The sequence below is a fragment of the Diorhabda carinulata genome, chromosome 1 (genome assembly GCF_026250575.1).
Source record: "Diorhabda carinulata isolate Delta chromosome 1, icDioCari1.1, whole genome shotgun sequence".
Lineage (NCBI taxonomy): Eukaryota > Metazoa > Arthropoda > Insecta > Coleoptera > Chrysomelidae > Diorhabda > Diorhabda carinulata.
Window position 1 is genome coordinate 32,200,740 of NC_079460.1, and position 484,902 is coordinate 32,685,641.

The 484,902-nt window shown below is 30.0% G+C and overlaps 11 protein-coding genes across 18 annotated transcripts; 6 read left to right on the forward strand and 5 right to left on the reverse strand.

Moving 5' to 3' along the window:
- Positions 1-990: 990 nt before the first annotated feature.
- On the reverse strand, positions 991-23,175 carry LOC130899894 (regucalcin-like). Of its 2 annotated transcripts, XM_057810071.1 has the most exons (8): positions 22,996-23,173; positions 17,415-17,587; positions 16,762-16,959; positions 14,092-14,361; positions 12,399-12,505; positions 11,082-11,294; positions 7,147-7,237; positions 991-1,104 (listed from the first exon to the last, which is right to left on the reverse strand). In XM_057810071.1, exons 1-8 carry the CDS (start codon positions 23,040-23,042, stop codon positions 1,052-1,054), a joined length of 1,152 nt encoding a protein of 383 aa, XP_057666054.1. In that variant the 5' UTR covers positions 23,043-23,173; the 3' UTR covers positions 991-1,051. The 2 variants fall into 2 exon arrangements, with proteins under 2 accessions (XP_057666054.1, XP_057666062.1); XM_057810079.1 differs by lacking the exon at positions 7,147-7,237 and having other exon boundaries at positions 22,996-23,175.
- On the forward strand, positions 10,021-360,045 carry LOC130899883 (5-hydroxytryptamine receptor-like). Of its 4 annotated transcripts, XM_057810059.1 has the most exons (11): positions 10,021-10,092; positions 37,348-37,590; positions 44,884-44,967; positions 188,695-188,731; positions 257,067-257,221; positions 271,607-271,828; positions 279,308-279,441; positions 343,037-343,146; positions 347,738-348,081; positions 349,668-349,847; positions 353,430-360,045. In XM_057810059.1, exons 5-11 carry the CDS (start codon positions 257,107-257,109, stop codon positions 353,996-353,998), a joined length of 1,674 nt encoding a protein of 557 aa, XP_057666042.1. In that variant the 5' UTR covers positions 10,021-10,092; positions 37,348-37,590; positions 44,884-44,967; positions 188,695-188,731; positions 257,067-257,106; the 3' UTR covers positions 353,999-360,045. The 4 variants fall into 4 exon arrangements, with proteins under 4 accessions (XP_057666042.1, XP_057666043.1, XP_057666037.1 ...); XM_057810054.1 differs by lacking the exons at positions 10,021-10,092; positions 37,348-37,590; positions 188,695-188,731 and adding an exon at positions 123,466-123,542 and having other exon boundaries at positions 44,764-44,967; XM_057810062.1 differs by lacking the exons at positions 10,021-10,092; positions 37,348-37,590; positions 44,884-44,967 and adding an exon at positions 181,067-181,098.
- A 5,286-nt stretch (positions 360,046-365,331) lies between these two features.
- On the forward strand, positions 365,332-398,695 carry LOC130893720 (facilitated trehalose transporter Tret1-like). 2 transcript variants are annotated; one of them, XM_057800048.1, is made up of 5 exons: positions 365,332-365,444; positions 380,590-380,739; positions 383,687-384,020; positions 385,254-385,408; positions 388,909-398,695. In XM_057800048.1, the coding sequence occupies exons 3-5, from the start codon at positions 383,954-383,956 to the stop codon at positions 390,184-390,186; spliced, it is 1,500 nt and encodes a 499-aa protein (XP_057656031.1). In that variant the 5' UTR covers positions 365,332-365,444; positions 380,590-380,739; positions 383,687-383,953; the 3' UTR covers positions 390,187-398,695. The 2 variants fall into 2 exon arrangements, with proteins under 2 accessions (XP_057656031.1, XP_057656039.1); XM_057800056.1 differs by lacking the exon at positions 365,332-365,444 and adding an exon at positions 367,011-367,258.
- A 4,136-nt stretch (positions 398,696-402,831) lies between these two features.
- On the reverse strand, positions 402,832-411,759 carry LOC130894970 (cytokine-like nuclear factor N-PAC). The gene is made up of 5 exons (XM_057802045.1): positions 411,682-411,759; positions 407,269-407,752; positions 405,348-405,611; positions 404,712-404,937; positions 402,832-403,207 (listed from the first exon to the last, which is right to left on the reverse strand). The coding sequence occupies exons 2-5, from the start codon at positions 407,729-407,731 to the stop codon at positions 402,832-402,834; spliced, it is 1,329 nt and encodes a 442-aa protein (XP_057658028.1). The 5' UTR covers positions 407,732-407,752; positions 411,682-411,759.
- A 5,835-nt stretch (positions 411,760-417,594) lies between these two features.
- On the forward strand, positions 417,595-421,641 carry LOC130896189 (E3 ubiquitin-protein ligase UHRF1-like). The gene is made up of 10 exons (XM_057804109.1): positions 417,595-417,837; positions 417,889-418,193; positions 418,382-418,534; positions 418,586-418,776; positions 418,827-419,010; positions 419,069-419,300; positions 419,700-419,911; positions 419,980-420,259; positions 420,314-420,649; positions 421,379-421,641. The coding sequence occupies exons 1-10, from the start codon at positions 417,685-417,687 to the stop codon at positions 421,520-421,522; spliced, it is 2,190 nt and encodes a 729-aa protein (XP_057660092.1). The 5' UTR covers positions 417,595-417,684; the 3' UTR covers positions 421,523-421,641.
- Positions 421,642-424,575: 2,934 nt separating this feature from the next.
- On the reverse strand, positions 424,576-430,063 carry LOC130895156 (probable ATP-dependent RNA helicase pitchoune). Its single transcript, XM_057802330.1, has 8 exons — positions 429,886-430,063; positions 429,757-429,834; positions 429,526-429,687; positions 429,069-429,329; positions 427,749-428,063; positions 427,122-427,423; positions 425,723-426,046; positions 424,576-424,983 (listed from the first exon to the last, which is right to left on the reverse strand). Exons 1-8 carry the CDS (start codon positions 429,983-429,985, stop codon positions 424,636-424,638), a joined length of 1,890 nt encoding a protein of 629 aa, XP_057658313.1. The 5' UTR covers positions 429,986-430,063; the 3' UTR covers positions 424,576-424,635.
- A 2,066-nt stretch (positions 430,064-432,129) lies between these two features.
- On the forward strand, positions 432,130-437,046 carry LOC130896196 (uncharacterized). Its single transcript, XM_057804121.1, has 2 exons — positions 432,130-433,023; positions 433,985-437,046. Exons 1-2 carry the CDS (start codon positions 432,352-432,354, stop codon positions 434,582-434,584), a joined length of 1,272 nt encoding a protein of 423 aa, XP_057660104.1. The 5' UTR covers positions 432,130-432,351; the 3' UTR covers positions 434,585-437,046.
- A 2,511-nt stretch (positions 437,047-439,557) lies between these two features.
- LOC130890659 (uncharacterized) lies at positions 439,558-442,016 on the reverse strand. Its single transcript, XM_057794867.1, has 3 exons — positions 441,689-442,016; positions 441,408-441,628; positions 439,558-440,510 (listed from the first exon to the last, which is right to left on the reverse strand). Exons 2-3 carry the CDS (start codon positions 441,553-441,555, stop codon positions 440,092-440,094), a joined length of 567 nt encoding a protein of 188 aa, XP_057650850.1. The 5' UTR covers positions 441,556-441,628; positions 441,689-442,016; the 3' UTR covers positions 439,558-440,091.
- A 7-nt stretch (positions 442,017-442,023) lies between these two features.
- On the forward strand, positions 442,024-455,231 carry LOC130904267 (SH3 domain-binding protein 5 homolog). Of its 3 annotated transcripts, none has more exons than XM_057816935.1 (5): positions 442,024-442,375; positions 442,425-442,594; positions 443,877-444,054; positions 451,966-452,084; positions 452,449-455,231. In XM_057816935.1, exons 2-5 carry the CDS (start codon positions 442,487-442,489, stop codon positions 453,061-453,063), a joined length of 1,020 nt encoding a protein of 339 aa, XP_057672918.1. In that variant the 5' UTR covers positions 442,024-442,375; positions 442,425-442,486; the 3' UTR covers positions 453,064-455,231. The 3 variants fall into 3 exon arrangements, with proteins under 3 accessions (XP_057672918.1, XP_057650829.1, XP_057650837.1); XM_057794846.1 differs by having other exon boundaries at positions 442,052-442,143; XM_057794854.1 differs by lacking the exons at positions 442,024-442,375; positions 442,425-442,594; positions 443,877-444,054 and adding an exon at positions 444,145-445,754.
- Positions 455,232-456,906: 1,675 nt separating this feature from the next.
- Positions 456,907-477,346, reverse strand: LOC130891703 (rapamycin-insensitive companion of mTOR). Its single transcript, XM_057796599.1, has 22 exons — positions 477,060-477,346; positions 476,957-477,004; positions 475,795-475,945; positions 475,204-475,335; positions 474,665-474,855; positions 474,232-474,454; positions 473,058-473,214; positions 471,217-471,526; positions 470,710-470,851; positions 469,578-469,719; positions 469,286-469,387; positions 468,782-469,191; positions 467,918-468,376; positions 467,325-467,535; positions 465,475-465,679; positions 464,815-465,060; positions 464,271-464,508; positions 461,140-461,246; positions 459,651-459,828; positions 459,287-459,594; positions 457,844-458,109; positions 456,907-457,357 (listed from the first exon to the last, which is right to left on the reverse strand). Exons 1-22 carry the CDS (start codon positions 477,109-477,111, stop codon positions 457,196-457,198), a joined length of 4,440 nt encoding a protein of 1,479 aa, XP_057652582.1. The 5' UTR covers positions 477,112-477,346; the 3' UTR covers positions 456,907-457,195.
- Positions 477,347-478,107: 761 nt separating this feature from the next.
- Positions 478,108-479,436, forward strand: LOC130898341 (uncharacterized). The gene is made up of 3 exons (XM_057807626.1): positions 478,108-478,421; positions 478,472-478,688; positions 478,746-479,436. The coding sequence occupies exons 2-3, from the start codon at positions 478,475-478,477 to the stop codon at positions 479,309-479,311; spliced, it is 780 nt and encodes a 259-aa protein (XP_057663609.1). The 5' UTR covers positions 478,108-478,421; positions 478,472-478,474; the 3' UTR covers positions 479,312-479,436.
- The last annotated feature ends 5,466 nt before the right edge of the window (positions 479,437-484,902 follow it).

Genomic DNA, 484,902 nt, shown 5'->3' on the forward strand with positions numbered 1-484,902 from the left:
TCGAGTAGACTTAGAATTGTCCTCGGTTACGATGATAGCCTTCAGCTGGTTTCTTACAACAGTTTAAATATTTCTTAAAATACCTCTTTTCAGAAAAGTTTTCAATTTAGGGCAGGTAGAGAAAAAAGTTAGGAGGATTCAAATCAGATATTGCGTAAATCTATCTCCAATTTAACATTCAAAATACGGTGAGCGTTGATGGTGGTCATTTCGATTATCAACCAACAATATGAACTGACAAGTTCTCGGATTCTGGGCTCTCGACAGAATACTCTCTTCTTAAGCCTGCTGAAGTTTTGTGAAAGTTTCAGTTGCACTCTGCCCAAGTCTGAAGCAAAATATATTTGCACAACATTGCTCGAGATTAATGTCATTCATTTCTAGAAATCACTGGAAAATACGGATTCACAAGACAAAATAGATACGCAATACGTACTGATACGATCAAATTAAAGCTCGTACTTAATATGTTATGTCATGTGCTTCCACTTTTGCTGTACAGGAGCTACGCTGTGAGTTGCATCACATAATTTTCACACATCTTACAGTTGCATTCAATATAATATGATTATGTTGATCAGTATTATTCAAGATATATATTTATTTTTCATTAGTGTCTTTGCGAGCATGAATATGACTTATCACTAAACGTCCCCGACCGCTGACCGTTGTTAGCGAAAATTAAAATGAACAACGTGGGCTCGCAACAATATGGCGGTTTTTTTGGAAACCAATGACAATCAAGTAATCAGAGATACTCAATACAAAGAAAAGGTTTAGCGATACAATTGTTTCTTATATATACACTATGGTATACACTATGGTGATTATATTGTTAGTATCCGTCATGTTTTTGATGTCACCGGCCAAAATTTTACATAAATCAGACAGGTATAAATAGAGTTTGAAACATTTTTTTTGCAAATGTATCACTCTGATTTTTGTTATATTTATATATTTTAATGTTTTTTTTTCAATGAAACGCTGAAGTACTTTTAAAATTTTTATAACAATTCCTTAAGAAAATTATTTACAAATTAACAAAACTCCTTCATTTTTGAGCAAATATATTGCGAACTGTAATCAAAAATGAATCCCAAAGACCTGAAACAAAAATATAAATTCATTTAAGACATTTAAAACTATCATATTTTTGTACCCTCTATCAACCTATCCTAAATGAATTCTCGTCAGTTCGTGAAATGAAAATTATCAATTCATTAAAACACAAATCTAGAATCTTGGCTTCAAATGATTGAGTAATTTTTATATAGGTTAGAGGAAATTTATCTAATGGAAACTACCGGTGACCTGTTGGGCGTTTATTCTTTGGACAGAAAATTTTATATATTTGATGGGCAAACGAAAAGTTATTTAATAGTATTTAAGTAGGAATATCTGTAACATTCGGTAATATTATTCATACTAAATAGACTATTAATCATTCACAATTATACAATTAAAATCTTTGACGCCAGTTTAGATGAACAAATTAGAACGAAGTTTATTTTTGGGGCTTTCTACAAACTATGATCATCTTAACCCGATCATAAATATTCGGAAAGCAATCCGGATCCCGTTCACTGTTGTTCGAAAACTGATCGGAAAATAATCGGATCATAGCCATATGATAGGATCCTTGATACTCTAATATATCGTGGGTAAATTTAATCAGCTTACGGGTAATTTGGTTATAATAATTCACTTTATGTGGTTATCCACGTTTAATTCATATGAACAGCGTAATTGACATGTTACTGAAGCTTGCGGTCTCTTTTTTGGTTTTTCGACATATAATGAAAGAGGTAAATCACTAATAACTTCTCAATAACGATAATGGAACATATAGAATAAATTATAAAGCCGAATGATGGTCTATAAAAACAGAAAAACTGTAGCGATGTGACCATGAACTATAATGGAAAAATTAACGGAAGAAACTGTTTTAATAATTTTTAAATAAGCCGGCATTTTGCTATAAGACATTTTATCATTAAGTTACAGAGCTGAATTTTTTTACAGTTTTCCTTGATATTCTTCGTTACACTATACATACTTTTGACATCTCTCTGGAAGCTCTCAGACGCCTTTTTTTTTTTAAATTTCTCGGCTTTTCACGTAAGCACGAAGTATTCTACCTTCGCATTGCTGTCGAATTTCAGTCCACCAAGTGCCTCTTTCAATGGACCAAATAAATAATGGTCGCACGGCGACAAATCAGGACTATAAAGATGATTTTCAGTGTTTCCCAGCCCAATTCATGGAGATGCGTGGAAACTTCCTAGTGTGTGAATTTCTGCTCAAAATTCCGTAGTCTTGTCGCATGAACCGAACCATTCATGAGTTATTTACTCAATATTACAGCACTGATGTTTTTATCGGTAACACTTGTTCTGGGGCGCCCAGGATAGCTATAAGTACACTAAAAAGCGAGGTTATCCGGTCCCAGCTGTTCTCTAAGCTTCGTAACAGACCAATCTAACATCCAGAGTAGCCACTATTAGGACACAAAATTTTCCGTGCGTTTATTAAAAAGTTACGGTTTATATTTGAACCACCCTCGTAATTTACAGTACTGAATTTATCTGACTCATAAAGAAAATTTTTTGGTGATACATTTAAAAACAATAATACTATAGGACTCTTCGGAAACTCTGATCAGGTTAATCTGATCATCTGATTGTTGGAAAACTAACCCTCATCACGTTCATTGTGGTTTAGAAACTGACCGAATTAATCGGTCTTAGTAGTATATATCAATATAATTTATTCCCTTTGAATGGCACAAAAAGTGATAAAAAGATCCAAAATATCTTGTAGATCATGTTTTAAATTTGAAATTTCCACCGAAAATTATTGAACGAGACGTTTGAAAACTATGATCTAAATCTCATTCTGGGTTAAGATCCGCAATCAGTTTATCGGTGATCAACCTGAACTCGGGTAATAGTTTCCGAAAAATCCTTATAATGATTCAATGTGGTTGCTGAATGAATCTACCAGAAGAAATGAGCAGGAGACCGAAAACTGTCACGCAGAACGAGAAAGGACTATGAAAATTATCTTTATTTTTTCTAAGAAAGAAAAGAACGGAATAGCTTTTGGTAACGTCACAAAAACTATACGTATAAGGTTATTGAATAACAAGATCCCATGTCGTCAAAATAATTATTGTAAATAATGTAAAGTAATTATTATAAGTGATATTGTATTGTTAATAATTGCTTAATATATTTAAATAGTGTAAGTTTTCAAATCAATACACAGCTGAAATTTTTGACCATGAAAAAATAGTGTGACTTTAGAGAGAAATAAGACCCCATTGCTCGATTCTGCAGGTATGTGTTTTTGTGATGGAACTTTTTTAAAATGAATGTTAAGAAAGTATGTAATGGATTAGTGATAGATTGCCTATAAAAAATCAGCTGAAATTACATATAACTAATTTTAGTATAATTAATTTGCTAATTTAATTTGTAACTATATATATGTTTTCTTAATCAATTTTACGTTATTTAAAAGGAAATGATGGTTGCCAGCTCTTAGTGAGCCGCAGCGTTAGGGTTGCCAGGTGTAAGCAGGTATAACATTCTATTGTTTTTTAGAAAATGTTAATGTCAAATTGAAGTTATCTTATATATACTTATTATGAAAATCCATGGTTGCCAGTTGGAAAACAGCTACAAACAGATGTTGCCATGATTTGAATAAACTACCCCCGATTAAAAAAACCTAAATCGGTAGTTGCAAGTTACATTAGTGAAATAATTAAACTAAAATTAGTTACAGGTAATTGCGGCTAACTTTTAATAGACAACCAACAGAATCGAGCAGTGGGATCATGTACAACCAGTATCTTATTTAACATAGGAAAAAACTTCACTTAAGCTTGGTTTATGCAGCCAAAGTTAAAACCAAATTAAAATTATCATTAAACTAATCTTTCTTGGTGGTAATTTTTTAGTTTATGCATTAAATTAAGGATAATTTTAAATTAATTAGAAATTCCCTGTATGAATCCTTTTTGTCATTCAAGAATGGAAAGCTCCTGACACTCTTAGTGTTCCATCGTCTAAAGGACATTGCTGACTTCACACAATCAAGGAATTGAACTAAGAAGTTAAAAGCTGGCGAACTCTTAGTTTAATTTTAATTTAAATATATTGTTATTTTTCTACCTGAACTACAAGTACTATTTCAGTGTTTTTCAGCTAGTAATTTAATTTATTAATTTAATGTTAATTCTTAATTTTGGTTGCATAAACCAAGCTTTATATCTCGACACTAATTTATTGAGGTGGATAGCAAATAGATTTATAATGTCAGCCAGCCGTTTTTAATTTGATGAAATGTGTGTTACATTTTTTTTAGATAAAAATATTAGAATTGGAAAAACGTGTTTTATTAAAATTCAGTTATTACTCTCTTAAATGAATCATTGATACATTAATCAAAGTATCCAGGTGAACAAGAGCTTCTATATTAAGCATTATTTTTATTTTACCAGGCCAAGTAACTAATGAAAGTATATATGTCAGAACGAATGGCCTTAATCGTAGTAATTGGTTGAAACGATAAGGTAAATTGAAACTGTCGATTCCAGAGTTTGGTTGAAAATATTAAATTCTTTAGCTACATTTAATGAATGAATTGTGAGAAATAAAACCAATTTTCAATCAAGTACGGAAGTTCGACTATCTCCAATTTTTCAAATTTGTAATTCTGAATATGATCAACTACAGAATTATATATTAGCTATTTTAAAATAGTGTCCACAATGAATCAAATCTAAAGTCTGATACCTTAATGGAAGTAATTATTGTCTGTACTAAGATAAAAAATTTTTACGATATTTATATCTGTACAAAAAACTAGAGCTTTAGAATAGAAAAGTTCCATCATACTCTACCATCAAAGTCAATATGGTTTTTTTAATTAAGTCTCCAAGATCTGCAAGAAACTTTGTTCATAATAAGACTCTTGTCGATTAGACATTTGACAATGTTGGTACAACTCTCAATCTTTAGCTGCTTGGTTTTATCAAAGTATTAGAAAAATATTAGAGAAGCAATAGTGAATAGAATAGACTATAGATATAAGAAATCATGAATTTTTTTCTGAATGATGGATGGTTTAGTTGTAAAAGCTTCCGTGGCATTGCCCTTAACTTGGTCTTGTTATTATTCATCTAATTTCTCTAGATGAAGGTGGGTATAATATAGAGAAAAGAATTTATTCATTTAGAACTGAAGTGAATCAGTCACTGTTCAAATATTTAATTATGTATAACGACACAATTAACTTAACCGGATCTTTGGATTATAAAACTTTTCATGGACCAATGTAAAATCTCTCCTGTTAAATGAGGCCGAGATTTGAATATATAATAGAAAGATCTTATAGAAAATTCAAAAGTTTGTCAATAGATGCCCATGAGTTATCTGCAAAATAACATAAGTGAAGAAGAGAAAATAGGCGTAACGATTACAAAGTCAAAATGCAGATGGATAGGAAGTCTTTAATTATAATATAACAGGTAAAATGAAAAGAGGGTGACCTGCAAGAACATGGATAAGTACTATGGAAGAATAACTGGAACGGATGTACTTAACGTGGAAAGAATTCAGAAATAGCCAAAAACAGAAAGAAATGGAGAGTCTTCGTCAATAAAATTGGGCGACAAATATAAAACGACGTATGAGGATAGCGACCTCAACGTTTTACTATAGCTACTGAAATACCTACTGGTGTCTTTTGCTCCACTAGGACCTATATGATGACGATGCCTGAAATATCGAAGAAAGAAAATTTATGTATAATTTTTAAGCAACGATTTTACACCACTATTGATTGTTGTACCTTTGAGGAATGATGGAAACGTTATTTTTTATTATATGCTTTATTTGTATAAGAATTTTCCTCACTGATTGTATAAAATACAACATCATGTTAATTATAAGTCCACTAAATGGTGTTCTTTAATTTTCTGGTCGAATAATTATTTATTTTATTAGGATATGAATCTATTGTGCCCCTTTTTCTTGCTGCGGTACCTACTGGGAATGCTCAGTGCTTACGGCAAATATATTAATCCCACTTCTTTTAGAAAGTTCAGATGTGGGAGAGTTGTAGCGGCTAAAGATCTCCATCTTTTATTTGATACTCTTCCAAGTGTAATACTTTGTCCCTCAGTTTCCCAGATTTTGAGAAAATTTGGATGTTCTCACGTAGTAGAATCTGTACGTTGCAATCTTTGCTAAACCAAGTGTCTTCGGAGGCGGCAATGCTCTTATAAAACTCCTGTTAGTATTCGTGGATTTTACTCAGTTAGACTGATACATTCTTTCTCATATTTAAGATAATTCCTTTCTGAGTTGAATTGGAAACAATTTTCTGTTTGAGAATTACTTGTGTAAGCATTAAGAATGTTTATTTATTGTTACACAGGTTAGTTTTGAGGTAAATAACTAGACAATAGTATATTTATTAAGATTATTTAGATTTAATATACCAAAATAGGTGGTTTGGGCGAGGAAGCCTATTTCCAAAACGATCTACTTATTCATTTGAATTTTTATTTAAGTGGTAGGTTGAAAGATATTGTTCATCAAATGATAACATTGTGAAATCAATATAACAGGCCATTTGTAGCCTCTGAAGAGCAGAATTTGCAATAATGTTTAAACATAAATGAATCTATTAATGTATGGAAAGCTAAGGGACGAGTATTTAAGGAGAAATTCGTTTGATTTTTCATATTATTGCATTCAATTTTTTGGACGGTTTTTCTGTTATTTGTTATTATATATAAAAAAAATGTTCTCTATTACAGGTCAGATAGCTTTTATCTAACAATAAATGGTTTTTCCAGCAAGACCAAGGAAATACTCATTTTTCAAGTTAAGATTGCGGTTTTGCTCACGAAAAGCTTAAAAATCTGAATATATATTTTACGATTTCATTCACTGCAAGTCACCAGGACAAAAAGAAGCAGTACTCTGCATCCTTACTTCATAATGCAGAAATAAAGAATACAGAACAACTTTCGACAGTGAGCTGGACAACTAAAATACCAAACTACATATTATGGAAGCAAAACTAGTGGTAGAGATATTCTATTGAATTCGGATTTGTTAGTATACTTACCGGGTTCTTGTCGAGTTTGAACAATTTTTTGATTCTTTGTTGGTTCTCTTGATGATAATATTTCAGGATTAAATAGTACTTCTATCAAGTTCTGGAATTAAATTCTTGAAACAGTTATTCCAAGAGAGTTGGTAGAGTATATACATGAAAATTGTGTCTTTTGCATACTTGGTAAGGCAATTAAAAAAAGCATTGTAGGTAAATAAGTAATGAATAATAAATGGTAACTACTCTTATAGATGTGCCAAGCAAACTAAAATATATTTACATTGATTATTGAAACCTGACTAAACGTTATAAAATATAAACATATGTTTTTACTGGTTACTCAAGAAGTCGGTTATATTAGTGATATTCAAACGTATTGATGAATTGATTGACTTGGTTTGTATAGGTTGTAGCCGATATGATCGAGAGTCCATTTTTTCTTACAAATTAAAGTCAATTTGCACACTAAACAGATATTCCTGTACTAGTATACATTTATAACTATTTATTTATGACTAAAGCGTTATCGAAATAATTCAGTCAAGATATTAAGCCATAACCAGAATAAAGGTACCCATTTAAATTCCTTTGAAAATCGAGAAAAATATGGTGCGTAGAGAATTTGTGCTTAAGTGTTAAGTGTTAAGTGCTTAAGAAGTATCCTACGATTTTTGACATTTCATTTATTATATGTCAAAAAGATCGAATAACATAATTGGGAGGATTTCATCGTTTCCATGTTAATAAGATACTTTCCCGATTCCTTTTTTGTCATATTTTTTATCTTTTAAATATATCTTCTAAATAACATTCCATCAGTGACTACTTAAATTTTTTTCTAGTTTGGATAATTGGAATTTTTATGAATTTAAAGTGTTGGAGAACTAATTTTACATTTTTCGATATGTTAAATGTGGATTATATTGATTATATAAAGCGGAATTGAAAAAATTAATGTGTTCAAAGCTGAAATATAAAGATTATCAAATCTGCTTATTATAGAAGTAGATAAGAGAGAAATATACTATACTTTTCAAAGAGATTGCTGACGATTCAATTGAATTTATCAAACAGTTTTGTGTGCAAACCCTGTCTACAGTGACCGATTCTATACAGCGTTCACCAGGGAGTCAATCCAAAATAAAAATAGCAAAATTATCATTATCATAAATGTTTATCCGCAATGAAATACTGTATTTTGCATCATACCACAATAACGCCTATGCCATATTGACGCACGTTTATCGTGGTTGCAATTTACTTATACTTCAAACAAGGCTTCATTTGATTCTGATTTAAGTAAGGATTATTTTATTGAAACTAAATCAGTAGCTTCATTGATTTGTATTCTACTTCGACAATGGAATCTGTATTATTTGCTATTTTGCCAGATAACCCTACTGCTAAATTCACTATTATATACTACAATGAAACTACTGAACGATTGTAAAAAAACAAGGATTGATGCGCTTTTATAGCCGAGTGCATTTAATACTTCAACAGTAATATTTGCCAAGTACACCGATCCAGAGTTATATAACAAGTAAGAGCTTAATCATGACCGCTAAGTAAGTCAATACTTAGTTTACTAAGTTTCCAGGAACAATGAATTTAAAAATATTATACACGTTTTATATAGCCAGTTTTTGGAAATTGATCATTGAAAATGCTCGCTTAAATGATTTCCTTTACGTTCGCTGAATTGGCTCAGCAGTGGTTCAGTTTCCTGATATACCGTTTATACCTATTGCTCCGATGGATATTTAAAGAAGCTATATACGAAATATCTGAGGAGAAATATTGCAACACCCTATAAACGCCATAAATGGTATAGCTACAGCAACTCAAAACGATCACGTTATGAGTTAATTGGTTTTTAATTGCCCGTTGTTTCCACGCTCAATATTTTTCCTGCCCTAAGTTAATCTCTAACGAGGGCAAAGTGAACAGAATTCTAGTAGAAAGAGATAAGGTTTAAAAATGTCTGAGAAACATTAATTTAGAGTATCATCTTACATAGATCGAATAGAGGAGTATTTTAGAAGTAGAAAGTATAATTTCAAAATTTTATTTTCAACTGTAGAAGTCATGGGTTGTGCTTGTTTTTATTTTCAAAGCTCCTTCATTGTAAATATTATTTTGATGAATACTATCATTTGAGTAGATATCATTACAATAGTAATGTAAGCAATAACTTGCTGTTAGTGACATTTTGTGAGACAAAAATATAGTAATTCTAAACCATCCGAATTTTAATACTACTGTAATTGTTATTATCTTTAAATTATGTATTCTGTTCTGATTTAGATAAATTTGCTTGCATTGAAGCCAAACCTCCCAAATAAAAATAAGCACCAATTTTGCTGTAAACACCTTGCTATTGATATAAAACTCATTTTTGGAAAGTTCTTTGTTTTGTTGTTACCATCTCCAGTACGGATTAATATTTCTCTTCAGGTTTGTCATGTTTACCTATGTGATCTAGATCTGGTAATCAACAGAAAAGCAACTTGTATCAAAATAAATTCACAGTGAAATTGTCCTGTTGTACTGAATCCATGTCTGATTATATATATTTTTAATTAATTACTTAATTGATAAGTAATTTAACAATTTCATAAAATAATTTAGATATTATTATTAAACGAACTAACCTGACTCGAAAAGGTCATAACAAGATTTATGTTTTAAATTATTAAAATTACTCCAAGGAATTTAAAAACAGTACGTGTTTAGAAACTAATACAGATCGTGTTCACTTTCATTAGAGGTAAACAATACCAGCCTTGTCGAGTAGACAATAGCATTGAAAACACATATATATTGCTGACACTTCATACGAAAGGGAGAGTATTAATCGAAACATGATTTCTCTACATGGTAGTTAGTCGACTTAGTATATTAGGTCGGTTTTACGTATATTACAGAAAAGTGTATTTATTGTCAAAAGGCTTAGCCGTAAGTACTATGTTAACGTAATAAACATCCAGTGATTTTTGTATGTGAAGATGTTTTTATTATTACTATTCCTGACCAAATACCCCAACAACAAACTGTGGTTCTTATAATGAAACACGTTTATATTAACTAGAATTTTTAAATACGACTGAACTAAAAATAACGGGTATTACTTTCAAATAATACAAAATTTAGATATAAAATTGGAATGAATTGCTAATGGGCTTTATACCATCATATGCAACAGATGTAAGGACAAATAGAAGATAACGATTGTAATCGATATGAGAATAATGAGAGGAATATGAATAAAACTTATGGAGGTACAGCTGGAAATCAAAGAAATGAAGAAGTAAGAGATTTATAAGAAAAATTGAATGGTGCACATTAAAGCACCTTTTATGTAAGAAACCCAATCAAGTGATTAGAAAATGAGAAATAATTTAAAAAATATTAGGTAGATGTGCGGAAGAAAGTAAATATGATGCTGATGGGGTCACCATAAATTCAGAAATATTAATTACTGTGAGAATTTTTTTTATAAGTAACGAATCAAAAATATAATGTATGTATCTACCAGTCTTATTAATTTATATACAATATTTTGTTGAATTTCTCATCTATGGCAATTCTTGTTTTTAGTTAAACGTATTATATTGAATGCGACAAGGCATTCTCATTCGTGTCGGAAATTCCTTCGAAATTCTGTTTTTGTTTTAATAATGAAGTGCATATAGCCAAACTGATTTGGTTTTCTTTATAAAATGAGATTATTATTTATACAAAGCGTGCTTGACGACACTTGTCCCTTTATTACAGTGGAAGAGTGAAAAAATTAAAAGGCAGTGAAAGGTGTGAAATCTACGTCAATGAGGTGTACAAATGAAAAAGTTACAAAGGCTTAGTTAAGTTTATTAAGATAATAGGGAATAAAGCTTCAACATATTAGAAAACTACTGGTGGAACTATAATTAACACTCCGTGTTTACCTTCTTTTTAGGTATTTCATCTATAATATCGGCAGTGTGAGCCGGAAATCCTTTGGCGTTTAATCCCGTAACTGCGAATACGCTACCAGCTGCCGGGCTTTCTAATTTTTCTATTGGTGTCAAATTTGTATTTGAAGTGGTAACAAATAAAATATCAAGATTTTCACCACCCCACATTGCTGATGTAACATCTTTTGCTGGTATAGCTATAATCTAAAACAAAAATCTTATGTCATGCAGTATAATTTCCATATATGGTTTCTCGAAAATTTTATATAAAAAAATTTTCAGAAAAATTTTTTACTTTCTTGAATATATTGCTCCCGTCAATGTCAATGTCATTCATTGAACAGTTTATTATTTAAAACCTTGCTGCTGCTTCTGTGTTCATATACTGACTCCAGTATTTTGTTCCAAAATGGGTGTTTTGAGGCGTGGAATCAAACAAGTCGAAGGAGCTTTGTCCCGGCTATACGGGGACTAAGGGATCATTGGCGCCCCTGCTTTAACCATGTAATTGGAGACCCCAGGAGGTATGGACCGGAGCATTGTCGTGGTACAACCTCCAGTTGTTAGTAACTTCCGGCAGAACGCATTGAACCCAGCGTTTCAGTCGTTTGAGGACTCGAGAAAAATTGGTCACAGTTGTACCCGTTCTATAAATTGATGAACTAGTCTATGGATACCAAAAAAGGCTATAAGCATTATTTTCCCCTTAGATTTGTCCATCCTGGTTTTCTTCAGGTGAGAGGAATTTGGTTCTTAGTAAGCACTTTCGGTATAATATTAGCGCACACTTTCTGCGTGATGATATGTTTTGGGATACACTTGAGTTTTCGGAATATTTATCATATCGGCCAATAAATGAAAACTTCCTATTCTGACAGGACATCTGCTTTATGACTCGAAATAATCTCAGCCGTGGGCTTTCCAAGTTTCAAGCAAAACTCTTTGGTCTAAGGAGCGTTGAATTTTTACTTGTATGAGCTTCCAAAACTAATTATAGGTTTTTCTCAATTTTCTGGATTCAAGACATAATTTGATTCTATATCGATAACTAACCATTTTTTTTATTTACCAATTCAATATGCATTTTTCTGTGATCCACATATTATTTCTACGATCTTGCAATAGCTCTTAAATGTTAATAATTGAAGAGTATAAGCTTATCAAGCCTAACCACAACCAGTAAAAGTTTCCAACTTGTCAATACATTTTTTGTGTTTACGACATTACAACAGTTTTATTTTTTCTAGTTATTCCACTTCTATGATTTTTATAATTGTTATATGCTGTAAGACATATGGTTTGAGTTACCTTAAGTAGTTTTCCTGTAGTAGGGTTTACTTTAATTACAGCCCCACCGCCAAATAAAGCTATGTATAAATTATCTTCAGTATCTATAGTCATACCATCTGGAAGCCCTAGAAAATAGATTAGAAAAGTTATTGTATGAAAGTATATTTATTGTATTTTACATATCCAATAAATTGAAAGTAAATATTCATACATTCCAGATTTCCATATTCACAAATTGAATTATTGGGATTGCCAGCTTCCCTTTACAAGAATTCTAGCAAAAGTTACGAGGTACCATAAGTAAAATATGAACAAGAAGGTTTTTTCCTTCTTATTCCTAGTTTATAAAAACAAAACGGAATAAAAAAAATTGAACCTAGGAGAAGAGAATAGGGCTGAGTTAGCGTTTTTCATTACCTATTTGCTTTTAGTTTTTGTATAATTGGTAAATATTACAGGTAATTTCTTACTTATAATGAAAACAAAGCTTATCAGTTTTAGAAAGTCGCAATGTATCTGGAAATGAAAGAATCAAAGAACAAAATGAAATAGAGAGAGAATATAAAGGCATTGGGTTGTATTATATGATAGGTTAGTTAGCAGGAAATTGACAGTAGATCATAATAAACTTTTAAGTTGATTCATTAATTAATCTTTACTGTATTGGACATCTCTTCTTACTACTGCGGCATATAATTTTATATTTTTTACATTGTGTATTATCAGGCTAATAATAAGGCAAAATATGTGTGCTTATCGTCCACGAATCTGTATCGACTAAACAAATTATGCAGTGAATTTTGAAAAATACTATAATTATCTTTTCACTTTGTAGAATTCATAGAGTTAATATCGCATTCCGATTGTTAGTGGCGATCAAATTTTCTGATATCACGCTATCTTTAACGATTTGTACCCATAACATTCACTAACCAATTTAGCTAGAACTTAAAATGGAGAAGTATTGCATTGTGTGATAGTAATATTATAACTTATCATTATCATTAAGAATATATTATCATCTTTCAATTTGCACTTGGTTGGTGACTTTTGTATATATATATATATATATATATATATATATATATATATATATATATATATATATATATTAGTTCAATTCATGTTCTCATTCGTTTGAAGCTATATTTACTATTTATCCTCATGTTTATAATACTTTTCATCGTTTCCAGAAATATGAGAGTTTCTGTGAGTCGTTAAAAGTATTCCTTGTTATGGTGAAGTTAGTATGATTTAATTTTTTACAGTGAGTGTCAAATGTTAAAAGCTTTTTCAATAGTGACATTAATTTTCTCATCAAATTGGATTCTTATGCCAAAAATTATTTTTTACTTTATAGATTGATTTTTGCTATGAACGTGATACTAACTCTAAAAGCGCGTATATTAGTGATTTTAAACAGTATTTTATTATTTGCTTCTTAGTTGAAGCTGCTATTTTAAATCCATCTTTAATATGTACAGATGTGTACATCTTTTTTGTTTTGTAAATCTAGGACTGCGCGTTTACGTAGTCCACCCTCTTTCTTATTCTCATGCAAAGGCTAAAAAAGAAATTTATGAATCCTGGCAAATCTAAACAGGATTAACAGATATATTTTTGTTTGTATACTTAAGTCACACATTTTAGTGGCACTTCAATACTACTAAAATTTATAATCACTAATAGTTTTATACTAAACATTTTTTACCTGTTATATTTGCCCATTTGGCGATGTCAAATACAGTTTTGTTTGTGGAAGAAATAGTACCTTTTTCATCATTATAATCGAATTCAACTACTTTAAGTGTAGGAGTATCAATATAATATAATTTATTATTTGCTTTGTTCCATGCAAGACCGTTACTGTTGGTAACTGGAGCTGCGGCAACTGTGGGATTTTCTAAATTTTCTTTTGTAATTGTGTAAAATACTGCTTGGTCGGGGACGACTACGCGATTAACTTCGGGTCCAATTGTACCTGAAAAAATTGTTGGTTTTAATACAATGTTTATAAAACAGTGCCATTAGTGAAGATTTAAATTGTTTTAGTCTTGTTCCGTGATACTTATCGTGTAGAGAAAACGTGATAAAGGAATTCTGTTGTCATCTGTTCAAGTTTTAAATAAAACTTAAAATGGATTAGTTTTATTAATTATATTAAGAAACATTTTTTTGTTGTTTCGTTGCTGTTTCGATTCAGTACTGGAATTGAGCGTTTTGTTTCACTACGACAACGGACACATACATATTTGATGACTCGTCAAAAAATTACTGAACTTGATTGGGTAGTTTCAATGCACCACTCTGTGGCCCGGATATTTCATCGCCTGACAATTATTTGTTTCGGTCTCTGCAAAACTTTCTTGATACTAAATTGGATAATAAAGGAGACATCGAAAATCATGACGTTAAGTTTTTTACCACAAACTACAGAAGTTGTATATTGATGGAATTATGAAACTGACAGTTCAAGGATAATAATGGCAGTAACATCGATTTTTTTAGAGAGAAATTGTATTAAAAGACTAAGCCCGAATAGGAAAAGACTTGTTAAATGATCCTATGGACAAGTAACACAAGTATGTTGAACGAAAAAAGTTATATCAAAGTTGGTTTGTTTTTTTCGAGCTCTCAAAATATTTACTAGATGGAAGATGTTTTAGTTGGAATTTTTCAAATTGTCTCTCGGTAAAATGAAAAGTTGATATTATTGAGATTCAAAAAAGGGAATAATTGAATAGGGAATATTGATAGAAGACATGAGTAGTTTCTTACTCATGAGACAATAATGTCTGAAGTTAGAACTAGAAAAATAATAAATGATCATTTATAATGTTTAATATTTTAATACTCATTTAAATTTGAACACATGTGAGAGTGCATATACAACAAGGTTCGTTATTATTTGAATACCTTATGTAATGTATTATACATGAGTGGTACGAATATGTTATAGTTATTCATGATACCTGGAATATAAAAACAAAATGTAAATTTGGCGGAAAGATAATTATAGGTGTGTATATACTGCTTATCGCTTAATAATTAGGGAAAAAGTCAATTTTGAATCGAGAATAATTCGACATATTATATTAACATAATGTATATCAATTAACATACTTGAACATTCAAGAAATACGTTTCTGGGTTATTGCATGACGCAAATTGCATATAAATAATTTGACTGGAATTTTATTTGTGATATTCCAGAAGTTGGCAAATTTTTTTATTATGCATTACGAACCAACTTGACAATTGAATCAATTTACAATAGCAAAACTATATTTCTGAAAGCTTCATCCAATAATTATGATTGCAATACATTTCAAATCAATTAGCTTATGTCTTCTACAATGTGTTCATATTCATATTAATTTAACTGGGTTAATTGATACTTTGTGGAGAATGTCCAAAAAACTACTTCGACGAAAAGTTTCACATTCATTCCCTAACTATATAGTGGACTGTAAGTAATGTCACTATTTAAACTATTCTTAAATTTATCAATCTCAATACTTTTCAATGCATCGAACAAATTATTGTTGAATACATTTTTTAACAATTTTATAAATTATATATTTATATTCATTCCATTGTTGTGACTGACAGCGTGATCGGCCAGGTTTTTCTTCTAAGTCCCTCCATATTTTAAATGAGCAAGGTGCTTTAAATAATTTTTGAAAGTATTATTCAATTTTTAAATTAATATCGAGTCTACTCTGTTAAAGATATGTTTTAATCCTTTTGTATAAACAGGACTAAGAGGTATAAGAGCAAATTTTTCCTGTTTTTGTTTTGATTTTGGAAAAAGGTAGTTTCTTAAACCTATGATGATTAATCAACGTATTTACAATTTTTCTATCATAACCGTTAAGTACAGCCACATCCTCAATAATATTCCTATCCTTGTTGTGTCTTTCAATGTACCTAGAAATTTAGACTGGCCATTTTATGTTAGATACAATGGGAATAATCAACTAGGATATACCTGCAAGTAGCGGTGTTCGCCCTAAATAAGTCAAATTCTAGCCTATTTCTATTTTTAGTTACTAAGGCATCTAAAAGTAATAACTGTCCATTATTTTCCATTTTAGAATATTTGTTTCTTTTGTAATATGTTGGAAATTTTGTTTTTTCCATGCAAAGAGAGGTTGTTGGTTTATCAACTATTTACAAATATATCAAGTGCACCTTGCACTTATTAATTATTCAATAGATAAATTATTTTACTAAAGATTTCGCATACTCATCTGTCCTGGATAAATTATATGACAGACGGAGGTATTTTATATTTTATTCTTACACAGACCTAGAATTTCGTGTCAATAATTTCCACCATGCTAACCAGCGATATAGGTAAATAGAATTTTCATCTTACCCCACCACAGTCTTCCTTGTTTGTCAGCCTTTCCATCATTAAATCTACTATTCGGAAACTTCTGACTCACAGTTGTAAGCACCTGTTGATCTCCTAGCGTATGTTTTCCATTCCATTCAATTGCAACTACGGATCTGTTCACTCCAACGAGCAACAAATGTGGATCTTTACGAGCCGGAATTACAGGCGACACATTACCTGTTACATATAAATTCGTTTTTATTCTTCGTATGTAAATATGAATATCATTTTAATAAGTAGAAATTATATATTTCCATGTTCTGAAAAACTGTTTTGTAGTTCAATATGGAAAGTGGGAGAAAAAGTTTGTTTGTACTTCCAAAACGAGTTATTGAATAGGAAACCAATAGAAGTATATTCAAAACCAATTCATCCTACTAAGAAAGATCATTTTTAACACAAGATTCATCGTTTAAGCTTCCAAAGTATAATAGCAGTGATGTTACGTGTAAATACCAAGAAGGAATGTCATGGAATGTTTGGTGTGTGTGTGTGTGTGTGTGTGTGTGTGTGTGTGTGTGTGTGTATGTGTGTGTGTGTGTGTAAACTAATTATAACAATAGAAAGTTCTCTAATACATTAAAAAGTGACAGAATGAAGAAATTATTCAGTAATTCCTCCTGAAGTCTTACCATTTAATATAATTTTTTTCAATAATGATGATCCGTAGTGATAGGCATAAACTTCACCTGCTGGAATGTTCACGAAATAAAGTATGTTGTTCCTCCCATCCCAGTGAGGTCCCTCAGTATGTCCTATTGGGTGTGTAATTTGATGAACACATGGTGTGGTTATACCACTTGTACTGAAACAAGTTATCATTGATAGGAAACAGTATGAAATATAAACAAATCTCACAATGGTTTATAATTGATTTATCTAATTTGTATTTTAATGGTGCTTGAGAGAGTTGATTGTTTATTCGACGTCTCATTATACACGAAACACCGATAACCGTTTATGTTACTGAATATCGAGTGGCATTTGGATTAATAACAAAGTAATTTCTAATAAACTGATCTTTCTATATTTATTCAGTACTCCAGTTTTGACATCAATTACACGCAATTAACCCATGAAGCTTCCCTCTTTTTTATGCAGTTAAAATGTTACTTACTCTATTTTTTATTAATCTGTGAATTTTTTTTTTCATTCTCCCATTGCTGAGTTTCCTATTCTCATGCATTTTTCATTCGATGCTGAGTGAAGTAGAGCTGGGAAGTAGTAAAGTTTACTCAAATAGTAGTCGAATACTTTAAGTACTCACTATCGATACTCATGAGTATTCTCAGAAATATACATCGTCAAAAAATAATGTGTCTTGTTTCTATGGAGTAATTAGTAACGAAGAAATAGTGTATAGACATACTTAACAAAATGTTGGTACTTTGGAATAAATTTTTGTTTTGTGTACCGTTTAAAAATATGTTTGTTTTTTGTATTACCTACGTATTTTAATCCTTTAATTGAAATATTGGAAATTTATTAACAAAGCCAAAGCCAAAGCACATTTATTATAAATCAGCGTCTCCTGACAGATAACAGATTCTAACAAAATGACTTAAAAGCTAAATTTAAAATCAATTTTATTTTTCAGTGTTATTAATTTTTGACCCTGAAGTGACCTTTCTTTTACAGTTTTGTCATTTGAAATTTTAGTTCTCAACATTTTGTAGTTTTAAATTAGCTTTTACGTAATTTTCTTGCAATTTCTTATTTGACGATGATTTTTGGAAAGAAATATAATATGTAATTCGAAACTTCCCCTTATCTTTGGTTATTTGGTTTTATGAATAACTTTGTGATCTCTATCAAACTTAAAAGTGAGTTTGTGTCTCATCATATATTAAAATTTAAATTTAAAAACGGGGAACGGACGGGGTAAGATTGGATTGGATAGGAAATAATTTCAGTTACCATGCACACGTTTTTGGAGAAATTCGATCAAATATGAACCTGCAGTGTTTCGCATAAATGTATGTTGAGGTCATTGCGTAAAAAATGCTCAAAACAACTGTGGACCTTTATTCAGCATTATTTTTTGTTGTATAGTTGGACCATTATGTGCAAATTTCATTTTAATTTTATGAGGAATATTTATATTGCAGTATTTCAAACTCACGTTTTGTTACAATTATGCTTAGAAGTATGTAACAACACGAAATAGAAACGTAGTAAATATTCTTATATTTCAAAAATATCTGTTGAACATTCTTGATTTATTCTGATTATTTTTTGTGAAAGTACTGGACGAAATTATATCCGAATAGTTAATTTATTCAACTAAAGTGACTTCGAACGATACTACAAAAATTGTTTACAATTGTGTACAAAAAAGTGTTTATTAACTATGTCTAGTGAGCCAAGAAATGCCAATTACCTGCAGTTAATTGAGGTCGGGGGAAATCGAATTTTGGACTTATAATAAAGTTTGGATGTCGTTCCTAGAAATTCCTAGTATAATAAACATAAGCGTGAATAATGTCAGGTGTAAACAGGTATATCATCTAGAAGAACGAGCCCGATGAGGATCAAGATCGTCGCTCAAGTTTATTAGCTCTATGAAATCGTTTCTCATCGAAGACAACAGCAACTCAAAGCATGAAAGGGTCCATGGAAGGTGAAGCGTTTTTTATAGGCGGAAAAGGACGATAGAAATGTGTAAGAGCTTCGTAGATATTAATTAAAGTAAAATTTTAATCATTCACATATTACAAGTTTTCTGATATCACCGAGATAAAAATAATGTTTATTTTTTATTGTATTAACTATTTTTGGATATATAGAAACGCTTGTTTGATGAATAAATGTAGTTGACAAATATTGTAGATTACTACTCTTTTTTTAGATAATATAAATGATGTTTCCATGTTTAATAGTTCAAATGACTTAAAGTTGAGAAAGATATTTTTTCTGATTGCGATATTTTCACTGCAAAACAACTTTATCTGCATACAAGTACATTCATACACAATTTTCCAGTTGTCAATAATGGAAGGAATGAATAATTTATCATTCGTGATATGTTACAGAAGTGTTAGATATTGTAATCGTATATTTTACAGCGAATACGTTTCTAGAATTGAATGATTATCAAGAATACTATCCAGAAAATCGATAAATGCCAAATACATATTTCACATCTGTGATTGTAGAAACTTCCCTCAATAGTTTTTCATCTTGAGAACAATTATGATACGCTTCATTAATAACAAAGTGAATGTACTGTCCTATTGAAGATCAAACATAAGAAGTAATACGACAAAATGTAAAGAGAAAGTGATTTTTCATATTATCTAAAAGAAATAATAAGCTCATCAATTAAGGTTGGCTTGAAAAAATATGGAACGACTATATAGTTATTAATTTCATCTCGCTAGTTTTAATGTCAGGTGTTTCAGCGATTGTCTTCTTTGAGATTTAATATTTCATTTATTTATATCAGTAGATAGATTATAATAAAATTGGTTACGATCTTGAAAACTGTTGCAATTTTTTTCTCATAAACGCCAATAATTTATACCGTGACAATTATGGAGGTCAGTAAATCCGGTCTTTTGTAATACGATATTACTGAGAAACTTTGTTTAATTTCTATTTTAAAGTCTTTTTACCAAATCGCGTTTCTTAATAAATTTTCTCTTACTTCCAGTATTTGGTTTTATGGTTATTCTTGACATTCTACGTATTTTGGTACACATTTTGCTTACTAATTCTCTTGCAGTATCACCATTTGCCGTGATGTTACTAATATAATCTAAGAGTTTTCTATGACTTGATAATAGTCAGCCGCTTGATATAGGAATAACATTGCATTTAATTGTGTTTGATTTTAGATCAACTAAAACATTCTAAATTAGTATACAGTGCCTTATTTTTCTTTTCAAAAGGTTTAGAATTAACTTTGGCAAAAACAAATGAATGAAAACCACTTTAGCGTTGTGAATGGAAAAGTCACACTTTTTATTTCAAAATCTATATGCTAACTTTCTAAAAAAATGAAGGAAACACGATTAAAAGTATTTGAAAATATCGTAATATTGATATGTTGGTTTTTTTGAAATATTCCAATAATTGAAGAATAACATACCACCGACGCGTTTATTCAAAACATCCATAACTATTTTTATAGGAGAATTACTCTCATAATAAATATTTGCTTTTATTGCTTGAATCAATCTCCATGTTTCTCAGTTAATTTTTAATTACTTTTAAAGTAAAATCACGTCTGATAATATATATTTGCTTTTATTTTTTAAATCCAAATCTATCATATTTAAAGGTTGATTTTTAACTATGTTGATATTTGTTTAGTTAGAATTTAACACGTATTTTTGGTTAGTGTAGAAATATAATAATTAAATGACAAAAATTAAGTGAGCACTTTTGTATAACTCATATTGGCTCTAGTTATCTCTCATCTCTTATCAGCTTGTTTCATAATCTTCATATTACATTGAGTGATGAATTTATTAATAATGACGGATCATTATATATTTAAATTAACGACAAGTTTTTAGATAATCATTATAGATCTAAAATTCAGTTTTTACAAAAAAGATTATAAATTCCCGTGTTATTTTTTTAGCTATTAAATCGACCTTTTATGATAAATAATTACAAATATTCTGGTACCAGCGACAAAATGTTAACAAAGTTGCGTTTTCCAAATTCCATTTCATTCTCAACTAACGAAAATATGACGGTTTTGTTACACAGAATGGAGTATTTGCTAGAATAAATCATAGTTTAAAGAAAACTCAAAGTACGCTTATATAGTTTATGAAACTACAAATTTGAAAAAATAATTCATAATATTGAAAAGCAATTAATGGCACAGTTCTAAAAGCTTGTGATGCTCAATATTAATAGTTTTTTTCTAGTTTTATTACGAAATGCAGAGTTATTTCAGAGGTGCTGTAAATATACCAACACTTTCAGAACCATAACATTAATTTTCTCTTTAGTTCTGTCATTCTTATATTAAGAATTATTCTTCACTTCTTAGTTTTATTAACAATGAAAGAGTGTTGTTTATTTTAAGCAATCAAACCCTTCTTCTATTTGTATACCGTTTAACGACCGTACTTGGCTAAGTGTTACTGTATCAGCTTTTCCAGCAGCAAACAGCTGGGGACTTTGATAAAAGAGACCTTTATACATGAGGTGGACGGCGCCCAGAATAAAATCAAATTATCCAATTATTATATTGTCATCGGTTCTTGATAAGTATGCAGAATTTAAAATTTGTCTGTTCGTTAAAAATAGGAAAATATCAAATCCAAAGATGAAAATCCCGACAAGGTTAGTGTAACGGTTTGTTCAAACTATTGTATGTCATCGGCCTTAATAAGCGTTAGAAATTTCATATTATTTCTAAATTTTGAAGGACTCCAAAATTGAGTTATGAGCAAAAACTAATAATACTGAAAAAGAGAGAATCGAACAAAGTTATGAAGTTATTATACCATCATCGGTTGGCTGAAATCTTTAAACCTTCATTACAAATTATACCATCAGACCCAGTTCGTTCTACATTGATCTTTCCAATAACTGGCAAAATCCTTACCAATAAGCTCCTTCTTCTAGTTTAATCTTTTTTAATCGACTGCTTCTAATAAATGTATCCAAAAAAAATCATTGAGTTATCTAGTGTTTATTTATTTCAAATGGAGTGATTACTCGAACATCTGATCAATATGATCAAATTTACACGTTTTTTTGTCATAGTGTAATTCATGAAGCAATATTAGCACCAGAAAATAATTCAGGTTAGTGGCAATAATTTAGCTTGTGGAGGTTAGTCTCCCAGGGGTGAGTTTTGAAGCCGTCTGTATTATCTGTCAATTGACTATTGATGAAATTACGCAGATCAGATGTCACGAGAGAAATCAATTTTAGTTGATAGAAATAATGAATTGAAATTTTCGTGGAATTGAAAAGCATATTTTTCAGACTATGACTTTTACTAGGAACACAAGTTCGTGATTCAACTATGTTTTTAATTAAATACACTGGTTTCAATCGAAATATGAATGAATTATGTGGTTTTCTGATCGTCACTGTTTTCAATTTAATAAAAAAAATTACAATTCACTATTAAATATTATCGAAAAAAAGATGTTTTCAATCTACATAAATATGGTAGTTGCGAATGTCGTAGATTCCAGATGAATAAAAAAGTGTAGCGGATGGTATAAAAAATCAACTCACCCTACGCCAATAAAGGCAAACACAATATAGAAAAAGGTCCACAACATGTTACCACTTGAATATCCGAACCGCGACTGATCCAATTAAAAATAAGCTTATTTTTATATATTCAAAAACGTAAACAATTCACTGGATATATCAGGAGTGTACTCTATAGAGTCAACCATTTAAATTGACTGATTACAAGTTAGTAAGGAACTTACTATTGTCGCGTATACTGTATAATTATAGAATGTTGAATTCTATAGACACGGAGCTGATTTAGTAAGTGTTATTCTTTTTACTACTACTACTGAAGGCTAGCGGTTTCATCAGTAAATATTTCTGTTTTTAATGTCCAAGCTAACAGAAAACAGAAAACCAAAATAACTGAATTACTAATTCAAATTTAGACTGAGATTCGATATTTGATTAAGTACGACATATAGAGAGATATTAAGGAAGCTAATTTCGAATGCTTATATAACGTATTTAAAACATACAATCAAAGTGGATAGATACTTGCTTCTTTTTCGGAAAATTCTTCTCCATACCAAGTATTATTATTGATATCCTGCTTCACAAATTCAGATTGTACTTAAGAAATCTCAAAGATTATTATCTGATGGAAACTATAAAATATTTGTACAATAAGCTAGTTTATTGTTTTATGGAGTAATTTACCGTTAATGTTAATATTTTCATAATTTGATGGAGTAATTTTTTTTATTTATATCATTATTAGAAATAAAACGCAAAATATATTGGAAAACATCAAATAAAAAAATATATCCAGATGTTTCGGGATCTCAGCAGGCCAAGAAAATTTAATTGCTTTCTTTTATTGAACATGCTTATTTATGAACAATTTTTAGAATTTAATTAAATCCAATAAGTTTTTTGAATTCTCCTTCCCCAAATGTCATATTGCTACACATATATTGTTATATTCATTTGTAGCATTCTCTCTTTTATTCGAAAAAACTAGCTACTACCTATGTGTAGATATGAAACTTTGTAAAAATTAACAATGTGACTGTGACCTCAAGAGGGGTTAAATCCCACAATTCCTATAAAAATGTTGAATATACTTCCAATTGGCATTGTGCCATTTTATTGACTTGACTTTTATTGACAGATTTGAAAGTTGCAGTATGAATGTCTCTAAGCGATCATCAATTTTTTGCGAGCGTTTTTTGTTGTATTACATCCTTTTATGTCATAGCACCACTTTGTGCAAATCATTTTATTATGACTGCAGCATTTGTTTCTTATAGAATCTTTAAGTTTCAATGTTGAAAACTTATCATTTTATTGCTTTTTTATTCTATCTAATATTTATAAGGGTATTATCTAATGTTCTTGACATTTTGTTCATTCATTTGTGAGTAGTTTCAAACTTGAGCTGTGCGAAGGATACAGGTCCGGTCTATTGGCAGAAGAGATGTAACTAATCTACTACATCAATCACTGCTGATATATTTTAAGTCAACAACAGTATTGGTCGTTCATATATACGGGTTGATATGTGCGATTTATCATCATTATTTACTCGTTCAACTATCAGTATTGTGGATAACGCTGAAGTGTTTCGATCTTTTTCTTGCGATGTATTAGTTTTCATAATATTTGGACTTGATTGCCTGCACTATTTTCTTCCTTTTTTTGTGATGTGAGCTTTAGTATTATGTTTCTAATATTTTTCATATTTCCGTCAATTTCTATTTGGTTACATAAATATTATTATTATCATCCTCAGATCGTTTATATTAGTAGGTTCGCATTTATGTTATTTTATTCTCAATTTCAATTTTTAAAAGGATTAAGTTTTTTTTGTAGGCCTAATTTTATTCTGTTATGTTTTCTCCTTCCCTTTTCTGTATATTTCTACAGCTGATTGTACCAATGATCTAGAAGTATAGCGTTATTATTTTGAAAATAGTTTGCACATGTGCATTCGCTTCAATTTGTCTCCTTCCCAACTGAATACAATTTTTTATAGTTTCCTAATAATTAACAGTTTCAATATGTTATGCTACGTTTACATGTTTGAAAAATTTCGACAACTGTTCACAAACATAAGCGTGAAAGCGGTGTGCTTGGAACCGATCCAGGCTAGTGTCTATTCCCATGAATTTTTGATATCCACACCATTTTCTCTACCATAACTTTCGCTCCCTTTGTTTATGCTTATATTTTGAATAAAAATCTGTCATACTAAACGTAATGTCCAATACAACGCCACATTTGTCTGCAACGCTTGCCTGACCAGAACACATTAACACACTCGAAATTGTGTAAATGGCATCCAAGCGTTTGCACAGACTTTAGCTTGTGGACGTTTGCTAACCCTTGGCAAACATGCAAATAATGTAGCATTACACTATATTCTATACAACCATATGTATACAAAATTCACCAAACATACCGGTTGTTAAAAACAGGTTTGTAATGAAATTTATGTCTGCAATTAAGAAGCTAATTTGCCCAATAACTATTTCTTGTTATTGAGATACATTTGAAGAAATTAGATCAAGGAATTCATTAGTAGACCAGTTAATTATTAAAACCAACAAGTAATTTTTCTTTATCAAGGTACAAACAACAATATAAGTCATTGAGCTTTAATATTTTTGAAATACCTAGGAATACTTTCCAATTCAGTCATTCCTATTTCAAGATTTTGAAAAAGTTGATGTTAGGGGAAGAGATGAAAAGCTCCAGTAACAAATTTAATTTGGGGTGAAAAAATTTAATTTGAATAAAGAAGGATAATGAATAAAATAATGGCCATAGAAAAACTTTGACAACAATGAAACGAGGGGAGAAAGAAAAAAATTAAGAAATTGACGTTGATGTACTTGAATGTATATTGATGTTGTTTCTTCAATTTTTATGTTATTACTTATACGTTCGTTTAGTTAGATATTTATTAGAAAAATGCAGACAGTTGTTTTAATTTTCTGAATGACAATTTGATGTTTTTAAAACAAATATAACGGCATGGGATACTATGTGGGATGTCCAAATAATATTATTCATGCTGTTACTTATAATACGTTCACTTATATGTAAATTGGCACAGTCTTTGCCAACTAGTTCATGAACTCTACAAATCAACACCAACGTGTTCTCTTCTTAATATATATGGCAAGTTTTCGAATACTTATGTATTCATCATCAGGGACTGAAATTATGTTCGAAATATAATGTAAAAATATATTAGAAAATTGCAATAATACATTTTTTATGAAATTTTAAATTGCCTCAGAAATATTGTTTTCCAAGTGTTTGATGATCTATATTGTATTAAATATAGAAATAAAAGGTTTAAGAAAAATATTTGAATAATGTTAAGTGCGAAGAGGATGGAACCATTCTGTAGAAGTTGAAGGACAAAATTCCTAGTGACTATAAATAAATAGCCAAAACATTTAATGAATTATCCATTTCTTACCTGTTTGGCCCACAAAAATTGACGTTTAGAATGTATGGAGAATTCTTAGCTTAACAAACGAAATACATTCTTATACAAGTATTTTTTGGGTTCCATTTTTGTTTCTCTTTTTCAGAATGTAATATGTGATTGAATAGTTTGTTACTTCTGACTATTTTAAAAAAATCACATCTCACGAAATGAATTTGAGCTCCTCAACTAACTGTAACAGCTGTTTGTTATTTGGTAAGCCATGAATACCGTTGCCAAGAAACTATTGTTGCTAAATTGTTAGGTGACTAAGAATTTGTTCTGGTTTAATAAGTAATAATATCTTATTTGCCTACCTCTAAAAGTATGTTGAAAGAAAAAGAAATTGCATATACTGGTATTACTTTATGAATTAATAGAACGCTTACAATAAGAGAAGTAAATATAAGCTTTTAGTGCAGGAAGTGAAATTTCACTTAAAATATTCGTCTTCACATTTTAATGTCACTTTTTACAGCAGCACGATCAAACGTTGTAAAGGTGAACGAATTCTAGTATTGTGTGATTTACTGATTTCACGGAAAACCTCAAACAGATTATGGTGAGAATTCATAAAAAATTATAAATTTTTCTATTTTGTATTCATAAAAGTATTGATAAATGAATGATAGCAACGTATTTTGTAAAAGAGATTCATGAATAATAGGGAGTTAAGATAAGTATGAATAGTTTGTTTCAAACTATAAATTTCACTCCTGAAATAATATTTATAAAAAAATTATCAAAAAAATTACAATTTTGAATGAATTACATTAATTTCAATTATTGAATTGATAAAACTCATTCGATTATTGAATTAACAAAAACTCATTAAAATGGTATCCACAATAACTTCTATTTATATTGAAATAAATGCTGATTGAGTATTTATGGAATATAATCTTTTTACGTTTTAATTTTTTAAGTCGTCCGGATTTTTTAGATGTAACTCTTATGAGCGTTTTATCACCTAATTCATTTGTTATTTCCATATGAGTATTATGTAGACTCATGTATCCTGAAAACTATTTGTTTCGATAAATAATTGACTATTTATGTTAATATTATGAATGATTCAATAGTAGAATCACAGAGTTGTAATACTTGATTAAATTTTTTTAAAAAATTTCAGTCTTCAGTACAGGATGGAGCTCTAGCACAGCGGCCAATATATAATATTTTCAAGTATTTTACAAATGAAGGTGAATATTTAGTATTCATAACAGCTAAATTTTTTTGTGATCCAGCTCTGTTTATTACACTGTATTTATCCAAGAAAATGTATTTACACATGTTTATATAAAAAATTATCTATAATACTTACAATTGACTCAGTATTAGTTGAGCCATGTATGTGACTTATTTTGATGTGCAGATCGGTTTTTTCATTAACAAATTATAGAATTCAACAGTGATTCTAACTTTTCGAATAATAATGTGGCAATAGAAATAATGCAGAAGAGATATTCAAGAGCAGAAATTCATATTAAGCCTGAAAATGTGACACGAATAGTTTTAGTATAATTGAACTTAAAATTTTCGTGAATCTTGATAGTTTTTTATTGAGAAAAAATACAGGTTCATCAATTTTGTGAACATAATTCACTTTTAATTATTGATTATTCTATAAATATATTGATAAGTAACAATTAACAACAACTCTTAGAACAAGCAGCAATTGGTTTATCTATAATATACATTATGTTATTTTTCTACTTACCCTGGTCTGCCTCAATCAATATAATTTTGATTGTGAATATTTGTGACATGTATAAAAATTTATACTTCATTTGATCTTCTTATCCAGTTTTTCCAATTCTCTTTTAACATACATTCGCATTGAAGGTACTTCTATTCTCTACTTCTAGTCAACACAATACCTGCTTCTCATCATATCCTCTATTTATTACTATGAGACTCACATCCAGTGACAAAAATTTAGATTAGATACGAATCTCTTGAGCATTATTTAATAATTTCTCATTTATTTTACATTAACTGGCTATTGTATTCATTTTTCCATTGATGCTCTTGTTTTTTTCATTAACCACTCCAGGAAAATTCAGTGTAATTAAAAGAACGTACAGTTTTCTCATTTTCTTGTAAATTAGGATGAGTACTGAATATTGATCACTTCAAATTATGTTTCAAGATCTGATGGATGCAATTGCAACTGCTGTAGGATATATTATTGCGTAACAAGTTACTAATAAATTGAGGAAAACAGCTAAACATAGCAAAATGGACTTGCTTCCTTAGAATGTCTTTTATCGTGAAGATATCTATATTTTAATATAATTTGGGTGCTATGACTGTTGATTCGTCATTATCCAAAGACTGAATAAAAGAATGAATAACATTTCAATTGAACTTTCTATTTATAACTTAGATATTCAAAGCTTGTTTGCATTAACTTCAGTTTTTGACACTTACGTTTCGTGAGATTCAATAGTTGGAATACTACTTCTCCAATGTGATTTGAAACAATTATAACTTACAAGCTTATGGTAGGATAACAATTGTTTAATGTTAATCAGCATAATGTTTCGAACATTCATAATTCCATCTGGACATTTTAATTTATATTCCAATTCACTTTCAAAAAATATTCATATTACGATATGGAAATATATCCATATTTTATTATGTAGGAAGAACTAAATATATTATCAATTTGAAAATTTATGATGACTGTTTCATGTAAATAATTTATATGTATTGCTATTATATTTCGCTTGGTAATTATAATTACATAGACAGTACATATAATTCGGTATTGAAACTCAAATAGAAAAATGTATGAAATATTGCACAAAAATAGGTTATCCAGTTGCCAACATTTCTCAAGATGACTATTTCATGAGAGATACTGATTAAAAAGGGGAGACACTTAAACTGGTGATATTGAGTGAAAGAAAATAAGTAAATACTAAGATTATCAACAGGATGCTCAATCCTGACAAGGTGAGGTATCTCATGGTCATAAGAATTAGCACACACATAACGCATTGCTCGGATGAGGTCAACTTTATTGGATCTCCATTCATATCCCACAGACCCCAAATTATTTTTATTCACTTATTTAAACCCTTTGTATCTTCACCATGACATTTTTTGCATATAGGTTTCAATTTCAACAGAATTTCAACTACCAAAATATTCTTTTTGTGTGAATATCAAACTTCAAAACAATAAGTTTAACGATATCATCACATAATGTGATCTCTATCCGACACTCCACATTGTATATTCCTTTTTTATAATCCTATTATCCAACATTTATAAATATTTAGTCTTACATTTCACTTATTGAAAATCATTTGAAGAATACAGGACTCTGTGCTTGTAGCTACTGGATTAACATATCTCATCCCTCGAGACTCGAGTGCAAATCAAATTTTAGTGGAAAACATAAAAGAATTAAACAAGTAGAAAGTGTCATGTCGTTTAGAGAAGTTTTGGGATCTCAGCAGGTCTCGCGAGAATCATAAACAGTTTCCCCCGTGACTAGAAGAGAAAAAGAACTATACATTTCGGCTTAGAAGTTGGTATGAAGAACGAAACAGGGAATCAGGGAATTACGGTAACAATATTTTATCAAAATCACAGAGGAAACAGGGAGAAATAATATTCACTTTCAATATTTCCTGTGTACTATACCAAAAGTTAGTTTGCAACGATCAGTGTTCAGACCAAATTAGTGGATAAGCTATAAGAAACCCTCGACATATGAATTAAAATTCAAAAATTTCACAGAAAAATCAGTAGAAGACATATTGACAATAAAAACTATGAGGAAGATAAATTGCGATATAGTACAGTTATGCAGATGATATATTAAATACAAAAGAGATGATGTAGAAAAAAAAACTAGGATCAACAGAATATTGGAGGAGTTTTGCATATTGTACTTTCAAAAACAGTGCTGATATCGACAAGTGATCATTTGACTAGGCTTCAAATTTATTTCAAGTATTGAGACATAACAATTATCTGTATTACCAGCCTCTAAATCATGATGTAAATTTTGAAGATGAATAATGTGACTATTTAGGGGTAATTGGATGTTAAATAACAAAATCTACGAAAATGCTACAGCATCAGTTGTCGTAATTTCCGGAATATTTTCAAAGCTGGCATTGAAGTGAATTTTATGGAAGACACCTAAAAGTAATCGTGGGTTTTCATAGTCTATGATTCCTCTTCTAACATCAAAGTTGCATTTTAGAGATACATATTTTTCCACTCCGCCACAGACTAAGTACAACGGAGGACACTAGTTGAAAAGGAGAGTGAGAATCATGTATTCTTAGACATCTTGCTTCTTTACTGATGTGTACGTACTATAATGTACGAGGTATATCCACAATGTAAGTTGCGCTCTCTTTCTATCAGCGGCAGTTCTAACTCAAGAAGAAGAAATGTATGTCATTTTCAGATCGATGCTGCCGATGTGTTCTTTGTAGTGCTTCTATTAGATGGCAGCCTTAATTGAAAATGGCGCCGCTTATAAAATTAGATCGGTGATTCGATTTCTAAATGTAAAGAAACTAAAAATAACAAAATACAAAGAGTGATTCAATGATTAGGAGATAGGACAACAGTTTAATGAAGGTCGTGATTAAGTACACGTAGAAGAACGATGTGGACGTCTGTCTTTTGTTACTAATGAACTAGTTCACGTAATTAAGGAGAAGCTCTATCAAAAACGAGGGTTTATAATTACTACTCTTGCTATGCAATTTCCGCAAATTTCGATATCGCTAATTCATGAAATGGCGAATGAAAAACTGAAATTTTGCAAACTTTACTCACGCTGGGTATCCGAAATTCTTACTGAACAAAAATCCAAAGAGGGGCAATTCACTTCAATTTTTGACACACTACTATAAGGACGGTTGTGATTTTCTTCCTTGAGAGGTCACAGGTGATGAAATTTGGTATCTTGCGACAGCCCAGAAAATAAAAGGTAATAAATGGAATGGTGGCACACTTCGTACTCAAGAAAAGTTGAGTCAACAAAATCTCGGAAGCTATATAGAAAAATAGTTTAACAGTTGTAGATTTTTCTGTATCTGTAGACATTTTTTTATATAATCAAATGAAACTTACTTTGTGACTGTACCTTGCATAATGGAAAGTTATAATAATGATAAAATATGTGTCCAACATAAATGACCGTATACTTGTTTATGAAGTAGTATTTTATTCTGTACAGATAAGCTCCTATTTATACTTATCACGGGTTATGGTAGGTGCATCTGCTCTTTCGTTTCTACTCAATATCTTGTTGTGCTTATAAATGTTGATTTTTAAATTTATATGCAGAGTAGTGCCAAAGTCCGGTTAACCCATTGAATCAGTAACTAAAAAGATAATCTTAAATACGAGAATTGATTTTACTTTGGACGTTAATGAACTTTTTTTATCAAATGTAGAGGTGTGCTGTGTATAAAGTGATTGAAAAGTTGATGCACACTTATGTGGTTATTGAAAATCAGATTATTATTGATTTACCATGTTTAAAACTGAAAACTAAATTTAGTATCAACATTCGTTAGAATTTATGCCTTCAGCAAAAAAGCTGAATTATAAAATGAATCAATTTTAATATATTGTTCAGCATCTATGTACAAGTGAAGTAAAACGTCTAGTTTATCAATGTGAGCCTTCCAATTCATTAAACGGAAATATCATTTCAAGTCAAAGTGAATTGGTAAAATATTCCTAAAATTTGAAGGCTTGCGCAAAGGTGGTCAACTATATGTTTTAGATGAGAAAAAATGGACATAGCGTCTACGAGAAAGATTGGGGGGTTTCTGAAAACAGAAAAATATCACCCATGTATGGTATAATAGGGTATATCTTATTAAAGAGTTGTCTATGAAGCTGTCTATGATGGGCGAATGCATTTTTATAAGGAAATCATGCATTTGCACGTAATATATTATTTTCGGATAAATTTCAAGTGAAGTTCTTAATATGAACATTAATTATTTAGGAAGTTAGAAAGCTCTATATTGGATATGTGAAGCTCCCAACGTCTTTAGAAAGTAAATGTACGGGCAGGTATCATGAACAGAATATGCGATCCATACTTTGTTGAGAGAAACTTCACAGCTGAACCGTATTTGAATTAATATCTGTTCTATATGTAATGTTTGCCAACATAGGCCGAATAAATCCAGATAGTCAATTGTAATTTTAAGAAGACGGCGCTACCCCACGTGTTGGTATTATTGTCAAAGAATATCTTCATGAATACTGAATTGGATAACTTTATATTATTAAATAGTCAACAAGATCTCCAGACTTAATATCATTAAACTACTTGGGAATATAAAGATGAGTCTAGGCCGGTTAATATTCTAAATATTTGAAAAGCGAAATTTTTTAGTTTGAAACAATTTTTTTCATCTCCCAATAACCCTATAGAGGATATATCTGTGTATTAAAAAATATTTTAAGTTGAATGAAAAATTCCATTTTATTGGCAACAAATACTTCTTTTTCTTCCGTGTATTAGGCGTAGTCGCCTGTTTTATCTTCGACATCCTCGCCTTCTATCCTGCTTCAAGGTTGTCGCTCCACCTTTTTCTGGATCGGCCGGTACTCCTTCGGCACAATGGGGATTTATCGCGCGCTACCTTGACCAGTCTGTTGTTATCCATACGACTTATGTGCTCATTCCATTTTTTCTATCTTGATAGAACCCATACAAATACATAAAATAAATTCATGTGCTTCAGTGTTTTTCAAAGTTACTGGTTTATCCGGACTTTTGTGCAACTATATAGAAGGTAAAATTGAATGCGCTTCGTATAACCATTCGTTCCGTTTTGATTGCATTCAATTTAAATTTGTTATTTAATAAGTGAGGGAATATTTTTTGATTGATGTGTTCATACAATCTACCTTCGGCATTGTATTCGGAAGTTGAAGGGGCGGCAATAATATACACTCTTTCATATAAAATTGACTTTTTGTTAGTTTTTATTTGCTTCTCTGTTATAAAACATTTCCGTGGATTTCGTTCTATTAGTGAATCCTTTTTTTTGGTTAGAACACTTGTAGTCTTTTTGTTTTAAAAGATAATATTACGCTCGTAAAGGTTTAACGCAGATGGTGTTTCAGCGAAGATTGCTACTAAAAGACTGAAAGAGTATTTTCTCAACTGTGCAAGAATGAAAAATCGAAGATATTTCAGTCACGTAAAGGATATATTTGTATCTATTATTTTTACGGATTCGATTGTCAATGTAACCTAGTGTCAAAAAAATTACCTACTGTAGTAAAGATAGGAATGATCAAAATTCACATATTTAGGGTAATATATGCCTGTAATTTTTCTGTAAAAATGATTTTCTATTAAAAATAACCAACAGTTGTAATCAATTTTAAATCTGAGTCCTATATTAACTTCATGTCAAATTTAGTAATAGATACAATAAATTTGTAACACATAATTAAAATAAAATATTTTCTTACAGGATTTGTTCCGCCACTGGAGTGGTTTATGTGATTTTAATTTTTAAATAGACTTTATTAGCTATTGGAAATATGATATTCAGTTATTCGATGAGTTTTTACAAGAATTATACCCTTTACTTGGATCTGATCCAACACTTGTTAATTGTTGGACATTATTTATTAACTTTTGGTTACTAGCAACGCCCTCTTACATGTTTTAACTATTGAATTTTTTTAATCTTAGTTTTCGTGATAATATTAGTATTTTCTTCCTTCTCAGAAGAAAATGTTATTATAGAGTTATTAGTGAATAACTTATGATTGATCGAATCAAAATAATTAAAAATTATTGTTTGCAAAAACTGCAACTGTATACCCCAATGTATTTGTGACTTAGTCTATTGGCTAGGAAAAGTTGCTCAATCAATCGAACCAATGTCACTGTTCGCTGTTTGAATACTAGAAGAAATAATCCAATAATTTGTTCTTCATGATGTAATGTTTGATTCATGATTCTCTACATACATTTGATTTGATTCTCTACATATTCATATCATAGTATTGATTCCCCGAAGGAAATTTTAATCCCCTTTTTTGACAAGAAAATGATTTTTTTCCATGAAGATAACTGTTCACATTGTTTTTTTTGAGAGCTTGTACTCGTATCTTTCAGTCTACTAATTTGAGAAAAATATCATTAAATTTCCATATAAACTCATCAATACTGGGATAACATATGGAAGTTTTATTAGTAATGCCCAGTAGCCTTATATTTGCCATTGTATATTCATAAAGTGATGCTAATATTTGCTAATATTTCGATTTCTGCTTTAAATTACTTAGGCCAATTATTTAAGTCGAATGGAAGTTGACAAGGTACATTGAATCATCAAAAACGTAATTTTTCAAATATTAATAATGTCTTCGATGTTCACTTTTTTCATTAAATAACATTACTAAAAGAAAGCCTTAATATTCTAAGTATAGTAATATAGTTCGGAAAGTTTTTGAGACCAGGATGAAACCATTATTTGAGCTTAGATACAGTAAATTGTCCCATTGCATTTTCAACATCTTACTTAGATTCAATCTAAATATACAGTAATTTTACAACGCAAGGTTCGGACTGTTGGATGTGGTAGGAGTTGAATACCATTTTTTAGATCTCATGCTGCATAATCACAGTGTGGTTTAGCATTATCTTGTTATAAGAGAGGCTTTTGATTAAATAAACCTTTAATAGGTCTTTGATAAAACCTCGTACATTCGCATCAGCTGTCCACTATATACCTCGGCATTGATATCTCGACCATCTAGAATGATTCCGAAGCATACTAAACTTTAATAATTCTATCAGACAAGCAAGAAGACTTTCCACTCAAATCAACCTCTCTTTGCGACAGGTTCTGGTAATTATCTTTCTAATAAAACGATTATATTTCCGTAAGTCAAGAAGCTGTTACTCGATGTTTCACTCAAATCTAGATTGATTCGTGTGGCACTATTCGACAACTTATATAGGTCTTACGTAATGATTTTTATTAGTGATGTATAGTATCATTTGAGGGTTCGAGGAAGTTCATAATCGGCGAGTGTTGGTACTAGGTTGATTTTCTGCTGCTTCCCTTAAAACCACATTATCCCACGCAGTTGAAAGACGTGAGCGCGAACGATATCCAAGCATCAAATACCCAATATTAAAACTATTAAGCCAACGCTTCGCCTTTTGTGCCTTACCCTTCAATATCACAAATTTTCCTTGCTGCCACAGCTGCTTCATGCCCACGGCACACGATGCAACTGTTTTGAATCAAAAGGTTCAAAGCAGTTGATCTTGCAACGTTTTGGCAACCGCTACACACGAGATGACTCGAATCAAACTAGTTTGTATTTAGTTGTGCGTGACCATGATTCCGCGGTCGCAGTTGCATTGCAGGTCTTTTTTATTTGATTATCACATGTATAGTTTGTTTTTTTCAATATGAGTGATCAAGAAAAAACCTCAAATTTGTGGGAGAAGTGGAGAAACAGCTTTTCAACAACATTTGATAAAAAGCTATAAGCGTTTTATCTGTCTGAGACAGTTCTTGTGCTGCTATGAGCAGTCTAGAGTTCACGTTTTGACCTACGTATAGATAAATCCAATATTCTCTTTGTACCGTGCGTTGCCTGCGTTAACAATGACAACTTCCTGATTTGAGTCTGAATACAATGAAAAATCACGTTTCACTGCTGCACCAACTGATTTAATAAGGTTACGAGTTTTATTTTGATTGGAGAACTGTTGCAAAATTGGTCGGCTTTGAACTTTTGTTTCTAGTAATGTCTTAACAATACACCAATTTCATATTTATCGCACTCTATACTATGTATTGTAAAAACGTACTGCGTCTCCAATAAACAGAGAGTGACTGATTGAAAGTAAGCAAAGCAATTGTACTATTCATAGAATTAGAGACTAGTCTAAACAAGTTACAACCTGTTTGAATTGAAGCGTAGGAATTTTCACATATGAAAACCGTCATTAATTATGAAACTAATCTTACTCAACTAGATGTTCAAATTATTTTCCTTTTTCTGTTTGAAATTATTCCAGACTATTATGAAAAGCTAGTATAGACTTAGACAAGTACTGATTTATTATTTGACAGATTGTTATTAGTATTATCTTATACTTTTATCTTAATGTTTTTTAAATATCCTCAGAAAAATACTCTGAAGGTGATGAATCAGGAGATTTGCAGTATTGACATTTATATTTGTAATTTAATAGATTAAGAAAATAATAGAAAATATGAGGGGTGCATTGTACTTACTAAGAAATATGTATTTTGAGATTCTATAGGCTTTGGATTTGTGTGAAATTATTAATTGCGTGTTATAAATTCAGTAACTGACTTCCATTTATAAGACGCTAAGATATATCTCAACTATTTGAATTTTTTTTAAAGTCCAACGATTTACTGAGGCTTTCTTATCGTCCACGTTTACAATTGGACGTTTTGAATTGGCATAGGGCTTTAATTTTATCTGATGAGTACATAGGAGATAACTATTTTAGACAGTTTATTGGTTAGATAAACAGTTGTAAGAACTTGGAACAAAGTCTCAGATTATCATTATATGACCTATATTCATATCTAATTGAAAAAAATTGGACAGCAGTGAAATGATAGATAGCTGCCCGAACTTTATTGGCTGACATGGAAGTTTTAAGCTGCTAAATGTTGTGTAACCTTCAATGTAATATAGTATATCGCAGCTAGCCGTTATCTTTCAACTTGAATCTAAAAAGAATATTCTAATCGTTCATTTATTTTTTACATTCCGACAGAAGTTCTTCATTTTTAATTTGGTTCTTTTAAATTAATTGATTGTATTTTTTCTAGAGAGTTTCACTTTTTTTTTATTGTGGTAATTCATATTTTTGTTTCCAGTTTTTTCGGTAGCAATCGACATAACACCATAGAAAAGAGCTGTGTTGTTCAAAGAAGTTAGTCAAAACTACACTTACTTGTAGATAGTACCTATAACTGACAATATGCTTTAAAGATGTCTACGGTGGAAGTTGAGCATACAAACACATAACATTTCTACTATAAAAGATTCGAAAATGTTGTTAAAACTTAAGTTTAAAAACGAAACTACCATTAAGAAAAACTCAGAGATGTTGATAAAAGGTGAGAATTTTTCCAGCAAATCATAGTTAATTCGAACAATGACTCTTATTATTTGAATAAAATTCTATTGAGAGATTCAATTTTAGATCTTTCTAAAGGAAAAAATTAGTATTCAAGAAAGCGGAAAAATGAGAGAAGTATTTGGAAGGAAATCGGGAAATCTGTCACGAAATTCCCGATAGCCTGTTTTTTATATTTACCTATATTACTAATCACTGAAGTTTTATTTAATTGAACTCCATTTATGCTCATCTGAAATGTTGATTTTTTTACTTATTCATTTTATATTGTAACGATGTTTCTTTTTGTGAGAAGTTAATTTATACATATTCTGAAAGAACGTAAGATCAAATAAGCAGCTCTACCTTAAGAAAAAGTGACATCATTAAAGAAACATTTTTATTCTGGTAACATATCATCAGGTATAATCCGAATCTTAATTAATTTTGTAGTGAAACTTTTCTTTACTAAATGTCGATGTACGTAAATGCTATTATTATCGTCGAACTTTTGCCATTTTTCGAGTAGTTTCATAATTCCATCAGTGTAAAACTTCTGTGATGATTTTCCAATTTTTTTCCATTAAGAAAGTTTGACAAAGATTTGAAAAATCATTGTCAAAAGGTGCAATACGATGAATTAAAACTTATCAACCAAGTTCAGTCGATTATTGGCGAATTATCAAAGATGTGTAGTCTGGAGTTGTCGTGTTGGAATACGACGGTCGTTCTACTGGTTAACTTTTGAAATTCCTACTGTAATCTACTTCAAAGTTGATAGTATAGTACTGAATCGATCGTTTGATTAAGTTTCAGAAGTTTGTAGTATATAATTCTCCCACAGTCTCACCATATACATAACAAACGCTGTCAGTCCGGGTTTTTCAATTCTTTTATCTTTACGTTCTGACCACGATCTTTTGAGTTCAAAGTTCCCAGCATTCAATCATTTTATGTCATTCACTATTCCCATGAGAAATAATGCTATTTTATTGCGTTATAACGAAGTATCGCAAATTTTGATTCGATTAATTAAATTTGGTGCAATCAACTCTTGCGACACCAAAAAATCAATTCAACACCTATTCAGCCTTCCTCAAATTATTTTCAACCATTTGATTATTGATGCCTTGTGCATCAGCAATATTTTGACAGTTTACATCTATCAAACAAATCTATCTCTATCAGTTGCGAAACTTCGTCGGCTTTTTCGGTCAGGCCAGCTGTTTACACCAATTTCGCACGGTGCAAATAGTTGCAGCAGCCTTGCCGTAAACAGCACACATTAATCTGCATATTTGTGATGCATTAAAGCTTTATCTATGGTGAAAAAACATGGCATTTTACATGTTCATAGCTCATAACAGAAACACTGACTAACAATACTCTTTCCACAAAGGTATAATTTCAAATACCGCATGTGAAACGTGTATTAAGTTGGCACAATCAAACTAATTGTTCGTGATACTTCTATCCAGCACCACCTCCTGAAGTTCATGACAATTAATCGCAATATGTCACTGTGAAGTGTTTTAGATTTATTTTAGGAATATCCTATTCGAAAATTTGTTATTAGATTTATTACTGCAACTTTTAGTTCATTTAAATGGCATAGATATTCCAGAAGACAAATTATAAATTCGAAATAGGAAATATTTTTCAGTCTACTTACCTATCATCTTTTCATAATTGACACACATTCGTATGATCACAAATCACGAATCATAAAACGGCTGGGACGGATTTATACATTCTTACTTATGTATTTTATTTGTGCACTAACTATTCACTATCACTTACACATTCAAATATTCACTATTACTTAAAACCTTAAAACACTGAACTATTCACTGACACTTAATTATTTCAAAAAATAAATACAAAAAGTGCTCAGTGAATCAGCCAAACTTTAGCTTCGGTTAACATATTAGAAGACCAGCTTCACGGTCTATTTCAGTGAAAGAGTTGATAACAATACAATTCTTCATTCATCCCAAACATGATAATTTTCATTAACATTTTGTTCTGTATTCATTGTCAGAATAACAAAGATAGACAGTAGCGGTAAATTTCATTCCTAATACCTGCTTGAGATGCTTGTCATAAGAGGTAATGAGTTTCTAAATCTGTTATTAAATTTTAATTTAAAAAATTCAATTACATTTGCTTCTTAGGTAATATTTTTAATAATTTGTTCAAAATAATTCATAATTTGGATTTTTATACAATTCCTTTCCTCATTGAGTTAAGCCACAATTTTATTATGTAGATCGCGTTATAACCATATAATAAATAGTATTCTTTCTTCACTACTATTTTGTAAGTAGATGACAGGCTTACGATTTTCTTTTTGGCTTTCCAGTGTAAAAATGGCTTTTTGGTATAAAAATTGATTGTGAAATACGTGCGTGTCACTAAATCGCTAATAACTGATATACAATTATTATTCAAACACAATCAGTTACTCTGGATTAAAGTCTTCAAACACCGAAAAATGACAGTTATGTATTAACGCACAAAACTAAACTAATAATAATAAAATATTTTGGTAGGTTAAAATTTTCACCGCAAACAGAATGTTCGGATAAAAATCGCTGGAATCATCTAATAGGTGATCCATCTGATGCAGGGTCACAGTTCCCGGAAAGCCTTCTTTTGTGTTTCAAAAACTAACGACTAGTGAATAGTTAGTGTAAAATATGGTTTTATTATTACAATAATGATGGTTTGTAAAAGAGGAGAGATAGTCGGCAGATACATAAGCTATTGGTAAATGATTTGCTCAATAGCGGGTCGTGGACACAATCATTTTTCGTTTTTGGTAATACTAATCTCGAAAAAAGTTAAATTGGTGAAAGCCCTGATTGTCGAGATTGATTTTATTGTGATTTTCAATAAGAAAGCACCTTTTTTTTTTAATTTCTTAGGCTCATTTGTAATTTTTGTATTATTATTGATATATAGGTAATTAGTCGTAAAGAGTATGATTTTTATGGATTTTTACTAATTTAGTGTCTTGGAGTAATGCATTATGTAGAATTGATGATCGTTACTTTAATAGGAAATTTATACAAAATTGAAATTCCATTCAGTATTATGATAACATCTCGTAGGGAAATATACATGTACCGTAAGTTGGGATGAGTCGAATATTTCAATCAATTTTTATAATATTCTGTTTTTCACGTAAATCCACAATTCCCTTCAACAAACTTTTGAATAAAATTAATATTTGTTAGTGAAATATTTATCTGTTTCATTGTACTAAAAAAATTTCATCGTCCTTTGGACATTGAGCAGGCTAGCTTTAGTGTTAGGAAGTCAAGGTCGCCAGCCATTATAGAGGTCGCTTTGTCTTGAAGCTAACCAATATATAATCAATCACTCTTACCTGTGAAATTGTAGTAGACCGACCTCTAAGCTATATTTTGTATATTTTATGTTAAGCTTATTAATTCTGAAATTGTATTCACAGATCTGAAATATATTATATATCTTTATTCATCCACAATTTTGCTTATATCACTTACTAATGATATACTGTAGTCATCTAGATAATAAGAGATGTTTTCGATAAACTCATAGATTTTATAATAATTTTTCATTTTTTCGGAAGGGCTAACCTAGTAATTAGCCATAAGGTATTATATTTTCGTTTAATACTTTCTTCTCAATATTGAAATTGTGAAAAAGTTATCCAATTATGAAACCATTCATCAAATCTTAACCATATCAGTACCAGTTCTCTTTTATAATTCACCCTTTTTTGATTATTGATGCGAGCGGAGAAGGAAAAGGAAATGAATTTGTTTTTCAAGGAGAAACTCTTCTTGAGATAAAGTAATGGTATTATTTTCTCTGCTTTCTCTGTTTTGTGAGAATAAAGTCTATAAATACTATTCAGATATACTTTCTAAACACAATAAATTGTATTAGATGTGTATTTATGAAGGCAACAGCTACATAAAAATTCTATTTTTCCACATTTTCCATATCCATACGAATTCATGTTTTCCAAATCAATTAAAATTGTAAGTTTCGGTTAGTAACAATGATAATGAGGAGCACAAAAGGGATTCTCCTAAAGTTAAGTGTACCGTGACTAAGTGAAACATTGAGGGTCGGTCCTTTTTTTTCTCAGAAAATTCTGGGAATAGGGCGATCTGAACAGACATCTACAATAAAAGGAGGACACTTTGTTAAAAATTTTGTTTTATTTCTATTTCACATTCTCGATCATGTTCATATGTAGGCTACTACCTTACAAATCAAAAAATGTATGATGTGTTGAATACCGAATTTACGATTATATGAGAGTGACTATCAAGAAACTTCATCAAATATCACGAATCAATTACACATAAATAACAGTATTAGCAAAGAACTTTTCAAAATAATATATGTTTATCGCACTCTCAAACGAACCAAGTTCGAGGAATTTCTTCAGTCTGTAGTTTCTTGGCAGCTAGAGGTCAGAATGACGAATATATCTTAAAGACATATAAATAGAGGATTCGATACCGGTCGATTTTTCTAGTCCCGTCTAGATTTCGGGATTATCAACAGTTAATACCGGGATTCAGGGATAGTCCCGGGAGTGTATTGGTAATAGAAAGTGGTAGCAAAAAGAAAGTAAAACATACTAAAATCAACCTTTCATTTTAAATCCTCAAAAACATAGCAAAATTATAATTTCTTCTAATAAAATTAACAAACTAGGCCCTTATAAAATATTTTAATAAATTATTGCTTAGTTTGTTTATTTATATATTTTACAATAAACTTTAAAAAATCAAATTCTTAAAATTTGTCAAAAGAGATTAATGTTATTAGGACTCATATTTTAAATCAAATAGACCAGAAACTATAATTTACTTATTTAAGCCACGAACATAAAATCTAAGAAATAACAACGCATCCAACGTCTTATCCGAAAGCATACTTCTCAATTTGTTGCACAAATATGAAGCAGCGGAATTCGCGTGTTCAGGCTCGATGGAAGTTGGAGGAATCGTCAATAGATTTTTATAAGCCTTCTCCAAATTATAACCTCGTGTGGAACTAACCTCATAAAGATTAATTACTTGCTTAATGATCAATTTCTTTATACGCTTCAGGATTTATAGTTTTAATACTGTTTTCTATATCGTTCTGAATCTTTTCTTTCAATGTTAAATCAGTTTTACTAGTTGTCTGCGTGGGTTCAATGTTGATATCATTTTCTTCATTATCACTATTTTTAATTTTCCTAGTTAACAAAATAATCTTTTTTTATAGTCATCTTGCTTGGACATAAAAATAACTCCTTTACATCAAAATCAGTCTCCAACTCAGTTTTCTCAGTATGAGGATTTTGTAGATAGTTTAATACTCGGTTCATTAGATGTGTCTTTACACACTTTACAAACTGTTACAAACGGTAAAATGAATACCATGTGCAAAACAAATTTGGTGTTCTGTATTAACAAGTTTTCCAACCTTCAGCATTACATTTGGACCATCAGTCACTATCAGCCACAATATCTGTATCTAATGAGATATGAAACTCCAAAAGCCGATTTTGTATGAACACAAGTGTCGGCGATCAGCGATTTATCAATTCGAATAGGTCCCAAATTCCTTTTTATGAATGAATATTTAAATTCATATATCTCTTATTAGAGGTAAAAGTCCATTCGTCAAAACTTAGACTAAATTGTTGTCCTTCTTTTTTCAATGTAGATAGTTCAGCTATTATTTGTTTTCTTATCTTTACACTATAGTCTAGTACTATGTTGCGGATTGTTGAAGCAAATTTGAGTAAGTCTGAGTACCTTTTTGCTAAAGTAACGATCTTAAATCGTTTGATTTCACAAATCTCGGGATTCCGGTCTTCGGGATCCCGGGACCGAATCTTCTAGAAATACATCCATATTTAGATAAAATGCATAACAATTACCTCATACTTCAATTGATTTTCTTTTATTACCTATCGTTTGACTAATCCCCTATACTAATAATTTTAAGAATTTATTGTGTTGATTTTGTTTATATCGAAAAATGAATTATTCAACTGTTATAATTTTCTAGTTGTAGCTGCAAAAATAAATTGAGTTAGTGAACAAATTATCATTGCAGATACAGAAGCATGTATCAAACAGACTTATACCACTGTGACTAGCCATTACTAACAAGAGCAATAAATAAATCGTAGCTTTTTTATCGGTTCTGTTTTATTACTATAGACTATAGACTACGCTTTGTCGTTAGTGACTGGCTATGGAAAAACTTTAGCGGACCCTGGAAGTTGGAAGGAAACAGCTACACGATTAACAGACTAGCCATGCAAGGATAACTTGGAAAACCTAATTTTCTCTGGTTCTTTCATTTTCTAATATGCTGAGAGCCTCTATATTCTTCAAAATTCTTCTCGTCATCTTGACCAGAAAGTAATCGTAACCTCTTTTTTTTTCAATGTTTTATATACACATGATACTATTTTATAATTTTTCCTTTTGAAGTTTGTTGCTTTTTATGTCGCGATAATTATTTCTGAGCTCTGTTCAATCTTCTCATTTTTTAATCATATATTTAATATAGATGCAATGATTAATAGTTTTTCCCTATATATAGGGTCAAAGCAAGAGTTTCATTGACAAAATCCATGAAAATCAAATAGTGGGGTTTCCGACTGTACTATGCTCTAAGCAATTTGTTAAAGTTTCACATCTTAACATTCGGTAATTATATCCAATTTTTGTTAATCAAACTACAAATTAGAGATTAAATTTGGAAAAAGTAAATAAGTATGTCGTGACAGAATTTAACCTTGTAGTAACAGCTGCAGAATATAAGAATATTGTTATTGTCATTTCCATATTAGGCATTGTAAACAAACATCAATTTTTTCATTAATTAGATATATAATCGCCAAATATTTTGAATAATATAAACGTAACTAAGCACAAGAATTTCTAAAACTATTATTTTGAAAATGGGTTTTTAAACTAAATTACCAACAACTCACTGAAAAACTATATTTTGCTATAATTAATTGAGATCCATTGAAAGTTTCTGAAAAGAAAATGAAAACTACCTTTTAACGGTTGGATGCTGGGGCTGGGCCAATACCAGGCGCAAGCGTCGCTTATTGTCGCGACGATAGTTGTTTTCAGTTTAGTGTGTATCTTGATTTTCAGGATGCTGGCGAGAAGCGTCGATTCTGTACGCTGAAGATTATTTCGCGCGCGGTTTCATAAGTTAAGTAAAATTTAATACGAAATGTTAAACATCATAATGTGTTTTTCTTTCACAGAAACTGTTGTGTTTTCATTGAAGAGAATATGTGAGAACATTAGAAGTGCGATCAATTGTATCATTGTAATTCTTTAAGTTAGCGGTAAGTTGTATTCAGAATTGTTTTATTTCGATATTGTCCAAATTTTTTGAAAGGTCAATACTACGTGTAATAAATTTTGTTATATCTTCAAGGGCAAGTGGACAATAAAATAGAGAAGTGTAGTTTTTATGTATATATATATATATATATATATATATATATATACATATATATATTTTGATTGTTCAATCTTTCTCATTTTTTGAGAATTAATTAATAGAGGAAACTGGTCAAATTGAAAAATCTGTGATAGAATACGTAATTCTAAACCAAAAAAATCATAAAGAAATTCAACATCTTTTGGTTTATAATATAACAGAAATATCGAGGAAGAGGCAATAATGTAATCTTTATTTTATTTTTCCACGCTTCTAGAACTTACTTATTCGCATTTTTAAGTTGTAGAAATTATATCAAAAATGGTTTTCTTTTATTATTTTAATATAATTTTCCAAAATAGTTTTTCAGAAGCTCAAAATGGAAAGAAAAAGAAACTCTACATGAATATGTAGTGTGTTAACTACCCTGTTGATATATGGAAACTACTTTTGAAACTCACTTTTTTCTTGAGCATATAAATTTTAACTTGATGTTTGGAACTGAGATTTCATGAATCTATTCATGTCAAACCGTGCCGAAATATTTATGTATACCAAGTTCAAAGTTTAACAGTTTTCCACAGTTGTATGCTCAGTTTGATTATATTGTGAACATTGGTCTCTGAGGACTATGGTTATTAAAACGTATATGAGACAGTCAAAAAGTGTTTTTGTTGTGAGTTTCTATCCACAATATTAAGAAACTCACATACAAACATCGATCTTAAAAATGTACTCTATTTTTCCATTGTTCTGTGTTTGAAAAAACACGTTTCGTTTTATCATCAAAATAATTTTTTCGGTAGGGTCGTAGATATTAGCTAAAGTGTATACTCTGTGTGGAAATATGATAAAGTTAAGTGAAATCTCAGATATACGCAATACAAACAGAAAAAATAACTTCCCTCCCAAATAATATTATGTTTAAAATTGATTCTGCCCCTATTTTTTATTGTCAAGTTTATATTTTCAAATTTAACAACAAATATATAAAGGTGTAAGAGTCCTCTATTGATTACTTTAATTTGATTAACAGATGATCATCAGCAGATTTGTATAAATTATGTCTCTTTATCAATTGTATTGGTTAAATAATTTTCATATTGGCAACAATGATGAATAAATGAAAACATTGGCTATTTATAAAGGTTTAAAAGTGGGATTCCAAATTCTATATGCTTCCACCAAGAGCATCGATTTGGATAATTTACAATTATATGAACGATATTGTGATAGACCACTAAGTTTTGGGAGCGAGGATTCAAAAAATTATAACAACTAAACAAATAAATTAAGCGATTGATAGCAGAACTTGTCAATTACCAGCATGGAAATCACCTAGTTAGTGTTACTGAAAAATATGAGCTGTATTTTTTCATATTGTGCCTGTTTGCAGCTTCAGAAGAGCTAGTTCTACAAAAGCCCAAGTACGTTTAAATATAACAGACATTACTGTTGGTGTTCATCGTGATAACAAAGAATGTGAGTTGTTATTAATTATCTGAAGAAAATGCCGTGGGTGTTCATGTTTATGCGCTTTTAAGCTCTATTATATAATATTATTTTCAATAGATCATGAATCAGTAGAGATCAAAACTTATGTCTACCTATGATTGATATTATTAAACTGTTAACAGAGCCTGGTTGATCTATTCGAAATAGATTTATATGATTTACTATAGATTTTTCAAGTGCAAAACGTTTGATAGGGGCCAAGTAATGTTTCAAAGAATGATATTTTATGACAGACAAAAATGATTATGGATCAAGCGAAACCTGAATCCTAGAAGATTGATCGTATCGATAATATAATATATATCTTATCCAGAAAAAATGTTGAACATGATATAGTAACATATTGTTATAATTTGAAATTAATTGAATCTATTACCAATTTCCAGGTATGTTTTAGTGCATTCAGATGGTTCATTATTTAGATCGTATAAAAATGAAACTGTTAATTTTTTAGAAGACTAGAGGAAAGCTCTATAATATCAAACATTAAATTATTTTTGTATAATCTTAGATTGCACTCTTAATATCTCTCACAAAGAGCAGATTTCAGTCGTTGTCGGATTCGTTTTTTTCAATACTTCTACAAACAAAGTTGAAGAAAAATTCCTTGGATTTCTTTTCTATAAGGAAAACTTCTGGTGAGGGCTTGCTGACATTTTTATTAAATTTTTTATCAACTTCCGATATCGATTTACAGGATATGTTCGGTCAAGGATACAACATTGGCTTGAATATGAAAGTTCACAACGTAGGTTTACATAAAACAATCCTAGAAATTAATCTGCAAGCATTTATTTGGGCGGCATACCATTTTAATTTGGAAGTTAATGATGTCGATAAAAGTTAATCGGAAATTAATATTTCACCTCAACTAATCGATGGTGAAGTTTTATTAGATAAGATAAAACATTAAAAGCTCTTAATTCTAGCTCAGTAAAAGTTTTTAATAGACCATATTTGATATACTCTGATTCTATATAAACAGTCAGACATGAGAAGCTTCCTCACCATCATGCTGGTGTTCGCTAGCCATTATCAAGATTAAATACTTAGGCCTTCGCAATATAATTTTACAACTTGTCTTATTATATGAATCAATTTTAGAATGAAATTCATTTTCTCCATACAAAAAATTTTTTATCGTTAATTGCTACATTTCTGTATACGAAAAAGCATCACCCCAGTTACATGGAGAAAATTCTTTTATTATCGTTGGCTTGTATTTATGTTGTTGATTTTCTCATTGTAGTGTTAGGTGCTTTCAAGTTTTTGAAATACTTTTACAATATTGTCTATCACATCGCGAATCTATTAGTGTAATGCATTTGTTCCCAAATTCTCATAAAAACTGAGAACGTTTAGAAAGATGGTTACTGTCTATTAACTTTGTTGCATTTTATTGAAATTTTCTGTTTTATTATTTTTCGATTCAACGTTTTGGTGCATTAATATTTAGTATGTCGATTGTTCATGTTTTATTTGAATTATAAGTTAAAAATTCCCTCTCATATCGATTTATTTCTATAAATCATTGGATTTGGTTATCATAACTTCAGTTCCCAAAGCTCTTATTACTTCTCCGCTCAGGAAGAAATCTCCGACGTGAATCGCTAATATACTTATTTCAAATTTTTATTACTTTGTACAAATAATAGCAGTTGAGATTGGAAATATCCACATGAATGCCAGTGTTTGGTATTTCTTGAATCTACTGACAACAATCAATGATATCTAAATATTGATCAGTGAAGGGTTTCCAGCTGATTTTCGAAACGGACAAGAGAATGTAAGGGTAGCTTGTACTCATTTACCTATGATTGTGTCAACATGATTCAATTTCGATCTTTGAAGTTTCATGCCAGACAAAGGATTGAATAATAGCTCAATTTGGATGAATTAAAGTTTATTAAAAATTTTAGTATATTTAAAAAAATATCTGTACCACGAAGCCAGATAAAAAAGTAATATCTCGAAATCTATTCAGTGTAGAGACTTTCTTAGCGTTCTTCGAAACGTTTAGAATGATAGTACATGACACACAACGCAAAAGATATTGCTTTGGTATTAATGTGAGGATACACTGTCGGACAATTGCAATATTGTAGCACTTGAGGTTGAAGGCTGCCAGCCATATCATCGTAATAAGAAGAAAAACTCTGGTATCGCGTAAACGTCAATTCTTTAAGCCAAAATCGCATTTTAAAGACATTCAAAGTACACAATAATCATATTGATAGCTCCATTATGTTCATCAGATATTTTAATAACTTAGAGAACTCACTTGTGAATGCAACAAATACTTCCTCAATAAGTAAACTGATATTTATTGACAAATTGTTGACCCAAGCTTTATATTCGGCTCTAAATGCACATGCAAATTCCATTATATTGACTATTGAGGATGAAATGAAAACTATTTTCGTTTCACGATAATCGTGAATAGTTTTGAATATATTCTAAATGGTAAAGATAGAATATTGAAAGCAAATTATTGAAGGACTTCTGAACGTATACAAATTTCATCCGATTTATCACATACACGAAAAAAGTTTCTCGAAACTATAAAATTTTCTTTTCAGGTCCTTGATAAATGTAGGTTCAATAAAGTAATCAAGCTAGGAGATAAGTAGGTTATTTTTCAGGGGAAGACAAGATCAGAATATTCTGGTTTACCTTTGATTTTTCGTGTTTTCTATGATTTCTTCGCTTAAAACAATTCTTCGTCAAAAATTATGTTACATTCTAGATTCCAATATTCTATGATGTACATTTTTCTATATATTATTATATTGGCTTTTGAGTTCTCTTAAGATATAAACAAATATGTTTTCAACTTTTAACTACATAATATCAATTATTTACGTTAAAAAACATGAGTTATGGAATTGTTTATATAAAATTGCTTGCTTGTGAGCTGTTTGAATTAATTCTGATAATACAGCTACAAACTACCAAATTGTGCAACGTGAAAGAAGTTCTATTAGGTATTGGTTGTGAGACTCAAATGTCTACTCTTCCGAACAAAAGTGTTACCGCTCTACAGCTTGCTCTGTAATCTACACTTTACTCATGTAATTCCTATATTGTTTATATTTGACATCAGTAATATACTAGATATGTTTTAAAGTGCCATTGTCGTCGCTAGTTGGAGTTTGCTCATAACAAACTTGCCTAGAGTAATGGTTGTGAATTTAGATACTCACAGGAATAATTAAGATTATGAAGCAATAGATTTTGTGCTTCCAATTTAAAGATAGTACTCTATAAATATCATAACATGCTAGACATATTTTCATCTCTACATTGTAAATGAGTTTAGAAATAAATTGAGGTCAGGTAACCAATTAACTACATACTATGTGAACGTAAGGAAAAATATGAGTTCTGATATGGAGACGAACAGTTGTGCTGGTCTTTCCTTTCTTCTACCTCTAAAGACTTTCGTTGATGCTTTTTTTTAAGATCGCTCAATACATTCAAGTACAAACTATTAGCGGTGTACAAAAGAAAATTGCCTTGTAGCATTGGATTATCTATAAAAATATCGATAAGTCTACCTAATGTAGTAATTAACCAATCATCATCGTCATCATTTGAAAATGATTTCTTTCTAAGTTGCTATGATAATTTCATTTCATATAAGTGAACGAAAAGGCTGCGTAGGCCAACTTCTAGAAAAAATGGTTTATTACCACACCAGTTCAGCATACATGAAATATCATTATTTCCAGCTTTCACTGGTCCATGAAATTTCCCAATTATTCTCCTCTCATATATCCTTAGTTGTTCTTTGTCTACTGGTTTTATCGCAGCTCTGTAGATTCTTAATTTGGCTGCTCTGCATTATAGTTTTGTACTTATTACATGCCCTATATCCTGCATGAATTGATGTATTAATAATACTTCTATCGATATTACATTACCTGGAAGCATCATTCCATCTACAAATTTACCAATCAGTATTGATGTCCCTCGAAGCTTAGTTTTTCGTCCATTTCTCTTTTTAAAAGTCATTAACGTTATTACCGAACTAAGTGAAAAAATCACCTTATTTTTTTTGACACGAGAGCAAATCATATATTAAATAATCATACTATTAAAACCTGATATGACTCTAACAGATTCTGTTAGAGACAGGACTGTATCTGTGTCTTATAAAGGTAATCTACAACTACTTGTCCTCAATAACAACTGAATTGAAACTGTTAAGGCGGTTAGCTTTTATTCATTGACTACACTCTGAAATTAGTTGCACATATTAAAATTCGAATTATTCTCTATATTATGTTAAACAGTTAGATTAGTTATACAGAATGACCTACTTTTTTCTTATCTGAATCCCACATACGCTATGGGCTACTCCACTGAGATCCTTGTAGCGTTTGTCAATTCGTTAATTTTTCCTTTAAATTACAAGAAAGAGTAATCAGTGATATATTTGCTTTGGGCAGAAGAGCACATTACGAATTCTAATTTAAAAATGCAGAATTTCAGTTCTTTTCTTTTCATTTATTTTTGCATCATCAGCTCCATTCGTAATCACATTTAGGATTTAATGAGACAATCTGTTGAATATGTTTTTCAAAAAATTGGGAATAACAAAAAGAATTTGTCAAAAATGTTTTTCTATTGTAAGATAGATGGCAAAACGAATAGTTTGGGAACGAGTACACCGAACTGTGTTAACCCCAACAGAAGACAATTATTACATCAAATATTTTCTCATATTAAAATTCAAAATTAGATAATTTTGCAATGTGGATATGGCTATCGAAACGCCTTGTAATTATTGCTAATTATAGCCAGATGTCATAATGTTTCATGTGAATTATTCAACAGTCCAATTTGTTGTTATCCTGAAGTAACTAAGGCCCAAACATGTAGCTTACTTGCTGAATCAAAATCTAAAATGGTTATTTTGTATTATATATGATTTTAATTGAATTTTCTTCATTATTCTCTGCTATACAAACATGCGTGTTATCAAAAGTGGTTTATAATTGTTTTGCTAGATTATGTCAATTAAATATGAAACAGCTGTTCACATTATCCAGCTTTTCGTTTCCTATTTTAGTTTTATGTAGATTATGCGACGACGTAGTTTTGTTGAAAAGCCATTGAATAATATGATTGGCTCAACATGAAAATACAGTTTGTTGACGTGATTCCACATTTACGACTTTCTAATGCAAGTGAAATTTGAAATTGATATTTGAACAAAATTTTAGTTGACTTAGTCTATTTTTGTTCGCAGTTTCCAAACGTACACAGCTTAGAGCATATCGTTTTAGTTTTTCCTCTAATATCCTTTGAGCAGATTTTGATCGACATATTCAGAATAATGAAATTCAACTTTTCTAGGATTATTGCTGACGTTATAATTATGAAGTTTACTTATTGTAATTATGAACTGGTTTCAACTCGAATTAAAGAATAATCTTAGATGTTATTTCAATAAACAAAGATAATACAAATTTACAAAATGTATGTACAATGATCATAATAATATTATTGGATTACGTGGAAATAATTATGAAATTGAAGCTTTATAACAACACAATTCGCAAGATAAAAACAAAGAGAAGAATTCAAACGATAATAAAAAATGTGAACTGTAAGAACTGTTTCGTAAGAATATCTTTCAATTGTAACTATTGTCAAATTATGAGGAATATTAACAAAGTTAATTTTGTTTGGTTATATAGATACAGAAAATACATCTATTGAACAAAAATATACAATTTTCAAACATATTTTATACATAGCGTCTGAACTTGTGTAGGCATTTGTCGTTCTTCATCGTACAACTTTAATCAAATGTCCGACCCATTTTTCAATTAGCATTCCGTAAACCTCGTAGATTTTTCGATAAATTCATTTCGTTTAACCTTCTTTATACTTAGAAAATGAATCACAGATCTGTCGTTGATAGAAATAGAAACGGAACTTACATTCTGGATATACCTTGTAATAATAGAATAACTATCTATATATCAGCACATAGTTTGGATATATAAGATTAGACATATTAGACTGTATTATATTACCCACATAATATTTCTCTTATAAAAAATTTCTTTTTTACGTTTAATGCTTGTTGGTTAGATTTCACAGATTCCATACTTCTAAAAATAAATGCTAAGCAATCCCTTTCTCCCAAGAATATTATATTCTGAAAGGCGAATCGATTCAGAGAATGAATATTAGATATTATATATCAAAATGAAAATAAAATATTCCAACAAGAAAAATTAATTTTTCCTCACTCTACCAGATCTCAAAATATGTAGCAGCCATCTATCAAATTATTCGTAGTTGTATTAAAAATTATAAAATAGAACTGTGAATTTTACTACAATTATTGAGGTCTTTTTTATAATTGATAGCTTTCTCATTTTTATGTATGTGAACCATTTCTAAAAGTTCTCTCCGTGTATTTGATTCCATTTCAGGAATATTTGAATCTTCATAATTTAAAGTATGTTTTTTTGATATTTCGTGGTTCGTTAAAGCAGTTTTATTTTTTTTATCATATTGATGACCTTTTTGTCTATTTCTCAACCCTATATAGACAGCATCACAATCATTACATGGCACTCGGTGTATAATTCCTTTTGTTTTTGGGTCTTTTACATTTTATTTTAGTGAAATGTTTGGATAATGTATTATGTCTTTCATGACTTATACCAATATCATATTTATTAAACTAATTCTATAGTGTTGGGAAAGTCCTTGTATATATGGTAAGGAAAAATGTTTTATGTTTTGATGTTTAGTTTCTCTTTTGTGTCTATATTATATATTTATTTTTTGTTAAATATGTTGTTTATCTTTTTTCCGGATAATTATTTTCTTTGATTGCAGTTTTTGCTTTTTGAATAGCTAAGCATTAAAATTCAGGATCTGATAGCTGGATAGATCTATCAACCAAACTTATTATCACTGATCTTTTTTGTGATAAATGATGACATGAATTTAAGTTATCAATGAAATATTAGAAAACCATACTTTCATCTATAAAGATTCATATATTCTTGAAAACGGAATCAAATACACGGAAAATAACGTTTTTAGAAATGGTTCACATACATAGGAACGAGAAAGCTACCAATGACCTAAAAATTTTAAGTATAATTTATAGTTATATTTTATAAATTTCAATACAACCACAATAATTTTTTTTGTATTTGTAATGAATCTTTTTTGACTACACTTCAGATTATTCAAAATCATATAGTATCAATCTCTGGATCAAAAAGATCTGTCTCTCAACGTTTAATTCCATGAACAGTACTTGAAAAGGACTACCATATGTGAAAAGGCAATTTTGTAATAAATTATCACTCATCATTCACTTCAAAACTACACAGTTAAACCGGAAAGCCAAAATTAAAATGGGCAAAATTCCAGAAATAGGCGTTATGCTCTGCTGAACAACGTTGTCATTCCCTGAAACTCTATTTCACCGCATTTGTATGTTAAATAGAAAATTAAAAATTATGATTTCTAGTTTTGTTGCTCCAGGATTCGTTCATTTCATCTTAGAAGAAAAATGAAGCCTTCTCAAATTTTTTTACGTTCAAATACGACACTTAACTGTTTCATTATAAATTGAATGTGTCTATATTGTCTCTTCGGTTTTCTGCTTTTGGATTATATACTTAGCTTTCCATTTGGATAAATCTGTGGGCGTTATCAAAATTTTCGTTAAAAACATCTACTTACTTATTCCCCAAATAAACATAATAGCCTTGGAAATATTCTCAAACTAACAAGAAAATCATCCCTATTTACGGTAAGGTGTTATACTTTGTTTCGCAAATATTTTAAAGTGAGATAGTCACGTTATTTATTTACGTCGATGTGAATCTCTGTGGCACCTTTCAAGTAAAATACAGAAGTGGCAAACATCCGTGCTTTGTTAGGAAATATTGTATATACAATTTTTTTAACTCCAATTATTTCTAATGCTACAAAAGCATGTCCTCCACTAAAAAAATTATAGATGGCATGTTTCACCAATAATTACTGTATGATGACAGTCGCTCTCGGTAATATTTAAAGTTAATCCGATTTGGCAGATTATTAGATGAATTACATCCTTCAGACCAGAGGTAATTTAGTTTTTTGTGAATTAGGTAGTATTATTTGAAAAGCACATTAAATTTGATCAAAAATAAATACAACCGTTTTCTTAAGTATATATCGTGAGCTCTGACAAGACTACCAATGAAGACCTTGTTATTGGTAAATTCGCGTGGAGAAATAAAATGATTTGATTTGTGGCATAACAATTTATATAATTTACAATAACATACCATTTAATTTATATTGCCTGTATGGCTTTTAGTTGATAACACTGTTACTGAACACACTGTTTAAACTACTACTACACCAACACTCACAATTGCACAGTCTGACGACGAAGCTAGTTTAAATGTGTGTATTTCGTTCTCTACTACTAATGCAGCTCCTAGGCCATTAGGTGTTTTGGAAGTGTCTGTGTACAGAAAATGGTATTCTTTGGACCGATTTCTGTAAGAGTACGGAACGATTGTGTTATTAGAGAACGGGTTGTTTCTTCTTTTTCAAAGGAGTTCATGTTGACGTTGATTGTGGGAATAGGGATTGTCCAAGGAGGAGGAATATTTATGTTGGTTGGAAAGAAATCTGGTAATTCAAGTGCAAAGGTGTTTGTGTATTGGCGAATTCTTTCATAGAAGGGAATAGTTGTTTGTTTGTTTTCGAATAATAGGGTTATTTTTATTTTTATTTGACAGGACTGATGTTGTATAGTTCATAGTTAATTGAATTTTTTGGAGTTGGAGGGGTGATATTTCGATGAGGCAGTGGAGGCTTTCGATCGGTGTTGTTCGGAATGCGCCGGTAGCGATTCTTAGTGCAGTACTTTGTAAGGTGTCAAGTTGTTTAATGTGTTTTCTCACATGATGCATAGACGATTGAACCTTAGTTGATTCTTGAGTGTCTTTTATAGATTTGTCAAACACGTAGAATTGGCGCCCCATTTATGGCTGGCTATTGTTTTTAATAAATTGATACAGTTTTGGCCGTGTCTTTTTTTGTGGTGTAGGTGAGGGTGGAGTAATGATGTCAGATAGGGTGCGTTGGCTGATACTGTCAGTTTTTTTTGCGTTTTTATTATTGTTTGTGGATTAGATATCGTGTTCTGGATTCGTAGGGGTAACGTTTGATAGATTGTCTTTTGTTTGTTTGTTTATATTTGTTGGATTAGTTAACGTCGAGTTGGAGGAGAGTGGTGTGTTGGTCATTTGATTGGAGATGTTTGTTGAGCTTGACGTAATGAGCTCTATTTTTGATGGTGTTCTATTAGGTGTAATGTTTGTTGCTGCGTTCTGGCAGTTATTAGAGTTATGTCCTGAGTCGTTGCATATAGAGCGCGAATGACTATCATGTAATTTGGTATGGTGTGTTTTCGAAGTTGATAAAAAATGAGGTTGGTATTGGTATTTCCGTGAGAGATATGTAAACGATACGGCGAAAACTTAGAATGTGTTTAAATTTCGGATTAGATGCACCAATTTTGAGGAATGTTATTGGTTATTCTTGATGAAAATATGATTTTATGGGGGTTGATGATAGCGTCTAGGTATTCTTCTAGTTTTACTCCGTTTAGTGAGCTAATTACTATTGCTTGATGTTTTGTAGGAAAATTTGTTTTTTGTTGTTTAGTAATGGATGAGTAGGGTTGTAGGGGGTTGTTTGGTGGGATAGTATAATGATAGTTTATGTTGTATTCATCTATCTTCTTTCGTTTTGATTATCATATTTTGTACTTAAGCCGGTGCTGTTTACTGATAGTTGTTTTGATATCGAGCGACCGGTTTTGTGTCTCGAATAAAAACTATCGAGTTTGATTTATATTGTTGTACAAATGTTAAATTCTTGTACTTTGATGTGGATATATGAGGTTGTCGATTTGCACTAGTGTTTGTAGTTTTTCACTAAAACTATGTTTGCACTTATGAAAATGGTTTGTAGACGAGAGCTGATTTTTACACTGCTTTACGGTATTTTAACAGGGCCGTCACTCCGATCCAATTATTTCATTATATAGAAACGCTATTATTGTGAACGGGTTCTTGTTTAAACTCATCAAACCTTCTGTAATACTCTTCCTATTTGCCTGATATAACTCTCGTCAATTTTTTCTATGATCACTCAGGTGGCTTTTTCAAAATAAATAGAAACAATGCAATACGTCTTGATCAATTATTTTAATCAATTTTAGCACTTTACAACTTTGTGGTATACTTTATACTGAATTTATTTATTATTATTTCAGCTTCTACGATTTCACCCCATATTTCTTAACGCAAATTATTTCACAAAAAACAGATAATTTTATTAATGAATACGGAACCTGGAAATTTATGTTTTTCATATATAAACACATTTCGTCCGTTTTTGATGACTGGTCTATTCCGGCAAACTATGGAACCTTTCCTTTGTCATACATATACGTAGAAATATCGAATACTGACCTCAACAATGACACCCTATCTATCAGGAAATGGTGAACCGAATGGAAAGAGATCTTTCAGCTGCAGATCATTCTAAGCAATCTTGAAAATTTGTGTCTGTGTCTGAGAACAAGTCGAACATGAAATGGAATTTGTTTGTTTCGTTGACATTTACATTCAATTTTTCTTATACAGAGAACATCAAAAGTTTCAAGCGTAATTTCTTTTTCACTTCAATACGGAGAAATATTGAATTTGTGTAGATGTTATGAATAACGAGTTGTTTAGCTCTAATTCAAATTTGTAGTATGACAACTTAGAATCCAATCACAAGCACTCATTGTGTTTTGACTGTTCGGATTTTTGAAGGATCTTAACGGTCTCCATAGGAATCAAATTGTGGGAAACCAATTTTTACCAATCCAATAAAACTACCAACCAAATAGACTGGTTCTAAAATTTCAGTTATATACAATTCCAACGAATATACAAGTTTATTACAAGGATTTATCTAGAATAAATTATGAATATGACTTGGGGTTATTTGCTTGAGATGAAAAACGATATTCTTAAGAAAAATAGAGTATCATCTTTGAAAATGTGAAAATTATAAGAAATAAGTAACACTGACAATGATGAGTAGAAGGGGCAGAAGAGATGACTGTGCAATAAAATAAAGACTGTGGTTGCAGGTGTATTTTTTGATAGTATCGGAAACATTTTCTTTGAATATAGAGAGATAAGGAAGAAAATAAAAGTACGAAATATTTTGCTTCTTTCATGCACATACATGGTGCGAAGTCGTCAACTATAACAAAAGAAACTAGAAAGGGAGTTTGAAAATAAAATTAAAAAATCGTATGTAGATAATGGAATTTATATGATTATGGATTGTTTTTTTTTATAATGTACATCATGGACTATATGTATTGGCTTTCAATTTTTTACTGTGTAATTAACGTTGATTTCAACTATTTTTGTTTACTAAAATATTCTGTATATCTCATTATCCATATCTAATAAACTATTGAATATTCACTATTCTATTTGTCCACTGAGTCGAGATAAAAGTATTTCTTACGGTGAATTAACTTATGGAAATTTGGTGAGTTTCTACATTTTACGGACGTTGATCTCATAAACTATCATCTAGAACATTCGAACAGAGTCCTTTGAAGATAAATTTTACAGTTCGTGAAATTATTGTTATCAGATATTTGCTGATAGAGCTTTGTATGCGGTAACTGACTGAGAGTATCAAAATTAAAGACACACAAATTCTGGACCGTAGAGCAGCACCCTTGACGGTTCCTTTATCTGTCAGGTCGGACACATAATGAATATATTCTTATATGGAGAGAAGATTTACTTATAATAGGAGTTTGTGATGAAAACGTGACGATAAACAATTTTTAAGGATAATTTTTTTGCAAATATGTCATAGATCGAAGAGAACATAAAAAGCAAACATAATAATTCCTTAGAGAGCTAGGTGTAGCTTCTAGTATCGAAAAAATATGATTTTTTTAAACAATCATAATGGATAAGAAAAGAATGAAAAAACAAATTTTCCGTAATTTCCGTTTCAACTTACAGGACATTATAGTAGCATGCGTATATAAATTGAGAAATTTTTTGGACTTAATGTAATTTATTTGTTCATCAAATTATGACCGATCTGTTGGTTTCAGTAGTTATTTATATGAAAATAAATTAATTCATTTACTAAAATAACAAATGTATCCTATCAGCAATTTTCAATTTGAGAGAAACCTCAGTTCCATGCATCATATGAAACAAGAGAGTATTTGGACACATCGAATGTATGATCAATTATTAGTCTTTCAGCTTCGACTTATAATCTAATAACTATTTTCTTCCATATGTTGAAAATAAACTGCGGTAAAACTGATTTCATTATCAAAAAAAGAGGATTATGCATTTGGAAAACATGTTCTAGAGCATGCTATGGAGGGTGGTTCATTCGTGTGTAAAAATGTATAGATATCAAATGCGAGTATCTTAAAAGGAAATGAAAATATGTTGGTAAAAATTTATTTGCTTTTTCTCTATATTATTAATAGATATAATGTAATGTTTTTCTCATTTATCTACACTTTCGATTCGCAGCGTGAATTTATGAACAATGGACTTTACACTACACTTAACTAACTTATAATATTTAACTTAGCACGAGCACTTAACTAAATTATATAATTTCTTTAAATTCGGTTACTTTTCTATTTCGTTCCGTTCACTATGACTATTTATTATCAACTAAAATAACTACGCTAAACAAATTCGTTTATATATCCAAAAGGAAGTTCTGAAAAATTCCAGAAAATAAAGAAACATAACAAAAACGTGACTTTGCCAGATCTTAGAATTTCATTATAACCAAACAGGGCTACCTTTATATCAGGGACGAGGTCATAATAATAAAATCTTGCCATTCTATACCGGAATATTCAGGAAATATTCTTACGGGATCTGAATAATTGCCCAGAATTAAAATTAACATGTAATTGAATTTAACAACTCTAGAGCTGGGTTTGAAATATATTAGAAAATATTTAACACAAAAATGTTTCCTACTAATATAATTATAGTTTTCGATACATGTTACTAAAATTAATATTGAAACTTCTATGTTTCCGTATAATATGTTTTTATTGGAATAATTTTTTTATATTTGAAGATTATATCATTTATCTCTTTTAATATTACTCATTTTTAATGGTTTGACAAGAGTCATATTATAGCCTTTATTATTATCCACTGAAATTTACTTAGGCATTGTATATTATTTTGTGTAAATCATTATTTGGCATAGAAAACTTCATATAAGCAAACACTACCATTTTTTATTTTATTCTTTTGTCTCAATACCTTTAATTCGATATTTTTTAGAAATTTATTGCGTTTAAACGTAATTAAGATAGGGCATGTCAAAAAAATAGGGATATGAAGCAATAAATAAATTATTCCCTAATAAGAAAGAAAATCAAGAATATGGAATATAGAAGTTGTCTAGAGGTTGGGAAACGATAATGAAGAGATATTGGTTATTGATTTTCAGAAATTAAGAGAGGAATTTAATTATCAAAGATGACATATTATTTCAAACGGAATACGTTGACATTTCAACTGAATGGGTTTGGTAGTGTAACTGAACTCATATTATGAATTGCATCCCTTGTTTAGAAATACATGAAATCGGGTAATTGTTCAAATTTTATAGAATTGATGATCATGTAGCTTATTAGGATATCTTTCACTTCAAATATGATTTATAATTACACGTATCTGATTCAATAATTTCCCGAGTTTATCTTCACGCGAGACAGATGTGAATGGAATCGAATATACCTGTAACTAGCATCTCTCTAATTATTATACTCAACCAAAGCATAGTTGGATATTTCTGACTAAGTCAATAAAGTTCGAAATATGTTCACTTAAAGTAATCAATAAAAATATACTTTATTACTTTGGAATGTAGTACTACTATTACTAAAAATTCATTTAATTGTGTATTGTTTCGGTTCCTGAAGACTGTACATGTTTATTAAACTTTGTTTTACATTTTTTATTCACCTGTTATTCGTCCTCTTGTTATTCATTTCGTTGAAATAATGAGAAAAAACTCAGCAAAAAAGCCATAGATTAATAAATGTCTACGCCATTTACCTTTTGGTTTTGTAAACAGTTTTCTTTATCCTATTTCTTAATCTTTGAAATTATTTCACTTTCTAGTATTTCTTCATTATAAGATCTTATTTAAAAAAAATTGAAAAAGTTCTAATGATCAAAATTTACCAACAAAAGCAAAACTGATTCTTATTTGTACTGGAAAGCTGCAAATGTATTTTGGTGCTTTGATGTTCCATATTATGTATACAAAAGTCTAGTCAATATAGCATCTAATACAAAAATATAACTAGTACACAAATAAGGACGAATTTCCGATATGAACATTATATCTGGTAACCTAACCATCGTTTGAAAGAGGGAGTTGTACATCTTCTTGTGACACATTTTTTCCACTACTAATAGTACGTTGATATATCATTTTTGAGGTTAATCCATCAATATATTCACTGGAAATGTGGAGCAGAAGCTAAAGAGTACAAGTCTTCTGGATAGTTTAGGAAGTTGGCACGTTTCCTTGATGATTTTAATTTTAGTACCACCATGTACTGTATTTAACTTCGATTTATGTTATACACATTAATATCTTGTTGAGAAGTCTCGAGGAGAATACTTTATTCTTTGTCTCTATAATCGCTCCTAACAAAATTAGATATATTGAAGATTTGTACCGCTATGACTGAAGAAATTATTGCTTGATTTTTTGAGTTACTGAAGCAGAGTATAATTTAGTTGATTGTATACTTTTCATACTTGTTTCCTCAAAATTCAGAGTTGATTACATTTCGTCATTTACTCTATAAAAACATTTCACATCATTGAATTACAATACCACTTTAACGTGAATTATTTTACAATTTATTTCTAAAACTACTCGCTCCACTTTTTATACTGATTGATATTGAATATTTTCTCATGCCTTGTAAAGATTCAGTGTTATCATAAGATAGGCGATGAAAAACCATATGATTGTATATAGAAACATCCCGTATTCATCAGCCTTGTCGTTATATGGTATGATTATCCTATTTTCAGCATCTGTTCAACTTTCTTGTCACTTTTCTTTTTCTTTTCTCCCAGTTTTTCGGTGTTTGAGATATCTTTTGAATTTTCAATCAACACGAAACATAATCTTTTCGGTAGTTGCTTTCAAAACAGACTTAATCCAAATGACGAAGTTTTGTTGCTCTCATTTATTTTTCATTCGCTCCAAGAAAATTTATAAGTCAATTTATTTTGGTACGATTATTTTGTCTAGTGATATTCTTCTATAGGGTATGTATTCAAGAAAAGAAATGAATATAACACCGTCACAAAATACTTTGATAATTATATGTGTGAATAATTGGGAGGTTCGTCTTTTAAAAAATGTTACTTGTCCCTAATTTTGTTGCTCTGCCTACATTCCTCTACTTTCGCGGACGGTGATTTTTCGAACTACTTTCTTATTTGATGAAGTGATCAGAATAGGAGCTGGAAATTATGTGACAATTAATCAAACATCATCATTTCCACTCAAACCTTCCTAAAATATAATCAAATAAATTATTAAAAATGTGGAGATATTTACAAACACGTGTTTGAAATCGGATTCCTATCTTTTTCGAATTGATTTGGCAATATATTGAGGTGCTTGTATACTATCATTGTATTGTATTATTGTGTTCGTAATGTCTTTTTGTGATAATAAAAAATATTAGGTATGACTTGTTAATGACTCTTTTTATATATTTTTGTATTCATCGAGAATAAAAGGTATTTTATTTGTATTTTTGAAAATTTTACGTTTTTCTTTATAGCCGAAGTAAAAAAATCTTGAAATCAGAGAAACCTTTCATTCACTTCAACATAAATATTGATAACTACTGGTTTTTACCAATTTATACACAAAGCTTCTATAAAAAATTTATAGCTAAATACACTTATTTATATTAATTTCGTTCCCTTGAATCAGAAAAAATATTGTCATGTGAAATTCAGAGCATTTGTTATATAAAATGATATCCCTACGAAACGTTGGTATACAAATAAAAATTACCGATTGTTCCAAATACCGTATTGCCATAAATTCCAATAGAACTGCCTGAAAAATCTTCTTGGTGCTCTGTATATTGATTCATAAATTCGAAAATGAAGCTGTAGGTATTTTATTCATAAAAATATTTATCTTTGCGATGGGCAGGACAGGAAGGAGACAAGTGGTTGAATGATAGATTCAAAAAATATCATTGTAGTGAGAAGTAAAGAGATAAATGAAATATCCAATTATTAATGAAAAATGTAGGTTTTAAATTGAATGTCAAGATAGATTAAAAAAACGTAGCTGATAGGAATTCATGAATAATCGATGACGAGAATGGAAGAGAGAGTTAATTATAAATCTCGTTTGGAGATTTTTTCACTAAACTTTATTTTGAAACATTTACATTACTTGGGTTAACTCAATACTCACAATTAACTATAGGACTTGAGAAGTGTCAAAATTAAGAAAAATTCCAGGAAAGACATATTTTATTTTATCAATGATAAACAAAAGTAATAGTTATAATTGCATATTTCTATATGACACTCGATAAAATTAAGCATACACTTTATACACTACACACTACATACACTATTGAAAATTATGGAACCTTTTCCAAGATTTTGTACGTCATATTCCGGATCAAATTTTGTTTTGTTCAATCCTTCTCATCTTTTCAATTAATCATCATAATTTATTCTATTACCTTCGCTATAAGTTAATCAAAAATATACCTCACTTGTTTAAAAATAGCGGAGTCGCAATTAATACATATGAGACAGTGCGATGCTGCTTAAACCCCTTGGTCATATGAAATGTCGATTCGTCGCAAACTATGTGTTACAGTGCAACGTTCAAGATAGATTTTTCCATTGTGAAAACCATTAACCGAACAGAGCGCTTCAATGCAATATTAACAGGATTTTCTTCTTGTGTGCGAAATAACTAACAGATATTCTAGATTGAAAAAAGTTTGCAGTATCTAATTAGGCAAGATAAAATGTAATTATACGGAGAGGTAGATAAGATCTGTCAAACAGTATTAATATACATTATTTGTATGAAATGAAATAGACCTATGTAAACAAATAGAAACTAGTTGGATTGAATTAAGTGATAACTACATGATAGTGCCACCAAAAACGGTAGACATATTACGATTATTGTAAGTATAATTTATGGTTATGAAATAATTTATTATTGTGTATTAGAATATCAAAGAGATATGGGATAGAGATGAGCTCAGCGTGGAGATTAGTGATGTATGATATTGATTTAAGAACAACATATTCAAAGTGAAACGATAAGGATTATAATATGCAACATTCTATAATTTGCCAATAATTATACAAGATGAATAATATTATTTTTATTTGTTTATTTAATTGATATTTTTCGGTACTTATTACATCAACTTAGTATAAAGTGAAGCATATTCATATCAAGTTAATGTGAAGGTAAGATAGTTTGGCATCACGATTTCTATTATTCTTGTGTTTTGGTAATGTAGAGTAAAAAAAATAACAGTACATATTTTTGCATTTAACCGAAGAGAATTTTTATAGCAGTTGAAAAGTTGGGAATTTAATTTTTTCACTCAAACTGTGTAGCATAGTTTGGAACTATCGTAAAAGATTGATCACCTTTTCATCTATAACCCACTATTTTATATTCACAAAACGAACAATTTTATGGGATATTGAATAACATAACACTGTTTTTAACTGATTTTTGGATAAAAGAAAAAACGACTCTCCTGTTTCGCAGGAAACTTTCTTTTTCTCTCTGCAAATACGATATTAAATAAAACAATGCGAATCTTAAGCCGTTCCTGGTCGAAGGTCAGATCAGAGGCTCTTTGGAAAATTTGTGAAAACGACTTTAGGAGCTTACTTCGCATCTCTGACTACCACAAAATAGTTAAGATGTCAGTTAGTTGATAAATTGCTTGTGAAATCGAGCAAGCTATCAAATAACTTATGATTTTGTCTTGTTCTGGTTTAGGTTGCCAGATGAAAATTTAATAAAGGAAAATTACTATTTCCTTAAAATAATTTCTTTAGTGTTGAATTTTTAACACGAATTCTGAACTACCCTTTGAAACTACTTATTTTTGCATACCTACGAATAGGAATAATTAATAAAAAACGTAAAAATACACATATAATTGAAATGATGTACAATTTAGAGTCCATAAAAACTTAATGACAGGGCTCCTTATATTCTTTAGATACTAAACAGAGAAAATATCACGAAAGAATATTATTATGATCAGAACATACATGACTACAGTGATTATTACTTTCATTTCTTTATATAAAATAATATACCAGAATTTTGTTACTGCTCTTTGGTATATATACGTTCACATTATTATATTATTCACAAATTATGTGAAACAAATTGATAATAAAACTAAAATTTTCTTGTTTGAATACCTTCTGTAAGATATCTCAGAGCATATTTTTAATAATCTGTTACAACCAGAATCGAGCACAGCGCAGTTTCTTTTAGCAAACCTTAGTATTTTAGTAGTTTATTTAATCATGATAATCTCAAATTGAGAAACATCTATGGAGGATGGTCAACAGTTGCCTGTTGCCAGTTACAAATGGTAACTATCAGTAAACTTGTTTTCCACAAATATATCTCTATTTTGAGAAAACTTGTATATAAACTCCGTAACTGATTAAAATCAATATCATTCGCATTCCCGAAACGATAGTTTATAACGATGTTTAGAAGTAGACAAATTCGTATGCGATGACCGTCTATAATGCAAAGTCTTATTTAGTCCACTAATAGTTTGATTTGTTATACAGAATATTCTACCATTCCTATATGGTGTTTAAACATTCATGAATTTATGATGAATACTTTCGTGAATAATCTTCATGAATATTTTTAAAAAGATATTCATCTACTGTGTTTCTAATGACTTACACTGGAATATCTTTCCCTTAAAATAAGATGTGATAATATTTCAATTTCAATAAGCCTAAACTTAAAACAAAAGTTTCGAGAGGTTAAGATGGTAAAATTACCTGAATTGTGGCAAAATTAATGATGACTTTATGAAAAGGATATAAATGGTTCACAAAACTGATAAATAAAAGTGATCTTTCACAAGCATTTCATCAACTGAATTCTTATTTCTATACAAGAATATGATATTGAGCTCCTAGAAGATTGTTTTGGGAGATAATAAATGAGGTGAAAATATGTTTGATGTGGGAAAACTCATTGGCTATCAAATTTAAATAAAACGATTAGGTTTGTTTGTAAAGAGAATGACATCTGTAGAATGAAATTGTTCAAATGTTAGTTTTATATTGTTATAATTCATGATCAATATTGCCAAAGAACAAAACGATATGCAATAAAACAAATACAAGATAATGCGAGTGAAGAGTGAGAGAAAAACTGACATTTTGAGTTTGGCAAAGCAATAATTCGCATATCTATTCACTTGGAAAGAATACGTTTCATGAGGAAAATCTTTATTCAGTTATTCAAAAACTTTTACGTTTTTTGTTTCAATATTACAAAAGTCACGAATACGAATTTCTATCTTTTCTAGATACGGAATTAAATATTTTTTCTTTTTCATGCTATTTTTATGTGGCGTTGGTTCACTTCCCATTTTCTTAGACAATTTATCTATTCTGTGATAAGTGGAATCAGATATCCATGTTGTTGCAATCACTCGTTTTTTTAAATAAGCTAAGGGAATTCTCGTTTACCTTAGAGAATTGTGATCCCCAGATTGTGTATGAAGAAACTTTTTTCTTTCATCAGCTGGTTTGTTATATCTATATAAATCAATTTTCTAATTCACTGTTGGAAAATTAAATGATTATTAAAATTGAATATTTGATGAATAATAGATTCGTTAAATTAAAAAATTCAGACACTGCAAATATTTTTAATAAATACACAAAACAAAAATTGTTTTATTTCCAAGAATTTTCAAACGATGTAATAATGTTTGTTGCTGATGCTGAATTTATTGGGTTTTGTCATTTAAAGTGTTGTGGTAAAAATTTGAAGGTGCTTTAAAATTCTATTATTTCCACGAAGGGAATATTTCCAAGAACCATGATATAAAGTGGATGAAACAGCAGTAAGAATGATGTACCTGACGGGAAAAATTTTCAAAATTTTTTTTTTATTTTGCAATTTTAGCTCTACAATTTTTTTTCAGATATGTTTAAATAAATTCGCTTCCCTTTTCAGAATAAGTACTGTTCTGCTTCTTGTCATGCAGCAATACTGCCAGGTTGGTAGTTGATACTAACAGTTGAGAAAATAAGGATAGTGAGTTGTGAGCATTATCAGAAAAATAAAATTATGAAGAAATCTGCATTCATCTTTATTACACAATCACATCACAGAGGAGGGTGTATTTGGCGAATAGAGTCTATGAGATAATAAATCAAACAATGATAATAAATTTTAGGACTATAATAACGATAACGGATTTCTTCACTTGATAGAACAATACTTTTGTTTAGCTATATACGGCTGTTTTGGTTTGGTTTTTCCATTCATATGTTACAACAAGTTCACATTAAACTTGTTGTTGATAGTTCTTCTTTATTAAAGAATATATCAAAGCAACGTAACTATTTACTATGCTCCATATGTTCACTGGCTGGTGTACTTTCAGTAGTTGATCATCTGGTACCCTTTCATTCATTTCTACACCATTTGTGAACGAAGAAACAAACTCGCATAGGCTATAATTTACTCCAGGGCTGCAAAGATCACTAAAAACCTTCACTATTGATGACTGCCAAATATGCTATCTATGCTTTACGGATTCTATACTTACTTAATATATTAATATTTTTCACACAACTAGCGCTATTTTTATGTCACCTATAAAGTTACCCAGGTATATCAGATACTCAGCATCGCTAACTACAGACACGTAATTATAATTATCATAGCACGTGTCTGCAAGATGTAAGAATATCCTTGGCACTCAACTACGTGGCTATTGGGCAGGTTAGTCACTTGTGTAGATCTTATTTTGTTCCTTTTTATATTAACATTCTTTCATTATACTTTGTGAAAGTGGCAAACTGCTATTGTGCACTCACGCAGTAACTACCCAATAAAGTTACTCAAATGGCTACATTTATATGCATTATATTTTCAGAGTGATTCCAAAGTGACCATGAAAGTTACGTTAACTATATTATTGTAACCTAAGACCATTTCTAGTAATCATTTGCAGTTTCAACAATGTTCCAAATACTCTCGTTGGCTGTTTCGAGAAAATTTCCGTGGCATCGTTTATTCGAGTGTAATGTGTTTCTGCTATGAAGGATAATTAAAATGTGATAATGAGAATGATACTAGACGCAATAAACTCATAGTAAGAAGTATAAACATTTACTCTGATCAAAATGGTGTATAATATTAACGTAAATGTAAAAATATATTGCGCCAAACGTTAATGTTATGAATTCAGATTGTAGTAATTTTTTTCTACATGTGTAAGAAATTTAGAAGCAGTGAAAAGAGAAATGTTTGCTATTGTATATTGTATTGAGAAAACAACTAATGGATTTCTCCCAAGTTGACACTCACTTTTTATGCTCGACCTTTGTCTTTGAAAACTGTATGTCGTTATTTGTCTACGCCAGTAGTGTGATATGTACAGTAAAGTGACTAAAACGAAAATTGTGATGAATCCTAAACAAACATTACGTGGAGGAAAGTGAAATTTCAATGATATACAAATAGACATTTGTAATGTTCGTTCAATTCAATCAAACAAATATTGTCATTGAGGACGGAGGAATTTACTGTTACCTCATCATACTGTTACGAACAAGTCCACGACATGGTTCGAGAAGCCAGTCCTGCCCGGTTATAATGTAATTCGAAAATTTGGCGAATACGCCGATTGGTTTGATATTTGTTGGCGCCTTTAACGAAAATTTTTTTATGTTATGTTTTTTTAGAACTAATTTCTAGGAGGTTCTTTTCCATTCATTTGATTTTTTTCTGGAAAATTCACCCCACCATAAATAAATGAGAGAAATATTCGTTCATCTCCTACTTACAACGATTATAGTGAATGGTGAGATTTGGTCACATCTTCAACGGTTATAAGTTTGCTGTGTATGAAAATTGAAATAAAAGACTCTTTCCCGATTTTACTAAAAATAACGGATTTTGGAATAAGATTGATGAAGGATAGATAAACAATCTAAATGTACACAGATACAATTACACTATTAATTAATCTGCATCTAATCTAAAATGTTGATCAGAAGCATATTCATTATCGTGGCTTTTATAAACAATATGTAAATGATTAATGCAAGATCTCGTACCTGTATTATTATCGGTTTGGTACCAGTTTTTAGGCTTGCAAGTTGAAATTCTACGGAGAATTCTATTACTTTTGAATTAATAATAATCTAACCTAACAAAATGTTAGTCAATTCAATTATTCGAATGAATAACTTTTATAAAATCAACATTCTTGTTTTCTATGGTGAAGCTAACCTTTGTTGGAATTCATTATACTCAAAATGTATATGGAAAAAGGTTGATTTTGCTTAGTAAATGTGTAGACCCTTGTATTTTACTGCTGGATAAAACACTGGCTTGCCAATAATTGTAAATTATTGCGCATATTTACAAATGATTAATTTCTGGTTTTAACCACGTACCGATTTGATTTTAAACTGTCTTTCTCAATTTATTCGTTTCTTGAATTTGGGTAGCAAGTTGTGTTCATATGTTCATTCTGTTCATGGTAATAAAGTAGACATAAATTTAACGTTCGATATTCTAGGACTAAACAATGGATTAATACGAACTTACCTAAACTGAAAATTTACATGAGATTAGTTGCTTCATAAGTCAAGAATTCAACAATGCTGTTCATAGATATTATCAAAGTATCATTTTACAGCTCAATAAATTCCATATTGCTATTATCCAATCTTGCGTTTATAAATATTGTACCTTCAGTTATATATTAAAATGCTGTGGAACTTGAGCAGTTTCTTAGTGTTCTACAGTGAATTTTATTTCCTATCAGTTTTTGCCTAATATAGTTTATCAACGAATATTCTGTTTAGTTTCCATTTTCTACGAAAACGTCCGATTTATTGTTGTTGTTTATGAACCCAGAAGGTTTTTGTGGATATAACAACCTCTAATATCTTGAAGTGTAAATTGACTAAATAAATGAAGAAATATTTGTGAATTTTGATTTCCAACACAAGCAAAACATTTGAAATCGACCAGTTGTGATGTATTTTTTAAGCTCTCATTTAGTTCCTTTTCAGCAAACTCTTGAAAAGTTCCTTCTCCCATAGGAAACCTTGTTACAGACGTTCATAACATTACAGCCGGAGATGGAACTGAAACTGAAACTAACTTCAATCTCGTTTAGTGAATTAATCTAAATGAATTCCTGAGGTGAGGTTTCTCTTACATAATACATTTTCATGAGATTGACGTTCTTTCCTCGGAAGGGTTTTCTTCCACTCAAGTCATGGTTTATTTATTTTCTATATATTTCGGTCTCAAGAACAAAGAAAGGTGACGTAAGATATGAGAAAAATACTCGATGCAAAAGTGATCATGAATATGAAATAAAATTTACTGTTTCTGACTAGTCGAGAAGCAATTCAACTTCGATATAAAATATTTAGCTTTACATTTATGATTTGACCTTGAACTTTAAGCAGACAGTAGCCCTCAATATTATCTCCTTAGAATAAAAAATACTCAGATTGAAGCTCAAACAACCAGCCAACCTGCTCTAAATTTATAAGGAGGGCAAAGCTCCGAGCCACTAACAAATATATCACCATTTTCAATTACCAGCCCCATTACAACCACTACTTCTCAACTCTCCAATAAAAAATAAATAAGAACATCGACATTTTTACAAATATCATCCTCGTTGTTTACAGATATTGAGAACCCAACAAACAAAGCAACTTAAAAAAAAATATTACCGAAACTATACCAACTCCCTCTGACAGTACCACATTTTACTTAAATTTTAGTAGAATTATTCGATAAAGGAGCACAAAAATATCTTTCGAACTAACAATCGACTTTTTTGAAAACGTACCAGGATCACCAGACTTGCTTGGTACAGCAAAAGCTTATACCCCTGATAAACTAAAACTATTGCAGCTCTTATCTTAAATACAAATTCACACTTCCGATCGTCAAATAAAGACTAATACTTTGGAACAAAAAAATAATTATTAAATAATTTAAGCTATCAGGAGAAGAATATGACGAATCCTTCTTCTTGCTAACCACATTCAGGAATCTACAATTAAACTTGAATAATGTTACCTTTATATTACTGCAATGGAATATAAATGGGCTTTATACCTATTACGAAATGCTCAAAACACTCATATACTAAACAATCAACAATTATTTGCTCCAAGAAAGTAACTTTAAAGGACAACAAAATCACAACCTCAACAACCACTCATGTTTCTATAAAAATAGGAACAACGTGGCAACGATAGCGAAGGCATAGCCATCTATGTAAACACCTCATACGAAGTACGCAATATAACACTAAATACGTATTTAGAGGCTGTAGCAATTTCTATCAAAATTCCTCAAAAATTGAATTCCGTAACACTTATTTCCCTTATGATCAAATAATTACTTCACTAATCAGATCACTAATATTTTATCGCAAGTTCAATCACCTCTAAAATTTCCAATAGCCACAATCCTATTTGGGCATCAACATACTTCAACGCCAAAGGCATAATAATGGAAAATATCCTACAGGAATATAATCTGAATATTAACGACGATAGACTTACAAGAGCTAATATTCACACGATTACTCTGTCAGAAATCGATTTATTAATATGCCATTAAACAAATTTATCCCACATACATATTTGAAGTCGAATTATCACAGTTACAACAAATGAAAAATGCGTGGAAATACTTTGGGTTTCTTCTCATATTGGTCGACGAGGAAACGAGGAAGCTGACTACAATGTCAACAAGCAGTGATTAGTGGAACCGTAAGTGGAGTGCAAACGGTAGTGTACAACGATATAAAATCATTACTTAAATCAAAAACTGTGAAAAAACGAGTAGCAAACATAGAAATCCAAAGTACGCGACGTGAAATTGGAAGTGAAACTCTGGTCGCAGTCTATCACTGAAAGATCACTCTAAGTTAAATTGACTAGGTTACGAATAGGCTTACCAACCGCTATTTAATTATCAAAAGTCAACCCCCAAAATGTGAACTATTAACAAATCAATACAAATTTAACCCATTTATAATTTCTGTCGCTAATTTTCCCAGTGATAGATGTGACTTGCTTGTAAAATAAAAGAAAATACGATCACTTAAATAAAATTCAATGTCATTTATGACGAAATTTTGGGTTTAATTTTCAAATTAATAGGTTAATTATGATCAGATAAATGTTTCTCCAATGTTTATTTGTTATACTTTACACGCCAAGTACCACGAAGAATATCCAATTTTTGAGTGAATCAGTATTGTCAGCTATATTTAAAATATATAAAGTATATTTGGAAAGTATTGGTTAAGATTTTATAATTTTTTTTGATAAATTATATTCAAAATTCTATGACAGTCTACCAAAACAGTTCTCTTTCTATAGTTGCAAATTGAATGTAATAATGAAATTGATGCTGCGAAATTATTAAGTATAAAATTAATTCCAATCCGTACTAATACACCAACTCCAGCGACTTTTTCAAGCGTTGCTTTGTAGCAATTTTCGATGTCTTTGACTGGAACCACCCACATAACCCTCGTCTCAGGTGTTTGGATGTCCCCAATCGATTCAAAATGCGTTCCTTTTTCAAAACGTTTTCAATTTTTAATAAGAGCAAGCTGGAAGGCGATAAATCTGGCGAATAAAGTGGCTGTAATAATACTTGGATTTGTCTGGAAGCTACAAACTGTGATGTGTGCAATGCATTAGACGTATTTCATTTGATCTCTCTGAAGCTTGATTCTTTATTAGTTATGTTCAGAAATTTGTTCTTCTGTGTTCGTTCCAGTATTTGTTATTCTGTGTTAGTTTAAGTATTTATTTAACCTTTTTCGAATGTATCATTACATAATATTATTCAAATAACATAAATTGATGATCTTGAAATAATTTTCAAATTTTTCCTAACTTCAACCAGCTATCAAAAATTTGACAGATTTTGTTATAGAACAAGGCAACAATTTATGATTTCAAAGAAGATAATTAAAACGAGTTTAATGAAAGTTATGTTTAATATCAAAAAATATAAATATGAAGGGTTACATATGTAGAATATAGGTTGTAAACATATAGTTAAGGTGTAACATTTACTAGAATCATGGAGTATGAATCAATAAATTGTGGATTAAATGAAAATTTAGAATATGGACTAATCATGTAATTTTTTATGTTAACTATTGAGATAGACAGTGAATCAAAAATACTTTATTTTTATATAAAAAACTGGAAATTTGTTAATGTGTCGTACTTTTGTACGATTCTAGGTGCTATTGTTTGAAAAGACTATTTTGTGTGCTATTTTTTGTCGTTTTTCTAGTTTTTTTTCTGTCTCTTGAGTCTTCTTCTCCTTCTTCTTCTATCTTCTGCTGTGTATGTCATTATTGGTCTTTGTAAATTTTAGTCTCAGTTTCCGTTCTAATATGTATTATTGAGCCATCCTGCTGCTCTATTGGCTTTCTGTTTTTTTTACTTCTGATTCTAAATTTCCATAGCTTGATAGTATGATATCTAAGTAGATACTTTCCATAATCTATTCAATGCTGATGCCGTCAATTTCCATCTTACATCTAATCGGTTCTTTGCTAATGACCAATGCTGACCAATGCTTTTGTTTTATGGGACGAAATTACCATGTTTAGCTTCTTTGCTACTATATTCAACTTGTGAAACAATCTTTGTAGGTCGTCTACACTTTCCGCTATAAGGATAGCATCATCTGCATAGCAGAGAATTTTTATTTCTCTTTTTCCCATCTTATAAACTTTCCTCCTTTTCACTGCCTTTATTATTTCATACATTATAAGATCAAAAAGTAGGGGTCTTAAGAAATCTCTCTGTCTTACACTCGTGCCTATGTTTATTTCTTCTGTAAGATGTCCGTCTATTCTAGCTCCTATTTTGTTGTGTTTATATATGTCTTCGATTGTTTTGATGATATCTAACGGTATTTGTCTATTGTATAAAAGGTGAACCACGTCTTTTCATTTAACTCTGTCAAAGGCTTTTGTCAAGTCAATTAAGCAAATGAACGCCGGTCGATTATATTCTACAGCTTTCAATGTGATTTGTCTAGTTACAAATACTGCGTCTGTATATGATCCCACTTGTGAAACCTTGATGTTCGTCCTCAAAAGATATTCTTTAATTTATTAGTTGGATTAAAATTTTGGTTGTCATTTTTAGAGTGGTGTTTAAAAGTTTTCCGGTTCTTTTCTGTCACATTTTTTAAACAATGGAATTAGTATACTTGTTTTCCATTCTTCAGGTACTTTTTTGTGTTTTAATATTTTGTTAATGTGCCAACTGCTCAGTCAGTTTTTTCCATGATTAATTTGTGGTCACACCCTACTTCTGCCGAAGTTAGTGCTCTTACATCTAAGATTTTGGACGGGTGTATTTCTCTATTAGTTAGTATATAATCGATCATGGATCTATGTCCTCATGTGTTTTCAAAGGTATTTGTCTTTATGTGGGAAAAATGTATCATTTATGCGTAATTCATTTGTATTGCATAGATCTATTAAAAAGTCTCCATTTTCGTTCTAGACATCTTCGTTGAATCGTTGTTTTATTCCTGTGATGATGTCATTTCCAATTCGAGCATCGAAGTCACCCAAAACAATCATGCACCCGTTTGATGCCATATCATTTATTGTTGTTTGTTTTTATTTTTCATTCTGATGTTTTATTCTCTATTATTTTCCGGCGCATATATTCTTATGATAGTGTCTAGGTCTTCTCCTAATCTCATTCTAATCGCAACAATTCTCTCTGGTACGTATTTGCACTCTTCAATCTGGGTAGTTAATCTTTTCTGAACTAATATGGCGATCCCTTGAATTTTGAAATTGTTTAGCTACAAGTTCGTTCTTTAAGCTGTCTACTTCATATTTCCTGTGTTATTGTGTTCTTTGTTTGTTCTTTGGCGTTTCTTCCTTAGTTTTGTCACCATTCATATGTGGTCGGGGTTAGTATCTGCCCCTATGTAACTTCTGATATCCGTTATTAATCTTGCGTGCTAATTTTTTAGATTAAGCGGCAATATGTAACTCCCATTTCATGGAATTGTCCACAACTAAGGATTTTACGGATTCAAAGACATCAATGGTAGTGTTATTTAATAAAAAAGGCTGCAATGTATTTTTATATGATAAAATTTTGGTTTTAGAAACGTTGAGACAGAGAAGATTAGGTCACTAGATATGGTCATATGAAGTGCCGTGAAATCAGGGTTGCTCCAAGAGAAGCTGGTATCGTCTGCAAAAAGACATATTTTACCACTGATGTCTAAATAGGCGATGCCGTTTATAAACAGAAGAAACAAGGGCCTAGTACTGAGTCTTGGGGCACTCCAAATTCTATTGGCTTGCAACAAGACATCGTTGTATCAACCCTCATAAGCTGACTTCTGTTCGTAAGGTGTGAGTTAAACCATGCGAGAGGTGTTTCCCTGAAACCGCCGTACTGCAATTTGTTGATTGAAATATTATAATTAACACAATCGAAAGCCTTAGAAAAATCACAAAAAGTTGTTGCATTGGAGTGATGGCTACTTAGGTTAGAGCAGATATTATTTAGGAGGGAGAATATAGCGTCATTTGTGTATTTGTTACTTAAAAACCCAAATTGAGGGGTAGTAAGTAATTCAACAGAAATGATAAAAGGCTTATTTGACCAATCTTTCCACGATCTTAGATATCGTGAGAAGGAGTTCAATTGGACGAAAATTCTATGTTTGATTTTTATCTCCTCCTTCATGCAGAGGTATAATTATAGCCGTCTTAAGGCAGTTGGGCAAAGTACAAATACCATGTTTAAATGAAAGGTGGTAAGGTGTTAATGTGTAATCGGGTAGATTCGAAAACATTTTTAATGTCCATCAGTTCCAGATAAGTGTTTATTTTTGATGTCATTAATTGAACTGCAAAGCTCTGCTAAAACTACGGGCATAAAGAAGAAACTGTGTAAGTTTAAGAGAATTTCCTTAGGTGGAATAAAGATCGCATGTTCTTTGCAGATATACTCAAGCTTTTAGTGTACCAGGATTTATTTTGCTTATTTTGAATACGTCTGAGGGAAAATAATTGGATGCCAGACTAGTTAGTGTTTTTATGAATCTAGAAAATTCAAAATCGAAGGTTCTTTAAGTTTTGGAAACTTTTTTCCATAGATTATTTTCTTTTACCATTATATCAGTTTACTCTTCTTTCTCATTACTCGCTGTTCTTCTTCAGCGTTACCCATTTGGACCATGCAATTCTCTCCTAGTTTTACCGCAGTCTCAACATTGATATCCAGAACCAAGGTCATTTATTTAATTCATTTTCTTTTCTTAATATCTTATTATCCATTCTTAGCTCTCGTATTTCTTCTACGTATAGTCTTTGCTCCTTCTTAATATCCTTAACATCTAATGATAATTGCTGTAATAAATGCATCATTTCATCAGCTCCATCTTCTTCTTTTTTGGTAGGTATCCTCTAGATTTTCCTGCTTTTTTTGTGAAGTCCACTTCTTCTTCTCCTTTATTTCTTTTCTCCTCGTCTGTAAGTTCTTCATTTGAATACTGTGGAGGAGTATTCTCATCAACGTTGAATATATAGCCATAAAAAGCCCCATATTGGGCTGGACCCACTGGACACAGTAAAATTTTATCAAAAAATGGTTGTAGAGAGCAATGGATTGTTTGACTTCTCCAGGTAGTTTCATAATATCAAAAAAGAGAAAGATAATTTTTGTTTTATATGAAAGTTTTTAATTGCAAGTTTTCTTGGGAATTAACATTCTCCAAACCATTCATCTATGTATATTCTATCACCTTATCTAGGATTTGCATTATTTTTTACGGTAAAATGCACCTAGCCATTTTAATGAATGGGGGAAGGCAATAAAACTATGGTTAGCCAATATTGGTGTGTACATGATGGTCCAAATAATTTTTTTTGTTTAACGAGAAACGTCGCCGTGTGGTGCCTTGCTTTGTTTTGTTTTGTGAACAAAAAATCCACTGATTTATCTTTGCAGATTGCCAGTGACATTGAGAATTAAAAAAGAACATAACCATTACCACCAAATCATTAGAGAAATTTATAAATGCTTCAAGACAAAAACAAACGGATTTGGCTGGATAATAAATAGATCCATAAACAGACCCTCGGTATTCCAAAGCGATACTTGCTCTTACGTTTTGATACCCTAATAAATTAAGAATATATTAAAATACTTCTAAAACATATTTCAATTTGTTTTAGAGATATAATTTATCAATTTTTATATCTCACAGTGAATTTTAACGATAATTTCCATCCATACGTAGGCATTAGGAGGTGAATAGATGAATCCAGTGAATATTGTTATTATTGTAATGTTCTTATTTGTGCAAGCAATTTTTTCAACGCTGGAGTGAGTTTATACACACGGCGTATCTTACTTACGGAATTCATTTACACAAACACTAAACTATTAATTAATCACAAAACTAGCCACTAACATTACTTCTCTAACTGGATTCTAGAATGCCGTAAACAAAAAGGCCTTCTTATAAATTGTTTCTACAAACAAAATCAAAACATAATGTAAACAACTTTGAAAATCAAAAAATTTCCCTAATATATCATGTTGTATATTTTTTAAGAAAAACGCTTTCACTCAAATATTGGTATATTAATTATATTAGTTTAACGAAAATTATCTTCGAACATTCAAACCATTATCATACATTGTTATACAAACATTCGAAACGGATTAGCCAATAAAACGAAAACTTTAACGCAATCCAGAGTGTTAACAATAATCAACTATTTCTATTTTCTTATTCTAATATTGGTTTATTACTGTTTTAAAAATACGGATAATACAACCACAACCAATACACGCGATGGCGTGCCAAATAACGTGCATTCATTTTTTTTCAGATGTCCTGCCGAAAAAAAGTTTCATATATAGTATATTGAACATTTATTAAATTTTGTGAAATTTATTCACGCAACACTCAAACAAATCTAAATACTTCTTCGACTTTTTATCCCAAACATCACATCTTATTTCAGTAAGGTTGAAAGATTTGAAATTCAAATGTCAGTACTTCCAGAATGTTTCAATTTATGCTGGCTTGAACAAAGAAATCCTTGAAAATTATAACCAAATATTCTTTAAGACATGTCACAATACAGTTATGCAGATGGTAGGTTGAATTGCCCTCTTTTAAAATTTTTTTTAGAGAACATTTTTCAAACTCCACGGAATGCAACCAATCCACTATATATTATTAACTCAACTACTACATTATCAAAGAAGTCTTGAAAATGCATTATTGAAAGTCAATTATGTATTATCCGTCTAATTTACTTTCAACAAATCTTTATATAAATAAGGTGATTAATTGTTAAGAGCAGTTCAATTTCTGGCAAAAAATTTCGCAAATTAGGTATGATTTATCAATTCGAATCTATATTTTCGTTTGAATAGTAACAACCAAAATAATTTTTTTACTATCTACACGATTTTTTCACTTTTCAGACGATTTTGAATATCTGCGTAGGACAATAGTATTTTGTTATGACATCGCTTGTTATGTGAGGTCGAAATGTCTTTGCCTTTTTTTTAAGAATTGAAATTAGGCGACGCTGAAGTGATTCCATATTAGATTGGCAAATCTGCTGAAGCTAGAGTAATTGCCAAATTGGTGTAATTAATTTAGAATAAAAAATCGCCGCATAAAAAATGTTGTATGTAACACACCCCAAAATTGATTTCACGCGACTCGCAGTATTCAATGGACTCACCTACGCCTTGAACTAGGAAGTTCCAATTCAACTCATAAAATATCAATTCCAGAATTTCAACAACGGTTCTATATTTGACAAGTATTCTGAATAGCAATATAACAGAAAATAATACTCTTCTCTTTAAGTCGTGCTCTCAGACTTCGATGACGTTATCCTCCAGTCACCGTCTTCTAAGTCGACGATAAATGAAGTTGAGTAATACGCGTAAGAGGGCCCTTAGAAAAATTAAATTTCTCTATGTATTTAATTACAAAATTGTGGGATGAATTTATAAACTGTATTTTATTTACGAAATTTATTTATAAAATCACTATTCCTACAAATATTTCTGTACACACTCCGCCAGCTTCATCTCCGATAACATATTCGAACAGAACCGGCTTGATGGTCTATATCAGTGGGCAAGTTTGTAACAATATTAATATTATGCAGTATTCGACCACTAGAAAGATGCCGTCATTTCTTTCCATTTTCAAATACTTTTATTGAGGATCTTTTTTTGACCACTACACGGGATCTATAAAACTGAGTTTGAGACGGAATATTTTGGTGAGTATTGAATTAATGGTAATATACCCTAGTCATTTGTTAATATACACTTCTATATTTCTAATGGAGAATAAATTTTGAATTTCAAATTTCAGAAAAATTTACAATAGATATTTTTTGTATATTATATAAATATCTCACCCGAAAACGTGCCAACCTTTATACTTTGACTTCTATAGAAAATTAAGAAATATGAAAAATCACATTTAATGGGAACAGTTGGTAGGCTGATTTCCACATCAACTCTCTAGTAGGGGTAATACCACCTTCAAAACTTCAAATGGAAATAGGGGTGAGTGAAATCTTATTTTTAAGGTTGTTTAACTATTTTTTCAGAAATAGAAATATGGCAAAATCAGATACAAAATGTATCAATAGAAAGAATGTGGAGTGTACTTAAGTATAAAATACATTAAATGAAAAAGGAATGAGTTGGCAGAAATATACAAGTATAAACCAGACTAAAGAAACAAAAATGGAGAATATCTATGAAATAACACCTCTGCATACTACAAAAATTATGTATTCAATGATGCGACTTATAATAAATAATATAACCAAATTGTTTTCACATCTAAGAGTTGTTAACAGTTTTTACTAGATATATGGCATTTTTTGAAATCTTCTTAAATGACCTTTAAAATAAGATTCCCCCAATTTCCAATTGAGATTCTAGGGATCGTGTCTGCCCCAGATTGATGTAATTTTGTTTCAAACTAGACTACAAATTGTCCTCTTTAAAAATTGGTGTATGCTTGTAGTTGTACAGTAATTTCATTTGTAAAACTATACAAGTATGAGGAGAAAATAAAATAGCTTCCATGCCAGTCATATATATATATATATATATATATATATATATATATATATATACTGGAATATATATATATATATATATATATATATATATATATATATATATATATATATTCCAGTTCTTAAACTACTTCTGCATGTATTATATGTAATTGTTCGTTAAGTTGAGGTCACTTGACACTTTATATTCAGCAATTGATTTGAATTCAAAACTAATATGATTTGATATCCATTCATCTGTAATAATATTATTATAACTTATATAGTGTTTTAGTGCCAAATTTGAAATAATCATTAAATATAGAAACACATTAATCAAATAAATAGGTGATTTATTCCCATTTCGACAGAATGATGCACATTTTTCCGGTTTTTAATGGATCAATTGGGAATTTGGAGCTTCATTGCACAGAATTTTTTATCATCCAATTATTGAATGAGTACAGTCAGATTTCAAAATTCATTTCTACATGCGATATACTCATTTGTGTTCACAAAAATTTGTTATCTTAACTAGAAATAATTATTGGGAAAATTTATTACATATATTATAGACCATGTGATAAGTGGATTATAAAATATAATGTGTTGGCATTATGAAAAAATAGAATAGCATAATTTTGTTATGTTAATTCGTGAACCTCAATCTTTTGGATTTCATATACTTTTTGAATCGCTGCGCAGCCCTTGTAGCGATATTTATTCAAATATAAAGAATTATTTATCAATTAAAGTTTAAAATGCAATATAAAATAAGCATCTTAATGAGTTAAGAATATGTTACCTAACCCTGATAAACAAATACCATTGAATTGACTTTAGAAAAATTTTTATACATTCTCGTAACTACCTGACATTCAAAATTGTGGAGAGCCTCTGTGTTATTTAAAATACGGATATAGTGAGAAGACAAACCTTATAAAATTTCAAGTTCGGGTTTAGTTAAGTTGGAGATGACAACAATGCATATCAAACATGTAACTGATAGATGCAACGACATTGTAAATAAATATATAATGAGAAAATATGTAATTTTTGTTTAGAACGGTAAAATAAAAAAGCATAATATCCAAAAACACTACTGGAGTAGCTGTAGATTCGATTTGAATCAAGTGAATGGGTCAGAGACATTACGACTAGAAGTATACAAAATAATTCGTATTTTTGATCTTCTGCACACATTGCCATAACTCACATTTCATTACTACACCAGATGTATTAGTGATGTGGCGCAATACTTGAGAATCAGTACTATAAGCAATTAAATATTTGTTAATTGAATATGATTATCTGATTTAAGAGAGCGCCAAATATATAGGTTATTTTACCCCAAGATCTTAATATGGAATATCCATTTCCGTACGCTATGTTTTCAATGGTAAGGATAAAGTAATAATAATTTGATACAATATTCATTAAATAGCTGTGTTGGTAGCCATCTTGTGTCAAATTGTAGCCAAATTAGTTATCTATTTTTATTTGTTATGTCAGCTATATTGTCTAATTCAGTTTCTACACCACTTATTTTATGACTAGCGAGAAACGTGTTGTACAAACTATTAGAATCTGAGAAGAGACAGTGCATAGAACTAACCAATCTACAAACCGGTGAAGTTAACGATTACTACATAATTTTAATCTATGATATCGGTTTCATCATCTGCCAGTTTAGTTCCTAACAACATTCCTGACTACACACCAAATCAATGCCATTCGGCTTGTAATGTTTTTTCTCAAACATTTTGAAAATTCCTTTGTTTACGTATTGTGGCACATTACTCACTTCTGATTTATTTAATCTAACATTTTGAATAGTTTTTGAAGAAATTTATTTGTTATCGACCTCCCACTTTCAATAAAAAAAAGAAAATTTTCTAGCTGATATTATTCTTTATATTCACTGGTAAGTTTTTCAAATATCTTTTTAACTTTGCTTTTTATATTATAGTGCTCACAAAATTCCAGTTATCGTTATTAATTTCCTTTTATTTTAAGTAAATTTTGTGTTCTTATTTTCATGTAAATTCGTATTTTTTATTTATTTGGGTAACAGAACGAATAGAATAGAATAGATTCCTGGTTAAATTTTGAAAAAATATTGATTCCGTGATTTTATATGTTAGAGCATAAGCTTCTATTTATACAAATCTGTTCTATCTACTTGTTCCTTCTTTAGTAATTTCCATATGTGCTCCTGTACTCATTTTATTTTTTACGCAGCTTCCAGGCTGGGGTTCAACCACACATAGGACTCAACCATACACCACCATCTCAAACTCAACTCCATCAACTGGGAACTCATTTGAGGGCTGCATCCATCCTGACTTTCCTTAGATAAGTCCCAGTCTTGTCTTCAATATATAGAAATCTGGGTTGTTTTTAATTTATCACTGCTTTTATTCCTTGTGCTCTTTTGGATATGCATTTTATGCGAATTTATTATTTTTTTAAATAAATTTATTTGTTGCAGAAACTTTTTTTTTATTCACAGCAATAAATATTGATTTAAAGAATCGTGTCCGGGAGTAGTTCGCTTCGTTTTTGTTAATTTAATTCATAAGGTGGCGTCCAATTTAATATTAACTGTTCACCTCTTCTAAGTACCAGTTGTTTATATACTTTAACAGAGGCCGAATATCACTTCCTGAGAGACTCTAGCTGGGGAAGTAAATTTACAATACTCAAGCGGTATTTTCGTATATTATGAGGAATATACACACCGATACGAGCTATGCATTCAACTTAATAGGGTGCATTTAGAATATGTTCTTCCTAACGATAATTAATTTATTGTTACACATCTAATGCGTTTAAGTTAATGTTGAATTTAAAGGTTTTCTATGACCTATAACTGAAACCGATTCACTGAAACCTATTGATCAAAAGTATTTAATACATACGTAGGCTCGTGAGAATCTAAAAGCAGTTTTATGCAAGTTATGCATTATTAATGACAATGAAATGTTTTTTCTTGTACGTTCCGCTCTGGAGTGAATGTTTGAATTCATAATATATTTATAAAAACATTGAGGGTTTGGTCGAATATTGAAGCAGAATATTGGATGAAGGTAGATGCACATAAGGCTTATTATATTGGGAAGTTTATGATACACACTTGGTTCGGAAAATCTAATTTGTATGGGTACAGAATAAGGAGAGTACGCTACCTTTCAATTTCAATAACAAAAAAATGGAAAAAAATCATAATTTGATAATATATAAATTTATATATCATGATATTTCAAAAACTCTACCATATAATTCAATAAATCGAGTTATTTCTTAATTTTCCATTTTTATTATACATTACGTATACGTATACATTACGTATATGCGTTACGATTTATTGCCTTATCCGCCATATTTATTCGATGTAGCTCCTTCCTATATCATATTTTTTCCATACTTAAAAGAATGGAGTGTTGAGAAGCGATTTCAGACAAATGAAAAGATGATGGTAGTAGCAAACACATATTTTGCGGAAAGATCATATTTTTGATGATTTGAATCAATTCGCTAGACTAACTCTGTATAGTTAAAAGGATACTATGCTGAAAAATAAAATATTTGTACACATTGAAAAGTTACTCTCACCATTAAAACGGCCTCGTAAAGATAATCTTCAGTTCCTCGTAACCATTATGAAATCTAATCGGAACGGTATTATATTACATTCGTGAAACAATTTTTTCACTATTATTATACGGTATATAATTCTCATACTAGGAAGTGACTTGCAAATTATGAAGGAAACTGATCGAAGCTAAATTGTATCGCAATATAGGGAACGTCTCTGGCAAAGGGGATGAATGTGTTTAACTAAACAGATGTTATATTGACAACATAATACATCTCCTTGCATATGATCAAAGGGGTGCCTTAAGTTTTGTCATCGCTTAATTTTGAAACTGCTGCTGCTTTTGATTGTGACAATAGTGACAATGTCTTATGATAAAATATTGTTCAATAATTAGATGTTTAGTATTAGTCTACGTGGGTTTCACAGAATTGACGAATTCTATTCTTATAATAGAGACTGGTTCTTTTCAATTCAATGGCAAAAAATAGTTAAAAAATAATCAATTGAGGAACAAAACAGATATTAGAGATTAAAGCATGAAACATTCTTCCTTGCCATTTGTACAAGGACTATCCTAATAAGTATTGAATTATTTCAAAATACATGATACAAGTTATAAAGGTTATAGTACTGTACCGAACTCGTTCACGACATGGACCGCGAAGCTGGTACAAAAGTTCTCGGAAAGCGTTTAATATCATTTTTATTCATACAGCGGGGGTTTGTTTATACTGTTTTTAGAACCAATTTCGAATTATTAGAAAACTTCTTTTGGGTATAAATATGCTTGTTCAGCAGCAAGAGTATATAATATATAATTGAATGTCATAGTGAACGAAATAGTAACTACTAATCGGAGAATTTGAATAAATTACACAAGTAGTGAACAGTTAGTTATTATAAATAGTGAGTAGCTCTTATAAATAGTGTCTAGTGGAAGTGTATGAATAAATTAAGTAAGATACAGCAAGTATAAATTCACCCAACTGCTAGAAAAAGTTAAAATAAATGAGAAGAACATCAGAATACATTATCGAAATATTCTACTACACTAAAGTCTAGAACAGCCAACAATAATAGAAGTAATTGTTGGGATTATGGATTAGGTAATGGTGTATTTATGAAAAATAATTGAAAACATTATTAATTGGAAGATTATTTCATTTCTATTAGAGTTTCGCTTACAATGTTAAGGATAAGAGAGAACTAACTACTTTCAATTATTGTACTATGGTTGTCCTTTAACTTATTATTAACCACTTACATAGTGATCCGACATCTGCCTTCATGATGAGGGAAACCCAGAAAAACCTTACCAGATAAAAAAATCACAAATATAATATTATATCCAGATATTACTTATTACTCAATATACCGATTCAATTTTTGCTCTGAACTCCAGGAATTTGTCCTTTGGTACTTGGTTGGTCAGCATGTCTGCAATTTGCTTACCAGTTTAACAATTATAGTTTTTTTTTCTCACATTGTTCCCGAGAGAAATGATATTTGATGAAAATATGTTTGAATTTTTGTAGCTTGTAGGGTTATTAGCTATGCTAATACATCCATTGTTATCTTCATATATTAATATTAAGGTTCTTTAGTTTACAGGTTTATAGCTGATGCTAAAATCTTTAACCACATTGCCTTTCTGACAACTCCAAACAGTGCCAACTTAAATAAATAACCCGTTGCACTTTTTCCCTCAGAATCTAAGTCACGATTTTCATTGTTGTTTCCTCTCCAATCCCCTAATACTGCTTTAATATATGTCTTTTGATCTAGTGTTGTTTCTTTATTTTATCTAGTAATCCCAATGCTTAAAATTAGTTTCACCTTTTTTAAATCAACAATTGAAAATGTATTTCTTAAGTAATGTTCAAAATTCTACATTATATTTTCCTTTGTAGTAAAAATCACTAGATCATCGTTCCCGTTCCCCATAAGAATTTTTAAATCCTATTTCTTCAAGAGTCATTTCAAACACTTCAAATCAACATCTGGTAGCTTGTTTTAGACCATATAATGCTTTGTTGCTTTGTTCATTTTACAGACTCGATTGTCCTTAGTTTCCACACCCTCAGGTACTTGCATATATATTTTCTCTTTTAAGTTAAGTTTCAAAACGCAATTTTTACATCCATCTGGTGGGCTAACATGCTATGTTTATTTGAAATTGTTATTAAAAATCTAAAAGTTGAAATTCTTGCTATTGGAGCAAATGTTTCATCATAATCCTCAAGATATTTTTAACTAAAGCCACTAGTTAGCCACTAAACGAGCTTTATATTTAAATGGATTTCCGAATTCATCGTTAATTGTAGTAAATATACATTTACAGTCTACAATATTTTTAATACTTGGTTTCGGTGCCAAAAGTTTTATTTTTCAACAACAAACAAACTAATACATCTTTCATTGCTTGCTGCCATTGTTTAGAATCTTTCCTATTCTTAATTTCCTGGTATGAATTAGGAATAGAACATATAATGAATTGTGCACTTGTGTGATGGAAAAATAATCGTCAGGTATATTATTTTCATGATATGGAACTTCTTTGTTAAGATATTTGAAACTATTACTTCGTCTTAGTACTATGTCTCACTATTGTCAAGTATATTACAAAGGTCGTCTACTGAGTTGTCTGTATTTTTGTTTTTAAATTTATTAAACGATCGCTTAAGTTTAAGTTAAGTCGCGTTTGTTTACTGTTTATGGAAGCTTCACGTTAACCATTATTAGGTATCATTTTACTTAATTTATATCAGATACGTTATTTGGATGATTAATGAAGCTTTTAGAAAATTCTAGAGTAAATTAATTGCTTTTTCGCTTACCAGTCATCACCATCTTACTCCAGATTATCGAGTATCCTGCTTGTTGCAATGAGGAAAGGTCCATTCTTTGCAATAGAAATTTTTATGGGCGTCTTCGGGTCAAAAAAGGTGTCAGCTAGGTCCTCGCGGTATATTTTATTTATTTGCTATCTGAAAGTTTCTGGCCATAAATGCAAAACCGTCTCCTTTCTGAAGATCAGCTTGGATTGTTTGAATTGTCTTTGGACTTTCTGTATTTGGTTTATGCTTTGCAAGTAGTAACGAGATTCCACGATTATTTTTCCACGGTTTTCTAAAATCTTTATTATCCCGTTTGATGTTATTAGTTTTCTGCTCCACATGAAGAACCTTTTTACTTGTATTAAGATTTCATTGATTAGCATAATTTCATGATCTAATAATTTGGATTTCACGAAACTCAACGTGATATTGTCTTCCAATAAGCTCTCGGTAGCCGTTATCACGCCAATGTAGTCAGTCATTAAGGTCATTAATAGTTGGGTCACAACTTCTGAGATTATTGCTCCGGCTGATGCTATCTCCGATATCAACGAATCAAACTGCATAAAATGTTTACATCTAGAAATCTGTTTCAACTTCTAATTTTCATTTAAGTAATTTTATTCGACCTTCCAGTTATTTTGCTACACTTTTCTTTCAAATATATTGTTTAATACAGCAAAACATTGTTTTGTCGACGATTCCGGTTTCACGTAACTTAAATACGAATCGGACAAATATTCGATTAACACATTTTTCGCGGTTGATTCCGATTTCTTCCACTTTTCAGGAGTCTCTGGTTCCGGTTTATAGATCACATAAATCACTTGGTTGAATGTTGAATGTTTCTTTTCGATTTTAAATTTTCCATACTGTCTATTAAATAATAATTTTAATAATTTGAAATAGTTATTTTCAATAATAATAACTTGACACTCATTGTAAATTGCACTTTTAAATTTAATTCCTCTTTCAATATTTTTTCATTATGGATTAGGTAACGGGGTATTTATGAAAAAAAATACGTTCATAACTGGAAGATTATTTTATTCCTATTAGAGTTTCGGAGGTATGTCCTTACAATGTTAAGGATCGGAGAGAACTAACTTCTCACAATTATTGTATTATGGTTGTCTCTTAACTTATAATATTTTGGGTTTCTATTATCTATTTGATATTTAAACTTATACCTAGTTTTATGACTTGTACCTCGAAAACCTTTATCTTTATTTTTGGAAACTATATTGAGCTTGAAAATGTGGAAGTATAATATCTTAAAAGAGAAGTATTTTTGCATTTAATATTCCCACAGTAATATTATATATCAAGTACTTTGTAATAATTGTGACGCTGTTTACATAGAACAGACATCTCAGTATTTAGGATATAGATTGAAAGCTCATCAATACAATGAGAAAAGAAAACTGCATAAACAAACCATGTAATATCAAAAAAATATACAATCAATTATAAAAATTCGAAAATTCTTGTAAAAGAATTAAATACAATGAGAAGAGAGTTTCTAGAATTGGATATATACATAAAACCTAAACAATTTTAATAAAATTTACAGTAGTTCTATTTTATAAATTTTAATGCAATTACGAATAATTCAATAAAAGGTTACTACATATTTTTGGAAACTAAGAAAAATCTTTTTTTGTGGCTGAAACATATTTTTATTTTGATATTCATATTCATATTATGGGTGATCTTCTGATAAATATAATTATGCAAATAATCAACGTCAAGACATATTTTGATAATCGAACATAATTGAAACATAAATTTTTTACTGTTTTTTTACCTAGTTTTATCATAATTATTATCTCTTAACTCAAGGAAGGGTTAAAACATAAGTACGTCCTCTTTCCTTCTGGATTCGCAATTTCTATGTTACGTGATAATAGATGTTATGAATTTATCTACAAAAAGAGGAAATATATCTTCAAGCATGGATTTTCAAAAATTTTGTAAGTTGAGGATCAATTATAGCACAAAAAGCGTTTCTTTTGTCGCTGAATTGAGAATTCACTGTGCAAAGATACCTAATGCAAGATCATGAGGATGTACCAGCGTCAGTTTGACCATTATCAAATGGGTATGTAAAAATATTACTTGTTCCTTAAGTATTCACTACATGAATATTGAAACACAATTTGGATAGCTTTACAATGAAACTTGTATCTTATCATGTGATTCGAAGAGAGTATTAATTGATGATTAAATATATATAAATATATAGTTTACTCAAATTTTTCATATTTCATGATCACTAATGGTCATTCTCTTTCTCCTACTATCTTAAGAATTTGCGTATTTTTTATGTTCTTAAGACATTTCTTATTAAACTATTATATCTTTGTTCGTATTGATGATGTTTCAATCAGTTTTCCAAATATTGTGTGTTCATACTATACAGTATCACAATTATTACAATAAATTATTTCTTAGTCCTTTTACAGATTAATTAAAATTTCGATAGTGTTACTTTCTATTTAAATTTATTTTAATTGGACATGTAACACAATAATTCGATATCTAACCATGAAATAAATTTTTTCAAATCATATAGCATCAAGATCATAATGACTTTTTCGTCATGCATTATAGGTTAATAGAATTCGTTTATGTTGAAAACCTGAAAGACAAGATCTTCTAATGGAATCTAAGAGAAAAAAAAAAAACTCGCAGAGATGATTATACACGATATTTTGACACTAAAATAATAAACAGGATTTTCTTGATAGGCACGTAATGAAGAACAGGATAAGATGGAGAGAAACTGGACAGTTCGTTAATGCGCCGTTAATGTAGGTTATGTTTGTTGAAATTATTTTTCATTGCATCTACAGAACTAAGCGAACTTAGGATTCTATTTCTAACGAAAACTTACTTTTTCGTTATTACTTACTATAATAGCCATGCAGATAGTTAAAATATTTATCAGCATTTTAACCAGTATCATGACAACACATTGTGTAACTATCTTTCTGAAAAATTTCATTCAATATTGTACTTTAGGAAAACGCGAAGCCCAACTTAAGTAGTATTTGATTTGCAGAAATATATAGTATACATAAAAATGAAGAATTGAATACTCTCCGATGATTTTATTTCGCGTCCTCTGAATCTAGACGGAACGTAGTTAGGTCCAAGGGTAAGCCAATTTTCATAATTCTGATTCTTAACGGGACTAAAATGCCATCACCTTGCTCTTTCTGTTTCCGTTTCCGTTTCCGCTCTGAAGTTCATATTATTCCACCGGTGAACAATTTTAATTTGTCAATTATTCATCTTCAATCTAAAAATTGATTTTGAGTATTTATTCTGTTATCCCTTTGTTGATGTAAATTACAGAAACGTTATAACAATCCCATGCAATGTATTAGGAATGGAAAAGATGATTGTATGGATACAGAAAGGTAAATATCGAGATGTATATTCCACAATAAAATTAAACCATATCGGAGAATTTAAATTAAGGGGAATCAGAAAAATCAGGTGCTATCTCTAGAAAGTATTTAAAAACTATCAAAATGAATATAGGTAGATAGTATATATATAATATAGGTAGTTAATATTGATTAATAATAATTATCTACTGAAGCTACATATATAAATCATAGAGTCAACATATAGAGTAAAATTGAATGCTATAATTGTTAATATACGTTCATTAAGAAACAATAGTTGTAATTGTGACATAAACAGGCGAACGATACGATTAACCGCATTAAAATCCACACTGAATATTGAAGCCCACTTTTGCTCTCAATATTTTATACATTTCAATGAACTTATTACTGTTTTTCATTCCTTTAAGAATTTGTTATCGAACCAAATTTCTGCTGATAATTTTTTCTTTGTGTGTCTGAAACACATTTTTTGTCGCACTATATAGCTCCTTTTCAGAATTTCACAGAAATTCTTCTCAGTATATTAGTTCGGAGACTGAATCTTTATGTAGTTATTTAGCACTCCTTGTTTATACTAGTTGTCAATAATAGGATCTCTAGGGAATAATTTAGGGATCTCTGCATTCTTAATGACAGCCCTTCTGCGAACTTTCCTCTGACACTAAGTACTATTTCAATTTATCTCAGAGAGTAAAAATCCACTGTGGATAGCTCTAGGAGGAGTTTGTCCATAAATATTGAACACAGTAATGGAGGTTGAAATCCTACTACACTCAGTACCTCTTGCTTTGATGATGACTTGTTCTAGAGAGAATTATACTATCCTCTTTTCCAGATTTACCTCAATATATATGGCCTAGACTGCAAATATCGATTTTTATTATGATAAATGTGTGAATAAATTTCAAGGATATTGCAGCACAAATTGATGATTTATCTTTACTGAGCAAATAAGTTAATTTCAATTCATTTGCTTTTGATTTATATATCGACATTTTTTAATATACGAGTAGTCTCTTTCAACGTGATTATAATGTTATTAAAATACTATTGCTTATATCTGTGCTAACATAAAACGTGTATGTAGTAACAATGTAATATTGTATACTAATGTATTTGAGCTTTGGATGGTATACAATTATTCACAAATATCTATGATTTGTTGTATACGAGTTATTCCATATTAAAGTTTACTTTTGTTTGAAACTCTTTTACCAGAATAGATCAACTTCTTTTTACATCAAAATGCCGTCCAGGGTGAAGGGTATTTTGAAGATTTAGTACTACCTAGATCCTTGAGCTCTCCTTAGATAGGTGAATGTTGAGAATTCATTTATATATCTTCAATGAACCCAGAAAACGCTGTATTCAAATTTACACGGGAAAATATACAGATCCTGGTCTAAAAACTGAATGTAGATGAAACAATTCGCTATAGATTTTTTATTTTTATGGAAATAATACAATGATGGTGCTGTTCGACTAAATCAGCTTTTTTGCATTTATAAGTGTAAACTGAGGTTCATATTATAATTGTTAATTCAGAGTAAGATGCACATCATTACCATGTGTTGTTTTGGATGTTACTTGATCATATATGCATCTGTTCCAAATTCATATATAGCAATGCAATTCACCGTTTATACATGAAAGCATTGCAAAAAATATGTGTTTAGAGAAAAAAACATGTGTTATTGACTACTTAGAATTATTTTTTATTCATGTTCGCTATATTCCACTCTTCGATTTTATTAGCTCACTTTAAATTATGGGAATGATGTGTCAAAACGCTGCAATATAGCTAGAATTTTACCTTGGAGAATATATGAAATTAAATAAAAGCTTCTATGAAATTCTTCCTTAGTCTTGAATAAGTATATAATCTATGAATACTTTTGATGTAGTGGTTACTTAAAACCTTAAGATCAAAGAGCTTTCGTCGGCGTGAGTGAAATGTAAAATTTTGATTGAAATGTTAATTAATGAATTTCCTAAGACTCTGCGTTGTTTTATGCCTGAGGAATTTCAATACCACAAAGACAGGAAATGGAAATCTCCTTCTCCCTCTTCTTTAACCTTATCAACCAAAATTTCGAACCTCAGCGAATGGCTTCTGATATTTGATAGTTGTCTAGTATTTCGATTGAAACTAGAAACAATTTACAGTAATCGGATAAACATCAAATCTAGATTTTACGATTAAATTATTTAGTGTGGATTATCTCATTCAAGCGTTAACCCGATTGTTCTTGAAAAGGGGTAATAAACTATATCACTGCAAGGTTTAAAGATAACACACATTTTCAATCGACCTTAAATTAAATATATTGTGACAATAAATATAACAAAAAATTTATGTGGAATATTGAACAAAATAGTTATATTTAATATTAGTATATCCTTAGAATATCCGTATATAAAAAATCCTCTTTCCTAATTTTATTGATCTAGTTATTGCTATAAATGAATTTTCGTCATGTCCAAAAAATTCATTTTGTTAATGTTTTCAATTTTTAAGGTAAATTGCATACGTGGGTTGAATTTATTAAGGGTATCAAGAAATGTATTGCATTTGTTACTTGGAATTACAGCTAAACAATCATGAATGTATCTGTTGAAAAATGCTACATCAAAATTTATGTCAGCTAGTCTTCACTTTTCTACATTTTCCAAACAATTTCCGCCAAATTTAGAGATCCTATTGTACATCCGTTTAGTTGTTGGAAAAAGTTGTCATTATATTGGAAATAATTATTAGTATGAATATGCATGATACCTAGTAGAAATTCATATAATATATATGTTGTTTGATTGGATCACATTTAGTTTTCAGTGCGTGTGTTATGTGATCATTAGGAGTACCCCATATAGTTTTTGTGGTAAAGCATTATGTGTTTGGAATTTTTTAACTTCGTTTGCATTGATAGAGCCATTATTTAAAAGAATCGGTGTTCATTTTCAGTGTTATATTACACCTGTCTGGTTGTACAATTGTAATTTTTGGATTGAATTTTATAAATTCTTCAATTTTCTTTAGTTTTTTCCTGATTTTGTTTTTGAGTTTCATTAACTTTTTGAGTTTTACGATCACGGGATTTTATTTTATGATTAGTGATAGCATTTACTACAACAGCTCTGATGTTGTCTTTTATTTGATCTAGTTAATTTATGATAGCAGCTTCTATACTTGCAATATATGCATATAGTAATTCGTTTTCATTTTTAAATGGAAATGACAAAACTGAAATTTTCGATGGAAATTTTTTTTGATATTTCATAAAAACTAATCCTACTTTCTCCTGTCGATTTGCTGCCAAATTATTTTGATTTGATTTTCAAACTAGTACACGAGTGGTACTCAGAATTTAATATGAAGGAGTGGAAGTTTGATGAAGAATTGCTTTTTCTCTCTTTTTTTTTTTGATTTAATGGAATAAAAGAATCGTCCATTCAACTCTAACAATAAGCTTGAAAAATTATATTGTTATTTATATTTTATTTCCGATTGCTGCCACCTGTCACTTTTGAAAACTCAAATGAAAGTAAATTCACAATAAATCGACAGGAACAAGTGAAATTAATTTTTGTGAAATTCCTCAGAAGGAAAAAATTTTTACATTTCAAAACCAAATTTCAGTTTTGTCATAAAGATAATGTAGTTCACAAAAAAATTTGAATTATTTCTTTTCCTGTGAAATTTCGCGACTTATAATCATGAAATACAAGTGGTTATAACAATTAACAAAACCATTATTTTATGAACCAGTTTCTTTTGGTATAAGAAAAATAATTTTTTTTTTGATTCCCACATTTCAAATATATAGCGGTAATCAATTAAATTTATTAGAATTTACAAAATAGAGCATGAATTTTACTTAAATTATTTAGATCTTTTTTATCATTTATAGTTTTTTCGTTCTTATGAATATGAACCATTTCTAAAAATTCCTTTTTTCGTATATTAGATTCCGTTTCAAGAATGTTTGAATCTTTATAATTGAATTTATGTTTTTTTTTGATATCTCATACTTGAACTTGAGCGCTTGAAACATTATGACAAGTCGAGGAAGCTGTTACTAACTGATTTAACAGTCAGTCTTTTGATGATGAGATCTAAAAGCTGCTACCACGATTTGACAAATATTAAAATGTCAATGGTGAATATGTTGAAAAGCGAAAAAATGTTCATATTTAAAATTCTGATACAATAACCATCATCTCAAAGCTACATTTTATCACACTACATTGCAAAACTGTTCTTAAAACCGTTGTATTTTTATTTACGTTCGAAACATTGTGTTGCCATTCCCATATTCTCTAAACCGTATTCACATACAGAGACATGAATTTATCGGAAATTGATTATTTAAGAATCTTACTAAAAGAGATTGTCGAGATTTAGCTGGTGTGAGCTATGTACTCACGCGGAGTTTGAACGCGTCTCAAATTCTGTTATTTCAATGAAATTCAGAATGTGGAAGTGCAAAAATGTTACACATTGTATTAAAGTACGTCCGTATCAAATACCAGTCGGTAGACGGAGCGCTGGTAATTCATTTTCATTGTCAACCATCCTTAACACTGTTAATGTAAGAAATAGTGCCGGACAACCACTATATTCCACTGAGATGGTTATGACGAACTAATTTTTGCTATCAAATTATTACCTTGATAGATGGTATATTGAATTTGCGAGTGTTATCAAAAGTAAATCATGAAAATGGAAATATCATTTCTTTATGGAAACATAAACATAATTATTCTAATATGCAACATCAACAATATCTGGCGTTCTTGAGAAATCAACGAAATTTTAAAATAATTCAATACCGCTACTTTATATACCTTTATGAAATTCAGCTGGAAAAATACATTTTTGAAATGTTTGAAGTGTTTCATAAGATGTAAACGTGGATTTTCTTGCAACGAACCATCCGCGCGGTTATGGCATTAGACCCATTCACTGTACCTGAAGGCACTTTTCCTGTAGAAACTTCAGAAGTCTTAATGGTTGTTTTGCATAAATCCTTCTTAAAAGAGAGAAAATAGAGAACAAGGGGATCAGATTACAGTCCGAGAACAGACTTTACAAGTATTTCAAAGAGCGTAAGCATCGTTCTGTGAAATAAAATTTCGAATTCTTGATTTTCTGCTATACTATAAGGTTATGATGAAAAATTATTTACCCATGTATACGTTCAGTATTCATTGCTCAGTTTTTATTATATAATGAATAAATTAAATATTAATTTTAATAACTATATATTCATTGATTACCAACTATACGGGGAAGCCTCAACAGAAATGCCATTATAGCAAACCGTACTTCCCATTGGATGAAAACTTCTACAGTTATTCCAGAACGTCGGAGCACTTGGGAGACGCATCACAGATTTTGAATTTCATTGCCTGGTCGATCGATTTCTCCTCCAAAAATTTCGTCGAATATGTTTGATAAGGTACTTACTACTTCATACCATTTGTACATTTTGAAAGCAATATATATTGATTAAAGTAATCTCATTCAGGAGGTGTGATTCGAGCGCATTTAATAGTCAAGTAATTTTGCAAGTGGATGATTGATTGATATAATACACTTTGTTCTGTTACATGTGAAATAACTCGAAGTCAAACAGATGTATGAAATATATTATTTCAATGTATGAAATATATTATTTCAATGTATGAAATATATTATTTCAATTTAACGAAGTTTATTTTAGTCACAGGAAGGAATAATAGGAAATAAATGGAATTTTCCTTAGTTAAAAATCCTATATGTTCAAAAGTTAAAAATCTCATTTTCACAAAGTTCCTTGTAAATAGTTTGTATCACCCTATATGGAAATACTACTTTCATCTACCAATACATCTGAATAAAATATTAGGTACACATTCATTCTGTCTCTATATTCTATCAAAGAGAAGGTCAGCATCTAAAAATTGGTTCTGATTACCTATTTTTCAATGTAGATCTACACTAAGGATTCTGTCTGATCAAAAAAATCAGGCTGATCTTTTGACCTTCCATTTAGCGACAAACTCCCTTCTCAATTTCTGTTTCTAAGACCTTTCTTATTCGGACTATTCCTGGGTGTATTCATTATTTATATTAGGGGTGTGATATTATTGACGTGAAGTAATTAGTATCAGTTACCGCACCATATTTATTTAAAAGCAACAAATGGGAATCACCAACAACAACAAAAATATCAACTGGGCGCTTAAAAATCTATATTGATATATATTGATATATTTACTATATTTTGTAGGGTACTTAAATAAATACGAGGTGTGGTAATGATGTCTCAGGAATTAATCAATGGGAAGCAAGCAAATGAAGTTTCATACAAAATTTTGTTATCGATCCTCTTAGTACTCTCCAATCAATTATGCACAAAGATATCACTGTTTTTTCCAAGATTCAAAGCATCTTTGGTAATCATTTCAAATTAACCTAAACAGGTTAGGCTGGCAGGACTATATTCACAATGAACGATGCCTTGTGTCTAAAAAAAACCACCAATATTGCCACAACAGGTCTCATCTTTTGTGCCGTCGCTGTGAATGCGATTACACAAATCTTTCTAGATTGCTTTTGTTTTGTTTAGTTTTTTGAAACTATCTCTGTATGAACGTTTCGCATGCATAACTTCTCGTGTAACATCTTTGTTAATATTCAACTTCAACTATTAGAAAACGCATGAATGATGAAGCACCGGTAAGATACGACGAACAATCGACACAGATGGTACTAATAATTATTAGAATGAGAGGCCATGCTGTTCCCAATTGTCTGAGTAATCCTTTTGTTAACCCCATGGAGGCTCTGCAGAATTGGAAAAAGTTGACAAAGGTGGCTAGAATGTTTGATAGCTATGCAGAAGAAATATAAGAAAACCAAAGAAAACTTTGCTCACGTTATTGGATTGAAATACTAATTTATGTTGATTTTTAAAAAACATCCATAGATATAAAATGATCTGCTCCATACGATTTCATACTAGATCAATAATATAAACCAATTTGATATTTTTTTTTTCATTTACTACCATCAAGTATGTATAAAATTAATCAGTTTATTGCCTTATACGAAAATTAATATTTGTTTATATTCCACCAGCGATACTACCTATACTCTAAATGGATATACAAACTAAATTGATCTCAATTCCAAAAATAAAAACGTCAGGTCACAAAAATAAAGAACGGAAATTAAGTTTAAAATTAGTTACTGATAATTGAATATAAGTATATCGGTTATCGAGGAAAAACCATAATTTGTGGACGCAACTGTTGAGTATAATGAAAGAGATTGTTGAATATTTAATTATTCTAAATTGACAGTTAGCAACTTCTGGAAAAAGGAATTTATTTGAATGAATTTTACTTCAAACATTTCTTACCCGTAAAGAAGTTTTAAAAGATCGAAAAACCCTGAACAAATCTAAAAAGTCCCTCAATTCATATTGCAGATTACAATGCAGTTTCTGCTCGAAGGAGCAGAATTGAATTCAAGATCTTGCTCGAATAACCATAATTCCAAAGAGCTGTCCAAAACTTGAAAATAATCTTTAGTACGAGAGTATTGATAAATGGAATTAGATATTTCGGAAATTTGAAAATTTATACACACACAAGTATAGGATTATATAAGAATAGAAAGAACTTAGTGAATAAAATCAGCAAATTGATATTAAAGGTGACAATCATTTTTGAATCTGTTTAAATATGTGATTCATCATATGCGAGGAATAGTAGACATACGATTTTTAATATATCTCCGTTTAATTCAAATAACATCAAAGGGAGTTTCATTTATGATGCTATGTTATTATTGTTTTGATGAAGTACAAAACTAAATTATGCTAATTACATCTTATTGATAAATTTCTTGTTTCTAAGCCTTCTCTCACACTCACAGGAATCTACTTCAAGAATGGTTCACGACATGATTTTTTAAATCAGAATATTGTCTGTAAATCCACTAAAGTGGATTTTACTCTCACATTCATTTTGTTTATATGGCCCTATTTTTGATTGTTTCCAAATGCCTTCAAATAGAGAAACTTGTGGAGTTTTAGATGGAATTTTGATTGCAAGAAAACTAAAACATTTGTATATTATTTCTATGAAAGAGGTTCAGAAATAAATGAATGATTATTCATGATAATTGTTAAACTTGTGAAGGATTTGCCGAACGCTGTGATCTACATTTTAAGTGCAGATCTTCATTTGACATTTATATATGTTATATTTATCACAGTTTATCGCTATGTATATTGAAACAGATCCAACCTTTATGTATATAAAAAAATGGAAAAAATGCAAACTATTGATCATATCAAGCTGTATGTCCCGAGTATGAAATATTTATATTGTGAAATTTACACAGGAATGAAAAAAAGTGTCAAATAACAAAAATTAAAATAATGATAGCAGAGGGAAACGACCTAATACAAGTAAATCATAATGAACTATTGACGTATAAAATTTTAAACTGAAGAGCCAAGATAATGATTTGGAATAATAATACAACATCAAATTTGAATTTAACATGAGAACAAAGTTATTACAACAACCTGTTATATTAAGTGAAATACAAACTGTTCATTATATATAGAATACACTATGGCAAACTGACGTGGAGGACGACATTTACAGAAATACTGCTGTCAAAAAACTGTTTCATCATTGAAACAAATCCCTTCCTTATACTTCATTAACAAAATAATATTCGTATTTTTTATATTGTTACGTATAAAATTTCATGAGAGTAAGTTGGGAAAAGTATAGTTTCCAATTCTTCAACTTTCATTACGATCCGGTGGTGACTTAAGACATTGCAATAAAACCCCATGCCAATGTAGACAAAACGAAAGAAATATTTTCGGACCTTTCAGATCCAGTGTAAATATTTGTGAGCACTATGTTACAATTCGTAATAGCTTAAAATGTATTTAGAACTTGTTTCATTTGAGAGAAAATTTTCCAATTTTCTTTTAATAAACCAATAAAATATGACAAGGCAGTTGTATTAATACTTAATTAGGTGTCAAAACTTATAATACTACTGAGATTGAATAATAATTTTCTTTTGCTCTATTTTTATAATTAAAACTTAAAAAAGTACCCTATGAAGTGATATAGAATTCTAATTTTTTTATCATATGTAATATGGGTTTGAGAAAAATGTAAAATTTAGTTTGTACTCTAGGAACTATTAGTAGAAACAATAATAAATCGATCGCATAAACATATAAAATCTTTACTCCGATATTATAGTAAAATAGTGTTTAAAAGGTTCTTATACTTAATGATCGCTTACAATATATGTATACTTAAATATATGTTATTACTTGTATTTGGAACGTGGAGATTGTGTAACGCTTTGTACGTTTGAAGCAGGAAATCCTCCAACATAATACATTAGTGAATTAGAAATGAATAAATTGTATCTCTGCTTTATCCTTAATCATGTTTTATCTAAGGGTTCATTATCTTCTGAGCATTTTTTGTGTATTAAACTCTTAAGTCAAATTAATAATAAATTTTATAATTAGTATATTAGGGAAGTGCATGAAGGTCATTCGAGATTATAGTAAACAGGGTTTCATGGTAATATGGAATCTAGGTACCCTTAAAGAGAGATGATGAGAATTGGATTATATAATATTTCCACCACTGTGTCCTATTACATATGAAGTACAAATATACAATCACAATTTAAATGAAAGATTTATATTACTCTTAGTTTATATACTTCGAAATCTTCCATACATTTTTCTATGTCATTTGCTGTAAAAGTTTAAATGTCGCTGAAGATCAATTTCCAATATGTACTAATATCTCTGTTATATTAATGCACATAATGTTCATTCTCAACAATGATTATTGTGTCCGAATGAGGTTACTGGAACTGAGGTTAGGTTAACCCGATCATGATCTGAATGTTTCGAAACTAACCCGGATCATGATCATTGTTGTTAGGAAACTTAGTTAATCGGGTCGTAGCCATATAATATAATCCTTTCTACCTTGGGAGATCGGTTGGTAAATGCGATCAGCTGACGGGTTGTTTAATTTGTTTATGGTTTTAATTTTAAAATTTAACGCACAAAAAAGTAACAAAAATTTCTTGTTTTAAATTTGGAATTTCCACCAAGAATTGAACGCGAAGTTTGGAAGCTGTGATCTAAATCTCGTTCCGGCTTAGAATCTGCTATCAACTGATAGTTGATCTACCTGACTCCGGCTTATAGTTTCTAGAAAATTCTAGTGTGGTCAGTAACTCTCTTATTATATAAATAATGTCAGCGATACCAAATAATACGCCCGTCCTATATAGAAGTTAAGTATTATTATCACATTTGGATGATTTCGACTTAACCGTCAAAATTATAAATTTTTTCTGCTATTGGCCTAGAAACATATCATCAGATGTCTGAGCAAAGCATCCGTTGATCTATTCGGATATACCCGGTCAGAATTCAATTATGTAGGTTCCTGCGTTGTCTGATTACTCATCTAAAAACTTTAAACGGTGCAGAAATTCTCTTGAAAAAAATCAATCTATAAAGCATTGATAAATTTTTAACCTATTTTGTGATTTTATATACAATCTTAATAGGAAGGGAGATTCCATGCTAGACGATTTAAACAGGCTGGTCTGAAAGTCGATAGAATATTAGGAGATGGCAATGACTAATTAATAACAGCTGTTATGAAAATCTACCAAATCTGTAAAACATAGATTAATATTTAATTGATAGCATATAAAACCAAATAAGACATACGTGCATAGGAAACTAACCAAGAAGCTGTAAATAGAAAATGTGATGAGCCAATTATACATTTATACAGTAACAAGATATAGCACAATTTCGAAATACTAAACACCAGATATTAAAAGTACAAGAGATGTACACCCATACAAGTGCAGTAACTTAGTGTAATAGTGCGAACCACAGACACATAGGTCTCAAAGGCAAGGAAAAGAAAATAATCAGATGGAGTAGACCAATGCTATTGTTTACATTTTTCGCAGTGTTGCAAAGCACCAACTAAAGCATTCATTTAAAATAGATGGAGTAGAACTCTATGTTATGTTGAAGGAATCTTCCAAGACAAAGACAAGCAACACAGTTTCTATTAGAATAATCGCCGACCGTTCTGATGAAACAAAGACAAGCTCAGAGAATTAGAATTGATGGGGTTGATATAGGAGTCCTTATATAGATTCTATCGATTGAAGTAAGGAACTGGTTTAGACTAATAGGCTTCTTAAAAAGAATCACACTAGAAAGTGTAATTAAGTTTTAGAGGAATCCAATATACTCGAATAGATTACAGTGTAATATGTCCTAACCTAACAAAAAAATAGTACAGCAACATAACAATAATTAATATTTATGCAGAAGCAAAAGACGAAGACAAAGATGAATTATAAGAAAACCTGGTTAAGGTATGCGAGGACGTCACAAGACATGATACATTATTAATTATTGGAGATATGAATGCAAAAATAGGAAAAGAAGACTACTTAAGAAGTGTGGCAGGAAAACACACACTACTCGAAATAACTAACAAAATGGAAGGTGAATATGTAGTCTAGCCGAGGAATTCAACATATATATTAGTAGCACTAGCTTTAAACATAAAAGAGAATATAAAATTACGTGGATGATACCATGAAGTACCAAGGGAAACTAAATAGATCACGTCTTAATATAAAAAAAAAATCAAAAATGATACAAGATGTAAGATCATACAGAGGAACAGGTGTTGAGACAGATCATCACTTAGTAATAATCAAAATTAAATTAAGAATGGTAAATATAGCGAACGATAGTGAACGAAGGCGATAAAAAGCAGAAAATGGAATATGCAGAAACTGAAAATGAGGGAGGAAGTATACAGAAAAGCGATTACAAAAGAGTAAAGAAAAAGATACTATTGATGAGCAATGGGAAACGATTAAGAAACGTGCAAATACAACGCAGAAAGTTATTGGTACAAAACATATTAGCAAAAATAACGATTGGTTTGACATAGAATGTACAATAAAAATTATTGACAGAAAAGAAGCTAGGTTGAAATGGGTAAGAACTATCAAACAAGATGATTATAATATATATAGAAATAAAGAGAATAAAATGGCTAAACGATAGTATGGACAACTTGGAAAATGACAATAAAAATAATGTAAAATCATATCAACATATACAGAAACAAAATAAAAAACGTGATACAACAAATAATAATGAGAGAGAATGAAGTCAGTATTTTGAAAAACTATTAAAGGAAGAAGACAGTGAATATGAAGATAATATCATGGTACCATACTAGACATAATAAAAAAACTGAAACACAATACAACAGGAGGACCAGACGAAATAATGAATAAACTAATCAAATATGGGGGAGATAACCTAATGTACAAAATATTCAAGATCATAGAAACAGTATGGGAAGCAGAAGCAATGCCAAAAGAATGGTCTACTGGATTGATTATACCAATATTGAAGGGAGGAAATTCCAACATATGTAGTAATTATAGAAATATTAGTTTTCTTAATACCGTATACAAAATACTAAAAACGTTAATAAATCATAGACTGAAAAAGATAGTGGAAACAGAAATAGGGGAATATAAAAAAGTCTGAAAAGGAGGACGATTATAAAGGATATGGAAAAATTACAAGTAACTTAAAAGTTAATACGATTGATGAAAATTTCTATGCTAAATTCTAGATCAAGGGTAATAACAGAAAACGGACCAACTGAGGACTTCAAAATAAATGCTGGGGTAAGGCAGGGTGACGGACTCTCAGCGATATTGTTTAACATTGCAGTTGAAGGCATAATAAAAGAATGTGATATTGATGGAAGTATAATTAATAAATCAATACAAGTAATATCATATGCTCATGATTTAACTCTAATAGCAAGAGACCGAAAGAGTCTAGAAAACACATTAGAGAAAATTGTAAGACAGGCAGGAAAAAGAGGATTGAAAGTAAATCAGAGAAAGACAAAATATATGGAAATTGACAGAAAGAAACAAGAAACAGTGAACCTCATCTTCGAAGTAGTCGACACCTTTAAGTACTTAGGAACAATAACAAGCAATAATAATGACACAGAAAACGAGACAAAATAAAGAATTCATGTGGTATATAGGGCATGTAATGAGTCCAAAACTATAATGCAGAGCAAAATAATTAGCAGAGCAACCTTATTTGAGAGACTACAAGACTGCGATAAAACCAGTAGTTACATAAGCCGCTGAAACAATGAGACTAACAAATATAGACAAAAAACAACTAAGGATATATGAGAGGAGAATAATTAGGAAAATTCATGGACCAGTAAAAGCTGGAAATAATAACTATAGAAGACTTATGAACTATGAAATTAAGAATATATTAGAAAATGAGGATATAGTAAATACAATTACAGCAAAAATAATACAATGGTACGGACACATTAAAAGAATGGAAAAACGACAGGGTACAAGGAGAATAGAGACCGAGCGAGAAAAGTTTGCCTAGTAGATCAAAAAATAGTAATCTCGGAGTAAGTGCCGTAATAAACAGATACAGGACAAAGAAAAATGGAGAACAATAGTCGAAGCTGCAAAAATATGTGACAAGCCATAATTAAATAGGGTATAATGTGGGCCTACAATATATATATATATATATATATATATATATATATATATATATATATATATATATATATATATATATATATATATATATATATATATATATATATATATATATTCATACCTTAAAATCTATCCAAATAACAACAATTTCAAACAGATAAATGGATTTCATACATTATCATCTGTCTGTTATCACAAAAAAAATTTTGATTCGTTCCTACAAAAATTATGAAATTAATTGATAAGCTTTTTTTTTAATCACGAATAAATAAAAACGAAAATGATGTTTTGGAGACGTTTTCGTAACAGTTTTCTCATCTCATCTCATAAAGAAAACAATTAATAAACTTGAAATTCACTATACGTGAGCTTTATTTTGAGTTGTTGTTACAGTACAGCCGAAGCGGCAGTAATTTAATTCTACTATCAGAGAATAACCTCATTGGTTGTTCTCAATCTAATCGCAGTGCCGTACAAGTACTATTTTAGAAAGTTATCGGGACGTTGAATCCATCTACAGTCAAAAGTGGGTATACAAAATTCAAGTGTTAATAGATATCTTAATTCCAAGACGTTTGATTAAGAATATTCATAAAAGTTTAAAAATGATGAGATAATTGAATTTGTAAGAATTCACTAAATACTTAATCAAATGAAACAATTTTTTCAAATTCAACTTAATCTTTTCTGGAAGTAAAACTCAAACTACGAAAAAACATCATTTAATGTAAGTGATTTACAAAATATACGTCAGAAATAGTACTTTAGAATCCACATAGCGTTAGTTTATGGAAGAATCGCCACAAATTGACAACTTAATCATAATTGAAAATTAAAAAACTAGCTTCAGTTTTGAAAAGTTGTTGATTAAACAAATTTCGATCGTCTATATATAAATACAAATACGTATTTTGTAACAAAAAAAAACATTACTAATTTAGGAAAGACATATTTACTAGTAAGTATCAATCGGCAACTAGCAATCAAGGTTCGAATAATTAACATATTGTAACAACGGCGAAGGACATTCCAGTACGTGTAATAAAAGTGAATGATGACCGCATCACCATTCAAAAGTGAACTAAACAAACAGGTTATAGCGAAGAGAGTGGAAGCTGAAAGAATAATATAGTCCATGGGTGTCCCGAGTAGTGTCAAGAAAAAGGATGGAACTACAAGATTCTGCGTGAAATATCACCAGTTAAACAACGTATTGAAGAAAGACAGCTATCCTCTACCCCGAATTCACGATACACTGAACACTTTAGCTGTCTTGATATTGGCAATTAGAGATGGTCCCAGAGGATAAGGAAAATAGAGTTTTTATTATCAAATGACATTTCAGAGACTATTTATATTTGCAATGGCTTATCCATCTGCTATTAATGAGTCCATCGGTGAAACACCTGCAAAAAGTCTGTTATGACGTGATATGACCTTGTGACCTAAACTTGGCCTGGGAAAGACTTAGCGGGAGAAGATTATGTGACCCAATTGAGAAAGAGAATGTACGATATACACGAATTGGCTCGCAGAAATCTTCAAGTTGCCAGCGACAGAATGAAAAAACGACTCGATACGGAATCCATAGAAGAAGGGAACAAATAAGAGCATGAACCTGCCTTCGATGAATTTATGGTTTCGTATGGTACCGACAAGTCACTACAGAACAACAACGAGATTTGCTCAATATGCCAAAAAATTATTCGCTGACCTGCAACATCTCTGTCCGTATCAAGGACGCACGAGGGTTATCATCCGGAAGAAGTTAAATCAATTAGAAAAACTTGAAGAGCACATGCTAACCCTCGGCAAGACCCTGAAAATCGAACGAGATCTACCTACGCGATGTGTGAGAAAGATTCAAACCCTCCACGACTATGTGTTGGAGGCTAACGTGAAGAAACTGGCTATGACCAAGATACTGAGTAACTACTTGGATTTTCGAGTCTTCAGGAAAGTGATAGAGGTAATATTGCAAGAGACATTATCCACATATTAATTTGCAGCTATACACCCTATTATGAGCACCTTATGAAGATAGTGCCATGCTATTTTCATAAGGTCGCAAAGTACAGAAATGGCTCCGGGTGCCGATTTAATCATCCAGTTCCATCTATACATACAGGAACTTCCTGGTGGAGGTAGTGCTATGAACTCGTCCACAACATAGACCGTGATGCCAGTCTTGTTTATTTCAATATAATCGAAAATCTGTTGGACGCGCCAGGTGCGCATTATATAAAAGTGAGACGGAAACCGTTTGACAGTATTTTTCTACATGCTTCTATGTATACACCGGCGGTTTGTTTATATTGTTCTTAGAACCTGTTCATAGGAAGGCCTCTTTATTTATTTATTTATTTCTAGGATATAGGATATCTAGGATATTCCAGAAATTCTTTTGGGTATAAATACTGGTTTGTTTATCAGCTGAAGTCAGTAAATAATCCGATATCATCTCGAACACCTTGGTATAGGAAAATGAAAGGTGTGTTTGAATAAACTAATATGTTAAGAATTGGATAAGTTTAGTAAATGTGTCTTAGTGTACAGTACTCAAACAAATCCATACCTATCAAATATATGGAGTTATTTGCTAATAAGCTCTTTAGTATAATGAAAGGAAAACTCGTAGCTTCAGTCTCTGAAAATTTTTGCTTTGCCTAAGAAAATCTAATCTAACAGTCTTATTCTGAGTATTGAGATATTCCAAATGAGAGTATTTGATTTGGATAAACTGTAAATAAACGCAATATGCTTGTTTTGAGAAAAAAATTATATGAGAGTGGAATCGTTGGAATGGTTCTTGCCAATGTGGAATCTATAAACTGAATGTTCAAATTTTAACCTTAAAGGAATTTTATTGAAACTTCTGAAATCACAGAAAAAGGTGTTTATCCCACTAGCATCGATAAACAGTTGATTATCCACAACGGTCTTAGAAGACAGAAAACCAATTCATGAATTACATCAGGTGAGGGTCAAGTAATACCCAGAAAAAAATAGGTTGAAAACTCAAAATGTTTGGTAATTTTGAGTGAACCAACGGTTCATAATGTCGCACAAAAAACTATAAACCTTCTCAATAATTCATGCTTGAAAACAGAAATTCTAAAATATATCAACAATAGTGGAGTCGGAATGCCTTGGTAAGATATTTTACTAACGAAGACAAATATACTCGTAAAACTTAGAGCAAATTAGCTCACAATTATTTATTACAGGCATATCTTGTTGCAAAAATATGAAATGGAAGTATAAATGGTAATAACTCTACTGAATATTTGACATACTTCGTTCTTCAAACGCACGTGGTCAGTGAAAAATATATGGTTTTCAAGTGAATAAGCTTCACTCTCCTTGGGATTCTAATACGTTACAACAAGGGTCTGACTGATTTATGCTCTTCATTTGTTAGAAGAATGGAAAACTGCATCATCACTTCTCTTTCTATTTTATTTGTATCTTCATATATACACCTGGATGTGAATTACCGTCTGTAGAAAATAGTATTTTACTTTGGTTTGCGCAGAGTTAAATTTTAAACAAAAAAGTCTCACAGTCTACTTCATCTTTAATTTCTAATGTAATTAATGACATCTTGTCTCAACAGATTTTTTGATGCGACCGACTGATGAAATTAGATTCAAATTTTTATTTAATTACATGGTTACTAGTCTTATAATAATTACCTGGAATTGAATCATTTGAAGCCTTACATAAAAAGAAATATCCAGTTTGAGTTATATTAGAATAGTGTTGTTATTTCAGTTCATGAACTTGGATTTATGTATAATAAGCACAATCAAAATGTAAATTCTACAATGGCATGATATACATTTTTCACTATAGTTGTTTGTTTCATTCAGATCTCATAGTTTTCCGAGAATTTTACCAATTATGTCGTCAAAGAGATTCACAGCACGCGACCGATTTTCATAGTAATAGAACAGGTATCGAGCAAAGAGCAAACCTATTTATATGTAATATCAAATATTCACACAATATTCACAAAAAACAAAAATCCATAAAAAGTTTTGTATTATTATTGATAATTTTTCAAACATACCTAAATTGATCAACTAACGGCAAACATTAGCAAACTATAGGCGTTGATGCGTTTAATTTGTTGGACTTTGAATTAATCGAAACTTTCTTGCAAATGTTTGCACATTAAATTTTGATACTTGCCTTTACCATCATTATGTCTGAATAATTCATATAAATGCTTTTCTCATAATACGAGGATGTATTGATATCTAGACCAGTTCCGTGCATAAACAAAATATTGCGTTACCATAGAAACGAACAATAACTTATTAGAAGTGTCAATGAAAAGTTTGACGTCAAAAAAGTGAACAGAGTTACGCAATAAATTAAAAGAAAAAAGATGTCCACCGAATTAGTGAAAATCGAAAAATTGGAGTATCGAGCCATCATCAAGTACCTGTATTTAAAAGGATTAAAAGGTAAGCAGATTTACGAAGATATGTTTAATACCCTTGATGATCAATGTCCTTCGTATGCGACCGTGAAAAATTGAACTGCAAGCTTCAAAAGAGGTAAATTTTCCATTGAAGATGATGACCGATCGAGAAGGCCAGTTTCTGTGTAAGTCCCCGAAAATATCGATACCGCTCATGACATGATTTTATCAGACCGTCGAATTGGGCTAAAACGGATATCTGAAGCACTGAATATTTCATACGAACGCGTTCATCATATAGTTCACGTCAATTTAGACATGAGAAAAATTGCTGCAAAATGGATCCTCAAATGTTTGAATGTTGACAAAAGCGTGCAAGTGTAGAAGCATCGCGTTCGATCTGTGCTCGATTTGAAAACGATGTAGACTTTTTAAACCGAATTATGGATGAGACTTGGGTACATTTCTACGATCAAGAAACAGAAACAACAATCGATGGAATGGAGACCCTGTGGTTCTCCAAGACCTAAGAAGTTTCGTGTCCAAAAATCGATTACTATTCGACATTACTGACCACTATACGGAAAAAAATTAAAGAGAAAAGACGCGGAAGTCTATCCAAAGATGTTTTGTTTTTGCTGGATAACGCTCCTGCACACAAATCTCATGTTGCCAAGCAAAAAATTCGTGATTAGGGTTTGAATTACTAGAACACCCCCCTTATGCACCAGATTTGGCTCCGCCTGATTATCATCTCTTTCCTGTGGTAATAAAAGCTGTGGAAGGCTAGTTTACAAAGCAAGAAGAAACATTTTTTTGAATGCTTTAGAAACGTTGCAGGTTTGCCGTAATAAATGTATCTGATTATGAGGAGAATATGTTGAGTAATATTTTGACATTGAAATTTTATTTGGTTCTATATAGTAGGCTAAGAATTTTTCAATATAACCTCGTATACTAGACATGGTATGGTACCCATACCAATAAAGAGAAGGGAGTTAGGAAAGAAAAGAGAAGGATGTTGACAAATAAAAGATATCGGTATCGGTATCGGTATCTTTAGAGAACAAAAAGTGTTCTATAAAATTCAATGAATGCCGGCAAATATCGGGACTATTTTATGTGGATAACTCTGTATATTCTAAAGTTTTTGCATATTTTTAAGTAAAAAAAAAGAATTATATAAATGAGAAAAGAATTAATGTGATAATATTTTTTTGACAAACAAATTCCTTTTGTTATATGTCTTGGGTAAACAATTCTAGATCTAATAACTCTATATATTAACCAAAAATAAATTGAAACGCCAGCTCAGAAGAATTGAATTCATAATTCTGCTTTGATGAATGTAATGCAGAATTTGAATTACAGGCCGCCTTTAAAAACCCCAGTTGAATTTCAATTACACGACTTTTCCAACATTTACGTTGCTATTAAAAAGGGTCCAACTGGTGTATAAGAAACATTTATAATGCTGTAATTATAAGAGACACCACCAAACTCTTTTCAAAAAAATCCAATTAATATTTGTCCAATAAAGAAAAGTATACAAGAGATGCAAATAATAAAATTTAGGTTTACCTTGCTATAGGAAACTGTAACCTTCCATTCTCAGTTGAAATATAACTTGAGCCATGCAATGACTTGTTAAAGCTTCTATTCACAAATGGCAGCCAATAATCCATTTTTTGTACTCTATACAATTGACAAACTCAACAAAACTTTGCTGTGAATCTTTCAAACTCTGACATTGGCAGTTGATGTAATCATACATATAACATACTTTATACAACAGGTTGGCAATGTTCTTACATGTTTGCTCTTGTGGAGTCTAATTCTTATTTTGTTTTATGCTCCCGTTCATATTCAAACCTGAAAATGTTTATCGAATGTATAATTAGTCCTGAAAGACTATTTGATTGGCCTAAGGGTTACAATATGTCTATTCATTGTTCTCCTTACAGGCAAATGAAAAGGTCTTTATATTTTATTGTGTAATTTTACTTCAGATGTAATGAAAGGAATAAGACAAATGCTTGAATATAATTAATTTCATACTTGAATTAGGTTAAGTTTTTAATTAAACCCCCCATTCAATCTAAATGAATTTGAAATTTAAATGTAACTTTTATCAGTTTTTTAATGATTCGATTCCGTTACTGCAAATTGATGAAGATTGATTACAGTTATCGGAACTGCGTATATCACCAATATCATCTGACGCTTATTGGTGAGGGCCAAATTATAATTCGACTGATAGAGTGATTGTTCGATTAATACAGCTACGTTAATATAAAAATGATAAGAGATAATTTTAATAGAATAATTGATAGTGTACGCAATTAACTTGGCTGTTCGTTCCTACTAACTTTTCATGAGATCTATGATTTACGAAGGACACCTCTTTTAATTTTTTACAAAGCCGAAATATGAGTTCATAGCCTTTAAAATATACATACTTACGAATAGAAACATATTCTCTTCATTTATATATTTATCTTCAGCAAATGTTGTTGGTTGCGTGTGAATCATAAAGAGAAATTCTATCTCCTATTTTCTAATAAGCTTTTTTTTAATCAATAGACATGCAACTGACTTTGTTTCTTATCGTTCAATTTATCTCATCTTCACCTGTATCTACAAGTTCTTGGGTAACAAAGCACGATCATGTCGATGGGTTGATACATTTTCTTATGTAGTAATCCCGTATTTAATGCTAAGTAACAAATTTTGGACATCATATGGAACTAATACTGAAAAAATGGATCTATTCAATATATATCGGATGTGTACCTGTTATGATAATTTATGATAGTCTATATTAAAAATAATCCATACAACATGTGGCGATCATTGGACATTAACCAACTAGTGCTATATCTATATATTTGTTTTCACAAGTTACGAGATAAGGTTCAATAAATTTGATTATAGAAGTTATGTCAAATTCCAGCAAATATATTAAAATGAATTGAAAATCTTTAGTATGATTTGAGTTGAATAACTCTTTATCGAATAACTGGATGAATTAGAGAATTTATACGGACTTTATGAAAATATTTTAATAAGAGAATGGAAATAATGGAATTTTTATCATTTCCCACAGATAGGTACTCTTAGTTTGGAACAAATAAAGAATAAATCGCAAGATGATCAGTTAAATGTCCTGTGTAACACATTAAATACAAAAACAGATAGTGACATGGTCCCGACACTGATGATCAGCTGTTAGTGGTGAAGCAGAGACCAATATCGGTAGAATACTTTCAATATATTAGGAGACACACTAGTTTTAGAATCTGTTCAAACACATAGACACAAATAATACTTTAATAGTAGGTATTAATATTTGATGAAAAATGTGTTTTTTCTTGATACCAATATCCATATAAAATATAATTGGTAATTTTTTCTATAACTTAATCTGATATGAATACTACCATATAAGGATTCAAGAAATAGTGTTAATAAAGGAATTTTTCACACGTAGATAGATAATTTTTTCATAATAAAAACATTGTAAAACCATTATTTGGGCTTGGATGCACAAATTGCCCCACTGAATTTTCAACATCTTTGAAATAAAATTTGTTCTCACGCAAGATTTTCGCCATGGATCTGATTTAATAGTAATCTGCCGGTCCAAGATCAGAAGTAAATGCTGGATGGGGCAGGAGCTCAATACCATCAAGTTCTTCGTTCTCATTTCGCGTGATTTTCGTAGTATGTGGTTTAGCATTAATTTGTTGTAAGGAACTTGCTTTCGGTTAACTAAACCTAGATATTTCACGATAAAACCTCATAAATACATAATGATTTCGAAGTTCACTAAATCTTCATACATTACACCAGACACACATGATTTTCCGCTCGAATCGATCTTGGGTTCTGGTAAGTGTCTAACAAAGTAACATTGCGTCTAATAAAATAATCATTCCACAGGTCGAGGTGCTGTTTATACACTACTACTACAACGTTTCGCTTAAACCTCGGTTAATTCGAGTGGCATTATTCGACAACTTTTATAGATCTTACCTAATGGCTTAAAATTGCGAAATATTGTTTTTTTAGAAAATTAATAATTTTATTCACATGTATAATTTTTTTGAAAAAGCACAATTTTACCGCTTCGTAAGCTCTAACCACAGTAATTCTGTAAATATTAATTATAACCAAGGCTTTTCGAAAGAATACCTTAGTCTAGTTTTTCTCACGATCCCTTTTAAGTTAGTGGTTCCTATTTTAATATAAAGATATAATTCCTTTATCGCCATTTTTGTGAATATATTGGTTACTATTCATATTATGTATGTAATAAATCATAAAATCTAGAATATTACAACCACTTTACTGTAATCTAGTGCATAGTTATATTCATCTTCGGCATATAAATTATTGTTTTGACTAATAATTAATTTGAAATATTCATACTTTACAATCACTTTCAAGAATTCCTCGTATTTCCTTTTGATTGCAAATAATCGATTGTTTACGGATATAGGTAGATGTTTCATAACAAGTCCTCAATATAACCTATAATAATAGCCATTAGAAAGATACGAATTCAAACTATACCTCCCCTATTAATAAAGCGCTTGAGCTCCATCACTCAATAATACATAACCATAGTATATATATATATATATATATATATATATATATATATACATATATATATATATATATATATGGAAATTACGTTAACTTGTTGCAGTGTTTAGTGTGGTATTAAAGCATTTGCTTTTTGACAAGGGTTGAGATGTCCAAAGTATCTACTTTTCGGGTACAAGATGTTTATCATGAATAAGTAATTTTATTTTGTAACTTATTATAATTGATAAATTGATATAACAGATACTTCAAATTGACTCCAAGGTATGCTTTAGTGCACGGATTTCTACAATTATCTTTTTTTCACAATTTCCGGATTTTGATAGTATACTATAAATTCATATTTTTGAATCTGCCAATATTGCATATTTTAAAATTAGAAACGACTAGAAATGACAGACTCTACCAAATACCTAGGTATACATTTAGAGAGAAGATTGAAGAAGCATATACCAAGTGAAAAAATTTAAGGCTCAAATTGCAACAAATGTACAGGATGACTGGAAGACGATCACAATTATCACTTGAAATAAGCTTCTTATATACAAAACCGTATTAAAACCTATATGAACCTATACCATCCAGCTATGGTATGGTACATCCCTAACAGAAGAATAGAATACTTGAAAGTTTCCAGCATTAAAGAAGAAATCGTCAAATGAATATAAAGAAAGACAGTGCACCCAAACTTGTTTGCTAGTGAAGTTTGATATTTGTGGTGAAGAACGTAGATTGTAGCATTCAAACCAATCCACTTTCCTTCTAAATTCTGAACGTTTTCATATAAATTTTACATATATTGTTTTATACGTTTACATTTATCAATGCCATAATTTTAATTTATTGTACCGTAAGATGCACAAATTTTTAAATAAACTGAAGTTAAAGATATATTGTTTTTCTAAAGAAATGTTTCCAATGTTTTCTATTATCAGACATCCCCCACTCTAAATAGATATAGAGTGTTATGAACAATCCAGATGATCCTTTTTTAACCATTTATCGAAATAAAATGTGATCACAAATATTTCATTATCCCGAGATCCCTGAATATTCATTAAATTAAACCTCCGTGATTATTGATTTTCGGGAAGGTATAAATCAACACCATGAAAAGGGCATTTTTAGGGCCAGTTTTTCATATTTAAAATCGCGATGGGTAAACAAACACAAGGACAAATTTAATATTTTTGTAAAACTATTCTCATAAATAAATCTATCTTGTTATTAGAGTATAGATTATTAAAAGAAATTGTTTGAAGGAAAATATTTAAAAATATATCACCTTTACAAAGATATGGTATGTGAAAATATCAGACGAGGTGACTCCAAAGTATATAAAAATTGATAAATGAGAAATATGTCCGATAGAAACAGGAGTTGTTGAAAATCAGTTCCTCAAAACATTTATTAAGCAATTGATATTTACACAAATAACCATTATTCAGAATAATTGTTATTGGTATGGATAATACTTGTATGCTAATGAGAGTATAATAGTAATACACGGCAGGGTGCTGGAGTGTAATTAATTATTATGATAATTTGGTTGAATAGATAATTATGGTAGATGTGAAAATCAATTGTTTCATAATAAAACCATTCAAACCTACCAGATGGATCCATTGAATAAATAATATACATACACCTTTCCTTGACGTCTTCGAGTGGGAGTCTAATAGATTGTTTGAGTGGATGACATTAGATTTATCTTATGGTAATAGTTAATCTAAATACTTGTTTTATTGATTCTAGAAAGCAATACTTCATGTATTTGATTCCTAAAAAAATGCACTCCAATTATCTGAGAAAATAATTTTTTATGGAGAAGCCTGTATATAAGAGATTATTTTAACACCTCTAAATACAAGTGCGGTTTATATTGACTGTTAATATATTTTTATTTGTGTAGAATACTGCTTGTTTGGGATAATCAGATCAACTTCGGGTCTATTATTACCTGAAAATATAATTTGAATCTATAATACCATATTCGTTCGATGATAAGGAAAACAGGACAGAGTGAGAAATTATATACCAGGACGATTTGACGGAGGTTGACAATGTTTTTGTCACGGTGCTTATATTGTTGATTTCAAGGTCATGTGTCAAATTATGACAGAAATTTCACTGCTATGTTTGGATTAATTCAAAGAAAGTATTCGTTGTTAAGGAAAAATTAATTTTAAGTATCAATTAAACATATAAACATAAGTTGAAACAACTGCATTCAAGGAGCGTGGTTTCAATATAGCAGAAAACATTTAATGCCTCAAGCCTCATATTCAGTTGACCTGGAGCCTGGAAGCCATGGTAGACAAATAAAAATGTAATGATACAGACGAACGATTATCGTGAAAAGCTGAATTAATGTATTTGGGAGATATTACTTATCAATTTCCTGAATGTAGAGGAAAGGGAACTGTGGTTACAACTTAGTCAGCATGAAGAAAATAATTATAAGGATTGAATTATAAATCGCTTTACGTTACTCCAACATTATTTCTGAACTAAAATAATTTTTTGTCTCTTGGACTGAATCAACTTAATCTTTTAATGAAAATTAGAACTTTTTATGTACGAAGTGTTTGTCCCGCAGCAATTTATCTACTACCCTCGTGCGAATTTTAATAAAAAATTCATTTAATCATCAACACCAATGACAGGACGATCTTCATAATTATCCCTTATACGATGCTTTAATTTGTTCCACAGTCTGCTTTTTGGGACTTATCATCATATTCAGATTTAAATTTCAATTTGTTGTATGTAGATGTATCAAAATTAAGAAAGTTGAGGAAATCAAAGTCATTAGTTATGCATAAGAAAGTAATATCCAACAACATTGATAAGAAGTGTAATTTTTAATAATTATTCTTTTAAAACTCACAATTTCATGAAGTTATTCGATTCTGGATGCAATTCTAACGGTAAATGACGCAAAATGACGGAAGTTGATAATGTATTCTATTTTTTTCCAGAAGTTTTTTGGGAAAATATAAACAATTAATAATTAAAATACCATAATTTCACGTTAGAACTCGTACTTTTGGGGTTGTTTGGATATTAATTTCTTAAATGTCCTATTTTCAAAGATTTGGTAAGTAAATGGAGAAATGATATGCGAATATTCTCGAAGTTTCGGTTCCCACTTTGGATAGGTAGGCTAGGGATAGGGTGGTCATTCGTATATTTGTAAGAAGTAATCCGATTCCGTGGGCTCAATTTGTCTAGTCCACGCAACGAATCACCCCTTTTCTTTGTTGATTCCAAGGCCTCAATTTGCCTTGCCTACTCCTGAAGCTGAAACAAAAAATATAAAATGATTAGAATAGAAAATAAATAAATATGTTTATCATCAAGAGCAATGTTGAAACTAACACACTCACTGCTGGTCTTGAGCTAAGTGCTCAACCAAGAAAAGGGATGATCATGATGTAGGTAATCTATTGATTAATATTAATACGCAAATTATCAATGTCAATATCATATTTTGATAAAGATTAAATGAAAGTCGAAACGTCAATTTTTCATCAATTGCTTCAAAGTTATTAAAAGAAACTAATTTAAAAACATCATGCAACTCGTGTTGTAAGGTCCCTTTTCTCCATGGTTTTTGTGAATGCATTACAGTCTGTAACTATTTTAAATTTCCCTCTCAGTAAGTAGATTCTGAATTTCTTCACACTTTTAATAATGGCAAGTACTTCGAGCTCATAGCTTGAATACTTCTTCTCTGCAGGGGGATCGTCTTTCTACTCATGTAGTATAATCACTATTTACATGCACTCCAAACTCTTCCACTAATCGTTTTACTTAACACAGACCAACTTCTGATGCCCTTTTCAGATTCTATAAATAATTTGGCCAGATCTCGTAAATATTTCTTTGCGTAAATGAGTTTTTGTAAATTCCAACCCGTAATTTCTGTAACTTCTTCAAATTCAAAAATCCACGTCTAAATTTGATATTCGTTTTTGCCGTCAAAAGGTCTGATACTGTCTTCTACATCCCTGAAACTTAATGCAAAGCAATATCTTTGTCTGCTGCTCATTTAATATTCCAGAATTTTTGGAATCGGTGGAAGACTCCTTTAGGCCGGCTAAATCCCGTTTTTGAAAAATCTCTTGAGAAATTGCTCTTAACGCTACCACGGTCGCTGACCAAAAGAACAAGGTAACTACCTCTCCAATCGTTAAATTCTCAGTCGGAAATATCACGACACAAATATAGAATTTGGAGCCAAATTTAAACATTTATAATCAAATCCCTATTGAAAAATTCCACATCGGTTGACAGTCAAAAAGAAAATATGAATGAAGCTAGCAGCAGACTTCTTGAGCAAAATCGGGTCATACATCATGACGACAATCCAGCCAGGTGCAACAATAGCTCAATTTCAAAAACACCAGCTAACAAATCACTCATCAAAACATCCTTTCAACGTACTGAACAACCAAAAATAAATATCTGCAAAATTCAAAAATACTGCACCAATAACTTAATTCGTCAACAGTTAACATCTGTATTCTCATTACTTCGCCTTTCGCTTCATTTTCACGCCTTTCTTCGCTTCTTCGCCATTCTTCATACTGTCGTCTCTCTTCAAATTCACGCGCTCTCTCTAGCCCACTTGGCACCTTCTAGGATGGCAAATTCAGCAACATCTGGCACAAATAAGAACACTAGATGATCTTCAAAATGTTTTTTTAACTTCTTGGCGGAAGGATACGTCCAGAACCTGTTTAGAAGCCTTCCATGACAAATGGAAGGTGTAATTAGAGCAAGGGGCGACAACACACGCTATTAGAAATCCATTGGCTGGTTTTAGTTTAAGCACCGTTCATTTTTTTGTACAATTTTTTTTATATTTTCTATGTTTTGGTTAATCAAACTTTTCGCCCTCTGTAGATTAAGCTAATATAAAATAAATGTTGCAAAAGGTGTATCTATTGGTGTTTTAATTCGTAATAATAATGAAATTCGAAAAACAAGCAACACATTTAAAATATTTAAAAAATAATGAGTGATAATTATGTAAACTAATTAAATTTTGACAATTATAGTTTGTACAAATGTACTCTGTTCTTTTTTTATATAAGTATTGTTAGAATGTCTATCTTAAAAAAATTTTGCAGCCGTCTGCCGCTGATCACTAGTTTGTGGACTTCGAATAATAAAATCAAAAATACTTTTAACCTCAGGCTTCCTCCAGGTTTAAACTGGCAAGCTTACTTATTTCCGGCTCCAGCAACATCGGGTAGATCTGCTCGGAATATGAACAGTGTAGTCTCCTTTAAATTAGCAGGTTACCCCTCTTGTTTCTCACTTTTTTTACAATGTTTTGCGGTTGCGTACAGCTCTCGTAATAAATTTAACCACGCAAAGTCTATTAAAAGTTTGAGGTGTACAGCCCTCGGTTTATTTTCAAACTTCTACGTTGTTCTAGTGTTTTCCACGTCGTTCTACAGTTTTTCATATAGTTTTTGTACTTTTTTAAAGTCGGTTTTGTACCTTTTTAACGTGGTTTGATCCCAATTCGCCCTATTGATTACTGTTGATCCATATTCATCCCGGACGATGTAGGGATTTCTTGGTTGGCAATAATCTCGATCCAGCACACACACACACACACACACACACACACACACACACATATATATATATATATATATATATATATATATATATATATATATATATATATATATATATATATATATATATATTATCTGGACTGTTTCAGTTTGAACAACGAGGTTTCCTCTGGAACATCTCTTGACAATATCTAACAGTATTAGATGCAAATTAATATAATTATCAAGGACCGACAAATGGAACTACAAGAAGAGTAGAAGCCAAGTGAAATGTCATAGATAGCGTAAAGTTTCACTATATTTATTTAGAAAGTAGAGACCCACTCTACAGCAGAACTATTTCTGATTATTCCATAGTGTAGAGATGGTGTCTGATCTGACGGTGTCTGGTTAAAAGTTCAGTCACCAGTCAAACTTCGCGCTTATTTAAGTGAAACAGTTGTTTGGCAAGAGAGGTCCATCTATATATGTCTTAGCTTGTCTCATGCTAGGTATATCTATCCATTTCCCCAGAGCCTGCCTCGCATACACCTTTGAGAAGCGTTATAGCAACATTATTGGCTACATCAAGAATGGTCTTTGGGTCCATTGATGGATTTTCCGATCCCAATCTGGCCAGCGACTTCCTTTTGCCGATTCCTTGTTGTCTAAGTGACCAGGCAGTCAAACGAAAGTGATAGGATATATTGAAAATATATTTTGAGATAATATACTGCCATTGGACGCTAATAATGAATTAGATGAATAGTACACGAGAACTCATTGGTATACTAAATTGAAAGGAGCTTATAAAGAGAAGGGCTAAAATACAGACCTACTTAAACAATTTGAATACATTGATAACAAAGTTATGTTAATAGGTCAAGACCAATATTAACCAAACATCATCATGGAAAGTACAAGTATTTTTCTATTCTTTCATAAAGATAACCAAACCTAACCCCCTTGTATATAAGTGGTATAAAATTAAATTCATATGAAAATGTGGTTAAAGTTTGATAATACATAACAAATTTCAGCGGTTTATTTTGTTTTACAGGATAGTAGAATGGCACTGTCAGTTATAGATACATCTCTGGTTTATAGCATTATATTCATGAAATATTCTTCTAAGTCGCAGTTCATCCCTGTTTTTGTTATTGAGCGTACGCCTTCCTGAGTTTTTATTTTTTCCTTGGGGACTATGAATGTGAGTGAACGCTCGTTTTCTCCAAGGAGTATTTTCTCTGTGTGACTAGCGAAGAGCATAATGTGAGAAATATGAGACTGCATATTGACTTTTAAAGTACAACATTATGTAACTTCGCAATAAACCGTCAATATTATAGGATAAATGTTTAGCGAATACTCTGCGGAACAGAAATGGAAAGCAACTATTCATAATATGTTTGGTATGTTTTATGAACGTTTGTTCATGTCACTTTTCAAAAAGATCTAATTTTTCCTTTTTGCCCGATTTCCACATTACAGGATAATTTCAGAACTCAAATATATCACAAAAAGGCATATTGTATAGAAAATATATAACACACTTCCATCTCCTGCGTTGAATTTGGATTCTAATCATTTTTTAAAGGAAAACCACCCGCTTCTTTGAGATATACATTGATTAATAAAGGAATACATTTTCTTTAGAATATATGATCTTACGTTAAATATCGAACGATATTGATACAAAGCAGCCGTTGTATGTGTTTGGTTTTATAGTCATCATATTTGACAGTTAATATCAGAAAAATACAGAAATACTGTACTAATATTTTACAAAACATTGATCTTTGACCACAATTCCAATGGCAAATAAGATACGTATAATATTGAGATTGTTATAATTCATGTAAATATGCATGCATATTTATATTGCTAGAAGCTTCATTTCAACTTAATTATAGACTATTATTTTTTTAATAAATGGTGATCCCCATAGTTGTGTTACTGTTACAATTTCTTGAGAAGAAAGAGAAATAAGTTTCAACGATACCATTGGACCAAGACCATTGACCAGAGTTTATATATAATTTATTTACTGATCAAGAATGAAATCAGATCCGAAGTTATTTCCAATTATACCTTGTTCTCTATTCAAATTTGGGACAAGAAATGTGGAAGTTTGAGCTATCAGAATAAACTTCAATAAATTAGTCGATGAAACACGTATATGAATTAGTCAATAATGAGTTTCAGTTGATATTTCTCTCACCTATGCGATATCAGCTAAAATTTGATTGGTTCCTGATAATTTCGATTAAATATTTGTTAGATAATAAATAATATTCGTTGTAAAAATGCGAAACCATAGGAAAATTCAACACGTAGCACGTGGTTTTGTGGTTTTATCAATATTCTATTATTCATTTATTGGAAACAGAAGTCCTTCATTCATAATTGGCACCATTTTTTATTAAGGAAACTATAATATCATTTTATTCTTCAATATTACGTCAATTCACTTTCATTATAGTAATGGACATGAAACGTAAAATATAATCTCAATTCAAAAGGATTATAAATAATTCATCTGTGGAAAGAATATCTTACAGATAAAAAATATATTGAAACTATCTTAATTTGTTAATAAATATCATATTCACATTTCATTAAATTTGTTATTGTATAAGAATAGATGATTCAGCTGAATGTTGTTAAATGAAATGTTGATAAACGATACATAAATATAGAAATCAATGAGGTTTATTGAACGTCACATTGCTTTTTGGATGAAGGATTCAACGGTGCGTCGATATGATTATTCAAATCAATCTTTATACACATGTTCGTTCAATATTCGTTTTACCCTGATATTCAATTGAAAATACATAATTGAATTATGTTTACATTTCACCGTTTCAACATTCAACTAACTGATAGGGCTTTATATATTACTTTACTAATCAATCGAATTCGTATTAACCGTATTTGATTGAATGATATTTGTTTCCATCATTAAATTTTCTCTACAACATAGACTGGTGTATCTTGTTCAATACATTTTTACAGTCGAAGTATTCACTTTTTTACGTTATATAGTATTTTATGAAATATTGCTCTCGGAAAGTCATGTGTCGATTGTCGAAGAAATCTAGCTAAAACTGTAGATATACCAATTATACTTTTCAGTTAACTACTCGTATATGCATCATATCCAACACCAAAAATTTTGAACCAACAAATAAAATTTTATTTTTAGTCAAATAAGGGGTGTACATCAACACGGGCTATTCCGCACCGAGAATTCATGAATCTATTAAGCAATGTTTCCATATTTTTCGTTAACACTTCTTTCAACGCTGAAATAAATTAAATAGACTTTGTATATACGTTTATATAGTTTATCACCTGTAGAAAGTTGTGCTTCGTCAATTATAGGAACATATCATCAATAGAAGCTAAATACAGTATGGCATGAAACTTGTTCTATCAACCTTTTCACTTTCCATACATCATATCAAAGCGCCTAGATTAAAAAATAGCGGCTCTGATTCTACTCTGACACCAGTTTCCCATTTCATTGAGTGTAATAAAGTTATAATTTATCATTATGAGTTTATGTTTTTGAGTACCTGAAGTTTAAAATTAAATTTCGTTTATGATTTTATGCAGGTAGATAGGTAAATATCGTAATAGGGTACTTACATTTTTTAAAAAGTATTTATTTTCTTGTTTATTTTTTAAGCTCTTTATATGAAATAATGTCAGAAAGTCAAGTATAAAATTGAAAGTGAAAAAAGAATATCTAAATATTCAATTGAAAATCTCAAAAATTTCAAGCTTCTAACTACATGATAAAACGATTCTCATGTGACGTCATAGGTTCAAAAAAACATTGAGGTCTACTTGAGTTCTAATAAATTAAATAGTTTTCTATATATAGGAATAAAGTGACTAAACCTTTTATAGGTTGAGTTTTCACATTATTACATAATCGCGTGAAAAATTGAAAGCATAATAATATTAATTACTATAAAATCTTACAATAATAATTACATCTCACAGAATCGTCAAATAGACCAACAATTTCAAACCATTTTTGTTGTATATTCGAATTTCTTGGAATGATAAAAAAACTTTTATCAGGTGATTTAGTCGTGGTATTTTTACATCCTGACACAAAACACGATTTATATACCATTTTTCAGATTAATCGATGCTTAATAATAACGCTTATTTTAGAATAATCGAGAGAATAGCTGTCGTATTTTCTTTGTGTTATATGTTCACTGTTTATTTTATACCTAGGATGTTACGCAATATAGCGGCCTTACTGAAGTGTTTAAGCTACCTACAAAATTTTTGAATTTTCAAAAATTTTTTTCTCTATAAATATTGATCAATGAATTGAAAAAAAAATATAATAAAAATTGTATATAAACTATCCAAAACTATTTCTTTCTCAAACCATGCAAGTACCCTATTGTAGTATCCACAATGTCATGAGCACAAACTGACATCATTATGGAACTGAACACAATACTAATTTAGATGCATAGCTATTGAAAAAGCAAAAGCCGCTTTGAGAGAAAATAATTATATGGATAAACAAATACTATAATCAATTAAGGAACAAGACAGAAACTCAACATCAAGTACCTCGTAATAACTGTGACGTTCTTTTATGGTGAAAACTGTCATTTCGACCTATTTCGGTCTTTATCCAAATATGAATGAAAATTGCATATTTATATTAATCGGAAGATCACCTACAACTAAGGAAGAATTGTTTATTGAGGTCAAAACAGATTTTCATTTTGATATTCATTTTGTAGTTGATCTATTGATTGTATGTAAGTTGTCATTGTCAAGTCATATTTCTGATGAAGAATGAAATTAGAAATATGTCACTTATTTCCATTTGAAAGAGACCTAAAATTAAGTCCATCTAGCAACAATATGTATAGGTCGAAACGTCAATTTTTCCTCGCGTTTTCTTCTATCAAAAGAGAGAGAGACCTAAAATCAAAAAGATTTATCAAAAAATATATCTGACTAGTCATTGCAATTTTACTGAGGAAATGGGAAAACGAAAGAGTTAGCTAAAGACCAGCAGGATAGTGTTAATGTCCACAGTGTTCTGGATAGTAAGCATATTCATTTTTATTTCGATTTCATTCATTTTATATTCATTTGTTTCAGCTTTCCATTTCCAATTCCAAGGAGTAGGCAAATCAAAGTCTTGGAATCAACCAAAAATACGCAATTCAAACCGTTAAGTTAGTTTTTTTGTTCATACCTGCCTATCAATGTGAGTTTTTAAGTAACAAATTCAAGTCTTTCGATTGTGTTAATCATAATATTTTATTCAACAAATTGCAGTACTACTGTTTCAGGAGAACACCTCTCGCATGGTGAGTGGTAAGTCATACCTTCCCAACAGAAGTTATCTTGTAAGAGTTGATACAACGATGTCATCTCGCAAGTCAATAGAATATAGAGGGCCTCAAGGCTCAGTACTAGGCCCTATTTTGTTTCTTTTATCTGTATAAACGACATCGCTCATCTAGACATCAATGGTAAAATATGTCTACTCCACCATTGACGTTATTAAATCTGTACAATTCTTAGGGCTTGTTGTCGACAATTCCTTGAAATGGGACTTACATATTGCTGCCTTATCTAAAAAATTAAGTTCCTCGTGTTTTGCGCTGAGATCATTTTCCAAAGAACTCAACTTATCCACCTCCTTCACAGAATATTATGCCTTATTGAGTCGCATCTCCGATATGCCTTTTCCTTCTGGGGTACTTGTGGTGCGACTCAATTTGTGCGAATCTTCAAACTACAAAAGAGATCTGTTAGATATTTACTCGGACTAAAAAGCAGGGCTCACTAAAGGGACTTCTTTAAAAGATTATTAATTCTGACTCTTCCTTCCTTATTCATCTTTGAATCTGTTTGCTTTATTCGTAAGCACACTTCTCCAATTTCAGAAAGATAGTTGTACGGCTATCCACTTAGGAACGCGTAGCACGACCTACACCCACCTACTCCATATTCAGAATCAGTTAAGCGTTCAATATTTTACAATGTAAAAAGGTGCATGCCAATTTATCGATATCATCTTTTCCGTCATCCCGCAATAATTTGAGGGCATATTTACTAGAAAGTGCCTTCTACTCTGTAAGTGACTTCTATTCTAATAATAATATTTAATTCTGGACATTATGCATACTGGCTTAATTTTTTCTATGGACTTATATACGACTTTTATACTAATTATTACCTCTTATTATTACCTATAATTATGTTATCCATATGGTTTTATTCTATAATTTCATTCTATTTGTATCTTTTATGGTTATTTTTGTTTTTTAGTTTCTACAAGCTTTTGTCTACAAATGGTAACAATTTTTTGACAATAAAACATTTCTCTCTCTCTCTCTCATAATCCTGACCGAGGAAACATTTTCTAGCATATTACTTGATAAAATAAGCAGATAAAATGACGAAGCGATATATGTGAACTGCCTCGTTAATAAATGTGTGAAAAGCTTAATTAACAGGAACAGATTACGGACATAAACTTGCATTACATGTGATACCTATCGCGATAGCCTTAAGATCTAGTTTATAGGAGGACTGCAACAAAATATAGAATGCGATTTTGGGCTCGTAAACTCACAAGCGTTGATTTAATCGTTTTAATAATGGAGATTTGACGCTTGAGGATCTTTCGCGATCAGGTCGTCCACCTGTGTGAGATTACGAGGAAAGCAGTAGAAACAATTCTTGCCGATTATCGGACTCCCTTGGACCTTTCTAAAGATACCATACATCCTCATTTAAAATCATTACTCAAGATCTATAAAAGTTGTCTAATAGTACCACACAAATTAAGCTAGAGTCATCCCATCCCCAATGGCTCACAATTGCAAGGAGAGGTAGTAACTACTGACTAGTTCAGACGTCATTACGTCTCACGAGGGTTGTTAAACTGCTCTGATGACACGTAATGACGTAATGTGAGTTACAGCCTCTCCTTGCAATTGCGATCCATTGGGGATGTTAATATCGACAAAAGGGTCGATTGATATCACACTCTTCAGAGGAGTTGTAATTTGATTTTCGTCGCGTCGAGGCATTAGCCAGGAAAGTGAACGGCAGAATACATTTTCGAAATTTTAAATTATCAATAACGATTTATGTGGTAAGCAAAATCAATATTTCTATCAAATTTTGAAACTCATGAATTCAATGTTTTTACAAGAATTAACAAAATTTTAAACTGCCGCAAATCTTAATTTTATATATTCATACATATTTTTTATATTCTCTCTCTCTCTCTCTCTTTATATATATATATATATATATATATATATATATATATATATATATATATATAACTGCGCTCGTGATTTTTTATTTAAATAACCAGTTCATATTTTTTATTACTATGTCTTTAAGATCGTAAAATATTAACGTCTTAAGTGAGAAGCTCAATTTTACAATTGGTTATTTTATTCTTGAAAGAATTTCATTAAGAGAAAGTTATGTATTAATTTTCATAATGTAATGTCATACAGTCACGAAATATTGGGAGAAAGACAATATTCATTCATCAAACCATTTTTGATTCAGAATATGCGATTCAATTTATGTTCTACCTTTCTGTTACACCTCTATACAATATATGAATCCATGTTATCACAATTCGGAACGTTCATTATTGATTGCTGGATTCAATCAATTAAGTCTGTCGTATTATGAGTTCGAGACTCATTAATATGTGAGAAGATGGATGGGTTTAATACTGAATTGATTGTTTTATCAAATGTCATAATCGGAAATGATTGAGTATACAGTGGTCAGAAAAAACAGTCCATCCTGAAATTTGGAAGTTTTCATTAGATTTTAAGGTAATGCATACAATACATAATACATACAACACGTCGATTTGTATCCTTGCAAAGAAACTCTTATTCAGTTTAGAGTGCAAATGAAACGGAACACTTATAATTTGCTAATGTTTAATTTTTTTGAATTAAAAAATTCAATTAATTTCTCATTACCTTTTGATATGTTTATGTTTCTGAATATTCTTGATTTTATGTCTCTTCTTTTTCAAAATTAGTTTTCTCTACAATTTTTAAAAGATAGATGAAAATTGACATTTCGACTGATTTTACGTCTTTATCAAAACGTTTTGATAAAGATTTAATGGTTATTAGACATTTTAATGACATTTCGATCTTTTCTTTAGACCTTCTTCAAAACTAAAAGTAATTATATTGTGCAACATACAAAACAAAGAATAAAAATTACATTTAACTCACCAAAATTTTAATTCGTCAATGTTTATTGCATTTTTAATTTAAAATTTTTTTTCTTTTAATTAAAACTTATTCAATATTGCAGTTATAAAATAATCCCATGAGTTTATTGGTCTGCTTTTTTTTATTTTCAATTTTAGTTCTCCATATAGTTCTAACAGGTCGTTAGGGCGATTTCCCTTCAATAGTTGTAAGTGTCCTCACCATTGTAATTTCCTTTATTTTATAGGGTCTAACGTAGGTAGTATGTTAAGGTCTTTTCTTGTTCCTATGTTTTTTATTTTATCTTTTTTTGTCACTCTTTTACTCTACTTAAATATTTCATCTCTGTCGCTTGAATTACTTTTCATATATCAATACCTAAGATTCACATTCAAATATTAAAATTGGTATGTATCCTATTTTTGAATATTCTTATTTTGGCGACTCTAGATATTCCTCTTTTATTTATGATTTTTGTGTTATGGCGTAATAATATAGCCTCTTAGTTTTTGCAATTCTGTCATTTACATCTGCATTTTGTGTCCAGCTTTTATGTATTTTCATTCCTAACTATTGGTGGTGTTTCTCTGTATCGATTCTTACATTTATTTTGGTCTTTTCTCACAAATCACCATAACTTTTTTCTTGTGTATTGACATTCCTATATCTATTACTGCAGTGTTACAAAATTTAATGTTTTTTAACTATAACTGTATCTCTTTCGTACTTAGTTTTTAATATAACATCGTCTGCAAATGCCCCCTCACTGATATTAACGCTTTTTAGTTGCGAATGTCCCACACATATTTTTTTTTACTTACAACAATGCATATCTTCATGATTTCAACAGGAATATGATGAATAGAGATGGACTTAAGCTTCCCCCTTGTCTTACTCTTGTAATTGTAGTGTAGCCTTCTGATATTTTGTTATTTCTTTTTACTGTATTCTCATTGTTTATGAAATTTATGTTTTAAAATCCTTCGAACGGTAGTGCCACACACAATGATTCCATAGTTTTTCTTTTGAATAATTATTGTCCAAGTTTGATGATATGTTCTCATTAGCTTGATTACGCTTGAGTAATTAAGTCACTTGTTTTCATTAAATTGATTGAATAAATCACGTTCTTCCCATACACTTCACGTTTTCAAGGATACAAACAAAAATAAACCTTGAATTTATTAAGTAATATCAATGTTAACAAACTGTTATAGTATCATTTTTTTGCTATGGCGGTGTATAAAATGCGTTGAAAAACTTGTCCAAAAAATGTCCAAGTACTCTCTAAATGATATGCCACATACTAGGAGGACAGTTTTCTGTGGTTCACTCTCGATCAACAAATTTGTCAAATAGAATGATGTAAAATATCACTATTCCAACGAGTCACAATCTACTGAATCTATACCAGAAGTTGAAAAATTCACAGAATCACATATTTTCCCTCAGATATGTAGAAGCATTCCATAATTTCATCCAGTCACATTTGATAATGGGGTTCTAAGATATTAAATTAAATTGAATTGAATTGAATTAAATCACCTCCTGTATCCTGTATTTGATTCGGTTCCTTGGACCACTCATTATTCAGATATACTGAAACTCCTACTTTATACTTGACTATAAATCCTGCCAATTTCATGTATCTTGTAAACTTTAAGAAAAATCTTAGCAGCATGCCTTAATTTAAACAGTGACCTTATAAGTCATGAATTACCATGAACAAGTCAGCGAATTTAAAAAAAAAATTAAGATGAAAAATACCGTATGACACATCAAAAACAACAAAAAATTATCCTCTATTCCCACACAATAAATAACGTATCGTTTCAGACAGAGGACTATTTAATCCAATATCCTGTATCATAAAATCGAGTGTGTATGTATCGATTACTTCAAATTTGTCTGTATCATAAACTTGTACATCAACTAGAGTGGATTGCTCTATGAAACACGATTTTATATCTAGAAATAAGCAATAGATATCCTTCAAGTTTGCCTTATATTTCATGGTAATCTATTATGTTCTTCGTAAACTGAAGAATTACATCTTTATCTCTTAATTCCAGATATGTAGACTCAATTTATAGTAATGGTATACACATGAAATGTGTTAAATAAAATTTTCAGTCTTTCATGAAGTTGGGTATCAACTTGTACATTGAATTCCACATATTTCAGGTTAGTGATGTTGACTGGATATATTTTAGGAAAATTTGCAATGATCAAATTATTTTTGAAAAATATTCATGCAATTTCCTCTTTTTCTGTAAATCATAATAGACACATAGAAAATTGTATCTACTGATTGATATATATTTTAAAGTAGGTAACAACTTCTTTCATATTATTCGCTGAATTCAAATTAATACTTTAGATGAGTCATTATGGTTCATTTTAGAATTTGATATATTTTTTATAGTGAATAAAAAACAAAATATTTTTTGACAAATGCCATTATGTCAAAAAATTACCTGAAACCCTTATAGACATAAAATTAATTATATATATTATTTACTGGAACAAATAGATTTTGTCACCTTTGGAAATAATCTGCCCTCACAAGGGGAAAGTTTCTCAAACACAGGATTGCTTAAAAGTGATGATTTGTTTGACGCTCGAGTAACTTTTCTATATGTGAGTTAATTTGGTCTGAAAAAGAATATCTAATTTATTTCTGGAACATAATGAAGTACTTCATCTACTGTGACATAACGGTGGAAAAATTGTTGAGTTAATTTTTCCGGCGTTATGTCATATAGTTTTTTTATATGTAACCTTTGATGCAGAATATAATTGAAATATTTATTTCATCAACTATCTTCCGTACTGTTATGCGACTACCACCTGAACACTTTCAGAATAATATCTAAGCAAGTTCTCCCCGGTTTTTCAAAATGTTCTTTTTTGTTTTGCTATGTAAGAATAATTTTACATGTAAAAAAAATTTTAATTAATATTCGAAATTATTTTTTCTTCATATTCACCCAGCAACGCGAATAGTTTTCCTTTTGGATACTAAAACTAATATCTATACTAAGCTTTATGTCGAATTTTGAGAGATGACATTTCCAGTAAACTTAAAACTAATAACGCTGACAGTTGTACAAAAGAATCTGACAATCCCTTCAAGCATGCTCCTTAACAAATGTTTCATAAGTGTCGGAAAATTCCTATGTCTCAATTTAAACGTGTCGTAACTTGTTAAGACTGGAATCGGAATTCTATTCAGAGTACAAGTGTTTTGCTGTCTTTTAATCATTCTCTCTTTGTTTATTGATGACGCAGTACGTTTTTATAAATATGAAATTCGTGTATTGTTAAAACATTAATGGAAACAAAAGCATAGCACTAAAGAAAGTATGTGAAATTGAGGAAAAAGATACAGTTAATGAGCGAACATCACATGATTGGTTCAATCGTTTTAATAGTGAAGGTTTGACGCTTGAATATCGTTCGCGCTCAAGTCGTCCGCCTGCGTGGAATATAGAGGTTATAATAGAAGCAGTAGAAAACCAACCTAGTTGGCTTTTCCTGATTATCGGACTTCCTTGAATCTTATAAAGACACAATACATCGTCTTTTAAATTCATTAGGAAAGATATATAACAGTTGTCGAATAGTGCCACAAAAATTGACCGAGATTCCAGCGAAACGTCTAGTGGAGGTGTGTAACCAGCTCCTTGCTCTGCCGAAAAATGATCACTATATTAGATGCATTGTTACTTGTGGTGAAAAATGGATTTATCTAAATAATCCAAACACGGAAAATCAGGACCATTACCAGAATTCGTCACAAAAAGAGGCCGATTTGAGCGGAAAGTCTAGTCTACTAGAATAATGAAAGCTTGGTGTACTTCAAAATCATTTCGAATGGTCGAGCTATCAATCCCGAGATGTAGGGGGCAGCTGATGCGATTGAATGAGCTTATGAGCTTTACTCGGAGAAATCTATAGCTTTACTTAACGAGGAAATTTGTGGTATCGAACTTTTACTACATCCAGAAATTAGACCAAACCTTGCACCGTCAGATTAGTATTTATTCAGATACATGGCAAACTTCATGCGTAGAAACAAATTTGAATTCAAAGGAGATGTTGAAGATGCAGTGCGACCATTTTTGTATCTGTTCCTAACGAACAGCTTTCTTTTTGTAAGATCATTAAATAAACAAAACTAACATTGGAGAACAACATTATTTATAAGGCACCCTCTTTATTTCCTTCATCTTAACAGATCGAGCTCTGTGGCTTAGAAAACGTATATTGGTCTGACCATGGGTTCGTATTTTCTAATTGATAGCATTTAACAAATATACAGATGTTTCAGTAAATTTACATCACTAATAATTTAGAAGATTTTAAAAGATCTCATACTGTCATTCTTCTCCTAATTTATAGTAGTTTGGGTTTATATTAATTATGGCTTTGTGAGTTATAGGAAGTAATGAATATAATTAGACTGACCCAACTTCCGCTCCTTTTCATTCAAAACTGAAACATAAAAAAACAATCAATGAATAAAAAATGTATCTGACTTTCATAAAAATGTACAGAAAGTTCAACAGAATTATTTCGTCAATCATTGAAACACCAATCAAGATCAAAGCAATACAGTTTGGCAGCATATGAGCTTAAACATCTGAGTTCACTTGAAATTACACATTACATATCGCTGGAAAACTATACGAATTTTGTAATATACGCGAAAATTTCATTTTAGTTTTGTTAATATGAATTTTAATTTATGTGAATTGAATTTCTGAAATAAATCAATAATAAAATTTATATTGAAGGGGGATTTAGAAAGTCTATTTATTCATAATGTGTTCATGCATTTCCTCAGACTTCCCATCATAAGAAGTGTATTAACTCAACTGTCATTATTTGTCCCAGTCCCGTCCTGGCACACTCATTAAAATTGAGAATAATTTGAAATACGTGGATAGGATAACTTCTTCTAAAATATTACTTTCTAATACTCTAATTTCAGAGGTTTTATAGAAAATACTACAATGGCTGAGAATTAAAATCTGAAGTGTCATATTTTTTAATTGTACTATATATATTTTATTTTCAATCAATTAATATTGAAATGAACGCATTATTGAAATTTATTAAGCTTTATAGAGATTATATAATAAAATCAACTTTTGTAGTAACTCACAAATAAATGTTGAAATACGGAAAACTATATAAAGCGTGATGTCTTTCGTCATAATATATCCTTCTTTGAAAAAGTCGTGACCCAAGACTAATATACTCACGTCCTATCTATTATATTTGTGTATCTACTCATCAAAAGTTAGAAATTGATTCTGATATATTCTATCGCCATGATAAAGGGAATATGGAACTCTTTTGTTCAATTTTTAGAAGATCTTTTTCATCTTTTTTATCTAGAACGAAACTCTTATAATATGGCATCTTGTTAAGAAACTTTTTCCGTCGCAGTGAGTAAAAGTTTATTTTATAGTTATATAAGACTTCCATACAAGCGATTTGTAACTGGGTGAAATTCAATGTCGCGTTATAGGTTTATCACGCTTTTACTGGATTTAACGGTTTTATTTTTGAAATAATGATCATGAAAATATGACCTTATTAAAAGAAAGGGCGATAAACATGAATATATAGTATAAAATTCTCACGACAACTAAGAATAGATAGGTGACTAAATCATGCTTAAGTTATTCTTCTCATTGGTTAATAAAACTATTTATTCGCTCGGTACATGTAGTTTTCCAAAATTGATTTTCTATATATCCGGAAAAATTTTGATTATTAATTTCTACTGCCGAAGTACCACAACACATTTAACAGATATCAAGTACCGAACAATTCAATTTACATATATATATATACACTTCAGTAGGAAAAGTGTCGAGTATCCCATGAAACACGTGAAACACATCGAATTAATGTCGTATTGCCCGTATTGACCAGATTCATCGCATAATGACATTACCTTGTTCCCTACTATCAAACAAAAGATGTGCGGACAGTGATTTTTATCACCTCAATAAGCGGTTGAGGACTTTCAGAACCAGGTTTCTATGATATCAGTTTCAAAGCGGAAAAAATGTGTCTTGCCTTGTTTTGAGCTTATGCAAAATGTATAGTCCTCAGGGGCAAATATTTCGAAAAGCTAGTTCGTTTTCTTCCTATAAAGTCGATTACGATAATGAAGTACAAAGATTTTTAGTTCTATTTGAACATTTTACAGTTGAGTTTTACGATCAATCTATTCATGTTATTCCAGATATTGGTATGTTTATAATACTATTACCAGTTTTCAAAAAGTATTTTATCTTATCACGTATAGGAGTATCGTCATTATATTATTCGTATCATTTGTGTTAGGTGTGTTTAATATTGTTTCACTATTTAGGCTTTACCTATCAAATTTCCTAAATTGAGTTTTATATATCCGGTAGCCCTCATGTACCTAACTTACTAGATAGGAGTATAATTTACCTGGGGAAGATATTATTATACGTAAATAATGAGATTGATTAATATAGAATTAAATATCGTATTACATTGAATTTGTCTTGCGTTATATCAAAGTTACATACTGTTACATAATAATTAAATGCTTGTCTGCTTATGTTTGTTGCTTTCTAAAGGTGTTCATTACTCATTCTATTTGGTCAAAATATTTTGCAAATAACTGGTAGACACCTGTTAATAAACATTTGAATTTTCGAATGGTGTTGCGGGACGAGGACTCAAAATAAAACTGTCCAAGAAATTTTTAAAATGCCAACGTTTCTATATTTCATATTTCATCGACAACCCTCTCATGTACGGAAATTTGTAATACATTTTATTTTCGTTTCGAGGTACCTGTATCACGTTCTGATTGCTCTCATTTATAATTTTCTCCACCAACACTCTTGGGTAACCATTAACTTTGAGAATTTGTTCTGAATTTATCATTATTATTAGTATAGAATTCAGAACTACTTATACGTTGAGTCCTGTGTATAAGCCCTTTTATTGTCCCTAATTTATGTCTTCAAGGATGGTTGGAATAAAAATTGAGGAGTCCGCCCGATGCTGAGGGTTTGGAAACCAATTTATCAACAATTTACCATTCAGTATAGCAGCATATAATTCTTCTTCATAGGTAAACTTGAGATTGGGATGATAGGGATTAAAGGTGCGTATTACTGTCTCAATGTGTTGCTTTCGAATGTTTAAAATGGAATCATCAACATAAATTTTAACGAAATTAACTGGAAAGGGTAGTTGATTCAAACTTTCAGTAACCAAATCATTCATGACCAAATTTGCCAAAGCTGGGCTAGCAAGATTTCCCATGGCTGTGCCTTCCAGTCTGTTATTGAAAGAAAAGTAAATGGATCCGAATAATTAATCAATTAATCCTATAATCAAATTATACTGTATATTAGAGTATACCGATAGGTATCTTCAGTGTTTCTTAATGATGTTATTTACTAAAATTCTAGGTATATTTTCCAGTGTTATATCTTTTGTTGACTCCAAAAATTCATGTTTTTTCCATTATGTACAAACATGGTGGTTATTGCCGATAATAACTTGTTAACAAAAACTGCTATAATAATATATGATGGGGAAATGAATATAATTCACTACTGGCCTCATGCTTAGGATTGATTTATGAATTTTCGTAAGCCATGAATTTTTGATACAACTGCATTATTTGTTATCATAGTTTTGCTTTCAGCTTTTGAGACCATTCCACTTTCTCTTAATTTGTTGACCAATTTATTCTCTCTCCGTTGATGTACGTTCGTTGGATCCTTATTCAATAATTTATAAGTATTAACGTCAGATATCATTTCATTCATGTCTTCAAAATAGTCCTTATTCATGATTACCATTACATTTCTCTTGTCTTTATCAGATACATTGTTAGCACGAAGGAATTGTTTTATTTTATAGAAATCTCTCCTGTGTTGATACATTTGACAATCTATTTCTTATATAGGTATGTATACTTTAATTACACAGTTGTGCTTGAAATTCAAATATTCTTGTCACTTCATAGTAAAATACTGATAAATTGCCATGCTAACTATTTTAATAACGTGAAAAAGTAATTTTTCAGGAGTATAGAGATTGATTGATTGCAGAAAACGTTGAAAATATTTTTAAAGAGAACGTGAGAATCGTTTTTAGAATGTGCTATCATGAAAATATACAATTTAGGAATGTATCTTGGAATATTTTTTTCTTCTCTGAAATATATCTTTGAAGGTTTGATTTTTATTTCACATGTTCAGATCAGAGATTAGAATACAGAATTGGAATGGAAATACAAAGTTTATGAATAAAATTGCGGATATAAATATAAAAATAAATTTGGTAGGTTGCCTGAATTACCGTGTATTGATACAACTGTCCAATTCTGTTGAAAGATATATTCTGGAATCGTATACAGTTCTGTAATTGGAGAAATACAGTTACAAACAATATATAAAGACCGAAGACATCAGAGGAATAATATTTATATTGAAACAAACTTTCCTACCCAGGTAACTCGGTGTCGTCTATTCCTTGTTATTATTGGGTGATATTTCTTCAATTTCTATAACACAAGACATTTCTATAAGACAAGAATAGGATATAATTTCTATAATAACAAAATAAGGAAGAGGAACCGGTGTGTTTTGTACAGACTAAAACTGAGAAACTGGATGTTATATCTATCAAACGGATATTTACGCAATAGAGAAGGCTGCTAGACAAGTGAATCAAACAGAAACACAACAATTTGGAGCCAAGTAGCTTCAAAAACAAAAGCATCAAAAACGATCAAATTAGAAGTGGTAATGAGCTGTCTTAAAGCACTGGATTCACGACAAGTAAGCGTCTGCTGGGTACCTGGATACTATGAAATGAAAAGGAACTATAAGGCCGATAGGCTTGCTAAAAGTGGAACGATGGGAGAGCATCCCTAAAAGACAGTATGGTCAAACAAAAGTGATTTCACGAAATCCAACCCGATTTGGACAAAGATCAATGAAGAGAATAGAGAGATTCACGGAACACTCAATCCAGAAGATCATCAGAGTATTCACTGGATAGTGTACTGTCTGCAGACGACAGAAAGCGGGGAGGCATCGGATAACTATCGAAAAGAGTGTAATGGAGTAGAAGAAGCGATCGAGCATCTGTCAATCACGTGCCTTGACAGAGAAACGACGTCCAAAGAGATTGTCTTGAAAAAATTGCAGAACTGGTCATAGCAAAAGTAAAAAACTTTATTTTGGGCTGGAAATGCTTAGAAATAAGCTATAAAAGAAAAACAGTTGGCAGGCTTCTACAAATTCATGTCACGTGAGTATTTCAAAAGGGTGTTTCAATAATATTTATGGTATCTTTCGGACTTAATTGTGGTTCTATTTATAGTTATTATAATTTTTCTATTCCAACTACCTGAATTTCTTCCTCTTCTTCACTTAACGGTGACAATCTTCTTAGGAAATTTTAATTATAATTTTTTTAATATTTTCTATCCATACCAACAAACCTGGCAACGTTGCGATAAAATTCAACGTTCTGTAGAGATGATGAGTTCAACACAATCATCTTACAACTCAGACTCCTTAAATAATTGTAATCCATTACAGATTCATTCTGCACTTTTTTACTCCCATTTTTAGGTAGTTATGGGATTGAATACATAAGAACGTTATCATTGATTTGTTCACCGCCCCGACTCTAATTTATTATTGATAGAAAATCAAACAAATGCCATATTTGCCACGCCAGGCAGTATTTTATAAACGAATAGGGATGCTCGAATTGGGTATAAGCCTTCTTCTCTTCGAACAATAATATGACGCACCAATTACACTAGAAGTGTTACATCTTATCGGACGTTCAAGCTGGATGATATTTTTAATTCGTCAACTGGAGTTTCAAATTACTTTTAAATAAAATTCTCGATAAGATCGACATGTTAAGAATATTCATGTACAGTTTTGAAGGAAATCGGAGAATTATTCACAGGAAAAACGCCTATACGTTTAACTTAATTTCGGCAAACTATGATATCACGACCTTCCAGCTAATGTTAGAGTTATAAATGATTAAGACACCAGGAAGTTATGATCATTTTCCAGAGCTCTAGTCTTCTTTGAAAGCATATATCTCGGAAACTTGAGAATCATATCCTTTTTTTATCAGAGAATTCTCACGTTAGATAAACTGAATGGAATGTAACGATTCTTTACTGACAGTTGATACTCAATTTTGAAACTAGAGTCTTTTCCCATAAAGCAATAACAATACATATTAAATAATTCTTCAGTATTAATTTTTATATTATTGATTGAAAATAGTTATTGCAACTAATTCAATATAATAATTTAACTGAGATTTGATCAATTATATTGGCCGATATTTGATTCTGAGGAAGCTGTGCCAATCTGTCAGTAATATTTTCCAGAGTTTCCCAGATCAGAGCAAATGTTGGTACAGCAATCATTCACTGCTTGGATGCAAATTACGAAAATTAAGATCACTGACACAAATAGTAATCAATTGCGTACAAAATGTGTTTCTGGTAATATTTTTTTTACAGTATGCATAATCTTCTCTTCTCCATATTTCAAGTATCTATCTCAAGTTCTCGTTGATGCTTTACTCATTACTTTATACTATCAACAACCTTTATTTGAAATTTCAATTTTGACTGATAAACATTTGCCTTATGTAATCAGAAAGTCTTTTTTGTGCTAAACTGTTATGAAGATATTTTGTTATCATCTCTTGTGTCACTATTTTTGCCACTTAATTTCTAAATTGAAAAATGATATTGTGGTAATACTAGAGTGTTGTCTGTCCGTTTGTACGTCAGAAATTTTGGGCATTATTAGGAAAAAAATTAATGGAGTCAACCAAAATTTCACCCCATTGATCCCATTAGTCAAATGACCTCAAATGACATGAATTGATGAGAATCTACATCAATCAAGTTATTATGAAAATTATCAAAAAATAATGAGGACAGAATTATTATATGAATGAAATTATTGATATTCCTCCTTAATTTTTTATGGAAACTTTCTTTCATAAATTAAGATTTTTGTTAATATTTACTGATTGCTAACGGTGAAAAATGGGATTTAGTCTCTCGTACCGAGATGCGACGACTAAAATTCTCTTTGATATTTGTGATTTTCATAAATCACTTGGATTATACATTCATGATTTTTTATGAACAGGTTGTATTAAGTGCCAATAAAAAAGAATGCTCGAAAATCTAGTGTGAAAAATAACCCTGTTCATTAAAGCTTCCGTTATAACCCACCAACAAATCCTTCCTTTTTTTGTAATGGTTGGGTAAAACTACTAAATTTTTCTCCATTTGTTAGTCATAATTTTAGAATTTCACAAAGAAAAATTAAATGATGGTTGATAAAATTATCAAAAATTCGTACCCACATTGATTGCAATGTCAAATTTTCTAATATTTATATTGCCAGACTTTGATTTAATTTCACTTCTAAATCTTGATATTAATTAACAATTGGAGATGATGGTTGATGGGAAACCATTTTTTCATAAATATTTATATTGAATGAAGCTTTTTAAGTAGTTATTGTATTATGAAATATGAAGGAAGAGATGTGAATTGAATGTGCTGATCAAACCTGGTCTTCAGAGCTCTCTCAAGATTTGGCAATTGTCAAATTATTTTTCTAGTGTTTTGTTTGTAGTTGCCATTAAATCAGCCGAATAAAGATCCAATAGTTTTTTGTGACGTTAATCAAGATATTTTTGACCTTTCCCAATTTCAATTCTGTAAACTATTGGTTTAATAAGTTTTCAGTCAAATTTTTCTTAAGCGATAAAAGTATCTCCAACTAAAAACTCAAATTTTTTCGGTGAACCTTTTGATTATAGTTATCGTAATTATGAAGATTCCTTGGCTTAATATATGTATGTAAATTATTGAAATTTTCCATGGTAGTTACATTCAGCAAATTTTTCAATGAATATCTCTTAAATTGGAATACATGTATTATTTGTTGGAAAAATACAAGTGATACATTTTAATTTTCTCTAATTCAGTTAAAGAGAAAATGCTTTATATCCCAAATATGTATTGACGTTAGAGAATTATTGAAAGAAAAATGGGTTTTCGTTACACACTATATCAAATAGATATCTATAGTTCAAAAGAAAATGACTAGAAAGTTGAAAAATTCTCAATAGATCTTTTGAAGTCAAATTTTATAGGTTTTCAATAGAAATAGCTAATTATTAACCTATATTCAGTAACCTACAATGTAAGAATCTTAATCATGAGCTTAACCTTTCTATTCATGAGTTCTTTGACAGCAGACTAACATTCATAAATCATCGAGGAAATAAATATTATTTTTGTAGAACGTAATTTTCATCCATCGATTTCGAACAAGCATAAAATAACTACGTATTGTGAAGAGCAAAGGAAATGGAGTTAACGGTTGAATTCATCTCATGAAAACTGCATTGAATTGAAATAATTGCACATTTAGAGGAAATCAGTGATTATTTCTAAGAAATAATTATTATTGAAGTTAAATTCATTTCCAAGCCAAACTGACAACGAACGTTCTTATTAAAATCCATCTATTAATTCAAATGAAATATCTCTTCCATTATAAAATAATGTTCTGATGAATCTTTAAAGGAAAATAAAGAACCATAAACTTAAAATTATGGAAACGTTTCATTTTGGTGCTAACCAAAAAACTAATTCAAAAAAATAGAGATATGACGAAGAAACTTGGTCAAATATGCAATAGAAACAAAATCTGTGAACTGTAAACTTGTATTTAACTGAGCTTTTCATGATAAGAAATCCGAAATAATTAATTCCATACATATATACCGCATTGTATGCAAATTGAAATTTCTACAATTTTATTTCTACATGATAGATATTTCTGATTTCATGGAATTCAATGGTAGTCACAGCGAGCAGGTCGTGGAGTAATGGTTCCTGCTTAAGAGGATATTCATGTACTGCTGTACAAGTTTTCTTACTATTTCGCCTAATTCTTATAAAACTATAAACGTCGAGGTATGGTTTGTTATTCTCATTAAATATAGATTTATTGATTAAACAGATTAAACTTTATTGATAAATCATTGAAAAGCGATTTACATTCTTTCAATATAATATAATTCCAATTTTTCCCAGTTCATTTTATTATAAAATCATTTTCTGAAAGTAATTTGCTCTGTGTCATTTCCAACTTTTAATGTTTGAGCATAAAAAGCAATACAAACAATCCCATAACAATTCTTGTTCGGGTGATAACGTAGTATTAAATTTAATCTTTCGGGAAATTCCCATGCCATTTTAACTGGGCCTTTCTAGTCCCTTGAAATTCTGATATTATAGCTGATGCATATTTAACAAATTTTTTTATGAAGCACCAAATGGAATTGATTATGAAATATATTTTATGCTCTGTTTGTATTGTAACTAAAAATCAGAATTTCTACATAAAATCATGAACCTTTATAGCTTTGAATTAGATATGGATCACAGTATAATTCCTATGATCTGAAGAATTTTTACCGAGTTCCTTAATAAAGTATCACAAAAACCAATTGTATAAAAAACTTGCAAATATTAATTAATAGCTAAATATTATCGTTCTATTTTCAGTTCTTTACGCTGACCTCTGCATGGGATGGGCACGTGAAAGAAACTTATACGAATACTAGTGCCATAAGAATGAAATTACTAATCCCAAATTGGGAAAGCAGGTTGTGGATGTTTTAATTATTATTTGAAGATCTATTATGTGATAGTGTCTCACTTCCGTTTCGGTACTGCTCTGTTTTACGCAAACCCCGGTAGTAGAGAAATAGAAAAATGAACTTATAGGCGCGTGCAAGTGAAGCCTGTTTTGCGATAAAGGGTAACACGCCTCCTTTTTATCGAAGGCAGATTCGTCCTTGTAAAAAGATTAAATCGTAACAATACTGATTTATTATTAATGAAAATAATATTGATCATTTAATAAATCTGTTCTACCAAGGTTATTGTTATTGTGACGTCTTAATCACGTATCTAGTAATATAAATTAAGTACCTGACTCAGTTTAAAGGCCCCCATACACTACAGGTAAACACGACAATCTTAACCGAACAGTTAAAATTGCGCGTACAAAATTGCTAGTGTATGGGCCAATCACGACGATGTTTACCGACGTTCTTCATCTCCGACATGACCAGAGATTTTACCCGTATAATTGTATGTGGTTAATGCGGAAGCCATTGTAAGTATAAATATAATTATATTCTAGTTGTAGGTACAAAACGAATCGCTTATTAGTCCAATCAATTTAAACAACTCTAATTTTATGTGTACTCTTTTTTTGAGGTCAAATAAATAAGTAATAAAACAAGACTTTATTGAAAAGAAATGTAGGCAAGTATTTCTATGCTTTTAAAAAAGTTGAATTTAAATATGTTGATCGGTACGACACCATCATTATTAAAATAATTCATAAAGGCTTTACGAACATTTTTGGCTGTTTTGGACGCACCCCGATTTCGTTCGACCCTGCAAGTCTATAAAACTATCTTGCAGGGGACGTAAATGATTAGTTGCATAATTGTCTTCATCTACTGCCGACGGAATGTATTGCTCGCCCCGTTTTCTTCGTAAAAATTATGTAGAACACAGCAAGCCATTACCACTTTTTCAGAATTGTGCAGATCCAAACCTATAGCAGATCGAAAGATTCTAAATCGAGCTGCAAGAATTCCAAACACAATTTCGATTTTACGACGTGCTCTGGGAAGTCTGTAGTTGAATATTCGTCTCTCTTTACCCAAAAGTTTCTGAGCAAACTGTCACCTATAAAGACAAAAGGAAGTGACATTGAATTGTTGATTTTCGATGTACACGGTAAATTTAGTGACAGTGTTATTAACTTCTGATAAAAAGCCGCATTCTCTATCACTCCACCATCAGATACTCTACCGTTTGTTCCGAAATTCGTAGTCAGCGTTTGCAATTACCATAAGCACTAGGCAGTGAGTGCCTTTATAATTATAATAATATGGATCCATATTTGGGGGTGGTAGGATCTGCACATGTTTGCCATCTACTGCTCCAACACAATGCGGGAGCTGCCATTTTCTTTTAAAATCATCCGAAATTCGTTTCTATCCTCTGTGGCACCGTGGAAACAGAAAAAATATACACACAATATTTTGAGTAGCTATTTATTTTTTGAATGAGGATTCACAAGAATTTAATGAAACGGAAATAGATTCATCCTTCTCTATAGAAGCGAATCAGGATAACGAGAGATCAAGTTCTATTACGAGTACTTCATATCCTGCGTTCACCACATAGTCAACTCTTGACAATGAGAGCAATGTCAATACACCACAATCTTCTATATATAAAAGATATCTCTAGATCAGATATCTCTAGATCAAAGAGACTCAGAAATAAAGGTGATGACATACTGGGAAAAATATCAAAACAACTTGATACTGGAGATGATAAATTCGATATTATTGGCAAGAACATAGCTCACAAATTAAGAGATTTACCTGCAAATGTTGCTTGCATAACAGAAAAACTAATAAATGATGTAATATTTTAGGCTCAATTGGGAAATGTTTCTCGATAATCAAAAATAACCATACATAAAGGAAATATGCTACAACCTACATTGCAACCGGTTCATAGTCAAAACCAGCAGTATATTCAAACTGACAATTTAGGACCGATTGTTTCCACTGCACAATACTTTTCAACTTTTAACAACTATGACTATGAACAATTATGAAATGGTAGTTTAACTATTAAATTATACGTACTTACTTCAATAAATACATTAACATACATGTTCTAAACTTACCTTAAAATATTCCTCCTTTAAAACAGTGTATAAAGCACAACATGTTTCTGGTACTATGCGTCCCTAAGGCTTAAACTGATTTTACTGTTGAAAATTTTAGATCTTCATAATTTCGCCCTGTAGCAAGCTATCGTAATGTTGCCGTAAGACGTTCAATTTTGCACATCCAATTTTAACTCTTCGGTTAAGATTGTCGTGTATACCCATAGTGTATGGCGGCCTTAATACAAGTGTGTAGTCAGATTACCCACAACAAAATTCAATTTACTAGAGTCCAGCGTCCAACTTACTTTGAAGCATACCGGAAATACGATTTCAGTATTCACTCTTACTCAAAATATCATTAGATGCAATGTCTGTACGCCGTTTGATCAGTTTAAATGAACTGCAGCTATCTGGAGTATTCAATTTCAAAATTCTATAGCAAGATTTTTACAAAAACACATACTTAATTCTAAGTATCATTTTTTCATCATTATCAAGACGATCCGAATATTTTGCACCCAAACCCCAATACGCGTTTGTGTTAAAGAAAGTATTTTAATAACAACATAACGGTTAACGTGAGACTTTCCGAGTTTGTATATGACATTAGAAATTCATTATATTTCGGCACGCATCTGTATCCACTGGAAACAATTTCTATTATCTTTATAGGATGGCAACACCTGCTTAACAAAAATAGTATTTTTTCAACACGTGTTAGAGAATATGCCGTCTCCAGCAGGTAAGCGCTTTCCGCCAGAGCTGCTGACAGAGTTGAAAACTTCGGAATTAAGTGAAGTAGAATGAAATGCGAAGCCGGAACAAAACGGATTGGGAACAGAGGATGCGAAGTTATCGATAACGAGCTTTCTATATCGTGACCAACCGGTGGTTGGGCCATTTTGTCTTTTTCGTATGTTTACGTCGATATTGAACAATGAAAGAACACTGTGCATCGACAATGTAAAAAACAATTGAGTCTTATTATTAATATCTGATAATTTAGACACATATCATACGTTATATATTATCAAATTACATTAGATTACTCAGGCCACCAAAAAATTTTTGTTTGAAAACTTTTTTATTTTAATAGCTGATCTTTATAGATTTCTATGTGCTAAATCCAAATCTGGCCTTAGTTTATTTGTATCACTCATAGTTTCCAAGCAATATGTATTTTATTATAATCTAATACCCCTGTACGGTATATAGGGAAATCAATGAAACACTATGTTACATCATAAAAATGGTTTGTATTTATAGTATAGTAATGTAGTGAATTGCGAAAAATAAGCCTCGAGAAGGTGTTTTTAAAAAACGAATTACACGTTGAGAAACGTTTATTCAATACATTGACAAAACAGAATCTGATACTATTACAAGTTTACAATATTTATATGTTTTACAAAGTGCCTCGTTGCCGTTATGCAATAAAGATTAATAAGCAATGTTCATTAACGTAACTAGTGTGATAATACAGGATTTACTTATCTATTTGTCTATATTTTCTTTGTAACTTTTTGTGTAACTTTTTCTGCGATGATTCGCTTGCTGAACTTCCCGGTGAAATGACCAATAGTAATCTCCCATAATGTTGGTGTTCCAGCGGCCCTGGTAACGTTTCTTCATCACTTTAACATACTGGTGAAAATGCTCACCTTGCTCCTCACTAACATTTCCTAGATTGTCCGGGAAGTAATCGAGATGGCTGTTTCAAAAAGTGAACTTTCAGGCTCATCAAACATCCTAACTCTTCAAACTTTTGTAGCATGTTGACAACAATAGACTTATATTCTGGGTCTTTTTCATTTCCTAAGAGCTTGGTGACAACTTGCTTGAAGGATACCCATGCTTCTTATTCATTTGAAGCCTTCTTTCAATTTAGCTTCTGAAAGGTGTGGAAATTTCTGACAGAGATATTTGAAACAAGGCCCGTCTTTAGGAAAACCTTCACAAACTGTTTAATATATAGTGGTGGTAGGAGCACGTGTTTTTCGATCTACAAGGTTTTTGCGTAGAATTTTGTTTTTGGTAGGCTTTGAAGACTCTCTAGGACGCCAGTTCTTTTTGCACCAATGTTGATTTCTAGCTCTACTGCTCTACTGTCCCATCCAAACAGGAAACATGAAAACTTGGTAAAACCACTTTGCTGTAGTTCTCTTTCATATGTAAAGAATGACCGACAGGTATAGAAACAAACACATTACCGTTGTGTAGTAAAAAAACAGCCTCCAAACTATTTTTGGATGAATCAATAAACAGCCTCCAGTCTTCTTTTTTGTACTCAATTCCAAACTCACTCATTAGACCAGGAATGTCTGAGCAGTACACCAAATCACCCTCTTGTTCAAAATACTTTAAAATTGCTGTTCTCTCTTACTATACACATGAACGCTAGTTCCAGCTGCTAACAAGCTCTTTTCTTTTAGCCTAGAGCCAAGCAGTTCAGCTAATGTGTGACTGATGCGCTTATCAAAACTGATAAGCAATATTCATTTGTGCCTAAGAATGTCTAATTAATAGAATAATTGGATTGAGTTGTTTCATGCTATCAAGTGGTGAGAGAATTAAAAAAAAATGTGTCACTTAACTTAGTTCATCTGATAAAATTACCTACATATTTCAGATTGAATTGCAAAAAATAAATTTGTTTGGATCTTATATCTGGAAATTGAATTTATGATAACAGAATACACAATAATTTCTAAATATCCATATGCAAATATAATATAATATATTTCTCATTTAATTGAATTGGAAGTAGAATCGTTCTCATTTGAAATGAATATTTCTCGCACAGTGAAAACTGGAACGCCGTGCTAAATATAATTATTGTTAAACTTATTTATCACGAAAAACTATGTGGATTGTGGAATAAAGCACGATTTATCTCACATAATGCAAATTATGGTGAAGCTTAATGTCGGAGAAGCAAATTTTAGCTTCATAGCTTTTTTAAGATAACTATTTTGTAATGACAACTCATTGCTGGAAATTAAAGGCGTGGATATTTGTGACTGCGTTCACCAACTTACTTACATGGAAACTAAGCTATCAACTTACAACAAACGAATTTTAGTTGTTTGGGATTGTGGCAAAATTTAACACCAAAGTGTACTAACTCTAATATATTTCCAGGCTTTCGCATACTCATGTATTCATCATCTGAGAATGGGTTAGGAATTGCGGTGTGTTAAATTTTGTAATGTATTTTAAAAACTTCAAAATTCAAGTTGACGTTTGGACGTAATGTTAAGCGTATTGATTCATAATCAATACGCTTTATATTTCTGATAATAACAGTTTTGAATTTCATGCAAACGAGCTTTTTTATGTGTGAGGCACTTTTAATTATTTCTAGATTATTGTGAAATTTTTCGTAGCTAAGTTATACTTATTTCGAGAAAAAATTTCAAAGTTTGCATAATCATCTCAATCGTCTTGTTATTGTCTGTGAATGTTATTTAAGTTTTACTTTCTTCTATTACTTCAAATTCGTTCGTATGATATGTTGAAATTATATTTATATTTCTGTGAGGGTAAATATTAAGTCTATAATCAATCTTACTTCTTTTAATTCGCTTTTCTATTGCCCGACCACCTCCTTCATTCTTTAGATCAATACGTGCGAGTCAAGGACTTTGTGAGCTATGTTCAATAGGGCTCTGCATGCCACAGTATTTCTGGCATTTTCAATTGCTTAATTATTATCAATATAATGATGTCCTTTTATGACTCTGTCTGATATTTTTGAATTCGAATTTGTGCATTTTATAAAATTTAATTCCCAACACATTGTTCATTAATTTTTTACTACATTTATTTTTAACTTTTTTTTGTAATCAGAAGTTAAGATATGAATCACTGACTCTCATATACTTAAGATGCTACCAGGAAACTATAATACATTGTCCTGTATAACGTCACAATTAACTTTTTACCTTTTTTTCTATAAAATCCCTAGACTTGGCAACGTATAAGTTGAAGCCAGATACCTCAAAAGAACGCCCTTATGAATTGGTAAAAAATTAATAACTTTTCTTTGGGTTTATCAAACATAAATAAGAAGGGAAGTGCTGCATTTTTGTTCTCTTTGAAGGCGACGTTTATTACATCATATTTCATTTATAAATTGAAGTATGTCTGCGACATAATTCCTAATGCGTTTTCTATTAATACATCACTCTCACATTAAGGGGAATTATTTATTTTGACAATAATTTTTCATATCCTGGTGGTTTCTAACAATATCCAGAAATTCGCATCTAAATTATCTATACGTATTGTTGCATGACGAATTCTAAAATATTTATCATTATAAACTTTTCAACTCTGGAATGACATACGGTTGGTAGTAATTTTTATATGGATATCGACAATGTCCATAAGAATATTTTGTTAAATTATTTACAAAGAAAAATCTAATGTTCCCTGTTTTGAATATCAATTCTAAAGATGTGATATCAATTAGAACTTCAAATTAAATAACAGAAATGATGGAGTAAATGAAATTTGCAGCAATTTCGTTTGCTATATTTAACCGTTGTTAATTAGCTATAAAACTTTAATGGATGAAGAAAAATACGTTAGCAATCATGTTCCTTAAATAATAGTCACTGAAAGTCTGTTTCTCTCAATTTATATTACAGATGTTGTAGAAAGAAGTCTAATTAAACAAAACCTTAGGATACAATTAACTTACCCTTTATAGACGTTCTCAAATTAAACATTTTCCTCCAAAATCTGACAGCTGAACAAGTCGTTATTAAACCAAAAATATACATCTTATGGTATTATCATCAATTAATTTTCAACCAGTCAGATGTATTCCAACAAAAGACTGGAACTTCAAGTAATGTGACGTAATAAAAAAGTTCAAATTATTAAATAAAGTAAAATATCGCGAAATTTACCTGTTTTGTTTGTCTCGTTACTTCTCCATTGATAGGATTATGTAGTATAAAAGATGTGTAGATTATGGATAGCACGAAAATTATAAGAAAGTTGCAATTATTGTTATGCTATTTTTTATAGAAATTGTTATAGAAATCTTCCACGGCCCGCCTTCATCCAATTTTCCTGTATATCTGCAATTAGTTTCTTAAAACGATCAGGTATATCCTTAAATATAATTAGCGCTGATATAAACAGCGTTTAGTAAAGGAGACCCATATTTCAAAGAATAATATAAAAATTTGGAAGTTAATCAAGAAATCCACAGATAAAGTCAACTAACTACTTCGCAGATAACTCAAAACTACCTCAGTGGAAGCAGGATTAGAAATGTGATAAACGTTTGTAATTTTGTGTTAGCAGTTTTGGAGCATACAAGAAAATTCGTGACTGCTTAACTGCGTTTAACTAGTAGAGGATGGTGAAAATTCTTGGTCAAAGCTCGTCACACTTCCTGTGATATACAATAATATTCTTATCTGCGAGAGAGATAAGAAAATTTGGAGGAAATGGTTTTTTCATAGTGAACAAGTTCTTTCTTTATTTAAAGATACCGATTTCCAAGGAGTCCATTGCCATTATTCTTTTTCATATTTTTAAGAAATTGAAACATTCTACATGTTATATACATTTCGAATAGAAGCGTTCATAGAACATACGACTCATCTAATATGAAGAACTATGATTTTTCAATTCATTCAAATTATTGAGGATAATTATTGGTATCCAATCAACAGTACCAGTAGATGGAGTTATTTTTTTCCTATGTGTCACACCATTTTTAGTAATCTTCATAATAACAGATACGGCAAGAGTTAATTTGTGTTCAAGAAGCGTTGTGGCCGACAGAATCGAGAAAAACCATTCCAGGTTCCGACCTGTATTTAAAATTTGTTACATAAGGGTGAAGCTATGCTTTGAGGATCATTTGGAAGACAGTACGGTATATCAGGCATAAAGTTAAAATTCTATTTATTTAAAGAAGTGAGTTATAAATACTAAGACTCTGATATCCTAATTGGCTGCTCTGCAGGGAAAGTTGTGAAAAATTTTCTCTTAAGGCTACTAGCATTTGCGGTACGGTATCTAGGCTTAATTTTTATTGAAATTTGAAATATGACAAATAGGAGCTGAGTTGTCTCATTTCTTATGGTATTAACAACATGAAAGCGCAGAAGTGCAAATGTGAAATTAGTAGCAATTTCTTATTACACACGGAAAAACTCAGAAGTAATATTTCGGAGGTTCAAAGATGTTTACATATTTAGACTCTAAAGCCACTGCCACTTTATAAAAATTCGACAATGGTTTTAATATGATCAAAGTATGCAGCCTTTTTCTTTCTAATAGTTGTTACTATACGTCGAATGTAATTCTTTTAGTTGAATCTACGATTCCTTGAGCTATTGCATCCGTAATTGTGCAAGTTCCAAGCATAGTATGGAGTTGTTTCCTTTAATGCAACAAACTTTATTATTCTTTACCTGGCTATGCAGTTGTTGTGTTTTTTGCCTGCAATCTTCATACATTTTACACATGATTTTTTCTCAAAAGCGAACTCTACTGCATGTGTTTATTATTACTTATATTCTTCTCCAAATGGTTATTAATTAGTATTGACATTTTGGTTAGGATCGGATTCACTCTCATTGCCTTCTTCATCGCCACACTTATCGTTACTGTCTTAGAAGATCTTTTAATTTTGGCCACTCGAATATTACTTTTGCATTGAAATAATTCTTAATTTGCGGTAGTTATTTAATTGATCGCGAAACATCTCAAAATGTTTTAGTTTAATTATATATCAAATATGAACATGTTATTAATTCCAATATTTATCGGATTAAAAGCGACATTACAGATTGATTTACAGTGGCTTAAAAAAAGGAAATTATCGATCTGAGTTTAACGAGCAACCATGTTGAAGTCACGGTTTTGATTGAAATACGTACATTGGAACGTATATTAAACGAAATCCACTATTGCAAACGTTTATAAAATCTACGTTAGCTTTGAAATTTAAAACTAGAGTTCTATCATTACTTCGTTACAGTACACCATATTTGACATTATTGGTGTTGTTATATTTTGATGCAAAGTTTATAATTTGTTATATAAGTTATTTTTTCATGTTTTTTGTTCCTCACACTGAGTTAAAAGACTCTTTGTTATTGAAGAGAGTTTATGATTTTATTATTTCCTTACAAATTTTGTAATAATTTGTATGAATTCATTATTTGATAATGATGTTCCTTCATTGAGTTGAGAGAGTTTGTAAGATCACTTTCAATATCGAGTTCAGTGCTGTACCTCAACTTTTGGATTAGAATTCTGTACATAATTATAGTCTTGAAAATTATTTAGGTCATAATTTTCAGTTACTTTTATAATTTCAATTGGAGCGGGTAAATTTTCCACCATTTCGCCATCATTTTCGAATTCCCTGTATAAATATATGTATGGGTATTGGGGTATCGTATACACTACCACCCAAAGGATCTATTGTGTCCCCCTTTCTTGCCCATGATACTGAGGACACCAGTGTTTACAGCTGATCTGTTAATCCCACTTCTTTTAAGTAGTCTGAAATGTGGGATGGCTGCAGTTGCCAGAGATCTTCCTCTTCTATTTTAATCGCTCCCAGGTGTAGTGCTCTGGAGTTCTGTAGTGTTTCACAATTTGAGAGAATGTAAATTGAGATTCAGTTCTCTGTGCAACAAAATCTGCAAGCCGCATTATCTGCTAGGTTTAGCTTTTTCAGATATTCGTTGAGGGCGACAGTCCCCCGATAGAACTTCTGTTAGTATCCGTAGATTGTTTTAACTCAGGTTAATACAGATCTTCTTTGGTTATAGTCTCGCAGAAGACAGGCGTCTCAGCCTCTGTAGTTTGCCCCAATAATTGGTTTTGCTCCTTTCTACCTTCTTTTCCAGTGATTTTTCCAAGGGTTTGGGATCCATGAAGAGCATGTCTGCCGCCATGCTTTAGCTAGCTCATCAGCTATTTCATTTCTCTTCACTCACTCCAGTATGTCCCGGAATCCATTGTATGGTAACTTTATTTTTCTGTCTAGCTCGTTTAATCAATCTACGCAACCCCAAACGAGTTTGGATGTTATGAGCTTAGAGCTCTAATGACTGCTAGGCTATAGGAGAGAATGATTTCTCTCTAGATTGATGTGAACACATTTCTTAATTGCATACACTCCAGCCTCGTTAGAGTATTATCAAAAATGTCTTCTATATCTAAGAAGGCACATATTACGTTTTCTTTGTTCGTCAGTGCGGTCTGAATTCCAATTGTACCAGTGCAGTCTCCGTAGATTTGCCTGTTTGGTATGCGAATTATCATGGATAGAGAGGTTTCCGCTTCATAATATCTGCTCTAATGTAGTTGTAGACATCTTTTTCCATCTTTGAGTAAAAATGAGGTGAGGCTGATTGGTCTGGAGGATTTGGGATGTGTGGTGTCGTTTTTTCCTGCCTTTGGGGTGGAGGTTACTTTGGCCCTTCTCCAAGGCTCTGGTATGTTGTTGCTGTTCACTGCTGCATACTTGAAATTGCTGCAGTTTCTCTCATAGTTTTGCCATGCTTTACCATGTTGTTTTCTAAGGCTGAATCGTCACTTTCCGGAAAGTGAGTCTTCATCAAGAGCTGTGCTCTGCCCTCCACACTCTCCGTGAAGCTGCGATCCGGTTTCCTTAGTGCCATGTTTGTATTTGTGAAGACTTGAAGCCACAGATGTAGAGTTAATATCCTCCAGAATTTTCAGAAGCTTTGTCGCTTTGCTTTTCTATTTTCTTTATTGTAGGCAGTGAGTTTTCTGGTGTAGCTCCCCGGAACACTTTTCTCCGTTAAAGAGCTGCCGTGTTTCGGTTCTTAACTTAAACAGATGATCATTGCTCCAGTGAATATCGCTACCTTTTTGCTTCAATGTATGGGACAACTCGATTCTTGGGCATCGAGTATGGCCTCATTTACTTCTTTGAGATGTTGCTCCAGATTCAGTTGATGTATAGCCTTTCTGTTCTGGATGCGCATTAATTTATAATGTAGATAGGTTTGATAAGTTTTCCAATCGATTTTAATTGGATTCCTGCTGAGCTCTGGCTCTAGCCCAGGGCTCCTGGATTAAACCTAAGCTAAGGTTTTTTCAAGTGAATACCCGGGAGATGACTGCGAATGCCCCTTTTTGCTTGGTGAGCGCTCTCTTGGGCTATTTTGTATTATTAGGTTCGTCTGGCTCTCTAAGGATGTGTTCCTCTTGGTGCTCATCCGCGGCAGTCTTGTTGTTTGCGTATTGTATCTCCATTGGAGCCTCGGAGATTAATTCTCTTTGGCCCACGCTTTCGATGTAAAATTGATCTATGCCCTTCTCATTTTTCTTAGCATCTTCCTTGGTGGTGGTGTTTTTATTTTCTTCCTTTTTTTTAGGGCGTGAACTGGTATTTTCCCAAATCTATAGTTACTTTCGTTACTTACCTATAAAACTTATATGGATGTATTTATTATAAAGTAGATTCATTGATTGTTGTATATAACGTTTTTAGCAGAATGAGGAGAAATATAAAAACTTAATTACGGATGCTTCACGAAAAAATTACAGAATAATAAACTGGTTTTACATAATTATGTGTAATAAATTGTTTTGAAATATTTATAATTTAAATAAAGAAAAATTAGCAATTTCACTTTCATGATACTTATTTTGGTTTACCATTACATTTACTTGAAAATGAAAAGTCTTCAAAGATTAATCCGGCTTTTAATTTCATTTAAAGCAATCCCTATCATTTCCTTGTCAATGTCTGTTCATTCCACGGTAGGTAAGTTTTTCTGTCCCTTCTCATTTTAAAATAATTGTATGAGAATGATATTGAACTGAAAAGCTTCCAACTGATATTCAAGTTTGTTGAGTTGATGAGCGATGGAAGTTCGCTTGAAAACGTAAATTCCAGTAAATGAAAAAGTTGTTAAAACCCATCATTATAACGGCAGCGCTAGCAATATTCTTGATACTCTTGTGTACTCAAAAATTTTATGAACAAAATTCAATTAAAACACGTCAACAGCGTTGGATTCTTAAGCGTTGTTGGGTAAAGCTTTTAATGCTAAAAGTTTTTCTCAGTTTTATTATCGTGCTTGTTAACATTTATAACTAAAATTTGGGGAATTGCATGTTAACGTCCGATTGTTGATTAATTCTAACAAATCATAATTGCTCATTTCCAAATTTATGTTAAATTCAAATGTTAATATAATACATTTCCAAATATGGATGAGGTTCTCTGAATCAGGAATAATTAATCAGTGATCTACCATATTCCCGACTGTCAATCGATTTCAACTCTAGAAACGTAACAAGAAGCTAATTTGTAATTAAACAACATATAATTTTTTTTCGAATAAGAGCATTTCGTAAGGCTACTGAATCACACACTCTTTAAGTATTTACATTAGAAGAATTGAACACGTTACCAAAAATAATGTATATATATATATATATATATATATATATATATATATATATATATATATATATATATATATATATATATATTTATAATTATTAATTTATTCGATTCTAACGAATTATTTTCTTTTTATGGATATGTTAGCGACCAAACCCGATTTCAGGACAAACTAGTTTTACCTAGGCCAAAGAAGTTCTTCCTGTACACTATAGGATTAACTAGTGAAGCCTAGTCCAAACTAAATTGTCTTAAGCCCGATAGGATAAACCAACCTAGGATAAATTAGTTGATCCTGATATAGATACGCACACTCTAGAATAAACTAGTACTACTTAGGATAATAATTATGGTGTATCTAGAACGTCAAAATATATAGATAAACTGAATAAAATACTCCGTAATTGGAAAAATAATATTTTTTTTAAACAATAAAATAATAATTCGTTGTTAAAAGCTATGGATAATTGGTAATACAAACAATAATACTATAACGAATAGTAGCCAAAATTAGTTTGTCCTGAAATCGGGTTGGACCGGAAACAGATATATAGATCTTCGTTCTATGTACAAATTTTCCACAAGGGCTTCTCAAAGCATTTTACTGTATAACTTAGCGACAGCGATTTATATCATATTCAGTATGAATTCACTTATTTATATCAGAGTAATAGATTCATGATAAAATTTTGATTATAAAGAAGAGTAGAGAAGACGTGATGTTTACCACATCCGTGCGGATTACATTTTTATTAAGTAATGAAACTCTCTAGATGAAATTTTTATAGCCTTCTTTTTTATCTTATATGTTTGTTAACAACTTACTCTTCTATTAATATCGGTGTTATGATTGTTATACTGTGCTTTTCAGATAAAAGTATCCACCTTTAATAACTTTTGTAATACTGGTATTTAGAAAAAATCCAAAAACACGTCAATTTATGTTGGAAGGGGCAAGCATTATGGCTTATTTAAACTTACTGGAAAAGCCACCCCCTCACCCCTAGCAGCATCCCCTTTATTTTTTTAAATTACTTTTCATATTTTTTATGTAAAATTTGGATACTCCTCTTTGAGCTGATTTCAAAAATGTATAATACTTGTAGGTTAAAGTGGTTAGTTTATGAGATAAACAATTTTTCTTTTAAGAGCACAAATTTTACTTATTATTTACTTTCACCTTATTTGCCTGTACTAAATAAAATGGGTTGTACAACAGTTCAAACTCTTTAATCTTTTTAACTGTGCTATTTATTCTAGTTAACTACTCTTTGCAAGAAAGAATTGAAATTGTAGGTTTATACTACCAAAATAATAATTGTGCAAGAGCTGCTGCTAGAATATTTAACGAATTACATGACGGAAGACATGCAACTCATAAGTATGTAATTCAACTGATGGAGAAATTTACCACAACAGGGTCTGTTTGCAATAAAGTGCATAAGCGAGAGGGACTTGTAAATAACGAAGCAATCCAAGTGGCAATTTTAGGGCAAGTCAGCTTAGAGGCTCAACAACCCCAATCGTTGTCAACAATAAGTAGAGCGATCGGTGTTTCATCTTCTACAGTTTTCCGAGTTCTACATAAATTCAAGTACCACCCATACAAAGTTAAGTTGGTGCACGAGTTGAATGAAGATGATTTTGATCGTCGTCTAGAGTTTTGCGAATCACTGACGCAAATTATCAATAACAATCCACAATTGTTAAACAATATTTGCTTTTCTGATGAATGCTCATGGTCATTAAATGGCTTAGTAAGTAGGCATAATTGTAGATATTGAGCTGAAAGTGATCCACATATTATGCGTGAATTCCATACACAACATCCCCAAAAGTTAAACGTTTGGTGTGGTATCCTAGGTGACCACATTGTCGGACCTTTCTTCATCAACGGAAATTTAAATGGTGAATCATATCTTGAGTTACTCAGGGAAGGGGTTGACCCACGTATTACAACAATAATAGAAAATGATGATAACCTTTCCGAAGATTTACTGGTATTTCAACAAGACGGAGCTCCCCCACACTATGCTATGCCTGTCCGACAATTTTTAAACGAAACATTCCCCGCTCGTTGGATAGGTAGAAGGGGGCAGATGATGGAGTGGCCACCTAGGTCACCGGATTTAACACCCCTAGACTTCTTTTTATGGGGGTATTTAAAAACAAAAGTTTATGCTACCCAACCAGAATCTCTGGATGATTTACGAGAGAGGATAGAAAATGAATGTCGACAATTAAATCCAGCCGTATTAAGCAATGTCAGAGAGGCATTTCAAAATAGATTATACCATTGTATGGAAGTGAATGGTGTTCATTTTGAACACTTATTGTAACGTCATAATAAATAGCACAGTTAAAAAGATTAAAGAGTATAAAGAGTTAAACTGTATAAAGTTTTCCCATTGAGTTCAATCATATAACGTAGGGTTAACAAGAATATGATTTTCTCAATTTTTCTATTTATCTGCATATTATTCTATTTTGGTCAATTGTTTCTACGGATAACTTATAGTTAAAGACAACTTTTTGTAGACTTATGGCATATGGAAATGTTGGTTAATTCTATCGCCGTATTATTCATCGTGTTAATCACACGGCACATGGCAATGCTTGTGTGTCTTGTGTGGGCCGAAGAAGGTGAAGGAGAACGAAGAAGACCATCGGGTCAACAAAGGTCTACAGCCAAGTGTCAAGATATGTTGCTTCAGATGCGCATGATCGCCGTAGTAGGGAAGACGTCGTGTATAACGATGTGATTTATGGGTTCCCTGCCGAAAGGAAAATTCACAGACTATTAAAGTTTGATAAGTTGCTGATAGTAGCCGATCACCAGCTGTTTTTATTCAAGATTGAATGTTAGTTGGGCATTATGTTGATAATTTTCTACAAACAAAATTATCAATTATCTAAATGGACGCCCTTTTTCATCAAAACAACGCACGTGCAATATGGCATGCTAAACTTTATATTTTCTAGAAGAGTTCTAGTGTCAATGTTTTAGCTTGGTAGCTCTAGTAACAACCGCTTCTTTTTAACGTGTTTTTTAGGCGGTCATCATCCAGATCATTAACTTATTTTTTCATGTCACATGAGAGGAGAGGGGCGTAATATTTAACTAGTTCAAACGTTATTGCGTGTCATCACAGTGGTGAAACAACGTGTCTCTAATCCGAACTGATGACAACACTAGCAGGCGCTGCTATTTGGATGGTATATTTAAGCACTCACTGCGTTGTGGCCGGGTACCCACAGAGTAACTTGTTGTTTAATTCCAGTAAGTTCATATTTTGTGTGAATTGCTATACTAACTTTGACCGAAGAGTTTAGTTCTTGAAGGGCTACTTTGCTATCTGAGCAAATATCTCTGCATTGCCGTAGTTGTAAGCAATGAGCTGCTCATCAATGAGAAATGTCATTAGGCAGAAATATTTGTTGAATTTTTCAACAAGCTCTATTAATTATCTCCTGTATGGAACCCGCGGATAACACTGAAAAATATTTTTTCCTCTTGTGAACTTCGAATGTTTTGTTTCGACGAAAAAATGTAAACTACAGAATACGCTTCATTTGATATTATATTTGTACCTTTACCAATAAATTTATTTCTAGAATGTAAGTAAATATTCACGTTTCTACATGAATATACCTATGTCTAAGAATAGTAGAATCCTATACTATAAAGCAGGGTCTCCTCAGATTTCTGTCGTAGCATTTACATGGTTTTATTTCTTGTTTACATTGGGTAAATAATCGAAAAGTCTGCTTCAAGAAAAGCATTTGATTTTTTATCATTTACCATATCAATATTATGAAAATAAAATGTCAGTATTTACTTCATAAAAAATAAATATTGAAGTCATTTCCCCTTGATGATAATTTTATCATTTTTCATTCTAAATTCTTTCCTTATTTAAAGTTTTATGATATCATGATGTTCCAGGAAATCTCTCACATTAATATTCTATTTCTAATCTTCATTTTAATTACGATATTGATATTTTATTTCCCACTTCTGCTTTTTTCATCAATATATTTGTTAAGATTACATTTTTTTATTACTATAGCATACACATTATGCATTGAAATTGATAAATTTCTATCCAACGTACAGCTTCAGAAAAAATGGGAGATAAAATATTTCCATGTAAAAGATTTTACATAGATTTAGAAAGATTACATTTTTTTGTCTAAGGCAATTTTGTGTTCAACAATATTTTGTTGCGAAATCCCGCAATACAGAAGATTCCGCTGCATTATGTTTAATTCATTCAATTAGAATATTGATTTAGGACCCTGATTAAAATTATAAAAAATCATAGATAAACATTTTCATTATTAAGCTTCCTTTTCAACTTTAAAAATTTGTATGATTTGTATGATCTAAGTAAGATTTCAAGCATATTCTTCTTAGCAAATTATTCTCTCATATGCCAAGTAATTTGACTGGTATTAGTACAAAACATACTTGTAAATACAATAGTGATACAACTATATTTGGTACAATTTAATAAAAAAAATTTCATATGTTCACAAATTCGATAATTTACACAACTCAGATTCTTCACTATGGAATAAAAAATTGGAGAGTAATGGAGAAAAAATAAATCCTTCTTTATCCCGTTCTGAAATGTTGATAGAATTATTGTACAACGTCTATATGTGCTACTTATGGCATACATTATATTTATCAGATATATAAATAAAAAGTTAAATTTTTATTTGAATTGTTTCCCGTATTATCAAATCATCTTATAATTTTATATTTATCCAATAACATCCATTCAGTAAAAGCTAGATACTGTATTTGGTTTGAAAAGCGTAACATCAAAATTCGTTAGAATTTGAAATTTTTTCTAAAAAAATTGTCTCAACACATTATATTAAATTGCCTCACGTTACTATGTCTTCATGATATATTTTTTCTTCACACTTGTTTTATAAGACAGTTGGGACGTTTGTTTCGAAAATATGTTTGCAAAATCACGTCATTCAACAATTTATCATAATTGCGTTGGAATGGGAAACAATTTTCACAAAATTACCAAGAAGAAAATTATTGCATCTTAACGAGTATACATCCGATACCTTCTTCATTTTGGAAAAAAATTATTACATGAACTTAAATGGATATTTTTGAGGTCTTTCTTTATTTACAAGGTCAAAAAAGTTTTATAAATCAGTTTCAAGTTTTATTGTCACGACTATGGACTTTGGTTGACTGGTGCCCAAGGTACAATTTACAAGTGAAGACTAATTGAGTTATTGAAACATAATAAACATGTGTAGTAACCGCCGAAACGTCGAAACATAAACTAACGAGGTCTAAATCTGCCGCGAAATCAATAGTTTTTCTATACATTCTCATTGCTAAAAAACATGGATTACATTATGAGCCGTCCAATATGAGAGAACTCAGGACCTGTTCTTGTATTATTTTTTTATATATAATCTGAAACTTCAAATTATAGCTTCATTATAAATTTCATCAACAAATCAACAGCATCAAAAGAATGAAACAATTTTCTATATAAAGTCGCAACACTAAATGGATACAATTTTGAATTTATTCCTTATAAGAATATACCAACATCAAAATATCCAATGTTTTTATTCTGTGGTAGATTTTATAATATAATTAATTTATGAAAGCGGAATTCGAACAACGGACGCTAGAAAGCGAAGAACGTGATGATCTGTGTGTTTAGTTTAGATTAGAATACGTTTGTGAACGTCTTATTGTCATGGAGTTATTACGGTATTTGTAGAGATGATTCTATCCAAAATGATGCTAATTGTCAAGAACAAAAGGCGGTTTTAATGTCTGGAGCAGACGAACCGCTCTTAACAGATTTTTTCAGGTCTTAATATATAGAAAATAAGACATAAATTCCTTTTAGGTTATCGAATTCATTGTTTTCTATCAACAATAATCAAATAGTTTGTGAACTACTTGATTATGTGGTATTAAACGGTATCTCTTCTCCATTGCAATATCTCTTTCCAATTAATAAGCAATAAAAATGTGGAATTGATGAAGTGAACATTGTTGATTAATGTAAGATTGCATTAAAATTACGAATAAAAATAAGATTTAAAAAATGATATTAGTAATGAACTCGTTTTTTACTACCACTACACCGTCACTGCCTGATGCGCGTGGATAACAAAATTATTTTTCCAGTGAATAAAAGTGAGCTGGAAAACAATGATATATTCTTGTAGTCCCGTTTCTTTAATGGAATCTAGAAGGCTCAATATTTCCATTTACCCAATTATACAGCTCCATTACCATCCTATACAGCTCCATTACCCTCCTATACAGCTCCGAACCATGCCTGATATTAGATGTTCTTGTGTGATTTTCGTATAGCTTAGGAAAAAAATGTAATTGATACTTTTTCTTACCCTTATACTACCTTCACTTTTTAAAGTAATCATTGAATATATTGGATGAATGAGTCAGATAACATATTATATTAACTGCAGCTTTCCACATTAATAATTGTTTCAATAAAATTTCATTTTAAAATTTTATTATTTCTAAAAATATTCCTTTGCTATTTTGATGGAGAATTATAAAAAGTATTGTGAAGCTTATAGCTACTTCAGTTTTGTTAGCCGTGTCATATTTTATTAAGAAATCAATTTTATTGAGAAGAAGAAGAACTGAAAGGTTTTCATATTCTCGATTTTTATATTTTGCAATTCTTTTTTTAAATCATTGATAAGTAATCTCAATCTGGGACCTTGGAGATTTTAAAATTATTTTCAAATATTTCAAAAGATAATCCAAGTTAAGTTACAATATTTCAATCTTAATCTGATCATGATATAGTAATAGCTTATTGGCTATGCATCATCTTGGTCTAGATGAAAATGAGCCGTCTGAATAGGGAATTTTTAAATAAAAATTGAAACTGCCGATAATTGTAGCAATTTAGAATAATCTGATATCTCAACAATATTTCTATTATTTCATAATAAACATTCATGATGATTATGGAAAACTGTCATTTATCAAGAGCCTAGGTTGGTGTATTAACAGTTCAAATTTCACAAACATAACGGAAGAACATATTTGGTGTTGAGAGAAATTATGAAAAATTGTTTATTTTGCATCGAGAATATATCAACAGCGCTATTCTGAGTTGTCCAAAAATACAAACATTCGAAAGATTAGTGATCGTTTTGTTCGTACTGGATCAGTAGTAGATAAGTAACACGAAATAACAAAACCTATTAACAACGAAGGAAGGAAATATGATGTACTGTTAGTTTTCACAGGGAATTCCCAAATTATAGCTAAATATCGTCCGCAAATCTTATTCAATTCAACAACAAATCAATGTTACCTGATTAAATTGCGGTCATTATTTCACACTATACAAAACAAAATGTCTTGACAAGTAACGATCACTAGCAATTAATAACGGAATCCTATACTTCTAGTTACCATAGTGCATAAAGAAAGCTTCTTATATACCAGTTGACGTTTCAGAAAATAGTATATATCTTATTTTGTTACTAGTTCAGATGCAAACCAAAGGGAACGATTTGAAAAACGATACCCAAAATGACTAAAATGAACTAGTTGTTATAATAAGAGAATGAGTATATTTCGAATAATCTATAAATATCTAACATTTTCGAGCCATAAACGGTTTCCAACAAAGCAATGTTACAAATGGCAGTATATTTACCTACAACAATTTGCTGTTGTGACATTGTTTTTACAACGGAACATATTAAAATAACATCCTTAGACTTGATAACTTCGAAAAATCAAAAGGCTTTTCACAGAAGTGATTACATTCTGAACAATTTCAACCAAGATAATTAGTTATATACTGATTTAACTGTGCTCTCATTTCTTAGATGTGGGAATTTTTTTCCATTGTTCAATATCTCAAGTTTAAGTATCCCTTCATAAAAGGTAATCTAGAATTAAGTTAATCGATAGTTTACTAAACAATAAAGAAATACTTTATAAGCTAACTAATAAGGGATTCAACTCTTGAAGTGAATAATTGAGAACACAAATTTTTAAATATCTGTCGTTTTACATTAAGGCGTTCATATTACACTTTTTACGGGAGTAAGTACATAGTGATAAATAATTTCAAGCCGCCATCTACTCCATTTCAATAGTGTAGTTTTGGAATGTTAGTGGGAGTAAGTTTTGCTTCAGCTTCCAATTATTAAATTAAACCATTTCCAAAATATATGATATACTTTTATTTAGCATAGCACTACCCATATTTTTGGACGTAATATCAGCTATACAAATTAATAAAGATGGTTTTATAATACCTTTTATATATCTTATCTCCAAAAAATATTTCCATGTGAAAATGTGCTAGTTTGGACTTTCTATTAACAGTTGAGATGAGAAAATATTCTCATATACTGAACAAACATATAAAGTATCTATAAATCTCATCAAGATCAAATCATTATTAAGAATCATCCAATCAGAATTTTGTATTTGTCGAACATCATAGAAGCCTCCTTTCGGTTCAGAAATTTCCACTTCTTCTACCACTAATAAATTTCCTGTTATTTGTTGAGTTTCATTCGATTTATTGGGTTGAACAAGGTATACGTGCAGTAAAAGGCAAGATTTCTTTTCATCAGGGGTAGATTTAAGGAAAAGTATAATATTACTGATTATATCGGTTTTTTCATTTTTTTGCCAGTTTTGTCATTTTAATGGTCTCAAGTTTAGAAGAGAAACAAAATTATTATCAATCAATAGATAATGTACAAACATTCATACAACTGTGCTGCTTCAAAAATTTCAGAATACACATTTATCATTTTCTTTCCTTCCAAAACAACTGCAATGATATTGGAGAGAATATTAATTATATGGTTCTAAAATAATTAATTGATATGATTGAATTTTATATAACTTATAAGTTATGTTACCTCAAAGTATATTCATTTTGCAGTAATCTGGCGATTTAGATAAAGTTACTTTAAAGTTTAATGTGAATAAACAATAATACACAGGAAAATCGTTTCTAATGCTTTTGTACTTGATACCTAATGTGAACGGAGATGCTATGATGCTATTACAAACCTCCAATTAATTTATACCTAGCCATATTGTCTTCCTGTTCGATTCTTCGTTTCCAATTTTATTCTTAGTAGAAATGAATATAATTGGAAATCAATAGGGTCTTGATATTATTTTCTATTTACTTATCTTATCTTATCTTAATTAGCGTTGATATGTTAGGAATAATCTTTCATCATCTCCAATATCCAGCTAACAATACTAAATGTAATTGAAATACAATCGAATACAGCAGGATTCTTCATCTACTTCAGTTTTCTACGTCACATGGGAAGTTCTCATAGGTAAATAAATACGCACACATAGTTCAATTTACCACCGAAAGCTTCAGATATGCAGACGATATATATTTTCATAAAACAGTCAATTAAAATTTCATTATTTTCGTTTTTTATAAATTTAGTATCAAGAAAAGGTAACGATTTTTCAGTATTCTCCTTTTCTATAGTAAATTGTATATAGGGATCGAAACTATTGAAGTAAAATAATAAATTATCAATTTCATTATATGGAAGGATTAAAGTTATATCATCTACATACTTTTTAATGAAAAATAATTTGAAGTGTGAAACAGATATTACATAGTCCAAAGACATAATTCGTTAAATACCCATCAATGAATTGCCTAACTTAGTATGTGAAATATCTTGTTTAAATAACTTCCCACATATTCATTAGCGACTCATGTCTATCATGATGGACATGTCATTTATTTGTGATACACTTGTTTTTGTTTGTATTTGCAATTCAACCTTTACAGTACTAACCAGTACATAATATTGCTTTGCTCAGAAAAATAAAAATCTTTCAAGACTAATAATTTAAGGTATAGGGAATGTCAGATGAAAAAAGACGTGTGTTGATAGTACTTTTCGATACTCACATAAAATACAGGATGATTCATTTGAAAAAACCAAGAGAATAATCTATTTATTTCTACGTATTTTCATTCACTGGCTGCAACAGATATATTTTATGTGCTGGAACATTTCAACAGTTCAGGAGATGGCGATTGGGCGTTAGGATCAAAGGATGAACAAGGAAGGGCTAGTGAATAATTCATTTCTCCAAAAATATATCTAGTTATTATACAGAAACCATAGTAATAGGTATATTTATAGCTTTCCTTTCACAATTTTAGGATAAGCTTGGCATATTGTTGATTGCAAAGATATACTCCATATCTTATTCAAAGCTCCACAATTATATATATAAATTGTATTGTTGTTCCTACAAGTTATGGGAAATTTTTACTTGTCATAACAGGATAGAGCTCTGCTATATTGACATTTTGCTTTGCGATTCTTTCTTTCTGCTTAAAAAGAAGTTCCTTTCCGAACTCTAAATCTTCCCTGAGATGTAAAAGAATTGTTTTATCGAAGAAAATAGACCTAGATTTATCAGAAATAATTCATCTATTACACATTCATTTCTAAATTTCGTAAATTTTTAATTATATGCTGGTTGTGATGTGGTTCTGTGAATCATTCCTATTAGATGCATATGAATTGTTCTTATTAAATTTATTTGTAAATAAGTTTTATTATTAGAATACTCAATGAGAATGTTATCTCATTTACTCATTCAGATATAATTTTTACGCAGTCAGCTTTTTTTCATAGCACGTTTTTACTTTGTTATTAATATATTGGAAGTAGTTGTATAGAAAGCAATTGAAAAAAATTTTACAGTTTTCAAGAGCTTATAATAATTATTCGATTGTTTCTAATAAATATTGCAATATATGTACATGTTTGCAACATCTATATACTAATTGTCAGTGTTTTAAGTATCATAAATTCAGAAAGTTATGCAATCATATCAGTAATGAATCCTCGTTTTAGATACTGGTTGCGAGTAAACTCATAATTGGCGCTCTTATAAAACGTTTTTAGTAAAATCCGACTACGACATTACTTAATTAATTAAGCAATTGAAAATTATTCAAACTTTATATGTTTCTCACTAATGAACGTTTTGTTTGTTTTTCCTATTTCCCAATTAATTAATTGAAACTTATCAACGTGATGAATCTGTTTTCATATCACTGAACAGATTATTTAGTTTCTAGTGATCTTAATAGAAACATTCCTTGTATGAATAATACCATAATTTTTTATGAGAAACTCTCTTGGTAATGTATTGAGAACTGTTCAAATTATGAGAAATATTTGGCCGAAAATTCAATATTTTTAAGATTAGGAAAAGAATCGGGATGGAATAGAATTGCTATATATTTAAATAAGGAATTAAATAAAAAATTGTTTCATACCTTATCATTTACAATTTATATAATACATATGTTTGTAAACGATATTATTTAATATTTCAAAAAGTTTGGATAAATCAATAAATAAATTTCATGTAATTCCTGTTATTAGTCTTTAAAGCTATCCATAATTTTTTTGAGTTAAAATTGATATTTTTCATATTAGTTCACTTCTGTTGTAGAAAGTTTGATTCCATTGAATATACTATACACTTGAATTCATCTCTGTTAAAATTCCACTAAATTTGCATTTACTTAAAAAAATTATTGTCTCTTAAAGTGTTAAATTATAGTCTGAAGTGTTGTGAGAAGTTTTTCAGTGTATTTTATCAAAAATAAAATATTTTATCGTAGTTAATCACTCAAGTCCTAGCGTTCAATCTATCACTAGTGCTGATCTGGAAACCGACAGAGAAAAAGAAAACATTTTTTATCAGAGATAGAGTTCTGGTATTCAGATCACGTTTCTGCTTGTAAATTCTGTCGAATACGTTGAATCTGTAAAAATAAAAGTTCCCAACCATTCAATCAAGACTAAAGAAACTGGAAATTGTGACGAATTAATTTTTGCGGATAACCTTTTTGATACAAATCTCCATGATTAGAGTTACTGTAACTGTGAAATTAAAAGCAAAATCCAAGAAGGATCCACAGGGTAGCTATGGAGGATTATTCGCCGGGACGTAGTCAACTTTTTTAATTCAGGTTCACAAAAAAATTGATGATGCAGCAAAAAAAAACAAAATAAAAAATGTATTAGTAAGTAGCTTTGAATTATATGATGTGACATCTAAAAATGCTACTCGGCAACCATATAATCTGACGCTTCACAAAGGCCAATAATAGAAATTGTATATTCATGTTGTTTCGTGTTCATTATGCTTTTATTCTTCCCTCATACGTTGAACAATATATAAGTGACCAGCTATTTTCAAGACATATGGAATGTGAATTTATTTCCTATATAGATAATTTAAATCAAAAAGTTATAACACATATTGAGGATGACGTCCATGTATTAAAAAACGTAAATGACGGACCAGTAGCGACATTATGCTCCATTATATTAATTACAAATATTGATCCTAACAGTGATCAACATTTCATGCTTTATTTATCTATGAAGTGACTGAAATGAAGGATTCGACATAAAAAATATTATTCATGTAATGAGTTTTTAACAGTTGTGTTAGATAATGAATAAATAGTCACGTAAATATAAGTGACAAAAAGAGTCGAATATTGTTGAGGCAGTTTCAAAAAATTTGTCTAAAGCTCAGTTAATAAATAATAACCTTATCAACGTTGTGAGTTCAATAAATTGAAAAATATAGATTCAAGAGAGAATACAAAGATTTTAATAGACTTTCCCAGCAATTATCTAGATTTATTTCTTTTTGTAGTTCCTTAAGGCAAAAATAATCGCATAAAGGCAAAAAATGAATGTAAGTCTCGAGAAAAAGAATAGTGGCAAATAGTTTTCCTCTTTCACCGATGATTCTATGAAATGGAAGAACAATAAAAGTGAAGAGATACTGAACTATCAGAACCCCAAATAGAAAGATGAATAAAAAATGGTATTGGAGAAGAATTGAGATATTAAAACCATTAATAAGTATATTATGAAACATCCGATCATATTCGTACTTCATTGAACAATACAAAGTTGCTTCAACTCTAAACAGTGGACAATGTTTTTTTCTCTCTCTACCTCTCTCTCAGTTGTATTCTCATCAGTGAGAATCCAATTGAGACAATGATGTCCATCCAAAGAGAGATTTTTGCTTTGATAGGTTTATCTGGGTGAAGCTACGTCGCATCGGCTTGCCGTAGCAAATTTCTCAAAACTGATCGATGCTGAAGAGAAGGGAAGAACTGTAAACTGACCTGGATATAAGAATTGGTATTACAGTAAAGATATCATTAGGTGTAAACAAGTGAAATTGTTTTATTAGTAGGAGTTCTCAAGCAGATCTCAAGCAAAATATAATTTATTTTCTAATATGAGTCCTCATTAATATATACACAATCTCTTTATCCCATTATTGACTTTAATAATCATAGTGATTCAAGTGAAGTACTATAATATGAAATCTTAGCTCTATTCACGTATCAGAAAAAGAATCGATACCGAAATAGTTGATAGTAATAATAGTAATTTTATTTTACCGCGAAAGATTTTGTGATCACGGGAAAAGTTTACCCCTACCAACTGACTTTTAGACTACTCACTACTGTTATATATATATATATATATATATATATATATAATATAATATAATATAATAATATATAATATATATATATATATATATATATATATATATATATATATATATATATATATTTGTAATTGATGTGTTAAATGTTCCAAACTTGAATATTGTTGCGATCTTTATAAAGCAAAATCAGTTAATTCGAACTTTTAGTTTCAACAACCGCTTTAACTGATTCGGAATTAATAATGAGATAAATAGATGTGACTTGTGAACAAAGAACGACATTGAATAGCACAAGCGAGACTGACATGAAAATTTCTAGTTACTAAGGAAAATAAAAGATGAAAATTCGAGTTAAAATAACAGGATGGTGTTAAGCCTGATAGTAGTTACACTAATCATTTTTTAGGTACATAATTGAAATGAGCTCATAGAAAACGAATATGAATTATATTTAGACCAAAATCATACTTTGCTACATTTTTATGCCGAAATGCTAAAAGTATAAAGCCTCAAACCTCAATAACCTATCAATTACGCTTCTGATGAGAATTAATAGTAGTCAGCCATTCAAGGGGAATAGAAGAAAAACCTAGACAAATGAAAAAAGCTGATCGCATTTTCCCACCGGCCAGCCTGAGTAGAAAGGATCCTATCATATGACTACGACCCGCTTAATTCAATCAATGAACAATCATAGTTTCCGAAAAGACCCCATAACTTCCCAAGAAATGTGATCGAACATTTTAATGACAAAATACCTAAGGCAACTGAAATAAAATCTAGTTGATAATTTGATTCTAATTAATTACAAATTGCAAAATATATGCTATTTCAATTGAAAAAGAATAATTGTGACTTGAATACAAAAATTATTTATTCACAAGGAATTCTATTGATCTAAGATCAAACGTTCTGTTTTCAACATATTGTATCGCAGTTAAAGTCACCTCAACACAACAACCGATCTACTTAGGATAGTGATTAATGGCATATAAAAATTTACATCGGCTCAGTTATCATTGTTGCATTAATACTTATAAAATCTAGTCTTAGGAAATGTTACATATTTTTATACAATGAATTATTTGAAAGCTATTTGAGTATATATCATTTATCAACATTGGGTAATGCGGAAAAATTATTTTAAGATACCAATAAAGTATATAAGTGCTAATCTTGCGTACAGCTAGGTTCCTATGGTCCCAGTGGGAGTCATCAGTCTACTTTAATTAGAAATTGCTCTGGTTTATTGAAGGAATAAAATGTTTATTGCATGTTTTACACAGACTTATACGAGACACGCTTAATAAGTTGACACAAAATATATTTTCCACTTTATTTTATATCTTTTCTTCAATAAAACGGCTGCCTCTGAATATATATTTAAAATTGTCTCAAAGTATTTAATTATTTCTCTAAAACTGTAAACGTTTAGAAATGCAACATTCTGTAGCAACCTCGAAAACCGACTATTATTAACTATAGCTATAATATCAAGAGATACGAAAAATTTATTATATGTTTAAATATAGCTCAAACTCTCATTTCAGGGTTTATTCTAACCAACGACATAATTTGTGTATTATAGTATCTTAGATATTAATTTTATCAATAACATATTCAATATCATCTAACAACTACACAATTTCCATTGATTTATAATTATTCTCAACTACCTAAAAATGCTTGTCTGTTATTATAATCATCTTAGTGGAATTAGATTTCAGTCAAATATGATAGCCTTTTACTATTTGTTTCAAAGTTCCTTGAATAAAATATTTGACAATCTTTTTGATATAACTTCGGTTGGATAACAAGATACAATTGAATAATCATGAGCAAAGTTGGTTGTTATAATAAAAGTAGATGGAAAGTAAATCTTTGTTCCAATCCAAATAATCATATTTGGTATGATGTTGAAACACAAATGACAGGAGAGTGATAAATGAATATTATTTCTGTACGTGAGGTGATTTAAAAAATCAAGTACTTTTGTTGGATTAATTAACAGAAGAAAAAGAAACTAATGATTTTTTTCTTAAACATTAATGCTAAAATTTGGAAATGAACTCAAAAATTAAGTTTATTTACATGGAAAACAGAAATATTCTTTCTTACAATTATATTGATTATTCCTAACAAAAACATTTTCTTTAATGTGAGAAATTATGCAAATTATCACATAGTGATGAATCATAACAAATGAAAATATTTTGAAAATTTACGGATTGTGGTAAATTTAGTGAGGGATATTGAAAACACGGGAAAAAATTGGTAATCAGCTCCTGGTCGTTAAAGTGTGCATATTGCTAGTTGAAATACCTTGTCACGTGGAGATGCGGAAAGTTGCCACGTTTGTATTATTTTCATGGATAAATATTTGGAAAATGACTGCTATTACTTTCCCAATAGATCCTGTATATCCAGTGAAGCAACATGCAGTTTATAAACCATGTTAGTGATAAAATACTAATTCTGCTACCCCGATTCCTCCTTACTACTAGATTTGAACTTCTTGTAATTATTAGAGCCTAAGTAAAAAAGTCTTTTGAGTGAAAAAGTAACACATTTAAAATTTTGGAATAATTGTTATATAAAGCTGATACTTACCACAAAATTATCATGTATGTACATGCAATTATCAATTAGTTAAATTATAGACCACATAATGTATGAATATTACCGTAAGTTTGCACTCCCAATAAATATTAGCTCTCTCCTAGCAAGCACAAATAAATCTACTTTAGATACCGCAATGAACTTCATTAGTGAAGCAAGAATCGTTCTTCTAATCATGCATATTCATTAAATACATTATAAAAAGAAATGTCTGTGCCAATACTGGAAAAGAGGTTTTTTATGATGTAAAGTTTTCTCAAGTAGAATGTTATCATGTAGTTTTCTTGGTTGTATCCATAAAATTTAAAAAGATACATTATTATGTATTACAATTAACCTCCACATTATTCAACTTCCATACATTATGTTAAGTAACCCGCATTTACATTTAAAATGTCCATTTTTCTTATTTATGATTTTCTGAAATTTTTAGTAGCGTATTTCATGCCACATAATTTTTTATTAATGTTCGTCATTCCGTATAATGAAACCATTTTTACAGTAAGAGTGTAGAGGTTGAAAAATGTATTCTTATATTGAGAAAATGATTAAAAATGCGTCTTTTGTTCTAAGAATAATAGGGTGTTAAATTAAAATCATAAATATAAAAGAAACAGTTTTTTCTAAAATATTCAAATTAAAAATGTAGCTTCTCACATTAAATGTTCAAACTACAGTTGAAATGCAGATGAGATTTCCATTTTCAGTTTGCTCTTTTTTTAATATCAGTTGGTTATAATTAGCAAGCAAATTTGGAGAATGGAAACTTCGTTACACTCATCTATATACAGTGATATTCTTTTAATACCATACACAAATTTATTCATATTGTTACCTGCTTTTTCTAGTTCTGATTGTTTTATATTAGTTTTTTTCTAATTATGTGCGGGATATTTAAACTTTCCTTAGAGCTTTTATTCTAAGCATATAATATGTTAGGAACTAGCCAATATTGATAAAGTTTTGACAATTTAATATGAATGTAAATCTTCACACTTTGTACTAATTTCATAACTAGCAAAATTATTTGATAAAACTTATTGAAAATTGGTATCTTATATTTCAAAATTTAAGATCAGTTTCATTTATTATTGATTATAATTGTTTATCTTATTCATAATTACTTCAACTTGTAGATGAGATTATTATCTTGTTCGATAGCCAAGCAGCTATTAGAGCTCTTAGCTGCGACGTCATAGGATCCAAGCTGGTTTCTTAATATCTAGGCAAGCAAAAGGAGCTAGGCAAAAACACACTGGAGTGAAGAGAAATGAAATATTAGACAGTCATGTCAAAGACAAAACGTTCTACATAGTTAAAAATCAATTACTGAAACAAGCTATAGGTGCTGAGATAAGCGAAGCTACTTCCGGAAATTTATAACCAAAGAAGATTTATTGAATATATAATCCTAAGTAAGAAAAATCACAACAAAAATAGGAGTCTTGATGGGACATTGATACCTCAATAGACACCTGAAGATGTTAGGTAATACAATACAGACAAAGTGCAGTTTGTGAAAGCGAAAATGCAGATTTTTGACTGCAACCGCTATCTTACAACCCAAAAGTGAGATTAATAGATGAGCTATAATCACAGCATCCCCAGCGCTACAGCAAGAAGGGGACACAATAGCTCTTTTTGGTAGCAGTGTACTCTGAACAACATATAATGAAAATACTGTTAGCTACCACTACAGAAGAATAAACTAGAAGGAGAAATAGAAAATTTGAGCAAAATTGAAAGTGGTGCAATCGAAAGTTTTTCTTTGTTGTTGTTCACAAATGTTTGAAATAATTTTCGATGACTCTGCATTTCCAATAATATATTCAATATCAATGTTTCCGAATAATATTCTCTCGATTTTCAATCTATTATTGTTTTTGTACTAAATGATGAAAGTGGAGAAAACTGGGGTGAGGAATATATTATTGACAAAATGAGAATTTCGTTGTATTTCGTATGTAATGCAGTCCTAAAATGCAACTTGCTAAAGAAAACCTTGAGGTAAAAGGGCTGGAACTCCTTAGATATAATAAAGGTATAATTGCTGCTCATTAGAAAATTCTCACACGCTTGTGTGACTGATAGTTTTTAGAGTTAAGGCAATTGTTTCTGTAGACTAAATTTTTATATAAAGTACTTGATAAGAATTAGTGTATACCTACTAATACGGAATAAAGAGGAATTATTCGTTTGGGATTTCTTCAGCATGAAGGCCTTTAGCTTCTTGAGAATTTACATTATTTACCATAACATACACAAAATGCGCATTATGTAATGAATTAATCGAACAAGTGTTTGTTGTGAACAATTTGAAAATTCTTGATGATTTAGCTATTTCTATTCATGTTTATTTATTCATCAACGTAGGAAGTGATTCGATTACGTGGCATCAATTTTCATACTTCATTTTTCAGAAGCAAATCAGTAATCCTTTGAAAATATCTAGCGTAGATAGTCCTCTTGTGAGAAAATTCAGAAATATAGTCACCAAAGCACGTGGATTCGATTCATATGTGCATTTTTTCTATTGAATAGTGAAGCTTCTGTATCTTTTAAGTGCGTAACAATTCAATGTTTATCACAATGGAAACTTTATGTCACATTATATTCAGTTGTCTCTTTATTCATACATTTGTGGCTTCAATATACAGAAAGTCGTTACATTGTATAAATAAAACACACAAACAGTAAGAATCATAAAATTGTATAGATAAGAGTCTCCAATACTTAATGTCTATAATGTAAAATCTAGCTATGGTGTCGCTGATAAATTTAATGAAGGTCATAAAATCTTAGACGTTTATATATTTTTTGAAAATAAAATGTCCCATCCTAAATCCTTATGAGTTATGCCATAAAATGGTTAATTTTAGTGGTTTAGGTTCAAGCTTGGACATATACAGGAAAAGTGCAGGAAAAGTGATAGCCTAGACATAAACATTGATATTACATTTGATTTAGAGTTGGTGGGATAAATTGTTATGTTATAATATAGATCGGTACAATTCTATACTGAAAAATCTATATATAGTAAACTATATAAACCTGGAAGTAATTTGTTCGGTATATTATATTATTATTAACCCATTTAATATCTTCATATAATTCGACCAAATTCAATTTTTATGACCTCTTAATTAATGGGAAGAGATTTAGATGTGTGCGTTTAGTTCACTTCCGAATAGTGAAAATTTAAACAGGTTCATTATCTTCGATATAGTTTGAAGCTTCAGCTTCCCAGTCTTTCCGTTGATTTTGTTTCCAAGTTGACAATAGAATTTTGTTTATTTTTATAACTTCTATGCATAATAAAGAATTTCATACAACAAAAACATAACTTCTAATTATTATACTATTCTAATTTTACTTTTGATTAGTAAACATGATTTTCTGAAAAAATCCTGCTTTTACTAAAGTAGGAAATCATTATTATCCTACAAAGCATAGTATTGATTTTTTTGAATTATATTTCATACTATGAGTATGACATTTATACTTACGAATTTCATTAACAATATCATCTATGTTGCACATATTTTATTTGGTATGTCTCATATGGTGAGTCAAGCAGAAAAAATTTTGAGCCTGTTCGGGCTTACCAGCCTGCTACTATATCCACTTTAGAGAGGTTGTGAAATATTCGTACTTGAATGACGCATCAACAATATTAAGTTCTGTTCTAAAATTCAAGAAATCGCTGGAGTTAGGATACTGTTTACAAGTTGCATGAGTGATCTAGAAATGGTAAGAAAAAAGAAAGAGAAAGGGTTAGAATACCCTTCAATTTGAAAAACAGATGAAAATATGCAAAAGGTGGTCAAAACCTTATGTTCTAAGAGGCTATTGACTATTAGAGAGCTTAGTAGAGAACTTAAAATTTAGTATGCTCCGCGCAAAGCATTTTAACGGATGATTTATGAATTAGGCGAGTGCCAAATTTTTTGCGAGACTTTTGACTGAAGAATTCAGGGTTCTAAATAGAAAAAAGGCAATATAACGTCACTACGTCACAAAGTGTAATACCAACGTCACTACCATAGTATTTTAATCTGATTGTGAGGGAAAACTACGATAACAAATCATTTCTAGGGAAACAACTTCAACTTAAACGAGAGTATATTGGAACTTTTACGATTTGATAAGACACCTAAAAAAACAACGAGACAACGAGACATAAGTCGTTTTTTATTTATTTTTAGGCATCATGCGATTTGTACCTCTTTCTGAAAAAAAAACAAATATGGTACTACAGGAGTTCAATTCAAATTTTATTGTATCTATGACTTGGAAAAAATTAGCAGTTATCAATAGACCTTTTTATGCCTTTTTTAACAAATTTTACTGACCAATAAAAACTTATAATACATAATAAAATAACAAAGTTTTGTTTATGCGTTCATCTAGTACATTGTGAACAAACAAAGATGCAGGTAGAGCACTCACAAACGATATCGTACACGAATATGTTAAGAAAGCCCATAATCTAGTGTTGCAACGATCGACGGGTGACTATTATACAAATAGTTGAGAATATAGGTCTGATATATGAGAAGAGTATTTCACATATTTTTCATCATTTATGAATTTTTCCAAATAACATGCACAAAATGCTAACAAATTTCCAAAGATGTAGAGCTTTCGCAGACAGAAACTAAAAATCTGCTATACTGAAGCAAATACGTTTTTTATCCGAGAAAATAACATATATCGACCGATTTCGATTTATTTGGACACTCATTTTTGTTTAAATTTTGAATTTATTTGTTAGAAATTTATATCTATGTATTGATTTTGTTGCTTTTAAATTTTAATATTTTCTTCATTGCAGATACTATGCGATAAAAATTTCAAACAGACCAACAAGAGAAAACTTTTGCTTTTGAATACTTGGTGGAAAGCCGCTTTTTTAATTGAGAGAATTTTTGTCAACTGAAACATTTCATTACAGAATATTCTGACGAATCTTCTTATCCCTTACTAATGTTGAGCAATTATTTGAAAACATAGAAATAAAAAAACTTCCTTTTTAGACCAATAACACAAATAGTGGATTCTAATTAGCCATTAACCCGGAGTGTAAAACTAATAAAACAATTTAAAAAATGATATAAGCAAAACAAAAGGCATAATTTTTTAAAAATGCATTCACTGGTACATTGTTTTTACAACTAATGATAATTTGATTCGTGTAATAAATGCATATTTAAGGTTAGTCTATTACCTACGTTAAAAGAATTCAAATGTCTGCTTTTTGATTATGAATCAATTAATTGATTTACGAAAATTTTATTTTGCAAATTTTCAACATTTTTGTGCATATTTTGACTAAATTATTTGCATATTTATGCGCATATTTTTAATTTCCTAGTTTCTGCAAAACTGAATATGAAAAATTGTCTATACCTACCACTTATGTTAACAGCAAACTTAGAAAGACATTTGCAATTTCTAATTAAGAACAATAGATGGGTCATGGAGTTATCGCCAATTTCTTAAAGTATAACTATTATTATTGGTAGAATTCGAGAAAGTGAACATAATATATATATATATATATATATATATATATATATATATATATATATATATATATATATATATACAATTCATCAATATTCTTTTTATACAGTGCTACACCAATTCATAGCATAGTTCTAATATTTTCTTATGGTGCCACGTATATTTCAGAAGCTGATATTATTTGTAAACACTTCATTTCCGAATTCAATTAATTGCATTAATTTGAACAAAATAATTAATCTCAATCTTGGTACATTGTTTGTACTGCAATTATAACAGAATTATCTTTCAAACGAGGCGCCACTGCGATTGTATTATGATAATTTGATGCTTTTGGTTGATAGCCACCTAAGAAAATTTCATTCGAAAACGGCATAAAATTTATCATTAGTAAGCGAGTGAGAGAGAGAGAGGGAGAGAGACAGAGACAGAGAGACAGAGATGAATATAATTACGAGAAGTTTTGTTTTAATTGGTACTAAAGTTTCTAGGACTGATTTTGAGCAAAAGAAGTATTCAGAGATTAGACAATCGCTTGAATATGAACGTTATCATTATCCTTTATATCTTATCTAATCAATAAAAGGATAGTTCCATGATTTATATAATATTCAAAATCAAAATAGAACTAATAAAGATACATGTAAAGTTTCATTATCATGAGTTTGTTCATTGACAAAACATTCAGGACTAATAAAATTCTGAAACAAGTAAAGTTTTTTTCTTCTAGTGAACTAGTAGTGGAGATCATTTTAAGCCTTTATTGTCGAAATAATATGGGCTATTTGGTATATGTGAAAGTTTATTTTCAGAAAAAATTGTTAGGTTAGGTTAGGTTACTTTTCCCGAATCGTAGATCTCCTTTCTTTCAAATTATGTCAATTCAAAATACTTTTTTTATCTAGAAATCTTATTATTATTATAATTTTTATGGTTAAATCCAATTAACTATCAATTGAAACTCATGCATTAATCGGCCAGATAGTTTAGGGAAAAGTAACCGTACAATTACCGCAAAATTAAAAATACCTCGACGTACCATGGACTACAACGTGAAAAATATGCATCTACCAGGAATCTAGGTGACAGAAAACGTTCAGGGCGGCCTCGAAACTACTGAAAATAGATGTATTGTATTGATCATTATACGTGCTCGGAGACTAACGCCCAGGAATAGCAGCAGATCATTGAATCTAGGAATCTGCCTTTGAGTACTTTTATAGTGTAAATGATATTGAGATGAGCAGGGCTTCTTAGAAGGGTGGCAGTGAAAAACCTCTTTTAACAGATAAAATGAAATAAGGAGGCCGCAGTGGTCTAAAGGACATAAAAATTGGACGCATGAAGAATGGGGGGGGTGTTTTATGAAGTGATAAGTCAATGTTTGAGGTTTTTGGGTATAAGAGAAAAGTGTTTGATTGCAGAAGAAACGAAGAACGCATGTTAGATCCAAGTGTTAACCCGACTGTTAAACTCAGCATAGGCTCGGTAATGATTTGGGGATGTTTTGAAGAATGAATGCTACACAAAGGTATTAAATGAAAATGTAGTACATCCTGAAGAGTATAAGTATATCATTTGTATGAGATTAATTTTACTTTGATTTTTCTCTTGTCCACAAAATTTGATAAATTTTCTCTCCACTACGAAAACGGAACGCAGCAGAATAATAATTTGTAGGTATTACGAATTCGAAATTAGGTTGTATATAATTGCATGTTGATGTTAGTTTAGTCCTAATGCGGACTAACAAATCACGATAAAGATATCACTGGTAAAAACGTGTACCTGGGCACTTATTGATACGCAAAAATATGAGAAAGATTGCTTATACTTCTAAAAACTTTTCAAAATTATTATTTGTATATACATATTTATACATGTGGGATAATACTATTGATATGTGATATCTTAAGATTCTCATAATTATGAGAAAGTTTCCTATTTTTCAGCCTTTGTGGAATACAGTGAAAAGAAAAATAGTCTATATATTTATTTACTTGTCTAAATTATTTGGTTTCATCCGTAAACATTTTATTCACAAAAATTTGATATGTCTCGAATAAGTACGTCCGAAATTTTATTTAGATACGATAAACTCCATACATTAAATGATAGTTGAACTTTTTTATTGAAAGTAGTATTTTAATGTCGTAAACGTTTAAGCTCAAGTTCCATCGAGATAAAAATTATATGGCACATGGAAAATGTCAAATAAAGCTGTGTTAAATGATTTTTCTGTTCGACATAAAGTTTAGATCGGATTTATGTGATCATCAACAATGTTATGTAGACACAGCTTGTGCTCCTATTTGAAAGTGTGCCGGGTAGTTAATGAACAAAGTTCAAAGGATTCATTTCAAATGATTTTAAAATAAATATGTACACTCAGATGAAATCTGCTTCATGAATGATGGCTACCAAATTAAAAAGAAATTCAACTCTAGTGGTTATTATAGAAATAGAACAGATTATTATTTACTAATTCAGCAATAAGAGCTTAATAAAAAGATTTTTTTGCTGCCATGGAGTTCGTATCAGAATTAAAATTTTAAATGGTATAGAATATACACGTTTATTTGTTACTAGTATTATTAGTATTTGGAGGAAAACTGATAGCCTCTGAACAATATATTCGCTCTAAATAACATATGCTTCTGTTTTGGAAGGGACAGAGGATGAATATTTTTTTATAAAAAAAATAAGATACATATAAGCACACGCAAAGACACGCAAGCATATTCAGTAAGGGAAGATGTATATTTGTTTGGATAATTTCGTTTGTACATGTACATGTAAACACGTCAATGTTTCATTTACACATGTTTTAAAAAAACTGAATGGATACAGAATACCGTTCCACCATAATTAAGAAACCTATATGCAAAATAGCTTTCGGAACAAATACTTTTGGAGCTGGATCCCCATTCAGAAGATTTACCAGAATTGATACGACTTTAAGTAATAATATAAGAGAGAAGATCGACGCAACTAATATCTGATAATTGCTTTATAAAAATAAAAAAAGCTTATCTCCATCATACAAGTTGTGACAATTGATTTTCGGTAATTTAGTCATAACTATGGAACACCTGACACATCGTCACTTCGGCCACATCTGCGCAATTAACGCAGCTTGAGGTCGATTATGTGTTTGGATTGTGTTTTGTATGTATTTTTCAACAGAAGCTGTTTTAGTTGTGTCGTGTAATGAATAGTATCTGAAGATGAAAGAAAAGTTAGAAAACGTTCAAAAATGCGCATGAATCAGAGGAAGACGATCAATATGGAGGAGCTCTCATTACCACTTGTAACGAATGTCGACCGTTTGCGCATATTGATCTCATCTAACCGGCACCTTACCATTCATGTGTTGTCTGATGAATTGAATATAAGCAAAAAAACCGTCCACAAGATGTTACGAAAGGATTTGAACATGCGAAAGTTTTGAACAATTATTGTGTTAAGCTCTCAACCGCATTCAGAGCGACGACAGGAGCTGGATAAGTCGGTAAATCATTGAAGAAGAGTATGGAATGGTATTTAAGTATAGCCCCGACATCAGTTAACAAAGTCAGTACTGGTTAGAAATTGATAGCGAGCGTCAGCAAAAGTGAAGATGGATCTAATCCAATGGTGCCACATCTACCGTATAGTCTTGTGATTTTTTTATTATCATGGCGTTAATGGGGTTAAATAATAATTTGTAATTGTGGTTGTGACCAGATTAACTTCAGACGATTATGAAGGATGCTCTTAATCCAGAAACAGCATTGTTATTGTTGAAGATTTGTATAGAACTATCATTCACAATACAAGATTATAGTTGGTGAGTGAAAAAAATATGTATTTTAAAGAAGTTATTTGGAAGCATCGATCGTGTTCTACAAGTCTTTTTATACATGAGCGGTTTTCTATTGGGAACGTGGCAAGGAAACACCAAAGTGGACTTACTAACAATTTGTTTTCCGAGCTTTCGAATACTATGTATTCATCGTCAGGGACTGAAATTATGGTCAAATACAATATAAGAAATATGTATAATATATATATATATATATATATATATATATATATATATATATATATATATATATAGTATATATTTTACTTATATCGCTCCATTTATGTTGTAGAGCTTTAAGGCATATATTTAAGTGTACATCACCAAATAGGGTGATGAATACAATCCTTAATAATATTTCCCGATGTACACAAACAGTATATAAATCATGAATGGCTTGTAGAAAGAGCAATTTTAGCTGCAAAAAATGTGGACGTTGACGATTTAAATCTGAAGATACAACAGTTGTTGCCAGGGAGCTTGGTATCATACAAATCTATTGATACAGTTTGCGATGCCAGCGAAGCTGTAAATTTCCCAACAGAGTTTTTGAACTCACTGGATTAGCCAGACATGCCACCGCAAATTTACAATTGAAGGTTGGATCTTCGATTATTTTGCTTCGTAATTTGAACCCTGTGGCTGTGCAACGGTACGCAATCATTCAAAAATTAATGAAAAATGTTATAGGAAAAATGTTTTGTTTTGATGTTTCGTTTCTGTTTTGGTTTTGAATTGATTGTAGTATATGTTTATCCTTTTCTTGAATATATTATTCATCATTTTTTCCAGATAATTATTTTCTTTCAATCCAGTTTTTGCTTTTTGAATAGCTAAGCATCTAAATCTAAAGATCTGATAGTTGGATAGATCTATCAGCCAAAATTTATTATCACTGATCTTTTGAATTGGAAATTAACTTATGTTTTCAATTTGATTCTTTGGTACAGCAGTAATGCAATCATCTACATATCGGAAAAAGAATGGAATATTTATATCAAGTTTGCTTAGAACCGTTTCCTCAAGATCTTTCATTACCAATTGTACTATAACACTTGAAATGAAAGCTCCCATACCACAACCATCCATTTGTTTGTATATTTCATCTATTTGAATTATGTTGTTGCAAGTGAGAGAAATTTTAGAAATATATATATATATATATATATATATATATATATATATATATATATATATATATATATATATATATATATATATATATATATATATATATATATATAAATTATATCCCTTTTCTGAGAAATATATGGGTATTCAAGAAAAAAAATTCCTATTCCTTCATTATATAAATGGAAATTCATGTAGTCATTAGATAAATTACTCATTGAGGTTATGAGCCAAATTAATTTCTGTTTCCTTTATCTGGCTGTAAAAATGTTATAAATTCCTTTCTTCTAATAATTAAAGGCAATTGATGCTAACAATATTTTTGAAAAATTGATCAACTGAAAAAATATTATTTGACTTGATTTTCATTCTACAATAAACGGTCCTATGTGAATGTAACTGAAACAAATTGAAATGTTGACATATGCATTAACAATTTGAGGTCAGCTTCTCGACGTAAAGCCCAAAGTTTTCATGTTAATTGAATTTAGAGAAAGCTGTTTAAGCAGGTGGTGTAGAGAACGTAAAACAAAAACTGCTGCTGGCGAGCTGGGATTCGATAATAGTAGGAGTAATTTTCTTGATTATGTAAACGTCGATTTCATTGAAATTCCTCGTTAACTTAGAGAGAGATAAACTTTATTGCCGCAAGAAAATTTCACAAATTTATGGACAAAGCGACATAATTCTAAATTAGATAATAAAAAAAAAATTTTGCTTTATAATAATTATAATATAATATTAATATCTTACTCCATACTAAATATTGAATTATGCCAGTGTTTGGTAGATTGTAGAATTCTGCTATAAAATAATAAACAGAAATGCCTTTGTCAATCTCAAAAGCTTATTAAATGTATTTGCCAATTTCAATTCTGAATGAATTCAGAATTGAAGGTGATGGAAATTTGTACCAAATTAGGGTCGGGTATTGTTAAGTGAATGAACAATTTTTTTCTTTTACTAGGTATTTATGAATGGTCTCTCAGTTGAATTGTGAAGTGTTTGCGAACCAGCACACGTATTTTAAAAAGAAAGAGCGGGGAGAGTTCAAATTTTGTATTTTTTTAAAAGAATAGGTCTTTTCTGGTAATTTGAAGATATATTCGAATATATGCAAACAAAAAGACAAACCAGAAAGGCAAACCATAGGGAAGATACGATTTGAACGAGTAGTAAGTTGTTGAAGCAGTACTAGAATCGAGATATTTAGACACAAATGTCAATATGTACAGAAAGAAGCTTATTCGAATTTGAGGATCGTATTAAATCATTGTTGTGTTTTACAGGTGATAAAACTTCTTTGTAGGATGAAAATTAAGTTTTCTATGTGTTTAAACAGAGACCGTTTGCGTCTGGACCACTTCAGATTACACTGGTCTTATCTGCAAATAATGTGAATTCGTGAGTCTGTGAAATCATTGATGAATACCAAAAAAAAAGACCTGAAACTGAACACCACTTTCAACAGACAAATTATTCGAAACTTCACCACTAGTTCATACCAGTTGTTTTCTACATTCAAGGTAAGATACAAACCATTTTAAAGGAATACTTAGGATACCATTATACTCTGGTCTGTTAATCAGAATTTCGTGATCAACACAATCGAGGGCCCTAGCGAAATCACAAAAGTCGTACCAAATTTATTATTAAGTGAGGTGTATATTTTATTAAGAACAGAAAACATTGCGTCATTAGTGCATCCATTAGGTATGAAACCAAATTGTTGAGCTTTCAAAATTGTAAGGCTGAAAAAATTAGACAATAAATTGTTTTTCATTAGTCTTACGATTATCCTCGACAATATTGGTAATAATGCAATAGAAAGATAGTTACTAGTGTTTTTTTCGCCACCCTTGTGCAGGGAGAACAACTAGAGAAAACCCCATTTTCAAAGGATGACTATCAGTATGACAGCTGACTATCAGTATTCTTTTAGAAGGAACGAGTAAAGAAAGAACATTACAGTTTGGAGATATTTAAGCCCTAATACTCTTGCTAACGTTCAGGAAATAATTGTTAAGTTCGATATTATCACTAGAGATGCTATTGTGGTAATAGTTTTGATATATTTTTAGTACAATAATTTATAGTTATTAATATAATTGAGTATGTGTGGATTGACTTAGAATTTTTTGATACACAAGAGTGATCTCATATTCTTAGATGAAGTACATGTTTCTTTCATAGACCATGATTTCTGAGGATTAGTTTCACGAGGGCAAAGATGATAGGCTGTATTGAAGTACCTGGTAGTATTATCGAAGAAGACAGAAAATATCTTCAGAAAGATTAATCCAATAATTTGCTAAACATAAGTTATGAAATTTGGTGTAGTTTCGTTTAGGGAAATTCCTGACCAACTGAGGGTTTTCCTTAAGATATTCACAAGGTAATACAATATAAATGCGGCGAAAACTGCTTCATGGTCAGAGAGACCGAAATTAATTACTAAGTGATTCACATTATGAAATAGGAAGTCGAAAACTATGTAATCTAGAATTGAGGAAATTAAGTAATTCGAGTTGGTTAATCCATGGGCATATTAAGCTAAAATACTCAAAAATATTCACCAGAGACTTTCGAATGGCACAATCATTAATAGAGTCAATGTTAAAATCACAGCATGAAACTCTTTCGTATATTTTATTGAGGAGGTAAATAAATAAAAATTATATATAAATCGAAGGTTTTGTTGTATTTTATAAAAAAAAAGGTTCATAACTTAATACAGTTGAGAAGTCTTCGCCTTAAGACAAAACTATGAGCTGAAATACCTCTGTTATATCTCCTAATAACTCTACATTTTTTTATAAAACTGGTTCATTTGCATGAAGCCAGTGTTTAGTAATAGCAACTATCTGAGGGAGCCCCAATTTATCCGAAAACAAATGCAACGCGTCCATTTTGTTGCGCATAGGCTGAATATTAATTACAACCATTCTCAATTACAGTCCTTGAAACTAAGGATTATAGTTCCCCTGAACAAGTCCTACTATCTAAAAATTTCTCCTAGAAGAATCTAACGGCTAATTTTCTCTCTAATTTATTGTTAGTTAATTCTCCGCTCCGAAGTGATGTAAGTTCTGTAGGTGGATCATCATCCACTTTAACTGAGCTTATGCCATGAAAATATGAAATTTAGAGTAGATTCCCTTAAAGCTGTGGGATAAATAGTCTGACACTCGAATGCCAAATACACCTTAACACTTGTGAAAGTAGAACCTTCAAAACATACAGACGATGGTTGGTTATGTAGATAGGTAAGGCATAGCTTGAAAAATGATAAAATAGCCGTTTCTTTTAGTATAGACATAATGTTACTCTTGCTAACAGTAGACGACTCCTGTGTTAATCTGACCGTGGGAGGGATCATCAGATCCAGCGAAAAGTTGGTGTCATTGAGTGAATTTTCATCACACGAAAAGCTGTTTGATTTACATACTGCTAAAGCTTGTTTGTCAGATGAGATGGATAATATTTCTGTTCGCTAAAGGTCAGTGCCTGTTCGGAATGTATCACTTGATTAATTTTCATAGGCTCAAGAGTATTATCCACTGTCGGTAGAGTTGAGATCTTGGGTCAATGAAGATTCAACAGACCATTTTAAAGAAACTCCAGGTAGCCAAATATTACCGTCAAACAATTTGCGAACAGAAACTATTATTTGAGATGAAAAATAGAAGGAAGCATACATAATAATCTTGTTTGAATTAGATAAAATCTCTAGGCATGTATTTATCTATCTCCTGAAACTTCTCAGATAACTCGCCATTATAATATGGATATTCTAAACTGGGGAAATAGATGAGGACTATCTATGTATTCTCCCTGGGGAAGTTTTTAGATTCTGCTAATCAATTTATACATATTCGAAAGTTGATTTGCAATACTAATCTATATAATGAAAACTAATAAAAGAGAGATTTAGTTTGAAACAACTACTATAAGAGATTATCACTTCTTCGGGGTGATGTACTTTTAATATCATTACAATCTATATTTGACAAGGTTTAGGGATAGGGAACTTGCTCTCTAAAAATTCGACTCATAATGAGAGAAGGTATGCAAATTTCAGTTTCAGTCGCCAAAGTTACAGTTTAAATTTTGAAAAAACAGTTGAACTTGAGAGTGGAATGATTGGAATCGATTTTGAGATTTTTCCATCTAGAACGTATGCAAAATTCACTTTGTAATAATTTTTGGATTAAACTTTTTATCATTTTCATATTCACCTTGGTTCACCTTTCTGTCAACTTAATTCATAAGTTGTATAAAACTATAGTATAAGCAGTGCTTCTTTTTTAGACTTGTTCTGGAATATAATAATACAAAAAAAAAACGTAATTTTGAGTGATTGTTTTATCCTGACTCTAAAAATAAAAGATTTAACTAGCATCATACTCGTATTGTAATGATTACTACATATCATTCCACAAAAAGCAGCTTAATTGTTTTATTTTCTCTAGAGTTATATATCGCATTAATACAATTATTCTATCAGCTATATTTCCAAGAACTCAATTTAGCATTTCTATATTTCTCTCTGTAAGATGAATTGTGAACAATTTATATTTTCAAATTAAATTTTACTACAAAATATTCTTGGTTCAATAAAACTTGATGTAAACCGAAATATATGATTACGGCTTCTGTTTATGGTTTCTTTTTATCGATATGTTCAACCACTTTTTATGAAACCGACCAATATGTTTCAATACGCTCAAAATATTATTTCTATTAATTTTTTTCAACTATTTTTTTTTGTCAAAATATACCTCAGTAATATATTTTTGTGAATAAGGAAGAAAATAATCAATTTAATACTTTTCGCCATAAAAGAGAAGAAACTTAGTTATAAGTTCTACACGTTTACTGAAATGATACGCAAAATGCCGTTGCCAGTATATTTTATGTAGTTTTTAGTTTGAAATTATGACCTGTAAGTTTAAGTCTATGAAATGTTTCATTGAAAAATTGTACCTGAAATCATGTTAATACATCTATGAAACTTATTCAATGATGCTAATGGATATTGACGCTAGAAAAATTGAATTGATTTTTAAGTGAAATGGTGGTAAAAGTTGGCTGCTTGTGACGTCGCATGATTATTCATAATATAATTAGAAATGTTAGAAGATGTAGGAGCACGAATTTTGGCACTTAAACAAAGTTTGGTTGTTCCTATCAACCTATCTAAAAATGAACAAAACAGTACATCATAATATATGAAAATAATCGCCAAAATTCACTGCAAAACTAATAAATGAAGACGGGAAAACATTCCAATATCAACATGGCATTTTAAGCTCAATACACTTCTGAAATTATAGCATTAACAAAAAAATCTTTGTATAGAATCTATTTATCAAAGTGCATAGTGTTACGAACTCGTCTATGACATGGATTTTGAAGCCGGTACTCCTCGGTTATGATGGAAGAATTTGGTGGTTTTTTCACATGTTTATATCATAGCGGCGATTTATTTATATTGTTTTTAGAACCAATTTCTAGGAAGGCAATAGTGTTATTTCTGATAACTCACTAATAGTTATTCTTTCATTACGAAAAATTGAAGTCCCACTCTCAATTTTTTGAGTCATAAGCTATCTTCCTTGATCTGTATTACTTGATAACGAATAACTAGCCCCTTTTAAACATCGGAAGCACTTGGAATGGAGGTAGACGTTCGCAAATGTTTACGATCTACCAAATGAAATTCAGAAACGTTTGGCATTGTTGGTACAAATCCATTGGTAGAATCAAATAATTGAATTATCAACCTTTGTTATGAACATTAAAAATGGTAAGAAGACCAATCTAAAAATCTAATTTTATTTGAATTCTTTTTAGACTGAAATGTTAATTATATAAAACTAAACTACATATACATCGTAAGAAATTTTGGATGCTTCATTTTTTATAACAACCTAATGAAAAAAAAAACACGGGTAAATACAAAAATGTGTTTCCACATATCAAAAATATTGGTTATTATTGTACTACGTCTCTTATTTCTAATTGTAGGGCGAATTTATACAGAATGTCTCTTACTTAATTCATTTGCACACTTGCATATTTATAATAACTACTTACTATTTCCAATAATTAACTGTTCACTAGTTATATAACTGATTTGAATGACTAAAAAGTATTCGCCCAGCTTTTGACTATCTCATCATAATTGGACAGCACCGGCTTCACGGTCCATATCGTGGACGAGCTCGTCACATTTTATATGGTTGTTGTATTAGGAACTCTAAATCGTGAATCCATATCATATTTCTCGATTACTGGCTTTTAATTATCCCACTGCTATCGTCGGGATTACGCTCATGTCTATTACATTTTATACCATAGATTCTCCTTGAATAATAGAGCTGCTACTGTTGTCTTTGAACCATTTTAATGCTGTTTTAAATGTATGACATGCAGTTGTGTATTGCTGTGATATAGAATCCTTCCCTATGTTGAGTAAATGTTTATTGATATTGCTAATACCATCTATAAAGTATAATGCCTAATACCTTTGGCCGATATCTTCCCTTCTCCCTATCATTACAGATAATGGAAATTCAACTGTTTGTATTAAACAGGCTGGATGGAATGTCTTATTTCTTTGATAGAGGAATCTATTCTAATTATCTCAAATACAAACTTCAGAAGGTGACTTTTCATTCCAATGTATTTTGGTCTATTTCTCCCAATCCCTATTCTTTGGTCTATGACCCATTCCTATTCTTGTTTTGTGTTAAGATCAATCGAGTTTTTTTTTAGATTTGAGGAAACTATTTTCAACAAAAATGTAGCGAGTAAAATTTTCCTTTGCATGACCCAAATAACTTTTTCGTAACATGTGGATCTTGATCTATGGTACATTCAACTGGGAATAATTAGCATTTTACCTATTTTGTTTTATTATTTTTTTCAAAGTTCTTTTTTTCAGTGAGTTTTCATCAATTAGTTCACTCCTTGTCAATTTTTATTTCATTAGGAAAACTACATTATATAATAATATTGTTTACTCACCACAACATGAACTAACAATAAGTATTAAGAATACGTATATATACAAACAAGATAAAAATGGTTGATTGGCGAATTTTGCTTTGTTCTAATATGTTTCATTTGACATACGTAACATTTATTTTATAAAATTTAGGAGTGTCATCTTCCAATTTAAAAAAAAATGAATTGTAAACGATGGAAAAGATATTTTGACTTAAATCTAAGATTTTCTTTGGTGTGAATTGTAAATGGATGGGGCTACTATATCACAGTAGTTGCTGGAACTAATTACTTTTTAATGGTTATCACTTTGCCTCAGTTTCCGACAGTGTTGGCTGCGATTTTGTCAACGTTTTCATTTTAAACTTTGAGTGAAATTTTCAGCTTCACTTAGCTCAAATGGAATTAATATCCAATTAAAAATATATCGCTATTAATAAAGCTGCAAAAGTTCATTTATGTGTGAAAAAGTTTTCTCTAGATGGCGAAAAAGCTGTACGTTCAAAACAGTAGATTCTCTTGAAGGTAAATAAATGAAACAACTCGAAATTTACTCCAACCGAAACTGGATCATTTAGAGAGTATCATCTATAAATTTGGGAAATTTCTTACCTCCTTCTGGGCTACATAATTAAATTATATCGCTATTAATAAAGTTACAAATGTGGACTTTTGTTTGAAAAGTATTTAACCTTTCTCTAGATCTTGACACAGCTGTACGTTCAAATTAGTAATTTCTCTTAATAGGTATTATAGGTGAAACAACTAGAAATATACCTAATGGAAACTGGATAATATGCAGAATTCGAGCTTTTTTGGCCTCATTTTTTCGACCAAATTTTTTATTCGTCTCTGGTTCTCCGGAACACAGAAATGGTCAGAATTGGTTAAAATATATAGAACTGGTTGCTATTTTCACATATATTTTAATTGCATAAATGCGCAGTAGATAATAGTTTTACCAAAACTTTGAGAATAATAATGACCTTTTTCACAATTGTTACATTTATTTAACTGTTATTGATATTGTCTCCCAAACTATTAAAAAATAGCAGTTAACAAGGTTGTTATATTGGTTAAAACCTTCTTATTTTTTTAAACATTCGTCAATTTTTTTATAAAAAATGTTCCCCAGCGTATGGTATTGCGTTTTATTTGAAAATTAAATTCTGTTTTTTGTTACTGCCCCAAATTATAGATTAACCTCTTTTCATTTAGAATATTATTTTATTACCGTATGAAAATTATCAAATTTTCCCAATTATACAGGATATTTTTTATTTTAGAAATCTATATGTTAAAATTTTCGATTGAATTCCAAACTTGGCTTTGTACAAATAATTCAAAAACACTTAAGTATGATTTTACTCTCTTGTGAAAGCATTTAGACCTTTCATATATTGTTGAATTGGGAAATTTTCAAACCAAAGATAATTTGATTCTATACCTTTTTCAATGTTGCAATTTTTACAAAAAAAATTCATTTTCAAATAAAAATCGAATAACAGAAGAAGTTCTCAACAATTCTATTTAAAAATTTACAAAGTTGACTATGGTTTCAAACATCAAATTTGACAATTTAAAATTAATTTTTTCTACTAATTAAATTTTTATAATTTTTTTTAAATCAGTGGAAAATTCTCATTTAGGGAACAAGTGGATATTTCCAATTACTTGATGTCCTTGATAGTCTTATACATTGTGAGAAATCTGATATTTTTAAGTTGAACGTTTGCGAAGAAATTATTTTTTTTTTAAACTTTAAGCGTCTCTCTTACTCGGAGGCACTAAAACTTCCCGATGATGCAGCTTTGTATTGCCGTAAATTTAACCTTATAGTCATATTATGGGCTTCCCTATTGTTTGAATTCTGTGTTGGTTTTTATGCGGATCATCCTGTATTTACATACCCTGAACGGACGGCGAGACACAAATTTATTCAAAACTCCAATAAAATTATAAGAGAAATGTATCATAATAATTATTTGATTGCCCACTGAATACCCACAAAAATCCCGTATTCAATCAAGCTTGTATTGAACAATCATTATGAATTTTGAATACTTCCATGTATTTATTACATTAACCGTATGAAACGATATTTTTTCCAGGGGTTCTCCATCATGGGGCATACGGGAAATACATCTGGTGAGTGCTCCTATATTAGCGATAATTTGAATTTTCCGCATCTGTTACAATTTAAGGAAATATATTGGTTCAACGAAATTGAAGTCCTCCAGCTGCTTTTGAATATTAAAAGTCAGTTATACTCATGCAGAAAATAGGTCATAGGCGAAGAGCCGACGGCTGAAAATGGCACCTGATTGGTTAAAGGATATATATTATTGGAAAAGGTACTATTCAAATAGATCAAAATAATGTTATATGAGTCTTAGTTTAAGCTAGTAACTTGACTCGGCAACAATTTTTTGATTTTTCAAATTTTTGTATAGGTAATTACTTAGCTAATTAGTTAAGACCCGAAAACACGAAGTAGAGTGTTTTCACGAGTATTCTAAGTTGGTGTAAGGACGTCGTATATTTACCTAAAAATAAATTTCAAAAAGTATAGAAAGAATATGACGGTGCTGGATGAAGTAATTTTCGGAGTTTTTTTGTATCAAAAAAAATTTAAATATAGGCACAAAATATCGGTAGATGAAAATACGTGGTTAAGTTAGGTTAGGTTAGAAAAATGTTTTTTCATCCCCTTTCATTGGAGACGCCAAAAAATCATTTTAGGTACAATCATCTAGTATGTAATAGAGTATCGGGTAAACATTTGAAGCGAATCGGTGGATTCCCGTTTTCGGAACTCCAGCCCAGAGTTTCTTATGGAGTATCTTACACTTATAGTTACACGCGGGTTGTCCGTCTTCAAAGTGGGCTGGTAAATTTTCTAGCCCTCAGATGTTAGGCAACCATTTTTTTTTAGAACTAGAATGTCAAGCTTCCATTTGATGCTAATATCATGCATTAACCTATAAGTTTAGCAACTATACAAGAATTAAAAAAATCAAAAAATGGTTGCCTAGTTAAATGACTGGCTGGGGACTCCTATATCATTATTTTGATCCATTGAAATACTACCTTTCCAAAAATATATGTCCTTTAACATATTAAGTGCTATTTTCTTTCTTTATTTTCTAAAGCTTTATTTACAAAAACAAAAAAAGTTACAGTTTTACAAATATTAACCCTCCGTCTGCAACGTGCGGTCTCTCACACCGATCTGTAAAATTATTCTAAAGTGGACAAAGGCGAATGCGTGTATCAAGGTTATCAATAGGTTATAATTAGTAGTATTTTTCGATAGACCTTGCGAATATAACATACGAAGAAACCCATGCACGACTCCAGATTCGTATATGAAATGTTGTTGGAAGAAGATGATGAAACAGTCCCCTTATATGGCGATGAGAGTTTCTCAGACGATGAAACAGAACAGCAACTTGAAAATAGAGCAAGACATTGATAATGAAGGTGCCGGAAATTTGGTGAATAAGTGTCAGGAACGGTTTACAACTGTGCACGAGCAACTCGTAGATGACCACTTGTTGTTTTTTATGAACTTTTGAATGTGGCAAGTATTAATTCATGCATCGTATTCAAGAGCAACAACCAAACATCAATTCGACGCCGAAAATTTTTAGATCAGTTAGGATATGAGCTTGTTCAGGATCATATTTCAAGAAGATCTACAAATAAGAGACTTCCACCTATTGCGCTTTCAGGAAATATGTGGAAAAGAAACTGAAAATTTTCCTGCAAACTAAAATCAAATTTATGGCCGATGTCTGCTATGTTCGTCCAATAAAAATAGAAAAAACAGGTACACATGCCTAAAATATAGCCGGTTCCTTTGCTTAGAACACCTCAATGCGATTTGTCATGACTGTTATACAGGGCAAGGTACCGATGAGTAGTTCCAGCTATGAATGTTGGTCTAAATGTACTTATATGAATAAAACATATTTTCTGTTTAGTTTGTACATTAAATTAATCCTCCTAGAAGTTTTTCAACTGAAAATTATTATTTTGTTTTATGCATGCCCATTATAAAATATAATGCTGTTCTATGGTATATATAATTACGCGGCTAATTTTAGCCACAAAAGTATACTAAAATGTATTAAAAACTTAGCGAGGCTTAATAAAAGATGTATAGAGAGACTTGTTACCACAAAAAAAAATAATATTATTTGACTTTTTTAGATATCGGTCTCTCGGACCGACGTTGCAGGAATTTTATTTACAGCACGTTGCAGGCGGAGGGTTACATGGACTAAATTTGGCTATATATATATATGAGTAGTTTTTTATTGGGAACGTGGCGAGGAAACACCAAAGTGGACTAACTTCAATATATTTTCCGAGCATTCCAATACTTATGTATTCATCGTCTGGGAAATAATTAATCAAGATTTCCGGTGATTATAGCTTTCTCGTTCCCTCATTCCACTCACTTTTTCTTTCTATTTCATTAGAGTAATAGCTAACAGTAGACTTAAAAAGAATGAAAAAATGGAGAAGTGAATTTATAACAATTCTTTACAGCTCAGTTTTGATGGTGTTACCATTTTATCAGTACTTTTTTTTCAAATAAAAACTTAATGCAAAATTTTTAAGTTTTTCCAGACATTATAAGAAGTCAGAAAAAATCAAATAATGACGACCTCGCTCTACCTGCATGAGAAAAACGGCTCATAAATATTTCATAGTCTCAAAAGTCTCAAAAGTCTCAAAAATTTTTCAAAATACTTTATATTTTCTTTCCCTGTAGGTATTTATCTACTTTCTCTATACATAATCTCGATTTAGCTATACTTTAAATCGTCGAAGTAGTTTTAAATTTTGCAAACTTATTAAGGACTAATGAAGACACAATAGTTTTATAGCTTCGAACCATTATCCTTGCCAGGATCACTAGTGGGGCATGTAACGTAATCTTTAGTCTCAATTTATATTCAATTTAAACGGTCAGACCAACTCAATTTGTTCATACATGTCAAGAGCATTAATCACGATTTCCTTGTAAAAACGCTGCTCGAGAAATCGAGTCAACAATTCTGATGCAGTAAATAAATTTCATAAATATTGCTTGAATATTTTTGGGCTATTGAGCCGCCGTCTAAAATTATTAGTGCCACTTGAAGTTATGCTAACTCTAATAGCTCAAAAAACATTTAAGTGATGGAAGAGGGCGTGAAAGACACACAATTAATTGATAATATCTATAAATTGATAAATATTTATTACCGAAATTAATAGAAAAATATGACGATTTGTGAAATTGTCATTTGATCATGTACGGTTCTTAGACAGTATAAGAGTAGAAAAATTTGATTGTCTAAATTAACAGGTAGCGTCTCTTGTAACGATGAAGTCACTTAAAAAATAAATTGGAGTTTAGAAATGAGAATATGATTCTATATTCAATCGAACTAAAAAAGAAAAAAATACTCCTAATATAACAACATAACTGACGATAAAATAATACCACTGCTCAAAATGGTGCAACTCCAATAATGAGTGAAGTCGAAGAAACTGAACCAAAGTTATAATATACACTATGCCTATAAACATCTGAATGTCTGTTGTGGAAACCCGAAAATTATTATTGAGATCATTTTGAAGAATATATAAACTAGTTTGAATCGGCTTGACAAGCTCTAGAATTTGGTTGGTAATTTTTCGTTTCCTATAAAACATAGCTGGCAAGGTAAGGCAGAAGTAGATGGAAACCGGTTCATATTGATTGTCTTCTAAACTATTTTATGATTTCTTCAATGTTCATCTCATCATCTTCATTTTTATCGCTAAAAAACTGCCCTTGTTTCATCTTTTCCTCAGCTTGATAATCAGTATCTACAACACTATCATTGGCATCTTCTTTACCATTTTCACTGTCAATACCATGGCTATTTTGCCAGCCGCTTAGTTCGAAAAGTCACTTGTCGCTATAGAGGATCAAAGTAACTTTAGAATTTCAGAATAAAAATAGTATTTATAAATTATAACGATTAATATTAAGCACCTCACGATTTTAGAACAGTAAAATCAATTTTCTCATCGGCCATATGATTTAGGAATTATTTTTTATTCTTCAGTTTGATTAACTACAAAAAAAACATAATTTAGTTTTTTTCAAATTATAATTTATTTAGGCTGAACCTGCTAATGCAAGGTGAATTGAAATAAAGTTCAAATTTGAAAAATCAATTTTGAGAAAATTATTGAAAAGTATTGAAATACATTGCTCGTGAATTCATTTCTCAAAAATAGCTTCAACCAAATGTAAACCGTTGCGGTCACGGCATTATTTAATCAAGGACTAAAATTGCCTTTGACGGCTCGGCAGCTATTTTCCGTGATGCCTTCCATTTCGTGACGAATATTTTCTTTCAATGGTCACAGGGAAGCCGTTTTATTAGCGTTAACTTGTTTTTTTTATTATAACTATTAAAATTTGCAGTTCAGGCACGAAAAAGTCGTCTAACATCTTTCGAACAAAGCTACATTGACATGGAAACAAATGTGTGATTATTTATATCACAGCAATGTTTATGAAACATGTCATCATTGCCGAGAATAATTCTACTACTCCTGGTAGGTATCTTTTAAATTTTTCATAATGGTTTTTATGATGAATTTCGGATCTGGAAAGGAGGTTATTTGTCCCCTCGCTTTTTTACGTTGAACTAATAAAAAACTCATCATAGCTGAATAATTTTCGTCAAAAAGAAAGATGTCACGCAATGAAGATTTTTTTTTTCTTCAAAAAGTGAGAATTCGAAATTCAGGAAAAAGTCTTATTATTTTTTATAATTAAGTCTATCGAGAGAATGTGAAAAAGGTTCATTAAAAAAATTGTGCTTTACAGAAGTATTATAGCATGGCATTATTCAATAATCGTTCTTGATATGCAAGTTTATGCAGTAGTTATAATAATATATAATAAACTCACGCCCGTTTCAATCGAATTAGAATTAAAGCTAGGAAGAGATCAGATTTTTTAAATCGCTGATGCCAGATCTGGTGAATACGGTTGGTAATCAACCAATTTCTAGTGCAATTTGGCAATTATAGCCAAGGTGGTTCAAAATGTGCAAACTAGGTACCCAACGCGCAGATAGCTTTCGAATGCTTAATTATTTAGTCAGTATATCGTAAATGCGTTCTTTTGATATGCCGATAGCCTTTATTATCTCCCTAACCTTAAACCGACGGCCATACAGCCTATATGATGAACTTTTTCGCGATTGTCCCAGTTTTTGGCCGTCCTAAGCGTTCTTTGAGGATTACACTAATTTATATATAAAGATTTGACAAATATATCGGAATATTTGTTGCTTCCATTTTTACCACTATTTGAATCAATTTCTGTCGTTATATGACGTATTTCATAATTACATATACAAATAAAATTGTACCTTAATCATGCAAAATAAATGATAATATTTTTCAAACTCTATTTTGTTCCATACTGAATATTTATAATGCCATGTGGATCAACCTGTTTTTATTTTCGATCCCTTTTAATTCCAAATTCGACCTTCTTCTAATTTTTCTGTGGATGGCTGGTTTTCTAGGCCTACCACCACAACATTATTTATCACGATCGTTTTTCACAAACGTCGACTTTAGCTTATTTTAAATGGATATGGAGTCCATAAAATATATTTTCAATTTTCTAAATCTGTTTCTCTCCCTGTTAGGATTTCATTTCGTACCCTGAAATATCCTTACGATCTGAGAATGTTATGGAAATCAGCGATTTAGGATATAGGGCTATAAAAAGGTAACAGACCGTACTCTATTTGGATTATTTTAGTGGATCTAGATGTTACAATTTTTACAATAGTTATTGAAAGATATATAAGTAAAAAAGAAATCGACATGACGAGTCCAGAGGCAATGATAACTTTGTCTTCAACATCATTGGCTGTACGGGCGAATCAGTTAGGTGACTGGAAAACATCTTTCTTTCATAAAAATATGCAGAAAGAAAATTTATAGTTCCTAATTATAATCCCAGAATTCATTCATCTGAAATAGACGAATGATTATCAATAATATGATTTGATATTAGGCAACGTCAGTTTTTGATCCTAATTATTTATTTAACTATTTTTTTCCTTAATATATTAAAGAATCTTAATTGCTTCTTACTATTATATTTACTACATGATGATATAATATTGATGTTTTTTAATTATAGCACATTATTTTACTGAGTACTGTGTTGTATGGTTTACTGAACTTTCCTATTAATTTATTATTAAGCTAAACATCTTATCTATAATTATATAATTGTTTGTGTATAAATGTCAAATATATTGTCAGCAATATTCAATTCACGATAATGTAAAATACTCACTTAAATAAACGTAACAATAGATTCTAAATGAGATTAAAAGAATTTATGAATATTAAACAATTGGTGGATAGTTTGAAAAATTATACACGCCAACATTATTTAATGAGACTTATTATTATTCTTGACACTGCAATGTCTAACTTCTTCATGGGAAATCGAATTTTATTGAGATATGACTTCTTTTCAATAACCGTTCTTAAAAGTTTATTCAAATGAGAAATAATAGCTGTTAAGCGTTTTGCGTAAAAATATACCAATTGAGATGCAATCGCCAGGCGATTACACTGGTTTAGAAAATTGGACTTTTTGTCTGTTCCCTTATGACTTGTTTTTTCAAATCTTCCCTCACAATTTTTTGAACAAGTCGACTTACTTTAGGACTTTTCTGATCAAGAAAAGAAGTACATGTATTTTACTTCAAACATTTCTGAACCGCAATACAAACTAAGCCGATGAAAATGACCTAAGCATAACACAGAGTACAACTAATTTCCTAAATATTATTTTCTATCATTTAACATCAACTAAAATGTTAGTGTTTTCATGGGAGTAAATTAATTGACCAAAGGAGCTAATTTTATATTGATACGTGCTATATTTGTTTATATTCTATCTGAGAAGGATCAATTCAAGTCTGTATAACGAATATTCCCCCTCAATGAATGATTGTTACTGAAAGTATAGTAATATGACAGATAACCAATCATTTCCAGACTATTGAAAAGTTGTATGTAGACCCAATAGTCCAATCTCTATAGTTAAATTCAACATTATATCACTTTTATCTTTATCATAGGATATGTATCGTATTGACTATAAAGTCAAAGCTTCTCCACAATTTACACAGCTTTAAAATCTAGGAAAATTGAATTTCTACCGCTTAGCAGCTTTTTATATATCCTGCCACTATCAACATAGCCCGCAAACCATAATATGTAGAAACAAATTGGTAATGCCAAATGAATATATAAGTTTAATTAACAGTTGAAGGGAAATGTGTACAAAAAAAGACATACTGTTTGAATTCTATATCATTATATATATATATATATATATATATATATATATATATATAGCGTGATGAATACGATATTACATATCATATAATATAAGTAATGTTTAAATAACTGGGCACGTCTTATGTGAGAAAATACAATATGCAGATGATGAATGTGTCACATAATAATATGGTGAGTGATTTCTTTTGATTGAGTGCTAAGTTTCTGGTTTGTGTTTGTTTTTTAAGTAGTTTTTTGACATAAATCAAAAATTGAACACAAATCGATTTGTTGTCATTACATCATCAGATATACACCTTAGATTATATAGTTTTTCCTACTTAATTAAATATATATTTTCTATAATGCCGGAACCAACTAGAATTTTGACATCATGTAAGCTTGGTAACAGCTTCTAGTATCGTAGAAATACCCTTAATAGCTATAGTGGAAGAATGCACACATACAAATAGATATTTGGAATGAATTATTTAGCAATAAATTCCACTGTAATCTTCGAACCATTTACATGTTTGCGAAGGAGAAGTGATTGTGGTTACGTATTGAAGAAACGAAAGTGATTTCCGGAAATTGATCGTTTGAAAAGTACACTCGGATGTATTTTACAAGTTATTCTGTTTTTTTGCAAGTAACAATTTTTGCGACAGTAGTAGCTTTTATTTTCCAAGTTTTCCACGGGAAAACCAATTCGGGAATTCTAATTATAAATATTCCAATTAAAATAACGCATGAAAAAAAAACAAAAATTATCAATGAATATTTAATATAAATATGGTTTCTCCGTATACAAGTGTTCCAAGTGTAATTGCAGAAGATGTGTCGAAGAAAAGATGGATACAACAACAGAATTCGTTGAAGCTGCAGACCTAACTGGCTGTGCCATAAGGATAGCAATATACATATAGTGTTACAGCACATTTTGAGATGAGAGATCTTGAGAAATATGTTTTAAGCAAACTTGATTCAAATATTCCTTTTTTGTACTATATATGAATGTATGTATTATTGAAATACCAAAAAATGGAAATATAGTTTAAGTATTCAATTTTTATCATGAGAAGCTAACAAATTTATAATCAGGATTGGAGTAAATGATAAATTCAATTTGTCTGAACAGAATGGTATACAACAGCAAGTTGGTCCTCAGGATATTTAAATTTCGTTTCAAGTTGTCTCGTTCCATCTTCAAAATGAGATCAGAGATCATTATTTTGGAGCTATCCAATTATCAAATCCCAAATTAGAATTAAGCTACATAACCAGTGGAAAAGTGAAAACTGTTTTAAGAAAAATTCCACATAAATTGTAAGTAACACATCCAACGCAAACACACTTAAAAATTAGAATCAATTAAGAAGGAAAAGAGATCTTAAATATCAAAATATGAAATTTCTTTCTTTGCCATATGTACGACGTTTTCTCATCAGTTATTATAGTCAATATGACATCAGAATGATGATGACGATATGGCTAATAATATTATTTCAGATGTCTGCAATCCTAAACATTAACAAAGTTATTTTGTACAAAAGAAAAAATAAAGTAGTCATCAAAACCATGTGAAACTGAATAGAATAGCCAACAACATACATTTAATTATAAAAATTGTAAAATACTTGAAACAGATTCAGATAAAAATGTGAATTAATATAGGAGATGAGAAATCATTAAAAAATAATAAATAATAAAAGTTAAATGTTACTATAAATAAATTGCTTTATAATTCATAATTTCTCGTATATTGAAATTGAATTTAATCATTTATTCAAGAAAATTAATTAGAAACTTCACATTCATTTATCAATAACTTAATTTAAAAATTGTCTGTCCCATACAATATAAATACAGCATTATTTACTATGAAAAGAAATTTTTCCTCGACTTTATTAGCGACTTTTGAATTATAGTAAACGGATTTTATCGTCAAAATTAACTTTACGACCAGATATTTCATCATAATGTCGATTCGGCAATGAAAAAATCTTTCTGGGCCTGACTAATAACCGTACCCGATGAACGTTATGTAACATTTTCAAAGAAAATTAATTCCCAGCCAATAAAGTTTTTAATCCAGCTCAACATTAAAATACTGATCTGAATTTAATGTGTTCCATTCAACTCGGGAATTTTGTTCTTGATTAAGTAGTTTTGTGAATTGTGAAATGACGTTATATTAATTGATTTCTGAGTCAACATAACAATAAATGTGTATAAAATGAATAAAAAAGCAACTTTGTTTATATTCAAATAACACACAATAAAAGTGTCTTTCAATTATTTAACCCTTTTAGTATTGTCTTCCAAATTTTATTTTCTATCCAAATAGTGTTTGATACTTTCTCTATTGGCTACTTTTATTGTGAATTATGCTCAACGCAGAGTATCCCATCAATTCCTGAACTATATTTAAATTGTAATGAGATAATTTTTTATACTGACTAGCTGCTTTGTTTCGAAAACCAAAACATATATGTTATAATTATGCACCACATGCACCTCATGTACTACTATTACTCTCTTACAGATTCTCTTTTCTCCTACCATAAGTTGTTTCAGTATCTTATAATCGTTCCAATTCTGTTCACTAGCTTCATAAAGGAATAAATTTTTCCCTACTACTTTAAAAACAACTATCAATTCTATTCCTAAATTGTATACCCCAAGAAAATATAATGTTTCTGTCAATTTGAATAAAAAATATTGCTATAATCGATACCATTTATGACACACATGGAAATTCTATAAATTTTATTGAATCCTCGATCTCTATACTGATGTTTTTAAAATAATTTTCTCCAAATCACATAGGTTCATTCTGTTCGCTATGTAGTGTTTACAGTACCGAACAGTTCAGCATCCTTCAGGCTTTCAAATTTCTCTCCCACCCCATAATCATGTATTTCATCTATTCAGTCAACCAATAATCAATGATCAATAAGCTTAACTTAAAAAGCCACGATTTTGGCACGATATATGAAGCATAACTTTGATATACTCTATTTATTGAAGAAAAATAGTAAATCAAAACAATTTGCCGTTTCATATTGCAGAATAATAATATAAATTATAAATAATGTATTCACAATTATTATTTCAAGAATATACTACGTAAACGTGCGTAAACGTGAAATTTGGTTAGGTTGGATACAAACTGAACGGTCATAATATGGAACACATTCATTTGAAAACTTGTGAATTGACAAATTGAAATAAAATCTTTATTTTTCACCTCAATAAATCATTTTCTTATTCCCCATTAGATGACGAAATTGAGCTTCCCCTGTCATCAACTTTTGTCTATATTCCACATTTTGGTTTGGTCTCCTGGACATGTTAAATACACTTATTCCACTTATCAGGTGTAATCTGAATAGCTTCGTGAAAAATATTTTTAACATGAGAAAATTTAAATGTTTTATTTTTGGCTGCAATATATTGTTTCATATCTGGCCAAATCAACTCATTGGGGTAAAGTTCACAATGGTGTTAATCGTAAATGGTTTATTTCGATTTTTTCCCATTTTATCAATAATGTTTGAATTATACTTATTCTTATGCTATTTGACAATTTCATCGTTTCACCAAAATCAATATTTTTACAAGTAAGCCATTTTTAAATACCTGCTTTCTTTGTTAACATTGTTAGAATTTTCTCAAGTTTCCTCGTGTGATACCAAGCATTGTCTAATACAACAATTGAATTGTAATGAATATGATAATTATCTAAGTCAACCCAATAATAGATAAAAGCAAAAAAATCTTTTCTAAAACAATCTTTTGTTTGAATGAAATTTTAGAGGACTCACATGGTTTTAAAAATGGAAAAAGCTCAAATAACTTTATATTCAGAATTAGACAATTAAATGAGAAATTATTAATAAAAATAAGGAAATTCATTAATATTTAACAATAACAAGATAGCTTTTGATCAAATAAGGAGAGAAGATATAGTGCTATAAGTAGATGTCAATTAAAATGAACTTTTACATTTTATTACACACATAGATACACAGACAGGTGATACAAATAAAAGCTTGTAAAATAGATTTTTGAAACATTACTCACCTAATGGGTTTTTTAATTCAATGGAAAGTACTGCAAAGAATGCTTGCCTTGAGGATTGTATGTAAAAGTACACCCAAACCTTATCCTTATTATGGTTTACCCATGTATCATCGAGGTAATAATTTTTTCTATTTTCTTTTCGAAATTTCTTAATTTTTCTAAGGTATTCTCGCATCCACACAATTATCTCCGCTTTTTCTAATTAAAAGCTGTTCCTGCTACGTTTTTTGTATTGATATCCCATTTCTTTTGATAAATTAGAAAATATTGATCTTTTAAAATTCCTTATCTTCGTTGACTACTCTCAGAACCTTTTCCACTGTAGGTAACTCATTTTTAAAGAAAAAATTTTGCAGAATTCTTCTGATAACGCTCCTCTTTAGATCCGCCAGCTCCTGTCGAAATTATTAATTGATTTGTCAATTTTTTTTCTTGATGGATACTTTTTTAGATCGGCCACTGAATTAATAGCTCTGTACTCATAAAAGATTCGGTACACTTGAAAAGATACTCCAAAAATATTTGCTGTCATCTTGTCATCATTTTCTTGCATTCATCTATCGACTGAATTTTAAGACGGAGAGAAGTTATAACGATAGAAGACTTTATATTGATAGCCACACCAAACTTACACACAATTATTTGAAACCTTCAGAGAGTCGTCCATTTTGTCCTAATCGTAATTTTACTATATCTGTCAAGCAGACCGAATGCAGAGAGGATTCTACCATATACAAATAATTCAATCTTAAACATAACCTCGAAGAAACACTCAACTGCTTCATAAAAAAGTTTCAGATTTCCTTACAGCTGCCAAAACCAAACCAAAAACTGTAATTATGTACATATTGTGATAGTGTTGCAATAGTTTTTCACATAAGTTATTGTTCAGTTTTCATATTTTTTATTCTCGTACCCACAAGCAGCGCTGTCGAAGCACGGTAAACTAAATTAAAAAAATCCTAATATCATTTCAGCAGAATTTCTGGCATTTAACAATATAGGTAATATATGTTCATACATATTATTGTATATATCACTGGTGACACTCTTGCTTTAATTGTTTCAGTATTCAATTTCGTTTGAGTTATCAATATTGTCAAAATGTAGGTAATCTCACAGAATTACTTTGTTTATCGTTATTCCCTGAAGCAGAAGTTACGCTACAAAAAACATTAACAGACTAGAAAACTAGTTTGGAATTTGTTTACTGCACTTAGTTCCCAATGCGAATTCGAAATATTTTCAATTTCAATTCATTCCAACTCTACGTATTTCTTTTTTTTTTATTTGTCGCCTCTCAAACAAATATGTAAATCTTCCAGTAACGTTCAAATTTAATTTCTCTTTTCAGTTCTTTTTCTAACAGTTTTCAGAAAAGAAGTTCGAATTTCATATCGAATTTTCCAATTAAATGAAACTTTTTATCTTATCCAGAGAAATAAAATTTTATCGCCTCAGGGCTAATTCCAGAAATTGGAATTTCCGTTTTTATCCAAGGAAATGTGATGGATTTAGAAAGAAATCCTTTCTGTAAAAAGGATTGGTACACCAACCGGATCATCGTTCATCCACCAAATCATTAATAATTAAATATTATTATTAAATGTAATAATTAAATATAATATAAAAAATAAAAATAACAAGCTGTATATCGTTTGTGCTATTGATAAATCTGTTGTTGAGTGATATGGTATTTTCTGAATTATAAATACCTAAATCGAATAAAGGTAACTGTTTAGTGTTTTTAAGAATACAAGCTGAGAAGACTCGATCATCATATTTTATTGTCAAGCTTTTCACCATTGAAGACCAGTTTTAGGCTGAATGGGTCTGATATTGTCGTCTCAAAATTTTTTAAACTTTATTTTTATGGATCCTACTGAGTTTTACAAGGCACCAGCGGTTATATTAAAATATATTATGATTCTGTTTCATTATTAAAAAACGTTTTTCTTTTATGAATCTAATCTTGGATTGTCAATTATATTCTTCATCAACATTTTTCAATCTTCTTTCAATTAAGTACCGATACCACATATATGAGTGTAATGTGAGTCATATTTCTGTACATTTATCACAAACAGCAAGTTGAGGCTGTAGCTGCCCCTTTGATGTGGTTTATTGGTTTTAGGCTGTGAATAGCATGATATATACATAATAAGTCAAATACGGTGTCCTTTGTTGCATCTCTAAATTTTACAACAAATAATGTGGTCCTGTGATCCCCCTGTGAAATAAAGTGGAATTACGCTTTGATAACTTCGGAACTACTTGTTTGATGTTCTAAAATATCCTGGCAGCATCTTGAATTTTGCTTTTAATAATTTTGAATTACTCAACTGAGTGAATATTCTGACAAACTTAAAGTAAAAATTGACCCTAAGTTGAAGATTTACAATACTAATGACTAGACCTTTAAGAAAAATTTTCTTTCGAAACACATGAAACTAAATAGTTGAACATTATTTCTTTAAACAAGCTTTAAACAATAATGGATGAAAGATACTAGTATTTTTATGAAAAACTCCCACTTTTTAGTTCGATGTCCTCTAAAAGAGTGTTGGTTTTTACGCACTATATATTTATGTATCCTGCGTACTGAGTTTTAAAAGCACCAGCGGTTATATTGAAATATATATTGATTCTGTTTTATTATTAAAAAAAGTATTTCCTTTTATAAATCTATTCTTGTCAATTATTCTTCATCACCATTTTTCAATATTTTTTCAATTATACCACATATATGATTGTAATGTGAGTCATATTTCTGTAGATTTATCTCAATCATTAAGTTGAGGCTGAAGCTGCCTCTTTGATGTGGTTTATTGGTTTTAGGCTGTGAATAGCATGATATATACGTAATAAGTCAAATACCGTGTGCTTTGTTCCATCTCTAAATTTTTCTCCAAATAATGTGGTATCTAAGATTCCCCTGTAAAATTAAGTGGAATTACGTCTCGATAATTTCGGAACTAGTTGTTTGATGTTCTCAAATGTCTTGGCGGCATCTTGAAGTTTGCTTTTAAGAATTTCGAATTACTCAACCAAGTGAATATTCTGACAAACTTTCAGTAAAATTGACCTTAATGAAATTGTAAAAATTAACGAAGAATAAACTTGTGAAACCTCTTATTTGAGAGAGTGGGCGACAATAAACATTCCAAGTTATTTCGATATTATTATCTGTGCATTCAAACGAATTCTCTATATTTTGAAATGAAATGATTAATAAGTATGAGTTCCTTATTCTTCTGGCGATTCCACAATCTTTAGACGCTTAAAGGAATTTCAAGTATAACGAAAATTCAGCTATCCAAGTTCTTATATATAAGGCGAAGGGGATTAAAATTAACCATTGATATGAGTATATTTTGTTGTGGAACAAATTTATTATTATTGAAAATTCGAAATTCATAATTCATTTCATGATTTTTATCTCGGACAAAAATCGAATAACAAAACAAAACTACCGTACATCAAAAGCTGTCATCATATGGTGAAATATTAGCCTCGATCTCAACGATTACTATCGTTTTTTACTCTCATTAAATCAGCCAAAGCTAGAAAAATAATCACAGAACAACTTGTTTGAATCATTCTTTCTTCGAAAAAGCGAAATGAATTTGAATGTAAAATACGTATTGTGCCTATAAATGACCGCTACTTGTGCAATACTATCCTATGAATCGAATAAATTTTAAGGCGAATTACAAGTAATCAACCAACCACGCTTAGGCCGAAAAGTAATTTCCGTTAAAACAGTTTTCTTGAATTATATTTATTGTCTTCCTAGATCATTTAATATAATTAAAATTAATAATCATTCGTCAGATATGAATTCCACTGTAGATGTGACAAATACTCCTCACGTAAATCAATATTAACTATGTCTTACATCTTGTTTTTTTCCAAACCTTTTCAATCTAAAGATTCTCTTCCACACATATTATAATGAAGTGAACACTTGAGACATTATTGAGCTAATTTACACTTCTTTATCCCGTTTATCAATTAGTTGAATTTTGAGAACATTAACTAACAAGAAATTCACGCTGATACAACCCATACTGGTAGGCATACTTTCCTAGTACATATTGATTTTTATTTGATAATGAAATCATCTCAGATACACTCTAGAAACTGGAATGAGGGTTTAGTGTAAAATCCAAAAATAGCTACACTCTTCTAACGTTTATACAGAATCAGAAGAAGGATAGAGGTCAATTTCATATGCTTGATAAAAAAGCATTGCATCAGTTTATTTTTTATTTTTAATAATTTGGATATCCGCTAGTATGTCAGTAAATTTGTGAATCTGGATGACAATCTAGCCATGGATTATATTTAGAAATTTGGTACAAACTTGTTTTTATGCGTATGTATGGGGTGAACCCTCAAAAATCATTTTTTTTTTCAGTTCTACACAATATTGGAAGAGTATAATGTCGGATAAATATTCCACATTTACTTCAATCTTAAACTATTTCAACTAAATAGATGGATTTTTTTCCTTTTATTACAGTTTGCTCAGGTTCAAATCAACTTTTTTATGACCTGAATTAATATTATTAGCCGGTAATCGAATTCCAGCTGATAATGTTTGGACGAATAATGGGCATAAGACTAAAGATGGAAAATATATTTTATGATTATCGATTTCTACTCTAAAGAAATAATGCATAAAATTGAATATTTTCCAAGAAAAGTTGACAAGATATAGTTCTTATCAGAAAACTGATAAGGCGGAATTTTTTATGGGGACTTAATCAAAATTTATGACATTTATTTAGTAGATATCTGTCGAATTCGTGACCAATAAGTTATGGGAAGCCAGGCTCTGTCGTTGTACAGAATTATTGAGAAATGGCGAATGATTCGATGTATAATATCAATAGGCAAGACCTCAATAGAGTGAAAATTTAACAAAATTATTCAATCAATCAATATTTATATTACAACATAGAACTCACATCCATTGGGAAGTTAAATTAATGAAGATAGTTTCCCGCAAAATTTAAAAATAGGACCATAAAAACTACAAGAAAAAAAAATAAAGAACAATGAAAATGAAAAATCTACAATATATGCGGAAAAAGTGAAATCTCAAGATCTTTCTATATTTAAACCAGTTATCATTAAACTTGAATGAACAATCTAACCGTAAAAATGAGTTATATATCTAGAAGAATTTCTATATATCCCGCAAGGCGTGGAATTGATTGAAAACGGATGATTCGAAAAGCGACAACATTACAATATACTTGTTTCACAGTAGAATCCTCCAATTTTTCTGCTAATACGTTGACTGCCAACCACGAACTTTTTCCCATATACCATATTCTATATATTTTTAATGGTATAATGCAATTAGACAAAGTTGTGGTAATTATCTTGGCAATTAAAGTGTTAAAATGGTTCATTTCATGCATTCAATGTATGTGCCATGGCATGCCATGATCAGATTGTTAGCAAAAAGAAGGAGAAGGAGGTAAGTAACATGGATATTCTATAAAAGAAAATCTGTTGATGTATATATATATATATATATATATATATATATATATATATATATATAGATATATACACCCTCCCACTATGCTAGATCATATGAACAATATGAATATTATATAGACTCACTCTAAACCAACTAATCATAATTATTCTTTTGTAATGTTAGAATTACATGTCAATTTCGTGAATATATGATTCACATTACATTACATTGAATATTTTACTGATTTGGTGTGGTTATAATGAGAATAGCATACAAATGGCTCCCAGAATTTCAACAAATAAGTAATTATGTAATGATGATGGTATTTCTTAATTTATCAGCACAATCGTGGAAGATATAAATAAAACCTCACAACTTGTGTAGGTGGAAGAAAAATAAAACTACTTAAGACAACGAAATTGAAACATTTACGAAGTAAATAACCTTTTTGTTTTCTCACATTTTATTTACATAAAAATTCAAAAAACAAAATTGTTATTACAAGGCGATCATAACGAATTTTACGCTACAAATATGAATTTATATGGAGTACTACCCCTCTAGCCGTTACAACTGCGTTGCATTGTTATCTCATACTCCAAATGAAATTTTATAGTTACTACCGTGCTGTAAACTATTCAGGTTAATGCATCTATGAAGCTTCATCTTTCTCCTCAAATCATAATAACATCCCCACTGTATCCATCCATCTGACTGACATCATTGTGTCCCCCAATGGACAGATTAACTACCATTTGTGCTTCAGCATTTGTTAAGTGCCCAGTAAGACGTTTGTCATGCATCTGGTTCAAACAAATTTATTGCGTACGAAACTCTACAAGTAATCAAATAGTTATCCAAATGATAACAGAAAAAATAGCCGTTAAGTATGAACACAACAAAATAATTAAAATGAACGAGATAAAAAGTCATATGCTGGAATTTGCATAATAAAGGTCTGAAGTTTTTAGTACAAAATTTTAGTTTACCAGTTTTATCGATAAAGTATATTATACCGAGTTTCTTGAATATGCGATTTTTGTTTTTAACAGTTTAAAAAATTTTATATACAAAGTTCAATTCACCTCAAGGTATTTTATTCTCTCGAAAATATGATCTTAATTTTATTGAAAAAATATATTGCTTGTTATTTTTTGATATTAACAAATTTCCAAATATTGATATTTCATCAATGGTTTTATATTGACTCATGAGAATCAGCAAAAGTATCGATCTAAAAATTCAGTAGGTACACATTTTCAGAAATAGTAGAATTAAAATATTAGTTCTTTTTGTTGTTCAGTTATTCACAAACTGAAAAAATATGAAAAATCTCACAAGGCCAAATTGTACTTCAGTACAGAATTTGTTCTTAAAATTGAGAAAACTATGATCACTGAAACCTCAATTTAGGATTTAAAGCAAATTATGAGAGTATTGCTCCAAATATAACGCAATAAAGATTAAGAAGTGATACAAATTTACAATAACAATTCGGGCAAATAGAATAGTTTTAGTATATAAGGCTGATATCTGATTATAAATTTGCATTTTCTATAACTTTCTATTAAAATTTTGGGCTAAGATGAAAGTATTGAAGTGATAGAGGAGAAATATAAAAAAATGGAACAAGAATATAATTAAAGACTAGTGCTGGATGTTAAAGGAAGATGGATTGTTTCATAACCATGGAGATGAAATATGAAAAAGTGATAGGTGGATCATAAAGAGGTTAATTTCTTTATTCTCAGACCTTTTCATGTCCTTTTTTTTTAAAATTGGATTTTGAAATTGAAACAGGTTAAAATAATGACTTTTCCACTTATTTCTTTTTACCTATCTATCATATTTTGTGAAAATAAATGAAAACACATACAAGGTAAAAAAGCGACATAAATTCTTTGTTGCTTTGTTCAGAAAAAAGAATCTAAACATAAAGACCCTCAAGGACCTAGAAGGAAGATATTGACCATATCATGAAAGAGAGAGACCTATCCAGAAAAACGAGTGGACAGATAGAAAATATGTTTATAAAGTATAATCGAATGTTATAAAGACCTAAAACCAACCCTGCTATTCGGATATCATTTTATGCGAGCGTCCCCAAAACATTGAATGTCTGTAGTCCCATTTCACGTTAGCCTGGCATCTGAACTGCGAAGAATCTCATTAAAATTCGATTTCGGGTATGAATGCTTCCTGAAAATATCTCTAACTAAAACTAATACTGATATAACTTCCACAAGATGGAAAGTGCCGAGACAATATAATTTTACCTAATGGTATTGTTAATGGATTGCTGTTTGTGGCAAGGAGGATTGAAACAATGTTGTTTCAAACCTCAGTTTTATCCCAAATAAATACTGATAGTTATGATTAATTAATTTCTATTATAGTAGGTTCATTTATCTATTCATGTAATGGAATTCAAACTGATCGAACTGAAAATAGTACTCGGTAATATAAATATTCAGAAAAATATAGATTCAACAACAATTCTAATTAAATAAAAGTAGTTAAACTTAATTTTTACTGGTATGTAATGATCTCATTGAAATACAACTTCCAAATGCATATCCAAGAGAGACTTTTGATAGTATTTCGTCGTACTTATTGAATATAATTGGATAGACCTATCCAACTATTTGATCCCGAATTTAGATGCTTAGCTGTTCAAAAAAGAAAAAGACCATTGATCCGGGAAAATGATTGACAGTGTATTCAAGAAAAAGGTAAACAGATACTATAAATAAATAAGAAACAAAACATAAACGGAATATAAAACACATTTCCTTACTATATGTACAAGAACTCGAATTATTTCAATAAATATGATATTAGCTTAAGTCATATAAGACAGAATACATTATCCAAATATTCCACTGAACTAAAATCTAAAACACGAAAAAATAAAAGAAGTAATATTATATATAGAGTGCCTGGTACTGATTGTGACGCTGTTTACATAAGGCAGACATCTCAGTATTAAGAAAATAGACTCAGAAGTCATCTATACAATAAAAAAATAAATCTGCACTAACGAACCCCGAAATGTCAGAAAAACATAAATATTTTGTAAATTCTAATAAAACTACAAATACTAAATTACTGCTACATATTTGAGATGTGAGGACTAAGGAAAAACGAAATTTTATTCATGATGTAGGTGATCTATTGATTGATATAAATACGCAAATAGTCAGTGTCAATATCATATTTTGATTAAGACTTAAATTAAAGTCGAAACGCCAATTTTTATCTTTTTTTATATGCTAGTAGTAAAATAGCCAATGAAAAGATGAACATATTGTGTAAATTTTCATCGTACTAAAACCACTCAACTAATACAATTATCCAAAAGCAAATGTAGCTTTGTAATAAATTTGATGCTTTTGTTTGTTATATACGAAAACAGAAAAATATTTTATGATTATTTTGACGTTCATTTGTGGGAAAAGGGTATATATTGAGCTGCACATTTCGTATGTGAAACATGTGTTGAATATTTGCAAGAGTGAAAAATTTAAAAAATGATGTTTCCTGTTTCGGTAGTGTTTACATAGAATCAAAGAACAAATGTCCATCCCCTGCTCTAAATTCCGTAGAATAACCTGTAGTAATCATAATGTAATCAAAATCTCAAAAATGAACATAATTTTTTGTATATTTCATTTTCTATCTTATCATTATTCTTCTCGTACATCACATACCATGCTTTATTACATATTATATTACATCTTATTCATCGTATTACGTAGTTGTCTATATTCTGCATCATATTTTATCCAAGTTGCTATTTTTATTTCATAATAGCAGAATTATTCTCCTTTATATTATTCATTATATTCAGTATTGTATTCCATAATTTCTGTTTGCACCGTAAAAATCTTCATGGCCAATATTCGAGTGATTTTCCAATTAAAATTCAGTCAGCATTGGTATTACTGTAAGGTCTGAGTTTTATCAATTAGAAATAATTAGTACAGCACAATGTGAGTGCTGCATTTATACTTTTGTGGAACTGCGAAGAGAAATTTTTAAATTGAATTTCATTCAACCGAGCACTCTGTTGTCTCAATTATATTAAATTAAGTAATACATCAGCCTCAGCCTGGAAACTTTGACATTCACTGAACCAAAAAATTGTTTTATTTGTGCTCCTTTGTTCATCCTTGTGAAGCTAAGATTCCAATAATATATTTAAAAAAAAACAGGTTGAATAAGTCGTAACCTTTAGCCAATTATCAGATTTACAAACAATTTGAATGGATTACCACTGATTAAAGCATGAATGTAGAATATAATTTCATCTTAAGTGTACAACTTTATCAGTTCAAAAAAAGTTATTACAATTCACAAATAATTACATTTAGATTCATGTTAGTTAGATTTTTATTCACATACGTTTTCAACCGTATCATACCTTTAAAAATAAACGATAACTATGTTATCGAGTATTTCGAAGATAATGGTAGTAGAGTGAGTTTCTTGAAGTAGATGTAATAATAACAATGAATAAAGTAATCAAAGGGAAACGAATAATCTCATGCAAAACTCGAATCTATGTGAATAGAAGGATATTTAGGATATTCATAAAAATGATCTAAGATTAGGCTATCTTTGGTACATTACATACAGAACTATTAATATCTTTTTTCACTATGTTCTTTGGCGATGTTTATTATTTTGTAAGACTACATCGTCTTATCGTGTCAGGAGACCTTTTTAGCTCGTAATATCAATAATCCCGACCAACGAAGAAAAAAATTTCACACAATAGAGGTATTGATTGAAATCTTGGTTCCTAATTCTATTCTAAACATTATTCTATTATATTTATATATATATATATATATATATATATATATATATATATATATATATATATATATATATATAATAAATGAGACATGTATGATTCGAATAAAAATTTAGTATTAGTAGATGTGCTTTGAGTAATGTCTCAAAAAAAAGATGATTGACCCAAATTCGAGCACAAGATATATTGAGTTGCTTCCTCCCAACACTATTTCAGTTGGACTAAGAAAAAAAGACATCATGAGAAATGATGTCAACATATGAATTGTATTAACTTGAATCACAAAACAACGTTTTAGACTGTGAGATAAAAGAATCATTGAATCTTATATTTACGAATACATATATATGATAGCACTAATCCAAGTGCTATAAATTCAGAATTATTTTTCAAAATCATGTAGAAACATGACGATAAATCTACTTGCAGATATATCAGCATGTTCTACTTATAATTAAAGAATACGAAATATGCATCAAGAGGTGTAATAAAAATATATATAAAAATAAAAATATAAGTAAAGAAGCGGGTAGGTGAATTTAAAAACAAAAAATACATGTAACAATTTATTATTGGATACATTTTCCAACAATTTCATATAATTTGAATTTATTTCATGATTAAGACTGGCAGCGGGATCGGCAATAGCTCTTTAAACCGGACATTAACGGATCTCTTAGTCTGCTCGACATACTTCCCGTCACAATCATTATAGCTCATTGCATATTTACATTTTTAAATTTGATATTTTATCCTCAGGAGTATTTTAATATATAGTTGAATTTATAAACCAATTTAAAACCCACTATTGAAAATTCCTTCCAATCTATCTGTATAGACAGGATTGGAAGGTACAAGAGCAAATTTTTCTTGTTTTTCATTTTGATTTTAAAAAAAGGTGCTTCCACATATAGGTTTCTTAAATACATGACGGTTAATTAACCTATCTACAATTCTCTTATCATAACCGTTGAGTACATCGACAGTCTCAAAAAAAGTCTCTTTCTTATTGTATCTTCCGATGTTAAGTGGAAATTGAATTAAACGGTGTAAAAGGAAATGGAGACTGGTTGGACATATGTTGGAATGGAAAGAACCAACCAGTATGTATCTAATAATAAATTATTGGATACATTGGGAAACCTTGCAATTGTTAAATGTAGGAACAATTTGATAAGGACAAAGGGCCTATTGCTTAGAGCCCACTCTATAGTTTAGTAGTTAGGGAATAAATGTGAAGATTCCCACCAAAGAGGTTTTCCCACTAGAATTATTTTTCACGGGACAGCGTTCATTGTTGGGCCAATTTAGTATAAAATAGGTAATTGTAGTCAAGTTAATAGGTTATAACCTACCTTCAGTCTCTGAAGGCAATAGCTTGGTTATCGAAACACGCGCCAAGCAGTGTAATGGTGAGTCTTGGTGCAGTGGTAGCGTGAACAGTGTGTTCAGTATACTATGGATATGTTCAAAATCTATCTCAATCACTCAAGCTGAGAAAGTGGACAGTTTAGAAAAATAGGAGCTTGGGAAGACTCTTATGAATACGGAATGTATCATAAAAAAAGCAGTGAATTTGTGCTCGATTATCATTAAGATTTGAAAGATAGAAGAACAATGAAATAATTCAAAATTCCAATTGGGAATTGATGTAAGAGAATGTAATGAATTATACTACAAAGAATTTAAGTTTAAACACTTGATATATCAAATTTCCAAAGTGTCTAAAAGAAGTTCAATTGTAACATTATTGACTTGATTTGAAATTAATAGGATCATGAGACAAACTATTATGCCATATCTATATAACATGTTTTCTCAGATTTGAATGCTAAATATGAGTGAGGGTAATAACATGGGTCGTTGAGATAGTTTAATGAATGTTAACCGATGCCAATAGGAGTGGAGTTTAAAAGTAGTCGATGGTCGTAAAAAGTATTTTATGTCTTCCAATGAATTTGTGATGGAGATTGCAGTAACTCTATACCAATTGTCCAATTTTTATTGGAAAATCGTATTAACCACGAAATCACGTCTCAAGTTATGCTTCAGGTTATGATGATATATGTTGTTATGTTGAATTATTCCAGTATACTTATTTCTTGGAGTTCATTAAGTACCAACTAAGATTTTATAGGAATAGGTGTCACTACCATAAATGGGAAACAAGTCATAAAAAACGGTATACCTCAATATGTTTCACATTTATTAGAACTTGAATGATAACTGAGTTTGATAATTTGTTCAGGGCCGTGGTCACTGCCATTTAGTCTTTTATCACTAACTAAAATTTATAGTTTCTATCCATTTGTTTTCAAGACTAGGTAAGTATAAACTGTCAGAAAAATGCTTCCTAATTTTTGGTGATTCATGCCTCTTGGAACATCTATGGTAGAGACAGCTGACATATATGACATTACACTGCTTTGACTTCCGAATAATACGATACACGAATTCCAACCTATGGACAAAGCTGTTTTAAAAGCTTTTGAATGTTACTGGTATGAGCAAGTGCTTTTATACTGGACACGCCCCAAAGAAAAACGCAAACAGATATTTATTAGTGAGATATTTTTGCTAGTTTGGGACTACAATAACCAAAAAAACGCAAACCCAAGAAAATCTGGACTTTATCACATTAATTAGCGATAGTGACAGTGATAGCAATAACATATCTTTGTATTATGACCCTTTATCTGCAGTTTTTCATCAGAAGAAAAAAATGTGAGGTAAGGAGCAAAATATTAACAAGGACGAAACTATTTGGGAAGAAGATGGAGTTCAACAAGGAATCGCAAAACAAGTTGCATACCCGGAAAACAAAGTGAAGAAGTACAGACCAAATCAACGCGGAAGAACAAAGACTGATGAAGATGAACAAAAAGATATGAGGCTATGCACAGTTTGCTTCATCTACGTTCATGAAGAATGCGCAGGTATTGCAAAAAATAATAAAATTAAGTTTGTTTTTCCAGAATGTTAGTAATAAGATTAGGTTACAATTGAAAAAAATCCCCCTTTCCCTTAAAGGATACAAAAAATGTTTTCTCTTGAAAACTTTATTGTTTTTATTTTTATATTGTTTTTTTATAGAGGTATCTCCTGAACGTGGGCAAATTCCACATACCTACCTTATGCCAGTACTTTTTCACCACGTGATAATTATAATGTATATTTTCTATATATTTGGATTATCCATTACATATTTTTGGTGTTACCATTAGATAAGAAACAATTATATTGTTGGTTTATATTTTAGGTTATCACTGAAGCTGGATGAAAATTATTTCAATTTATTATTTCTTGTTAACAATATATTGCTCATCTACCATATATATAGTAATTCCAAATATATATTTTGTAAAGCTCGTTCTGAACAAGTTATTTCAGTAGCTCATTCTTTTTTAATTACCCTTGTTTTTAAAAACTATTTCAATTTGCTATTTGTTAGATCTTTTTGAAACCATTTTCTTCAATTGTTTGTAATTGTTTCTAATTCCATTAACATAAGACGACAAGTATTCTACTATTTGGTAAGAGCCTCAGAAGTAAAATACTTCTATAAGTATAATATAAGTCGTTTATTACTTCCTATAATCGAATGTTGTAGTCAATATCGGTGTTTATTTGTAATAAAAAATTATGAGCATAATAAGTATTTCTACTAACAAAACAAACTTTCTAATGGATCACCGATTTTCATTATTATTTCAGTAACGATAAAAATTCCTAAATTATTACCAATGCGTTGGAAGCAGCACATTACAGTTTTCTTCTCGATTTTCAAAGAAACTTGCTCTCACAAAGTGTCTGAATTATGACTTAGAAGAGAAGTAAAGTACATATTTTTCAGTTTTCCAATAGATTTGAGCAGAATCACATTTATTTCTATATATATATATATATATAAATATATATATATATATATATATATATATATAAGTATATATATATATATATATATATATATAAATATATATATATATATATATATATATATATAAATATATATATATATATATATATATATATATATATATATATAAATATATATATATATATATATATATATATATATATATATATATATATTCACAGTACTATTCAAACGGTTCACGGAATATATGCCCAACATATTTTTTTAAATGATTTTTTAATTATGTACCATAGTTCAGTGAATTATTATCAACGTGAAGCTGAGATTTTAGATTTTTCTGTGTGAAGTGCACGCAGGAATAAGATTTATCTTCTTATAGACTTCATGGTTGAATTTTATATGTCTTGATATAAAAACCAGCATCTACTTGGGAAGTATTATCCTCAGAATAGGTGGATACAGAAATAGGGGAATATTTCAAATTTTTGATGGAAACGCTAGAGATCAACGAGTACTTACGCACACCAAACAAACTATTCATTATTAGTCGTAGTCAATTTCATATCAATAGGTATTTATACAGTTCCTCAACTTTTAGTTAGAACGATTTAGTGTATATATCAACACATATATTCAATTTATTCATATTGAGATACGAATCATCTGCATATTTATTCACCGATGAAAGCATCTTTCTGACAAGCAAATAATGGGCATCGCTGTGTGTTTTACTGATTAGATACCGAACTATGTATGAGTGTTAGTTGCTGATGCACATACTAGTTTTTTGCTGCCTCTTAACAGAGGATAATTACAAACCTATCGTTTTTGCCCATCGGTATATGTTTCCTTCAAATCCAGGAGTAAACATCAGGAAACCGTGAACCGAGAACCGAGGTCAGAACTGATTAGCAAAGCATTAATTTGTTTTGGGCGTCAAGTTTATCCTGGCATATCACACAAGCAACAACAAAATTAGATTTTTTTATAGTTGCCAAGATTTTTTTAGTATTCTTGTTATTGAGTAGCAATATTTCTCTCATTTAGCTTCAGTAATGACGTTTGAAAAGGTGTACAAGAGAATAGAATAGGAGCAGAAAATTGCGACAATAAACACCACGACGAAAACATTGAGAGTACGATATTGATATATTACTTATGAATATGTGACTTAAAAAAATTTCAGTGGGCAATACCTTCATCTAATGATAAAAATTAAATGAAATTCTAAAATAAGAAGTTTGTATTGAAAACTATTAGGCTGTAATTGTGATATCATTATTGAAACTATGATATAGTCTTGTTAATTATCTAATTCGTTGTAGCTAGAATGGAATGGATGAAAATTATAATTAACACTCAAAATGTGAAGAAGAAATGCAAGGAATAATAATTTCAAATAATTTTAATTTTTCTGATTTTATATTTCTGACCATAATTAGAAAGCTTGAAATTCACGTGAAAAGGGCACTTTTTGATATTTTATTACCAAAACTTGAATAACTTGAAAACACCTTTTTCATCCATTTCGCTCCAATAACATTCCAACTAACAACATTTCCTTTAAAACCCCCCGAGAAGCCGATCTCCACACATTTATCACCCCTCCCGCCACGCACCCCAAAACCCGCCAATAGGTTCCCTTTAATTACAAGGTCCAGGCAAATTTTTTTGTCATAGATTTTTATTTCTTCGGTAAAATTCCAAGGAGTAGGCAAATTGAGGCCTTGTGATTAACCAGGAAAAAGGGTGATTCGTTGCGTGGAGTAGGCAGATTGAGGCCATGGAAGCGGATCCCTTCTAACCAATGAACGAATAACCACCCTATCCCCATTCTTCTCTTGATAATGGCTCCAAAGTGAGAGCCGAAACGTCGAAAATTTTTAAAATTTCAAAGCGGTTCAACCCGTGAACCTAGTTTTTTTGCTCATAAACCTGACCCTAGCTATATCTCAACACACCAATATATATTTGAAAAGTCATGATTTGATTCACATCAATTCAGATAACATGAATCCATTGTAGAGAAAGATGAAGAGCTGACAGATTATATTTCCAGAATCAAAACTCACAATGTTTACGATTTTCAATTGAGTTAATACATTAAGGTGAAACCTTCCAGTTTATGAGTTTCAACTTCGTTAGTTCACATTTAAAATGAAAATTTCCTATTTTAAGAGGACTACAGAAGACAAATTTATATTAGGACTCTCATCCATTTGGATTAATAATATTTTTTACAATCTTCGTGCCATACATCAGCTTCGCCCATTACGGACCGTTCTCTCATCAATCATTTCAAGCAACAGTTGATTCCAGATTATATTAGATATTGAATTGTGAAAAAATAGTGACAGTAATACGCTAAGACATATCTGTCACTTCTCCCTACACCAATATGAGTATTTGAGCATAATTATTCATCTCTCCATACGAATATCAAATATGGAAATTTTTGAGTTGTCATCAAATGAATATTTCAGTTTGAAAAATACAATATATCAGTATCCAATATAAATCATCTAAGATTTGATTAGAAAAGAATTTCCACTGATTGTAATTCATTGCCTTGTTGCTGCTACAAATTCCAATGTCATACAACTAATTGGGTGAGTTTCATATTCTTAGTTCTCAGAATTGGACGACTATTTTGGGAACTGTATTTTACCCACCAGTTCAACTCGTTTCAATATGAGAAGTAGTTTCTATCCAAATAAAATCAGCTCTCACTCTCAATAACATTCTATTGTGAAAATTCCTTTCCCAATATGAATTGTATATAGAGCCAGGGTTTTCGGTCGGTACAATTTGACAATGAGCCCAGTTCGGTATAGATGATTCTGATTCTGATGGTGAATAGATATTTATTGAAACTAATTCCAATTGTAAATTCTGCTTTGTCTTCGTACTTCAATACTCAGTACTGCAAAAGAATACTCTCCAAATAATACGAATTAAACCAGAGTTTAAATGTACATCAAATTATTAATATTCAATCTCAAGACTTGGCTTTAAAGCGTAACACGCTTAGCTTCTATTATTGAATTGATTTCTAGTATCTTCTGCAGTGTGTATTTTTACATTGATACCAACATTTCATTCTTTATAATGGTTTGTGAGGAGACATAGTTGTCGAATCTTCGCATGAAAAGAAGTTAGATGTTAAAATATGGCCACTAGAATGTAATTACATCTCCGATCATTAAACCGGCTAAAATTCTGTACCACGTACCTAAATTTTGCATCAATCTTTGGAAGTGTATCGTAGTTCTCATGACAGGAGCATATGTACTATTTGGATTGGGGTCAACGCAAAATGTATGAGAATAATACGTTCCCTTTCGTTGGTTTCCAAGCACTATTGTTGGTTAACTTTTAATCAACAAATTTCTCCATTGTCGTTTTGTGGTTTATAGTTTCTGTCACGATTGCAAGGACATAGAATTTCAAGAAAATCGAACAATTTGATTTGAATTTCAGACGGAACTTATAAATTGTAGTAACAACCAATAATATAGTGAAATGGATTAGTAGCGTTGTTATTATAATGAATGATTTTTGGACTCAAGATATTAGTGCTATCAGTTTCCAGGAATATTCTACATATAAACATCACTAAATCTGATGTTATGGTGTCACGCGATAACTAGGAACTGTTTAGAAGTTCACTCAATATCGTATACAATAGAACTATAACCCGGGTTCAGGTAGATCATCTATTGGCTGATAGCGGATTCTAACTCAAGAACTAAAAGAACTTTTGATTTGATTATTTTTTTGTGCATTAATTCTTTTATGATATATTTATAGTTGATTAATATATTTTAGATGTTTGATAATTATTACTGAGCAGTTATCATTATCTTTCAGTTTAGTACTAATAAGTTATTTTTATACTGAAATGCTGAAAGATATAAAAACCGCAAATCTAAATAACCTTTCAATTACGCCGCTCAAGAAAATTCATATTAGACTGCTATCTAAGAAAAAGAAATGGATTTAAAGTTCAAAACTCCCTAGAAAAATGAAATATCATTTGACTACAACTCGATTAACTCATTCAGCTTCAGAACAATGGACGTGACCCGAGTTAGTTTCCGAATATTCCGATCATGATCGAGTTAATCAATCCGATCATAATTTCCGTGAAGTGCTATGAATTAAACCAAGCTGCTCATGGAACTAAATAAGATTTCTATAATATGACACTGAAGATCTCAGCAAAATTGAGTTTTTTTCAGGTAGATTTTTTTGAAGATGAAATGGTTGCAGAACTGAACGTGATTGATAGAAATGTATGAATGAGAAAGCAATAAATATTTCCATTAGTAGGATTACTGTTGTTGAATGCCTCATATAAAGAAATTATTTCTAATTTCTCAACTCATAGAAATTATCAATAATATTCAGTCACACATGAATATATATATATATATATATATATATATATATATATATATATATATATATATATATATATATATATATATATATATATATATATATATATATATTCTTCTTCAGAAACTTTTGAGAGAGAACTTATTGTTCCATTCCTCTTTCACTCTCACGTGAATCTCGAAAATCACCTTTTAACTTTCTGAATAATTCCTACTAGCTTGTTTCCGGAAAATCTCATCCTCAAATTCTTCTCAATTTAATGGAATTGAACTCTACCGTATTGCACTGTATTAAGAATATAATTTATCAACAAAGATCACTTATTTGCTTCAGTATCTAACTTGACACCCACAATTTGTAACGCGAAGCGAAAAACATATGCTCATTTTCGTTGGAAATTCGGAAGAAGATATTTTGTGTATTTACTTTAGCTGTTATTTTTGTTAAAATCACCCATAAAATCTTTACTACCACAACTTTTGGGTATTCCTATTTTACTCTATCTACAGTCAGCTATATTTAAGATAAAATAATTTATACGTATACGAAAAGTTACTTTTTCATGATAAAGTAACGAATTGATTATATTAATTCATATTTGTTGTTCGGATTATTCGCATTTTGGCACCACACTAAAACTAATTTAATTGAAGAAGTAAAACCACCTAAACTAAAATCTATCGACTATTTATTTTATTATTATCCTGTAATGAAAGTATATCAATTTCCTTCCAGAGAAATAGTAGAATTTGAATAGCCAGAAATTTGAAAAAATGAAGTATTAATTTGCTCGGTTTTGGAATGACGTTGGCAAAGTTTTAGTTCCTCTGCAATGAAAGTTCTGACATACCTGAAGTTCACCTTGACACTGTTGTGTTGCATATTCATAATAATAATCATATGCATTTGTTTCAAAAATTGTTAGAGCGAAATTATGAATTATTAATCAATCATTTCTGGATTTCTTTTGTTCCCAAAACCTTATTATAAACATTTTAGTTTAGTTCTTTCGAATCGAAAAACAATCGATTCAATTTTTTTTTCTTATAGCCGTGAAAATGGTGATATTTGATCAAATTGATATATTTAGATGATTTGTTTCAGCTGTATTTCTGTTTCACTTTGGTAGTTTCGTTTTATTTCTGTTCTGCTTGACCGCTTTTGCTGTGGAATAGATTCTGTTATTGACATCTGAATATTAAATCTATTGGAGTTGGCTTCAGCATTATCGAAGCTCGAATAAAGAATATTGCTGAGTTTTTCTCCTTATTTTTATACTCATATACTCTATGACTTTATTACTAACAACAACTAACAATCGTACAAGTTCGACAACCCCTACCGTCCTAGAAATATTTGAAATCTGCAGATATTTCATATGATCATCTATTTGTTTCACCCCTAAATAAAATTTTTTATCGAACATTTTTGGAGTTCAAAAATATTAAAATACAACTTTTTACGGTGCTACTTCATATCCTAAATGTTTTTTATTCCGACAAATATTGTTTACTACAAATTTAAGAATTCCAAAGAGTTTAACAAAAACAAAATATTTAATTGAATCTTGTTCAACTATGTTTCAATAGAAGTAAGTCCGAATTATTTCGTTTCGCGAGAATGATTCGGCTTTGATTATTTCAATAAGTTGAGGACGAATTATTATTAAACTTAATTTTCCATAACTCAGTATAAATTCAACAGCTGCGAACCTCCAGATAATAATAATCAGAAATACCTGGACCTTTTCTGTATAATAATTCATTCAAGTTTTGCTATTACTCCAACAACTTAATGCTCTTAATTAGATTCCGCTTAATAGTCGTAAATCAAAGAATGAGGGTAGAATAAACTCGCGACGGAGTCGCCACTATAAATCAAGAGCAGATCAGATCCGGATTTCCGAAAAATTTAACTAATTTTAGAATTATTCAGTTTTTGACCACACTTTGGGTCACAGAGATTAACTTGTGAGACACAAGCAGTTTGGTTTTTTTGGAATTTTGTTTCATTTGTCTCAATATTTGAGATACTAAATATAACTAGAAACATTCAGTTTATATCGTGTAGGTTTTGAAGTTGAAGTGAAGTGAACTGAAAAAATTATTCTAACTATTCATTCAAAATATGAATATTCATTTTGCTCAAATGTTAACTTTATTCATATGTTTCAAAATTCTCAGTTTACAAGTAGCTCATTTCATTTTCACCTACACTGCCACTCCTCTAACAATGAAGAAATTGCAAATCCAAATATTGTGTATTTTTAAGAAGCAAGAATATAATCAAATGTCCATTTTTTATCAAGGTGTAACATGCCAATAGGTCTGTTCCGTTTTTCGTCAGAGTAAATTAATTACTATGACGAAATAATCACTTCTGTTTAATATCCCCCTCTAAGTTAAAGAAGAAATCAATTAATGAATAAAATATCAGTCACGAATTCTAAACGCTAAAGTGAAGTTTAATGAATTTGTACTGATATTATTCTTCATAAGTGGAAGTAAGTATTTTTTAATATCTTTTTAACTTTGTACGTAGTGCTCGCAAAATTGCTTATTAATAATTATATTCTTTATTGTTTTTTTCCTTCTACGTTCAATGTTTTCCCCAGCTGCCAAATTTCACTAAAAAAATTAGAATCTAACCAAACCATTGCTACCAACTTACAACCCAAATATTGACTGCAACTATCCTGGATTCCTTTCTTAATTAGATTGAACTGAAAACCAAATCCGTATAGAGCATTTGTTATAAATAAGAAGAGGAAAATCCGTTAGTTTATCCTAAATATACTTAATAAGTATATTGTAATTCATCGAATCCAAGAAAAGTCTGTTAATCAATTGTTGGACAAATTAATCAAGGTTGAAAGAAAATCTCTAATTTAGTAAAAATCAAACGAACTCAACTTGTCTATCCGTACTTTTGTTCTTCAATTATTAGATTGTATGCAAATTTTCTTGTTCGTATAGAGAGAGCGATTTTATAAAACACACAATAAAAATGCTTTATTGGGAATGAATATGTTAATAATCTCTGGAGAACAATTATTTTATATAAATCTTTATCGAAAAAGATACAAAAAAGAATTCTCCAAAAAAACTATTTCTAAAAATTATAGTTTAAGATAGTACATGTAGCTGTATGGATTTGTGCTATATTTTTCATAATTGTATAATCTTTAGTTACATGATTAGTTAAATAAGAAGATATTAGGAATATTCTGTAAGTAAATAAAAGCGGCCATGAAAAGTAGGAAAAATTACTCCAGAATACGTTGAAGAAATCTTAAAAAGCTGCCCCTTTTATTTTCAAATTGAAACTTCAATTACCATAAAGATAAACAAAACCATTTGTTAATTACCGTGAAAATAATAAAAACCTTTAAGTAGCTCTTATATTTCCACCAATTACTATCCACTGCGATAGAAACCGCTACAAAAAACTCAGACATTCACAAGTTTCAACGGATACTAAATTATCTATTCTCGTATTGAATTCAACTTTCTCAACTTTATCAATTTGGACATACTTTGGTAGTAGCATAACAAAATTTCATAATTCATGAAATAATCTATTCTATAATTAAAATTTTCTTCCAACTTTATAAATTACTAATATTTCAAAAATTACTTTAAGTGGGATTGGAGAAAATGCGGTGACTTTAGATCTACCGTGTTAAAAAATGCAAATTAATGAGAAAGAGGAGACTCTAAACAATGGGATTACTTGTAAAATGTTTTTATTTGAGCAAATTTAAAAGTTCTTAAATTTGTTTCTCATGAATTATGCATTACTTCTTTGTTTGGGATGTTTTTTGATATTTGAAAAGGTATAATTCCAAGTATTATTGAGAAGAAAATATGTGAATGTAAGACAATCAAATGTTTAAGTTCAAACAACTGTTGGGAATAAAAAAATGGGATTTTAGTATAGGATAGGATATCTTTAACGAGATTATATAGTTTAAGCAATTGCTTATTATCTTTCAATATTATAATTTTTTTATGCTTAATAATATTTTTCTCGGCCCTTTAATTTCTTGCCACAATTAATTCATTTGCCATTAACTGTTAAATGAAGTTTTCTTTCCATATTTTCCGTCTGAAGATAAAATCTCTCTGTATTGCCATACTTGTATTATGGTTTTACTACCAGCAAGGATACTGTTGTGAACAAGGTAATAATTAGGATATAATGGCGTCATAACTCGACAAAGACGATCTTATCATTTGTCGAGGATGTCATTATTATTTCACAAGTTGATCTTTCAATTAAACCAACTCACAATAGCAAAAATAAGTTTAAGCTAATAGAACTATTATTAAATACCTTATGAGTAATATTTCGATTTATTTTGAACTCAGCAGCTACATTGTGAAAGCAGAATATACAATTGTTTCACGCATTCTCTAGTACCCTTTAATCTGAAGGTAAGATTAATGACATGCAGCCAAAAAATTTCGTTCTTGCTGCTCTACACTTAAAAGCTTGGAAAATCAATAACTGATCAATCTAATAATTTACTTCATATCTGAACAAATTTATATATTTTCAATATCCAATACTGTTGGAATCATAAAAGAGCATCATCTCAAAGAGTTTTGTAGAAAAATGAGACTATCTGTAACATATACGTGCCACTTTCCATTTATCATTCATGACCGATTCGATTTGAACCTATGGACAAGTAAGTAGCTTATTGTCCGTGGAATCCGTTTAATAAACCATATCGAGTCTCCACCTGCTATGGTGGTATGGTTTGTTATTTCAATCGTTTATCTGATTGTAACATATAAGTCATTTGTAGTAAAATTAGGAAAAACTAGGTAACAGAGAAAATTATTTCAGATGTGTAACAGATTTAAGCAGATTTGGCAGGCTACTTGCTTTTTGATAATTTTCAACTTTAGAATTACTATTCTAAAGTTACTACGATATTCTTCAAAATTTCATCACAAATTAAGTTGGAATGGTCGATTGAATATTTTGATGTTATTTTGCCAGTTACGAATTAGTCTTCTAAGAATAGGAGTAATAGTATATATCAAGTTGATAAATGTAGAGCTGGCAGTAGTTAGAATTGATTTATAAATAAATGAGAAAATATATGCAAGGATGAATACGAAAAAATTATCATATTGTGTCAAAGACTTAAAATTACTCGAAACGTCAATTTTTATCTTTCTTTTAAAAATTATTAAAAAAACTAATGTTGCAACAGAAGAAGGGAACGTGGCAAGAAAACACCAAAGTGGACTAACTTCGATATATTTTCCGAGCTTTCGAATACTTATGTATTCATCGTTTGGGAAATAATTAATTGAGATTTCCAGTGATTTTTGATATTATTAGAGCTTATAAAAATTCTTAAACTCATAAAATTCAATATTTCTATCTATTTGTCACAGGTGCCTGTGACAAATATCTTATGTAATATTGAATGCAACAACAATCATCTAAATAACGGAGTTCGAAATAAAATAAAATCTGATACTTGTAATATTATTATTAAATTCAAAAAAAAAATTGAAAAACAAACAACAAAACAATATCAAACCTCAAAATATAACTAAAACCAAAGAATTCATAGATAAAAACAGAAATCTCAAAAATTTTGAGAGCAGATAAATCTAATAAAACTGTTATCATGAAATCAGAAGATTATAATTATAAAATGATGAGAATATTGAACGATAGGACAACTTAAAAAAAAATTAAACAAGACCTTACGAATTCACGAAAATTCACAATGCCTTACCCCCTAAAATATATGGTTTATATCTAAATACCTCGAAACGAATTTATAAAAGCTATGGTTCAAGAAAATCAGACTTATCATCTCGATTAGATATTATAGTGTCTTTGTTCTTAATAACTCATTCTTGTCTACATACGGTCTAAATTCTTTGATTCGAGGATCTTGATTTACAGAAAAACATTTCTTCTGAAAAAGTCGTAGCACGATATTTTCAGCATTATAAAATTCTTTAGCAGAAAGTTCTCCATGATTTCTTGATTTAATATTGACTTGAGGGTTATTAATGAATCTTTTTATATAACCAAACATTCTTACGATTTTACTGTATTGTGTAAAATAATTAAAATGCCATTCATCATTTACCTTATTTACATCGCTTTCTTTCATTGTGGCAGCATTAGAAACATTATTTATATTAACATCATCTACAGATTCATTTTTAGTTGCTAATTTCTTCAATTCACTATTTATCTCTTCATTATCATTATAATATTCGCTTACAGAGTAATAAAGCCAATCTGGCCACTCCCACCATAAGTTGAAACCACCTTCTGCCATTAATAACGTTGATTCTTCTTTAAATTAATTTGATTATCGATGTCAACATGTCCTTGAACTTCTCCTTTTTTGATAATAACTCCAAATGTAATTTAATAGTAGCAATATATTTCAAATACTACTCGTGAATGTCGTTAAACTTCAATAACATCAGTCTTCCACCACAAAAAACGCAGGCCATTCCGATCTTTTGGAGTAACACTGATCTGTAAGAGTTCTTTTTTAATATCGGAAATTACTCCTATTTCTTTCTCTCTGAAACGTAAAAGCATAGAAGAAATTAATTCTATTAAATTAGGACTATTTCATCAGTACTTGATCATATTCTTCATAAGGTCCTTGTTTCTTCAATTTATCTGTCGTAATTTGTAATCTTCTTTGAGCTATTTCTTTATTTAAGTTGAGATTTTCTTTTCATGGAAGACATACTTCATATCTTTTATCATTATTAATAATTACAGTTTTACGAAATCTTTCACAAATTTTTTGTTCAGCTAATTTCTTTGATTTTGTTTCAATTGGATCAATAATTCCTATAACATCCAAACTCCATAAATTTGAAATAAAAACTTCTACATACATCAATGTTACAATTAATGCTGTTAATCATTTTTATAATAATTTGAAGTTGATTTCTTGCACATCAAAGTCCAACCTAGTCTTGATTAAATTGCTGTCATGCCACATTCTAAGTTATGTAATCTTCCAGTCATTAATTTTCCAAGTATATCTGCACCAATCAAAATATCAATAGGATCAGAAGTTTGACTCGCATCAGTTAATATAATATTATTGTTTACTAATTTTTGAATCCATGGTCCATTATTAATACTAGGAATCCCATGACAAATTATATCTTGATCAAACGCCATAAAATTGCAAGCATACTGATTATTTAATGTTTCAAGTAGAATTAAATAACATGTATGGTCCTGTGGTTTTGTTAATGTAGTAAGAGTAACTGGACAACTTGATTCTTACAATGTGAATGATACTTCATTTCTTCCGCTACTCGTTTTGAAATATATGATCGTTGAGACCCACTATCCATTATTACTCGTACTATGCGTTTTTCATCGCCCTTGTTTAATATTACCCGTACAGTTTGAAGACGAACTTCTGGAATTAACGACAAATTAGCTAAGTTGGCTTCTTTATTATATTTACTTAAATCTTATTTGGTTGTTTCTCTTGATAAGCTCTTTGGATTCAGTATTTCTCTGCATAATAGTATTGAATGTTTCTTCCCGCACCATTGACATTTTGAGTTGATTCTACAAGCTTGTATATTGTGACCTGGTATCAAACAATTGAAACAACAATTCTTCGCTTTTCCACATCTTAAAAATTCTGTTTGACATTTTTACCTTCCTTTGTCAATAATCCAGTAGTTGTTGGAATGGTAGGTTCATTCTTCGACTTTATTTTCTTTTTATTAAATTAAACATTACTCACATTATTTAAATGTTTATCGTCATTTAAATTAAATCCACTGACAGCCATTTTAAGTGTTTCTTCGTCTTATAAAAATTTTGTCAACTTGGTTAACCTTTCTCCGATGTCTTTACATTTGATCGGAGTCGCTTGCCTTTGGCACGTTTTTATTAACTCTACTTGTAAAGTTGATTCAACTAATGGATGTAAGTGATTCAAGAGCACGTAATTGTGCCTCCAATTTATCATAAATTTTTGACAATATAATTTCTTAATTTGATTTGATAACATTATTTATTACTAGTGTTAATAATTCTCGAACATAAACTTCAACTAACAATTCATCTTTACCTAAACGACTTTTTAAACTATCAATAACTTTATCATAATTATCATTTGTTGGTGGGTAACAGTTGCTCTTGAATTCGGAATAATTGAGTCAAATACTGGAACTTATCTTCTTTAGTGATACTTTTATCATCATGAGTGTTTTTAAATTGATTCCAAAATTGCAACCAGTCTTTTAAATCACCACCACTTAAATCTTCTTTTAGAATCATTATCAGTGATCGGAGCATTTTGGAAAATTTGTGTCGTTGTTTCGGTTGATTTAATTTCGGTTTATTTAATTTAATAACCTCACTTTTTGCACGTAAATATTTACTTGTATATTCGCTACCTAATATTCATCTTCCATTATTTTCTCATGATCTTCTTTTTCAATCGTTAATTCTACCATAGCTTCACAAATTTTAGTATAAAATGCATCCAGCTCCAAAGATCTAACCTCTAATATTTGAAAAGCGACTTGAATAGTTTCCTCTTGTTTTATTTCTTCGTTGAACACCGAAAAAGCTTTTGAAAACGATTATCGTGCTGCTTTTCTGCTCCTTTTTAATTTGTCTAAGTCTAAGTCTCAAATAAGTCTTGTCACGGTCGCCACAAATGTTTTGTTCAGATTAAAAATTATTAATAATTAGTTAATTCTTAATTAATTGAACTTTTAGACAAATACTTCTATTTGAAATCAGTTTTTATATTTTTTAAGTCTTACATCAATGTCAAATAATTCAATAAACTGAAACTGTTTATTAAACAAAAAAAGACATATTCTCAATTTTTAAATAGCGGGACTCTTAAAGCTGAATTTGCGTTAACAGGTGGACCCTTTATCCAATCGCAGATAAAAAAGCCTTTTTTAAAATTGCGTCACAGACGAATCTACTTTCCACAATAATTGCCTATTGAGAAATTATAATTGTCTCTAGTTTTTCACTGGAAATAGACAATTCCTCCATACTGTAGACCGACGAAATCGATGGAGCATAAAAGTGTTTGATGAGATTATGGAGAATCGCATGATAGGTCCCTATTTTCAATGTTCACTTGATTGAACGAAAATTCCTAGGTTTCTCGAAAACGACGATTTGTGATCTCTTGGAGCATATTACTTCAAATGTCAGAGTGAAGGTATGGCTGTAGTTAGATTGCGCACCGGCGTATTCTCAATTAACTGTCAGAAACTGTTGCTCCTGTTCAGTAACTGTTGTAATTTATTTTTATTATTCGTTTGGCAATATTCCACAATTGAGTCACTTTGTTGTCTCACAGAAGTTAAATACAATTCATGATATATGACACCATTTATATTGTCCAGAATTGATATAATGCCCCTTAGTAAAACATAACTAATGAGAAAATTACGTTTTTTTTAGTAAGTGTAAAATACAGGGTGTTTTATTTGAAGTAATAATGTAATTGATTGTTCGAGTTTCGCCAAAGTGACCTTCAATATTTGAATATCCTTATATGAAATAATGGAACAACAAAGATCACGATTGATATTTCAAGGTATCCTAAATCACTGTTTTAAGTTTTAGTGGTTTGAAGTGAATGAATTTACCGGGATGAAAATTATACGTAAACTCCCCTTCTCTTCTTCTATATATAAGTATCTAAGTATATATATCTTCTAGGTGTTATTCAATAAAAAACATGTTATCTCAGAAAATTGTGTATTTCCGATGGGAAACAACACTCATTTTAACATTGTATGTCTTGTGTCAAATTTTAGATTAAAATTATTCTTCTCACAAATTTCATCTATTCATCTGATAATTGTATATATAAACTTTTCTATATAATAATCGTATTTTATATCACAGCCATAGAATTACGTACATTATATCATTAAAATAATACACCGAGCACAGTGAATACGAATCATCGGTGTAAAGAGCCGCTCATTAATCTTATAAATATCGTAGATACGTGATTTATTACCATCACTATCAACATATTCACAATTTATATATATATATATATATATATATATATATATATATATATATATATATATATATATGTATATATATATATGCAAATTGCACTTTTACATATTAACATAATACAATAATTCACCTGCAGAAGAATAAATTTGAGTTGTGAATTTAATTATGATCTAAAAATTAGAATTAGATGATTATTCTGATTGCAGAGAATAGATATTTATTTCATTATTTGTATTCTTTTGTCATTATCAATGTTGAATTTTTGTAAAGTTCATTGTAGAACGAATTATCCACTCACAGACATTACAGTTTCATTTAATGTTACAGTTGGTGGATAAGTACCTGAAACGTAGGTATATAAAAAAATGATGCTAATTCCAAAAGTTATTCAATGTAAAATTGTATGCTAAAAGTGACATTTCTCAATTTTAATCTTAGTTAAACGTAGGCTATAAAAACATCACAAACGCAGTGGTAGTTTATTGTTTCTATAAACCATCCCGGAATACAATAAGATCATTAAAACTGGAGTTGAACGTGCTGTGAAATTGATTACTTCATAGCCACTTATGTACTTTACTCTTCTTTGTTTCTATTAACTATTGAACAATTAACGTTTGTCAGAATTGTGTCGTATGGGATTTTATTGACACTACGCTATGCTCGAACGAACGTAAAAGTAGAAAATAATTCAACTAGCTGAAATTGGTGCAATTTAATTCCACCAACAAAAGTACTGAGACTGATAGAATATTTTAATTAATCAATATCTCTATCAACGTTAATTTAAATATTGAATTTTGGATTCTATGAGTTTAAAAATTTTTTAAAAACTTTAATACTATCAAAAATCATCGGAAATCTTAATTAATTTATATATAAATGCATCTAAATTTTCTTGATTTTAGGTCTCTTCTGTTTTAAAAGTAGAAAGATAAATTTTGATGTTTCGACTTTTCTTCAAGTCTTTATCAAAATATGATATTGACACTGACAATTTGCTTATTTATATTGATCTATAGATCACCTTAATTAATATAGGTCTAAGAAATAAGAAATTGAAGAAATTTATGTATATACATAATGCTTCTCATGCATATTTATAGTAATTATAAAATTATTTCCCAATTTAACAAAATCGAAGATATTGAAGTAGATTACCACTTTTTTCAAAACTTCTGAAGATATAAGCCAAGCTGCTGCTTTATTACCGTCTATTTCAGTAGATTCCTAGCCTATCTGAAAACTCAAATCCCTGATATATTCATTCAAGAGTATTATACTCTATATCTGACTACCGTTAATGAGAAACGTGCTTTAGCAAATGTAGGAATCAAATTTTTATATTTTTGGAGCGAATCCAATCAGTATTTGATGAAAATCGTCTACTGGGTATTTCATTTAAAATATTGAATGAAAGGCTGAAATTTGTCATGAAATGATTCTCTATGTATATCCAGAAAAGGTCTTATACAACAAAACAAGTCAATTCTCCATATTAAGTATTTGAAATTTTCCATCCATGCAGAAAACTCCAGATCTCCATATAATTTATATGAAGACAAGAGCAAACTAGAAACTTTTCACATTATATTACTGAAGGTGAATTTGGGAAGTGGACATTTACTAAGTTAAAAGATGTGTGTAATCGGCGCCTCAACTTTTTTTTGTACACTCTTTTGTTATATAACCCGCTGTTTATTTACTTGGTTGAAAATCATAGCAAAAGTCAACATAAATTGAGTGGATTAGAAGGATCGTACCCAAATGATAAATTTATTATACTTAAAGCAATTTGAAAAACCGAGTACAACATTTTCACAGACCATTACGTATTTATTCTAGTAAACCGACTGGTATTTCAAAAACAAGTACCGAAAAAGGAGGTTTTGTTATCATGGAAGAATTTTCGAGAAATAAACATACTTTTCTATAAAACACTTTTGAAATATAGTGGCTTGAATTATAAATCATAAGTTTCACTTATATACAAATGGGTAACACATTTATAAGCAATAATTGAGAACAATAATATATCGAAATATATGAAAGTATATAAAAAAATAGATAAAGACCGAAATAAAGCGAATGGTAAAATTTTTATTTGTCTTAAAAATCAATTTTTCGGTTTTTTCGGTTAAAACAATTTATTTATAACTTGAGTTACCTTTACTTTTGACTGCCTGTCAGTTGGTTGAAAATAAAATTTTCATGATCCCAAATGGAAGGATATCCCGAAAAGGACAAAGAGGCATAATTGATTCCGTTGTCACGTTGAATAGGCTTCAGACGACATTTTCCATTTAAACTTTTCCAACTAAAAAACTGAAAAAAAGCCGTATTTTTCCTGACATTTATTACCAATCAATCACAATATGATCCAAGATAAATAATTCTATAGAGAAGCTGAAGGGAAAATGAACAGGTTCTCAGAAATTGGTAGAAAACAATTTCAATATGAAAAATATTTATCAAACAATTCCATGACTGAACACCAAAAGAAGTTGCATGCCAATGGTAAAGGCACACATTTTCACAGTCGAAATGAATTTACTTTTATAATACGAAATGAAATATGTTTTAGAATAATGAGAATTCCGTTGTTGAATTAAGCATAATTTTTGATAATGGTGTTCTTTAGAAACTTGTACTATTTGTGCCATCTATATTATGTTGGAAAACAAAGAAGATCAAATATTCAGACTTCTAATAGATAAGATAAGGATAACATTAGTTATTTCCTTCAAAGTGTTACTCCAACGATCCTGTAACACAATATCACGTCGCTCTACACAGATTCTACGGTCGGCATGCATAATTCTTAGCTGTATTCGGTTATTCCGTCTCCTGGTGGTGCCGTCCTCTGCACTAGACAAAAGAAGCTCTAGTTACGAAAAGAGTTTTTTTTGGGGAAAAAATGTTTTTGGACATTCAGTAAAGAATAGAACGTTGATATTTTTATTTATTTTGGATGTGACACTAATGTCACTGAGTATCTTTGACGTAAATTTAGCGAGTGAATAACTTTTCAGTCAAGGCGTAAATAGAAATCTTCGCGATTTAAAATTTACGAATTTCACTAAATAAGTTGATTTCAAAAAAGGTGTTATGAAGTAATTGATATTGGTACATAGTGTGAAAGTTCTTTGTGATAATTAATTCATTTACCTCTGTTCTACCATGAGCCTACTCAATTTCATTCACTAGATTGTTAAATACTCATCAATCACTTTTCAATGATTATTAATTTCAATTTTCATTTGTTGATGAAAAAATTTACATTTTCTCACGTCCACTTCTGAAATGACTGGAATCTTTAACTGAATTCCATCGTGGGCTATTGTAATACGGTTTAATTCAAGTACTCATTACTCACAGAAAAGTTGCGCTTCTATGTATCGTAATTGATTTTCTCCATCACATTAATGCGGGGTATCTCAAAATCTCACCCCTTCTTTTGAATTACTTAGTATAGTCTAATAACTTTTGAGATATAAATAAAAATTCTCATAATTTGTACCCTTACCCTATTTGAAATTGTTACGAATTGTGTACACAACATTTATTGTTGAATATATTTCAACAAGAGACTTGTATAGATTAATTATTATTCAAGCTACCGGTGAATTGTGAGATTCACCGTTGTATAAAATTTAATCCCTAAACACAGGTGAACCAGAGACAAATGTTCATTGCTAACAATAATGACAATAAACCAGTTCACACCGGCTCACGTCTAATTTCGAGAAGAATTATTATTGTTAGGGACTATTTTGATACGGTTACAGAGCTGAACTTAGTTTGGGTAGACCATGTTTTTTCTCGCCATCCCTGTTGCATTATATTTTTTAATTAATTGAAAAAACAAATTTCTGAATGTTTTATTTCACAATTATTGTGAGAATATCTCAATAATAAAAATTCCTCAACAAAAGTTTGACTAATTGGAAACAAAGATTAGTCCAGAATGTCAAAACAAGAATTGAAAGGATTAGATGGCTGGCTGGTATGACTATTTTTGAAATTATTTTATAAAAGAAACGCAAAAAAATATTGTAAAAGTAATTCATGAAATCCAAAATGGTTATTCAGAGCACTAATTATTCTGTCCTCATTATAAGAAGCTTTATAGCTTAAATCGATCTTTACTTCAATATATGCCCTCACTTTTCTTGATGCAGACGTAGGGTGCTTTAAATTTTTTTGTGTTGTTTGTATTCTGCAAATATTTGCAGATTGAAAAGACTCTAACAACACTTCTATTATACTTCATATTTTAATAAACTGAGTTGAAATAAAACGCTAGTATTAATTTATGATGAAACAGAATAAACATAAATAATTTTCGACTTTAACGTGTATCGGTTATGTGAAGTATATATTTTTACAATTTACCCGGGAAACAACAATGTTTAACAAGGGTAAAGTATAATTTCTTTCAGTTATCACTTATCACTACTCTCATATACCCTTTTCCTTGCCAAAAATATGTTAGAAACATTAAAACAATATGGAAGAATAAGGAAAAGTATATGAAACTAAAAGATTTGTGATAAATTTCTTCATTCATTTCAACTTTGATGGAGTAGAGTACTTTAAAAAATTATATAGATACATGTGAAAGAGAATATACGCAATGCAAAAGATAAACTTAACTCAAATATTTTAACATTTAACACCACCTCCATTGAAAAAACTTTTGAATGAAAATACCAAACTTCATTAAGGTCTATGATTCTTGGTATATGATATTTTTAACTTGTTATTCCTTTCCTCCGTTCACTATTTTCATACAAAAAGAATATTTTGAGAAACATCTTATTAATTCTAACATGGAAAGAAGAAATTTTTGTTCCGGATTCTATAACAATACTTTTCTGTCCTCTCTATATTACACCCTATACTTTTTTTTTATAGAGTGCTCCACCTACACCATGGTCTTTCACTATCTTCTACCTACAATATTAATCTTAACAATGTATCTATTTATATTATTATATTTCGTAACTTAATCCATTTGTTCTTTCTCCCAGAGATTACTGGTTGGTATTTCTTATTATATTGGGAAAGTTGCTTACATACTCATTGGTCGTTTTATAACATTTTTCAAAAGATTGGTAACCCCCAGAGTAAATTGATTTAGTATGTAGTTTCAAGATATTTTAACTCACTTCACAACTAGTGACAATTCTTGTGAAAATTTAAATTTCATAAGATTCAAAATTCAATATTCAAATTGACGTTGATAGAAATATTGATTCTGGTAACAACAGGAATTTTTATTAATTTTTAATTGGTTAGATTATTAATGACGATGAAGTTTTATTGGTTAGATAACGTTAAGTTGTAGTGAATGATGTTCAATAGTGATTGGTTAATTTATAGATTCATAGATGGAACATTAAATTTCAGTAGCCTAGGTCGTTATGAATGTAGTTGAACATTTATTTGTTTGAATATAAATGACAATAAATTTTATGGGTTAGGTCGTTATAAGGTGAGGTATAGGTTAAGTGGAGTTAGTTGGTTGTCAATGGTGTTGAATGTTTATAGAATTTAGTTTTTCAAATTCTAAAAAAATATATGCATGAATTACACTAAGATTATTTAAATCAGTTTTCTTGTTAATGCATTGATCATTTTGGGCAATATATGTTGTTTCTAAAAATAGACGTTTTCTGTAGTTTTCAGTTATCAGTACTTTGGCAGATTCATAGTTCATATTGTATCCTCCATGATAGACATGAGTCGCTAATGAACATCTATTAGAATATATCTGCTGTCACTCTTGTGGGAAGTTATCGGACTGACCAATGTATTTTTGTCACAATTTAAACAAGGTATTTCATATACTATATCAGGCAATTTATTGATTGGTGTTTTATTTTTACCTTCAGTAAAAATAGATATTAAGGGTTTGACTGTACGCTATTTTAATATTGTGTTGTTTAAAGATTCGAGAGAAAGTTTAGGAGTAACTGATTTTATATATGCTGGAGGTGTATAAATAGTTTGAATAGAAATGCTAGAAATGGCGTTCGAAAATGATGATTGATTGTTATGTCAATGTCAGATGTATTATACAAAATCTGTTTCAAAAGATGTGGAGGTATCTCTGTATTTGAAATATTTGTAATCCAATTATCTTGGGTTTCAAGTACTGAATTGCTAAACGCTAAAATTTATATGAAGTCGACGTGTCACATGCAATACTCATAATTAGAATTCATAATAATGAGAAACTACAGTGACGTTTAGTTAATTGCGGGAGTCTTTTATTGAATTCATTAGCATTATTATGCTTTAACATGAATTAATTTCAATAGCATCCGCTAACATGTCCTGTTTAATGAATAGATAACCACGAGTTAATAACATTAACTGCAAAAGCCTCTTAGCTATTCATTGAATGATGTTCAGGCACGTTGTTTTATCATTTTATGTTGCCTTGATGTCTTGATGATTCTAGTTTTGAGGTATAAATAGAATAGTGATATTGTTGGAACTGAGTACGTTTTTGTTTTGACGTTACGAAATAATATAATGTACAGCTTTGTATATATATATATATATATATATATATATATATATATATATATATATATATTGCTGTACATTCTATTAAGAAATGTAGCCGCGGGGATTGAGGCCTTTTGATCTTATTTCTACATGTTTTTGAAGCATTAACTATTGTTCTCCCTTCCTTCCTGTCCTGCATGTGTCTGTTCTAGTCACGTACTTCTAGATTTTGCATATCTTGTACAATCTGATCTTCCCTTCTTGGTCTACCTAGTAATCTCTTTTCTTTGGCTGTCCATTCTGTACTCTGCCGTTTTTTAATGTGTCCGTACTATTTTATTATTCTTGCTTCAATTGTATTATTGTATTTAAAATATCCCCATTTTCTAATATATTTTATAGTTTATAAGTCCTCAGTACTCATTATTTTCAGCTTCCACTGGTCCATGAATTTCCCTAATTATCATCTCTTCATTATTGGCATAATCAATCCAGTAGACCACTCTCTCGGCATAGTTTCTGTTTCTGTTTTTTAGCTCTAACTACTAATCATGTAATGACACTGTTTCTTGGGTTTTGGATGGTGTGAATCATAATTTTCATATTTTTCAGACCATATTTCTTTTGTATATAATTTAGTATCAATTTCATTATCATTAGTTTTAATGAGTGTCATATCTAGAAATTTTATAGTTATTGCTTTCTATTTCTATTGTGAATTGGATTTTAGATGTGAATATTTTAAAAGCACCTAGGAAATCATCACATTTATCAGATGGCATTGCAGCTAGGCAGTCATTAACATAGTGTTTGAAAAATAATACATTGATTTGTATTTTCAATAATTTTTCTCCTATATATTATATTACAATTTTTGCTAAGTAGGAAGAAATTGGAGATCCCATTGTACAACCATTTAGTTGTTGATAAACATTATCTTGGAATTGGAAATAATGATTTGTTTCGATGAGCATCATGCCTTGATTTATCATTCCAGAGATACCCGAGTTTTTGCGATTGCTCCCATTTTTGAGGGGTCTAGTTTCATACGATATTTGTGACTTCCACGGAAAAAACTTCACTATTCACTTTTTCGTGCATCGAAAACAAAAAATGTTTGTTGAATCATTCAAACTGCCTATTACTATATTCCTCACTAATATATACTGAGCACCTAAACTTGTCCTGATTTGATGATATATTACTTGATAGTCTTCCTCCATTTTAGTTTTTGAATCAATTTCCAAACAGCATACAATTTTCTGGTAAAACCAGCGATTCTGAACGACTTTCTTTGTGCGAATTACGCTCACGTTCAAATCTAGAGTACTATATGGACGATGGACGATGCTTCATCACCAAAAGTTAATTAATACTTAAGTGCTGTATTTAAGTAAGATCGCGTTGACAACACAATAAATCTTGGCAATTTTGGCTGTTCATTTTCTGGCTAAATTTGAATTTTAGATTATCAGAACCGAGACAAATATTCCTCACACATCAGTAGATCAAGAGTACCTATACTGTTACAAAGGTTGACGATTTTAACTGTCAACACCAATTTCACCAATATATTGAAACATTAATTCTTGCAATGACTATCACCAAAGTATCATTATTTTTCTCATCATACTATTCCAAATACTTCTCTAAGAAAATCTGATACAAAAACTTTAAATTTTTTTGAACCACTGTAGAAGTCCATCCTATTCATCTCTCTTTCAGATATTTTCTGATGGGTTATTATATCCCGTGAGAATTTCCACGACATGTCTTATTTTCTCCTAAAAATGTAATGTGTGACATCTTTCAAGCTTCTCACGTTTACGTCTATCTTCATGAAAAAAAAAATTTATAGAGAGTGTAGAAAAATACAGACAAGACAACCATCTCAAAATTCATGAAAGGATTCAAAAATGAGTGAAACTCAAAACATCAATCTTAATTTGTTATCATAAGGTAAGCTAATGACATTTCGGAGTATTTTAACTAATTTTCATATTATGTCAGACTAAGCTAATGATATTTTTGTATGAAGGATGAATATTCTTGTAATACATATACATTTTCTCTTCTTTGTGTCGTTTTGTATGAATTTCAATAAAAAGTTTTGTATAATACAAAACAAAACTTGAATAATTTATAATGATGTCTGATAATAGATCGTTTGGATTCATCAAATCGAAATATTTGGAATTTTGGCTTCACGTTGTCACTTTCAATATCATAAGAATGATATTATAACTAGTAATAACATATATGAGGACCTAGTGACATATTTAAAATATATACTAACAAGAATGAGATTCATCAAACTATGTAGTAGATTGAAGTTAGATAGGTACACCGTACACTTAATTGTTATTTAATTGATAAAGTAGTAATTTCTGGTGCCTCAACTTTCTACGCACGCACAAGCATGTGTCGGCCATTATATTAAATTATGTATCAAATTATTATTCATTCTAATTTGAAAAATATAATCATAATTTTTACTTAAATCAATATGATTGAAAATTGTTTTGTTTCTATGTGTGTGAATCATTTCTAAAAATTGTCTTTTTCTTTTGTTCTACTTATTTCCAAGAATTTTTGAATTTTTATAATTGAATATATGTTCTGATATTTCTAGGTTTGTTGTTGCAGTTTAATTTTTTTATCATATATATGACTTTTTAATCTATTTTCCAAATATTGAGATGTCTTTCCTAAGTAAAAGCGTCACAGTTACAAGGTACTTGATACACAATATTAATTCTTTTGTTTTTGGATGTTTTCTATTTAAGTTAAGTGGAATATTTTCATAATATATAATATCCTTTATAACTTGTTCTAATATTATATTTATTAGAATAATTTGATAGTTGTTGTGAGTCCTTGTACATGTGGTAACGGAATGAGTTCTACTATTTGATGTTTGGGCTTTGTTTTGTTCCTTAATTGATTATAATATTTGTTTATCCTTTCTTCAATTTGCTATTTATTATTTGATTATCTTGATGCATCTTCTGCTTTGTTAATGCATCTTAATTCATTATCTCATGATTGAATAGGTATAACAGCGAAACTAATATTACTGATCTCTTTTGTAATATAGAATGACATGAATTGAAGTCTAATTTTGATATATTTTTTTCTCCGATATCCCATGCATTTCGTTATAGTATTTATTTTGGTATAAAATGTTCTTCAAAATATTTTTAACGTAATTTACTGGGTGAGAGGTGTTTGAATACATGATACAATAAATTGCAGTGATATGTCGTGTTGTGCAGTTTTGGTAGACCATATATTTGGAGGTATCGCATTATAAATTTTCGATTTTTTTGCTTCTGTTAGTGAAATAGAAAGTTTTCCATTCCAAGATAAAGTGAGATCATTATTTTGTTTTTGATTAGATTTCGTAGGTTACTGCTGGTTAATGCTGCTATTATTTCATATGATATAACAACTAAGGATGAAAAATTATCAAATATGATTGAGAATAGATTTTTATTTCAATATTTATATTAAAGGAAATTGTCTATGTCACATTATATTTTAATAAAGACCGCAATAGGTTGAAACAATCATAGTAGTCACGTATTAACTTACCAAAAACCTAAACGAATTGGTCAAGATAATATATTAATAAGTCAAATATTTATCGGCTCATATAAAGACAATAGGAAAATAAATTTGTCAGTAACCAAAACATTTATGGCGAATGTGATCGGTGAACGATCTGAGGCGATGATATTGGAGAGATTGAAGTGTCAATGGAAAAACTGTAAGATGTATTGAGATGAACAGAACAACAGTCGGCGGTATTGGGAAGAATACCGCCATCTCGCGGTTTCGTACTCTCATTCATAGGAAAACCGATGAAATAATTTCAAAATCCATATCTACGTCAGCTGCTTATTCCATTATACCGTTGGTAATAGGTAGCTGATGTTAATTTCTACGAAAAATAGATAGAAACGTTAAATAAAATTCTCTCAAAACAATTTTAGTTTTAATTTCATAAGCAATTAACAATAATATCGAATAATTAATCCGTATACATGGTAAAATGGAATTGAAATTATTCCAAACCAATAACGGCATTTCAACGGCCTTGAGGTGTAGCCCCTCCTTTCAGTACGGTTGGTTATTTAAATTAAATGATCTTTTAATAAATATCCACAAAGATTATATCTTATCTTGTCATCTTAGTTTCTTCTCAAACTAGTTCTGCGGTATTGTTATCAACATATTTGTTTATTGCGACTATAAAAGCAACCACAATTCTCCCGATATATTCCAATATCCCAAGTATATTAATTTCTGAATTGTGACTTTAAATGAATATTAAAAAAAGTTGGATCTCAAACTGCAGTTTCTATCTATAGTGATTATAAATATTATATAACATAACATACAGTAACTGAATTGTGTGATAATTTGTTGTAGAAGAATAAAAATTGCATTCTAGCCTATCTTAAGAAATGAAAGTTAAAAATGAAGAATTATTTCCATTCATTCACAAGGATGCATACTCAGGAAATGTTGACTGGAACAACTAATTAAATATATAGCTGCAGTTTTTCGTGTAAAGTTTGAAGTGGACGAAGTTTATTAATATTCAACATCGTTTTGTTATTGAGAACATGCAGATTTCAATTCAATAATGACTATAAATATTGATTTCATTTGTTGTTTTGAGTACTTAGAATCAACACAATACATTCATTTCTATATTATTACAGTTTGTTACCGTGATCAAGAAAGTACGTACCGTATCAATATTAACTCTGAAAATGTAATCTGGTCCATTGATGTGTTAATTAATGTTTAGTATCATTTATCATCAACCAACCCTGTACATTATATAACTAATAGCATCTCTACCTTTCATGTATTCCTATCGACTCTCTTTCTTAATAAATTACTCGAACATTCACGTTACCATATTTGAGCCTTTGATAAACTGGTTCCTCATCATGGTTAGTGCAGATGTATAGATACATGGATAATTATTCGCAGGAGAGATTGTTCATCCGCTAGCAATTTATGATCTTAAAGATATGATAGTACTTCTAAGTTTAATTCACACTTGCTTTCCGCAGTTTCATGAGGTTGTTTCATAAATTCATAAATTCAAAAAACGGATTAGATGAGAATAGAATCTGTTCTTATATTTCAAAACCCAAAGATGACTTGTTGTACCTATAAAATAATTATACCATAGCACCAAGCGAAGAAAGTATTAGGAGTGGGGAAGGGGATGCAAATAAAACTAGAATTAAACGTGAACAGTAACGGGAGCAAAATCAGTAGAATTTATTTTCCTGTAAGGTAATCTTTTATTTGTTTTTTGTATTGTAATTTTTTTATTTAGTTAGTTCTTGTCCATCTCCATACAAAAAGATTTAAATGCGAGGTTTTTTTAGTTTTTCGGTAACCTATTCCAAATTTGAACCGAGGCTTACAATAAATATTTTTGAAAGTTAGCTTTGCGATGTTGAGATACTTTATAAAGATTAATATTTCTAGTATTGTGAGGATCGTTCAGCGTATAGAATTAATTGAACAAATAAAAACCCATGTAGCAGTTTTGCAATTCCTGAGTAGAGTAATCAAATAGTGGAAGAACGAGAGTGTTACAAAAAAAAACGTGGTTCAAGATTGTCACTGTTAATATTAACAATTAATAAACCCAACTTGTTCAAGGTAATTTTCTTGATAACATATAGACCGTAATAATATTATTTCTTAATCTTCAAACCCCACACCAGAGACTTTCAGTGTAGTAATAAGATTCAAGTTATTTTTTATATCAGATAATTTTTCATTAGTTCCTACATCTCTCCTAAAACTTTGTTATTAATGATTCCATCGAATCTGTTGTACATATTTTAAACTTAAATCAAGTTACAATTAATTGAGAATTTTTAAATAGTTGTTGATGTATTGGCTAGTACTTTGGCGAAGTATTAGTTCTTCATACGTTTATAAGTAGACGTTGACTCGAAAGTACATAATCAGATAAAAGACTCATTTTCCGCTCTCAATATACTTAATTCAAATCCTGACAGGTATATAATCGGTTGATTGGTCATAAATTATGAATAAGTACTGAAACAGACTTGGCAGTTAACCACGAACGAGTCTTAAATAATAATCTTTATGTTTCTTATTTTCATTATTGTTATTCAGCATGTTTATATTAACCGTAAATATAATTCTCCGTTCAACTATTCGAATCTTGTTTATGTTGATTGATTTCTACATCAGTTATCCAAATCAGCTTTTAAACGTAAAATCTTTTTGCTCTACTTTAACAATAACGGCATTTCCAATTGTTGTTGATTCTTCGTTATAATTTTTCAAAGTTAATTTTCTCAGTTGCCTTTATGTACAATGTGTCCACGTAATGTATGTAATGTTTGTTGATCTCATTAAAAAATTGTTTCGCATTGGCGGAATTTACTGAGTTACATTTTTTAACACTCTTCTCTCTTTTTATCTGACATTTTGGCCTCATTTTTGCTAACCTTTGAGCGATCAGATTTAATTTGAGCTTTGAACACTTGTCGGAGACTGAAGACAATGCAATAATTTGATAAAAATATCTGATTATTCTGACGATATTCGCCGGGTTTCATGAATTTATTTTGTATCTTTGGCATGGGACTAAGAAAGACAGAGCTAGTGAGCGAATTACGTAAGTGTGCAGTCCCAGACTTACAAAATTGAAATGCACCCATCAACACATCTGTACAGGTTAAAAGTAGCGAATTGAACTAAAAATCAAAAAATATGATACAATTTAAAAACATGTTTTTAGAGTTAGTTGTATTAAAAAGTAGAAAATAGACTTTTGTTCAAATATAACACAGTTTAACAACACTTTTAGTATAAGTTATACTAAAAAATGAAAAATAAATTACAGTTTTAGGAAACCAAACGATACGCTTTTAACAATAATCGCACTAAAAAATCTTCTTGTAGTAGAAAGAAAAGTAATGAAAAGGGAAGTCCTGCTCAGTGAATTATTTTCAGTAATCCAAAAAAGAATCTTCGAACTGGAAATAAGAAGCAAATCTATTGATTTCAAAACTCAAAGTTAGTTTAACAATGTCATTCAAAGCAATCCACTCTCTTATAATAAATAGCAACATCAATTTTCTCATCAGCAATTTTATTCTTACGGGAATCATTTTTTTACTTTATAGTTTTTTCATAACTTAAAGCTTGTTTTTATTTTTTAGTATTATCAGTTTTTGGACTTTACTGGTTTCAATGCCATGAAACATTTGATAGATCTAACAAGCATGTGGTCTCTCTTTCACTATTTTCAATGTACATGGAAATATGGATACATTGCAAGATTTTTATTTGCAACAAATAATAAAGTTTTGTTTATTGTTCCCTACAACTCCACGAAAAGTTCTAACTTTTGAAGATAGTAAAGATAGAAAATAACTTTGTTGTCTTTTATAATCTCTTTTTTGAAATTCCCCGTTCGCCTACGTGATCTGTGAGTATAATATCTGTAATAATGGTTATTTTGATCAATTTTCTTTGGCATTGTTGTAGTTAACTGTGTCGTATTTTCTGATAAGACAAAACGTGCTAAGAAAATTGTGTAAGTTTTTGCTTTCACTATATGAAATGAGAATGTCTTACTCGAACAATTTGTTACGCTGTTATGAAAGTTCTGATAAATTATACTCCAGTGTCTCTTCGCAAAAAAATGGTTTGTCAAAAAAAGATTTTTCAAATTTTTAAGACTATCGCTAAAAATAATTACAGGATGTTTAATCAATGATGCATATTGAATTTCGATCTTATATAATTCAAATAAATATCATTGTTGGAAATGTTATTATCGAAACGAGTAAATGAAATTTTAGGAGTAAATTGTTCTCATATTAACATATACAGAGTGAAATAATAACTTTACAGCTATACGGTTTTGAAGATATCCTAAGTTCAATACCGGGCTTGTGTAAATGAGCCATTTTTAATATTCAATAATTTTTAATATTAATATTAATATATTAATATTTAATATATATTTAATATTAATGTTAATATTGATATTTAAAAATGAAGATATGACTGACTGGACAAAAAAATGGTACTATTGAATAATCTTTGATGATGCCAAGACAAACATTGACCGGAATACAGTGCTACAATTGTTGAAAGTGCATTCACATCTACCCATATGTAATCATTTTGCTTCATCTGTTAACAGAATATTGGCAGCAGCATTGGGATTTTATCTAAAATCCATTGGCAATATTGTATTCGGAGCGGATAGTCAGTAGATAGCAAACGTTGAACGCGATATAGATGCAATAAATTATTATTCAAATTGTTACTAATATTTACTATTTGATTTATCAAAAGTTGCAGTCACTTGTAAATGAATATGTATCTTATTAAACGTATCAGAACATGGTTAAAGATTATTTGTATAACGCTGGGCCTTAAAGCTTCACCATTCTCTGATACATACAAAAACTGCATATTAATCATTTCATTATTAGTAAATGCATTATAAAACTTTCTAATTCGTTTTTTGCGTTAGTTTTTAGGTTTGACCCAGTATTTGATTCACAAAATTATTTCAAAGGCCACTTAGAATAAACATGCCCTTCCGTATCACTTCTAGTAGCGTCAGGAAAAATAAATTTCACTTACAATCAATCATGTATTACTTACATTAATTAATTGAGGATTGTGGCATAACGAAGTTAATCTATTATCAATATTTCAATTGACACATGACATAAATATGGTGTCTATTAGTTCTAGTTACTATTCAAATTATTTGTTAGGTTATGAATGACATTGAATTTTTTTTAGGTTAGATTAGGTTAGGTAGTTATAAATGGAGTTGAATATTTGTTGGTTAGATTGGGAATGATATTCAATTTTTGAAGGCTAGATTAAGTTAGGTCGTTATGAGTTGAATTTGAAGTTTAGTTGGTCAGGTACTGATGGCGTTGCATTTTTTTAGTATTGGTTTTTTCCAAATCTAAAAGATATTTATAGATTACATTAAGGCTATATAAATTAACTTCATTTATTAATACATTGATCGTTTTGAGTAATAAATGCTGGCGGTTTCTTTGTAGAGGTTGGTGACGTCTTATGAAAACCAATGTATTTTCACAATTTAAACAAGTACTTCCATAAAGTATGTTAGGTAATTTATTAGTTAGTCTTTTATTCCTTATTTTTATAAATTATGAATTTGCCAAAGTTTTGACAACTGAGAATAACTACATATACTTGTCGGTGTATTAATAAATAAATATTAATAAATAAATCAAATAACTTTTGTGGAATGTATAGATATCTTTCAGATTTTTCAAAAACAAATTCTATGAAAACTTCAACGCCATCAGTAACCAACCTATAAAATTGAACTTCATTAACATTTTTCAAAATTTATAAGCTTCCTGATCTTTTCAAGCAGCGATGTTATTTGTTATACAATTAGTTAGAGTCTTTTCTTAACGACATCAAAGAAACCAACCATCCGATGTATAAATGACCATTCTCTGATCAAAGTGTGACTGTTGAGAATATAAAGAGAGTGGAGTTGGATTTTTGTCGAGTTTCATAATATTGTGGTATTATTGTGAAGCAGACAGTTCCATGATTAAATTCCCATTCTTAGATCCTCAAACTATACACAAAAGAAATTTTTTGTTAGCTGGAGACTTCTGTTTCAATACCCCTTTGCCTTGTAAAGAAATTCACGATTTATAATTGTACACTTTCTCTGATATTCAAAACTTGATAAGTTCCGTCTTCATATTAAAAGTATGGTTATGCATCAACAATTTTCTATCAAATTAACGTAAAATGAACTGATTACCGAAAATATGGAATAAAGCCGATTTTTCCAGATTAAACTGACGTTTTTTGTTGTGTTGAACTGAATTATCTATATTCATTGGTACTTTAATTTTCACATATAAGTGCCAATGAATATTGGAAAATAAAAGTTTATGTTATATAAATAAATATGGTGTACCAAATATTAAATGGGGAATAAGTTTCGAAGTCAATTATGTGTAACGATAAATCGATACCAGATTGGAATTGTAAGCACCAAAATTATCAGATCGATTTCCTATAAATCTGGTGTATATCATAGTTACTTCAATTATATTTAGCAACAAAAATGTAGAAACAACAGAAAATAGCTAACGTGTCTTTCGAAACGATTGTAAAATATTTTTTTGTAGTTTCTTAGAAAATATATAAAAAAATAAATAACCTTACCAGAACTGTAAGTGCTGTACAATATAAACAGGACATTGAGATACATTTCCCAATTAACAATAGCATAACATAATTTATGAAACATTATCTTACCATTACCGATATAGAATTTAAATTACAGCATATTTTTTCAACTAAGTTAACTATTCATAAAAAATTTAGTTAAACTCTAAGGTTTTGCGCTAGTGTCTAAACCGCGTGGCATTTTTAACAATGCTTCAATATATATATATATATATATATATATATATATATATATATATATATATATATATATATATTTATATATATTCTATCACCCACATAACATAACAATAAAATTACTTTAATCAAACAAATTAGAAATAGAGTTCTTAAATTTCAAATCCAATATCTAACGAAAAATATTCTACATCTTTTCTATGAAAAATCATATTCTTCATACCCATCGGAACGAATTCTATATAATACATATGACAGTCACTTTGACATTATACCATTCATAAAATTTCCGGTATCTATAAACAATATAGTCCCATACTAGCTTTTGACTTGAATCTTTACTAAAATCAAAGATAGAACACCAGCCAATAAATTGCCAATTTATGAAATTTCCTTATTTAAATTGTGAGAAAAAAGACATTGGTTAACCACTGACAAATAATAACTTGATGAATATTCGCTGGCTTCACACAACTGAAAATACCAAAAAAAAGCCTATTTTTAGAAAGTACATCGCTAAAAATGTTCAGTTTATTGATAAAAAACTGATTAAAGAACCTCAGAACTTCATCTCGTAGAACGAATGAATGAATTCAACGCTCTCAATCGCAGTCAACATTACCTAATCTATAATCTATCTTTTTCAATTTAAATATTTGATACTATTCATAATCGTAAGATCGTTAAATCCACAACAATTTGATTGTCAATCAGAAATAGACTCCATATTTATGTAACGTGTCTATATATATATATATATATATATATATATATATATATATATATATATATATATATATATATATATAAGTAGGAGACTATGTTAAATGATATTAAAATGATATTAAAAAACAACCAATATGATTCAAATCAAAGTTCTTTTTCAATTCATAAATTCCGTTACAAAAGAGGAAAACTTGAAGGTAGAATGAAGGAGGCAGCATTATCCATAGCATGCTTCTGAACAAATTAATTAATAATTAATTAAAAATGAATTTGAAAATCGTCAACACAAAAGTTGAGATCTTTTTGGAAAACAATTAGAATATATTCTATTGCGCCGTGAAAATAAACCCAATTTCTACCAACAACAAAATTAATTTAAAATTGAAATTTCAGCTGTGATACCATAATGAATGATTTTTTATTTCATTTTGTTTTTCAAGGTAGGTTCAGAACTGGGATAATAGAATAAACGTACTACAATAAGACTAAGCGACGTCATAAGAAAATTTAAGTTGGAAAATTTCTATCAATGAACAATTGCCTATTCTGGGCTTTATTACTATTTCCACAAAATCTATACACTAGGAATTAACGTTCTTCTTTTATCCCCATAAACTTATACACATCGCAATACTATACTCTGTCCCGCATTCTATCAGATAAAAGAGAGTACCACAATATTTCAACTTAAGTTATTTCGAGAAGAATGTTCACGAACAAAATTCAGTATTCACCCTTGTGTTGATATTTCTGATGGAAACTGATTTTATTGTTTTTCAAAATGTTCTCCTTTAAAATTAATATTTCATGCAACTATCTCGACCAATTTGTTGGTTAAAAATTTAATTTTTTGGGAGGTTCGCACTATCATTGGGAATTTCTCAAGCAAACAAATTGTTGTATATTAATCGAAGTTGACTTTCCTACTTTATTCTAATGTCATGTGCTAAATAAAAAGCATCATTTGCTCTCATGAGCTCTTTCGTGAAAAACGTGGATTTATTTCATTTAAGAGACCTGTACAGTTGTTTTGTTTGAAAGTCATATCGTGATGGATCGTCTTAATTTTAGGTACCTTTTGATAGAAAATCAGTTGGAAGAAACAGGCGAAAATTGACGTTTCGACTTATTTCGGTCTTTATTAAAATATGACTTTGTAATTATGGTAAAATAAGCTAGTAGTAGTAGACCAACTTCTTCTGAGCACTCGTATTCTGATAATTTTGAAGTCATCCAGAAGTTGGTCCTGTTATTTTATTTCTAACAAAACTATGTCTATGTTAAATGCTAAGGTGAATATTGAAAATTATTTATTGAAGTTAACTCTAGATGAGGGACAACAACCTTATTTTGCTACGAATTTTGTTGTGTACAGAAGTCCTGGTAACAAATCTTTGTCTCAGTGTACGAAAGGTCAAAAATTTATCTTGATATATAGTATCCCGTCTCTGGTCCCGACTTTTCCTTCGTAACAAATTCTTCCTGATGGTTCTTTCTAATAAAAAAATAACTAACTTGAAAAATTCCTCTAAATATAAAGCAAAACGTATCTAAATCAAATAAAATTGCAATTAGGATAATAAATGCTATCATTGTTTTTGCAAAAGATGATGAAAACCACTATTAGAGTTTTTTCTCTGTTACCGATAAATCTTACCATATATACCAGAAATATATGATTTGATTTAGAACGAGTTGAAAATTTTCATGTCAATTTTAGAGTGTAGACAAGTTAGTTCTATGAATTATTTAAATCATGAATTCAGTTGAGAGCGAATACTTTTTAGAAAAGCTTCTCTACTTTAGTGACGAGCATAAAAAATACGACAGGAATACTTGAAGTAATAACAAAAAAACTTCATCGAATGAAATGACTAATTCCATTTAATAAACTCAACGTTAAAATTGTCGCTTCGAATTTCTCATTCGCTATTTATAATTTCCAACCTGCCAAATTGGATCCAATATAGAAAAGAGAAACGAAAAACAAGCCTAAGTGGCGTTTATAGCATAATCTTAAATAGTTAATTGCTTTGTTCAGATCGACCGTTTCGATTTATATGGGAGTATTATCTCTTATTCGGTAAATTGCATGGTTAATTTTCAATTTCTCATTTTATCTCATATATTACAAAGTTTTGACATTAGAAAAAAAACTACACAAAACGTTTATTTTTAGAAACAACATATATTGCCCAAAATGATCAATGCATTAATAAAAAAACTGATTTAAATAAACTTAGTGTAATTTATGAATATCTTTAAGATTTTGAAAAACAAAAATTCAACGCCATTAACAACCAACCAACCTCACCTAACCTATAAATTTCAACTTATAACGACGTAACCTATAAATTTCAACTTATAACGACCTAACCTATAAAATTTATTGTTATTCATATTCTAACTGATAAATATTCAGCTACATTCATAACGACTTAATCTGTTGAAATTAAATGTTATCCATAAATTTATCCATAATTAAAAATTAATGAAAATCCCTATAGTAACCACAATCAATATTTCAATTAATCAATATTTCTATTAACATTAATTTGAATATTGAATTTTAAAGCTTATAACACACCGACAATCTTGATTAATAATTGTAAATATTAAAGGAAAATATATTAAAGTTAGTCCACTTTGGTGTTTCATCGCCACGTTCCCAATCAATATCAAACAACATTCACTACAACTTATTCTTATCTAACCTATAAAAATTCAACGTCATTCAAAATCTAACCAATCAAAAATTGATGAAAATTCCCATAGTAACCACTATCAATATTTCAATTAATCAATATGTCTATCAACGTCAATTTGATATTGAATTTTGAATTCTATGAGCTCAAAAACTTTAATAACATCAAAAATAACCGGAAATCTTAATTAATTATTTTCCAGACGATATATAAGTATTCAAAAACTCGAAAAATATATAGAAATTAGTCTACTTTAGTGTTTCCTTGCCACGTTCCTAATAAAATACTTCTAGTTACACTTGTTTGTGTTAATGGGATCAAAGTAAACTTTTTTTGGGCTAAACTTACAACTAAAATAATAAAAAACTATTAAAAAGCGTTAAATTCTACAAAAAAAGTTACTCTTTGACTCGTGTAACTCAATCGGTTATCGAGTTATTTGCTTCTAAAAAGTTCAATAAATTTAAATTTTTTCATAAAAAAATTTTATTATTCCTTAAATATGTAACAATAACAAATTTGTAAACAAAAATAAAAACTTCAAAGCAAATGCTCAAAATGCCCACCATTTACTTCAATACACTTTATGATCCGCTTTCGTAAATATATGATATAGATGCAATTTTTCCCTCTTCAGTATTCTAAAAATAGATGATTGGCTTATACCTGTTTGCAGACTTAATCGGCGAGTACTGATAACTGGAATCTCCGTAACACAAATTAAAATTTCATCTTCTTCATCGGCAGTGATTTTTTTAGTAGCACCGTACTCAGTTTTAGAGCGTAAGACCCCGTTTCACCTAAGCGGTTGTAAAGATTTTGGTACAGTTTGTAATTGGTTTGCCTTCGATTTGGGTATATTTGTGAATATCTTCGAGCCGCAGCTGGACCACTATAATTTGATTGAGCAAACACACAAATCATATCGTGCATTTGATAAATAACCATTACACTTGTTAATTACTAAATTGTTAATAAATGGTATACTAATGTATTACTTATTTTCATTTTCATGTTTACTGAATACAAAAGTATGATGAAAATGGAAAATAACCAAAAAAACAAATTATAGTGAAATTACTGAAAATTCAATAATTTGAACATCTAATTAGAAGACATTTATGAAAGTACAGTTACATTGAATTGATTTGTATAATAGAAGGGTAATATCAAGTGGTAATATCGTAAAAGGTAATAAAATTTCTACCGACAAATATTAGACATCCAGTACTAGATCACTTGACAAAGATACGGTTAGATTTATGGAAAGGAATAAAAATTTCCAAAAATGAAACGTGAAATGGGTGAAAATTGTATCTTACCAAAGTAGAACAAATAGGCAGGCAATCAACAGCAATTCGAAATTAAATTCTCTATCCATCCTTTGAGCTAATTGAGACTTCTCAATAAGTAGAAATCAATTGAAAAGAATGTAAACACCTTAAAGTGAGAATTCTCTAAGTAATCAACTTTCCAAGCTTAACCAAACACTTCATTAATTTCTGTCGATTCTATAATATACTTGAATGCAATGGGGTTAGTGTGGTTAGTGTTATCATAATGTCTCTCTCACTATGTTTAATGAACCATTCAAACGGCCTGAACTGTTTTAATTATCAATAATTATTTTGGAGGTGGAATATTACGATGAAATTGTAATGTTCACAACGATGTACTATATAAAAACGTTTACTTAACATATTTCATTGAATAGTGTAAACACAGTTTCATTATTTTTATTATTTACCTAAACGTTTCCAACCAAATTTTATAACTAATTATTTAGTTTCATGAAAAAGAAAGTTGATTCCTTGAAAATGTGAATTTTTTTTCAAAGAACTGATATTTTTTCAAAGCCTCACTGAAAATTTCCAATATTCTTTCAAATGTTTTAAATGTTTTTTTTTTCGATTTTTAGTTCTCTAGGGTCACCAAAAATCAAGCTTCTATCTCTGATTGACAGCTTATATTTTCAAAATCTTTCATTCTAATTTACTCTACAGAAATTGGATGTTTTTACAATGAATCATGAAATTCGTACTTATGCAGGGTATAATAGGAATTTATATGACACAGAATACATTATTTAATTCTACCACCATGTCACAATCAGAATTACACGTGTGATGCGTGTTTCGATAACAATGAATATCACCATACAAATGTCGTTATTATTTTCAAATTATCTACTAGATAAACTAATAATAGAAAGTAGACTTAAAAGTACCAAAAAATATTTGAGTTTGGGTAAACTGTGGATGTTCAAACCACCTTTACAAGTTTAGTGTAACATTAGACATAACCTGAGAAACACTGCTGAGTATAGTTTAGTTTAAGAAATGTTTTTTTTTAAACTGAAAAAATATTCGAAATATGATTCTTGAAAGAAACTTCTATTAAATTCATCAGATTGACTATATTTTGGATAGAAAACAAACAAAAAGCCAACTATAAGGATACCAATGCAAATAATTCAAAACTTTACTAAGACAGTTTACTCAATCCTGTTTCTTTTTCCAAAATGAATAATTCCAATAGAAGTCTCGTGAATGTTTACACAGATTTCTGAATTAAGTGAAATATAGCTTTGCGATTCTTGAATTGAAAAGTGAGAATAATATAAAGTTTTGTTGTTTGGTATATCGGATTTGGGAATATTATTTGAAAATGCCATCACAATTGTGTCAATTTGAATAATTTATCCTTAATTTGGCTCAAAATATTGATCAAAATTCTCCGAATTTTCTGTGTAATAACTTAATATTCTGTCAGAAATATATATAAAAATAATGAACATAATATCTTTCTTTCTGAAGTTTGTTAAGCTTTGAAAAGATAAAAGAATGCTTCTCGTTTACGTAACTTTAACTAAAATTTTCATCCAGTTTTAGAATTTTCTTATTTTTACTCGTTATAACATCTTAACTAATTAGAAGTTTCTGCGTTATATATTCAAAATAATAATGAAATTATAAATTACGGATCACAATATCATATTAAGAATTGATTGGATGCTAAAAATTTAATCAAAAACAATAGTTTAATTGACATCAATTTTTTACTGATTCTCACACAAATTTTATTTATACTGTTGCGTTAAATGTAGGGGAAAATTTTCCCATTTAGATAAATTGATGACCGTTCACCTAATTATACATTTTTATTGAATTAACTGTTTGGACAAACACTATTCCATAGAAAAAAATGTGAATATGTAAATAAATATATGATTTACTTATGTTCTTCAACTATATAATTTAATTTCCAATGAATGTTTTTTCGGCTCGAAGCTAGATTAGGATTTATTTACATTTTATTCAATTGCGAATAATTTAATTTATGAATTGGCTCAAACGTACCTAGAAATGATTACAAAATATTCTAAAAATATAATAAATGGTCACATATATACTAAAAAAATTCTAACAACAAACAAATTATCAAATATTAACAATCAACTAAGTGACTATAAAAAACTATTATTGATAAACAAAACATAAAAAATACTAGTCAAAAAATTGAATTAATTATGACATCTTATAATATTGTTTTGTTGAATTTTTTAAGGTGGGTGTACTGATTTCAATGATATTTTTCACTGTCATATTGTCTATTTTATGTTTATGTATGCTTCAACCATATTTTTTTTATTATTATCAAATATATTGTTTCGAAAAAGCTTCCAGTGAGGAGCCAAGTGACAGAAATTAATGAAATATAATTACTAACCAACATACAAATCCAAGAATATTCATACTTCGTGATGAGAATAAACCCTGAAGTTGCATTCAAATAATAGCCGGAGAGTAAACATAACAACCCCTTCTCAATTTGTCAAGCTTTCGAAAGTTTATTTTCATTATCAAGACATTGAGTAAGAGATAATTTTGTATTTTATTAATTGTGTAAATGAAATTTTGAATTCTCTTCACAAGCATCTATAATTTAAAAAAAATATGGGAAATAACTTTTTCAATAATGGTCCATTCTTTGCACGGGAACATATTTGAAAAGTAAATTTACATCCTCTATCACTTTGTTAAAACGGTATACCATTCATGAGAGAATATGAGATATTTGAATTCATTCAATTTTGTTTTTTCAACAAGATTGCACACCACTTACTGTACCAAGCAATCAGTTTCTGATGACTGAATGGCTTGAAAGTAGATCTGTGGGGTGTCCAGTGCATTCAACCAATTTAAACCATTCAGATCTGTTCTTTCGGAATTGCAGGTATTTGCAGCACATCCTGAATTTCTATTAGATTTGCGCTAAAGAACAATTTATTTATTCGAAATCTGTGTGAAACATTTGGAACCTTTATAAGGGTAAACCATAAAATTTGCTTAAACGGCTGATGGGGTACATATGTATGCGCTTTGAATCTACGAGTACGTGTTGCAAGTTGGTATGTTCTAGTGACTCAAAACGCAAAGTGTTGATTAGTTTTAATAATTGTTTAATGCTTGAAATATTACAAAAATAAGCTATATCATTTAACAATCGTTGCAAAGTGTTTGTTTCATAGAATACTCTGTACATACAAATTTATGTCCCTTCATACCTTTTTTTGATCTTTCTTTCGTTCACAATGGCTGCAACGTCCCCAAAATCGATCAAGATTCTCTACTGATTCACTAATAGCAGCCTCTGCTTCTCGTAATACGCAGACTTTGCTTTATAGATTTTCTTAAATTTGGTAAAGTTTTGTATCGGCACACGATATTTTTTTCTACCAGCTCTCTACACAAATCTTACATAACCTTTCTTCGGACATCCAAGCAGCCTGCGTAATCATTTGGATTTACTAATGCCATATTCTGAATCCGTTTATAGCTGCTTTATCCAGCAAATGGTAGAAGTACTAAATAATGTTATTTTTTATCTCACAGTTTGTCTGCCTATTGGAAATTGGAGGTAACACCGTATCCACCCGATAGATGATCTGTCATATCCATAAGCACTCTTTCGCCTTGATTTTTTTTCAGGTTGGTTGTTTTGCTTTTCCAAACATGAAGAAAATGTTTGTTAGATAACAGAAATAGGGTACATTATCAAGCTTTACCTAATTACAACTGCATGTTATATATGTAAGGCGAATCGCAATATGGAAGAGCCCACACCTTCAGATGGTACTTGGCTGGCTTGTTCCTCATTTTATCGCCACGTTTCCAATCTTCTCGTGTTTCAAAATTATCGAAACGTAGAAATTTTTTAATGAATTTGAACCGATCTTGATTAATAGCTACTAGGATTATTTAGCGAGTATACGGAATATCACTAAACCACAGCATTTCTATAGGTCACCCACTGCTTCTCAAAGTAATTGTGTAAGTATTATTTGTGGGAATGAGCTTCTTTTTATTTGTCGGATGATTGCAATTCCAATTTTTTTCAAATGCCGCGAGTTCACGATTTAATTCCTCTATTAGGATATCCAATATATCTTGACATGAAAACAATAGAAAAGCAACTTTAATACTGGCGACTTTAGAACTAGAGCTTTCTTATTTTATCTCGTTGCCTTCTCACTCTCGAACGGTTACTTTGATCAACAAGTCCGTCTTTAGATACATAGTAGGATAACCTGGTGGAAAAATACTAGACTCAACTTCGTCTTTAATCATTTCTTTCATTTCATCGTTCCCAATAATAATATCATCCTCTTCTTCATCGTCAGATATATGGTCTACAAACTTTGCATCACTCGCTTCTCCTGTATCTAAAAATTCTTCATACTCCGGGTCATCATTCTCCAAAAAATACATTAGTTCTTCATCTGTTGGGTTTCTATCGTCCCGAATTCGTTTATGAGCACTCATTATAAACACTATTGACACAAAGCACAAACAAACCGACTTTCTGTTAAAGCAACTCGAAAAACTCTTGTGAGTTACACATTAAAATTAATTTTTTTGCAGAAAATACCACGAATATGTTCACTTGGAGAACGTCCCCTCTTAGATTTATGAGGGTTGAATTATGTTATTGTATGAAAAGCAGCGGCGAGCATTTTATAAAGTACCTACAATAGTTTGAATTATATTATTTGTGTTTTTCATAAAAAATCATAATCAATCATTTTTGATAAGTTAAATTTAGATTGGTTAGTTAATATTAGTAAGGTTAGTTGAATTTCCTCAATATAAACCAAATAATAACAGATGAAAGTCAAAGAAATTTTATTACAAAATACAAAATTAGTTGATAGGAATTGTTGAATTCCAATCCATAAAAACCTTAATAAATAATAAAATAAATTCGAAAAAATAGTAGAAATAACAATACTTTTCTAATGTACTTAAGCAGTGGACTAAAATGAATGACAATATTTATTATTGTAATGTATATTTTGATCAAAGTTGTTGGTCGCATTCAAACTTCATGTATTTCACACATTTGGCATTGTGTTCAGTTACACAAATCAAAAATGAAATGACAATAATAACCTTGTTACTACGAAAGACCTATATCAAAATATAAATGTATGGAACCATATACAAAGTCTCAGAAGCTGTCAAAAATTCTTTGATGTTAGTCGAACAAATTTTCTGAATGAAAATTTACTCACAAATAGGCGATTGTTTGTCATTCCATTCTGCTGATTTAGAAAAATATGTGGTATTTTATAATTTGAAAATTTTGTGAACGGTGTTTTCAGATATACGCAATTACAAAATCAACAGCTTCATGTTATACTTTAATTAATTAAAATCATGAACCCTATATACTACTATTTCCATAAATATTTGGACCTGATTCAATACTTACTTACGTATTTCAAATTTTCACAGCTTGCTCAAATCTGTCACCTCCTTTGTTGTGTTGTTTTTGGACCATTCAGCTTTTAATATGGGGATTCATGAGTGAATTTTGATTTTGACTATTATTGAAGAGTGGGACATAGGAACGTTAGTTACAGTCAACATCTTGCTGCTCAACAATCTGTTTACTGAAGTTGATTCTGTACAATAAAACTATATTCTTTAAAACGTGTAGCAGTATAGAAATGACTTCAGCTATATTAATTTGAAATTATTTACAATGATAAGCCTAACAATTATAAATCTCGTGAATAAGAATACCTAACATTTCACTACATCATCTCCATTATTGACTATTGGCTTATCCGCAATATTCTATGGTCTAAATGATTTATAATTTTCTCAGTTATTCATAAGGGCATCAAGGGTTTAATGAGTTGGATGGGTGAGTCAAGATATTGTCCTAAAAAACCTGACAGGTTCGGGCTGCGTTTCTGTGATATTCTTCGTGAATCCATAATTATCCAATCAAATCTCCATTAAGGAATCCTAATGAAGTTATTATCTTTGATTACATATTGAACCTTCACAATAGGAAAAATATCAACCTACATATCTATTTAAGACGAGACCTTGAAACTATCAACTGAATTTTCTATGACATGCGATGAAAAATATTTAAATATATTGTCTTAAATTTATTGTCTGATTTGACGTTTTGAATCATCTTGTACGTATTTTTACCGTGAAGAGTCAAGATTCAATTGAAGAAAAAATAGTGACAAATTTCTTTTAGTGATATGTTCACATTTTCAATCTCAATAAAGATACAATTTTCACGATTCAATATTGTTGCTCAAACAAATTGATCCTTCGTCAATGTAAGTTAGCAAAACGCTGTGAAGATAGGGTTACTAATTGTAGCTTCATTGAAATTTGTAAAAATATATAGTGTCTCAATTAGAGTAGAGAAGTTCCAGACAACTTACAATGCACACAAAACTCTCGATCACCTCAAATCAGCGTAATGTTTAATATGTAAAAAACTTATATAATATATTTTCAGTGTTCCATTATGTCATATACGTTCAACTTTTCAAGCACGTCTGAACAAACATTTATTCCAGATGTTTTCACAATAACGTTTTCCACTCAAAGAAGAATACTATTTTATTATTTTTATTTCAGATAAAAATCTTTGGCAACACTCAGTCTCAGATGAATAGACATGGTTATTGGAGCCAGTCAAAAAAGGAAACTATCACCTTATTTCCACTCGAACTTTCAGGGAGTTACAACTCTACTTTTGGTGCCTGGATCTAATTGTTTCATGTCATCACAAGGTAAATGAGTTTTCATAAATTAAGATAGTATTTTTGCTTCGATGAACAGAATATACGATAAATTGGACACGTGAAAGGGATATAGTATTTAACAATTACCGTCCTTGAAACTTCATCTTTCAAAAATCAAATGTGTACATTTTTCAGTGTGTCACAAAATATGGCAACCATCAAACTCTTAAAACAGGAGTGGGAATCTGGTAAAAAATTTTATTTGTTAATGAATAAGAATTCTCCAATATTATAATCGGATATCTCCTTACGAGTTTTTTCAAGACACTAAATAGTATCCGATACACACAGTTATATAAATTAATTGAAAACTTTTAATTTATTCCATACAGTAATTTGAAGAAACAATAATATACACCCCACAAAAATTATCGCATCACTCATTATTTTTTAAATATTTTAAATGTGTTGCCTGTTTTTCGAATTTTATTATTATTACGAATTCAAACACCAATAAATACGCCTTTTGAAAAATTAATTTTATAACAGTTTAATCTACAGAGCACAAAAAGTTTGATTTAACAAAACATAGAAAATATCAAAGAATTTATGCAAAACATCTATACAAAAAAAATGAACGGTGATTAAACTAACACCAGCCAAGGATTTCCTAATAGCGTGTGTTGCCGCCACTCGCTCTAATTACAGCTTCTCGTCTTGGAAGGCTTCTAAACAGGTTCTGGCCGTATCCTTGTGGCATGTTTTCCCAGAAGTTCAAAAGAACGTTTTGAAGATCATCTAGTGCTCTTATTGGTGCCGGATGTTGCTGAATTTGTCGTCCTAGATGGTCCCAGACACGCTCTATTGGATTAAGGTCCGGGCTACGTGCAGGTCCATTCAGAGTAGGTATCGCGACCACTCTCTAGTTAACCTAAAATAACGATCATCTAATACCGAATTTACCCTTCCGCGGCCTTGTCCGAGACTTCTGATTAGCTGCCCTGTTTCTTGGTAGCGAATAACAACTCTGGATATGGAGCTTTGTTGAACTCCAATAACTCCGGCGACATATCTTTGACTGCTGCCATCTTGTATGAGCGCGATGATTTTAGCGGCTTCTTCATTCGTCACATGTCTTGTTAAAAGTTGAGCCACATCCATTATTAACAAAATAAATTTGAATTTCCACTATACAATAACACAATTTGCTTAGAAAGTTCTCGATCTCAATACATTCTCCAAGACAAAAATGATTTACTCGAGCATTTTAGTTTCCAAAAAAATTTGTAGGAAATTGTGATAGTTGATACATACAGATTTTCCCAAAAAACTAAAATTAAGTATTAAAATATCCTAACATACCAGTGATGCGATAATTTTTGCGGGGTGTATATATACAGTAAATTAATCCTTTCATGAACTGATTTCATATTTGAGTGATTTGTACAATAATGAACCTTTGCTATCCAGGATATTCACAATATTCTTTGAATTTAATTGAAAATTACTCATCTCAGAGTTCTCCGCTTAGATAAATTGTTCATTGATAATTCTCGATTATAGCTCTTCATAAACCTTGTGAATACCCAGTTGTACAAGTAAGAGGGAAGATAGAAGAATAGGAAAAATGTCTTTGCAGCTGTTCTAAGCGGTTAGTTTTAAAAGAGACTTGACTTGAACTGGACGTTTGAATATTTTATGAAAACTTTGTGCATGTCAATTTTTTCTCATCTCTATGAGCTTAAATGGAAAATACCCTTAAAAACGCTCTTTTCCTGATATTAAATGAACATATTAGTTGCTTAAGGCAAAAATGGAGATTTCATTGAGCTATTGGAAGAAGATGTCCCTGTCGAGGATTATGAGAATGATTTCTATACTTAAAAATAATTGCCATTATATTAAGCCTGTACCACACGATGCGTCGATTGCTTCCAGCGTTGAACGCTGGTATGATTTGATGCATTGTGTGGTCGTAGTGCGTATATCATTCAACGAATTTTTTGGTTCTAGCGTTGGTATTGGAATGATGACCATGGGAAATCGGTCTTTTTACTCACATTTAAAGAGTATCCAGCATTGGGACTAAGTTGGAACCAACACTTGTACAAATACACACTTTTTTATCCTCTTGCGTGTGAATGGTACGTTTTTTGTATGAAAAACCAAAGTTTCCAGTAATATCTAGTTTATTTTAACATAATTTATATCTGTTGTATGCTGTTCATCACTTTTTGGCACATTTTCATTTCTATAAGTAAGTTCAGGAAAGGTTTCAGCCTTCGTCCAATGTTCAGTCAATGCTGGAAGGTGAATGTTTGCGCAAAAATCAGACACATCGTGTCTACTAAAACCGTTCCAATTGTGGTAAAATAACTGACCACAACATTTACTATCACGGACAACACTGTTTGGTCTAAAATACCACCCATTCAATATAAATTCCGCCTCTAAATTTTCTTCAGCAAATATCTTGACAACAAAGAAATACAGAAACGTTATTAATCAGTGAAACATTCAAAAGAGATTTTACTATTGAATTTGTCGATGGAATTGTTCGTTACATTTACAAAGCAGTTGATGTGTGTAATTCAACATCTACCCACACTCAACAAATGTGTTGAGATGAGCTTCTTATCCATTATACTGATTTCCTTAGGGCATCAATAGATTTGGTAATATACTGAGATTCATTTAGTTTGACGATATTTATCAGCACTTTATATAATATTAGAATGCTTGATAATGGATAAACAACCGTACAAAACCCAAAGTTGGACCAAACTTATTCAATATATTACATGACACTCAGAAAAATATGGAATTCAAGTACCGTTGATATCCATTGAAAGATCAAATGAATCAAAGTGAAAGAGCAAGCAAAATATTGGGGAGCACAATATAAAAGATCCGAAAAAATATGATAATGGAAAATTTTTCACTAGTCTTCCTTTAGCAAGATATTTATTGTCATGGAAATTAACAGTTGTTGAACTTTAGAATAATTGGGAATATATTACAATAAACGTGCTAACATCTAAAGAGTATGGAGGATTATCTACTCCATTTGGGGTCTTTGGGAAGTTACTATATCTTTGTATGTAAATTAATAGTAGACTAAAAGGTCATCAATACGATAAAAAAATAAAACTGCAGAAATGAACGGCGAAATATTAAAAAATATATATATAAATTCAATTCTAACGATTTAATTGGACTGTAATATAATATACGAAGAAAAGGTGGTTAACATGACAAAAAAGCTATGAATGATAAAAAAGACCTGAATCATTTAAGTAGAATTTATAGCTCTATTCTGTAGAAACTAAGGAAAAATTCTCTTGATGAAGCAGATTTCTATTTTGATTTTGATATTCATGATGTATGTGATCTATTGATCAATATGAATATATATATATATATATATATATATATATATATATATATATATATATTCATTTCATATATATATGAAATGAAATAATCAAACTTCGATGAAATTTTACATTTTGATGTTAGATATTCAACGTTTCGCTCCTTCCTTGGGAGCATTTTTAAAAAAATAATATATGATGATTAAAATATTTGTAGAACAGATAAAAACATATTAGTAGATAGATTTATTTGTTGTGTATTACAATAATTTTATTAATTAAATGTAATGAATTTTATATGCATTGCAATAATGAGCGATTCAAATGTGAAATGTGTACTTTGTCAGAAAGAAACATGTGAAAAAAGTGAAAAAATTAAAAAATTCACACCAGATACTTTAAGAAAATGTATGACTGTTTTGGAGTATCGTAGAGTAAAACCAGAAGAAAATCTAGTAACGCTTATGCTACGGTTAAAATTTCTAATGAAACATCTTTAGACGGTGGATAGCATATCCAGTGCTACAAACTTTTTACAACTATAAAAATACCGTCCGCTTTCCCAAAAAATGATGAAATTATAACAGAAAGTGCTCTAGAACGTCAGTTCCGAATTATCTATTTCTAGCACAACGCAAATAACTGGAAAAATAGCAGACAAGTACGTTTTAATGTAAGATATTGTGTTATTATATCCTAAGTAAAATCACAACATTCATATTTTAAATTAAATTTTGATAAGCTTTTATTACATTTTTTTATTAATAGCTTACCACAATAGCAAATATTTTATATTATGAATTACTTTTATTTTGAAAGTATGAAAAAAATTCTGCCTCTAATTATGGGTTAAATAATTTCAGAGCGGGTCCATCAAACAACCCTGAATCAAGCTTGGAAGATAGTGATGGTGGATTGGATGCCGATGATAAGCAGGTGCATGCTGATGAGCCGGTTATTAATGAATATTTGCCACTTAAGAAATGTTTTATTTGCAAAAAATCAAGGAAAAGACGTTATGGCTGTGTAGTACCACTAGCACTCAATAAATCGCGAAGAATAGAATCGTTAAAAAGTGCAGCTACTGAACACAATGATGTTGAAATGTTCCTCTACCGATAGCTCAACTATCCCGTATCATTAATGCTGTAAAGACTAATACTTGTAGTAAGGGAGCCCGATACGCTAAATTTTCAGTTATTAAAGTGTCATGGGGACAGATTATATTGCCATTTTAGTGAGGAGAAGAGCGTGTACGAATTTTAAAAAATGTAAAAAAAATCATTCACATAGAAATACTCGAGCGCGTCGGACATTCACAGTGTTCACCCTCTTTGTCTTTCTAACAACCGAGAGATATTATTCTGACGAGTAATTAAGGGAAGATGGCTGTAAGAAATGGTAATAAAAAACAAAAAGTTATTCGAGCGTGTCAGATATTCGAAAGGAAATAGTTAGTAAACACAAAAAAGTCTCCTATTGAAATATCTGATTATTTGGATGTGATCAAAAGTCATGGTAGATTTTTGAAAATGTAAAAAAGTGACCTTGAAATACTCGAGCGCATCAGATTTTTATACAAATGGTTTAACTTGATGTCCTAGTCGCCCCAAATGATAATCTGACAAATATTTGAAAGGATATTCTCAATACGGTAATTTGAAAGAAAATTTTTTTTTCTTTCTATTTCTGACTGGAATAAATGATTATGCATATGTATATGTAGGTATAATTTTATCATTTATTTATGCAAAAATAGATTGAGAAATATGATATATTTTAATGTTCATCCTCACTGGATTAATTTTTACTTAGTCAATTTCTTCTTCATTACATGTTTCTGTAATCAGGAAGGGTTATAAACTTTACAATATTTTGTTTATTTTGTATTATAGTATTAAAAAAACGTACCTGAATCTAAAGTATCTTTTAAAATGTCAGGTATTATGACAATATCTTCGTATGCTTCAGGTTGGTTCAAGTTTGCTACCAACAAACCAAGTCGGCTCTAATATTCCATGTACATTTGTCCATTCATAGTTAATTGGTAGCATCTCAGTTACGATTCGATTGTGTGCAATTCTCCACAAGCATGCAATGTATTTAGTTCTCAATAAATGTTGCCGTAGCTGTGATTGGCAGGGTGGCAAGTTACAACCATCGTAGTTACGTACATTTACTGAGAAGGGCTAGGACTCCGGGTTGATACTTTATATTTTTCAGTTATGTATCAGTTAGTTTTCTTAATCCATATAGCTGGCAGATAAAAGATTTCATCATAAGAAATAATTCTTCAATATCATAAGCTTCAGATCCTAATTTAGGAAAAAAAGCGGACATGTCGATATATCGGCATGCATTACCGACTCCAAAGTGAATCCAGATTTTTGCCGATGCTTTTATGTGTTCTGCAGATTTTTCTTTCATTTCACACGCAAAAATACAGCTTTCGTTTTACCGTGTTTACCTTCTAAAGTCTATGCTGTATAGTACTCATATAATTGGAGTAGATTTTGTGTTTATGAATGCTGTACTTGAGGCGAGTGATCTTGAAGTTGCGAGAATGCGGTGAGATACCCAATCACAAATTCTTCAACCGAAATTTTTCTTTTCCAAAAATGAATCAAAGTGGAATTTTTGTAGTGATAACGCCATAATAGAATGTAATCTCTTACACCTATTATAATTTTTTCCACTAATAAAACCTGAAACTGAGCCTTCAGCAATCAGATCAGATTCAACCATGATATTTGTGAGACCGCATTCTTCTAGAAAGCTAGCAGGAACTGCTTTAAAAAAGGTAATTTTGACATGGAAGGACCCCATGTAAATGAAAATGTTATCGAATTTGGTGATTCTTGGGTTTGAATCTAATAACTTGTTCGAGCTATAGCTAAATCATATGTAATCTGAATGCATGCAGCATTACATTCTTTTGCAATCTCTTGGCTTAATTTTTAAAGTTTTTAACACTTTACAAATATTACTAGGAGAATCATTGATGGGAATTACTGTTATATCAAACCTACAATGGAGTGTCAGGTATACTAAACTTATGCGACAACATCCACATAGCATCTAATTGTTTAGTTGTACCTAGTCAAATTTGTAGGTTATTTATTGATTGCGGAAATATCAACCTGATTCCAATTGGCTATTTTTAATTTTTTTTTGAATGGGCGTATTGCAACGTTTTCACTGCTCACAGCTTGCGTTACTTTTGTTGTTATAAACACACGATATAAACCTACCAACTTCTTTTTGTAAATAATTTTCTTTACAAGATATTTTGTTATATTATCTTTGAGTAGAAATATTTACATATTATATTTCATACCTCTTTTGTAGTTTTGTATGTACTTGTTGGTGACATACTGGGTTCCTGGAATTTAAGTTATATGGCACAGTTTACTTTGTCCTTTTGTTGAACTTTTTTATATAAACAAATTGAGTGTTTGGTTTATTTTCTTTTGAGGTTAAGTCTTGGTCTAAAGGAGGCAAGCATTATTCGAAATTTGGTATAACTGATTTATAACTGTTTACGAACTAAGTTATTCACTTATAGCTTTTTTCCAACTTATGGTACACATAGTTAGCATTTTGCTTTTTTTAATATTTTAGTCTCAGTATTAATTCACATTCCAATGTATGGTGTTGAAATCCTCTTTTTGCAAATTAAGGTCTGTTACATTCTGGATTTTTCTCCTTGGACCGTCAAGAGTTAGCATTTATACAGGGTATTTTATAATATTATTTTTGTTCGGTTCTTTTATTTGACTTTGATAAAGCTATCTACATTTTAATTATGGATATTTCTAAGCATACGGTGGAATATGAACTTGAATATGAATTAAATATTAGAGGTGTTTACTCTACTCGTCCCATTAAAGATAAACGTTTAATTTTAAAGAAACTTTTGAAAAAGGAAACTCCAGAAAATAATCTCAAGTAGATTTAACTCAATATAAATTTAGTTACACAAAAGAAAATACAAAAATCAAGTCACCTTCAACTTCCATTAAATTTCAAGAATACTCTTATCAAAAGCAAAGCAAAAGCAAAGATCAAGCAGAAACATTTAAAAACGAATCATAAGCCTCTTGTATCCAGTATGAAGCCGAATTAGATGATAAATGAATTACAGATGTTAATGTTAATCAGACTTTAAATCAAAACGTATTACCTGTACCTCAAGTTATTCAACAAAACTTTTCTTGCTCTTCTAATAAAACACCTATTTTTAATTAGAATGTTAAATTTAATTGAGATCCAAAAAAATTGTATTCATTTCTAGAAAGAATTTATGAATTGGCAAAATCACGTATAGTTTCAGGTGCAGAACTTTTTACATCAGCTGTCGAACTTTTCACAGATGATGCTTATTATTGGTTTAGACACGCGAAAAGTAGAGTAAACGATTGGAAATTTTTAATTGACAAACTAAAAGAAGATTTCTTCATTCTGATAATGAAGATTTAATTTGGGAACAAATAAGGAACCGCCGTCAAAAGAAAAATGAACCGGTTGCAGCTTACATTTCACACTTAGAGACACTATTTAGTCGCTTATCACGTCCGGCTCCAGAGATTTCAAAATGAAACACATTAAACAAGGTCCTTTTCCAGAGTTCTGACAATAACTCTCATAGAAATGATAGAAACTTTAACTCCAATAAATTGATTAGTTAGTTTATTTCAATCTATCTGCTAAAATATCGTTTTATTGAAATTTCGACGTAAATACATTGATTCTAATAGCATGTTTTTAATTATGTTTTTAAGATATCTACTAATATGTTTATAACTATTGTACAAATATTTTAATCATTATATATTAATTATTCTTTCGAAAAAACTCCCCAAAAAGGAGCGAAACGTTAAGTTATACGTATCTAACATAGAAATGAAAAATTTCTTTGAAGTTTAATTTTATTTTATCCAAACAACCTATGATCCCAAGCCATTGGAGAAAAAAAATAAATTTATACTTAAATGGTTGAAATCTAAGCTCTACAAGCCTTTCAAGTTAACAAACTCACAAATATCAATTAATTTCAACGCGCAAACTTTACTAACCATTTAAATATATTTATGTATTATTCTACAATTAAACCGAGAATCTTCTCATTAAGGTTAACCACACATTAAATATTTGTATAAATGAAACTTAAATTCAACTACTACTACAACGGGTGATTAATGTGATGGCTTTAATTTACATTAATAGTTGATTGTTGCGTTTTCCCTTTTAAGTTCAGTTTTCCGCTACATCTTCCATATTACATTTTCAAATTACTTTTGCTCGTTAATATCTCACTAAGTTCATAATAATTGCTATTGCAAAAACAGATTTCGAATGTATTGATGGAAGTTCATTATCTCCTAAGAGGACTACTTTAATAGTTATGCTTAGGAGAATGAACATTATTTCTGAGGTTATTCAAGACAGCTCAAATGTATTTTAGGCCAATTTCATGGAAAAAACTGCACTCCTGCCAGTAAATTGTCCCTTTATTAATTAACTGTTAATGGTTTAAGAAATGTCTCAGAATTCACCATCAAAATGAAAAAAAAGGAAAATTTGCACTGGTACCTTTCAATCATGTTTATAGAAAGGAGTTGTAAGGCATTTTACCAAAGGGAGCTTGAAATTGTATTATAAATCCAGCAATACATTGAAGGAATTGTTGGATTTAATGAATAGTAGTATTTATGAAATAAATTATAATGATTGTGAAGAAGAAGTATGTGCCGCACACTAAGAGGTCTGCTAATGTCTGGTTCATAGCTCATTTAAAATATAGAAGAATAAATATAAAAGTGAAGTTTTCGTTCAAGTGATGGCATTAGAATTAGAATATAGAAATAGTTTATACAGCGACAAAAGGCTTATTCCCCTCAGCCCTTTCTATAGTTTACTAATTGAGGAATGAATGAGTAATTTTCTGTCGAAATGGTATTTGCCCGTTGGAATTGTTTTACGCGGAAATAAATTCAATTGTGGAAAAAATTTAGTATAAATAGGCAGGTCAAGTTAGTAGGTTATAGTTTACCTTTAATATTTGAAGACGATAACTTGGTTATCAAGACCGACGTCAGACACTGACATTATAAATGTATAGTGATAGTGTAAACAGTGTGTTCAGTATTTCTAATTTGTGGCCCAACAAAAACAAATCTTTTAAATTGGAGTCGGGCAAAGAGTTTAAATGTTCACAGATAAGTATGAATCAGTAATATTTCTCAATATTTTTGCGGTGTTATTATTTACACCTCATCCAAATTGCAAATATTTGTTCTTGTTAAAGTTATAATAATCATGAATAAATTTATGAAATTCCAATTATTTCTTTTAATTAGCTTGTATCAAAATTGAGCCATATATAAATGGGATATTGTCTTTCTAAGGTCGACGTAATCCATTGACAAACCAATAGTGACACATTTATACACAACCCAAATTTGCCCACCGTCCTTTATCTTCCGGTATTATCGAGAACCGACACAGTGGACATTTCAGGGATACAAACTAATTAGGGACATTTCAGACGATAGGTAAACGATAATAATCGATTCCATACGCCGAGATTTCTGTTTACTTCTCAGAACCATTGAAGAAAAGTTTATTAGAGAATTCTCTTAGATAAGCTTGAAAGAAAAGTTGAAAGTATAATTACAGACACACACTCACACACAAACACACACGCACACACACACACACACACACATATATATATATATATATATATATATATATATATATATATATAAAACTTCTTTTAATTCGGTTTTTAAAATACACAAAATGTTCGTACAGGAATTCACCCATAGCTTGTTGATGTTTATGATGAAAGTGTAGTCAAAAACTTATGTTTATGAATAAATAGTCTTGACACAAAAGTTGATGAAAAAATTCGCAAACAGCCTTGACCTAACACTATCAGACTTTCATATGTTAACAAAACTTTCTGTTAGAAAGAGCTTCAAATACTATGACGACTTGAGAAAAATTGTCTTTAATGAAGGGATCCAAAAACTATTGGCACAACTTCACAAAGTCAAATGTTAATTGTGACTCGGTTGAAAAGTGAAAAAATTTTAATACTATAGTTTTGGATATAATTCATGTTAATTACCAAATTTTAAAACTATTATTCTTCTAAAAATATTCTTCTCTGTATTCCTTCTAAAACTATTCTTCATAATTGGAGAATATCTTTATACTGTGAAATTATAGTTCATGAAAGTTCTGGAGTGTTACAAGTTGCAAGAAAGAGTTTTTTTTAAATTGATGTATGTATCGTCAGAACAAAGAAATTCAATTGTGTTTGAAGTTCACGAGTACGGATCTTTGACAAATGTAGTTATGGAGTTGGAATGGAAACTTATTCAATATACTTCTTTTATCGCTAAAATCTTGCATAAGGATACAATATATATGTGCCTGGTAACTATGCACATCTAAATTGATATTAACAAGTGAAAAGTACTCGATGCATATTTAATAATGCATTAAGTAGCCTCTAGCTTCCAGTTTATGTTAAACAAATAAATCACGGTATCTTTTCTCTCTAGTAAGTTTTTAGTAATAATTCCTAGATTCGTTACTGTACGAAGCATATTTTAATGAACGCAAAAGATAAATGCCAGCGTCTGAAGCTAAAGCCTGTTGTAATAAATATCATAGATGCATCCAGTTGACCTAATTAACGTTGAATAATTGAAACAAGAAAATATTGGATTGCAACAGTTATGTTAAATATTTGCTTCTTTATTATTCCATTGAATGATTTGAAGAATTCATAATATTTGATTTCATCGAAGCTTTAGTTATAGCAAATTCTGCTGTTCTATTTGTGAATGGGTTAGTCAGAATAAAAGAAAACATAGAAAAATATGGCATACTTGAACATATTTGAACCCTGAATAGGAGAATATGAAATATTTTTTTCTTGTAGAGTCATCTGAATTTCTTCGTCCATCATAACACATTAAATTAATCCTAATTTGCAATTTAGTTTGGACGATGAATTGCAAATAAGTGACGGAAATATAAAAAAGGGTATTTTCGTTGAATCGGTATTTAAAAAAAAATTAGGATTCATTTGTTAGACTCACTTCTAGAATTGTTTTCTTGAGAATTAAGAAGCAATGAACACTGGGAGGTTCCATCAAGCCAAGAATGCGGCCTTGATTATAATTAGTCGTTAAAAAGAGACTCTCCAAAAGCTAATTTGGTCAGAAAATCCTAAATCGTAAATTCATAATAGATCTTTTTGGTTTTCAAAGGTCATTGTTTGTTGGTATATAATTTCTTTTTCATTATTCATTTTTATTAACAATCATCGATAAAAGTAAAAAATAGGAGTGAAGTTCGTGAGGCACGACGAAGTTTGAATTTTGTTTTCCAGTGTAATCAATAGATGAAAGATTCTGAGTTTTTCCAAATTATCAAGTTTCTTACTACTTCATTTCTTTTGAGTTATAATTACGAAGATATTTTTAATATTTTTACAGCAAACGTTAAAAGTAGCCAAAAATAAAATATACATACATATATATATATATATATATATATATATATATATATATATATATATATATATATATATATATATATATATATATATATATATATATAGCCATAAATTAACTTTATACGGTATTTGTTTGCTGGACAACAACATTATCAAACTACACAAAATAGTAAAATCCTCACTTGTTTGTAGTTTCAAATTTATTTGACGGAACTAACAGAATTATGTGCCATTAAAAGTGGATACAAGATAATTTCGTTTCATTGTAGAATATCCGCGAACTGCAATTTGAAATATAAACAGAGACAATAATGAAAAGTTCAGTTTATATTGGAATTGAATATAGATATAGCTGACGGTATTTGAGTTAATTTCCAATATTCATGTGAGAACTATTGAAAATATTGAGTATATTGAAGGTATAAAAATTTGGTACAGTATTGTATGTATTTTTGGGCCACATATTTCAAATGAAAATAAAAATAGACGAAAATTCAAACCAAAAATAATCTTCGCTTGCATCAGATTTTTATAATGCAACATGGGAAAATATTTTTTTTTTCTTAGAAAGCTTTTTATTTTCTTCTCATTAATCCAGTGAGGTATCGACATAACGTTTACAAGAATATTATATATCAACTAATTTAATTAATTTCAATTATCCTGTAATGTTCCGAACATTACATACTCGACCCAGAATTGAAAAGCTGTATCTTAAGAATCATTATCAAATATTATGTAAATCTGATATTCTAATTTGTTTCAATATCGTTGTTAAAAGACGTAGAATATAGCGTAGGATATAGTGTGAATCGCGAATTAATACACTTGAAACCAAATTATATAACAGAAAATACAGAACAACTATCCTTATTGATTCCAAAGTACCTATCTTTGTTCAATCCAGTTTATAAACTCTGAAAACTAATATTTTTCAAAAAAGACATAAGTTCCACATGTCCCTGTTAATTTTCATACAAACAATTTTTGTTTATGAGGCTCGAGAGACAAAGTGGACGGCTAGCGCTCTTGTTGCACAAGGCGACAGCCTAGATTAGTTTTTAATTTTATGGGTACTGCGTTCATAGAATTTTTTACATAAATTGCCACTCCGCTTAAGATATGCTGGTTTGGTCTATTTTTATATGGGCCAGAATAATTATTCATGTTGTAGATCTCATGAGAAAAAAAAAGTTCCATATTCGGGAGAAATGTTTGGCTAATAAAACTTTTATATTTTTCAAATGAGTTTATAATCATTTCGGTTGCATTATAATAGAGATTTCAGTTCTCAAACTTGAAGTGGTGATACATAATGTGTAATTAATCAATAGCGGGCCATTACTTCTTCTTTATATAAATTGCTCGGTGAGTTCGGAGAACCAAACAAATTTTGAAAAAAAAAACATACTATATCAACATTTTGTTTACAATTGGACCCTACAAGCCAATTCATCCATTATGGTATTTGTAGCTCATCGATGTTTTTGACTAAACTATATTATGAATGAAAATTTAATCCATAACTGGAAACATTGTTTTAGTTTTAATACTAACAAATACTGAACATATTCAGATCTTGAATACTACGTACTGGGACTACATTACTCTACTTTAGATATCAATAATTTTGGAATTTATAACAGCTGATATCAAATAAAATGAAAAATGTGCAGTGTCTTAATATATCGTTCAATCATTCAGAGTTTCGTGTCTGTTTTTATATATACTATATTTTTGGAAAACGCCATCACTAGAAAGAAATCAATGATGAGAAATATCATAAAATTCACTAAAAAATTTAGTTATCGGTACGCAGAAGCCATTATAATTTCATTTCTCATTTACCGCCTCTGTTTCCTCCGTATGTGTTGTGTTCGTGTTAACGACAAGAGCAAGATGAAATTCTCATTAAGCTAAGTGGCAGAGTGGAGATAGTAAACTGACATTTCACAAATAATGACTGCTTCAAACATAAATAAATTGGAAACAATTACTTGTTCTCATTTTTCTACCGACTATGCCACAAAACATTTATTTCTCTACATTCTACAAGAATCCAATACACTGATCTACTAATATACAAAAGATTTTGCAAATAACCATTTTTATTTTTGTTATAATGAATGGGGTTTTTCATACTATTTTTAGAAAGGTAAACGTTGAAAAATCAAGTTGTCCTCTAGATTGAAAGAATTCATTCTCCGCTTTATTCGAATGACAATGACTGAAACAGACATAACTAGTTGTACTGTACCCATAGCAACTATACTTTGGTTATATGTTCAAAATAATGTTATAATTAACTTGCAATCATTGTTAATATTCTTGATACAAATCATTGGATAATTGGAATAATGTATAATGTATTTCAGAGACACTCATGATAATGAAAATAAATATGATGCATATTCACATTTAAAATAATATGCCTCAGGCAGATATGTGTTTTTGAACAAGCCGAAAATAATTTTTCCACTTGTGTAATTACTCTCATTCTACTCATACTATTTTTTGTTCCAGTAATGTTGCAATTCCCTACGCCTACAAATGCTACTTCGTTGGAAGCATTATACAAAGTGAACTGCTCTAACTTGTCATGTTCCTCAAACACGACCATCGTCGACAACATCACCACAAACAACACTTTCTTGGATATCGAGGACAGAGAACCACTAACCGATCTTATTCTCATGGGAGTATTGTCAATAGTTTTAGGGCTTATGATTCTTGTTACCGTTATAGGTAAGTTGAAATTTATAATTCATCGAACTGTTGTCGTTCGCTTTACAAATTGGCAGTAATACAATATCCTTTCTCTAGCTCTCAAAGATATGAAGAACTCGATAAAATAAAAATATTTGGTGTTTATTGACTATTAAATACCTTATAGTACAATATTTTTCCAAATACGTTAGTTTAGTGCACGTAATGAAATATTTCCCAGATTGTTGGCAACAGCTTTTACAATATAAGAGATCCTTACTTGGAAAGATCAAATTAATTTAATGTAACACAAAAAGCGAGGACATCAGGCAACAATTTTTTTATTTAATATTGACTCAAAATCCTCTTTGATAATTAACTCTTTCAAGTTCAGTGAGTTTTAGCCATGAGCGTTAATAAACTAGTGAGACAGCTCATTAACTTGTCGAAACAAAACGACAGGGCACACGGAAATCCGGTCTATAACCAGTATATTTATGGACGGATGTGCTGGAAAAAGTTCAACCTAACCAGTCTTTCAAAATTCAGATAGCGATATTATATTTGGTTTTATAGATAGCAAGAAATAAATTTGTTAGATACATACTCACATTATATTTTTTGCTTTCTTGCTCTGATCATTTGGGCGCATTAAATTAACCAGAAAGATGTAGAGAACAGTATTATTAGACATCCAATTATTTTACAGCGAACACTGCCAATTTGTGAAATAAAATAAGGGGTATGTTTGAATAGACAACTTTTTATAGGAGATTCAGTAAAAAACAAGCTCATTAATGATTTGGCGCTTAACTAAGGCTATTAGTTAAGATTTTGTTAATAATACTATATACGGGTATATAATTGTTATATTGATTCTAAAATGACATTAACAGAATATTATGAGTGTTTAATAAAAATTCGTATGGTAACCAGAATTAATATTTCAATTAATCAATATTTAATATTTCAATTAATCAATATTTCTATCAACGTCAATTTGAATATTGAATTTTGAAACCAATGAATTTTAAAATTTTTTACAAGAATACGATTCAAAACCACCGAAAATCTCAATTATTGTAAGCAGAAATTTTATTATTTTTATAAATATTTCTTATATTGTATTTGATCGTAATTTCAGTCCCAGCTGATGAATTCATAAGTATTCGAAAGCTCGGAAAATATATTAAAATCAGTCCACTTTGGTATTTCAATGCCACGTTCCCAATATATAACGTAAATCTCTCACATTTTTCTCGCATTTACTCATTTACTTTTAAAAAAAGTGTCTTAATTCTACTAGCCAGCTTTTATTTTCCTTTGTAGAACTAACAATTTCTGTTCAATTTCTGCGAAAACTGTGAAACTATTTATATTTTTCAAGTATACTGAAGCGACTGAAATATACTGCCACTCTTATAAATTTCATACCTACTGCATGTAATTTGTCTAACAAGAATTTGGGCATGGAACAAAACAAATTACAGTTAAATCCAGAGTTGCAGCTGTTTAATTATTTTTACATATCAGTTATGTGTATGAACTAATGTTTTAATGAATTAGATCCATATATGAAGTGAGCTTAAAACGCAATTATTCTATTTTACACATGAAGGAGCAATTTTGAAAAAGTGTTTTCTTTTATTGGTGAATTAGATTAAGATTGTGAAGGCGTACTTTGAAAGCAATTCATATTATTGACAATAATTCCATATTTCACGTCAATATCTTACAATGAACCGATTGAAATTCTATGTAGTGTAATCATATCAATTTTGTCATAGACAAAACGTGTGATATTGAGATTGTGCCATAGAAAACAGTCTACCCCGATCTTTCGCAATACTTTCTGAAATACGTCGATATTCATTCTAAAGTAGACACATGTTCACGATAAAGATATTTGTCAGTCATCAATCCACCTCATCATCAACCCCTCATTTTAGTTATTATATATATATATATATATATATATATATATATATATATATATATATATATATTCAGATATATGACCGAAAAAATGGTTGACAATATGAATTATTTTCGTCGACGTCGTATTTGTGAAGAAGCCTTTATCAGTTTGAAGTGCAAAGTTCCTTATAAATGAAACCTACGGATCAATAATGTCATTTTGAAAACGTTTGTGCAGAAGCAATATAATAATTATGAAATAACGAAAATCCACTATATTATAATGCTAAAACAATTAATATTGAATAATTGAAATGGATTCCCATAATGATATTCGTCTACTTCCATACAAACGTTTCGGAACATTTCAAGGGTTATGAGACTGCCATCAAGTACTATTAGTCTTCGTTGTTTTTCCAAAACAGCAGATTCTGTTTCACAATTTTTTCCTTTCCAAATAACCCTACAAAAAAGAATAAAGATATGTTAAAACTATCAATATTGCAAGCTATTCGATAAAACCTCTACTTCCAATCGTTTTTCAGAGGAATCTTTATTCTAGCCCCACAGCTACACTGTAATTCTAAGGACGTGAGGAACATCAATTCTTCGTACCCGTTATCAATTTGAATAATATATTGGAGAGCAGGATCGGTCCTATAATGTATTTTTGGTCAAATTTTGGGGCAAAAAATTGCCTAACAATACAATTCCTATAAATTCTATCCATGTGCACGAAAAAACAGGTTTTAGGCCAATTTTGTTGCCAATCTGCCAATTCTCAACACTGTGTAAAAATTTTTTCTTTGATCTTATTAACAGAAGTGTCCCTTTCATATTTTGCAGTTTTATCAAAACACCCCTCACGGATTTTAGTGTCTTCTCGCAGACAATAACCTACCAACCTTCGTAGCCAGCAACCAAATAAAGAGGTTTCGTTTCTATTAATTTCAAATAGCATGTTCTAACAACAAAAATAAAGATACTCAAATTCATTTAATTTCAATTTTCTGGCTAAAAAATTACTCCGCAATACAATCCTTTTTCTGCCCTCATCAGAACAGCAAATATTGAGTAAAAGGTTTTTTAATCACCTTCTCAATAAAACGTTCACAAAGATTAGTTACAAAAAATGTAGTTTAATAGATAGTTCTTCTTTATCCATTCAATAACTGACGTAATTTGAAATAATTTGATCCAATATATCACAGGATGTAGCACAAGACATCATGGGGCCATGGATTCTGTTCAGCTAGCACAAGGATCCACATGTAACAAACAATGGTCAGCCTTTGAAATTTCTCTCGAAAATTGAGTCTTAAACTTTTAAACCCAACGGGGATGCTAGAGTGGCATCTTGTTATTACGAATTGTTATATTTCATAAACAAATACAAAAGAACATTGATTATATCACAATTAAACACTGGATATTGAATATAAATGGATTCACAATCATCTCATGGAACTACTTATAATAACTTTGTTTTAAACAAACCTAGTCACTATGTATCCTACCACTATCTCAATCATAAAGATTATAATGATATTCCTACCTCAATACTATTCTAACCTCATTTCGAAATGTGTGTTTCGGTAAATAAATAGCAAGAGATATGGTAACTAAATTACTCCGAAATTCACGCTTCCCGTATCTTTTCCGCTGTATTTGCATTAATTTATGTCGTTACCCTTTAGCTTAAAATGGATTTAAGCTACTTGCCAGCTTACGTTCATCAACAAAAGGTATTCAAAATGATCCTCTTCAAGATAGGATTAAAATAATGGGAAAAGTCTTGCATTCTGTTTTCTGAAAAAACTCGGTAAGTGCCATCCACCACACCTCTTTTGACACTTCAAACTCTGAAATTCTCGAAGGATATCTTTTTTTCTGTGAAGAATGATAAGCGAGATGGTTTATGCTAATAAAACTTAGTGATGGATCTTTTCACGGAAATAAATGAATACAAAGTTGGTATAAGCAAAATAATATCCTCACAGCTCTTATGTATGATATCTCTATAACTAATCAGAATGATGTGAGAATATGAGTAACGTTAGTTGTTCAATAAAGTCTTCATTAAATGTTTATTACTAATTGTTATGAGTATGGTCATACAAGATTTTCTATTTTCATAAACGTATTGAATTTATTTCATTGTCGGAATGTTAATTGAGACATTTTGCATTTAAATTACTTCCTGTAACATATAACTGAGCTAGTATGATGAAAAACAAGTCTAGAAAGGTTTTACTGAACGAATCTAGCATCTGGATACGAACGTGCAAAGCAAGTGAATGTACAAGCTATGTGACTTCTGTGAAACTTATTTTCCTATGTGTTTTGTTTATATTACTTTTTCATTTTTTGTGAAAGGATTTTCCAAGTATTCAAATACATCGGTGTTTTGTCTTCCGTGACTTTATTGGCATGCAATTCTTCAATTTTATATTTTGGAACTAGATTAAAACAATGCTTTTGAACTCGAGGTCATTAAACTCAAATTTTGTGGTACAAAATTTAATAAGGTCTGATACTTGTAATATTATTACTAATTTGAAAAAGAAATTGAAAAACCAACAACAGCAGAGCAATATCAAACCCAAAATATAATTGAAACCAAAAAATTCATCAATCAAAACAGAGATCACAAAATTTTTAAAGCAGATAAATCTAATAAATCTGTTATTATGAAATCAGAAGATTTTAATAATGAAGTGATGGAATTATTGAACGATGATACAGCTTGCTTATACCAGACCCTAGGAATTCTTATGGAATACAAAATAATGATCTAATTTGATCTCGGGAATAACAACTTTTTATTTCGCCATCAGATGCAATAAAATTAAAAATTCACAATGCCTTACTCCCTAAAATATATGGTTTACCAAAACTGCATAAGCCTGACATTCCTCTTTGACCGATTTTTTCGTGTATTCAAACTCCTTTTACCCCATTCATCTAATTATTTGAAAAAAATTTCATACCAAAACAAATACTATATCAGAAACACATGGGATTTCAAAGGAAAAATTGAAAATATAAATATTCCCAGAGGAATATATATTTATTTCCTTAAATATGGTTTCTTTATATACAAATATTCCTATTACTATTGTGAAACAAATATTGATAAAAACAATGAGACAGAATTAAAAAATATATAGAAATACCTCGAAACGAATTTATAAAAGTTATAGAACTCACACTAACTACAAAGTACTTTGAATATGAAAATTGAAGTTTGTGCTATGGGAGCTTTATTATAGCAGTATTATAGCACAATTAGTAATAGAAGATCTCGAGGAAACTGTCCTTAGCAAACTTGATATAGATATTCCATTTTTTTTCCGATATGTAGATGATTGCATCACTACCGTACCAATGAATCAAATTGAAAACATAAATAAAAAATTCAATTCTTATCATGGAAAACTTCAATTCACGATCGAGGTTGAATAAAATAATAGAATCAATTTTCTCGATGTCACATTATATAAAATTAAGAATAACATAAGAACAGAATGGTATGCGAAACCAAGTTGGTCCTCAAGATATTTAAACTTCAAGTCGTGTCATCTTATGTTACAAAAAAGATCAGTGATAATAAGTTTGGCTGATAGATGTATCCAACTATCAGATCCTGAATTTAGATGCTTAGCTATTCAAAAAGCAAAAAATGCATCGAAAAAAAATAATTATTTGTGAAAATGATGAACAACATATTCAAAAAAAGGATAAACAGACACCACAGACACTACAATCAATTAAAAAACAAAACATAAATGGAACATCAAAACATAAAACATTTTTCCTTGCCATATGTACAAGGACTTTCCCAACAATTATCGAATTATTTCAATAAATATGAGATAAATATAAGTCATAAAAGACATAATACGTTATCTAAATATTTCACTTGATCTAGAATAACAAAAAACAAAAAAGTGGTATTATATATCAAGTGCCTTGTACTACCCTGTCTACATAGGGCAGACCTCTCAATATTTAGAAAATAGACTAAAAAGTCATCAATACGATAAAAAAATAAAACTGCGTTAACGAACCATGAAATATCAAAAAAACATAAACTCAATTATAAAGATTAGAAAATTCTGGGAACGGAATCTAATACACGAAAAAGAAAATTTTTAGAAATGATCCATTCATAACAACGAAAAACCTGTAAATGATAAAAAAGATATATTTTGATTTTATTCTTATTTTGATGTTCATGATGTAGGTGATCTATTGATCAATATAAATACGTAGATTGTCAGTGTCAATATCATATTTTGATGAAGACATAAAGAAAAATCAAATTTTATCTTTCTTCCAAAAAATATTAAAAAGACTATTTTTAAAATAGAATAGACCTAAAATCAAAAACATATGCATATATATATATATATATATATATATATATATATATATATATATATATATATATATACATTACGGGAACGTGACAATAAAATACCAAAGTAGACTAACTTTAATATATTTTCCGAGTTTTCGAATACTTATGTATTCATCATCTGGGTCCAAAAAGTCAAGTACAATATGTATAAATGGGTAACAATAATAAAATTTGCTTGCAATAATTAATTAAGATTTGATGTATCTTTAAATTGTATTAATTATAATAATAATATAACTGGCAAAGACTTCTTAAAAATGTGATAGCACATTGCTATGTAATTTTGAATTTCTGTCCTTATTAATTTAGAGACAAGGAACCAAACAGATAGACATTTGATTGCCAATCCCCGTGAATTCCTTCTGTTATATGTATGGTGGAATAATGTAAACCTGTGCTGCCGCTTTTATATATATTTAACACACATCCTCTCATATCTATATCCCTACACTTGTCTCGTTTAGGTTACTTTCTTTGTTGGAAAATCACACAATCCGTTTCCACTGCACTAATATTCTCCTACAGCTTCTCTTAAATTCTTGATTATTCTCTAAAGATAGTCAGGAAAAGTCTAATCAGACACCAGATGATTCTGAAGCACATCGAAGGTATTCCGGACGTCAAAAAACATGCCTGATGTAGATGGAGTATATCATTGTCCTAAGGAAACATTTATAAAGAGTTTTCCAAAGAAACTGCTCAAGTGATGCTTCATCAAAAGAAATGTTAGCATCTCCCAAATACAATAAATTATGTGGCTCATATAATCAGCAACTATAGTATGGGTACAGATCAGTATTAGTTTGCTTCGATAACTGCCAGAGTTGAGTTGAAATGTCATTTTTGCAGAGGAACAAAAATAAAAAAAAAGTAATTTTTAACAGGATCACGATTAATCTACTTACATATACGCGAAAAATATTTCATCACCTCATTCATTAAATAACATTTTAGTAAAGTAAACTCACATTATAATTTAATCTGTCTGATTAATTCTTTCACACCTGCAGTCAAATTACCAATATCACCAACATGACACAATAAGAAAAATTGGACAATTTGATACTGTAACATTCAGGTCACGAGATTATGAATCTTTGAGGGGGTTAATCATATTTGAATTTCAATGAACAGTTTTACAGAAGAAATTTTATCAAAAAAGATTATTTTTATTTCAGGCAACGTGTTCGTGATTGCAGCAATTCTTCTGGAAAGGAATTTGCAGAATGTTGCAAATTATCTAATAGTTTCCTTGGCCGTCGCTGACTTAATGGTGGCGTGTTTGGTAATGCCCTTGGGAGCAGTTTACGTGGTAAGTGAAGTTTCAATGCGATTTTTCAAACTTCTTGTTCAGACTTCAGGTTATAGTTAAGAAGTGAGTCCTGATTTGAATTTAAATAGTGCAATGAAAGAATTAATTGTTGGGTATATGAATCTTTAACGCAGTCTAATATAATTTAATTTGTAGCATGCAATACCTCATAACTCTAGCAATAATAGTAATTGCCTCAACCCAGAATATTGATCTGTATAAGGAGATACTTCCATTCCATTTAAATGGAAAAAAAGTTATAACTTCACTTGCTCCTTCTTTTTCTAGTGAAAAAATGTTGGAATATAATACAGTGATCAATACAGGAAATACTACTGCAGTAAATTAAGAATCATATTGGATATCAATAATCAAAGAGAACTATACAGCTTTTATATATTCCGAGTGTTACTAATTACTCGTATTTCAATTTAGTATTATTCCGCAAGTCGTGTATTCATATTCATGTTATATTTTTTTCAAAAATATAAGTTTTTGACTGAATTAAATCAAGAAAACTTGTCTAGAAAATATCGATGAAAAGATCTTAACATTGGAGAAATTAATTATGTATTCATATTTTCTCTTTGATATCTTTTTTGTGTATTTGCATTTCTCATATTGTGAGATCCATTCTTTTTTCATTTATTATGTCACCCACTTCTACTGTTACCCAGTTTTTATATCTGTCATTTTGTAAGTCCTCTTCATTTTTCCTTCTGTTATGCCTAGTATATCTAGTTTTCCCTATTTGAATTTTGATATGAGTATTGTCATCGTTATCGCTAGGAGACCGAATAATAATTTCGATTACAAAAAACGTAGTGACCAAAATTTGCTTAATATACTACTAAAGTTATATGAAAATGAGTTCGAACAGGAAATTTGAATCAGCACTCTATTGTCCTTCTTTCCATAGATTTCATAAATATGAAATATTTCGAGAACCAAGTTCTATTTTTAAACTCTAGATACTTGAGCTAAAAATATCGCTAGATGAAGTTTTTTTCGTACCATGAATCTTAGAGATAATTATGCACATAATAACAAATTTACATGGATTATTAAGTTCTCGAAATAATGAATCTGCATTAAAAAAACCATTAATCCAAACACTAAATAATTTTAAGCAAATTCAGTTGCTCACTTTCGTTGGAATACTTTTTACCAAATTGCCTTTATTTTTTGTTTCAGCAAGGCTTATTCGCTTCTCTATTCTACTTTAGTTTTTGCTCAATTTCAGTTTTTTATTCGTACGTTTGAGTTTTCTCCGTGTTTTCCTGCTTTTGTTTTCGTTGTGTTTTTTTTTATATTTTTATAACGTTGATGTGTCTTTCCTTCCTTGCATATGCTTTAAGTTCCACTTGTAACTATTCCAGCTGTTTTTTGATCCCGCCGAGACCCTTCAGGTTTCCACTTTTTTTAAATTCCTTTCCTCTTATCTTCAAACCTTCTCACATCTTTCGCTAGTTTTCTATCCCTTGATTATGTTTCATATCACTGGTTCATCGAATTTCATTTCTATCATACGCATTGATAGATAGATATCTAGTTATGCGATACAGAAATCTACTAGTTATGCGATATAAAAAACCAATAAATTTTGTTAGAATATGAAAAAGTTAAGACATCTGTACTGATGATCTAAAAGAAATTTTGAACATTTATTATTCCCAAACTTTTCAAGCGTAAGCTATTATACAACATATTGAACGTCGAATATTCATTTTATTGAATCTCGCTATGCAGATTTCCACTAATTTCTCGTTGAAATTTATTTACTGCATATAAACATGTCATTTCCACTGCATCAGAAATCCTTACAGAAATTCATTGTTTAATGTTCCATAATGACAAACGGCAAGCAGTAGTTTGGATAACATTCAATATATCTGTTGTAAAATTTGTTAGCTAGATAAAATTAGGAACTGAAAGGAACAGATATATCTATTCTATCAGTTAATGAAGGTATGGAGTGATGGTTGATAAACGAGAAGCTTGTTAAAAAGAGTAAGGTTAACTTTTTGCTAATAAACGTGCATTTTGACTCAATCAAAAACACACGTACTATTAAAATTTAACAACATAATAATATAATAAACCTTGTATCTATACCTTTGACCTTATAAATAATATTGATATAAGTATAAATATATTTAAGAATGAGTAAAACAGATAGATAGACACATATGTAGTTGTCGACAGTGGCATTGCTATCATTGTACTCACTGCCCAATGTGTTGTCAGAACTCAGTAAATATAGTGTAAGAGATACCCTTACCCTTCAATCATAACATTTCAACTTTTTCTGAATAAAAATTTCACTTATTTCACTTCCACAGACGACAAAATATTTTATTGCGTTTTGAGATGTACTTTTATTAAGTGTTAATAATAAGAAGATATCTATGAATATGTACTTTACTCATTATGACTCTGACATTGAGATTTTTTTCATGAATACTCTTGTTCGAGAATATACACATATTGTACCGATACAGGAAGGTGATTAAACACGTTATCCCTATCACCAAAGTAAACTTTTATCATTGGTCTAATTGTGAGCCTCTCCAATGAAGAAAATTATGTTTTATTTAGGAAAATCATACTATTAGAAAAAATATAACAATAGGTGATGTTTATTAAAGCTAATATATATTTACTCTTCTCTCTTAAAATTTCCATTGTCATCATTCTCTTAAATGTGGTACACAAATACCCTCTATGGATCTGAGCATCTTAAATCTCTATACCGTCGAACGTCGGTTTTCTATAGTTTCTCTGTACCCTAGCGGGACCTCTAATTCGGTTGTCAAATTGTCAACGTTAGTGGATAACATCGACATAGCTGTAACTTTCTAGAAATTATGGGTCGAATTAATGACAACGGTGGGCTAGACTCGACCCGTGGACCCTTATACTAGTGGAGTACAGAAAAGCTCTGGCTTTAGAGAGAAATATGGAATATCCAAAGCGGAATGAAAAATATCTTTAATGAAACTTGCAACATTTGCGGTGATAGCTCTCTATCAGTTACTCAATTCAATTCGCATATTTAGTTGTGAATTGATGTATTCCGCTATCATATGAAAGAAGAGTAAGATTAATATCACGAGAATTATAGACTCCGTTTTTAAGGAACGAACTACCATGATAATACAGTGAATAAATCACCTCAATAAATATTAGCCTTGAGATTGGATTTTTCACGATTGTAATACTGAAACATATTCTGGCGGATCCTTATTTATGCAACTGAAATCCATAGGTTTTTTATTCAACTTTTTCTGAGGTACCTTTTTTAATTTCAGATAAGTACACGTTTCAAAGTAATTTCTCCAAAATAAAAAAAATAGTTAATGGAGAATGTTTGACTTTATCAAGGTTTTCTTTAAATGTCATTTTTCTTCACCTTATAACATTTAAATACCTTAAAATGATCAGTTTTATGTTCCATTTTGTTATAAATACGTAATCATTAGACTTACTTGTGTTTGTGAACGGAATGACTTTTCATCCAACTTCAAACACCTTATTTTCTTAGATTTCATGCTCGTATCAAAGGCTCATTAATATACAATATCTCTTTAATATGGCTTTTATCAGTCTAAATAAAGTTTCAGTAATCTCATTAAACTTTATACATTATAGCTGATAAGTTCAACAATTTGTTTTTTAACCTAACCTAACAAAAGAACTAGGTTCACGAGTTGAACCGCGTTGGATTTTTGAAAAATCTAGATGTTTCAGCTCCCACCTTGAAGCCATTATCAAGACAGTGGTGAGAAAAGGTGGAGATTCAGAGAATCAATTCGCTTATTATTTCTATTAAGCGTCAATTAAAATATTGATTAATATGATTTTTTTCAAAAGATATTACAAAACTTATTACACTGCAATTCTCAACTAATTAATTCTCAGACAATGAATTCATTAGTATTCGAAAGCTTGGAATCAGAATTCTAGAGTTAGTACACTTTGGTGTTCAATGTTGCCACAATCCCACTATAAAAACGCTTATCTATATATAAATTGTAAAGAAGTCTTTGCCAACTATACTATGAGTGGTTTCTTATTGGGAACGTGGCAACGAAACACCAGTTTCGTGGACTAATCTAACTTTAACTAACTTTAATATATTTTCCGAGCTTTCAAATAGATACTTACATATTCATCGTCTGGGACTGAAATTATGGTCAATTACAATATAAGGAATATGTATAAATGTATAGCAATAATAAAATTTATCAAGCTTTAATACACAAAACCACCGAAAATCTTAATTAATTATTGCAAGTGAAATTTTATTATTCTTATACATTTATACATATTTCTTATATTGTATTTGACCATAATTTCAGTCCCAAATGATTCATAAGTATTCAAATGCTCGGAAAATATATTAAAGTTAGTCCACTTTGGTCTCTCTCTATATATTTATATTTATAAATATTACCTATATAGGTAACACCTCTCCCCCCTTAGATCGAGTCTCCTCCTGGAAGTTGAATCTTATTTTGTTATAGATCCACTGGAGTTTCTTTAGGTTTCTTCTTCTTCTGTATTTTCTCCCAAAATATCCAAATAATAATCAGTACTGTGCAAGAATACAGAAATACAGTCCAAATGCTGGGAACATGGAGATTTAATTTTTCTTCAGCTGTTGGTGTCAATCCTTCGAAGATACGTAATTTAAATGTAGTTTTTTCAAATTTATTCCTAAAGGCTGGATATTAATTTTGTTTATTATTTATTTATTAAGTACCAGTAGTTTACTGAAAGATTTCATTTGAAATAATAATTCTTGGATTTAGAAAATAATTTCACAAGGCGAATTCTTGATTAAGAAAATTCCTTTCAGAATTTTGATGCCTTTATCTTCCGAACCTTTTTTAGCATTTTTTCTGCTGGAAATACTCCAAGGTATTGGTTTAATTCTGGTATATTTTTTAACGATTTTCAAAAATGTTGATTTCAGTGTATTCGCAATTCGTTGAAATTTCCATTGAAAGTATTTGTTCTTCAAATAACTGTCTTGAAGGTTAGAAACACATTGAAAAGTCTCGCTTCTAGTACAGATGTCGATTAGAGGTTTTATCTGTGTATAAAATCTCAGCAAATACTCTTAATTTAGTATTTTGATTACGAATTCTGATTGTACCTTAGTGGGTATAGGTAGTGCATAAAATAATCCCAACTCAATATTAAAGGGAACTCATTAAAAATTATCTATTCCATTTTTTTGTAACTCTACCTGTTATATCTAAAATTGAATCAAATATTCTCATATTCTAATTCCAACGGTACTTGTAATTTATAATACGAAGATATTTTTTACAACTCTGTAAAAAATCCTTCTGATTTCATTAGACTCGGATGTAATATCCTTAGTTTGCAGCACATCCAAGAATTCTCTACAGTTTTCATAAATAATTAAAATTCTATTCAACATATCTTTGAGACAAAATAAGATTCTCATATTGCACATTAAGGTCATGCATATATTTCATTGTCTATTAATTTCGATTTTCGTAATAATTCGTTATTTTGAATATCTTGAATAGTTTTATTTGAATTATTTATTATTTGATCAATGACACTGTGTTCTAAAATTGCATTTAATCTTTCTTCGTCTTAAGAATCAAGATTATAATTTTTAATATAGATTCAAAATTCTTCAATAAATCTAGTAGCAAGTATTTTTCAAACTAAACGAGAGTAGCGAAAATTTCGTCCCGTTTTCGTCAATTAAGTCTCATTATTAGTATATATATATAAGTCTCTATCTGTTCTCATTACAGTTGTTCCGTCTATGCTCTCCTGATTTTGAATGATAATTATAAATATTATACTCTTCATATTTTATTGTATTAACTGATAAAAAGGGATGAGTGGATAGAAGGTAATTTCACTGTCTATCTGTAGTGAATAAGAGCAATTTACAAGTAGAAAATTGCGAGCCAAAACCCTATTCACGTTCATTAGTGTCTAGTTTAGTTTAAAGCTTTAAATCATTTAAACTTAAAGTACAAAAATCTGTGTAGATAAATATTCATGATAATAAATATATTACTATCAAGCATTCACAAGTTGAAGTAAAAATGAAGAAATGAGATATTTTACGAAATATATTGTTTTCTAGATATTTCCTAATTTTTCGAATACAAACTTAAACAAACATAAAAATAGCAAGATTGAGAATGGGACATTCAGTTATACTGTATATGGTTTCGGCATCTCTCATAGTATTTCCCAAAACGTTTCCATCGTCTCAGAAAAACGAGACAATAGCGAGACGAGGCGAGGAAAATCCCGCTCTCGTGTGATGCCCCATTTTCACTTAATTGTTATACCTTCCTTCTCCTGGATCAAATTATTATTTATTCATTAGAGAGTTCCAGAATAAAACTTTTACTTCTCAACCAGTAACATTAAAACAAAACGGTGAAACACGTGCATTGATTTGATGTTAGACGTGTTTGTTGCCAAAATGCAATCACTAACCTTAAACCACACAGGACTTACAAATACATAAAGAAGATATTCACAAAATCATTAAATTCGCGTTAGTAAATATTTATTACCACTTCTAAATAATAGGCCAGTCCCTCTGGCCACACTCTTCCAGTATTTTGGTATCCAAAATATTATTACCAAATATCAGGTATCGAAAACCTCATCAGAAAGATGATGTAATTACGAGGGACCAAAGAATTCGATATAGATCGTGGAATCGGACAAGGTGACAGGCTATTAATATGAAAAATAATAGTGAAGTTAAAATAATAACAGAATGGAAGCCACTAGGAATCCGGATCCGAATCAAGTAACAAATGAACTTCAGTTTAAAAAAAAAGGGAAATGAATGGAACGTGGATTGACTCACCACAAGAAACTAGTCAAAGAGTTGTGAGTTATGTTTTGTTATTCCGTGTGGGTTGCGTTTTGTTATACCAACAAATGAATGGCTAGAGTGCTAGAATAATGTTTTGACTGATAAATTTTTCGTTTTTCTGTTTGTTACGTTTTGTTATACCGCGTTGTCACGTCCCACGGAAACGGAATAAAAAGTATCCTTATCCTGGTTCTAAATTAACTCCCCACAAGTCTTAATCCGAATCGGTTCGGCCGTTCTTGAATGGTGTAGATGTATGGTGCGGATATTAATTCTTACCCCTTATAGGAATCTTCGTTATTATATAAATAGATTATTTTTTTTGTTCTATACATACAAAATTGTGACCCCTCTCACACCCTACCCTGGATAGTCACTTTCTCAAATTTTTTAAATAGCAAAGGGTCGTGTGATACTTCCTTGGAAAAGGTTTGAGAGGTAGAACTCAAAAATGTATCACACTTTGCTTTAATCTCAAATATTTGTTTCTTAATAACGATTTATTGCTTTCACACATTGTGAATAACAATACAAAAAAATTTACACCGGTTTTGCTATCATTTTGAACACTCAATATAAAAAAGTATCTAATTTTTATTCTTGGAAGCTTATAACGATTTATTTTTTCCAAATAGAAGTTAGAATTGAATCATACAATATTTTCATCAAACTGTTAGAGTCCTAGATACATATGATAAACGACTAATTAGAAAATAAAAAAGGAGTATTTTGGAAAATAGTACCAATGCACAGAGTGAAACATAGTACTAAACCTTTTGTATTTGAAAAATCTTCCTGTTATTAAGGTGACCAGGAAATAATTTTCGATACTATGTTCCATTTTCTTTATCATGGAATGAGTTTTTTGAATTATAGTTTTAACTGTAGTAACAAGTATATAGGCAATGTTCATAGGGTTTTAAATTATAAATTGAAATAATTACATTTCAGAAAGTACCAAAACAACAACTTCTCAGTTAACTCGATGATACAACTTTATTTCTACTTTATAGAAAAATGCGGTGAAAGGGAATCCACAACTAACAAGACGTCTCGAATAAGTAATTTCGAGAAGTTACTTGTTTAGACAGAATTTAATGATAACTTTATTTTAGCTGTAACACAAATTCATTCATTTAAAGTGTTACTTCAATTAATTTTTACTTCTTACGAGGTCTGGCTATTAAATAACGAGACTAATTACAAAAAAGGGTTTTATTATAAAAATTATTCTACATTCGAATGCCCCCCTTCAATATACTCCCCTCCCCTTGTCACACACCTTTCCATACGTTTTTTCCATTAATCGAAGCAGTCTTTTTTGGTGAGCGCCTTTAGGTTGGTATGTGTATGTTTTGGTTTGACATTGACATTGACATTGACGTTTCAAAAGATATTTTACTTTGGATAGAAAACCGGCATCGATTAACTAATACGCTATTAGAGAGGCAACGGCTTTGTCTGAAATAATTTTCACTTGAAATAGAGGTTTAAAAATGAAAACTTAATAGTAACGAGTAATTTTAATTACTCACTGTTTGCACTTGATATGAACAAATCACTTAGTACTAGGTTTTTGTACTTTTTGAAATTTTCAATTTAAAAGTTCATTCGATTTTATACTTTTAGACAAAAGAAATTGTAGCTACATGCATGGCTTCCAAATTCAGGGTCGGTCTGAATATTCATAATTGATACTCCTCATATTGAATTCGAAAAATCATTAGTGTGAAATTCGTTTTCTAATAAAAGTTGTTAGAGAAACAAATAAATATGAAATTTTGAATTTGATGGTTCTAAACTAATTTGTCCTAAGCTTGATAGGATAAAGCAGTTTAGCCTAGGCCAAACTAGTTGATCCTGATATGAATACGCACTCTCTAGAAAAAACTAGTGTTGCATAATCTAAACATTATAGTAAATCGAGATAAATAGATAATCTGAATAAAATAATCCGTAATTGTAAAAAATAATCATTTTTATTAAAACAATAATGATTCGTCGTTAAAAGATATGGATAATTTGTAATACAAACAATCATACTATAACAAATAATAAGTGTTTTTTAAATAAAAGCAATAATCATATCTCAATTTTTAAAATTATCAATTATTTTAACGTGGTGTGCTTTGGTGGCATTTAGAATTGCAGAGTATTATTGCCTAGGCAAAACTAGTTTGTCCTGAAATCGGGTATAACCGGTAACATATATAAATAAGAAGGTTCCAACAATAGGTCATTGAAGTACTTCAGAAATATATATATTAACTGAAAGAAGCTTGTGAATTATTAGTTATCGAAGAATAAATGAATGTATATCCCTCCAATCAAAGTTTTTTGGTTTTCTTTTTATTTCTGCTTGTTTTTAGTATAAATAGCACAAAAAAATTTTGTGGAGTACAAAACATCAAACAATAAGCTTTATTGAAAAACAAATCACAAGCTATGTATATATTCATTAAAAAAAAATAAAAGCATTTATGAATTAGAAAATTGATGCTATTTGTGGAATTTGTACCAACAATGAAATGAAGTGGTTAGTGCACATTTTTCTTGTGCGTTGTTTGCACTCTCTGCAACGTCTCTGTGAGCAAACCACTGGTAGTTGCGTAGTTTCATTTGTCGAATCCGATTTCGTTTTGCTTGTTTTTCGCACATTCAATACCTGAATATTTGAGGAGCTGCCCCATATTTGTACAGATATTGTTGGACAATCATTCTACGGAATTCGCAGTATATCAGTTGTTCTGCCGATACTGTCTTTCTCAACAGCCATGCATTTTGACATGCTGCATCCAAGCTGAAAAGAAACAACTGGAACCACCACTTCTTTCCTTTAAGGGACATTCGCAATGACTGCACATTTTTTCGAATCTATCAACTCGTGGGAATTCTAGACCATCATCATTCTATCCACTTTGTTAAAGGTAATATTCCGTGATAGTTAGAAATTGCAGTGATTATACTTTTATCATTCCAACGAACTACATAGAATGATTTGCTCATTTTGGAGCTAAATAAAAGTCTCTGCATTTTTTCAGGTTTTTGGAAGGTATGAGAGGACTCCTGTTTTTCCTTACCGTACCCGTGTATCTAATCAGATTCTCGCATCAAAGTATATGGAGCATCAAGTTTAGAGAAGCTCAGTATTATTGAATGGGTCAAAAATTTTGCTTACCGGTGAACGCAGCGAGAAAAGCTTTATACTCTAACAAAAAAATTTTTCTTACAAGGTTTACGTCAACTAGACTTTCAAAATGCATTGCTAATTGAGTATTCATAAAAATAAAAATGTCATAGAATGAGTTACTGAAGCTATTAATACATATAAACTCTTGCAATTCTACATATACATAAATATCATATTTACATAATATAAATTGAATCGAAAATAATTTCTGAGTATGAAGGAATCGGAGTAAGTTTTTCATTGATTCATTTTTGATGAAACGCTTTTTCACTGTTCTTTTTACCACATACCTCTCTGTTTTCAATTCACTTCTACAATTTTTTCCCTAACCATTTTATTAATTCTACTCATGTATTGAAAACTATTATTCTTATTCTAGTTAATATCAAAATATTTTTCTGAATTTTTCAGAATTGCGCGTCTTTTTCCTTCCAATTTTTTTCAATTTACTAAAAATCCTTCACAACTTGATTCTCATCAACAAATTTTGTTGAACCAATCAAATATTGTCATTTGGCAACCAATTTGTCATTATAGTCTATTCCTTCTACTTAAATATGTCGATTTTTATCTATGAAATGTTTTTGTACATTAATTTTGAATGATTTTAAATTTTTCCGAATATTTGTTTGACATACATAGAATAAATATTTGATGAATGTTGAAATAATATCGGAAGTTACTTTCATTTTCTTCAACTAACATTCAACTCAAATATTTTGTCTATTTGGTAAATTAAAACATTGGATTCGTAGTGTTATGTTGAAATAACAGCAACTGCGGTGTTCACCGCGTATGTCGATTAAGCTGAAATTTGATCGGGAAATCACATTACCGACTCTCCAGCAAGGACAATCTAATCAGTTTACTTAATGTGATGGAAACTGGTTGCGGAGCTGTGTTATACAGATACACCATTTAAAATATCTACTACACTAATTTTATGTGGTAGTTCCACTTCTCTAACTTACGAGTACGAGCTCATACGAGCTGATATTTCCGAACATTTTTCCCTAAAATCTTCCATATACTGATTTTTATCTCTCTTTTTGGATATTAATGAACTAATAAGTACGTAAGTTTGATAATTTTCTCACCCAACTGTGAACTCAAGAAAAAAATACGAAGAGGTTGACCGATACATATAATTATATAACAAGTACGCTTCTTCATTACAAACCTTCAAAACTGCACGATTCATAGACCAATTTCGCTGATTTTAGACAAATACAGAGTTATCTATCTAATATTATGCATATTCAGTAACTCGATATGGAAAGCTATCTGGAATGAAATTATTTCTTTTCAATTAATAACTTTAATATACGTCAATTGATTTTACATGAGACATATTTGTTGCAAATAAAATAATTTTTTAAACTACTTAACTTCAATCCTATCCAATTTTTTTTCGAATATAAATGTATGTTATGTGTTAATGAGAAGCTTAAGAGAAATTTGCTATGAATTGGTAAGCTCCCTTTTGATGGTAGAAACCGTCTTTTGAATTACGAATAATCTCAGCTGGTATATGTTATTACAATCTAATTCTATTTATGGGACGCAATATCAGCCGTTCTACTTTAATATATCTAGTCTTTCAAATATTCCTAAAAAACTAATATTATGTCTTGAGTCTGGGGCTTTTGGCGACCATTTAATTGTATTATGTCCTCCAATTCAATGTCCTATAAATATTTCATCAAGATATTCTCTCACAATAATACCAAAATGTGAAAGAGTACCATCTTGTTGTTGGGGAAATCTAAATCTACCTGGAAAACATAACAACTAGAACATGTACCTACTAAATCAAATCTTGAAAAGTCAAGTATTGTAGACCCAATATTTTGTTGTTGATGACACCTGCCATTACATACTTTTTGAGAACGTTACCTATGTGCTTCATTTCATATACATTTTTTCTCTAGAAGCAATCTGACTTTTCAAAGAAGTGTTTTTAAGTAGACTTCTCATAATTTTCTTATATATATTCATTGTCACATCAACTACAGAGGTTATAAGCGACATATCAGTTCACAGTTTGTGATAAAATTGAATGTTTTAGATACTTATTTAAGTTTGCGGTATCACAATTATTGTTAAGTAGAGAGTACATATTGTTTGAAAAGTTTTTGTACTTTTCACAGTTCATCAATGAATGTTTCACGTTTAGGTTCTCATTACAATATACACATATTGGTGGATTTTCTCGGTTAAATAAATATGAGTGTGCCACTTTAGTGTGCCCTAGACTTAAGTGATTGATTTTTATTTGATCCGTACGATTTTTAAAACGAATGGTTTTATAGATTTTAATATCGACGGCGATCTGTTCCACTCACTTTGTCACTTGCACTGAATTTTTGTTCCGATTATCCCTTTATAGTCTGTGACTATCACTTCGCGTACAATTTCTACTTTGTTGTAATCTCCTGTTTTTTTAGCACATTGGTCTGCTTTTTGATTTCGTGGGATGCCGGTGTATTATGAGACCCAAATAATTGATACATTTATCTTGAATTGGTGTATAAGGTGTAGTAAATTTTTAATGAGAAGATCTAGTAGATGTTTGGGAAAAAGCTGTTGAATAGTATGGATGGAGCTCATGAAGTCTGTAGTCTGTCAGTACTACTTCTGCGCCAAGCCATTAGGTGCTTTGGATGCGTCGGTGTACATAAAATTGTATTCTTTGAAGCTTGAGTCATCCATCTTCTTTGATTTTTCTTACCATACCACGGTACTGTTCACTGAAAGTTGATTTATTTTTAAGCGACCTGTATTGTGCCTTGAATTGAAAAATCGAATTTGATTCTTACTATTTAAATCTTTAATACGTTGCTATGATGATTTGAAATTTGCTTACTTTGAGATGTATTTTGGAGATTATTGATTCACACTATTGTTCGCAGTTCTTCTAATAATTAACTATATATACACTTATAAAGAAAATTTGACGTCGAGAGCTGATTTTTACATGACTTTACGCTATTTTACCAGGGCCTTTACTCAATATTACTCATGAACTGATGTTACGTTATCAGTTTTAAACATCATGTATAAAATTTGGTATTCTAACTACTCGGGTTCAACTGTCAAACCTAATCAAAATTCGTTCAGAATCTAAGATACTTATTGATATCAAGTTTTTTCAATGTTTGTAGCTTTCCAAGTAGAGAAAGGAAGACATTTCAACATTTACTACAATAAATCGCCCATTGATAGTACTAAAAAATTATTTGATGATTTTTTTGTTTTTGAAAGAATTTTTCCTAATAAGTGAAATAGAAATAATATGGTGAGATCTCATTTTGCACAAGATTTCGAATCACCCAAACATGTCTTGAAATCACTGCCCGCTTCAGTGTTTTTTTTTTGTGGTTCAACAGTAATCACATTAATCCGGACTCTTTATAAGCAGTTTCCCATTATTATTTGGCTGATTCATCATAAAATCTCATCGATTTCCTATCGTAGCACTTTGAAGTAATACAAGGAATACGCTGTACACCCTCCATTTATTGAAATTCTTCTATTAAGCAGATATTTTGGTGAAGTTTCTGAACCATTCGCCATTATTTTAAATTATCAAGATCCACAATTTTGGAATCTGTTAAATGTGTCGGAATAAATTCAGGATCCTTGAAAACACTTTTTCTCGCAATTCCTACATGAAATCCAAACTGGAAAAATTACCTTCCGTTTAAATACGCAAAGGGTAAACAGAACCCACATCAAAGGAAATATTCAGATTATATCCGAGTTACTCGCAACTTGAGTAAAAAGGGTCTCCTTCGAGAACAATCCCCATTACTTATTCAGTTTTTATTAAAGTGTATAAAAAAACAGACCAATATAAGAGGAAACGAAAATAACAAAAAAATACAATTTTGTTGGGTTGAAGTGGATCCTGGAATTATTGAAATTATTGTTTTTTATAAATATTGAAAAAATATTAGTGAAAAATAAATGTTCTAATGCCTTCGATATTTTCTTCAAACCAACCTTAGCTATATTTTTTTCATTATTAAAACTTATTGAGCTCGTAGGTTGATTTTTATGTAAATTTTATTTTTCTTCTCTTAACATTTCGCTTCTCACTAGGAGCATATCAGAATAATTGTATTTTAAATAATTTAAAAATGTAGTTTGAAGTGTATTAACAATTATCACTAAAACAATTGTTTTAAATTGTTTTAAATTGTCATTAAGTTATGTTACATAAATTGACAGGAAAAAGTGACTTTAGATATCAGTCTACCCACCTTAGATACTTGACGATATATAAGTTTTTGATATCTTGTTTATCGTTAACTGATGATTTTTCATGTTTTATAATGATCATTTCTTAGAATGTTAATTTTTGATAATGTTTATCTTGAGTTAATATTTTAGTGTTTTTGAAATCAAATTCATGTTTTTCATTTTGTTCGTTTACGTAATGCGGTTGATGCTTTTTTAGTATATTTGTGACCATTTATCCCGTTTTCTAGATATAGCATAGTCATTCCTATAAAATTTTTAGGACAATTTGAACCAAGTATAGAATGAATAACATGCGATTTTTTGTATTTTTACTTTTGCTTTTTAAATTTGTATAACAGGGATGGTGTATTTTCTGATTTATGACATACATTGATATTGTGTTCAGATAGACTATTTTTTAGTTTTTCAGATAATTGATTTATGTAAGGTAAAGCTATATTTATTATTTTCTTCTTCTTGGTTTGTATCTGTTTGTGAATGTGGATGTATGTATCATTAAGTATCCAAGGTAGGTACCTTGTATATCTAATACTACTCTACTCACTTGTGTCACATTTAAAAACAAAATTTTATTTTATATTTTATTTAATTTATATCACATTTTTCAATTATTTCAAATTCTTTTGATACTGCTTCTAGTCAGAAGCGAAAGCTCAAGACAATGAAATAAAATAATATATATCACTTTCTTAGCCCTTTTATATATGTTTATGGTTTTAAATCATCTCGATTTTAGAAAATTAGTTTTTTTATAATTTTTGGCAGATAGAAAACAGATAAAAAACAGAAGACGCATAGGAATTTGATGTTTCGACTACTTTCAGGATTTGTTTTGGAATAGATTTTTTTTCAAAATATTTTTCAAATAATTGGATAATGGGTTAGGAGGAGTTTGAATACTCGAAATAATCGGTCGAAGAGAAATGTCAGGCTTGTGCAGCTTTGGTAAGCCATAAATTTCAGGGGGTAAGGCATTGTGAATTTTCAATTTTTTTGCATCTGATGGCGAAATAAAAAGTTGTTCTTTCCAAGATCGAATTAGATCATTATTTTGTTTTTGATAAGAATTCGGAGGGTCCAGTTTAATTTTTTTATAAGTTGTCTTATAGTTTAATAATTTCATCATTTTATTATTATAATCTTCTGTTTTCATAATAACAGTTTTAGTAATTTATCTACTATCAAAATTTTGAGATTTCTGTTTTGATTGATAAATTATTTGGTTAGTTTTAGTTATATTTTCGAGTTTGGTATTGCTCTGTTGTTGTTAGTTTTTCAATTTATTTTTAAAATTAGTTATAATATTAGAAGTATCAGATCTTATTTTATTTTGAATTTCGTTATTCAGATGATTACATAGGATATATGTCACAGTTAATTCTTCGTCACTAGAAATATTTTGTACAAAAATGGGACCTAAAGATAAAACTTCTTTCACTTCATCTGGTATGACAGTATCAGAACAACTTTTATACCAAAACAAATACTATACTATACTATAAATATGAGATTAAAAAATTCTTGGAACGGAATCTAATACAAGAAAAAGAGACTTTTTAAAAATGGTCCACATTCATAAGAACGAAAAAGCTATAAATAATAAAAAAGACCCAAATAATTTCAGTAAAATTTATAGCTGTTTTGTAAATTCTAATAAAACTCCAAATAATTTAATTGATTAAGTACTGTTACATATTAGAGATTTAAGGATTAAGAAAAAATTGATTTTTCTTATTTTGAGAACAAATTTTTATTTTGATATTCATGACGTAGGTAATCAATCTATTGATTGATATAAATACACAAATTGTCAGTGTCATTTTTTATCAATCTTTCAAAAATTATTAAAAGAAACTAATTTTAAAAGATAAAAGATCTAAAATCCAGAACATTTGAATGCATTTATATTTAGAACATTATAACATTATATATATATATATATATATATATATATATATATATATATATATATATATATATATATATATATATATATATATATATATATATATAGGTAAATCTCAGACCTTTTGTTGACTGACATCTGCCTATTTATAACCAAATTGATAATTTGAGAGCTAGTTTCTCACAAAACAGTTCAGAATACTATTGAGAAAAATGTATCGATCATGTCAGTTTGGCAGTATAATCTTTTTTCCAATACAAGTTACGGTAATAAATTTCTTAAAGGAATGACAGCCTATCATTAAAGCAATCTCCATTTCTTGTATAAAATGAAAAACAACGTAGTTCATAATTAAACTCTGACAAAGGGAGAGAGAGGGCTTTATTTGATACTTTGAAAATAAAAGATCATTATAACAGAACTTTTTGAATTCAAATATAAATATTGGATATTTCAGTGTGCATAAATATGTTTATTTAAGCTAGAAGACTTCGTATGTTATTGGGTCTTCACTTCATCAGCCGATGAATGGTATTCGTTTTTATGATTTACAGTAAAGTTTCAAAAACTTGACTGATCACATTGAAAATTGATATAATTTTTTTAATAATTTTCGAATAGCCATATGAACAGTAATTGGAATGAAATATGATCCGATGTTTGTTGTAGGAAATGTAGCACTCCATTTTAGAGATTATTTTTACCTATTTTATAACATAGGAATGGAAGAAGCTCATGTAATTAAACCATCAATACCCTGAATTATGACTTTTGCATAAGACCCTCTCCATTTATCTTCATAAAACGCTTTCAGAATATAATAACTCCCAGCTCTGTCAGTCCAAACATCGTATGATATATCATTTTTTAAGTTAATACAAATAGTTTCCACAAGTATGTTCTTATATTTTTATCGGCTACCAGGAATGAAAGCCCAAAGTAGCAGCTGCAAACGACAAATAAGTGGTTTCCTTAGATACAAAATTTGGCGGACTACCTAGTTTTTAACTTCTTGACGGTAATTATTTTATAAGTAATGTCATATTTATTCAAAAACGAAAATCTGTAGTGATGAAATCAGATAATTTCATCAATCAAACATAGTTAACAATGAAATGATTAATTAATTTTTTTTGTTTTCTCATAAACAGTATGTTTTTATTCGTAAAAGATATGAACTAATGGCAATTTGCATGTTTTTTGTTATATCATGACTCTGAATGTTGCTGCTAGTAAAAACAAATGATTTTTATGGATAAGTGAATAACGTTGCTCCATAAATTATTTTTTTTATTGATAAATGACAGGAGAATGAAAAGAGAATGATAAAATAAAATTGAATTGTAGAGAATAGTATGGCTTCTTCTTCCATTTCCTGTAATCATAGATGTTTGGCATATGAAACTAAATTTACATAAAATTGCTACTTGATAAATAATACAGACTCCTCAAACTTCGTTTTCATATATATTATCAGGGTATCATGTTCTCAACCGTCATTCCAATTTCGTGCTCAAGAAATTTTTATTCAAACGATTATCACGGTTTCCATATAAAAGATGAATGGCCCATCAATTTTTTAGTAATATGTCAAATTCCAGTTATCTTTTCATTGTTTATGAATTTTATTCCATATAATCTCTGTTATTCTAATTGTAGACATTTCACATGACGTTTCGTCTCACTTATTCCTTCATTCATTTTATTATCTCTGTTATATCTCAGTTACCTGAGGATATTACTATTTTTGTTTCTACGTTTATGAGGTTATTTGAACAGTAAGAATTAACTTCTCAACCTTTTTAAATATAAATAGTATGTTCTATGCAGAACCTGAGTGTTGACAGAGGCTAGTGCTATTAGGAAACTCGGTCCAGTATGTCAGCTTACATTAGTACTAGGTCACAATTGACCTGATATGATCCCAATCATTTCTATTAATCCATTGAAGCATGAATAGATTGTTTTAAATATTAGATATTTGGATTGGGATGTGAGGAATTCACATATTATTCTACATTAGAAGCTTCCAACATACATATTCAGAAATATCTCAGAGTTTTTGAATTAACGATACAAAAGAGACTCACCAAATTATCCGACTTCAAATTTCATATTTTCAATCGAACCAGTTACTAACGCTTTATTAGTGAAATAAAACTATTTGAGTTATATTTTTGAAAGTGAATATCAATTTATTTGAGAAATATCCGCCTTTCATATATTTTGGTTTTATTAAATATTCGCTATCATTCTATTTAAAATATGTGATGAACGCCATGTCATCAGAAGAGCTGATATGAAAGCCTCCACTGAGTAATTAAAGAGGAATTTTATTCACATTTGCATCTACCTCATAGCTTATTAAGTTAATAAACTCATGTTCATTTTAGAATCACACTTGATGGCTGCAAATTAACTGTTTGTACATAAATTAGGATGGGATCTGCTTATCACTAATTCAATTAAATTCCCGCTTAGATCGCGAAATGGTGCTAGAATAATACACATCCTAATAATGGCTGTTAGATTAACGATAAGGAGGTTTGTATTTTGTAGGAGATGGTGTAAATGTGAATATTATACTGAGGTTCATCCAATAGATGAATAAGAACAATGTATTAATCCAGTTCAAATTTAGCTCTGCTTCTACAATAGTGTCATGTATATAGTAAAGGGCTACTTTCATTAAGTATTTTTATAAGTAGTTTTTGAACACACAATTAAGAATCCTGATGCAAAAAATGATTATTCTCAATACGACAATTGCAGTAACTTTTGCTTTGTTCTGGACCATTTCGAATTAATGTGATATTTTTCTATTTATTTACTCTCTTTCTCTCGTTGGTGTGAATTTACAAACAATGTCTTTTACTCCCTTAATTCATTTGAACACTATACACAATTCTTCGTACATATATATATATATATATATATATATATATATATATATATATATATATATATATATATATATATATATATAATATATATATATACAGGGTGATTCATTAAGAATGTCCAATATCTGAACTGTAGATTCTAGACCTTAAAATATGATGATTCTGCTTAGCATACATGTAAATATTGCTAGTTTCTGAGATACGGGGTGTTTAAATTTAAATTTTGATTTTCGCAATAATTTTTTATGTTTTCACAATTTCTCTTTGAAAATTTGCACTCTAATTTAACATTGCTAATAGAGGGCACTAGTTACACTTGTTTGTGTTAATTAAATCAAAGTAAACTTTTTTGGGCTGAACTTACAACTCAAATAATGAAAAAATATTGAAAAGCCTTAAATTCTACAAAAAAAGTTACTCTTTGATTCATGTAACTCATTCGGTTATCGAGTTATTTGCTTCTAAAAAGTCTAAATTTTATTTTTCCTTAAATATGTAACAATAACAAATTTGTTAGCAAAAATAAAAAACTTCAAAGCAAATGCTCAAAATGTCCACCATGTACTTCATTACACTTTATGATCCGCTTTTGTAAAGATCTCTTAATATCAAAATATGTGGTTTTTCTTATTTCTTAGACCTTTTCATATATTAATGCATCTGAATGTTCTTGATTTTAGGTCTCTTATGATGTTTCGACTTTTCTTAAGTCTTTATCAAAATATGACATTGACACTGAAAATTTGCTTATTTATATTGATCAATAGATCACCTTCATCATGAATATAATGAAAATAAGGATAAAATCAACTTTGTTCCAATAAGAAAAAAATAATTTTTTCTTTGGTTGCCACATCTCAAATATATAGCCGTAATCAATTAAATTTATTAGAATTTACAAAATAGAGCTATAAATTTTACCTAGATCTTTTTTATCATTCATAGCTTTCTTTGATCGAAAAACTTCCCGCTAAAACGCTTATTACCAATTATCAATATGGCGGTACAATGTCGTCAGTACATACTAAGATTGTTAATAGTTAATGGTATTCCTTAGTTTTCATATGTTTTGTATTGTAAATTATCTTTTAAAACTTATATGATGTAAAGTGCATCAGTTTACTTATACTTAAAAATATCCTAAAAACTATTTACACAATTTACACAATTCCAGGATCCTTATCGACTACAACTCTAATTTATATTTGTAAAAATCACTATGATGTAATTAAAAATTGTTATTATTAATTTTCTAGGTTCATAATATATATTATAAAAGTAATGTGATGAAAACTTAACCAAAGCAACCCAAACATCATAACTTTATGTAGATAGATCAAAGAACACCCCATCAAGCAAAAAGTATAATTACATTTCTAAATTCAATAGTTCAGGTATCATTGGCATCAAAGAAGCCTGCCACCATAATTTAACTTATAGCCAAAGCATAGTAAATTGAATGTGGTAGATCGGAGTGTATCGAACTTTACTATATAGTGATGTCACTAGCAGTTGATTGGGGCACCGACTATGTCTTATCAAGAGGGGAAATGCTTAAATTTAATTAATTTCTCACATTGAAATTATCATATTTTTAACAAATATTGGAAAAAATATGTTTGTCTTGGTAATTTTTTTAAGACTTTTAGTTAATATAAATCAAGGTAAATTTATTTTTTACCACTGTCTACCACTCCATCAATTGGATATATTTAACTTAGTTATGTTTCCCCATGAATTCATAATACCCCGTATGAGAAAAAAAAACATCAACGATCATATCTACTCGCATGCATGTGCAGAAAAAAAGACAGATTTTAATTTTACAAATGTACCTCCTTCAAGATATTTTTCAACGTGCTGATCTCCTCTTTCTCAGATTTAAAGTGGAAAATAAAAAAAGTGAGCTTGTACTCAGTGCAACTAGGCCTGATTAGATCCATTGTGTTCTCCAATGCGAAAGAAAATTTCTGTTAGCCTTTCCTTTTTTAAGTCGTTAACGACGTCGCCCATAGGTATGTCTTTCATGTTGGTCATTACGGATAAAAGTCGTGAGTCGTGAGCAATCTCAGAAAAAAGTTTTATTATTTATTCACTCAATGTCGACTGTATATCGGAAGAATGGAATTCTTTATTCACTGGCCGTTTTGATACGGAAAGGTTCATTTGGTTTATTTTATAAATTCTTTCATGAAAATTTGAATAACTACCAAATTATTTTCTCTCAGATTCTGAGCAAACATATACGATTTTGTGAGAAGAATATTTTAAAGGTATTGTGAAGTATGATATGAAAGTAATGATTACGTCCATAACTTTTTTGCTTGTTACTGTATTTCTCAGGAAATCTAACTTAACTCAAAATAAAAAGAAGCCACTGAAAATTTAATTATCATCTGCGAGATGAAGTAGATCGAAAGCTGCATCAAGATCCCAAGAGACTGATTGAATTAATTTCAGTCCAACTACTTTAATTCATGTTTATAAAGTTGATTTAATATTTTACTGCAAAGACATGGGTTGTTACAAAACTTTCCAATTCTCATTTGTTTCCCATAGCTAAAATATAATTTCAGCTATGCATATCAAAACATATGCCTTTAATACTGAATCTTATCGTATACAAAAGCTATAATTAATTATAAAAATAGATATTTATGATCATTTAGAGTCATATCAGTATAAAATGAAAGTAAGTAATTTGATACGTTAATGAAACTTCAAGTGTCTAAGGGAGACTTGGAATCACTTAACTATGAGGTTGGTTCCGATTAGGAGTGGTCAGTGTACAAACATAACCTAACCTAACCATTAGATAAGAGAGTGATGAGATAATTCGTGTATATTATTCGAGACGTGTGACATCTTCTACTAAGAAATAATTATAATGAATACATTTAACGTCAACGTTTATTCTATAAGCAATTTCTATTTCGGTACTTAGTATTCTCACGAATGTCACCCTAGAGTGATAACTGGAAATTGAATTTTTAATTTCATTTTCACCCCTGTTCTCAGTTAATACGAAACTTTTATAAATTACATGCTCTAGGAAATGGGCGAATGTGATTATATGTGTAATATACCTCATACCACAAGCAGGTAAACTTGAAAAAATAATGTTTCATTTTATAACTTTTCCTATGAAGTTGAGAGTGTAAGCCCGAAGCGTTACAGCTATACTACTTAATGAAATATGGGTATGTTGAATTGCTATTTTCATTATCACTAATGAAATTGTTTTCACATCTCATGCTGCTAATCAAGTGGAGCTGAATAATCATATAGTGTCTCTCCAAAATAATCTGAGTCAATATCATTTTGGATGATTCAGCATTTAATTTTTGAAATAATACTTATAAACATGCGTTTTAAGTCTTGTTTTCAGAGTAGGGTAAATATTTATGTTTTTTTGGAACGGGTATCCAAAGATAAGGAACACAGAAACCAAATAACATGACATAACTTATAACAAATCAAAGGTTAATCTCTCTTATCAAAAGGATGGGAACTACAAGTTGTCTATTCGAACAGATTACAAGCTCTAGAACGAAAGGTAGAAAGGACATCATAATTGTTACATAGAATGAAATCAGATTGGGAAAAACATGAGGAACCCGAAATATATCGTTAAGAAACATAAGGGTAGCTAAATGATGAAGCTAAAAGTTACAAAGGACGCACTTAATTCAAAGTCAGAAAATACTTCCGAGATAAACGTAGATAGAACCAAACTAGAAGGCCAGTAGACAAAAATATGCAGATCCCTATAACCCAGCAATTGAAACAAGAAATAAAAGATCTAAAAACAATTGTATTAGTGACTAATTAAATAATAAATCCGGATCTGACTATTCTTTAGGGAAGCTTACAAATTTAAATATATACTATGTGCGTGTAGACTTTGCAAGACAATGTTTCATTTTCTGATTTTTACCATGAGGTTGAGAGATATTGAACGAGTGTGAGCCCAAAGCGTTACAGCTATACTACTCGATAGAATATGGTTATGTTAAATGAATCGTAGTTTTCCTTATCACGAATGAAATTGTTTTCACATCTCATTCTACTACTCATCATCAAATGGAGCTGGATAATCATACAATGTTTTTGCTGATAATGATACTGAAATGATTATTATTCATTTTCTTCACGGCTGAAGATATATAAGTGATTGCTCACTAGTTCTGAACTATTCACTAAGTTAAATTTTCACTTACGAGAAAGTAAAGCTGTTGATAAATCAGCCGCATAAAAGGCGAGGACTAACTTGATTCACGAATACTATTAATAACCCATTAAACCGCTCCAAAAACCCAATTTCAAACAAGAATACTATTAATAAACAAATTATCATATACTTATTTCAACCAAACATCCCTAATAAAATTTGTATTATCTAGAAAATTTATTGTAACAATATTAATTTTTTAACCTTCACAATTTATGATTTTGGGTAACTAAAATCGGAGCATGTTGTATTTGAAGCTAAGCACGATATTTTAACTCCACTTGAATTTGTCATTTTATAAATCTGACATGAAGACATCTATGATATTGGAGATGATGCATAAATCTAACATCCCGCCTATACTGTTATTTACACTTTAGTCGTCCATAAATGCCACTGTCAGCCACCACGCAGAATAAACACATCTCAATCAAATTCAGCTGGTAGTTTTCATACAGTTTATACACAGAATTATGGAATAATTCGTATTTCAATATCATTACGAAATTTGAGATATTAGAAGATTCATAGCCGCAAATTAGAAATATTTACACATATAGGTTATTACATTGAACATTACTAAAATTATATAATTTTATTCATATCTAATTGATCATAATAGCATTAAGGATTTCACAAATATCTAATAATCCTAAAGGAAAATAAAAATGTATCGGATATCGTGGGATCAAAAAGACTATTTGTTTTGGGAATAGTTGGGATCTGTTAGTATTTTAGAGCATTAAGGATTAACTGAAGATTGATTATCCTCTTAGACTCTTGGGGATTTCAGGGATAAAGGATTTCTTGAGAAGTGTGTGTACAGCTATAATTGATCGAATTAAAAATTGGCTTAATCATCAAAATTTGATTTTATTTGCAGTATTGTTCTCTACACTCAAGCGGAGTTTAAGCGTAGTTTGTCTTTTAGTTTGTTTACAGTACTCCATTTCATGAATATAGATGAAATAGGGACTTCTACATTCCAGTTGTTTGAGTAAAAAGACTTGAACTTGATCGATGACTTGGTAATAAGTATATCTCCTAACTTTTACTTATCCAAGAGGAACTGCTTTCTTCTTGTCCTTAGTTAAACTGGCGTGATCATTCGCTGAAGCACTCATACACAAAGTCGTTCTAGCTTTGATTGAATTTATTTACTAACTATTGTACATTATAGACATAGACTGTAAATACTACATATATCAATAATTGAGAAACGTCATAGACTGGAAATATATTAGATGTAAAAACTCGTTTACAACCGAGGAAAAAAACTTGTGGTCATGTTAGCTTTTAAGGTCTAAAGACGAATTGTTGACAAATATGTGACTCTACTAATATTGGTTTTTTTCTTTTAAACAAATTTTGTCTGAAATCTCTTTGGCGTTTCAAAGTGCTGACATAAAAAGTCTGACTGTATATTAATCGGTAAATATTTCCCCTTTTATTTAGAAAATATTGAACCATATAAGATTATAGAATTTAGATAAAAATTATTCTATTTTAGAGATATGTTTACACAACTCCAGTTTAAACACGTCTGTCTCAAGAGAATTGATTTTTTGTTTTGTAAGCAGAAAGCTATTTTTTTTGTCTACTAATGAATCCACTCTCCTCATCCCCATATGAAATTGCTGAAACTGATAATGTTAAAGAGACTATAACAAAGGTGATGATTTAATGAAAATATATATGCATTCAAAAGCAGTTGAGAAAATGATCTTTACAATAAAAGCAAACTTGTGGAAAAAAATCACATAGATTTTTCATTACATAAAACTCACCATTATTCTCAACGTATATAATCTGAACAATCTTTTTCTAGTCGTTTATTCTGAGACTTCAACAAGATAGCTTTATAGAGTATCGAAGATTGTTTGCGATTGGAGAAATATGTGATACAATCATTTCCAATAACTAGTAAATTGATGTGAAATTACTAAAGAATATTATTTTCAGACATAAATATGGAACTGCAAATAAATATAGAAGAAGAAAAAATCCAGTAATCTGTACCTTGATAAATGTATAAGATAGTCCAGAGGTTAAATTGTGTTTAATAATAACGTTTAATGTATTTTAAGATAAAAAAATGTCTCTTTTCGAAAAACTCATACAAAATTTGAAGATGTATTTGATATCTGGGAAGTGTCTTCTGAAAATAATTCAAAACACTCCTCTTATTGATGAACTTAAATATCTTTCTTAATCAATACGCCAAAAAGACTTTAGCCAAATTATAGGAATCAATTTCAAAAACAACCCAAAAGAGGAATTAAATACGATATATAGCAAATCCATCGTATAAGTCATGGTAAAATAATTAATTAATTAAATTATAATGAATTTTCCTTAAATTTTTCATATTTTGTTATCATCAACTGATGATTTATTCCGTTTCATGATAAATATGAGTCGCTAATGAACATCTTTCAGGATATAATCTGCTATCGTTCTTCATTGATGAGTGACCTTTTCGACTGACCATGTACTTTTTGTTCACAATTTAAACAAGCTATTTCATATCTTAGGCAATCTATTGATAGGTACGTCTCCTAACCAATAAAATTCATTGTCATTTATATTCGAACCAATAAATATTCAGCTATATTCATAATGACCTAACCTATTAAAATTTAACGTTATCCATAAAATAACCAATCAATATTGATAATCATTTACTACAACTTATCCTTATCTAGCTTATAAAAATTCAACGTCATTCATAATATAACCAATGGAAAATTAATAAAAATTCCTATAGTAATCAAAATCGATATTTCAATTAATAAATATTTGTATGTCAGTGTTATTATTCTTATACATTCATACGTATTTCTTATATTGTACTTGACCATAATTTCAGTCCCCGACGATGTATACATAAGTATTCAAAATCTCAGAAATATATTATTATAAAAATATATTTACTAGATTTCTTCATTTGAGTATAATTTTTTTTCTCCCTAATCGATGAAATATCACATTTTTATGTTAGATATGTAGGTATAACTTGACGTTTCGCTCCTTCCTTGGGAAGTTAAGTTATACATATATACAGAATCATACTCGTATGACTTTAGTTGTAAAAGTCTGTATTATCTGAATTCATTTTTTGAATGAAGCGTATCTTTTCACACGCTTTCCACAAAGTTTAACTAAGCCAGGTTCCCTCTATTCAAATAGGTGAACTTATTCCCCTTTAAAAGAGCTATATAACTTTTCTTAAGCTATTCCTTGATGGAGGGCTCCAAATTATTCAACATTACTACCTCATATTTTAAAACTTCTAGACACATCATTCGTCTTCTTCCGAATATAAATAATAATAAATATAAAATCTCACCTCATCCGCATTTTACACTTTCATGGAAATATGTGCTATCTTAATTTATACTTTCTAAGGTCCATTTTTCTTACCAAATTTGAATTTAATATTAAGGCTGCTATATGGTGTGATATATGATTACGTGAAATCCGCATTGAATATTTTGCTAGACTCATATAATTGTTTGCATACCTTATTCACAAAAATCATTTAGCAATAAACATAGCAAAAATACTCACTCTTATAAAATAAATTAGATATTTATGTCACCATTTTATTAAACTCAACAAAATGAATGAGGATTCGTTGGGTAATTGAACCAAATAACAAAATCATACAACAGATGTTACCCTTTGATGCTTACCATCAACCATATCAAATACAACCAGTACTGAGCACTCATGGCAAACAGTAGGAACAAAAAGGATTCAAACACCAGACGTCAAAAGAAAAAGAACCTGAAATTACACTCACAAACAGGTTGCAGTAACGTAATGAAAAGTAGAACTTAAAAATGTTAGAACTGAAATTTTTACTTACATAATAAAAAAGAGTAAACTCAGGAGATGCAGGTCCCAAATTTCAGCAGCTAGTATAATAATTTTTATTAAATCAACTATTTTGCAAACTATTACAATAATTTTTTAGATTATATGAGCTATAAAACTTATATTCTGTCAATTCAATAGAGAACTATACATTAAGAACATTCATATTGTATTTATACCTCTTCTCCTCCATGTTGCGATGTACAGTACAATAGTTCCTACTTAATAATAAGTAGTTATCAAAATCGTACTAATAATCTCTGTAACGAAAATATTTTGTGATACAAACAATGAACGGAATCTTAATTGACTGAATGAACAAACTCCCAACATTTGAAGCAATCAAGAAATGAAATCAACATTCCACCCAAATAAATTCAGGGTCTATTGAACAGAAACGAATGAAAAAGTATTTCATGATAAAAACGCTACTGAATTATTCAAACAACAAAAAACGTACCTGGCATACCAAATCGTATAAGGTGATATTTTATGAACATCAGTAAAATGCCTAAAAATGATCTTTGGGAAAACGACGCTTCCAGCTCTACTTGATAAGTACTAACAGCAAATAATAAAGAAAAGGAGTGTGATGAACCAAACATTTATATGCAAAAAACATTTTAGGAGAGATATTCTAAATCTTTATAAAATTTAGATTGTTATTTGGTTTTACAAGCTATATTCGCCTTGTTCTGTAAGAACTTTCTGATTTCATTCTATTTTTTGGTATGCGATAATTATTTTTACAAAAGTTGATATATATTCCAGCATGTACATGTACATTTCTTGACGTGAAATTATTTTGAAAGGGTTCTACTCGGACAGCGAGACATTAAATTCCAATCACTAATAGACATTTTGTGCGGGATTGACAAATAACGGCCTGTAGCGTTAATTAACGAATGTTACTTTATAGATTTAACTTTCATCACGAGTTTTAAGATCACAGTTATTGTGGAAAAAATAAACATGATGGAAAAACCGAGCAAATTAATGGAACTGAACACCTGAAAATAAAAAAATACATGTGATTGTGATTGTGATTGTTACTGTAATCACAATTAAAGACCGAAATAGAAACTCTTACTTATTAGCTTACATCTTTTTCATATTGAAGTTTGTCCATTTTTTCCATTGTTGCATCGGAAAGTAATAATTTCTAGAACTTGGCCATATTTAAGGTGGGATTAGATAGCAGTTACTACGTTTTTTTTTTAAAGAAAGTTGTTAACGAAAGCAATTAGTATGAGTTACTCTTCTTTTGTTAATCGTAAAAAATTTAGCTCGAAAATGTGAAAATTAATATGACAAAACTTTCCATCTTGTCAACTGTACTCGTAATAATGACCATTATGCATGTAGGCCGTGTGGGGGCAGTAGAATGTAGAAGAACTGATTATCTCAGCGAACATACGCTTTAGGCAACTGTGTGTCCAATTTGCTATTACGTGTCAAATTGCTGACCAATGGAAGTCAAACCTTTTTCGATACCAATAGTATATCGCTGCATTCGACCATAACGTGCTTCCATTGATTGCGTATCATTGTTTACAACGCTCTAGCTGGTGCAGAGAACGGAGGCACTGGAAGGCCTAATTATTGAAAATTCATTTGGTTAGGATTGAACACTTTATTAATTGTGAAAAGTTTCATATATTTTAGTCGACTAACTAGAAAAGATCTATCAGGTTACTCTTTAATGAAAATATCCCGTACGTGCTTCAAATTCGCCGTCTTAAGCATCTGTGAGTGTCAGGACTACAGTCAAAAATAGTACCCTACCAGTTGAGGACAAATTAGATGGGCGTTCACAAATCATTTTTTAGCAAGACAATATACTTCTACATATTCTACGTAGATCTAGGTAATTTCTCTTAGAAGTTGGTGTTAATTTTTTACGATGGTCACTCTGATAATCAAATTTATATCCACCCAAATATATGAGGATCAGATGAGAACAAAACTACACCACCTTCCACAGATTCTGGTATAGGTAATACACTGGATACGAGAGATTCTCCTTGTATCCGCCTAGACTAGAGTGTCTCGCCAAAAGTTCTATACTGAGTACATCTTGATGCAAATGTTTATTAATCCTTTCTAGATCATATTAACAGAAAATAAAGGTCTTTCAGCGTAAATGTTTTCCAATTTCATAATGAATACAATGTTATGCGAAGGTTTGGGGAAGAATTTTGTTTAATAAGTGATGTGTTCAATCTCAGCCGCAACAATATCCAGCTTTTTATAAATGGTATATCATGTATAAGGTAATTACAAGGCTTGTGAAATATTAAATATAATCGTACCTTTTTTTTTCTTTTATTTATTTGGTTATTGAAAATAGAGATATTTTTAGAAGAAAAAAATTAAAAATAACTCGCTTTCAACTGTTCTGTTTTTGAAAGGATTTTTTCCCTTTTTCCAATTATCAAATAAGTAAAAGAAAGAGGAAATATAGCTTTTCAATATCCCACAAATACCTTCGCATTTGAAAAACAAATGGATAGGAATACATCCAACATCAATTCAAATTTATCGGCGTATTTTCAAGTTCCTGTTTGAAACGTTATAACTTTATTACTGATCACGGTAATTCTGTATATCGTATTATTGAAGAAACTATGTAAGTTAATAAATATTATTCAGATCTGAAAATAATTGTGAATTCTATACAGGAATAAACCTACATATATTATAATGAAATAGGTTAACATCCAGTCTTCTTGTAATAGACATTCTCTCCTATATATTTTACGATGATATTACAATGAAATTGTATGTAAAAATATGGAAATTGCTTTTACTACTGAACTGGAAGACGCGTTATGATTGTTATGATTTGAAGTAGGTAGCGTTGAATAAAAATTATATCTAAGAAAAACATTGAAAAATATATACCTGCCGTTGATCGAATGTTTCTATACAATAAAGTTTATCTAAATTGATGTTATTTTTAAAAATAATACTCGTGATTAAAAAAAACAACAACTCTTATATAACTTTTATTTGTTCTGGTATCGTGATTGAGGAAAGGGAAATTCCGTTCTCGTTAAATGTATGTTGTTGTTTTATAGTATTCTGTTTCGTATTTTGAAGGATCTGCAGGTTTTTATGAATATGAGTATTAACAGAATATCTTATAAATATGTATTTTTAAACATAAATATGGAATAATTCACTATAAATATTTTTCTATCAAATACGCTTCCATGATTCATAAAAAAATATCTGCATACTATAGTATCATTATTTCGAGTGAACATTCCTTAATAAAGTGGAATGTTTTCAACTTTATAATTGAGCTGAAAAGGGTTGAACATTATATTGGGATTAAACAAGAACATTTTGGAACAGCTTGAAGTAAAACAGTAAAAGCTTCATAAATTGTGGATTTCTATATTTGCTACGCATGTTTCACTGAAAATTTCAACATAAATAATAACTCATTTTTTAAATTAGGACCATAGCTGAAACATTTTCATGTTTTGTTAAGCTTTATTCCAAAAAGGTACACGGGTAAGTCACCATGTACTAAGCATCTACGTAAAAATATATCCGCCATACTATTAATTATTAAAGAAGGGAAGTAACTTTAAACTCTGTTATTTGGATTTTGTTGCTTTGTACCCGTTGTTCACCGGATAAGAAATCTTGTTGCGGACTACATTCTATCAAACGTTTTCTTTTATTACACCAGTCGTATATCCGCTAAATTCTAAAAGGGATAACAATAATCTATTCCAAAAATATATCCATAACTCTATTCATTAACACTTTTTCACTCAAGTTGTAACCTTCAGAAATCAATCTAAATTTCTTGCCATTTATGTATGCATTAAACTCTTCTCAATAAGAAATAGCTCTTTTCTTTCAAATTCGTTCATTTCAATAAAGTTAGTTATATTTCATAGAAATTTTCCATTTTTCATGATCAAAAACAAGAGATTTGATAGACCTTTCCATTTATCCAATTTTCACACCTCCTCAAAATATCTCAAAAAGAACGGTTACTATTTTCTTAATTGGAAATTAGCAAAATAACAGTCTCAGTTAATTAAAAACATATGTTAAATAGTTTAGATCAAACCAAGCTCACAACCTATCGAATTTTATCTTAATGTTCATATATTTTTAATACAATAAATTTAGTTAAATCGAGGTAGATATGAAAATTAAGTCAAAACTTCTATGTTGTAAGTTTATATTGTAGATAGTAAATATGATTTTGTGGTGTTATTGTAAACAAATAAAAATTGGTAAGAAGAATAGTGACTTATAAAACAATTAGGTCAATATTATAAACCATCGAATAAAGAGAATACATATTATAAATAATGGGAAAACTTTTAGACAAGGTAATGTAATAAAATTTAAGGAGAGAAAAGATTTGAGTCGAATTATGAAAATACATAGGCGTGCTAATTATGGCAGGATGAGTGTACCATGAAAATATTTTATGCAGATTGTGTGAAACGGAAAAATACATTTAATACAGCATTAAAAAGAGTGATAATATTCCATTGACATACACGCATGTGCGCATCTCCTTCCAAACCATATATAATAGTAACGATGATTATTGTCAATCAAAAGACTTACGCACTACTCAGCTTAGAGTTGGTATCATTTACTTATTTACATCTGTTAAATCTCAATTCAATTGCGAGTTCCGTATAGTTGGCCAGTATATGCTAGTATTAGTTAAGAATATTGTGAGTGTCCGGTGAGAAGGACTGAAGTAATTCATCTATCAGCCACCACAATGTCGAGTCAGTAATTCGTCACCTTTCCAGGTAAGGATTTGTTGGGTAGTTTCTAATGAATGATGCTGCACTCTTAATTATACCGATGCAAATAGTCAGTATCAGCTAACTCACTACAAGCGAATATTATATGTTGAATTGTCTCTGATGTTTGCTGACACTTTCTGTATATGTCGGATTGATATATTCGGATCATTAAGCACATTCTTTTTATAGTTGTCAGTAATGATAACTTGATCTTGGATAGACATCATGGATCCCTCGGTCTCTGGAAAGAGGGTTCCATTAGTAAAGCATCTTTTTGAAGCTTCCACGGTATTTTCGGACTAATTTGTCCTAATAGAAGATGAGCAATTATTATTGATTGATTGATTGTTTTTCTCCCAATTATTTGTGTACTAATTTATAATTGTTGGAAAAATACAACTAAATATTTATGAACAGGATTTCCTAAATATTACTCTCTACATGACGAGCTTCTGAGATTTACTATTATTGAACACAATTTGTAAATATTCTCTCCATGATCCAATATTCAATGTTAAACTAAGTTTAGCTTCAATCTATTGAAAAAAATTGTTCAATCCATGAGTTTCATTAAAGTAAAATCTTTTCTTCGTTCTATATAAAAATATCACACAGATATAATTAATCTAAATAAATTAACTGCCATAGAAAGCAGTCTCATATTATTTCCATTTAGTTGATAATCCCAAAATATTTGAACCTTTGAGAATTATTCCTGATTTAGCTTATGGCCTGCTCCATCGGTGAGGACCCCATCCTTCGTAACATATCTTGTACATTTTAAACATTAGCAGGTTTTTACATTTCCTTTGATTTTAGAAGGATATTATAAATTTAAGATAAATTTAGGCCGAAAATTTTGAGCTATTGCCAGTAATTTCAATGTCTACGGATAATCAAGTATTAAATGAATCCCAAAGTTTCATCAGCTCGGTCAATGAAAAATTATCATATAGCAAATGAAACGATCTTCTTAGCATTTTAGTACAAGTAAAATTATAGCTTTTCCCTAAATAGAATGAATTAGACTATAAACACATAAGCGCTAATTTAGAGAAATATTCGTTTCAGTAGTGTCTTCTTCTCAACAAATAATCCTTACATAAAAAAATAGTTTTCTAATTTTAAATGAAACATTCTGCATATGATCCAACATTTTGAGTCTTTATAAAATTTTAGAACTTTCTTTTATACTAAAAATTTATTATATAATTTTACTTGATAGTTGAAAGTGTATGAAAACAATTTCAGCGCTTTTTTTCGTTGGTGTAGTAGAATCCATAAAAAATTGTTCCAAACTGAAGTGTATTCAACTGCAGCATGGAAAAATAAAAAAACTGAATTTTAACGATTTTAGAAAAGACACATAATTATGGGGGAGACAACGTAAAAAATGCCAAAAAATAACTAGTTGTCTCCTAAATTATGAATCTTGGGCATGGACTAAACTGAAATAAACCATAATGTGTCTCATTATTACACGACTAAGTGGAATACAATGCTACCCCATAGCTCTCAGCAGTCTCTAACAATGGCAGTACACGTTTGCCGAGACGACCTGAGTACGAAGTATTCCGAAAAGTGACTCTAGGATATTTTTAAATTTTCACGAAAAAATCTCGAGTGGGTTTGTGCGCAACATTTTTGAGAGATCCGATAACACACAAGTTACGCAAGAAACACTGTTTACTGAAAAAAAAACATGTACGAGTATACACTAGGAATGCCGAGGTTACTGTGAAAATAAAGAAATTTATATACACACACCCGCGCTTGTTGATAGCATACGAAATCTGGAGTTGTGTGAAAAATAGTTCTTTATTTAATATAGATATGGAAAGGGTTTGAAAATATATACAATTCACTATTTTGCAGTATTGACAAAATTCCATTTTCTCATTAATGAGGTATTCAAAATTTGATATCCAGTATTAATCTTTAACCATCTTCAATGAAACTTGTTTACTAGTAATAGTTTTTTGTATTAATAATTTCTCAATAGTCGATAAGCTTTCCTTGTCTTGTTGTGTATTTGATACTCGAAACGGCTTTTATTCCGGAAATTTTCAAGTACTTACATCTTACAGTGTTCCATATAATTGATGTTTTTACAGGTATTTCCGTATTTTATACGTTCTGCTGCAATCTCTACTATTTCTTGTCTATTTTTAGAATGAATTCTAGATCAAAAATAATAACGACCAACATTCCACTCTTCTATGAACTTATCTCTCCTGCTAGTGTTTCATTATTTAGATATCTATAACAAATTTGACGCAAAAAGCTAGAAAATATGAAGAATTGAAAACAAATAATTTTCTGTACTCGATTTCTAACAATTTCTTATTTTTTTAATAATTGTCTAAACTGTAAATTGCAGATTCTTAAGGTATGTGCCCTTTTTGTTTAAGTACCCTTCATTTTTTTGGATTTGTTTTGACCTCAAAATATCTCATTTCTCCAAACAAATCAATCAATCAATCAATTTGTTTTAAAATGGAATGAACAAGGTTTTTAGAAGAGAGTCTTCAAATTGGCTGAAGAAACTCGGAAATAACTTTTCCGTTGAATTCTCTTGTACTATAGCATGTACTATGAAAATGAGAGAACGGAACTCGTTCCAAACCCCATTTTAAAATATCTTCGTTTAAAAGAACGTATCAAAAAATTCGTATCACATTTAAAGTTCCCAAAGCGTGATGAAATAAATTTTTCATTCAAAAATCTGTATAATGAACCTTTACTTGGAACACGGCCAGAAATGGAAGTTTATATTTCCATAAATATGGTCTTTTCTAAGTTGAAAGTTACGGAAAGTTTATAACCGTTGTGTACTTACTTGGAAAGCTTGTTTGAGATGAGAAGAGTTGTATTGAAAATTCAGAATGTATTTTAATGTTAAACAGATAACCCCAGTTGGGAAGCAAAAGAAAATAGCCAAAATCAAATGTTACATTCTGTCTATATTATTATCTTTTGGAATTTTTGCAAGGCTGATTATGTAGTAGGAAAAAATATTGATAGAAAAATGCCTCATCATCAAAAAATAGATTTTAAATTGAGCTGGCGATAATGAACTAGAGAAAATTTTATAATAGTTTATTGTTTCAGAGACTTCAATTGAACATACTTAGTTTAGTTTAGTTTAGAATTTGCTAATTGTATATTCTCGATTCACATAATAAATCACTATCAAGATATTTCCTGAAGTAGTCATAGTTAGTACAATAAAATTTTTCTAAATAAATGAAATTTTCTAAACTTGAGTCTCGCATATTTAAACGTTATGACATATTAGTATTATAGTTGATCAATGTCGATTACACGTAAATTTTCCCCACAAATGACAGAAACCCAATTATATGTGAAATATCAAGCGAAATTGGAGGAAATTAACATCACAAATTTCGTTTATACCTATTTCAGTAGAACTATTTACACACATTACCAGTGTATGTGGTACAATTCTAATTCAAATTCCTAATTTGAAGTATGAGCTTCCCAGAAGACCATGTTACGCAAAATTATAACTCTGTAGGTACTAATCCATAACTCTCGGGCATAGACTGCGGTTTATGCGAGTCTCCTGAAACTAACTATTCCGTTTATGCCAATACCCTCTGAATAATAATTGTAGATTCCTGACTATCTCTATTAAACAACTATTAATCTAATTTCAAATTGCTATTTTATCCAAATATACCTTCTTTTACATCCAGTATGTACTATATAGATATAAAAAAATTATTACCAGGTGGCAAAATTTATCATTTGAATCAGGAATATAGTAGATTCAAAATTTTAATAACTAATACCATCATTTGAATATCCCTATCAACTATAAGTAGACTCGTAAAAGTATGAAAATAGGGAACAAGCACCATAGAGAGAAGCCTAAAGTATTGTTAACTTACTAGAGGATATAACAAAGCGTATTAATCTTGATCAAGTGTTCGTACAGATCCCATTTTGTAAAAATACATTCAACGTTTATTTTTCAACTTAAAAATGGTTCAGTGTTCGATTTTAGTGTGCTTTGGTTATAGTGCAATAAAATTAATATAGTTATTAATAAATTATTCAATTATTCATATGTTCATATTCTCAGCCCGGTAAAGTTACTAAATAGTATTTATAATTATTTCATATTGTTTTTTCAATGTATGCTGAATAACTTGTGTTATACTTACTAGAATTGCTATAATAATAATCATAATATTAGATTGGAAAAAGTATCAACTGATAGACTCAATTTCCTCAAGTTAAGGTAATTATATCCAACATATGGTTCCAATAACATACAGGTAAATATATTACAAATATAGCTTACAAATTATAATTATCTATATCTTAATCCCAAATATTGTTCGTACGACTGTCCGATTTTTGTACCAAATAAAGCATAATAATCCATAATACCGAATGATATATGTATGAACATTCGTAAAAGTATTGAGACTACATGAAGAGTTAAAGTAAGTACACTTTGGTGTTTAATTTTGTCACAATCCCATAACGAAAACGATCATAAATAATATAGCTGGCAAAGATTTCGTTCCAAATACAAATCCCACATCGAATCTAATAAGAGCTATTTTTGGAAAATAAATGGATACTACAATCAATTTTATTGCAAAACAAATGAATTTTAAAGAAACAAGAAGAGTCAATGGAATTTAACAAATTTATTTATTTAATATCTTGAATAAAACTATCGATGAAAATGAAATAAATGTATTAATTGATTTTTGTGCCTGTGAGTTCACATATTGCGCATTTCCTATCTTTTCTGTTTCCATGAATAGAAAATAGATTAAATCCACTTCATGGACGGAACTTGGTCAAGAAGTATATACCTTTGGTAATGCGATGCCAGCTTTCATGAGATTCAAAATATTTCTGGGGTGAAAGATCAATAATGATTTGAATCAGTGTTAATCTTATTTATCCTACGTTTGTCATAGTCCTAATCTCAACTCTAAAGAAAATACTAAAAAAATATTATTTATTTAATTAGATCAAACAAAAAACTGATACAAACAAATGCTTGAAAAAAAAATTCTGTATTATATCATAAAATTCAAACAATCACAATTTAATCAATTGAATGAATTCAAATGGAAAATAAATGCATTTTATAACAGATTTTTGTAGGTGATAATAAATAGAATATTCAATAAAAATTGTGAGAAAATGAATTTGCGCCTGTTCTAGAACGTTCCATATCCACTTTTATTTCTGTAGGGAATTTCATATCAATGAATGTTTCGAAGGTGGCAAAAATTGGTTGAATAGATACATCTCGATCCAGGTAATGGAAAATGATTCAATATTCAAGAATTCGCTTTTTATCAACTTGATGAGTTTTCTTTCACCACATATAACGCTCTTTTTTATTCTGACCTGATATATCTATTTATCGAATATTGCCTATTTAACTCCATATTTTCTTATCGAAAGGCTCCAAATTGAGGCTGAAAAATTATTTATAAAATATTATATTCCGTTATTATCGAATACTTATATTCAATAACTTCTTGACAAAACAAAAGATATTTTTTGTAAATTGAAGTGTAAAAGATATAATGGAAGCTCATTAATACAATCTATTTTTATGTACGAGAAAATAATATAACCTATTTACTAATCAACAAATTTACGGAAAATTGCTGTACAGAAAAATAAAAAATATTACATAGCCTATATTTGGTTTCATTTTAATTTCAAGAATTAAAATACGATTTTAGGTCCATTCTGATTTCATATTCATTGAAATAATGGAAACTGTTGAGTATGTCTATCTGGTAAAAAAAGGAGTTCCATATTTTTATGTCAAGGACCTCTTTTGTTCGATAAATGATCATGAATCTAACTTTTTTCACTCATTTTGTTGGTAACATTAATTTTTATTATTGAAGTGTTTCAATTGGAATTTGAAGGTTTACTGCATTCTCATAGTTCTATTCCATATGATCAGATTGGTATGAATATAGTTTTGTAGATGAACAATTTATTTTCGAGTCTTAGTTGAGACCATTTGTTGAGTAGCTAGTGCATATTTTTTAGTTTCAAATCTGTTTTCTCTTGTTTTTAATGTGTTTTCCAAGTAAGTTTTTCATCTAAATGCAAACCTAAGTACTTGACAACTGGTTTTATCGGAAGGAGAATATTATCAATGAACATTTGCAGACCAGCATATTTTCCTGTTGTAATGATGTTATTTGCTCTGATTTAATGGCATTGACGTTAATTTTCCACTGATGGAGTCAGTTTTGTAACAAATTTGGATGATTTCGTATTTTTTCTCATCTCCAGTTGGGTCTAGATCTATTGTCATGATTGCCGTGTCATCTGCAAAGGTTGCTATGAAGGTATCGTCTGTACTTGAAACGTCTGCTGTGAATATCAGATACAGAAATGGGCTTAGAGCGCTACCTTGAGATACTCCAGATTTTATTGTATGGTAATTTGTGTACGGATCTTCAACTTTAACATGAAAGTAGCGGTCGGAGATATAAGATTTTAAGATTTTAAAATAAAGTATAGTTGTTACGTTAAATGTAGTTTCAGTTTGTAGAAGAGACCACCATGCCAGACTCTGTCGAACGCCTGTTGTGTGTCGATAAATACTCCAGTGCACACCTTTTTTTCGTCGAGGGCTGTTTTAATTATGTTAACTATCCTGTGGCATTGTTGAATTATGGAATGTTGGAATTTTATCTGTGATATAAGGCTCCAATGCATAATGTTTAATGTTCAATTTAATAATAAAAGCAGATCCCGCATGTACTCCTCCATCAGTATGGTTTGCGAAGTACAAGTTATTTTAATAATCGTTCTTTGTGTGGCGTGTCTTTCAGAAGTTAAAAGAATATCTACTTTATTTATTTTTAAAAATAATGAAATCTGTAGTATATGGTTTGAAACGCCATTAGCATTCCACGATGCAGTTAAAATCATGCTTTTTTTGTTTTAAAAGTTGAGGAAACGTGTTTTTGAATTCGTTTAGAATATCTCTAGTTTATCAAGTTCATTATTATTATTGTTGTTAATCGCATTTGTGTTTCCGATAGTGGTGTCTCTATAACTAACTTTATTTATATTAGAAGTTTGTTGGATAGGTAAGTTAAAATTGGTTACTAGATCTTGAGTCTTTCTATGTTTTATATTTCCATTGTATCTTGCATTTATAAGGTCACGATAAACAGAACATCCTATGTAATTGGAAGGATGGTCTCCGTTACAGTGTGTATAACTTGCTGGTGTGTTTTTTTGGTTTTTCACAGTCTTTTGTATCATGTGATCGTACATTTGACACAGTTATATGGTTTTTGTGCAATAAGTTTTAGTATAATTGTTGATTGTTTTAAGGAGTATTAGGTATTAATTTTGATTACTTGTTTTTAATGATATGTATACATCGCATATGTTGGCTGGTTTAGTATTGCTTTGGAAACTGCATTGAGGTCTGATTCTGTTTATTCCTGGCCCGTTCCCTGGTGAAAACATTATCACATTACTGTTGTATCTTACTTTTGTTTCACATTGACTGGACTATTTTAATCAATAAAAGTAAAATCACTTGATATAAACTAGTTTCTTATCTCTTAAAAATTGAATCGATATAAATATTTTCGATAAACGTCTGCTACCGTAGGAAACCCATAGCGTAATTTTTGTGATATTGAAAATCAAATATGTACATCTTACATAAATCAACCATCCGTCAATGTGAGGATGTAGCATATTATTGACAAAACATTTGACTCATCCAGTAATACTAAATGAAAAGCGTTAAAGTCTTTATTTAATTATATTTTTATCTACACACAAATACCATATTCCATGATTTTAATAACCCTGAAAATATATGACAGGTGTACCTACAGCGTGGAACCCACTGAGAGTGAATGAAATATTTTGAAATTGGGCGGTATAACGTTTACGCTTGATTAATTGGCAACTGATACTGTATTTATCTAAATTATCATGTCATGTATATAAAAAGGAATAAAATTGAAAATATGAATATTTCGTTGACAACATATGATATATATATATATATATATATATATATATATATATATATATATATATATATATATATATATATATATATATATATATATTGAGCTATAGATCACCTTCATCATGAATATCAAAATAAGGATAAAATCAACTTTGATCCAATCAGAAAAATTAATTTTTCCTTGGTTTCCACATCTCAAATATATTAAATTTATTAGAATTTACAAAATAGAGCTATAAATTTTACTTAAATTATTTAGATCTTTTTTATCATCTATAGCTTTTTCGTTCTTATGGTTGTGAAACATTTCTAAAAATTCTGTTTTTTGTATATTAGATTCCGTTTCAAGAATTTTTGAATCTTTATAATTGGATTTATGTATTTTGGATATTTCATGGTTCGTTAATGCAGTTCTATTTTTTTAAACGTATTAATGACCTCTTAGTCTATTTTCTAAATACTGAGATGTTTGCCCTATGTACTTAAATGTATATTACTTTATTTGTTTTTTGGTGTTTTAGATTTCAATTTAGTCATGATGAAGGTGATCTATAAATCAATATAAATAAGCAAATTGTCAGTGTCAATATAATATTTTCATAAAGACTTAAAGAAAAGTCGAAACGTCAAAATTTATGTTTCTTTTAAAAACTATAAAAAAAACTAATTTTGAAATAGAAGAGACCTAAAATCAAGAATATTTAGATGCATTAATATATCAAAAGGTCTAAGAAATAAGAAATTGAAGAAAAAAAATATATATATATAAATATATATATATATATATATATATTGAAATTACTATAGAAATTTTAGTTACTCATGACTACACAATGAAAATTAAGTGGAGACCGGATATATTCCATTTATGATCACATAAATTCCTATCAATTGCCTTGTCTGTCCGTAACATCCATCTACTCTGTCTTTATACTCTAGGGAAATTTACTGTTTGTACTACTCATCGTCTCGTGTAATCACCAGGTGTTTATATCAGCATAAAACAAGAATAAATAACAACATAAATGCTTCAAAGATATAGCAAAATCAGTACAAAAAACAAAAGAGAGGGGAGCCAAAAACTAAAAAGAGAAACCAAAGTAAGTGTATTACTGACAATTTTCTAAATAATACAAATCTAAAAATGATCATAATGGTCTTATTGACAAATGATTGATTATTTGGAATCAGTTTTTTATTATTTCTTTTTTCCTACTTTTACAGATGTGATTTATCATAAAACGGAATATGCCTTAAAAAAAACTATATAATTATTATTCTTCCGAGAATCAAACCATTTGCAAAAAAGTATACCTTTGTCGATTATGAGCAAGGCTTTTAAACATTTTGTATTATTTTGTAAAATAAATTACCTTTGATGATTTATTACTCACGATATTACACACTTTATTTACCTAACCTAATTTTTAACTCTATTATTTAACCGTTTCTGAAAATCCAAATTATTACTAATCATAAACTCTTTGTAAAAACTTTGCAATCCATATTTCTTTCTCCCGAACTCAAATTTCCTTTGAAATAACAAATTGCAATCAAAGAAAGTTTCTATTTGATATACCTACGACACTATCGCCACAAGGAACAGCTAACCATGATGAGAACTTCAGGAAGCCACGATTCGTAAAATGCAGAGAAGATTTAGGGGTGCTTCAAAAAGAACAAAAGCTTCTACAGCGTGGAGATGCACTATCAGGAGTTATCAAAACAAGTCCAACAGAACATTAGCATGAGACAATTATTCAACGCTCTTTGGTAAATCAGCATCTAGCTGATCTACTGTGAGTTATACTAGATAAAAATAGAAGAAATCATAAAAGACAACGAAGATTTGAAGAGCTGATGACCCCCCAACATCCAGCTATATTATCTGATAGATTTCTCCAGAAAGGACTACCCTAAGTATCCAAAGCCAACAAAATATCTGTAACGTAACACGACTGTTAATGGAGACACCAAGAAAAAAACAACTATGAAATAAAGTGAGCTTATTAGAGTCTGTTAAATTATGTGGACCTAATCAAACCCTTATATAAAGAAATTATCTTTTGGTTTAGAGCATCTTATACCAATTGTAATGTTTACACTTCAAACAGATTTCTTGGTCATTCATATCTATCGTAATATTAAGAGCTCCAGAATCAATATTTTATAATATTTATCTTCAGTATCTGAAGATAATAACTTGTTTATCGAAACGCAAGTCAGACAGTGTAGTTGTGAGTATTGGTGTAGTGTAAAATTCCAACCTAATTATATTCATAATGACAACTATTTACTCTCCAATAAATTGCAAAGTAAAGACTTTCATATGATATATTGCATTTCTTTAGTTAATGATAATTGAATAGTAAAAAGAATTAAACAATAAAACAAATATAGAATATTGGAAAATCTCCTTGAAGTATCATGAATACTACTTAATTTATAAGCCTATGATGACTTTTTCGTTACTTTGCAGCTATATTATTACTTTGATAAGGATATGCAGATTTTGTTTATATACGTCTCTTCAATAAAATTATTTTTCAAATTTGTAAGAATGAATGGTCATGGAATATGTCTATAATATATCACGCAATCCACTTCGAGGAAATTCGCTAGAAAATATTTATTTATACAGTCTCACTGAGTTGTGACGATATCCAGAGTGTGCTTTGAAATAAATTCAAATAATGGATCTACTACAATAAATCGTGTTTAAATTGAAAGCAGCAAGTAATGAAAATTTTGATGTGGCTTTTGATACAATGGGACGATTTGGTTGATAATATAAAAAAAAGAGTTTCACATTAAGATCTATTGTTTTACTAATGTAACATAGTTAAAAACGTCATTACAGTTGGAAATACTCATATATATCTCATATCTATGTATTGTATTCCATTTGAAAACGCTTGGAAAAGTTAATAATCAAGTATTATCAAGATTAAAAAAGTCATTTAGGATAAAAAGTTTCATAGTATCTAAAACCTACACTGAAACATACAAGATCTCAAAATATTTCATTCAAGAGAAAAGTAGTTATGATATCGAAAAAATACATTAGAATAATTGGAAGATACATTTTAATATACTATTATGTCATCAGCATGAAAATAAGAATTGTTGTTTTTGCTGGTCCTCAAAAAAAACGTTATCAATTCAACCTATATGTAGGTAATTTCTAACCGTTTTTGTATATGTTAGTCTATAGCAGTTTCTAAACATATTGTAATGTTTTTATTATTTATTTATACTATTTCAATTGGTAGGGTGAATTCATAAACACTGTCTCTCACTTATTCAATTTAAATAAACACTAACTTATATAATAATTATCTTATCACTAATCCTTAACTAACTCATATAATTTATTTAAATTCACCGGTTACTTTTCTATGTCGTTCCATTCATTATGACATTTAATTATAAGCTAACTCACTCCTCTAAACAAATTCCTTTATATACCCAAAATAAATTTCATAAAAATTCTAGAAAATAAACAAGTAAACGTTATTAGAAATTAGTTCTAAGAAAACAACGTAAACAACTCGCCCCTATTTATAAAAAGCATATCAAACACACCGCGACTTCTCCAAATTCTAGAAGTCCATTATAACAGGAGAGAACCAACTTTACAGTGTATGCCGTGGACGAGTTCATAACCATATGTTCCCAATTTCTTAAATATATGTTTCTATATTTCTATGTAGGTTTTCCTATGCATATCTCAAAAATTCAGATTGTAATTTTTTATAGTTGATAAATTAACTGAGGTTGAATCCAACTGAACAGTAGAAGATTCATCAAAGTCGGTTTAGTAGTCTTTTGAATAGATGGTGAGGTTCGCTATTTACTAAGGAAACGTGTTGCTGGCTTAATAGCATTTCATTAAGTTAAGTAATTAGATTCAATTACTACAATAAAAAATTGTTGAAGAAAAACAAAAATAAAAAATTATTGGCCAGTTTCAGTCTAAAAGAAAAAGTCTTATGAGTAGCGATGAAAATGAAACAGTAGAAATAATTCACAAATAAACTTAAGGTATGAATATTAATGAAATTTCATTAATACTTATTGTTAATATGTATCTAGTCGTAAAGTATTAATTCCTAAATATAAGGCCCCAAAGATTGAGACAAAGCCCAAACTAAAAAATAGTTATGATTTCACGTAATTTGAATTTTCCCCTTTTTAGTAATTATTGAAATCAATTAAAATTGTTTAATTTTTTAAATTACAATTTTTTAAAGCTTAATTGACTGATATTCGCTAATAATTTTTAATATCGGTATGTAATATATACAAAGCATTTACTGATTCTAACAATAGAAAACTTGATATAAATATTGAATTAAGTTTGGAACAGACGATCATATCTGGCGTATTCATATGGCGTTCAGAAATAATTCTTACAGATCAGCTTTTCAGAAGGGTCAACGTTAATCTGAGTCATTTTCTATAAGTATCATTTACTTTTATGGAAACCGTAGAAATGCATATAATTTGTTATTATACATGTGAAAAATTATTTTTTGCAAAAAAAACTATACGGAACTATTAGTTTCGAATAATAAAGTATGTTACGTCTCAATTTTTGCGATTGTCTTGAAATTATAAGTTTTAAATTTTTTTATGTTGCAATTTCTTGTTAAAACGGTGTTGGTGAATAGAGAAATAATTTAAAAATTCTATACAAATTTATAAAACCTAGTTTTCATTTGAAATCAAAATCGTGTATATAACTTTCCAAGAAAAATCTTCAGATGATTAACTCAAAAATAACCTCATATCAACTATCCATAGTTATGAAAAAACTGTGTGTATTCTGTGAGTTATAAAAACATCCATGTAGTTTTTCAACTACTTTTAATAAAAACTGGAGGGTTAGAATCTATTTCGCAGCTGGTTAATATTATTCTTTTGTAAGACCTCCAGTTAATATTAATATAATTAATATAATGTTTTGACATATCTCACAAAATAACGTTTCAAAAAGAACGTTTTGTAAATTATAATCAATTTCAAGTGAAACTTGGGTTTACATTAGACACATACACCCAATTATAACGAGATTATAGTGAGTTCTCGGTGCAGAATCCTCTTTTATGTTCGGTATTCGCATATAATCCTCACAGCTCAACTGACCTGACACGTTGTTAACATTTCACTTACGAAGTGAAAGCAAAAACGTGTCCAGACATTTTTCCCCCGTAAACCTTCCTGGCAAACGTTATACAATAAAAAGGCAACGGCTGTCAATAGACATAGTGTAGACAGGGCTGGCTTTTTATCTGCATTATGAGTAAGATGAAAATTTAATATTGTAATAAACATGGACATTGAAAGATTAACCGTAAAAAAAGGAGTAATAATTCAAAATAATTTAACCACAAAACGTCCTGACTAACATTATTTGGCAAGTAAAAACAATTACTATAAACAACTCATGCTGCAAATTCCGTAGAGTTGGTATTTTTGCTGGATACGTAAACATACTGACCGAAATAATAAAGATACATTCGGCAAACGTAACGATTGCTACTAAAACAATTACGATATAATGTTTATGACTTTTACATACCTCTAAAAAATTGCACGGGAAATTTGCATGTAAGTAGAGTGTTGATTTTTTTCTGCTTTTGATTCAGGCCGAGTTTTTATGGGTTCAATATTTAACGAAGAAAATTCTATGTTTATAATAGAATAAGTGTTGATAGAGTATCATATATCTAAATACGTCTGTATTTATGAACTGGTATTTCTCGACTATTTAGAAATTTATTATATATTATTTATAGTAAGGCTTGGATTTTATAGAATTCCTATTACTATCTGTGCTGATACGAAATTTTCTCTTCCTAGGTAACAAGCAGCTTAGGTCAAGGCTGCTTAGTTATAAACTTAATTTCTATTGTTATGAATTAAACAAGGGAGTACGGATTGCGTACCCAAAGGAACACTTTAAAAATTCGATTCGGCAAAGATAATCATTTTTCATTTATATACACTTTTTTTTGTTAGGCTCATTCATTATTTATTTATAGTTTTTATCGTTACAATATGAGTGTTATCGTTAGACCTATCGATATTTACTTTACTGAATCTTCCCTCCAGTCTATGCGTACTTATGGTTAAGAGAAAACGGATCAACTACCAAAGGTAAGGTAGGCGCGGGTAAAACAGACGACCTAGCCAAAGAACCAGAGAGAGCACCTCGCCCAAGAATTTGTAAACCCTGGCGACACACAGCGTCTTCGTTAGGATTGCAGTGTACCCCTAACGATTTCCCTTCGGTTCGGGCGAACGGCCCACTTTTTACTAAAAGGGTCACAGACAAGTCTCTAACCCTTGTCTCGTTCCGGCACTGGTGACAGCAGCTACACAATAAGAATTTGGTTTGGTTCCTATACTTGGTCAAATCAAATGTTAAACATGTAAAATTGATATGGCTGTGTATGTAATGTATAGAGACGCATAACTACGAACCTTTTGAACAGACATATCCTCTGTGTTGTTAGTTTGATGCATAAATATCGCTATAGTATATAAATTATAAAAGTAAAAAAAGTATCGTTTACTTTGAATACATAGTGCTTATTCTTTAAAAATGAAAAAATGTATGCATATGGGATACCAAAATAATGACTTGTGAGTTGAATATGATATCCGCCACCCAACGTGAACTAATTGCAATCTCAATATACTTATCCCAAAAACCAAGGGACATCAGTTTCTGCTTAAATTATTTCTCTCTCTCTCTCTCTCTCTCTCTCTCTCTCTCTCTTTGTATGTGTGTGTATGCGTCATATAAGCATCTGTCGATTATAAGATTCCATTTTCGCTTTAATTTTTTCGCATTATATTCTTTGGCATTATCTAATGGATCTATTACGTCGCGTCAGTCGTGTCTTGGGAGAAGAGATGATAGTTATATTAGATTTCTCAACAAAAATACTTTCAAGACATTCATCATTACGTAAGAATTATCAGTGCAATAAAATGTGTATAAACCATTTTATATCGTTTGTAAGTGGGACTCATATAAAGTGAAGCTTTCATAGGGAATGACTTTAATCACAAACATTTCTCATGTTCGAGTTATGTGCAAGGAAAATATTTCTTACATTATCACCATAACTTATGTGATGTATCTGTATACGAGGTATGACCAATAAATTCCGGGATTTATCAATAACAAACCTGTTGAATGTTACCTAAAATGTTATTACCGACGTTCAATATGTAGTTAAATTTACAACTTTAGATCTTCTTCGACTTCCTTTGCACCACTATAAAGAGTTCGTTTGAGGCATCATTTCATATTATGAAACGAAAAATTTGAAGGTGGTAATACCGGATCTATACGACAGCTGTGGTATGTGAAAAGCTTTTTTTGTTAACTCTATCACAATTAATGAATAATGGGCGGGTGGGTTGTTGTGGTGATTCAGCCTGTCCCAGAGAGTTAAGAGGCAGTGGATATAGGAACAAATGATCAACAGTGACTCCAGTAGCAACTAAGACATTTCTAGAAACTGCTGACAACCTAACAGGTCTTAGGATCGTACTTTAATATCCAGGTCTCATCTCACTTTGCTTGTTGCATTTGCATTTGCTTTTGTTCATACTTCTAGTATTATCTTTTGATTGTTTAAATACTTGTGTAACATCTTTGAAACATGAGCTAAAGACTTTCTCATGGGTTCGGTAGTAATGGGATCTCCTTTGCGTGGATCATCTTCGCGCCCTAGTTAGATTTCATTATTATATAGAAATTCTTATGACCTTATTATTGCCAACCAATAGCACTACTGTCTATTGACAGTGAAACCAGCTTGTGCTGCTATATAAACTATTTACATTATATTTTATCTAGGAATACTGTCTTAGTTTTTGCTATTCTAGCAGGTTTTTTTTATTATTATTATATATACAACTTTTATCAGTATCAAATTAGCAAGACCAATTGAATTGACTTTTGTCATTATTGAATCTAAATCAAATATGTCTTCATAAACTACAATTTTCAAATTTAAAACTGATTCAGTTCCATGTTTGAGGATTATTCATTTGTTAACATTGTCACCATGCGTATAAAAATCAAACAAACAGCTTCACACGGATTCCACAGATAAATAAGTAGAATGGAAAAACAAGTTACGGTTAATTCGAATGTTTTCGTCTGCTGAATCCAAATCCAAGCGGAATACAAATGATAGGTATTCTTCTAAGTTTATTGTGCAGTTACAGTTAAAAGCATTTCGAGGTTGATGATTCAACAAAAGCGTTTCACTTTGAAGAGATAACTTCAAAGTTCCCTATATTTTCCTTTATTTGGTGAGTTTGTATAAACCCGCTACTAGTTATGCAACAAGAAAACGAATTTCATTATTCAAGTGAACTCCCCGCTTATGATCAATGGATGTTTGAGAAAGTATAGTACATACTATAAATATTTCATTTGCACACTCTATTAGCAAATAAAAATATATATATATGGAATATGATAGCAGTATGGATAGTAATTTCGGTCACATCTAATAAAAAAAATTAGGTCTTAAATCAAGTATTGACGATTTAAAAAATAGGGGTTGGGGCATAATTGTTGTCGTGTTTTTAATGGTCTATTTTGCCTGACTCTAGTCGCCCAAAAACGTGTTAATCACAAATATATGTGTGAAGTGAATTGAGTTTCATGCTTTTAGGGGCCATTGTCATCTAGATCCGTGCAATTCATTATTTCATGTTTTTTTCACATTTCCGATGCTTCAATTACCAGAGTTGTGTTTTTTCAGAAGTTAACAGCTTTATTTGACAACCCATTTAACAGCTGAAAGCTGCTTTTTTTTAGTTTGGTTTGTCATTTCATTACGAATTGACAGAGCAATGCTTGTAAATTGTTGAAATTTTTTATTAAAATAATGGTTCTGTTCGTGAAACTTATCACGCACCTTATGAAGTACTTAATCGTTATTCACAGTGGCTAATTCGATTAAAAATGAAGAAACTATAACATCTGCACAAGGAACCATTAAAGAATATCCAAGTCAACCAATTCGTTGCCATTTTCGACTTTATGAAAGATTTTACGTAAGGAGTTTGACTTAGAAGATGCAACTTGTGCAGGATTGGAAGCGAGATGCTAATCATAAACAACGCCAATTCGGTAAATGAGCTGGAGCACAAATTGGAATTAATATTGAATCCCCACTCAATTTGTTTTATCATGATTCGAACTCGTATAAATGTGATAAAACCTCTTATTTTGACATAGTAGTATACTTTGGACAAAACAAAATTTGTAACCAAATTGGAAGATTACGTATCGATTATTTTGAAATATGGTGGATTCAACTAAAAAATGAAAATTCACTGACATGTTATCATAAACTCTACACAAATAATAAAAATTGTAGAATAGTACGATGCTAAGATTATAAGTGGAGATAGTGACATTCTGTGAAGCTACTTATTACAAAATTAGAAATAATGACAAAGACAAAGATTTTGAAGACCTAATATGTACTCAAATTTATGTGGAAGCATGAAACGTAATTTATGCACAAGTTAATTCTAAATAGTTACATTCGGAAGAAGCGATAAATCATTAACAATTTTACCATGTGTTCCCACACTAAAATCAATACCGTTAGCAAACATTTGATATTTGATCAGAAAATATTTTTAAAACTAGTTTATTTTACCTGGTGACGTAGAGTTATCATGAAAAAAATGTTCTAATTTTAAATAGAACAGAAAATTTAGATTACCTAATCTTACCTACCCTAGGGCACCCTTACGTACCCTACTCAATACTATATAATAACACCTTCAGTGACGAAAATACGTACGGTCATAGTAATATCGAATATATCTACAGAGTTGAAATTTCATCTAGAACAACAGTTGAGCCTAAAATATCTGACAAAAAATAGAAATTGATCACTAGAACTCTGTGACAGCAATGGTATAAATATGCTAGAAAATTACTAGATATCAGATTGCTAAATAAATTATAAAACTATATATTTATGTATTTGAGAAATTTCTATGAAAATTCTACATGCCTGTTATTATTAGATACTGGGAATTTTTTACATATGTAAGAAAGTTTTTAATACCGTCGCGTATCCGCAACCAAGAAAAACCGTTTTTTTGGAATCGGTCATTTCATTCTTTTTATTTTTTTACTAGTTTCAATTTTCCACTAATTAATCACACTACCATTCCAACTTCAGCACCATAGAGGAGTAATTCCTATATTAGGGATAAGCCCAAAAAATCCCTTTCTCAATATTAAAAATTTCCTCAAACCAACCAAGAAAACCCAACGAATCCTATTTTTTTCTTCGGTTGGCTTGTATACAAAAATACCGAATGCTTTGGTTGAATGGTTAGAGCAACTCCCAATAATTTTCATTGAATTTTTTTAACAACAATGTTTTTAAATATTTATTCAATACAAAATTACAATTAATTTTATATTATTGAATGATTACAATTAATATCTTAAGCAAACTGAGTATAATACATTCCAAGTTGTTTACAATTTTTCATATATATAGGGTGATTCATTAAGAATGTCCAATCTCTGAAATGTAGATTCTAGATCTCAAAATATGAATTCCGATTCTTTCATTTTTATGAATGACGAATTATTGGATGTGAAATTTATTTCAATTAATTGTTCCCTTGATTCTGGCTCGTTAGTTTCTATGAAATTTTCATAGTATGCTAATGGATCATTAGGAGTAAAATTTATTTCTTCTATTTTTGATTCTTTTTCCGAGGCTCTTTTCGAAAATTTACGGTTTGATCATTATTCTCTTTCAATTCAAATAAATTCTGAAAATCAATTATTTCTTCTGTTTCTTCTTCATTATTGTTACAATTATTATTAAATAACTCTTCCGATGTAAAATTTGGTCTTTCGTTCCTCGATTGTATTGGTTGACTTGGGAAGGTATAATTATTATTATTATTATTGTTATTATTATTATTATAAAATTGGCCATAGAGTTTCTCGAAGTTTTCAAATTCATCAACGTAAGCCATAACATCTTCTAGCGATATAGGCTTTTTCAAATACATATTGTTGCGTATGGTGCCTGAATATCCTGCTATGAAAGTGTTAAAAGCTGTTTTTTCGCAATGGTTTATTTGATATTTTTTGTAAATCTCACCTAAATTCAAATTATTACTAATTATTCGGATTGTTTGACTTTTTAATAATTGTAGGCTAATTCCAAACGCTATCAAACTTTCATTTTTATATGGTCGTGTTCTTGTCAATTCTTGTATATACAATCTAAGTGGCGTCCGTCTGCGAAACATTGTATTAAAGCTTCTTTTAATTTCAACCATGTATTTAGATCTGCTTTATCAATTAATTTTTCTTGGATGCATTTGTTGCCATTTTTGCGTATCTGAATTGTCTACTAAATTTAAATTACAAAATGTATTTAATAAAGTCTCCAAATCGTTCATATACTCAATTTGATCAAAATTAATAAATCATCTCTTCCTTATACGGAATTGATAAGGATAGAAAAAAAAAGGAATAAAAATGAGGAAACTTGGCACTTACAATTATTTGAAGTCTTGAAGTCCCTCGTCGGAACTTTCTATCGCACTTTGCGTGAAAAACTCGCGACCGCACTATCCTACTGACTGTTTTATATTCGTTGGCCGAAAATATGATTTTAAAAGTTTATTTAATACAAAATTACAATTAATTTTTAATAAACACTCCAAGTTGTTTACAATTTTTCATATATATAATAAAATTAAAAGTATTTACGATATTTAATGCTATTACGTTTTATTAAAATAACCTTCTAGAATTTTCTCCATGTAACTCTCGAACTGTTTTCACAGTGTTTTCTAATGAATAAATATTTATAATATAGACTTCTTTTGCATATTGAGGTGAAAGGTATTATAGAATCGTTAAAAAATATATTTTAATATTGAGCATCGATAATGAGTTTGGATTTTTTTATCTTCCACTGATTAATTGTGTGTCAAAATACTCACAAAAACTCAACTCATTAGTTATATACAATTGGAAACTAATTCGTTAAATTCACTTCCTTTTCCCCATGATTGATTAACAAACCGAGCAGTCTAATAAGGAAACGGAGAGAAGTGCTACAGCGTAATTGATTATCTGAAGAACTTTAAGTAGCAATTAACAATATATTTATTTGACTCATCCATTTTTCAAGTATTGTTAAACAGTTCAATCTTTCCCTAGTTTCGTCTCAATTATTATCAAAACTGGCTTATCTGACATGAAAATCGTTAAACTACAACTGAAGTTGTTGATATACGTGAAAGATGGAAGATATATGATAAACTAATATAAGAAAAAATCACGATATGTGGCCTTATTGGAAAATATATAGAATTGTTTCCCAGAGCATTAAAGAGATATGTAGATTAGGAATATTGTGAAAGATAGATTTAACGAATGGATGGGTAGTTTCATGACCTGACCTATAAAGTACTTGATTTTGAGCCAGTGAATTTTAAACAGAGAAAACAAAATTGCAATGATGATACACTTGAATATTCGGGCTATAACGGGCTACAAAAGGTCACTGAGGGTGTGTATCCAATTCATAATCTTAGAATAAGTTTTTGTGTCCTCTTATAACGTGGAAAGTTGGATTAGATTGTAGGATTGTCCAAATCTTTCACTATTTCTCTCTTGACGAAAAAGTAAGTATGATGGAATTCCAAATAATAACAAATTTGTACTCAAATCAACTGGCCAAGGTAATTGTTTATTTTCCCTTAAAAACCGATTAAGAAATTTTATGTTTTTTTTTTCAAATAGAAAGGTTGTTCGAACATCTAAAAATCAGTTTTAAAATGATTGAAAGCTTTATCATTCTATTTAAGTTGATTTCTTGATTCTCTATTTTCTGAGACAAACTCTATAGAAATCATAAAATATTCAAACTCAATTTATCATCGCATCGACATAGTTTTATTAGGTTCTACAACATCATTTTCTATATAATGTCATAAGTTCCTAGTCGTAAAACTGGTTTTTATGTGGTTATGCATCTGATTATGTTAGTTGTTGGTTAAATGAGATTTTTTTATAAAGGGCGTATAAGCAATAGAGTATTTCTATTCGCGAATCGCATTGATTTTTACGCTGAAATTATAAGAAACCAAACATGTTATGTGACATTTTCTTGCTCTGGTATACAAAAGATCCGCATAAAAATTGTCCGCCTAACAAAAGCATAGCTCCTTCGTTTTCGGTTGCAGTCACAGTGATAGAACAAACCCTTTATGAACATTGAAATATACTGGCTCTTGACAGTTTGATTGCATTTTTTCGTAGCTTTCTATACACATATTTTTCACAATACCTCCACTTTCGAGCATACAAAAGCTGAGTATTAATACAAAAAGGTACTTATAGAGTATTCCAACAAAAGTCGTATTATAAAGACCGAATTTATTAAAGATTCATCTTGTAAATGCTAAAATTTGTAAGTTAAGAGATGATATATGTAATATCTGTCAACCAATATTTGAATTTAAAAAATAATCCATAACTAGTTGTTCTTTGACAGAAAAGCCAACTATTTACCTGGCTTATATCTTCTACGAAGAATGCAACGTCGTTTGCCTTAGCAATTGCAAGGAGAAAAGCATCTTTGGATCCGTTTTGACCTAATTGGGTATCTTCAGTACAATGGCATGCCTTCTCGTTAATCTAGTTCATCGAGTGAAGAAGAGCCAATTATATTTTTCAAAGTATAGTTCTGTAAAGAATGATCTTATTTCGTGATAGGCAATGAATTAGCTCCAACTGAAGTTATTTCACTACAGTTTCATCTTAATCTTTACATTTTATGTCGACACTAATAAAACTTTGGTCTATTATATTCACACTCCTCATATTAGAACATTTATGAATTTATTTAGATGACTGCAAATTTATTCATACTTTTGTCTTACGGAAAAATGGAACTGACATATAATTTGTCATTGATGACTGAAATTGTCGGTGTAGAAAACGACAATAAATGAAAAGACAGGTTGGGACGTTGAACACTGACCACCGTATTATAAAAGTTTCATTTTCTATGAGAGACCAGTTTTACAATTTTACTACATATATTATAACATATTTCAGATTACAAATTGGCAAGGTTGCATAAAACAATGCTCGATAACAGTATGTCATGTAAATATTTATAAATAATTTAAACATAGATATGCATTACAAGACACTGTTATGTAAGTTGAAAGAAGTGATAATAATAAAACTGATTGAAATCCTGTAAGGCTCACCAATGAAATGTAACCTAATGTGATACATGACAACTGCAATTATAAAAATTGCTATTGTTATATGCTAAGTATTGTTGGCGTTATTATTGAAGATAAATAGGGTGATGAAAATTTTTTAGTTTAAATGTCCAACTAGTAGGAGAATGAAACAAATCGTGTTACAATATCACATGCTTGCCTTTTGAAAATGATGAGTGTATATTAGAAAAAAAATTTTTCTCAAACGCCGTTATAACTGTATGTAACTGAGATCTTTGCCTGTGATTTTTTCTATTTCTACGCAAATAAGCGATGGCTACTTCAATTTATCAGTTTGTTGAGATGAAAAATTCTTACAAAATGTATACTAAGTGAAGAGAATTTTTATTTTAATCAATATTTACCAGCAACATATACGGTATGTAGGTACCGAAGAAGAAAATGAAACCAATAGTCATTTCGGATTATTTGATAAGCGAACTTTTACGGCAAACAACATTACAAATAATTTGTTACGATAGTTAGCGTAAAACACGTCTCAGGAAATCAAAAAGTACAAAATACAACCACTATGAGCCATTTGACATGAGCATGATTTGACAATAATTTGACCACAACCAGCGCTGTGATCGATTCTGTTGGCCCAACTCCCTGCCAATAGAGTATTAACAAGATTATACATATATATATATATATATATATATATATATATATATATATATATATATATATTCCTTTAATTTTCGAAGTTTCGAGTTTTCTTTAAGCCTTTATCAGAATATGATATTGACACTGACAATTTGCTTATTTATATTGATCTATAGATCACCTTCATCATGAATATCAAAATAAGGATAAAATCAACTAAGAACTTTGTTCTAATAAAAAAATTAATTTTGATATTCATGATGAAAGTGATCTATAGATCAATATAAATAATCAAATTTTCAGTGGCAATATCATATTTTCATAAAGACTTAAAGTTGAAACGTCAACATATATATATATATATATATATATATATATATATATATATATATATATATATATATATATATCGTTCCTTATTGGGAACGAAGCAAGAAAACGCCAAAGTGGACTAACTTTAATATATTTTAAGAGCTTTCAAAAAATACTTAGGTATTCATCGTCTGAGAAATGATTAAGATTTATGGTAATTTTTGATATTATTAATGCTTGTAAAAATGTTTAAACTCATAGAATTAAAAATTTAATATTATATAGAAAATTATTTCCAACTATACATTTTCTGTAAGTGTTGTAACTCAATGAAATTGTTTTATAAAAAATCAAAGCTCACTTCGTGAATATATTTGCGTAAAAATCATAGATACTGTAAATAATATTCAATTAACCACCGAAGGAATGTGTGCCGATAGAGTTTTAGAAATAAAAAAGCAACTAAGACTCGACCATCTGAATGAGACTTAATCTACCAACTTTGTATTGATTTATCTAATATATTTTATGTAACGTTTTTCGTATTTATTCACACTCTTTCAATTTGTGGGGTGAATTAATAAATACTGTCTCTTACGTTCTTAATTATAATTAGAGCATGGATTTTTAAGCATAAAAAAACTTAAAATAGGCGCTTAAAAAAGCTTAAAATTTTCTGAAAATAAGCTCATAAATTTGCATGAAATTAAAAAAATCAAGGAAAAGTAATTTATAAAAACGAATATCTTTATTAATATTACACAAAAAAACAAAAATAAAAGTCATTTCGTCATAAGATAATGTAAATAAAGAACTACTTTTTCTTAAATAAACCAGAAATTTACTTCTTGCAGAAAAAACACTAAATACTAGAAACAAATGAAATTTTAAACATTACAAACTACTCGTCTTTGAATAAACCAATAACTATTTGTTTTTCTAAATTGCCAACAGTAAATCCCATTTTTCTATCACTCACCACATATTTTAAATGAGAAAAACTTCGTTCAACATCCACGTTGGTAATTGGTGCATATTTAAATTTAGGAACAATAGTTGCATCTATCGCAAGATCTACAACAAAATTTCCCTCAATAACATTTGCTATTTGGCTTAAAACTCTATACCCTTCATTTTTATTTAGCACTTCAGTCAATTTATTAAAAATTAAAACTCCTGAAGCGCCACGTACTTTTGAGGTCTTTTGAGGTACTTTTAAATTTGTATAGGCCTTTAACATGTAGGCAGCCGCGTCAGAGAGCATTAGCAACATTTTTTCACTTGGAACGGGGCTCGGCAAAAAAAATATCGTTAACTCATCGTGAATGAATCTTATAATAGTGTTATTATTTGTTTGTTCTAACTGCTTAGAACCTATTAAAAAAGTGTTAGTGGGGCCATCTTCGTCCAATATTCCTATCATTAAGTGCGCTATATATCGACCACATGAATCTGTAGTTTCATCTACACAAAACCATAAATAATTATTTCCAATTTTCTGATTTATTTTTTCGATTAGGTACGTTGTTGTAAACCAAGTCAATATAGTTTTTACTTAAAGTGGATTCAGCGGGAATATGTCTGCTCATGTATATTTATAGGAATGAACGAAAATTACTGTTATTTAGTTTTGTTAATGGAATATTGCAAGATATCATCATTTCACATAAATCAACGTTAAATTCTTTTTGCTCAATTTTTGTTAATGAGCCAGCCATCGATTCCAATAAAGTTTGTTGTTTATTTTTTTCTTTTTTTAATTTATTTAAATTCTCTTAATAAAGTGCAGTTTTAATATGCTGAACTATATTGTACTTTTTGTTGCTTTTTATCTGTAAAATGATTCGATTTTTTTTAAAGTATGTAAAATAAGTTAAACCTACCGATTTAAGGCAAGCCCTGCAAATTAATATATTGTTTTCAAAATTCAATTTTGTGTAACCTCGTATCCATTCTTCTACCGATGGCTTCACTTTAGGCATTGTTAAATAAATACTGTTTAAGTCATACGTTTAAATAACATTTGGAAATCGAACAATAGACATGTGCTGGATAACGCTATTGTCACGTTGTGGCTTAGGTAATATAAAATAAATTAATCGGAAATTGACAAATATATTTAAAATTGTTACATACCTAGAAGTAAATGTACAACATTACCATCAAATACACCACTAATTGTTAAAATATGCATAAAACTGACACAGAAAAAATAAATGCATTAAAACTGAAAATGGGCATAATGGCACAAAAAAAATTAAGCCTGTGAATCCTCTTATTGAAATTCATGCATATATGTGATCAAAATACGTCTACCATCAAAAATTACTTATGGTATAATAGCTAAAATCCGCGCGATAATTATAATAATTTACTTATAAATATCACTTTACTAATTCGTTCTATTCACTATGCATATTTATTTAAAACTAACAAAACTGCGTTTACTTAAATTATTTATATACCTAAATAAAATTCGAGAACAAAAAGGAACAAAAGAAATAAATTAACAGACTTTCCTAGAAACTATTAAGAAGAAATAAACGACCCGCTATAATAAAAAGTGCTAAAAGAAAACATCAAAGGCTGTTTGATTTATAAAAATGCGAAATCACAGAATTTTAAAATTCCATTGTAGCTGGACAGGGCTGGCCCATTTTGTTAGCTTGTGCGTAAAATTTATTTAAAAGGAGACACATTTACTAATGAAATAACACATACTATAGATACCCAAAATTTCAAACCCACATATGTTAAGTCATATCGCTTCTCTTAAATCCATAAACAAGAACTAAAAGAACAGATCAGTGAATTGCTTTCACAAAATATTATACAATCCAGTAATTCTTCAAGGTCTTCACCTGTGTGGGTAGTGCCAAAAAAAACGACGCATCCGGCAAACAAACATGGCGTGTCATCGTAGACTATAGAAAATTAAATGAAGTTGTCGTAGATGATAAATACCCGTTGTCAAATATTGGAGATCCATTGGATAACCTCGGAAAATGTCAGTTTTCATGACACTAGATCTGGCATCCGGGTTTCATGAGATTGAAATAATGGCTGAAGATATACCAAAGACCGCTTTCACCGTCGAAAACGGACAGTTTGAATTCCATAGAATTCCATATGGTCTAAAAAATGCTCCTTCGACATTCCAGAGAGTAATGGATAACGACCTTGCGGGAATATAAAATGGACGACATTATTTTTTATTCCCCGACGCGACAATTCACGAACATATTTTTCACTTGACGAATGTATTTAAGAGATAAAATGCTGACCTAAAATTTCAGCCTAACAAATGCGAAAATTTGAGGAAAGAAGTCGCTACCTTGGACATATAATTACAGAAAATGGTGTTGAGCCATTTCTGGCTAAAATCAATTGTAGTTCCCTCACCCACGCACCAAGGAATTAAATCCTTTTTGAGACTCGTCTGGCTACTATCGAAGATTTATACCGAATTTTGCAAAAATTTCTAAACCGATGACAACACTTCTACAAAATGTCAAAAAGATTTTCAAGAATTGAAAGATGCTTTAACTACTACCCTGATTTTAATTTATCCAAACATTGAAGAACCTTTCCTTACAACTATAGATGCTATCGCAATTGCAATGCTCGGTTTTATCAGAATTTCCATTCTTTTCTTCCAAAACTAGGAAATTTCAAATGTTCACCTTACTCAATTTACCCTACTCATGAAATTGTAGGGTCATCCGAACAAACCGGAAGTCGACTGGGAAGTCACAGAAAAAGAATTCTTCTCTTTTGCCGAACTATACAAAACAAAATAATCAATCGATTGTTATAATAATATATTATATATATTCTAATAACTATTTACTAGACAAGCAAAATAAAAACATTTTAACTATATTTCAAGAAAATAATTTCCAAGACTTACATGAAAAAATAATAGATATATTGAATATATATAAGAAGTTTTCTTACGCAACAACCAAAGTAATTAGCAGTAAAATCATCAATAATAAAGAATACGTCATTATTCCTATACCATATGAACCAAATAGTGATTGTGAACACCTATTTGCAACAATTTATAGAAACCAAAGATTGTTTGAACCCTCAGAAAAATAAGCTGTTGAAGATAAACCTAATCTACCAATATTAGATATTTCACATCAATTTATACTAATGGAAATTAATATGAAATTCACTATGTTAAAAATATTACTAAAGAAACAGAACAAAATCAAATACCAACTATTTTAGATCAATTTTATAACAGCAAACCGGAATCACTCGAGGCGTAAAAAATTATATCAAGTGATGCGGCGGTTATGAAGAAACAAAAATCTGCCGCAAAAACCTGGATAGACCCCTTGTTATAACCGAAATTCCGAAAACACCTTCCGAACGCAATGATATTGATATTTTACAAATACCTCAAAGAAGTTTTGCCCTTACGATAAGAGACGAACTAACAAAGTTCTCTCAAGCAAGCCCCTTGAGGATAAAAGTGCAAAATCTGTTGTCAGTTCACAATAATTTTTTTTAACACTTTGGTTTGGTTTGATGATAAATTAACATATTCAAGCGTTGGTCATCCACAAAGTAATGGATCGTTGGAAAATTCCACGCTACTTTATTAGAAATGATTTGAATAAATTTAGCAGATCACCCCAACGAACAGCCTTTCAGTATTTTACCTTTCGCAATTATTACTTATAACAATTCTATGAACAAGACACATGAGTTTATACCAACCGAATTATATTCGGACACACGTCCTGTAGACCACCAGAAAAAATTTATAATACTAGGTAATTAACGAGCAAGATTATAATGTGCAAAATCTCGAAGAAAACGTTTGGTTACTGTCGATATTGCTGAACCGATACACGTTACCATAAGTTTTCCGAACACAAAAACCAAAACATTTACTGTGAATGAAAATTCTATTTTACAGTCATACTTAGGATGTTCTGCTTTGTTGGCACGATCTACAAACAACAAAACAAAAACTGGACCAAAACTCCAAAAACAAATCGTTTGTTGAGAAAAATATTTCCTGGCTTACATATACTACAAGCACACTCATCGTTGCCTTGATAGTTCTCTACACATGTTATACGTGTAGAAATAAGAAAATATAGAATTCCTCAAAATACAACTACGTATTTGTTACAACCCACAACATCCTTACTAAAAAAAACCTGAAATTGGCATCGACAACTCTGAAGAAGTGGACAGAAAATTGATAATGATATCTATTGTTCAATTTATAATTTCGCTTATTTTGTATTTCATCCATTATTTTGTACTTTATCCTTAATTATTATATTTTAAGAATTTTTATTATTATTTGAAAATAGTTTTTTATCACATAACAATTGTAAATAAAGTGGGAATTGTTATATAGAAAAAAACGCTTATGTGCAAGTTACGCAATGATAATGAGTTTCGTGGGAACGAGGCTACGTTGCAAAATCTATGAAATAAATGCTGACGTTTTTCCAGTGTAACATATAAAATGTTCAATTTGATGTAAATATTTTTATTTTTTACTTAACCTTTCATTCCTTCTTTGATGATTGAAATGTTTGTAGATCGATAAAAACATATTAGTATATTTATTAAAAACATTATTAAACAAAACGATATTTTTTTCCAAAAAGTTTCAAATGAAGAAGCGAAACATGTGTAGTTAAATAAATATATCAAATATGATCGACTTTCTTTTCATAATTTCATTTCGTCCAAAAAACCTATGAGCCCAAGAAATTAAGAATAATATATATATATATATATATATATATATATATATAAGCGGCGGTTTCTTATTGGGAACGTGGCAAGGAAACACCTAACTAACCTTACTTTATCTATAAATTTCAACTTCGCATTATAACGACCTAACCCATAAAATTTATTGTCATTTATAAGCTAACCAGCTACATTCATAACGACCTAGCCTATTGAAAATTAATGTTATCCATAAATTAACCAATCAATATTGAACATCATTCACTACAACTTATCCTTATCTAACCAATAAAAATTCAACGTCATTTATAATCTAACCAATTAAAAATTCCTGTAGTAATCAGAATCAATATTTCTATCAACGTCAATTTGAATATTGAATTTCGAAACTTATGAATTTAAAATTTTTACAAAAATTAAAACGATGCAAAAACACCAACAATCTTAATTAATTATTGCAAGTAAAATTTTATTATTTTTATACATATTTCTTATATTATATTTGACCATAATTTCAGTATACTCGTTTATACCAATGAGCGGCTTCTACTATTAAAAATATCTCTCTGTACTAATTGCTCATCTCATTTAACGCTGTCGTAGCTACTGGAAATCGATTTACTCAAAATTACAATGAGTATACAAAATTCAGTCGAATATTAATTGGAAAATCAAGTATCCTATTTATTACCAGATCTTTCCAGTAATTGGCATACCCTCAATTTGCTTATCCAGTGGATATCCAACATTATTTGCATTTGTAAACAGTTGCAAGAAACCCTTCACTGTGAATTTCCTTGAGGAATTTTATTTGTAGAAATTGAATATTTCTAGTTATCACAAATAATGTCTATCGATTAGTCCATAGAAGCCTTTATAGATGGGGCAAATATGTAACTCTAACAGATATCCCTAGAAAAGAAAATATTTATTTTCATGTTTAGCAGGTGCTGAACGTTAAACATTTAGGGTTTTCTTTGAATATTTTTCACCTCTGACAAATCTATAGCAAATAACTTTCATTTCACACTTTCACGCTTTCCTCAAATTTGAGTTCGCAACCGATTGTTTATATAAACGGAAAATGTTACAATATTAGAAATATTCTTGGACCTGAAATATGTAGTATATTTTATAGTACCGTGAATAATACTATCTTACAGGATTTGCATAAAATCAGATCATTTTTGAAAAACAAATCATTCACTTATTAGTTAGCTAGATCTATCACATATGAACACCGCACCAAATTATAAAGCAGATGAATTTGCTGAAACCAGTACTTCCAATTATGCAGAAATTGCATGTATCACGTCAATTTTAGATCTCAAGCATTTTATACAGAAGTTATTACTTTTGACTGCCAAACAAATTTAACATGAAAACTATCTGAAGTAAAAACATCAATGAAAAAGTGGAAGAATCGTCGAATATTTCAGATTATTTCAACTATATTAAGAATTATACATACATTCTCTACCCCCTCACATATCATTACATAAACAAACCAGAATACCAACTGTTTTAAAAATCTTGTATCGGTAAAATATTTTCTTGTGAAATATCCTCTATTTAAACCCGCTAAATTATATAAATTTTATGCGAAAAAGGTATCAGCATCTGATGTCGTCAATTTGTATGGAGCAATCGGCACTTAGGAGGATAGGCGGGGTCGAAAAGTCGTGTATTACGTCAACATGTCACATGTTACATATGCAACCCACGTGTAATGGTCACACACCAGAAGTCACGTTAATATGTCACGTAACACGTCAGGACAGACGAGTTATTTCGAGTAAAGATGAAGCGCAAAAAAAACTACCTCCTTAGCTATATAAGATGAAGAAAAGAGTTTGTTAACAAGATTAAGCAATTGAAATAATTGAGATTCTAGATAAGATTCATATCTGGCATTGCTGTCTGGTTTTATGTAAATATTTTTACTGGTGGGAGCAAATTGTTAACGCCTTCTCTTATTTTCGATAATATTCTCATCTTGTAACACCCTGTAAGTATTTCAAAAATTTCTTCGTATATATTTCACCCTAGTAATGGAATGTATTATTATTGATGTTAGTTTCTCATATTGAAGAAAGGACCAGAGGACTACTCCAAAATATTTTTCCTAATCTACTTCAATCGGTATAAAATTGATTCTTACTGGTATACATGCAACTGATGCATATTAAGGGAAGTGTATTCTTAGATGATACTCAATAGAAAAAAATTATTCATTCAATAATTTATTACAAAAAAGACAAAATATTTTCCTGTTGCAGCTACATAGATCATGATCTATCAGAGAATTGTATCAGTTCAACGCAGTATTTAAGACGAGAATCGCTAATTGAACGCAAGGCCACATTATGATTGTAGTTAAAAATGTAGACAATTTGGAAACATGTTTAGTTTACATTTTTTAATTTATGACAAAGGCAATGATCGGAGAAGAATTCTATTTATGCACACGGATAACTTTTTTTGTACAATTCTGTTTTTGTTCCAGATAAGTAATAATTGGATCATGGGTCCAGAACTTTGTGACATGTGGACGTCTATAGACGTTCTCTGTTCATCAGCTTCAATTTTGCATTTAGTGGCCATAGCTGTTGACAGGTAAATATAATAATTTTTTACTGAACTATTTATCAAGAGAAACTTATGTTTCGATTAAATTTTAAATATTCAAATATTCTATAGTTTAACAATGAATGTAACTATAACTTAAAGAAAATATTGAGTGCAGTCTTGAATAAAAAACGCATCAGTTATTTCGAAAACACCTTTTTTATTTGGAATACAGTGGATTTCATAGTTATATTTTCACTGTATAGAAATATTCTATATGATTGTTGGTGTTTTCTGAAATATAGATCTCTCTAGATAAAACGACTTCCAATTTTAAATATTAGAATATAGTGGTGGTCGAATAAAATCAACAAGAAAAGCTTAGTTAAATAAAATAGTTGGAAAGTTTTATTAAACTGTCTAGCTATAAGAAATTCAACTGGCTCGGAACGTACAGAAACTACTTAAACTGAACTCAACTTTTCTTAGGTTCAAATCAGAATACGATCCAAAATTATATGGACGACAAATATCTACGAAGCTGGATATTTTTGAAAAATATATAGTCAGAATCTGACGTAATACTAAATATTATTCATATAAAGTAAGTTTGCTATAAGAGTGATCAGAAAACAAAACTTTTGACGAGTTTGCAGATATAATTTTGGGAATATGCACGATCAAAACGTGCCAAAGTATTCTTCAATGAAACAGTGTCTCTTCCTAATGTAATCATGAAACATCATAATTGTAAAATTTGGCATCTAACGATCTGTATTTAATAAATAGAAAATGTTATACTTGAAGAGACCAGATTTTTTCCAAATCCAAATAAAATATTCAACTGCCTTTGAGTTTAAAGATTCACTTCAATATTCATTATTTCCAGACAAAAATAAATCCCTAAACAATAATTGAATCAATACCCAAATATATTTTCCAGATAGATGAAAAGGCTTTGTTTAATCGAATTGTATATATCAGATACTATTTTCTATTGTGTTACTTGAAATTCAATAAAGAATATTGAAGCTTCTGTAAATTAAATTTGTTGAATCAAAACTATCTGATAACTAAGGCGTATAATGTAAATTTCGGTTTAACTCTGAAATTGTTGCATTTATTCATAGATATGAAAATATTCAGTATTATCGAAGTATTTCAAGAACAAAACAATACCTAAAATTTATAAACATAATTGAAACTATTTCCAAAATGAATTGTTTTTTCTATTACGGTTGGTATGTTTATTCGATCTCTTGAAACGTGTTAACCGTAACTTACAAACTTGCCAAAGTATCTTTGATTTTTGTATCAGATTTTTTTGTGTGTCGTAATAAAACGCTCAAAGGAAACCTTCTAATTAAAATGTCCTGTATTTTGAGCGTAAGGGAACTCTACTCAAATGAAGCACCACTAAATGAATGTAAATTAGACCTTTTTTCATGTTCAAGATGGTATAATTTAATAAATGACATAAGTTCTAATTCACGCCTCAGGTGCTTGTGGTAGTTAAGCTCTATTTTTAGTGCCGGAAAATAAAATTATATGTTTGATAATTCTTAGACCTGAATATAATGCATCTAAATGTTCTTGATTTTAGAACTCTTCTGTTTGAAAATTAGTTTTTTTTGATAATTTCTAAAAGAAAGATAAATTTCGACGTTTCGACTTATTTTTGAAGTCTTTATCAAAATATTTTGACCTAAAGTCAAGAACATTTAGATGCATTAATATATCAAAAGGTGTAAGAAACAAGGAATTAAAGAAATATATATATATATATATATATATATATATATATATATATATATTTATATATATATATATATATATATATCAATATATATCAATATATATCAATATATATATATATATATATATATATATCAATTTTTTTTCTCGCTCTAACTTCTTGGTTTCGTAGGTTGTTTGGATAAAATAATCAAACTTCGAGGAAATATCACATTTTTATGTTAGATATGTATAACTTAACGTTTCGTTCCTTCCTTGGGAGCATTTTCAAAATAAAATTCTTTTGAGAGATTTAAAAGAAAATTCTTTTGAAAATGCTCCCAAGGAAGGAGCGAAACGTTAAGTTATACATAAAAATGTGATATTTTATCGAAGTGTCATTATTTTATCCAAACAACCTACGAACCCAAGAATTTAGAAAGAGGAAAAAATAAATTTATATATATATATATATATATATATATATATATATATATATATATAATCAATGCATTATTATGCCGTAAATTCTCTAGCAGGCAATCTAGCACAAGGAAAGCATACAGCAACAACCATCAGTCCCATCTCAAACCCTGACTTGTAATCATTATCTCATACACGCCAGCAGTATTAATCAATTTCATCGGTTTTGTGCGTCTAACATTAAACATTTTATCCCTTTGTCTGTATTGCCAATTTAGATAATTCTCTGAAAATTTAGGTACATGTATGGAAAATTTAGTTAGTAAAATGTACACTAGAGTAGCAATTAATAACGTTTCGGTTTTTATTTAAGTCTTTATCAAAATATGATATTGGCACTGACTATTTGCTTATTTATATTGATCTATAGATCACCTTCATCATGAATATCAAAATAAGGATAAAATCAACTAAGCGGAATCTAATACACGAAAAAGGGAATTTTTAGAAATGGTTCACATTCGTAAGAACGAAAAAGCAATAAATAATAAAAAAGATCTGAATAATTTAAGTAAAATTTATAGCTCTATTTTGTAAATTCTAATAAATTTAATTGATTACCGCTATATATTTGAGATGTGGAAACCAAAGAAAAAATTAATTTTTCTTATTGGAACAAAGTTCTGAGTTGATTTTATCTTTATTTTGATGTTCATGATAAAGGTGATCTATAGATCAATATAAATAAGCAAATTGTCAGTGCCAATACCATATTTTGATAAAGACTTAAAGAAAAGTCGAAACGTCAAAATTTATCTTTATAGATTAGAATTGGTTAGGCCACTATTTGTTTCCTCACAATCTAAAAAATTTGCTTAAATTATCCTCACGTTATCAAAAAAGTTTTATTATTAATACACTGTTTATTTTGAGCAACATAATATCGGAATATAATTAATTTTATTAATTGGGGTTTTATCTTTTATTTTAGCAAAAATAAATTGAATATTAAGGATTTGGCTGTAAGTTATCTTAATATTATGTTTGAAGATTCCGGAAATTTCCGGAAACTGATTCTTTGTATGGTAATAGTGTATAAATATATGAAATAACAATATCGGAATTGACGTATGATGTCAAAGTGGCTGTCAACGATTATTCAGCATTCTCCCTTTCTATAGTGAATTGTATATGGGGATCGAACCTATTAGAGTGAAATAGCAAATTATCAATTCCGTTATATGGAAGGGATGAAATTATATCATCAATATACTTTTAAATGAATAACTTGGACGGTGAAACAAATATTACAAAGTCCAAATCAAAATCCATTATATAATCTGCTAATAGGGGATATTTGAAAGCCTATAAGTGTTCCAGAGATTTGTTAGTAATTTTTATTTTTATAAGAAAAATATGAATTATTGAAATATTTAAAATTAATGTTATTAATTCTACTAGAGTTTCTTTTCGCAATTTTCACTTACATCTCTGTACTTGTGTTGTAGAGCTGTAAGAAATATATTTAAGTGGATATTACTAGAGAGTCAGATTACATCTAAGCCTAATAGAACATAATTCTGTTATAATACCATAAATTGAAAGTTTCATTAATATCATTGATTTTAAAGGAGGTTCAATTGGAGTGTAAATTGCTATTATAATGGGTAGATTAGAGTAGATTTATGAATTTTTGGTAAACATTAAAATTTAGTAGAAATACCATTATAATTTGTTAATTTGTCTTTACTGCCATTGTCAATTTTTTTTGAAAACTTTTTTTATAAATTTATTACAATACTAATTGTTATATGAGTTGAACTATTAGTAAGTTCTTATACGATGTATTATAATCAATTAGTTCTCTGGATAAATCTATATATTGTTGTTCCTTCATAATAACTGTGCAATTAACTTTGTCAGATGGAATGACTACTAAATTTGGATTTTCTTTTAATTTTTTTTTTATTTTATGTACAAAGTATTTGAAAGCTCGGAAAAATACCACTACCAAAAATTAAATATATACATATACATATATATACAACAAGAAACATTGAAAAGTTCATTACAACTATTAATCCCAACAGACATTAACAAGGTTCATAACATTGTTGGATTGCCATGTTACACTAAAACAAATATCACAAAGTGAGAAAATGTATTCTGGTACATACCAACTTTTTAGTTTCCATAATTGATATCCAAAAAAATGGCCATTACGTACATGTATATGTATGACCACATTTATTTTAAGTATTATGTTTAAAAATTTTACGCAATCCCGATTGAAATCTGGAAATATTCTTGTTAATGGTTTAATCCCATATTTGGTTTGAAATTTTCATGCACCCTCCATGTTCTAATTTTTTAAATCAATCTTTAACTAGATACATAAAATCTATAATTGACAATTCATCACGTTAGTTAAGTTAGTAAATTTGTTACTCACACGAAGTTATAATGATCATATTTTTTTCAGATATTGGGCCGTAACTAACGTAGATTATATCCACACACGAAATAGCTACAGAATAGGAGTAATGATAATAATTATTTGGACCATAGCATTGGTCGTATCTCTCTCTCCTCAAATTCCCCAATTTAAGGATCCGGATTATCTCTTCAGAATAAACGAAAAGAAGCAGTGCTTAGTGTCTCAAGACGTCAAATATCAGATATTCGCCACAAGTTCCACATTTTATGTACCTCTTTTGATGATATTTATTTTGTACTGGAAAATATTCCAAACTGCTAGAAAACGGATAAGGAGGAGAAGAGAAATAAATTCTCATAACTCGAACAAACCACACAAGGATAAATTGGGTAAGTATAATATTTGAACATTTTCTCTTTAGTTCAAATAAGGCGTTTGGTTACTAGATCAAACGCAAAACTTCAGAAACTCTACAGGATTACAAAGTCAAAGATGATATAAGCTTTTTTACTTTGCAAGCTATATTACAAAAAAAATATATATCGCGCTTTCCATCGTTAATGTGACAGTAATCAATCACAATATAAACGAATATAATTTATTGAATCTGATATTTTCTCTGTGTTTGATTTACTTAGGCAGCCTCAACTGAATATTATCTTGGATTGTAAAAATGTATCAAGCATTTTCACAACACATAACTTGTTAAATTGCTAGATATTAAAAATGTTAACGAAAATTCAGTCAAATATACATGATTTATTTCAATTATTGATTTTTGTACTGTAACGATCCTCAGTTCTCAGATTTTATGGATGAATAATCTAACTGCGAGTACTTGATAAGAGTGTCTAGTTCTTCGTTCTTTTCCTCATTGATCTTTAGTATTCAAAACAAGACAGAATTTGTCAGATATTTATACTAAAGTTAAATTTCGATTGTATACCAAGCCAGTGGCGTCCCGTGGCGTAGTTTCGACACTCAGATAGAATATGTTCTACTGTCAGCTTTGTTTGGTAATGTTGGCAATTTGGTGAGGGACCTGCTGACAATGTGTGAGGCCAATGCGTAATCTGCGCATGACAGTCATATTTCGCCTGAATAGATCAAACTTGGTAGATTTATTATTTATTGGTTGAATTTCACGTAGAGTCGATATAACTTAATTACAATTATTTTGCTTGATATTACGATTTAGATCTTTCATGTATGCCTTTACGTCCTCAGATATTTGAAGGTTAATCATGGAGCTGAGTAAAGTGGCTGCTTTTGCGAAGTAATCGGCTTTTTTATTACCTATAATACGTGAGCGAGCACCTATATAATAGTAACTGAAGTATTTTTATTTCCCAGAAGTTCATATATGTCATGTATGTATTGGATTAAAGGATATCTGGTGTATGCATTTTTGATGGAATTTATTGCAGATAATGAATATGTGCATATTGTTACACCTAAGTGGTTTTGAATGCTGTTGCGTATGTTCACATGCTCGTAATATTGCAAATAGTTCAACAGTATAAACACTACATAAAGAGGAAGGATGTGTTTTTCAGTTGACGTTACAGATCATCTAACTCCAACTTCGGTGTTTAAGAGATCTGTGTAGAGGACCATGTTATACTGATCCCTATTAAGCAATTCAAGAAAGGTTGACCGTGAAAATTATGCACTAGTTTCTTTCTTATTGAATTTGCAGAGGTAAAGATATCAGATAGGTAAAGATTTTATCCAAGAGAAATTTTGTGAGGTCCAGATGTAGTTGTATATGTTAAAAAGTTTACCAAGGTTGAAATGGGGTAGATGTTTAAAAAAAGAATAGGGTATCTCGTCAGAGCCAGCAGCGGTGTTTTTGCTATTGACTAAAGTAAATGTTACTTCATCTCTTGTAAAGGGCCAGTTGATATGTTTGCTATCTATATATCTATATAATATTTTTTATACGCTCATCTATGAACATTCTCTTTAATTCCAGATAAAGTGGACAGCAGCCAGGTTCATAAAAGTTTTCTATCAAAAAGAAAATTCCTTAGATTCAAAAAAAATCCAGATAAGCAATCGTCAGCTGCAGAAGCATTGGTTAATACTTTAATGACTATGGAAGGTCAATCCACGACAACAACTATGGAATTAATGGAAGATACAGATGACAGAGGTAAAATATACATTATTTTGTACTGACCAAAAAGTAGTACTTCATTAGGAGCAGAAAGCATTAATAGTTTTGTTATATGTAACAAAAAATGATTCCTTAAATCTTAATTATTTATCAATTAATCTAATGTGCACTACTTTGCTGGAAGTAGTTTTAAAATATTGAAATTATCCATTTGGACTTAATCTGGATGCTCATATTAAGACATTTTTGCAAGAACTTATTCAAAACGTAAATTGAGTATTGAAATGGCAGTTTGTACCTATTTGATTACGACGCCCATAATAAGGCGTTATTATCGTTTTCATTATTATTTTACTACGAAAATCATAAAAACTCTATTCTACTAGTAAAATACGAGATATTCCTACGTCTGTATTGTCGAATATAGTTATAATAGCTCGAAGTAAAAATATATCACATTATATCTAATAAAAGAAAATCAGTAAAAACTTCATCTTAAACCATTGGCGTCAATGGACATTTAATTAAAAAAAAACACCATGTCGACATCCGTTATCTATATGTTTACTTATGCTTAGTATACCGGAAATCAAGCTCTTATTTATGTGAAATTATAGTTGTTGTTCGTGTGCTGTATGTATCTTGACTTACAAAGTTAGTATATGGGTTATTTTAACAGATATCAAAAATAGTTATTAGGAAAAATAATAGATATATTTTGCATCTTTTGAAATCATTACAAACTATACAGAGTATTATATAACTGTATTAATCACAAACCAATTGGATGATTTCTTTATTGGAAAATCCTGTATATTATATCGGGTTTGGATTGTTTCCATATTTTTTAAGCTTTCTATAGGTTATATAGAAACCTTTAAGAGATACGTTTATAACAAAAATCAACGCTCTAGCGCTTACTATACGTTGAAGAAAAAAATTTTGTTTCACAAACAGAAATATGCACCTGATACAAAAATATTGAAATGGATCTATGTTTATAAATTTTCAACACAGTTTTTTTGCTCTCCTAAAATGTCATTTTTGGCACGGTGTTAGAACATAAGCGACGATATGATACATTATATCCGTTATCGATTTAATTTTAATTATTCTCTCTTTTATACACAGGGTTGTCGGAAACTAGAACCTTCCATATACTTTCATCTCTCGAATGGAACACTCTGTACTCTATAGTACTAATAGAATCTTCGGTTGCGTAACTTTAATTTCCATTTTAGTCTGAGGTTGATTTTATTCTTAGAGCTAGATGGTCCAATTTCCGAATACATCCCTCCTAATCTGATTTAGCAAAGTTTCGTAGATATATTATTTCTCTCCCTTATGTTTTCCTATCTGTATTTTATAGTAATAATAGAATCTTTGGTTGTGTAGCTTCAATTTTTTGTTTACCGATCTATTTATTTTGTAATATTAATATATCCGCATCATAGTCGTTTTCCACTTTTGTCTAAGATAGATTTTATTCTCAGATTTATATGGTGAAATGTTCGATTATATCTTTTCTGATCTGATTTAGCAGCATTTCGTGGAAATGTCATTTCTGTTCCTTATATTTTCCTTTCTGTATTGTTAGAATTTGTCAATATTTTAAATATTCTTAGTTTGGCGTCTCTAGTATTTTTTATATATTAGAGTTCATGGCGTAATATAGTTCATTGGTTTCTGCAATTCTGTTATTTATATATGCATCTTGTGTCCCGTTTTCGTATATTATTGTTCCCAGGTATTGGTAGAGTTCCGGTGTTTCTGTATTTTCTCTTCTTCCCAAATAACCATTTTTTTTCTTGTTCTTGTCTATTTTCGTGTCTATATCTATTACTGCTTTGTACCACACCTCAATGTTTTCTTATAACTCTTTTTTTGTTCTTTGCTATTAGTATAATATCGTTTACAAATGCTCCTTCACTGATGTTAATTCTTTGTACTATCGAATATCCCACACATATTTTTTACTCAACAGTGCATCTCTTCATTTTCTCGTCTATGAATATTGTGAATTGTAATGAACTTATGCTTGTCCCCTTGTCTTAATCCCATATTTGTAGTGAAGCCTTTCGATATTTGGTTATTTCGTTTAGTTATTACTCGTACTATTAATGTCTTCTGCCAGTCTGTTAGGAGTGTCTATTTCATTGGATTCTACTACACAGTGGTCGCTGCAAATTTCTGGTCCTTTGTCGTTCTATCACTACATAATCTATTATTTATTTTTCTGTTAATTACTTCCAGAGTGTATTTCTCTATCTTTCGTGACATATCGTTTTGAATGGATATTCTATGATCAGCTTTGTTTTTAAATCAATATTTGTTGTGCATGATCCATTTTTTTATCATTTGAATTTGTTTATTTTATTAAACCGCCGAGTTTAACAGCTTTGTATGTCTTCATAACTATATCTAAATTTCTCCTTGATTTTTCGCATTATTCCTTGTACTGTAGCTCTTGTACTACTATATTATATTTTTTTCTTTTCTACACGTTCTATTCTTTTTACTTTTCTATCTTCTATATTTATAATCATTTCTAGCATTTGTTCCTTCTTTTTACTTAGTATTTCATTTTTGGTTTTCATCCTCAATATTTTATCTTTGCATTCTTGCTGATCTATCTTCATGTTGTTAATTTCTTTAGATAACTTTTCCATAAACTCTCGTATTTCTATCATAATTCAGCTCTATATCCTCTTCAATTTTTCTTTGTGATTTGGTAGATGATCTCTTTTCTTAAAACATAACCGTCCTATTCCTTTCCATATTCTTCCCAGTAACTTTTCCTTTTCTTAAATATTTCTAGGTGGCTCTCCATTCTCTGGTTTTATGTAATTCCGCTCCTGTCTATTCTTTGAGATAGTAGTATTCTAGTAATTGTTTTTTAATTATATTTTTGTATTCTCGTTTAGTTATCGACTAGTAATTTCGTTGACTTGTTGACCTTGACTAATTTAAATGATATTCTGAGATGAATTTTTTTACTTTCTCTACAATTTTTATAATTTTGACTCTTTAATGGCACTTTTGATTTAATTACACATCATTGTTATGACTTATTTATTTTTAATTGCTCGTATAATCTCTATAAATTGAGTACTCATACGGAGCACAAATCAAAGCACGTTTCTGTCTTCTTGCCAAAACCGGCAAGGAATTACATAATTCAATCGTATTATTATCAATCGTCTATTCTTAACCTTCTACTAAATACTATTTTAATAAAATAAAAAGATTATTCGCACAATCTGAAAAACAATATAAAACAGAGCTAATTATTCAATTAATCAATGCAATTTATTTAAATATAGATATAACTGTTTCAGGATTTCTTTGTTTCTATTTATTTTTGTTTTGAATAGGTAGCTCAGGGCATGGCGCAGAAGAATCTCATGTCACTTGAGGTGGAAATATTTTCATTGGAAACCCGGTCACAGTTGGTTTGTTCCTAATAGAGCTGTTCCTTAATGGGGCCAGGCATACAGTCAAACACAACACGATACAGAAAATATTAATTACTTTTTGATGAATATGGCTGCTGAACTATCTTGATAATATTTTCTAATATGTATAGTATACGAGAGTAACGTTTTGATTCTGTTACAGAAAAAAGTATAACGGCACCTGATGTTCCAAAAAATCTTTCTCTGGCATTAACAGAAACTCAGTCAACAACAACTGAACAAAAAACGACAGCTTTTACTATTTCCAAAGCCACCGATGGTCAGAATAACGTTTATCAAACTAAAGCAGCCAACAATGGTTCAGCTGCTGACCAAAGCGAAACGATTAGTCGGGCAGGAACATTAAGTAAAGAACTTCCTTCGTGTCCAGCATCCGTAGACAAACTTCTGCCGTCCAAAAAGGAGAAAAAAGAAAGTTTGGAAGCCAAAAGAGAGAGGAAAGCAGCCAAAACGTTAGCAATAATTACAGGTGCTTTTGTAATGTGTTGGTTACCATTTTTTATTTTGGCTCTTCTTTTACCTTTATGTGGTGATGCCTGTAACATTAGCGGTTATATTATGAGTTTTGCTCTTTGGCTGGGATACTTCAATTCAACTCTTAATCCAGTTATATACACCATTTTCAGTCCGGAATTTCGACAAGCATTCAAAAGAATTTTGTGTGGGGGTCATAGGGGACCACGGACTTACAGATCTGGTAAAATGAGATAAAATAAGAAGATTTTCGTGTGTGGACCTAGGGGTGAGAAATATTGGGTCTTGGTCTACCCATAGTCAGAAATATATTTTTATATTAGTTTACTAATGTTTCAAAGCATATTTTCTAAAATTTAATTTGTTGAAATGAAATAATTTGATGATTTTCGCAGTTAGTTTTAAATTGACAACTCGCAAAGTGATAAATTATAGATTGATTTGAAACTTGTAAGTTCCAATATAATGAGGTAAATTATATTAAATGAACAAAATTATATGGAATAATAGATTATAACGCCTTCTATGATAAACAGTGAATATATATTTATTGATATTTCTGACACCTCCCGAATAACCAGAATCTCATATTTATTACTTCTTCTTATATAACTCCTAACACTATTTTATTACTTTATCAAAATTATATAAAAGTATATGTCTACTATAATTAAGTGGAATGTTTCTCGAAATACAGTTTTTTATTAAAACCATAAATATCTCATCTCAATAGATTTTCATTCAGAGGCAAGCAAGATCTAGCACGTTATTGTTTATATATGGATGAATTTCAAATAGAATATTATGGAGATATCCGTAAATAAATGCATGTTCCTCTGATTAAGGGATTGTATAAACAGTATAACATTCTCTTATAAAATCAACACAGTAACAGATAATCTGTTACTTGGAAACTTACAATAATAAATCCAGACAGAAAATTTTTTCAGTAAAAAAACTACCCGACTTTGGCATATTTCTACTATTTTCTTAGATTCGAGTAACTAGGTGCTCTGAAGATATAAACGTTTAACGCTTAACAAATTCTGTAATTTCGAAAACATTTTAAAAAACAAAACCATATCGCTTATAATAATGTATTTTAAATAAATAAAATATTAATGGAGTAAATTGAATACTATAGAGTCATAATTATGATACTAATGTATATGTTCGATAGAGTAACGTAAGGTATATTTCTTAATTTCCAACAATTTTCATCACTGCTGAGATTTGAAGCTGATTTAGAAACGAACTATTCCTAATTCGGGATATTTAATAGGTTATCGTTTATGATATAACGAAGCCTGTTTAAATCTTAAACACGAATTTGAAAAACTACATAAATCAGTTACCTAATTTCAACTCATAAATTATTCCTCTAAATATCGGAATCAGATACAAAAAAACGCAGTAAATAAGACTGACACATTTGAAATTGTCACAAGAAACAGGGCTGGTCTATTTTTAACATCGAGTTTCCATAAAACTTAAATAGCAATGGCGAAATTAATAAAATTCGTTTTGATTATAAAAATGTTCCTCCTATCAGTGCCTTGTGAATCATTGTTTGTTTAAAGGTTTGGTATGAAGGTGTAAATCAAGACATAATTTTTATGCCATCTTTAAAAAAGGGTTTGAAAATAAAACGGTTTTGTTCCTGTCACATCTAAATTGATTAATATAAAAGACAACTGTAAGGAGTACAAGTTTATATTACCTACCAGACTCAACGAGGTCCTTTCCTTCCATAAATGTACAGACCTGAGGAATTGGAAATGAAAGTGATTGAAATAAGACTTAATAAACATGTGAGAAGGAATTGAAAAGCTGTGTCTGAAATAAATGCTGTTATATACGTCCTTGGCTCTAGGCATAATATAATGAAAAATACATGAATATATGCAAAACAACAGAGTTGTATGTATAGCTAATTGTTTCTCGGCAGTAATCATGAGGAAATTAAGAAATAATAAGAAATAATGTTATGAATTAGAACAAAGATATATTGTTCCAACGCTACGAAGTCTTTCCATTAGTAGTGCAAAGTTTAAATGTTATGCAATTTTTCACTTTTATTGTAAATACGTAATAACAAATCAAAAGTAGACAATTCAATGTTTGTAAAGCTGTTCTTCCAATTTTCCAATTTGCATTGTGTTCTCAACATATTAGATCGATACAAAAAGTTGACAACTATGATTACTTAAATCTGTGTGATTTCCTATCATTCACCAAAAATATCCGTTAGTGACATGTATATGTATAATATTGTGATATTAACAGTCTAGACAGTGATTAGCATGTTCGACACTCGAAAGCTGACATATATATTGTAACTATAGTACCTATATCACCTGTAGCCACTCGTTGTTTTAGAGTTATTCTGTCTCAAATACGTATGAACTTTAATTTATAAATATGTTTTCTTCACTTAAAATTAAAATAAGTGCACATTTGACTAAATGTGTTAAAAACAGAGGATGGAACTATTTCATCATAGTCATAAAGTCATAAAAACAGTTGATTTAGCTTATGTTGACATAAAATCTATACTAATTGGGATAAATATTGAAAGTTAACTGGAGAATTCCAAAGTTTGGTATATCATAACAAAAAATATTGAAAAATAATGAGAAGACATTTAAAACAAGGATACTTGAAATTTGGTAGATACTACTACTTGAATCGTGTTAATATCTTACTTTAAAGCTTTTAATAACTACATCACTTTCTAATCTTCTAAACAATGACAAAAGAATATATATCATACTGAAGGACTGTTAATGTTTCAAACTACATTATTATCAGTATACCTGCTGTCAGTTTACTTATCGTAAAGCACCGCGCTCAATCACAATTTATTCCGGTAAATCGAAACTTCAGCCACAAGTGAAATCCTAATGAGCTCATTTTTATCAAATTGGTTGAAATTTCAGGTGCAGTTTTCTAAACCAGCTTGTTTCTTACGCATTTAACATGTTTTGTTATGTTATACAGAGAACATTTTTTCTTACTATCATTTCCGAGTTGCGGTAACAAAATATTTTGCAATTTTTCTGCAAGAGGAGTATCTTATTTACAATTGGAAATATTTCCTCCGCATTATTTACCTTTGTAATTCATATTGCTTTTGTATATATAAATAATTATTAATTTTTTAAAGCTGTCACATTCAAATGAGTCTCGTATCATTTACAGCTGTGTCTACTTCATTACATTTTTGAATTTTTTCAAAGCTGTTATTATATTCATATCTCCAGTTAAGTTGAATTGCTTTGACTTCAACCACATAACTCATTTGAAAATGTATCACATTTTTTTGTATTTAACTCACTATTAATTTGCATAGAGTGTTTTGTTGAAACTGTACGTCATGTTCAACTCAAACTGCAATACTGCACAGCAAAATAGTCATATTTGGTCTAACAAATCGTATAATTTTAGTGAATCCATTCAAATGTATGGAAGTTCAAAATTATCACAACATTGTGTGAAATAACTAAAATTATCGACTCTCAATGGCTTCATAGTGTTAAGTCTAATCTAAGGATTAGTTTGTATGATAACCTACACCAACCATCCATGTTTTCCTCAAAAAAATACCTCAAAGAAACCACGGAGACCACTCATAAATCGGAAAATATGAAACATACAATACAAAACATTGAAGTATTTATTCATTAGATTTGCATTATAATAGGTAATAATAGGAAGGCAATATTTGAATTGCATTCAGCTTCAGTATTTTTTATTCCTGAAATATCTATATCGGAATTTTTTGGGAATAAGATTGAAGGATTGCCCATTTAGCAATCTTAATATAGAAAAAATAACTAGTATGAGGTGAGATAGATACTAAAAATTATATCAATGACCTACCATTCATTGAATACTTTTTGCCACAATCCAGTGAAGCTAACTGTGGCTCAATTTGTTCAACACATTCCACATTCATATTCCCATCAAGTCCTTTTTCACAAAAGATTCAATGTCAATGTCAGTTCAATATCTGCCAAATTGAAAGAAATTAGTTTTATTGACATAATTGGCAAAAATACTTCAATTAGATATTTTACAAAAAACTAGAATCAAATAGAATATAAAACAAAATCTAGTTGCCAACCTATAATCCCTGTATATAATACAATTGGTAGTGTCTTTTTCTTAAAGTGAATATTTCTCGAAATAAATTCACTCAAGAATAACGATCTTATACTTACTTCCATATTTTAACTAACATATAGTTGTGAATAATTATAAGCTCTATTTTTGCGTATACAGGGTACTAAAATGTTTAGTTAAAGGTATTATATAATACGTATCTCATTAATATATTATAACATAATATTTAGACCCGGTTATTATAACATGCAAATTGTAATTGTAAATAAACCTTAGATGTTCAATTACATTTTAACACCCTGTATAAAATCCAAAAGCGAATCGCAAGGTGCGACATGTACGTAATACATTTTTCTGTAAATTTCACTGATTATAACAACTAGTAATTTTAAGGTAATTATCAGGTATTTATAATGTAAGAATAAAACAGTTGGATGTGTTTATTTTAAATTTCGAGCAGAAATGTTTGTGAAAATTTAAATACAGTGTGTTTGAATGTAAAATAATATACAGAGAAATATCAGAAACTGACCTCAAAACTTCAAAGAGGTTGTCAAAATACTCTTTGACCCCAAGTTATCACATCTCTATACTCAAGCGAAATGTGTGAATCATCCGTTTTTTCACAGTGCTCACCTTTTGTCAGTTCACCCCAATGACTTCAAGATATCTGCAATATCTTCAAATTGTTCCTAATCTGGCCGATTTTTCACCCTATCCGACATTCAAATTAGTACTCAAGAATCAATTAATAATTTGTTCGAGAATAGTGTAATAAATGAATTATTGGAAAGCACCAAAATGTTTCGGAAGGGGCCTTTAGAATACATCGCGATTTGATTTTAGCACCTTTTTTAACGTTCTTCCACGATTGGGAAGACAGAATCATAGAAAACACACGGCGAAGAGAATGTCGTAAATCTGAAAAGATTTTCAAATGTGAAAGTTATAGATTAAAGTCCAATTAAAATATTTGGAGAAAATTTGTTTTTCATCTTGTCCAATATTTATCAAATCAAATCTCTTCAATCCTCCATATTGTTTAGATGAAAGTACGCTTGCTTATTCTCGTAATCTTTGTGCTTCTTTAACTTCACTTATTAATAATTTAAAATCACCTAATAGAATTCTGGATCTATTATCAGACCCAATATAAAGTTTATTCAAACCAGCCTCGTAAATTTCTGGTATATATTCTATATTTTCATCGAATTATGCGAATCAAATCGAATAAAAGAAGTTATGATTCCTTATTTTGTGACTCTTTCGCATTGCACATAAAGAGATTACCTTCGTGATGTGGGATTTACTAATTTGCCCAAAATGATCAGTGGCCGAAATAATGAGGAAAAATTTACACATTGCGAATTAAATACATTGCCAAATTTATCTACATTGCGATCTGAGAATATTGCAAAGTCAACAACACGTTATAAGTATAAATTTCGGTCATTGTCCGATTTCGCCAATTGACTACAGCATATATATTCAAACAATCAGAGATACAAAACTCTCCGTTTATGATGTTAAATTAATAATAACAGTGAATTTTCCATGTTTAAAGTTCCAGTGAGTTTAGCTTTTAAAGTGCATTATTCATTTAGAGAAACACAATAATTGTTGATATATGAGTGAAGTTGATGTATTGAATAACTAAAATATTGAGGTCACAAAATGTACTACAATTTACCATATGAATACGAGTATTTTTTATTTGTTATTTTTTAATTTTTCTTTACAAAAAAAATATGTTGTATTATCCAAAATACGTTTATTGATACATGCGGAATCTAATTTATATGTCCTTTTATCCAATATTAAAAGATTACTGACCTAAATAACAGTAGAATAAATGAGTCTCATTCAGAGAAAATATAAATTTAAGTTTCAAGCGCACTACATTTAATGTTAGATGTTTCCATAAATGTTTACTCTAAGATACACTTTTTTTGAGTAATGAAGTTTCTGAACAAACTCATAATGTGATAATATTCCTTATTATAATTATCATTATATTCGAATAAAACTATATTAATGTTGATGTACAAAAATGTTATGGTTAATATCCACGCCCAAATGTTTAGAATTTATTGAATATTGTAAATATCGTTCATCTCTAAACTGTTGGACAAATATATAATAAAAAGTAATGTAATCAAGGACTGTTTCATTTCCAAATGCTTTATACCTATCGGAACAGTTGTGAAATTTACAAAATCTTGATCATCAATGTTTCAAAATTGTTATATTGATATAACTTGACATTTTTGACAGATCGGGAAGGTGACAAATACCTATAATCAACCATAATTTAGAGAATTTCTTATTCTCTAAGGGTCTTGTGCGATTTTCCATACAGTTGGGATAGTTCTATAAAAACCTATACTTTTTGCAACTTTAGTATTTAGATATCAGAAAGTTCTTTGCATGTGTAACAATACGTCAAAAATATCGCAAAACCTTCGAACGAAATTTTGATGTCGTTCGGTTCGTCTTCCGTGTATGTAGCAGATTAAAGCAAACCCTGAATCCATTAAAACGACAATTATTGATAGAAACAAATGAATTATTTGCAAATTTGAGAAATTCGGCTTGCAATTGCTTTGTCTTCGTCTACTGCCAATAGAATAGTTTTCAATCATTATAGAGTGATAATATTATTTCAACAAGTGAATATGTAAATAATCGAGGTCTACATATACAACAGATGGAAGAAGTTTTTTTGGTATGTAAGTTGGGTTTTTGGGTTTCATACTATCACTCAACTCACATAGTTATTTGAAAAACTTTATATGATAATATGCGACGTCACATACTGGTTATTGAAACCCGCATTATACAAACGTTTTCAGTATCATTTAATATTGGAAAGCATAAAATATTTTGTATTTAAATTTTTAATTAATTATCCTGTAATTTTAGTTATTGATAAAGTAAAACTCTCTACTACTGCTATAAATATACAATATCCAAACCATTTAATGTAGGGGAAGGATAGCTACTATCTATAAACATGGACAGCAAGTGCGACGGAGGTTGCTAGATAGCATATGTTTGTTTTAAGAAATTACAATCAAATTTATAGTAGTTTGGAAAAGATTTTTTGTGTTTTAGTTTTGTATTTATATTAAGTTCAATTAGAGGATAGTAACATTACAAAATTGCTATATAAATCTTTACGGATCAAGTTTTTTCTTAATTCACTTCAGCTACTATTAATTTAAAATACATACAAAGGAATTGACAATCAATTGACAAGGTGACAAGGTGACAAGTGACAAGAAATGGACATAACATAATGATAATAAGAAAAGTTAAAATTTCTTTTATTTTTTCTAAAGAATCTCGAAAAACCAAAACATAGAAAGCTAGTTAGATGGCAGTCTCGCGCTTTTCTAAAATAACTATATCAAAATTGTTTTATGTATATTTGTTAATTTTGACTTATTTGCGTGTATTTAACTACCACGGTTCCACTTACATCATCAATTGAGTCGTCTTAAAACAAGGATAATCCTCTACCACAGCTATAATTCACAACAGAAACACCTCCTTTTATTAATCCGTGTAAAAATTTCACAACAAAATCATGATTTGTAGAAAATGATGCTTTAAAAAGTATTAAAATTCCAAAACTATTGGCGTTAGAAAAAAATAAATTGTAAGTTTGTTAAAAAGGAGAAACTATTGACTGACCATGAAAATATATTATTGCAGCATTTTGAATCACGCTAAGAATAATTGATAGACTTTGTAGAAAAACTGTCAGACATAAAGTAAAACATAAATACAAGCAATAATTGAGATAATTTCTAATGCTACGGATCCACACTTCAAATAATGCTTTTGATATTATGGATTTCCATAATATACTTTATTTTTATTTGAAAGTACTTACATATACAGCAGACTTCATTTTTAAATTAGAGGGAAAATTGATTATTTTATTGAATATTTCATTTCTCAACTGTATGATTTTGAGCAAAACTTTTTAAACTCGTTTATTTATTTGAAGTCAAGGCGCTGCAGTAAATCTCCAAGTGACAGTTTTAATAATACATGTATTATTACTGAAACATTGTGAAGACACATAATAAATAATTTTAAAAAAATAAATATTCACAAAAACAAAATAATAGTATAGTAGTACTAAATATATGATATATCTTTATTGGAAAATCATAATATCCTCCAATTACGAAGCTTTATTCAAATTTTTTGAACATTGAATTCAGTTTTATTTCAATATACTTCGTGCAAATTTAATAAATTTACAGAACCATAATTTTTATATAGCCAATGGTAAAGCGGATATTGCTACCTGCCATTTGCAACAGCTATCCTGGTCCACCAAACTTTTGTTTATTGCTCTTACCTTTACTGATTATTAAATACAATGATTCAAATAGAGAATGTATAGTCCAATTCAACTGCTAAAAAGCTTCCACCAACGACATCTATTAGCTAAATTATGAAATATCTAATCAATTACAGATTGCTGTATTTTACTTCAGCATTGGTAAAGTAGAAACCAATACTTTACTAAGTTGATGAAAGAATTTCAATAGAAATCTAATATACACATGGTACGGGTATGACGGTATGAAAAGCAGGCTGATGGTGTTCCTTATGACCTGCATAGGAGTTTTATCTTCTATAATCCTGCTTCTATGCCGTAAGCGGTGACGTAAATAACTAACCGGTGTTGCTTATTAGTTTTCTCCTTTGGTTGAAATTTATTAAAATGCTCACTACTCCAATTTAATAAGAAGTAAAACACTGCACTTGGGTTAAAAACTTTCGTTTTAATATGGCATGACAAGTGATGATATCGTTTTACTGACATTTGTGTACGTTTTATAAGATTAAGGATGGAAGTGTCTTTAATGTTTGAGAGTTGAAAAGGTGAATATAAAAGTTTATAGGAAATTATGGAATATTTTCTTAGTTAAAGTTCATTCTTTCTACTGAGCAATGTACTTAACACGATGTTGAGGAAATTTAGCTCAGGATATTCAGACTTTTTCTAAATTCAGAAGATTATAACCCGTGTGACATTCTGTAACAAAATCCGCTTCTAATATATCAATCCTAAAAAATAGTATTATCAAGTTTCTTCAATTGAGATAGGAAATATTATAATTCCATTATTTTCATTTATTATAAATCGCAATTTAATCTCGCAAATAGGACAGCGTTTATCAAGTAAGAAATTCAAAGTAATTTGATCAATAAAACGATATAAGGCTGAGAAATTAATTTTGACGATCAAAATATCGTTTGGAAATCTCTTAGTTTCAAACTGGTGCAAATAAAAAGACTACTTCAACAAGAACCACAATCTAGTTAGCGTGTGAAATTTCAGAAATAATTTAATCATTGAGCGACCAATGAATATTAAATCAATTGTCCAAACGTACTTATGAGTTTAAACATGAATTATCATTTTTATTGTTTTACCACTTATTTCTTCCTAACAGAATCATTTGAATTTTACTTAGTTTCAAGCAGTCTTTATGTTATTCTACTAAATCATCAAATCATACAATTTTTTAATATCATAAGAAAATACATGCTTCCTATATATATTAATCAATGTTAAACTTCTTACATTCAATATAAACATAAATATTCTGTATATTCCATTATTCACATAAATTATACCAAAAGAGAAACAATCAAATACTTTGAAACTATAAGATTCAAATTTATTCATAACATTTATTCCATCGAACCACCTTGACTATCATAAAAGATTAATTATTCATCTCTGGACAACAAAAAAGTCTTCAAATTCGCCCTGATACGAGGTGCTGCTATTTGTCTAATTCAGAAATAGAAAAAAAATTCGTATTTTGATATTACTTGATTGGTTCATCATTAATAGGTTTTACAAGGATCACAAATATATATTACTCGAACATATTTATGAATACAGTATAGTATGAGCGTATACAATTGCAGAGAATTAATGATCTCGATTTTTAAAAAGTTCGTTTAGGCATCACAAGAAAAAAAGATTCATAATTCACACAACGATTTGTCTTGTCTTGTCGACACATAATATACCTACCTAGACAAATTCCTGCCAAAATATTTGTAATTCAATAAACGATAACAAAGAAAATTTCCAATTGTTGATCAATAAACAACAAACATAATATTCATTTACAACTTCCATTTTAGCACTGTCTCTAAAATTAATCAAATCTATACGTAGTAAATAATATCAGACACCTTCTCATGCTTCTTCTCTCCTTGTAGATATAAAACATCTTGAAAGATGACGACATTGGCTCCGTGATCTTAGCACCCCATGTGTTGTGGAATTTCGTTCGACCAACTATATCATTTGAAAGGTCAGAAATTGGTCAAAAAAGGTCAGGTGATCTTATTAATTAGTCAGCGCTAGAAAATGTCTTATTAAGTGTTAAATTTTTCAAAGTCATTGAGAAATTTTAGCACCTCATTCACGAAAAAAATAAAAGATTCCACCTATGCGCGATCGAGAAGCATTTCCTAATAATTTTCAGCATATATTTGGTCCGTCAATTTCATATTAAAAAAATTAAATAAATTGTCAGTGTCGTAACGCGCATGCTTTGGGCAGGTTCAATGTATCAGGGCAGTGAAAACTTTTGTACTGCTTTTTACTATAAACCAGAAGGAATGTGGAAAACATTCTTTTATAGAAAAGAAACTTAAACATGTACTATTATCAAAAACGTAATAGTGGACAAACAGATAAGATGTTTTTAAAATATGTGAAGGTAAAGATGCATGCATGGGATTTGGGGAATAATAGTTAATTAGCTTTTATAATAATTTTATAAAAACACAATTCTTTACAATTAGAAATATTTTATTTACTTAACAAATTACCATGAAAATTAATTTCCGGATAGTTTCTCATTTCTAACTTTATATTTATACTCCAATATACTACCAAGTTTCTTTTCTATAAAGGAATATTTCCTCAACTCCGTCTGGTTTTTATTAAATAATTGTTCGTAGGTCTTCACTGCCTTGATAAAATAAACCGGCCTAAAGCATGCGCTTTACATCAACGACAACTAATTTAATTTTTTTCAATATTAAACTGACTAAATATTTACATAAGCTTACCAACTTATTCGCAAATAATTCGATGGCACATCGGTGGAATTTTTTATTGTTTTGGGAAGTGAGATGCTAAAATTTGTTGATGATCCTGAAAAGCTTTAACCCTTAATAAAAAATTTTTTAATTAACGAATTAATAAGATTAACTGACCTTTTATGACCAATTTCTAACCTTTCTGATGGAATAATTTGAACAATGGAAATTCCACACACGCAGTGTGCTAAAAGATCACGGAGCCTACTTTTGATTTCAATCTTCTGGTACTCAGTTAACAGGAGAACATAAGGTAAGAGAGGTTTATATTCTTCACAACGTGTTACGTACGGACTATTGGCACTATTCTGTTCTTTAAATATCGAGCTGCCTTCGCTGAAACGTGGTTACAAAAACCGCAATGCGACTGCAAAATATAATTTTAAAAACAAATGATAACTCGGTAAGTGAAGAGAACTTTATACAGCAAATTTTAATAAATCTACAGGAGTACATTACACTCAAATAATATTGTTAAGGAAATTGTTTGTTCAAATTGTTTTGTGGAATGTCATTTCAAATCAATAACGTTTTCTTTAATATTCAATGTTTTGCATGATCAATTTAGTCTGGCCTCTTGGTGCAAATTATAATTCATTAGAAGTTCATTACCTGAAATAAATAAAATGGAGCTTCATAGAAATACTTTCCTTTCATAATTGTCATTCAAATGTTATTGTTCAAAACTTATCATGTTTACGTTTATGAACCATATCTGAAAACTATTTGTTTTGTATTAGTATTTTTATAATTAAATATTTGTTTTGTGCTATATCATTATCTGTTAATGCAGAATCAGAATTATTAGAACGCACCTTTTATATAATATTATATATATATATATATATATATATATATATATATATATATATATATATATATATATATATATATATAGAGTTAGAGAGAGGGAAAAAATAAGTTTATAATATATTTTTAAATGTTCTTGATTTTAGATCTTTTTTTAATAATTTTTGAAAGAAAGATAAAATTTGACGCCTTTTCTTTATCAAAATATTTTAATAGAAACTCAAAATTATTAAAGAAAACTAATTTAAACTAATTTTAAAACAGAAGAGACCTAAAATCAAGAACATTTAGTAGCACTAATATATCAAAAGGTCTAAGAAATAAGAAATTGAAGAAATTTTGGCTTTACCTCTCTAATATCTTCCAATACTGCAACCAACGATTTTTTTATTTGGCCTCTCTCTTCTTCTTGTATCCTTCCCCTTCAATGACTCTTTTTGTAAATCTACGTTTTAGTATGCCCAACTATCTTACTCTTTGAACTTTTATGTACATTGTTACTGATGGGGATTTATACAAATCGTTTAATTCTTGGTTAGTTCTTCTTCTATCAAGTATTTGATTCTCCCAAAAATTTTCTCAATACCTTCCTTTGCCATAAAAATAGTTTTGTTTATACTGTTTTTATTAAAACCCCTATTTCATTTCAGTATATAACTGATGATCGTAGTTTTGCTAGATATATTCTAATTTTGGGTGCTCTATATAACTCCTGTGATCTTATTAAACTACTTAATGATCCTATAGCTTTACTCCCTTTCACTAGGTTTGTATTTATTTCAGTGCGTTTCTCATTTTAATCTGCCAGGTATTCGAATTCACAAACGTTTTTTTCTTATATTTTCTGTCCTCTCCCGCTTCAATTTCTTTGTATTCCTTTCTACCAACCAAATTCTGTCTTAGCACCATATAATTTGTTTTCTCTTGATTTATTCTAGTAGTAGTTCTACTTATTGAAGCTAAGTCATCTGCATATGCAATTATTTGCTTTTTATAGTAATAAATAAGCCCTGTTGTTTGTATCTTGCTATCTCCTATTTTTTCCAACACTAGATTAAAAGCCACTGTTGATATTGGATCTCTATGTTTTAATCCTTTTTAAACCCTAAATATTGACTGAAATCATTTCAAAATATATATAATAAAACACAGTATTTCTGAAACAAGGAATATTTCATTCGTTTTAGAATAAATATTCGTATTTCTGCTAAACTTTCTTCATGCACCATACTGTATTTATGTGAGTGTGTGCATTTGTATGTTCATTGTTCACTTTATATCAAATTCCCAAATATGAACATTTTTAGTAAACAGTAACCATTTTTAAGTAATTTGAATATTCATACGGGTTATCAACGTTATCATCACGTCTGTGGTTTCTGTTGATTCCAAATAATCAAGGTTGAGGTAAGTTATTTTTAAATTATTGTTGAAGCTAATAACTCCCACTGTATCTTTGGTTAGTGGTTAGTACCAGTGTAAAAATGTGAATCAAGGTTTTTTGCTAGGAAACTTGAATGAATACTTCCTTATTAGTGATATAATTAGAAGGCTGTGAATCCAAGAGTTACTAATAAAATATTTCCACGAAAAGTGTATATTATAATCTTTACGCACGTACTTGCTGTTACATTCAAAAGTCCTTTAGTAACCTTCACAAAACCTACGTATATGAAGATGTTACTTAGTTTGAATTTAATTCAATTTATTTAGTTTTACTGGTTAATACTCTCTACTTGGTAGATCTTTCCAAATCTGTTTGCTATATCATATACTCCATATCTTCCTCTAGCGATCATTGAGAGATAACTAAATATGTTTGGTGGTCCCATCTCCAACACTTTGGGAATAAGTTCCTTCCATGTGATTAAGAGTTTATATTTCTTGATTTCCTATAATAATCATTCCATTTTAACCATCGTACATTGCATTTTGTTGGTAATAACGGTTGTAAGTTCGTACCATTATAGTCTTAGTATGTCGTCGACGGTTAATAAAGCATCAACCGCGTTATAAATCAAATGAAACGGAAATATAACAGAAGTTTCAGTACTTATTTTGTGTATAACGTTAGTAAGCATGCTTTAATTTGGCAATTGATGAAAGATGAAATAATTGAGTTCAAATTTACCTTAAACATTGATATAAATAATGAATGAGTTAACAGAATGAGTGTCGCTAATTTCTAGGCCATGTACAACTAACAAGAACTAGTAGAGGTTCCGAAATAAGATCGTCCTACACCGACGTGTCAACCAGATGAAAATGAATGTTTAGTTATAAATTTAGTAAGAAACAGTATATGTTGTGTTATATCCTCTCACAAACCATCTACACTTTTGGTATTGTTAAAATAAATTTTAAATTTTCATATGTACCAATCCTCGCCCGCCACGACTCCTATCCTGTCCGTATTTTTTACTTTTTAGTACACGTTTAAAGGTTCATAAAGTGTGGCTACTAAAATTTTTTTATAATATTATTATTTTCCACTTTTCATTCTTGTAATTGTGCTACTAAAATCAAATAAGTAATAGATATTTTAAATACTTCCCATGTCCTATGTTTACTTAAAAATCAAATAGCAAAAAGATAGACCATATCGCCTTTTAGAATGCGATCCTAAAGCAGTATTTCAAATTGATCATGTCTTGTCCGACATTTCGTTGAAAACGCTACACAATTTATTCTTGATAATTGGTCTTAATCTTTCAACTTTACATCAGGATTATAAGTTTCAGCTAACGCTCCATTGTAGCACGGTTCTCTCCCGTTACCTTCGAACAATCTAGTTCTTGTATTTGTAATTCATTGCGGCTTATTATATATGTTTTGAAATAGTTCCAAGAATCAACTATAATGATTGTTTATATTGAAAGAAATGCAGGGCCGGATTAAGCTAGGGACTTGGGGGGTGGCTATAGCCCCGGACCCCAGGTCCAATAGGGCCCCATCATTTGGAAATCATTCTGTATTTTTTGATGTGTTGATACCACAAATCTAACGTATTGATATTATTTTGTGTGTATTTTTCCGGGTTTTCGAATTCCTTAAGGGGGCACCGTCATTATTTTAGCCCCGGGCCTTATAAATCTTAATCCGGCCCTGAAAAAATGTTGTTATGAAAATATTATTCCAGAATTTGTATTTCAATTGTGGATTTTAATAGCGCCATCTATTGCAATGTATATAGAAACTATAATTGCTACTACCCCCATATATTGGTGAAATCCCGAACAAATTTCTCCATAAGAAACTCAATTACCACTAATTGAATGAGTGAGATGATTCTTTGATTAGCTTTGATAATTAAGCTTTCCGTAAAGTTAATTTACATCAAAATTATATGGGAAATTTTTATTAAAACTAATACTTGATAATAAAAAAATTTTTAGGACCAGAATCATTCTCCAAAGTCAGAAAAAGCTCCGTCATTTTTTTTCCGTTAATTCGTAAATATAATTTATTTCTTGAATCTTTTTGATTTGGAATAACCATTTAGATACAAACCACCATTACTAGCATTTAATTTTACACAACTTAGATCAGTTGCATGTAACCACATAGTATTTACATAAATAGGAACATTTTTTGAGTAATTCCCAACTCGGTAGTATTGTTTTCGAGTCAAGCTTTTAAAAGAAATTTTCATTATTTTCTTTCGCAGAAAAAATTCTAATTATCTGGCATAATTTATTTTGTTACTATTTCTAATATTATACATATCCGAGATAAATCCTTGGGTTGTATTAAAAAAATGTCATATATGTCGATTAAAAAACCATACATTGAACTCTTTATTTTTTAAAGGGAAACGTTTCGTGGGTTGTCTCTGTATGGAATGTTTGTTTTGTTTTGATAAAACTTGTTTTTTAATTTTTGTTTCAGTCCGATATCTTGGTAGCGTGCTAGTTTTCGCTTTTATATGTGTTGTTTTATTAAATTTGACCAGTGATAGTTACCAGTGATATTTATTTACTTTTCAGACTAAGTAAACCATTTCATTCTGATTTTAATGACATTTAATTAGAAGTATTAAATTTATCTTAATATTAATTTAAAGGAGAAATATATTCTCCGCTGTAGTAGGGAGTGTCGCAGAACTTTTTGCATGAGCTGAACATGACTGGACAAGACCATAACAAAGGTACTCTATCATAAAAAGTACCATAATATTATATTTTTCTGCACTGTTTGTGATTCTCCTACAATTAAATATCTTCACCATAAACAGTCACAGCTACAGAAATCTTAGATCCTTCTAGAAAATGACGAAGCTCTAGGCTCCTGCTTAATAAAGAACAATGACATATTTCCAACTATCTCGGAAATATATGACATTCTAAGTGACCATGACTCGAAATGGAAGATCTTATACAAGAAAATTGACGATATACACAGTCTCCACAACAAAAAGTCTGAAAATGAATAACAATCTCATTCCTATTGATTAGGAAATTTAGAAACTAGTTTTATGGATCGGCTCAAGTCCAGGTTTACGACTCACCAATAGAAGTGTTATCAAAAGAAATAACTGATATGAGTATTAAACAAATGACACTTATGCTGACAATAAGACAAATATTAGCAATAGACCACAAACAGTGAAAAAGATAATATCAACGCAGACCGACCATATAAAAAACGAAAATACAATTATTGTTTCATCTCCATAAATTATTTCATCCCCACCTCATATAAACTCTACAAAGGAAGATTAGAATTACGTGATACCGTCCAACATTCCGCCTCTATATACGGCAAATCAGCTTGCGCAATATGTGAAAGAAAAGCTAATCACTTAATACTATGCTTCCTAATGCTGAAAAATGGGGACAGTTTGCACTCCGATTTTAAAATTGGTGTACAAAAGAAAATTTACTTGAAGCAGCTCAAGGATATAAGTACGTGGCCGCGAGATTTAAGTACCGCGTCTACCAGTGAACATATTGGAATGGACAATGTGAAGAAATAATCTAGCTTTACTCGAGGAAACTTATTTAAGGAGGTCAAAACTGTTAAAGCTGCTAAGCTGCTTGTAAGTCTCAGGAGATAGAAGGGTCTGATATAATGATAGAAAAAAATGCGAAAAGACATGATTTATTACATATGGATCCGACGACTCCACCTATAGTGCGGTTATTGCGAGATTCTGATGCGGCAAATGAACGCTGAGTGATCCCACAATCTTTAGAATAATTAGGCTATTCCTCGCCTATCTCCACGACCAACCATCCAGCGAATTGCACACGAATACCTGCATCAGACTAACGTTAGTATCAGAGGGACTCCTTAGCGACGTGGATTCCTTGCGTGAGTTATATGTCTATTTGCAGACGAGACTAGTTTCTCTTGGAGCAGCCCTGAACTCACGGCACTTCATAGGACCATATCTAGTGATCTAATCACCCTTAAATCATGGTGCAATTCTAATCTTCTCTATCTCAACGTTTCTAAAACTAAATTTTTATCATATAAAAATACATTGCTGCCTTTTTTATTAAATAACACCACCATTGACGTCATTGAATCTGTAAAATTCTTAGCACAATTCCTAGAAATGGGAGTTAGATATTGCCGTCTTATCTAAAAAATTAAGTTTCTCCTGTTTTGCGCCAAGATCAGTTTCCAAAGAACTGAACTTATCCACCTCCTTAACAGTCGATTATGCCCTTATTGAATCGCATCTCCGATATTCCCTTCTATTCTGAGGTATGTGTGCTGCGACACAATTAGAGCGAATCTTCAAATTACAAAAGAGAGTATAATGCAAAGAAATCACTTGCCAATTGAAATCAAATCGATATCAAATCTTTTCTTGCATTTCGCAATAATTTGAGGGCCTTCTACTATGTAAATGACTTCTATTATAATAATAATATTTAAATCCGGCCTTGCTGCATACTGGTTTAATTTTTCTATGGACTACTAGTAATTATTACCTATTGCTATTATCTATAATTTTGTTACTCATTCTGGTTTCCTTCTATATATTGGAGTTTTATTGTATTTATATCTTTATTTAGTTATTTCTATGTTTGTTTTTTATTTTTTACAAGCTTTTGTCTATAAATTGTAACAATTTTTGACAATAGAGCATTTCTCTTTTTTATTTCAATCAGGGTGGCATGTCTTTAAAAAAGATTCAATACATGTTTTTCGTAAAATTGACCGTTTTCACCTTTAATAAATCATATCTCGGTTTGTATTAGGTTCTTAACAAAAAAAATCTTTTTTTAAGCTACATTGAGTCTCCTCACAGCTTTTTCGATAAAATCTGAAGTTTTTGAGTTATTCGTGAAAAGCTTATAAAAAATATTCTTTTGTTGTAACAAAAATTCAAAATTTCAATCACGAATAAGTCAAAAAGTATTGATTTTTCGTAAAAACTCCATAGAGTAATTTGTGCTTAGAATGCTTTTTTCTATCGATTTCTAAGGTAAGTTTTAACACAAAAAATTACCACCGCCTAGTTGGGGTGGTATTCATCCCCAGAGTAAAAACCCATATTGGCATAGGGTAGACTTTTTGCTTTTTAAGGTATTTACCATCTACTGCTAATCGATGCGTCATGATGGAAATCTGAGGTAAAAATAGTTGTTCACTGGACTAACCGATTTTTTATTGAAATCAATTAGAGTCGCTGTTTTTACATAAAAACTACTTTTCCTTCGTCATTATTAAATTAATTGTACAATTCATACCACGTATATCAGTCTCACAACCCGAATTATGTGTTGTTTTAAAACTAGTCTTTTTTCATACCCAGAAGAGTGCACTTATATCAATTCACCTGTTTGAAACGTTTGTTTTGTTATAGGGACAAGAAAAAGTGAGCATATATATATATATATATATATATATATATATATATATATATATATAAATTTAATTAAAAATAACCTTGACAATTTTTGAAAAGGTTGCCTAATTAAATTACATTTAGAAATTTATTTCATTCAATAAAATTTTATTTTCATCTGGTTGACCCGTCGGTGTAGGTCGATCTCTCTCGATTTCAAAGAATAACTCAATTTATTACATAATGTCATATTTTTGGTGTAATATTGACCTAATAATGTCATTCGCTGACCAATTTAAAGTTTTCTACTAATTTGTTAAGTGAATTATAGAGAAAAACATATTTTCCAGATATTACTCTTTAAAGTAATGGTTTTTCTATCAATGTTTCTCAAGATGAAGGTGTGAAGAAATGGAATAAGCTTCATTAATAATTATGTCACATCAGGAATGATTTTTTTATAATGATTCAAATGTAATTGATAATTAATCCTTCAATGACGATTATAATCAAAGCTGTAATTGAAATCTAAAGAAAAACGTTTGTATTTTTTAATTAATTGTGCTAAGTTATTTGTAATCATTGTAGATGAGCAAATGCCTATAGTTCAGAATATTTTTTGTTCTATCATCATTTTAAGTGATTTTCGGATCTTTAAATTGTACATTACTAAGCAATTTTGCATTTGGCTAAATCTTTTATCTTTAGGGTTCTTTAACTAGCTTCATTTTGTTACTGCACAACATTTTAACTTTTTGTTGCTATGCACAACATATATATATTTGCTGAAATACAAGATATTATTTATTTCAAAATCATTATGCAGGTACCAAACTCTGTGCCCCTTAATTAAAGCTTCAAAATGAACTCTATCGTTCATACCCGAATAGTCTTTGCAATTCTTACATTGATAACAGAAGGCTGCTCACAAGTACAAGTGACACAAAGATTTTATGTCATAACCTTGTTAATTTCTAAGGAGATGAAAAGATTTATGAGGCGATGTCGAGGCGTGGGCGTGAATCAAATCGCCAAATTTTTATGACTTCAAACGCTAAGGTACTACTTCGCTTTACTAAGATTTTATGTAGATTCTACTAATAAGAATTAAGCAGTTATACGATAATGACGTAGAGTTCGATTTAAGGCACAGAGTGTCTGTAATTGGACTCAGTACATCGAAGAGGACGACAGTTTGTTAAAGATCGTTTGACTGGAAGGATCAATAGTGATTGAATGTAATTTTCTTAAACGACACCATATTTCTTCTATTCTGCAATATGCTGTATAGAATGTTATGAGGTGGTATTAATACGGAGATATGGTAATTAATAAAAGATGTCTTATGCTCATTGTGGAGCAACAACTCATACTTTTCACTTCCTTTTGTAAGAGAAAATTTTCTATGCGTGGCAATGCTCTACCGCATATCGCAAATATCGTCCAACATTACCTTGAGGATATCGAAATTATTAGATGAATCAATATTTATTGAAATTTTTGAGCAAAGGAACAATTAGGAGTCTATAAAATTACAAATCAAGATCAATCGCTCAAACAAAGTCTTCTATTCTAATTCTAATCTATAGTATCTTTTCAAAAGCTAAAAATTTAAATCATAATGAAATTTAATTTTATTATTAATTTATTCTAAAGACTCTTTGAAAGATCACAAGTTTTTTTCTTGGGATCGCCTGACCGAATATTCAAACTTTGTAACCACAGCTTTTGAACATTGGAGAGTCATTTACAATTCCCTGATGTCTGAGCTATAACATCAAATATTTTTTCATATTTTCTCATGAAATATGGGTGAGATACCTTCAGAAATTGCTTACGTTTGAATTAGTTTATTGATAAATGGAAAAATTTTTCTCAGAAATTTCTTAAATAAATTTCAATGTATTGACGATTTCTATTCTTATACATAGCTAAGCTTGCCTTGAGAACATTATGAATATTTGGTAACCCCATTTTCAAGTAAGGCTCATCCCTCACACCAGATGAGTCAGAAGCTATTATCTTTAGTCGTCATATCTTACCACAGATACCTAAGTAACCTTTGCCTAACATAAGTCACATTTCAAAATAATAGTACATATGTTGGTATCACTTTTGATTTGAAAGCAACTTGAATTGATCAACCCATCACTTAAAAAAATGCTTAGCTGAATATTACAGTTGTAAATCGGTATGTGGTATTCTAATCTCCACATTAACCTCATACAAGCTATATTTAATACTACTACTTATTCAAGACAATTCAAAATATAGTAAGAGAAAAAAACAGACGTATAAAAATCTAGTTAGATTCCTGTACTCGTGGTAGGAAGCAGTCAACCCACACTTAAGATACTTTGTTTTTTGTTGAAAAATTTAATCTGAAATACCATCAAATAAAATTACTCGCACTAATTTATTATATTTTTTTTCTTTACTGCAACATCTTTTGGATGTGAAAGAAATTTTTCTAATCTATTGTCAAAAATAATTGGAAAAAACTACATTCCCAGCTATATCTTTGGTAAACTTATTAAGAATGTTTGATACTTAATTAGTAATAAAAAAATACATACTTTATTTCAAATGCACTGAAATAGAAAAGAAAGTTGGTGTTCAAGAATAATAGATGCTGATGATAACAAAGTCATTTAGATTAGAAAAATATATAACAATAAGTATATAGGTATAGACATGTAGAGGTAAGTTGGTCACATAAGACCTATTACTTATTAATGATTAGCTAAACAATTTTCTATTGACTGAAGCTGGAATTCATTATCATTAATATAATGAAATGAACTTAAAATTATGCAAAAATGTATAAAGAAACAATTCATTTTACTGTATATATCAAACGCTCACTTTTTATGACATTACTGTGTTCATTTACTCTAACTATTTTTTCACACATCACAACAATGTTTTGATAATTTTCCCTTCAGCTCATAGTACGTTAGTATGATGAAAAGAAATATTCAAATTTTTCAGCTAATTATTAGAAAGTTATAATGCCTATGTAATCAAATTTCCTTCACCTATATGTTCATATATTTTTTCAACTTTGTCATCATCAGCATTTATTTTCAAAATAATTCTTAAAGACCTATTGTACCAAGATTTGTGCCAAAAATGTGTGTCTGGTTTTCAAAAATATGTAAAAGATTTGTTAACTCATTTTTTATAAGAGACAAAATAGTTTTAGAATAGTGGTTTCAAGAAAAATACGTCCCTAATGGAATTCGATCTACAAACAGGCAAACTAACAGTGATATAAATAAAGTGTGATAATGAAAGGTATCTTCTTATCCATTCTACTTAAAATTGTAGTCTGATAACAAGTTATAGTTGATACAAATTTATTCATACGGAATTAGTTGTATTCACGTCATAATTTCACTGGCCACTAGCGACGTATTTAAAATTGGATACGGGACAAGATAACCTTGAATGTTAGCTTCATCTGTTAGTAATAAAATCAACATTTTGAAAATAAAAAAAGAATGATTGACCATCAAAGACACGTGCCCTTCTTTTGTTTCGTACATTAAGCGGATATGATACGGTATCTAATTTTGATGACCATGGGAAGAATGTTCTGCTTGAATTGACATTCTTTGTTGCAATTTCTCTATATTTTATATTGAAATTCCAAGTTTACTTCTAATATTGTTCATAGGTAAATATCTTTCATCGAAATTTCACTAACTATACTAAATATTTTGAATTTTATTTTTATGTCATTATTACCTCTGCTGGCGTGTCAGAGCTTTCGATGTTTGTATGATTGCAAGAGAAAATGTTCAATCAAAGTGTTTTCAATTAATTCAGGCCATCTGCGTAAGTCCATAAAAAGTATACACTTTTATTACAAAATGTCATCACACCCTGTATGTTATTTCAGTTTTACATAATCTATTGAATTACAAATAGACCACATAAATCAACATTTAATAGTTCTGAAGTTACATTCTTTTGAAATTAAAAATTTTTTTATATTTCAAAAAAGTAGTAGGTTATTCTGTCTTTAATTGTCTTTATATGTCAATTACTTCTCCTTTGAGCAAAGTATTTATCGTAATTAGGAACTATTAATATTAAACTATGTCTACCCACCAGAAAAAAATAAAGATTCTTGTACTGAGGTTACGGAGATCGTGAAAGAAGTTGATAATGAGGTCGCTCACCTATTTAGTGATTCATTCACAATTTGCAACAAAATTACAAAAACTGTAGTTTAGAGGATTGTGAAGAAGTGAGTTTCACTAAAAAACGCCCTGAAACTGAACATAATGCGAAGTTTTATAGAAAATTATGGTGAAGGATCCGCTTGTCATATTTTTAATGAGAATTAGTTTCATCCTAATGAAGGAATTTACGAACCGAACTATAGTAAGAAATAACTAGTTTGAAAGCGATATCACTCTACTCTAGAAGAGCTTCCTTCAATCTTTGCTATCATTGTTTCGTAGTTAAGTGGATAGTTAAATTATCTTAGTAATTTTGAAGAGTTCACAATATTTGTTAGGATTTGTCAAATTTGAAAGTAAGAAAATCTCATTTCTTATTTATTTGCATATTGTACTTTTAGATCAGCACAGAAAATTACTCATGTTTGTAATGTAATAGAAAAATCGTCCAAATCCATTTCTAGTCCGATTCAACAGCGTCATTATTCTAAATGTATCTAATTTTTTGTGGACCTTATTTGCATTTACCATTGCATGCAAAATGTATTGATTTTTACCTAGTGGGGCAAGCCGATTTGATAACAAAGCTGCGGTTATTATTGTGAGTTAAGTATCGATGGTAATCAATGACAAATCGAGAATCTAGACTTTTTTATAAATATATTACTGGTATTAGAAGATATGACTAAATATGTATTTTATTGTTATTCATAATAATAAATTCCTAGTAATTTTTCAATTCTCCCTTTCAAAATAAGCTTGATATTAGAACCTTGAAAAAACTGACTTTGTGAAATGAAATGTTAAACCAAAAAAAAAGAATCTAAATACGAGAACGGTTACTTTACTGCAACAATAGCGGAAGAATGGAGATTCACATTGTCTTGATGAACCAAAGCTCCTTGTTTCTACAAACAAAGTCCTTTTTCTTTAAGCTGCGCATCAAAATCAGTTAACATGTTTGTTTTTTCTGACTATTTTATAGAGATTATATCTCAAAAATATTGTATATTGTAAGTATAATAGCACGGCTTTTCTTTACAGTTCATGACGGTCCTGGACGTTCAATCTCACCTGTGCTCATGCGATCACTTTTAAAATCAGAAATACACTTAAAAATCATTTCACGGGACGGAACACTTTCAAGATCATATTGAGTTACGGGCATTCGCCTCGATTTCTTTAATGTTTTTCTATGTGACAAATAATGTTCGGTTAATATTCAAAATTAATTTCTCTATGTTAATCAATTTCATCAATATAATTGTTTATTTAAAACGATAAAGCGATAAAGATTAATTGTTAATTTTTAAATCATTTGTAAGTAATTAAATTATCCGCAACATATGTATTTGATGGGCAATCTAAACTACGTCTACTTGTTTTTTGATAAATTTGTAATTTTCCCACAATATTCCTAAGCAATATTTGTCTCGTATGAATTACTAAGAAAAAAGCCAAAAACTTCATAGCATAGCCCTAAGTATTTATTAGTACTTGACTTTTTGGACTTGAGTTATTGATTCTCGTTATGGAGACAAATTATGAATAATTGTATCAACAAATCATTAAATGCTATTTGCGTTAGTCTCTTGTTCATTCTTTGTCTTTGCTAATGGAAGTGTTATTCATCAATTAAAGTTAAGTACTGGAGAAATTATAGGAGCACTTGATATTGTTAGCAAACACATTCATAACTGTTGTTACTAGGAGATTTAGTCATTAGGTTTCTTATTAAAAACATCTAATATATAGTATGTATACGAGCCGTATAAACGATAAATGATTCTTATTATTGTCTATTATTTTTATTATGATATTATTCCAATAATATCGTAGATAGATATTTAGAAGTAAAAATATATCTTACGTATCTTTCATGATTTTATAGGTATTCTTGTGTCATGAGACATTTTTCTGATCCATTTTGTAGAATTGTTTCCTATTTCAATTCATAAAGTAACTAAACCAATTTTCGGCTAATCGATGCAACTTAGTTATAAACACTAGTTTCATTTTTCTACGATATGTTATCGTTAGAAAAAGTTGATAGTTGTCGTAAATGGAAATAAGACTAGTTGCAAATCATAGAACTTCCAAAGACTCACGTTTGAAACATTAGAATAAGATATTTATTGTCAAGAAGTGAATGAAACTCATTTCATAATCAGATCTTGTATTAGATTTTATTTATTAATCGCAGAGTTCGGGCATGCAAGGTCCACTCTTTGACCGAATTCATGTCTTATTTGTTAAATATGTAAAATTGTAATCCATTCTGTAAACATTTTAAATTCATTTTTCTTTAAATTGGCAACAGCTTCTAGTCCAATTTCCTCTAATTTTCTTCAATTTTTATGTCCAATCAGCGTCAGTATTATTCAGACATGAAGCTGTTGGGACTTGTTGAATTCATATTTATCTCTGTTTCACCAGTATGTAACTTTTCCATTGGTATCCTGCTTTATATATACAATACAAATTGACTGTATGAAGTTTTGAATTGTGAATTTGAATTATGAATTTATTTAACGATAGTATATTAGAGCTGTAAAATATAGAAAGTGTTTCTTAACTTAACTTAACTAAAAAAATTAATAATGTAATTCGGAAATAGCACCGATGCGATCGCAAAGGCCTAGTCACTGATATTTTTTTAACTATCCTGTTACATTATTAAGAGGTGAAATTAACTACCCTCACCTTATTCAATATTCAAAATTTTTTGTCCACAAATGTCCTTTTATAGACAAATAAGTGGGCTGAAAAATAGCTACAAAAAGATTTCAAGTACAAAATGCGGTTATATTTTTTGAGATAAAACAGATTTGATTGTGAATTGTGTATTTATTTGAATCAGTAAGAAATCATTCCCTCAGGCGAATAATTATGTTGTATCTGATTTTGTTCTACACAATTGGCATGTCTAAGTTCTGTTGAAAAACAGTGTTTTGCAACAAAAACAGTCATATTACTGTTGAATTTCGAGAAGTACAAGGTCTTAATTTTAATTGGAACCTTTTTTATATACTATATGAAAAGCATAAGTCTTACTTGTTTGTTCTTCCTGGTGTTTCTTCAAATAAAATATGCTTGTTTGATTTTATTCAGTAGCAAATTCAACCAAACATAACTCAACTGCCGCAGGTTTCGATTATTTATCTTTATCTTCATAAATTGAGATCACAATTTAATTTGGAGAGTAACAAATTGTTTTTGTTATTTTCAGTTTTTCATATCACATTGCATAAGTAGAATAGATTCTGTAACCTCCCTGATCAAAGAATGACTCAACGATTAAACTTGATTTAAAAATTCCAACAATCAAAAAAATGTTCAAATTTTGTTAAAATCAACTCTACTTCTACACTTTATAGTCATAATAAGTAACAAAATGATTATCATGAATGTACCTCTTCATATATTTTTTAATTTTGAGTTCATAATTACAATGTTTTCTAGTTTTGTGGTAAATCTAGAATATGGAAAAATTTGAAATACGGATACATTCTATTGGCTCTCAGTATCATTCCTTTAGATTTGAAAATATTGGAAAAATGTTAGTCATTTATAATAAACTCACTAATTATCTCTAAAAGAATAATTCATTGTAGGTCAAATAAGTAATTAAAAAATACAATGATTTACGTAGAACTAATTTAATGAAAGTGGATAAATGCAGAAACCACAAACAACCCAGATTAAAAATTACATTAAATAACCATATAAATAATCTCTTGTCGTAGATTCTCCAATTGATCATGAACAGGTAGCTGAAAAAAATTCATCCCACCCAAAGAAACTGACTGGATCTTAGTTGTTCACGATCATTACAACCGAAGAAATTTCAGTTACATACTGTCAGTCTTACCCAGTGACGTGATTTGTTATTTCAGGTGAGTTGTCTACATTTTGATATTCTGAAGTTCAGAAAAAGTGTGATTCTTTCAGTGAAATAAGGAATTTATTTATTTATACTTATATTAACCAATCACTTGTAATTTTTTCAATTATAAAAAGTATTGTCGAAGGGAATAATCTATTTTAAGGTTAATGACAGGTTTACAGCAGTACTGTTCATAAGGTTCTTTCTGAAAGGTAACTTAATTCAATCAATTAAATAAGTTCTTTGTTTTTATGAATTTTTAAATCTGAGATCTGTGGTTTTAATTTGACTTTAATTTGACCTATAAATATCAATTAAAACAACTCATATTATGTACATGCTTAGATTTTTTTTTTAAATAATGATGTTAATATTATTCAACAAAACACCTGTGTTAGAATAAGATATTCTGAAATTAACGAACTACAAAAGTTTTAAATAGAAATTTCGTTATTTACTTGTTACGCTTTTTATTATTACTTCAAATGAACAACAATAATTTGTCAAAAATTTTATTCAGGAAACCAACTACGCGAAAATGTAATATAGATAAGAATTACTAGTCTCAAATTGAAAACTATAATGTACTAATGTACTGCACGCCTATGAAATAGTTCTGGAAATTCCAAAGTTGACAATACATATACTTCTGTTCATTAAAATAATATACAAGACTTGCGACAGATTCTTGAAATTTTTTAGCTGTGTAAATTCTCTTGACATTTGTTGCGATGTTTACCAATATTAAATTAAGGTAATCAAGTAAGCATTTCCAAAAAATTTTCATTAGATCATAAATATTAACCCTTTCAAACCAACCATCTTACAAATTTAGCAATAATGGCAGTTCTGCCATTATTGTTAACTGGGGAGCCATTCAATACACTTTTACTTGAACTGAACTCAAATTAATTATTGAATTATCTGTCACTGACAATGACAGTAGGAACTCGGATTTACGCAGACAAAATTAAGTGTATGCTTTTTCAGTGAACAAAAGTGTATAGTCATTTATGAAAAGGGTGATAAACTTAAAATATTCATAACAATGATCCAAAAATTCAGAACAAATAGAATTTATCAAGAATCGGTCTATCTGAATTCCCTAGTTTCACTCCCAAGCATGCCCACAACATATTTTTATGACATTAGATATCGGAAAATATAATTTTAATGTTTTCGTAATTTATAATTTTCTATGTCGTAATCAATCATTTTAGAGAGGAAAAATGGTCAAAAGAAAATTTTTCACAAGTATTATTGTTTATTTGGGAGGATTTCATGGGAGGACCCTAATGTTGAATGTGTTTTCTCTTGGCTAGTAAATAAGTTACAAGGAAACTGTAGAAAACCTGTAACACCTTCGAGTTCTGTGAAAAGGTTTGATTGTCAGATGAAAATATGGGAGTTGTCCGGATAGGCTAGTTGATTCTAGTGGGCCGGTGCTCGTAGTCGAAGTGGAAAGTTAGGGTGTATTAGTCTGGGTTTTATCCTTGAGGGTATTCTCGTTATTTACTTTTTGGTTCATATTTATGCTTTTTGGGTCAAAGTAGCCAAATTATCAGCAATTTTCCAGCACTTGCACCAGAAGTGGTGAAAGACTAAGAATATTGCTATTTAATACCAACAAATTCAACATGAATTCATTGTTTGTTAATAATTTTTTCATCATTCTGGATAAACATGTTTTTGGTTCGATTTACTCTAAACTTTTTAATAAAAATAACACGATATATAGTTATTCTTATAAGCGAGAAGATTTTAAGTATCTGGTCATGTATTAAAGTGGTGAATAAGACAATAAGAGAACCGCTATTATTCTTGGTTAAGTTTTATAGATGTGTATGTACTCAAAATAATCATGTTGGGGTTAAATAAATAGTACATTTTTTTCTTGATTATTATTTTGCTAAGAATTCGATTTCACTTTCGCTCAATGAACAATCAAGAGTTCAAAATAATACTTACCTCAAAACATAAGACTCTTTCAATTAATTATAATGGCGTATTTTTGTGCAACATTATATATTTGAACGCAAGTTTTTAATTGACGTGAAATAAATGACACAAGCACAATATCACATAAATACTTAGACTAATAAGTAAACAAGGTACGTAGCTGATTGATATTTTTCCAGTCACTGAAAAAATCTAAAGAAAAGAATTCCTTAATTGTCAAATCATTATTGTTTTCGCCTTCAGAGGGGTGAGTAGTTAACTGGATACAGCACTTCGGGTTTGATTTTAGAATGGATTGAGGATATTCCATAATTTTTATGTAATTAATTATCATTTCCGAACACTAGGACGTGAACCTATGTTCGAACATTAACTGTTGCATTCTAATTTAACTTGCTATTCCTGAGGTGAAACACCAACCTGCTACATTTGCAGCTTGTTTGTGATAAGCGTGGATAAAAACATGTTATTTGCGGTATCAACAAATGATCGATTAATACATTTGATGCTTTGATCGAATTCCTATATTGTATAATATCTGTCGGGTGATCTACTATTTAATGTTGAATAAAACAATTAAAAATACAAATCACTAGTTCTTCAACTACATTGTTCATTAAGAATCATATCCTACTGACTGATAAGTATCCTACACATTTCAAATATTGTTGAATTTGTGTTATTAATACTGCGATAAATTATTCTTGAATTCAGTAGTTACTGTGATTCCATTTCTTCTTGTATTATTGGGTGATACTGAAATTATTTATTACCTTCCATATCTTCTTCTAAAACGGATTAGTAAATTCATATTTAGTAAAATATTACCTGTTGCAAGTTTTCTACCTATGAAATTTTTTTCACTCTTTAACAAAACAACAATTGTCGATAATAAAAGATTACATCATTATATCCGATAATTTGTAAATATTTAACAACTCGTGTCATAACATTTGATAACATGAAAACTCACAACAAATTAATTTTCATTTTTTCAGCCCTGCAAATGATTAACACAAAGTAGATCTTTAATTTGTTATCCATTGGAAATTTATGGCTGTGATCACCAAAACAAAAATATTGTATATCAGTTGGTAATTATCTAGTAGAAAGTTGGAATATTTGATTGTACATGTGAAAGATTGATTAAAAATTGTATACTTATATGCATATCAGTTCAAGAGCAGTGAGTTAAAGTGAAGCCATAGTAATTATCATTCGACACAATATAGTTATTTTGGTATAGCAAACGTCAAACATCAGTTATGCGTGAGAAGTCGTTATTGCACATGTTTCAAGGGACATTTCCTCAACTGATAGCTGTCCTCACAGGTGAGTCGATTAACTCTTTATCAAATTTATAGTGTATTATAAATTATTGGAAGGTTTCGTATTGATTATAATTTTTTTTATTTAATAAGCTTTACTTTTTAATAAAGTTATAAAATTACTAAAGTAACTATTTAAACTAGTACAGTTTCACCCATTTTTTTGAGCAAACAATTATAAAGAATATAAGAAAACCTATACACTTGTCTGATTATTAAAACATTGGTTTGTATAGATATATGAGCTTTTCGCATAATTGTTTCCATATCCATACAAGGTGAACAAAGATAATCTTTGTATGATAATTTCATCAACTTTGTTTACTTCTTAGACCTTAACAAGTGTTTTTCTTAAAAACTGATAGAAATTGACTCTTTGACCTATTTCGGTCTCTTATCAAAATATATGAATCTTTGTATGATGTATACATCTGAAGTTCCAATCCCTTACCACAGTTTTAAATAGGTACGTTAATTTAAAAACATTTCTATGTGCATCCAACCATCACTAGCATTTCAAAAATTCCTCATTTCTTCTGCTCTAGCATTTTCACTGTCGATTTAAGTACATTATTATATTCACCTTTTCCAATTCAATATTGTATTGATTCATAAAATAAGTATCACTTCTTCATTGGTGCGATATGGAAATAATCCATTGAATATTCTACATTAGAATAATATATAGGAGATCAGAGCAGTTGTAAAAAGTCAAACAAAATGGTCTTTATTCTAGATCGAGAATAAATCTACAAATTCATCAAAAGCAAATACAAATATCAGAACTTATGTCAACTGTTATTTATAAAGAAAATTATCAGCACATGCTATGCAAAAACTATTTCTGGAAAAATGTTTAGAAATAATGCAATAATTTCAGATTTTCTCACAAGAACAATATGAACAATCATTTTAAGAATCCTTTCTTAAATAAATTTTTTATTCGGACGCTTTTAGAAAGGAGCTAATAAAAATGATAATAGACTTGACTAGACAACAAAAGAAGATTAGAATCCGTGAATTTACGACTGAATAACAGCAGCCGGGGTTTTTCTAATATATACAAACCAATTATAATACCACATAACAAAATTTTATAACTACAACAAACTTATTCTTGGTATGCTGTAAGATATGCACAAATTTTACTGGAGTATAAAACTCAAATTCGTTGATAAAAATTTATGGATAACTTACTTTAATATTTCATTCTTTTAACAAATATTATATCTTATAGGAACAATAGGAGCAATTTCCGATGGAATGCATTATGGATGGACTGCTCCTGTTTTGCCAACATTGGAAAGTAATAGTTCCCACATTCACTTACAAGAAAGGGATCACATATGGTTGGAGACTATTTACATGATTGGTGGAATTACTGGTTTACCGGTATGTATAATTAGCAAATAAAGTTTAAAAAACGTATAACAACAGTATTCATAATGACTTCTATTAAATAGAAGAATGTAAATTTTTAATCCAAATTCAGAAATACGTGGGCGGTTTGACAAAAAGAGTAACTTTCAAGAGGTTGATAACACTCTCTCTATTTGTAAGTTTTTGCCATGTTTTTGATGTCGTCTTTAAAATGTTTAATACTCATATAAAGAAAACTATTTCCGTTATTGGGTAAATATTAAAAAAATGGAATTACGATAACTAATAAAATATTTTACGAGGCAAAACAAACAAACCGAGGAAAAATGAAAATGAAAGTGCTCTTTTCAACGGAATGAGTGGTTTTCCACTAGTAAGAGTGGCCATATTATGCTGTACATTTGGGAGCGTCATTTACTGTAACTACTGAAAACAAAATCCGTGCCCTTGTACTTAGCGACATAGCTAATGAAGTAAATACACGTTTGCAATGTTTTGTATAGAAGGTTACATATTAAGAAGTTATATACAAGGCGATTTCTGTGATCGCTTAAAGCTAATCAAACATTAAAGTGAATTTTTTCATCGACATACTACAGAAGATGGAGCTTGGGTATACCATTATACAAACAGAAACAAAAAGTTTATCAAAACAAGAGAACTCGCTTCCAAGAATCCAATAACCGTTTCTTCGGCCAATACCATCATGACTACGATGTTTGGGGAGTCCATTATTGATTATTGAGGAAGAGGAAAAACGATAAATAGCCACTATTATGCTGATTTACTGAAACGCTTTGATCACGAACTAAAAAAACAACCGCATTTGTTGAAGTTTGAGTTTTTTTCCATCACGACAATTCACAGTTCACACACACAATCAATCTTTTGTGTTTGGATTTCATGCTTTCACGTGATACCCTTAATTCATCAAATAATTTTTTATATTGCGTCGTAAATTACACACCAAATATCTAGAGTTTAGTGAAATAATTAGTAAGATACTGTTACCACAAACTTATCACAAATGTTGTATAAGGCGAAACAAACGACAAATTAGTCTAAATATAATAGTAATGACTCTGCTACCTACCAAATAATTGCAAGGTACATTACTGAATATGATGATTCATGTAGAGTTTTGCCAATCAGTTCAAAAAATAATTTGTTTTCCGATTTTGATATTCAACTAAATATTATGAATTGTTCTCATTTTCATCATATCAACTGTATGTTCATATCCGAGTATCGAATCAATTTATATTTTTCTTGTCTGTCCTATAGATACGTGTGTCATACTGAACATTTTTATTTACTCCATATCTGAAAGATTATTTTGAGGAATTTTGTTAACTATACTCTTCTATCTCTTAAACTCCATTCGTTTGTTCATTCGATCAAACAATTTAACAAAAACTTCTTGGAACTTTTTATCCCGTATATGGACACAACAAATACCAAATACGAGATTGTGTTAGTTGCTGCGGGTCTAAAAATTTCGATCATGACTCAATCTTAAGTTCTTATTAATTCAATTCTAATCCGTCGCTTCGCCTAGTGGTTTCTAAAAAATGTTTGTACCGAGGTAAATTCCAATTTGGCATTGATAGAAATAACCAAAAAATTCAGTAAATTACAACTAGAGCGAATATCTAACCTACAGATCCCTCAAAGAAAAGAAATAGCCGAGGTATCAAGAATATTCTGTACATACAATCGAATTTCTTTAAAAACAACGTCATGTATCTTTGAAAACTGTTATTTGCTTTTGAAACCCATCAACTGTCTGTTCAAACACAAACGGTCAGTTTCTTGGAAATTCTCTATTTTAACAACAAACCGTCACTTGTCTTTTGCAATTTTTCGTAAATAAACTTTCATTTGTCCTTAGAAACCCCCTTTTTGGTATCTTCCTTTCTCAATGTTCCCACAAACAAACCGTTGTTTCTTTTTGGAATGTATATTTTTTGAGAGCAAACTGTTATTTGTCTTTGAATACTATGTTTTTCAAAAATCAAACCATCGTTTTTAAAATCTGACTTTTTTAAAATAAAAGTATCATTTGTCTTTTTCTGTACTTTTCAAAAACAAAACGTAATTTTTCTTTGAAATCTGTCTGTTTCAAAGACAAACAGTCATTGACGATTCTAAATGTTTTTGACGTTTCAATTTAAAACTATTTTCACTCTGTATGATAAATAATTGTGAATGCAAATTGTCTCAGAGAATTTTTAATATTATATTTGAATAAAGGAGTGTTTATAATTATTATAGAAGTAGAAAGTGACGTCAAGATAATATTTAAACAAATACTTTTATTTCCTATTCATTATAATATTCACGTAAATTAAAATAGTTGTTCAAAAAATTTACTACGCATCTGTAACTTGCGTTTTATGGACCAAAGGAAGATGCTAAGAAAAAAGATCAAATTAAAATTATCTTGATAAAATCCACCAAGGAGACAATTTGAATATGCTTAAAAACGTTACTTTATCTTGATTTGTTGGAATCTTTTGGAAACAACTGCATTCCTAGGAAAATTACCTCAAGAATTGGGAACCTAATATAATGCGAAAATCAAAAACATGCGAAGAACCGTAACGTATGTAATATTCTTTTAAAAATATCTATGTTTGTAGATATTTGACTGATTTTTTTATTCTAAATATGGACCATAAAGTTGATGAACATCTATCAAGATCACATCGACATACTATCGATTTGTACAGCTGCGAAAAAAATTTTGTGGATAAATATAACAATAGCCCACAAAATAACAATTCAACAGTATATTCTAAGAACTAAAAATCTTGGCTTTGAGCTTGGGTCTTACATAGTTTAATGAGCAATATCATGTTCTCCCAGATGCAATAATGGAAACAAATAATGACAACACATATGTTTACTTCATTAAATATATACGAGGATGATTTTTTGTTACGAACCGTTTTGTAATGGAGTAGGAGGAAATTTAGTTGTGACCGTAAATTATATTACAAACTAAAATAAAACCATTGTTTCAGTTTTTAACATTTAAATACTTGTCAAGCCGTGGCCCCAGCTTTTGGATCTCATTGTACGAAGAATTTCCTTTAGTTTTAGAAAGAACTGAAAGTTTAATAGTGCTAATTAACAGGTGAATGCGAATATTCTTAACGACTTTTCGTGTCAAGCCTTTGATACTAAAGCTCCCAGATCGTTTTGCATCAACAATATTTGTCCTTCCTTTATGAAAAAGTCTACATCATTGGCACACATTTCAATCATTCATTGCACCTTCATAAACTTCAACAAGTTGTCGTTGAATTTCAGTAAGACGGACTTTTTTGAATTTACCACCGAACAACTCAAACAAAGGAATTAAAAATAAAACCAACACCGGAAGAGACACTAAAGGCTATTTATATTGTAAAATGCTTAGCTACTTATCAAATTAACTTGATATGTCGATTATATTCAAGTTAATAGTTGTTGACCATTGAATTTATAAATATAATATATTTTTTCAGATTACCATCTTCGCCGTGGATACAATAGGAAGAAAGGGATCTATCATTATATCGGCATTCATGGCTTTAGTTTCTTGGATACTAATAGCTGTTGCAGACAGTACATTGTTTTTGTACATCGCAAGATATATAATCGGTTTATCAGGGGATGTGGCGTTTGTAGCAGCTCCCATGTATGTTGCTGAAATAGCAGATAAAAAAATTCGGGGATTCTTAGCAGGAATTATATACTTAATGATGCTATTGGGAATACTAATAATTTATGCAGTAGCACCTTATGCACCATTCTATGTACCAAGTATTGTGGGCTCTGTGATAGTAATTATCCAATTAATTACCTTTCCCTTCATGCCTGACAGCCCTTACTATTTGATATCAAAAGGTAAGGACGAAAAAGCTAAGAGACATCTCCAGAGATTAAGAGGTAGTGATGATGTAGATAAAGAACTTAAAGAAATAACTGCTGCTGTTAATAGACAAAAAAGTGAGAAAGGAAGGCCTCAAGATTTAGTTTTAATTGCAAGTAATAGAAAAGCAGTTATTATAATGGTGATATTGAATGCCGCTCAACATTTTAGTAGTATAAGTGTGATGCTAATGAATTTGCACGAGATTTTAATGTCAGCCGATTCAATATATATGAGATCACAAAACGCTGGGATACTATTCGCGGCACTTATGCTTCTTTCTGCTACAATAGCTGATTTCGTTGTAGACAAATTTGGTAGAAAATATCTTCTTACTATTTCAAGTTTATTAACAGGACTTTGTTTATTAGTATTAGCTGTATATTTTACTTTTAAAAATTGTAATTATGACATCTCAGGTGTGTCTTGGATACCAATTGTGACTGTGATGGTATATGCAGCTGTTTTTAAATTTGGCTTAGGTATAATTCCCATTGTAATGACTGCTGAGCTTTTTCCTGCTAAGACGAAAGCAATGGGAATGACGATAGCTGATTGTGCCTACGTATTTTTCGCCTGGATATCTATAGAGATATACCAAAGGCTTTCTACGGCCTATGGACATGAAGTTCCTTTCTATATTTTTGCGGCCTCTTGTATCCTTACTGCAGTTTTTGCACAACTTTACATTCCAGAAACAAAAGGAAAGACCTTGGAAGAAATTCAATTTATTCTGAAAGGAGTGCCTTTTCCACTGAGAAGTAACAGTTTAAGATCAGAGTCTTTATCTTTTCATGCAACATTAGATAATAAAGACAATAAAATTAATAGTACACCAGAAAAAAACAGTAATGAAAAGAGTGGAGTTTGAAATCATATCATCAATCAAAAGAAAAATTGAATATTTACGATGTTCAGCTAAAATTTACTGAAACACAAAAATACATATCAAATATCAGTTCATTTCTAAATAAGATGTTATTTAGAAAATGAACAACCAGATTTCCGTTAATTTAATTTACTACCATTAGTTTCGAAAGTAAATGTAATGGATTGCAGATCGAAGTCAAATTTTTGTGAAGTATTTGCTACCTTGTCTGAAATTACTTTGTAACCCTAATTAACAACTGGTGCTTATATTACTTTTAATTAACATACAAATGTTAGCGTCATGATTCTTTATTCTTATTGTTTTAATTTAGTTGCTGATGCTCAAGGGGTTGATTTCTTAATAAACCAATAACATACAAATTTGACAATATAACTTTGAAATTAATGAAAATACCCCATAACACTTTGTTTTAAAAGTTTTATGTATCAGACATTCCTTATAATCTCCAATGTTTAAAACACCTCTACTGTCTAGCCTTGCTGACAAACATTTGTTATAGAAATTTTTCGGGGTAGGTGGTATATGATAAATATTCAACTTTGCTTCTACCACTGAAGTACCTTGGTTTGATAAAAAATTGCTCAAGTTTACGTAACACGTAACATACACATTATGTTGATAGGAAATTTTGTGTTCTCTCTGCACTTTTTTTCAATTGGTTATAATTATTTTAATAATTATTTCATATTACCAGTTATTTCACTCTCAAAACATGTAACTTATTGCTAAAGAATATTAGGTTAATAAATTTCTATCAAATAACATGTTAGATCTCATAAGCTATATAATTTGGACCTTACCACAAAGAATTTGAGTTTTTGATAGATATCAATAAGTTAACTTACATAATCCGAAATAGTTCCAAAGTTTTCTCTATTATCAATTTATAAATATGAGTTAGGACCGAGTTATCCTAAATTATTATTGAAAATACAAACTATATTAACTCAATCTCCAATATAAGCATTTTTCTCCGATTTTGGGCAAATTTGTAGCTCTAATCAAAACTGTTAGCTCAATAAATTGTCACTAGAAATTCAGAAGTAACATTTCTAACCATTTTATTATATTATAGCATTTCATTTCAAATTCTAGAGCATCTACATAAAATGAAATGAGTAGAAGTAACCAAAGTTGGCGTTACATATTTTCTATTGCACTGGTTATTTCATATATCTGATCTGTCATTTACACCTTGTGTATGACGTACTGAAAGCTTATTATATTTCTTAGAACTAAGTTGGAGTTTCTGGAACCGTTGACGATATTCATACTGAATATACAGTTTACCTTCAGTCTCTGAAAACGATAACTTGGTTATCGAAACGCGCAGTATAATTGTTTAGTGTTGGTGTAGTGGTGGTGTAAACAGTTTATTCAATATTTCTTAGAAGAAAAATCAATATTATTTGGGATACACGAGAGAAATCACACATTTTCCCCTTTCCAGTAAAGAATTTTATCCAAATAGCAAAAACAATTTAAACTGTCTTGGTACTTGCATAGAGCTTCTACAGAGTGGGTTATAGAAAAAAGTCTATCCCGATATTTGAAAGTATTCATTAGATTATAAAGAAAAGCTGGAACAGATCGATTTTTGCTCTAAAGAAGATACACTTTTTCAACACAGAGAATTGTCATTTGTCAACCCACTCTCTTCAACTTCGCCAACCCTTTATTTTTAAATAGGGACCATACCATGTGTAGCACCACATGCAGTTAGAAAGAGTATTCATACATATGATCGTCCATGATTTTTTTTATATTTAATGCGTATTGGTATTAATTAATTTGAAGCGCAAGTCTATTAAAAATGAAACGCACCGCCTGAGGTTTGCTAATTGGTGACATGAAACAATTAGAACAATAGGATAATTTATTGTGATGTAACGAAAATTATCTAAAGTTGTGACACATAGAACTATTAGTGAATGAAAGGTTCAAACGGTGTCATCGAATGAATCGTGTGAAGTATTGCAGACCATTCAATAACGCCTAATCCATTTTCTACGAAACTCCTGCCCACACGTTCTAATTTTGAGGATATCGTGAATGTGTGTAGTGGAATACTTTTTTGTTCAACTCACTCAAAACAACTGTGTCAATATACAAATAAAACATTCATCCGAAAAAAAAAAACTAAATTAAAAGTTATATTGTACTATATTGTATAATCTCACAAAACTCTAATACATGTGAATCACGAATTGCTTTTTCCATGAAGCTGATTAAACACATTCCCTCTTCTTCTTGTTTACTTCTAGTTTTCAAACAATATCAACTTGTTCTGCAATAGATTATACCATATTGGAAGTATTCGAAAAATACCAACATTCATTTACTAAGAACAACTTTAAACGAATTACTAATTTGTTTTTATTCACTTTTATTATAACAAACTTGCACAAACTAATTAACTTTGAAAAGTCGAAATATATATAAAAAAATATCATAGACCATCATTATGTCACGCAAAAGTCGACGTGTTTCGGCACATATCGAGGTGGATTATTTTTTGTAACCCACTTTGTACATGTTTTATAATTATAGTACATCTTAATCTTAATCAAAACCATGATTTACTAACATTAAGTTTAACAGAAGAAGAATACTTTCTCATCATTTTTCTTATTGAAAAGTTTTTATAAATTAAATATCTGATTTTCAGTGTTTTTAGCTTTAGTGAAAAAATTTTAGAAATAAGTGCCTTTTTAAATATTAATTGAATGTTGAATAGAAATTAATACTGTTATTTAATGAAAAAATCAAACAGACAATCACAATTCAACACTAATGTGACTAATCATCCGCATTGCCTTTAAAAGTTTGGAATCACGATTTGGGGAATTTGTTTGGGGTTCTGAAAAAGTAGATAACAACGCACGCTCACTTTTCATCTGATTTTACCTATATTAGTACTTTTCGTTCATCATCTAATCATTTCACATAGCTGCCCTCAGCATTTTTCAATCTCTTCTCCGCCAAATTCAATCATCTAGAATCTGCGTGTTTTGTTAAGTCCTCCATCCATCTCATTTGTGGTTTTATTGGTAAAGCGTGTGCGTATTTGTGTACTTCTGCACTAGCTAGGGCACAGTGATCGCAAAAATGAAATGTTTTATGGACACATGTGAGATACTATATATAATAATATAGTATAGTCAATGTCGATCTAATAGTACTAAAACTAGTTTCTGTTCCGCGGTTATACTATCTATAATATGTGCTTTAACTGACACTTATAAATAAATGAAAAAATCCGACAGCTCTCGTAGCAGAAATTGTGTCAGTTTGGCCGCATATCAAATTAGAATGTCGCTTCAAAAATCAACTAAGTCTGTCTTCATCCCACTTTTAGCATTAAGTTAGATTCCCAATTATTTATTTCACTTAGTTGATGATCTAGTTAAACCGAAGAATCCTACTTGAGATTTTGTATTGAAATCATTATCGTGCTCTTTTCTTAACACTTTTTATATATTTTCAATAGTTGTTCCGAATTCTGTATCTAAATTTGTCTTCTAACAATAACAAATCCCATCTTTTCAAAAATAACTGCTCATATCAACTATTTTCCTTTTATAATTTCAACCGTCTTGACTGACTGAAAGAACTAACTGCTCCTGGGGTTGATCGTTTTTCATGAAATTAAAATCAATTAAAAGATATGGTAAAATTATGAGTGGATATTCGATGAAACTACAGAATCTATTCTATTATTAAACCTTTAAATGCTTTTGTTATGAAAGTAGTTGACTGCTTAAAAATAGCCTAATATAAAAACTCTAATATCTATTATTACGGATATAAAATGCTATGTGATAGTTGTTCCTCCGAACTTAAAGACTGAAGTTCTTAGGTGCTTGGCATTCGTCACTTTACGATATACTGTACTTCTATGCCGTTATAACTTTTTGAAGTAAATTTGTACGTTGAAAAAACTGATCTAGAGTATCCCTAACATTCTGATAAAATTATATGTAATCTGAAAAAATATTTTTTATCAATTGCAGATTAATTTTGTGTGTATGTGTATGGAGTATGGATGGCCTTACAATAAAGCTATAGGACACAGACATTTTTTGTACGTAATGAATAAGCATGATTTCAAGAACTTTTCTTGCTTCCTTGATGAAGTTTATTATAGTATCTACAGTAGCTTTATTTACGCATGCCAGGAGAGAGGTAATATTTAATGGGAGAGGAAAGTTACAGTAAATCAAAGAAATATAGAAATTAGATATAGCCGCTTCTTTTTTCTTGCACTATAGAAAAATATTATTAGTATCACCGATCGATGCGTTGTTGTAACTGCAAAATGGCGACTGTAGAATAAACAATTTATGAAGGTGCACCGGAAAACAACCATGATTTAATTCAATTCGCGTTATAGTTGCTATTTTACGATAATCAAAATTTGTTATGTGTGTGGAATGCTATTTGTCAGATTGAGATAATGCTGTTTTGCTGAAGTTCTTATAATCTTCTCTTCATCTGATTCCAATAGATTTTTTATGCTTGCTAATTACATCAGCTTGACAGAAAAAGCTCAAGTACTCTTCCTATTTGCAAGCTTCTTTTGCCTCATGATCTACATTCTCCGCTGTGACATTTTACCCATAATTGGATAATTCATTTGTTTTTAATTTTTAATTGATACAATTGATAGTAATAGTTTTTTAATCTAAAATCAATTCCTTGTTATAAGTATTTATTGCGAATTCATTTTATATCGAATATTTTATTTCACTATATACATTGTATTTCTTGAAACTGCAAATTTACTTGACAGTATTTTTAGTTGATTTTTCATGAAGTGAATCGATTACAAAACTAATAACGTAATTCTTATATCACTTCCAGCCTATTGAAACTACATAAATAGATAAAATTTTCGATGGCTTATCCCTCTGATATACAATTTTTCATAATTATTTGCTGATTAGTTTTATTTTTAAAAATTAAGTAAAACTTAAGATATACCTATCGAAATGTGTAGACAAATTCAAAGCTACATTATATTTAAATAAATTTTATCAATTCGCTCTTATTGTTTCAATTGAAATGCAATTGATGAATCATAATATGTAAATATCTCAGCTTCATACTGTATCAAAATTTAATTTTTTATATGATATTAAGATGCCTGCTGGCATAAAATTTTAGGAAAAGTATATTCTTTGATATCATGATAACATATAATCATACCTCATCAAAAAATGTTTAGAATCTGGGCCCAACAGCAAAATCTTTCCATTTACTTAGACACAAACTAGAGCATCATCTAGCTCATGCGTGTGTTTCATTTCCTTTGCTTTGCAAAATACCGCTCTAATTCCGTACCTGTTTTCGCCAGCTAATTTCTCAAAAAGGAAAAAATTGTGGATTTCAAAAGGAAACTGTGGATAGTTTATTAAGAATTATGACAGAAAAGATATAGAAGCAACACTCATAGAAAGAAAAACATTTTTAGTAAATTATCCAATTTTATATAATCTTATAATTATTTCCTAATGATGTTTGTTAAATACTATTTTGGATTCATATCGAAAATGAGAATTTCATTAATTAATTTTGATTTGAATTAATTAATTGTGATATATATTTACCATCTAACGTTTAATTTTATGGGACGTATTGCTCATAATGGCAAATATTTATCCATTACAACTTTTTCATAGAAAAAATATTTTCGAAGACTCCCAACAATATCTATTATTTAATAATTATTCAAATTAGTTATTATAAAATAGGCCAGATTAAACTCTTGTTATTATCTGTTGATACAGACTATTTCTTTCACATAGAAAAGTTTATAGCACATTTTGCGCGAATAGAAGTACAACCTGTAAGTTGTCATAGTTTACCGTTTGAGCTATTTGTTTATGGAAGTCATATAATTGTATCCAACAGGTGCAAATTCAAAACGTAACTGATAACCAGAGCGTTGGAAAAAGCCAGAGCAGTGGTCCACCGAAATAGCGATGCGGGCAAAAACTAGAAATATATATACAGTGAAACTTCGAATTGTCATATGACGAGTTATCAAAAAATAAGTATACATATTTTTATTTACTTCAAATAAAAATTAATGCATTATTTCAGTAAAAATGCAAATCTACACCCATATATATATTAAACATATTCCACTCTAATAAATATGATCATATCAATTTTTGTACATACATATACGTGTGTATTTAATTTATTATAAAAAGTCATTTATTTGTGACAGACGAATGGATTACTTATTTTGATTTTGAAAAAAAAATCTTGACTTTTATTCAAATTCTCATACAGAGAGTCTAGTGTATGTTCTTTGGCTTTTGAATAGAAACGCAAGACATGCAGCGAATTTTCAACCATTTTGTTTGAAGATGGTTGATGGAAATCGTCTTCCAAATCCTTCTCCACTATCTCGACCTCGCAGTCAGCTTTGTCGTTGAAATGTACCGATTCGGATTTGCAAGACTCATGATATCTTCTTCGGTGGAAAACTTCAAAGTAACGATTTCGTCATCCACTTCTTTAAAATCGTTAAAGATGCTACCATTGTCTAAGCTCCAAGCTTCTTATTTCATTTCTTCTTCACTTTCTCTCTTTCTTGCCGGAAAATTGTCAATGAAATAAATACATTTTCTTCTCTCGTTTTCAAAGTATCTGTTCAATGTTAATAGCCATTCTTTTGTATCCAGAGCTTTGAATTTGCTTAGTAGTCAAATCGCAACCACTTATTACTTCGAAAGCAGCGTGGTTCATTATTTTTACCTATTAGAAATAATCTTATTTTTTATGATCCCTCCATATTTGTAAGAAACATCAATATGACTCTTTGTTTACTATACTTATCCCTATTGCACTTCTTTTGTAAAACGCCAAGTGCTTTATAAGTTCTTATTAAATGGGGTAACACATCACGTCTCCATTTAGTACAATCTCCATCATTCACATCTCTGCTTTCTTCACATGGGTTTTTGACATATGCGACATTTATAAAAGAATGTTTATCATTAATTTCAATGATAAAACTTTTTTTATGTTATTTATCTTTGTTTCCAATTATCATTCCAGTCTGTGTTTGGTTTAATGTTTGTTTGTCCTAGTTTTTGACTGAAGTACAATACTTCTTATTTAATCAGCCTTTCGGATATAGGCAAATTCTGCACTTTAGCAGGTTTAAGCTGACTAACTACTTCTTCTTCAGAATAATAGACTCTGTTCTTGCCGAAATACCGTACCTCACACCTACATCTTTATTTCAGAGCCACTGTACACTTCCTTTATAAGCTTATATTCTGGTTAACAAATGAAGTTTTGATGACATAGCAAGTAGCAAACCAAACAAAAATGCCTTGGACGTCAAAATCTTATAAATAGTAAAAGCGAATGTACTGTAATAGTGATGACGTCACACACCGCCATTGTTGGCGCAGGTCAGGGATCACGTTCCAAACAAAGTTTTAACTGCGTTGACGATCGTATATATGTTTAGTGATTTGTAATTCGGATTTGATTTGATAAATTTTGATAAAAAATAACTTTAAAGAACGCACACTACCTCACACACTTTGTTTAGAAAGGGAACTTAACAATATGACGGCCGTGACGTCGCACTCCGGTTGTCTATTGAAACAGAGCAGAGAATAAACTGGTTGCGTAAAACTTTGTAAACAACAACTTAATAAATCTTAATAAAGAGGTTCCTCCAAAAAATTCGACTTAACTGAAGTTGGCGCCAAATATGATTTTGAGTTAACAAGATATTCGAGTAATAGAAGCGAGTAAAACAAAATTACACATATTTCTCATTTTTGCCGCTATTGCCAACAAATTTGTGCGACTTTTATGCTGCTGCGATCTAAGAATGATCGCAGAAAAGAAAATATTGATATAACTATGTTGAGTTACTTGAATATGTACATCTATGTATGTTATAGAAAAACGATTCCATTTGACATAAAAACTTGGTGGATCCTAGATATATATTATAATATTCTACAGAAAACCAATTTTTTTGGAAGTATTCTTACTATAATCTAACAGAAGAAAGATAAACCATCTAGATATGCCCTACGCTAGACCAATGTAATTGACAGATTCCTCGATATCAGTAGAAAAATAAAACCTTAATGCCTCCACTCTGGGTTCACGCAATTAATGTACTTCCGTTGAATTCATTATTCTACAGCCAATAGAGCGCTACAAAAATTATAAGATTTCCATGACCTTTAGTTTCAATACGTATTGACTGTTCTTAAATGTACTTCCCAAATTAAAAACGTATATTTTATTTATACCTCCATTGTGCTTTAAACCTACATATTTGCTTCAACAATAACTAAATAACGTGATAAATGAGTAAGAAATATATGACCTATTAATAAATGAGGCTTGTGAATTAGTAAGTATAGTTACTGATTAATGTGATAGACTATATCTATTTTGTTTGTGACACAAATCAATTATAAAAAATAAATTTTAGATTGTTTATTTGTTTCAACTCACTATGTACCCTATTTCCACTTATCCTATATCATACCACACAATTCTTGATAGTTCTACTTGTATCTGTATTGAAATTGTCCACCAATATATCCATGTACTTGATACGTTGGGTCAATTTTAGCAAAATCTGAGAGGAGTATACGAACTTATATCCATATCAAATATTATCTAAACATAACGGAAAATATAACAATCAAGAAAGTTTCGATGAGACTAACTACATAACTATTCACAAAAGAGGCAACTTTTGATACAGTATAACTCAAACTTTATGCTCATAAAGCGAAGGTGGTATACCAAATTTTTTTCCAAATGAGAATGAGAGCTCAAGTTATACATATGACAAAGGAACGTTAATTCAACATGAACAAATTGAATCCATTTCTTCTAGAAACTTATAGTGTCGTTGAAATGAATGTCGATAAGAAGAATTTGCTTCTTTTTTATTATTTCAAGAATATTTCATCCAATATCATAATATTAACACCCTTGTCATTGCCAGATGTATCTGATTGAACGGACTTTATTTTGTTAGCTTAACTATGCATCAGTATTTAAATTGATACCATCCTGAAAATAAGAGTGGTTGTGAATAATTTTTCAGATGTTTGTGTTGAAAAGTATTCTATGTTAGTTCGAGCCAGTTTTGCCCAGTAAGTACATGTACGGATTCCACAATTCCCAATCAATCTAATCAGGTCTGTCACTATATGCTGTAGATTTATAGAAGAATAAATAAATGTTAGTCACTCCTTCATTATCTTAGAACAAGAAATATAACAACCATTCATTTTGGAGCACGGTTTCATACTGATTACAGAATTAATTATAAAATGGCCGTTTGACAGACGAGCTACTTTTCTGAGGTTGTCAACACTTTCGCTATTGTGATTATAATCTGTCCGCCATGTTTTTGATGTCATCTGTCAAAATTTAGATGTCATCGGAATATTTTTCTTTATTTTCGAACTTCTACGGTCACTGACATAACTTTATTCGACAAACTTCACTAGATTATATAAGCTAGTGCCTGAATCTTCATCAGTATAAAAAATGAATTTAATTCACTCTTCAGTTCAACATAAACAGTACCTTTCAAATGTTTAATAATTAACTGCGTTAGCGTTTGATTTCGAGTAACAACACAATATATGAAAACACATTATTTTTTTATCATTGGCGTAGGGATAGATTCTTTCCCAACATACATAACTAAGGTTTTTGAGTGGATTCGTGAAAAGTGTTTCTATCTAATTCAAGTACTGAACAATAATTTAATTTTCAGGCCAATTATCTAAACATAAAAGGCAACTAGTTAATGTATTATTCAGCCAGCTCTGATGTTTTCTTATGGTTAACGAAACCCAGGAAAACGGCCATCTGAATGAATGCTGAGAAAATCCCTAGCACTCAATACCGGAAACTGAGGGTTGTAGCCTTTCCACCATTATAAGTTACTTGTTTTCTTATCACATCGTTGCAAAAATACATTGTTGAAACTCCTCAATCCTTCTCATCCTAGGCGATGATGATGAAGCCACCTGATATAAGGCATCAAAATAAATTTCAAAAGCCTTTGTCATGATCAGATTCTGAACTTCGCAGTGTCTCCGTTGTTTGTGATTTTTCACGTTCAAGTTTAGAGAAATAAATATACATAATTTCAAATTTTTCTAGTCTGGTTTTCTTTAATTCTTTATCCCACGTGGTAGCGTCAAAACTTTTAATTCATGCAGAGGATCCTAAGTTAAGACAGTGGTATAAATCCAATTGGTTTTCTGGTAGTGTTTTAGAATTTTATCTCTGGCTGAAATCCCATAATAATAAGGCTTTAATGGCTCATTCAATAATTTTACCTTCTTTACCAATTAATTGCTTGATTGATACAATAACCATTAGCAAAGTACATATTTTTCGTAAAAATATCTATGCTAATGCTGCTAAACCGTTTTTCATATTCGTGTGAACGATCAAATTTATGAACTCATTTTTGAAAATGATTGTCGTAATTTACAGGGATAACCAAAATTATCATACTGACTAGCAATTTTAAAATAAATATTAAAAAAAGAACTCAATCACCAAATTTCTTTAGAGGGTTCTGCGAAACTGTTGTGCGAGATTTTAGACGAGACTTTTTGAAAGGATTGTCTTTTCTCGTAAGAAAATTTCAAGTATTGTATCGAGTTTCGTGGATACCACTAACTTCACCCGAGAAACGTGCACCTTATAAAAAATTGGTAATTCGCTGGACTATGTGTGCAGAATATTTTTTTTTTCAGAAACGTAACTTTTTCTGAAAAAAGTTACTTTTCCATTTAACTGCTTGCATATAGGGTGGTAATTACAAAATTTTAGTATAAATTTTAGAATTCACATTTTTTAGTTAGTTGGAGGTTTTTTAGAACTCAAACTCAGCAGATATTAATCTGAAATACATCGTCAGCAGCCCAAAGGCCCTTATTTGGAAATTAAACAAATCGAAAGAAAAGCATTTATTCAACTATTTCTCAACACATATTATCTTATAACTACTCCTATCAAAAATAAAAAGCTCAGCATGCATATAACAATTTTCTTCGTCAAATAACACATAAAATATTACATGTAGTGTGAGTTTGGGAATATCAAAAAAATATATTAAAAAGTTAATACAAATAAATACCATATTGTTTCATATACCTACCTAATAATAGAAAAATGGAACATTAACAAAAGAAATTTCCGAACTGAAATGGCCTCATTATGTTTAAAGTTTTGCCGGCTATTATAAGCGACATCTTCAAAAGAAGAAATTGAATGACTACATAAATATTGCCTGACACCAATAAATCAAATTTTAACAACAAAACAGAAATCTCGTTGTAATTTCTGAACAATCTTGGTTTCTGAGGCTTGATTACCTAATAATCTAAAAGCTAGCAACGTTTTTGAGAGAGAATTTCAGGTAGGCTAGTTTTGCTAGTTTCTCACTCTCCTGGACATCATACGAGCTACCTCGCTGGCGGTAGTGGTTGTATTCATCTGTGCGTACCTGTATAAGTAATTTTTCAAATCGTTTCAAGAAATTTCTTTTTTTATTTTTATTGAACTTTTTGCAACATGAATCTATTACTGCCAGATATTTTCATTGTTGTTTAAACTATGCCAGACGGTAATTGTTTTTCCAAAATATTTTAGTGGGGCAGAAATTTGATATTATTTAAGTATGTAAAAACCTAAAGTTAATTTGAAAAACAATAATTCATTTGTTAAAACTACAAGTGAAAAGTGATTGGGCTTGTTGGAAGAGACAACAGTCAAGATGGCGTTAGTTTAGTCACTTTGGTGTATTCGTTTGCTATTATTGGTAATCTTTTTGATAAAATTGTGTTACAATGGCTAGTGAAAAATCAAAATGTGTTTTTTGTAGAGACAGCAATGAAAAAATAATGTAGAAGATAAATTAAAAAAGTGCAAGTTAATGATACAGATGGTTATCACAAAAATTGTTATAACAGTTTTACTGATAAAATATCGTAATTTATCTAAAATTAATTTGTCGTCCAACAATAAATCTTCGCAGCACATCTAGTTCAATTCGATATCAAATATTGCAGTAGGTACATGTCAGCAAAACCCTGCCAGATAATACATCTCAAAATGCACATACGGAAGTTAATATCCAAAAAGTTATTCGATTTGGCAATAAATTTATTGTTTGGCAAATTAATTTTAGGTTTTTGGATAACCAAATGAAATATTTCGGAAAAAAAAATTTCAATTCGAAATTTGCGTCTGGCACAGTTTAAACAACAATAAAAATATCAAACAATAATAAATTCATGTTGCAAAAAGTTCAATAAAAATAATAAAAAAAGCAACTTCTTAAAATGATTTGAAAAATTTGTATCCGGGAGAATGAGTGAGATAGCATATCACAAAAGTGGCCTACCTGAAATTCTTGTTTTCAGTCATTGTATCACAAATATTATTATTTCTTCTCCTACTAGCCGGTGAAATGTAAAGTTTTAACACAACATCAGAGGGAACTCAATTCGAAACTATTTTACCTTATTGTGTTACCAAATACCAATAGTGATACTAACACTTGAAAAATATTTCTTCATAACTTAATCATTAATAGAATTTATGCTTTACAATTATCGCAGATACATCATCCTGTCCATACTGTACACGTATACAGTCTTTATAGATTTCGTGGGCCATATTTGCTAAAAGAACTCGTTGTTGGACCTGTTCAGAAATCTCCAATATATTTTTTAAATCTGTTTGCATTTGATGTAGAGGTTGCTCCGTGTTGCCGTAAGTACTTTCAATTATCAAGTTCCCTTTGTTTCTTAAATAAGTACAACTCATATCAGTTTCATTAAAAATTTCTAAAAATATTTTGGGTGGAATTCCCAGTCTTTCTACCAATGACATTCCTTCTGAAAAAGCACCCAAACTAACTCCTTTTATCATTTGAACAATAAGGTTTATCTTAATTCCATTCCTACAAACAATGTCAACTTAATTACTTAAAGGGCAAGTAAAAATGAGGTGAAGTGAAAAAAGGTTAATGAATATCATGAGGATAAACCCACCCATTGAAGATATTCTTATGTGTTCACGATTTCTTTGTTATATTCAGAGAACAAAACTCTTTGACAAATAAAAAAATAAATCTGTATAGAACAAAGTTGAATTGAGTTATAATGAACAACCGTTTCGCAAGGTATTGAAGCATTCCAGGGTTGATACTTAGATTTTGAAATAGACAAATAAAAACAAATATTTATAATTGGATATGGTTTCATTGTTCTCCAAAATAGTCTACATTAAGATCAAAACACTTTTGCCTGCATTTGAACCAATTGTCGAAGCATATTTTCTATTCCAATTGGGGTACCTCCAAAACATGTTATTTCAAAGCATCAACCGCTTCTTCGTTGATTCTGCAATTTATTTTGATTTTCGGGGATAAGAAGAAATCAATTTGTGCCAAACAAGGACTGTTGAATGTGTGAGAGTTCGCATTGTCGTGGTGGAGAATGATTCATCCTCTGCGATTCATCCTCTACTTCTGTCAAACAAATGCTGGTGTACCATTCAGAATTGACCGTTCTACGTTGCTCTAATGGAACGGTGGCAAAATGTCCAGTTATAACGAAAAAACAGGCGACCATTTGCTTCCAACAACTTTTGTTGGATTTGACTCGTCTTAAAAGACTCATACAATCGATTGTTGTTTAGTTTCGGGCTCATATGCATAGATCCATGATTCGTCGCCTGTCACGATCTTTTATACCTCTTTTGAAGGACTGCGATTGAATTTTTTAGCATTTCTTTGCACAAGTCGATACGAGCTTTTTTCGAGTGATTGTCAAATTATATGTATCCAACGCGAACAAATTTTTTTGAGTATGCCCAAATATGCCTCAATCGAACGGTATGTTAGAACATCGATATTTTCTAGAACAACTTTCACGAAATTCATCTTGTAGAGAAGTGCGACTACGATTGATAATAATAAATAAATAATAATCTTAAACTATAAGAAAGCACCTTGAACTGATCTGATACTACTGATACTTAGTTAGTAACTGAATAATGTTGTAGATGAATAAGCTATAATGCCTACAAACTTAGGAGAGATTATTCTCCACAGAGTCGAGAACATCCTAAACATAATTTCAGAGCACAAATTTTACTGATATCAAGAACATACCGTAACCCAATAGTGTTACAACATAATACAAGCCTTTAAGAGCCTGGAAAAGATGTTAGCCAATGTTAGCCAAGCATTTGTGGTGAGGGATTGTTGAATAGAATTGTAATTTGTATTCTAATATTCACGAAAATCTTCGCCAATTGACAAATAATTTAGAACAAGAATGAATAACGAAAATCTAAAACCGGATTATAGAATGACTTTAGAATGAGATACCCATGATCCAGACTATGTGGAGGAAGTCTTTAGGTACATTATAATTATGCTATATGTTATCTACACTCACCCAGCTGCTCCAAAATAGTATGAAGCTTTGCTTATCATTTCAAAGAAAGGTTGACATATATTAAATAAACTTTGGTCTCCAGCAGTATATAACGTGATAGTTCCTTCTTTAATCTCCTTTCTGTGACCTTGAAATGCCAATTCTAAATATTTTCCACCTTTAGATTTAATTCTGTCGCTGAATATTACAGAGCTTTCTGGTTTAATTCTAGTCATTACAAGAATACCTAAAAATTAACACTTCCATTACCTGATTATCAGCATCAATAAGCCCCAATATTGTACATTTGTACAAATCGCGAATATGTCAGGTGTAATAAGAAAATTTTCATTCATTTAAACATGAAAAAAGCGGACTCTTTTAAAGTTCTATTAGCAATGAGATAAGAAAGAACCTCTCAAATTGCATCCTAGATAATGCAGTGAACAATTTTTTACACAATGTTGTTACAAAATCTTCATATAATAGAATTTTGATATATTATGTTCTTCATAATAATAAACCAAGATCAAGAGTATTCATTCAAGAATATTAGGTCCACCAAATAAGAGCGTGTTAATTGAAAATTAATTTTTAGATGTTCTATTTTCCAATTATTAGAAAAATTAGCACATTGAAATACTTCAATTCACTTACATTTACCCTCTAGCATATTTTCAGTTTCACTTGCCGCTTCAAACTCCCATTCTATAACATGTTTGGTAACTTCGTCATCTGACAGGCAAACAAATATGATATCAGATTTTAGTAAAACAGCTCTTGGGGTTATCATAATTTTTATATTTTTTGTCTGATCCAATGTTCTTTTCAGTTTCCGGCATTTTTTAATTCTTCGATTGCTTATGTTAACAGTGCGACCCGATTTTATAAAATGTTTAGTAATTTCTTCTCCAACTAGTCCTATAAAATATTTGTAAATACTTTCAATGAATGTTTATGAATGAATTTTTTTTTTCATTTTTCAGGGTAAGTGTTTATGATTCAAGCATTTTAATCATTAAAAATAATGAAACGTTATAATTTCAAATAAAATAAACACAATTCTTATCTTCACGTTAGATAAATTAGATCAGTTAACGAGATATTTTACCAGAAACACTGTATGCTATTTTTTAATTAATTTTGACTATATGTCTTCAAGAATTTATGAGTTCGATCAGAAAAGACGGAGAACCGACCTAATATTAGTTTAGGAGTAATTTTATGCTTAAAAGTTAATGTACGAAGGTTGTCTGAAAAGTTTCCCACCTCAACCTGAAGATAATACAAGCTGGGAAATATATTCTCACTAGAGTTTGAGCCATTATGGATGCTTAGTTTCTGTTTGACAATCGTATAAGTGAATCTTTAGGATTTAGACAATATGTACGAAGACTCTGCACCATCATTAACGACCGTAAAATTTTAGCCAGTTGAATTCGAACATGACCATACCAAATGATACTGGACGACCGTCGAATTACGGTTAGAAAGATAGAAAAAGTTATCGGCATATCATAAAAACTAATTTGCCATATACTGAATTAACAATTATCCATGTGTAAGCTATTCACGTGTTTGGTACCGCGACAGTGTATTGCAAAGGGTGAACCTGCTTCGAAAAAGGAAAACATGTTTTTTCGGCCAAAAAGTAATGACTACCGTTTTATGAGATAGTCATAAGATGACGAGAGAACTTGCAAAAAAGCAACAGCATTTGAAGAAAAGTGTTTTTCTATCAGAACAACGCACCTTCTCACACTTCGGTAATTTATGGCTGAAATTCACGCATTACACTTTGAATTTTCACCTACATCAGACAAGAACATTATCGCATACGTAAGCGAACTGTTATTTGGAAGGGTTATTAAGGTTTTAGCCTCGCCGGACAAGTGTTCACTTAAAAAAGGACTATTTTGAAAAATGAAGATGAAGGTGCACGATATTTTTGTAACGGTAGGGTCTGTAATATCCATTGGTAGAACAACACTTGTTATAGCGTCGATGCTTCCTTTTGCTGCGAGGTTTTCTTCAAAGTCCTTTTACATTCTTATATTCGAACAATGTTTTGGGAACGTTATTATCGGAATTAGACATTTTTTGTGCTGTGATATGGGTCAGCATCTTGCAGCACTAGGATCGGTTTGTTTGCTAATGTTTTCCTAACCCTCTTGCACGTTTAGTTAAAATACATTTGCTGTTTTGTCTTCACAAAGCCGATTTGTTTCAGAAAACAAAGTTGTTTGAACCACATTTCTAAAATAGTGATGATTCTTGAATTGCAAGAAACTTCTTCTGGTTTGAAATTAAATTAAACTGTGTTTTATATCCCAAAATAATAAAATTTATTGATTATATGATGAATGTGAAAGATACTTTGTACAATCGGAAATGGATAAAAATTATTAAAGAATGGTCAATTGTCTACCAGATCCCAGGTTGGGATATAGATATTGGATGCAAAGATAGTAAAACGTGAAAAATATCTTTCCAAATTATATTCAAAAATTCCATGAATTAAATTAAGCCAAAAGATATGGACTATGTACCTATAATTTTTGTTCTAGATATAACTTACCCATGCCAATGACACCAATATTATATGTCTCCTTCAAATCATAACCTGTATCTTCTGTGTCTTCATCGGCAATAGACGCTCTAGTCTTTGCTATTTTAACTGGAGTGTTTTTCACGGAAGGCCGTTTTCGTTTTTTCGATTTTGATATGTTGAAATTAATGTGGTATCCACTGTCTTGTTTTTGCTTTTGCAAATGATCGTCAGCTTCGTTGATAGCTTTTAAGAATGACAGCGTTTTAGGAGCCTTCAAGTATTTCTTTTTATTTTTTTCATAATCACTTATTTTTTTCAGTTCCAGCCATGCAGTTGTATGTTCTCCGAAAAAGCGAACAGGGTAAAATTCTCTTTCTGATTTTTCAGGAGACTTTCCCAAATCTTCTTCCCATTCATTAATTATAACTGCCGGCCAGCGAGGGTAACCCACCAATTTTGCCCAAACTATTTGTTGTAATTTGTATGCCATTAGGCTAGCTCATATGTTTTTCTGAAATAAATAAACTATCAGAAACAATCATAATCTACAAAGGCATCGGGAATTTTTATTAAGATTGAAGATTTATCTAACTGAAATATATCGATTGCTTCGGCATTTTGAAAATACTGAATTTTTGAATACGTTTTGAGTTGTTACTATAAATATTCGTATGAGAGAATCATTTTTAAAGTAAGAAGAATAATTTTGTTTGGGGTTGATGTATTCTTTGAAAAAACTTATTATAATAGATCTCGAGATTTCAGTATTGTTACAGATAATCTAAAGTTTCGGAAAATTTTATTACGGGTTACTCTGGTCATAGGTATTTCACCTAGTGTCAAGTAAATTTGATTTTTATAAATATTTAAAGGTTTTTCTGATATTGGAATATTTAAAATTGGATTTTCTACTGCTGTGTGTATAGTATCTAAAGTCTTGTCGCTATCGTCTTCGTTTTTTATGATGTTTTTGCAGGGTTTTCTAATATCAAGTCTGAAAAGATATTTATTCATTTATTTTGTATGTTTTGTTGATTTTTGTCAAATGTCCATAACATTTCTGATAGATCTACATTGTCTAAAATCGGCAAAGGTTGTTTATTGTTTTCTTATTCTTGAGGAATTTGATAAGATCAATTAAATCGTTTTCGTCAAAATTTGCGTCAACAGATGCAGTTTCAAGTGAATTAGCTACTACAAACTACTACGTTATTTTTTCTTTTTATATATTTAATTTCACACTTTCCATAAACTTATTTTGAATGAATAACTATTTATTACATAAATCAATATTTAAATTCATATTAATAAGATCTTGTTATCCTTTAACTCCATCATAAAATTCGTGGAAGTCGTACAAAACATAATCAATTAAAAAATAATTAGATTTGGATTGTGGAAATGTAGGTACTAAAGCTTGATATCTTATATTTTTACTTCCTAAGCTTGTCAATACTTTAACATTTGAATTATAAATGGTTTGTGGATAATATTTCTCAATAAGGGATGGTTTAGTTAAACCAGAAACTACCTGTGTCTATCAGCAATTGTAACTTAGCTTTATTTATTTCAATTTAGGATAGACGGTTGTTTGAAAAATGACTACCTCGTCACTTTGGACGGGACGGGTATCTGAAAATTTTCGTTTTCTTCGGGGTTTTCTAGTGATTCTTCTATTGGCTATTAAAGCGATTTCTTGTTTGTAATGAAGGGATTTTTGGAGTCGTGAATATCGGAACGGGTTTTGGTGAATTATTTTGATTTAGATTAGGTTGAAAGACATTTTTCGGGGGGCCAAATACTTGTCTATTCGTGAAATATTTCCGTTTTGCGGGATTGGTTGAATATTCATTTTAAGAATATTGATCTGGTCACTGAAAATTATTTGAATAAGATCAATTTGGTGAATTACTTTGGAAAAAGTTTTATTTTGATCAACGTGGAGAATTATTGGGAAACGACATGTTTCAATAAACGTTAATGTTATGGTTAGAATAATTTCTTTCATTATTGTGATGCGGTTTGTTAAAATTAAATCTACTTAGTTGAACAAATTTATCATTAAAATTTCCGTACATGTTTTAAAAATATTACAACTCCGTTACAAATGCAATAGCGTATTCTAGACTTTCTGGCCTTTTCAAATGCATATTATTTTTGAGAATATCGGTGCATCCGGCAATGAATTTGTTTAAAGCGGTTTTATTATAATGATTAATTTGGCAATCTTTTTCAATTTGGTTCATGTTTATATCGTTACTAATTCTCTGTAATACCTTACTTCTAATTAATTGTAACCTACTACCAAAGTCAATTAAATGAGAGGTCTACTTCTAGTTAATTTTTGTATGAGACAGTCTAGATCTCGCCTATCTGTGTACCATTGTAGCAAAGTTCATTTTAATATATTACAACTATTTATTTCTGTTCGATTGCCTACCATAAATTCTGCTTTTCCTACTAACTTCTCTTGTGTGTATTCCAAAATATGAAAATTTAATTCTGGATCATTATATTTGATATGCACTTATTAAATTTTCACATCTAACTAATGTATAAAATAACTATAGTTTATTTCAGAAATGTATAGAGTAATAAAATCTCCTTAGGTATTCAAAGGGACCACAGAGTGACCCAACGAATATATAACACACTTGCATAGTTTGGCATTGATTTTATTGTGCGGTGCATGTAGTACCCACAGTTGGGGTCAATATATGGGTTTAGCCTATTGTTATCCATTAACAAACATTGAAAATAAATTATAGAAAATCATAATGTTCTTCGTCATCTGAGGAACTGTCATCTCCTCTTGACGTTATAATTAACGGGTCGACGGTTCGATCGATCAAGTAGTCAAGATCCCATATTTTCTCCTCTTCTTTAATGACATGCTGGACTGCTTTTCGCCAGTTCTCTGGTGTCACCTTAATGGCTTAACGTCTTTCATTTTGAATGTCGTGTTGTGTCTTGCTACAAATCTTTTCACTTGTGCCCATATAAGTTCTATAGGATTTAGTTCGCAACGATATGGCGGTGTGCGCAGCAAAGTTACACTATGTTTTTCTGCTATATCTTCCACTGCGTATTTCATAAAACGATGTTTGTGTAAATTTGCTATTGCTAATAGTTCTTTTTTATCAAATTATCTTCAAATACTCTTGGTGGTTAACCAGTCAATAATTTCTTGTTTTCTTTAAGTTGAAGTTGGAATATTCTCTATGCGTCGAGAATGATAACTTGCGTTATCCATAACTACTACTTAATCAGCCGGAAGAGATTTTATCATTTCACCAAAATAGTCTTCAAAAACATCCGAATCTATGTTCTCGTGGTAATCTCCCGAATGGCACGACTGAAAGGTTAGCAAACCTTCTTTTAAAAATCCCCCTTCGCTTCCAATATGGATGATGGACGAAAGCTTTGAGAGCACTGGTTAAATTTTTGTCATGCCACATTTTTGGTACTGTATAACCATCTTTAATCTACTTTTCATCAAGATAAAAGAATTTCTTCTGCTCTGTTCTATGCTGCTTTATACTTCTTAATTATTTTCGTCGCCAGCAAACAATTTCATCGCTTTCCAGTAAAAGTGCTTTACAGTTATGCTTTTCCCAGGCAAAATCCATATTTCTCAAAGTGGTCCATAGAAGTTTTTTAGTTATCAACGGAATATACTGTCATCCTGGCCAAGCTCCATTAATCTTATCTAGGGTGGGTATTTCTTTTTTAAAATAAAAGAGTGAACTTTTCTACGAATTACACTTTTGATGTCTTCATCAAGAACTTTTACTGGTCTGCCTGGACTTTTCTAGGGAGGTTCCACTTTGCCTGCTATCTTTCTGCTCCGCAATAATTTAAAAACGGTGGACTTTCCAACTCCAGCCATTCGGGAACATCGGTCGACAGTTTCTTGTCCAGTAAATAATAATAATAATAATAATAATAATAATAATACTAATAATAATAATAATAATAATAAAAAATATCTCCTAATAGTGGAGAATTATTGGAACATCTTTTCGTTGGTGTAAATGTCGCCATTTTATTACCAATCATATAATACTGTGAACACTATTTACACGGCTTAACAGCAAATACTGATTCGTTAAACTAAACATATATACTTATAAAGGTCTAAAAATTTTAGGTAAGGCACCATTGCCCTTACGGCGCATGATTAAGCCGAATCTAAAATAGGGTTGGAATTAGGCAAAGGCACTAATAGAAGGTTAAACAGTAACGCAAAACGTAACTGTATAATCTACTACCTAAGTAATCCCTACACAATATTTCAAGACCTACACCTATGGCCGACACCGAAATTGAGCCGAACTGGACAGAAGTTAATTTTTCAAACATTTTTTGAATTTTAATTAATAAACTATTTCTTTGTTTTAGATTCTAATACAACATTTTTATTACAAAAAATATACTTACTCAGATAAAAAAACTATACGAAGACAATAACAACTTGAATGTTCTGTTTCGACTATGAATTGTCAACCTACACTGTAGATAACGCAATAACATCTGTAATAATATCCTAAGATTATATATATACTCGATAAAATCGAAGAATTTTATTCTATCACCACCTCTCTCATGGGTACCTAACAGGCACAACATACATTTCCAGTCAATGTTGACAGATGTTTTTAAAAATCAGAATACCTAAGCCCATTTAAATAAAGATTATATATACACAATAAAATTAAATTATCTTTTGCAGCTATTTTCTCACACAATTATTCTACTCAATTCAAACTATCCTAAAACATATTTTTTTATTCTCCATATATTTTATTTTTGAATTTCAAATAGAATTTAGTAATGTCTATAGCAAATCTATTTGAGATGACTTTCTAGATGACCGAAAAATAATGGAGATCAAACTAACAACATAAAGTTAGTAAACATAAACTTTAATCGCATATCTCAATGCCGCTTTTCCTTTTACAAGTCACAATAATTTGGAGTAACGACATATGTCCCGGTAATATCAGCAATCCTTTGGGGCAGACATTTTTAGTAAGTATTTCCACCAGAAAAATTGCACAGAAGCCTCGGGATTTTAAAGAAGTAACAGCCTTCATATTCTAGTCCATTAACCTTAAGTTCATATATATCATACCCAAACCCACAACCAAGGTAAGATCAAAGAGTCACCCACGTCAAAATCTTATTCGCATCTGCTATAATTAGTTTTGATATTCCATGACTGAAAAATGATCTTCATTTATTTTTATTATTTATTTATTTGTAATATTTGTCATATGAGCTGGTAGTTTTGTTACACTTTTAGGATGTAGCCATTTACAGTCTAAAAATAGTGTTTCTAATAGTTACTTAATTTCAAGCATGTTTGCGTAATTGGTTGCCATAATTTTATTAGTGAAAAAAAGAAAAATGTTATATAATTAACTACATAAATAATCGTTTCATGATGATGGATGAATAAATTAAATATAGGTACTTATTTTCCATCTAGCACTGTTACTTTTACGGTCTAAAGTGATCATGCAACACTGCATGCATAGATATTCGCTCGAACTCTCAAACACACTTTTTTCTTTTTATCTGTTGCTGCGTAGAAGCAAAAATTCCAACCTTCGTATAATATTCTCTTGTTATTTAGAAATGATAAGATTTCCAGAGAAAACTGATCTAATAGCTAGGAATCTGGTAGCAATTTAGGTTTATGGTTTTATCGACCAGGACTCCTAGATTAAGTAGAAAAAATAAGTGGCAACCTTTTTTTAAATAATGTCAAAATTGAGAAAAAAACCTGCCAAAATTATATTATCGTATATTATCATAAATTATATCTATTAAATACATTTTATAAATGTTGAAATTATAGCTGGAAGGATGGTAAGAATATAAAAACAATGAACTTTTCCATTGTATTTTTTACAATTATTTTTATGTTTTATAGAGAATTTGTAAATATGAGAAAAAGGTGGCAGACATCCACAACTCTGATTTTAGACGTAATATACAAAACAAATACGTAATTTCTTTTCTTGTTTTATTTTTTCCTGTACTATTGAAAAAGTCATTTCAAATTACTATTATTTTAAATTCCTCTTAATTATAGTTACACTATTGATCTGAATATATATTTATAAGATAAATCAGTCAATTCTTTCTTCGTCACTTCCATCCATGTTAGTAGCGAGATCTGCACTATCAACCATTATCTTTCCTAGATCTGAAAAATAAACATACATTAAAATCTGAATCTGCATTTAAAAAAACTAAATGAATTAAAAACTACACACTAATTACGTGCTAGATCTACTACCACAGAACATACCAAAAAGAAGCTCAACTTGTAGGTAAATTTCGACAACACAAATTTAGTTCTGCCACTTAGCAATCATAACGCTAGTGTAATAAAAATGTGTCATTACTGTCAATTCCAAAATGTCATCAATTTCTGAATTCCCGCCTCCTTCAGATTTCGATACACAAATAGGTAATATTATCAGAAATTTAATTTATACTTATGATTGCTTGTTGAAATCGGTTTGAATGGAGAATATATATTTCTCAGCATACAGTCAGGTTGTAATTTTATATTAATGAGAATTTGTTTCAGAGCCAGATAGAGAGCGTAGCCCTAGAGGACGAAGGATCTGGAAATGACTAAAAAATTAGCTAAGTATTATTTTCTGTAATTTTCCGTTGAATATTTCAGGATTGACTTAAAGGTAGGTAAGAGATTCAAGTATAGATGTGGAGGATGTTGAGATGTTATCTGAAGGAATCATGTGGGATAAAAATTTTTCTTTTCTTTATTACATAAGTAGGCTGATTTATTTTACAATTTTATTAATTTATGTTTACATAGAGAATATTTATTTATGTAGTTACAAATTTTTATGTTTATTTTTCTTTAAAAGGCTGTATTACTTATGTGTAATAATTTTATTTTCTTGTTTTGATTCTGTTACTCGTTTATGAATTTTCAAGACTTTTGTTTGTATAGAATATTTTTTTTGTTAAATCCCATAATGATACTATTGTATCATTGTAATAATATTATTTTACTGTTTTATTTCTCGTTAGTATTTATTTATTTATTACACTTTTCAATATGTTTGTTAGAAAAATCTGTATTTTGTTAGTTCTTATTTTAAAAGTGATATTGTAATCATGTCTACTAATTTTCCTTGGTTTAGTTGAAAATGTATGTAAATATTTTGTAAATAAACGTGTCCAGGGTGTTTTTTTATCGTGAATGCAGGAAACTGCGAAATCGGAACTGGATGGAAATGAATAACATAGAACACAGTACATATTCTTCATTGTAAATTTAAATGAACCGCGAAAATAAATTATTTCTGCCACTTACCATCGAGGGCACTGGCATCGAAAATCCATTGAATAACAACTAAGTTCGCAATTCTTCTGAGAGTATGTTCTGTGTCTGTTAGTAGCTCATGAATTATGCCTTTCTATGTAAAAAGCTAATTATTCTAATCTGTCTGCCGATGAAGTAATTTTTTTCATATATCATAATAATAAAAAAAATAATTATCCTGAAACACAGCAGGAGTAGCTTCTAACACTAATATTAATTTTTTTATATTAACTTTATTTTATTAATACCAACAACAGGTTATATCTTTTATGATACTTATAATTATTTACAAGCTGCTATTTGATATTGCAACAATTAATGAATTAATACTTTAATATTATCAACCTTTGTCAGACGATGATATATAAAATTTACTGTCACCAGCTCCCTAGCTATAGTAATAAATATGACAGAATGTAGTAGACTTTTTCGTGCAAAACAAGAAAGTTTAGTGGAGATATTTCGGATTTAAGCCCAACATTTTCACCAATGAAAAGAGATATACCCATCTACAATGAAGGTATTTGAAGTTGCAGACAGAAGCATTCAATTATAGCCTAGGCGTCCAGTAAAATGTGGCAATATGTAGAATGACAACAGAAAGATGATGTGATTACATTTCCAAAACTTAAAAATCGATATGGTTACGCTGATCCACATATATCTAAAGATCTACGATTACTTTGTCATGCAGTTTTATATAATTTAAAAAGAATTTACATAACTCAGCTCCCTCCATATCATATCTTGTCCATATGAATGGAATATATTCAATTTTAGCGTTATTATGACTTTTTAAAAAAAATCTTAAACAAGTTGATTTTTATTCTAAAATTGATAACTTACAGTATGACAATATTATCCCCTTCCAGCACCCCCTCTGAATTATAAGCACCCTATCGAAAATTTTAAATAAGAAAGAGGGTCGTGTGGCACCTGGTTGAAAAAGGATTTAAGTCCTCTGTTCAGCAATATGAAGTTTTTTAAATTTGGAGTAATCAAAACTGGGAAAATTAATTTTTAAGATGTAAAATTTTGATAACATCTCTATCATAAAACTTTACGTATAATCAGAATAAAAATGTCGCATAATATTTAGAATGTATTTTTCAATGTCCTTTACAACTGAATTCAATGTTCAAAATTACCACAATTCACTTCTTAACAATAACTGAAGTGATTTTGTACAACAATTTGTATGACCTCAAGGGTTATTTATTTCTTCCGTTATCCTAACTTTTAAATCAGCAATATTGTCTGGTCTATTGAAATATACTTTGAATTTTGACTAACCCCATAAGAAGTAATCGAGAGTAGTCCAATCAGGGGATCTAACCGACCATTCGATCGTTACACGTCTTCCATCCACCTATTGGGAAAAACTTTGTTCAAATAATTTCTAACTACGTGAAAAATGCAGTGGAGCTCCAGTAAATGGATCCATCTATCTCATTTGGATGATTAACATAAGAAAAAAGTCTGTAATGTAGCCACTAAGAAGTCAAAAAATCTAGATAAAACTGACCATTAACTGTAACCTTGAAAAAAATGAAGGCCAATAATTTTTTTATTAATGATATCAGCCCAAACGTTCACTTTTTTAGGATATCGAGTGTGAGCCTCACACATCCAGTGAGGATGTTCTCTGCTCCAATATCTACAGTTATGTTTGTTAACTGTAGATAGAAAAAACTATTTTGTTTATGAACAAATCTGCCTTCATTCTGTCCATCATTAATTCACAGAAGTGTTACCTTCTATCAGGATCATTTTCATTCAACTCCTGAAACAACTGAACTTTGTAAGGGTGGTGTTTTTATTTATGCAAAACTCTCAATTTTCTTACATCATTGTTGGCGACAAGCTCTCGAGTTGTCTTATGCGGATTTTTTTCAATCTCTAGGAGTACATCTTACTTTTTTCATCGGTAAATCGAACATTTCTACCTGGTTTTTAATATTTTTTACATGTCCAGTTTCACAAAACTTTTTTTCAATTCTACTAACTGTAGACAGCGAAACGTGTTGACCAGGATATTTATTATTAAAAATTTCACAAACCTCTTTTTGAGCTCTTGGTTTATTACCACAACCAATCATAATTAAAATATCTATTCTTTGAGTCTCGAACAATCGAGCCATAATTAAATTTAATACGTTCACAAATATTATACTAACGTCTTTTAGTAACTTTAACTTTAGCCTACTAGAACTGAGAATGTTTTTCACCAAAATATCTAAAAAAGGTATTTTACTATATAAAGAACACAAAGTTTAGTGGTAATCTTCTTATCCAAGCATAACAAAATTCATTCCATGACGATATTATGCTTAAAGTTATGTGGAATTAAAACTTCTGTAGAGCTGGATTTGAATAGGAAATAAGATGAGCAATATAAGAATTAAGGCTAGTCGGTATGAATTCACGTTTGGAATCAAATACATGCAAGACTAATTCTCATTTGTTATCTGATTTGTTGTTTTAACCCAACTTAAATAAAATTTTCAATGAATAATTCAAACAAAACTCGTTTAGATCTGTGATATATATGATTAGTGATAATGTAAAGGAATATAAAATTACTAGAAACGTGTAGGTGTATTCTGGATTTTTTAAGTCACAGGTGTTTTATACCTCATTGAATCGAACCAACGAACTGACTAGAATTATGCCGGGCCTTTATTTTAACAGGCACCTTGTTGAAACCCGCTTTTCATACTTCAATTACCACCTAACTACACTAAGCACAACACCGCATAGTCGGAAAAAAGCCGGGAGGAAACTTCTTTAACTAAGAACTTTTTAAGACGAACTTTCGCATTAAAATTAAAAATAATGAGGTCTAAAAACCAAAAAATAAATCTGCACCCACAAGCGTATGGCAAATTCATTTGCTTATCCCACAGCGGCCATTTTTAAACGAGCACCAACTCATTTTGACAGTTGGTTAGATTGCTCTACTAAATTTTGAATTGAAAAAAGAAGAATAATTATAACCTTTCTTTATCGTTTCCATTAGTTCCCGCCCAGTGTGACAGAATTACCGGTAAGAGTACAATTAATCTATAGTTAAAATGTATATTAAAGTGAGAAAAGACGGCGATGCAAATCAAGAATGGATCGTAGAAATATCAAAAAAAGATTCAGTCCTTACAATTCATAACAAACTTGAAAAATTAACTGGATTTAAGACCGAAGAGCAAACTTTACTTTTCAAAGGAAAAACTGTAAGTTCATAAGTATTCTAGAATACTATCTTATCAAGATGTATATTTCAGTTAGAATTCAATGTGCCAATATTAGATTATCAAATCGAAAACAACAACGTCGTTCAAATGTTCATCAAATCTCCAAAAAGAAATGAACCAAAACCAGTAGAAATTCGTTATAACAATACCGACGAAGACTTCATCGATATTGAGAGTCAGTATTACAAAGTTGGTGATTTCATTGATGTAATGATACAAGATGATGGAAGCTGGTATGAAGCTCATTTAACTAAAATATTTATTAGAAATGAAGGTTCAAGTAGTAGTGTCAACAATGTAGTTGATGAAAAAGATTTGACATTTAGAGTCAAAAGGTAAATAATATTTATCAGTTGATTAAATTTTACAATAATTTGTTAATATCACAAATTAATTCCTCTATTCTAATAATTACACATTAAATATTGGGGAGTTGAAATTAAGTACAAAAAATAATAACATACACCAGTTGTAACATTCTCCTCAACCTTGATTCTTCAAATGTAATTTGTTTGCATTTTAGTGCATCTCATATTGTTCCTGGATTTGAAACTGATGCAAACTTTAAGGATATTAGACCTAGGTCTTACTATATTTATAAATTAAATGAATTATGTCCAGAAATGATAGTTTTGGCAAATTACAATATGGAAGAAAAAAAATCTAGAGGTCTTTGGTAAGTAATTTTAAAGTGTATAGCTATAAACTAACTTTAAATAATTCTTAGGTACAATTTTAAAATTGACAAAGTTAGTAGGACTAATGTAATAGGAACTGTACTGCTTGGTGGAGACAAAGCACCACTTGAAAATTGTACTCTTCATTTCATTAATGAAATAATGAGAATTGAGGAACCAGTTTTATTAAGTCAAATTACCAAAAAAGAAAAAACATCTCCTCATACTGAAAAAACTAAAAGTAAGTGTAAAATTTAGTTAAACTCCATAATTTGATCATTATTATTAAAGGAAAGTATCCTTATCGTTGTGAAAGCTGTAAAGATAATGAGAAGATGAAATGTCGAAATTGTGGATGTAAAATATGTCATGGCAAGGAAAATTGGGAAAGTATTATACTATGTGATGAATGTGATGATGAATATCACATATATTGTCTAAAACCTCCCTTAACTGAAGTTCCATCTGAAGACTGGTATATGCATTATTTATATCAATGTATACATTTTTTGTAACTGATTCTTGTCTTATAGGTATTGTCCCTTTTGCAAAGTTGATGATTCGAAAATTGTTAAAAGAGGTGAAAAAGTAAAATTGAGTAAAAAACGTGCTAATATGGCTAGTAAAACCACAACGTGCACAAGAGATTGGGGTAGAGGAATGGCTTGCGCTGGCAGAACAAAACAATGCACAGTTGTACCTAAGGATCACTTTGGACCAATTCCAGGTGTGGATGTTGGAACAAGATGGAGATTTCGCATTCAAGTGAGTTTTATATTAATCAGCTCTTTCCATTTTATTGATTTGTATTATGTCAACTTGGCAGCCAACAGTAACTATAAAGCAAAGAAAATAAGTGAATTATGTAAAATTTCTTCATTTTAGCTTAACTTTTCATACCAATATTGTTTTGAGTTCAAAAAAGAACCAGTAATAAGTGAAGACCAGCTCAAGGCTATGCTATCCTTAATTTTATCCATTAGAAAATCTACAAAATGAAGTAATTTCATTACTTCATATTATACCAACCTTTTGTACTTGAATTATTCTTTGGAATTAAGCAAGTAGCTGTCATTGTGAGTTAGATTATCATTTTCATCCACTTCTGACACTGCACTGTCTTACAGCTTTTTTTGTTAAATACCATGACACATTCCATTTTAGGTGTCTGAAGCAGGTGTCCACCGCCCACACGTTAGTGGGATACATGGTTCAGGGAATAAAGGAGCTACTTCTATAGTTTTGAGTGGAGGATATGCAGATGATTTGGATAATGGGAACGAATTCATTTATTCAGGAAGTGGAGGGAGAGACTTATCTGGCAATAAAAGGATAAATATTCAAACTTCTGATCAAGAATTAACTCGTGCTAATAAGTAACTTTCCCAAATTTTTATATATATATATTTTTTTTTTGATAATATTTACTTTCTCAACGTTTCAGAGCACTGGCATTAAATTGTAATGCTCCATTCAATGAAAAGGGGGCTGAAGCAAAAGATTGGAGAAAAGGCCTACCATTAAGAGTAGTGAGAAGTTATAAAGGTAAAGAACTTTCAAAATATTGTCCAGATGAAGGATTACGTTACGATGGTATATATAAAGTGGTTAAATATTACCCAGATAAAAACGAATCTGGTTTAATTGTTTATAAATATGTGATTAGAAGAGACGATCCTAATCCTGCGCCTTGGGAAACTGGGGGACAGGAATTGGACGTTATTGTAAGTTGAATAATTATATTTTATATTACAATTTGAATCTGAGATTTTTTTTAGTATCCTGAAGGATATTTAGAAGCACAAGCATTAAAAGAGAAAGATAAAGAACTAAAACCTGGGAAAGGAGTAAAACGCAAAACAAATACTACTGTTTTAACCGATCTTTCAAATGTGAAAAAAAAATCGAAAAAATCATATGAATTACCTGATGAAATTGAAGAGTTAATAAAAAATGATGTTCAAAATGCAAAATTGTGGTTGGAATGTAAAGAAGAACAGAAAAACGGCAAACCAGATTATCTAGCAAAAGTCGAAGAAGTCTTTAAATGTATTTGCTGCCAAGAAATTGTCTATGAGCCTATCACAACTGAATGCAAACATAATTTCTGCCAGGTGAGTTACTTTCACATAATTTCTGCCAGGTGAGTTACTTTCTTCTCTTTTGGAATGATTTTTATAATTGATCCTTTTACCATCTAGCTTGGTTAAAATAAATTTTTTTTATATCTGCTGCTTTTTAAACAAATCAAATGGAAATATCACCATTCTAATACTATTCATATACTAATGCTACTAACTAACTAAAGGTCTACCATGCCTTACATTTTTCAAATATTTTAATTTTGTTATCATTCAAAACTCTATTGTAGCTATTGAGGACTTGATTATAGACATTCAGTTATGAAACAATTTATTTTTAAAGACAGTTCTGTGAGAGAGCACAAGGAGAGACACATCCAGAGAAAAACTTTTCTGTAACCACTCAGAACTTGACTGTATTCAGTAATCAGCACTTGATTTGATTATAGCCACACTAAGAAATGAAACAATTTATTTTTTATATAATGGAAAATCAAGCAAAAAAATCATAACCAAAGAAAAAAAGACGAAAATTCAGGATTTGAAGTTAGGTAGTTAATTGAATTCAGAAGTAGGACAAGAGCCTGATTATCTATTAAGCAAGGGACTTTATAGTGATTTAAATTTTCACTCTGCATATTGATTATTTTTTTCAGTGCTTAAGAGTGATGAAATTCTTGAATATATTAGTATTAACACCAAACTCTGGAATATTTTTGCTAGCTTTATGACGTATCCTTTATAATGGTATTTTATTTTCAGGAATGTTTGAAGAGAGCTTTTAAGTTGGAACTCTATACATGTCCTTGCTGTAGGTTCGACTTAGGAAAAGATTATAAACTTATAGTCAATTTGAATCTGAGTAAAGCTTTAAAATTGTTATTTCCAGGATACGGAAGCAGATAGTATGTTTTTAATTGTAATGTTTCTTTTTTAAGCAGAGACTTGCATTTTTTTTAATGTAATGTTTTCGTTTGTAAACAAAAGACTTTTTTTAATTAAAATAATCATTTTAACAAAACAAAGTATCATTTTCTACAATATTCAACAAAAGGATGCAACCCAAAAACCATTTCTGATTATTCATGTGATAAATATTAAATAATCATAATAACCACTTTGACTAGACTCTTGTGTAGGTGTCTATTTCATCCATTTATTAGAACAAAAGTGAAAAAAGTAACTGATAAAATAGTAGTTTTAGACATAATATTGAGTACATCGAAACGGGAAACATCCACAACCAATCTACACTATAACTTAGGGCGTATCCAGACCAGTAAGGCAAGACACCATATGAGTCTGGAGCAAGATCTTGGAGAAGTGAATGAGGCCATACCCGATGCATACGAATCGAGTTGCCCTATGCAAAAAAGTTAGCGATGTTCCCTGGTGGAATGATCATCTATCCAAGTTAAGAACCGAAACACAGAACCTCTCCAACAGAGCAAAGTGTTCTGGGGACTGGCAAAGTTACACCAGAAAACTCACAACCTACAACGAAGAAATAAAAAAACAAAGCTGCAGAAAATTCTGCGAGGATATTGATTCTACACCTGCAGCTTCAAGACTTTAAAAAGTCTTGGCGAAGGACAAAGTCAATAAAACTGTGGCACTGAGAACACCGAATGGCAGCTTCGTGGAGAGTGAGAACAGAGCACAGCTCTTACTGAAGATTTATTTTCCGGAGAGCGGCAATCCAGACTCAGTACACAAAAGGTCATAATATAAAAAAACTATGAAAGAAACTGCAGCAATGAACAAATAACACGGACTTTGAACACCTTTCAACCGTCAGGAGTAGACGGAATTTTTCTCCAAAGGGAACAGGGTAATGTCCTGTCACACTTTATCCGCCGCAGAAGCATCCTAGAGCCAGAGCCATAGAGGAGGAGAGCCAATGTAACCTTCATACCAAAAGTAGGGAAGAAGGACACCACACATCCCAAATCCTTCAGACTAATCAGTCTCACCTCGTTTCTACTCTAAACGATGGAAAAAGCTGTCGACAATTACATTAGAATAGAGATTCTGAATTGGAAACCTCTCCATCCATGTCAATTCACATACCAAACTGACGAACAAAGAAAATGTAGTATGTGCCTTCTCAGACATAGAAGGCGCCTATGACAATACTCCACACGACGCTTCAAAAGAGCATTAGATGCGAGAGGAGTATTACTACTATCTACTAGAACATCAGAAATGAAAGTAGGGTAATTCAATCACTACAAACAGGTGGTGCCCTCAAGGGGGAGTCGCGTATCCTACTTATGTGGAGCTTAGTAGTAGACGAGCTCTTATGTGGGCTAACTGAGCTCAGCGTGCTCTGTCAAGGATATGCAGACGACACAGTCTTCTACGCAAAAGGATGCTTTGATAATACACTCCGTGACATAGTTCAAAGAGGACACAACTAAACAAAAAGGTGGGGCTAAACGTCAATTAGAACAAGACCTACCTAATTTTCTTCACTAGAAAGAGAATACTCAAGCTACGACGGGCAAGTAATCGAGTGGAAATATCTGGGACCCATACTAGATAGTAAACTTTTCTGGAACAAACATTAAAAAGAGATAATCACAAAAGCCCTGATGGTGTGTAGAAACTTTACAGAGAGGAATTGGGGTTATAACCCAAAGATCCTATGGTGGATGTACATGGTAATTGTTTATTGCATATGGGGCAGTGGTTTGGGGTACCAGAACTAGTCTGAATACCACGAGGGACAATTGCTGGGGCTATGAAATCTTGACCAGCAGCTGCACTAGAAGTGATTCTAAATTTCCTACCTCTCCACATAGTACTAGGAAGCATGGGAAAGTAAATATCATTTAGAATTTTCAGAAACAGAATCATCAAAGAAAACCCGTTCCTAAATGATGACCAACCCTGAGACATGCCTCAGGACGTTGCATCGAAAAAGTTAAGCTTTTAGAAAAACGTCACCTAAATAATAAACTGTAAAAGCAAGTGTGATCAAAACACCATACAAGAAATGAACAGAAATTCCATTAAATGATATATGGATGGATCAAAAACAGCAGACGGAACAGGAATAGGAGTGTACAGGTCCAGAACCAAACACTCTGAAAGCCTAGGCAGCGCACCAAGCATTTTTCAAGCAGAAATCTAGAGAGGAACAATCGCAAACAGGAGATCATTATCCTGTCCAATAGCCAAGTAGCCATTAGAGCTCTAAACTCAAATATCATAAAAACACCAGAGGGAAGGGAAATGAAATAGCTCGCTAAAGCGGGGGCAGATAAACCCTTCAAGGGATCCGAACCATTCTGTGGTCTCAGCTACAGAGCAATGGAAAAAGCACTAGAAAAGAAGGTAGATAGGAGCAAAACCAATTATTGGGACAACCTACAGGGGCTGAGACAGGTAAAGAATCTGCTGGGAAACTATAACCATAGTAGATCTGTTGAATGTATCATCCTAAGTAAGAACAATCTATAAATACTAATAGGAGTTCTATCGGGGCACTGTTGTCTCAACAAACACCTGAAGACGCCAGACCTAGCAGATAATGAGGCGTGCAGATTTTGTTGCACAGAGAACAAAACCTCTATCCACATTCACTCTAAGTGTGAAACTCCAGAGCACTACACCTAGGCGCGTATGAAACAGAAGACAAAGATCTCTTGCAAATAAAGACATCCCACATTCTAGACATTTTAAAAGGGGTGGGATTGATGGATCATCTGTAAACACTGGGTTCTCCAGTATCACAGCAAGAAAGGGGGACACAATAGACCATTTTGGTCGCAGTGCATGCAAGACCCTAAATCCATTCATAACAACAGATAAAATAACCCATGAGGTCTTTAATAATTCTAACATACCGGAAATATTTGTTATTTGTGAACATTGCCAAACCTTTTCTTTGCTTGTGAACATTGCGTGTATATATTGCAACTGCAACTTTCGACTTATTGCTGCAGAAAAAACAATGTGTATAATTAAAATTTATATTACTTCTAATATATAAAATGGATGAATTAAGAATAATTTTATCTACTAAACTGCCTTCTTTTGGATTCATTTTTAGACTTAGGTTGCCTATAAACTGTGTTTTTCTTAAAATTCTTGGAATCCATGGAATTCATATTCTTATAAAAACCAAATCCTCCACCTCCTTTACGTTTTTTCTCTGGTCGTTCCTGCTTCTTAGATGAAACTTTCAAATCTACAGCAGGAGGTACTCTAAAGCCAAAGGAATAGGCCACTTTTGCTAAGTCCAACGTACTGATGTCGAAAATGGTTTTGAGATGATGGGAGTCGTACGCTCGAACGTATGCTTTGAAAGCTTCCTTGGCAGACATATTCAAGAAGTAATTTTTGCCAATTAAATTTTCGAGCTAAAAACAAGTGTATCATAAAAATTTATCAAATAAAATCAAAGTTGATTATATAAAACTAACAAGACGTTTCATATAATTTATATGGTTTATGTTGCAATAATTATCTCTCAAAATATCTATTTATTTAGACTAAACTTGAAAAAGTGAAATTCAAAAAATATGAGCTGGAGATACCTTCCATTAGTTTCAAATATATAGCCACATAACTTCTGATTTAAGTTTAGGATATATATAATAAAATTAAATTACTGTGTTTCTCAGTTTTTTATCCAATAAAATTAATACTATTTGTTTTAATACAACAGGTTTACAAAATGGGCCTGAAAACCTGGTACTAGTTTCTGCAAATTTAAATCTAGTCTAAAAATCACATGCATAAAATTGCGAATTTTTCGCTATATTAGGTAATAGTTGTTTTTCCCCAAATACAAATCTGTCAAAAAGTTGCAATCTTATACCTCAGAATCGCCTTTTCAATATTTAGAAAAAATGTTCGTCGAAATATCATTAATGGAAGTCCAAATATTTTAGAAAGTTCATTCAAATCTTATTTAGGTCTTAGGTTGCTGAATCCATGATTGATCTTATCTTAAGATATTAGAAATCAGATTCTACACAAAAAAATAATTTAATTTTCAGGAACAAAGCTATATTGACCTATGTAAATGCATTAATAATAAAAATGTTCAATAATTTTTCAAGATTTGAAAATTAACTGACAAAGTCAAAAACACACCTGTTGCTGAATATCTGCAATTTTACTCCAACTGAACTCGAATTCATTCAATGGTACTTTTGCCTGTTTAAGATATCTCAGAAAACCTAATTCTTCGGGTCTTAAAATTAATAATGCATGACCACTGCTTCCTTCTCCTCTAGCTGTCCTTCCAACTCTATGAATATATTCTTTTGGGTCATCTGGAGGATCGAATTGCACAATCCAATCAACGGCTGGTATGTCTAAGCCTCTAGCGGCAACATCAGTACATAATAATGTACCAGTTTCTGCATTACAAAATTGGAAGAATGTTGTAGTGCGTTTTGTCTGTTTTTGTTTGCCCTGAAGTAACATTGAAAAATAATTCAAAGAAAAAAATTGCACAAATTTTGATTTTCCACATGTAAAGCTACAAATCTTAAAACTATAAAAAAATTTTCATCTAGAACAGTAATCATAATTTTCTTTGATTAGGTAAGTTAAATGATTTATAGAACTCTAATATTTTTTATACTGGATAAAAATATCAAAACATTCAATTTTCTGGAAACAAGAGCAAGCATGAAGGCTTAGGATCAATAAACTTAAGCCCTAACATCAATGTCTTTGTATGTGTTTCCTTTATTAATTCACTTACTATAAGTAAAACAACTTGCCAAATATTCTACACTTATGAAATTTTCTTGATGTATATTTTAATTATTCAATCAATACGTTCAAGAGAGAAAACACAATACCCATTCTTTATGTATCTTCATTGATATTTTTATAATCTTTAACATTCTTATTTCAGTCTTGATAAAAAGCTAAGTATCCATCTGAGTCCGTTTATTTGAATAAAATTGTTACTATGTTCATTAGAGGAGATTTTATTGGTGAAAAATACCTAGATACCTCAAAAATTTTATGATAAATTTAATTGTTGATAGTTTCATCATTTCAATAATCAGTATGCGAAATTATATATCAGGACTCCAGTAGAACATTTATTCAAGAAAACTGACAATATTACTTTCTATGTGACATTCAATAAACACAAACTTCACAACACTAGTGCTCTCTAGGACTGAGCCCACATACACATAGCCCTAAGCTCGTAAACTACAAAATGAACTTCACATATCACACCTACTACATAAGTACAGACATAAGTGAATTAATGAAAATAATTTCTATTTTCACATTATTATCTCACTAAAATTGGAGGATATTCAGTGAAGGCAAATGAAAAACTACCATAAATTAGTCTCAATCATTTGTAGGAAACTTATTGCAGTGATTTGAGGAATAAGACATGTCTCAAAATTCAGAAAATGACTTTCCTTGAAATTTGATTTTCTGAATTGAAAAAATAAATGTAGTTATTATCAGTTCTCACTTAAATAATGAAACATTTTAAGTGAAATTAAATACTTACATGAATACACATAACCGGTAGATCAATATAATTAAATAACTCATGATGGTATTTAACCGACATACAAGAACTGAAGAATACCATAATCTTCTTTTTTCTATTCTTCTTCAAGAATGTAAATAGCACCAAATGCCGTTTATCAGAAGGACACACCACGTAACCTTGTTCAAGTCCAGATACAGTTGCTTCTGTTTTTGTATCATCCACATCAATATGAACAGGCTCTTTTTTTAAAGCTAAAGATGTCAAAGCATCTGTTTTTTTATTCTGGGTAGCACTAAATAACATTGTTTGTCTTCTTTCTGTAAAAATGTGACACGGACAATGGGTAAAATCTGTGATTGCCAATCAACATGTCATAAATCTGCTAAATCCCACATAATATAACTTAGGAAAACTAAGCTTATATCATATACAAATTTTTGTCAATTATCATGGTTCCCCATGAGATGTGAATAAATTCTACTTGATGAGTAGTTTCATCAAAATAACTATTAAAAGCAAATCAAAATATCACAAAAATTAACTTAGGTTTAATTACATACACAAAATTACTTTTAAAATATATTTTTGAAATAAACCAAGCTTTGGTTCAATTTTTACAACTTACCAACTGTATATACTTACTTGGTAAAATATTAATAATCTGTTTCATTTCTTCCTCAAATCCAACTTCCAATATCCTATCAGCCTCATCAATTATTAAACATTGTAAATTTTTATACAAAAAATCGGGAGTATTCTGCAGGTGATCTAGGAGCCTTCCAGGTGTTGCCACAAGGATATTAATACCCTTAGACAATTTTTGGGCCTCTGTTTGCCTAGCAGTGCCTCCCATTACTAATCCATAAGTATGATGGTGATATTTCATTAATTCTTTCAAAACTCCAAAGGTCTGCATAGACAATTCTCTTGTTGGAGATATGATGATTACACCAGTACCTGATATGGAGAAAAAAATAGTACATAATGATTCAACACAGATTTTTCCAGTGACAACTATTTGTGAAAAATTTATTAAGGCCAATTCAATCAATAGGTACTTTGAGTTAATTTAGAGAAAACATATATGATATGATGGAGTCCTGCCATTTAGGAACAAAATTAAAGTCAAACTTGATGGTGAACAAAATGTGATGCATCAAAGAACACTTCATTTTTATTATTAATTTCTTTTTATATTAATGATAATCAGAAACAATTTACATTTCTGGAAATGAATTTGCCCTAACTTTTGACAGTGATTATCAGAATCAATATTGTGTCTCGAGTATTAAACTGTAATTTATAACATGAAAAAATATAGTAGCAACATTTAAAAACAAGAGAAGACATCATTCATAGCTTGAACTTACAATTGAAAAAAAAATAGATAAAAAATTAAAGAGTTGAAAACAAACTAAACAATAGTACAAATTTAAAAAAATCTGCATATTAGTCAAAATTATATATAAAATAATGTCATATAAACTTGTTCAACACTAGAGGAGCTAATAAAAACTGATCTGAAAGTTATATAATATTTCGGTATTATATTGCTTATAAAGAAACATAGTCAAAGAAAAGGTTGATATTACATAAAAATTTATGGATGTACCTAGGCAAAATTATATCAAAAGATAAATCAGTAAATAGATCCCAAGCAAAATCATTACATATGCCAAAAATTTTCATGAAAACCACCTGCCTAGAAAATACCCAAATAAAAAATAGTGCTTATCTAAAAGATATTAGGTAAACTGATATCAATATAAGTATAGCTCTAATTCATCAAAAACTTAAACAGATAAAATCTAATTTAGGTAATCATATCCAAATTGAAAAATGTTAGTACAAAATCTATTCTAAAAAGTACTTATGAAATCCTCACAGTTTCATAGTAAATTGGTTGTTCCAATTACTTCACAATATCCATATTTTACTAGAGAATGCTATAGAGGTACTTACCATTTCTAGGCATAAATTTCAATTTATAAATTAATTCAACTGCTGGTATGAGAAATGCAAGAGTTTTTCCTGATCCTGTTTTGGCAGCTCCAACCAAATCTCTTCCTTCCAGAAGGGGAGGGATAGATCTTGCTTGAATTTCAGTCAAAGTGGTGAAACCCATGTCAGCTATAGCCTTTAATGTATTTTCACATACTTTGTCTTTCAAAGACATAAATGAACTGTTACTTAGAATTTCTAATGTTGAACTTGAGCCGGGTACTGAAAAATATATTTAGTATTATTGTTGAATTAATTTACAATTCAAATCAAACTTGAAGGGTAATTCAGATTTAAATTAATCATATTTCTCAACCTGAGCTAAAACCCCAAGGAAAACTCATATTCGCCTTAAAATCATCATACAAGCATAGTAAAAACAAATATTAGATCAAATTTTTATTATGTAAAAACTCACATTTGCAATCTAAATCTGATTTATTTTCATTTTCCTCCGTATGTTCAGATCCTTCAATTTCTCCTTCACTTACATTTTCAAATTCCGTGTCGCTTGGATTTGTTCTTATCTCTTCTCCCTCAGTATTCTTTCGTTGTTTCTTCTTATTTTTTTTCTTTTTCTCTAGAAATAAATATTGAATTAAAAACTACCCTTCATATTTGTTGAACTAGTAAAGTGAAATATATTTACTTTTAATGGGTCCTTCTTCATTATCTAGCACTCGCTTAACACCTTTTCCTACTTCAACGTTCTCATCAATTTTTGAAACTAAAACACATAGTCATTAGTAATAAAAAAATGAATTCGAAAATTGTTTACCATCTTTATTATTTTCAGCTTCCTTATTTTGAATAAGTTTTAATTTTTGTTTTTCTCGTTTTTTAATTTTTTTCATTAAAACTCTTTCTTGAATGGACATTGTGCTTAAAACTATAAGTAATTATACTCAATACACGTGCTCATAAATGGTGCCACAAATACAACTGCAAAATGCTTTGAGGCTAAGCTTTACTTCTTAACCTTGGTTTCAATGGCCTTTTGCTAATACTGTACACAGCCAGTTAAAGGAAAATAGTGCAGTCACAGTTTAGAATAATATACTTCTGAATAAATTGCACTTAAATAATAGTAAAGACTGTTCTTGTTCATTTCATAATACAGGTATTACAGAATATTATTCGTGCAAACATTAAGAAAACTGTTGACATGTTCAGTATACTTCTACAACACCTCTATAACACGACAATGAGCGCTTTATAAACGATAAAAACGAAGTAATCAAATATATAGTTATTATTCTTATTGAATAAATAAACAAGTAGACACAGGTGAACGATAAAAATGAAATAATCGATATTTGTGATTATAGTCGCATACTATACAGGCGATCTAAGAGAGAGTATTATGTTGTCGACCCTCAAAAATAGGATTCCCACTCTTGATACATTTAATCCACAATGTGAAAGTTAATTGATAAATACAATTACTTTTTCCTTGATGAGAAAAATTAAAATTGAATTATAGCAGATATATAAGAGGTACCTACTATGTAATGATAATTGGTTGGAAAATATATTTTTTAATATATGGTTGGGTAATTCTTCTTCAACACGTTTAACTACCCTGAAGACAAATCTATTTGCATGAATATTTTAATGAAAACTACCAGTAACATAACTTTTATGGGTCAAACTTAATTGATACTATTTCATAAAATGCTTTGAATGGCTGTAAAGGACAAAAAGTTACAAATCACAAAAGCATTGATGTTACAATATTTAAAAGAAAAAAATGTACTAAATAATAATATTATAATAAATTCAAAATATTCTACTTCCTATCTAAATTGCCAAAAAGTATGTAAGAATTGCAATACAATATTGGGAAACAGAAATAATACACGAATAATGCCTCAACAATTTCATATCGTCGTAAAGCAAAACAGAAAACAAATGTGATTTCCATTCAAATTATATATTATACAAAAACAGTTTCAAACTCAAATTTAAAGAACTGATTGTGATTTATAAAAAAGCATGAATATTTGAATGATTAGAAGGGCATAGATATACAAAGCAAAGTTTATGACTATAGGTCCTCGGCATAACACTATTATTATTGAAACATCCTGTATAAAATTAATTTGAGCTTATTTAGTTAGTGATAACAAAAATAAGGTGAAAAATATTTATTTGCTAAATACCTTTGGTGACAACTATAATACCTACCTGAAGTATTTGATAATAAAATTGTATTCTTCAAAACAGTTGTGAATTTTATAGATTTCTTTCATAAATGAACGCTTTTGTAAACCGTTCCAAATAATGCATAACATTATAATAATGAAATTAGCCTCAATCATTTACAATGTATGATTTTGAGTAAATCGACTGTTATTACTGATTTTTAGCGGGAAGTTAACGAAATAAGGCTATATAATTTATTCTCTATTGACATCAATTAGCTGATTTTGTTAATTAATAGAAAGAAATATTTTAGTCATAATTACAAATTCGACATTATAATAACTTTGTCTATGTATGTATTACGTAATTGTGCTTAAATACAGAACCTATAAAACTGATATATTTATCTACATACATAATTAGATACGCCTTATAATTGAACAAGTCGTTTTGGGTAAAAAAAAATCGTTTAACACTAGAATAGCAATAAAAATATTTAATGCTAATTTGTTTTATTCAATGAATGAAAAGGGAATCAGAGACGCGTTGTCTGGCCTAGCAGGCTTGGCGACAGAATGTCTGGTGTGACCGTATGTACTGTTGCCAGATCTACGCATTCCAATGACTATTATCCACTTTTTCATGATGTATTAAAATATTTTCTGTAAGCTACGAATTTAAATCTTCAAATAATGGAAATAAGCAAATTATATTATAATTATTTTCAATAGTATTGAGCTAAATTTAAAGTAGGCATTAATTTTTTTGCTTGGCAACCCTGTTAAGAAACTTGTTTCATAAACGGATGTCGAAGCCTCTGTGTCAACTAGTCAAGTCTCGACGTACGTGGTTTATTGATACACCTTGCTTACTATTCGAATATATGGATAGGGAGAAGCTGGAACGTCGTTACTTCATCCATAAAGTTCCCCTTGATGGCGTGAGTGTGTTTAGTTTGGTTAACAGAGTGGGGGTTTTCTCTGAATCGTGACGAAAAATGGTTGCTACATAGATCGCGGATATCGTTCTTAGTGATATTTTATTGTTTTGTTCTATAATTATTTTGATTTGATTGTGTATAATTAGTGAAACAAAGTATATGATGGCCCACGGATTGAATTCGGTTATAAAGAGAACTGTAACAAGTACAAATTGTAAAAGCGAAGGTAAAGGCATTGGATCACGTAGGATTTTTGCTCCTCATTTCAAATTACAAGTACTAGACTCATATAGAAATGATGGGGATTGTAAAGGAAATCAGAGAGCTACAGCAAGGAAGTATGGAATACACAGGAGACAAATCCAAAAGTGGTTACAAGTGGAAAATACCCTCCGTAATAGTGTCAGCAAAGAAAAATCAGAGTGTTTGCAAGTAGAAAATATTATTCGTAGTTGTATAAGCAAGGAAAAATCTGAATGTGCGACAGAGACAAAAATATGCGAGTTCGAGTTGACCTTGAACGTTAACAGACAGCGGGACGACGATATGTTCAGCAGCGGTGTCGAAGCTCGGGTTCCGGCGCTAACGCAAAGCCCTTTGGCGCCCCCATACGCCCCGCCGCGACCCCTCCCCCTCGACTTTACGACTCGTAGTCGAGGCTCAGACCACACCAGCCCGAATGTCGCCAGGCCAGAATCGCCCCGCTCTCCTCTGGACCCCGCAACACCGATAGATCTCTCATTTAAAAGACCTACTTCGATGACCAGCGCACCTGTGTTATGTTCCGCCGCCCCGCTCACTCCTCACGTCTCTCACGAAACTGGCCAATGTGTAAGTCAATCATCTCATTACTTTGATTTGATTATCGTGAGACGATTTCTTTTTAATCACATATTAAAATGTTCTTCAATATAAATCAATTTCAGATATCTAGTCTCAAATTTAAAAACAATTTTTTATTTTATAATTAATAATTTTTGTTATTTCTAATTATGTAGGTATAATTTAAGTTTATAAACATACGTAATGTGTTGGCAATATAATCTGTAATAAATTATTTGTATCCTTTATGTTGAGCACTAAAGGATACAAATCATTGTTTTAAGAAACAACTGCGTAAAATGAAATTATGTAATTTAAAGGCATCTTTTTCTGTTAACAAATTGTGTAAAATCTAACATTTTCTTAAATATTTTGATTTCATTGTAACTCAAATGAAATGAAAAATGTAATACACACAGAATATAATGCATAATAGTGAAATCAAATCGGTGGACAATTAATTTTGCCATTTAAAATAATGTAATGTCTTCATTTGGAATACAGATTCAAAATATAAATAAACTAAATGGGTGAATCTGTAACCTTCATAATTTAATGAATCATCAATGAAATCTTTTTGGGAATGTATAAAGTCTTTCCTATTGGGTCTATTATATATTTATAAGATATTAGCAGTTGATTGGTTGGTTGCTTAGTTATCCTTGTGTTTTGAAGTCAAGCATATTAATAATCTTTTCAAATTCTTTGATTATTTTATAAATGTTAGACACAAAGCCAGAAAAACTTATGTATTCAATTTTATACATTTGACATATTGATATACCTACAGATACACTTAACATTTTGTGAATAAAGAATAATCATCACCACTGGGATAAACAATTATTTTACTTTTTTGAGTTTTTATCCATTTGTCAATAAACTATTTTATTGTTTTCTTATGTACATGTACGCTCAATTAATGAAATATTGTTAATTATATTTAAATATAATATATGTTCTATTGCAGATATATTTTCCGATGTCAAATTCTCCCTCTGAACAGTATCATCCAGATATTTGGGATTTGTCAACTAAAAGCTTAAAAAGAAAAAGTCCCAGTCCAGTGCCAGTGATTTCTCCGAAGCCTGTTAAACTATTTAAACCGTACCTTGACGACATAAAAGAGCCCGAAGAAATGAAAGAGCCTGCTTGCTGCTCTGCTTCTCTATCTCCTTGCGATACTATATATTACAACAATGTTTGTGATATAAAGTCAGACTACAGCAGCTCATATACTTTGCACGAACTTCAGCCTAATTCAGCTATTAATTACTATTATTACCCACCTTACACCTCCAGTACAGAATTCGAATGTAATGGTTATTGTTGTGAAGATATTAGCTATGGACAAAATCTAGCCCCACTAAAACATAGGCAGAGTTATAGTTTAGATTTCAAGTTAAGTGCCATAGATTGTTACTATCAAGACTCTATTTGCAAAGGAAATCAAAGGGCTGTTGCCTCCAAGTACAACATTCACAGAAGGCAGGTACAAAAATGGTTAAAACAGGCCGAGGAATTGAGACACAGAAATGAGTCTATGAAGCAGATACATGCTGTAAGGTAGATAATCAACAGGTAGGATGCTACAGAATTAATGGTCAATTTCAAAAATTATATTCTTGTATGATTTAAACCTATTTTAGAAAGGGAATATCAATAATAGAAAAAAACTTGAATAGAAATGTAGCATGTATTATAAATTTGAAATTTTTCTGAGAAAGAGCGCCGCTAAAAAATGTACTAATTCATGACAGCATAAACCTCCAAATTATTCACTATAATCAACCAATAAAAATATACCATAATAAGATGTGAAAATACAAACTGCAGAAAGAAGCTATCAACAATATCGAAACTCTAGTCTCAATTATTTGTGAAACAGCACCTATTGAATCAAAAATGGAAATATGTATGATAAACATTCCAACTGAATGTGAGTTCAATCCTTTATATTTGGCAATATAGAAGATGGCAGTAAGTTTGCAGATTTTCCTGTGTTTATACCAGAATCATGTATAATGGATGAACTCTGCTAAGTTTAACAGGATAGTGAAAACCCTGATTATTCATAGAGTGTTCAGTTCATGTAGCGCTGGTAGGAAACGCTATATTATAGACATGACAAGAGAACAGATAGCTAATATTTCAAGAAATGTATCTGCAACATCAGAATTGGAATAAGGATATAAAAAAAAAGTGAATTAAAAATTTCTGAAATATTTCAAATAATTGATTAACATGTGAGGTCATAAAGGTTGTCCAGAATTATTTACATTAATACTAGATCTGATATTACATCCAAAGCTAAATAACAAAGTGGGAACAACCCTTTGAAGGGATGAATTGACAAATGTGTGTATAACGATTTTGATTACAGAATTTATGTAGCAAGTGTGATTATAAGATATCGGGACAAACAATTTCATGTCATCACTTACCAGAAAAATATATCTATACGTTCGAGTTTTAATAAATAGAAAAGGGTGATTTCCACTGAATTATTACAACTGTAACTTTTCTAGCTAGAAAATTCGAAGCAAAACATTATTTGAATAATGTCTTGAAATAATTAGAAATAATTCTCACTTTCTCTCTGAAGCTTCTTTGCATTCAAATAAGATGGGGTAGTTGATGACATTAAATTAATTTTTCTAATATCTTATAATCATTCTCAAAATATGAACCATATCATAATCAAAACCTCTTAGCAGATATTTTAATTCATCATTTTAAAGGTTTATTTTATTTGGTTTTAAAAACAATTTTACATAAAGAAATAGGTGTACTTATTTCTGTAAGTATTGTTGAATAAAGTATAAAAATAAATGTATACAATTCTGAATCAAAATATTTTTTTTATTATTGAATGGTTAATATAAAGACAAGTTCAAAGTTAATTTCAAATTATTAATATACTCTTAAATTCAACATTAAGAAGTTTTTTTGAAATTAAAGAGAAGTTCTTGTCTATCCTTAAATAGGAAAATATGACTACAAGCCATTAAGAGTCTATTAATTGTTAAGAAGTAACATATCCGATTTGTTTATTTGCCTTATACAAATATCGGTGCTAATTTAAGAATTATTGCTCAGCATATGACAATGTGCCTTGTTAGATTGTAGGAAATTATGTGCCAAAAAATTAAACGGGAGACAGCTGTTGATATACCTGAAATTATGCAATATATTTAGTATTCTATTTTTGAAACTGTCCTTTGTCTTCCTTATGTTTGCCATTTTATAAAATAAATCTTGGTGTGTATGCTGCCAAGTTTCTTATTTATTATTTATTTTATAATTATGTGTATATATTTTGTAATAATACAATCTACTTAACAGATTTATTGGGTATTGTTTAAAAGTTCTCATTTACAAAAAACGGCAAGTAAATATTTAAAATGAACAAGGTTATGAAAGTTTTATAAAATTTGTTATGCAATCTTCTTAGGTAACAATGTACGAGAATCATATTTATATTTTTGTAACAGATTGGTCTTCTCCAGTTTAACACTGTACGTGGGATTTCAAATATGTATTATCCAAGATAATTAAGTTTCTATCAATGCTGAATGGTAGAGAATTGTGAAAATGGTTAGTAATATTTCTATTTTCACGGTTAACTAATTCAAAACAAATTTTCTTTTCCAATCATTGTTATGCATATATCATTGGTTAGGTTTAACATAAATAAACCGAAAAAATAGAACAAGTCAAATTTGATCAGACATTTTCCTTGCTGTTTTTTACTATTCAATTTTGTAATTCTTTCAAATATGAATTTGCAATTTACTTATGTGATTTTGTTAGATATGTATATTATAGTAATGTGAATTTTGTATATACCGATCATGCATAAATATACTGTGACCATCAATAGGTTGTGAAAACAGCATTGATAAAATTGTTTTTTACCTTATTGTAGGTATATTTTTCAGCTTGGCTGATTGTATGAAACTTTTTATAGATATTGTATTATTTTATATGAGATATTTTATAAATGATATTAATAAAAATGTACATATTTAATCATTCGATTTTTATTGTAATACCAATATGAAAACCTTAATTTTTAATTATACTTCTATTTCTGGTGACTATTTGCAGTCTTCTTTAATCAAAACTTCACAAATGAAGGTATTTGAAAATACAATATATTCAAATAAAAATTTCCAGATCAAGTTCTGTTTACCTGTGGCAATTGAATCAAACTAGCATGTAGTGGTGCTAAAAGTAAAGAATACTATTAGATATTCCTATTGAACACACTGTTTACACTACCACTACACCAATACTCACAATTCTACTGTCTGACGCGTGTTTCGATAACCAAGTTATCGTCCTCGGAGACTGAAGGTAAACTCACAGAACATACCCATACTGTTTAGGAACACGACAACTTGCATCAAACAGTGCGATTGTGAGTGTGTTCAGAAAGAATATCACTAAAGGTTCCAGAACTTCCAACTTTGCTGAAATATATTCATGATGAAAATACCGAATCAGATAAAAATCTACTTACCTACGTTTTTTTACGGCTTAAGTTGAAGAATAAGATTCAATATTGTATGTATTTTTAAAAGTATTATAAACAGATTTCTCTTCTTCTAATTCTCCAGTCGAAAGATTCCATTCAACACTTTCCGAAAAAATAAGAACTTTAAAAGAACAAAATCCAATCGATCCTTTAGACGATATTTTTACCAACGCTGTATTGATTTATAATCAATCTATTCATTCTGCCACAAATTACTCACCCTTTCCAATATTATATGGTCCATACTCCGAAAAAATAAACACTCCGAAGGTATACCGAGATAAACCTTTCTGAAACCTTGTATGTATCCAAGAAAAAACACCGCGCAAAATTACAATCTCCTTATACAACTATACACCCTATGAAAAAAGAAAAAACAAAAATCATTGAAAAACCGGAAAAAACTCATGACATAACTTCTTTGCAAGATCCGGAATATTCCAAATAAAGGATATTATGCCGAATAATTAGGAAAATCTAAAGAAATTTCACATTACCATAGACACGTATTTCATATAGATTTAAATTTATTGACCGAAACTTTAATTATTGATCCAGTTAATTTATTTAAAACTCCTATAAAGATGGACCCCTCTCACTCCTATATGTCCAATATAACCACCTACGCGAACAAGCGACTGATGACCTCCATAAGATAACGCGTAAGCAAAGGAAAGCACTTTTTAATTTTTTAATTCAGTAATCAAATCTCGTTCGGTCAATCCTTAGATACTAAATTTAATAAATTGTTAATGAAAATAAATAATAATAGTATTGCACTTGTATCTCCACTTAGAAAATTATCTGCTTATTTAGACGGTTATACTGCTCTTCACAATGAAATAATTATTCTTCAGAATGTAAACGAATTCATTATCAAACTAATTAGAACAATCACCCTCTTCGATTTAGATATAACAAATATTGAATTATTCATTTTAAAAGAGTTGCAACCTTTAAAAAACAAACTTATCCAAATTTACTACAGAAATGCCCTTCTTATCAACGATGCACATCCCTATGAACTCATAGAATCTTCTAATTCTTTGATCTGTGTGACCTCAAATACACTGCTCGAGTATATAATCTTTGCACTGCTCATAATAATCAAAATCCTAATCCTTCATTTCAACTCTTATCCTACAACAACAGATCGTATGTATTGGTTGAGACGAAAATATTTGTAAAAATCCTATATCATCGAGATGTCTAATTCCAAATGTTAATAACTGCACCAAATGCATAACAACAGAAAATTTTGTGCAGTAAAAAATCGCAAGTCATACTAAAATAGTAATAGTCTATCCTATTAAAATCCAAAATCAATTAATCCGATCAATCAGTGTCCTTTTAACCGAAGAACCAATTGTTATTTAAGATGTTCTTTACACGAAGAGAACCAAGAAATTTCCGTTCCAGAAGCCGTATCCATTAAACTCACACCAGATCATAAAATCAATATACAAAAATTGAAAATTCCAGAAACCCAACCAATAGAGCCGTTGGAAAATCTACCCAAGATTTCTACAGGGCTCAGTGCCGCATCTATTCTTTATTAATCGCTGTTTTAGTCATTTTATTGAAGAAGAAAAGAAGAATTTCAAAATTCCTTTTTAGACCCCAGCTGCAACCAGCCCAGATCCAAGTATTAGAAGAAATATTACAGGACATTTCGAAGGCTTTGAGGACAAAGTCTGAGCCGAAGGAGGGAGCAGAAATGCAAGCATAAGGAAACAGAAGACGGACAAGATATTATAAAATAAAAGAACACATGTTTTTACACGACTTTTTATAGTAAGACCTTTATTGTAACCTCTGTTGTAGTGAAATCTATTTAAGTACTATTCAAATTGCAAAAATTTTTTAATAAGTGTATTCTTGAAAATAATTATTTTTTAAAAAGTGACAAGTGTTGCAAACGAACTGGGTCTGAAAGGATATGCGGAAATAGTTTTAGTTATTAGGAAGGAAATTGAGGGGGGAGAATTAAAAAAAGTCGAGGCTCAAATAAAATGATATATATAATAACTTTATTATACCTCTGTTATATTGTACAATTAAAAATTTTTATATAAAAATAGACATAGAACAATGATATGCATACATCACAAACTCACAAAGCCGACATTACCATTGAATAAATAATAAAAAATATATACTCAACTCAACAGTCTCCAGCAAATATTAGAAAGAATTAACAGTAATAATAGGAAATTTAACATTTCTATAAGGAATTGCAGTTAATATGATAAATCGTTATGTACCTCATTAGTTACAAATATATGAACATATAAAACGAATTTTGGTTTAAAAGTTCGCTGTCAATTTGTATGAGCTAATTTTTTACTGAATATATAATAATTAAGTTAACATGATTTCAAAGTATGAATAGCCAAATTAGTTTTGTATCATTTCACAAACTCCAAATTATGTTTTATTTTAAAGTTGATTTGAAAAAAATAAAAACCTTAAAAAGTACTGACTGCTTCACCATGTTAATATTTTAAACCATAAATCAGCACAGATATATATTATACTTAATTCAAAATAGCCTTTAATCCAAAATAAGCAAAAAAGCAAGTTGCATAATTTAACAAAACCTGGGTAGGTACATCAAAATAATTTTCGGTATTTTTTTTAATCCAAAAATGGTTAGCAATGTAAGAAAGGGAGGCTGACATTCCAAAATAATTTTCATATGTATAAGAGAGGAAACTTAAAGCTCCGCAATTAACAATTGTTATCACATCTGCGAAGTCTGAACTTATTTTATTCTTGCTAGAGAAATATATTACAAGAGGTACGAGAGGAATGATCATGTTGCCTAAAGCTATTTCATTTGTGTATCCATATTGTATCCAAATTGTTGAAACTATAAATGGAAGCGAAAATAAGTCTTGTATAAGTGTTGTTATCCTGTACATGTTATCAGTATTGGAGCCATAAGATGGGTTCCCTGAAACAGAAGTTAATTTACTTTTTACCACCTTTTCTGTCATTCAATTTTAGATAGAGGTAATGTACCATTATAATACATCTATCATATTTTATTAGGTTGTGATTTCCCAGATTAAGAATGAGAGAATGTTCGATACATAGAAAAGTTCCCATTTATCTTCTCAGCATCTATAAAAAGTTTGCAGCGTATAAAATAAATACAAGTCTGTTTTCTGAATTTTCTTCTGTAGCTTCACAATTTTGTAAGATTTTTAAAAAAAGCTACAGAGTAGTTAAAACTAATTATGGTTGAGTCATGCTTGATAAATTTTTGTTATACACCAACTATCTCAGCTCACTTACCACGTATCTCTTATAATTCCATGTTTAAGCAAAATTTAATATGTGGGGTTAATTTTTAATAAAGTAATCTCACAAATTTTAAAAATATGTATACTACATATAATCTATGCACACGGTTTTTGTAAGAAAAATATATTTCAATTTGATGTATAGTACTTACATTAATTACTATCCAAATATATGTACATGTACAAGTTACATATTAGCTTAATTATTTTAGGGATTTGAGATTTTTTAAATAATTGAATAGTCTGAACTAGATTTCCTATTGTTTTTGTGCTTTATGTGAATCTTTAAGTACTTCTGATACCAAAGGTGGATGAACTTAAAAATATGTGCCAAACTAATAGAATGAATTTAAGTCACCCGATATTGAAAATTGTTCATTTGCAGTACAACAGATTAAAAATGGATGGTTTCTTTTATAATAAACTGGAGAATAATACTCCAGTGCACTTTTTTAGATTTACTTTATCAATTCAATAGTTTATTGGATAAGTATTCTTTCTTGTATATAAAAAACTAATTTGAATTAAGTATAAAACCAACTTACCCCATCTCCATACTCCCAGTAGAGAATTTATCAAAATAAATGCAAAGGAACATCTAGCATTAATAATGGACTTTGAACAAATATAACAATAAATGCTTGTACCAGCTAGTACAATATGCGATAAGGCAGTAGAATAGTTCGTGGACATTTCACATCAAAAATCTTCAAAAGCCATAAAATTCCCAAAGGATAGGATGAGGTTATTTTATTCATCAAGTTACCTACAATAATAAATAAAATATGAAGTTTGTCCAGATCTAAATTGGACTCACTATACGTACATAAAACTAAAATTCATTTTAGAGAAGTACACATTGAAAAGCTTTGAAATCTAATCCAGACACCACGAAAATAAAAGCAATTAATTGTCAAATTTAGTGAGTTATTTTTCAAATAAAATAACAGTGCTCCCCAATTTTCCGCATTCAAGTACAACTGCATAGGCTTAAGTATTTATCTTTTCCAAATCATCTAAATACTTTCTTTTTAAATATTTAATGACGTGCTAGTGCCTTACAAGATATTTGACCATTAAAAGAGAAGTGGAAGGATAGCAACCTTGGATAGCCTCTATCTATACAGCTTATCCAGCAATTACTATTAGTAACTGAAACACACCTTAGGATCTATCTATATACAAATAAAGATCTGTCAACTCAAATGTCAATTTTATTTATCATGTTTTTATAAATGTAATGATTTAAATAGTGTATTATTATTTTTGTACAAGTTTGAGGTAATTATGAAAATAAGGAACTTTTTGAATAATTATTTGTGAATATATTACATTGATAATTCGCATTTCAAGACCTTATGACCGATAAAATAAATATATAATTCATACCAAATTAGAAAGCATATTTACAAAATTAGTTTGATAGTTCCCATACCTAATAATTGCGAGGATACGTCACAATGTATTAATAGAATCTCAGTGTTTATTAAATTATCGTTGGAGGCCTTGCAGTGTAAGCTAAAAGTTTAAAAACAAATAACAAATTCAATAAAATTGAATAGTTTCAGCATATTTATTTGGGTCATATTAGGATGTATAAATTTGTTAACCTATAGTAAAAATAATGGAAAACTCGGATGAAGAAACAGAATTAGATCCTAGAATACAGATTGAATTAGAAAAATTGAATACCACTACTGACGAGATCAATAAATTGGAAATAGAATATGATGTAAGTAATATAAAAATTAATTTGAAAAACAGTCACACCATATACTGTATTTGCAAATATATTTGCTTATAACATTTCAAGAATATTCAATCTTTTATAGTAGTAAGGAATATTTGATATTAATATATAAAAATAAATTTGGTTCTATTTCTGTGTACTAATATTTTAATGAGGTGTTACTTTGATAACTAGTTAAATATTTATTTATGTATACTAAAACCATTCATACAATACAAGGAATTCATTACATATGTTCAATCCCAATTATTACAGATTCACTTCACAAGGACTTTAATAAATATTTATTTTTAATTTTTGTAAGAGTTGTTTGTTTCAGTTATAATTTACTACTAGCTACCCATTAAATTCTACATGAACTAATCACTATTAATCTTAACAAGAATTAATTTTTTTAAAGTTCATGCAATTGATACCCTATAATGCTAGAACCACTTTTTTTGTCTTAAGAGGAGAGTTATTCTAAATTATTGCAAAAATCACTTTGTATGTTATACGGAATACACTGTTTACACCAACACTGTCTGACGCGCGTTTCAATAACCTTCAGTCTCTGAAGACAATAACTTGGTTATCAAAACGTGCGTCAGACAGTGTAATTGAGAGTGTTGGAGTAAACAGAGTATTCAGTATGAATATCGCCAATGGTTACAGAAATTCCTACTTACTTTGTATGTTGGAAAACCTGCAATATTTATATGAAGCATAATGTCCTAAATCGTCAAGATCTGACAAAACTAGATGCCAATTCACCTGAATATACATGAATTGATATGATTCGACATCAATCGACATCAGAAACGCACCTTAAAAAGTGATGGCAATATTTTGGGACTAAGATAGTATCAAATACAACAATGAATGAATGCATCCTATTACTCTGGCTTACTGAAGCAGTTGCATCAAAAAATTATTGAAAAAAGTGTGGCAAAATCAGCCGAGGAGTGCATTTGTTTCAAGACAATGCTCCAATCCTCACAGCTTTTGCCTTCCAAGGCTATTGTACACAAATATGGCTTTACAGATATTGACACCCATAATGCATCCCTGATCTGGCCTTTTCTTACCACTTTTTGAACATAAAACTGAAGGCAGAGATGTATCAGCATCGATGAAATTAAACACTTAGTGTATGAAAATTTTGTTTCCAAAGATGCATAGAGCAACTGTTTACATAAAGAATACCTCTCTCGATACATAATGTGTGTTGTGACTTATTTTACCGTTTTAAATTATTATTTTCAACATCTATTAATAATTATAGGAGGAAAACAAGACATTTCGTATGCTACTAAATGACTGTACCAGACGGCTCAAATTATTATCTAAAAAAATTGGTAGCTCTATAGAAAAATCTAGAACATATTATGAACTATTGGAGGTTGCAAAAAAAGCTCAACAAGAATGTCAGGAAGCAGCGGCATTGTACAAGAAAGCTCATGGTATGAAATTATTTATTTTTTATATAAAATTTTTGACAAACTGGCTAAAATATTTTCCTAAAGCTCAAATATTTTTTACTTAGACACTCAATTTACAGATATTAGTAAAGGTCACTTTTTGGTGAATAGCATATAACTCAAGACCAAAATTAGACTATTCGATTCCGTAACATTTTTTCCCAATAAGATTGGATGGTCAATATTGTAGTTATTCCACAAGAGTTTTTTTTCTTAATATAGGTCTTTTCAATAACTACTACAAACTAGTCTCTGCTTTGTTATTTGTTTTATGTTCATCTAATAAATTATTTACCCTAAACGTAAATGATTCGACAGGCCTTTCATATATAAACAGTTTTGATTTTTGATTACTTTTAAAATTTTTTTGCAATGCTAAATGTTAAATATTATTATTAAGAAGAAAAATGGGCGTAATGAAATTATAGAATTTTCTTAGTAAAAAATGACAAGCTTTTGTTCTGAAAGATATGTACTCCCAGTAAACTGTGTGCATACTTTTATTTTACTCTTAACTCAAAGGAAAATTAGTTTATTATAAAAAAGCGCATGATCTATAAACAATAAAATAATGTTTATTTACAACTATCACATAATCAATAGATTTTTAAGAGAATATTGACAAGTAATGACAGCTCATCTTGGCAATTGAATAATGTTGACATTTCAATGGAATCATATTGTTTAATCGTAACGTCAAAAAATTAAATCTTAATGCATTATTTTGGTGTAAGTAGATGAAAAGTCCTGAACTTAAGGGTCATTAATTTTTTCGATTATGGGCAATAATTTTTGTGAGCGGAGATGGTGACATCTCAACAATGAAAAAAAACTAGGAGGATGGAAATCAACCGCAGTTTATGATGACTAAACTAGAACGAAGAAGGTATGGAAGCAATTAAGAAGTGTTAACAATATTACAAAAACAACAGTGTTTTTTTCCTGATAAATCTAGTATTCTATATGCGAGTTATGGCTATAACCATTGTATAAAGAATAGGATAGTAGGTTAACCTTATGAAGATATCATTTGACGAGGTGGACGCCACCAATAGATGGGAGTGGAGAGTTGGAATCCACATCACGTCTTTTCTTACTGTGCGTCGTAGTTTGAATTACGTGTTTTCTTAGCTTTGGTTGCCGAGTTACCCCAATAACAGATGGCGCCAAAATTATTTAAAATATTATATTCAACCCTTAAGCTGTGTTGTAAAGTTTCTTATTTTGGGAGCCTATAGCAAAGTTGCAATTAGAGTTCATTATTGTATTGTGTTCATTTTGTTATTGTTGAGTTTCGTTGGTTGTGCATTTGGATTATTTTTTTATTTGAAAATCTTTGAACTTGGATTATTTTTCAATTTTAAGGTAAGTGGATATTATTACAATTAATATATATATATCACTATCCTCTTAGTTAATATATTCAAATTATAAGAGGCGCTAGATGTATAAATGCTACAGCTTACAATTTCGGAAAAAAAACTGTATATTTAGCGAACTACTTACTAAAATGTATTTATATAACAAATAATCACTTCTTCTTTTCAATTTTTTAGAAATGGCTGGAAATAAGTGTGTTTATTTCAAGTGTGGACTAAGTAAGAGATCAGATCCTACAATTAAAATGTACCGATTTTCTGTGAATGTCCCTACCAGATGTCAAAAATGGATCATATACTCGGGTGAGTTATTCTTAAGACAATTATTTTTCATAAAGGAATAAAAAATAGTGAATGTGAATAAATGACTGTTTACAAATGCTCAATACTAAACATAAGTAGGTATTTAATTATCGTCAAATAAAAGATAATTCATCCAATAGTTTTTTTTGATAATGAGTTTGTTTGTATTATGGTCGCATTGCATATTATACGAGTACAATGATTTACTACAAATCCCAAATCGATTCAATCTTATAAACTTATCAAAAGTATTTGAATCATACCTAAATTTAAACTTAGACGTCACCTTTATAGTAAAGACAAACAGAATAGAATAACACATTCTTGAAAATATTTCAAAACTTATACATAAACACAACTAACCGAATACAAAGGACTGAACTAATATTTCACAAAAATTGAAATAGTATTTTTTCGATTATGAACTAAGCACATAATAATAAGGTAGTGTGTCTGTGTGTTTATATTTGGAAATTGTCCCGTCAATGAGGCATAAATTTCACCTGTTCAAATGTATATAGACTGTTTCATTTATCACATATTATAATATGGTTATAATACTATATTCTATGCCATAACAGATTGACAAAATAGTAACAATTAGGGAAAAAATTATAATTTCCTACATTCTCAAATTATACATGAAAATTATGCTTTTGTTTTATCCAGCATAGAATGTTTGAATGAAATAATATCAAATACTAGTTTTATTTGAATACAAATTTAAGTGATACAGCACACTTTCATCTCGATTAATTAACATCACTAATGATTATTCTTAAATTTCTGTCATAGATACTCGATTTGATTTTGTCAAAAAATGTACTGAGAGCTTTACTTTAAACATTACCTGGTGTTTTCGATATAAAAAAGAACTTTTTTAACTAATGCAATTTCCTTCCATAATATAATCACCATTTTTGTCCTCGTATCTATTAAGAGTAAGAATATAGTAATGCTATATTAATGCTATAATAAAGATTGTTGAATACTTTCAATAAAAACGAATTTGAGTTTCAATTTTATTATATATATTGCAAAAAACACATTTAACAAGAGATAACTTTATTTGCTAGAAAGTACCCGCTTTTATGACCATACATACTTGGTTCAGATAAGTAAACCTTTTTCCTGCTTTTATTATACCATTAAACAAACAGATGGTTTTGTAAGCATTTATGGTCTCATTGTAAAATATAATTTCTGAAAGTTGAAGGTAGCAACAAGCTCCTCAAGTACATTTTTCCAGTCGCACATTATGAATGAATTTATCATCCCAACAAATATTGATGTTAGTTATTTATTTTAGGATTCACCTATGCATAACTTCCTACAGTGATAAAACAAACAGTCTATTTAGAACTATAGAACAAATTAATTATCTTTAAAAAATGTTACTTATAAAAAATCCTGGAGAAGAGCAATTTATATTTTCAACTGGAATAGTTGGTGTCTTTTTTGTAACGTTATAACTATATTAAATATGACGCCTTGGATATATTTTTCAATGGTATATATTTTTTTTATTGCACTTTATTTAATAGGTTATAATTTTAAAAATATATGACTCATGCTTGATTTACCTATAACAGATTTGTGAATAAAATCATTTTGTTAAATAAGTACCAATAGAAATATAAATATATTTAACTCAACAATGAGCTCAATTTTAACATTTCCATATTTTGTGGTCAATCCAAAAAGTATGAATAGATAATACAATAAATAATATTTTCGATTAGACCGGTCTTGGGTTAGTTGGTACACTTATCGGTAAGGATGAGGCCGTTATATAAATATTAAAGATAAGTATGAGAGTGTTTTTACCATTGTTGTAAGCATACCAAGAAATTTCAATGTTGTGTAGTTGTTTTTGAGAATGATACACAGGTATGGAGTTATCTTAACATAATTCGGGAAAATTCTGTCGTTCCGACGATATTATAAGATACAATTAGGGAAATTCCAAATAAGGGTACTACTAGTCGTTATTCCATTTATGCCCGTTATTGAAATGAAATAAATTCAAGTTTTTGAACATAAAAAAAATACTACACTACCATAACGATTACAATAAATATGTATGTTAACATTGATGTTCCTTATTTCAGTTAATGCTGTTTTGGCAAACCTAAACCAGAAATCATTAAGAAATAAGCTGATCTGCAGCAAAGATTTCAGTGAAAATATTAGTCAATCTAATAGATTGCCTACTACTGCTTTACCATTCCGCTACAAAAATGATGAAGGTTCAGAAAGTGAATCTGATAGGGAAAATTTGGATGAACAAACAAAGAGTTACAGAATCTTCCATCTTGTTCTATGGGAATTGGAGGTAGGAAGCAGTCATTGCAAGAAGAAAATGAACGGTTGAGAAAGGAACTAACCAATGCTAGGAAAAAAATCAATAATCTGAATACTCAATTGAGAGCTACAAAAAAAGACTATCTGAAAAGAAAACTGCCCTGTCATTATTTTATAAAGGACCTAAGATATACAGATATTTGCGACAAAAAGGATTTATTTTGCCAGCAATATCAACAATGAAATCATGGGCTGTCAATTTTCGTTGCAAACCTGGATTCAATAAAAAAAGGCGGATACGATGCTACCTTACGAGAAGAAATGTATTCTGATTTTCGACGAAATGTCTATTAAGAGGAATCTTGAGTACCACATGAAAACAGGTTTAATTGAGGGTTTCGAAGATCTGGGCGAGTTTGGAAGAAAGCCTTTCCCTGCCAGTGAAGCTCTAGTTGCCATGATCAGAGGAATCTATAGCAACTGGAAAATTCCTATTGCCTACTTTGTATCGAATGGTTGGGTGTCATATGCTTCTTTATGGTGTATAATTACCAAAGCATTGGAAAAACTTAGTGAGACAAAACTATACTCTATAGGCATAGTATGTGATTTATAAACTACCAATCAGAAACTCATAAAGCATTTGGGGGTTAACAAAAACCAACCTTATTTTTTTCATAATGAGAAGAAATATTATGCTTTTTTTGATGCTTCCCATCTGTTGAAATGCGTTAGAAACAATTTTTTGAACAATAGTTTCATACTTAATGGGCAGTTCATATGTTTTTCTGACATTCGAAAAGTTTATGATCTTGATAAAAGGAGCAAAACAGAAAAGGCCTTTTTGAAACTGACTGATAAGCACATCAATCCGAATTCTTTCGAAAAAATTAAAGTTAAATTAGCTGCCCAATTGTGTAGTCATAGTGTTTATTCTGCCATAATGACTTTTTTGGAAACTGGTAAACTTATTTCAAGTACAGCTAAAAACACGGCTAACTTTGTTCTAACCATGAACAATTTATTTGATGCCCTGAATAGTACATGTTTACATTCAACAAAACCCTGTAATCGTATTCTGAGCGATACGAATCCAGAAGAAAATCTATACAAAGTTGAAAAAAAATTTGACCACACTTGATAGCTTTGATGTTTTTCTTCTCCCCATTAACTCCGTTAAACAATTTGCAAGTGATCAAAAAAATGAAGGTTTCAATTTTTTATTCACAGGCAGACTAATTAAAGATCCACTTGAAAATTTTCTGTTTATCGTTAAAGAGGAGGGTATAACAGAAACCCAACAGTGAAAGCATTTCTTCCTGTAGTATATTTTGGGGGTTATTTAATTAAAAAATGTTTAGATCGCCTCAATTGCAGAGACTGTAATGTCAGTTTAAAAGCTTCTGATGACATAAAAAGTGGACAAGAGCTCGTTATATTCTATAAGAATTATTATTTAAATGATACGTGTGCATTGAAAACTCCAACATTATTGAAAAATTTCACCATGATAGTACTTAATAGCTTCGACAAAAATATAGGGAAAATTTCAGATAATAAAATAATATTAAATTTGAAAAAGAAAATTGTTGGAAAAATAGAAAAAATTCTTCCTGAGTGGTATGCACCAAATGCAATCTGTTGTATTCATAGGCAATACATTTCCAATTTATTATTGCGAACACAGATTCTCAAATATTGTAAAAGTTTATTAAAAACTAGACAAACTAAAAAAAAAATGATAAATTATCAATAATTCAGAATAACTGAACAACCAATATATATTGTATGTTTCTTATTGTATATTAATGGTATATTCTTTCTGTTTTGTTTTGGTAAATCAATACACAATCTTTTTTATGTCAACGTTTCGGTAGCGTTGATCCAGCTACCGTTATGAGGAATAATGTTTTATAAAATTGTTGGACCCTAGCTGACATTAATGAAAAAATTCGAAAACTAGAACAACAATATTATATAAGATGGTTTAAGACTGATGCAAAAAATTGTCGTACATTTTTCAAGGTACATTTATAGTAGATTATATTTTCGACAAAAGGTGAATATTGAAATATTTGTGTGGATTGTGGTCTGATTTCCAATATTCAACAACAAAAAGAATAATGAATAACCATTAAAAACAATGTTTTTATTTATAGTAGGTGTTTAAATAGTAAATGTGACCCAATTTGTGAGTGGATTCTACATGTACTACATTTTTGGAGTTTTACAGTCTTCTTAACGGAGATATATTTTCTTGACAACACATAGTCCAAATGTGTCGAGTACTGGTTATAAGACAATAATTTCAATTTCCAGAAAACAAAAACAAAAATGTGAATAACGTTCCGAAGCAACACTATCATACTTTTTAACAAACAACTTGAAAAAGTTTTAAATTTACAATAAATTTACTCAATTTGTTGGCCATTCGAATTTCCCACTAACAATGTTGTAGCTGTAAAATGCACAAAGAATGTATACAGGACCTTACTACTTGTAGTTTCTGATAATTTTGTCAAACGCTCAGTCTATAATTATTATAATTTTATATCAACATTTTCATAAAAAGTGTAGTTATTATTGTTACTTTATTTAATATTTCTGTTCGATATTTTCTAATAAATTCATTTACTAAAACTTTGAGTCTTTTATTTAGTTATCTAATATGAAGGATGTAATTACCTTAGAGCAAAAATCATTTATTTATTTATTTATTTATACATTCATTTATTTCAATTCATTCATAATGCACTTCATAACTTCACATTGTATTGAAAATACAAAATTTTAACTCATCCTACTCTATTTATATTGAAATCCGTCTGTTTACAATTTAACTGAAAGTCTAAGCAAAAAGTAAAATCGGCAACAATGTACTGTCGGTTCGAATTTCGAAGATAAAGAAAACTTCACATTTAGTTAGGATCTTTCCAAAAAGATTTAGTTGTTGAAAATAGTACTGTTTATTTCAGATGGCACTAAGCTGCGCGTCATTTTTATGAAGAACGAGCGTAAAAGTAACTAGATGGCGTGCAAAATTGCCTCAAATGGTTTTAACATTGTCATTGTTCTACTATCCTATTCTTTATACAATACTATTATTTATTCAGACAACAATCCTCATGAGTAATAACCGTCATTACTCGCTCATTGAATAATATACTATTATACCTATACAATATAAAAAGTAACAATCCAGTAATTATTTTAATTCATAAGTAAACTAAAAAACTTTGTGTAATTCATGAGCAATATTTAATTAATAAGTTTTGAACCACCTAATTGCGCGAGTATCACAACTGTAAATAGTAATTTATGACGGGCCATAATTACCATTATTACATACATTGAAAAGTTTCGGAGTATTTCTGTCTTATTTATGCATTTCAATTTTTTATCCTATTATTTTAGTCGTAAGTTAGTTGATTTCTCAAACATTTCTTCTTCTGTCACCAATTTTGTAATTTTTTATATTTTGCAATCTCTATAAACTTTTAATTCAAAACAGGGCCGGATTAAGATTTGTAATGACGGGGCCCCCTAAGGAATTCGGAAACCCGGAAAAATTCACAAAATAATATCAATACGTTAGATTTGTGGTATCAACACATCAAAAAATACAGAATGATTTCCAAATGATGTGGCCCGGGGCTATAGCCCCCCCAAGCCTCTGGCTTAATCCGGCACTGATTCAAAACAAACGCTAAATTTATATTGAAATCAAAGATTTTTGCTAGAGGTTTAAGCACAACTAAGCTATATTATACTATTTCATTGAAAATTGGTAAATGACTACTGCTCAAGTACAAATAACTGGTAATTTAATGAAGCAATATTGTATATAAAAAAGTTGTGATATACATAGCATATTGATTTTTTATATTTGACATTGTCTTATTTTAAGGTATTCACGCTGCAGCGAAAGAAACTGTTGCTTTGGCAGAAAGACAATTTTTAACCAATCAACATGAATGGCAGTTTGACAATGCTTGGCAAGAAATGCTCAATAATGCCACTATGAAGGTATTTTTTATATATATAAATTATTGGAATTCTATTAATTTCTATTAGATTAATTTTACATAAATTTTCAATCAAATATTTTGAATATTTTTGAACCATGTGCGGATATACAACTTAAATTTATATTTAAAGCGAATATCTATAATTCTTCTATTATATCATATGTCTAAAAATGTACAAAATAAGACAAAGATAAAATGAATAATTTAGCAATTTTGGATTTTTTTGTATGGAGTTACCTAAAACAAAAATATTAACAAATTTTCATCCATAGTATTGGACATTTGAAGCAAGTAGTCATTTATGGTGTAAATATATAAATTAAGAACTTTAATATTTATATTTCATTATTGGAAAATTTTAGGTTATGGAAGCAGAAACGAACAAGGCAGAATGTGGACGTGATCATCAACGAAAAGCAGCAGCTTTTAAAGAAATTGAAGAAAAACTAAAATTAGAAGATGAAAAATTTCATAAAGCAATCTTGAAAGCACGGCCTTATTTTGACGAAAAAGTGGTTTGCCAGGATCAATTAAATACTCAAAAGAATCGAATAGGAGCTTTAAAACAAGAAATACTAAATTCAAAACAATCTTATTCGCAAACTTTGAAGAATCTAGAGCAAATATCAAATGAAATCCATATGAAAAGACAAGGGAAAAAGCACGAAAATGATATTTTGCGTGGACCTCGAGAGCCAGGTGTAGGCGCCGAACTAACGTCTAATTTCGAAGAAGTTTCGCTCACAAAACAATATCAGTCACTGCCAGATATTATAACCGAACTTGATAAATACGACGATTACAATAGTGCCGTTGTTAGTTCAACTGTAAGTGAGAAATATGATTGTGGAAGCGTAGATAATATTGATGATGTGGGTAGTACAATAAAAAAATTAGAATTAAATAAAAGATCCATCGAAGGAACAAGTCAAACTGTTTTTGTTTCAGAATTCCACTTAGGAAAACTAGAAAAATAGTATTTCATCAAGTATTCAAGATTTTTTTTCTTCAGTTTTCTAAGATTTGGTGATTATTTTCCTTATAGCTTGAATATTTCCAACATCTTCAAATCATATATTAAAATATATCATCACATACACCTAAAACTTGCCATTTAAATATATTTAGTCGTGGAAACCACAAATGTCATGCTTTAATTTGTGTATGTACAAGTGTAGTCATATAAACGTGAAACAATATTTTTTATTAAAAAATCAACTTGGAGAAAACTAATTTAACTAAATAAGCCGCATACTAATAAACCTGATTTAATTCTATTTTCGCACACATGTCAGTAAGAAAATGCGATAATTATTCTTGGTTACTCATTACACTAAATATTTTTTCCTATTTAAATGAATTGTAATGAATGTTTGAAGCCGTTTTTCGTATGCTGCTCAAGCAAGTTACTTGTATTCTACTACTAGTTATTTGTTGAGAGCTGTTTTTCCATTTTATATAAAAATGATAACGATGGTCAGTCATATATCGTGGACTTATTATATTTTGAGCCCCTAGAAGCAGCTAATTAAACTTGTTATATTAGTGCAATGATTTATATCGGCAGTAAATGCTACATCATAATACCATAAAAAAGTTTTGGATTTGTAACCAAAAATATTTACATAAATAGATATTGCAAAAAATATACGTACCATATAACACATAGAAAAATGTGCAATTAATTAGCGGTTAATTTAAATTCTCAGTGTCTAACACTTTGAAGTCAGGTTGTGAAAAATGTGTAAAAATTATTTTTCCTCTAATAAACAAATTTCATTCTACTAAATAGTATTTAATTTCAATTAATTAGCAACCAGAAGTATGATTAGAATGCGAGATCCAGAAACCTCCCATAGTTACACTAATATTTTGAACTACTTCAAAATTTCATTGGTTATATACAGATTAAAGACTCTCTAGATACACACCATTCATGTATATTAATTTAATAGATGTTTTGGAACTGGAATTTAATCCTGCTGTCTATATTGTAAATTCAATTCTATGACATGGAATTCTTACCAAATCTACTCACAAGACATGTACATCTACACTTTTATAAAGTAAACACTACAGAGTAGAGGTGATCGCATTCATGACACTGACAAAAATACACTAACACATAAGTTCAACGTTTTCTCAAGAGGGGTCACCTAACAAAGATAAATAATATAAACAAAGACAAAACTACAATACAAGTAAAAAACTTTCGAGTCAATTTCACAATACAATATTACATTTGACATCCACAAGCTGAAACGATGCAGTTATGACTGCCGTTGATAAATTAACAATCCCTCAACCAGATCCTACAATGACACACACGCAATGACTAAAGTAGATAAAAAATACTGCAAATAATGACACGGCACAACAAATGAGATAAAACTGACACAGGACGAAATACTTTTACAATCTCCAAGGCAGTAAGGAAAATACATGTGGTATTGACATTGGAGACTATAGGACTCGGACAAATAACTTTTATTACAGTAGATTTGAACTAAAATGCACTGCAAAAACTGAAGACCATATCAAAAACCACTGTACGTTACAAGAAAGACAGATAGAAAAACTTGACATACGTACTACTCGATTATGGACATACAAACGAAATAAAAACGACTGGAGAGAAAAAATTATTACTAATGAAGAATTAAATTCTTATCTAGAAGCTTAACACGGTCGGCGTAATGCAAAAGTCAAATTGAACATTTCCCCGAAACAAATGACAAACAAGATCTTCTATTCTCGAGTTTGTGAATTTCGATAGCTGGGAAAGGTTCTTTCGAAAATGGTCTCGATAGATATTTAATCACATTGTCCAGTTTATTATTTTATATAAATAACAAACTGATTTGAAACTTGAAATATTTTCATCACATTGTTTATTTGTGGGATTCACAACATAATATGTTGACTAAATCCCCATTAAAGGTGTATATCCAGAAAGTTTTTAATTCATGGTATTTAAATAAGAAAGTTTGGAAAAATAATTATATCGATTTTACAATTTATATTTTATAGTCATTCAATTGATCTGTTAATTTAGCGTTTTTGTTAGTACAAATATTGTAAGAATTTTATGTGCACTAAGAAACTGCATTGCATACGAACATTATTAAATTTATAATTATTTGTAGCTGTTTTATTTTATTCCATTTGTTAAAAGAATTCACAGAATTAAAGAAAAATGTTTTACTACAAGAGATTGAAAGTGAAATTACTTTTAGAGACAAAAATGAGTATATGCACCTAGTTTTTCTTTCATAGTCGGCTTCTAATTTTGTTTCGCGGTAGTCAAAAAGGGGTTGCATTGAAAGTTTTTGTAATTTTAGGCAACAACAATTTTCATAGGATATTTATTTTTTTTATTTCCAAAGATCACAACCAAATTAAATCCAGTTTCAATATAATAATATAAAACATTAGATATATGGAGAGCAATTACTTTTTTTATTAAATTTTAGTCTGTTCAATGAATTTTTTCAAGTAACACTGGGATGAAATAATCCTTGATCTTAATTTACTTCAAGGAGCTAATCACCCCTTTGGTTGATTCTAAAGCTTCGATATGCTTACTACTTGGATTCCTATAGATGTGGGTTTTAGAAAACAAATTAATATTTTTGGCCTAATCATGTTGGAAATGAGTGATGTGGCTTTGATAAAAGTAGGATGAGTAGTTTCCAGGTTAGCTATTCTCAGCTCAGTTTGGAAATTTTTCAAATAGCTCATCAATTGGATTCAATTCAGATGTGAATTAGTGTTTTTAATGGTAAGTGTATTATCTAAGGTGTAGATGGATTGAGACCGAAAAATTGAATCACTTTCCAGATTAATAAAAACATAGGGAATCGGGCATGTTAGAAAAACAATAAACTGCCCTTAGTGAAAATATTGATATTGTATTTTTTTCAAAAATCTAATATTTTTACCAGGCAGATATTTAATGATGTTGGAATTAACAAGTGGTCAGTAGCAGAGCAGAGTACTAAAATTACATACTAATAATCCTCCAAAAATTGATCCCAATAAATCGACAAGATTGTCGAGTCCGATATAAAGCGAATGAAAATAAAAGCTATTTGAGGAAAGGCCATACTCAACACCAAGAAAAATTGAATGATTGTAGAATCACATTATCGGATCAATATTTTTGATGAAACTCAATGGAGTACGGTCTTCTCACAAGCAGTAGTACCATAATTGGTTAATTTATTTCCCTCTCACCAGACGTGTTCGTATACTGATCTTGTATTTCCATCAGATGGGCAGGGAAATATTGATGGAGTTACTTTAAAAGCAAAGTTTTTAAGACTGGAACGGAAAATGTTGAGGAGCTAAAAGCACGGACAAGAAATGGGTTTAGATTAATTTCGTCCAGTCAATAAAAATATTTAAAATGACTTTCCATTACGTTTAAGGTATTGTGAAAAAGTTAATAGGCAACATTATGATGCATTGGTTTAATTCAAATATTTGAGTACTTGTTTTTTTATAATCTAGTACATGGTGAGCTATGTATACACACACATACTAACAAATATATATCAATATTATTGTATGTGAAAAATCACGTTTTAGATCGCTATATCTTTCCAATTAAATTTTTCTGATGATATTGATAAAAACCTTTATATAGTTTGTTTTAGATTGTTTTCAAAATCATCTCAAAAGCTGAGATTATTTTGTTATTTGATAATTATACTTTGACGCTCTTAGAAACTTTATGTTTGTGGCACAGGTTATAGCGGTATAAACGTTGGCAAAAATAGGAAAAAGCTTCATCATTACACACATTCCTAGAAAAAAAATTATTTTATATACTAATAATTTATATTTATTCAATTAATAAAACTGTCAATACGATTTCCAGATTAAGTATGTTTTTGACTATCCATTCCCTTTAAATTAAAACAAATTTTTCAATGTAAATTGATTTGGATTATTTAAAATTACACAACTTCTAAAATAAATAAATCAACACAATTTAAATAAATGTCCAACCATTTTTTACTTCAATATGAACACGTTAAATCAGTTAAAAACGAACAAAAAAATATAATATACAGGAACAAAATAATTTCAATCCTCTAAAAAAATTTACTTATTGGTATGTCTTATAGGAAACTTGTTTTCATTAAAAGTGAGTCCAAGTGAATCTAGGGTTTTGAGAGGTTCACTGGGACTGGTAGCGCCACTGGAAATGCTTTTGCTTTCTACACTGATAGTATCTTCATCTGGAGATTGGGAACGGTCGTCAGTCTGAAAATAATAATTCGACAAGTTAGTTCCACTTTACATAGAAAATTAACTAATATTATTTATTGATCAGTAATAAAAATCAGCATTATAAATAAATTGAATTTTTGGAAATTTTTGTGTTTTTCAAATTTACTATTCTTTTAAACAGTTCAATTTTGAAAAATGGGATTCCTGACATCTACATTGACCTGCAGAGTTCATATCAATGCCACAGCATCGAGTACTTATCAGATGTATAAATAGGGTTAATAAAGTTAATCCTTTTCAATGAATAGATAGTCCATATACATAAATATATATTTTTTTTAATTTTAATTCAAACGATATTTCCATTAGATTTCTTGCTTAACAATTTTACATCTCAATATTCCCCTATTTTCTTGTTTTACATTAAATTTCAGCTTGCAAAAATATTTGTTTGATTGATTTATGTCTTATTACAGTGGCTACTTATTATAGATTGGATGAAAAATTACATAAGCTCACTTTACTATCACTGCTCAATACATCCTGCGATGTTTCATACAAACATTGAAAATTAATGTCTAAAAACAATTCATGTAAGACTCTTCTTGTTGGTGCCCTGTAAACATTCTCCGATATAATTTTACAAACTTCAGAATAAACGCAAATATCTTTAAAAGCTTCAGGATCTCTCTGTTTATATCGAATCAGGTGAGATTTGACGTATTTGTTGGAGATAGGATTCGCTAAACGTTCAACGTTTTGAAGGATTTCCAATTTCGCCGGATCTAAAATATTCAATAAAAAATAGGTTAGCATCATACAAATTGTACCAATTATAATGTAATATGTAGCACTACATGGACAATGTTCTATTGAATGGTTGGATAACAAACTCTGAGGATAGTGGAAAAACTAATGTGTATAAAGAACTAAAATTATGTTGATTCTTGTTTGAAAAGAGACTAAATTATTAAAACATTAATTGGATAGTTCATACTTTCAATTCAAAAGATTTCTAGTTTTATACACTTATTCCACAACACAATTTTTTAAATTAGAACTATTTGTTATATATATTATATACAGGATAAATTTCTACTTCGTATGTTTCCTTCGATTTTTGAAGTGATCGATGTAATAAACAAATTATTCTTTCCTAGCACTTTGAAGAGAGATTATATTAGGAATACTTTGAAAAAATTTGTTTTTTGAAGTTATTTATCCTTCTATTTTATCACATGGTAGTTCGTCTTTTATATTTATTGTTTTCATTTATAAATTTATATATATATATATATATATATATATATATATATATATATATATATATATATATAAAATTTATAAATTTTACTGTATCATAAAAAAATCACACTTTTTCTATTTACTGGATGCTTGAAATTGGAAATTATTTGTAAACTCGTCAAGCATTATTTGGTCGGCAAAGTCAAGATTTTCTGCAAATTTTAAAATTATGTATGTAGATGTAAGACAACATTGTACTTTAACTATTAAAGTTTATTGTGACCCTTTTCAGAGCTGTCTTGATACGTAAACTATTATTCTCATTCTATTTAACTCTAGTATCTGTGCTAACTCAAAGGAGTTATGCTCCTACAAATTTCTTGTGCTTGTGTAAAGCATTTTTAATGTATGCTCTTCGCATTATTTACCAGTGAGGTTTTGCAAAAGTTAATCTCATCAGGTGCTCTTTGAGGCAAGAGAGTTATGTGAAAAAGTGTAACTTGTTTTAACTGAGATTCAAATACTTTTGAATATAGTGGTATCAATGTTTGGAAAGAACTTTCATGATCCAGTCCAAGAATGCACTGCCAGAGTGTTTCTTTTCTGGTTTCCTGCTTTTAAAACTCTTTCTTAAAGGAGTATACAATTCAAGTAATGTGGGTCATATTTTTTGAATATTACGTTAGCTATTGCTGAAATAAGATTAAAAAAACAGACCTCTAATGAATTCTACAGCATTGTCGTGAGTCCCTGATTGACTACAAACAAAACAATGCTTTTTTGAATGTTGCCACACTTTTTCCACATCTGAATTTTGTCGCATCGGATCTTGGAAAATATAAGGCCTTCTGTTAATTTCTTCTTGACTAGGAAAAATTTCCAATAAATATTTAGGAAGGCAAATCCCCATATATCGTTTATCATCATGGGATGGTCCTGTTTCAATTTCAAAATTAGGAACACTGAATACTGAAGTGAAACTAGATTCCATAAGATAAAAATCATCAATTAACGAACTCCTCGGTCTAAAAATATTGAATCTAGAAATTATATATTTCATTATCACAAATGGAATAATTACCTTGATTGAGACGTTTGCTTGAAAAAATCATTATCGTCATAATTGGATTTGTCATAGTTTAGGGTTTCCATTTGTCTTATACATTTTAACGTGGTATACCCAATAAGGTTTTGAATACTTAATTCATTTGATGCACTACCAGTTAAAGATGATGTAGAAACATCAGAATTTGTGGTACCTAAAATTGATAATTGTTGTAAGAATACACCTAACACCCAAGAGTTATCCTTGGATGTAAAAAAAATTAAAAAGTCTGAGGAATAAAGAGATTCTAAGTAACTTATTATTCAATTATGAATAAAAAAATTCATAATTGTTTCGATTTTGATTTGTGGAGTTATCAAGGAAACTAACAGACTCGATGCTCTCCAGTTGAAATCTTTTCTGTTGTAACTTTTTGTACTCTGTCTATATACTCCAGTAACAGGTTTATGAAAAGATTTTTATTATGGATACACCAGTGGTATTGCATTTCTAAAGGATTTCATAGTCTTCCTTATTAGTAAATTCCAGTTGTGGAAAAATTTAGTATTGGAGGAGTTTGTTGTTGAGATTAATGCAAATTTTCCTTAAAGTTTTTCGATACTCATTTGTTTCTTTTTTCACATGAATTGTAGATCTAAAGTAAAGTCAAGTAGTCGAATTAAATTTCTTGCTCATGCTTCTACGTGAAGACTATTTTATAACTCACTTAAGACCAAAATAGGCTCCAATCGGTTCAAGTCTTGTAATGTAGTTTCGGGCTAACCACTGATGGTTGACCATATTCTTCATATTAAAAGTACTTTGTTACTTAATAACCAAAATTTTAATTCCTAATCTCTAACCAACAACCGTCTCATCATGTTGGTTGGTTAACGTACTCAATTCACTACTTTGGAAAAAACTATTTATTAAGCAAGAAAATAATTAATTAAACTTGGTTTCAATAATCCGACAATCGTACTCGACGAATGTCAAACTATTAAGAATCCCGTATCCGCTTATAAGACGCCTTAAATACCAAATCCTATCCTACACAAAAACTATCATTAATTACAAAAATGGACATTTAAGGACGTGCAGAATTACATCAATACAAAATAAAAGTAAGTAATTTGATGCGTTAATGGAACTTCAAATACCCAAGGGACACTTTGAATTAATTAACTATATGATTTACAGATCCTAATGGTTCCCATCAGAAGTGGTGAGATAATTTACACATAAGAGGTTGTATCTCTATCTGGGTTACATTCGTGCTATGTTGCCTAATTTTAAATGGGAAATTATTTGTCAAAACAAGTCTAACCCTTATTGTTATACAAAAAATTTTCTTTTTATTAAAATTCTAATTGGGATATTTGAACCTGTCAGTGTTATAGGTCAAATAAACATAAACACCTTAGTTGAAATCTTTGGTGATATTTATTCTGAACATGATTTCTCTCTCACAATACCTGCTGTTATAGGATTCAGAATGCACTTGTATAAATACTATGTGACTTACTTGTAGAAGACATTCTTTGCGAAGTTCTTTTGAATCTGGGCGGTAATTGTAATGTACTTAAACTAGAGGAACTTGGAATGGGACTTAGAGTTTTCACGTAATTACCACTGAAAAAGAAATACATTTTCATTAGTCAAACCTATAAAAGTTATTTCCTTCTAATGTACCTCAAATATTTTAATTGAAAAATGAAAAAATCAATACAGTAAAGGCAAGCACATATAATTTCAACTCAAAAGCAGCTTTTTCAAGACTAAACCTTATCAAAAAACAAAACAGATTCGAAGAGTTTTTTTATTGACTTTTTAAACAACCTAAAATTTCTGATCAAATTGGTAACATCATCCGTATTCAATATAAAGGTTGAAGAAAAAAATGTGTCCACATTTTTTACGATTTTGCCGAAATTACTGACAACTTTGCAATGAAATTTTATACAAATATACGCTAGTTACATGGTTCATACCAACATAAATTTTTTAAGGTTATATTTGTTCATCAAGATTTTAAGTAAACTTAAACATTATTCAATTTTACACCAAAAAAGATATTCATGATTCGGAATATTTTGATTTGAAATTATGCTGGTATAAAGTAATGAGAAAGTTATTTATTAAATAGAACACAATAAGAAAATTAACATAAAGACTAAGAACATGAAATTAATTTTAATTAGAATAAGTGTTTGAATCGTACTCCGATTTCATGAATTCACTAGTCTAGCTCTTTTTGAATTTACCTCAAAATATGAAAAAGGATTAAAATCGCATGACCGAGGAGACCAATAACTCGGGGCTTCTGCCCCTCTACGAATCCAAAAAATGGTTACTCAACCAGTTATGACACTTTCTATTAAAGTGCGATGAAGCTCCATCCTTAGATATCTTATCCAGTTTAGCATTAATTCTTTAAATAACTTGTATACGTAATTGTTTAAAAAATTCAAGTACATATCAGAGTTCTAATTTCCATGTAGAATGTGATAACTTATCAATTTTTTACCTAAAGTTGCTGCACAAACTTTAATGAAGTAGTATGCATTGTGGGAGTTGAACATACCTTGTCATGCACCAGAATTCATGTTATTACATCACTTTACAAGTTTCTCGACAACGTCGTTGATTAACTCGAAATGTTTTTTTACTTGGTAAGTTTCATCTATGAAACTTCTCTGCATAACCCTGCAGCTGCAAATAAAAACTTTGCAACAATCTAATTATTATGGCTTTAAAGTCACAACTGTCAATAAATGACAGTTTTCCATGGCAAACTTAGTATGTTTTATCGATGAAGTTTCATTTACGCGAAAAAAAAATGTTTGATTGCCATAAGGCATATTAATTAATTGTTATTAATGACTATCATGATTTTATAACAGCATTGTTTATTACTTCATATTTCGTTACAGTGTTTTCTCAGTAGCTTCGGAATAATTGTAAAAAATGTGTATGAATTTATTTTGAATACGGATGACCAAACAAACCTCAATTAATTTTTAGTTTTCTACCTATCTTAAAAACTGAGTTACCTTTTCTGAAACACCTTGTATAAATAATAATTGCTATAACAGGATCAAAACATTCAACAATTTAAATTATTCATAGATACAACTCTTAATCATTTTGATGCACATGGAGCATTTCTGTTTTTAGTTTATAAATAAATGCAAGCTTTTTCATTATTCCATGAATGGTTTTATTCATTACAGGTGTTTTTTGATCATATTAAAATATTTTGAAAGTATGTCGTGTGATGTCAAAAAATCAAATAAATAATTTTTTTTAACGGATTTCAGTGTGTGATTTTTCTCAAATAAATAACTGGCATAATAATGGTGGTCAATTCCTCCCATACAGTATTTTTCTGTTTTACAATTTTTTTTCACCCATATTTTCCATTACATTGTGCAGACATTTCTGAGAAATATAGGTATGTCCAATATTCGACAATTACCATAATACTTTACCTTTTTCATTTTCTTTTGATGCTCAGTACTAAAGCATTAGTTAGTATCTATTTATTGATATGCTCCGAAAATTGTTTGAGAAAAATTTTATTCTTTTGTGACCTAAAACGAATGAGTGATAATAGTACTCAACATTTCCTTCAGTACTGTAAATTAATAACCACAGCCAAAATTTTTTTATAAGTGGTGGTACACACTTCTTCAAAAAAGTCAAAATTTATTGACGATACTGGCGTGGACGCCCCAGCACTCAACAATCCATAAAAACATTGGAGCAGTGAAAAAAAATGTTATGGAAAATCGCCAAATTGACAAAATTTGTATTGAAATTAAGAAACATTAATCAGAAGTTTAGAAGTCCTCAGAAACTTTAAAATAACGTTAACGACGATCCAGATTTGCCCAAATAGTGATGAAACATGGGTATATGGTTATTGCGTCGAAATCAAAGCCATTGAAGCAGCCATATAAGCCAGCACCCTAAAAGCAAATTATAGCAGGCGTACCATCGGAATCTGTACTTTCACATTTAAATCAGTCAACATTGGAAGATTTTTTTAAGTACAACAAAGTTCAATAAGAGCATGGAGCTAATGAAAATAAATGAGGATATTTGGGCCGAGTTACTGGGAGGCAAAAACAATAGTATAGCTACACCACTGTGAAGAACATATAGCAATACTTGGTTTAAAAGACATCTAGAGAACTATCTATGAAATTGGAAAAGAAATGTTCTTGACTAACAGGAAATATATATTGTACATGCCACAATATCAGCTAACAAACAATTTATGTTTTACCAAAAATTAGGACAGACAACTTCAGCTTACATATTATGCACATGTGAAAATCTGTTAAGATGGCTTCCAATGATAGAACAAAAATCACAATTCTCTCTATCTATGGCGTGCCTTAGTTTGGTTCAAGAAACCTTGTAACAAGAAAAGATTTAAGCATTTCATTATACTGAGAACTGCGATTAACTTAGCATGATTTCATGTTTTAATTAAGTTTTAAAGTAATACACATTTTATTGGAAACTTAAAGTAACAATAAAACAAATAAACTTAATATTCACACAATTTTTAGGAACAATTTCCATGATAAAGACATATTGCGATTAGACTTAAATTTCATTTGATGGCAATTACATCACTATACGTACCAAACTCCGGGTTTGTTTAATAATGAATCACACGAACTAACACCAGATGTAGTTGATTCTGTCATGGAACTGTTTCTTAACCTTCCAGTTGTAATAAATGGTACAGACGGTGGACGAATATCTTCATAAAAACCATTATTAGCCTCAAATGTTTTCGATTCTGAGAATGATCTTATGTGAAATGAATTTTGAGGTTTCTTACTTCCTGGCAGTGTTGATTGTTTAATTCTTCTATCTTCTACCGGAATAAAAAAAATAAGATGACGATATTAGTAATATATAGTACATAAAAGCTCTCATTAGGTTTTATGTATTTTATATCAAAAGAACCTTTCGAAAGTGGAAATGAAAGTAACTCTTAAATGAATCATTACATTTTTCTCTTCTGTCTATATTTCAATTGAAGATTCTACTCTTAAAATTGTGTCATGTATTTTTGAATTAGAAATAGTGGAAGAGAGATGAGCAAATATAATTTTAACAGAGCTAGCACATTTCCAATAGATTTCGGCAATATGAATGCATAAAAAAACTGCGTTCTTACCAGGCGAAGAAGGAGATCTTAAGAAGTCATGAATTTCGTCTGGAAAATCCTCATCTTCATGAACTATTTCAAACTCTCTTGCAAAAGGATAAGAAATCACATCTTCTGAAGTGGACTCACTTGGATTTCTGACCGGATACCAATCTTCAATTTCTTCCCTAATTATGGGCCAATTGTCGTGCCTATCATGTCTAGTACAAAGCCATCCTTTTCTACTTAGATCACTAGCTCCCAGAGGAGTTGTACCTAAATACGTAAAGCAACACAAGAACTATACCATCGCTATTATATTAAAATATAGAAAGTGAAATTGTAGTCTAGTGGCACCTTGAAAATAGATAAAAAGGGCATTTAATATAATATCTAAAGTTGTTTATGGAGTAAATCAAAATCCATCTCAATTGGGGGTTGTACTATCCCACAGTGAAGCTCATTTTTTGAGATTTTTTTGTAGCCTAAGGAAGCTCGATGTCTCTGACCATGCTTAGGGGTTTAGATCTTTGATTAAGCTTGCCTTTGGATCCACATGTTTTACACTGAGGATTCAGTTTTCCAATTTTATATCTGTATTCATAGCGACCCCAAGAGCATATGTCTTTTATAAACAATATGTATATGTTTAGAAAAGAAAATCAACAAGTTAATATGCCAAACTTTTACCTAAAAGTCCTAAAACATAAAAGGCAGTAGCTCGTACAGAATATACTGGAGACCATTTCGCAAATCCTGTAATAATATCAATAACTCCAAAATTCGTAAGATAATCGTAGCCTCGGTTAGATGTTCCCATGTGGCCCAATGCCCAAATAGCAGCTTTCAATTGTAAAATTTCCTCATCAGTAGAACATTTAGCTTTTTTAATAACCTAGAACAATAAACAAGTAGTACAAACCAATTGTTTTCAGTTCAATAAAATTATTCCCCCTTAAATATTGTACAAACGTGAATAAGTATGTATGTAGATGTATCATATACACTGCGACCCAAACAATCAATTGTGTGCGCCTCTCTTGCTGTGATAATGGGGAACCCAGTGTTAAGAGCTGATCTGTTAATCCACCTTTTTTAAGAAGGTGGGATAGCTGTAGCTGCTAGAGATCTTCGCCTTCAATTTCATACGCTCCTAGATGTAATGTTCTGTAGTTATGTAGTGTTTCACACTTCGAAAGAATGTGGATGGAAGTTTCGTCCTATGTGCAACTTAAACTGCTAAGTCTAGCGTCTTCAGGTGTTTATTGAGACGACAGTGCTTCCTGTTAGTATTCGTAGATTGTTCCTACTTAGAGTAATACATTAATCAGATCGTCTCTAGTTAGTTTTTCAGGAAAGTCTTTGCCTGTCTAAGCCTCTGGTAAATGTTTTGCTCCTATCTACCTAATAAAACAGAAGGTTTCAGGTCCATGAAGGGCTTGTCGACCCCCGCTTATCAGCTATTTCATTTCTCTTCGGTCTGGTATGTCTTGGAATTCATTGTAGGGCTGCTTTATTTTTTTGCCTAGCTCATTTAATTTTTCTATCGGACAGGATGATAATCTCCTATTTGTGATAGTTCCTCTCTAGATTGAACTGTACACATTTTTCAATTGCATAAATTTCTGCTTGAAAAATGCTTGGTGTGGTAGAATAAGTAGCTCTTAGACCATTATTTCCTAAAAACTAGATTAGATACATATTGCGTTGGAAAAGTATAGACGTTGCCAGCAATCATATAAGATGATATAACAAATAACATTAGAGTATTCATCCATAGCAAATACTAATTACCTACACAGGCACAATTAACTCTGAACATCATATATTTAAAAAGGAAATAATTCATAACAATAAGATTGAGGATAAGTAGTGAAGCTAAAGGCAGCTCAACAATATACACGTTTGTTCCTGGGATCAATAAGTACTGGTGTCCAGATACCAGGCAGCCTTCATTTATACGTATTCAGACTGAGCAGTATATGACCCCAATTTCCCAAGTTACTTGTGGAAGTTGTATTCTTAACAAAAAAACGGTGACTCCGTTTATAGAAGCAACCCTAGAAGAAACCAGGAAGAAGAGGTCTCATATCAGTATTTGATAAAAAAGGAAAAATAATCTGCCAATATTGATTTCATGCTACTACATACAAGATAAATATGATATTTGATGATATCAAACATCACAGACTCGGTAAGAGACTATGATGAAAATCTAATGTTATATCCCGACAATTAACGGAAATTTTTAGAATTTAAACCTATTAAACCTTCAACAGACCAAGTCTTCTTGAAAAAGGAACACCTGGTGACTGTAACTTTTGACTAATAGATCCCAGAGATACTCCATATATATATATATATATATATATATATATATATATATATATATATATATATATATATATATATATATATATATATATATATGTATTTGATTCACATAGTTAATGATAGATTTATAATAATAATGATTAATAACGTTCATGATATAACTTTAGAATTGATATTTACATAATGAAATAATGATCGAAACTTACTTCTATTAAATAGGTAGTTTTTCCATGACTAATCAAAAAATCAAATCCTTGTACATGTTGTACTAGCTGCCCATACAGATGAGGAGGAAGAAAAACATCTCTTCGGCTGGTATTTCTTAAAGAACCAGATCTTTTATCGTATTTCCCATCATCATTGCGTTGATGAAGAGTTAATGTATCAGAAATATCCCCTTCAACCACTTTCACATACCTAAAACATTGCTAATTATTGTATGAAGATAATAAATCTGAAATATGATATAATTAAATTTTTTGTACATAAATTAGCTGTCCTAATTTTATTTTCAGATAGTATTTAATAATAAGAATACTTTTATCTTCTATTTAAACTGTTCTACAAGAAGATTTTTGAATGTTAAGCACTTAGTTTGATGTGTAATTTTTCTACACACAACTTTTGAACAATTCAATGTTGATCTCCTGTAATTCAATTCTTTAAGGAGTGTTTGCTGAAATCTGAATGCATAATTATACCATATATTGAAAGATACATCTTTAGTATTTGTTAACAGCAGAGTCCATTTTAAAATGACAACTTGATTCGAATAGAAAATACATGAGTTTGTACACACCTAAAATTAAATGTTTCATCCCATTTTTCAATCTCTGCAGTGATCCTTTCCTTCTTTAATTTATTAAAGCCATTTTCCAAAGATAGGAATCTAACAAACAACAAAGTACCTTTTTCTCCCAACTTTCCTAAATTGGGATTAATTTCTATTAGAGCATCCAAACATTCTGGTAACTCACAAGCTTCATGCAAGGTTGCTAAAGCCGAGAGAAAAATTGCTGGCGATTTATCATACAATCGATTAACTAGAAGTTGGATAGCCCAGGAAGAAAACAACGGATTACCAGCTCGTAGTAATACGAGAAGGAATTGGGTCGCATAAAGACGAGAAGCTTCTTGATTGCAAATAATAACAGCTTCTAAAATATCTCGTGATGGACCGGGAAAAATGTATTCCAGTGAAGAAATGATCAGTTTGACGTAGCAATCATGGTTGGTTGTTGTAGCTAGCTCTTTCAAACTGAAAAAAGATATATTAGTTAAATAGACGTATATCCAATATGATTTTTTTTAAGTTTTTACCATCACCTTGATTTTGTTTCTGAAATAAGAATTGCAAAACAAATGTCTGATAGTCCTTCTAAGAAAAAGAAACAACTATTTCCGTGGCCATATGTCACGACGAACATTGTATTACATCTCCTTTGGAGAAGTTGATTGCGTCGTGCATATTTTTTCATAGAATAACCACTTTTACACTTGTATAAGTATTAAGAACCTTTAAAAAATATTATTGACATAAAGAGTACTTTTCATGTAATAAATAGAAAAAAACTGATTTTGTTCATTGTAATTTGACAAGTGTTTAAAAACATTGAAAGATTGTTCAATTTTATATAATAAAACAAACTTTTCTAAAACTCACTTTTTGAATAAATTTATATTTTCTAATACTTTAATTCCTACTTCTGTCCTTGAAAACTGTCCAATGAAGAGAAAATAGCTTTGGCAGTGTGTATTCACCATATGCTGAGGACTAAACAGACAATCATGGACGCTCTTGCTCGTCATTATCGCATTGATATTGCTTAAAATATCCTTAAATAGGTCTACAATCAAATTGAGTGGTTTAAGGCCGTTATAATCCAAGTCTCTTAGTTCCACTAAAAAGTTAATGAGTTCTATTCCCGCTGTAGTATATGTGACCGAAGTTCTTGACGTTCCTAAATCCATATGAGAATATTTGTTTTTGGAAGGCGTGTAAAACTCGATCAATTTTTTAATAAATGTACGATGCGAGGGGTCATTTAAATTTATCCTTGAATTATTTTCGCCCTAAAAAGTAAATTTATCAAGTGTTTCTAGTAAGTTTAAAATTATGTGAAATAGAATATAGAAAGAGTTTTCAAAATTACTTGAAATTTCTTACCCTTAATAAGATATTGATCAAGTTCCAGTCCCACGTAAAAGCATCGTTGCTTAATAACACTCCTGTGTCTCGTACTGGATCATCGCCATCTTTAAGAACCAACTGTAAAAAAAGTTAAAAAAATTCGATGTTTCTAATTAAAAAATATTTTGAATTTTTTTTAATACTTTGGTACAATATCAATCAATGATCAATCACAGAATCCTAGTTATTTTTTCTTGCATCTAATCTGTTACTCAAGTAATTTGTTATGTTTGGGGATAAGCCGTTAATGTATAAATGTATTATATACCTGATGAATTTTTCTTTGTAAACTACTTCCATGCCTACTCTTCAAAGGTTTGTTTTGTTTTGGTTCGTTTCTCTTGTGAACACTATTCCTTATAATATAATCTAGGTGAAGACTGTAAGACGCCGGTCTGCGTTTCATTAACCTGTAAAAAATATTTTTATTAGTGTTTTTACACAAGGCTTATTACGAAATAATTATTTAAGAAATATATGATGCGAAAAATTTCTGCATTCAAAATAAATAATTCTACTAAAAAAATTTTCACTGGGAGCTATTTCAAATCCGTAAAAATTTAAAAAATATTTAATTAAAGATTAAAAGCCAAAATCCTTAAAAACGTGTAAGATTGTGGAGTAACAGTTAAATTAATGGTAGAGTTATCAATCTAATGGAATTTTTCTACATTTCTACTTCTTCATACATAATTGATTAGTATATCTGCAAAAAGAGGTTCAAAGGACGTTTCATTTTTATGGGCTTAATCCAAGGTGGAAACAATTATGCTGAGAGATGAATGGTACCAGAGCCTTAATCAGGTGTCATGAATAGTACCTGCGGGAAACCTGGCAAAATTCCAAGGGCTCTGCAAAAACAAGGACCTTGACAAACCCTCATCTTCCACCTGAGAGCTGTTAGCAAACAGGGACGAAGAAGGAAGACAGCTCAGGGATTAACGAACCTGGATCCTAAGGTTGCCTCAACCTCCAACTCTCCTCCACCCGGTTTCAGCCCGGAGGTGCAAGTAAAGCCTGTTAAGAGGCCAAGAGTCCTTGGCTCTACGCCCATTAAACAACGAGTTGTCTCTAAATGCAATAAAACTACCCCCACAGTCAGTCAAACAGGACAATCCGAAACCGGCTTCACAGACGAACAGCTGTTGGATTTCAATGACGCGGTGACTGGGGCTATCTGTGATGTCCATCCGGCAGTGGAACCAATCCATCGTAGTATTTCCCTCTTTGGCTGGTTAGGAAAAAATGAAATTTTTCATAAATAATTCTCCAAATTTACAAGAAATTGCCAATGTGTTTTATATTATATACCTAATATAAAAAATTCTTTGCATAAACTATGGTTTAAGAAAATGTAACTTTTATATATTTATTATAATATAAATAAAAAAATTACTTACATATGAAGTTGCTGTAGAGCAGTAATTGCAGCAATAGCTTGGGGTTTACTTTTCGTTGCATATTCTAATAAAGATGGAAGAGAAGGAGAAACATTACAACATCCAGGAGGTAATAGTACTTGAATAAGCCTCAAAAGTTCACCTAATTAAATGATATTCTGGTTACTAATAAAATTTTTCATAGAAACTGATATAATTAGAGAAAACAAGACAATTTCTCTAACTAATTCCATTTAATTAACTTCAATATTCTATCTATAATATTTTAGACTCAATAAAATCACCTGGAGAACAAAATTCTAGTGACATCATGGGAAATTTCAACAAATGAGCAAAACAAAAAAGTGATAATTTACTCATTTAGTTATTATTCAAATGTGTTGAAATGGAAAGGAGGAATATAACGATTGAAGATTCCAATCTTATTAGATTATTACAATGTTTATTCAAGTAGAGTGTAGTATTTGTCAATTAGCTGAATCATTGATACAAAAATCTCCAACTTACCTAATAAAATAGAAGCTCTAACACATATAAATGTGTCACTAGTGGCTATTACTTCTGTCAAAGCTGCCAAAAGGCCATTTTCTAAAAAACAGTATAACAAAAGAGCCAAATGCATATCAGTTGTACTAGGGGTTGTTTTGGCCAAATGAGGTAGAACCGATCGCCCTTCTGCCACTACAAAACCCTCGCTTAGCCTCCAAGAAGCTTGTGGTTCACATGGATCAACTGCACTTAGTGCCACAGATAATTCATCAGACCACTCCGGTTGGGACAGACCCAGCAGTTCGTACAAGAGATCTAATACTGATTTCTGAAAAAAAAAAGGCAAAATAAAATGAGCTCATATTAAATCTCAATAAAATTGTGCGAATCCAAAACTTTTTAGAACATTGTGCTCAACAATTGTTAGCAATTAACACTTTTTGAGCATTACAAATTCCAAATCACAACATTCTGAATCACCAACTGGACAAATTAATCAAGTCGTGGTACATAGAAGTTGATTTTTTTCCAGTCAGACTACGTCTTTCAATTTAAGTGTTGAAAATAAGTATAATTCAAATTCTGGTTTATTTAAAATCGCTCATACCAATATGAGATCTATTTTTACTGGTTTTGACAATTTTGTAAATATTGTAGAGACAAATAATTTTGATATTATTGGAGTTACAGAAACTTGGCTAAATAATGCTATATTACCTTATGCTTTTGATGCTGGGATATACATTTCATCAGTGTGACCATATTGGCTGGTGTTGGATTGTATATTAATCACCTGTGCGAGAGATTGTACATAGAAGAAAAAGTGGATGGGTTTGAAAATATATAATAATAATATGAATGAAGGTCAAAGTGAATTACCAGATCTCTTTAAAAGTTAGTTTAATTTACCGTACCAAAAACAATATTATTAACTGTGTGCAAGCTCTAGACAGTTTCTTGCCAGAAATTCTACCTATATGGGGGATTTAAACATTCATTTTATGTGTCTTCTTAAGAAAGTGTTGAAACATTCAAAACCTGTTTATGTAAGGGAAAAACTTGTTTTTTGTGCAAAAATACTAACTTATATGTGAGGCATAAAAATCTGTTAACTATGCCTCAGCATAAATATGCACTTCTTCAAAGAAGTTTCACGTATTTACCTGTCAAAGTTTATAAGCTTTCCACGAGGACCTTAAATTGTGTGGTATAAATTCTTTTAAATCTAAATACAGAGCAATTTTTTTTAGTAGGCTTTTGAGTTATTGTAATTATTTAATAAATTTATAGTTGAGACTGTATAAAGTTCTTTTGCATAGTTAAGCAGCTGGAAATGGTTAGGTGGAAGAATAATATATATGTTGCCACTCCTGTTTCATGATGTGCGTATATTGTATACTTTCTAAATTGTATTGTGTACACATTTATTATTATAATTATTATTTTACTGCAATGGTTCAAATCTTTATAGTAATGTAACTTGGCAGGTGGGCAAACCATTTAAATTCAATTATGGGATGTAAATTGGTGATGGTCATCTACAAATTTCTTGATTAAAAATGAAGAGCAGATCAAGAAAAATGTATGGATGTCAAAATATAGATGTTCAACAACAAAACAAAGAAAGCAGCTAAAAGAGAAATAACATTCGGCAACACTAAAAAGACATTTTTTGAATAAATAAGACAATAAAAGTTGTGCGAAGGGGAGATATGATTGAATAATTAAGTAAGATAAAGCAAACTAAACACCTCGAAGATAATAGTAAATAAAGTAATTGGTTTTAAGCTGATATTCTAAAGAAAATATGTATAATTTGTTATTATACAAAAGTTAAATAGATAATAATAGATACTTACTCTAACTTCGAGTTGCTGTAAATAAAGAACATCAACTATTGCCTTGAAGCCACCCTTATCTAAAGGGCTACAAAAATGCAAAATACCAGACCAACTTCTCAACATAGTTAATAATGATAACCGAGCACAATTAAGTCTAAGTTCTCGTTCATCTCTCCTAAAATAAAAAAATGAGCCATGTGATTTAATGATTATAATGAAATTTGAACATTTTTTTCTGTAGACTATTTTTCATTCTCTTTTACATCCACTAAATATAGAACAACAATTTACAGAATCCCCTTAAAAATATGAACACAATTTTTAAGATGCACTTATAATCAAGTTACTAACTATTGAACTACCCAAACTCTCAAAAGAAATACCACTAAATAGCATACTTGCTATCAAAATAAGCCTGGAAAGAAATTGTGACTTATTGATTGAATCTGATAGTCAAGCGTCTATCAAAGTACTCGGCTCCCATGTCATAAGTCAAAGCTGACATGGAATTGATGAAATAGGCATGAATAATAGTCCTTTTAATGTGAGTTCCTGGTTATACAGAAATCATAAGAGAGGATATGCCAATACACGAAAAAGAAGTAATATTATCCTTTTATTAAGCCAAACCTCTTCCTTTGTGTAGGAAAATGCTCATATAAGAAATAGATTTAGGAGAGAAAGAAAAGTACTCGGGGTTCGACCACTCTCCAGTTCCTAGAGACTGCTGAATCCAAAAAGTATTTGGATGTCACTGAAACCTATCTGTACCTAATCCCAAACTTCCTTACATGGTACTGTCGCCTGAGGAAGCAGCTGTTGAGATTAAGTAAAGAAAATGACGAATACTTTGGTCAAAAAGATATTAAGGGTTCTTCAGAACTCTGTAGTTGGGAATCAAACTGAAGATGTCAAAAACAGCTTTGATTGAGGGCACAATTTATAGTGCAACTCAACCCCTAATCTACATCTACAACTTAACCACACATGATATTGTGAAAATTTAATTAACTAGCTTTTCATCAAATAAAATATGAGAAACAAATTGAGGATGATATCTTTCATACACAAAATACCAGGTGCTTATATTTTTTTTCTTTCCTAACTAGAGAAAGTTTTTTATGTGCACTGTGTTTTATTACTGCTCTTACTTCAAAAATTTGATGAATAAATATCAATAACTTTCACTTACTTATTTTTATCTTTGGAACCATGTTTATAGTGAAAATCGCAAAATGGTGCTGCTGTACTATGTAAATCAACGGCTGCAAAATTTCTAGTCGAAGGCTTATCTAAAAGTAAAAGCAAAACGCCGCAAAGAGATTCTGCTATTTTAGGATTTTGGCATTCCAATAAATTTCTAGATATTGCTGTCACTCCGCCTGATGCAATAAATAATTTTGAATTTAGGACTCCTAAAAATGAGATAGTTGTTGAGCAGTATTAAGAATTTTAATATTACTTCGACCACACAGTAACATCTATAACTCCAAATTTTTAACTAAGATTTTCCAAACAGTGTAAATAGAATTAACTCGCTCTACTTTTAGGGTTCACTACAACACCTAATATAATTTATCAATTATACTACTATTATATTATCACTAGCAATTAAATTCCCCCACCTAATTCTGATAATGTGGCCATACACACTCGAAGCATTCTATCTTTAGCTTCAGCACCTTCATAAGCTAAAGAAACCAAACATCGAGCCAATGATACATCCAAATTTGAAGAAGAGATTATCATCATTTTTCTTATTAGTTTCATTGCTTCTACTCTTTCTAAATCATTTCTTAAAATCAAATCTAATGATCTGAAAGATTATAATAAAAAAATATATTAGTCAATAGCAAGATTACACTATATTAGAAGTCAATGAAATTCTTGATATATGTTTTTTAATATGAACTAATAGAAAACATACTAAACTTATCCTCTGATTTTTTTTACAAAAATAGTAAATCATTATCAATAAGTGATGAAGCCTTTATATCAATTTTTGAGCAGGCATAATAAGAGATTGATTGTTTTCATAAATTAAAAAATAAAATCCCTTAATATAGAATTAATGATTGTTGAAATCAGATATAAAGATACTTTTCAATGCAGAAAAGTGATTTTATCATTAGATTATAAGTTGATATGTTCTTGTAATATTTACCTTGTTAATAAATAAGGTATTAATAACTTATTCAACTGTACAATATCTGCTTCTGTTTTAAGCACATGTCGTATACACCTTAAACCAGCTGTTCGTATTTGAGCAGATGGGTGAGTAAGAGGTACCCTGAGACTGAAACAGAATATATGTGGCATTTTAGGTAAATTTATTCATCAATTCTACTTCTTAAACAAGGTAAGTATGGAGTATATATATTTGCTTGTGAATTGTTTTAAATATTTTTTCAAATAAACTGATAATATATCGTATATGAAATTAAAATTCCGTAAGGGGTCACAAAAAACAATTTTATTAGAAAGGGGATGATTTTTAATCTACATCTAAGGTATGTATTATAGTACATTGGATATTAAATTTTTAAGTGAAATGAACAAATATTCATGATTCTTTCACTTGAATGTTATGAATAAACACATATGTATTAAACAATAAAAAATTGACAGAATAATTTAAACTGTTTCTAAAAGGAAAAGATAACAAAAGAAAGCAGCTACTGCATAATGCAGTATAATCTAACACCAAGAAAATGCAATTGTGTAAAATCATAAAATTTAAATTAATAGAACTTACCAGATCAATATGTCTTCAATGCTATACCCAAAGTTCTCTCCATGTTTCAAAGTCAGTTTTACAAAGGCATTTAAGTAATTGAATTTGACTTCTTCTTTCACATTTTGGTCACATATTTTTTCTAAAAGTTTTGTGCAGCTTCCTTTGGGGCCTTAATGAAATGTACTTTATTAGAAAATAATTTGTTGTGAAATTAATTTTACTTTAAATAATAAGCAAAAAACTAAGGATATTGTGTAAAATATGAAAGACCCTGTATATATATGAATAATGATTTTAAAATGTGAAGCTGAATCTGATTAATATATTTGTAAATAACTTCTTTACCTATCTTGATCACCTTGTAGTCGATAAATATATATATATATATATATATATATATATATATATATATATATATATATATATATATATATATATATATATGTGTGTGTGTGTGTGTGCGTGTGTGTGTGTTGAAGTAATTTCAAATTTACAATTTTTATATGGGCCTTAACAATGTACAGCTATTAAACTTAGTGTGGGAACAATAAAACAATAATAAGTCAAAGTTGTCATATCCTATTGAAATGTTATGTTGGTTTACAAAGAAATATATAATAAAATATCTATAGTCATATAATATTTAAGTAGGTAGAGATTTTATTAATAGGAATTTAGGTTGTATCAAAACAATAGAAAAAAGTGAAATATGATTTTTCTGCCGTTTTTTACTAAGAAATATGAATTGTCAATCAGGGCAATATTTTAAGTTTGTTATTAAGTCAAAAACAGCTATTTATTTTGGAAATGAACATTTCACATGAATAGAAATAAATACTCATTTTGATAAATGAGTGTTTGATTCAAAGTCCTTAATTTTAAGGAATTTTCAGTGGAGAAATATACACTGCCTCTAGATTTGTCCACAAAATGTAAGGAAATTTAATTATAATTTTGGAAGGTCAAAGTTGATAATTGTTATAAAACAGTTTTTATTTTTATTATACTTTCTCTTTATTATCACTGTTAAATCAAGAAAATGAATAATCTTATTCGGAAAAATATGAATTATACATTTTTTATAAAAGAATATCCCTATCCTATGATCAAGAGTACTTATATTTGGTATTTTCTAAAAACTGTTCAAAACTGCTAATGAGGAAATAATTAATATACTTGCCTAAATTTTGCAACTGGGTTAGCACGTCTTCCTGTTTATTATGTTTTGCTATAAGACAGTTAAAGTTAAAAAATTATATTACTTTTTTTTAGAATGAACTTACTTGACCTAATGTATCTGTTCTGATGCCTGAGCATCCAACTCCTCACAGCCATATCGAATAAGTTAAGTCGTTTACTACCCTAAATTAATAAAAATATAGTTGTTCATCACTTGTAGGAACATTCTCTTGAACACCACATCACTAAATTTATAGTTATTTACACAATTGTTGGAGGTTATGTCCTTTCCCTTCAAGCTTCAAGTTTCATAAACATTTTGTGGGGAAATGGATAATAGCAAAATCAAGATTACTTTTTGCAGAGGTTATGTCATTTACGTTTCATTTCTGTGACGTCATATTTTTCTGGTGCTTTTTCAAAATGAAAGAGAAATATTTACAGAAAACATCTATTCGTTACTTATATTCAAAATTATAATTCAGAGTACTCAAAAGATTTCCATCACCAAGACAAAAACGACGTGGATAAATTAAAACAGCATGACACCATTTATTTTATGATATTACCTCAATTTTAAAATTAAAAACTATTGCATATAATGGATACTTATAGGATAAGTCTACTTTTTTTGTATTGATAATAATATAATATAGTTTGCAAAAGAAAAAATAGAGGTTTCAATTGAGATGCCAAGGTTACACCTAACAGGTATCTTGAATTTGTTGACATAGTTCTTTTTGTAGTAGAAAACATTTAAAAATAAAGGAATTATTAATTTTATAACGTAAATGTTCCAGAGGTACCCAAATCAAAAGTACATCTTGTAAAACAATATTAAAAGCATCTTATTCTAATATTTAACAACAGAGAGTATTTCCAATTTTACTTTCTGAAATTTGGAGTTTTGTTTTATATCAGTGTCCAATCACCAATTATCTTTTGAAACATAGGAAGATAGAGACCAATCACCTCGATACATACCCCGTTGACATTTTTCAAAATCTGGAAATTTGCAAATATATATTTAAGTGAAGTTGATAATGCCGAGAATGAAGACTGATAAAAAAGTCTGCTCTGATTGGTTGTTTATATTACGCTCGGTTTATTCCAAAGCCTCTATCGTTACCATGTGCATTGAACACACCTTCATTTCTAGTAAAGATGCGCTTGCGTTGTGTCATTTATATAGGGTGTAATTGTTAATTGATATTTACATTGAGTGCCCAAATATCAAGTGTTTTATTCTGTTAGTTTAAACTATTAAACTAATTAAATTTGGTTGTTATCGCTAATTCAAAATTTTTAAACTTCTTTATTTTGGAAACACTATAAAGGCCAAAACGGAATTTTTATAAACGCCATTTTGACGTTCTATTCATCTTTATATCATTGATAATTTTTTTATTGAAAACAAGGAATTTAATAATTATGTCTAACCCATTTTACGAACTACCAATGTTACGGTAAGAACTTATATCTATGAAAATTTTCAATATTAATGTATAATTTTTAGGATATGAAATTGAGAAGAAAGAACAGGCTAAGAAGAAAGTGTACTAATAAAGTTCCTTTCGATGATAAAAAACCGAAATTAAGTAGTAATCCTAAAAAACGAAAAGTGAATATTACTAAGAAAAGAGGAAAATATACAATTGATAATAATAATCTCAAAGAGACTGCTTTTAGTAATAAGACCTTACGAATAAATTTACTAAAAGAAGATCTGAAAAGTGAGTCAACTTTGATGGATTAAATTTTTCCTTGATAAAATTTAGTTTCCTTTTAAGGTTTAAAAAGAAAATTTAAACATTCCAATAAAAATAATAATTTAAAAATCTGGAAAGTGAATAAAAACAATAAACAGATTCCTTCACATAATAAAGTGCATACAAAAGCCAAGCTTAAAGTGAAAGTGAACCTCTTTCCAAAAACTCCTAAAATTAAATCCAACAAAATGGTTGTGAGTAATGGTAAAGAAAAAAGAGTGAAAAGCTCTAGAATGTTTTATTTAAAGTTTACAAATTATAAAACTGCAGCAGAAGGTAAATTGAATTATAAATTCCATCAGCTAATCAATGATGTTAAAAATATGCACTTGCCTACTCCTACGTGGAAAATCAAAGTAATAATAAGGCATAATAAAATAGCTGCTATAATTTTTACAAATAAAAGTGAGATAGAGAGAAGTGTTAGTTTTAATTCTGATGAAGATAAGTATCGCATAGTTATTGATAATAGACCTGCAATTCTTATTGGATCACCAGGAAAAGTTAATAATAGTCATGATATTGAAGTTTTGCTAAGTCTTCTGGAAACAATTGAAAAAGACAATCCAATGATAATATATAAGTAACTCTTAATTTTAATTGTGTTGTTATAATTTAATTTCAATTAGAAATGTTAGATCAATGCTGAAAATGTAATTTTTTACTTTTTATTATTGTGCTAGGAACTTGATTGAATATACACATTTTTTTTTCATTTTCTCATTATTTGACCCTATACAGACGTTGTAAATCTTTCCATTTTACAATTTTAAGACAAGATAATGCATTTTATATACAAATACAAAAGTGGTATCGAGTACAATTAACTAAAGTCTGAACTAAAGTAAATAATGTTTTATCAAATTTATTTCCACTTGTAACTCAAAAGTTTCTTCTAAAAGATAGGAACTTGTCAATTCAAGTTATGTAGAAAGCAAAATTTTATTTTTAAATTCTTTTTTTCTTCTACAATCGGAAAATATATTGAAGTTAGTCCACTTCGTGTTTCCTTGCAATGTTCCCAATAAAAAACTACTATATATATATATATATATATATATATATATATATATATGTGTGTGTGTGTGTGTGTGTGTGTATAGTATATAATTATAATATATACATTTCTATTTTAGGAAAGTATTTATATTTATTTTAATTTCATATGTAATATGTAATAATCTGTATGAGTATACATATAACCTTAATAATTAGTTTAATATGTAATCTGTTTCACTTGAATCACAGTAGCTCTCTTTAAACCCGTACTGGCTGAAACACATTGTTTTTTTGTTGACAAATCTGAGAGGTGACAACTCTTTGGTTAGTGTTTTTTCGCATTTTCTACAATCTATTTTTTTTGTGAGTAACACACATTTCAAATTTCCCGCCAAAGAATTCATCATACTGTGGCAACATCGGTATCGTTTGGGTGGATTAGCTTCTCTTGTACTATGAAGTTTTAATTGTACTTACTTCAATTGATGCTGAATACCACTTCCTAAGAAAGAATTTTCAGTCATAGTCAATAGAAACTGCATAATGTATACCAACATTAAATTACCCACTTTCGTCTGAATAGAGAGAGAGAGATTCGTTGAATAAATTTTAGCAGGATAAGAGAACTTTTTTTATACGAGGAAAGTTTGTAGGAGTTGCCCCTGATTTATGAGTTACTCCTCTGTAGTGTTGGGTTTGTGGAGGTTGCGTGGGGTTGGTTTTGCTGTCCTGGCTGGAGAGGAGGAAAAGCTAACGACCATTGGCCAGAAGAAAACGAAAAGAAAGCTCTGGTGTTTTGGAGGATAGAGGTAAGCAGAACCATCTCTGTGCTACAGAAAGTGTCCATCAAATCCTTTACGTTAGGGAGGCGCTACTATAGCATGAGTGTAAATTTTAAATAAAGCGCTATAAATTTAAGAATAAGGACAGAGAAGAAAATAAGAGAAGTCTGTAAATCAATAAAAAGAAAACATATATTTTTTCATTATATAAATTTCAAATGTATGAATTTGTAAATGTTTAATTAAAAAATATATTTAAATATAAATATTTTACATATTGTAGGTATAAAGAAACATAATGACTTCGGCGTACTACATCAGTTACTTTTCATTTCACGTCCACTCGAACAACTTTTCACTGAGGAAATTTTTTCAGTTATGAACCTTCATCATTTTTGTAGCGGAATGGTACAGCAGTAGTAGGCAATCTTTTAGATTGACTAATATTTTCAGTGAAATGTTTACTGCAGCTTATTTCTTAGTGATTTCTGGCTTAGGTTTGCCAAAACAGCATTACCTGAAATGAGGAACATCAATATCATATCAAATAAATAAAAAATATACAAATAAGTATATACGTTCCAAAGATATTTAACCTTCTGGCACTGGCACGTGGACTGTCACTCCGAAGACATCTCTTATACGTATTTTTTCCGAACATCCCTACTACTTGATCATTTCCGTTATAGAATGCATTGACACTGTTTTAGAGAACATCAGTTGTGAGTTTGAAGTTTATAGTGTTAATTCTATAAATGAATTCGGACTGAGAGTCCGCCGCCAGTAACAAATAAATATTTTGAAACTTGTTATTTTCAACTTCATGAAAGGTAAGAGGCCGGTTTTCACATTTTGAATCATTATAATAACTAAGGTTTCATGTTTTACAAGTATCCTATAATTTCGTACGAACAAGGACAGGACAAACTGAACAAATTAATGCTAGAATGTTTGAGCGAAGATGATGCAGACGAAATAAATGATACTGAACAAGAAATTTCAGATGATGAAATGGAAACAATGGAAATAATTAAGAAAGAATATCATACACAGATACCTTTTTTCACTGGAAAAGATGGAACTAAATGGCTTAAACAAGTTCCTGCTTCCACCAAAACTCGTTCAGAGAATCTGATTACACGTGTACCAGGCCCTAAAGCACCTGTAAAGACTTTGAAAACCGCTGTTGACATTTTAAAATATTTTTTTGATGATACGATGCAAGCGAAAATTGTTGAATGTACAAACCGATATATCGAGAGAAATCAACAAAATTATGCCCGTGAAAGGAATGCGGAAGGAACGGATGTGGTGATTACTTTATTTGGGAGGAGTTCTCAAGTCAAGTCGTCTAAATGTCAAAGAGTTGTGGAACAACAATGGAACTGGTGTTGGACGATTCCGCCTTACAATGTCACTATTTCGGTTTAGCTTCCTACTACAACATTTACGTTTTGATGATATAGATACACGGTTGGAAAGAAAATCGGCTCCAATCAGGGATATCTTCGATTCTTTTGTTGAAAAGTGTAAGTCTGCATACACGCCGTTTCAAAATTTCAAAATGAGATGAAAAACTAGAAGCGTTTCGGGGAAAGTCCAATTGTCGACAATACATTCCCAGTAAGCCAAATAAATATGGCTTGAAAATTTTTGCAATGGTGGATTCCAAAACTTTTTATACGAGCAATATGGAGGTTTATGTTGACAAACAGCCGGATGGACCTCACTCTTTGGACAATTCTCCTTTAGCCCTTGTTCAAAGACTAGTTGAACCAATCAGACATTCTAAGAGAATGTGACATGTGATAACTGGTTTACCAGTATTCCTCTAGTCCGTACTCTGTTTACGGATTTCACTCTCACATTTTTGGGTACTGTTAGAAAAAAGAAGCGAGAGTTACATTTAGAATATTCGAATCCAACAAAAAGGCCAATAGGTTCAAAAGTATGTTTGCTTACGATAAAAATTTAACGTTGGTCTCATATCCCCAAGAAGAACAAAAACGTCTTACTGATATCAAGTCTTCATGAAGATGATAAAATTGACGAATTAACAGGAAAACCAGAAGTGATTATAGATTACAACAATTCCAAGGGTGGTGTAGATACTCTAGACAAATGGTGCGCATCATATGACTGCTAGAAATACGAAACGATGGCCGATGGTAATTTTTTACCCATTACTCAATATAGCCGGAGTGAATTCAATGGTACTTTTTCATTTACAAAACGTTGGCCAAAAAATAACAAGAAGACAGTCTTTGCATATGCTAATTTCTCAAATAGCCGAAAATTATCTTCGTAGTCGAGAAGTACAGACCAATATTCTCAAAACTGTAACGATTAGACTAAAGGAAATATTTGGAATACAAAATCTCCAACCTGTAAATAGTGCTGAAAATAGTCGTGGAAGTTGTGCATACTGTGACCGAAAGAAAAACCGACCTACGCGTTTTTCATGCCAGGAAATTTAGCTTGTATTTGTAGTGAATGTAATTTACATTAATTTTCAACTTTATATGCAATTATTTTTATTTGTGTTTTCAAATTTTTCAGAATCAAAATGTTTTATTTGTATTTTATATATTTTATGGTTTAATAAAGTTTTTTATCGTTATTCTTTTTTAATCTGATGAATATTGTATACAACATTCTCCGTGCGTCATAAACATATGCGAGTCACAGTCCGCCGCCAGTGGCCGTGCAGAATCTGAGCGCCAGTTCCGGAAGGTTAAATAATCTGATTTTAATATAAACATTATATTCATTGGCTTTGTATTGAAAGTTAAGGATCAATGCGAAAATTTGGAAAAGACCAATAAATAAAAAACTCTTTCTAATAAAGAAAAAAAATTTCTCCTATCAACTACTACTTAAATACCTACTTATAATCATTTTGTCAGTTTTATCATTGTGTAAAGATATTTATATAATGGCCTCATCCTTACCGATAAATGTACCAACTAACCCAAGACCGGTCTTGGTTTCACATTGGAGAGCCAAAAGTTATAATAATTGAAAATATTATTTATTGTATTATCTATTTATACTTTTTGAATTGACCACAAAATAATATAGAAATGTTAAAACTGAGCTCATTGTTGATTTAAATATATTTATATTACTACTGGTATTAATTTAACAAAATGATTTTATTCACAAATCTGTTACATGTAAATCAAGCATGAGTCATATATTTTTGAAATTATAACCTATTAAAGTGCGATACAAAATAAATGGTTATAACGTTACAAAAAAGACACCAACTACTATAGTTGAAAATATAAATTGCTTTTTTATACGTAACATTTTTTAAAAATAATGAATTTGTTCTATAGTTGTAAATAGACTGTTTGTTTTATCACTGTAGGAAGTTATGCATAGGTAAATCATAAAATAAATAACTAACATCAATATTTGTTGGGATGATAAATTCATTCATAATGTGCACTCGTATAATATGCAATGCGACCATAATACAAACTCATTATCAGAAAAAACTATTGGACGAATTATCTTTTATTTGACGATAATTAAATACCTACTTATGTTTAGTATTGAGCATTTGTAAACAGTCATTTATTCACATTCACTATTTTTTATTCCTTTATGAAAAATAATTGTCTTAAGAATAACTCACCCGAGTATATGATCCATTTTTGACATCTGGTAGGGTCATTCACAGAAAATCGGTACATTTTAATTGTAGGATCTGATCTCTTACTTAGTCCACACTTGAAATAAACACACTTATTTCCAGCCATTTCTAAAAAATTGAAAAGAAGAAGTGATTATTTGTTATATAAATACATTTTAGTAAGTAGTTCGCTAAATATACAGTTTTTTTCCGAAATTGTAAGCTGTAGCATTTATACATCTAGCGCCTCTTATAATTTGAATATATTAACTAAGAGAATAGTGATATATATATTAATTGTAATAATATCCACTTACCTTAAAATTGAAATATAATCCAAGTTCAAAGATTTTCAAATAAAAAAATAATCCAAATGCACAACCAACGAAACTCAACAATAACAAAATGAACACAATACAATAATGAACTCCAATTGCAACTTTGCTATAGGCACCCAAAATAAGAAACTTTACAACACAGCTTAAGGGTTGAATATAATATTTTAAATAATTTTGGCGCCATCTGTTATTGGGGTAACTCGGCAACCAAAGCTAAGAAAACACTTAATTCAAGCTACGACGCACAGTAAGAAAGACGTACTGTGGATGCCAACTCTCCACTGCTATCTATTAGTGGCGTCTACCTCGTCAAATGATAATAAGGTTAACCTACTATCCTATTCTTTATACTATGGAGTGTAGAGAGGTATACATACATAAAGGTATACAGTATAAATTTTGATTCCAAACGTTACTTC

What these genes read in the sequence shown, in the direction of transcription:
- LOC130899894 (XM_057810071.1), bottom strand. Translation starts at nt 23,042, where the DNA reads ATGTTGTGGACCTTTTTCTATATTGTGTTTGCCTTTATTGGCGTAGG. An exon ending in TTTGCCTTTATTGGCGTAGG is followed by an intron (nt 17,588 to 22,995) that starts GTGAGTTGATTT and finishes AACTTGTTTCAG; the next exon opens with TACAAGTGGTATAACCACAC. An exon ending in CAAATGGGCAAATATAACAG is followed by an intron (nt 12,506 to 14,091) that starts GTAAAAAATGTT and finishes TCTATTTTCTAG; the next exon opens with GGCTTCCAGATGGTATGACT.
- LOC130899883 (XM_057810059.1), top strand. Translation starts at nt 257,107, where the DNA reads ATGGTTATTGGAGCCAGTCAAAAAAGGAAACTATCACCTTATTTCCAC. An exon ending in GATTCTTGTTACCGTTATAG is followed by an intron (nt 271,829 to 279,307) that starts GTAAGTTGAAAT and finishes TTTTTATTTCAG; the next exon opens with GCAACGTGTTCGTGATTGCA. An exon ending in GGAAGATACAGATGACAGAG is followed by an intron (nt 349,848 to 353,429) that starts GTAAAATATACA and finishes ATTCTGTTACAG; the next exon opens with AAAAAAGTATAACGGCACCT.
- LOC130893720 (XM_057800048.1), top strand. Translation starts at nt 383,954, where the DNA reads ATGCGTGAGAAGTCGTTATTGCACATGTTTCAAGGGACATTTCCTCAA. An exon ending in ACTGATAGCTGTCCTCACAG is followed by an intron (nt 384,021 to 385,253) that starts GTGAGTCGATTA and finishes TATATCTTATAG; the next exon opens with GAACAATAGGAGCAATTTCC. An exon ending in GTGGAATTACTGGTTTACCG is followed by an intron (nt 385,409 to 388,908) that starts GTATGTATAATT and finishes ATATTTTTTCAG; the next exon opens with ATTACCATCTTCGCCGTGGA.
- LOC130894970 (XM_057802045.1), bottom strand. Translation starts at nt 407,731, where the DNA reads ATGGCATACAAATTACAACAAATAGTTTGGGCAAAATTGGTGGGTTAC. An exon ending in AAATATGCTAGAGGGTAAAT is followed by an intron (nt 404,938 to 405,347) that starts GTAAGTGAATTG and finishes GTTAATTTTTAG; the next exon opens with GTATTCTTGTAATGACTAGA. An exon ending in TACTATTTTGGAGCAGCTGG is followed by an intron (nt 403,208 to 404,711) that starts GTGAGTGTAGAT and finishes CATTGTTTGTAG; the next exon opens with GAATGGAATTAAGATAAACC.
- LOC130896189 (XM_057804109.1), top strand. Translation starts at nt 417,685, where the DNA reads ATGTATATTAAAGTGAGAAAAGACGGCGATGCAAATCAAGAATGGATC. An exon ending in GATGGAGATTTCGCATTCAA is followed by an intron (nt 419,301 to 419,699) that starts GTGAGTTTTATA and finishes ATTCCATTTTAG; the next exon opens with GTGTCTGAAGCAGGTGTCCA. An exon ending in GACAGGAATTGGACGTTATT is followed by an intron (nt 420,260 to 420,313) that starts GTAAGTTGAATA and finishes GATTTTTTTTAG; the next exon opens with TATCCTGAAGGATATTTAGA.
- LOC130895156 (XM_057802330.1), bottom strand. Translation starts at nt 429,985, where the DNA reads ATGTCCATTCAAGAAAGAGTTTTAATGAAAAAAATTAAAAAACGAGAA. An exon ending in TACCGGTTATGTGTATTCAT is followed by an intron (nt 426,047 to 427,121) that starts GTAAGTATTTAA and finishes ATGTTACTTCAG; the next exon opens with GGCAAACAAAAACAGACAAA. An exon ending in TTGCAGATATTCAGCAACAG is followed by an intron (nt 424,984 to 425,722) that starts GTGTGTTTTTGA and finishes ACTTGTTTTTAG; the next exon opens with CTCGAAAATTTAATTGGCAA.
- LOC130896196 (XM_057804121.1), top strand. Translation starts at nt 432,352, where the DNA reads ATGATGGCCCACGGATTGAATTCGGTTATAAAGAGAACTGTAACAAGT. An exon ending in CTCACGAAACTGGCCAATGT is followed by an intron (nt 433,024 to 433,984) that starts GTAAGTCAATCA and finishes GTTCTATTGCAG; the next exon opens with ATATATTTTCCGATGTCAAA.
- LOC130890659 (XM_057794867.1), bottom strand. Translation starts at nt 441,555, where the DNA reads ATGTCCACGAACTATTCTACTGCCTTATCGCATATTGTACTAGCTGGT. An exon ending in ACTGGGAGTATGGAGATGGG is followed by an intron (nt 440,511 to 441,407) that starts GTAAGTTGGTTT and finishes CTTCTGTTTCAG; the next exon opens with GGAACCCATCTTATGGCTCC.
- LOC130904267 (XM_057816935.1), top strand. Translation starts at nt 442,487, where the DNA reads ATGGAAAACTCGGATGAAGAAACAGAATTAGATCCTAGAATACAGATT. An exon ending in AATTGGAAATAGAATATGAT is followed by an intron (nt 442,595 to 443,876) that starts GTAAGTAATATA and finishes TAATAATTATAG; the next exon opens with GAGGAAAACAAGACATTTCG. An exon ending in ATTGTACAAGAAAGCTCATG is followed by an intron (nt 444,055 to 451,965) that starts GTATGAAATTAT and finishes TCTTATTTTAAG; the next exon opens with GTATTCACGCTGCAGCGAAA.
- LOC130891703 (XM_057796599.1), bottom strand. Translation starts at nt 477,111, where the DNA reads ATGGCTGTGAGGAGTTGGATGCTCAGGCATCAGAACAGATACATTAGG. An exon ending in GGCCACATTATCAGAATTAG is followed by an intron (nt 474,455 to 474,664) that starts GTGGGGGAATTT and finishes TCTCATTTTTAG; the next exon opens with GAGTCCTAAATTCAAAATTA. An exon ending in GATGAAACATTTAATTTTAG is followed by an intron (nt 467,536 to 467,917) that starts GTGTGTACAAAC and finishes GCAATGTTTTAG; the next exon opens with GTATGTGAAAGTGGTTGAAG.
- LOC130898341 (XM_057807626.1), top strand. Translation starts at nt 478,475, where the DNA reads ATGAAATTGAGAAGAAAGAACAGGCTAAGAAGAAAGTGTACTAATAAA. An exon ending in ACTAAAAGAAGATCTGAAAA is followed by an intron (nt 478,689 to 478,745) that starts GTGAGTCAACTT and finishes TTTCCTTTTAAG; the next exon opens with GTTTAAAAAGAAAATTTAAA.